Source organism: Leucopleurus acutus (assembly GCF_964270905.1).
Source record: "Leucopleurus acutus genome assembly, chromosome: 4".
NCBI classification, from domain to species: Eukaryota; Metazoa; Chordata; class Mammalia; order Artiodactyla; family Delphinidae; genus Leucopleurus; species Leucopleurus acutus.
In genome coordinates, this window is record NC_139146.1 from 76,070,442 (window position 1) to 76,647,157 (window position 576,716).

Consider the following 576,716-nt stretch of genomic DNA (forward strand, 5'->3'; position numbering starts at 1 on the left):
TCTGTCCAGCTGTCTACTGAGTGTTTCCTGGAGTTCAGCATATCCAAAGCTGAGATCCTCATCTTCCCCTGAAGACCTGGTCTTCTTCATTTCCCCCCATCTCCATGGATGTCACACCATCTACTAAATGTTGAAACCAGAAAACTGGGAATCGTCCAAGATTCCCTTTTCTTTCACAGACTCTACATCCAAACCATCAAGTCCTGACCACTAGTCCCTGAAATCTTTCTTAGGTTTGCCTTTGTCTGTCTGTTCCTATTGTTGCTGCCTTTTTTTTTTTTTTTTTTTCAAGTTTTCATCCCTTCTCGCTTGGACGAAACACTAGCCTCCTTTACTGGTCTCCCTGACTTCAGACCCATTTCCTGCCCCCCCCCCCCATCCACCATAGTGTCTCCAAAGCAGCTCTAGATATGAATTCTCTGTTAACCTTCAGTGGATCCTCATCCAGGACGATATAACATGGTCCCTCTCTATCTAAACTTCCTTGTCTTACACCAATTTCATACTTTCATAAATCCTTTCATGCTGCATTTTATGCTCTAAGAACATCAAACTCTTTGTAACTCCCCAAATGTGCTAGACCTCCCTGCCTTTGCATGGCCTTTTCTCTCTGCCCTACCCTGATGTCCAGCTGGCAATGTGCACAAGCCCTTCATGTCCTGGTTCAAGCATTCCCTCCTCTGTGAAAGCCTTCCCTGACTCTCCAAGGCAGGTTTTATCCTTCCTCCTACAACTGCAGCAGCCACAATACTGTTAGAGCATTCATAACATAGATTGTGAGGCAGGAGCATGCTTTGATATAATGAATTGGAAAAACTCAGTCTTTCCCTCGTATGTGTCTCCTTTACCACCACAAAACACTTCACTTCTCGTTACTAAACATGTGCTGGTTTTTCCCCCACCACACCAAGGAATCCTCTTTGACACGAGCGAGGTGTCCTACGATTTAACTCAATTCTAACACTATTTAGGTGGAGATAGTGTCAGATCCCATAGGTTAAGTGCTCAGTCCCATTAAGACTGCTACCAACCTGGGAATGTAAATTGACACAGCCACTGTGGAGAACAGTATGGAGGTTCCTTAAAAAGCTAAGAATAGAACTACCATATAATCCTGCAATCCCACTCCTGGCCATATATCTGGAGAAAAACATTGTCCGAAAGGATACATGCACCCCAATGTTCATTGCAGTATTGTTTACAATAGCCAAGACATGGAAGCAACCTAAATGTCCATCGACAGAGGAATGGATAAAGAAGATGTGGTACATATATACAATGGAATATTACTCGGCCATAAAAAAGAATGAAATAATGCCATTTGCAGCAACATGGATGGACCCAGAGATTGTCATACTGAGTGAAGTAATTCAGACAGAGAAAGACAAATATCATATGATATTGCTTACATGTGGAATCTTTTTTTTTTTTTTTACATGTGGAATCTTTAAAAAAAAATGATATAAATGAACTCATTTACAAAACAGAAACAGACTTATAGACTTAGAAAAAAACTTATGGTGACCAGGAGAGAAGGTTGTGTGGGGGAGTGTTAGTTAGGGAGTTTGGGATTGACATGTACACACTGCGATATTTAAAATGGATAACCTGGGACATCCCTGGTGGTCCAGTGGTTAAGACTCCACACTTCCAGTGCAGAGGGCATTGGTTCTATCCCCAGTCAAGGAAGTAAGATCCCACATGCCTCACGGTGTGGCCAGAAATGTTTTTAATTAAAAAATAAAATAAAATAAATAAAATAAGGGCTTCCCTGGTGGCGCAGTGGTTGAGAGTCCGCCTGCCGATGCAGGGGACGCGGGTTTGTGCCCCGGTCCAGGAAGATCCCACATGCCGCGGAGCAGCTAGGCCCGTGAGCCATGGCCGCTGAGCCTGTGCGTCCAGAGCCTGTGCTCCGCAACGGGAGAGGCCACAACAGTGAGAGGCCCACGTACCGCAAAAAAAAAAAATAGTAATAATAATAATAATAATAAAAATAAAATGGATAACCAACAATAGGGAACTCTGCTCAATATTATGTAACAACCTAAATGGGAAAAGAATTTGAAAAAGAATAGATGCATGTATGTGTATAACTGATTCACTTTGCTGTACACCTGAAACTAGCACAACATTGTTAATCAACTACACTCCAATATAAAATAAAAAGTTAAAAGAAAAGTACCACCAGAAAACCAAAAAAAAAAGACTGCTTCTACCCTACATTAGATGCCGATCACAAGTAGTAGGTCCCCAGGTTACCCACAACTTCTGCCCGATTTGCCTACAAACAAGGGTTCCCATGACCCCCTCTTCAGGTTCAGTTAATTTGCTAGAGCAGCTCATAGAACTCAGGGAAATATTTACTTGTATTTACTAGTTTATTAAAGGGTATGATAAAAGATAAAGCTGGACACCAAGATGAAGAGTGATATATAGAACGAGGTCTGGGAGGGTCCCAAGCTCAGGAGCTTCTGTCCCTGTGGATTTGGGGTGTGTCACCCTCCCAGTGTGTAGATGTGTTCACCAACCTGGAAGCTTGTCGAACTCCATACTATTGGGATTTTTATGGAGGCTTCATCATGTAGACATGATTGATCATTAACTCCTTTTTCAGCCCTTCTCCCTTCTCAAGAGAATGAGGGGCAGGGCTGAAAATTCCAAGCTTCTAAGTATGGCGTGGTCTTTCTGGAGACCAGCCCTCATCCAGGAGCCATCTGGGAGCCCACCCAGGGTTAAGGCAGGTGGATTGTACCTTTGCCTCCATAGTGTGATTTTAGGGACCTGAGCAGCTCCCTACAAAGCCTTCTTACCTGCTCGTTCTAGGTGATGCCTGGAATTCCATTGTCAATACTCCATTCCCTTAACCAGAGATTTTGATCCTTACTAAAATGGAGGCACATTCGGGAGAAAAAATATTTTGAGTTGCTATCAATATTTGGGGTGACCAAGAGAGTTGAGGAATTTTTTAAAAAGAGGTGATAAGGTGGAGAAGAAGAGAGTTAACAGGTACCTGGAGATTGGGAAGGGGACTCCATGAATAGAGAAAAAAGACAGAACAGAGAAATGTGGGGTGCAGATTCTTGGTGGACTTTGCAGTACTGCCTTGGACCTACTGTACCTGTGCATGGATAGGATTTGGTTCTGGATCTGGGAAGGCTGGGACAAGAGGACAGAGATGCTTTCCCCTTCCCGCCACTTCCTGACAGTAGTCATTGGCAGTGTGGGAATTATCCTGGCCTGCTCGGCAGCAGTTTTCTGTCTTGGATCAGTTGGTGCTTTTCTAAGCACGAAGAGAGCTGAATTGGACTAAATAGACGTAAACACTAGGGCATGCGCCAACTCACCAAATTGCTTCCTGAGCTTGTGATGCAGAGAACTATGTAATTATGAGACTAATACGTATACGTTGGCTTGAAGAAATTAGACATATACACCCAATTGCCAAGAGCAATGAGAAAACATGGATTTGTTGGAGCCAAGTGAGTGGTGTGGAGACAAGGACCTTGGAAGCTTGGGTTTTCTGATGAGAAGACACTGCTGAATTAAATCTAATTGCTGCAGGAAGTAGCTCTCACTTTCCAAAGCAAAGAAACAGTCATGGCTGTGGCATGGCTGTGACAAGCAGGACCTGAAGGTGTGTCTCAGAATTTCCTAAGATTGACTGCCAGAGCAGCCCATTGTCCTCCTGTTTCACTGGGTCTTCTCAAATGGGGTGAAGATCTGTTTCTCTCCAAGTTCATCTCAGCTGTGCTTCTGTCCCAGTTATTGAACAAGTGATGTACCCCTGCTGTTGCTTAGAAACAACTGTACAGTCACTGATTGTAACTTAGGTGTCTCTGGAAACTTAGCACCTCTTTGCTCTTCACCCTTCCTGCCAATGGCTCTGCCAATTTCTCAGCCTCTGAGTTGGTAAATAGTAAAGTAAGCTCTTGCCAAGAGCCGAGGAAATGCTTGTTGATTCTCCATCAGGAAAACAATGCAATCACTAGTTCATTTCAGTATAGGGGTAGCAGGACCTTAGTACTAGAGCTTGAAATGCAGTGGGTAAGTAGGCCCCCAGGGACTCTTCTTGCAGGTTGCACAGGGGGGTAAACAACGGGGGTGAAATGTCCCTTCACTGTGCTCGAGAGATAATTGCAGGTACAAGAATGAACAGGTGTGTAAGAATAAATCCACGCTAATATCTAGACAGAAAAAAATATTGAAAAGAAATCAAGAGAAATTTGCATTGCTGGGATTGACATCTTAGAATCAGGATAATGAAAATATCAGCAGTTCCCCCCAAAGACCACTGTATTAGCCAAGGTTCTCCCGAGACAGAACAAATAGGATAGACAGAGATAAAGATAGAGTTAGAGAAAGAGACAGAGAGAGATTTGTGGGGATTTCTTATGATGAATTGGCTCACATGATTATGAATGCTGAAAAGTCTGAGAAGATCTGCTGTCTGTTAAGCTGGAGACCCAGGAAAGCTAGTGGTGCAATTTAGCACTGTTCCCAAAGACACCTAAGTTACAATCAATGACTGTACATTTGTTTCTAAGGTACAGCAAGGGGTGCAACACTTGTTCAATAACTGGGACAGAAGCACAACTGAGGTAAACTTGGAGAGAGTGTTTCCTGTTATTTTTTTAGTTTAGCACCTTGAAATATTTCCTCCTTCACTTGGGTTTATGTGGTGAATACAGAGTATTCATCAAAAATTTATCTTTAAATTTGGATTTACTTTATAAACATTTTCACTTACCAGCAACACTCTGAGGATATTTTTCAAGTGATGGCAAGTTGCATACCTTAAGGAAGGTGGGAAGGAAATGAAATGTGAAGGGAAACCCCCCTCCCAGGCAATGGGAATGGGTGGCTGGTGTGAATGGAGGAAACCAAATATTACAGAAGAGAAGGGCCCTGCACAGTCTGTCGATGCGAATGTGTTCTGAGATAAGGTGCCTATTCACCTCAACTCTGCACCTGGTGTCTTGAAGAAAAGAGATTAGCGGGTGGGGGTGAGGAGGGGAGAGGAGGAAGATAAAGGAAAGCAATGCAAAGAGTTATTGTCAATAATCCTACAAAACTCTGCAGGATGACACATGGATAAAATTCATCTGGCATCAGCTGACCCAGGAATCCATGACAGCTCTCCTAGGCTCAAATCTTCCCCATCTTGCCAGAGTCCGACTTCACTTGGGGGGCTCTCCAATGTCCAACAGTACGGTAGCCAGTGCCCTGGGGATGACTAAGGCGAATTCTCTGCTTGCGGTACCTTTCCCTGCAGATGTGAACAAGAACCCCATGGCGCTCCTGCCGGAAGTACACGGGCTGCTGGCTAGCCCTCATGTCTCAAATCCAAACACTAGATTCCCTTTCCAGATCCTCTGTCCTGGGCTTGGGCTTCCACCCAGCGAGCTTCAGGGCCTGGATCAGTCTTTACACAGCTGTCCCTTTTAAGACTCAGTAGACCTGACTTCCTGTTTAGGTTCTCTTCTCCCTGGGGGCAGATTGCTGGCTTTCTTCTTCCTCTAAGCAGAGGTGCATAAAATTAAATGTTAAGTAAAACATCTGTGTTGTGAAAGAGAGATTTGACAGAAGAGCCATGCAATAGAAGCCTCAGGAGGAGCGCAGTAGGCTGCCACGTGGGTAACCCCAGATGGACCAGGCCTCCTGACATTCACACCCCGTGTAGACCCCTCTCCTTGACTCTCGATGGCCCTGTGACGTGCTTGACCCCCAAAAATGAGGCATAAGTGATGCCGGGCCAGTTTGGGGCCTAGAACTAAAGAAAGCCTGGGAGCTTCTGCTCTGACACTCGGTGTTCTGGGGGAAGCCAGCTCCTAAGGAGGAGGGCTGATTACCCTGAGACCATCATGCTGGGAGGGCGCCCGCAGGTTTTAGGATGGTTTGTCACCCAACAAGAGATAACCAAAACAAGGAGCTACTATATACATTCTATTTAGGGTTTAAACCTAGAAAGACTTTGGAAATCTTTCTATAGGAAATAGAAATAGAAAGATTTAGAGGGAAAGGTAGTATTTCTTCACTTGAAATCTTTCTATAGAAAATAGAAATAGAAAGATTTAGAGGGAAAGGTAGTATTTCTTCACTCAAGGGAAAGAGAGTGGTTTTTTATTTGCGGTACGCGGGCCTCTCACTGTTGTGGCCTCTCCCGCTGCGGAGCACAGGCTCCGGACGTGCAGGCTCAGCGGCCATGGCTCACGGGCCTAGCCGCTCCGCAGCATGTGGGATCTTCCCAGACCGGGGCACGAACCCGCGTCCCTTGCCAGGGCAGGCGGACTCTCAACCACTGCGCCACCAGGGAAGCCCAAAGAGAGTGGTCTTTTGACAAATGGTCTTCCAACCCAAGCTTAAGAGAATGTGTGCTACTGCAGAGCTTCGTGTGAATACTAAGTTCATCTCCCCGCTCATCTCCTTCCCTCCTCCACCTCCTCTACGTATGCCGTTCCCTGTCCCGTGGATTTGCGTTATGCTTCTCCCACTCCTGTGGTTGGCCTGTGCTGTACCATCCACCTGTAACGGCTCCTCCCTTCCTCACTGCGTATCAAAGTCCCACCAGGTCTTGTAACCATTGTGAAGCTGGGCCACTTTATGACAGTTTCCCAGTGAGGGCTCTTCCTTTCCTCTGAACTCCATTCCCAGAGCAATTCTAAAATGGAAAACTTATGGGTCATTAGTCATTTTGTACCATCATTTCTCTTATTATCTTGAACTGACGTGTAAATGTATTTTGATTTAACTTTATACTGGTTCATTTCTTATTCCTCAAATCAGATTTTAGCTTATCAAGACAGGAACATGTGTGTCTCCCCTCAAAGGATAGTCAGTAAATATCTATTGATTTCTACTATACTTTCCAGTTATCCCCAATCCAGGAGACCCAGCAGTTGTATTTTCTTTTTCTTACTTTTTTTTTCTTTTGTATGAAGCTTGAAATAGTGCTTTTGCAACATGCAGGTTTTAATTTATTTTTTTCTTGTGATATAATTGACATATAACATCATATTAGTTTTTATTTGAAGTATAGTTGATTTACAATGTTGTGTGCACAGCAAAGTGATATATATAGATACAGATATATACACATACGTATATATTCTTTTTCATATTCTTTTCCATTATGGTTTATTACAGGATATTGAATATAGTTCCCTGTGTTCTATAGTAGGCCCTTGTTGTTTATCTATTGTATGTATAGTAGTGTGTATATGTTTGTCCCAAACTCCTAATTTATCTCTCCTCCACCCCCATTCCCCTTTGGCAACCATAAGTTTATTTTCTATGTCTGTGAGTCTGCCTCTGTTTCATAAATAAGTTTATTTTTATTGTATTTTAGTTTCCACATGTAAGTGATATATGGTATTCGTCTTTCTCTGTCTGACTTACTTCACTTAGTATGATAATCTCTAGGTCCATCCACGTTACTGCGAATGGCATTATTTCATTCTTTTTTATGGCTGAGTAGTATTCTATTGTAACATTATATTAGTTTTATCTTTTCTTTTTAAAGCTTCCATTTCCCATCAAAACAGTTGTAGTGATTTTAAACTCTTGCCCGAGACTGAGGAGACTCCTGGGAAGTAGGACCTTTAGTATTAAAACTGGGAAAGTCTCTTGCAAACCAGGGTAGGTTGGCTACCCTCCTTCTATAAGTTATTGCCACATCTAATTCATTTGGCGTCCCACCCAGAGTTTCAACTGCAGAGACTGCAGAACGGTTGCCCAATCCTAGTTTCACATAAAGTTCAAGCAGATGGTCTCCTAAATGAGTTTCACTATCATTTACATTTGATAGGAAGGTTTTTGAAAACTACTTGTGGTAATTATATGTTAGCATAATGGTGGTTGTTTTCATAGTAGCAGCTATAAAAAGGAAGATTAAAAACTTGCTGAATTTTCTCCAGCGTGGTTCTAGAGAGGGAAGCAATATGACAAGCACATGCAGTCCAGAGTCCAGAGAGTTTACCATAGTCCATGTGGCAGTAAAGAAAGTCCAGGACTTCACTCATACCTTCATTATAGCATTTATTACATTGCATTATATTTGCTTCTTCACATGTCACTCTTTATGCCTCAGTACTGTGAGCTTCTTAAAGACACAGACAGGTGTATTTATATGACAATATTTATAAAACATATATAATATGCCAGATAGTATTCTCTGCTTTTTATAAATGTTAACTCGTTTAATTCTCATATCTCTCTTATAAGATAGGTGCAATTTTTATTCTCATATTACAAGTGAAGAAACTGAGGCACAAAGTAGTTATGTAACTTGCCAAGCTAGTATGTGACAGACTTCAGACTTGAATTCAGGCAATCTGGCTCCAGAATTGCTTCAACTATGACACAATCCTGTCTAGTCCTTATTTACTTTTGTATTCACAGCACCTAGCCCCATCCTTGGCGTAGGACTCAGTAAGTATGTACTAAGGAATTAATAAATGAACAACTCTCATATGTAAGACAATCATATGTCCAGGATATTCTTGGAGAGTTCTAATTTTAAACGTTCTGCTGTATTTTCAAAGCATGTATTTAATCTATACATCAGGTGCTCGCTTTGGCAGCACATATACTAAACCATGCATCAGATGATGCATCTAGATTTGGGGGTCAGAAACTGTGGCACAGTTTCCATAAGTTTATAAATTCCATTTGTTCTAAGTTCAAACTGATATTCTTAGTCCAAAAAATCGTGATGCCCTGGATAACAAGTTTCAAATACCAGACATTGGAAAAATATCAAGTGTTCTTCATTCCTATTTGCAAGTTTGAAGCTGAAACAGTAATGAAAATATACATTATATATGATTTTGCAAGGGTTTGGGTCAAACAAAGGATTGGAGGGAGGATGTAAGAAGGAGTCTTCTTAGATCTGTTATTATTAGATGTAAAAACACTTGGAAAATCTTAGAAGGGTTGCCTGGCCAGGAATGCACTTTGTTAAGATACTATCTTATAAAAGGGGCTGCTATCTCAAGTTTCAATCTGGTCTCCAGAATATTTCAGCTAAGGACTCCCAGGTCCAGAATATTATCTACAGCAGTGATTCTCAAAGTATGCTCCCTAACCAGCAGCATCAGCATCTCCAAGGAACTTACTAGAAACACAAATTCTTGAGCCCACCCTAGACCTATAGAATCAGAAATTCTGGGGGTGGGGTCCAGCAACCTGTTTTTTTAACAAGCCCTCCTGGTGATTCTGATGCAAACTGGAGTTTAAGAGTCACAGATCTCGACTCCGCTGGTGGTGCAGTGGTTAAGAATCCGCCTGCCAATGCAGGAGACACGGGTTCGAGCCCTGGTCCGGGAAGATCCCACATGCGGGGGAGCAACTAAGCCCGTGCACCACAACTACTGAGCCTGCGCTCTAGAGCCCGCAAGCCACAACTACTGAAGCCCCATGCTCCGCAACAAGAGAAGCCATTGCAATGAAAAGCCCATGCACCGCAACAAAGAGTAGCCCCCGCTCACTGCAACTAGAGAAAAGACCGCGTGCGGCAACGAAGACCCAACGCAGCCAAAAATAAATAAATAAATAAGAATCACAGATCTACAATAATGAAATTTGGTTTGTTTTTAACTTTATTCTTTCAGAAAGAGGAATGTTTTGAGAATAAGTGAACTGGTCTTTGAAGTGAACTAAACACAGAATTGTTGAATTAGTAATGTAAACAAACATATATACACACCCATAGGTGACAAGTGTGACCCAAGTTTCAGAAGCCACATAGGGTTGAGCAGGTATTCGTCTCACATTTAATCAGAGTCCATAGCAAAAGCCTTCCATCTGTTTCAATGGCCCTGTTATATCATGACAACCCACCAAGCAGAAAAGCGTTCCCAAGACTGAACTTGTGGCTCCTTATGACATGGTTCTTTCTTTTCTTTCCTTTGCACCATGGCTTCCTCTTCCCAGGCAGGTGTGCTGTCCCTGAAGGAGCTGGCAGCTAAGGTAGTTAAGACCAGCTGCCCCTAGAACACTGCTTCCTTGGGACAGTCTCAAGTCCTGATGCTCAGTCCAGCTGGCTCTACTAGAAGGTCCTACTTTCTCTCCTTCTAGTCCTTTCTTCTAGGGTCACAGTCCATAGGTACAATTTCCACATGTCTGAACTGCAACTCTCCTGGGTTCCACTTCTTTCCCACAGGGTTTCTAGACCCCATGTGAAATGAGGGGTATGTTTGGGTATTGATGTTAATTCATATCCCTGAGTGTGGCAAAATGGTTTAAAAGCTCTCAGAATATTCTCTAATACTCAGGAGTCTGACTTGTCTAAACCTCATAGAGGTCTTGTACAGGATAGTGTTGCCTCAACTAACCTTACCTAAATGACCTGTCAGACATATCCATCTATCTATCATCTGTCCATTTGTCCATCCATCCAAAAACACACATAGGCACATGCATATCCAGGTGCTTTAAGTCCTTTCTAGAAAAAGGCAAAATATTTTTTAATACACATATCTATAAGTGTGTCTAAGAATGAAAAACACATAAATACTATAAAATATGACTTTCAAAAAATATGATTTTTATATATAGAATATGACTACTCATCACTAAGGAACAGAGGAAACCTTAGTTAGGTGAAGCTAATGTAAATATTTCTTCTTTCTTGGTCCAATATGAACCCTCCACCCCATTTTTTTAAAATAAATTTGTTTATTTTTGGCTGCGTTGGGTCTTCGTTTGTGCACGGGCTTTCTCTAGTTGAGGCGAGCAGGGGCTGCTCATCGTTGCAGTGCACAGGCTTCTCATCGTGGTGGCTTCTCTTGTCATGGAGCACGGACTCTAGGCGTGCAGGCTTCAGTAGTTGTGGCACGCCGGCTCAGTAGTTGTGGTGCATGGGCTTAGTTGTTCCACAGCATGTGGGATCTTCCCAGGCCAGGGCTCGAACCCGTGTCCCCTGCATTGGCAGGCGGATTCTTAACCACTGTGCCACCAGGGAAGTCCCACCACCCTATTTTCTGGCAACTAAATCTATATTTTTTGCTAATACTCTTCAGTGGCTACATCATTCTGTTTTGAAGACTTTTTTTAAAAAAATCTTTTTGGTCGTGCAGCACGTGGGATCTTAGTTCCCTGACCAGCGATCGACCCCGCAGCCCCTGCAGTGGAATCGCAGGGTCTTAACCAGTGGACCACCAGGGAAGTCCCCATTCTTTTTTGGAAGGAACAATGCGAGACTTTTATGCTCACCACTGAATATTTGGTCTCTCCGCAATAGTCTAAATGTTAGACCAAGAACAGAATTGAATGTACCTTCACAGCCTTCACTATTTTGTTATTATTTATCAGGAGCTTCCTTCACTTTCAAGGTGCTTTCTGGAATGTGTCAGCTGCAGCTGGCCCTCTCTTAAAAGGACTTCACTCTCTGTATGATTTTTGCTCTGCTTTTATATTATGGGGGTCATGGAGACTGACTTTTGGTAGGAAGAGAACAAATTCAAGGTAGTTCAAGCAACACAACACCTGGAAAATCTCCCCCAGTGTGCAGGAGACGTTGACCTCATTGTTTTTTTCTGGGTGACACCATCCAACTCCCCTTGGCAGTAGCTGCTCAACATTTTCCGTTCAATTTCAGGCCCACTATGTGTGAGCTTCACTTGGCTTAGGGATAGAAGAATATCTGTGTGCAAGTCTTGATGAATGAGCTGATTGGAGATGGACAGTTACCCATTTAGGAAGGCCTGACAGTATTCCACTATTATAAAGTAAATGTCCCACAACTTTTATTTTGTCGATCAACCACCCTGGTTTTTTATTTCTGCTATTAAAGTAGTATCGGGCAAAGAGCCTGGGGTGACATTGTGATGTAGAACAAGCTTGACCTTAATAGCTCCTCTCATACCCTTATTATCCAGTTTCCCTGCTTCTAGAACCTACCAAGGGGATATTGTATTATCAATTTATTCAATTTACACTGCTACAACAGGGATGCCAAAGAGGCTTCAGCTCATCTGCCACCTTTGATTAGCCTGGATAGGCTGCCAGGAGCACTGTGTTGAGGATTTAACTCCAGACTCCTTGAGAAAGCGTGCATGTCTGCCATAGACCGGAGTGTGCCAGGAGATTTGCCTAGAATTTGCCATCCCTGTGTTAAGAATTTAATATATTACCTTTCTATGGGATATTTGCACATTAAAAGAAGAATGTGAAAGAGAGAGCAGTTTATTACGATGGATAAGTGGATGTTCAGGCATTTGTAGAAGGTCAGTGGGGTATATATTTTGGGGAGTCCTTAGAAAGAGTGCTGAAGAAAGTGAAAGGAAGATCTGTCCCAAAAGAGAATCAGTTTGAAAGGGTGCAGAGAAGTTGCTAATCCTAGCCTTAAAAACTACGATTTTATGGACCTAACATTAACTCTAAATTTTGGTTAAGTGTATAAAATGTGTCCAAGGTGCTTTGATTTACTTTGCTGCTAATGTGATTTCTATTTAACAACAACTTTCTAAGATTCACATTACACCCCTTGGTCTGTTGCTTATTTTATTCTCTGTCTATGATATGAGCCAAGGAGCCAGAGAAGGTGGCTTATAGAAGGCACAGACTGTACCATGCGTCATTTTACCGGACCGAGCACATGCTTGATTCTCAACACATAATAAACCACCCAAGTGCTGCCACCTACTTAGAGACCAACTTTTTTCCCAACAGGGTCTAAGTAAGAAACTCCTCACTCAGCAGCACTGAAAACACCAAATGCTGGGAATTCCCTGGCGGTCCAATGGTTGGTTAGGACTCTGCACTTCCATTGCAGGGGGTACGGGTTCGATCCCTGGGCAGGGATCCTGCAAGCCATGTGGTGCGGCCATAAAAAAAAAAAAAGAATAAGAAAACACCAAATGCTTTTGGAGCCTTAGTTTTTTAGGTTCAGAATTGGAAAACAGTAGCCACCAAATCCACTGCAGAGAGATGAAGCAAAAGTGGTCTGGTGATAGGATTTCCTTAACAGAGAGATATTTTCAGAGCACAGTGATTTAAAAAAAAAAAAAAGAATCCCAGATTTAGAGTCAAAAGATCTGCTGTGCCCTTTGATTGACCATGACACTTAACCTGTTTCAGATTTTCTCCTAAACCATAGAATGGAAACACAACAACCCCCAACTTTCAACCAAATCATTCCCGGTTGACAATCAAAAGAGAAGCCATCATGAATTTACCCTGAATTCCTATAAGCACAATGCTGTTTCCTATCACAAAAATTATAAAATTGATCACAAAAATAGAACAAAAAGAACCCCTCCAAATATATGTGCCTTTATTAAATACGTAAAGCCACACAGCCTTCAAAACTATGTAGTAGATGCTTCTTTTGTGAGATTCTTCTGCATAGCTTAGACTTGTTGCAACTTATCAAAATATATGGTTTAGGAGGACAAGTTTCCCTAATAAATCACCCTATGGCAAACAAAGGATTTCTTCACTCCTCCAAAGATGAACATACGACATTGCAAGTTAGGGTCATCTGTCTCACAAATATTCATTGTCAATTCCATGCACATGGATGCCTCTGAAAGTCTTTGAGTGGCAGATGCTTCTACAGTGCCACCTTGCCCTTCCTTTTCAGAAAGGAATTCATTCCTGAGCTCCCTAACCCAGATTCTAACACTTCCATTCTGCCCACATCACACCGTTTACCCTGCAGCTTGGTCCGTGTTTCCAGGCTAATGCGATGTCCTTGGCACTTGGTTCCCAGCTTTTCATTGGTTTTTTGGTATTAGCTTTGGTTAGTATGATGGAGTCTATTTCCAATAATAAAGTTCACTAAAAAGTGGGTGTCAAAAGTCAAAGCATTTCAAATAGTGGGTGATAAACATACATGAAAGTGGTTTATAAAGTAGGAAAGACTTTGGAAACTGTAAATAGCCAAGCTAATATTGGATATTACGGATTTTCTGAATTAATGGATATGGTTACCAGGGCAGAAGTTTTTGTCAGCATGAAAGACGTTGAACCAGAGAGGGACAGGAGGCAGAAAACCTAGAGAAGAAAGTTTGGAAGCTTCTTCATAAACCTGCCCACCGCGGAAGAACAGTCTTCTCTTAGGCCTGTCGGGCCAGAGCTTTTTGCTCAGGTCACCTAAGCTTGCACCCTCCTCCTCTGGCAGCTTTTCAAATTCCACCCTTTCCAGCCACAATCTGAGAGCATTTGCCTGACCCCTACTCCAGAGGGTAAAACTGTTTGTCAGCATTTCACCTAGGTCCTTGACCCCGCCTGAGCTCCAACTGGACCATTCTTTCGGTGTTATTCATAGAAACAGTGTCTTCAAAGAATCAAAGCAGGAGTCTTTAAAAGCAGTTTGCAAGTGAAATGTGACTCTCCCAGGCCAGTGGCCATGCACTAGAGACACATGACTGAGCTGGTTTCAGGCTGAGCTGCATGATTTGCTGGCAAGTGCCAGTTCCCAGGGAGCCGCTGCCCCCTTGTGGCTCAGCACTGGCCAGGAATTATTCCGTGACGGGGAGAACACTTGGCAAAAGTCTGTAAAAGATTATTGGAGGGGGCTTCCCTGGTGGCGCAGTGGTTGAGAGTCCGCCTGCCGATGCAGGGGTGCCCCGGTCCGGGAAGATCCCACATGCCGCGGAGCGGCTAGGCCCGTGAGCCATGGCCGCTGAGCCTGCGCGTCCGGAGCCTGTGTCCGCAACGGGAGAGGCCACAGCAGTGAGAGGCCCGCGTACCGCAAGAAAAAAAAAAAAAAAAATTATTGGTGGGCTCTTTCTGGCCCTTAGATTTGTTGGTTCAAATAAAATTTCCTTTCATCTCATGGTTTTTTAAATTAAAATCTTTCTTCTTTCTTTAAAAAATCCAAATTTTAAAAGGAATATTTTATTACAATTATCAAAGTAGTGTATACTCTTTGAAGAAAAATTTGTGTAAAATTATTTAATTTTGTTAATGTTTTGATGTATTTCTTCCCTGACTTTTTAAATCTTTTTCCATATAAGGAAACCTAATTTTACTTCGGGACAGAAAAAAAGCCACAGAACTATGAAATCTAATTGTATCATAAATGTTATGTAAACATGACCTCTTCTCCACAGTAAGAAAATAGGCTTTTGATACTATGAAACAGAATTGGCTTTTTTTCCTACAAAATTTTAAATGTAAAGGATAGCATTTTAGATCATAGAATTTCATAAAGTTTGCTTGTAATTTCAATTCTATGGATTAAGAATACTGTAGTGAATGCAACTATTAGACACATTAAATTAAATATTATCTCATTTTCAAGACAGAAAAATAAAACTCCTTGCTCTAAAGATGGACTGTGGGAGTTATGGTAATTTAGCAGTGTAAATGATCCAGTCACTGACAAATGCTTCAGATGTTGGTCATATTTCTAAATACTGTATAGATATGTTGCTTCCCCCCAACTATGGAGAATGTAGAAACAAAGGCATTATAAGAAGAGCTGAGGGGCTTCCCTGGTGGCACAGTGGTTAAGAATCCATCTGCCAATGCAGGGGGCACGGGTTCGAGCCCTGGCCCGGGAAGATCCCATATGCGGTGGAGCAACTAAGCCCGTGCGCCACAACTACTGAGCCTGCACTCTAGAGCCATCGAGCCACAACTACTGAAGCCCGCGCCTCGAGCCCGTGCCATGCAACAAGAGAAGCCACTGCAAAGAGAAGCCTGCGTACCGCAGCTAGAGAAAGCCCGCGCGCAGCAACAAAGAACCAACGCGGCCAAAAATAAATAAATTAAAAAAAAAAAACGAGCTGAGAATGAGTCATTTGTGTCTCCAAGTACCTTTCCTTCTATATCTCATTTGCTGTATGTGTCATCTAGATGTGTATATAACACAATATAAATATGGGTGATGGTGTCAAAGGGAGTCTATGGACAAGTCCTAGACTGCGCTGGGAGGAAATTGACCATATCTTTAGCTGCTTTATCTGATCCTTTATTTTCTCAAGAGTTCTCAATCTTTTTGATCCGCAGATCATTTTAATTCTACAGGAAAAATGTCCACAGTCCACCTACTTCTTGTGTATCACTTTTATAAAAACGTATATGAACATTTTATCACTTTCAACATAGAAAAATGAAACTTCCTAAAAAAAAAAACTTCTTTCTGTAAAGAAAGCCAATGGGAATTATGTAATTTCGTCATTTAAATGACCCAGTTATTGGCGACTGCAAATGGCTATTACTATGCATACATACAAAATAATGCTGTATAAGTTTAAACAATTTTACCAAAAAGTCTATTGAATATTAAGCTATTAATTATAATACCTCAAAGTCTCTTATTGTTATTACACATTTCTACATGTTAACATCCTTGTAATCCATGCCCTATTTTTGGTGCTCTTCTTTTTATTTATTTATTTATATTAATTTATTATTTATTTTTGGCTGCATTGGGTCTTTGTTTCTTCACCCCTTGGAGGGAGGGGGGCTGGGGGGACTACTTTACATTGCGGTTGCGCGGGCTTCTCATTGCGGTGGCTTCTCTTGTTGCAGAGCACGGGCTCTAGGCGCGCTAGCTTCAGTAGTTGTGGTTCCCGGGCTCTAGAGCACAGGCTCAGTAGTTGTGGCTCACGGGCTTAGTTGCTCCACCGCATGTGGGATCTTCCCGGACCAGGGCTTGAACCCGTGTCCCCTGCACTGGCAGGCGGATTCTTAACCACTGCGCCACCAGGGAAGCCCTTATTTATTTATTTTCTTTTTTTATTTTTTCTACCTAATTTGGCTTATAATGAGGCCAAAAAATGATACAATGGAGAGTTAACAAGAGAGCGAGGAAATGGGCACTTTTGCTCACGTTCAAGGTCACAAAGCTGGGAAGAGGGCAAAACAAAATCAAAGCCAAAGTCTTATCAGAGTCCCAAACAAAAAGATGTGTTCTCTCTCCCCCAGTACTCACTGCCTCCTGGGCTTGGAATCCTGTCTCTTGAGTAGAACCAAGGATGATGTCATTCACCTTCAGATTGTAGGGGAATTAATGAATGTAACCTCCAGTGAGTGTCAATCGATGTCCTTCCTGGTGAACACACTGCTGTAGCCTCTTCTTATCCTCTGAAACTTCACAAAGTAGCTTGAATAAAGCGTTTTCAATGGGCGATGACTGGATTAGACCAATGTCATGTGGATCGTGCAGGGTCTGGCCGTGTGATCCGGTTGTTTTTATTCGCACTCCAACTGCTGGTCCAGCAGAACCTTCTTCCTGCTCGGCACTTTTGTGGTCGCGCTGACTTTCTGAGGCTCAGCTGGCATCACAGGCAGATTCCCCAAGTCACGTGCATCTCTGATATTAACCTAAGCTCCAAGCTTCTCTTCTCTCTTCGGGGGAGGCTTCGGAAGTCTGTATGTAAAGCAACTCCTCCCGCAAGACTGGCCAGGGCCGGCTCACTTCCAAGCTTCTAGAGGATGCTCCGCCCCCTCCCTGTGATGGAGAAAGCAGGAGGTCCTTCCCTCCTTCAGAAGGAGGAGAATCTCCAAGTTGAACAGAAATACAGTTAAAGGAAAGAAATGTTCATTTTAAAGAACTTTAACATGTAATGGAAACATATGTCTGTTCAATTTTCTTTTAAACCCCTAAGGGTGGTGCTCTTCTTTTTTAAAAAAAAAATTATTTATTTTTGGCTGCGTTGCGTCTTCGTTACTGTGCGTGGGCTTTCTCTAGTTGCGGTGAGCAGGGGCTACTCTTCGTTGTGGTGCGTGGGCTCCTTCTCAGTGCTGTGGCTTCTCTTGTTGCAGAGCACCGGCTCTAGGCATGCACGTGGGCTCAGTAGTTGTGGTGCACAGGCTTAGTTGCTCTGCGGCATGTGGGATCTTCCCGGACCAGGGCTCGAACCCATGTCCCCTGCATTGGCAAGTGGATGCCACCAGGGAAACCCTGGTGCTCTTCTTTTTTTGTTGTTGTTGTTTTTTTTTTTTTGCGGTACGCGGGCCTCTCACTGTTGTGGCCTCTCCCGTTGCGGAGCACAGGCTCCGGACGCGCAGGCTCAGCGGCCATGGCTCACGGGCCCAGCCGCTCCGCGGCATGTGGGATCTTCCCAGACCGGGGCACGAACCCGTGTCCCCTGCATCAGCAGGCGGACTCTCAACCACTGCGCCACCAGGGAAGCCCCGGTGCTCTTCTTTTTAAATTCATTTTTATTCTTTGAAATATGAGCTTCAAATCTAGATCAAGATGGTGGAAAATATATATCCCGCATATTTTAGTGGGATTTGCATTTTAGACTGCGCTAAGGAGATAATCTGAAGGGTCCAGAGAGATCTGCTTGACCAGCACCGGTGGAGTAGAGTGCTCTACTCTAGGGCATGCGAGGGCAGAGTAAAAGATGGGGCCCACATTTCTCGAGATGCATGTATGGTCAGGCCACTCAAGATGGCTCTTCTATTCCTCTGTACATCCCCTGCTCGACCGGTCCCTGCTTCACTCACAGGACTATCCAATCCTCTTAATTACAGGACTTAATCAGTAACTAATTGTGCGCTTGCCCCTGCCGCAACCGCTGGTTTCCCTGGTAACTGACGAGCCAAACCGACGTCAATTCCGCCTATTAATGGTAGCCTCCTTCTCCCGCCATGTCCCGCCTGCAGTCAGCCGTCCACCGTAGGGTGTCACTCCAGGACCCTTTTGCTTCTGACACGTAAGCTCCCCTGTCTGATAAACGGGATAAACGGTTGATGGCTCTGTCACTGTCTCCCGGTTCTTTATTCAGGCTCGAGGCTGGGCAACTACAGGGGTGCAGGCCTGCGGGTGCAGCCCAACAACGCAGCTCATCAGAGCTGAGGATACAGAAAGCCAACCAAGGCCACGAGTAACTGTATCAGGTTCATGGCTCTAATCCTAATCTAATCTAATTCTGGCTTGTGGTTTCTCTTGCCATCTCAGTTGAGCGTTTCACTCTGATAGAGACTGTTAGAAAGAATCCCTCATGCCCCAAGGAATTTTGCAATTGTACTTCCCAGCTATCACCTCTAGCTCTCTGCTATCCTTGCCTGCTCCTAAAGGGGGAGAAGGGGCAATTACAAAACTGAAAGCTAATGCCAAGCCAGTGATTAGCGATCATTATCACTGTGATGTCTACCAATCAGATCCAGAGAGACAATGCCATTTGGGGCAACTCTCAACCCAGTTGCTCCTCAGTTTACTCATCTGTAAATGACATTGGTCCAGTTATACTTCAGCCTGTACTAATTCAAACTCTAGGAATATGTATTTAATACTTGGGCTTCACAGGCAGAAAGTGTTTGGTTCAGCCAAGAAACAACAAGTGTGTCAAAATAACTTTATATCGGCCACCCCAATACCTTAAAAAACCAAATAAAACCAAGTACTTCCTTAAAAATAAATATTGTTGATCAAATATTCCAATAAACTAGGACGTAGATCACTTATGTCAAGGCTCATGGCCTTGGTGCACGTCCTGCACCTGGTGAGGAAGTGGCTGTCCCTGGAGGTTGAATATGAGTGATTTCTTTCTGACTGTTGCAACCTGCTTTACTGCCTGAATTTCAGACTCTCCTGCTGTTCAAAATACTCTTACCTTCCTAAATCTGGCCATAGAATACTGAAGCCAACAGAATGGAACTGACTTAAGGTAGCCAGCCCACAAATAGGTATTAAACACCTACTGTATGTCAAGCTAGGAATATAGTGGAGAAGATGACAGGTAAATGTTCTAGCCTCATGGAATTTATAGTCTATAGCAGACATCGGGTTTTTAGTTTCCAGAAGTGAGAGTTGTTTGCTTTTCAGAGGAACTTAAGAATATGATCCTATAGGCTCTGCATGAACAGGGCTACATTTCGTTCATCACTGTAGACCCAGTGCTCAGTACATGATATCCACAAATGTTCATGGCATAATTGAGGGAATAATCAGATATAAACTGGATACTTAACAAAAAACCTAAACCAAGTTTGAGGTACGCTCCAAGAATCGTTCAAGGTCACCTGGACATTCAGTCCCTTTTTCAGAATAATGAAGGAAAAAATTGCAATTCACTGTTGGCCAAGAGTCAAAACCTTGTTTCCTTTGTGGTGTGTGGGTTGTATATTTGCCTGTTTTCAAGGAAGAAGGGAATTCAGGGAGGTTAGTGGTTTTGTTGTCATTATTTTGTGACCTCCTGGGCTATTTTTTTCTTCCTTTAATCAACAAATATGCACTGTGCTAGGCATTGTCCCAGGCACTGAAGATACCATGATGAGCAGGACTGGTGAGAACTCTGTCCTCTGGGAGCTTCTATTTCAGAACTTTCCATGGACTGGTGGGCTATTCTTTTCTCCACATACTTTGGGTGACTCTAATGATTACATATCACTTTTATAATGAGAGCATTTTTAAGAGGGTAAAAAAAGAGACTTCTTCAACAAAGGATGGATACAAATCTGAGTTTTCAGTACAACTCTGAGTGAGCATATTTGGGCAGCACTGCTTCCATTGCACAAAAAGAAAAGAAGAGCAGGCACTAGTGTACCACAGAGAATATGTAAATAGGCACAACCTTTTCAGAAATAAATTTTGCAGTCTCTTTCAACATTTTAAATTTGTTTGTCTTCCAACCAAGTGATTCCAGTCTTAAGAATTTATCCTACACATTGCTTGCAAAAATAAAGAAGGATATATGTGAAACATTATTTGTGATGGTGGAAAATGAAAAATAACCTAACTGTCCATCACAGGGGAACTGCATAAATAGATCATTGTATGTCTGTATAATAGAATACAATAACGTTCTTCTTAAAATGAAGTAGTAACATATACACACTAGTATATATAAAATAGATAACCAACAAGGACTTACTTTATAGCACAGGGAACTATACTCAACCAAGAGAATTCTCATAAACAATTCAAATACAGAACAGAGACTGAATAAATTATGACACAATAATATAATGGAACACTATGTAGCTTTTACAAAGAGGAAACTGTACATTAATATGAAAACCTAATGTAAGGGAGAAAAGCAAGTTTACAGGATGTAAATGTATAGGTGTTTTATAATAATAGAAGGTTGTACAGAAAAGCACAGAAGTATTGTTAGTTCAATGTCATAAAAACAATACTGCAGGGACTTCCTTGGTGGTACAGTGGATAAGACTCTGTGCTCCCAATGCAGGGGGCCCTGGTTCAATCCCTGGTCAGGGAACTAGATCCCACATGAATGCCACAACTATGAGTTTGCATGCCACAACTAAGGAGCCCTGGAGCTGCAACTAAGGAGCACACGTGCTGCAACTAAGGAGCCTGCCTGCCACAAAGAAGACCCCATGCAACCAAATAAATATTTAAAAAAAAAACACTGCAACAAAATCTTTATAACACGTGTTTACACATTTGAGTTTCTTTTTGAAATACCATTATTATCAGTTTTTTTCCTGAATATAAAGGTCTTCCATGCTCACTGTAGTGGGCAATAATTGTTTTATCACCTCACACACTTAAGAATTGCTTGAATTTATTAGTAGATGAGTTTCTTTTAACAACCCAACTCAAACTGCTACAAGCAAAAAAGAAGAAGAGAGGAAGAGGACAAAGAGGAAGAAGAAGAAGAAAAATAAAAAGGAAGGTGTGGGGGGATCCTGAATGGGCAGCGGGCCAGCTCACAGATTCAAAGGAAAAGTTGACCAACTAAGAATGAGCCATGGCAAGGTAGAAAACAAGGGTGCTCCAGGAACCCTAATGCCTGGAACCAGACTTTTTAAAATTTTATTGAAGTGTACTTGATTTACAGTGTTGTGTTAATTTTTGCTGTACAGCAAAATTATTCAGTTATACATATATGTATATATATTCTTTTTCATCCTCTTTTCCATTATGGTTTATCACAGGATATTAAATACAATTCCCTGTGCTATACAGTAGGTCCTTGTTGGTTATCCATCCTATATATAATAATTTGCATCTGCTAATCCCAAACTCCCAATCCTTCCCTCCCCACTTCCCCTTCCCCTTGGCAACCACAAGTCTGTTCTCTATGTCTGAGTCTGTTTCTGTTTCATAGATATATTCATTTGTGTTGTATTTCAGATGCCACATATAAGTGTTATCATATGGTATTTGTATTTCTCTTTCTGACTTACTTCACTTAATATGATAATCTCTAGGTCCATCCATGTTGCTGCAAATGGCATCGTTTCATTCTTTTTTATGGCTGAGTAATATTCCATTCTATATATGTGCCACGTCTTCTTTATCCATTTATCTGTTGATATCTGTTGACATTTAGGTTGTTTCCATGTCTTGGCTATTGTGAATAGTGCTGCTATGAATATAATGGTGCATGTATCTTTTTGAATTAGAGTTTTGTCTGGTTATATGCCCAGGAGTGGGATTGCTGGATCACATGGCAACTCTATTGTTAGTTTTCTGAGGAACCTCCATACTGTTCTCCATAGTGGCTGCACCAGTTTACATTCCCACCAACAGTGTAAGAGGATTCCCTTTTTTTCACACCCTCTCCAGCATTTATTATTTGAAGACTTTTAAAATATTTATTTATTATATTATTTATTTTTGGCTGCATTGGGTCTTTGTTGCTGCACGTGGACTCTCCCTAGTTGCGGCGAGTGGGCGCTACTCTTCATTGCAGAGTGTGGGCTTCTCATTGTGGTGGCTTCTCTTGTCGTGGAGCATGGGCTCTAGGTGCACGGGCTTCAGTAGTTGTGGCACGTGGGCTCAGTAGTTGTGGCTCCAGGCTCTAGAGCACAGGCTCAGTAGTTGTGGTGTATGGGCTTAGCTGCTCCACATCATGTGGGATCTTCCTGGACCAGGGATCGAACCCATGTCCCCTGCATTGGTAGGTGGATTCTTAACCACTGTGCCACCAGGGAAATCCGTTTGCTGACTGTTTAATGATGGACATTCTGATTGGTGTGAGGTGGTACCTCATTGTAGTTTTGATTTGCATTTCTCTAATAATTAGCAATGATGAGCATCTTTTCATGTGCCTCTTGGCCATCTGTATGTCTTCTTTGGAGAAATGTCTATTTAGGATTTCTGCTCATTTTTCGATTGGGTTGTTTGGTTTTTGTTATTGAATTGTATGTGCTGTTTGTATATTTTGGAAATTAAGCCCTTGTTGGTTGCATTATTCGCAAATATTGTCTTCCAGTCCATAGTTTGGCTTTTCATTTTGTTTATGGTTTCCTTTGCTGTGCAAAAGCTTATAAGTTTGATTAGGTCCCATTTGCTTATTTTTGCTTTTATTTCTATTGCCTTGGGAGACTGACCAAAGAAAACATTAATACAATTTATGTCATCGAATATTTTGCCTATGTTCTTTTCTAGGAGTTTTACAGTGTCATGTCTTATATTTAAGTGTTTAATCCATTTTGAGTTTATTTTTGTGTATGGTGTGAGGGTGTGTTCTAACTTTATTGATTTACATGTGGCTGTCCAGCTTTCCTAGCACCATTTGCTGAAGAGACCATCTTTTCCCCATCATATATTCTTGCATCCTTTGTCAAAGATTAACTGACCCTAAGTTTGTGGATTTATTTCTGGGATCTCTATTCTGTTCCATTGATCCATATGTCTCTTTTCGTGCTGATACCATGATGTTTTGATTACTTTAGCTTTGTAGTATTGTCTGAAGCCTAGGAGGGTTATGCCTCCTGCTTTGTTCTTTTTCCTCAGTATTAGTTTGGCAATTCTGAGTCTTTTATGTTGGAACCAGAATGTTGAGCTCCACCAAGACTCTCTGGGTCTCGGGTCTCTGCTCTCCGTGGCATGTTGGCCTCATACTGTCCTACTGCAGTCTTTCTCTGTAGTGAGGGATCATGGCTTCCAGCAGCTTTCACTGACAAAGACTCTCAATCCCACCACCTGAAAGGAAAAGGGCTCTTCTCTGAGGAAGGACTCTGAATGGTCAGAAACCCACTGCAGACCAACCTCTGTGACCAGGGTAGGGGGAATTATTACTGGTCATGACTGGTCTAATTTGGACCAGGTGCTCACCCTTCAACCTATCACCAGGGTCAGGGATACAGGATCTTGTAAGAAGGCGGCAGCTCCATTCAGCCAGAAGTCTGGAGTGGAGTGGAGAAGGAGAGTGGGAAGCAGAAACAGGGCTTTTTTGGAGCAGAAGAAGGAAGAGCTGCTGGGCAAAACAGGTGATTAGTGTATGCTACATGAGCATAATTTTCTTCTAAATATTTTTAAGTTATTTTCATCATGTGTATATATACATATAAACATTCAAGTGCCAAGAATGTATTTATAAGGATATTCTCTGAAATAGTTTTATAATCATTAAAAACTGTAAGCAGCCTATAGTTAACATCTACTGATATTTTGTCTTCTTGAATTTTTCCCTCTGAGAACATTGCACCCAAGTGCTCATCTCAGCTGAACCAATCACATATCACCGTACTTCCTGTGACTACAGCAATTGGCCTGAAAGGTGGGTGTGTGATCCAGCGTGAACCGATTTGTCTTGGCCCAGAAAAGGGTCATTTTCTTTTCAGGTAGTGAGGCAGTGGGGCTGTGACTCAGGCAGACTTTTTCACCTGGAGCTGTTACAAAAGAGTCATCTCCTGTCAGGTCAGGAAGCTGCTAGGATATGATCTGGAGCCGCCAATTCTGCCTCCCACACAGGGGGTAAAGCTAGTCTGTGAAGGAAGCTGTTTATGCTGAAATAAACAGAGATTAGACATGAAGAGAAAGGGAGTCCTGATGGGTTAGAGGCCCTGGTCCCAGGCACCCTCTGAGGCTAATGCCCCCCACCCCGCGTCCCCCCACTCTTCTGCAAATATGACTAAATGGGCCAATTTCCTCCTTACCTAAGGCTAGTTTGAATTGGGATTCTTCCAGTTTCAACCACGAGACTCCTAATATCTGACTACAGATCAATAGAGCTGGGTAACTTATGGCACAATAAAATACTTTTAAGTGTAGCTTTTAAAAAGAGAAGACTACATATATTGACGTAAAAAACAAATATAAGGAGAGAAGCAAGTTTACAGGACAGGGGTGTGTTTCTGTGTGTGATTTTATATACACCACATACTTACGGAGACTGTGTTCCGAAAGGTTAATATTGGTTACCTCTGGAGGCTAGTATGGGAAAGACTTTCACTTTTTAAATATATTTCTGTGGGTTTTTTTAAATAAATTTATTTATTTATTTTTGGCTGCGTTGGGTCTTCGTTGCTGCACGTGGGCTTTCTCTGGTTGAGGCGAGTGGGGGCTACTCTTCATTGCAGTGTGCGGGCTTCTCATTGCGGTGGCTTTTCTTGTTGCGGAGCACGGGCTCTAGACTCACAGGTTTCAATAGCTGTGGCACGCTGGCTTAGCTGCTCCACAGCATGTGGGATCTTCCCAGACCAGGGCTCAAACCCGTGTCCCCTGCATTGGCAGGTGGAGTCTTAACCACTCTACCACCAGGGAAGCCCTCTGTGTACTTTTTTAACTTTCTGAAAATCATACATCACTTTTATAAAACTTTTAAGCCAAAAATAACTACAGGACATAATGTAATTGTGGCACATTTATGTTATACAACTTCCCACTTCATTGCCTCTATTTCATTTAAGAACAGAGGTCTGGGAATTCAGAGACCAGGCTTCTAGTCCAGACTGTTTTGCATGTATTCTATAACCTTGGACAAGTTGGTTTGCCTCTGCAGGCCTCAGTTTCTTCCTCCCTAAGAGGGGTACTTAAGTAACAGTGCCTATTTCAGTGGTTTCCATGTGCCAAGTGCTGTGCTGAGCAGTTTCCTCACAGCAGCTCCATGGGTTGAGCATTATCCCCCTTTTCCAGATAAGAAAACAGAAGCTCAAGTAAGTGTTGGAATCAGAATTCAAATTCACGTTTAGCCCATCCCCCAAAGCCATGTTCTTTTCACTACACACTCTCCCAGCCACCTCTTGCCTCACGGTCTCACAGTTTCCTGGCCCTGGAATGAACTTAAACCCAGGACTTGACTCAAAATCCTCTATCTGGAAAACACTATCTTTCTAAATTAACCTTTGGTCACTTTTGTTATTACTATGTCTGTTCTTTATGTTGCATCAAACTCTAAGACAGGATGTCTCAACCTCAGCACTACTGACATTTTGGACTGAAAATTTCCTGGTTGTTGGGAGCTGGATGTCTTTGGCAGCATCCCTGGCTTCTACCTGCTATATGTCAGGAGCACCCACCCTTCAAGTTGTGACACCAAAAATGCTTCCAGACATAGTTGCAAATGTCCCCTGGGGGATAATCGCCCAGGGTTGAGAATCAGTGTCCTAAAAAAAGGGAAAAGGCAAATTCCTGCATTAACCCTGAAGGAACCCTGTTTTGAAAGGAGTTATGGAATCTTATAAGCATTTTTACCTGCATGATTCTTAGACTCTACCAGCTCAGACTAAAGTCTCATCTCACATTATTTGCTGTGTGCAGAACACTGTACCAGTTACACATACATTACCTATCCAAGATTTAGGGAAATGGGGAAGGAGAATAAACTTTGCCCTCTAAAGAAATGATTCCACTTCTCCCTTAGTGAAATTCACTTTTGCCTCAGAGGGAAAGAGCCACATGAGGCTGCTGCGTGAGAATGGATATTCAACAGGGAATAGTGGTAATTGAATATGATGCTGATTTTATTCCAGCTAAATAAAGCAGCACATAAGTCATCTGGGCAATAATCTTAACTCAAGGGGCAAAAGCCAAGAAACAAGTATTTTTGTTTGTTTGTTTTAATTGTTAGTCACAGTCCATGGCTCTCTTCCATACCTCATCTCAGAAAATGTGGGTTAACGTATTTCACGCAAAGTAACGTAGGAAAAGAGAAAAAGGGAAGATGAAATGCATTTAGTGTGCAGTTAAAGGTGGTTTCTCCAATTTCTCTTCTGTGAACTGTTCCATTAGCATGGTCCACTTTGGATTATTTTAATATCATGACCATCTTCCCTGCAAAATGAACAACCATAAAAACACATTTATTACCTACCATATTGAAACTGTCCCCCTCTTTGTATTAAAAAGAGCCATGTCATTATACATTAGATTCTTTCCAAGGTGACACTTAATTAGTCATTTTTAAAGCTAAATCTAGGAAATTATGAGGGCGAAAGCCCAACTCTGCCATTTTTTTCCTAACCCAGTGGCACAAGGAACTATCCCCAAAGAATCACTCTGAGAAGACCTAGTAATTTCCTGAAGACTGAGTTCAGAGAATGGACCCCTGAAATACAAAGCAGCATACCTGGAGGGGGAGTCATGATCACCTGAGCTGGTCAGGTATGTTACATGAAGGGCATCAGGTATAATATCAATACACTTATTACTGAGCATTCTAACAGGTAGAGTTATTAAGATCTGTTTTCTGACCAGTAGTGCAGGCTGTGTAGGTCGCCTGTACATGCCCTCTGAATTTAATAGAACATTTACTACTCCACAGAGTTTGACTATTACATATATTCTTAATTTTGGGAAACTACCCATCCCTGGATTAGTAACATCACTTCATTATTTGGTCTATAATTGATTAATCACTCACCTCATTCTCTAACCTTGACCTAGAAAATGTACTGAAGGAGTCTGTGTCTTTTTAAATGTCAGTCTTAAAATAGAACTACTTATGTCTCATTTGATTCTTATGTCCAAGAGTCACAACTTCCTAAGTAATAAAAATGCAAGATAAGAACTAAAGAAAACTTGGCTAGTTTATACTGTAAAATTGTTACCTGATTTTCATGCACAGGGTACACTCATTGGGATACGTGGTCATGTCGCTTCCACACACGGGGTTAAAGTCCCTGGGACATCCTGGTAATTTATACTGATCGCAGTTTGGCTAGAAAAGGGAAAGGAAGACAGAAATTGGAGAATAACTTGAGACGTTCACATCACAAAATAGCTGAGGGGAGGACAAAGTCCCAAGTTTCCCTAGATTTCCTAGAAACGGCCTACAGAAAGATTTCTATTTTCCACACACAAAAAAGTTTTTCTAATGCAAAAATCAGATGCAGTATTGAAGCAATGGGTCAAAACCTGCTATGTAAGAAAAGGACCTCAGAGGAAGGTTCTGTCTGGCTGATTTTTAAATGAAAGTCCAAGACATGTCACCAAACCTACTTTACTATCCTCCAGCTTCATAATTTGCTCTTCACTACCACCTCCATGAGAATGTCCTGTTACATTCCACCTAATCCCTGGGCATAATGCCCAGACACACTCGGGAATCCTGTCTGGACTTTTAAGATACTGGCATTTAAGCTAACAGCATTAAAGAAAGCAGTAGATTCAGAATTAGATCTCAGGGGTGGTTATGGGTTTAATTGTGTCCACCCAGAAAGATAGGTTAAAGTCCTAACCCCCAGTACCTCAGAATGTGACCATATATGGAAATAGGGTCTTTATATAGGTAATCAACTTAAGGTTAGTAGAATTGGCCTTAATCCAGTATGACTGGTGTCCCAATAAAAAGGGAAAATTTGGACACAGAGTCACACACAGAGGGAAGATTGTGTGAAGACATGGAGAGAATGTCATTTACAAGCCAAGGAATGCCTGAGGCTACCAGATACTAGGCGAGAGGAAGAGAACTTCCTCTCTCGGAAGGAAGCAACCCTGCCAACACCTTGAGTTTGGACTTCTAGCCTTGAGAACTGTGAGACAGTGCATTTCCATTGTGTAAGATACTCGGTTTGTGGCTTTATTACGGCAGCCCTAAGAAACCGATACGGGGTCATGGAACTCAACCCTCAGATTTCATGGAATTGAGGCCAGATAGGTAACATGTCTTGTGCACAGCCACTAGTCTCTAGCAGGGCCAGGACTAGAAATGGTCACAATGGTCACACCATGGTGTGCAGAGTCCCACTTTAATAACAGGTTAAATATATGGCCTGCTGTATTTCTGTTTTGTGTGTGCGTGTATGTTTTAGTAAATAGTGATTACCTTTCCTCACTTCAGAGTAAGTCACACTGTTTAGCACTCTTAATAAATGAATTACACACTTCTACTGACATTATCTGGATTTATAAGGTGCTAAGCAGGGCTGGCCTTGGGCCAAACTCTGAAGTAAAGAAATTTTTTGACCCTTTCCATCCTCCGTTCAGCCCTCTGTCTCCATTTTGGAGCCTGATGTGTTTCTTGCAGCTCCAGGCTCACTAAGATGATGCCTTCCAGGGCTTCCACAGGAGAGTAGATGCCCTCTTATCCAATGAGATTGGGACAAGTGGCTCTTGGTCATTTAACTGAAAAAGTCAATTAAAGCACATAAACAGTAACAAAAAATATAACATACCCTAAATATTTTATCTTAAAACATATAAATGAAAATAAAATTGCCACTCTTTTGATGTAAGGCAAAGACAGGGCACATGGCCAGCTGTAATGCTACCTACACTAAGATAACCTCCCTTGCAGCTAGGTATGACCACATGATCAAGATCAGGCTGATGGGATACCAGTGGAATTATTGTGTAGTAGCGTCTGGGAACCTCCTTTAAAAGAAAGTTGGTACCTGTCCTCTGCTTCTCCCAATTTTTATTCTCCTTTGTCCATTCCTCCATCCTACTCCTGGGTGCATGGAGCTCTACTTTTTATCTTACAGACCAGGAAGACTAAAGCCACATCCTAAGATGGCAGCTCTGTGAGCTGTTATTTTGAGTCGTTGTTTCTTGCAGCTGAATCTAATCCTACCTGACACAAGACATAAGACTTTTCCTATGAATGTTTCAACTAGAGTTTTGTGTACTAACACTGCAAAAATCATACCCACAATAAATCACCTATGATTTCTTGTTTTGATTTCTTTAAAATGGAATTTCTCAACCCCATTCATATTTTGGACCAGATAATTCTTTGCTGTGTGAGGCTGTGCACTGTAGGATATTTAGTAGCATCTCTGTTCTCTATCCACTAGATGCCAGTGACAACTCCCTGGTCATGACAATCAAAATGTCTGCTGGGAGGTAAAACTGCCCCTTTTTAAATATGGTGAGACTTTATAGACACTGGCACAGCAAGGTAATATACAATTTTAAAAATTAATTCCCCAATTATTTTCAGTTGTTTACCTACACCTAATTCAATTTGTTTTTAGCATTTTGTCTTTCAGCAAGTCTTTCAAAATCATTTGACTCATTTCTCATATAAACAGCTTTATTTCTCTACACTCATGTTTATGCTGTCTTTACATTTTTAATTAAAATAGGACTGGCAACTGGCATAATAGGCTTGTGAACACACACACCTGAGTCTTGGTCAGCACATAACACCACTGATGGAAAATAAGCTTTACTGGAATACAGGAGAGTAGTTAAGCAAGAAGGTAACCTGTCTATAACCAGTGAGTAATCGATCTGCTGTGGGAATCGTTCAGAGAGAAAGGAGAGGGTCGTATGTGAGTCTGCTTAAATGCAGGATGCCTGATTGAGTTTCTACTGTTATTATCCCCCATTTTCTGAAAGAAAATGAAACCCAAGAAAACTGAGTCATCTGAGCAAAAGTAATATTGGGCACCCATTAAGTGCTGAAGACTGGGTATCAAATAACAAATAAGACATCATCCATGACCACAGGAGTATACCGCCTACTAGGGGAAGACAGGCTATTACAATCCAGTGCTATGGTGGGCTAGTGAAGAGCACCAATCTGGAGTCAGAATGCCTGGGTTGGACCCATAGTTGCACCATTTCCATGTGACCTTGCAAGGGGATAATAATGGTACCTACTTCATAGTGCTGTGAAAAGTTAAATGAGGGAATTCCCTGGTTGTCCAGTGGTTAGGACTCCACACTTTCAGTTCCAAGGGCCTGGGTTCAATCCCTGGTTGGGGAACTAAGGTCCCACAAGCCTTGCTGCGTGGCCAAAAAAAAAAAAAAATTAAATGACTTATTCTATATAAAGAATTTAGAACAGTGCTTGGCACATAGTAAATGGTATCTAAACATTTAGTGTTGAAGAAAATCAGAATGTCACCCCCAAAATATGGCTCTATGACATAAAAATTACTTTGAGCTAAAGGCAGTTAATATGCAGCTCTCTCTCTCTTCCCCTTTTCTGCCTAAAGGCAGGATATAAATTCTCCCTTAGTGGAGATGACTCTGGACTCTTATCAGCCCAGAAATGGCACCTGAGGAATCTGCAAACAAACCTTACTTCATTAGTTCCCTCCCACTATTTTTCTTCCCACTGTTTGCCACCCTTGGAAGCCTAAAACCATTTTCCTTTGTCCTGTCATTTATCTACGAACTTATTGCTCTCTGGTAAAGATGCTATATAAGGCAGATTTCTAAGCCACCTCTTTGAGTTACTCATCTCTTGAGTGCTCCCATGTGTATGCACAATGCACTTGTTAATAAACGTTTGTTTATTTTTCTCTTGTTAACCTGTCCTTTGTTATAGGGGCCCCAGCTGAGAACTTAGAAGGGTAGAGGAAAGATTTTTTTCCTCCCTACACTAGCATGGTGATGATGATGCAGTATAGTTTGAATGGAAGCATGGAGAAAGTGCATTTATATCTGCTTTGGAGGAAAAAAAACAGAGTGGGAAGATTTCCTGGAAAAGGTCTACACTGAATTGAATACTCAAAGTTACCTAACCCACGGAGGTCAGTATCCCCATATGTAAAATAATAATATCTATCTATCTTACAAGGTCATTGTGAGAATTGAGAGACTGCATATACAAATGGACAGTGTCAGACCACATGTTAAAATAGAACTCTGACCCATAACCTGTAGCAACTTGCCTAGGAAACCAACCCATTACTTAGAATAACCAACCCAAGAAGCCAACCTGCTATAAATTAGACTCGTCAGAAGTCAGATGGTTATCTCTAGTGACAGTCCAATAAGCCAAAGAGTAAGCTCTGTAACGATTGGCCAAAATGGCCAGGCCTTGATTAATAACTGATAGCTTCCCTAAATTTTTGTTCCTGCTTCCAACTTAGGACCAACCAGAGAAAGCCAATATGCCCTCCTAACCAATCACATAGGATTCCTGCCTTTAGTTACCCACCTACAGCCTCCCCATGCCAACAGCCTTGATCAGGGCACACCTGATGCCTTCCCTTTTTCCCACTTTAAAGCTTTCCCACTCCTCTGCCTTTGAGTCTCTGCCAAAATGCAGGTGATGTGCCTGATTCACTTGCTTCAACAAGCTCTGAATAACTAGCTTTTGCTTCTTCTCATTTGGTCGACCTTCGCTTGCTTACACAGAATTTAATTTGATAATATACATAAAATGTCTAGTACAAGGTGTAACTATTAGGGAAACAAGGCCCTGAGGCCTTCAAGGCCCGAGCTATTGTCAACCAAATTTTACATCGTGATCCGTATCAAAAAGCCTGCCTGAGAATCTGGTTTCTAAAGAAGCAGTCCACTGTTTCGAAAGTGGCAGGTCAGACCTGAAAACCAGCCCCCAGCCCAAACTGTTGAGGGCTTCGCTGTATCAGTAGAAACAATACAAGTGGTTTCCTACTTACTGTTCTGTATTCTGAAGGGTGAGCAAACTGAGTGTTCAAAGAGGCTGCAAGAAGGAAACAGACACTTTAAAGCATGGGGTTAATAAAGGTCAATTCTTGTTCATAAGGGTTTTTTAAAATTCAGCTTCTGATTTATATGGGCCATGTGTCTCCCTTTCCCTCCGATGCCTAGCTTCTTTGAACCCCCCCTAAGAAGTATGTTCAGCTGTGTTCTGGCACCTCTCCTAGCAGGCACACAGAGAACATTTGGTACCGGTTCCGTAACTGACCACGCTAATAGAATTGCTTGAGAAACTTTGGAGCTACTGAATAAAAGTTAGAGAAGAAACTCAATAATTCACGATGTTCTTTTCCTCTGTGGCTCAAGGTAATAAATGCAAAATTTGACATTAGGTGTTACCACTTTAACTCCATTTTTTTTTTTTTTTTCTGGTATGCGGGCCTCTCACTGTTGTGGCCTCTCTCGTTGCGGAGCACAGGCTCCAGACGTGCAGGCTCAGCGGCCATGGCTCACGGGCCCAGCCGCTCCGTGGCATGTGGGATCTTCCCGGACCAGGGCACGAACCCGTGTCCCCTGCATCGGCAGGCGGACTCTCAACCACTGCGCCACCAGGGAAGCCCTTAACTCCATTTTAAATGGGCATCAAGTCTGGCTGGACTAAGTAAGGCCCCTTTCTCATGAGCCCCAGAGTGCCTGGCGCCCTTGGCTTTCACAATTCCTGATTCCTGTACATCTCCCGCTGAGGCTCTGTAGGGCCCCTGGTACATAAAAACCCAACTCCCGATCTTGGGCTCCAGGAAATCTGCTTTAAGGGAGAAAGAGCAGACAGCAGGGTCACTAAGAAGATGCTGGGACTAAAGAGGGTTGCTGGCTTCACAACGCCAGCCCCGCACACCCCCAAGTTCGTGTCCCTAGACAACCGCGGGGCGGGCCTGGAACTGCCAGTAACGGCTGCGCGGAGGGACGCCAAGGCCGCCCGGACCCGGGCAGGGACAGTCGCCAGCGAGACCCCCTCTCGGTAACTCCTCGGCCGGTCCTCCGCGGAGCAGGCCCACAGGTGAGCGTTACCTGCCGAGTCCCAGCAGACCAGGAGCAACAGCCCCAAGCGCAGTGCCTCGAGCGCCATCCTCCCTCCGCGGCCGGCGGTCGGGTCCCTGCGCTCCAGCGCCCGTGCGACACGGAGAGTGCCCTCGGGTCGGACACGCGACAGGGTGGGGTGAAGGAGAGGCGGGTAAGAGGAGGAAGAACAGAGCAGGTAGGAGGAGGCGGGAGGGGCAGGAAAGGCGCGTGGGGGGGAGGGGAAAGCAGAGGAGGGGTGGTGGCTAGCCCCCCATCTCCTCACCCCGCTGAGGGTGAGAGTAAGCAGTTAGAGGGCCACCTCTCCCTGCAGCAAACCAGAACCTTGTAAGAGCCCTGGATAAGCTTGTGGGCTCTCAGTTAACCTCAGTTTCTTCAGCATCTGCTCTGTACCAAGCAGTGTTTGTGGCTGAACTTAAAAGCGTCCCTGCTGTCTGGAAGCTTTCCAGCGTAGGTGTTGGGGGAGAGGTAACAGAGGGAACTCCAAAACAAGTGAATACAATAATTTCGAAAATTAAGTGCTAGAGAGTTGAGAGTGGGGAGAATACTTTCCATTGGGAGGTCAGGAAAGGCCTTTCAGAGGTAGTTGAGCTGAAAGCTGAAGGACGAGAAGGAAGCCTGGTGAAGACCCTGGGGACAAGTATTCCAGGCTCAAGGAAAAGCGAGTGCGGAAAACTAGAGGCAGGAACCAACTCAGTGTGTTCAGCTGGAGCCCTAGGTGAGGGAGGGGGAACGGGGAGGGAGATGGAACCACAAGGTCATGAACATGTGTGGTCATGTAGGCCATGATAAGGGGTTTGGATTTGTTCCTGTTGCAGTGGGAAGCCAGTGGAGGCTTTTAAGCAGGGGCATGGCCCTGATACGTCTTAAGAGATTGGATGAAGAATGGAGGAGATAGGTAAGAGTGGAGGGGGGGGGGGGGAATTCGGTGGCTTTTACAGTAATCCAGGCAAGGGATGGTGGCAGCTTGAACTGGTGGCTAACAGGGGACTGGTGAGATGTGGTCAGATTCAGGATGTCTTTTGGAGGCAGAACCAATTGGAGTGAAGAGAAGAATCAAGGATGCTTCCTGGGATTTTGTCCTGAACAGATGGGTGTGTGGTGATGCCATTTCTGATGATGAAGAACGTTTGGAGAGGGTGCCTATTAGACTTCCAAGTGGACATGTAGACAAGGCAGTTGGAATTACAAATTTGGAGCTAGAGATATAAATGCAGAAGTCATCAGCATATCAATGGTATGCTGACCCAAAGCCCAGGGGAAGAGTACCGCGTGGGTCAGAGGTCAGAGCCCTGGGGCACTACTATGTGCAGAACTCTGACAGATATGGAGAACAAGGAACAAGCCAGTGAAGGAGGAAGAAAACCAAACTAGAGTCTGGGGTTGCTGAACTGTGGAGCAGCAGTGCAACCATGTGAGTTGCCGCTGCAAGGTTGGGAATTAGGAGGACTGAGCATCATCGTGAGCTTTGGCGAGATTGTCCTCACTGACGACCCTGATAAGATCTTTTTAAGAGAAGTGATGGGTTCCAGAGCCCAAATGGCCTGGTTGAAGGGATGAGGTGAGAAAGTGGTGACGGAGAGTGTAGAGAGTCCTTGTGAATTTTGCTATGAAAGGGGAGCCAGAGGTGGGCAGTGAGTAGCCTATGAAACTTCCGAGTCTTCTGGGGATCATGTCAAAAACCCTCAAGTATCTTCCCACCTCCGTTGTCTTAGGAGGAAACCAAAGTTCTTACTATAGCCGCCAAGGCCTCTGCTGGTCTCTTACTGCTCTCCCCTGACTCACTCTTCCCCAGCCCCACCCTGTTCCCACCCTAGTGCCTTTGCACTTGCCTTTCCCTCTGCTTACATATCTATGGAGCTCCCTCCTTCCCTTCCTTCTGTTGCAGCTCACATGTCCCCATATCAGAAGTGCCTTCCATGACCATCCTATAAAACCATAGTGTCCCACCTTTCTATTCTCCTTAGCCTGCCTTATTTTCCCTCCCCCATAGGGTTTATCTCAACTTGACTTAAAAAAAAATTTATTTATGACATCCTCATGTCAGTTCCTAAAGGGGAGTGATTCTTTTTTGGTTCATGGCATATTTCCAGCACCTAGAAGAGTACTGCTCAACAAATATTTGTTAAATGAATAAATGGATTCCTACGGAGTCGGGACCTTAGCTTACCTAAAAGTATGGTCCACAGAAAAAAAAACACAACAAACCACCAGCATGCATAAACAAAATGGCTCTTTGGTTAAGAAGGAATTAAACCTTGATTTCTGGTTTTGCATGCATTCATTTCTTAGTATAACATGGCTATAAAGAGTTTTGCAGTCAGATACTTGCTCTGCAAGTTACTTTACAAGCTCTTAATCTCAGAGCTTCCACTTTTGCCTTCCCCCTATAAAATGGGTATTATAATAATAGAATCTTGGGAGTATTAAATGAGAACATGCACATAAAGAACTTAGGACACAGTGGACTCAATAAATTTTTGTCTCTTGCCATCTTCTCCATGATGGCATCTGTAACAAAGACAGTTATTCAGTTTGTAAGTGATTATGCACCTGCCCCAAACTCACATAACATTGGCCACTGTGTTGTTACAGAGCTGGACATCACGAGCCTATAGGCAGTGACATTTTCTATTTCTCTTACTTCTCTAACCCTTGTGCCTAGCACTGTGCCTGACACAAGCTCAAAAAATATTTGGTGAATAAGTAAATCTTTGAAGTATTAAAGTGACATCACAACAGGAAAGTAGACCAAAAAGAGGAAGACATAGGACCCAGGAAACAGGAATTCCAACCCAAGAGAGAAGCAAAGGAATTAGTAGGTAGCAGTATAGCAGTCCTAGAGTTCAGCCAATCCAGAATGGAACAAGCAAGAGGCCCCTGGAGGCAGGTTCTAGAGGAGGAAGTAGATAGAATAAGAAATGTGTCTTACAGTAATTGAGATGAGATTGACATCAAAGGGGTAAAGTTTAGGGATTGATGTGCAACAAGTACATAGAAAACTAAGCAAATAAAAAAGACAGTAATTGGCTTCAGGAAAAACAAAGTTGTTCAGTAATTGATCTATCCAAAAGTATGATTCACTATTTTGGGAGAATGGGAGGCGAAGAAGTGTGTATGTGGGTAATGTGAGTGATGGGAGGTATGACAGAGTTACGTCTTTCATAGTAAAAATCAAGGGATGAAATCTAAACCAGAAAAACCAAGAAGAAGCATTATATACATATTATTTAGAGATGGGAAGTTAACTGCTCAAATAATTAGTTAAAAGAGTACAAATTGGAGGGGCTTCCCTGGTGGTGCAGTGGTTGAGAGTCCGCCTGCCGATGCAGGGGAGGCGGGTTCGTGCCCCGGTCCTGGAGGATCCCACATGTGGCGGAGTGGCTGGGCCTGTGAGCCATGGCCTCTGAGCCTGCGCGTCCGGAGCCTGTGCTCCGCAGCAGGAGAGGCCACGGCAGTGAGAGACCCGTGTACCGCAAAAAAAAAAAGAATACAAATTGGATTCTTCCAGGAATTGGAAAATGAGGCAGGAGGGATGGAGTACAAGCAGCCCACTGCTACTTTCTTAACAAACAGTGCATGTGTCATGGGCTGAACTGGGTCTCTGCCCCAAAGTTACATTGAAGTCCTAACACCAAGTACCTCAGAATGTGACCATATTTGGGGATTTAATTAAGTTAAAATGGGGTCATTAGAGTGGACCCTAATCCAATATGACTGGTGTCCTTATAAAAAGATATTAGGACACAGACAACACAGAAGGATGAGCATGTGAGGACACAGAGAGAAGATGGCCATCTGAAAGACAAGGACGGAGGCATCGGAAGGAAACAAACCTTGATCTTTGACATCTAGCCTCCAGAACTGTAAGATAATCCATTTTTGTTGTTTAAGCTACATGGTCTGTGATATTTTGCTAGGAGAGCCCTAGCAAACTAATACAACATGTACAGTGTTTAAAAAATTAAAAGTATCATTTTGTATTACAAGAATAATATTTTAAGAAATTAGCAAAAAAAAAAGGTTATTCTGAGACTCATTCATCAATGACCTCTAAAAGTAACTAGTATAGTATGAGAACATTTATTTACTGATTATTTTTTTTCCCTTGTGAAACTCCCTTTGACATATTGACTGATTCTACAATACATACAAATTTTTGTGGCTATTCAGCAAACCTTAATGAGAGGTTTAGAGATGAGAAATAATTTGCCCAAAGAGGCACAACAAGTTAGTACATTGGCAGATCTGTTTCTTTTCTGCCTCCTATATCTGTGTGTCAGTGTTGATCTGTGACATACTCCCTGGTTCAGTCCAGGTCTAGTCTGGAAAATACAGTCTACATCAAACAAAAAGATTCCTAAGCCCAAGCAGGTAGTTCACTCATTTGAAATAACATATGCCCTTCATCCACATTTCCGCATTATCACAGAAGTGGGACTAGGCCAAGTAAGTAACTCTATGAAAACTATCTTGTATTTCCTCCCTCAGCTCTTTGTTTAGTTGGGCTCAGCTCTATTTTGTGATGTCTACTGCCATCTAGTGGAAATGAACTGACATTTTAACTAGTGCCTCATTTTTAGGGTACTTTAGTTTTCGAAGAGCTCTCATTTTATCTTCACAATAACCTATGAAGTAGACATTGTTATTCCATTTTGCTTTAACTTTTTAGAAACACTTAATATTATTGAGCTTATTGTGCTTCAGACACTATACATGAATGATCTTATTTATTCCCCGTATCAATTTTTTTAAATTTATTTATTTTAGGTTGCATTGGGTCTTCGTTGCTGTGCGCAGGCTTTCTTTAGTTGCAGCGAGCGGGGGCTACTCTTCGTTGTGGTGTGCGGGCTTCTCATTGCAGTGGCTTCTCTTGTTGCAGAGCACAGGCTCTAGGTGTGCGAGCTTCAGTAGTTGTGGCACGCGGGCTCAGTAGTTGTGGCTCACAGGCTCTAGAGCGCAGGCTCAGTAGTTGTGGCGCACGGGCTTAGTTGCTCTGCGGCATGTGGGATCTTCCCGGACCAGGGCTCGAACCCGTGTCCCCTGCATTGGCAGGTGGATTCTTAACCACTGTGCCACCAGGGAACCCACCCCCCTTTTCAATTTTGTGTGATCTGTGCATATTGCCTATGTTGTTATCCCATTTACAGATGAGCAATCTAAGGCTTAGAGAATTTAAGCCTTAGATTTAAACCTCAGTAGGAATCAGGATTCAAACCCAGGGGAGGCACACATCACTAATACAAACCTTCTCCCCCTCCTTCTCCTTCTCCTCTTCCCTTTCCTCCTCCTCCATTTTCTTCTCCTCTTCTCCTTCCCCTTCTTCATCTTCATCTTCATTATTGCAAACATTGTGATTATGTGCCAGGCATTTTCCTAAGTCCTGTACAGGTATTATATAACTTAATCCTCACAACAACTCTTATGAATTAAGTATAATTATTATTCCCATTTCATAGATGAGGAAATCAAGGCACAGAGCAGTTAAGCAAGTTAACTGAGGTCATCAGCTAGTGAAAGCGTAGCCAGAATTGGAACCCAGAGAATTTTGCGTTTTATTTTTATTTATTTATTTATTTATTTTTGGCCATGCCGCACAGCTTGTGAGATCTTAGTTCCCCGACCAGGGATTTAACCTGGGCTCTGGCAGTGAAAGTACCAAGTCCTAACCACTGGACCACCAGGGAATTCCCTGTTTTAATATTTTGTTTTCTAGCTTTATTGAGCTATCACTGACATATAACATTGTGCAAGTTTAAGTATACGGTGTGATGATTTGATACACATAATATATGTGAAATGATTACCACAAAATAGTTAACACATCCATCACCTCACATAATCACAAATTGCGTGTGTGTGTGTGTGTGAGATGAGAACATTTAAAATCTATAATCTCAGCAATTTTCCAGTATATGATACAGTATTGTTAATCGTAGTCACCATGCTGTACGTTAGATCCCCAGAGCTTTCTCATCTTATAACTGGAAGTTTGTACCCTTTGACCAACATCTCCCCATTTCCCCACCCATACAGCCCCTGGCAACCACCATTCTTATTCTCTATTTCTATGAGTTTGGGTTTCTTTTATATTCCATGTGTAAGTGAGGTCATACAGTGTTTGTCTTTCTCTGTCTGAATTGCTTCACTCACCACACCACAGGGCCCTCAGGGGAACCCCAGGGAGCATTATATTATTCCAGACCCCATGCTCTCAACAGTAAGCAGTTTCAGAAATAAAGTTAATTTGTCTCCTCATTACAAAATTAATACATATTTAGAAAACCAGAAAGAAAAAAAATCACTCAAAATTCTGTCTCCCGGGACTTCCCTGGTGGTCCAATGGTTGAGACTCTGCGCTCGTTCCCAATGCAGGGGGCCCGGGTTCGATCCCTGGTCAGGGAACTAGATCCCACATGCGTGCTGCAACAAAGATCCCGCATGCCGCAACTAAGACCCGGCACAGTCAAATAAACAAATATTTAAAAAATAGGGCTTCCCTTGGTGGCGCAGTGGTTGAGAGTCCGCCTGCTTATGCAGGGGACGCGGGTTCGTGCCCCGGTCTGGGAAGATCCCACGTGCCGCAGAGCGGCTGGGCCCGTGAGCCATGGCCGCTAAGCCTGCGTGTCTGGAGCCTGTGCTCCGCAACGGGAGAGGCCACAACAGTGAGAGGCCCACGTACCGCAATAAATAAATAAATAAATAAATAAATAAATAAACAAAATAAAAAATAAAAAATTCTGTCTCCCAAACACAATCAAAATTAATATTTGGTGTCTTACTCCTAGCCATAGTTCTAAGCTACTTTGATTTTAATATAGCTGTGATTGTACTATAAAAACCATTTTGGGCTGTTTCTTTTATTTAACATTTTAACTTAGGCATTTCCAATATCCCCAAACTCTTCATAATTGTTACTGTGAATAGGTCCTTTATTAACATTATAACTTGTGTAATGCCTTCTATGGGTCAGGTACTGGTGTAAGGAATTTCTATGTATTTATTCCTTTAATCTTCACAACAAACCCCTTAAGATAGAGAGTATTTTTAGCCCTATTTAGATGGGGAAACTGAGACACAGCTGGTAAGTGACGCAGCTTGGATATGAACCTCCACAGTCTATGCCATCATCTAACTGAGGAAGCAAGGATTTAAATTGTTTATATTTTGAATCAGTTACTAAAAAGCACATGGAGAAGCATTAACAGTTTTACCATTAAATTGTAAGAAACATTTATGCAAAAAATAATAATGATGGTGATTAATGTGTCGCTTATTAAAGAGGCAAAATTTGCATATAATTAGATAAAGCCCAGAAAATAGAGGAGAGTATTAATAGTCACCATTTATCAAGTAATAGCTATGTACTTTTACATATGTTATCCCTAATCTTCACTGTGACCCTGTGAAATAGTTAATATTATTTCCTGTTCATATGATGAGGAAAGGAAACCAGAGAGGAGTAATTTGCTCAAGATCACAAAGCTAATACGTGCTGAAGCTGGGTTCACTCACAGATTTTTTTACTTTAACCTTAAGTTCCCATCTGCAAGCTAAACTCTAGAGCTGCATTTTCTAATACTGTAGGAATTAGCCGTGTGGCTATTGAACACTTGAAATGTGGCTGGTGTGAAGTGAGATGTGGTGTAAGGTTAAAATACACACTGAATTTAAAAAACTGAACAGAAAAAGGAGTGTAAAGTATTTCAATGATTTTTATATGGATCACACGTTGAAATTATAACCGTTTGTATTTATTGAGTTCAATAAACTATGATGACAATTAATTTCACATGTTTCTTTTCACTTTTAAATGTGGCTGCTAGAAATTTCAGATTACACACGTGGCACACATATTTCTATTGCTTAGTGCTGCCATAGACCAGCACCTCTTAAACTTTAATGTGCAGATGAATCACTTGGGGATCTGAATTAAAATACAGATCCTGGGCTTCCCTGGTGGCGCAGTGGTTAAGAATCCGCCTGCCAATGTAGGGGACACGGGTTTGAGCCCTGGTCCGAGAAGATCCCACATGCGCGGAGCATCTAAGCCCGTGAGCCACAACTACTGAAGCCCGCATGCCTAGAGCCCATGCTCCGCAGCAAGAGAAGCCCGCGCATGGCAATGAAGCGTAGCCCGGGCTCACTGCAACTAGAGAAAGCCCGTGCGCAGCAACTGAAGACCCAAAGCAGCCAAAAAAATAAAAAACAATAAATCAATAAATTAAAAAAAAATAAAATACAGATTCTGATGCAGGAAGTCCAGGGTAGGACCTAAGATTTTGCGTTTCTAACGCACTCTCAATGAAACCAATGCTGCTGGTCCAGGTGGAACACGTTGAGGAGCAAGGCTCTAGACGGGAGGGAGGCCGGGGAGATCAGCATTAGAACCCTTAGCAACACCTGTGTTTGGGGGACTAAAGGGAGGCTCCGACGCGGGGAAGGGGAGAAGTGGCCTGAGAAGATGCTTGCAGAGCCAGGACGGTGTATTGTTGGGGAGGCCAGGGTGGCAGCATGTCAAGGTGAAATAATCAATAGCAACGCCTGTGGAGAGACTAATCGCGGCCTTGCTGGTTTGTCGACGAAGAGGCCACTGATGAATGCAGCGAGGACAGTTTCCGTGAGTAATGAAGACGGGAAGCAGATGTCAGAATGTTGGGGAATAGGACAAGTGGACCTGGTCGCTCTCTTTTTTCCTAGAACGACAGGGAAAAAACAGTAGCTAAGGCTGATGTCAGGGGCAAGTGAGAGAAAGTGGGATGAGGAGTGTAATGGATTATGGGGACACTTGTTTGGTTTGATTTTGCAGGGGGGAGACCTGAGTCTATGACTTATGCAGAAAGGGAACAGTGTGAGGGAGAAGTTGGCCCAGAGAACATGGGTAACTTCTCTCCTAAGTAAAGGAACGGCCTCTCTGAATGTCAGCTGTGAGGCCGTGCCAGGAATAAATATGACACAGCCTCTAGCTTCAAGGATCTCACAGTCTCGAGTACTAAGAGACCTGTGTGCCCCTTCCGTGAAGCCCTGAGAAGGCAGTAAAGCTGGCATGGATTAGCGATGAGCTATGTTTTCTAAATGAAGCCCAATTCAAAAAAAAAATATGGTCCCCAATTTTCCTCACAGTTACATGTAAGCATTCTATATTTCTTGTATGGTCAGGCCACCCAAGATGGCTGTTCTCTTGCTCTCTGTACATCCCCTGCTGACCAGTACCTGCTTCATCTATACCCTACTCACCTGACCGACCTTCATAGGTTCTTGCCGGGGCCCCAGCTGGTGATTGTTCTTATCAAAGGGGCAGTGAGGGGTGGGCCTCTCTGCTGGTTTCCCTGCTGATGAGCCAACCTGACTTAATTCCCCCTGTAACTGGTAACCTCCCTTCCCCCTCCCCACGCAGACTGTCACCATGTCCTGCCCGCCGTAGGACACACAAGGTCGGGGGGGGCTCACTCCAGGACCTTGCTTCACATGCATAAGCTCCCCCCATCCATTAAATCATTGATGTCTGTCGCTGACTCTGGGCTTTTTCTTTGGTCTAGAAGCTGGGCAAGTACAGGCCTTGTAGACCTGAGGGGTACAGCCCAACATTCTCCACCACATCAAAATGAAGGGTTTTATTTTTTAGGCTAAAATTTCACAAACAACTTCACTAGTAACACCCACTGCAGTGACCTTGGTGACGATGAAACTGTGCACCTCAGATTGGGACTTGAACCCATGTGGCCGGTACTCGAACCCAGCCAAAACCCACGGTCTTCCAAGTGAGATCACACACCTGTTTTCAGGACTTAATGAAGCTCAGGTTCCTGATGTCTCATCACAGAAAGAGTTTAGTGAAGAGGTGGATTTATTTAGAGAGAAACACACTCCACAGATGGAGTGTGGGCCATCTCAGAAGGTGAGAAAGGCATGGGGAGAAACACACTCCATAGACAGATGTGAGCCATCTCAGAAGGTGAGAAAAATACCAGGGTATGGGGTTGTCAGTTTTTAGAGGGGTGGGTAATTTCATAGGCTAATGAGTGGGAGGAGTATTCCAGCTATTTCGGGAAGGGGTGGGGATTTCCAGGAATTGGGCCACCGCCCACTTTTTGATCCTTATGGTCGGTCTTGGAACTGTCATGCCACCTGTGGTGTGTCATTTAGCTTGCTGATGTGTTACAGTGAACATATACTGAGGCTCAAGGCCTATTGGAAGTCAACTTGTCCGCCATCTTGGACCCATTTGGTTCTAATCAGTTTGTCTTGTCCTCCCGCTATGTCATTCTTTCAAAGGTTGTGCCCTGCCCCCTTCCCTCCTGTTTCAACAACACCAAGTCTTTGAAGAAATGTTGAGTGAGGTGACACCACGTGGGGTTGGTGAGGTTATGACATAGAGGCAGGGAAGAGATTTGGCGTCAGGATACAGTCACAGACCAGGAACGACCAAAAACCTCTGGCCCCTCGGAAAAGGCTACTTTTGGTGGCAACTGGAGGAGGCGGGGGTCTTGTCCTTTTAGTGGGAGCACATGGGGGGTATGGAGTGAAGTGGCAGTGTGCCAGGCCAGAGTGAGGGGGAGGGGATGCTGGTGCAGGCGCAAAAGAGAGATTTCTCCCTCCCTTATCTCCTTGTCAGCCGCCTAAAAACAGTTAAAAGAGAAATCCATATCAGACCCCACCCAGCCCATCTTCTGAATAAGCTCTGAAGTCCATTCAGTTGCTGTAGAGATTCCTAGAAGGGTTAAAGGTCAATCCTCCAATTCTGTCCGGAAACCAGCCCACCTGGGGGTTTGTGTAACTATTGTCCCATTGTGTCACATTCTTATGCAAATATTCTGAAGCACAGCAATCAAAGAACCAGCCACAGGGAGTAAACAAACTTTAAACACACAATGAAGATGTTCATCCCTCTTCAGGATTTTTTTTTTTTAATTTTTATCGGAGTATAGTTGCTTTACAACGTTGTGTTAGTTTCTACTGTACAGCAAAGTGAATCAGCTATACGTGTACATATATCCCCTATTTTTTGGATTTCCTTCCCATTTAGGTCACCACAGAGCACTGAGTAGAGTTCCCTGTGCTATACAGTGGGTTCTCATTAGTTATCTATTTTATACATAGTATCAATAGTCTGTATATGTCAATCCCAATCTTTCAATTCATCCCACCGCCCCTTCCCCCTTGGTATCCGTAAATTTGTTCTCTACATCTGTCTCTATTTCCGCTTAGTAAATAAGATCGTCTATACCAATTTTTTCAGATTCCACATATATGCATTAATATACGATATTTGTTTTTCTGACAAGAGCACAGAATCATGGAGCTCTTTGGAGATTCACCTCCAGCATCTTGGCTTCCTGGGGGCTCAACTGCCTCCTAGCCCTGGGCCAACCCTTCTCTGCCAGCTCTCTGGGTCCTTCTTCCTCCCTGAGACAGTCTGAGCCTTTTTTTTTCCCCGGTACGCAGGCCTGTCACTGCTGTGGCCTCTCCCATTGCGGAGCACAGGCTCCGGACGCGCAGACTCAGCAGCCATGGCTCACGGGCCCAGCCGCTCCGCGGCATGTGGGATCTTCCCGGACCGGGGCACGAACCCGTGTCCCCTGAATCGGCAGGCGGACTCTCAACCACTGCGCCACCAGGGAAGCCCCAGTCTGAGCCATTTTAAAGCAGCCTGGCTCAAATAAAGAAAGAGCCATTGCTGTTCTTTCCCTCAAGGATGAGTGTTTACACAGGCAGACATGGAGCGTTTAGAAGTGGTTCTTTTAACATGTCTCTGGAGAATGACCTACTTCTGTAATGACCTGTCCAACACACCAAAGAAGCCCAGCCACTTATGCACCTTCAACAGTTTTCTGACACCTTAATAATTAAGGCCCATGCACCTCACCAAGGTGGTTTTAAAAAACCTTTGTTTCCTTGAAACTTTCCTGCTTAAAGCCACTGTCTCACCCTGGTTAAGCTTCCTCCCCTCAGCTTCCTCCCCTCAGCCTCCTCCCCAGCCTCCTAAGTGCACCTTCATCTCCAAAAACCAGGCTCCAGTTTGCCAGCGTGTAAAAGCCCTGCCAAGCCCTGGCGCTTCCATGAAGCGTGTCTGAAATTTCAACATTCTCCAAAAGGCACACCTAGCCCTCATGAATGACTTCTTTCTCTTCACTCCTATGGTTATTTTGTCAAACGTCCACACTCACAGTGGCTAATTCAGAAAATATTTATGAAGGCTTACTGCATGCCTGGAGATTTTTACGGTGCACTAACAATTCCAAGATGTATAAAGTGGTCAGTCCTATTCCCAAGGAGCTTGAAGATCACTGAGGGAAAATGACATGTAAACATATTACTGTATGGTAGGTGCTATGTTTGGGATATTCCCCAAGTACCATGAAAATCCATCCCAGCCTTGAGGGCCCTAAAAAGGCTTTCTGGAAAGGAAATGGGGAAGGGCATCCCAGGCAGGAAGTAGACAGGCAAAGGCCTAGAGAGGGGTCTTAGCCTAGCTAAGAACACCATTGGGTCAGCTAGGCTGGAGGGCAAGGGGAGGATGGGATGAGGCTGGAGTGGAACTCAGGGTCCAAAGGGTGAAGGATCTTTTCAGCCACGTTCAGGAGTTTGGTCTTGATCCCTCAGGCATGTGGGCCATTTAAGAAAATTCCTCTGTGGTGGGCTGAATGCATTGGTTGGGGTGAGGAGACTGCAAGAATGAAGGTGCATCACATGGGATCTGACACAAATAGGAACCAGGAGAGTATTTCTTCCATGAGGAGACAGCTAGAAGCCTTTGAGGTTACCCAGATGAGAGATGACTGAGGCCTAAGCTCAACAGATGACTGTCTTCAGAGTATTTGTTTCTTCACTTGTGTATGCGTGTGTGTATGTTTCTCCTTCATTGGAATGGAAGCCCTGAGATGGCATTTCTGTCTTGTTTACTGCTTATTATAAGCCTTGACCCTAAGAGGCACTCAATAAATAGGTGAATGAAGGAATGAGAGCAGCTGACAGTTGATTTGACAGGTGACTGGTTGGGGTTGGGGGAGAGGTAGAGGGAGGCAGGACTGCCTGCGGTTCCTGCCCCAATGCCATGACCCCTGAAATGAGGCCCCCTCAGAGTTGGCGACTATTAGTTTCCTATTGCTACTGTAACAAATGACCACATGCTTAAAACAACACACGTTTGTTCTCTTCCACTTCTGGAAGTCAAATGTCCAAAATTAATTTGACTGAGCCAACACAAGGTATTAGCAGGTCTGGCTCTTTCTAGGGATGTAGGGGAGAATCTAACTTTTCTAATTTCTGGAGGCTGCCTGCATTCCTTGACTCCTGGCTCCCTCCTCAAATCGATCCAACCTCTTTTTTCCATCCTCAGGTCTCTTACTTGCTATTTTGTACTCAAATCCCCTTCTGCCCGCCTCTTATAGAGACACCTGACTATGTTCAGACCCATCTGGATAATGCAGGATAGTGTCTGCCTTTCAAAGTCTTCTATTTAGTCACATCTGCAAAGTCCCTTTTGCCATATAAGGTGACATTCACAGGTTCTGGGCATTAGGACGTGGATATCATTGGGGGCCATTATATCAGCCTATGACAGTGACCAGCATGTTAGGTGGTTACTGGGTGCTTGAGTTGAGCCCCCGTTGAGGTTGGTAGGACTGAACCTCTTCACCTGAGAGTGTTTAGGAGCACAGCCTGGAGCCAGACTGCCCAGATTCAAAGCTCTGCTATTCATTAGCTGTGTGACCTTGGGTAAGTTACTTAACCTCTCTGTGCCTCAGTTTCCTCATCTGTAAAATAGAGACTAGCTGCCACACAAGGTTGCTGAGATGAGTTAATACAAAAAAAAGGCATGCAGGTAGACTAATGCTAGTCACACAGTAAGCCCTCAGGAAGTGTTGGCTACTTGGGATAGACCAAGGGAAAACCTGCGGATGCCCTGATCCCACTTCTCAGCGTGAGGTGTGTCAGCAACTGAACCCTGAAGAAGCAAACTACCCTGGGCATCTGAAGCCTCTCCTATGCTGGGGAGATTGAATGACTTGGAGGTGGCGAAGCAGGACATTGCTACTCAGAACTCCTCCATTGAATCTCCCCATTTCAGATAATCTTTCTATAATAAAAGTCAACACAAATGTATGCCGCGTGCTAACTTAAGTACTTTTAATATTTTGAATCCAGGTAATTCTCACAACAACCATATGTTATAGGAACTGTGATTATGTCCATTTTACAGTTAGGAAAATTGAGGACCAGAGACCAAGATTCACTGCAGGAACAGTCTGGCCAAAAAGCTGCCTTTAGCTCCCTCTACTGTGGGATACTCAGAGCAGCCACTGTGAAGAATCATTTCTCAACGATCGATCCCTACCTCTTTAGGTCACTAAATCCCAGGCTGTTTCTGAATAGGCTGAGCGCACACGTGCCCATATTCTCGAGGAACTGAGGGCAGGCCATGTCTGGCTCTTTTCAATAGCCTTAATGGAGGCTGAGCCACGCCTTCAACCAAAGCTCAGATAATCGGTGAATTGCCCCTGGATTAGCTCCCTTTTCTGTGTAACAAATTACCCTAAATCATAGCAAGTCAAAACAACAAAACAAACATCATTTCAGCTTCTGTGGGTCAGGAACCTGGATCCGGTGTCGTTGGGTCTTTTGGCTCAGGATCTCTCACAAGGAAGCAACTATATTGTCAGGAATACAGTCATCTCAAGTCTTGATTAGGTGAGGATCCACTTCTAAGCTCACTCGTGGCTGTTGTTAGGCTTCTGGTCTTTGCTGACTGTCAGCCAGGTCAATAGTTCCTTGTCTTGCAAGTGTTTCCATAGAGCTGCTTACACCATGGCAGCTGCCTTCCCCCAGAGTAAAGGCTGAGAGAGAGGAACGTGAACACCTCCTCAGTACAATATTTAGGAGGAGAGCAGAGAAGAGCAGACAGAAGGAATTAAGGTAGGAGGCGAGGACAACCCAAAGGACTGGTGAGATGGCTTGATCCTCAACATTTTTCTTTGTATAGTTTAGGCAGACTCAATATGAAAAAACGATATAACTTTAAAGGAAAAATAGCACAAAGTTCAGGAATCCACCATGTAGCAAGAAATGAACAGATTCTCAATATGAAAAACATGCAAGCATAATTTTTAAATGGATAAAACTGAAGAAGTCTAGGGGCTGCCGTGAAATACAAGACCATTGGAACAGATGGAAATCATCAATGACATTATGCAGCAGGTGGAGAAAGGAAAGTTAACCCCTGGAAAATATGAGTCAGAATTTGAAGGCTGTAAGGCTGTGGTATACATTTTAATGGAGAAAAGTTGTACCTTCCTGTTTTGGTGTTAGTGTTCACAATTAAAGATACTCTCGGGAGTCATTTGTGTGTACAGAATTACATTCCATGTACCCTGAGTCCTGTGCACTAGTGGCTTTCAGACACTTTTGAAGTGGACAAAGAGTTAGAAATACATTTTACACAGCAACTGAGGTGCACACACTCACACATGTAACAGGGAAGAGCCAATCAGACTACATGTTGGATCTGTTTCTTTTACTTTAACCTTTGCTTTCTGTGCTTTTGTTCACTAAAAGGATACTGTCTCTACATAATGGCCTGCCTTGGGGAACCCTGCCCCTCTGCCTGAATGTTAAACCAAAGTGCCTTTGTGCAGGGAAACATCCAGACCCTGTCCACCTGTGGATGGCTGCAAGAAAGAAGAAATTAACACATCCCCTCCCCGAGGCTGGCCATTCCAGGGAATAGTTGCAAAACTTAGTGCCTTCTTACTTTACTTCCTCATCTGCTCCCACTCTCTGAGCTGTAAAAGAAACTGGCATCCAAACCCCAATAAGATGGTTATTTTGAGACATTAGTCTGCCATCTTCTCGGTCTGCTGGCTTTCCGAATAAAGTCGTATTCCTTGCCCCAGCACCTCGTCTCTGATTTCTTGGCCTGTTGTGTGGCGAGCAGAGTGAGCTTAGACTTGGTGACACACACACAACAGAAGTACAAGTTTTATGAAAACAATATTTACCCTTATTATGTGCTCAGATTTTTATATTCTATTTTAAAATTCTGGTCAAGATCCACTACACAGATTTCATGAACATTTAATAGATTGTAAACATGCAGGTTGAAGAATACTACTCTTGGGAGAATTTTAGCCAGTTTCATCCTGAATTATAGAGAATGGTCAGGATAAAGCCACAAAGCCCATTTACATTAACTGACTTCCCCATAGGGAAAAGGAAGAAAATCAGGTGTGAAATAAACATTTTATCTTAAAGATTTTTTTTTCATTTTTATTCTTTTTTTTTTTTACCATTTTTAATTGAAATATGGTTACTTTACAATGTTATTTTAGCTTCAGGTGTACAGCAAAGTGATTCAATTATATATACATTATATATATATTATATAATGTATATATAATTCAGAGTCTTTTCCATTATAGGTTGTTACAAGACATTGAATATAGTTCCCTGTGCTATACAGTAGGTCCTTGTTGTTTATTTTATACATAATACTGTGTATATGTTAATCACAAACTCCTAATTTACTTCCCCCCCACCCCCTGCTATCTCCTCTGGTAACCATAAGTTTGTTTTCTACATCTGAGTCTATTTCGGTTTTGTAAATAAGTTCATTTATATTATTTTTTTAGATTCCACATGTAAGTGATATGCTATAATATTTGTCTTTGTCTGACTTACTTCACTTAATATGACAATCTCTAGGTACATCCATGTTGCTCCAAATGGAATTATTTCATTCTTTTTCATGACTGAGTAATATCTTTTAATAATGCATAAAGTTGAACCAAGTACTTAAAAATGTTTTTCTATATCTGTGCTTATTTCCCCATTCTAATTTTTTATTTTGTGTATCATTTTGTTTTCTTTTTTCTTTGGTTAGCAGTTTATTGCTTTTCAAAGAATTCAGTTCTTGGGTTTATTTATTCTATAATTTTTCAGTTCTCTAATATGTTAATATTTGTATTCATCCTTTATTTTTGCTTTCCTTAGGTTTATTCTGTTTTTCTGTTAAATTTGAAAAATTCAATGCCTAATTTATTTAATTTTTCTTGTGTGAGTTATCTATTGCTAATTATTGCTAATAAATTACCCTAAAACTTGGTGACTTAAAATAACATACATCTATTATCTCACAGTTTCTGTGGGTCAGAAATCTAGGTTTCACCTGCCCTCTGCTCCAGGGTCTATTGTGAGGCTGCAATAAAAGTGTCAGCCAAGGACACAGTCATCTCCAAGTTCAGCTGGGACAGAACTTCCAAGCTCACCCAGTGGTTGTTGGTAGGAATCAGTTCCTCTCTGGCTGTTGGTCCAAGGTTTCCCTTAGTTCCTTGACAGGAAGCCTTCTCCATCAGGGTAGGCATGGGAGAAAAGCCAGGGACAAAAACACCAGTAAGATGAAAGTCAGTCCTTTGTAATGAAGAAAGCAAGAATTTGTCATCCCAAAATATTGCCTCTTTGATATAAAAATCATTTTGAGCTCAAGGCAATTGAGAAGAAGCAAATACAGGAAAAGCTCTCTGCCCTTCCCTTATTTTCCTAAAAGCAGGACATAAATTTTCAAAGGTGTCCCTCTCCTCTCTCTACCAGGAAAGATAAAAATTATCAGAGACAGCTTTAGGCTCATATCAGCCTGGAGCTGGCACCAGAGGAATCTACATAACCAACTTCACTAACTAGCCTTTATCTGCCATTGGTTCCTCATATATTTACCTTTCCTTGGAAGTCTAAAGCAATTTTCCTTTGTCCTGTCATTTCTCTACAAATTTATTGTTCTTTGTTGAAGATGCTGTGTAAGCCAGATTTCTAAGCCACCTCTTGGAGTTACTCTTTCCCTGAGTCTCTCCCAGGTATATATGAGATATACATGTTAGTAACTTCAGTTTTTCTCTTGTTAATCTGTCTTTTGGTACAGAGGTCCCAGCTAGAATTTAGAAGGGTAGAAGGAAAAGATTATTTTTCCTCCCCTACAGAAACCTAATGACAAAAGGAAGCTTCAATCCATCTCTGTCACCATGTTCTATTCATTAAAAGGGAATCATTACGTGTAGCCCACACTCCAGGGGAAAAGATTACACAAGGGTGTGAATTCCGGGAGGCAGGGACCACTAGGATTCATGTCAGAACTCCCTACTTCACTTATATACAATTGATCCTCAGGCACTTTTGCCATGCTGTACAAGAAGGCTGTACATCGTTCACAGACATGCAGAGCAGCAAAAAATTTGAGTTAGCTGATATGTTTGTTCCCAGATGGGGTTGAACAAGGTGAAACTCTGCCTTCTTGTTTTAGCTCTCATACTATAAAGTGTCCCTTCCACAGTCTATTTAGTGCCACATTTTTGTGTTTTTTGGTGGTGATTTCCATATTTATGCCCCCCCACCATGTTAAGTACTGAGCTATTGCCTAGTATTCCCAAGTACAAGAAACTTGTGATGAGCCTTAAGGAGAAAACACATGTGATAGATGAGCTCTACTCAGGCATGAGTTATAGTGCTGTTGAACATGAGTTCAATGTTAATCAATCAAAAATGTATACGTTAGGGGACTTCCTAGCGGTCCAGTGGTTAAGACTCCGAGCTTACACTGCAGGGGGTGCAGGTTCGATCCCTGGTCAGGGAACTAAGATCCCACATGCTGCACAGCCCCACCCCCGCAAAAAAAGTGTATGTTAAAAAAGGTGTCTTTAAACATAAACACCCATAAAACTAGTTTATGTATTAATTGTTTGACAGAAATGTTGTGACCAGAGGCTCATAGGAAACTAACCCTATATTTTCCCTAGAGCAATGGTTCAGTATTCACTAATGCAGCGTTTGTGGCCACTTTATGGAACATAACTACTGTAAATAATGTGAATAGGCTCTATGAGTGTTTGTATTTAAGACTATGATTTTCTTCTGAGGTGGGCTTTTTATACATCTCAGAATTCTGATATGTAGAGTGTGCCTGTTACTAAGCTTTTATCAAACCCAGAAAGAATTGCTTTCCAACTAGCTTGAATCCTATATGTTAGTGGTTTTGAAACCTCTGTGCTGGGCTTTGTGATGGCGGGACTAGAACTCTACAGCTTACATTCATTCTTTGTCAGCTGGCTGCTGTTAGGTTCTGCCAATAGGGGGCACTATAGGGAGACTTGAAGGCAGGAGGAGGAAGCAGGAACTTTGGTCCGCAATGCTCCTTTACCCTGGCAGAAGCAGCAGCTAGTTTCAGCCTCCAGACATTTTTCCAGGCTCCCTGAACCACTGTAGCCCTCAGAGCCCTGAGTCTCAGCTCTGTGGAGCCCTTCCTAGAACATGGCAGATGCTACCTGCAGGCTTTACCTCAGAGTTACCTCAGTGTCCCTTTCCTTTTTTTCAGACCTTTAAGGTCTGTATAACTAATTTAATTTCCAAGTTAAATTCTCTCTGTTGAGCTACCTACTATGGTTTCAATTTTCTTGGAACTTAATTGATACATAGAGGTTTCTTTAACTTTTTACTTTAAAATAATTTTATACTTACAGAAAAGTTGCAGAATAGTACAGAAAAATTCTGTATACCCTTTATACCCTTTACTCAAATCCATCATTTTGTTTCATTGAGGTGAAACTCACATAATATAAAAGTAACCATTTTAAAGTGAACAAGTCAGTAGCAATCAGTACAATAAAATGAATCCATCAACTTTTATCATTTTCCCACGTTTGTTTTATAATTCACTCTCTAGAAAGCACATATGTATGGATGCATAATTTTGCATAATATTATTTCTCCTGAAACATTCGTAAGTTGCATACATCACACTCCTTTACCTCTTACTACAATTACATGTACTTTTTTAGAATATATTTGTATATAACCATTGGTACATTACTTGAATCTATAATCCATATTACAATTTTGCAAAATATCCCAGCAATATCCTTTACAATATTATTTTTCCCCATTAGTTCAGGACACAGTCCAGGATGACACATTGAATTTAGTTGTTATGTCTCTTTTATTTTATTTATTTATTTATTTATTTAGAAGGTTCATGTCTTTATTTAAGCACACATACACCTTTTGTAGGGTTGCAAAATTCAGTTTTTGATGCACGCAATTTTTGCTCCCTTTTTACCATTACTGCGGTTGTGATTTGTAACCTGTTATGTCCATTAATAACTGTGACTTTTTCTTTTTTCCTTGATTTTTTTAACATCTTTATTGGAGTATGATTGCTTTACAAATGGTGTGTTAGTTTCTGCTGTATAACAAAGTGAATCAGCTATACATACACATATATTCTCATATCTCCTCTCTCTTGCGTCTCCCTCCCACCCTCCCCATCCCACCCCTCTAAGTGGTCATAAAGCACCGAGCTGATCTCCCTGTGCTATGCGGCTGCTTCCCACTAGCTATCTATTTTACGTTTGGTAGTGTATATATGTCCATGCAACTCTCTCACTTCATCCCAGCTTACCCTTCCCCCTCCCCGTGTCCTAAAGTCCATACTCTATGTCTGTGTCCTTATTCCTGTCCTGCCCCTAGGTTCATCAGAACCAGTTTTCTTTTAGATTCCATATATATGTGTTAGCATATGGCATTTGTTTTTCTCTTTCTGACTTACTTCACTCTGTATGACAGACTCTAGGTCCATCCACCTCACTGCAGATGACTCAATTTCATTTCCTTTTATGGCTGAGTAATATTTCATTGTATATATGTGCCACATCTTCTTTATCCATTCATATGTCAATGGACACTTAGGTTGCTTCCATGTCCTGGCTATTATAAATAGAGCTTCAGTGAACATTGTGGTACATGACTCTTTTTGAATTATGGTTTTCTCAGTGTGCATGCCCAGTAGTGGGATTACTGGGTTCTATGGTAGTTCTATTTTTAGTTTTTTAAGGAACCTCCATACTGTTCTCCATAGTGGCTGTATCAATTTACACACCCATCAACAGTGCAAGAGGGTTCCCTTTTCTCCACACCCTCGCCAGCGTTTATTGTTTGTAGATTTTCTGATGATGCCCATTCTAACTAGTGTGAGATGATACCTCATTGTAGTTTTGATTTGCATTTCTCTAATGATTAGTGATGTTGAGCATCCTTTCATGTTTTGTTGGCAATCTGTATATCTTCTTTGGAGAAATGTCTATTTAGGTCTTCTGCACATTTTTGGATTGGGTTGTTTGTTTTTTTGATATTGAGCTGCATGAGCTGCTTGTATATTTTGGAGGTTAATCCTTTGTCAGTTGCTTTGTTTGCAAATATTTTGTCCCATTCTGAGGGTTGTCTTTCTGTCTTGTTTATGGTTTCCTTTGCTATGCAAAAGCTTTGAAGTTTCATTAGGTCCCATTTGTTTATTTTTGTTTTTATTTCCATTTCTCTAGGAGGTGGGTCAAAAAGGATCTTGCTGTGATTTATGTCATAGAGTGTTCTGCTTATGTTTTCCTCTAAGAGTTTTATAGTGTCTAGCCTTACATTTAGATCTTTAATCCATTTTGAGTTTGGTGTTAGGGAGGGTTCTAATTTCATTCTTTTACATGTAGCTGTCCAGTTTTCCCAGCACCACTTATTAAAGAGGCTGTCTTTTCTCCATTGTATGCTATTGCCTCCTTTATAAAAGATAACATGACCATTTGTGTGTGGGTTTATCTCTGGGCTTTCTATCCTGTTCCATTGATCTATATTTCTGCTTTTGTGCCAGTACCATACTCTCTTGATTACTGTAGCTTTGTAGTATAGTCTGAAGTTTGGGAGCCTGATTCCTCCAGCTCCGTTTTTCGTTCTCAAGATTGCTTTGGCTATTCGGGGTCTTTTGTGTTTCCATACAAATTGTGAAATTTTTGTTCTAGTTCTGTGAAAAATGCCATTGGTAGTTAGATAGGGATTGCATTGAATCTGTAGATTGCTTTGGCTAGGTTTCACAATGTTGGCTCTTCCAATCCAAGAACATGGTATATCTCTCTATCTATTTGTATCATTTTTAATTTCTTTCATCAGTGTCTTATAGTTTTCTACCTACAGGTCTTTTGTCTCCTTAGGTAAGTTTATTCCTAGGTATTTTATTCTTCTTGTTGCAATGGTAAATGAGAATGTTTCCTTAATTTCTCTTTCAGATTTTTCATCATTAGTGTATAGGAATGCACGAGATTTCTGTGCATTAATTTTGTATCCTGCTACTAAATTTACCAAATTCACTGATTAACTCTAGTAGTTTTCTGGTAACATCTTTAGGATTCTGTATGTATAGTATCATGTCACCTGTAAACAGTGACAGTTTTCCTTCTTTTCTGACTTGGATTCCTTTTATTTCTTCTTCTTCTCTAATTGCTGTGGCTACAACTTCCAAAACTATGTTGATTAGTAGTGGTGAGAGTGGGCAACCTTGTCTTGTTCCTGAACTTAGTGGAAATGGTTTCAGTTTTTCACCATTGAGAACGATGTTGGCTGTGGGTTTGTCATATATGCCTTTATTATGTTGAGGTGAGTTCCCTCTATGCCTACTTTCTGGAAGGATTTTAACATAAATGGGTGTTGAATTTTGTCAAAACCTTTTCCTGCATCTATTGAGATGATCATATGGTTTTTCTCCTTCAATTTGTTAATATGGTTTATCATATTGATTGGTTTGTGTATACGGAAGAATCCTTGCATTCCTGGGATAAACCCCACTTGATCATAGTGTATGATCCTTTTAATGTGCTGTTCGATTCTGTTTGCTAGTATTTTGTTGAGGATTTTTTTTTTTTATTATCATTTATTTTTGGATGTGTTGGGTCTTCCTTGTTGCGTGCAGGCTTTCTCTAGTTGTGGAGAGCGGGGACTACTTTTCGTTGGGGTGTGCGTGCTTCTCATTGTGGTGGCTTCTCTTGTTGTGGGGCATGGGCTCTAGACACGTGGGCTTCAGTAGTTGTGGCTTGTGGGCTCTAGAGCACAGAGTCAGTAGTTGTGGCACACGGGCTTAGTTGCTCCGTGGCATGTGGGATCTTCCCAGACCAGGGTTCGAATCCATGTCCCCTGCTTTGGCAGGCAGATTCTTAACCACTCTGCCACCAGGGAAGCCCTTGTTGAGGATTTTTGCATCTATGTTCATCAGTGATATTGGCCTGTAGTTTTTTTTGTGACATCTTTGTCTTGTTTTGGTATCAGGGTAATGGTGGCCTCATAGAATGAGTTTGAGAGTGTTCCTCCCTCTGCTATATTTTGGAAGACTTTGAGAAGGATAGGTGTTAGCTCTTTTCTGAATGTTTGATAGAATTTGCCTGTGAAGCCATGTGGTCCTGGGCTTTTGTTTGTTGGAAAATTTTTGATCACAGTTTCAGTTTCAGTGCTTGTGGTTGGCCTGTTTATATTTTCTATTTCTTCCTGGTTCAGTCTTGGAAGATTGTACTTTTCTAAGAATTTGTCCATTTCTTCCAGGTTGTCCATTATATTGGCATATAGTTGCTTGTAGTCACCTCTCATGATCCTTTGTATTTCTGCAGTGTCAGTTGTTACTTCTTTTTCATTTCTAATTCTACTGATTTGAGTCTTCTCTGTTTTTGTTTTTTTTTTTTTTTGATGAGTCTGGCTAATGGTTTATAAATTTTGTTTATCTTGTCAAAGAAACAGCTTTTAGTTTTATTGATCTTTGCTGTCTTTTCCTTCATTTCTTTTCCCTTTGTTTCTGATCTGATCTTTATGATTTCTTTACTTCTGCTACCTTTGGGGGTTTTTTTGTTCTTCTTTCTCTAATTGCTTTAGGTGTAAGATTAGGTTGCTTATTTGAGATGTTTCTTGTTTCTTGAGGTAGGATTGTATTGCTATAAACTTCCCTCTTAGAACTGCTTTTGCTGCATCCCACAGGTTTTGGGTCGTTGTCTTTTCATTGTCATTTGTTTCTGGGTATTTTTTCATTTCCTCTTTGATTTCTTCAGTGATCTCTTGGCTATTTAGTAGAGTATTGTTTAGCCTCCATGAGTTTGTATTTTTTACAGATTTTTTTCCTGTAAATGATATCTAGTCTCATAGCGTTGTGGTTGGAAAAGATACTTGATAATGATTTCAGTTTTCTTAAACTTACCAAGGCTTGATTTGTGACCCAAGATATGATCTATCCTGGAGAATGTTCCATGGGCACTTGAGAAGACAGTGTATTCTGTTGTTTTTGGATGGAATGTCCTATAAATATCAATTAAGTTCATCTTGTTTAATGTATCATTTAAAGCTTGTGTTTCCTTATTTATTTTCATTTTGGATGATCTGTCCATTGGTGAAAGTGGGGTGTTAAAGTCCCCTAATATTATTGTGTTACTGTCGACTTCCCCTTTTATGGCAGTTAGCATTTGCCTTATGTATTGAGGTTCTCCTATGTTGGGTGCATAAATATTTACAATTGTTATATCTTCTTCTTGGATCAATCCCTTGATCATTATGTAGTGTCATTCTTTGTCTCTGGTAATAGTCTTTATTTTAAAGTCTGTTTTGTCTGATATGAGAATTGCTACTCTGGCTTTCTTTTGATTTCCATTTGCATGGAATATCTTTTTCCATCCCCTCGCTTTCAGTCTGTATGTGTCTCTAGGTCTGAAGTGGGTCTCTTGTAGACTGAATATATACAGGTCTTGTTTTTGTATCCATTCAGCCAGTCTATGTCTTTGGGTTGGAGCATTTAATCCATTTACATTTAAGGTAGCTATCAATATGTATGTTCCTATTACCATTTCCTTAATTGTTTTGGGTTTGTTATTGTAAGTCTTTTCCTTCTCTTGTGTTTCCTGCCTAGAGAAGTTCCTTTAGCAGTTGTTGTAAAGATGGTTTGGTGGTGCTGAATTCTCTTAGCTTTTGCTTGTCTGTAAAGGTTTTAATTTCTCCACTGAATCTGAATGAGATCTTTGCTGGATAGAGTAATCTTAGTTCTAGGTTTTCCCTTTCATCACTTTAAATATGTCCTGCCACTCCCTTCTGGCTTGCAGATTTTTTGCTGAAAGATCAGCTGTTAACCTTATGGGGATTCCCTTGTATGTTATTTGTTGCTTTTCCCTTGCTGCTTTTAATATTTTTTCTTTGTATTTAATTTTTGATAGCTTGATTAATATGTGTCTTGGCCTGGTTCTCCTTGGATTTATCCTGTATGGGACTCTCTGCACTTCCTGGACTTGATTGACTATTTCCTTACCCATATTAGGGATGTTTTCAACTATAATCTCTTCAAATATTTTCTCAGTCCCTTTTTTTTCTCTTCTTCTTCTGGGACCCCTATAATTCGAATGCTGATGTGTTTAATGTTGTCCCAGAGGTCTCTGTGATAGTCCTTAATTCCTTTCATTCTTTTTTCTTTATTCAGCTCTGTGGTAGTTATTTCCACTATTTTATCTTCCAGGTCACTTATCCATTCTTCTGCCTCAGTTATTCTGCTATTGATTCCTTCTAGAGAATTTTTAATTTCATTTATTTTGTTGTTCATCATTGTTTGTTTGCTCTTTGACATAGTTCTTCTAGGTCCTTGTTAAACGTTTCTTGTATTTTCTCCATTCTATTTCCAAGATTTTGGATCATCTTTACTGTCATTACTCTGAATTCTTTTTCAGGTAGACTTCCTATTTCCTCTTCATTTGTTTGGTCTGGTGGGTTTTTACCTTGCTCCTTCATCTGCTGTGTATTTCTCTGTCTTCTCATTTTGCTTAACTTACTGTCTTTGGGGTCTCCTTTCGCAGGCTGCAGGTTCATAGTTTCCATTGTTTTTGGTGTCTGCTCCCAGTGGGTAAGGTTAGTTCAGTGGGTTGTGTTGGCTTCCTGGTGGAGGGGACTGGTGCCTGTGTTCTGGTGGATGAGGCTGGATCTTGTCTTTCTGGTGGGCAGGACCATGTCCAGTGGTGTGTTTTGGTGTTTGTGAACTTAAGATTTTAGGCAGCCTCTCTGCTAATGGGTGGGGTTGTGTTCCTGTCTTGCTAGTTGTTTGGCATAGGGTGTCCAGCACTGTAGCTTGCTTGTTGTAGAATGGAGCTGGGTCTTATCGTTGAGATGGAGACCTCTGGGAGAGCTTTCGCTGTTTGATATTACATGGGACCAGGAGATCTCTGGTGGACCAATGTCCTGAACTCGGCTCTCCCACCTCAGAGGCTCAGGCCTGACACCTGGCCAGAACACCAAGATCCTGTCAGCCACACGACTCAGAAGAAAAGGGAGGAAGAAAAAGAAAGAAAGAAAACAAATAAATAAAATAAAGTTATTAAATTTTTAAAATTATTAAAAATTAAAAAGTAATATAAAAAGAGAAAGAAAGAAGAGAGCAACCAAACCAAAAAACAAATCCACCAATGGTAACAAGCAATAAAACCTATACTAAAAACAAAACAAGGCCGCACCGCTAGAGGGACCCAGCCTATCCCAAGTGGGCTGTTAGCCAGGGGTAGCCGGAAGAGACCGGGCAGTGGGAGCTGCAGAGGGTGGTGGAGCCCGCCCCGCATGCCCAGGGAGGGAAGGGGGAGAGAGGGAGGCAGAGTTAAGCAAGGAGCGCGAGTAAGTGAACTTGGGTCCAACTTGAGCTTGGGCTCAAGACTGAGCCTGGTGGGCCAGGCCCCCAAGCCAGCATCACACCCCATCTGAAGAAGACAGGCAGTCACATGGCTTCGCCATTCCTGCTTGCGGGAGCCACCGCGGGTGACAGCGGCGGAGAGCTGAGCTCGGGGGACGACTCTGGGGATATGGAATCCCTCCAAAGCCCGGAGACCGAGGCCTCCAAAAGCCTGACAGAGCTGTTTGAGAAGGCTGCCATGCACTTCCGAGGCCTGGTTCAAGGGGCCAGCAGGGAGCAGCTCTTGTACCTGTATGCCCAGTACAAGCAGGGAAGCATGGAAAGCACTTGGTGATTCAAGCCCCAGCCGAACAATGCAGGAGTATATTGCCGTAGTTAAAAAATTAGATCCAAGTTAGAATCCTCAGCTTCTTGAAATGGAAACTTAAATTACTATGTTCTTTTGGGAATTAAAAATCACTCAAGGACTTCCCTGGTGGCGCAGTGGTTAAGAATCTGCCTGCCAATGCAGGGGACACGGGTTTGAGCCCTCATCTGAAAAGATCCCACATGCCTCAGAGCAACTAAGCCCGTGCGCCACAACTATTGAGCCCAAGCTCTGGAGCCCGTGAGCCGCAACTGATGAAGACTGCGTGTCACAACTACTGAAGTTCGCACTCCTAGAGCCTGTGCTCTGCAACAAGAGAAACCACCACAATGAGAAGCCCACGCACCGCAATGAGGAGTAGCCCCCACTTGCCACAACTAGAGAAAGCCCGCGCGCAGCAACGAAGACCAAACACAGCCAAAAAAAAAAAAAAAAAACCACTCAAGAAGAAACTTACTGAGGATAAATATCCAGATATATTCTTAACTTTTACTGGATTCTGTGGCTTTTCACTTGAAAAAAAGGAGGAATTTGTTCTTGTTTCATCAAATAGGATGTTGATGAATAGAAAGAAAGGGCTCAAAATAAAAATTTCCTTGCCTATGTAAGGCTAATCTTATTTAAGTATAAGCTAAAAACAGACTGACAGACGGTTTATCTCAGGACTGCAATACATGGGGCATAGAAAGATAGATAAAGTAACATTTCCCCAGGGAGTATATTTTAGACCCCCGACAATAATCAAAAGTATCTTAAGTAACTGTCTCTGACCCATGCAGATATTGCAGAATAACGTTAAGGAGGAATGAATAGGAATTGTTTCTTTCAGTTAACTGAGTAGTTCACTCCTTTACCAATTTAAAGTCCTTATTCACTAAACTTGTCTTGCCTTATCAGTCTCTGCACCTCTTTTTCATGAAATCATCCATTTTATTAAGATAGTTGGTTGAATGGAGGCAAAAGTAATGGAAAAGAGAATGGAATGGAAACAGTTTAGCAATACTAATCTATTCATTTGTGTATTCCCATTCAGGGAAGCATGGAAAGCTTGGTCTCTTGCCAAGTAATGGTCTCTTGCCTCTTCGGCAGGTCCAGGTCAAAAATCATTCAGAGTTATTGGAATTCGGGCATGATGATAGTGGTTGTAGCATAGTTTTTGAATTTTCCCGAATCCTTAACAGAATAACTAGGATAGCGTAACCAAAAGCACTTGGGCAATATCTGTAACAAAACCTAGTTGATTAGAGAAACTAGGGACAAACTATCAACAGCTCCAAGATTTGTGTAGCATTGGCATCTCTGTGGGAGGAAGCAGAGGAAACAGTAGGGAGTCTAATTGACCTGAGAATGGCAGAAGCCTAAAATTGTCCACAGGTGAAGAGTACAGGGGGTTCATGGTAAGGTTTTCTAGAGCTGTCTGGAGCTCTAGAGTTCCAAAATTAAGCAGCCAAAACTTCCCTTCCAGTACACAGCCTCACAGTGAGAGGAATCTGCAGGACAAGTCAAGCAGGACAAGGACAATGAAGACAAAAGGAAAAAGAAACCAGATAAGCGTGGGAGAGGGGACCAGAGCCAAGTGATCTTGAAAGTATCCTAGGGGCTAGATTTTTAATTACTTCATGAAAATAACAGAAAAGGAACTTATATACCTAAAACTATATCCTGATTCACATTTCTATCTTAAAAATTCAAAAACATTAATTTCACATAAAGATGAGCAACAGAAAAAGAATTACGGTTGAAACCTATACAAAGTTACTATAATTCAGAATTGTATCTTTTTTCTTATAATATCCAGAAGCTGTATTAATGGTTAAAATAATGAAAGTGTGCTAATATTTTTATGGGTCTTGGTAGGATTGCAATATTGCTTTCCAAAAGAGTAATACCATTTTACAAGAGCATTAGGGCCATTAACTTAGTATAGTGCCTGTTTCACTACAGTTTTACCAATTTGGATAATTTTGTTACCCTAATGGAATTAGTTTAAAATCTGTTGCTCGTTGTTGTTTTAATTTGCATTTTCTTAAATGATTATGGATGTTGAACTTTTTTCCAAGTAGTGATATAACATTATTGATATTTTTGTATGTACGTGAATAAAATCCTAAACCTCTGTGTCACTTCAAAAAAAAAAAAAAGGAAAGACAGAACCCTAGGACAAATGGCAAAAGCAAATCTATAGAGACAAAATCACACAAAGAAGCATACACATACACACTCACAAAAAGAGAAAAGGAAAAAAATATATATATATATAAAAAGGAAGAGAGCAACCAAATCAATAAACACAAAGATAATAAGCTCTAAATACTAAACTAAGGTAAACATAAAACCAGAAACAAATCAGATGCAGAAAGCAAACCCCAAGTCTGCAGTTGCTCTCAAAGTCCACCGCCTCAATTTTGGGATGATTCATTGTCTAGTCAGTTATTCCACAGATGCAGGGTACATCAAGTTGAGTGTGGAGATTTGATCTGCTGCTCCTGAGGCTGCTGGGAGAGATTTCCCTTTCTCTTCTTTGTTCTCACAGCTCCAGGGGTTCAGCTTTGGGTTTGGCCCTGCCTCTGCACGTAGGTCGCCTGAGGACGTCTGTTCCCCACCCAGACAGGCCGGGGTTAAAGTAGCAGCTGATTAGGGGGCTCTGGCTCAGGCCGGGTGGAGGGAAGGGTACGGAATGCGGGGCGAGCCTGCGGCGGCAGAGGCCAGCTTGACGTTGCACCAGCCTGAGGCGCACCGTATGTTCTCCCAGGGAAATTGTCCCTGGATCAAGGGACCCTGGCAGTGGTGGGATGCACAGGCTCCCGAGAGAGGAGGTGTGGATAGTGACCTGTGCTTGCACACAGGCTTCTTGGTGGTTTCAGCAGCCTTAGCATTTCATGTCGGTCTCTGGTGTCCGCGCTGATAGCCATAGCTCAAACCTGTTTCTGGAGCTCGTTTAGGCGGCGCTCTGAATCCCCTCTCCTTGTGCACCCTGAAACAATGGTCTCTTGCCTCTTAGGCAGGTCCAGACTTTTTCCCGGACTCCCTCCCGGCTAGCTGTGGCGCACTAGTCCCCTCAGGCTGTGTTCACGCAGCCAACCCCAGTCTTCCCCCTGGGATCTGATCTCCAAAGCCTGAGCCTCAGCTCCCAGCCCCGACCCGTCCCGGTGGGTGAGCAGACAAGCCTCTCGGGCTGTTGAGTCCTGGTCGGCGCCGATCCTCTGTGTGGGAATCTCTCCGCTTTGTCCTCTGCAACCTGTTGCTGCGCTCTCCTCCGTGGCTCCGAAGCTTATCCCCTGCCCATCCCCCCATCTCCGCCCGCGAAGGGGCTTCCTAGTGTGTGGAAACTTTTCCTCCTTCACAGCTCCCTCCAGGAGGTGCAGGTCCCATCTCTATTCTCTTGTCTCTGTTTTTCCTTTTTTCTTTTGCCCTACCCAGGTACGTGGGGAGTTTCTTGCCTTTTGGCAAGTCTGAGGTCTTCTGCCAGCATACAGTAGGTGTTCTGTAGGATTTATTCCACATGTAGATATATTTTTGATGTACTTGTGGGGAGGAAGGTGATCTCCACATCTTACTCCTCCACCATCTTGAAGGCACCTCTAGTTTCTTTTAATGTGGAACAGTCGTTAGCTTTTCTTTGTCTTTCATAACTTTGAAATTTTTTAAAGAATACAAGTCACTTATTAGAAAATGTTCTTCAGTTTGGGTTGCCTCATGATTAGATTCTGGGTTTACATTCCCACAAGTGATTTGTGTCCTTTTCATGGTGTCACAATATGTCTGTCTGCCTCTCATTGGTGATTTTAATTTTGATCATTCAGTCAAGGTGTTGCTTAGTTTCACCACTTGATATTATACTTTTACTCCTTGGCAACAGATCAACAATCCATGCAAAGTCACTTTGAGGCCATGTAAATATCTAGAAATTTTATATTTATGTTCTGTACATTTTTTAGTTTGGTCTTAGATTTCTCTTTGAATCAAAGTTGTTGTAAAGATAGCTTTAAAATGTCCAGGTGTTAGGGTAAAATGTATAACTCCACAATTCTTGCTTATTATTTCCTTAAAGGAAAATATAAATCATATTATTAAGGAAACTGTTGGTTATGCCTATTTTGTTATGTGTTAAAATTCTCAGTAGTTTCAATTTTCACAAATCCTTTAAAATTGTTGATATAGGGACTTCCCTGGTGGTGCAGTGGTTACGAATCCGCCTGCCAATGCAGGGGACACGGGTTCAAGCCCTGGTCTGGGAAGATCCCATGGGCCGCGGAGCAATTAAGCCCGTGCACCACAACTACTGAGCCTGGGCTCTAGAGCCTGCAAGTCACAACTACGGAAGCCCGCATGCCTAGGGCCTGTGCTCTGCAACAAGAGAAGCCACCGCAATGAGAAGCCCGCGCACCGCAACAAAGAGTAGCCCCAACTTGCCACAACTAGAGAAAGCCTGCATGCAGCAACCAAGACCCAACGCAGCCAAAAATAAATAAATAAGTTTAAAATTGTTAATATAGTTGAAAACTCAAAAGATAAAAAGAGCATACACTGAGAAGTCTCCTCACCAGCTACTCAGTTCTCTGAAGTAACCAACACTGTAATTTTCTCTGTGTCCTTCTAGAGATAGTTTCTGCATATAAAGCAAAATCATATATATCCCCACCACCACTACCCCATACAAGTTGACTTTTGTCTGTACTTTCCACACTGTTCTGCATTTGGCTTTTTTCATTTAACTATATATCCTGGAGATCATTAATATCAGTACATTATATATTAGCTTCCTTATTCATTCCAATGGCTGCTTACGATTCCATTGTATACATATACTGTGATTTATTAAGTTAGTCCTCTATAGACACTTAGGTTGTCTCCATTCTTTTGCCTTTATATAAACTATGGTGCAGAATAACCATGTACATATATCAGTACATGTGCAAGTATGTCTATAATATAAATTCCTGAATACGAAATTTGAGTCAAAAAGTTTGTAGTTTTGTATTATAACTTTGATAAATGTTTCCAGTGTATCCTTCATCAAGATTTCACAGAGACTGTACTAATTTACAGGGAATACATTTTAGCACAGTTGTTTCTTTCTTTTTTTTTTTCTAAATTATTTATTTGCGCCAGGTCTTAGTGTCCTAGCTGAGAGAACTCAACTAAGTGTCTTAGTGTCTTAGTTGCGGCACGTGGGATCTTCATTGAGGCATGCGGACTCTTAGTTGCAGCATGCTGGATCTAGTTTCCTGACCAGGGATGGAACCCAGGCCCCCTGCTTTGGGAGTGAGTAGAGAGTCTTAACCACTGGACCACCAGGGAAGTCCCTAGCACAGCTGTTTCTTTATCTTTTTTTTACTCTACGTAATGGCTGTAAGAAAGGTAATTTGAAAATAGTGTTAACCCAAGTAGATTCAAAAGGTGTGGCTTTTCCAAAAATGATACCTTCAGTATTGCAAAATATAATTCTTAGGGTTCAAAACACTTACCTTATAGTTGAGTTTGGAATTTTAGTTTAATTCTTATACTTGTAAAGTACAAGTATTTCCTTGTTTCTCTCACTCTTAAATCTTGCTATTGGCTTAATTTTTAACTTTATGATGCATATTTCCAGGTCTGCTGTAAACAGCTGAGCAAAAACTCAGGAAGGTAACAAATAGTTCATCTGTTTTACAGACATGAACCCTGGCAGAGGGAAAGAGGAAAAAGGGCTCTCAGCAGGATTCTTCTGCAGACTTTTACTGTCCTTGAGGCATTTTCGCTGCCCAAATATGAAGGAAAATTGTTTTCCAGTCTTAAATTGAATGCCAAAATTATTCTTGGAATTGCTCCCTTAATCTGTCAGTTTCTCTTTTTCCCATGGAGGTGTGATCAGGGCGGCCAAACCTTCCCAGTCAGAATCTGGGTTAGAACTTGATTGTCCCCACAGACAACTAATTTGGAAAAACTCCCTGCAAGGTGATTTCAATTAGTGACCAGAAATATCAGAGAGCTGGTACTAGGATCTCAAGTTCTAACCTTACATGTGACTTCAGTCTCTCTACAGAGCTAGTGACTAACAGAGATACAAAGGAATTAATCACCTCCAGGGATTTCTTAGGAAAGAAAAGACTGAGGAATCAAATTCCAAAGCTCCTTAGTGTTGGTCTCTAGCCCATTTCCCAAGTTCTTCATTTTCATTCTTTTTCCCACTCTGCTCTAGTCAAGAGTGTGGGCTTTGGTGGTGGATACACCTCAGCTCACATCCAAGCTTTGTCCTTTGCTGGCTTGGGACCACAGGTGAGCTAGTTAGCCTCCCAGAGACAAAGGGTCCTCACCGGTAAAACTGGGATCACACTACCTTCCTTGCAGTGTTGATGTGAGGATTAAAGGAAGTCAGGTGTATGGGCACGGTGCCTAGCTCAGTCCTGAAAAATTAGCCTCAGTAAATGTTAGTTTTTTCCTAGTATCACCTTTCTACCCCTCTCACCAATGGATTAAAACTCATTCTTCTGGAGCTCATAGTCTTAACCAGTATTAAATTATTAGAAAAGAAACATTATTGGGAACTCCACTTCACTGTACAGTAGAAACTAACACAACATTGTAAAACAACTATATCCTAATAATAAAAAAAAAAGAAAGAAAGAAAAGAAAAACGTTATGGTAAGACAATCTGAGTGAAAACTCCAGGCTTTATCTGAGCCTAACTTAGAATTTAGAAATTTTTTAGATATCCATTCTTTTCTAGGTGGTAAGTTTCAAACCCTCAGAAATGCATTTTGCAGTATTGACAGCCACACTGTTAGAAAATCCACACCTTTGGGGGCAACTCTGGCAGGTTTTGTAATCAAGTCAAACTATAGTTTATATGTAAACATTTCACAATCTTGTAAAGCAATTTAGATACAAATGGAAGTTTTACAAAAATCAAATTCAAGTTTCTCTTTTCTTTCCTCTCCCCAGAGAATATAGAAGGCAGATCTTAAGAACAGGGAATGGTTTTATCATAGATGGAGACTTTGGAAATTCTCTGAAATAAATGGTTTCCAGATTTTATAAACACAAATATACAGTAGTGAATGATTTTACTCTGAACTATTTATTTATAGATATCTAACAGAGACCAACTTATTTAACCACAATGGCAAAGATCAGCTAGCTGTTTACTAAACCCTCTTCCTTCTCCACCTAGATACACACCTGAACTATATTTCCAAACGTCCCTTGCCCTTAGGTATGCCAAGTGGTATGTGGTCAAAAGTGATATGTAGCACCTCCAGGCCTGGCCCATTAAAACTTTCATGTGTTATCCTCTATGCCCTTGAACCCTCCCAGGTGATGGGAAGGGAGATGACTCCCAGGGCAACCTTGGGAACCACATTTTGGAATGTAGAAGGAACCACATATGGAAGGAGACTGAGTCCCTGAATCGATACTTGGAGGAAAACTGCCCAACCAGGAACATCTGCATTAGACTATTTTGTGAGTGAGAAATAAGTTCTTTGTGTCAAGCTACTGAGATTTGGGGAGGTTTATCTCTTATAGCAGCTAGTATTACCAATACAGTCTGAAACACAAAATACCATCTCAAAGTCCTCAAATGTCTTTATACCAGTCCCTTTTTTATGTAGTGTTGAGCTAGAGACCAACATTAAGGAGCTTTGGAATTTGATTCCTTCCACCTCTCCTTTCCTGCCTCCCTCCCTCCTTCGCATCCCACCCTCCGTTCCTTCCTTCCTTCCCTAGTACTAATTGAGCAACTAGTACATTCCTTCCAGGCACTATTCTAGGCACTGGGGATTTGGGTGAACAAAGCAGATAAACCTTTGCCCTTGAGAAGCTCACATTATAATGGGTGAAACAGGCAATAAATAAGTAAGTAATATGGTTTCAAGTGTTGAAAATTGCTTAGAAGAAAACTAAGAAAGAATTTTAAAAAAAAAAGTGAGAGTGACAAGGAGGATCTTTTAGACAAGGTGGTTAGGAAAGGGCTTTCTGAGGAGGTAGCATTTGACCAGAGACCTAAATAATACAAAGAAACCAGTCATACAAAGATCTAAAAGGACAAAGAACTGAATCATTTCTGTAAACTCAGTGACCTGTAGGAGAAAAACAAACATAATAATACAAAAGGAAAAACTGAAATGACATAACTTAGTCAAAGATGAGTCAAAGAGAGGTGAAACTCAAACTCCAGATTTATGTATTCCTAACCTAACTTTGCCTTGGGCCAAGAAACTTAGCAGTGTCAGTAAACTCTTTCATTCTTGGCTGACTAGTTTCATATCTCCCAGTCTTCAATATGATGTTTGCCCATGTATTCAGGCAACTCAAAAAATACAGTAAAATGTCAGGCTCCATCCTTAGATATTTATAAACACTGGGAACTCCAGCAGGTTATTTAACTTCTCCAGTTCTTAATTCCCTCCTCTTTAAAACTGGAAAGAGTCCTAGTAACTAAGTTACTTCATAGGTTTGTTCTGATGATAGATGAGGTTGTACACATAAAATGCTAGCACAACATAAGTACTAAAGAAATGTTTTTATTAATTTTAACTTAACCTGTTGCATGTCTATCAAATACTTGAGTCCATATTCTTAAAACACCGAGATATTTCTGCCTTCTTTAGAGTCACACTCCAATTCAATCCTGATCTAAAGAGAAAGGATAGTCTTCCCCAGAGCCTTGGTCAGTGGAGGCAGCCAACAGTTGGCTCTGCAGGAGCCAAATTAAAAAGAAAAAAAGACAAATAGCCAGAAGAATACAAAAAAAAATGTGTCGAATTCAATAAATTTTTACAGAATAGACACACCCGTGTAGCCAACTTGATGTGAAAAAACAGAATATTGCTAGCATTTCAGAAACCCTCTATGCTCTATGCAGGAACCTTTATCTTAGGGATGCTTATTCACAAGCAGCTGATCTGAGATACCCATCTGGCTGTCTGAGGCAAGATCACCACCAGCCACTGTCTTATACAACCCCATTGGGCACCATTCACATAGAATTGTGAGTTGTAATCTGTTTGTAGGTTGGGAAATCAATTTGTGGATCATGGCTGGCATCTTTTAAAATGTTGTTGAAGTATAACCTAAAAGCAGAAAAGTGAACACATCAAAAAGTGTCGAATTCCATGCACCCCAATGTTCACTGCAGCACTATTTACAATAGCCAGGTCATGGAAGCAACCTAAATGCCCATCGACAGACGAATGGATAAAGAAGTTGTGGTACATATATACAATGGAATATTACTCAACCATAAAAAGGAATGAAATTGGGTCATTTGTAGAGATTGGATGGATCTAGAGACTATCATACAGAGTGAAGTAAGTCAGAAAGAGAAAAACAGATATCGTATATTAACATATGTGGAACCTAGAAAAATGGTACAGATGAACTGGTTTGCAGGGCAGAAATAGAGACACAGATGTAGAGAATAAATGTATGGACACCAAGGGTGGAAAGTGGTGGTGGGGGGTGGTGGTGTGATGAATTGGGAGATTGGGATTGACATGTATACACTGATGTGTATAAAATGGATAACTAGGGCTTCCCTGGTGGCGCAGTGGTCGAGAGTCCGCCTGCCGATGCAGGGGACACGGGTTCATGCCCGAGTCTGAGAGGATCCCACATGCCGCGGAGTGGCTGGGCCTGTGGGCCATGGCTGCTGAGCCTGCGCGTCCGGAGCCTGTGCTCTGCGACGGGAGAGGCCACAACAGTGAGAGGCCCGTGTAATGCAAAAAACAAACGAACAAACAAACAAAACAAAAAATGGATAACTAATAAGAACCTTCTGTATAAAAAAAAAAATAAAATTCAAAAATTCAAAAAAAAATCCTATGATAAACCGTAATGGAAAAGAATATGAAAAAGAATATATATATGTGTATAACTGAATCACTGCTCTACAGCAGAAATTACCACAACATTATAAGTCAACTATACTTCAATAAAAAAAAAAAAGACAAATAGCCAGAAGAATACAAAACCAAAAAAGTGTCGAACTCAATAAATTTTTATAGAATGGACACACCCGTGTAGCCAACTGGACGTGAAAAAACAGAACATTGCTAGCATTTCAGAAACCCTCTTCACATGCCCTGCCAGTCACTGCCTCCCTCCAAAGCTAACCACTGGGCTGATTTCTAGCACTAAACATATGTTTTGTCTTCTTGGAATTTCATATAAATAAAACCTTATGGTATATATTCTCTTTATTTGGCTACTTTTACTCAGCATTGTATTTGTGAAACTCATCCATGTTGTTGTGTGTATCAGTAGTTCTCATTGCCATAGAGTAGTCCATTATAAGAATATACTGCAACTATCTGTTCTACTGTTAATGAACATTTGCGTTGTTTTCAGTTTGGGACCATTACAGATAGTGGTGTAAAAGAAGGACCATCTTATCATGTTTGCAGATTCTATGAATCAGGAGTTTGGAAAGGGCACTCTGAGGATGGCTTATCTCCGCTCCAGTGAGGTCTGGGGCCTCGGCTGTAAAGGCTCAATGGTTGGGGGTGAGTTGACGGTGGCACCAGCACACATCTGGCACCTGGACTAAGAGGACTCTAAGACTGAGTACTGTCAACTGGGTCACCTATGTGTGGACTCTTCTCGTAGTTTGGCTTCCACACAGCATGGTGGCCTCAGAGCAGCTGGACTTCTTACACAATGGCTCAGAATTTCAAGCATGACCGTCCCCAGGAACAAGGAGGAAGCTGCGTGGCTTTTTCTAATGTAGGGGAGGAAAAACTGTTTTGCCTCTACCCATCTTAGGTTCATTGGCTGGAACCCTGTAAATCAGGTTAACAAAAAACAGATTAAGAGAGAAAAACAAAAGTTTTTTATCACGTGCATCGCACATACACATGAGAACACTCCGTGAAGAGCAACTTAAAGGGCAGTTGGAACTTGGGTTATATAGCGTCTTAACAAAAGAACAATAAATTTTTAGAGAAGTGACAAGAGAAATGAAAAGGACTTCAGGTTTTTAGGACAGCAAATTGTGGGAACGTAAATATATGGGGGAACTAATGGGAGATAAGGGCTGGACTGATAGGTCTACCATTGTCTCTGGTGATTATTAATTTCTGTTCTTCCTGGTAGAGAGGAGAGAGAGGACATCATTACAAATTTATGTCCTGGGCTTCCCTGGTGACACAGTGGTTAAGAATCAGCCTGCTAATGCAGGGGACACGGGTTCGAGCCCTGGTCCAGGAAGATCCCACATGCCACAGAGCAACCAAGCCTGTGCACCACAACTACTGAGCCTGTGCTCTAGAACCCACAAGCCACAGCTACTGAAGCCCGCACGCCTAGAGCCCGTGCTCTGCAGCAAGAGAAGCCACCGCAATGAGAAGCCAACGCACCACAACTAGAGAAAGCCCATGCGCAGCAACAAAGACCCAATTCAGCCAAAAATAAATAAATTTATAAAATAAACAAAAACAAATTTGTGTCCTATGAAAGTAAAAGGCAGAGAGCTTTTCTTATATTTGCTTTTTTCTCAATTACTTTCAGCTCAAAGAATCCTGATGTCCAGTGGCACATTGTTAGGTGGCATATTCTTCTACCCTCCATTCACTTAACTTTAGAAGTCACATGGTATCACCTACACACCACTCTATTGTTCCAGATGAGTCACAAGCCTGCCTAGGTTCAAAGGGAGGAGGCAGAGACCCTACCTCTCCTAGGGAAGAGTCTCCAGGTCACGTATAGGAACGCATATGCAACAGGAGAGATGTTTATAGCTGTCTTCGGAAAATAAGATCTGCCTCAGCTGCTATGAGCATTCTGGGATATTTTTCGTAACCCTATGTACATTTCTGTTGGGTATGTACCTTGGAGCTCAATTGCTGAGTCAAAGTGTATATGTGTACTAAGCTTTAGTAGATAATGCTAGTTGTTTTTGGCTTGTGCCAATTTATACTCCCATAATGTATGAAAATTCCAGTTGCTCCATCTTTGCTAACAATTGGTATTTTTTTTTTTTTTTAATAAATTTATCTACTTATTTTTATTTTTGGCTGCATTGGGTCTTTGTTACTGTGCACGGGCTTTCTCTAGTTGCGGAGAGCAGGGGCTACTCTTTGTTGTGGCGCGCGGGCTTCAGCAGTTGTGGCATGTGGGCTCAGTAGTTGTGTCTCGCGGGCTCTGGAGCGCAGGCTCAGTAGTTGTGGTGCACAGGCTTAGTTGCTCCGCAGCGTGTGGGATCTTCCCGGACCAGGGCTAGAACCCGTGTCCCCTGCATTGGCAGATGGATTCTCAACCACTGCACCACCAGGGAAGCCCAATTAGCATTGTTTTTCTCAGTTTAGCCATTTGGTTGGGTATACAGTGGTATTTTGCATTGTGGTTTAAATTTGCATTTCTCTGATAACTAATGAAGTTGAGGTACTTTTCATATGTTTATTGGCTATTTGAATATCTTCTTTTGCGAAATGCCTGTTCAGAGGTCCAGTATATTTTTTAATAGAATAGAATAGAAAATATCAGAATATATCACACATAGCAAGAGTAGATATATTTTCCTGAAACATAGTTTTAGTTTCATATATTGTAGTAGGTGCTGTAGTGTTCTCCCCAGATTTTTCCATCTGTGATTAAACACACACTCCCCAGTTCCCAGGAATGTTGCCTGCTGCTGACTCACTGCTTAGAATTGCGTCCTTCCCCAGAAATTTCCCTTGGTCTGAGGAAGCTGAGTTACCCAGGGTTAAGGTCCCTCCCCAAGGAAAGCCCACACCCAATGACTGGTCAATTTGGGAGGTAGGTACAGAGGTCCAGCCTTCCTAGATGTATTCTGGCTTGCCTGGGGATTTTGAAACTGAAAGTCCTGTGTCCTGGGAGACCTCTCAATACTGGACAAACTAGAATGGTTGGTCACCCTACTCTTGCCACAATTTGGGACACCACTGACAAGCCAACTTCAGAACTCTGTGTAATCAACTGAAGCTTCACTTAGGTTGCAGGAGCATCACAGTTCAATGTCTCCCTCTGCCCAATCCTGTGTCCCTTGTTCTTTCACAGGTACTGCTTCTAGAGCACTCCTCAATAAACAAGCTGCATGCAATTCTCGATCCAGAATCTGCTTCCCAGGGAACCCAAAGTACTATATACATGTAGTGTTTCCTAATGATAAAATGCCTTTTCTTGCCGGCTCAAAAAGGTAATGGAAGCCACTGATACAGTAGATATTACTGTTTTGCCCACCCAGTACTCCTCTCTTCCTTTTTTGACAGCATCCTGCTTCTTTGGGGGAAGTAATACACCTCTCACTCAAGTCAGGGGTTCTTGTAGGCACATCCAATTTAAGTACCCCCATCCTCTGCCACCATCACAGGAGTGGGTCTGTGACTTAATCCAGGCCAATCAGAATCCCTTCCCAGAATTTTTCTATTCAGCATTAGAGAAAAAGTCCTTTCCTGGGTCAGCCTCCGCACTACAATACTGAACCAGAGGCTGTATAGACCACATAAAGAGAGAAGAGCAGGAGAAACATGGAGAAAGGGATTCCTGTGACATTACAGTTTGGTTCCAAGGCAGCCCTGAGACACATTTGCACCTCTACCCTTCCCTGATTCTCCTCCACTTTGGCTTGTGCCATTTGCAACCAAAAGCGTCCTGATTAGTGCACAGGCTTTTAAGAAGGGCAGATTATGATAATTCATCGGGCAAATAATCAATAGCTGTGCTGCTGCTTCTACCTAATGTTTTTTTCTGTCTTCTATTTATCTGTCTTCCTTATTTTGTCTTCTTTTCTCTACTTAAATCAAACCCCTCCTTCAAGATTTGTTTGAATGCCCCCTGCCCAATGAAGTCAAACTTTCCTGACACTCCCAATTTACATGAATGCAGCCCACAAACATTATTGAGCTCTTGCTACTCTTCTACCTTAAGCACCGTCGTGCTAGCACTGAGGCCCAAAGACAGAACAGGGCATAGCTCAGGCCTCCAGGTGCTTTAGTATCATAGTGGGGGAAGCTGACTCATAAACAGATAGTTACCATATGAGGTGGCAAGTGCAATGACAGTTATTAGAGAGCCCCTAGGAGGGGAAGTACGTGGCAGCTAGCCTCCAGGATGGTCCCCAATGATCCCTGCCTCCTCTTATTCATACTCTGTATAGTCCTCTCCCACACTGTATCAGGGTTTATCTCTATAACCAATAGAATACCATGGAAGTAATTGTGCATGACTTCCAAGGCTAGGTCAAAAGTTGACAAACGTTTTTGTAAAGGTAGTAAATGTAGTAAATATTTTAAGCTTTACAAGCTATAGGGTTTCTATTGTAACTACTCACCTCTGTCACTTTAGCATGAAAGCAACCAATAAGTAAATGAGGACTGCAGCTGTGATCCAATAAAACTTTATTTCCAAAAATGTAGCAGGGTGGCTTTATCCATCACCTGTAGTTTGCCAACTCCTGGTCTAGGTCATAAAACACATTGCAGCTTTTGACTTGCTCTCTTGGATCACTTGCTCTGGGGGAAGTCAATTGCCATGTCATAAGGACGTTTGAGTAGGTGAGGAGCCAGTGCATCTGCCAACAGCCAGTACCAAGTGGGCCACTCATATGAGTGGGCCATCTTCTAAGTGGATCCTCCAGCTCCATCAAGCCTTCAGATGAGGTTGCAGCCCCAGCTGACATTTGACCACAGCTTCATGAGAGACCCCAAGCCAAAAGCACCCGGGTAGAGCTCTCCCAAATTCCTGAAATTGTCTGAGCTAGTTTGTATTTATTGTTATTTTAAGGCACTAAATTTTGACTTTGTGCAGAAATAGAGAACTAATACCAAAGATTTGTCCTCCTACTGACTCCTGAGATAACCATTAAGAAACAGTAGGCTGGCTTCCCTGGTGGTGCAGTGGTTAAGCATCTGCCTGCCAATGAAGGGGACATGGGTTCAAGCCCTGGTCTGGGAAGATCCCACATGCTGCGGAGCAAATAAACCCATGCGCCACAATTACTGAACCTGAGTTCTAGAGCCTGCGAGCCACAACTACTGAGCCCGTGTGCCTAGAGCCCGTGCTCCACAACAAAGAGAAGCCACTGCAATGAGAAGCCTGCGCACCACACAAAGAGTAGCCCCCACTCGCCGCAACTAGAGAAAGCCCGCGCTCAGCAACGAAGACCCAATGCAGCCAAAAAATAAGAATAAATTTATTAAAAAGAAAAAAAAAAGAAACAGTAGGCTGTTGGCACAACATTGTAAATCAACTATACTTCAATGAAAAGAAAAGAAAAGGAACAGGCCGGCTGTAGCCTTTAGTTAAGTCATTTATTTGAATTACAAATACATAAATACACACTCATGGTAAAAGATTCAAATAATACAGAAGTACAGAGACCAAACAAGTAAAGCCTTCTGTATCAACTCCCAACTGTGAATGAAGAATTTCACCTGTCATATCAGTAAACAAAGGATGTTGGGGCCATCAAGCCATCAGCCACTTCAGCCATCCCCCCGCTGTGGACCCTGAGGGAATTCAGGATGGAGAAAAGCAGGATCCAGGCCCTAGATAGCTAAGGTTCATATCAAAGGAATGATTTCAATGAGCCCAGACTCTTGCATCCTCCCATACATAGAAAAGCACCATATTCACTAACTTGAGTTGTCAGGTTTTCTTTAATTAACAGTAATCTTTTGATGTTCCAACTACCTGGGGTTTTTTGTTTGGTTGGTCGGTTGGTTTTTGTTTTTTTGCAGAAACTCCTATATATCCTGGCTCCTCCCTTACCTCTTCGGAACAGTCCCTCTGAGCTATATGACAGGCTGTCTCCTGGGCCTAAGTCCTCAGCAAATTTACCGAATAAAACATAATTCTAAACTTTTTGGTTGCGCATTTTTTTCATTTGACACTGCCCTCCTCAGCCCCACATCCACTGCCCTTAGAGAATGTATTGGCATTTTTGTGTATAATCTTTCAGCCTGTTTTCTGTAGCATGGCTGCCTAATGGCTTATTCCCTTCTTATTTCCTCAGCACCTTGTGCATTTCTCAAGAGTTTATTTCATTCTATTTTGTCTTAATGATTTGTTGTTTTCTTCAGGGACAGCTTCATTGTTGTGTGACCAGTGCAATCACATGGGGCCCCGCAATTAGAAGAGCCTAAGCTTGATTTTATGCTCTGTTGTCACTAATTTGAAATTCTTAAAAATATTGTAACAAGGGGCCGCACATTTTCCTTTCGTATGTGCCTGGTTTTCAGATTTATCTTCCCCAAGATTACAAAGACAGGGGCCCAGGGCAGCAATATTGTCATGGACATCTTTGAATTCCTCACAGCACCTTGAGAATACCCACAGTAAATATTTGTTAATATGAAGGGAAATTTTCTTATCTCTGAAGGGCTGTTTTTTTTTTTTTTGCTTTTTGTTTTGTTTTGTGCAGCCATACACAGATATCTTTAATGATGATCAACAAGCACAGAAGAATCCAAAGTTCTTATTATTGAGGTGGAGTCCCATTTTCTCTCTGATTTTTGCATGCTACTCTGAACTTCATTTGTTCCAGGCAAAGAACAAAGAAGAATGCTGTTCTCTGTTTCTCATTTAGAGAGATCTATAAACACATTCTCAAGAAGAAAGAACTTCAGCCCCTTGCAGCCTATAAGCTCCATGTTTCCACAATATCTGTACTCAAAGAAGGATTGTGAGTCAGGCATAATGAAGTTCATGTTTGCAGGCAAGCAGACAGCAGGAATGAGTGAATATGTAATGGAGCTTAGAACTAAGATATTCAAATTTTTTCATCTGTCCATACATCAGTCAGTGATTCTTCTGGTCATTTCACGTGTTGGATGTTCCTTGAATTTCAGTCATTGGGAAGATTTACCATAATTTCCTGAAAAAAATAAAAGTTAGATTTCAGGTTGTTCTGGTTAACTTTTTAGAATAGCTTATATAAAATCAAATTCTCTACTTTTCCAAATTTATATTTGGAGATCATTCAGGTCTTTCTCTAATCCATGTCCCCTACATGCGAAAATAATATTTTTCTCCAATTTTTATTACTCAAATATTTTATGCTTTTGAGAGTGTATTTTTTTTTGGCTGCATTGGGTCTTCATTGTTGCACTTGGGCTTTCTCTAGCTGCGGCGAGCAGGGGCTACTCTTCATTGTGGTGCACAGGCTTTACATTGTGGTGGCTTCTCTTGTTGAGGAGCACAGGTTCTACGTGTGCAGGCTTCAGTAGTTGTAGCACGCAGGCTCAGTAGTTGCAGCATGCAGGCCTTAGAGCACGTAGGCTTCAGTAGTTGTGGCGGGGAGGCTCAGTAGTTGTGGCGCACGGGCTTAGTTGCTCCGAGGCATGTGGGATCTTCCTGGACTAGTGATCGAATCTGTGTCCCCTGCATTGGCAGGCAGATTCTTAACCACCATGCCATCAGGCAAGTCCCAAGGGTATATCTTCTATATTATTTTATTTATTTTTTTGGCCACACAGCGTGGCCTGCAGGATCTTCGTTCCATGGCCAGGGATTGAACCCATGCCCCTGCAGTGGAAACGCAGAGTCCTAACCACTGGACAGCAGGGAATTCCCCTATTTTATTTTATTTATTTATTTTATTATTATTTTTTTAATACATCTTTATTGGAGTATAATTGCTTCACAATACCGTGTTAGTTTCTGTTGCACAACGAAGTGAATCAGCCATATGCATACACATGTCTCCATATCCCCTCCCTATCCCACGCCTCTAGGTCATCACAGAGCACCAAGCCGATCTCCCTGTGCTATGCTGTTTCCCACCAGACAACTATTTTACATTCAGTAATGTATATATGTCGATGCTATTCTCATGTCGCCCTCCCACCCCATGTCTTCAAGTCCATTCTCTATGCCTACCTCTTTATTCCTGTCCCGCAACTAGGTTCATCAGTACCTTTTTTTTTTTTTTAGCTTCCATATATATGTGGTAGCATACAGTATTTGTTTTTCTCTTTCTGACTTACTTCACTCTGTATGACAGACTCTAGGTCCATCCACCTCACTACAAATAACTCAATTTTGTTTCTTTTTTTTTTTTTTTGCTGTATGCAGGCCTCTCACTGTTGTGGCCTCTCCAGTTGTGGAGCACAGGCTCCGGACGCGCAGGCTCAGAGGCCATGGCTCACGGGCCCAGCCGCTCCGCGGCCCGTGGGATCCTCCCGGACCGGGACACGAACCCACGTCCCCTGCATCGGCAGGCGGACTCCCAACCACTGCGCCACCAGGGAGGCCCTGTTTCTTTTTATGGCTGAGTAATATTCCATTGTATATATGTGCCACATCTTCTTTATCCATTCATCTGCCAATGGACATTTAGGTTGCTTCCATGTCCTGGCTATTGTAAATAGTGCCGCAATGAACATTATGGTGCATGTCTCTTTTCGAATTATGGTTTTCTCAGGGTATATGCCCAGTAGTGGGATTGCTGGGTCACATGGTAGTACTATTTTTAGTTTTTTTTTTTTTTTTTAACATCTTTATTGGGGTATAATTGCTTTACAATGGTGTGTTAGTTTCTGCTTTATAACAAAGTGAATCAGTCATACATAAACATATGTTCCCATATGTCTTCCCTGTTGCGTCTCCCTCCCTCCCACCCTCCCTATCCCACCCCTCCAGGCTGTCACAAAGCACCGAGCCAATATCCCTGTGCCATGCGGCTGCTTCCCACTAGCTATCTACCTTACTACGTTTGTTAGTGTGTATATGCCCATGACTCTCTCTCGCCCTGTCACAGCTCACCCTTCCCCCTCCCCATAACCTCAAGTCCGTTCTCTAGGAGGTCTGCGTCTTTATTCCTGCTTTACCCCTAGGTTCTTCATGACATTTTTTTTCTTAAATTCCATATATATGTGTTAGCATACGGTATTTGTCTTTTTCTTTCTGACTTACTTCACTCTGAATGACAGACTCTAGGTCTATCCACCTCATTACAAATAGCTCAATTTCGTTTCTTTTTATGGCTGAGTAATATTCCATTGTATATATGTGCCACATCTTCTTTATCCATTCATCCGATGACGGGCACTTAGGTTGTTTCCATCTCCGGGCTATTGTAAATAGAGCTGCAATGAACATTTTGGTACATGACTCTTTTTGAATTTTGGTTTTCTCAGGGTATATGCCCAGTAGTGGGATTGCTGGGTCATATGGTAGTTCTATTTGTAGTTTTTTAAGGAACCTCCATACTGTTCTCCATAGTGGCTGAACCAATTCACAGTCCCACCAGCAGTGCAAGAGGGTTCCCTTTTCTCCACACCCTCTCCAGCATTTATTGTTTCTAGATTTTTTGATGATGGCCATTCTGACTGGTGTGAGATGATATCTCATTGTAGTTTTGATTTGCATTTCTCTAATGATTAATGATGTTGAGCATTCTTTCATGTGTTTGTTGGCAGTCTGTATATCTTCTTTGGAGAAATGTCTATTTAGGTCTTCTGCCCATTTTTGGATTGGGTTGTTTGTTTTCTTGTTATTGAGCTGCATGAGCTGCTTGTAAATTTTGGAGATTAATCCTTTGTCGGTTGCTTCATTTGCAAATATTTTCTCCCATTCTGAGGGTTGTCTTTTGGTCCTGTTTATGGTTTCCTTTGCTGTGCAAAAGCTTTGAAGTTTCATTAGGTCCCATTTGTTTATTTTTGTTTTTATTTCCATTACTCTAGGAGGTGGGTCAGAAAGGATCTTGCTGTGATTTATGTCATAGAGTGTTCTGCCTATGTTTCCCTCTAAGAGTTTGATAGTTTCTGGCCTTACATTTAGGTCTTTAATCCATTTTGAGCTTATTTTTCTGTATGGTGTTAGGGAGTGATCTAATCTCATACTTTTACATGTACCTGTCCAGTTTTCCCAGCACCACTTATTGAAGAGGCTGTCCTTTCTCCATTGTACATTACTGCCACCTTTATCAAAGATAAGGTGTCCATATGTGCATGGGTTTATCTCTGGGCTTTCTATCCTGTTCCATTGATCTATCTTTCTATTTTTGTGCCAGTACCATACCGTCTTGATAACTGTAGCTTTGTAGTATAGTCTGAAGTCAGGGAGCCTGATTCCTCCAGTTCCTTCTTTCGTTCTCAAGATTGCTTTGGCTATTCGGGGTCTTTTGTGTTTCCATACAGATTGTGAAATTTTTTGTTCTAGTTCTGTGAAAAATGCCAGTGGTAGTTTGATAGGGATTGCATTGAATCTATAGATTGCTTTGGGTAGTAGAGTCATTTTCACAATGTTGATTCTTCCAATCCAAGAACATGGTATATCTCTCCATCTATTTGTATCATCTTTAATTTCTTTCATCAGTGTCTTATAATTTTCTGCATACAGGTCTTTCCTCTCCTTAGGTAGGTTTATTCCTAGATATTTTATTCTTTTTGTTGCAGTGGTAAATGGGAGTGTTTTCTTGATTTCACTTTCAGATTTTTCATCATTAGTATATAGGAATGCCAGAGATTTCTGTGCATTAATTTTGTATCCTGCCACTTTACCAAATTCATTGATTAGCTCTAGTAGTTTTCTGGTAGCATCTTTAGGGTTCTCTATGTATAGGATCATGTCATCTGCAAACAGTGACAGCTTTACTTCTTCTTTTCCGATTTGGATTCCTTTTATTTCCTTTTCTTCTCTGATTGCTGTGGCTAAAACTTCCAAAACAATGTTGAATAATAGTGGTGAGAGTGGGCAACCTTGTCTTGTTCCTGATCTTAGTGGAAATGCTTTCAGTTTTTCACCATTGAGGATGATGTTTGCTGTGGGCTTGTCATATATGGCCTTTATTATGTTGAGGAAAGTTCCCTCTATGCCTACTTTCTGGAGGGTTTTTATCATAAATGGGTGTTGAATTTTGTCAAAAGCTTTCTCTGCATCTATTGAGATGATCATATGGTTTTTCTCCTTCAGTTTGTTAATATGGTTTATCACATTGATAGATTTGCGTATATTGAAGAATCCTTGCATTCCTGGAATAAACCCCACTTGATCATGGTGTATGATCCTTTTAATGTGCTGTTGGATTCTGTTTGCTAGTATTTTGTTGAGGATTTTTGCATCTATGTTCATCAGTGATATTGGTCTATAATTTTCTTTTTTTGTGATATCGTTTTCTGGTTTTGGTATCAGGGTGATGGTGGCCTCGTAGAATGAATTTGAGATTGTTTCTCCCTCAGCAATTTTTTGGAAGAGTTTGAGAAGGATTGGTGTTAGCTCTTCTCTAAATGTTTGATAGAATTCGCCTGTGAAGCCATCTGGTCCTGGACTTTTGTTTGTTGGAAAAATTTTAATTATGGTTTCAATTTCAGTGCTTTTGGTTGGTCTGTTTATATTTTCTAATTCTTCCTGGTTCAGTCTTGGAAAATTGTACCTTTCCAAGAATTTGTCTATTTCTTTGTGGTGGTCCATTTTATTGGCATATAGTTGTTTGTAATAGTCTCTTATAATCCTTTGTATTTCTGCAGTGTCAGTTGTGATTTCTCCTTTTTAATTTCTAATTTTATTGATTTGAGTCCTCTCCCTTTTTTTCTTGATGAGTCTGGCTAAGGGTCTATCAATTTTGTTTATCTTCTCAAATAACCAGCTTTTAGTTTTATTGACCTTTGCTGTTCTTTTCTGCATTTCTCTTTCATTTATTTCTGCTCTGATCTTTATGATTTCTTTCTTTCTACTGACTTTGGGTTTTCTTTGTTCTTCTTTTTCTACTTGTTTTAAGTGTAGCGTTTGATTGTTTATTTGAGATTTTTCTTGTTTCTTGAAGTGAGATTGAATTCCTATAAACTTCCCTCTTAGAACTGCTTTTGCCTCATTCCATAGGTTTTGGATCATCTGTGTTTTCATTGTCATTTGTTTCTATGTATTTTTAAATTTCTTCTTTGATTTCTTCAGTGATCTCTTGGTTATTTAGTAGTGCACTCTTTAGCCTCCATGTATTTGTGATTTTTACAGGTTTTTTTTTTCTGTAATTGATTTCCAATCTCATAGCTTTGTGGTCAGAAAAAATGCTTGATATGATTTCAATTTTCTTGAATTTTCCAAGGCTTGATTTGTGACCCAAGATGTGACTATCCTGAAGAATGTTCCATGTGCACTTGAGAAGGAAGTGTATTCTGCCACTTTTGGGTGGGATGTTCTATAAATATCAATTAGATCTATATGCTCTATAGTGTAATTTAAAGCTTGTGTTTCTTTATTTTCTGTTTGGATGATCTGTCCATTGGTGTAAGTGGGGTGTTAAAGTCCCCTGCTATTATTGTGTTACTGTCGATTTTTCCTTTCATGGTTGTTAACATTTGCCTTATGTATTGAGGTGCTCCTGTGTTGGGTGCATAAACATTTATAATTGTTATATCTTCTTCTTGGATTGATCCTTTGATCATTATGTAGTGTCCCTCCTTATCTCTTGTAACAGTCTTTATTTTAAAGTTTATTTTATCTGATATGAGTATTGCTACTCCAGCTTTCTTTTGCTTTCCCTTTGCATGGAATATCTTTTTCCATCCCTTCACTTTCAGTCTATATGTGTCCCTAGGTCTGAAATGGGTCTCTTGTAGACAGCATATATATGGGTCTTGTCTTTGTATCCATTCAGCCAGTCTGTGTCTTTTGGTTGGGGTATTTAATCTATTTACATTCAAGGTTATTATCGATATGTATGTTCCTATTACCATTTTCTTTTTTTTTTTAAAATAAATTGATTTATTTATTTATTTTTGGTGGTGTTTGGTCTTCGTTGTTGAGTCTTCATTGCTGTGCATGGGCTTTCTCTAGTTGTGGTGAGCGGGGGTTTCTCTTCGTTGTGGTGCATGGGCTTCTCATTGCTGTAGCTTCTCTTGTTTCGGACCTCAGGCTCCAGGCATGTGGGCTTCAGTAGTTGTGGCACATGGGCTCAGTAGTTGTGGCTTAGAGGCTTAGTTGCTCTGTGCCATGTGGGATCTTCCCAGACCAGGGCTTGAACCTGTGTCCCATGAATTGGCAGGCAGATTCTTAACCACTGTGCCACCAGGGATGTCCCCATTTTCTTAATTGTTTTGGGTTTGTTTTTGTGTGTCTTTTTCTTCTCTTGTATTTCCCACTTAGAGAAGTTTCTTTAGCATTTGTTGTAAAGCTTGTTTGGTGGTGCTGCATTCTCTTTGCCTCTTTTTGTCTGAAAAGCTTTTGACTTCTCCACCGTATCTGAATGAAATCCTTGCTGGTTAGAATAATCTTGGTTGCAGGTTTTTCTCTTTCATCACTTTAAGTATATGCTGCCACTCCCTTCTGGTCTGCAGAGTTTCCACTGACAAATCAGCTGATAACCTTATGGAGATTCCTTTGTGTTATTTTTTGTTTTTCCCTTGCAGCTTTTAATATTTTTTCTTTGAATGTAATTTTTGTTAGTTTGATTAATATGTGTCTTGGTGCATTTTTCCTAGGGTTTATCCTATTTGGGACTCTCTGTGCTTCCTGGACTTGGGTGACTATTTCTATTCCCATGTTAGGGAAGTTTCCCCCTATAATCTCTTTGAATATTTTCTCAGACCCTTTCTTTTTCTCTTCTTCTTCTGGGACCCCTATAATTCGAATGTTGGTGTGTTTATTGTTGTCCCAGAGGTCTCTGAGGTTGTCTTCAATTCTTTTCATTCTTTTTTCTTTATTCCGCTCCTTGGCAATTATTTCCACTATTTTGTCCTCCAGCTCACTTATTCGTTCTTCTGCCTCAGTTATTCTGTTATTGATTCCTTCTAGTGTATTTTTTGTTTTGGTTACTGTGTTGTTCATCTCTGTTTGTACTTTAGTTCTTCTAGATCTTTGTTAAACATTTCTTGTATTTTCTCAATCTGTGCTTCCATTCTATTTCCAAGATTCTGGATCATCCTTACTCTGAATTCTTTTTCAGGTAGATTGCCTATTTCCTCTTCATTTATTTGGTCTTGCAGGTTTTTACCTTGCTCCTTCATCTGTGATCTATGTTTTTGCTGTCTCATTTTTTGTTTTTTTATGAGTGGGATTGTGTTCCTGTCTTACTGGTTGTTTGGCCTGAGGCTTCCAACACTGGAGTTATAGGCTGTTGGGTAGAGCTGGGTCTTGGTGCTGAGATCAGGAACTCTGTGAGACCTCACTCTAATGAATATTTTCTGGGGTCTGAGGTTCTCTGTTAGTCCAGTGGTTTGGACTCAGAGTTCCCATCGCAGGAGTTTCCACCCAACCCCGGGCTCACAAATCAAGATCCCGCAGGCCGCACGGGGTGGCAAAAAAACAAACAAACAAAAACAATAACAAAGTAAAAAATAAAATTATACTAGGAAACTAACAGATATGTTAGAAAGAATGTAAAAATAAAAATGAATCAACAACTGGAAGGTACATCAGTACAAGAAGAGTAAAAAAGAGGAGGAGGGAAAGGAAAAAAAAGGGGGGGGGACTTGGCTGTGGAGAGCGGGGCCTAAGCATGGGCGAGGTTTGGACGGTGGGCAGGGCCAGTGCTCAGGATCCACAGGGCTGGAAAAGGCCCTGGGGCTCTGTGGGGTGGGGCTTAGGCTCAAGGATCAGATGGGGCCCAGGCGTGCCTCCAACCCAGGCCTCAGAGGGCAGGGGACCTCACCTGGTAGCCCAGCAGGTTTCCTGGGCTCGAGTGGGTGGGACAAACTCCCTCCTCTCCTCTCCTGCTCCTCTGGCCTGGGGTCTGGGAGGGCCCCTCCCACTTGCCTCTCCGGATCTCCCCAGCCTCCCTCCTATGCCTCCAGGACCAATGTTGGGGGGGAAGGGGAAGGGGGAGCCTTGGAGGGCAGGGTACTGGCCTGGGAGCTCAGCAGGCTCCCCACGCCCAGGTGGGCGGGGCAATTGCCCTCCGCTCCTCTCCTGCTCCTCCCCGACGGCCCCTCCCACCTGCCTCTCCTGATCTCCCCCGGCCTCCCTCCTATGCCCCCAAGGACCCACGCAGTCTGGAGGGGGCTTGGAGGGCAGGAGATCGGCCTGGGAGCTCTGTAGGCTCCCTGGGCCCCTAGAGAGTGGGGCAATTGCCCTCCGCTCCTCCCCGAGGGTCCCTCCAGCCTGCCTCTCCTGATCTCCCCAGCCTCCTTCTTATGCTCCCAGGGCCGACGCAGCCTGGGTGGGGCTTTGGATGGGGGGTACCGGCTTGGGAGCTCAGCAGGCTCCCCAGCCCGAGTGAGCCAGGTGATCGCCTGCCGCTCCTTTCCTGCTCTTCCCAGAGAGTCCCTCCCACCTGCCTCTCCTGATCCCCTCCACCTCAGGGGCGCCAATCCTGTCTGGCCTCCACTTCTCCTCCCCGCTCTGTCTCCCTACATCCTACCGGTTCACTCTGGGGTTCCTCCCATCTTCTTGGGGGTCAGAGTCCCACACTAGCGTCCAGCAGGCGCCCTAGTTGTGGGGAGAGCTAACTCTGCATCTCTGCACACCGCTATATTGACTCCTCCTTTATTTTTTTAATTTATTATTATTTTTTTTGGCTGCGTTGGGTTTTTGTTGCTGTGCACGGGTTTTTCTCTAGTTGCGGCAGAGTGGGGGTTACACTTACTTGTGGTGCACGGGCTTCTCGTTGCAGTGGCTGCTGTTGTTGAGGAGGACAGGTTCTAGGTGCGGGCTTCAGTAGTTGTGGCTCATGGGCTCTAGCGCATAGGCTCAGTAGTTGTGGTGCAGGGGCTTAGTTGCTCCGCGGCATGTGGTATCTTCCCGGACCAGGGATCGAACCTGTGTCCCCTGCATTGGCAGGTAGATTCTTAACCACTGTGCCACCAGGGAAGCCCCTCCCCTATGTTATTTATTTTTATTTATTTATATTTTTTTGCGGTACATGGGCCTCTCACCGCTGTGGCCTCTCCTGTGCTTGTGGAGCACAGGCTCCGGACGCGCAGGCTCAGCGGCCATGGCTCACGGGTCCAGCCGCTCCGCGGCATGCGGGATCCTCCCGGACCGGGGCACGAACCCGTGTCCCCTGCATCGGCAGGTGGACTCTCAACCACTGCGCCACCAGGGAAGCCCCCCCTATGTTATTTTAAAATGGAGTAATCCACAAGTTCAGAAAAGTAAAACAATAAAAATTTAAATAAAGTAGTTATATCTTAACTTTTTTAAAATTAATTTTTATTAATTTTCATTGGAGTATAGTTGCTTTACAGTGTTGTGTATACCTTAACATTTAAAGTGAATTTTTTGTTATTCATTCAATCATTAATTTAACAAATATCTATGAAGTTCCTACTATTTGCCAGGCAGGGTTTCAGACCTGGGGAGCAGCCAACAAGTTCTCTGCTTGCATTATGGTGAGAGAACATGACAGTCAAGAGAAATAGGGAGAGGATGGATAAGCAACATAATAGAATGTTTCATTTTAGCTAGTGATATGTAGTATGAAGAAAAAATACAAATTTGGATATTTATTGATTTGAAAAGATCTTTAGAGTATAGTTGACCCTTGAACAACACAGGTTTAAACAACACGTGTCCACTTATGTGTGGATTTTTCAGTGAACATGTACTACAGTACTGCCCAATTCGTGGTTAGTTGAATCTATGGATATGGAACCGTAGATACAGAGAGCTGCCTTTAAGTTATGCACGGATTTTGACTGCACAGAGGGTCGGTATCACTAACCTGAGAATTGTTCAAGGGTCAACTGTATACTGTTAAATGAAAAATGGGAGTTGCAAAATAATGAGGTTTTTGGGATCTCAGTTTTAGGGATCTCAGTTTTAGGCATATGTAGGTGTCTTACCAAAAAAAGTTGAGAAGTATATACACTAATATATAAGTATATAAGATACTGAAAAAAAAAAAAAGAGAGACCATTTGAATTAGGGATCTATTTCCCAATATTAGGAACAAAGAAAATAGGAGGAGCTGAGTTCTCTGGGAACTTCAAAACATCTATCAGATTTTATGGCCACCTAGGGAGAAAATTTTCCCTAATGGTCTGGAGCCATACTGACAAAAATTATTGACAGGGTGATAATTAATTTAAGATCTCTTGTTTGCATCAATGTGTTCCCCTGCCCACTTCTATGGTCAATTTTTTTTTTTTTTAGCAGTGCTGTGCAGCTTGTAGGATCTTAGTTCTCCCACCAGGGATTGAACCCGTGCCCCTCCAGTGGAAGCACAGAGCCCTAGCCACTGGACCACCAGGGAATTCCCTATGGTCAAATTTTCATATTACCTGAAGAAATGCTTTGCAGGTAGTATGTGCTTCATAGCTATTTGCTGCAAATTGGCAGGAAGGAATGTATGAACTTACTATGGAATGAAAAACAGATGTCACTATTTTGGAAATGTAATCAAACAGCTTTTGAGGTACCAGGAAGGAGCATATTTGCAAATCAGGAAATACTCAACCCCAGGAAGCATGTGCTAGTATGCTTTTGGTCAAAACATCTTCATAGAAAGCCCTGGGTCACATTTTTACTTTGGTGACTATTAAAATTTTTAATCTGTCCAGGAAATTTATTTCCAAAATGACATTCTGAGTGACCGCTTCCATTCACAGCAAGCTGGGTTTCGTGATAATTGCCTTTGATGTCTGTTCTGTGGCCTTCCTCCCTCTCCTAAACCGTGTAGCTGTCAATTACGGTGGGATGCTGCGCATAACAATGGAGACTATTGCCTCAGCAAAGGCGGTATCCATGGTGCCAGAGGCTGCAGGCACTGCTGAAGGCTATACTGAGCGCAAAGCGAACTTCCAAGGGTTTGCTTACACTGAAATATATGATTTTCCTTTCTAAAACCTATGCCCATCGTCACATGGTTTTGGGTAGCAGTTTCATCTCAACTCTTCACAAGCTGTGGGCAAAGTGATTCTTAATATTGCAAGGCTGCATCTCGAGAATTCAGAGGGCAGGTAGAGAAAAAAGATCATCCCTAGGGTGTTAACAGTGCCCCAGGGGCTGTTTTTCATAAACCATTTCCGCCTTCCACAACCAGCATCTTTCTTGAAGGATTAAGATGTTTTACCACTGCCAGAGAAAGGAACTAACATTTACTGAGTAATCATTATGGGCTGTTGGCTGTATGGATCAGTTTTAATTCTACCTTATTTAAGAGGTATTATCAATCCACTTTACAAATGAGAAAAATGAGTCTCCTTTAGGGTGTATACTCAGATTTCTTGACTCTAAAAATCATGTTCATTCTACTTACAAGGAGCTTTGAGAGAGTAGGGGACGGGAGTCAAGATTACTGGGTTGTTTGGGGCAGTATGCTCAGTAAATGACACCAGGACAGTGCTTCACAAGGGTGAGCATAAAGTAGTCTAATCCAACATATTAGTTTAATTATATTGGAATAAAACACTCACCTCGAATGCATCCTGATTTGGGGGAAATAACTGAAATTTTAAGACAATTGAAAGTGCCTCTTCATGAATTTTTAAACAGTTTAATAGGTGTTCTGATCCCCAGCCCATCACATCTCTACAATTAGTCAAGGATCAAGGACTCCTTTTTCAGATCCTAATGCTCCAGGTTTCCACTCTTGGCCATTTCCCAGTAAGATAAAGGAAGATGCCAGCCATACTGGGATAAAGTTGTACTTTGGGCTCCCGCTGACTTCCATAATTCATCACTTTTCAAATACGCCCATCTTAGTGTAAGCTATGCTCATCATCATGAACTTCTCAATGTCTTTCTGAGCCTACCACTAACATTATTTAAAATTGACAAAATGTTTCCTAGACATGAAATTAAAATGTACTCATGGGTTTCCCAGGTGGCACAGTGGTTAAGAATCCACCTGCCAATGCAGGGGACACGGGTTCGAGCCCTGGTCCGGGAAGATCCCACATGCTGTGGAGCAGCTAAGCCCGTGCACCACAACTACAGAGTTTGCACTCTAGAGTTGTGATCCACAACTACTGGGCCCCTGTGCCACAACTACTGAAGCCTGCGTGCCTAGAGCCTGTGCTCTGCAACAAGAGAAGCCACCGCAATGAGAAGCCCTCGCACTGCAACGAAGGGTAGCCCCTGCTTGCTGCAAATAGAGAAAGCCTGCGCACAGCAACGGAAGACCCAATTTAGCCAATAAATAAATAAAGAAAGAAAATCTATAAAAAAAGAAAAAAAATGTACTTGCAAACCTGACAAAGAGAGTTGCAGGTAGAAGTGGATACAAAGAATTCCTTGAAACCCAGAAGTTCATAGAAAGGAAATTTAAAAGTTATCAAACTCTTGGGACTTCCCTGGCGGTCCAGTGGTTAAGACTCCCGCATTTCCACTGCAGGGGGCGCGGGTTCAATCCCTGGTCGGGGAACTAAGATCCCCATACTGCACGGCCAAAAAACCAAAACCAAACAAACAAAATTATCAAACTCTTGATTGTGTGGAATAATACAAGAACAAATTGTCATAGAGAATGCTAGGTTGTCTACAAGCAGTGAAAGATGAGTTCTTTAGAAATAGAAAAAGTTTTTAAAAGTAGATACCAAAAAAAAAAAAAAAAGTAGATGCCATTGATTATGGAAGGAAAAAAAGAAGATATGACAAGAGAAGCCATTTCAAATCTTCTACTTGAATCATGTTCTTGGAGATGACTTTTTCCCAGGGCTGAGTCTAAAATAAAGGATGTGTCTTTTCCATTGTCATTATTTAAGTCCTACTTATCAATATGAAAGTCCAGCTCTCTGAAAAAAGTTGAATACTTTAAAAGGAGCTTCAGCTCTTCAGCAAGTCACTGGTATGAGTATATCACATGTCACAAATTCTGTTTTGAACTTAAAATCTGATTTTGAAAAAATCTGATTTTGGAAAAATTTCAACGGTAGATTTAGTTTTAATTTGCCCTGCTTTAAGAGATTTTGCACAGAAAAATTCACCTGAAGTTTTCCTAAGTTCCTTTTACCTCTTTTATAACAGTGCCTCTTAAATTTTAATGTGCATGGACAGCTTGTCAAAATGCAATTTCTGATTCAGTAGGTGTGGGTTGAGTTTCAGATTTCGCATTTTTAACAAGCTCTCAGGTGATAACAGTGTTGCTGGCCCATGAAATACATTCTGTGTGAGACTTTAGATCACAGAATTCTTAAAACTTGGTGGGACCAGTTCTCAAAAGCAGGGACTAAATGGAAGACTTTTTTTCATAAGGGGACATTTAAGAATGAAAAGAATATGAATAGAAACTATCTTAAACCAGGACTCAGTGAGGGCTTTACTGTGGAGAAACAATGATAGGTTTTAAACAAGGAGGAACTTGGTTAGATTGGTTTACTATCACTCCTTTCTTGCTAAGTAGGAGTCTATGTTAACAACACACAAGCCCCCACTGGGGAAAGTAGCCAGAAAACTGCAAAAAGGCCCTAGCAAGGTTTTTCTTTCTCCCTCCCTCATGGCAGTTATATGCAAGTTGAGAAATTTCGTCAAGCATAGGATAATAAACTTTGCTCAAGATACATATGATCTCAAAGTTACAAACTCCCAGGGCTTTACAGTTTTGTAAAATACAAGAAAAATTATTTAAGGAAGCTTTCTGGATTCCATAACAAACCGCAACATCTTTTCTCTGATTCTTTTTAAGCCTTGATACCTTTGCAGTATATTCTCATAGGGTCATCATGAGACAAAACCATATAGTCCTTGGGAATTTGCTGGTGGTCCAGTGGTTAGGACTCTGTGCTTCCACTTCAGGGGTCACAGGTTTAATCCCAGTTCAGAAAACTAAGATCCTGCAAGCCCAATGCCTGCTTTCATCATGACACTTAATACCTTGTATTTATAAATCTCTTTATATAAATCTCCTTACTTAAACTGTCTCCTTGGAAAAGATAATAATAAAGGTAACCTTTATTCATCACTTACTATGTGAAGGCATATTCTAAATACTTTTTATCATTACAACAGGCTAATGAAGTAGATGCTGTTATCCACACCCATTTATAGATGAAGAAACTGAGACAGAGTTGTAGTAATTGCCAAAGTCATTGAGCTAGTTAGTGAAAGGGCTGAGATTTGAGCCCAGGCAGTCAGGGTCTAGAATCCACGTTCCACTTCAGTAGAAGCTTCCTCAAGTATTGCTCTCAAGAATTCTATAACATAGCACAGTGTGGTGTGTACCAGGCATCCAATCTTGTTGGATTTCACTTTGGTGAGATCATCAAGATCCTGCTAGGAACGTAATTATTGTTTGTAGAGTCTAAATCTCTTGCAGAAGTCTCAGGTACATCTGTAGTATAAGTTTTCTACTTGTACTGTCTCCACATCTTCAGCTTCCATTTACCCTTTAACCCATTCACATCCAGCCAGGCATCTGTCCTCATCATTCCACACTAAGCGACCTTTTTAAAGTCCTGGCTGTCTTCCATGTTGCCATATCTAATACATGCATTCTACTCCTTATCTGACACAGCCTCTCAGCAGCATTTGACCCAGCCCTCTATTTTCTCTGACACTAGACTGTTTTGTTCTCTGATGTCTCTGTTCCCTCTCCAGTCTCCTTTGCTACCTCTTCATCCTCTGTGGGTCTCTAAATATTGGAGTTCCAATTTGATATTGTATCACGTCAACTACTCTGTGTCAGTCTTTATTCCTTCTCTCATTCTTTTCCCCACTCCTTCATCCCTCTCTGTTTATCCTCATGACTGTAAATACCTTATTTTAAAAAAAATCATTAGTTTTATTTATTTTTGGCTGCGTTGGGTCTTTGTTGCTGTGCGCGGGGCTACTCTTCGTTGAGGTGTGCGGGCTTCCGTTGCAGTGGCTGCTCTTGTCACACAGCATGGCCTCTAGGCGCCCGGGTTTCAGGAGTTGTGGCTCCTGGGCTCTGGAACACAGGCTCAGTAGTTGTGGCACATGGGCTTAGTTGTTCCACAGCATGTGGGATCTCCCTGGAGCAGGGCTCGAACCCGTGTTCCCTGCATTGGCAGGTGGACTCTTAACCATCTGCGCCACCAGGGAAACCCTGTAAATACCTTCTTGATGATGCAAATGACTCTCAAACTTACATTGTCAGCTCAGGCCTCTTCCCTGAACTCTAAGCTTAGAACTTCCTTAACATCTCCACTGGCGTGTTTCATGGGCATCTTAAACCTCACATGTTCAAGACTAAACCTGATTGTATCGTATAAGCAGAAAAAATAAGCACCATAAGCTGTGGAGACTGGGCAAATCTTGTGCCAAAGAAAAGGTCTTTTCTCACATGACATTGACTACAAAGAGGAAACCAAGGGGTAAGGAAAATGATGTTTATTAGCTACTTGCCCAAATTTAAAATATGACTCCCAGAGGGGTGTGTGTGTGTGTGTGTGTGTGTGTGTGTGTGTGTGAGAGAGAGAGAGAGAGAGAGAGAGAGAGAGAGAGAGAGAGAGATTTGTTTAACTTATCAGCAAGGGAACTGGCAGACAATAAAGCTGTTTCAAAGACCATTTGAAGAATACAGATTTGTAAAGTCAGCCAGGAAAGACATGCTAAATAAATTTGCTAGATGACAGACACAACTAGTTAATGTCCTACAGGGCACTAAAATTGTAGCCATTTGGCGGTATTGTTTCAGCTGGAGAGGAATCATTTGCCCCTCTATCAGGCAAAAGTCTTCACATTAACATGTAATTACCCAGAGCCTGGGCCTAATCAAAATGAAATAGCATGACAAAAATTGGCCATTTCCCTAGAGAATTAAATCATCCTTGGGTGGGCCTGTTAAGATAGACCTGAAGTGTGACATTGGAATGATACACAACCTTCTTTTTGCCTTATTTCCAAGTTTTGGATAATTTTTCTTAACAAGTATCAGAATCTTTACACACTTTTTTCTTTTTTTTTTTTTTTTTTTTTTTGCGGTACGCGGGCCTCTCACTGTTGTGGCCTCTCCCGTCGCGGAGCACAGGCTCCAGACGCGCAGGCTCAGCAGCCATGGCTCACGGGCCCAGCCGCTCCGCGGCATGTGGGATCTTCCCGGACCGGGGCACGAACCCGTGTCCCCTGCATTGGCAGGCGGACTCTCAACCACTGCGCCACCAGGGACGCCCAACGCACACTTTTTTCTTGAGCACACAGTTTATAATAAATGGTCAGAACTGAGATTTTTATTCCAAAGTTCATATTTCTTCTACCATATACCATTGACACATACCTTTTATTTAGGTTGCTTTATTTATCTTATGACAGGAGGTCCTGGTAAGGAATGCGGAACTAACAAGCTACCATCAACCAGGAGAATTTGGGAAAGGTCAAAAGGAGACAGGAGACGCCAGTCCATATGTCCTACCAACCTCCCAGAACCCTTCTGGCTGGAACCCATTTTGGCTGAGCGATATGCGCGCCACCAAGAAGGATCCTGAGTCAGAGTGATTGGCCAGAGACAACCGGGAAACTAACCCCAATACCATAAAACCCAAGACTGCGAGCCACGTGGCAGAGCAGTTCTCCTAGCTTCCCTTACCCAGCTGCTCTCCACCCGGGTGCCCCTTCCCGATAAAGTCTCTTGCTTCGTCAGCACCTGTGTCTCCTCCGACAATTCATTTCTGAGTATTCAACAATAACCCACTCCTGGGCCCTAGAAGGGGTCCCCCTTCCTGCAACAAAACGACAAAAATAATGCAATTTAGTAATGAGTTCGATGAACTGTATTCAAGGGAAAACCATCCCTGGATTGGGGAGTACACTGCCTCACAGACAGTGGAGCACTTTTCCCAAGGAATTTTGGGCTACAGTGAGTTTTACAGAGCTTAGAAGAGGCAACAGGAAACAAAGCAAGATTGCCTAGGAGGTCAGCGATTTCTTTATAAGTCTAGAGGGTCCTATCTTCCAGGGTAAGGTGAGCTAGCTAAAGCTCAGCTAGAGGACTGTGATCTGTGTGTGTTAGGTTTCCTTGAGAGTGCGGCGTTTCCTGGAAGTGCAGGCCGACTCAAGTTTAGATTTGTGACCTGGGCCAGGCTGCTGGGGCGGCCTCCATTTTCTGGATCCCCATACATGAATTATCTTTATCCATACTTTTTATACAGGGGATATCGTGAGAACAAAGTGAGTCTGTGTTGGTCCCACATTCCCTAATCACTGAACGTCATTTTTTCTTAACTGTTCCTTGACGTTGAGTAATCAATGTCACCACAGCTGTCTGCATAAACCACCAAGAGTGACCACATAGTTGTCTCTTTTTGAGTTATATTACATGTTAAAAATAAACTTGAAGAAGTTCCGGGTTTGTTTTATTTAAGCTGGGGACTGTTACTCATTTAATAGCTTCCGAATATAGAAAGCAAAGATAACAGTTTATATTCACTAAAACAATTATATGGAAGGTGAGTGAGTGGTGAGGTAATTCGATTGACTTTCAGTCTGAAACCTCTGGATCTTGGAGGGTGGTGGTTGACAGTTAAAGGAATTAGCTTTAGCTTTCAGTTTCTTTTCGGAAGAAGCTGGTGTGGCAGGCCTTCCTTAGGATTGTGATCAAGGAACTCTTCAAATAGCACCCTCTATTTTATCTTCTACCCTGTCTTTCTGCACCCTGTAGATTCCTTGGTACCCACAAAACATTCAGTTAGTCATCTCCTTACTTTCTCTCCTTTTACAAATTATTTTTTCATCCCAATCTTAGATTGGTGAGGGAAGATTCAAAAGAGTAAAACCTGACACACTGTAAGTACCGAATAATTGTTAAGTGAATGAAGCAATTTATAAGCAAAATTGAACCCTATAATTTGAATATAATATTATAAGCTGCATAATATAGAAATGCATATTGTTGAAAGTACTCTCCCATAAGCCCATTTCACAAAATAATCCTGGTTAATATTTTGACCACTAGTTTTACTAAAAACACTGAACTGAGCATTCTTATTTATCTCTTTGCACCGTAGGAGGTTATGTTGGGTGAAAAAGTTTCTCCCTCTGTGTGTGTGTGTGTGTGTGTGTGTATTCTGGTAGTGCCAACTTATTCGCCAAAAAGTTGTAACAATTTTGACTTCCCTAAACAAAGTGTTGTAAAATGTTCCATGATGAATTTATTTTACTTGAAAAATTCTTATTTTCTAAATTATAAAAGTACACACATCCTTTAGGAAGAGTTGAATAATTTGGGAGCATAGAAAGTAGAAAATTAAAGTATTTCCCACCCTCTATCCAATTTTTGAAATAATTTTACAATGAGATGACAATATGGTCAATGTAGTAACCTCCCAAAGTCAATTATAGTTTTTTTTTCTTCTTTTTCCTCCAGCACATGTAAACAACTTATGTCACTCCTAAGGAATTCTGGGAGAGAGCAGCCTAGACCTCTGAGGTCTCAGGCACTCTTGCATTTTGAAAAGGAAAACCCTACCTTACATCCTACCAATCATCTTCAAATGCACCCACATCAAATATATATAATACAAAAGAGTAATAATTTAACATTTTTTCTCTGAAAATTACTTGACTATAAGTAACTTATTTATCAGCTATGATTTTTCAATAATTATTCAGCATATTCAGGGTTTCTTGGAAAGTAAGAAAATCTAGCCTATAAATTTTTTAAAAGATATAGTGACATTTAATAAATGCTAAATTTATGCATTAAGTTGACATAATGTATTTATAGTCTTTTCATTCAACCATTGTCAATTTGTCTTAGAATTCATTTTTCAAAGCTTGGAGCATAAACCTTTGTAGCGTTGGTTGATCTGGCTTAGAATTGAAGAGAAATTTATTCTCTCACAGTCCTTGAGGCTGGAAGTCCAAAACCAAGGTGTCAGCAGAGCCATGCTGCCTCTGAATGGCCTCTAGGGGAGGATCCATTCCATGCCTCTCCTAAATTCTGGTGGTTGCCAGCTTCCTTGGCTTGTGGCCACATCACTCCAATTTCTGCTTCAGTCTTCACATTGCCTTCTCTGTTTTCCCCTCTGTGTGTGCTTTATAAAGACACCTGTCATTGGATTTAGGACACAACCAGATAATCCAGAATGATCTCCTCATTTCAAGATCCTTCATTTAAGTACATCTGCAAAGGCCTTAAGACAGCACTATGCAAGGCATGTGTGGCTGGAGCCCAGTGAGTGAGGGTAAGAAAAGGAAGAGATACAGTAAGAGACGTTAGGGGGAGAGTAGGAGGAGGAGATGCAAAAATGAGAATACTAGTTGTTAAATGACATAATTGTCGCTTGAAATCGAAGTATGGACGGTATATGTTATTAGCTATTAAGTGACTTTATGAGTATGGACTTAATGTCAGGAGAGATAATCTTCACATCTATTCTGAGCCAAAAAAAACCAAGTGAACTTGTGCTTGTCCTAAACCTGGATGATGCACCTCTATCTGCCAGATTCAGTATCTCAATGCTCTGTGGACTGTGTTAGGTAAACAGTGCCAGTTTTACCCCTTTGTTTTCCTCTTTTCTAGGTTACATGCAGACTGGCTTCTTATGGAAACAGTCTATCTTCTGATAGAATCTATCTATCTTCCACAACACAGGAATTTAGATTTCATTTTTGCCCAAATCAGTATACTGAATTCGGATAAGGTTTCATGGTGTGACAACCACAGCTGTGATTGGACTGTCGTGGTCTGGTTTTGTTTTCCAAAGAGACTTCATCACTGCTTATTTAAGACTTCCTTGGAGCAAGCCAAGCCCATGCTTAGAATGGTATCTGTTCTAGACTGATGCCATGCACTTTATCTTCAGTCCTGATTTGCTCCAACCCCAGGTGCTTTGCCATTCTGGTTTACTTGAGTTTCCTGCATCCCTTCTCCTGCCTCTTCATCTTTCAGCAGAGGACCAGGCTCCCCTCCTCTCGGATGACACATTAAGAATGACCTTAAGGGGACTTCCCTGGTGGCACAGTGGTTAAGAATCCGCCTGCCAGTGCAGGGGACATGGATTCGAGCCCTGGTCTGGGAAGATCCCGCATGCCTCAGAGCAATGAAGCCTGTGCGCCACAACTACTGAGCCTGTGCTCTAAATGGCCTGCGAGCCACAACTACTGAAGCCCGCGAGCCACAACTACTGAAGCCCGCGTGCCTAGAGCCCATGCGCCACAACAAGAGAAGCCACTGCAATGAGAAGCCCGTGCACTGCAGCGAAGAGTAGCCCCCGCTTGCCACAACTAGAGAAAGCCCGTGCACAGCAACAAAGACCCAATGCAGCCAAAAATAAATGTAAAAAATAAATATTAATAAATTTATTTTTAAAAAAAGACCTTAAGGTAACAGATCTCTAGACTTTGGAGTTTTTGCTTATAAACTGCCCATGAGTTGCTTACTTTCCTGAAATAAGTACTCCTCTGAAGCTTTGCCTAGCTAGAAGCCATTTCTCCTCCAAAATCTAAAAACTCTTACTGTTTGTGCTTTTACTAAAGCAGGGTATGTTTTATTTCCCAAACTAGATCATAAGTTTGGTGAAGGTCAAAACCTATCTTATACTTCTTTACTTGCCCTCCACCCCCATACCACTTTTTACAGAGAAGATGCTTGATAAATACCTGTTGAATAAAGCAGCTTTAAGGGTAAGAAGTGACTTTATAGTATAAATTAGTAGAGACTCTATCAGGAGGAAAATCAACATCCTTGGATACAATATTTTGTGAAAAGATTTGGAACACTTACCAAAATAATGCAAATAAGTAAAACACCCCAATAAATCAAGTCTCCATTGTTTATAGTTACATTTTTTCAAGTTAGGTTTATTGAGGTATAATTTGCATTTAGCAAAATTTACCCTTTTAAGTTATTCATGTCTATGAATTTTGAGTAATTTTTACACTTAGGTATCCGTTACTACAGCCAAGATATAGATCATTTACATCACCCCCCCAAATTGCCTTGTGCCCTTTTATAGTCAATCCATTTCCCTCACCACCAGCTCCTGGCAATTACTAATCTCATTTGTATCTCTAGAGCCTTTCCCAGAATGCTGTATAAATGAAATCATAAGGTAAGTAGCCTTTTGTATCTGGCTTCTTTCACTTAGCATAATGCTTTTGAGATTCATCTGTGTAGTTGCCTCTATTAATAGCTAGCTCCTTTTTATTGATATTTAAAGGGTCAGTAATACCCACTCACTGTGGCATATAAAAATTACTTTTAGCAGAAGGCATTTGAGTTCCTGAAATTACTTAACTTCCTAAAAACAGAACTGACATGAACTCAAATCCCCTCCACTAGAGGCCATCCCTGGGATCCACCAGGGATGATTGACTCTTATCAAGAGCCATGAGAAGTCTCCACACCACATGTAAACAGACGTTGTCACAAAACTGTCCTATCTCCCATCTGTTCTCCTGAGGCCCATTTATCTTTCCAGAAAGTCATTTGTTTTCCCATGAGTTCCCTTTCTCCCTCCCTTTCCCTTATTGAGAACTCATTTGTTTCCCCATAACTGTCTTTCTCTCCCTCCCCTTCCCCTATTAAGATGGTATATAAGCCCCAAATTCTAACTACCCCTTGAGTCACCCTTTTCTCTGCACCCTCTACATACCTTAACAAAAATATGGTGATTGAATGTTATCTTTTGCTAATCTGTCTTTTATCAGTTGAATTTGAAAGATCCCAATCACTAAAGAGAGTACAGGAAAAGTTTTAATTCCCTGAGACTTTATTCCATTGTGTGAGTGTATTAAAGTTGTTTTATGCATTCACCAGTTGGACTTTTGGGCTGTTCCCAGTTTTTGGACACTTCCCTACCAGGTCTTTGCATAGCATGAAATTTCAGTTCTGTTCTGAAATGGGATATCTAGATTATATGCTACATGTCTCTATAGGAAACTTCAAGACTGTTTTCCATAATGGTTGTATTGCAGGAAAGAGAGTGGGGCAAGAGAGGATGGTCATGTTCCGGGTTGCAGGCGAGTCCCTGGGATGGCCACCAAGTGTGGGTTCTTGGCTCTGTGCAGGAAAGAATTCAAGAGCGAGCCATAGTAAAGAGAAAGAAGGTTATTCAGGAAGATACACACTCCACAGACAGAGTGTTGGCCATCTCAGAAGGGGAGAGCGGCTTCAGGGTATTAGGTTGTCAGTTTTTACAGGAGTGGGTAATCTCATAGGCTAATGAGTGGGAGGAGTTTCCAGCTATTTGGGGGAAGGGGTGGGGATTTCCAGGAATTGGGCCACCGCCCACTTTATGACCTTTTCTAGTCGGCCCATAGTGCCTGTGGGTGTGTCATTTAGCGTGCTGATGTGTTACAGTGAGCATATACTGCGGCTCAAGGTCTAGTGGAAGTCGACTTGTCTGCCATCTTGGACCTAGCTGGTTCTAACCAGTTTCTGTCATGTTCTCAGGGTATGTCATTCTTTTAAAGGTTGTGCCCTGTCCCCTTCCTGTCTCATTTGTAACAGTTTGCATTGTCATCATTAATATATGAAGTTCCAGTTGCTTAGCATCCTCGTCAGCACTTTATATTGCCCGCTGTTTTACTTTCAGCCATTCTGGAAGGTTAAGTGATAATTTGAAGACAAATAAGGAAAACATACAGGTTCACTCATCAAAGAAACATTTATTGATAAAACCAGTTAACTTTGGCTGGGTTGCTACACTTTGTCAGATGTTTGATTTTCTTGACTGTCAGGAATAAGATCATGTGGAGAACGGATAACACAGTTCTTTATCTCAAGGTCCTCATGGTCATGTCAGAAAGACATGGGAAAGAAAGTATGTGCACAAGTACATTTCCCATGGCACTTTGGGGGCACATTTTGCCTGTTTCTCAATGGAAGAGAAAGGCTGAGAGAAGTTGTGTTTTGAGTCAAGTCCCCTTTCCCCTAAACTGATGATGAGCTTTGTACATTAAAATGTCAATCCTGGGTCTTCAGTATTTTAAAAGCAATAGAAGACAATAAGGCCTCTCCTAGCCAGAAGATAATTAATTTTAACATAAAAATATACTTAAAAGTTAAGAAAATGTGGTCTGAAGAGACTTCTTACCTCAAATACCCTGTCTGTACAGCCATTGAACAAAGTAGCTCAACAGGCCCAGAGGAGTTTTCAGAAAGGAGTGCTGCTGGGGTCAGGAAAGAACAGAGGAAGCCTGGAGAGTTTGAGAGAGGTAGAAAGATCAGCAGACTGGTTGGAAATCTGTGTCCCTGGATCCAAGTTCCAGCGGTGCTCTAACTAGTTGTGCAAACTTGGACAAGCCAAATGCTTGCAGGCCTGTTTCTTTTCATCTACAAAACAATTTGGACCTCTAAGGTCTCTTTCAGTTGTGACATTTTCTGATCTGCATACCATATGGAGGGAGAATCTTAGGAAGAAGGATAATAGGGAAGGCAAGAGCAAATAGATGGAATGCAGGGGAGGGGCAGGGCTGTGCAGGGAGAGGGTTATGGCTTGTATTTAAACAGGGGCAAATGGAGGGACCCTGGAGGCCCAAACGGACTCTTAAATTTCACTAAGGAAAATCCAAGGAAAGACTGGTGTGTGGAACTAGGAGTGTGCTAGGAATATAATATGCAGAAGAGCAGGAAGGGAGATTTTTGACAGGAAGGCAGCGCACAGGGACCGGTGATCTGAGAGCATTTATTTGTCCATTCAACAAACAGCTATTGAAAAGGGGATATTTTAGGGGCCATTCAAAGAGGCAGGCCAGCATTTAGCATGAGGGAAGTCTGTGATGGGTATTGAGCTGGGGGTACCAATGGGGATATGAGGGGCCCCATTTTGAGAGACTGTGACACCAAGCTAGGATCCTGTAAACTTAACGAACACATGTTGAGTAACTACCATGTTACAGGCACTGGAGATAAAGACTAATTTCTCTGCCCTTCTGCACCTTGGTTCTAGTAAGGAAAGATAAACAATAAAATGGTAAATAAAATGAATAAATAAAATACATGGCATGTTTGCTAGTGATAAATGCTAATAAGAAAAACAAAGCAGGGAAGGACAGTAGGATTGGGTGTAAAGGGAATGGGGCTGTAATTCTAAAGAGTGCGACCACTGAGAAGATAACATTGGACCCAGGAGGGGAGGGAGTGAGCGGGATGGACAGAGAGGTACTGGATAGTCTTTCAGAAAAAGAACAGCAAGTTGGGAGAGTAGCCAGGGTTCAACAAGGCCAGTGAGGTGAAGGGAAGAGGAACGAGGGGAGAGTAGTTCAAAATGTGGTCTGGGCTCCATGAGGAGGCAGGAAGGATCCCGGCTCATTCTGGAGCTCCCTTGCTCACCTCCTTCCCGTCCCTCAGCATTTAGGGAACACCTCTGTGGCTCAAGCTGCAGATACTGTCATGGATGAGACACTGTGTTCCAGTTAGCAGAACCAGAACAGAAGGTTGGGCCGCAACTGGCAGCGAGGGGAGATGAAGCTGCTATCAACAGCACTAGATCAGGCCGTAAATCCCTGTCTTCAGACACCATCATTCTTGAAGCCAGTGTGGCTCAAGACCTACTGGTGGGTCTCCCCACAGAGGGCAAAAGAAGCTACAGAGAAGAAACTAGGGTATATTGAACTAAAATATATATATAATTTTTCTAGAAAACACCTGCAGGAGATTCAAAATTTAACAGAATAAAAAGCACCTCAGATTTCTAAGCTGCTGAGCATTTTAGACATCACTAGTGCAACCTCTTCATTTTTTGGACAAAACTCAAGAGATGTTCTTTCTTTTTTTTTTTTTTTTAATTTTATAGAAGTATAGGTGATTTACAATGTTGTGTTTAATTTCTGCTGTACAGCAAAGTGACTCATTTATACATATATTCTTTTTCATATTCTTTTCCATTATGATTTATCACAGGATATTGAATATAGTTGCCTGTGCTATACAGTAGGACCTTGTCATTTATCCATTCTAAGAGAAGTGATTTCTCAAAGCAACAGAGGAAAGGAGAAACAGTTCTCTAGCCTACATGGCCAGTACAGTGTCTAATTTATCACCACTTTTTAAACTTCACCAAAAGTTTCAGAATAAGGTTGTAGAGAGCACAAGCAATATTCTAAATTATGTTGTGAGTTCACTGTGACCTAAATGAGAAATAGAAATTGTGCTGACTCAGAGGACAAAAATTTCAGAGCCAGAGTTCAATTCCTATATGATCAGTTATATCAGGAGGAGATTCCTGGAGGGACAAGCATTGACAGGTACTATTGGAAATGTAGGGAAAATGGGAGAAAGGCACCATACATAAGTCCCTAACAGACCAAAGCCAGCTCTGGCTGGTGACAGCAAGAATAGACCTGAAACCCAACAACATCAGGATGGAGATGTTGTACTCTTATTTTTAAATAGCACTAACTTTATGTAATATGTAACATTTAAAGCAGATTGTTGTAATTCAGTGTAACATTAACATAAGTTCAGTCAAGATAAGCTTTTTTCTAAAGGAAAAAATGAAACATGGTAAGGAATAAAAAGTACATGGAAGCTCAAAAACAATATTAAACCGAACTTGTGAAATAAGTCTCTAGAGAAAAATATTACTAAGAGCATATGATAATTAATTTTTTTGTGTGTGTGTGGTACGCGAGCCTCTCACTGTTGTGGCCTCTCCCGTTGCGGGGCACAGGCTCTGGATGCGCAGGCTCAGCGGCCATGGCTCACAGGCCCAGCCGCTCCGCGGCATGTGGGGTCTTCCTGGACCAGGGCACGAACCCATGTCCCCTGCATCGGCAGGCGGACTCTCAACCACTGCGCCACCAGGGAAGCCCTAAACATTTTTTAATGATGAATTAAATATATGGGAAAAAAATCCATATTCTCAAAATAAGAAAACCAGAATTCATTGACATTTTAAAGTCTTTATTTTGAAGAAGATCTTAAATTTTGCTTGAAGCAAAGTAAAATACAACCTCTTGAAAAACAATTAAGAATTCAAGTTTATAACACTAGTTTCCCCCAAGGAGAGTTCCTATTGATTTGTAACTTGGCCTTGAATTTGACCTGTGGCCCTTTCATGTCAGGATAATTTGGGTCACTCTGAATATGCCATCTCTTGAACAAGGGCCTCTACTAATTTTAAATGAATGCAGCTGCCGATTTGCCATTCATTTATTTGCATCACAATATGTGGGAATAAATTTGCAATTAATAAAACATTTCCAGTAACAGTCAGACTGAGGAAATGAAGAACATTTATCTAGTAAGTTTAAAAAGATGTTTCAAAAAAAAAAAAAAGATGTTACATTTTTGCCTTTCTGGACATGAAAAAAGGAAAGAAAGTATATATCTTTGAGGTATTGATTGAGGCCAGAATTGTTCCCTGGGCTACAGCATCTAAAAAAGCCATGCAACCTCAAATTAGATTTTAGTTTAAAAAAAAAAAGAATACATTTTTTAAAAAAGAATAAATGTTGAAAATTTTGTACCAGTTCTACAAAAGTTTTTTTCTCCCTTTTTTCCCTCCTTCTTTCCTTGTTTCCTTCCTTCCTCTCTTTCATTTTTCTCTTTTTCTTTCTTTTTTCCTTCCTTTCTGCATTTCTTTTTCTCTTTGGTTCAATGAAAATGAATAGTTCTCAAGTTTGATTTATGGAGAGGGCTTGCATTTGATATTAAGAATCAAAACCTTTGGTAAACACATTGGGGCCTTCATTCCATCTTGCATCTGACACTGCAAAATTAATAATATATTGTCTAGATTTAGGGAAACAGTTCTACTGAGGAGTAGACCAGGGGAGTAAGGAGTTTGGAAGCTCTCAAAAAAGCTAGACAAATGAAGGAACTTGAAAAGAGAAGGAACTGGGGGAGCTCCAGAAAGAGTTAGGGAAGCCTCAGCGGATGGGTTTTGAGGCTTGCTGTTTTCACCGTGTGAAATGTTCCTTCCTCTATTTTCCACCTGTTGAAATTCTAATTCTCCAGGACCAGACTGGATAATCACCTACGGTGAGAAATTTCTAGATCCTCTTGGTTAGAAACTATCTTCCTACTCTGAAGCCTCCTAGTACTTGCTGCTACCTTTATAGCATATTACTATGTACCAGGTAACATGCATGGTTACCCCACTTTATAAACGTGGAAGCAGGTTACTATGGGACACTTGCTCATGAAGCAGCCGCCATGTGTTTAACACCCTTTTTACCCTCTATAATCTGAGGGTAATTGCTACACTGAAATAGTGCTTCGAAGGTTCAGCAATGACCTGCTACTTTCTGTGTCTAGGGACTTGTCCCCTCTGTCCTCATTCGTGAATTTTGGGTCCATGATCTTCCCGAAACATTTTCTTCTTACAACTCACTGATTGAGGTTTTTTTTCTTACATATATACATATATATGCCTTCCAAATTTTAAACAGTAAGAAAAAAACCTCAATCAGTTCATATATATATATAGTTTTTTTGTTTTTTTCTAAAGAAGCTTAAAACAAAGCTTAATTGGTTAAGGGTGGCTATGGATGGAGACTTGAAGAGATTCTGAAAGGTATTTTTGAGCGCTTTAGACTTGAAAGGGCGGGTGACAGTCCTTCTAAAGAGAATGGTCAAAGTCTGTAGATTTTTCTTTTAACAGCGCCTTTCTCGTGCATGCACTCCAGGGCTGGGGGATAACTTTTCTGTTGTTAGTTTATGAAGGAAATCAAGAATGGGAGCAGAGCGCTCTTCTCTTTAGACCTAAGGGTCAGAGTTGGGGGTCTGGGGAGATTACGGACCTCCACCTCTTGGCGCGCCCCCAGCACAGCCGGGGCCCAGAGCAACCTCCTTCGTCCAGGGGCGGGGCGCGCCAGGCGGCCACGCGCGGGGGCGGTGGAGGGGGCGTGTCCCGCGGGCGCGCGCGGGAGGCGGAGGGGGCGTGTCCCGGGAGTGGCGGCGGCGGCGGCGGCGGCGCGGGCCGGGTGCGCGTTGCAGCCTTCTGTGCTGGAATGTGCGGCTCCCGAGAGCTCACGGCGCAGGAGCAGAGCAAGCGCCGCCGAGGCCCGGGGCCCCAGGCGGCGGCGGCGGCCGGGACGGCAGGGCGAGAGCCGGAGGCCTGAACACTCTCTGCAGCCCCTCTCCTGGGTCTTCGCGGGCCTCGACTGCCCCAGCGTCCAACTTTTCCGCCCTCTCCCTCCCCTCCCCCGAAACTCCAGCAACAAAGAAAAGTAGTCCGAGAAGGAGCGGCGACGCGGGTCGTCGCCCCTCCTCGCCCAGGAAGGACGGTAAGCGTGGCGCGGTCTGGGACACGGTCGGGTGGGGGCGGCGGGCCGGCCGGGCCGTCGTGGCGGCGGTTGCCGCGGGAGGGGGAGGGCGCGGAAGGACGCGGAGCGAGGCGCTGTCCAGGGCTGATTTGCAGATACTGTGGCTCCGGCGGTGGCGGCCGCGTCGGGCGGGGACTGGCGGCTGAACGGGATCGGGTTACACCGTCGCGGTCCGGGGGCTGGGCCGGGGGCGTTGATGGGGAGCTGCGCGGCGCCGGGACCCCCTCCCCAGTTGAGGCCGGGCCGCCGCCTCCGCGCGGGCCCGGGCGTCCCTGGGAGTCTTGTCCTGAGGCCAGGAGCGGAGCTGCTTGGGGCCCTAGTTCTGAAACTTCCTCTCGTGCTCCTGCTCCAGGTCCCGCCGCAGCTCCTTGCTTGCCGGCGGTCCTCCCGCCCCCTCCCTCTGCGGCCTCTCCCTTTCGCCGGAAGGCGCCGTTGAGTGCGGCCGGGAGGGTTGAGTCAGCCTGGGGCTCGGGTGGTTCTGCCAATGGGGCTGGACAGCGATTTCTGCGATCGGGCCGCCCCGCCGCCGGGGCCCTCTGCGTGGGGCCACCTAGCCGCCGCCGTCGGCGGGGCCGGGGCGTGCGTCCCGCGGGGCGCCGTGGGGGAGTGAACCCGCAAACTTCCGGGGCGCAGGGGGCCCCCTCCGGCGCTCGGGGCCCGGCGCCTCGGGAGGGCGCTCGCGGCGGCTCCTCGGCCCCCTGCGGAGGGCGAGGCTGGGGCCGGCGAGCAGCCGGGACGGCGGCGACGCGGTAACTTTCCTCCCTCTTCCCGGACTCGGGCGCGCGGGCCAGGAGGGGGCAGCCTGAACTGGGGAAGACTTGACCTGGCCCAGCGGCACCCCGAGTTTGCCCGTCTTGCAGTCTTTAGTGTTGGGGAGCCCAGGGAAAGGTTCAGGACGAGTGTGGCGGCAACTGGTGTGTCAGTGGTGCAGTGAGCGGGCCGAGCCGAGAGGAAGCGAGAGCTCCCGAGTTTGCAAAGAGCTGCTTTGTGTTTGGTACGTATTTTGAGAAAATGGCCGAATGCCTATTTGAGTTAGGAATGCCGCCGCCGAGGCAGGCTCTGGTGGCAGCAGCACGTAGGAATTCGCGTAGCACGTTGGTCTTTCGGACTGTGCTTGGACCGTCTTCCCGACCAACATTAAAATCCCTTTGGGGATGGTAGTTAGGGTTTGGGAAGAATTAGAAATTACCGGGTAGTCTGGGCTGTTAAACCCTTGGACAGCGTTTGCTTTGTGTGATGGCATTTGATTCCAACTTTTGTTGGTACCTGTGACTCAACCGGTTTGTGTTTATGCACTTGGGTGAGACAGGATTACTTTTTGTATTTTGGGTTTAACATTTTTTTTTAGCCTTTGCCACCTATTTTGCAGGAGAACACCTAATTTGTGAATAACACCTTTTAGATTGGAAAGTAAAGTGTGAAGACGGTTTATAAAAAGCCCAATATGTTTTCAAGGTGATCTTGTAATGGCTCCGGTAGGCAAGTGAGCCAAGTCAAGCGCGATGCAAGAAAGTTGCTGATTGCGGAGATGACTTGATCGGCTGTTTTATATGGGGATTTGAAAGTTTCTTTACTTTGATTTGTGATCTCTTAAATACACCAAACTTCTCTTTTCACGGGAGAAAAGGTCCGTAATTTTTTTTTACTTTTTAACAGGTCGTCATCACAAAAAAAAAAAAAAAGAGAAAGAAAGGGAAAGAAACTAAGTGGTACTTTTATAATATAGTTGATCCTTGAACAATACATGATTGAACTCTGAGGGTCCACTTATACGTGGCTTTTTTTCAAGAAATATATTGTAATTTTTTGGAGATTTGCAATATTTTGAAAAAATTAACAGATGAACCATGCACCCTATTAATATAAAAAATTAGGAAATAGATGTTATTAGTATGTAAAATATATGTAGATACTAGTCTCTTATCATTTACTGCCATAAAATAACAAAAATCTAATAAAAGGTAAAATTTATCAAGACTTAACGCACACAAACTCATAACCAACCACACGAGTGCCATTCACAGAAATGCAAACATAAAGATTCATTATTAAATCATAATTGCTTAAAATTAACTGTAGTACATACTGTACTAATGTAATAATTTTGTGGCCACCTCTTGTTAATTTTGGTGAGCTCAAGTGTTGCAAGTATCTGCTTAAAATGCCAGGTGAGGTAATCATCTCCACGTGAGCAGTCTCTCCAGTAAATTGTGTGGCAATAAAAAGTCACCACTCACGGTTCTCGCATATTTTTCATCCTGTTCAGTGCAATACCAGAAACCTTGAATAACATCATGGACCCCATAGTGCCACTTGTGATGCTGGAAGTGCTCCCCAGAAGCAGAGTAGAGTCAAGACTTTACAAGAAAAAGTTAAATTGTTTGATGTGTACTGGGGTAGATTGATATCCGCACTTGAGTTTGCCCACCATTTCAAGATAAATGAATTGACCCTAAGGACCAATGGTTAAAAAAGAAAAAAAAGGAAATTTGTGAGGTCATCACTGCATCTACGCCAGCAGGCCTGAAAACCTTGCATGTTTTGGGAAATACCTTTTTATCTCGAATTAAAAATTCAGTTTTTACGTTGGTGCAGGATTGCTATAAGTAAGGCATACCTATGGACTCTAAATATGATTTGAGAAAAAGCAAAGTCATTATATGATGACTTAAAGCAAAAGGAAGGTGAAAGATCTAAAGCTGGAGAATTTTATGCCAGCAAAGGTTGTTTTGATAATTTTAGGAAGAGATTTAGCTTAAAACATGTCAAGATAACAGAAGTAGTGTCTGCCAATCAAGACGCAGCAGACAAGTTCCCAATCCACTGGTGGCACAGTGGATAAGATCAGTGCATGGGGCCCAAGTTCGATCCCTGGTCAGGGAACTAGATCCCACATGAATGCTGCAACTAAGAGTTTGTATGCCACAACTAAGGAGCTGGAGAGCTGAAACTAAGACCTGGTGCAACTAAATAAATAAATAAATATTAAAAGAAAGTCGTTGATCACAACATTGTAAATCAACTATACTTCAGTTTAAAAAAAAAAAACCTGTTCAGGCTGCTATTCTTTTTCCTCAATGACTTTTTTTTAAATTGAAGTATAGTTCATTTACAATGTTGTATTAATTTCTGCTGTACAGCAAAGTGATTGTTATACATATATATAAATTCTTTTATTTAATATTCTTTTTTATGGTTTATCGTAGGATATTGAATGTAGTTCTTTGTGCTATACAGTAGGACTTTGTTTATCCATTCTATATATAATAGCTTACATCTGCTAACCCCAACTTCCTACTCTATCCCTCTCCCAACCCCCCTGCCCCTTGGCAACCACAAATCTCAAGGTTTTTAATGCAGACAAAAGTGCCCTATTATGGAAAAAAATGAGAGGACATTTATTAGGAAGAGGAATGAGCACCAGGATTTAAGACAGGAGGGGATAGGCTAACTCCTCTGTTTTGTGCAAATGCAGCGGGGTTTAGGATCAGGACTGCCCTTATAAAGCTGCCAACCCCCGAGCCTTGAGGGGAAAGGATAAACACCAGCCACGAGTCTTCTTTTTTTTTTTAATTTATTTATTTTATATATATTTTGACTGCGTTGGCTCTTCGTTGCTGCGTGTGGGCTATCTCTAGTTACAGTGAGTGGGGGCTACTCTTCGTTGCGGTGTGCGGGCTCTAGGTCGCAGGCTCAGTAGTTGTGGCGCACGGGCTTAGTTGCTCTGCGGCATGTGGGATCTTCCCAGACCAGGGATCGAACCCATGTCCCCTGTATTGGCAGGTGGATTCTTAACCATTGTGCCACCAGGGAAGTCCCCAGCTGCCAGTCTTTTGGTTGTACAACAAGAAGGCCTGGACAATGAGAACCCTTTTTCTGCATTGATTCCATTGATACTTTGTCTCTGAAGTCAGGAAATACATTGCCAGTAAGGGACTGCCTTTTAAAGTAGTTTTGATTTGGACAATACCCCTGGCCACCCAGAACCCCATGAGTTCAACATTAATGATGTTGAAGTGGTCTGCTTTCCCCCAGACAGAACTGTCTCTAATTCAGCCTCTAGATTAGGGAGTCTTTAAAGCTCATTACACATGGTAGTCTATGGAAAGATTGTCAGTGCTGTGGAAGGGGAACCCTGATAGAACATCATGAAAGTCTGGAAGGATTACATGATTGAAGTTGGCTGTTGTTATAGGAAAAGCTGTGAAGACTGTCAAGCCCCAAACAGTAAATTCCTGCTGGAGAAAACTGTGTCCAGATGTTGTGCATGACTTACAGGATTTACAACAGAGCCAATCAAGGAAATCATGAGATTCTGGATATGGCAAAAAGAAAAAGAAAAAAGGTGGAGGGTGAAGGGTGTCAAGATAGGGATCTTGGAGAAATTCAAGAGCTAATAAACACATCAGAGGAATTAAGATGACTTGATGGAGATGAGTGCTTTGGAACCAGCGCCAGGTGATGAGGAATAAGATGCAGAAGAAGCAGTGTCAGAAACAAATTGACAATCTGACCGAAGGGTTCTGATTATTCAAGACTGTTTTTGACTCCTTTCACAGCATGGACCTTCTGTGATACAGGCACTAAAACTAAAGCAAAGCGTGGAAGGATTGGTACCACATGGAAACATTTTGGGAGAAATAAAAAAAGCAAAAAAGTCAGACAGAAAAATTAGGATGTATTTCCATCAAGTTACATGAGTGTGCCTGGCTCTCCTGCCTTACCCTTCATCTCCTTCACTTCTTCCACCCCTTAGACAGCAAGGCCAACCCCTCCTCTTCCTCCCCTCAACTTACTCAGTGTGAATGACAACTATTAGGATGAAGACCTTTGTGATGATCCACTTCCACTTAATGAATAGTAAATAATCATCATACTGTACAGTTAATGAACTAATCTGTTGTGTGTGTCTTGTGAAAATCTAATAACTTTATGGCAAGAACCCTGAGACGTTATTGTGTCATCATCTTTATCGCCTACAGGTTCATTGTGTAGAACATGGTGTGCAAAACCTGTATTGATGTGGATAGCCTATCCTTACATTGGTATAAGGTGACTGATATTTAATATAAAATTAATTATGTGTTAGTTTTCCTACTGTTTTGTAACTTTGCTTTCAAAAGTTATAGTACCACACAGTATGCCTTTCTCTCTCCTACTTGGTCAAATTATGTATCAGCCTGTCATCTAAGGTAAGTGGCTTTTTAAAAAAAAATGTGACATTTCCAATGCTGTATGATGAATATAACTGTAATACTATATGCCATAAATTTTAATAAAGATTCATTTGCATGTACACTAGACTACCGGGATGCAATCGTGTTGATGGTATTAGGTTACCATAAAGCAATCATATTGCTGCTTCTTTGTTGTCAATGCATAAATGTTATACCTGTAAATAAGTATGAATTTCTTTTTCATATTTTCATTTTTGATGTCTAGTGTTAGTAATATGTTTAACATCAACAGTATTTTGTGTCGTATAAGACAAGATGGATGTCTTATACACATGTTGTACACAAACTTATGGTATCAATAAATACAGTACTTTAAATATATTTTCACTTATGATTTTCTTTTTTTTAGTGCTGAAAAATTTTAATATTTCTGTCATTTCACAAAACATCTTTTTTTTTTTTTCCAATTTATATTTTGGCCACGCTGCGCAGCATGTGGGATCTCAGTTCCTCGAGCAGGGATTGAACCCACGCGCCTCCGCACCCCGCCATTGGAAGCGCGGAGTCCTAACCGCTGGACTGCCAGGGAAGTCCCCATTTCACAGAACATCTTTTGTTGACATTCTACAAATGATACCATCCAATAATGTCCCAATACTTTCTTCCTGTGAAGATAGTTCATATATCTTTTTGACTTCTGTAATATGTGTTATTTCTGGGAGATTTTTCAGAGAAACTTTTGACCTTCTATCAGAGACATTAGGTCTTCTTGATTTATTTTTCTCCCTCTTCAGTATAAGCAGTTAGAATTGATGTGTCATTTGCCGAGGTACCAAATTTTTTCAAGGCCTCTGAAGTATTGTTATTTGGGGAAAGATTGAAAATAATTTCAGTAGATAGAGTTCTTGTCTTCATTTTTCCCAGTTTTTAGAGGTGAACTGCTTTGTTTGCTGCCACAAGTATCTGAAATGGATCGACAGTCACTGTAGGGTTTATTAACGAGCCATCAATGTCGCCTTCCATGGCCTTTATTCTCAAGCATTTTTTACATCATTAAATAACAGAAGGGTCACCCTGTGTTTGGGAAATAGGTCCAGCTGATGTGTTAACTGCATTTCATAGATAAGCAGGATTCAGCGGGCCCAGAACCCCAGGACTAGCTCCCTATTCTGCAGGCTACTTTGTCACAACTTTGGTGAGTTAACAGGCTTATCAGGATGATGTATCGCTGCTAGGCTGTCAGCCCTCAAAGGGAGAGACTGAGCTGATTATTGCCAGGCTGCATCCCAGGGCCAGGCCTCGGAAGGTGTTGGATAAATGAAGGCGTCAAGAATCACAGGCATCACCTGGAAAATCACGGTCATGGGTGCTGGGGTTGAGTCTCCTATTCCCGCTCAGCCCAGCCCGGCCTGGCCCCTCTTTTGATTTTCTTTCTTTTTTTTTTTTTTTTTTGCGGTACGCGGGCCTCTCACCATTGCGGCCCCTCCCGCCGCGGAGCACGGGCTCCGGACGTGCAGGCCCAGCGGCCATGGCTCACGGGCCCAGCCGCTCCGCGGCACGCGGGATCCTCCCGGACCGGGGCACGAACCCGCGTCCCCTGCATCGGCAGGCGGACTCTCAACCACTGTGCCACCAGGGAAGCCCCTGATTTTCTTAATAACATTTTCTTTTCTCAGCTCACTTAATTGTAAGAATACAGTACGTAAGAATACAGTATATATAATACATGTAACATGCACAGTATGTGTTAATCTACTCTTTATGTTATCGGTAGACTTCTGGTCAACAGTAGGCTGTTGGTAATTAAGTTTTTGTGGAGTCAAAAGTTATACTCAGATTTAAGACTACACCAGGGAGTTAGTGCCCCTAGCCCCTTGTTCAAGGGTCAACTGTAGTTTATTCTTTTGGAGGTAGTTGAGTTCATATGAGATTTAATCCACTGGCCAATTATTACAGGCTTCTACTTTCCAGACTATACTTAATAAGTGCACAGTTGGCTTTTGAATTTTTCTCCTTTCTGATTCAGACCAGTAAGCTGTTGAAGCAGGAGATGGGAGGACAGCATGTTTGGAATTTATGTATGGAATTCATGTATGGAATATAAAATATAATTTTAATTAACACTAAAAATGAAGGTTACTTATATTTTTCTACCAGAGAAATTAAAAGTGCTTGAGGGAAGGCACACTAGTGGTAAACCTAGTTGATGGATGAGTTGTGTCAAACGCTTGATAGAATTTTTTGTAGGGGGTCATAGAAATTTTTTTGATGACTGCAGTAAAGAGAATTTGGAATTACAAAAATATTGTAAAGGCTTATTTTCAGTAGTTAATGAGGCTGATTGAGTTTAAAGATTATATTGGAAAATGTATTTTTTTTAAGTTACGAAGAATTACAGTGATGTTGTGGTTTTAGACCAGTAAAAGTTGTGTTTAAAGTGGTGCTTTCGTGTTATTTGTTTTGTTTTGAATGCAGAACACCGTTATGGCCACCCAGGTAATGGGGCAGTCTTCCGGAGGAGGAGGTCTGTTCACCGGCAGTGGCACCATGGGCATGGCCTTGCCTAACGACATGTATGACTTGCCTGATCTCTCCAGAGCTGAACTGGCTGCGCCTCAGCTCATCATGTTGGCAAATGTGGCCTTAACTGGGGAAGTAAACGGCGGCTGCTGTGATTACCTGGTTGGCGAAGAAAGACAGATGGCAGAATTGATGCCTGTTGGGGATAACAACTTTTCAGATAGTGACGGAGAAGGACTTGAGGAGTCTCCTGAGGTAAAAGGCGAGCCCAGCGGGCTGGAAAACATGGAACTGGAGAGTTTGGAACTCAGTGTTGTGCAACCGCGGCCTGTGTTTGAGGTGTCAGCTGCCTCAGAACCGTACAGCGCAAATAAAGATCTTCCTCGGGAAACCCCTGTAGCAGAGGACAAATGCAAGAACTTGAAGACCAAGCCCTTTCGCTGTAAACCATGCCAGTATGAAGCAGAATCTGAAGAACAGTTTGTGCATCACATCCGAGTTCATAGTGCCAAGAAATTTTTTGTGGAGGAAAGTGCAGAGAAGCAAGCCAAAGCCAGGGAATGTGGCTCTTCCACCGGGGAAGAGGGAGATTTCTCCAAGGGCCCCATTCGCTGTGACCGCTGCGGCTACAATACCAATCGCTATGATCACTATACTGCTCACCTGAAACACCACACCCGAGCCGGGGACAATGAGCGAGTCTACAAGTGCATCATTTGCACGTACACCACAGTAAGCGAATATCACTGGAGGAAACACTTGAGAAACCATTTTCCAAGGAAAGTATACACATGTGGAAAATGCAACTATTTTTCAGACAGAAAAAACAATTATGTTCAGCATGTTCGAACTCATACAGGTAAGAGGACCTTTCTTGTTTATAAGTGTATGCTACCCCCCAAATGAAACACTTTAAAAATGAAAAATTTCAGGGCTTCCCTGATGTCGCAGTGGTTGAGAGTCCGTCTGCCAATGCAGGGGTCACAGGTTCATGCCGCGGTCCGGGAAGATCCCACATGCTGCGGAGCGGCTGGGCCCGTGAGCCATGGCCGCTGAGCCTTTGCGTCCGGAGCCTGTGCTCTGCAACTGGAGAGGCCACAACAGTGAGAGGCCCGCGTACCGCAAAAAAAAAAAGAAAAATTTCAAACATCTCAGAAGTAAAGAGAATGCCCCACTGCACCCATGGGTCCCCATCAGCTATACTCAAGGGTTATTAATATTTTGTCATATTTGGCAATTCAGTTTTTTAAATAACAGCTTTATTGAGATGTACTCCAATGTAATGTAATGTAAGACATTTTTAGATGTAAGACATTTTTAGATTCTAAAAATGTAAGACGTTTTTAGAATTAAAATGTAAGACATTTTTAGAATTAAAAAATGGAAAATGGAGAGAACTGGAAAAATTTCAGTTTTGTTGTATATTTCCAATTTTTTATGTATACTTTATGTATACTTTTTTTTTTAAGTAGGATCTCTACTTTTTGCCATTTAATTTTTTTTCTTATAGTGGTTTATTTTCACTTACAGTCGAGGTGACTAATTTTAATAGCTGTACTTTATATACTTCATCATTCATTACTTTTTCTCCACATTAAAGTTGATATTTCCACAATAAGGTTATGACTTACATAGCTAACATTGGTTGTACATATCTCATTTCACATTTTAGTGTTAAGCTTACTTGGACTTAATACATTTATTAAAAAAATTATTTATCTTATTTTTGGCTGCGTTGGGTCTTAGTTGCAGCATGTGGGATCTTTCATTGCCATGCGTGGGCTTCTCTCTAGTTGTGGTGCAGGGGTCCAGAGCACGTGGGCTCTGCATTTGTGGTACACGGGCTCATTAGTTGGTGGAGCTCAGGCTCAGTTGCCCAGTGGTATGTGGGATCTTAGTTCCCGGACCAGGGATCGAACCCATGTCCCCTGCATTGGAAGGTGGATTCTTAACAACTGGACCACCAGGGAAGTCCCTGTCTTAATACTTTTTAAAAGCTTTTCCCCCTGGTATTACCTAATTTGTGGTTTTTTAAAAGAAAAAAATTTCAAAACAAGTTGTTGGTGTATAAACAGAAGGATAGTATTTTGATTATGTAAATTCTGAGAGTATCAGTGGTATTAAATGCATGGTTCTGAAGTTGTATTTATTGAAAAATTCAGCTAGTGCTGAAGAACAGAGATAAGAAATGATCGTCAACAGGAATCGCTTGTTTCTTATTTCTCACTTAGGTAGCCTGCTTTTCAAGTTCACTTAGTGGGTCTCTTATGTTCCTGTATTGAGGGCTCAGTGTTAGGTGCTTTCTTCTACTCTCTGCTAATCTTCAGAACAATTTACTGAGGAAAACAGGGTAAGTGTTTACTGAAAGCCTAAAGTGATGTGCTCAGGGTCACATACAACTAAGATTCAAAGTTCCAAATCTCATTTCTATAGGTAGTTATCATGGTAGGGGGCTGAGGATTTTCATTTGAGTCTTCAGTCAAAAGATTTTTCAGTTTGTAGTCTCGATATTTAACCAGTTCACAAATTCTACTTTTTTTAAAATCAATTTTTATTGGAGTACACAAATTCTACTTTAAAAGATGACATTAAAAGAAAAAAAGATGACATTTTTGCCTATATGTATGACTGAAAAATTACTAGTGTTTCTAGAGTATTTATGCCTTTTTTGGTGAGTTGCACAGATAGAAGCAATCTATTTTGTTATGAAGGATTTTAAAGTAAATTGTCCTTAGTGGATTCTTCATGTTAATCTGTAAGGGTATTAAATTTTTCTTCCATTAACTTATTTATTTATTTACTGGCTGCATTGGGTCTTTGTTGCTGCACGTGGGCTTTCTCTAGTTGCGGTGAGTGGGGGCTACTCTGTGTTGCAGTGTGCAGGCTTCTCATTGCGATGGCTTCTCTTCTGGAGCACGGTCTCTAGGCACCTGGGCTTCAGTAGTTGCAGAATGTGGGCTCAGTAGTTGTGGCACGCAGGCTCTAGGGTGCACGGGCTTCAGTAGTTGTGGCATGTGGGCTGTAGAGCGCAGGCTCAGTAATTGTGGTACAGGGGCGTAGTTAGTTGCTCTGCGGCACGTGAGATCTTCCCGGACCAGGGATTGAACCCGTGTCCCCTGCATTGGCAGGCGGATTCTTAACCACTGTGCCACCAGGGAAGTCTGTATGTATCTTCTTTACAGAAATACATTCAACATTTTTTAAGCTGTTTTAAAATTATTCTAGGTCAAAGTAGGCATTTTGTTGCTATAATGTATTTACAGCTAATCTATAGCTACTGGCTAATAACAGCTGAATAGTTACTAGGAACACATTTCACAGTCATCAACACATTCTGTTTGTTTATTTATTTATGGTTGTATTGGTTCTTTGTTGCTGCTCGCTATCTTTCTCTAGTTGCAATGAATGGGGGCTGCTCTTCATTGCGGTGCGCAGGCTTCTCATTGCAGTGGCTTCTCTTATTGTGGAGTATGGGCTGTAGGCGCGCGAGCTTCAGTAGCTGTGGCTCGCGGGCTCTAGAGCACAGGCTCAGTAGTTGTGGCGCACGGGCTTCGTTGCTTCGCGGCATGTGGAATCTTCCCGGACCAGGGCTTGAACCCATGTCCCCTGCGTTGGCAGGCGGATTCTTAACCATTGCGCCACCGGGGAAGTCCCATCATCAACACATTCTCTTTTTTCTTTCTTTTTTTTTTTGTACTTATCTTTTCCTTATCCCATTTTTTAGACACATCTATTACTGTAACTTACAGTGTAGACAAAATAATAACTGATGGTTATTGAGGGCTTTTATGTGCCAGGCACTACGTTAAATGCTCTGGATATATTATCTTGATTTAAATTCTCACAATTCTAGGAAGTGAAGGTACTATTACTTTTACAGATGAGGAAGCTTGCCTGAGGTCATAATTATTACCTTGTGGTTAAAGAATATATGAAAACAAATTAGCAAGCTGGTTTTTTGATATGTTTTGTGGTTGACAACGTGTTTCCAAAAAATACACGTTTCCTGCCTTTGAGTCTTAAATTTTTTATTAAATCACTGGCCTCTCATCTTCAGTTGCTCTCAGTCCCTGTGGCCTTATGATTGTAATTTGTTTTAGCACTGAGCTGACTATTTTATAAAAGTTCTATTTACCACTTGAAATTTTTAGCTTACAACAACAGCTTCCCCACTCAAAAATGTTATTGCTTTAAGCTAACAATTTCAAATGGTAGATTTATCATTTATAAGGATCAAAAAAATTACCTGGGCTTCCCTGGTGGCGCAGTGGTTGGGAGTCCGCCTGCCGATGCAGGGGACATGGGTTTGTGCCCCGGTCCAGGAAGATCCCACATGCCGCGGAGCAGCTAGGCCCGTGAGCTATGGCCGCTGAGCCTGCGCGTCCGGAGCCTGTGCTCTGCAACAGGAGAGGCCACAATAGTGAGAGGCCCGCATACCGCAAAAAAAAAAAAAAAAAGTTACCTAAGTCATAGCATCAGAAAATTTGGGTAGTTTTTTTTTTTTAATTTTATTGAAGTATTGTTGATTTACAATGTTGTGGATTTTTTTAAAAGGATAATTCTAATTTTATACCTGATCTAAGATACTTTTTCAGTTCTTAATATTTAATGTAATAACATGTAGCATTACTGTGAAAATTAAAAGGGCTGTGAGAATTCAGAAAGCCACTGGTATTTTTTGTCAGCAAAGCTAAAATAATGTAGTTAGTTGTATTCTGAATAATCTTTCTAATACATGATAAAAATCAATCATTTTGCCAGGGACAGGAAAAAAGAAATCCTTGTTAAAAAATGCTCAATACTGAATGATGTGTATATTGTTAGTGAGAATCGTAATTGCATTATTTTATCATATTTGAACATTAATCATTATATTTTTGTAGGAGAACGTCCGTATAAATGTGAACTTTGTCCTTACTCAAGTTCTCAGAAGACTCATTTAACCAGACATATGCGTACTCATTCAGGTTGGTAAGAAATGGGAACGTTTCTATCATCTTTGGTAAACTACCATTATAAGAAAGTTCTTCTAGACTTGGAACTGGTTCCTTATTTATAATATAATTTTGAAATTAGAGTTAAAAATTCGTGGTCTACTAGTGTGGAGCTGTATTTAAATGGAGATTCCTAACCAGGGAGTCTGTAGGTGGAATGTCCAAAACTAAATGTAAATGTATGTGTGTACTTTTTCTGGGAGGAGTGTCCTTAATTTTCATCAGACCTTCATCAAGTTCCATGATGTAATAAAAGTTGAACTGCTATCATAGACCAAGGCTGGTTTATCCTTTTTGAGCAACCTCTGCCTTCTTATACTCCTTCCCGACTCTCCCTCCGCATCCCCAACAGAGTATAACACCAAGTTTCATAGTGTGTGGTTGCCAGGTTCCGGGGGTTCCTTATTAGCTACCTGCTCAGGTCCTGAAATTTGGCTTTATTCTCTTGACAATTGATAGGGCATCTGAGGACTGATTTATAAAAGCCAAACTTTAAAGAATGATAAATAATCCAGGATCCCATTTTATTAACCTATAATAGATAAAATGCAGATCTATAACAAGTGGGAGATTTATATCCCCTCTAGTGACTGAAATTATCATGATCACCACCAGAATTGGTCCCCATTATCAAAATACGTAGGTAAATGGCAAAGTTAAAAAGTCGAAATATGTAGGTAGATGGCAAAGTTAAAAAGCATAGTGGTCTTGAATGGATAATTATTTCATTTTGGCCACACTGACCCTGGGTGAACAGTCACATCTGATCAGAGTACTCTCTTCCTAAATTTAGAATATATACCTCTGTGGGGGAGGTATGCTAAAATCTTGCTGTTTACCAAAGTGTATGTAGACCCAACTCCCTTAAGTTAACAATTACCAATTACCTTAAGTTAACAGTTTGTGCTGTCTAATTGGATAGCCACTAGCCACATGTGAAATGTGGCCGGTTTGAATTGAGATGTATAAAATAACACACCTGAATTTAAACAGTAAGAAGAAAATTATGTAAAATATCTATTTTTTAATATTACACGTTGGCATGATACTGAATATATTGGGTTAAATAAGTAGTAAAGTTAATGTTACCTCTTTTTTACTTTTGTAATGTGACTGCTAGACAATTTAAAGTTACCTATGTTGCTTGCATTTTACTTCTATTGGGTATTGCTGTTTTAAGTCAGTGATTGAGTAAGACTTGATTATAGTATGAATTCTAATTTGAGCAGCTATGAGGTCTCACAGCATGCTTACTGGCTCAACTTGACCTTACATGCTTGTCAAGTTTTATACTTTGAATGTTCCTTCTCAATCTCCTAAACTATTGAGTCACTTAACCAGAAACCTGTTTTTAGTATTACTTTTGGGTGCTTCCTGGTTTCATTTTCTGTGGGTAATATGGTTGCTTTTATTGAGGGTAGGCCATCATATCCTACTGATACTTGTGCTCTAACCCTTAAATAAAATATTTAAGAGCTTTTCATGAGTTGGATCATTTCCGTTTTCATAACTGTCTCATGATGAGTAAGTTCTGTTATTGTCCCCATTTTACAAATGGGGAAACTAAGGCCTTGGAGAAATATGGCCATTTTTCCTCTGGAATGTCCCCTCTTCTGGATTTGTGTTAATTTGCTTTCTCATGGTATCATTTAGTTTTTCCTCTGTCCCTGTGCCTTGTATAACTTGTACACTGGAAATTAAATCTAAATGCTGGAATTGTAGATAATAATGTGTCTCACTTGAAGTCATATCTGGTTGACCTAATATTAGTGTCACTGGATCAGAATGACAACACACTTGTATTTTTTTCATTGAATCGATAATACTTTTGTCACTGTATAAATTTTTATCTATGGTGTTTTACACCAGACAATAATGATTGCCTGAATGATTTTGCATTGGTTACTGTTATCTTTTGTCTGCTATATTTTAAAGGTGATTTTTAGTAGTTGCTGTTATAGTACAGCAAGTATTTAAAAAGTGTCATAATAATGAGTAGCAGTTACTATTTATTGTATGCATGCTGGGTACTGAAAAATTGGAATTTGTTATCTATAATCTTAGTACCTCTAGAATACTTAAATCCCAGTTTATAGATTAGGACACTGGCTTAGAGAAGATAAGTGTTTTATCTAAGGTTAATTGTCATTCTTCCAATTTAGAAGAGCTCGAGTTTGGCCTCGACTCCCCCACCCTCATTTTCAGTCATCAGCAGTGTCTAAAGAATATTATGGCTCAGAAAATGGCTCAAGAAACTACAGCATAGCACAGAGTATGGAGAGAGCAGAGCCATTGTCTTTTATTGTATGCCAATAATTTGTGAGTCCCAAACAGGAAACAAACATGGTTAGTTTGTTTTGTGTATAAGTGTGCTGAATTATTTCCAGCCGATCCTATGTTTTAGTACTTCTCTTAGAAGTTGCTGATAATAACACTTGCAAATTAAGTGAGGCTAAGTGTGGTCAAATTGGGTAGGTAGTCTTTCTGACTGGGTTGCATGGAGTGAATATCTTGGATGCTTTCTCTGTGGTCTTGAGTCTGATCTTTATAGGTCATCTTGTGCATTCACTTCCTTGTTCATGTGAATGTATTTTAAGGAAGAGAAGTGTATGCTCAGTCTCTTATTTCTGGAATAGACTAGGCTCTGCTGAGTTGGTACATTTTAGCTAAAATGACAAATTGGTTTATAAAGCAAAACCACATTGGTTATTTCCTTGGAGCACTTCCATTAGGGTAGGTCTCCTGAGGCTAAAGTAAGAAGGGATCAGAGTATTGGTTTGGTGAAATGTACAGACACACTAACCTAATCTGGTGTTATTCTGCGTTTTATTGGTGTTTGTAACTAATGGTTTTCAAGTATCCTCACTTGGGTAGCCTAGAGATCCTGACATAATCCACAGCTCTCCATTTCCTATTCTGAGTGGATATGCTACCATTTCATCCTGGAGGAAATACATCCAGTTTATGATGTTTTTGTAGATACCACACTGGATAGTTCTCCCGTCCTGCCAGCATAGGAGTTCATTTTGATTATTTTCCCATTATGAGTATAATGGATGTTTGTTAAAGGAAACTAACAACTTGCCAAGTTCCACCTCCATCAACTACTCTTTAAGATGGAAAAATATTTTTTTCAGCAAAAATTATTTTCCTTTCACCAAGTATTTGAAACATGTTATGGTATGAGGGTCTTTTTGTGAATTTTAGAATAATTTAAAAAATAGTATTAAGGTTTAATTAATACACATGAAAATGCACGCATCTTAGGTATACGGGGCAGTGACTTTATGTTTTCTCTTGTTTGACTACCATCTAGGTGGAGACATGAAATGTTTTACCACCCTCAGAAAAGTTCCCTCCTTACCCTTTCTAGTCAATACTCCCATAGTCTCGCCTCAACTGATACTCTGACTTAAATGTAACATCCTTCTGTAAAATATTTTTGAGATTCATTCCATGCTGCATTATCAGAACTTTGTGTTTATTGCTGAGTAATATCCCCCTATTACTCTTCAATTAAAAGTTCCCTTGTTACTCTTTCTGGGCTCTTCTTGATAAGAATGTGTAAAGCTTGTAAAACTCCCTTTTTGAATTTCCCTTATCTCTGTAAATAAATTTAGGAAGAATAAAATAGACATCTGACACATTTATAAAGATCAAAAACAGGTAAATATTACTGTTGGTTCAGGGCAAAAGAATTTTCATTCAGCTAGGTATTAATAAACTAAACTTGATGAATAGATCTTTCAATACAAGAAAGAGGTTAACAGCAACAAAGCAAAAATGTGGGTAGGGTGAATGAAGCAACTAAATGATGCCATCACTGTTTAAAGAGAGTCCTACGAACTCCCATTCCCTGACCATTTCACAGATGGAGGTTTGCACCTTGCTTGATGCTGGCTGTGTAAATACCCTCATTCATTAGGACTTAAAAATGACCATTTTCATTTTAATTACTTTATGAGCACAAATACTTTCCTAAAGAGATCAGCTCCATTCATCAGCTCTTTGTTTACTGAGAGGGAGGGTTTATATGGTAAGGCAGGATAAACACATGAAATCTTCCCTTTTGTTTACCCATTCTAAAACTTACCAGCCATTCCAAAAGTGATGCATTACAGGTAATGTGTATTGACTGCTTGGCTATCTATCCTTTGCTAAGAGCTCTATGTGGATTAGATTATTTATAGTTCACAACACTTAAGAATATTTTACAGGTGAGGAAATTGAGCCTTACAGAGTTTTCAGTACCTTGCTCAAGACTTCACAGTAATTTGCAGAGCCCATATTTGATCCCCCCAGGTATTCTTACTGTAGAACAAATTCCTAACTGTTATGTCACATATGTTTTCCCCATTCTGTGTCTATATATGTTAAGTAAATGTCTCCTTTGAAGTCATTCAATGGAGAGGACAAGATAGGGCCAGGTGTAGACTAATGCAGCATGTTGTTAGAAACCTCCATTTATGAATCTATTAGTGGACTCATGTGGAGAAGAGTTGTCCAGTTAGGTACGTTTACAATCTGACATACGCGGATAAGTTTTTGTTTTTGTGATCGAGTATTCTATCATCAGACATTTTTTAATCATGTAAAGCTTACCATCTATATGGTTTTACTTCATGTCTGAGTAGTTTTGCTTTATGAAAAAAATTAAATAAGATTTGATGTGAATTTGAGAATGTTTGAGAGATGAATTTTCATAAATGTCAATTTCCATTTTTCTGCTATGCATTCCATTGGACCAGTGGGGTATGGATACCATTTGGTAATATTTGCTAGAGTGTGATCTAGATGGGTATGTATTCAGGTAGAATGAGTTAATCTTAATGCCTTTAATTTGGGGGTTGGGGGTGGGCTTCTGGTCTTGTATGTATCTGTGATTATGACTTTTTGTGCTTATTTTATATACCATATATATTTGTATGCCCCTTTTTGTTTACCTAGTTTCTTTGCCCATTCTTTAGAAGAAGGTGAGAGAAAATCAAGAAAAGATTTCTGACTTGTTTTATTTTTGCTGTGGAATAGCAACTCTGGCAGTGGAAAAGTTTGCTGAGTGAAACTTGACTCAGCTCTTGCCACGATGGACAAAAGGGTTAAATTTAAAGAAAAAGCCTTTTGTTCCCTGAGGCCAAGAATTGTTTTAAAACTTTCACATGGAAGGTCTGGGAGTGTAGCCTATAGTGTATAATATTTCTTTTGAAGTCTCAAGGTTTATCTGAAATGTATGGGAGTTTTATGTTCTACTCCATTATACATTTGTTTTATCTAAACATGAAAACTTTAAAATTACCTTCTTTTTTAGTGCCCTTGTCCCAAAATTAACATCAAGAGCGCAAGTCACTTTGCCAGTAATTGTTGTGTACTTCTTTTTTTTTTTTTTTTTTTTTGTGGCCACGCCACTCAGCATGCAGGATCTTCCCCGACCAGGGATCGAACCCGTGCCCCCTGCATTGGGAGCGCAGAGTCTTAACCACTGGAATGGTAGGGAAGTCCTGTTGTGTACTTCTTGATGAATCTGTATTTGATGAACTTTTTAGAAGATGATGATTAACTGAGATAATTATTCCTCCATTTGATATGAGAATCTATGTCAAGGGATAGAGAAAAGATATACAAATAAATATGGTAAATATGAGTTGCATGATAAAGTCTTCAAGAAATAGTTTCTGTCAGTTTTTTTTGTTTTTTGTTTTTCAATATATATCCAATTCCTTTTAAGTATGCTTGAGTAAATCTTGAATTCATTTCTTAATGTATGCCTTCTGCAACGTCTCTCGTTTACCTTCAGGTGAGAAGCCATTTAAGTGTGACCAGTGCAGTTATGTGGCCTCTAATCAACATGAAGTAACCCGTCACGCAAGACAGGTTCACAATGGGCCTAAACCTCTTAACTGCCCACACTGTGACTACAAAACAGCAGATAGAAGTAACTTCAAAAAACACGTGGAGCTACATGTTAATCCACGGCAGTTCAACTGCCCTGTATGCGACTACGCAGCTTCCAAGAAGTGTAATCTGCAGTATCATTTCAAATCTAAGCATCCTACTTGTCCTAATAAGACCATGGATGTCTCAAAAGTGAAGCTAAAGAAAACCAAAAAGCGAGAGGCTGACTTGCCTGATAACAAAATCACCAATGAGAAAACAGAAACAGAGCAGACAAAAATGAAGGGGGATGTGACTGGGAAGAAAAACGAGAGGTCTGTAAAAGTGGAGAAAAAAGATAATGTTTCAAAAGAGAAAAAGCCTTGTAGTAATGCCTCAAGCCAAGTGACTACCAGAACTCGCAAATCGGCACTGGAAGCTAAAGAGACGGATGTGCACCCAGGAAATAATGCAGAAAAAAGCTGTAAAAGCAAGAAAAGCAAAAGGAAGACAGAAGCTGAAGCCCGTTCCTTACAAGAACGTGTGAATGATGAGGAACCTGTGACAAAAAAGAAAAAGAAGGCAGAAAGCAAATCCAGAAATAGTCAGGAAGTGCCGAAGGGTGACAGCAAAGTAGAGGAGAATAAAAAGCAAAGTAGTTGCATGAAAAACAGTGCAAAGAAGAAAACTCTGAGAAGTAAATCATGTAAAAAAAGCGGCAAGCCTGCTCAGAGGAGGCCCACTCAGATAGAGCCTCCTCCTCCCATGGAGTCTGCTGAGGGGGGGCCTGTTCAGACGGAGCCTCCTCCTGCCGCCCCCCCATCTCCTCCCCCTCCCCTTGCCCCTGAGCGGCATGCTGAGGTCGAGGTTGTTCAGACGGAGCGGCCGCCTCCTCCTCCCCCCCCACCTCCTCCTCCACCTCTTCCCCCCGGGGGGCATGCTGAGGTCGAGGTTGTTCAGAAGGGGCCTGTTCATGCGGAGCCTCCTCCTCCCGTGGAGCCGATCCCCAAAAGGTCTCCTCACAAAGATAATGGCAAGGAAAAGTCCAACGTGCAGAGTGAAATGGCGCAGAAGGAGCAAGTCCTTATTGAAGTTGGCTTAGTGCCTGTTAAAGACAGGCAGCTTCTAAAGGAAAGTGCCGGTGCACAGGATCTCTTACCACCATCACCACCTCTGCCAAAGGAAGACTTAAAAGAGGAAGAGTCAGAAGACCAAAAATTAGTCCCTGCAGGCGAAGGACATAAAGAAGCTCCTCTTCAAAAAGTGGAAGCAGAAGAGGCAGATAAGAGTCTAGCTGGTCTTGCTGCTGTTACCAAGGCATCTGCCAGTATTTCATCCTCTGAACAAAACTTGAATATGCCAGAGGGTGAAACTTCAGATGGTAAACATCAGGCTGACGCTATGCTTTGTGAAATGAAGATGGACGCTGATGAGAAGAAAACAGAGAATCCCCCCGGCAGAGACTCGGCGGTTGAAGAACCAGCTTCACCATCACTTCTTCCTCTACCGCTAGAAAAATGTGAAGCAGTGTCCACAGCTACTGTGGCATCACCTCCTGTCACCGTGGCAGTAAACGAGTCTCAGGAAATGGATGAAGACGAAGGCATCCACAGTCATGATGGAAGTGACCTAAGTGACAACATGTCAGAGGATAGTGATGACTCTGGATTGAATGGGGCTCGGCCAGTTCCACAAGAGACTAGTAGAAAAAATGGAAAGGAAGCCTTGGCAGTCAAAGTGGCCGAGGGAGATTTTGTTTGTATCTTCTGTGATCGTTCTTTTAGAAAGGAAAAAGATTACAGCAAACACCTCAATCGCCATTTGGTTAATGTATACTTCCTTGAAGAGGCAGCTCAAGGGCAGGAGTAAATAAACTTTGGGCAAGGCTTCAGTTCTTAGTTTGTAAGGTCTGTGACATTTTGTATTCATTTGTAGTAGTAGACAGCCTTTTGTTTTTAAAAAATTGCTTTAATTAGTATCCAGTCTTGATTTTTAAGTGGCATTCTTTTCCTTAGGAATCCGTGTACCTAATGATGTACAAATTTTAGCAAATCCAAGGGAGTTAGTGTAATAAACCAGCAGACATCTAAATCTATTAGCTTTTGCTTTTAATTGAACCCAGAAGGCCAAGGTGGTATTAGAGCATTCTGTCGATTTGTTCAACTATAACTATTGAGTTTTTTCCCCATGTCTACTCCTGTTTCACTTTAGTTTATTCTTAGTTCCTTGTTTAGCTCTGTAAAAATTGGCATACTTAAATAGCAAATTACTTGAAGAATTTGCCTGCTTTATATAAAGTTAGCACTTTAAAATTGTTTTAGAGATGAGAAGAGACATTTAAATTGAAGAGAAGTTCTGCCAACAATGGGCAGTGTATCAGCCCAGGTATTTACTTCCTGAGTTTTGATCAATACATATTTCTTATTTGTGTATATGTTAATCGTCATAAAAACATTGATTTTGGTGTGTTTTTTATTTCGGTGCTTTAATAGCTTAAGATGTTGCACATTTTTTTTTTTTTTAATCTATGCAGTTACATTTTTTTCTAGAACTAGCATTTTTGTTGAACAGTAACACTTTATACATATATTTGCATTTTATTTTTTCCTCTTTGGAGGGATGCTTTTAATCTTGTTTGCAAAAGGGCAGTTTTCTTTTTTCCTTTGCTGCAATTGTCGTTTTTGCAGAGTATTAGTGTGTGCAAATTTCTGAGCAAATGAAACATGCAGGTTAAATTCATTGATTTTGATATTCATATCTATGCCAGAATCTGCATTTCATATAAGTTATTTATTTTAAATGCGTATAATGAACTCATAGCTCTCAGTTTGAACTTCACAATAAATAAGCCACTAGGTCTATACTGAATGGATTTTTTTTTTTTTTTCTGAATGGATTTTTATCTCAAATACCAACCATAAGTAAACTTTTGGCCTGTCTTAGTACATCTACTTCCTAAATGTACAGTGTTAAATCGTATCTTAGAGGGAAACCTCTTTCATAGATGGTTGGTGTTTTTATGTCTACTCCACTGAATAAAGAACTGTAATTTTTATTTGGAAACTGCAAATCTGGAATTAGGAATATATAATTTACTCCTTCAAGTTATACAGAATATCAGTTTGTGAGATTCCAAAGCCATAGCGATTTTACAGAAAACCTATGATGAGAAAGGTAGTATGAGTGCTGGTAGACCAGCTGCTACTTCCTGTGAATACAGTGAAGAAGGCTGGTGAAAGTTAAATTCAGTCCAGATTAAAAAAATCACACTTTCTCAGGGATCTCCACCAACTAGTGGGTGTCCTAGCTGTTCCTGTGACTGCCTTTTTCTACAGGCGAGGACTCAAGTGAGCTGCAGCTATTCTCGTGTTCCTGTGGGGCACTTTGTATGGAAGAGTATGTACTTCCAAACTTTGTTGGTAGGTTCTTTGGCCAGTCACCAAAGAATATGAAAGAATCCAGTAAAGGATTTTTCTTGTTGACAGCAGTTATTCATTGTAGTCCAATAAAGTATGATCCCCATAGGGAACCCTGAACAATTCCAGTTCTCCCATGTTCTATTCTGAAATAACCACTTTATATTTCATTGATTTTCTTTTGTCTGATGACCTCTGAAGCAGGTTTCAGAGTTTGGCAATGCAACAGGAAAGATTAGGAAAAGTATTGAAGTATGGGTGGAAAACTTGTTAAAATTCTGAGAAATCCAAGTTAAAAGACATTTGAACTTGGAATTGACTGGGAGGCCAAAGATTTAAAGAAGCGGAAGATTCTCTCAAGACATGAGGAGTAAGTTGTGTTACTGGTGTGTGTTTTGTGTGCACATTGGGGATTTGTAAATGATGTTGAATTCTAAGCTCCGACAATCATTGTCAATGGAAGATTAAGCTGCAAATATTTATGTTTTAAAACTTAAATTATAAGGCTAGTTAAATCTTTCTAACAACTATTTTTTAATATTCATGGGTACATTTTATATAAGTTACCTTTTACAGTATACATGAAAAGATTCATGTTAAGTACAAATTACAGATTGGGAATCAGTTTTGGGAAGAGGTTTTGTGGATTCTTTTGATACTTCAAAAGAAAAAAATCTGACTTCTGGGGAATTGGACTAATTTTCTTGTCTAGATTTTAAGACTAGAATGCCAAAAACAAAAATGTGAAGGAAATTAAAACTCCTTATTATGAAAGTGATCTGTGAAAACATTGTTACTGGAAATTGAATGAACTTGAGGCCTTTCTTCCAGAAAACAAGGACTTGATTGTCAGGCCTATATTAGGTTCTGAACCTTAATGCCATGTATTTGTTCTTATTAAAAATTGTTTCAATGAAAAGTGCATTAGTAATAAGAACTTCTGGTCTAGTTGGGAGTTCTTCCATTTGAAAAATGTGATATTTGCATGGAACTGTTTGAATCTTTTTATTTTCTCAGTATACCCTCCACTGGATAGGATTGAAGCTAGAATTTTCCCTTTTGATAAAGGAATGAAAAGTGAACATGTTATTTGTAGATTGATGTTTAGTACTAGAGCAAAAGTTGAAATATTAGAATATAAGCCTAATCCTTGGTAGTCTTATAAAAATATATCTTTTAACTATCTTCTGAACCTATATTCACATTGGTTTTCAAGGTATTTTAAGTTATATTTTCTTCCTCTTTTCAGAGCTGCTTCTATGGGGCTGCCTTTTTTTCTTTTTTAAAGTTAAATTGAGGTGTCATTCACAAAGGGCTGCATTTTTTGTTAAGGTTTCTTATGACTATGGCTGGGTGTTTTACTCTGGTCTCCCAAGAAGGGCCATTTTATCTTTGTCATGACTTTAGATTCCCTCTAGAGTCACTTCTAAAGTCATGTGGTCTTTAACTTCGGGAACTATTTCTCATCTGAGTGCTAATTCAGATTTAAGCTTGAGTCATCGCCTATCACCCCATGAATGTTGACAGTGGAAGGAATACCTTTCCTGTAGTTTCAGTTCTAGACTGAAAACCTGGGGGAAGAAACTTCATTTTCTTTTTTGCACAAATCAGAAAAACAGCTACTGTGCAGTTTCCTTGTTGACCTCAGCAGATGAACTGGACTGGTAGTGTTAATTCAGATTTAAGAAATTATCTGAATCTTGATTTGAGTAAACTTGTGATCTACATGCAATATTAACTAGATTGGATTGCTTTTATATTTTCACACGTACACATAGGCTCTCCCCACCCTCATCAACATCCATTAGTTATCGAACTTTGTGAACTGGCATTGAAACATTACAACAATGTTTTGTTGCACCAATTTTATAAACTTTTACAGTGCAATACGTGTTATTTTTCAGAGACAAACCAAAGTTTAATTTCTCAAGGTTCATGCTGTTTGCTTTAGCAGCATTTGATGGTGGATCTTTTATATACATTTGTAATAGATGGAAAAATAAACCAGATTGAAATGCTTTTTCTTTCTTTTTTAAAGCAAACCATGTACCAAGTTTTTTGGTCCAAATTGTGTAGGATAAGTTAAATTGCGTTCTAATAACCAATATGAGTGTATTTCTGTAAGTATAGTTATGTTGAAATAAAGTTTTAAAAAGCATTTTATGCCTTTGTTTATTATTGGTACATCAAGTATCAAGGAAGTCAATTTATTTGGCTAGAATTGCAAGTGTATTAATTTTCAAAATCTTTTACCCCAGATAACCCATGGTAGGTAGAAAGGTTGTGGCAGATGTTTTTGTTTGAGTTAACAATCCCAGTGGGTAGTAGTCTAAAGCCCATCTTTCTATAATTTGCTTTTTGGGAGGCAGAGGTGAAGGTTGGGAAAAAACAACCTGCAGACAGTTTATAGGAGATTTTACGTAGTAATTCCTTCCCAACTACAGGTCCCTTTAACAGTTTTAATGTACACGTCCGTTCTCAGTTGCAGGCCTGGTATTAGTAAATTTTGACTCATAATTGGAAAAAGATGCACTGAAGAGAAAATAAAATGAGTTACATTGAATGTTCACAGAAAGCCCGGGCACTATTTTAAGGATTTTACTGTATTCAGTGGAAGTCTGAGAAGAATATGAAACCCATGAAAAAGTGATAAGCCACATCCTAGTAAGGTTCTCTTTCCTTTGTTAGTTCACATAAACAGTAGTGCTGTATGTTGAAGGCTTAGGTGTTTTTGTGGACTTTAGGGAAAAGGGAAAGTGATGCAAAGCATCAAAACAACTGGATTGCATCCTGTCCTGATGCAGCAAGTGACCTGGAAGCTGTCAGGAAAGGATAGATATTTCTTGTTGAACCGATGAGTGTGATTCACTCTCTTTCCCCTCTTGCTTCCGCCTCTTGCAAGAGTCCTTATCACGAACAAAGCAAAATGAGTTTCCAAGCATTTGTTTTATTGGCATGGTAGAATCAGTGATGAGGAGCTGTAAGTTTCTGCCTAATGCAAGGATATATGGGAAATTGATCATGAATATATAAATGTTACTGATGTGTGACTTGGTTTGTTATTTTAAGGAATGAAAGAATTGTTATTAGTGTGTTTCTCCAGTCCCTTGCTACTCCTTTCTCAGAGGCTCACCCTGTTATGACTTTTATATGTATCATCCGTTTACACTTAACTTTTGGCCATCCTTTCTTTGTATTCTGCCCATGGTCTCAGTCAGGGCTTAACACTAGTTTGTAGGTAGTGTTAACGGTACAGTGGTATGATCTCTAGGGTACGCTACAGCTCTCATCCTCAGCTCCATAAAGGCAGGTTGGTGAAGCTGCTAAAACAATGTGCTAATGTTTGGTAATCAGGGAAGGTTTGTGGTATGAAATTGCCTTTTTAAAGGATTTCGATGTTTGCTGTATGAGGTGCTCTGTGGCCCTTGCAATTAGAGCTGGGTTCACAATGGGCCTCTCTTCCTTACTACTATAACTGGGCAAATCATTTTTAACTTTATTAAACCTCTTTCTTCATCCAGAAAATGGGGGCATATGGTCATTCTGTCCATAGAGTGGCTTTGAGTGTTAAATGCTTATTGAGCACTTAGCCTAGTGCTTGGCATGTAGTTTTAATATTAAGACATTTTCCACTAGATAACAGAGTAAGTATCCTTAAATATATAGTGTGCTTCCTGTATTTGACATTATTAAATTGTATAATCCACCTGCTTGTCTTCATGTCTTGCAAAATAGTGGAGTTTTAATGTTATATGTGGGCTTTTGTGTCCACTACTTTACTCAACTATATTGTAATCTCCATTAACAGTCAGAATGCTTTTGTGTTCACTGCTTTCCTCAAGCACCTAAAACAGTATCTGGCCCGTGGAAAGGCAAATAGTTTTTAATTGCCCAGGCCAAGAATAATTATGTGTGTGGTGTCTTGGTGTGTGTGTGTTTCCTTGATTTCAACTAATAATACAATGGTAGTGGTAATTTTAAGATTTTGATAATGCAGAAATCTCTGTTCATAGAGTAGGATTTTTTTTTCTGGGTGCATTAACAAGTCAAGGGGAGTACCCAAGTAGCAGGAAATAGTAAGTTTTGAGAAAGAGACTTAGTGAAGAAACTTTATTTTGGGACTTCCCTGGTGGTCCAGTGGTTAAGACTCTGTGCTCCCAATGCAGGGGGCCCGGATTTGATCCCTGGTCAGGGCACTAGATCCCACATGCTGCTATGAAGATCCCGTGTGCTGCAGCTAAGACCCAGCGCAGCCAGATAAATAAGTTAAAAAAAGAAACTTTATTTTGAGAAAGGTTCAGACTTACAGAGAAGTTACAGAAATGGTACCCTGAATTCTTGTGTACCTCTTATTATTTTTTAAAATTTTAATTTAATTTATTTGGTAGTGCCAGGTCTTAGTTGCAGCATGTGTGCTCCTTAGTTGTGGCTCGCCGGCTCCTTAGTTGTGGCATGTGAACTCTTAGTTGCAGCATGCATGTGGGATCTAGTTCCCTGACCAGGGATCGAACCCGGGCCTCCTGCCTTGGGAGCTTGGAGTCTTAACCACTGCATCACCAAGGAAGTCCCTTGTGTACCCCTTATTGTGATCCACTACTCACATTTGCTTTCTATTATGTACGTATTATGTGGTGGACCCCCAGAAATTAAGTTGCAAGCATACCTGTTCATCTCTGAATACTTCAGTTTATCTCTTAAGGATTAGGGCATTCTCTTACAATGGTGAAATTCAGGACTTTAAAGATGGGTGTAGTCTTTAATACACAGTCTGTATTCAGAGTGTGCCAAATGTCTTAATATTAACCTTCAACAATCTCCCTGTTCCTAATCCCTCATCGCATTTAGTTGTCACATCTCTTCAGTTTCCTTTAATTTGGAGCAACTCTATGCTTTTGTCCTTTACAACATTAAGAGTTTGAAGAACGTATGCCAGCTGTTTAAAGAATGTTCCTTAATTTGGGTTATTCTAATTGTTTTCCTCATGCTTCAGTTCAGGTTACGCATCTTCACAGGAATAGTAAGTACTGGTGCATTACATCAGAAGGCATATGATGCCATTATTGGTTGTGTTAACTTTTATTATTTGGTTAAGATGTTGTCCACCACATTTCTCAACCGGCAAGTTTTTATTTCCATGTATAATTAATATTCTGTAGGATGATATAGTGAAACGATCTTATTCTTCAACACAGCCATTGATTTTAGCATCTACTGATTTTTGTTTAAGTCAATTATATATCTTCTATGGTAACTGGTATTCTCTGTCAAAAACAGCTTTCTCTTTTCCCCATAGACCTAGGTTCTTGTTTCATGTGCTGAGTTATTTACTTTACCCCAGTTCGGGGGTGGGGGTGCCCTTTTAAGCTAAACGAGACTATTACAGTTTGAGTATCACACTGAACGACTGAAACTCAGAAATACTACATTACTCTGTGCTTAAGTCGTAACAGTCAATAAAAGTTATGAAAGCTTGATGGAATGCCTTAAGGGATAAACTGCAAGTAGAAATTTGCCAGTGGTAGAGATTCTACCACCAGAAGGCAATTTTAGAGAATGATGTTTTAATTCTTGTATTGATTTTAAAATACCACACCTTTCATTTCTTTTTTGGTGTGCTCTAATTTTTAAAAGACATAATGCAAGTACAACTACATACTCAAAATTCAAGCAAGTTAAAATTCATCCTGACTAGCTCTCTTCCTACTAATCCTCTTACTTTCATTTGTTTCTCCTCTAGAATTAACTACTGTTAATGATCTGCTGTTAACTCTTAACCTCCATATGTGTATGCATATTGAAATGCTTGATTTCTATGCTTTTTACATAATTCAGGTTATTGATATTCTGCAGTGAGTAGAATTTGAGGATCTTTGTCCTAGTTAAGGACCTTCCTTATTCTTTACAACTGTTGCATAATATTTCATAGTATCATGGTTTAATCACTGATTATAGTGAAAATTGACCATCTGGAAGTATTTTGAGAGTGGACACCAAGTGGAGTGAGTGGTTCAGGGGATCCAAAGGATCTTACAACCTTACAAGTTATGTTTTTTGTTTGTTTGTTTGTTTTTTGTGGTACGCGGGCCTCTCACCGTTGTGGCCTCTCCTGTTGCGGAGCCTGTGCTCCGGACGCGCAGGCTCAGCAGCCATGGCTCACGGGCCTAGCCGTTCTGCGGCATGTGGGATCTTCCCGGACCGGGGCATGAACCTGTGTCCCCTGCATCAGCAGGCGGACTCTCAACCACTGCGCCACCAAGGAAGCCCATAAGTTATGTTTATGCTTATGTTCTTAAAGTAGAACAACTTTTAGATTTGCTAATAGTAATCAAGTCTTGTACCCTATTTCAAGGTGGTTTTTTTTTTTTTTTTAAATACAGAAGATGGATGTTTAATTTAGTGTTGCTTAAAGTAACAGAATGATGAGTAACATTTTCATTTAACATTCACCATTGATGTGATAGGGGAATAGCACCTTGGTACTCAGCTAATTTTACTGGGGGGAAATGAATTCTCCATATGATGGTAGATTAAGGAATTGCAAGTTAATAAGACAGAGGTCCCTGCTTGAGCACGAGCTACAATGGTAGCTGGAATTTTGCCATGTCTAGTGGACCAGTGTGGGGATCCCGGCAGGAGTTTTATCTGCATGGCAGGACAAAGATTTTTTTTTTCTTTTTTTCCCTTTCAATTCGTTTAAGACCAAAGATTTTTCTGATGATATACAGCACATCTTACAGATACTGAGAATAAGGTAGGCAAGTTTGCCTAGTAGCAAGCATGAAGCCTTGCAGTTAACAGTGGCAGAGGTAGCTGTAGTGATTGCAGTACCCAGGGACCAGAGAGAGGCAAGGGCAGGAATCTGCACTAGTGTGTCAGAAGTGCTGAGATAGCCTCTTTGGTAGGGACACTAATGAACATGATTTTTCTGTAGGTTAGTAGCAGCAGCAGTGGAGTGGTGAGACTTGCATGTTTCTGCTCTGTGTCCTGTGTGCACAAGTATGAATTTCCACTGAAGGGAGCTGTTGTTGGGGAGGAAGGAAATGGCTGACTTCACGTAAGAGCAGGCTGGCCTTATTCACGACCCACGGGAGCCAACCCTGGGGACACCGGAAATAATCGGGAAACATTTTGCACAGAACTGGAGATCCCACATTAGCATCTAGGAGTAGTCCTTTTCTAAGTAGCAGGCACTCTTCTAAGCACATCCCATTAACTCTGAATCCTCTCAACATCCCTAAAAAGTAGATTGTTATTCCCACTTTGCTTCCTGCAGACAAGCCAATGGCCTGAAGTCACACAAGTAGGAAGTGGCAGGTCTGTGTTACACTGCTTTTCTGATTAAGTGAAGAATTTTATGTGGGGAAATTAGGAGTGGTGGTGAAAAGGATTTCAGCCTGATCTGAATGTTCTCAATTTATGATAATGTATTAATTATATTAACATGATATAGAGGTCACTCTTTAAGCAGCCTTCTCTCTATCATAACATCTAACCAATTTATATTTACTGACGATCATGAGTAGTTTACTAGCAGTAGTGAGATGAACTTCACCTTTTTGAGATGAAAGTGAAGTAGGGTAATACACTTGTTCCCTGATTCTACTTATGCCCGGTTCTGAGATAGCATAAGCTGGCATTTTTAGGTAAGCGACTATATTATGTGGGTAGTTATTTTTTAAAAAATAATTAGTATTTTTAAAATTTTTTATTGGAGTGTAGTTGATTTCCAATGTTGTGCTAGTTTCTGCTGTAGAGCAAAGTGAATCAATTATACATATTTCCACTCTTTAAGATTCTTTTCCCATATATGTCATTACAGTATTGAGTAGAGTTCCCTGTGCTATATAGTAGGTCCTTATTAGTTACCTATTTTATATAGTGTGTATATGTCAATCCCAATCTCACAATTTATCCCTTCCCGTCCTCCCTTTTCCCTTGGTAACCATAAGTTTTTCTACTGTGTGACTCTTTCTGTTTTGTAAATAAGTTCATTTGTATCATTTTTCAAGATTCCACATATAAGCAATATCATATGATATTTATCTTTCTCTGTCTGACTTTACTTACTATGGTAATCTCTAGGTCCATCCTTGTTGCTGCCAATGGCATTGTTTCATTCTTTTTTATGGCTGAGTAATAATTCCATTGTATATATATGTACCACATCTTCTTTATCCATTCCTCTGTCGATGAACATTTAGGTTGCTTCCATGTCTTGGCTGTTGTAAATAGTGCTGCTGTGAACATTGGGGTGCATGTACCTTTTCGAATTAGAGTTTTCTCTGGGTATATGCCCAGCAGTGGTATTGCTGGATCATACGGTAGTTCTATATTTAGTTGTTTTTTTTTTTAAGGGAACCTCCACACTGTCCTCCATAGCAGCTGTACCAATTTACATTCCCACCAACAGTGTAGGAGGGTTCCCTTTTCTCCACACACTCTCCAGCATTTAATGTTTGTAGTTTTTTAAAAAATTAATTATTAATTATTTTTGGCTGTGTTGGGTCTTTGTTGCTGCGTGTGGGTTTTTCTCTAGCTGCGGTGAGTGGGGGCTACTCTTTGTGGTGCACGGGCTTCTCATTGTGGTGGCTTCTCTTGTTGCGGAGCACGGGCTCTAGGCGCGTGGGTGCTTCAGTAGTTGTGGCTCGCAGGCTCTAGAACGCAGGCTCCTGTAGTTGTGGTGCGCAGGCTTAGTTGCTCCATGGCATGTGGGATCTTCCTGGACAGGGCTTAAACCCATGTACCCTGCATTGGCAGGCGGATTCTTAACCAGTGTGCCACCAGGGAAGTCCCGTTTGTGGAGTTTTCAACGATGGCCATTCTGACCGGTGTGAGGTGATACTTCATTGTAGTTTTGATTTGTGGGTAACTATTTGAAAACAGAAGAACATATAATTTAAAGAGAAGAGCGGCATTTATTTTTAAATGTCCTTGGTTCTTGGGCCCTGTGAGCCTGCTTTATTGTAGGCCCAGATATTTGTCCCATTTGATCCATTTATTAGAATATCACTTGAGTTGCAGGCACTTGGCATCAGGTGCCTGTCTCCTGGTCTCTCAGAATCCATAGGGAGTGGTGGAGACATACAGCAACAAATGTCTCCACGTGGGTTTCTGTCTCCTTGTTTGGCATCAGAGATGGAGAAATGCTGGTAGGTGGCCAATGCTAAGAGCAGGATTCTGAAATCACTTTCAACCCCATGTCACTCTACTCCTCTCCCTGGTTGTAGAGCCAGGAAAAGAAAGGAAGAGTTTCTAGGGCCTCAGGATCCTAAGCTTGGATTCTGCCTAAAACCTCCTTTCTCCTTCTTGGAGAGTAATAGGGTACTACTTTGAGATACTAAGTTCCTTCATTTCTGTGTCCTCATTACCTCCCCTAACAGAGACTATGCAGATAGCTGACTTCCTGATTTAGCTTTCTGATAGTAAGTGCTCCATGAGGGTGGGTCAGGATGGGAGTAGAGATTGCCTAGGTTTGCACCTGAACGGATTTGTTTTTTCACTTTAAATTTATGAAAGTAATACATGCACAACTAAAACACTATTCCTAAAAGATTCATGATGAAATCAAAATCCCACAGCCTTGTGTTCCTTCCTTTCCTCAGTCATGAGCTGTTCTATGTATCTGACTCCTGAGGTAAATTTAAGTCAGCATCAAATTTCTTATTTGATAAATTTACAGTGGAGTTTCTTCACATAGGTCAGAATATATAGCATGTTATACTGCATTTTCCTCAAGGGGATGAACATGCTGAAACCTTGTAATGGATGAAAGTGGCTACAGATTCTTTGCAGCCTTCCAATCAACTTGAGTCTGTGCTGCCATTGCAACTTGCTTTGACCAGTAGAATGCAGCAGAGTGACATTGCGTGATCTCTGAGCTTCAGAGGCCTTGCAGCTTCTACTCTCATGCTTTTTCTGAACACGATGACCTTGTGAACAAGCCTGAACTGGCCTACTTTGGGACGATATTATAGGTAGAGAGAGGGACCCATGCAAGAAGGCCCAGGTTTCCAAGTTATTACAGCCATCCCAGCTGAAGCTCCCGACATGGAGTGAGATCTGCAAATGCATATCCCCACAGAGTGGGAGAACCATTGAGCTGAGCCCAGATTAAACTGCCAAACTAAAGAGCAAATAGAAGCTTGTTTGAAGTCACTAAGTTTTGGGGTGGTTAGTTACTCAGCAACAGATGTGGGTAGAAACCTAATTATGCCTTCAGTCTAGTTAAAAAAAAGCATTTCCAATTGACAAACGAGCAACTGTACCTAGAACTGATAGAAGCCAGGCTGAATGGGGGAGTTAGTGGGTAAGTGGGACTGTTAAGCATTGTTTTCTTTTGTTGAATAGTCTCATCCAAGTTCCCATGCTGTAAATTTTCAGTACATTTCTTGGAATTAACTTTACATAATAGCTTTTTCATCCAGTGAAAAAGACATTTTCCTTAGCAAGTGTTTCAGTAAAATATATCTCTATCTAGTATTTAATGGAAAGAGGTCACCATATCTCTAATTTTTCTTCCAGTTGAATATTTAACCATAAAGTTTAAAGTGAACAGTGGAAAATGAGAAATCTCTTTAGGCTACATGTTAAATGTTGAGAAAACTGGAGATAATAGAAAGCTTTTAGTTGGGCAACTAAGATCCCCTTTTAGTGAAAATCAGTTAAGATGTGAAGAGGAACAGGAAACAGGATGAATGCTCAAGCCGAAAGGCAAGGCCATTTAAACAAGTTCAGAACCAAATTAATTTGGTTTTTGAAGGTATTTGATTTGCGAATAAATAGGGACTACTAGTTCTATGTCACTTATAAGATCAGGACTTTATATATATTTTTAACATTACATTAGTTTACTTAAAATACAACTACAGAAATTTTTAAAATCATCTCCGTTTCTTTGATAAGAAACTTAATGAACTTCCTTTTTTCTCCTTTACCATCAGTGGTTTTTCGTTGTTTGTTTTTTTTTTTTGGGCAGGTTCTTATTAGTCATCAATTTTATACACATCAGTGTATACATGTCAATCCCAATCGCCCAATTCAGCACACCACCATCCCTACACCCCCGCGGCTTTCCCCCTTTGGTGTCTATACGTTTGTTCTCTACATCTGGGTCTCAACTTCTGCCCTGCAAACCGGTTCATCTGTACCATTTTTCTAGGTTCCACATACATGCATTAATATACGATATTTGTTTTTCTCTTTCTGACTTACTTCACTCTGTATGACAGTGTCTAGATCCATCCACGTCTCAAGAAATGACTCAATTTCATTCCTTTTTATGGCTGAGTAATATTCCATTGTGTATATGTACCACAACTTATTTATCCATTCATCTGTCGTTGGGCATTTAGGTTGCTTCCATGACCTGGCTATTGTAAATAGTGCTGCAATGAACATTGGAATTCATGCATCTTTTTGAATTACAGTTTTCTCTGGGTATATGCCCAGTAGTGGGATTGCTGGGTCATATGGTAATTCTATTTTTAGTTTTTTAAGGAACCTCCATATTGTTCTTCATAGTGGCTGTATAAATTTACATACCCACCAACAGTGCAAGAGGGTTCCCTTTTCTCCACACCCTCTCCAGCATTTGTTGTTTGTAGATTTTCTGATGATGCCCATTCTAACTGGTGTGAGGTGATACCTCATTGTAGTTTTGATTTGCATTTCTCTAATAATTAGTGATGTTGAGCAGCTTTTCATGTGCTTCTTGGCCATCTGTATGTCTTCTTTGGAGAAATGTATATTTAGGTCTTCTGCCCATTTTTGGATTGGGTTGTTTGTTTCTTTAATATTGAGCTGAATGGGCTGTTTATATATTTTGGAGATTACTCCTTTTCTGTTGATTCATTTGCAAATATTTTCTCCCATTCTGAGGGTTCTCTTTTCGTCGTTTATGGTTTCCTTTGCTGTGCAAAAACTTCAAAGTTTCATTAGGTCCCATTTGTTTATTTTTGTTTTTATTTCCATTACTTCAGGAAGTGGATCAAAAAAGATCTTTTCGTGATTTATGTCAAAGAGTGTTCTTCCTATGTTTTCCTCTAAGCGTTTTATAGTGTCCGGTCTTACATTTAGGTCTCGAATCCATTTTGAGTTTATTTTTGTGTATGGTGTTAACGAGGGTTCTAATTTCATTCTTTTACATGTTGCTGTCCAGTTTTCCCAGCACCATTTATTGAAGAGACTGTCTTTTCTCCATTGTATATCCTTGCCTCCTTTGTCATAGATTAGTTGACCATAAGTGCGTGGGTTTACCTCTGGGCTTTCTATCTTGTTCCATTGATCTATGTTTCTGTTTTTTTTCCAGTACCATATTGTCTTGATTACTGTAGCTTTGTAGTATAGTCTGAAGTCAGGGAGTCTGATTCCTCCAGCTCCATTTTTTTCCCTCAAGACTGCTTTGGCTATTCGGGGTCTTTTGTGTCTCCATACAAATTTTACGATTTTTTGTTCTAGTTTCATAAAAAATGCCATTGGTAATTTGATAGGGATTGCACTGAATCTGTAGATTGCTTTGGGTAGTATAGTCATTTTCACAGTATTGATTCTTCCAATCCAAGAACATGGTATATCTCTCCATCTGTTAGTATCATCTTTAATTTCTTTCATCAGTGTCTTAATAGTTTTCTGCATACAGGTCTTTAGTACCCCTAGGTAGGTTTATTCCTAGGTATTTTATTCTTTTTGTTGCAGTGGTAAATGGGAAGGTTTCCTTAATTTCTCTTTCTGATCTTTCATTGTTATTGTATAGTAATGCAAGAGATTTCTGTGCATAATTTTATATCCTGCAACTTTACCAAATTCATTGATTAGCTCTAGTAGTTTTCTGGTGGCATCTTTAGGATTCTCTATGTATAGTATCATGTCATCTGCAAACAGTGACAGTTTTACTACTTCTTTTCCAATTTGTATTCCCTTTATTTCTTTTTCTTCTCTGATTGTTGTGGCTAGGACTTCCAAAACTCTGTTGAATAATAGTGGTGAGAGTGGACATCCTTGTCTTGTCCCTGATCTTAGAGGAAATGCTTTCAGTTTTTCACCATTGAGAATGATGTTTGCTTTGGGTTTGTCATATATGGCCTTTACTATGTTGAGGTAGGTTCCCTCTATGCCCACATTCTGGAGAGTTTTTATCATAAATCTGTGTTGAATTTTGTCAGAAGCTTTTTCTGCATCTATTGAGATGATCATATGGTTTTTATTCTTCAGTTTGTTAATATGGTGTATCACATTGATTTGCATATATTGAAGAATCCTTGCATCCCTGGGATAAATCCCACCTGATGATGGTGTATGATCCTTTTAATGTGTCGTTGGATTCTGTTTGCTAGTATTTTGTTCAGGATTTTTGCATCTATATTCAACAGTGATACTGGTCTGTAATTTTCTTTTTTTGTAGTATCTTTGTCTGGTTTTGGTATCAGGGTGATGGTGGCCTCATAGAATGAGTTTGGGAGCGTTCCTTCCTCTGCAATTTTTTGGAAGAGTTTGAGAAGAATGGCTGTTAGCGCTTCTCTAAATGTTTGATAGAATTCACCTGTGAAGCCATCTGGTCCTGCGCTTTTGTTTGTTGGAAGATTTTTAATCACAGTTTCAATTTCATTACTTGTGATTGGTCTGTTCATATTTTCTATTTCTTCCTGGTTCAGTCTTGGAAGGCTATACCTTTCTAAGAATTTGTCCATTTCTTCCAGGTTGTCCATTTTATTGGCACAGAGTTGCTTGTAGTAGTCTCTTAGGATGCTTTGTATTTCTGCGGTGTCTGTTGTAACTTTTCCTTTTTCATTTCTAATTTTATTGATTTGAGTCCTCTCCCTCTTTTTCTTGATGAGTCTGGCTAATGGTTTGTCAATTTTGTTTATCTTCTCAAAGAACCAGCTTTTTAGTTTTATTGATCTTTGCTATTGTTTTCTTTGTTTCATTTATTTCTGCTCTGATCTTTATGATTTCTTTCCTTCTGCTAACTTTGGGTTTGTTTGTTCTTCTTTCTCTAGTTCCTTTAGGTGTAAGGTTAGATTTTTTATTTGAGATTTTTCTTGTTTCTTGAGGTAGGCTTGTATAGCTATAAACTTCCCTCATAGAACTGCTTTTGCTGCATCCCATAGTTTTGGATTGTCGTGTTTTCACTGTCATTTGTCTCTAGGTATTTTTTGATTTCCTGTTTGATTTCTTCAGTGACCTCTTGGTTATTTAGTACCGTATTGTTTAGCCTCCGTATGTTTGTGTTTTTTATGTTTTTTTCCCTGTAATTGATTTCTAATGTCATAGCGTTGTTGTCAGAAAAGGTGCTTGATATGATTTCAATTTTCTTAAATTTACCGAGGCTTGATTTGTGACCCAAGATGTGATCTATCCTAGAGAATGTTCCGTGCGCACTTGATAAGAAAGTGTAGTCAGCTGTTTTTGGATGGAATGTCCTATAAATATCAATTAAATCTATCTGGTCTATTGTGTCTATTTAAAGCTTGTGTTTCCATATTAATTTTCTGTTTGAATGATCTGTCCATTGGTGTAAGTGAGGTGTTAAAGTCCCCCACTATTACTGTGTTAGTGTCAATTTCCTCTTTTAGAGCTGTTAGCAGTTGCCTTTTGTATTGAGGTGCTCCTATGTTGGGTGCATATATATTTATATTTGTTATATCTTCTTCTTGGATTGATCCCTTGATCATTATGTTGTGTCTTTCTTTGTATTTTGTAACATTCTTTATTTTAAAGTCTATTTTATCTGATATGAGTATTGCTACTCCAGCTTTCTTTTGATTTCCATTTGCATGGAATATCTTTTTCCATCTCCTCACTTTCAGTCTGTATGTGTCCCTAGGTCTGAAGTGGGTCTCTTGTAGACAGCATGTAGATGGGTCTTGCTTTTGTATCCATTCAGCAAGCCTGTGTCTTTTGGTTGGAGCATTTAGTCCATTTACTTTTAAGATAATTATCGATATGTATGTTCCTGTTATCATTTTCTTAATTGTTTTGGGTTTGTTTTTGTAGGTCCTTTTCTTCTCCTGTGTTTCCCACTTAGAGAAGTTCCTTTAGCCTTTGTCGTAGAGCTGGTTTGGTGGTGCTGAATTCTCTTAGCTTTTGCTTGTGTGTAAAGCTTTTGATTTCTCCATCGAATCTGAATGAGATCCTTGCCAGGTAGAGTAATCTTGGTTTTAGGTTCTTCCCTTTCATCACTTTAAGTATATCATGCCACTCCCTTCTGGCTTGTAGAGTTTCTGCTGAGAAATCAGCTGTTAACCTTATGGGAGTTCCCTTGTATGTTATTTGTCATTTTTTCCTTGCTGCTTTCAGTAATTTTTCTTTGTTTTTAATTTTTGCCAATTTGAGTACTATGTGTCTCGGCATGTTTCTCCTTGGGATTATCCTGTATGGGGCTCGCTGCGCTTCCTGGACTTGGGTGGCTATTTCCTTTCCCATGTTAGGGAAGTTTTCAGCTATTATCTTTTCAAATATTTTCTCTGGTCCTTTCTCTCTCTCTTCTCCTTCTGGGACCAGTGTAATGTGAATGTTGTTGCATTTAATGTTGTCCCAGAGGTCTCTTAGGCTGTCTTCATTTCTTTTCATTGTTTTTTTATTTATTCTGTTCCGCAGCAGTGAATTCCACCATTCTTTCTTCCAGGTCACTTATCCGTTCTTCTGTCTCAGTTATTCTGCTATTGATTCCTTCTAGTGTAGTTTTCATTTCAGTTATTGTATTGTTTATCTCTGTTTGTTCTTTAATTCTTCTAGGTGTTTGTTAAACATTTCTTGCATCTTCTCAATCTTTGCCTCCATTCTTTTTCCGAGGTCCTGGATCATCTTCACTATCATTATTTTGAATTCTGTTTTGGGCAGGTTGCCTATCTCCACTTCATTTAGTTTTTGTGGGGTTTTATCTTGTTCCTTCATCTGGTCCATAGCCCTCTGCCTTTTCATCTTGTCTATCTTTCTGTGAATGTGGTTTTTGTTCCACAGGCTGCAGGATTGTAGTTCTTCTTGTTTCTGCTGTCTGCCCTTTGGTGGATGGCTTGTGTAGGTTTCCTGATGGGAGGGACTGGTGGTGGGTAGAGCTGCATCAATGGTTTTGTTCTCAGATCAAGTACAGACCTTCATGAGAAGTGGTAAATTCTGAGTAGAACATATTTTCCAGCACAGCTATAGGCACAAATGTAGAAGTCAAGCTGCTGCCTGCTGACCTCTCTTCTGGCTCTGTAACTGCAGATGACTCCACTTTTTAAAGCATCAGGATCAGGACTTTATATCAGTTTTTGTTTTTTAGGATACTTTACTGGTGTGTTTCTTTGGATGTTTGCATTCCAAATTTCCTGTATACGTAATTTCCTATTTTCTTCATCAGAATTGTGGGTCAGGATCTCCACTCATGCTGTGATCTGTCCGTGGTACTTGACAAAGCTCACTAGCAATGTGAAAAGATTCCCAGCCAGCCATGAAAGCACTTTCAATTTAAAACTACCTCAGATGGTAAGACAGCATGGAAGTCACAGTGAGACACTTTAGGATTGGGCAGCAGTGCTGAAGTCAGACAGCAAGGGTGCAGCACATCATACCCCCTAGCTCTGAGAAATGTTCTCAGGCTGGAGTTGTATATGGGAGGGTTCAAAGGAAGATAGAAAGAGAACTAAGTGGCGGTAACACAGGGTTTCCAAGGAAATTGTGTCATAACCTTTGAGGTCTTCAACGTGGGTTGCTTTTCTTTTCTAAGATAACACGTTTACCTCTTAAGGTTGAAAACTTCTTGCCTTCTTGCCTTTAGCCTTGTAATGGGTTCTAGTATATAGAGGAAGTATTATGTGGTGGTTAAAACCTGGGTGCTGGTGGAACTGTTTTGTATCCTGATTATGGTGGTTGTTAATTAACTTGTACATATATTAAAACTCCATAGAACTGTACATCGAAAGGGGAAAAAAAAAGTCAGTTTTACTGTATAATTAAACAAACCCACAGGGTGCTGTGGCTAGGCTGCTGGGGTTTGTTTGAATCAGAGCTCCATTACTCCTTCATCGTGTGACCCTGGGCTGGTTACGTGTTCCCTAGCTTCCTCATCTCCAAATGCAGGTAATAACAGTACCACCTGCATGGGATTGTTGTAAGGATTCAGTTAATCATGTAAAGTGCTTAAAAGCGCCAGGCTCATTGTGCTTGCTTAAATAAGAGTTAGCTATTATTACTATTATAAGAATGTAAAGGAATAAAAAGAAGCTATATGGGCTATCATGATCATAGCAGCTGCGAAGTCTCACATACAACTGTCCTGAGGTACTGTCTTTAGGCAGTACAGGAAGAAACCCTAGAAAAATGTCAAGTTACTAAGCAAATTTAAGTCTGCTCTATTGCTATTTTTCAGGGAAGGCAAAAACCAACTCCCAAAACAAAAAAGTCCCCTCTTCCTCCTAATTCATTCATTCATGCATTGAATGCTGGCTATTTTCGAGGGACTTACTGAAAAATTAGAAAGGATCTTGGCAGTCTCTCATGTCCAAAATCATCTGATGATGTGTTCTCTAGCATGTGTGTCTTTGTGTGTGTGCGTGTGTGGCCTCAGTTTTCTCAGATTTACCACAGTTACTGGCCAGAGGTACTGACTGACTGTGATTAAGCATCATACCTATTGCACCTACCAGTGAGAATATTATGATCAAATTCTTCCACTAGGTTGATTAGCCAGAAGGTAAATTCTGATAATTGTTTGAGAAGCAAAAGGAAGCTTCTGCAAAGTGTTTTAAGGATGGTCTAGACTTAATAATCAGATCATGAAACTCCTGTATTAAATGAGAGAATATCGATGGTCTTTGACATGAAGGGGAAAAGTGAGGCGGCATTCCTACATGACGTTAAAATGTTAATCTTTAGCCATTCCCACCCACTACAGGGCATCAGTGGGGCAGACAACATGACAGAGACATTAAGAGCAGGCAGAGGTGCTATCTATTGGATTCACATGAGTCTGAAGTTTTGTTTTTATTGTTTAAGCACTACTCTTTGACAGTTGAGAGAAAACAATCCCCCGGGGAGGAGGAGAGCCGCCAAGAGAAAATGGAACATTCTGAGAAAGAATGGAAATGATTCTATTGCTCCACAAGACAGAGCCAAGTGGGAGGGATGCCAGGGTAAATGGTCAGAGGCCATCTACAAAACAGCTCGCCTCAGCTTCAGTGCTGGGTGCCTACTCAGTGATTAACAGCTCTGCCATGTCTGGCACAGGTGGAGCTCCAAGTTAGTCATCTGCAGGAAACTAGCCTTGATTTCCATTTTGCAAAAGCGTCTGAGTGATCAAGAAACACAGGCACACAGGATTGCATCTGTGCTCCACTTTTCCTTGGTTGTCATGGGAATTGTTGCATGTAACATAAACAAATTTAGACTCTGCGGAACTACACAGTAAAGACCTAATGATTAGGAGGGCTTGCTGTTTATGGTGATTAAAAATGCAAAATGTTTAAACTTCACTTTGTCTCAGTAACTTTGAAGGAAATGCTCCTGTTTTAAAGAGGGGAAGAAAGATATGATGGAACTTTAAAAAATAAAAATGCATATTTAATATCACATAGAAGTCAAAAAACTCTTCGATGGCACATATTTTCTTCCTTTTAAGGTGTCATGAATACAAAAGGGGTGACATGCTGAACACAACAAGGCTGCAGAACCAACTGGTATAAAGTTACTAAATCATTTTCTAGCCCCTCAAAACAACTTCTGTTCTGTGGACATGAGGGGGCTGTACTGACACCTTGCCATTAATTTCTACTCTTTACTAATTCCTGCATGCTGTCATAGTGTAAATGATTAATGATGGGAGGGCACTCTTCACACTAAGATCAATGGATTAAGGAGTATCAGTAAGCTGACGTATGCTCAGAAACCAACACAGTAAGAGAACTTTCTTAAACCAAAATCCATTGTGGGTCAATTGGATAGAACAGCAGTGATCCTGGGCTGCATTAGGTTGGCAGAATGTGGTGTAAATTAATAGCAGATCCTAGCACCAGTTCTCAGCTGTCTAGGCACAGTTGTCTGAGGTCTGAGGGCCTTTTCTGTCTGAGGTATTGTAACCACCGTTTCCTGGCTTTCCTGCCTGTTTTTGCTGAGAATCATAAAATGTTAGGACTGAAATATCTGCTGTCGTTCCCCCATTTTACAAATGAGAAAATGATGACCCAAAGAGACTAAATACAACCAGGGAGACTGAAACTTACTTAGTAAATTGCACTGTTTGAAATTGCTAGCAAAGTACCTTGGAACATCTTTAGATATGCCTCAGTCAAAACATAACCATTGAATTTTACAGGTAAGAAAAACCTGAGAATATAAGTTATGAACATTTAAAAGTGGAATCTTTGCTGGTTGAGAGGTCTAAAAGCCTAGAGAGAAGATAAGGAGGGAGAAATATTCTGCTCTCTAAAATACATTATAAGTTTTCAGGGTAAGTACAGTATCAGTTTTTGGATTCTGTATTTTTCCACAGATGCTAAGTTTACCATATTTTCTTCATTTTATCTAAAGATTCAGGCCTAGCTCCAAACTATAAACAGTAGATAGAAATATAATGGTCACAATTTTAACTTGTAAAATTAACTATTTCACTCTCTCCAAAATAAACTAGAAATCGACTACCAATCATTTTCTCAACTTGGGAAGCTACCGCCCTCTAGAGGGTGGGTCTGGAAACGTCAGGGGTACTTCTCAACTATCACGATGAGGGATGGGGCTGGGAAGTTGCTCCTGGCCTTTCATATCTGGGAATGAAGGATGCACATAAAGAACTACCTTTCCCAAGATGTCAGTAGTATTCACTTTGAAACCCAATGAAAGTGAGATCTACAAAGTTTTGACAAGTTGCATTTTAAAACACTGACCGTTTATCCTTACTTAGTGAGAAGGGAGCTAGAGTGTACTCGTTGACAGAGAACATGGGACTATTAAGAAGTTCATGTTAGGGCTTCCCTGGTGTCTCAGTGGTTAAAAATACGCCTGCCAGTGCAGGGAACCCGGGTTCGAGCCCTGGTCCAGGAAGATCCCACATGCCACGGAGCAACTAAGCCCATGCACCACAACTACTGAGCCTGCGCTCTAGAGCCTGCGAGCTACAACTACTGAGCCCACGTGCCACAACTACTGAAGCCCGTGCGCCTAGAGCCCGTGCTCCGCAACAAGAGAAGCCACCGCAATGAGAAGCCTGTGCACCGCAATGAAGAGTAGCCCCCGCTCGCCCCAACTAGAGAAAGCCCACACGCAGCAACGAAGATCCAGCGCAGCCAAAATAAAATAAATTTATTTTTTTAAAAAGTTCATGCTAAACCTGAGTCTATAGGAAGCTCATGGATCTGCGTTTCAGGCCACCTTACTCCACGAGCTTTTATCTCAACATTGGGATCTTGGACTTGGCTGGCCAGTTCATTGTCCACAGCTCTAGTGCCACTTACTCATTTAGGAATACAGAAAGGTAAAGACTTCTGACTGATGTAATGTTATACAGTGTTTACAGGCAAATGTTGATAAAATGGTTAAAGTGCTCTGATCCTTGCAGAAGAAACTGAATGCCAGAAAACTTTAACATGAATTCTTTTCTAAGATTTTCAGGCCCTTTTAGATTATGTAAGGGAAACTTCTACTTGTTTTCCCGTTTCCATTCTCCCCTTCTTCCCTTAAGTAATGCAAGTCCGAAATCCCCATTTCCCTCTACATCCTCCAGCTTCCCCATGGGGGGTGTGGCCATGTAAGTGTTGACCAATGGACGCTGTGATGTGAGCAACTTCCAGCACTTCCCCCTTCTTTTCAGTAGGGGAGCTGCACGCTCTTCACTCTCTTCTCTTTTTGCCATTGCGAAAGGATGACAACTTGAGCAACCACCTTAGTTACTCGCTTTTATCTCATTTCAGCCCATGTATTTTGGAGACATTGATTTTCTGACAACTTGAGCAACCACCTTAGTTACTCGCTTTTATCTCATTTCAGCCCATGTATTTTGGAGACATTGATTTTCTGCCATTTTTTCATATGCCAACGGCTAAGCTGCTCTCTCAACTAGACTCCAAATTAGAAATGCCATCTGGTTTCATTAAAAATATAGTAGGAGAAACCTGAATTCAACAGAACTCCTTCTTAGGTATATCTGAATCACAGATACACACATATATGTACCCAGCAAAAAATAACTTCTGTTTACAAACTCAATTCATTAAAAACTGGCACGGTCCTTGGTAGCTTAAAAAGGGTGGCGGAAGGTTTTATTATAGCAATATTTAATGCAATGCAATGTATACAGTATGTTCTATATCGTTAATCTTCAGTGTGAACAGGTTAGCTTCATATATTTATCTTTTTTTCTTTTTCTGCAGATTGTACACAAGGGCAGGAGGCTTTTTGGTTTTATAGGCCACGCTTCTCTGGACACGCTCTCCTTTGATGTTAACTACATGTGGCAAGAATGGGCACCGGACCGTCAGAACTGTTCCTTGAGGTGTGTAGCCTCGGAGGTGCAGTTTGTCCTTAAACTGCGGCGTTACTGCTACCCAGCCTATGCAAGAACATGGCAGAACACAGGTGGTGTTAGCAACTATCTTATTAAAAACACCAAACACAGCTCAAAATGGAAATCCAAGGGAGGCTACTGCTGTCTTTCACTCTATTTTTTAAAAGCATACAATGCATTTGTGAAAAGGTACAGATTTATTTTCAGAGTAGGTTACATCTTATGAATAATCTAGTATGTATTTCTTAAAATATTCAGCTTATGTCAGTTAAGGCACATCTGTATAAAAATATACTAAAGGTCAGTAAGGCTACTTTATTCACCTTTTAAAAAGTGCTTGGTGTAGGGACCTCCCTGGCGGTCCAGTCGATAAGACTCCGTGCTTCTATTACAGGGGGTGCGGGTTCAATCCCTGGTCAGGGAGCTAAGATCCCACATGCCGCGTGGTGCGGCCAAATTAAAAAAGAAAAAAAAGTGCTTGGTGTAAAATTACCTGCAGAGGAGAACTTGATGTCAGCCACTGCTTCAGATTCCCCAAGTCCTTCATCTAATGTGATGTCTTCAGCAACAAGAGGAGGAAATCCTGCCATTCTTTCTTCTCCACCCATTGGAACCTTCCATTGGAAGGAGATGAAGATATTTGGAGGTTCAAATTAAACCCCTGATAACTCTAATATTAAGTAAGGCACTGATAATACTGTACAGGTATCAAGAATAAAATCCTTTTAAACATTCAACTGTTGAATCCTCAAATCACTTCTAGGTCAAATGAAAAACCCGGGAGCTCTGTGATGGGATGAAGCCTATAGATCCCAGTGACAAGGGCCCCATGTGGGCATCCATCTGGTGGTAACCTCCAGACAGCAGAATCTTGCTTTATTAGCTTACAGTTTTTACAGTCTTCTAGGTCAAATGAAAAACCCGGGAGCTCTGTGATGGGATGAAGCCTATAGATCCCAGTGACAAGGGCCCCATGTGGGCATCCATCTGGTGGTAACCTCCAGACAGCAGAATCTTGCTTTATTAGCTTACAGTTTTTACAGTCTTCCATAAAGCTTTAGACACAATAATTTTGGGCAATTAAAGCAACATCCTTCCAAATACCTTAGTTCTTACAGGCCTGGCTGGACACAGAGATTAATCCCTGCCTCATCACCTCTCAAGGGTACATGGATAATGGGTAAGATTCAGCGTCTATGTTTACAGGTGTTTCCATGAATTGGAAGTAACTGGATAATAATTTACCTGTTTATTAACAGATCTCTCCGTGTTTAGCACTAAGGACACAAAGATAGCTATTACAGTATGTTCTGTATGGTCCCTACCGCCGAGGAGATCAGAAGGTGGAAACAGCAAGTAAATAAATTACAAGGTAAGAAACGTGATGAGAGGCATGTACTAAGTACTGTGATTGTGAAGGAAGTAATGAACGTGGTTTGGTCAAGGAAAACATTAATGAAGAGCAGAATTTGAAAAATAGATTAAAGTTATTCAGTGGGAAGGTATCCTGGGTTAGTATCATGTACAGACACGGAAGTTGGAAAAAGGATAATGAGTTCAGAGAACTGTAGTTTAACTGTGCAGAGTATGTTATGTGTGTGTGTGCATTAGTGATGAGGCTATCAGTTTAGACTTCTCTCAGTAATGTGGAACTACCAAGGAATTATAAGCAGGAAAGAGAAAAGAATCAAAAAAGAATACTGTGGCCTGCTTTGTATTTTGGAAAAATCTGCGTAGTGCAGGGTTTCTCAACCTCAGCACTATTGACCTTTTGGGCCAAATAATTCTTTGTCTCGGGAGGCTGTCCTGTGCATTGCACAATTTTTAGCAGCCTCTACTCAGCATCCACCAAGTTGTGAAAACCAAAAACGCCTCCAGTCTTTGTGAAATGTTCCCTTGAGGTAAGAATCAACCCTGGTTGAGAACTACAGCTGTTGTGGGGTGAGGGTGGGCAGAAGGCAGTAAAACAGGAAGCTGGGAAAATACCTAAGGATATCAAAACAGCCTAAAGAAAGTAGATTACAGTTTGGACTATGAGGCTGGACTCAGTGATAATTAGGAGGCAGGATTGACTTTGACTTGGGAGGTGAGTAAGAAAACCAGAAGGCAAGGGTAAGCCACAGAGCAGCCCAAGAAACCATTTGTATTACACCGGGAGAGAAGCCTCAGTGTTGTTTTGAGAAGTATCAGTGAGTCCACTCTGAAGACTACACAGATGCATGGGGGTGGAGCCCTACCCTGAAAATCCCACATGTCTCTGGAGTATTAACTTTAGGGCAGTTATTTCGATGGAGTTTTAATTTCACTCTGGCTTTCTTAGGAAATCCAGAGAGAAAGAAGCATTTACTTCCCAAGTCAGGTTGGTTTTATCCTTGTTGAAGGGTGGGTGTGTATTTTGTGTTTTGACTTATTTTCAGTTGTATGAGCATTAATTAATGGTAAATCACCTCTTCATTGGACGTACCTGCTATTTTTGCAGTAGGTATGTCCCATAATCTTCATCACCACAAATACTTACGTAGCAGTGACAACAGTCCCCTTGCACTTGATCTTCTCCACAACCTCGTGGTGTAGGTACAACAGAGAGGGGTAAAGGAAACTTACCTAAAGTCACACAGCTTCGTTGAGTGGTGGAGCAGAGCAGGATTTGGACCCAGCTTGGCTCCAGAGATCTTAACTATCATACACTACACACCAGCCAACAGTGTATACCCATGTCTGGTTAAAGATCTGTAAACAGGCCTCATTCAGTCTCTGGTGAACTTGGAACAATTTCAGTGGCATAGAAAGGGCACAACAGGGACTGCAGAGCATGGGACGTGAGGAGTAAGCTTGATTGTAAAGAGGTGGAACGAGTGGGACACTGAGTTTTGTTTTGTTTTTTAAAGGTCAGAGAAATTTTAACACACTCCTTAACAGGTGAAAGGAAGGAGCAAGTAAAGCAGGAGAGAAGAGGTACGATAACCTCTAAGTGCCTGAGATTAAGAACCTCGGAGGAGAGCTTTTCCACTCATACAAGGGCTTCTCAACTCAGCACTACTCATATTTTGGACCAGATAATTCTGTGTTGTGAGGTACTGTCTTGTGCATTGCATTATGTTTAGCATCATCTCTGGCTTCCACCCACTAGATGCCAGTAGCATCACCCAGTTGTGAGAAAATCTGTAACTTAGAGCTCTTCACTCACAGTATACAGCACAACTTTCTGCAATGATGTGACCGCTGGGCAGTTGAAAAGTGGCTAGTGCAAGGGAAGAACTAAATTTTAAAGTTTATTTCATTTTAATTAACTTATTTAAATAGGCGCATGGCGCTACAATATTGGACAGTGTCACCTAGAGAAAACCCAGCTCTGTCACTATTCTAGGATCAGTCCAATCCAACATCACTTTTCTATAAGAGCCCACCTCAATTTATAGCCAAAATCCTCAAGGTGAACAAGGTCGGGGAGAGCTAGCTGATGGTGTAACAAAGTTGGTTCTGTCCAACAAAGTCTTTTTTAGCAGGGCCGTGGGACTATTACAGGGTGTGTTAACCTAACTATACAACCATCAAAGCATGTTGCCTCACCTTGAGTAACGTATGACCCCCGTGCTTCTGATATACAGTGTCCGCCTTGTCCAATGAAGTAATGTGAATGGGAAGGAAGTTGGAAGCCACAACTGTAAGCCACGTTCACTGATTTTCCTTAAGAAAGGAAGAAGGAACTTATTTTATACAATGAAAAACTACCAACCAGTATAAAACTGCTGTGTGTATAAGTCAACTAAAGTTCTCTACAGAGAAAAACAGCTTTTCAAAGTTAAATACTGGTTTCAAAGGAACAAACGAAGTATTTAGTTTTGCCTTCTATGGCAAACAGGGCCATAGAAGCACCCATTCTGCAGTTACCACAGACGTTTCTTAAAGCCACATATTTGACATTTCTTCTCAGCGAAGCCACACATCATATTGCATTAGTGAATTATTCAAATGTTAAATCTGTATAGTAATCTCATGAGTAAACTCAAGATCTGAAGAGAAAGTGAGGGGTGAAGCTAGGTGTAGAAAGTGAAAGAAGGATTTTCCGGAGAAATATACAAAGAACTAAAGCTACGAGGGAAACCTCCAAGATAACAGAAACTACTTTGTCATCTGGTTCACATACAGTGCCTAGAAGAGGGACTGGTACATAGAAGTACTCTAATTATTTATGTTGGAAAGTTACTACAACATATACTGAATTTCCAAGCACTAAACTGACACAGAAGAGAAATGTGACCAAAGTAGGTAGATAATTTTTAAAGTGAAGGCTCCAGCCAGTCCCTGGTGGACATTAATGAAAGATATAGGATTAGGTGCCTGAACCACGATCAGACTCCCAGCGTCTCAGAAAACGACTGGCGCCCTAAGGCTCACCATCTGGTCTATAGCTTCGGCGCCCTTGGCGATGCAGTAATCGGACTCCAGAAGCGTGTAGAAGAGAGTGCACTTGCCAGCGTTGGTGGTGCCAACCACGTAGACGTCGCCGCGGTAGCGTCAGGAACGCTGGAGCGCGGAGATCAAACTCTTCGACTCCATAGCCAGTCTTGAAGCTGATGAGCCGCACGTCTCTGAGCATCGTGCTGGACTTGGGCGAAGGATTCGCTTTCTTCTGCTCGTCCCGTGGCCGGTCCCCGCTGGGGTGTTGTGGCCTTCGGTAGCCAGGGGGCGGCAGGAGCCCGGCGCGGGCACAGTTGTTCCACAGTCGCTCCTGGAGCCGCTGTCGGTAGCCGGGAGTATCCAGGGGCAGCAGGTTCACCTTGTTTCCCAGCAAGATCAGCTGCTTGGGGCCCACCGGCGCGGGCAGGTGCGGCAGCAGGGCGTCGGGCAGATCAAGCAGGTCCATCATGTACAGCACCAGGGCGAGCTTGGGCCTCCGCAGCGCGGCGGTCACCAGCTCCAGGTACTGCTCGCGGCTCACCTGCAGGTGCAGGGCGCGCCGGTGAAACACCAGCAGTCAGCAGCGCTGGCACACGGTCCGGGTGCATCTGCCGGGAGTTCCGTAGTTCCTGCTGCCACCGCTCCTCCCGCCGCTGCAGCACCGTCGCTCCTCCTCTTCCTGCCGCTGCTGCAGCTCCCGCAGCTGGTCCTGGAGGGTCACTGCGGGCTCCGAATCCGGGACGTACTCGGGGAACACAAAACTCTCCTCCATGTCAGCCCTTCCTTGGTTATCCCCAGTCGCTGTCGCGCCACGGGGAAGCCCACATCCCAGGCCGGATGGGTACAGGGAGGAGGAGTTGGCCGCACATCTCTTCTCGAGGAGCGTCTCCCGGAGGCCATGGCGCGCTATCGTGGGAGTGGATCCCCGCAGGAAGCTGCATAGCAGCCTATGAGTGAGGCCCGTGGGCAGCATGAGAAACGCGGGCGTGGGCAAAAGGGGCTGAGCCACCTTTTCTCACGTGCTCTGTGGCCCCAGATGTGCGCAAAACAGTAGAGACTACCTGAGAGCTGTCATTTGTCAGCGTCGCACTTCGGCTCCTCCTCTCGCGTCTAATCTCGTAAGTTCTCGCGAGGAAGGCTCTGTGGCCTGAGAGCCCAGTTGAAACCAAGTAAAGGCACCGGGGGCTTAAGACTACGGTCGAATAGGCTAGCGAGTGAGGGTTTGTTCACTTTAAGGCTTCTTCAACGCGCCGCCGCTGGCACCATCTGCTGGTAAGAAATCACATTTTTAAAATCTTCGTGTTTTTTTTGTCTTTGGAACTGGAAAAAAATAGAAAATCGAATGCCGCAGACATATGGCCACAATAAAAACTTTTAAAAATATCTTTATATTAGAGTATAATTGCTTTACAATGGTAAAAACCTTTTATTAATACATCTTCTTGGCTCTTTTTCCATGTGTCATTTGTGCAACAGCATTAAAAAGCAAAAACTTTAATTGGCTAGATCCAAAGCTTGAGAGTGCAGAAGCAGCCCCTGCTTCAACCGCTTGAAGCGTCAGCCCACAACTTGCGCATGTGCAGTTCAAGCCGTCAGCAAAGCTTAACCTACACTTTGCGCAGGCGCAGAATTAATATTGGGCCTTTTTTTTTTTTTTCCGCTCCCCCTGCCCCTCCCGCGCCGTGAGACGCAGAGTATTCTGGGAACGCCCGACACGGAAATGTTTTCTTTCGACGCTGCGTAGGTCTGTGGGCGCTTGTCTTTTCTCTCTGTGGTTTTGAGAGTTAGCTTCTCGTGAACCGTTTGTCAATATGTGTGACGCACACGAGGGTAGGTGACCACTCAGAACATTCCGCGGCGACCCGTCTAAGGGGGGAAACGTGGGTAGCTGGACGAATTGAGGATTTGCGGCCTCCTCCCCGGCCCGCCGCACCATGGCCCCAGTCGTTTCCCCACACTCCCGAGGCCGGGAACGAATCCGGGATTTTGAGAGGTGGAGGGTGCAGGGAACGTAGCCTTTATCATCTCGGTCAGGGTGACTCTTGTTCTCTCCTCTGTCTGCCCCTGGGTGAGTCTGACACTCCCTTCCCGTGTTGAAAATAGCGCGCAGAACCGTGCGACAGGTTCCGTTGTTCCGACTTTGAAGCAAAGAACTCCTTTCTTGATTTCCCTTAAGGCCAGAGTTAATGAATTTATGAATAGTTGAATTTTTGAGCGTCAGCCTGTGCCAGGCATTGTGCTAGGCTCTGGAAATACTCCGGGGACAAAGAGTATTGAGAGGAGGGGAGCAGGGATTAGTCTGTTTTGGCGTTCCTTCATGCTGTCACGTGCCTAAGTAAATTATCTTAAAAGATGACTTTTCCATTTCCTCTTTCCACAAGATGACACAGTTCTAGGTGGCGTGTGTTTCACTGAACAGGACCAATATATCTTTTTTTTTTCTTTCTATCTGTAGAATTCTTAGTCATGTCTAGTGTATTTTCATTATGTATTTTTAAAGCTCCCAATTCCATTCTCTACAGCTTCTATTTCTACGTCGTTTTCTTCTAGCTCCTTATACCGTGTTCACCCCTCACATTTATCCTTATTTTCTCAGCTGCTTCGTGGAGAAAATAGAAGCAGAAGCTTAAACTGTACTGTTTAAACTTCTGTCACTTTTAATTTTGAGTCTATTAGCATCATTATTATATTCGCTCTTTTTTTTTTTTTTACCTTCTCTTAACTTCTGTGTTGGAAAAAAGTGAAAGTTTTTTTAGCTTTATTTTTGAGTAGGTAATATATTCTCATGGCTCACAAGCCATGAAAATGTAAAGTGTAAGGTCTTATTCTTGTCCGCCATCTTTCCTGTGTGAGCCCTCTCCATCATAAGTAACCACTGTTCTTTAGAGTCATAAGTAACCACTGTTCTTAGATTCTTAGCTCTCCAGATGCTTTATTTATATTCAAGGAAATACAAGTATAGTATTCTTTTTTTTTTTTACAAGTTTATTTATTTATTTTTGGGTGCATTGCACATGCTTTGTCTAGTTGTGGCGAGCAGGGGCTACTCTTCGTTGAGGTGTGTGGGCTTCTCATTGCGTTGGCTTCTGTTGTTGAGGAGCACGAGCTCTAGGCGCACGGGCTTCGGTAGTTGTGGCACACGGGCTTTGTTGCTCCACGGCATGTGGGATCTTCCCAGACCATGGATCGAACCCGTGTCTCCTGCATTGGCAGGTGGATTCTTAACCACTGTGCCACCATGGAAGTCCCTACAAATATAGTATTCTGTTTTCCCCCTTTTTACAGACAAAAAGTAACTTCACATTTTTCTGCACTTTTATTTTTTGCTTTATCTACTATATCCAGGAGATTTTCATATCAGTACATAGAGAACATTCTAATTTTTTTCACAGCTACTTAGTTTGTCTGGATATACCATAACTAAAGTTGTGTCTTGATGGATAGTTGGGTTATTTCCAGTCTTTTTCTGCTTCAAACAATGCTGTAATGAGTAATCTTGTACGTATTATTTTGTCCAATACAAATATATCTGTAGGATAAATTTTTAGGTGTAGAATTGTCAGGTCAGATAATGTATACATGTTACACAAAATATTAACATTTTGCTAAATGGTGCCAAGTGACCACTGTAGTGATTATGCTAATTAGTATTCTCTTAACAATGTATAATAATCCTGTGGGAAAACAGTTAACGTTATCTCAGTTATCAAGTTTGCTCCAGCATTGAGTCTCAATTCCAGTCCTGCTTGTGTCCTTTGATCATTATTTGATATGCCCTCATCAGTTTTTAGACACTCTTTCTTCAGCTGGCTTCTTTCTGTGTGAAATACTAGATCTCTCTTGTCCTCAAGAAAGCAAGTTGAATGGTTTATTTCCTTTTTCTTCCAATATTTTGAGAAAATGAGTGACTTCTCAATTGATAAATCAGATGGACATTTTTTAAACCTTATCTAAACCCTGTGGCAGTCAACACTGTTGATGACTTTCTCATGGAAAGTCATTCCTTCTATCTGCAACATCACTCTCACTTAATTCTTCTTACCTTTGTGGCTTTTTTTCTCTTTCTCTTCTGCTATTCACATTATCCCTGGATGATTTCATCCCTTCTCCATGGCTTCAGTTTCCATACGTGGATGACTTCTGAGTACAGTCAGCCCTCCATATCAATAGGTTCTGCATCTGGGAATTTAACCTCAGATGGAAAATATTTGGGAATACAGTGCCAGGAAGGAAAACTTGAATTTGCCTTGAGCTGACAACTATTTATAGGTGTGCCTTGTTTTATTTTGCACCTCTTTTTGTGCTTCACATTACTGTTCTTTACAAATTTAGGTTTATGGCAACCCTGGATTGAGCAAGTCTGTTGATGCCATTTTTAAACAGCATTTGTTCTCTTCATGTCTCTGTATCAGATTTTGCTAATTCTTGCAATATGTCAGACTTTTTCATTATTATATTTGTTATGGTGACCTTTGGTCAGTGATCTTTGATTTTACTACAGTGAGTCTCTGAAAGATCAGATGATGGTTAGCAATTTTTCACAAAAAGTATTTTTTAATTAAGGTATCTACATAATTTTTTAGACATAGTGCTATTGCATAATTAATAGACTATGGTGTAGTATAAACATAACTTTTATATGCCCAACAGGCTTTCTGTCTTGTTCAATTGATCTGTATTTGTTTTTGTGCCAGTACCATACTGTTTTGATTACTGTAGCTTTCTAGCATAGTCTGAAGTCAGGGAGCCTGACTCCTCCAGTGGCATTTTTCTTTCTGAGAATTCCTTTGGCTATTCGGGGTCTTCGTTGTTACCATACAAATTTAAAAAAATTTTGTTCTGATTTTGTGAAAAATGTGTAAAAATGTGTAATTTGATAGGGATTGCACTGAATCTGTAAATTTCCTTGGATAGTATACTCATTTTGACAATATTGATTCTTCCAATCCAAGAACAGGATATATCTTTACATCTGTTTGTGTCATCTTCCATTTCTTTCATTAGTGTCTTAAAGTTTTTGGAGTACAGATCTTTTGCTTCCTTAGGTAGGTTTATTCCTAGTTATTTTATTCTTTGGATGTGATGGTAAATGGGATTGTTTCCTTAACTTTTCTTTCTGATCTTTCATTGTTAGTGTATAGAAATGCAAGAGATTTCTATGTATAAATTTTGTATTCTGCAACTTGAGCAGAATTCTTTTTTTTAATTTTTCAATTTTATTTTTATACAGCAGATTCTTATTAGTTATTTGTTTTATACATATTAGTGTATATATGTCAGTCCAGTCTCCCAATTCATCAGACCACCACCACCTCCCCCCCACCACTTTTTCCCCTTGGTGTCCATACGTTTGTTCTCTACATCTCTGTCTCAATTTCTGCCCTGCAAACCAGTTCATCTGTAGCATTTTTCTAGGTTCTACATATATGCATTAATATACAATATTTGTTTTTCTCTTTCTGACTTACTTCACTCTGTATGACAGTCTCTAGATCCATCCACGTCTCTACAAATAACCCAATTTCATTCCTTTTTATGGTTGAGTAATATTCCATTGTATATATGCACCACATCTTCTTTATCCATTCATCTGTTGATGGGCATTTAGGTTGCTTACATGTCCTGGCTATTGTAAATAGTGCTACAGTGAACTTTGGGGTGCATGTGTCTTTTTGAATTATGATTTTCTCTGGGTGTAGGCCCAGTAGTGGTGTTGCTGGGTCATAGGGTAATTCTATTTTTAGTTTTTTAAGGAACCTCCATATTGTTCTCCATAGTGGCTGTATCAATTTACATTCCCACCAACAGTGCAAGAGGGTTCCTTTTCCTCCACACCCTCTCCAGCATTTCTTATTTGTAGATTTTCTGATGATGCCCCATTCTAACTGATGTGAGGTGATATCTCATTGTAGTTTTGATTTGCATTTCTCTAATAATTAGTGATGTTGAGCAGCTTTTCATGTGCTTATTGGCCATCTGTATGTCTTCTTTGGAGAAATGTCTATTTAGGTCTTCTGCCCATTTTTGGATTGGGTTGTTTGGGGTTTTTTTGGTTTTTTGGGTTGTTTGTTTTTTTAATACTGAGCTGCATGAGCTGTTTATATATTTTGGAGATTACTCCTTTGTCTGTTGATTCGTTTGCAAATATTTTCTCCCATTCTGAGGGTTGTCTTTTCATCTTGTTTGTAGTTTCCTTTGCTGTGCAAAAGCTTTTAACTTTCATTAGATCCCATTTGTTTATTTTTGTTTTTATTTTCATTACTCTAGGAAGTGGATCAAAAAAGATCTTGGTGTGATTTATGTCAAAGAGTGTTCTTCCTGTGTTTTGCTCTAAGAGTTTTATAGTGTCCGGTCTTACATTTAGGTCTCGAATCCATTTTGAGTTTATTTTTGTGTATGGTGTTAACGAGGGTTCTAATTTCATTCTTTTACATGTAGCTGTCCAGTTTTCCCAGCACCACTTATTGAAGAGACTGTTTTTTCTCCATTGTATAACCTTGCCTCCTTTGTCATAGATTAGTTGACCACAGGCGCGTGGGTTTATGTCTGGACTTTCTATCCTGTTCCATTGATCTATATTTCTGTTTTTCTGCCAGTGCCATATTGTCTTGGTTACTATAGCTTTGTAGTATAGTTTGAAGTCAGGGAGTCCGATCCCTCCAGCTCCGTTTTCTTCCCTCAAGGCCTCATTGGCTATTCGGGGTCTTTTGTGTCTCCATACAAATTTTACGATTTTTTGTTTTAGTTCTGTAAAAAATGTCATTGGTAATTTGATAGGGATTGCATTGACTCTGTAGATTGCTTTGGGTAGTATAGTCATTTTCACAGTATTGATTCTTCCAATCCAAGAACATGGTATATCTCTCCATCTGTTTGTATCATCTTTAATTTCTTTTATCAGTGTCTTATAGATTTCTGCCTACGGATCTTTTGTCTCCCTAGGTAGGTTTATTCCTAGGTATTTTATCCTTTTTGTTGCAATGGTAAATGGGAGTGTTTCCTTAATTTCTCTTTTAGATTTGTCATCATTAGTGTATAGGAATGCAAGAGATTTCTGTGCATTAATTTTATATCCTGTAACTTTACCAGATTCATTGATTAGCTCTAGTAGTTTTCTGGTGGCATCTTTAGGATTCTCTATGTATAGTATCATGTCATCTGCAAACAGTGACAGTTTTAGTTCTTCTTTTCCAATATGGATTCATTTTATTTCTTTTTCTACCCTGATTACGGTGGCTAGGACTTCCAAAACTATGTTGAATAAAAGTGGCGAGAGTGGACATCCTTGTCTTGTTCCTGATCTTAGAGGAAATGCTTTCAGGTTTTCACCATTGAGTGTGATGTTAGCTGTGGGTTTGTTATATATGGCTTTATTATTTTGAGGTAGGTTCCCTCTATGCCCACTTTCTGAAGGTTTTTATCAAAAATGTGTGTTGAATTTTGTTAGAAGCTTTTTCTTCATCTATTGAGATGATTGTATGGTTTTTATTCTACAATTTGTAATGTGGCGTATCACACTGATTGATTTGTGGACATTGAAAAATCCTTACATCCCTGGGATAAATCCCACTTGATCATGGTGTTTGATCCTTTTAATGTATTGTTGGATTTGGTTTGCTGAGATTTTTGCATCCATGTTCATCAGTGATATTGGCCTGTAAGTTTCTTTTTTTGTGATATCTTTGTCCAGTTTTGGTATCAGGTGATGGTGGTCTTATAGAAGGAGTTTGGGAGTGTTCCTTCCTCTGCAGTTTTTTGGAATAGTCTCAGAAGGATGGGTGTGATTGAGGTGCTCGTATGTTGGGTGCATATATATTTACAATTGCAATATCTCCTTCTTGTATTGATCCCTTGATCATTATGTAGTGTTGTTCTTCTTTGTTTCTTGTAACAGTCTTTATTTTAAAGTCTGTTTTGTCTGATATGAGTATTGCTACTCCAGCTTGTTTTTACTTTCCATTTGCATGGAATACCTTTTTCCATCCCCTCACTTTCAGTCTGTATGTGTCCTTAGATCTGAAGTGAGCCTCTTGTAGACAGCATATATGTAGGTCTCGTATTTGTATCCATTCAGCCAGTCGGTGTCTTTTGGTTGGAGCATTTAATCCAATTACATGTAAGGTAATTATTGATATGTATGTTCTTATTACCATTTTGTTAATTGTTTTGGATTTGTTTTTGTAGGTCTTTTTTCTTCCCATTTTCTTTTGTTCTTTTCTCTTGTGATTTGATGACTACGTGTTTTTTTTAAATATATAAATTTATTTATTTATGTATTTATTTTTGGCTGCATTGGGTCTTTGTTGCTGCACGCGGGCTTTGTCTAGTTGCGGCACACTGGGGCTGCTCTTTGTTGTGGTGCACAGGCTTCTCATTGCGGTGGCTTCTCTTGTGGTGGAGCACGGGCTGTAGGTGTGCAGGCTTCAGTAGTTGTGGCTTGTAGGCTCTGTAGTTGTGTCTTGTGGGCTCTAGAGCACAGGCTTAGTAGTTGTGGCGCATGGGCTTAGTTGCTCCACAGCATGTGGGATCTTCCCGGACCAGGGCTCAAACTCGTTTCCCCTGCACTGGCAGGTGGATTCTTAACCACTGCGCCAACAGGGAAGTCCCAAGGCTATGTTTAGAGTTGTGTTTTATAGCTTTTTCTCTTTTGTATGTGTATCTATTGTAGATTTTTGGTTTGTGGTTATCGTGAGGTTTTTATATAGCAGTCTCTCTATATATTTTTATATGTGTGATTGCTTTAAGTTGCTGGCCTCTTAATTGCAAATGCATTTCTGATATCTTGCATTTGTACTCTTCTCTTCTCATGATTGCTGGTTTTGACTTCATATTTGTGTGTAGATGATTTCCTACCTTTACTGTATGTTTATCTTTACTGGTGAGCTTTGTCATTGGTAATTTTCTTTTTTCTAGTTGTGGCCTTTTCTTTCCCATCTAGAGAAGTTCCTTTAGCATTTGTTGTAAAGCTGGTTTGGTGGTGCTGGATTCTCTTAGCTTTTGCTTGTCTGTAAAGCTTTTGATTTCTCTGTCAAAGCTGAACAAGAGCCTTGCTAGGTAGAGCATTCTTGGTTGTAGGTTCTCCCCTTTGATCACTTTAAATATATCATGGCACTCCGTTCTGGCCTGCAGAGTTTCTGGGGGAAAAAACAGCTGATAGCCTTATGGGGATTCCCATGTATGTTATTTGTTGCTTTTCCCTTGTTGCTTTTAACATTTTCTCTTTGTTTTTAATTTTTATCAGTTGGATTAATATGTGTCTCAGAGTGTTCCTCCTTGGGTTTATCCTGTATGGAACTCTCTGTACTTCCTGGACTTGAGTGATTGTTTCCTTTCCTGTGTTAGGGAAATTTTCGGCTATTATCTCTTCAAATATTTTCTCAGGCCCTTTTTCTCTCTCTTCTCCTTCTGGGACCCCTATAATGCAAATGTTGGTGCATTTAATGTGTCTCAGAGGTTTCTTAGACTGTCCTCATTTCTTTCCATTCTTCTTTCTTTATTCTGTTCCTTAACAGTGATTTCCACCATCCGTCTTCCAGTCTCGTTTATTCTGCAATTGATTCCTTCTGGTGTATTTTTAATTTCAGCTATTGTATTGTTCATCTCTATGTCTTTGTTTCTTAAATTTTCTAGCTCTTTTTTTTTTTTTTTTTTTGCGGTATGTGGGCCTCTCACTGTTGTGGCCTCTCCCATTGTGGAGCACAGGCTCTGGACACACAGGCTCAGCGGCCATGGCTCACGGGCCCAGCTGCTCCGCGGCATGTGGGATCTTCCCGGACCAGGGCACGAACCCGTGTCCCCTGCATCAGCAGGCAGACTCTCAACCACTGCGCCACCAGGGAAGCCCTAAATCTTCTAGCTCTTTATTAAACATTTCTTGTATCCTCTCGGTCTGTGCCTCCATTCTTTTTCTGAGATTTTGGATCATCTTTACTATCATCAGTCTGAAATCTTTTTCGGGTAGATTGACTATCTCCACTTCACTTAGTTCTTTTTGGGTTTTGTCTGGTTTCTTTGTCTGGAACATATTTCTCTGCCATCTCATTTTGTCTAACTTTCTGTGTTTGTGGTCTCTGTTCCTCAGGCTGCGGGATTGTAGTTCCTTTTGCTTCTGGCGTGTGCCCCCGGTGGGTGAGGTTGGTTCAGGGGCTTGTGCAGGCTTCCTGGTGGGAGGGACTGGTGCCTGCCCACTGGTGTGTGGAGCTGGGTCTTATCCTTCTGGTGGACAGTGGTGTGTTTATAAGCAGCTGTTGGTTCAGGACAACTTTAGGCAGCCTGTCTGCTGATGGGTAGGGCTGTGTTCCCACCCTGTTGGTTGTTTGGCCTGAGATGTCCCAACACTGGAGCCTGCAGGCTTTCGGGTGGGGCAGGTCTTGGTGCCAAAGTGGCAACCTCAGGAGAGCTCACTCTGGGACCTCTACCACCAGTGGCCTTGCCCTTGGTGTGAGCCACAGCCAACCCCCTCCTCCCCAGGAGACACCCCAAGACCTGCAGGTACATCTGGCCCAGACTCCTATGGAGTCACTGCTTTGCCCTGGGTCCCAGTGCATGTGAAAACTTGTGTGCTCCCTCCAAGAGTGGAGTCTGTATTTCCCCCAGTCCTCTGGAGCTCCTGCACTCAATCCCTGCTGACCTTCAAAGTCAAATGCTCTGGGGGCTCCTCCTCCTGTTGCCAGTCCCCTGCTGGGGAGCCTGATGTGGGGCTCAGAACTCTCACTCCTATGGGAGAACCTCTGTGATATAATTATTTTCCAGTTTGTGGGTTGCCTGCCTGGCAGGTATGGGATTGATTATATCGTGAAAGCGCCCCTCCTACCATCTCATTGTGGCTTCTTTTTCTTTGGATGTAGAATATCTTTTTTGGTAGGTTTCCATCTTTTTTGTTAGTGGTTGTTCAGTTAGTTGTGATTTTGGTGTTTTCATGAGAGGAGTTGAGCTCAAGTCCTTCTACTCCCCCATCTCGTCCTTATCTCCACAACACACTTATTCTTTTACATAAGAAGATGAGACTAATATTAGGACCAGTGCACACTAATTTTTACAATGCCCTGTTGTTTAAGTACCTATTATTGCGTAACTACCCCAAAATGTGGCTGTGTAAAAATTAACTTAATATGTTCATGGATTCAGTGGGTCAGGAATTTGAACAGAGCATAGTAGGAATGGCTCGTCTGCTGCCTGATGTCAGTGGTCGAACTGAGAAGTCTCAAAGACTAAGTGTTGACAGCTGGGGGTTGGGTGATCCTAGAGTGTTTACTCACATGTCTGGCATCCAGCCTAGGAAAACTCAAAGACTAGGATTGCTGACTAGAGCATCTGTAAGTGGCCTCTCCATATGGTTTGGGCTTCCTCACCCAAGTATACCAGCCTTAGAGTAGTAGAACTTCTTAATGGCAGCTCAGGGCTCCAGAAGAAAGTGTCTCAGCAAACAAGGTGGAACCACATTGCCTTTCCTGACCTAGCTTCTAAAGTTATGTAGCATTGTTTTAGCTGTATTCTCTTGGTTATACGAGAGTCAAAAATCCACTCACATTCAAGGGAAGAAAAGATAGACTCTCATATCTTCGTAGTAGGAGTGTCAGTACGACTTTTATTATTATAAAGGAGCATGTGAAATGGACGATATGGATGTGATCATCTTTGGAAAATACAGCCTGTTATCCCTGTCCATGTATGAAATGTTGCTGTAATAGACAGCCCACCTTAAGGTATTGCCTAGCTATTGGAGTCCTTTGCTGGCTGTACCCTCTTACCCAAATGTCTCCAAGGAGCCTGTTGGTCAGAGGACTATGACCTTGTTCCTAGTTATCAATAGTTAGCTATTAATGAGAATTACATGGACTTTCTGGAGAAGATGGAATACTTAAAATTCACACAGTTTACACTGAACCTTTGTCATGAAGCCTCTTAGTGTGTTGGGAGAATACCTGTGTGACACAGACATATGTATACATAGACTATGAATATTATTTCATTACAATTTAGTTAATGTAGTTGAAATTTTAGAAAAGTGGGGTAGAAGGATTGTTTTTTACTTAGGAGATAGTTATGTGTTTCTGCTACATCATATCATAGGAGCAAGATGTTAACTGGTTGCATTTTACTGAAAGTGAGAATATTTTTGTTTTTTGTAGGTATGCAGTATGAGGAGGAGGAGGATGAAATCCCCCAGATTTGTGGCAAGAGGCATGCTAGATTGTAATCAGGTAACTTTTTAGACCAAACTGAATCAACTTGAAAAAGCACTATAACCTATACAGGGATTTCCTGCTAATTCTGTTTTTGAAAATTAAATGTTCTATATGAATATGCTACATGAGAGCTGGTTTCTCATTTTATTTACTTATTTAAATATTTAACTTTAACTTTTGAAGTATTTCCGACCTACACAAAAGTTACACAAAGAAATCATGTATGTACTTCACCCAGATTCCATAAATGTTAACCTTATATTACATTTTCTTTGTCTTTTCCTTTTTCTCTCTTTCTACGTATATTTTTTTTCTGAAACATTTGAGAGTAATTTGGTTACATAAGAACATTCTTTTACATACTCATAATAGAACTCATCAAAATCAGGAAATTAAATATGAATACAGTTATCTTATTTAATTTAGAAACCATATCCAAATTCTGCCAGTTGTCCTACTAACGTTGTTTATAACAAAATAAAAAAAATTTTTTTGATCCTGGATCCAACATAAGAGCACATAGTGCAGTTAGTTTTCATGCCTTATTTTTTTGTCTCCCATAATCTACAACAGTTTCTCACTCTTTTTCTGTTTTTCCTTACCTTGACATTTTTGAAGAATACAGACCAGTTAACTTTTTAGAATGCCCCTCAGTTTGGGTTTCCTCATAATTGGATTCAGATGATTACTTTTGGAAACAGTGAATTTTCTGCTCTTAGTGCATTATATCAGGAGGCACATGATGCCTATTAGGTGCTATTAATTTGATTCCTTTGTTTTCTCATTATTTTAAATGGATGAAGTTACAGTAGGTGGTAGTATTTCAACCCAAATTCCCATTCAATTCTGAGTATAATTAACTGTAGTAAAAGTCAGTAAGAAGCCTTACATATAGGTAAGAAGAGTAACTTTTAACTAAATAAAGTAACATCCTGCTACAGGATGTAAAATGTAAAAACTCTCCTCTCTTACCAAACTGACAGTTGCTTTGTATATAGTAACATTATGATGCCTCTTTGAGCCTTGCCATCTCCAAGATGCACATCTTCTCAGTTGACCCTTTCTCCTTTTTCAAAGAACACATGCTTCTGACATTCTACTAGTTGTATTTGGAGGATAAGTGAACCTGTCTTGAACATTGTTATGTTAAAAATCTATTGAGTTTTTGGTGTGTAAATACATATCTATTTTCCCTATTAAACATGACTATAAAAACTTCTTACTGAGGTATTTTGTATTTTCTATGATGTTTGAGTAATAAACACCAAGAGACATTTTATTAGTAAATGCCTATATTCTGTAGGCTATGCCTAAATTCTGTAATCTCTAGGGAGAAAGAATATTTTGATCTTAGCCAAAAGAGAATTGTTTTCAATGTATGTGACAGGTTGCTCAAGGATAAAATACTCTATTTGACCAGTCATTGCATTTAACATTTGTTACAAAATAAATTATTAGATGCTTATACTTGAATTGATTATAGGTGCTTTGGCTATTGTGAGATGACATTTTGTTTTTTCACTATTTAACATCAAGTGATCTGTCCCAAGCATTGTGAATGTGATATTACTTAATATAACCAATGCTTTCAATAAGATGATTTCTTGTACAATTATGATGGTAGATGGCATAAATATGAACTATTCATAGAGTTTAGGTGTTTAAAGAATAGCATTTGAATGAAGTACTACTGTTCTAATGATTTGGGGGAAATTAACTATGGTTCAGCTCCGTGGGGGACTGAAACTTGTTCACAGTTTTGTAAAGATTTTTCATTGTAAATTGTCCATAAAAACCATTGCTGTTTATCTTACGGACAGTGCCTTCTAGGTGCTTCTTACATATCAATGGCTAACCCAGATCATTGTGAGAAATTTTTCTTTCCTGTCAGCTCACAGTCTCTACTGAAGGAAATTGCCCCCACCATTCTTGAGGCCATACCTTGTACAGGGATGATTGTGTACTGTGTTCTCTACCATAGGATCTGACTTCTAATATTGGTGGCCATGGTGGATTGAATCAGGGTGGGACTTTGACCCAAAGCCAGCCAATCTGTAGGCTGGCCAGTAACCTGTGTGGTAATCTGATGATGTCAAAATGGGAGGCTGATGATTAGTTGGGCTACACATGTTGTTTCAGAAAATTAATCTGAGGATGGGGGAGTTAGTTACTAAGGAGAGGAGGCTAGAAGCTAAGTCCAGCTATGCAGCTCTTCCTGTGTGGTGGTGAGGGGAGAGATTCCTCTTGCACTTATATCTACTTGTATCTTCATTGTATAGCTCCTTCCCCATCCCTGACATGAACAAGTGTCTATTCCTTATAAACAGTACATCTACTCTTTTAGATTCTTTGTTCTTCTTTAAGGCATCATTCTGTGATTTCTCTCTATCTACACTACTAATTCTGATCTCTCACTCTTGCTCCATTTGTTATCATCAGTCATTTGCTGAATATTTTCACTTCAGTGACTTATTCTCATCTTACCTTTAACATATTCAAAATAGAATAATTTTAACCTAAAGTTGAAATTCTTACCCATTCCATATTTTAGTCATTGATATCATCATCTTCACGGTCATTCAAATAGAGGGTTTTTTTTGTTTTTTGTGTTTTTTTTTTTTTACAAGAAACGCTGTTTAACTTTTGAGGTGATAAAAAAGTAAAATAACAACGAAATATTTTGTTTTTACATGTCATGTTGAATCAGACAACAACTTAAACAAAATCGTTTGTTCTTAGAGTATATGGAAATGAGCAATCCTCCATACTCATAGCAGAAATATTAAGTGGCACAAATCTCTGAACAGCATTTGGGCAATTTAAATATTAAACGTTAATTCCAATGAATCATACATTTTCTGAAGAAAATAATTATATACATCAGCTTTTAAGAATTTGCAAAGGGTGTTTATCTCCAAGTTGTTTATGATAGAGGAAAAAAAAGGGAGGAAACAATCTAGCAACCTATACGTTTATCAAGAGGAAATTGTTATATTATGGTACAAACATTAAAGGAAAGATAAAAGTCATTAAAATTATAGTGCAAATAATTATTTGTGGTCATGGAAGTTGACTATGGCGTATTGTCAAATTAAGAAAGCAGTTTCAAACAAGGTTTATAGCATGATTCCATTTTTGTTAAATCATGTGTATAAATGTAGAGAAATTTGGGAGGAGATGCAAGAAATGTTAACAGAAGATCTGTCTGCATAATAGGATTATGTGTTGCCGTAATTTTTTCATTGTCCATAATTTTTTCATTGTCTAAAGAGATTTTAAATTTATAAAATGTACAGTGAATATACATATAGTTCATACAAAAAAACAAACAGATTTTCTCATTCTTTCATAGCTAAAGTATTGCCATGGAAATATTTTAATATTTCTTTTGTACTGGTAATATATGAAACAGAAGACTTGAATATATGGTTACAGGAAACAACAAAGCAGAGTAAAAAAAAAATAAAACAACAACAAAACTATTTTTAGACACCTTTGGTATGAGAGAATCAGAATTTTAAAAGTAATTACTTAAATGTAAATAAATAACTCTTGCATCTATTTCCGAAGTGGATTTCAAACAGCACACAGTAAAAGTCAGTATAATAAAACCCTTTTTAAAAAGTATAGAGGAGCTGAGTAATATAGAGGAAAGGCAGAAGAGAATAAAAGATCTGGGAATGGGACTGAAATAAAAATCATGCTGGAAAGCAGCCTAAGTGATACAACTTCCATTTATCAGAAAATCAATTAGCGAACTTCTGATCAATCAAGGCTAAAAGTGAGCCTTCATAGGTTACATAGCTCTTAAGGTCTAATAAAGGAGACGTGGAGTTCATAAACTTTTACTGTTCTGAACCCTGAGACAGTATCACTACATGTTACAACATATAACAGAGATTAGAAAACACAGTTGTTAAAGAGAATGTCTGTGTTTTCTATATATGACTTTTGTAATGTTGGTACCTGGTTCAAAACTTAAAGCATAATTTTATGCTGTATATGTATGAAGAGAATTAAGAGTAGGCCAACTTTTTTTTTTTTTTTTTTTTTAGCAGTACGCGGGCCTCTCACTGTTGTGGCCCCTCCCATCGCGGAGCACAGGCTCCGGGACGTGCAGGCCCAGCGGCCATGGCTCACGGGCCCAGCTGCTCTGCGGCATGTGGGATCCTCCCGGACCGGGGCACGAACCCGTGTCCCCTGCATCGGCAGGCAGACTCTCAACCACTGCGCCACCAGGGAAGCCCCTAGGCCAACTTTTTGACCTGAAATGATACAGGCTTATAACTTAAGAAATGTGGAAGTTAAGGTTTTACTATTCAAGTCACAATTTTGATAACCAGCAAGCACCTGGATTATGTCAACCAATGGAAAGAACAGTAAAATATCCTATAAAGCAGGTTTGTAGGCAACATTAAAAAACTCCATCATTAATTTCAGCCATCAGAAAAACACCATTTCAGGATATAAATTGAAAGGAAATTCAACTATTTCCTAGTATTTTAAACATTAATTCAAAATGAAATTAGATATTGAGTTTGTAGTAGCAATTTTTAAACTTTGGTTTCTTTAAAAAAAAATAGGTGAGAAATTAGAAGATTTCTGTTTGTAACAATAAATTACTTTGCAATCCTTGGGTATAAGAACTACTTTGGGCATATTTTCATGGAAGAAATTGAAGCTAGCAATATTATTAAAATAAGAAAAAGTATGCAATAAATGCAAATAATTACCACACTTCAGTTGGTTCAAAATGCAGTAAAAATATATCTAATTATACTTATTGCTATTAGCACTACATCAAAATCAGAAAAATATACCATATTATAATTAGATGGTGTGCCTCTATAAAAAGAACCGAGGTTCTAAGATTCACTTATTTTTCCTCCAAAGAAAAATAAATAGCTTTGTATACAAAACCTTCGATCCTAATGTTTACTAAACTAAGCACCCATCAGTTGGGATTTGAAATTTACTGAGGACGATTCAGGCAGAGATCACTAACATCCCCCAAGCTGCTACAAACACTGGCTGGTGCATTAAGTTTTCCTCTCCTACAGCCTCTGGGCCAGGGCGATGTTGAGCGGCTTGGAGCCCAAGATGCGGCCATTCATCTCAGTCATTGCTTTAGTGGCCTCCTCAGGAGAGGAGAAGCAGATCAAGCCAAACCCTTTGTTTCGCCCTTCTTCCTGCATTACCTTAACTCTGCTAATTGATCCAAATGAAGAAAATTCCCTCCGTAGCTTTTCATCATCAGTGGTCTCATCCAGGTTCTTAATATAGAGTTTTGCCCCCCGGCACTGCCGAAATCTTTCCTGTTTCAGCTGTTCAGACATTTGCTTTAACTCAGCCTGTCACTCTGCTTTCTTTTGTGCCCGGCCTACAAAAAGCAGTTGTCCATTTATGTCCTTTCCATTCATTTCTTCAGCAGCCTTTTTGGCAGCCTCATGGCTATCAAAACTCACAAAGCCAAAAAGCCTTTGGATTTCCCACTGGAATCTGTCATCACCTTAACACTCAGGGTTTTCCCATATTTGCTGAAAACTTCCCTCAGTCTCTCATCATCCATGTCATCTCCGAAGTTTTTGATGTAAACATTGGTGAACTCACTGGCTTTGTTTTGGAGCTCGGCTTCCCGATCTTTGCGGCTTTTGAATCTGCCAACAAACAGCCTGCAGTCCTTAAGCAGTGCCCCATTCATCTCCTGGATGGCCCTGTTGGTGGCAATCTGGTTCTGAAAGTGTACGAACGCATAGCACCTGGAGCTGTGATCATCACTCATCATCTTGGAGGACAGGATCTTCCCAAAAGATGAAAAGTGTTCATAAAGGGTTTTGTTATCAATGGATTTGTCCAGATTCTTGATGAACACGTTCCCAATTCCAGATTTCCTCAAGTAGGCGTCACGCTGAGACCACATGAGACGGATGGATTTGCCCTTTATAGGGTCAAAGTTCGTGGTGTCCGGGGCCTTCTGGGCATCTGCCAGCTGCAGAAAGTTCACGTAGGCATAGCCCAGAGAGCGGCAGGTGACCAGGTCCCTGCAGATGCGGATAGACAGCACGGGCCTCACAGCGCTGAACTTCTTAAACAGCAGGTCCTCGGTGACATCCGCGTGGAGGTCACCCACGTACAGGGAGGCCTGGCGGTACTTGGCAGCTACATGCATCTCCTGGCTCCTCACCACCACAAGCCGGTCCCTAAGGAGCTCCTGTTGTGACTTCTGCAGGAGGGTGGCCCGGGCTCATGCGTGGTGGCCTCAGAGTCAGCGCTCTGAGGCCAGGCGATGCGGTTCATTCATGTACAGCTCCCCAGGCTCGGGCAGCACCCTCAGTCAAAAGCCCCTCAGCAACCAGTCCGGCCAACCCTGGAAGGGGGCGACAGAACCTTGAAATCTCAAAGAAGGATTCCTAGGTCAAGCCGGTCCTTCCCGGCCACTTGGTGAGGAATCTTCAAGTGGCGGGCTGGCCCTCCATCTCAGCGTTCTCCACAGCCATTCTCCGGTGGCTGGCTTCTGACTAAAAATAGGCCTCGCTCAGGCCGGTTTAAAGTTACAGCCGCCGGGGGAAAGAATTCCACAAGTGGCGTCTGAGGCGGCGGCCCGGGACGCGGCGCGCGGGTGGCGGTGCGGGGCCCCGGAGCCCCGAACCGACCGAGACCAGGTCGTGCAGGCGCCGCCGGCCGCATGCGCCCTGACCAACCCCGGCCACTCTCCTCCCTGCAGACCCCGCCTAGAGTTCTTATTTTATCTTTTTTTAATCCTTTTTAAAAATTATATAAGTTTCAGGAATACAGCATTATAGTTCAACATCTGTATATACAACAGAGTGATCACCACCGTAGTCTAGTTACCATCCATCATCGTACAGTTGATCCCATTCACCCATTTCAACTACCCCTCAACTCCCTTCCCCTCTGGTAACCATTAATCTGTCCTATATCTGTAAGTTTGTTTTTCTGTTCTTTTGTTTGTTGGTTGGTTTGGTTTGGGGTTTTTTTTTTAGATTCCACATATGAGTGAAATCATATGGTATTTGTCCTCCATCTGACTTAGCATAATTATCTAAAGGTCCATTCATGTTGTCATACTTGTTTTTATCTTTGTGCATTTTCTTTAGTTTTTATCTTCAGACGCATTTTTCAAGAAATGTTTCAAACATATTGGATGAAATTGATTTATAAAGGACATTTGTAAATTAGGGCTTTCTTATAGTTCTTAAGTTCTGTTTGAATTATTTTACCAATATGTCTCTTTCCCCCAAATTTAACTAAGTTCTACAGAGAAAGCGTTCTTAGACTTATTCCTTTTTCGGATACCACATAGTATTTTTTGTAATGATTTATATAGAGTGGTTGGTATTTAATGATTAGTATTTACTGAATTTAATAATAATGGAAATGGGGAAATATGCTGGAAAACATCACTGAGTTGTAACTGATTATGAACTCAACTGTTTTTCCAGTTCCCATTTTGACAAGAAAGGCTTGGTCAGACAACAGCTGGATGCTTTTGATGAGTTTATTCAGATGTCTATTCAAAGAATTGTGGAAGATGCTCCACCTATAGACCTATAAGCGGAAACAGCATGCTAGTAGAGAAGTTGAAGAACCAGTAAAATGGTTATTCTAATAAAGTAACATAAATAAGAGTATTGATTTGAAATTTCAGTCCTTAACTCACCTGGCCTAACAGTTAAAAAAAAAAAAAAGAAGAGGGTCTGTAGGTGTTTTTAGTAGTGTTCTTCTAGTATCATCAATCAGCTCCTGATTTATTCTTACTAATGAAGAGATGCATTTTTGTAAGTAATCCTTACTTCAGATAGTAAATATTTAATAGCCAGTAAGACAGAACTCAGAGATATGATAGACTACTAAGAGAAGCAAGCCAGAAATAGTTATATTGCTTCGGAAAAACCTCACTTTTTTTCTTTTACAATGTAAGGAATCATAAAAGAAAAAGTATGTGAAGGACTTTTTCCCTTGATTATTTGTTGCATGAAATACATTATCATAACAATAGAAGATATAATAAAGGAAAACCATCAATCATATTAGCTGTTTTAATTTTTCTAAGTTCATTGTAGTCTCTGTTTTCACATGCATGTTTTTTTAGCATTGTTAAAATCATAGCAAGGCTATAACTTTATTTAACTTATTTTTTATATAACTTTATTTATTTTTGGCTGCATTGGGTCTTTGTTGCTGTGCGGGGGCTTTCTCTAGTTGCAGTCAGCAGGGGCTACTCTTCGTTACGGTGCACGGGCTTCTCATTCAGGTGGCTTCTCTTGTTGCAGAGCACAGGCTCTAGGCATGCGGGCTTCTGTAGTTGTGGCACGTGGGCTCAGTAGTTGTGGCTCACAGGCTCTAGAGCACAGGCTCAGTAGTTGTGGCACATGGGCTTCGTTGCTCCACAGCATGTGGGATCTTCCCGGACCAGGGATCAAACCCATGTCCCCTGCATTGGCAGGCAGATTCTTAACCACTGCACCAACAGGGAAGTCCCAAGGCTATAATTTTAGAATCTAGTTTTACATGAATAATAATGACTGACCCTAGTTTTTGAGTAGAGAGGCAGCATGATGGGCCTTGAGGGACAGGGAAAACTGAAAAACAAGGGGAAGTAGGGAGAGCCCCAGAAATAGAATTAGACAGAAAGAGAGAATATTACTTCCGGCCAGTTCAGTCCCTCTTTTCTGTAGCTTATCTTGTAAGGGCTGATGTATTATTCTCATTCTGGCTGGAGGTGCTGCACAGACTTCTGCTGTTAAGAACAAAAATAATTGGCACTTCTGGCACTGTGTTGGAAAATGGGCATAAAATGCCTTTTTTATACTTAGAGCATTTTCTCTTCATGGTCTTTGCAAAACAAGAGAGACAACAATATTATAATGTAGCATTTTCAAAGTGCCAGTGTCATAAGTACTTATGGAGGAAGAGATGTCTCAAGCTGGTATATCAGAGCCTACAGGAAGAGATGGGAGAGACTTTAACTCTGAAGGGCAGGGTAGGACTTGTCTTAGTAGAGAAAAGATACTTAATCATTTCAGCAAATAAATACTTGGTATATCAATATTTGGCTTGGGGATAGATTTTAGGGTCTATAACAGTATATGATTTTTGGTTTGATTTGTTTTTGATAGGTATTAGTAGAAGATAAGATGAAACCAGATTGTCACAGCCTTTGGATGTCATTGGATGTCAAGGGGAATTGTGGAAAGATTGTCAAAGAATGTGCATGAAGCATTATTTTAGAAAGGTTACTTTGGAGATCATGTTTACTTGGCTTGGAGAGGCAGGAGTCAGATTAAAATCTTGGTATAGCTTGCGTTTCAGATAATAATGTCCTATACTAGGGTGATAGTAGAAATGAGTAGTTGGATGGCTGGCTTCCATTTGACTCATTATCACCACCAGTTCTCTATGCTTTTTTCCTACTCCAGTTTGGGAAGCTTGGGTGTCAACAGTTTACCTTTAATGGTCTGCTTACTCTCATCTTCTCCTCCTCTGAGAATTGATCTAGAGAGAAATACACTATCCATTTATAATTGGAAAGTTTTCGTGGGTCTTGTTTTATTGGGCAGCAAATAGATATGTTACTGAAAACTTTTTTTTTCTGCTAAGGGCTGAGCTATAGTCAGCCAGGGCTAGAAGTATTCAGTCCTTTATGTAGAGTAGTAATTAGGATTTTCTGTATGTTTAATTGAAGAGTTAGGTTTAGTTTTTCTATGTTCTATTGATGAGATTAGAGTATAGTTCTAATTGTCCAAATTTATCTTTTCTTTTTTTCCTGGTAACTGTACTTCTGACCTGAATGAAGGAGAGGGCACATGAAACGGCTGTGTAGATCATTAGTGCAAATCCATTTTAATTGTTTCATATAAATTCAGAGCGTATGATACGTGTATAGTCTTACTTACTTGCGATATATTAACTCTTGATAAATGTTGCTTTTTGTCTTACACCTTAAGAAAGTGATGAAGTATAAAACTTTATGTCTGTGGAATATGGCTGTTGACTTTGGAGAGTACCCATATTAAAGTGGATTGATTTAGTCGGTTTATAGAGTTTTTTCTACTCAAAATGTTAATGGTGGTTTAAATGGAATCATCAAAAGTTTTATGGAAAAAAATTATTCACCCTCTTCATGTTTTTTGGTTTCATTTTAGCCAAGATATTTGCTGAAGTTTGAACAGCTTTACCTCTCCAAGCCCGTAAGAGATGGTGCTGCTTCACCAGTGTTGCCACGTGAAGCCAGATTAAGAAATCTCACGTAAGAAAGAGTTATTCCAGCAGCTGATATTGAAATACAGTTTAGAAAATGCAGTTTTAACCAGTTGAGGGTTTTAACAATTACCTTACTATTAACTTGTGATCTGCTTTTATTTTCTGCTCCACTTTATAACAGAAACAGTCATTAAAGAAGGTGAAGAACAACTTCAGATGCAGCATCAGAAAACCTTTATTGGTAAAGTTCCAGTTATGTTGCATTCAATTTACTGTCTACTAAATGGCTTAGCAGATCATGATCTTTGTGAGTTACATGGATGCCTCTTGGATCCTGATGGCTACTTCATTATTAATGGATCAGAAAAGGTATAGTAGCGTTATTTTTATAAATTTATTTTATTTGTTTATTATTTTTGGCTGTGTTGGGTCTTCGTTGCTGTGCACAGGCTTTCTCTAGGTGCGGCGAGCGGGGGCTACTCTTCGTTGCAGTGTGCGGGCTTCTCATTGCAGTGGCTTCTCTTATTGCACAGCACAGGCTCTGAAGTGCGCGGGCTTCAGTAGATGTGGCGTGTGGGCTCATTAGTTGTGGCTCGTGGGCTCTAGAGCGCAGGGTCAGTAGTTGTGGCGCACGGGCTTAGTTGCTCCGCGGCATGTGGGATCTTCCCGGGCCAGGGCTCGATCCCATGTCCCCTGCATTGGCAGGTGGATTCTTAACCACTGCACCACCAGGAAAGCCCTAGTAGCATTATTTTTTTAAAATTACACAATTATCATTAAGATTTAAATTATGAAAGTTGAAATTAAAAAGTAAGCTTTTCTATAGAATAATCTGAAAGTGGTAGTTGAATTATTTAGGGGGGTGACAGCTGAATTTATATAAACCAAAGTTTTATTTAGCTGTATATAATACGCACTAGAAATTTGGTCAGTTGTTCAAACTTGTATGTTTCTGTGGAGCATTTTTGCAAAATGGAGTTTGTAAGGTTCAAGAATTGATGTTTCAGTGAGCCTGTATGATGAGATTAAATTAAGATGCAGATTTCACGCTTCTTTCTACTTCAAGGACCTTGTGGGTTTTATGGCTGTAACTTTTATTGTCCATATAGGTTCTGATTGGTCAAGAGAAAATGGCAACAAACACAACCTTTGTGTTTGCCAAAAAGGATTCTAAATATGCCTACACAGGAGAGTGTAGATCATGTCTGGAGAATTCTTTTGACCCACTATCTGGGTTAGCATGCTGGCAAGAGGAGGACAGGTATGGACTATTACATGATATTGTTTGGGTTTATTCCTGTTGGTCTAGTTTTGTAAGTTACCAGACTGCATGTTTAGTCAAAAAGTTTTTCTGGAGCATATTATCAGTGTTATATGCTAGGTATTTTATTATTTACTTACTACTGTGTAATAAATCACTCCAGTAGCAACATTTATCATCTTACAGTTTCTGGATGTGGCTTAATTGGGTCCTTTAGCTAAGTATCTCTCACAAGGCTTCAGTCAAGTTATTTGTCTGGGCTGCAGTCATCATCTTAAGGCTCGTTTGCCCGGTTGTTGGCAGGAATCAGTTCCTTGCCGCTTGGCTCCCCTCCATACAGCAACTGATAACATGGCAGCTCACTTTGGCAGAGAGAGTAATTAAGAAAATTTGTAGAGCATAAGGGCAGGATGGTAGTCACCTTTTTTTTGTTTTTCTTTTTTTTGGCTGCGCCTCGAGACTTGCAGGGTCTTAGTTCCCCAACCAAGGATTGAACCCAGGCCCTGGCAGTGAAAGCGCCGAGTCCTAACCACTGCATTGCCAGGGAATTCCTAGAAATCACCATCTTTTTATACCTTAATCTTGGAAGCAACATCCTATCATTTTTACCAAGTTCTATTTATTAGATGCAAGTCAGCACATCCAGTCCATACTCAAGGGAGGGGATTATACAAGGCAGTAATAGTAGGCAGGGATCATCGAGCACTATCTTAGTAGCTGCCTACCCTAGGCATGTTGCTTATAATAATGTAATATAATAACAGCTAGCATTTCTTGAATATTTGCTATGTGCCAATTATGTTACTCAGTTTGCTTGATTTAATCTTTACAACTGTATTGGAAATTTGTTGTAATCAACTCTTATTTAATTTCATGTACATTTTTTATTAAATTGTTTTGAATAAGGCACATGTGCACATTAAAATAGTTCAAAAAATTACAAAAAAGGGTACACTATAAAAAGTAGTCTTCCTTTGATCCCCAGATTTCTTCCCCAGCGGTAGCTGTTTGTTTATTTATGGCTGCGTTGGGTCTTCATTGCTGTGCGCAGGGTTTCTCTAGTTGCGGTGAACTGGGGCTACTCTTGGCTGCAATGCGTGGGCCTCTCATTGCTGTGGCTTCTTTTGTTGCAGAGCACAGGCTTCTAGGTGCGCAGGCTTAAGTAGTTGTGGCTTGCGGGCTTTAGACCACAGGCTCAGTAGCTGTGGCTCATGGGCTTAGTTGCTTCGCAGCATGTGGGATCTTCCCAGACCAGGGCTCGAACCCATGTCCCCTGCATTGGCAGGCAGATTCTTAACCACTGCGCCACCAAGGAAGTCCTGTGGTAGCTGTTTTTGATAATTTCTCATGAATCCATCCAGAAATAGTTTTAACACAAAATTATAAATGGGAGCATAACATATGCACTGTTTGAAGGTTGCTGGTATCCTTTAAAAATATATTTAGATCAGCAATTGATCATTGTTTTTGAGCTGTGATATTCCATGTGTAGATGTAGCATAATTTTTTGAACCATTTCTTTTTTGATGGACATTTAGGTTTCCAGTCTTGTGCTCTTACAAACAGTTCTGCAGAGTCTAATATCACTTTTATAAGTTTTATAAAGAAGGAGTCTTGAACATCAGAGATGTTTAAGTGCCTGAAGTTAAAATCCCGTGTAGAATAGGTGTTTTAAAGAATTAAAATGGTTTTTACTTGTGAATGGGGGTAGAACGGGGCCCAAGCACAAGGGTTTGGAAAAGATCCCCAGGTGACTGTGATGTGCATTTTTTGTTGATAAGCATTGGCCTGGATTATGGAGGGCAAAAGTAAGAACCCAGTATGTTAGACAGATTATCATGGCAGCTATGGGCAAAATGAATTAATTAGTGGCAGAGAAAGGAAAATCATCCAGATATAGTGATAAATTTGATATAATATGAGAATGAGTCGATTAAGATTGTATGGTTCTTACTCTGAGGTCCTAGATAAAATAGAGAACTCCCAAGAATTGGTTTTTAGAGTGAACCTAGTGAGTTCATTTTTAGACAAAAGATTTTGGGTGGTGCATGATGTAGGCATTCTGCTTTAATGTTTTGCTTATTCAGAAATTTTTTTTTGATGAAACAAATAATAGACTGAATGGAATAATTGGTATCTAAGTCGAAAGAATGAAATAGCAATCGGAGACATGAGGGTTGACGGTACAGGAAAAAGATCAAGATGAAGATTTGCATATCCTTTATGTAAAGTTGTTACTGAACATCCGTGAGATGGGATAAGGTTTCTAAGGAAGGAGGCCTGAAGTAGGAGGAGGAAGACAACAGAAACTTTTATTAGATGGACCATGATAATGTAGGGTTATGAGGCCAAGAGAAGATAGAATTTGATATTGAAGGAAAGAAATTTGATTAAAACTGAGAAACCAGGTGTTGTGTAATGCAGTGTAAGCTAGTAACTTTTATTTCATTTCTGTCTGTGTTGCAATTAAAGGGGGAAAAATTGGAAAAGAGACGCTTATATGAGAGAGGCTGTTTGTTAATTTTGAAACATTGTTCGTATGTGGAGATACCTCACAGACCAACTAAGAGTTAATATTTATTTTTCATTTTGTGCTTAGCTTTTCCCACATTTGTCTATCCATATTCTCTCTTATTTTGCCCTCATTTCTTTCTTTCTTCCAAAGTTTTTAATTTTTTTGGTTGGGGGAAAGGACTTGGGGGTCTGTGTTTTGCAGCCAAAGGTCATTTCCAAATCCAGCCTTGGGGAATTCTAGAGGATCTTGGCAGACAGAGAGAGTAGATAATGCAAGTTCTCTCAGGTCCAAATGACCAGTCTGTCCATCAAATGAGTAAACCTGTTCCATTGGTTTGAAAAGCAGCCATAGGATGTTCCTTAAAATATGAGAGGCATGCTTCTTTTGAAATACATATAATGAACATGTATATGAAATGGTTCTTATGATGTTTATATATGGCTACGATCTCTGTGTCCTCATATTCTAATGATGTTTTTTTTCCTAGGGTGCAAAAAGAGTGCTATTGGTCAGCACATTGTGGCAACCCTACCATATATTAACCCAGACATTTTCATCATTAATTTTTTTAGAGCGTTAGATTTTGTGTCTGACAGAGATATTTCAGAGCATATTATTTATGATTTTGAAGATCCAGAGATGATGGAAATGGTATTGCAGAAGCAAAATGTATTCATAGTATTTTCATGAGATTTAAAGTTATTGACTGTTGCTAATCCTAAAACACAGTACAAAGCTGCTCTGAAGATCATTTTAGCTGTTGCAAACCCCATGCTGTTTACTGTGTAGTGCAAGCCTTCAGCCCTGCCTTGCCTTCTCTCCTGACAATTCTCTGTAAAATAGACATGAAACCTAGAGGCCGCCAGAGTTCATTGACATCAACAAGAAGAAAGAGTAGTAAGGAAAACCATAAAAGCATACTAGTCTGGCGCTATTTAGTATAAAGGGAAAAAGAGTAGTTGATACCTTTTTTTTTTTAAACCTTTTACTTTGAAATCATTTCTAATTTGTAGGAAAGTTGCAGATAACCCTCCTATACTCTGCACCCAGAATCACCAGTTGTTACCTTTGCCTCATTTACTTTAGGATTCTATTATCTATATATACGTTTTATTTTTTTCTGGACCGCTTGAGAGTAAGTTTCAGGCATTCATGCCCCTTTAATCCTAAATACTTCAGTGTATATTTCCTAAGAACCAGGACATTCACTTACCCAATTGTAGTATAATTATCCAAATCAGGACATTTAACTTTGGTACAACACTGTTAGCTTTGCCATCTTATTCAGGTTTTTGCCAGTTGTGCTGATCATGTCCTTAATGGCATTTTTTTTTCTGGTTCAGAAATCTAGTCCACGATCATGTATTGCATGTTGTTTTTATGTCTCTTTAGTCTCTTTTTATCTTCCCTTGTCTTTATTTATTTATTTATTTTTGGCTGCTTTGGGTCTTCGTTGCTGCACGCGGGCTTTCTCTAGTTGCAGCGAGTGGGGGCTACTCTTCGTTACGGTGCATGGGCTTCTTGTTGCGATGGCTTCTCTTGTTGCAGAGCACGGGCTCTAGGGGCGTGAGCTTCAGTAGTTGTGGCATGCAGCCTCAGTAGTTGTGGCTCGCGGGCTCTAGAGTGCAGGCTCAGTAGTTGTGGTGCACGGGCTTAGTTGCTCTGCGGCATGTGGAATCTTCCCAGACCAGGGCTCAAACCCGTGTCCCCTGCATTGGCAGGCAGATTCTTAACCACTGCGCCACCAGGTAAGTCCCTATCTTCCCTTGTATTTATCCTCAGTGTTTCAGAACACTGAAATTTTTGAAAAGGATAGGCCATTTATTTTGTAGAATATCCTCAATTTGGGCTTTTCCGTATTTCCTTATGATTAGATTCAATTTATGCATTTTTTGGCAGGACAAATACAGAGATCATATTGTGTACTTCCCAGGGCATTACATCAGGAGTCACAGGGTGTCATTTTGTCCCATTATTGGTAATATTAACTTCACAGTGGCATCTGTTAGATTCTTCCACTGTGAAGTTACTATTTTTGTGGAAAGGTTTGTTGAGTCTAGATAAATATGCATTTCCTTATCAATTTTTTCCATTGATGATCCTTGTCTCAGGAGTAATTGATATTCTTAAAGTTGTCCTGAATTGTCCAGAGTCTTTAAGACTACAGAGAAGTAAGGTAATGTAGACCAAACACTAGTCACAGAGTTAGAAAGAGGAGTATATTTTAGTTATTAGAGTATTTATTGATATGGTTACATGACCCAAATGGATTCTTTAAATCCCACAGAGAATGAAACAAACAAATAAAATTCCCCACCCTTGTGGAACTAACATCCTAGTGCTTGGAGATAGACCATAAACAAAACATTTACGTGGTATGTTAGAACTATATGTCATGTATTTGCCATCCCTGCTATAAGGGTCAGTTAAGTTACAGGGGTGAATAAGATTATCCAGGGCAGGATGGAGAAAGGAGGGATGGGGACAGTTGAACACTGAGTGGATTATATGTAAAAATATGACTTTGCTTCATTCTAGTATTTGCCAAAAACACGATAGTGTGAGTAACAGAAATGCCCAAACTTTAAAGATTTGCTATTGTTTTCTAGGTATTTAAACTGCCTGACTTTTGCATCTACTCTTTCTCACCTGTGTTGTTTAAATCCTTCCATTGGTAGAGATGGCAAGCTAGCAAAACCAAGACAGTTGCATAATACATTGTGGGGAATGGTGTGTCCTGCTGAGACTCCAGAGGTAATGCATTAGAATTTATGTTCAGGATAAAAAGTCTGACAGTAATTATGTAGGGTATAATTATTTTTAGAAGCAAATTTTTATTTAATTGTGTAGTGTAGTTTAGAACTAAGATATTATTTATAGTTTTGTTCTTAGGAAGTAAGAGTACATCCTGAGGTCAAATTGAAGGAAAAATATTTTTGGAAAAGAATTTCGATAGGCATGTTAAATCAGTATGAGTAATACGTACTTTATTTATTCCAAGGGCCATGCTGTAGGACTTGTGAAGAATTTAGCTCTGATGGCTTATATTTCAGTTGGATCTCAACCATCTCCAATTCTGGTATTTTTAGAAGAATGGAGTATGGAAGTTTAGAAGAAATTTCTCCTGCAGCTGTTGCTGAGTGTGTATAGATGCAAAAAACTATTGTTAATCTTTAGTTATAGCTTATTATAGGGTTACTAAGTACAGAATGCTTTTGGTGTTGCATTTTAGTGCAACCAATATTTTTGTTAATGGCTGCTGGGTTGGAATACATAAAGATCCTGAACAACTTATGAACACTCTATGGAAATTGTGGCATCAGGTAGACATCACTGTGTCTGAAATAAGAGTCTTTAATTAACTAAGACCATGTGATCTGTGAGATTTCCAAATGAGGTATAAGACTAGTGAAAGTTATCTTTGCATTGGTATCTTTCTTGAACTGGTTTCCTTTGAATTGTAAAGTATATTGTCAAAATTATCGTTGATGTTTCGAGCTAAATTTAATTATAAGGTATTCCTTGCTTTAATGCCTTAGATATATACATCTATATGCATTGAGAATCTTTTTGTAAAGCTGACAACAGTACTTTTTTTTTTTTTTTTTTGCCGTACACGAGCCTCTCACTGCTGTGGCCTCTCCCGTTGCGGAGCACAGGCTCCAGACGGGCAGGCTTAGCGGCCATGGCTCACGGGCCCAGCCGCTCTGTGGCATGTGGGATCTTCCCGGACCCGGGCACGAACCCGTGTCCCCTGCATCGGCAGGAGGACTCTCAACCACTGCGCCACCAGGGAAGCCCCTGACAACAGTACTTTTAAAAAGGGAATGAGCATCTCTGATTTCTCCTTTGTCTGATTCCAGAGATTCATTCATGAAATGTGATACACCTCTATTAGATCTTCTTATGTTTAGAGGCTGTTGAAGGACTCTGGGATTAGGACGAATTTTTTTTAATCATTAAAATAGAGTATGAGTTCTAATACTCCCTGAAAATAGGGCTTTTGCTTTTAGTGTACAGTATTGAGGGATAGGGCTCAGGCTTTTGATTCTCTCAGATATACACCTTGGGGTCTGTCTAGGTGAAAGTAGGTTTGGAGAGAAACTGTAACACACTTCACCCAGAGCTGGCCTCCTGTCTACGTAGCAAAGCAGAGAATCGAGGTTTGGCTGCTCCAAAGCAGGCAGACCCTGGGTTTTGACTCGGGTGTATTCCTACCTTGAAGTCAGGAACAGCATGCTTCACCTGAGGGCAGGCAGGGCTAAGAGAAAGCCTAAGAACCAACACTGGCTGTGTTTTTTATGATTGAGAACTCATTGTTAATGCCATGTGTTTCTGCTGAGAGCTGCCTTCAGCTTTTCTGTGTTCTCTAGGGTAAAATTGAGTTCTTTATGCTGTTTTAGGCCTCTTTGCCTTTCCATGGGCCCATTCCCTCAACCTGGAATGCCCTGTCACCCATGCCTCCTCAAAAATGGGTAATAGGGAAAAGGGTGCTTATTACTTTTTTCAGGTAAATCTCACTTATTCTGCAAAACTTATATTAACTCTCATCTCCTTCAGGATACCTTACCTGACCCCTCAATTTGATTTAGACCAGAGGTTGGCAAACATTTTCTGTGAAGGGTCAGATATTAAATATTTTAGTCTTTGTTTACCTTACCTGTTGTGTGTTGAACTCTGTTGTGTAGTGAAAAGCAGCCATAGACAATACGTAAACCAATAAAACTTTATTTACAAAAGCAGATGGCAGATGAGGGCAGATTTGGCCTGCAGGCTGTTCGCTGAGCCCCTGATTTAGATCTATCCTTGTGACTATATATGGCATATTTTCCTTAAATAACTTCTGACAGAATGTGTATACCAGATAGTAACTGTTGATTTATATGCCTGCCTCACTCACTACACTATTCAGTTTTCAGAGGCAGGGAACATGTCTTAATATGACTTTGTATTTTCAGCTCTGAGAATGGTGCCTGACATGCAGTGTCTGACACTGAGTGTGTGTTTGTTGAACCTATAGGTGGATCCTGTGTCCTTGGACTAGGCTCTTTAATCTTCTGTTGGGGAGTGTTGTTGGGATTTTATGAGTGGGAAAATTGTATTTTTCAGGAGTCTAGTAGTTTTCTTTTACTTCATATTTTCTGATAACCAGAGGTCCTCATTTTGCCTGTTTCTGGTAGGGTTTCCTGTCAGTAGTCCTCTCTAGACCTACTAAAGAACCCCTGTTTCCTTTGGAACACAAGATACTATTTGGCCTTTGAGGAGACACAGCTCAGTTTATGTCTTCCTGTTAAGACAATAGAGCTATATTCTATTAGCTATATTGTAATATAATATTCTATATTCTATTAGGAATTCTCTAAGGATTGAAGGCAAGCATTTGAAAATGTCACTCATGCTGTTTTTGCTCACAAACAGTGTTTCATCTTAGATTGTTTTCTAAGGACAGGAAGTGGGCTAAGAATGTGGGGCATTTTCTGTTTCTTGACTTCTGACTCTTTGGGAGAACTTGATGTTTCTGATCAACCTTTTATGATTTACTGTTGTTTTTAAACTGAGTAATAAGCCAAAGCTTTTCCTTTCTTAAATAAACCTGATCTTTTTAAAAATAAAAGTGTCCAGATGTGATTTTACTTTTTTAAAGTACTTTTGTGGAGAAATACCAATCTATTTTTCCATTTCCCAACTAACTGGCAATTCACTTCTTAGTTGACTTCCACGATTATACATTAGATATAGATAATTCACTGGAAATTCTTAATTTACTTTTTGACTTATACCTTTATATATAGGCACCTCAAAACCTGAAATGCTTTTAATAATTATTATGTCCTATATTGCATATTTTCCCAAAATATTTTTGATATTTTCACGGAATATATTTTCTAGTGCTATCCAGTAGAAATATAATGTGAATTACATATGCAGTTAAAAATTTTCTAGACACCGTATTAAGGTAAAAAGGAAATAGATGGGACTTCCCTTGTGGTGCAGTTGTTAAGAATCCGCCTGCCAATGCAGGGGACACAGGTTCAATCCCTGGCCCAGGAAGATCCCACATGCCGCAGAGCAACTAAGCCCATGAGCCACAACTACTGAGCCTGCGCTCTAGAGCCCATGTGACACAACTGTTGAAGCCCGTGTGCCTAGAGCCTGTGCTCTGCAACAAGAGAAGCCACTGCAGTGGTAAGCCCTTGTACCACAACTAGAGAAAGCCTGCACGCAGCAACGAAAACCCAATGCAGCCAAAAATAAATAAATAAATTTATATTTAAAAAAAGGAAATAGATGAAAGTAATTTTAATAATATTTTTATTTGACCTGATACATCCAAAATGTTATTTCAACATATAATCAACGTAAAAATTATTAATGAGAATTTTATATTTTTGTGTGTGTGAGATATTGTCTTTGAAGTCCAGTGTGTAGTTTATACTAACAACATATCTCATTTCAGAATGGCCATATTTCAGGTGCTCAGTAGTGACATGTGGCTAGTTACTGCTGTATTAGACAGCTAGGCTAGAAGCCATTTGTCTGATAGGCAATTGTGAGAAGTCAGGCTTATAACTGGGAAAGCCTGATCAAGGCAGAGTGATATAGGACTGGATACTGAAAGGTTACAGAGTGAAGTATGTATAATTATCAGAGAGGCAAAATAAGAAATTATCAGATACAATTGACCCTTAAACAACACAGGTTTGAACTGCATAGTTCCACTTATATGTGGATTATTTTCAATAAACATTTTGGAAAATTATTTGGAGATTTGCAACAATTTGAAAAATTCACAGACTAACCATGTAGCCTAGAAATATTGAAAAAAATAATAAAAAGATATGTCATGAATGTATAAAATATGTATAGATACTAGTCTATTTGATCATTTTCTACCATAAAATATACACAAATCTATTAACAAGAGTTAAAATTTATCAAAACTTGTGCAAAGACTTATAGATAGTACATGGCCCTTTTGCAGTTGAGAGAAATATAAACAAGCATAAATATGCAGTATTGAATCATAAACTGCATAAAATTAACTATAGTGCATATTGTACTATTATAATAGTTAACCTCCTTTTAATATTGTGGTGAGCTCAAGTTTTGTGGGTATCCACTTAAAATGCCATGTGACACTAATCGTCTCCACGTGAGCACTTCATCATTCCACTAAACTGCTTATCACAGTAAAAAGTGATGTCTTACAGTTCTTGCATATTTTTCTTCGTGTTTAGTGCAATACTGTAAACCTTGAATAACCCCATGGGACTCATTAGAAGTGCCACTAGTGTTGCTGGAAGTGCTCCCAGGAAGCAGAGAAAAGTCTTGACATTTCAAAAAAAAGCTGAATTGCTTGATGTATACTGTAGACTGAGATCTGTAGCTGCGGTTGCCAGACATTTCAGGATAAATGAATCCAGCATAAAGACCATTGTAAAAAAAAAAACAAAAGAAAAGAAAAGGAAATATGTGAAAGCATCACTACACCTATGCCAGTATACATGAAAATGTACTTTTTGTGAAATAACTTTTTATTTTATATTGAAAATGTAGCTTTTTTGTAGGTATAGGATTGCTATAAGAAAGGCATACCTACTAATATGATTTGAGAAAAAGCAGTCATTATATGATGACTTCAAGCAAAAGGAAGGTGAAGGATCTAAAGCTGGAGAATTTAATGACAGCAAAGGTTGGTTTGATAATTTTAGAAAGAGTTTTGGCTTTAAAAAAAATGTCAAGATAACAGGAGGATGACCAAGAGAGAGCAGACCAGTTCCCAGGCACAATTAAAAAAATCATTGAGGAGAAACAATAGCAGGCGGAACAGGTTTTTAATGTAGAAAAGAGTGCCCTATTCTGGAAAAAAAAATTGCCACAAAGGACATTTACTAGTAAGGAAGGGAAGCGAATACTAGGATTTAAGACAGAAAGGGATAGGCTAACTCTCCTGTTTCGCACAAATGCAGCAGGGTTTAGGATCAGGACTGCCCTTGTCTATAAAGCTGCTAACCCCCGAGCCTTGAGGGGAAAGATGAACAGCAGATGCCAATCTTTTGGTTGTACTACAGCAAGGAAGCCTGGACATTGAGAACCTTTTTTCTAGATTGGTTCCGTCCATGCTTTGTCCTTGAAGTCAGGAATTACATTGCCAGTAAAGGCCTGCCTTTTAAAATTTATTTGATTTGGACAGTACTTCCCTGGCCACCCAGAACCCCATGAGTTCAACACTGAAGGCACTGAAGTGGTCTTCTTGCCTCCAAACACATCTAATTCATTCTGTAGATCAGGGGATCTTAGAGACCTTGATGGCTCATTACACATGGTACTCCATGGAAAAAATTGTCAGTGCTATGGTAGAGAAAGATCATGGAAGTCTGGAAGGATTATACCACTGAAGATGCTGTGTTATTATAGGAAAAGCTGTGAAGACCATCAAGCCCCAAACAATAAATTCCTGCTGGAGAACACTGTCCAGATGTGCGCAACTTCACAGGATTTAGGACAGAACCAATCAAGGAAATCATGAAAGAGATTGCAGATATGGCAAAAAAGGTTGGCGGTGAAGGGTTTCAAGATAGGGATCTTAGAGAAATTCAAGAGCTAATAGACAGGACTTCCCTGGTGGTCCAGTGGTAAAGAATCCGCCTTACAATGCAGGGTTCAATCCCTGGTCAGGGAACTAAGATCCCACATGCAGCGGGGCAACTAAGCCCGCGTGCCACAACTAATGAGGTCACGTGCCTCAGCTAGAGCCCGCGTGCCACGAACTACAGAGCCCATGCACTCTGGAACCCCCGCGACACAACTACAGAGCCCACGTGCCCTGGAGCCTGTGCGCCACAACTAGAGAAGAGAAAACCCGCACACCACAACTAGAGAGAAGCCCACACACCACAACAAAGAGCCCACGCGCCGCAATAAAGAGCCGGCATGCCGCAACTAAGACCCAGTGCGGCCAAAAATAAATAAATAATAAATAAATCTTAAAAAAAAAAAGAGCTAATAGACACCATACCAGAGGATTTAACAAGAGATGACTTGGACAGGAGTGCTTCTGAACCAGTGCCAGACAATGAGGAAAAAGACATGGGAGAAGTAGTGCCAGAAAACAACTTGACATTAGACACTCTGGCAGAAGGATTCTGATAATTAAAAACTGCTTTTGACTTCTTTTACAACATGGACCATTCTATGATACTGGTGCTGAAACTAAAGCACACAGTGGCCGAAGGATTAATACTTTATAGAAACATTTTTAGAAAAATATAAAAGCAAAAAAGTCAGATAGAAATGAGGATGTAAGGACTTCCCTGGTGGCACAGTGGTTTAGAATCCAGCTGCCAATGCAGGGGACACGGGTTTCAGCCCTGGTCTGGGAAGATCCCACATGCCGCGGAGCAACTAAGCCTGTGTGCCACAACTACTGAGCCTGTGCTCTAGAGCCTGCAAGCCACAACTACTAAGCCCACGTGCCACAACTACTGAAGCCCATGCACCTGGATCTCGTGCTCCGCAACAAGAGAAGCCACTACAATGAGAAGCCCATGCACCGCAACAGAGTAGCCCCTGCTCGCCGCAACTAGAGAAAGCCTGCGCACAGCAACGAAGACCCAATGCAGCCAAAAATAAATAAATTAAATAAATAAATAAATAGCTCCTCTATACTACATTAAAAAAAAAGAAATTAGGATGTATTTTTGTCAAGTTACACCCTGTGTGTGTACCTCTCCTGCCTCCCCTCCAACCTCCTCCACCTCTTCCACACCTGAGACAGCAAGACCAACCCTTCCTCTTTCTCTTCCTCCTCAGCCTACTCAATGTGAATCAAGACTACTAGGATGGGGCTTCCCTGGTGGCGCAGTGGTTGAGAGTCTGCCTGCCGATGCAGGGGACGTGGGTTCATGCCCCGGTCTGGGAAGATCCCACATGCTGCGGAGCGGCTGGGCCCGTGAGCCATGGCCGCTGAGCCTGCGTGTCCGGAGCCTGTGCTCCGCAACGGGAGAGACTACAGCAGTGAGAGGCCCATGTACTGCAAAAAAAAAAAAAAAAAAAAAAAAGCAAAAAGACTACTAGGAAGAAGACCTTTGTGATGATCCACTTCTACTTAATGAATAGTAGACAGTCATCATGTGCTACAGTTAATAAACTTATTTGTTATGTATGTGTGTGTCTTTCTATGAAAATCTAATAACTACTGCAAAAACCACTGTGTCATCACCACCATCATCATCATTGCCTAAATATCATCATGTAGAACATCATGTTCAAGACTTGTATTGAAGTGGCTAGCCTACCTTATATGGGAATAAGGTGATACTTAATATAAAATTAATAATGTATTAGTTTTCCTACTGTTCTATAACTTTGCTTTCAAAGTTATATACATTACCATACAGTATGCCTCTGTCTTCCCTCCTAATTGGAGAAACTGCGTATCACGATGTCACCATAGGTAAGTGGATTTTTAAAAATGTAAGTGTTTCCAACACTGTATTATGAATATGACTGTATGCTATAACATTTTTATAAGGATTTATTCACTGTATAAGCTAAGCTACTGTGAAGCAATTGTATCAATTACACTAAGCTTACCATGAAGTAATCATATTGCTGCTACTGTATTATTATATATGTATATAAATATCTGTATATAAATATGAATTTGTTTTTACACATTATCTTTTCATTTGTGATGTCTAGAGTTAGTAATTCACATAGTATCTACAGTGTTTCATATCATATACAATAATATGGATGTTAGGTACTGACAGATAATCTCATAAACAGATGACATTAACTTGTATTGATATAGTCTCTAGTTTATTGTAAGAGTACAATAATATTATATATAGTATCATGTATTTTGTATAACGGTACTATTATCATATAGTAGTACTATTGTATAATAGTGTATGTGTAGCATATAATATTGATACAAGTAACATAAAATATGTGTTAATTGACTGTAAGGTGGTCAGCAGTAGGCTATTGGTTGTTAAGGTGCGGGGGAGTCAAAAATTATATATGGATGTTTGACTGCACTGGTGTTGGCACCCCTAACCCCCATGTTGTTCGAGGGCCACCTGTACAAGCATCCTTGAAAAGATAGCCTGGATCAAAGGCAGTCATTGCCTCTGCTTACAACATGTGCAAAACCATGAGAGATCCATGGAGAATTGTCTCCCAACATTTAGTAGACATTTGTAACAAGTAATATGCATAAACTGAAAGAAAATTATTTTACTTTAAACAACTGCAGTCACTTGGTGATGGAATGTATATACCTATGGGGCACTGCACAACTCCTCAAACCTTGGAATCAGATTGGACACCACTACCCCATTCCCTGTTCCACACTGATTTTCTTAGAGGACTTGCTTTTTATCACAACAACCACCAAAAACCTAGATTCAGAAATATCTCATGTTATCAAAAGGAAAGTAGTGCTATCTCATGTTGAAACTGAACTACCTCAAGCTAGTAGTTTATGTGGTATATATCAGATGTTGAGGATTACTGTGTTTTTCTCAAAAATCTGACACGTCCCATGGTGCTCCTGTGAGCTCACTGAGGCTCTTTGGGCCAACTTGGGAACTATAGCCCTAAGCAGTGGTGGAAGAAGCACTGATTCTGAATGACCTCACAGAGTAGCGCTGTTTCGGTAGCCTAGACTAAATGGTTGTTATTATACCAGAGAGAAATAAACTTCTATCCTCTTCCAGTCAGATCTGTGGATGTTTTTGTTGCAGTAGCATAGTCTCTATCCTAACTAGTACAATCTCCTAATAAATTCGGCTGCGTCTCATAATGTAGTATTTGATGACATGTTCTTATATTGTGAAAAACAGTATTCACTATGTGTTTCTTTTGTCTTTCCAACTTCAGTCATCACCTCAGTCCACATTTATTGAGCCCCTGCTATGCCCTGGCAGTGGGTTAAATCAAATCCAAGTCCACTTCTATGTTCCTCAGTCCCCTCAGCTGCAGGCCAGCTGCTCTTGAGCATTCAGCCACATCTAAGCAAGTCCTCTCCCCATTTAGCATATAGGGTCTGGAAGTTGCATTGATGCTTTACACCCAGGAGTAGCTGGTGTGCCTTTGTTGCTGACTGGGCTTGGACCTGGAACTCAGTAAGAAGAACTTGGGTGATTTGACTGAAATGCATGCATCAGTCCTTTTTGGCCAGTCTGGTTAGGACTAAGAACCTTCAGGCAAAAAGCCAATCTGACACATCCAGCAAGACACAGAGAGTGTTCAGAAAGAAGCAGGCAGGCAGCAAGATAGAAGGTACTTGTTGTCACTGCCTACTACTGAGCTGGCTTAGACTACTGCTGGGGTAGTGAGCACTGTGTGTGTCTGTGCAAAAGGGAAGCAGGAAGGAGAACAGACTCTGGCCTGTCAGTGATTGAAGGAAGAGAAGAGACAAAGGATGGCTGGGCTGGCCTTGGGTACTGTTGGGAGAAGCAGACCCTGTGTCCATTCACTATTTTACAACCTGGGGCTCGCGTGCACACACACACACAGCAGCTAGGAATGGGCCCTGACACCTTCCAGTTCTTCAGCATGGAGAGAAGAGAATGCTGAAAGAGTTTCAGTCTTCCCACACCCAAAATGAGTGACATTTTAACGTACATTAATTGCTAGTAAACTTGACCCAATAAGAGTCCTAGAATTTGAACAATCCATGCCAACTTTCTTCTTGATGGCAGCACAGGGAAGAGGAGGAAGATGCTCTTAAAGCATATTCTGTGTAATACTCATGGACTTCTTATAGCAGGAAGAGTTTATTTACCTAAGGATCTCAGAAGGGTTGAAATAAAGCAAGATTTAGGTAAATTTTGAATAAATGAGAAAATTTGTCTTGATTTGAAACCAGGTTTCTGGTTTCAGAATCTATTGTTATATGTCATTTTTAACGTGTAGGTTTGCTTAAAGTATTTGATTGACAGAGAAATATAGATGCAGTAAAAAAAATAAAGCAGTACAACTCTTAGCCAATGTGATGGGTGAAAAAATGATACTTTGGTTTTATTTGCACTTCTTTAATGATGGATGAATTTGAACATGTCTTCCCATGTTTAAAAGCTTTTTCTGTGAACTGCCTAATCATAGCCTTCATCCATTTTGTTTCTTTTTCTGTTGGTATTTTTCTTATCGTTTTGTAAGAGTTCTTATGTGAAGAAAATTAGCATTTTGTCTGTCACAATTGTTTTAAGTATTTTTCTAGGGTCTTTTAGTGTATTAAAGGTATTTTTCCATGTAGGAATTTTTAATCAGCTTGGTGTCTCATCCCAGGATCCCCATATATTCACGTCTGAGTGCTGGGAGCAACAACTAAAAGAGCTTTCAGTTAAAGAACACTCACTCAATTAAAACAAAAACCTCTGTCAGACAGTGAGAGAATATAAGCAACACTATTTGTATTCATTTCCTGAGTCTGCTGTAAAAAATGACCATTACTGGGTAGATGAACACGACAGAAATTTATTGTGGCACAATTCTGGAGTCCAGAAATCAGAAATCAAGATGTCAGCAGGACTGTACTCCCACTGGAGGCCCTAGGGAACAATCCATTCCTGCCTCTTCCATCTTCTGATGGCTGCCTTAGCATTTCTGGGCTTGTGGCCTCATCATTCCAAATCTCTCTTCGTGTTACCTTCTCCTCTGTATGTCTGGCTCTTCTCTGTGTATTTATCTTACAAGGATACAGATGGTTGCATTTAGAGCCCACTAGGATAAGCACCTCCTCTCAAGATTGGTAATTTAATCACAGTGGCAAAGACCTTAACAGATTCCAGGGATTTGATGTGGATATCTTTTGGGGGCTATTTTTTGGCTTACTACGTGACTCTTAAATACCCCAATAACAGTAACATTTAAAATGGGGAATGAGGTGCTCTCCCCCTGCTTTGCCCTGCACCTCAGTAGTGCAGGGGGACAGTGCAGGATGCTGGCAGCAGAGTCCAGGGACATAACATTGTAACTCAGCTGATTTAATCCTAAGGACCCAAGAGAAGGTCCCTGTGGGCATCCAGAATTATTTAAAATGAGGAGTGGGGAGAACTTTGCAGGGAGCTGGGATCCTGCATTAGCAGGAGAGGCAAGAACACCCTAAGACTTTACTATTTGAACAGTTTGTAACAAGACCAGTACACAAAGCCTGTGGCTGGCTTGGAGGAGGTCCAGAAGAGGCTCCCTGCACCCCCTAGTTTGCAGCTGTTAATCCGACAGGTCAGCCTGTTCCAAGGGACTCAACTCCTGGCCTCTAGGGCTGCAGCGTGCTCTGCCTCTGGGGGAATAGCCAGCTTGGTGCTTGTCAAGGCTTCACTGCCCGACCCCAGGCAGCTTGGTCCTTCAGGCTGATTCTGGGTCTGGATGGTGTGTTCCAGGCCCAGCCTGGGCCAGTTTCAAAGGTCACCCCTGTGCCATCTCAAACCAGCTTGGGCTCTGGGAGATGTAAGATGGAAATGGCCAAAGATCCAGGGTGTACACCAGGCCAGAGGCAGAACGCTGGCAGTCTGTGGGCTTATACAGTGGGAAAATACTCAGACATAGTGCAGTGGGGTCCTCCATACCCAGACCTTGCAGGCAGCACCAGCGTATCAAACAATCTGAGAGCTACGGGCAGCTAGGGTATGCTGGTAGGGCTGGATGGGCTTGACATTGTTAAACACTTCATTTGGTTGCACTGGGTCTTAGTTGCAGCTTGCAGGCTCCTTAGTTGTGGCTTGCAGCCTCCTTAGTTGTGGCTCACCGGCTCCTTAATTGAAGCATGTGGGCTTCTTAGTTGAAGCAGGCAGCCTCCTTAGTTGAGGCAGGCGGGCTCCTTAGTTGTGGCTGGCGGGCTCCTTGGTTGTGGCATGCGAACTCTTACTTGCGGCATGCATGTGGGATCTAATTTCCTGACCAGGGATCGAACCTTGGTCCCCTGCATTGGTAGCGCAGAGTCTTATCCACTGTGCCACCAGGGAAGTCCCTTTTGTTTTTCTTTTAAGAAAGTACAAGTACAAATTATGTTATTGTCTTTTTCCCGCTGGCCTGCCTACTGATCTGTTGCTTGAGAGAATCCAGTGCATCTCCCACAAATACTCAAGTAGCTGGGGAGTGTCCTGGCACCCAACCTTCTGTTCTGCCTAGGGGCTTAGTGTGAAGCCCCTGCTCAGGCTGTCAAGGGGGAGGGACACAGGATGAAATCTGGCATCTCTGGAGCCTTGGGTTTGGCACTGAATTAGGAGAGACCGTTAACAATGGAAAGCCTGGGACAGGGGTTCAAGGGCTAACTGCCAGGATTTGACTTTCAGTGATAAGATGTGGAGGTGGGTGAGTTTAGTGCAAAGAACTGGGTTTTACTTCCTGGGAGTCTGTTCATTCTGCTCTGGCTGAACCTAGGTGCTCTTTTTTTTTCTCCTATATGGTTGTTTGTTTTCGGCTTTAGCTTACTGCAGTATCAATTTCTGTCAGAGTTTGTTAAAAAGGCACTTTGAATAACCAAAGGCCAGGATGAAAGTAAAATAGGGAGACTTTAAAATGTTTTTTGTTTTTACATAACTTTAATTTAATTCCCACCCAGGGTTAAACAAAGTTCTGGTCAGTATAAAGGATGCCCATTGGCTTGGGCAAAGTTTTAGAGCTGGGGGAGAAGCAGTGATAGCCCTGGAGTTGGAGACCCACCCAACTCCTGGAGTACTGGAGTACTGGAGGTATTTGGTTGCACCTATGGGCTCCAAAACACCAAGAAAAAAAAAAAAGAATTGTAACTTCTGTTATAAACTAGCTATATTCCTGAAAAGTTATATGAAAAATTTCTAAACCAATTCCTAGTCACAATGCAATAGGTAAGCTCTCCAAAGAAACTTCACCAGAAAGTTTCATAAAGCAAGGCCCTTGCAGGGCCAGGATTAGAGTGAGGCAAGTAAGTGGTGGCCAAAAAACTCAGCAATCAAGATGAATAATATGTTACTAATCTAACAAATCAAAATTAATGCAAAAAATTCATGATGAACAAATTATTAAAATTTTAAATGAAGACAGGATCTGTGCATTTCTGAGGACAGGATCTTTTCCAGTCTGAGATTTCAAGCACCAGCAATTGCTTCAAGGGGGGGTAAGTCCACTTCTTCATGATGGAGGGATGGAGAGAAATTTGTAGGTAACAGGCCTCATATGCCCTTATTCACCACTTTGCTCAAAGTGACGCCATTTCTTTTGTCTGCACTATAGGTAAACACCTTAATCATGGCTTGTGTATTCAGTGACTGGGTGGGAGTGTTCACCACCTTTTCTTAAGATCTTTATCAGTGTTGCCTGGGTTAACTTGAAAGCTTCCCGAGATAGACTTTCAGCTGAAATCTAAAATGGCCCTGACAATTAGACATATGGGCTGGGCAACAGTGATGATGATCAGTGGCACCCTAGTAACCCCCAGAAATAGAATAGAATTGTTTTGTGAAACCTGCATGTATGACTACTATGTGATGAACAGTGCTGGGACCCAGGGGGGTTCAGAGGCAGAAAAGAAAATAGGTTAAATCCACTTTGACCGTATGTGGGAGCCTGGGTTGGCATTCTCAAGAGGTACCACTGGTACTTAATTTTTTCTTTGTTTCCTTTCGCCCAGTGGGTAGAAAGTCCCCTCCTTGGGCAGACACCAATTGTGCAATGATGAATGAAAGGGTTGTGTGCTGGGTATTTTCCATTTTTTCCCACCAGATCCACTTTCTCAACAAGGATCCCTGGTGCTCTCTCTTTGAGTTGGGTTAGGAAAATGGGAGGCAACAGCAGAAGATAGAGGAGGGAGAAGAGAAGGGTTGGGGTATTTAGTGCCCTGGCTCCCTTCCAGCTGGGCTTCAGATTGGCTGCATTCCTCCACTGAAGGACCCAGCTGTTCAGTCCTTCTTCTCAGTTGTTGTCTCTGAGCTTTGTAATTACTCCCTCCCCCTGTCTCTTTAGACCTGGGGTAGGGGGTGTTCTAGCCCTGAGGGGTCTCAGCATTCCTCATTTGTTTCCTTAACCCTACCCACACCTTGTAAATAGCCTTATATTAAACCCTCTTCCTCCATTGACCTCTGTTGGTGTGGCATTTGTCTGTGGCAGGACCCTGACTGATGTCAGTCGTAGGTGCCTATCACCCAGCAAAGGTGGGGCACAGTCCCGGCCTCAGGACCCTTGACTCTGGCAGTTACCTTTCCTCTTAGAGAATAAAGCAGCCCTGCCTGGCATTTCCTGGCTATAGATCCTGTGCACAGTCAGGTGCACCTGTGAATGAGTGAGCTGTAGGAAGTTTAAAGAATGGAGGATTCCCATTAGCATCATTTCTGCCCCTTTGGATTTAAAATATTCAAGAATGAGAAGAAGCTTAGTTAGCTTAGATGCAAACTATTACATATAGAACGGATAAACAACAAGGTCCTACTGTACAGCACAGGGAACTATATTCAGTATCCTGAGGTAAATCATACTGGAAAAGAATATTAAAAAAAGTGTGTGTATGTGTGTGTGTGTGTGTATATATGTAACTGAATCACTTTGCTGTACGGCAGAAATTAACACAACATTGTAAATCAACTATACTTCAATTAAATAAAATAAAAAAAACAATGAGTGGAAAGCCCCTAGTTAGCTCAAATAAATACAGCCCCAGCAATTATGTTACTATTAAGCTTTCTTCCTTGTTCCAAAGTACTGGGAAGAGCAGACATTTCAGGCCCCAGACAAGATGCTCTGTATCTCTGCAGCTGTGAAGATGACAGGCGATATCAAAAGATCAAGGGACTTTGCTGCGCTCACTGAGGTACCATCTGCATCCTTCTGTACCTTTAACTTGGTGTCTCATACCTAATGGCTTCCAGGACATCCCCAACCCCCTTTTGTACCACCTCTGTCTCCAGGTATGCCTCAACAAGGAAGCACTGTAGCCCTGATAACTTGGGCAGGTAACTTACAACTCTAAGGAAAATCGACCTTAGGTGAAGCTAAGGACAATGGAGTGGAGGAGTGGAAAGAGCCTGAGTTCTTGAGGACGTCATTGAGAAGCTGATCAACACTGTTACTGGAGCCCATCCTAATTCTGGACTTATCCTACGGTGACACAGTGAGAGGAAGCTGTACAATCAGCCTTTTACACTGGTGCATTTAAAAAAAAAAAAAGCTGAGTGGTAAATTTAATGTGGCATAGACATAGTGGTCACCAGCCAGCAATGGAAAGCAGTGGAATCAAATACTGCATGTGAAAGCCTGGTGCGCAGGGCTTGGGCCATCAGAGCTGCTTCACTGTTCACTCAGCCTCACTGAAAGCAGGTCTTCCGTAGCAAGAAGACCTGATTCCTTTTAGAAAGAGTGCTACTGCTTAGGTTGATTTCTTTCTTGCTTTGAGAGTTCTCACAAGCAGCAATATCAATAGAGTTGCTTTCTTTTTCTTTCCCAAGCTGGCACTGAAAGTGCTGATGAATATAAATGAAAATGAACCAGTCAACAAAATCTAAGTGATAGCAGTCAGAATGATGAATACCTTCAGGTGGTAAAGAAGATGGGTGTGTGTGTGTGTGTGTAAATTCAAGCTCTACACTAGATTTTGCATGTATAGATTGCATTTCAATTTCATTTTTAAAAATGAGTCATATGAGATAGGCTAGCTGATAAGTGATACTGTGTATAAAAAAACTTTCTTCCGGGCTTCCCTGGTGGTGCAGTGGTTGAGAGTTCGCCTGCCGATGCAGGGGGCACGGGTTTGTGCCCCGGTCCGGGAAGATCCCACATGCCGTGGAGCGGCTGGGCCTGTGAGCCATGGCCGCTGGGCCTGCGCGTCCGGACCCTGTGCTCCACAATGGGAGAGGCCACAACTGTGAGAGGCCCGCGTACCGAAAACCAAAACAAGACAAAACAAAAAACTTTCTTCCTACTCCTAGCTCTGCCATGGATCTGTCTTCCATACTGCTGATCACAGCTTGAAACTCCAATATGTAACCCACTTGATAGAATTTTAAATAGATTCACAGAAAGTTGCAGCTAAGGCTAAAGAAGGCCTGGAATCTTCTATGTTTGAACTTTTGGAAGCCCTGAGTCACCACATAAGTCAGGCTACCCTACTGAAGAGACCACATGGAGGGAGAGGTCATGTACCAACAGATGGAGGTCCCAGTCTTCCCGTCGTCTCTGCCAAGGCAGAGGTGAATGATACCTTCTCGAAGGTCAAAAAATTCCCATTATATGTATATTAAGTATGTAAAACAACACAGCCCTAAAAACTATGTAACACATGCTTCTTTTGTGATATTCTTCTCCATGGCCTAGATGTTGCAACTTATGATTTATTTTCCTAATAAATCAACCTTATGGCAAACAAAGGATTTCATCACTCCTCCAAAGACTAACATATGACGTTGCAAGTTAGGGTCATCCGTCTCACAAATATTCATTGTCAATTTCACGTGCATGGATGCCTGTGAAAGTCTTTGAGTGGCAAATGTTTCTACAGTGCCACCTTGCCCTTCCTTTTCAGAAAGGAATGCGTTCCTGAGCTCCGTACCCCAGAATCTAACACTTCCATTCTGCCCACATCACACTGTTTATCCTGCAGCTTGATGTGTGTTGCCAGGCCAATTCAATGTCCTTAGCACTTGGTCCCCAACGTTTCACTGTTTTTTTTATATTACCTTTGGTCAGTATATGGACTCTGTTTCCAGTTAAAAAAAAAGTTAATTTGGGCTTCCCTGGTGGCGCAGTGGTTGAGAGTCCGCCTGCCGATGCAGGGGACATGGGTTTGTGCCCCGGTCCGGGAAGATCCCACATGCCGTGGAGTGGCTGGGCCCGTGAGCCGTGGCTGCTGAGCCTGCGCATCCGGAGCCTGTGCTCCGCAATGGGAGAGGCCACAACAGTGAGAGGCCCGCATACCGCAAAAAAAAAAAAAAGTTAATTTAAGTCAGGGTCAAAAGTCAAAGCATTTCAAATAGTGGGTGATAAACATACATGAAAGTGGTTTATAAAGTAGGAAAGACTTTGGAAACTGTAAATAGCCAAGCTAATATTGGATATTACGGATTTTCTGAATTAATGGATATGGTTACCAGGGCAGAAGTTTTTGTCAGCATGAAAGACGTTGAACCAGAGAGGGACAGGAGGCAGAAAACCTAGAGAAGAAAGGTTGGAAGCGTCTTCATAAACCTGCCCACCGCGGAAGAACAGTCTTCTCTTAGGCCTGTCGGGCCAGAGCTTTTTGCTCAGGTCACCTAAGCTTGCACCCTCCTCCTCTGGCAGCTTTTCAAATTCCACCCTTTCCAGCCACAATCTGAGAGCATTTGCCTGACCCCTACTCCAGAGGGTAAAACTGTTTGTCAGCATTTCACCTAGGTCCTTGACCCCGCCTGAGCTCCAACTGGACCATTCATTCGGTGTTATTCATAGAAACAGTGTCTTCAAAGAATCAAAGCAGGAGTCTTTAAAAGCAGTTTGCAAGTGAAATGTGACTCTCCCAGGCCAGTGGCCATGCACTAGAGACACATGACTGAGCTGGTTTCAGGCTGAGCTGCATGATTTGCTGGCAAATGCCAGTTCCCAGGGAGCCGCTGCCCCCTTGTGGCTCAGCACTGGCCAGGAATTATTCTGTGACGGGGAGAACACTTGGCAAAAGTCTGTAAAAGATTATTGGTGGGCTCTTTCTGGCCCTTAGATTTGTTGGTTCAAATAAAATTTCCTTTCATCTCATGGCTTTTTAATATGTAATATTTCTTCCTTCTTTTAAGAAAGCGAATTTTTAAAAGGCATATTTTATCATAATTATAAAAGTAGTATATACTCCTTGAAGAAAAATTTGTGTAAAATTATTTAATTTTGTTAATTTTTGATGTATTTCCTCCTTGATTTTTTTATTTCTCCATATAAGGAAACCTGATTTTACTTGGAGACAGAAAAAAAAGCCACAGAACTATGGAATCTAATTTTATCATAAATGTATAAACATGATCTCTTCTCTACAATAAGAAAATCAACTTTTGAATATGCTAGAGTACTAAGAAACAGTTGCCTTTTTTTCTCACAAAATTTAAAATGTAAAGGGTGGCATTTTAGATCATAGAACTTCATAATCTTTGCCTGTAATTTCAGTTCTATGGATTAAGAATACTATAGTGAATGCGATTATTAGACACATTAAATTGAATATTATCTCAATTTCAAGACAGAAGAATGAAACTCCTTGCTCTAAAGATAGCCTGTGAGAGTTATGGTAATTTAGCAGTGTAAATGATCCAGTCATTGGCAAATGCTTCAGATGTGATTTCAGATGTGCTTTCAAATGTGATTGGTCATATTTCTAAATGTCATGTAGACATGTTGCTTCCCCCAACTATGGAGAATGTAGAAACAAAGGCTTGGATCTGGGCATTATAGGAGGAGATAAGAATGAGTCGTTTGTGTCTCTAAATTGCTTTCCTTCTATATCTTGTCTGTGTCATCTAGTTGTGTATACAATATAATATAAATATGGGCGATGGTGTCAGAGACAGTCTGTGGACAAGAACAGGAATGAGCTGGGAGGAAGTTAAACATATCTTTAGCTTCTTTATCTGATCCTTTATTTTCCTTTGAGACCCTGTGACTAAGAGAATATTTCAGTGTGGGTCAGGATCAATCCCGATTGGGGATTTGGGGAGCAACAGGGGAAAGGAGCCCTGTAACAAGAGTTCTCAATCTTTTTGATCCACAGATCACTTTAACTTTTTTCTATAGGAAAAAATTCCACAGTCCACCTGCTTCTTGTGTATCACTTTAAAAAAATGTATATTAACATATTACCACTTTCAACACAGAAAAAAACAGAACTTCCTTATGTAAAGACAGCCTTTACAGAATTATGGGGAATTATGTACTTTGGTCATTTAAATGATCCAGTTATTGGTGATTGCAAATGGCCATTACTATGCATACATACAAATTAATACTGTACAAACTTAATTTCACAAAAAAGTCTGCTGAATATTAAATAAGTATAATACCTCAAGGCCTCTGATCACTGTTATTATACATTTATATATGTTAACATGATTAATCTGTGCCCTATTTTTGGTGCTCTACGTTTTAAATCTACTTTTATTCTTTGAGATATGTAATATTCAAATCTAATTCATGGTGGAAAATATTTATCCCATATATTTTAGTGGGATTTACATTTTAGACTCATCTATGGAGATGATCTGAAGGGTCCAGAGAGATCTACTTCACCAGCTTTTTATAAAAGTAGTAACATAGGGTGCTCTACTCTAGGGCATGTGAAGGCAGAGCAAAAGATGGGGCCCACGTTTCTCAAGCTGCAGTTCATCAGAGCTGAGGATGCAGAAAGCCAACCAAGGCCACAAGTACCTGTGTCAGGTTCACAGCTCTAATCCTTCTGGCCTGTGGTTTCTCTTACCATCTCAGTTGAACACCTTCACTGTGATAGAGACTATTGGAAAGAATTCCTCATGCTCCAAGGAAATTTGTTAGTTTTACTTCTCATCTATCTAATCCAGCTTTCTGCCATCCTTGCCAATTTCTAAAGGGAGAAGAGGAAATTACAAAACTGAAAGCTAATGCCGAACCAGTGATTAGCGGTAATTACCAACTTGATGTCTACTGATCAGATCCAGAGAGACAATGCCATGTTGGGCAACTCTCAACCCAGTTGCTCCTCAGTTTACTCATCTGTAAAGGACATTGGTCCAGTTATACTTCAGTCTGTACTAGTTCAAACTCTAGGAATATGTATATCATACTTGGGCTTCACAGACAGAAAAAGTGTTTGGTTTAAGCCAAGAAAAACAAAACAAAACCCAGTGTGTCAAAATAACTTTATACCTTAAAAAAAAAGATAAATAGTGCTTTCTTAAAAATAAATACTGTTGATCAAATATTCAAATAAACTAGGATGTAGATCACTTAATGTCAAGACTCATGGCCAGTTGAGCCACATCCCGCACCTGGTGAGGAAGTGGCTGTCCCTGGAGGTTGAATGAGAGTGATTTCTTTCTGACTGTTGCAACCTGCTTTACCGCCTGAATTTCAGACTCTCCTTCCTAAATCTGGCCATAGAATACAGAAGCCAACAGAACTGACTTAAGCTAGCCAGCCCACAAATAGATATTAAACACCTGCTGTATGTCAAGCTAGGAATATAGTAGAGAAGATGACAGGTAAGTGTTCTAGGCTCATGGAATTTATAGTTTATAGCAGACATCAGGTTTTTAGTTTCCAGAAGTGAGAGTTGTTTGCTTTTCAGAGAAACTTAAGAGTATGATCCTATAGGCTCTGCATGAACAGGGCTATGTTTCATTCCTCACTGTAGACCCAGTGCTCAGTACATAATAGATATCCACAAATGTTCATGGCATAATTGAGGGAATAATCAGATATAAACTGGATACTTAACAAAAGACCTAAACCAAGTTTGAGATATGCTCCAAGAGTTTGTTCAAGATCATCTGGACATTCAGCCTCATTCCCTTTTTCAGAGTAATGAAGGAAAAAATTGCAGTTCACTGTTGGCCGAGAGTCAGAACCTTGTTTCCTTTGTGGTGTGTGGGTTGTGTATTTGTTTGCCAGTTTGCGGGGGAAGGAAGGAATTCAGGGAGGTTAGTGGTTTTGTTATTATTTTGTGAAGCCTCCTGGGCTATTTTTTTCTTCCTTTAATCAACACATATGCACTATGCTAGGCATTGTCCCAGGCACTGAAGAAGCCATGATGAGCAGGACTGGCGAGAACTCTGTCCTCTGGGATCTTCTATTTCAGAACTTTCCATGGACTGGTGGGCTATTCTTTTCTCCACTTACTTTGGATGACTCTAATGATTACATACCACTTTTATAATGAGAACCTTTTTAAGAGGGTAAAAAAAGAGACTTCTTCAACAAAGTGTGGATATAAATCTGAGTTTTCAGTACAACTCTGAGTGAGCATATTTGGGCAGCACTGCTTCCATTGCACAAAATGAAAAGACTAGGCACTAGTTCACCACAGGGAGTATGTAATTAGGCACAACCTTTTCAGAAAGAAATTTTGCAGTTTCTTTCAATATTTTAAATTTTTTAATCTTCTAACTAAGTGATTCCAGTCTTTTGAATTTATCCTACAGAGTGCTTGCACAAATAAAAATGTATATATATATATATATATATATACACACACACACACACACACATATATGTGCAACATTATCTGTGATGGTGGAAAATGAAAAGTAACTGAAATGTCCATCACTAGAGTATTGCATAAATAGGTAATTGTATGTCCATATAATAGAATACAATACTGTTCTCTTTAAAATGAAGTACAGGGCTTCCCTGGTGGCGCAGTGGTTGAGAGTCCGCCTGCCGATGCAGGGAACACAGGTTCGTGCCCTGGTCCGGCAAGATCCCACATCCCGCAGAGTGGCTGGGCCCGTGAGCCATGGCCGCTGAGCCTGCGCATCCGGAGCCTGTGCTCCGCAACGGGAGAGGCCACAACAGTAAGAGGCCTGCGTACTGCAAATAAATAAATAAAAATAAAATGAAGTACAGACTTGGGAAAATATCATGATATATTGTTATAGGATCAGGGATAAAGCCAAAAAAGCGGGGTTTTTTCTTAAAAGTATAGTTTTGTATAATATAGCCAATATTTCAGGTGTTCTGAGCTCCTTACATATATGTTATTTACATCTCACAACAACCCTATGAAATAACTACTATTATCATCCTCACTTTCCAGGTGAGGAAACTGGGTCAAATTGTAACTTGCTTAATGAACACAGATACCTGACTTTGAGCTCACGTACTTAGTCACTCTGCTATATCCAGGATCCAATTACACAATTCTCTCTTTAGCTTAGACTAGTTTCAGTTGGGATTTTCAACTTTCAACCAAGGGAGTTCTCATAAACAATCCAAATATAGATAAATAAAAACTTGATAAATTATGACACAATAATACAATGAAATGCTATGTAGCTCTTAAAAGGAGGAAGCTACATATATTAACATGAAAACAAACAAGGGAGAACAAGTTTACAGAATATATATGTGTGTATATATATATATATATATATATTTTTTTTTTACATCTTTATTGGAGTATAATTGCTTTACAATGGTGTGTTGGTTTCTGCTTTATAACAAAGTGAATCAGTTATACATATACATATGTTCCCATATCTCTTCCCTCTTGCATCTCCCTCCCTCCCACCCTCCCTATCCCACCCCTCCAGGCGGTCACAAAGCACCGAGCTGATCTCCCTGTGCTATGCAGCTGCTTCCCACTAGCTATCTACCTTACGTTTGGTAGTGTATATATGTCCATGCCTCTCTCTCGCTTTTGTCACAGCTCACCCTTCCCCCTCCCCATATCCTCAAGTCCATTCTCTAGTAGGTCTGTGTCTTTATTCCTGTCTTACCCCAAGGTTCTTCATGACATTTTTTTTTCTTAAATTCCATATATATGTGTTAGCTTATGGTATTTGTCTTTCTCTTTCTGACTTACTTCACTCTGTATGACAGACTCTAGGTCTATCCACCTCATTACAAATAGCTCAATTTCGTTTCTTTTTATGGCTGAGTAATATTCCATTGTATATATGTGCCACATCTTCTTTATCCATTCATCCGATGATGGACACTTAGGTTGTTTCCATCTCCGGCTATTGTAAATAGAGCTTCAATGAATATTTTGGTACATGACTCTTTTTGAATTTTGGTTTTTCTCAGGGTATAGGCCCAGTAGTGGGATTGCTGGCTCATATGGTAGTTCTATTTGTAGATTTTTAAGGAACCTCCATACTGTTCTCCATAGTGGCTGTACCAATTCACAGTCCCACCAGCAGTGCAAGAGTGTTCCCTTTTCTCCACACCCTCTCCAGTATTTATTCTTTCTAGATTTTTTGATGATGGCCATTCTGACTGGTGTGAGATGATATCTCATTGTAGTTTTGATTTGCATTTCTCTAATGATTAATGATGTTGAGCATTCTTTCATGTGTTTGTTGGCAGTCTGTATATCTTCTTTGGAGAAATGTCTATTTAGGTCTTCTGCCCATTTTTGGATTGGGTTGTTTGTTTTTTTGTTATTGAGCTGCATGAGCTGCTTATAAATTTTGGAGATTAATCCTTTGTCAATTGCTTCATTTACAAATATTTTCTCCCATTCTGAGGGTTGTCTTTTGGTCTTGTTTATGGTTTCCTTTGCTGTGCAAAAGCTTTGAAGTTTCATTAGGTCCCATTTGTTTATTTTTGTTTTTAATTTCCATTTCTCTAGGAGGTGGGTCAAAAAGGATCTTGCTGTGATTTATGTCATAGAGTGTTCTTCCTATGTTTTCCTCTAAGAGTTTGATAGTTTCTGGTCTTACATTTAGGTCTTTCATCCATTTTGAGCTTATTTTTGTGTATGGTATTAGGGAGTGATCTAATTTCATACTTTTACATGTAGCTGTCCAGTTTTCCCAGCACCACTTATTGAAGAGGCTGTCCTTTCTCCCCTGTACATTCCTGCCTCCTTTATCAAAGATAAGGTGACCATATGTGCGTGGGTTAATCTCTGGGCTTTCTATCCTATTCCATTGATCTATATTTCTGTTTTTGTGCCAGTACCATACTGTCTTGATTACTGTAGCTTTGTAGTATAGTCTGAAGTCAGGGAGCCTGATTCCTCCAGCTCTGTTTTTTGTTCTGAAGATTGCTTTGGCTATTCAGGGTCTTTTGTGTTTCCATACAGATTGTGAAACTTTTTGTTCTAGTTCTGTGAAAGATGCCAGTGGTAGTTTGATAGGGATTGCATTGAATCTGTAGATTGTGTATATGTTTTATAATAGAAGTTTGTACAGAAAACACAGAAGTATTGATAGTTCGGTGTCATAAAAGCAGTACTGCAATAAAATCCTTATAATACAAGTTTACACATATGAGTTTCTTTTTGAAATACCATTTTATCAGTTTTTTCCTGAGCATAAAAGTCTTCCAAGCTCACTGTAGTAGGCAATGATTGTTTACTTAGGAGAGGAGAATGGGACTAGAACAGGGAAACTCTTTCACCTCACACATTTCTGAATTGCTTGAATTTATTAGTAGCCGAGTTTATGTGATGACAACCCAACTTAAACTGCTAAAAACAAACAAAAAATGTGTTGGGGGGGATATTGAATGGACAGCATGCCAGTTCACAGAATCAAAGGAAAAGCTGACCAACTAAGCATAAACCGTGGCAGGGTAGACAACTGGGGCGCCCCAGGGACCCTACGGCCTGGAACCGGAATGCTGAGCTCCACCAAGACTCTCTGGGTCTCGGGTCTCTGCTCCCCATGGCATATTGGCCTCATGCTCACCTACTGCAGTCTTTCTTTGTAGTGAGGGATCATGGCTTCCAGCAGCTTTCAGTGACAAAGACTCTCAATCCCACCACCTAAAAGGAAAAGGGCTCTTCTCTGAGGGAGGACTCTGAATGGTCAGAAACCCACTGCAGACCAACCTCTGTGACCAGGGTAGGGGGAATTATTACTGGTCATGACTGGTCTAATTTGGACCAGGTGCTCACCCTTCAACCTATCACCAGGGTCAGGGATACAGGATCTTGTAAGAAGGCGGCAGCTCCATTCAGCCAGAAGTCTGGAGTGGAGTGGAGAAGGAGAGTGGGAAGCAGAAACAGGGCTTTTTTGGAGCAGAAGAAGGAAGAGCTGCTGGGCAAAACAGGTGATTAGTGTATGCTACATGAGCATAATTTTCTTCTAAATATTTTTAAGTTATTTTCATCATGTGTATATATACATATATACATTCAAGTGCCAAGAATGTATTTATAAGGATATTCTCTGAAATAGTTTTATAATCATTAAAAACTGTAAGCAGCCTATAGTTAACATCTACTGATATTTTGTCTTCTTGAATTTTTCCCTCTGAGAACATTGAACCCAAGTGCTCATGTCAGCTGAACCAATCACATATCACCGTACTTCCTGTGACTACAGCAATTGGCCTGAAAGGTGTGTGTGTGATCCAGCGTGAACCGATTTGTCTTGGCCCAGAAAAGGGTCATTTTCTTTTCAGGTAGTGAGGCAGTGGGGCTGTGACTCAGGCAGACTTTTTCACCTGGAGCTGTTACAAAAGAGTCATCTCCTGTCAGGTCAGGAAGCTGCTAAGATACGATCTGGAGCCGCCAATTCTGCCTCCCACACAGGGGGTAAAGCTAGTCTGTAAAGGAAGCTGTTTATGCTGAAATAAACAGAGATGAGACACGAAGAGACAGGGAGTCCTGATGGGTTAGAGGCCCTGGTCCCAGGCACCCTCTGAGGCTAACGCGCCCCTGCCCCGTCCCCCCACTCTTCTGCAAATATGACTAAATGGGCCAATTTCCTCCTTACCTAAGGCTAGTTTGAATTGGGATTCTTCCAGTTTCAGCCACGAGACTCCTAATATCTGAATACAGATCAATAGAGCTGGGTAACTTATGGCACAATAAAATACTTTTAAGTGTAGCTTTTAAAAAGAACAAACTACATATATTGACGTAAAAAACAAATATAAGGAGAGAAGCAAGTTTATAGAGCAGGGGTGTGTTTCTATGTGTGTGTGATTTTATATACACCACATACTTACGGAGACTGTGTTCCAAAAGGTTAATATTGGTTACCTCTGGAGGCTAGTATGGGAAAGACTTTTTAAATATATTTCTGTATATATTTTTTCAAATAAATTTATTTATTTATTTTTGGCTGCGTTGGGTCTTCGTTGCTGCGCATGGGCTTTCTCTGGTTGAGGCGAGTGGGGGCTACTCTTCATTGCAGTGCGCAGGCTTCTCATTGCAGTGGCTTTTCTTGTTGCGGAGCATGGGCTCTAGACTTGCAGGGTTGAGAAGCTGTGGCACGCGGGCTTAGCTGCTCCACAGTATGTGGGATCTTCCCAGACCAGGGCTCAAACCCGTGTCCCGTGCATTGGCAGGCGGAGTCTTAACCACTGCACCACCAGGGAAGCCCTCTGTAGTTTTTTTAACTTTCTGAAAATCATATACCACTTTTATAAAACTTTTAAGCCAAAAATAACTACAGGACATAATGTAATTGTGGCACATTTATGTTATACAACTTCCCACTTCATTGCCTCTATTCCATTTAAGAACAGAGGTCTGGGAATTTGGGCTTCCCTGGTGGCGCAGTGGTTGAGAGTTCGCCTGACGATGCGGGGGACGCGGGTTCGTGCCCCGGTCTAGGAGGGTCCCGCGTGCCGCGGAGCGGCTCAGCCCGTGGGCCGTGGCTGCTGAGCCTGCGCGTTCGGAGCCTGTGCTCCGCGGCGGGAGAGGCCACAGCGGTGAGAGCCCCGCGTACAGCAAAAAAAAGAAAACAAAAAAAAGAACAGAGGTCTGGGAATTTGGAGACCAGGCTTCCAGTCCAGACTGTTTTGCATGTATTCTATAACCTTGGGCAAGTTGGCCTGCCTCTGCAGGCCTCAGTTTCTTCCTCCTTAAGAGGGGTACTTAAGTAACAGTAGCTACTATTTCAGTGGTTTCCATGTGCCAAGTGCTGTGCTGAGCAGTTTCCTCACAGCAGCTCCATGGGTTGAGCATTATCCCCCTTTTCCAGATAAGAAAACAGAAGCTCAAGTAAGTCTTGGAATCAGAATTCAAATTGACGTTTAGCCCGTCCCCCAAAGCCATGTTCTTTTCACTACACACTCTCCCAGCCACCTCTTGCCTCACGGTCTCACAGTTTCCTAGCCCTGGAATGCACTTAAATCCAGGACTTGACTCAAAATCCTCTATCTGGAAAACACTATCTTTCTAAATTAAACTTAGGTCACTTTTGTTATTGCTATGTCTGTTCTTTTTTTTTTTTTTAAATATTTTATTTATTTATTTGGCTGAGCCAGGTCTTAGTTGTGGCATGCAGGATTTTTAGTTGCAGCATGCGGGATCTTTCAGTTGCAGCATGTGGGATCTAGTTGCCTGACCAGGAATCAAATCCGGGCCCCCTGTGTTGGGAGCGCAGAGTCTTAGCCACTGGACCACTAGGGAAGTCCCTCTGTCCATTCTTTATGTTACATCAAACTCTAAGACAGAATGTCTCAACCTCAGCACTACTGACATTTTGGACTGAAAATTTCTTGGTTGTTGGGAGCTGAATGTCTTTGGCAGCATCCCTGGCTTCTACCCGCTATATGTCAGGAGCACCCACCTTTCAACTTGTGACACCAAAGATGTTTCCAGACATAGTGGCAAATGTCCCCTGGGGGAAAATCACCCAGGGTTGAGAATCAGTGTTCTAAAAGATGGGAAAAGGCAAATTCCTGCATTAACCCTGGAGTAAAATTGTATTGAAAAGAGACATGGAATCTTGTATTTTTACCTGCATGATTCTTGGACTCTACCAGCTCTGGCTAAAGTCAGCTCCAGTGTCTCACATTATTTGCTCTGTGCAGAACACTGTACCAGTTACACATACATTATACATCCAAGATTTAGGGAAATGGGGAAGGAGAATAAACCTTGCCCTCTCAAAAATGACTCTACTTCCTTAGTGAAATTCACATTTGCCTGAGAAGAAAAGAGCCACATGAGGCTGCTGAGTGAGAATGGATATTCGACAGGGAACAGTGGTAATTGAATACAATGCTGATTTTATTCCAACCAAATAAAGCAATACGTAGGTCACCTGGGCAATAAGCTTAACTCAAGGGACAAAAGCCAAAAAACAAGGATTTTGTTGTTGTTTTATCAGTCACTGCCCACTTACACAACTCATCTCAGAAAATATGGGTTAAAAAATCTCATGCATAGAAACATAGGAAAAGAGAAAAAGGGAAAAATGAAGTTCATCTAGTGTGCAGTTGAAGGTGGTTTCTCCAATTTCCTTTCTGGTCCATCAGCATGGTCCACTTCGGATTACCTTAATATCATGACCATCGTCCCTGCAAATCGAACAACCATAAAAACATTTATTATTAAATTTCCCCCTGTACCCATCTTGAGTTCTTGTGGCTGGACTAAAAATAAAATGGACACAAGACAGATTAACAGGAGAAAAAGAAATTTTCATTCTTGTGCACGGAGTTCTCATAGAAATGGGACCTAATAAGTGACCAAAGCAGGCAGATTTTATACATTTTAGACAAAGAAACAATAAATTTGTGAGGAATTGACAAAGAAACTTAGGCTCTGGGAGCTTAATTAGTAAAGAATCTAAAGAGAGCTTTGGCTTGGGGTAGTAAATTAAAGAAGTAACAAGGTTTGTTTATACAGGCTTTTCAGCTCTGAATTCCCTATGTTTGGTGATAAGAGTGTCCTTCTACCTCAAGAAGCAGGGAGTGCATCTTTCATATGATTTATTTCCTCCTCTCAGGGAGACAGAGAGAAGGGTCAAAGTGTAACTCTTGCATCGGCTCTTTCTTAAGTAAATTTAATTCAAAATCATTAATATGGCATTGAGGCATATTTTGGGGTGGCTTGCCCTGGGCCTCAACAGTTCTGTCTTCTAAAACTTCCGTGGCAATCTCACATATTAAAAGTCAAGCTGATAGAGTGTTCCATCCCACTAAACCAGTCTCTCAGACTTGACAGTAAGTCAGATGAGTTAAGCTCATTTCAGGTGATGCAGGTGGCATCCCAAAGTTAGGCCTATGCTGCAAGCAATCAGGCATTAATAAGAGGCATGTCGGAACTTCCCTGGTGGTGCAGTAGTTAAGAATCTGCCTGCCAATGCAGGGGACACAGGTTCGAGCCCTGGTCTGGGAAGATTCCACATGCTGCAGAGCAACTGAGCCCATGCGCAACAACTACTGAGCCTGCACTCTGAAGCCCACAAGCCACAACTACTGAGCCCTCGTGCCACAACTACTGAAGCCTGTGCACCTAGAGACCATGATCTGCAACAAGAGAAGCCACTGCAGTGAGAAGCCCGTGCACTGCAATGAAGAGTAGCCCCCGCTTGCTGCAACTAGAGAAAAGCCCCAAAATAAATAAATAAATAATTTAATTTAAAAAAATAAATAAGAGGCATGTCTATGGAAACAAAGGAAAAACAGAGGTTAATGATTGGAGCAGATTATAAACCAGTTTCTGCGCCCAGGGGTCAGTCAGTTAAGATTTCTAGATGTCAGGGTCACAGCATCTTTTGCAATTTAAAATGTCTCTGATGATGTCATCAGGTGTTCAGGTAAACTTTCTGAGTTGCTTATACAGCAACAGGCACAAAGATTGTTTAAATATGAGCTTTTGAAGTTTATTTCAAATTGTCTAGCTTCAGTTTGTAGGGCTTCATAAAAAAAAGGGCAGTTTTAGTTTTCAGTGATTTCAGATAAAAAAATAATAGGACAAATTTGGAAAGGATAGTTTGGAGAGTAATAGCCTGATATAGGAGGAAACTTGAAGAATTCAGGATATAGTCTAGTTTACAGGTAAATAACAAAACCCTCAAAGACAATGAACAGAACTAGAATTTGGTGTCTACAAGTGTGTATTATAGTTTCTGCTGAAACATAGTTTTCTCTCTACAATTACCCCCAGTTTTTACCAAAGATAGCCAAATTAGACTAATTTGTTTGCAAAATAAGTCTAGATTCAATAACCTTGGCCTGGTTGTTTACATAAGTACAGCAAGAATAGTGATTGAGCGTACGGACTATTTTAAATCTGCTTTGCTGGAACTTTTTATGAGGAATCTCAGATTGAATTTTTTTTGTTTTAAGATTTTTTTGATGTGGACAATTATTAAAGTCTTTATTGAATTTGTTACAATATTGCTTCTGTTTTTGTTTTTTGTTTTTGGCCGTGCAGCATGTGGGATCTTAGCTCCCTGACCAGGGATCAAACCCACACCGCTTGCATTGGAAGGCAAAGCCTTAACCACTGGACCACCAAGGAACTCCCTCAGATTGAATTTTTAATAACCTCTCAAGGCTAAGAAGCCAAGCCAAACATTCGCCAACAGACTTTGCCTGCAATAGGTATAGATTTGGGGGAATTCCTTTCTTCACGAGGTCCTCAAAATAAACTATTTCCTGGGTCTGCCAGGAAATGACCCTCCCTATTCACCTGGTAAGACTGCTGGGAACCCTGAAAGTAAGGTACTAGGCTGTTTTTCCAAGAGGCTTTATTGGCTACATAAAGTCAACCTTAGTTTCTCAAAGCTGTCTGGTCATATCTGAGTCTATGCATGTCTCTCTCCAATATGACATTCCAGTCAAAGCATTGATAATATTATATAATCAATGTTTCCAATTGTGTTTTGTTATAAGAAAAACAGATTCTTACTGAACTTATGCAAATAACTATATTGCCAGGAAAATAAGAGTACTCACTGAGAGTTTCTGAATTCTGGAGGGATCCAGTAGAGAGAAAAAGATAAATGTTCCAATGCTGCTTAGAAACCTATAATGGACCAAATTGTTCTAAGTCACAGCTTAAGAGAAAAGAGAAAAAAGTCTCCTTAAATCTGGAGAAACAAAAAATTTTAAAAATCAGCAATGTTTCAAATTTTAATAAATCATAAAAAATTATAATTATCTTCCTCAGTTTATTTGGTCCCATAATTAATTCTTGTTCCACTTGATCTTTTGTTAGAAATTTTTTGAAGCCATCAGTTTCTCCATTAGGGTTCTGTAAATTCTTACCCAGGTATGATTTGAAAGTCATCAGAAACTTATATTCTAGAATAGTTGTTAGATTGCTTTCCATGAATTCCCCTCAAGATAAAACACATTTGCAGAAAGCTTTTGTAAAAGCATGTGAGTAAAACAGTAACTGTGTGTAGATGATAAAAGACTTTAAAATGTCCGTTATTGAAGATCTGATTCATTATAATGGAACTGATAAAGAAATTTAGTTATCTCTGAGACACATATTATTTTAAGATAACAACTAGAATTATGGCTAACATACTAGGACATATCCAAAGCTTAGGATTTTCAGTTATTTTCTAGAACATTTATGTTAATAACATTTACCCATACAATATGACCTAAGAAGGTTTATCATCATTTACTTGACAATGCTTCCTATGTAATTTAACATACAAAATAAACCTAATTAATTTATATCTCTTTTATAAGGAGAGAAAATAAATTTTTGAGGTGTTCCAGGGGCCCTCTGGAAAACCCCAAAATTATTTCCAGTTCAATAAGACTTCATTTAGAATTTGTTTTTTTGTGCAGTTTGTCAAAAATATCAAACGTTTTTAAAACACTTGGTCAAATAGGATCATAGGTCACTGTGAAAGAATACTGAGCTGCCCATTTAATCAAAGTGACAAAGACATCCCTGGCAAATACAGAAAGTTAAATAGTTGTAAAAAGCCTTAGTTCTTTTAATATTGAAAAGACTTAGATTTGTGTGTGTGTGTGTCTTCTAAGTGATCAAAAATCTGATAAAGACAAAACATAGAATCTGTTTTCCTAGACAGATTAAAGGTAAAGAAAACTCTTTTTCTTACAATTTCTTATTAAGACTAGACCAATAATCTAAGAAAACTTTGTCCTTTTAACAGATACATACCAAATTTTAATTTTGCACCAGTTTACTTTTGATATTAAAACTCATTTACTTAATTAAATTCATTTCAGTCTTAGCCAGTCCTGATCACACATAAAATTCCTAAAGATTCTTTTTTTCATAAACCTTTTATAATTTTCTATGTTCATTTTATTTGTCCCTTGTTTTCTTTCCCATTTAGAAATAGCCAGCTTTAGGAAAAAAATTGCTTTCTCTTTCCTTAACAAAAGCACCTCTTTACCTTTTTTTAGCCCAAAACACTTAATACTTCTTTTTTTATTTCTGGTACCTTTAACTACATATATTAATTAGAATTCTTAATCCTTTGAAATCTTAATTTCGGGGGGAAATAAAGAAGTAAACTGTGAACTGTATTAACATTTTGCAGCTTGGCAAACGTAAATACATTTCATAATTTCTAGAAATATATGCCACTTCATAGCACAGTATTTCAATAAAGCACAAGCTATATCTACTAACAGACCCAAACATAACACATTAAAAGTAGGTAAACTTAAACTTGTTTAGCAATTAATGTTTCTGTATTTTATCTTATTTGGAAATGATCTAGACACCCAATGAATTCCCATCATTTAATTTAACTTAGCAAAACTCTAAGGTTGTAAATTAAATTACCAAAGAATTTAGAAAAATAGACGCATAATAAAACAATTATCATTAAAAGCCTCAGCTAAAAATTCTTATCTAATTTACATCTATTTAATTCATTTGTTTTTAACAATCACACTTAGTTTACTTATGAAAATTTAATGAGTCATTAAAGCAGCTATTCATTAAGGTTTTCTTTCGTTTTTTTTTTGCTGGCAGAATTTGCAACAGAGACAACATAAGCCCATCTGACTAGCAAAACTAGGTAGAACAAAATTTTTTATATGCATTATATTCAATGCTTGTAGCTCTGAAGCCATACCTATATTAATTAAACCAAAAAGCCTAAAATTAGCTTTTATTTATCAAAGATTATCCTAGAACTTGAAAAAATTTTGGGTTCTTATTATATTTTTGAGAATTTTAATGTAAGTGCTTGTTTGTTTAGGCCAATTAAGTGGAGCTCTTCTACAAACTAATTTTGGCAATACCATCTAGAGGTAGAAAAATATCCATAATGTACCCATATAGACATATACACAACCAGAGATCTCTTAGTTTTCATTTTAAAACTTTAGTCATGAGCAGGTACAATAGAAAAGTCACTAGTTTATAAATAAAGTTGAAATAAATTAAGTTTACTTGCTCAGATGGCTAACATCTTTTATTATTTGTGGAGAAGACTTAAGATCTGTATTTGCCCTTGACAAATAATTGCAGAAGGGATGTGATTTACTAGAGTTTGGGCAAGAGATCCTTTTAGCAGTTTGTGTTTTAAAAGGCCTCTTTCCGTTTTTTTTTGGTTTCAGGTTTTACCAATTCAGCTAATCCAGGCTCAGTCTCAGGCAATGTGGGCTGTGTTTACATTTCAAAGACATGATAAGCTTTATAGCTTTTAGGGCCAAAGAAAATGTTAGGTTTTCTCCTAGGAGTTCTGGAGTATATTTATCTATTATTATTTAATTATTATTTTAAAATAATTTTTAAAGTACAGGACAGTTTTGCTCCAATATCCTGATCTTTTATAATATCTAGAAAGCATTTTGAGAGGAATAGGTAAGGACTGGGAATTGGTAAAGGCAAGTGGAACTTGACTTGTTTCTACAGTTGCATTTCTCATTTTGTAGAGTTTTGCAAGACAAAGAAAGTTGTTTCTATTAAACCGTTGAATATTGGCTTCCAGCTGATTTACTTCCTGATTATTTGCAGGAGGCACTGGGGAATTATAGAGGAGATGGGCCATTTTTTTTAGAAGGGGAATTTATGTTGCATCTTACTTTTAGGTCTAATTTCTGTTTTTTCATCTTTATAAGGGCCTACCTAAAGCTCACCATTATACTTTTTTTTCCTTTCAATTTGATCCTCCCGTAAGTATCAATATAAGTTATTTATGATGAGAGCTTTCAAAATTTTTTTCCTCTTAAATATAGCCAACTTAAAGGATCCTTTTTCTGGCCATTGATGAGTAGGATCTTGTATTAATTTCAAATACAGACTCAAACCAATAAGCCTTTTTTATGGCTTAACCAAAGATGAAAGAAGTATCTCACAAGAGTATATAGCCCTCACATGATCAAGAAAGTTCACTCCCATAGTTAGTCTAAGAAAGTAAGGCAATGAAGGTTGAGACAACACCCCATTAAGACAAACTCTCCTGAGAGCTGGTATGGCCAGAGTGCTGACTTTCTGTTTCAAAACCCAAGTCTATTCAACTGGCCACCAGATGCACCTTCCAAATGGCCGGGACCAGAGAGAATATTCTCACTGGACACAAAACTGAGATCTCAGGACATAAAGCAAGGTGGAAGGACAAACTTTATCTGGGTTTATATGGAAGAGCCACAGCAAAGTTTGTTTAAGTAGATGCAGGTCTGGTGAGGAACATTAACTCACCAGTCTATGAGGGTGGCTCAAACAGCAGGCTTATAGGAAGGACCTATGCCTGCATTCTGCCCTATGGTTCTTCCTCCTTATGGCAAACAATACAACAGACAGAGACGAAGAAAAACAGTGACCATCTCTGGGAAGAAAAGAATTCCCAAGAGTTGCTAAGTACAAGGAACTAGCTCAAAAATATTTTCTCCTGCTAATCTAAATTTAGAGAGGGAGTAAGGAACTCTCGCCACTTTCCCTTCCACCAGACCTTGCAGACAGAGATCCAGGAAGCTGAGGTGGTAAGAAATCTTACCTTCTGCTGGTCTTTATCAGATGTCTCAGGATCTCTCATCTGCAGTAGCCTCAGGGCGGGAAGCAGGTTCCAGCCAGGCTCCTGCCTGGCTCACCAACTGTCAGGTTGAATAAATTTCCCCCTCTACCCTCTTGAGTTCTTGTGGCTGGACTAATAATAAAATGGACACAAGACAGATTAACAGGAGAAAAAGAAAAACTTTTATTTATGTGCACAGAGGTCTCATAGAAATGGGACCTAATAAGTAACCAAAGCAGGCAGCTTTTATTCTTTTTAGACCAAGAAACAATACATTTGTGAGGAATTGACAAGACAAAGAAATTTAGACTTTGGGTAGTTAATTAGTGAAGAATCTATACAGAGTTTTGGCTTAGGGAAGTAAATTAAAGACGTAACAAGGTTTGTTTTTACAGGCTTTTCAGCTCTGAATTCCCTATCTCTGGCGATTAAGGGTGTCCCTTCTACCTTTCAGATGCAGGGAGTGCATCTTTCATATGAGATTATTTTCCTGCTTTCAGGGAGACAGAGAGGAGGGTCAAAGTGTCTCTCTTGCTGGCTCTTTCTTAAGCAACTTTAATTCACAATAATTAACATGCCATTGAGGCACATTTTGGGGTGACCTGCCCTGGGCCGCCATATTGAAACACTACCTGCCGTATTGAAACTGCCCCACTATTTGTATTAAAAAGACCCATGTCATTATACATTAGATTCTTTACAGGGTGACAATTAATCATTTTTAAAGCTAAATCGAGGGTGAAAGCCCAACTCAGCTATTTTTTTTTCCCTAACCCTAGGGCACAGGGAACTATCCCCAAAGAATCACTCTGAGAAGAAAGACATAGGTAACTCACTTAAGACTGAGGTCAGAGAATGGACCCCTGAAATACAAAGCAGCATACCTGGAGTAGAAGTCATGGTCACTTGAGCTGGTTAGGTGTTTTACACTAAGGGTATCAGGTGTAATACACTTATTACCGAGCATTCTACCAGATGGAGTTATTAAGACCTCTTTTCCAACTAATAGTGCAGGGTGCGTAGGTTACCTGAACATGCCCTCTGACTTTAAAAGAACACTTAATATTTCACACTTAAAATTCCACAGAGTTTAACTACTAAATATATTCTTTTTTGTTTAATTTTTATTTTATATTGGTGTATAGTTGATTTACAATGTTCTGTTAGTCTCAGGTGTACAGCAAAATGATTCAATTATACATTACATATATCCATTCTTTTTCAAATTCTTTTCCCATATAGTTTATTACAGAATATTGAATAGAGTTCCCTGTGCTATACAGTAGGTCCTTGTTGATTACCCATTTTATATATAGTAGTGCATATATGTTAATCCCAAACTCCTAATTTATCCCTCTCCCACCTTTGCCCTTTGGTAACCATAAGTTTGGGTTTGTTTTTTTTTTTAATTTATTTATTTTTGGCTGTGTTGGGTCTTCGTTTCTGTGTGAGGGCTTTCTCTAGTTGTGGCAAGCGGGGGCCACTCTTCATCGCGGTGCGTGGGCCTCTCACTGTCGCGGCCTCTCTTGTTGCGGAGCACAGGCTCCAGATGCGCAGGCTCAGTAGTTGTGGCTCACAGGCCCAGTTGTTCCACGGCATGTGGGATCCTCCCAGACCAGGGCTCGAACCCGTATCCCCTGCATTGGCAGGCAGATTCTCAACCACTGCACCACCAGGGAAGCTCCATAAGTTTGTTTTTGAAGTCTGTGCATCTGTTTCTGTTTTGTAAATAAGTTCACTTGTATCATTTGTTTTAGATTCCACATATAATATCATATGATATTTGTCTCTCTCTGTCTTACTTATTTCACTTAGTATGATAATCTCTAGGTCCATCCATGTTGCTGCAGATGGCATTATTTTGTTCTTTTCTATGGCTGAGTAATATTCCATTGTATATATGTACCACATCTTCTTTATCCATTCATCTGTTGGTGGACACTTAGGTTGCTTCCATGTCTTGGCTATTATAAATAGTGCTCTAATGAACACTGGGGTGCATGTATCTTTTCAGATTATGGTTTTCTCCAGATATATGTCCAGGAGTGGGATTGCTGGATCATGTGGTAATTCTTTTTTTAAGGCACCTCCATACTGTTCTCCATATTAGTTGTACCAATTTACATTCCCACCAATAGTGTAGGAGGGTTCCCTTTTCTCCACACCCTCTCCAGCATTTTTTTTTTTTTTTTTTTTTTTTTGCGGTACACGGGCCTCTCACTGCTGTGGCCTCTCCCATTGCGGAGCACAGGCTCTGGACGCACAGGCTCAGTGGCCATGGCTCACGGGCCCAGCCGCTCCGCGGCATGTGGGATCTTCCCGGACCGGGGCACGAACCTGTGTCCCCTGCATTGGCAGGCAGACTCTCAACCACTGCGCCACCAGGGAAGCCCCCTCTCCAGCATTTATTGTTTATAGACTTTTTTTAAAAATTTAATTATTTATTTATTTACTTGGCTGAGCCAGGTCTTAGCTGTGACACGCGGGATCTTTGTTGTGGCATGATGGATCTTTAGTTGAGACATGCGGGATCTAGTTCCCTGACCAAGGATAGAACCCAGGCCCCCTGCATTGGGAGCACAGAGTCTTAACCACTGGACCACGAGGGAAGTCCCTATAGACGTTTTGATGATGGCCATTCTAACTGGTGTGAGGTGATACCTCATTGAGGTTTTGATTTGCATTTCTCTTAATAATTAGTGATGTTGAGCACCTTTCCATGGGCTTTTTGGCCATCTGTATATCTTCTTTGGAGAAATGTCTATTTAGATATTCTGCCCATTTTGGATTGGGTTGTTTGTTTTTTTGATATTGAGCTGCATGATCTGTTTGTGTATTTTGGAGATTAATCCCCAGTTGGTCGCTTCATTTGCAAATATTTTCTCCCATTCTGTGGGTTGTTTTTTTGTTTTGTTTATGGCTTCCTCTGCTGTGCAAAAGCTTTTAAGATTAATTAGGTCCCATTTTAAACTTTTTGTTTTTATTTTCATTACTCTAGGAGTTGGATCCAAAAAGATATTGTTGTATTTCATGTCAAAGAGTGTTCTGCCTATGTTTTCCTCTAAGAGTTTTATAGTATCCAGTCTTACATTTAGGTCTTTAATCCATTTTGAGGTTATTTTTGTTTATGGTGTTAGAGAATGTTCTAATTTCATTCTTTTTCATGTAACTGTCCAGTTTTCCCAGCACCATTATTGAAGAGACTGTCTTTTCTATTGTATATTCTTGCCTCCTTTGTCATAGATTAATTGACCATAGGTGCATGGGTTTATTTCTGGGCTTTCTATCCTGTTCTATTAGTCTATATTTCTATTTTTGTGCCAATACCATACTGTTTTAATTACTGTAACTTTGTAGTATAGTCTGAGGCCATGGAGCCTGATTTCTCCAGCTCCATTTTTCTTTCTCAGGATTGCTTTGGCTATTCGGGGTCTTTTGTGTTTCCATACAAATTGTAAAATTTTTTGTTCTAGTCCTGTGAAAAATGCCATTAGTAATTTGATAGGGATTGCATTGAATCTGGAGATTGCCTTGGATAGCATGGTCATTTTGACAATACTGATTCTTCCAATTCAAGAACATGGTACATCTTTCCATCTGTTTGTGTTGCCTTCACTTTCTTTCATCAGCATCTTATAGCTTTCAGAGTACAGGTCTTTTGCCTCCTTAGGCAGGTTTATTCCTAGCTATTTTATTCTTTTGATGCAATGGTAAATGGGATTGTTTCCTTAATTTCTGTTTCTGATCCTTCGTTGTTAGTGTATAGAAATGCAAGAGATTTCTGTGTATTAACTTTGTATTCTGCAACTTTAGTGAATTCATTCATGAGCTCTAGTAGTTTTCTGGTAGCATCTTTTTTTTTTTCAAGACAGGAGTTGAAGTTTATTCTTGGGAAGAACAAAGTCCCCCCAACCCTCCACATCCAGGAAGCCTTCCCCAGGAGGTCCTGCCCCTCCAAATGGTCATCTCTCTTTTCTGAACCCCTGCTTCCACCAACACCCATTATGATGCTGCTACTTGGGTGAGAGGCTCCTTCAGGTACTGCACCAAGGCCTGGGCCTTGGCCTTGAGCATTCCGAAGCCAACAGTCTCCTTGGCATACATGCACAGTGGAAGGTTGGCCACTCGAGTGATGGCTACCCGGCCCTCCATGCAGTCCATGAGGATGAATTTGAGATTGTCTTCATTAAACGCTTGGTTCCCATTCCGGTCGTAGGCCGCCCAGATGTTACTGGTGATGGCAGCGGTGACCCGGGCGTCTGTATCCCCGTAACCGGAGTAGGCCAACAGAGATCCCTCGTTATTCAGCAGCAGGGTGCTCTGGATGCCTCCAGTGTTGGCCTGGCTTAGCACCTGGGTCAAAGCCTTGGGACGCAGCATGCCTGCGGCTCCTATCCCTGGGCTTTTGCACCCAGATCCCCGAGTTTCCTACTGCTGCCCTCTGCCTGCTGCTTCCCATAGTCCAGCTGCCCTGCTCCGGAACGCCCTTAGCATCTTTATGATCTTCTATGTATAGTATCATGTCATCTATAAAGAGTGACAGTTTTACTTCTTGTTTTCCAATTGGGATTCATTTTATTTCTTTTTCTTCTCTGATTGCCATGGCTAGGACTTCCAAAACTATGTCGAATAAAAGTGATGAGAGTGGACACCTTGTCTTATTCCTGATCTCAGAGGAAATGCTTTCAGCTTTTCACTATTGAGTATGATGTGAACTGTGGGTTTAGCATATATGGCCTGTATTATGTTGAGGTAGGTTCCCTCTATGCCCACTTTCTAGAGAGTTTTTATCATAAATGTGTGTTGAATTTTGTGAAAAGCTTTTTCTGTATCTATTGAGATGATCATATGGTTTTTATTCTTCAATTTGTTAATGTGGTGTATCACACTGATTTGCAGATATTGAAAAATCCTTGCATTCCTGAGATAAATCCCACTTGATCATGGTGTATGATCCTTTTCGTTTGTTTTTTTTTTTTTTGGTGTATTATCCTTTTAATGTATTCTTGGATTTGGTTTTCTAGTATTTTGTTGAGAATTTGTGCTTCTATGTTCATCAGTGATATTGGCCTGTAATTTTCTTTTTTTGTGGTATTTTTCTCTGGGTTTGGTATCAGGGTGATGGTGGACTCATAGAATGAGTTTGGGAGTACTCCTTCCTCTTCAATTTTTTGGAATACAGTAAGTCCCCTACATATGAATGAGTTCTGTTCCGAGAGTGCATTCATAAGTCCAATTAATTCGTAAGTCCAACAAAGTTAGACTAGGTACCCAATTAACACAATTGGCTATATAGTACTGTACTGTAATAGGTTTATAATATTTTTCACACAAATAATGCATAAAAGACAAACAAACAAAAAATAAAGAATACATTTTTTTTTTGGCTGTGTTGGGTCTTTGTTGCTGCACGCAGGCTTTCTCTAGTTGCGGTGAGTGGGGGCTAGTCTTCGTCGCAGTGCATGGGTTTCTCATTGCGGTGGCTTCTCTTGTTGCAGAGCACAGTCTCTAGGTGCGCAGGCTTCAGTGGTTGCAGCACATGGGCTCAGTAGTTGTGGCCCTCAGGCCCTAGAGCGTGCAGGCTTCAGTAGTTGCGGAGCATGGGCTCAGTAGTTGTGGTGCGCAGGCTCAGTAGTTGTGGCGCACAGGCTTAGTTGCTCCATGGCATGTGGGTTCTTCCCAGACCAGGGATCAAATCCATGTCCCCTGCATTGGCAGGCATATTCTTAACCACTGCACCTCCGCAGTGCAAGGGAAGTCCCAAGAAAACAATTTTAATCTTACAGTACAGTACCTCAAAAATTACAGTACAATGCCAGCTACATCATTGCTGCTTTTACACTTGCTTCTGGACATCCTGGGCTTGAAATAAAGATACTGTACTATTGTACTCTATACAGTACTGTACAGTAAAGTACACAAAAGCACACCACTTGTAGAGGATGCACACATGTGACAATGTACGCCAGATACGTGAACTAACTCATGTGATTGGACATGCGAACGCATGTTCGCATCTTTGAAAGTTTGCAACTTGATGGTTTATATGTAGGGGACTTACTGTAGTTTCAGAAGGATAGGTGTTAACTCTCCTCTGAATGTTTGAGAGAATTCGTCTGTGGAGCCATATAGTCCTGGACTTTTTTTGTGTGTGGGGGGGTGCTGCATTGGGTCTTTGTTGCTGCACACAGCCTTTCCCTAGTTGCAGCTAGAGATTTGGGCTGCTCTTTGTTGCAGTGTGTGGGCTTCTCATTGCAGTGGCTTCTCTTGTTGCACAACACAGGCTCTAGGCATGTGGGCTTCAGTAGTTGGAGCATGCAGGCTCAGTAGTTGCAGCATGCAGGCTCAGTAGTTGCAGCACGCAGGCCCTAGAGTACGTGGGCTTCAGTAGTTGTGGTGCATGGGCTCAGTAGTTGTGGTTCACAGCCTCTAGGGCACGTGGGCTTCAGTAGTTATGTCACATGGGCTTAGTTGCTCCACGGCATGTGGGATCTTCCCAGACCAGGGATTGAACCTGTGTCTCCTACATTGGCAGGCGGATTCTTAACCGCTGTGCCACCAGGGAGGTCCCTGGACTTTTGTTTGTTGGAAGTTTTTAAATCACAGTTTCAATTTCAGTACTTGTGATTGGTCTGTTCATATTTTCTATTTCTTCCTGGTTCAGTCTTGGAAGATTATACCTTTCTAAGAAATTGTCCATGTCTTCTAGGTTGCCAATTTTATTGGCTTGTAGTTGCTTGTAGTAGTCTCTTACGATCCTTTGTATTTATGTGGTGTTAGTTGTAACTTCTCCTTTTTCATTTCTAATTTTATTGAGCCCTCTCCCTTTTTTTCTTGATGAGTCTGGCTAAAGGCTTATCAATTTTGTTCATCTTTTCAAAGAAACAACTTTTAGTTTTATTGATCTTTGCTATTGTTTTCTTCGTCTCTATTTCATTTATTTCTGCTCTGATCTTTATGATTTCTTTCCTTCTACTATCTTTGGGTTTTGTTTGTTCTTTCTTTAGTTGCTTTAGGTGTAAGTTTAGGTGGTTTGAGATTTTTTTGTTTCCTGAGGTAACATTGTGTTGGTATAAATTTCCCTCTTAGAACTTCTTTTGCTGTGCCCCACAGGTTTTGGATCTTTGTGTTTTTGTTTTATCTGTAGGTATTTTTTGATTTCCTCTGATTTCTTCAGTGATCCATTGGTTGTTTAGTAATATATGGTTTAGCTTCCCTGAGTTTGTGTTTTTTACAGTTTCTTTTTATTGTAGTTGATTTCTGATCTCATAGCACTGTGTTCAGAAAAGATGCTTGATATGATTTCAGTTTTCTTAAATTTACTTAGGCTTCCTTTGTGGACCAGCATGTGCTCTATCCTGGAGAATGTTCCATGTGCACTTGAGAAGAATGTGTATTCTGCTGCTTTCAGATGGAATGCTCTATAAATTTTAATTAAGTCCATCTGGTCTAATGTGTCATTTAAGGCCTGTGTTTCCTTATTGATTTTTTGTCTGGATGATCTGCCCATTGATGTAAATGGGATGTTAAAGTCTCCACTATTATTGTGTTACTGTCAATTTCTCCTTTTATGGTTGTTAGCATTTGCTTTATATATTGAGGTGCTCCTATGTTGGGTGCATATATATTTACAATTGTTACATCTTCTTCTTGGATTGATTCCTTGATCATTATGTAGTGCCCTTCTGTCTCTTGTAACAGTCTTTATTTTAAAGTCTATTTTCTCTGACATGAGTATTGCTACTCCAGCTTTCTTTTGCTTTCCATTTGTATGGAATACTTTTTTCCATCCCCTCACTTTCAGTCTGTATGTGTCCCTAGATCTGAAGTGGGTCTCTTGTAGGCAGCGTATATATGGGTCTTGTTTTTGTATCCATTCAGCCAGTCAGTGTCTTTTGGTTGGAGCATTTAATCCAATTACATTTAAGGTAATTATTGATATGTATGTTCTTATTACCATTTTGTTAATTGTTTTGGATTTGTTTTTGTAGGTCTTTTTTCTTCCCCTCTCTTTTGTTCTTTTCTCTTGCGATTTGATGACTATGTTTAGAGTTGTGTTTGGATTGCTTTTTCTTTTTTGTATGTGTATCTATTGTAGATTTTTGGTCTGTGGTTATCATGAGGTTTTTATATAGCAGTCTATATATGTGTTTATATATACGATTGCTTTAAGTTGCTGGTCTCTTAATTGCAAATGCATTTCCAATATCCTGCATTCGTACTCTTCTCTCCTCATGATTCCTGGTTTTGACTTCATATTTGTGTATGGATGATTTCCTACCTTTACTATATGTTTGTCTTTACTGGTGAGCTTTGTCATTGGTAATTTTCTTGGTTCTGGTTGTGGCCTTTTCTTTTTCATCTAGAGAAGTACCTTTAGCATTTGTTGTAAAGCTGGTTTGGTGGTGCTGGATTCTCGTAGCTTTTGCTTGTCTGTAAAGCTTTCTTTTTTTTTTAATTTGGCTGCGTTGGGTCTTAATTGTGGCATGCGGGATCTTGGTTGCGGCATGCGGGATCTTTCGTTGCAGCATGTGGGCTCTTCATTGTGGTGTGTGGGCTTCTCTCTAGTTGTCGCACATGGGCTCTAGAGTGCACAGGCTCAGTGGTTGCAGCACACGGTCTCTCTAGCCATGTAGAGCTTTTGATTTCTCTGTCAAATCTGAACAAGAGCCTTGCTGGGTAGAGCATTCTTGGTTGTAGGTTTTCCCCTTTCATCACTTTAAATGTATCATGCCACTCCCTTCTGGCCTGCAGAATTTCTGGTGAAAAAAACAGCTGATAACCTTATGGGGATTCCCTTGTATGTTATTTGTTGCTTTTCCCTTGTTGCTTTTAACATTTTCTCTTTGTCTTTAATTTTTGTCAGTTTGATTAATATGTATCTCAGAGTGTTCCTCCTTGGGTTTATCCTGTATGTAACTCTCAGGGCTTCCTGGACTTGAGTGAGTTTTTCCTTTCCCAAGTTAGGGAAATTTTCAATTATTATCTCTTCAAATATTTTCTCAGGCCTTTTGTCTCTCTCTTCTCCTTCTGGGACCCCTAATGTGAATGTTGGTGCACTTAATATTGTCCCAGATGTCTCTTAGACTATCCTCATTTCTTTTCATTCTTCTTTCTTTATTCTGTTCGCTAGCAGTGTTTTCCACCATTCTGTGTTCCAGCTCACTTATTTTTTCTTCTGCCTCATTTATTCTGCTATTGATTCCTTCTAGTGTATTCTTAATTTCAGTTATTGTATTGTTCACCTCTGTTTGTTCTTTATTGATTTATTTTAAAATTTTATGTATTTATTGGCTGCATTGGGTCTTTGTTGCTGCGTGTGGGCTTTCTCTAGTTGCAGTGAGTGGGGTCTATTCTTTGTTGCAGTGCACCAGCTTCTCATTGTGGCTTCTCTTGTTGCAGAGCATGGGCTCTAGGCATGCAGGCTTCAGTAGTTGCAGCACGTGTTCTCAGTAGTTACAGCATGCAGGCCCTAGTGTGTACGGGCTTCAGTAGTTGCAGTGCATGGGCTCAGTAGTTGCGGTGCACAGGCTCTATGGCTCGCAGGCTTCAGTAGTTGTGGTACACAGGCTCAGTATTTGTGGCTCACAAGCTCTAGAGTGCAGGCTCAGTAGTTGTGGCATGCAGGCTTAGTTGCTCTGAAGCATGTGGGATCTTCCCAGGCCAGGGATTGAACCCATGTTGCCTGCATTGGCAGGCAGATTCTTAACCACTTTGCCATGAAGGGAGTTCCTCTGTTTGTTCTTTAAATCTTCCAACTCTTCGTTAAACATTTCTTATATCTTTTGGTCTGTGCCTCCATTCTTTTTCTGAGATCTTGGATCATCTTTACTATCATTATTCTGAATTCTTTTTCATGCAGATTGCCTATCTCCACTTCACTTAGCTGTTCTTCTGGGGTTTTGTCTGGTTCCTTTGTCTGGAACATATTTCTCTGCCATCTCATTTTGTCTGACTTTCTGTGTTTGCGGTCTCCGTTCCTCAGGCTGCAGAATTGTAGTTCTTGGTTCTGGTGTCTGTCCCCTGGTCGGTGAGGTTGGTTCAGGGGCTTGTGCAAGCTTCCTGGTGGGAGGGACTGGTGCCTGCCCACTGGTGTATGGAGCTGGGTCTTGTCCTTCTGGTGGGCAGGGCTGTGTCAAGGGGTCTGTTTATAGGCAGCCGTTGGCTCAGGACAACTTTAGACAACTTTGCTGATGGGTGGGGCTGTGTTCCCACCCCGTTGGTTGTTTGGCCTGAGTCGTCCCAGCACTGGAGCCTGCAAGCTGTTGGGTGGGGCCAGGTTTTGGTGCTGAGATGGCGACCTCCAGGAGAGCACACACCCGATGAATATTCCCTGGGGCCTCCGCCACCAGTGTCCTCTCCCCCACAGTGAACCACAGCCGACCCCTGCCTCCCCAGGAGTCCTTCCAAGACCTGTAGTTACATCTGGCTCAGACTCCTGTGGAGTCACTGCTTTGCCTGGGACCCAGTGCACATGAAACCTTGTGTGCTCCCTCCAAGAGTGGAGTCTCTATTTCCCTCAGTCCTGTGGAGCTCCAACACTCAAGCCCTGCTGGCCTTCAAAGCCAAATGCTCTGGGGACTTCTCCCAGTGCCAGAACCCCAGGCTGGGGAGCCTGACATGGGGCTCAGAACTCTCACTCCTGTGGGAGAACCTCTGTGATATAATTATTTTCCAGTTTGAGGGTTGCCCAACCAGCAGGTATAACATTTGATTATATTGCGAAAGCACCCCTCCTACCATCTGGTTTTGGCTTCCTCTTTGTCTTTCAATATAGAATATCTTTTTTGGTAGGTTCCCATCTTTTTTGTTGATGGTTGTTCAGCAGTTGGTTGTGATTTTGGTGTTTTCGTGAGAGGAGGTGAGCTCAAGTCCTTCTACTCCCCCGTCTTGTCTCCTGAGGGACAATGCATTCTGAGGGAACTTGATGCTCTGGGACATCCCTGTTCCCCTTCAAGTTGTGCCAGGATGGGTAGGGTTGTTTATGGGCTGGGGTCTACATGGCAGGGCCTCATCTCCATGACCTGCCTCAAAACCCAGAAATAGCTACCATTCCCTTCCTTGTTTTCTTTCATTCCTCTGAAGACACACTGATTCATTACTCTGGAACTGTCCCTAGACACTGGGTGGCAGACCCAGGTCTTCTTTCTCAGTGCCCAGCACAGGCTCGACCAACGGGGCTGCAAAGTGCACTGCAGCTACAATCCTAAATATATTCTTAATTTTTGGAAACTACCCATCCCTGATAGTACATCACTTAATTATCCGGTCTATAATTGATTAATCACACACCTTATTGTCTAACTTTGTCCTAGAAAATGCACTGGAGGATTCTGTGTTTTTTAAAATGTCAGTCTTAAAACAGAACTACTTATGTCACATTTGATTCTTGTGTCCAAGAAAAGAGTCACAACTTCCTAAGTAATCAAAATTCATGAGAAGAACTAAAGAAAACTTGGCTAGTTTATACTGTAAAATTGTTACCTGATTTTCACACACAGAGTACACTCATTGGGATAAGTGGACATGTCGCTTCCACACACAGGGCTAAAGTCCCTGGGACATCCTGGTAATTCATACTGATTGCAATCTGGCTGGAAAAGAGAAAGGAAGACAGCAATTGGAGAATACCGTGAGACTTTCTCATCACAAAACAGCTGAGAGGAGGCCAAACACCCACATTTTCCTAGATTTCCTAGAAACAGCCTACAGAAAGATTTCTATTTTCCACAAAAAAAAAAAAAAAAGTTTTTTCTAATGCAAAAATCAGATGCCGTGTTGAAGCAATGGGTCAGTACCTGCTATGTAAGAAAAGGACCTCAGAGGAAGGTTCTGTCTGGCTGATTTTTAAATGAAAGTCCAAGATATGTCACCGAACCTACTTTACTATCCTCCAGCTTCATAATTTGCTCTTCACTCCCACCTCCATGAGAATGTCCTGTTACATTCCACCTAATCCCTGTGCATAATGCCCAGATACACTCGGGAATCCTGTCTGGACTTTTAAGATACTGGCATTTAAGCAACAGCATTAAAGAAAGCAGTAGGTTCAGAATTAGATCTCAGGGGTTGTTATGGGTTTAATTGTGTCCACCCAGAAAGATATGTTAAAGTGCTAACCCCCAGTACCTCAGAATGTGACCATATATGGAAATAGGGTCTTTATATAGGTAATCAACTTAAGGTTAGTAGAATTGGCCCTAATCCAATATGACTGGTGTCCTTATCAAAAGGGAAATATGGACACAGAGTCACACACAGAGGGAAGATCATGTGAAGACACCAAGAGAATGCCATTAACTAGCCAAGGAATGCCTGAGGCTACCAGATACTAGGACAGAGGAATAGAACAGATTCTCCCTCTGAAGGAAGCAACCCTGCCAACACCTTGGGTTTGAACTTCTAGCCTTGAGAACTGTGAGACAGTGCATTTCCATTGTGTAAGATATCCAGTTTGTGGCTTTATTACGGCAGTCCTAAGAAACCGATATGGGGTCATGGAACTCAACCCTCAGATTCAATGGAATCGAGGCCAGAGACATAACATGTCTTATGCATAGCCACTAGTCTCTAGCAGGGCCAGGACTAGAAATGGTCACAATGGTCACACCATGGTGTGCAGAGTCCCACTTTAATAACAGGTTAAATATATGGCCTGCTGTATTTCTGTTTGTGTGTGTATGTTTTAGTAGTGATTACCGTTCCTCAATTCAGAGTAAGTCACCCTGTTTAGCATTCTTAATAAATGAACTACACATTTCTACTGATATCTGGATTTATAAAGAGCTAAGCAGGGCTGGCCATGGGCCAAACTCTAAAGTAAAGAACTTTTTTGACCCTTTCCATCCTCCATTTAGCCCTCTATCTCCATTTAGAAGCCTGATGTGTTCTTGCTGCCCCAGCTTCATTAAGATGTTGCCTTCCAGGGCTTCCACAGGAGAGTAGATGCCCTCTTATCCAATGAGATTGGGACAAGTGGTAATTGCTCACTTAATTGAAAAAGTCAATTAACAGGGAAACAATAACAGAATCTCTTAAAACATAAAAGAAAACAGATGCCAATCTTTTGATGTAAGACAATGACAAGGCACATGGCCAGCTGTAATGCTACCTACACTAAGATAACCTCCCCTGCAGCTAGGTATGACCATATGATCAAGGTCAGGCTGATGGGGTACAAGTGGAATTATTGTGTAGTAGCTTCTGGGAACCTCCTTTAAAAGAAAGTTGGTACCTGTCCTCTGCTTCCCCCAATTCTTATTCTCCTTTGTCCATTCCTCCATCCTGCTCCTGGGTGCATGGAGCGCTACTTTTTATCTTACAGACCGGGAGGCCAAAGGCCACGTCCTAAGATGGCAGCTCTGTGAGCTGTTATTTTGAGTCGTTGTTTCTTGCAGCTGAATCTAATCCTACCTGACATAAGACATAAGACTTTTCCTATGAATGTTTCAACTAATTAGAGTTCTGTGCACTATCACTGCAAAAATCATACACATAATAAATCACCTATGATTTCCTGTTTTGGTTTCTTTAAAAATGGGATTTCTCAACCCCATTCATATTTTGGACCAGATAATTCTTTGTTGGTGAGGCTGCCCTGTGCATTGTAGGAAGTTTAGTAGCATCTCTGTTCTCTATCCACTAGATGCCAGTAACAACTCCCCAGTTAGACAATCAAAATGACTGTCTAAATGTCTCCTGGCGGGTAAAACTACCCATTTTAAATATTGTGAGAATTTAAAGACACTGTTACAACAAGGTAATATACAATTAAAACATAATTCCCCAATTATTTACCATTGTTTTACCTACACCTAATTCAAGAGCAATTTTTTTTGTTTTTAGCGTTTTGTCTTTTAGCAAGTCTTTCAAAAGCATTTGACAGTTCTCATATAAATGGCTTATCTCTTTACACTCATGTTTATGCTGTTTTTACATTTTTAATTAAATTAAGATTGGAGACTCACATAACAGGCCTGTGAACACACATACTTGAGTCTTGGTGAGAATACAACTCCACTGATGGAAATATTCGACTTTACAAGAGAGTAGTCATACAAGACAGTGGTATATCTACAACCAGTGAGTGAGTGATCTGCTGTGGAAACTGTTCAGAGAGAAAGGAGAGGGTCGTATGTGAGTTGCTTAAATGGAAGATGCCAGAGTGAGTTTTTGCTGTTATTATCCCCATTTTTCTGAAAGAAAATCAAACCCAAGAAAACTGAGTCATCTGAGTAAAAGTATTATTGGGCACCCATTAAGTGCTGAAGACTGGGCACCAAATAACAAGACATCATCCTTGACCACAAAATATACAGTTTACTGGAGGGAGACAGACAATTACAATTCAGTGCTCTGATGGGCTAGTGAAGAGCACTGGATCTGGAGTCAGAATGCCTGGGTTGGAACCACAGTTCCACCATTTCCATGTGAACTTGACCAGGGGGATAATATTGGTACCTACTTTTACTGCTATAAAAGATTAAGTGAGTTATTCTATACAAAGAATTTAGAACACTGTCTGGTATCTAAGCATTCACTGTTGAAGGAAACCAGGCTATGTCACCCCCAAAATATGGCTCTTTGATATAAAAATTACTTTGAGCTAAAGGCAGTTAATATGCAGCTCTCTCTCTCTCTTCCCCTTTTCTGCCTAAGGGCAGGATATAAATTCTCCTTTACTGGAGATGACTCTGGATTCTTATCAGTCCAGAGGTGGGACCTGAGGAATCTGCAAACAAACCGTACCCCATTAGTTTCCTCCCATTATTTATCTTCCCACTGTTTGCCACCCTTGGAAGCCTAAAACCATTTTCCTTTGTCCTGTCATTTATCTACAAACTTATTGCTCTCTGGTAAAGATGCTATATAAGGCAGATTTCTAAGCCACCTCTTTGAGTTACTCATCTCTGAGTGCTCCCATGTGTATGCACAATGCACTTGTTAATAAATGTTTGTTTATTTTTCTCTTGTTAACCTGTCCTTTGTTATAGGGGCCCCAGCTGAGAACTTAGAAGGGTAGAGGAAAGATTTTTTTCCTCCTTACACTAGCATGGTGGTGATGATAATGCAATGTAGTTTGAATGGAGGCACAGAGAAAGTACATGTATGTCTGCTTTGGAGGAAGAAAACAGGGTGGGAAAGTTTCCGGGAAAAGGTCTGTACTAAATTGAATACTCAGAGTTACCTAAACCACTGAGGTCAGTATCCCCATATGTAAATAATAATATCTATCTATCTTACAAGGTCATTGTGAGAAATGAGAGACTGCGTATACAAATGGACAGTGTCAGACCAGATATTAAGAACTCTGACCCACAACCTTAGCAAGCTGCCCAGGAAACCAACACATTATTTAGAATAACCAGTCTAGGAAGTCAGTCTGCTAGAGTCAGACTGGTAAAAAATCAGATAGCTATCTGTAGTGACATCCAGGGAGCCAAACAGTAAGCTCTGTAACAGTTGGCCCCAAATGGCCAGGACTTGATTAGGGAAGCTGATAGTTTCCTAAATTTTGTCCCTGCTTCCAACTTAGGCCCAGTCAGAGAAAGCCAAATATGTCCTTCTAACAATTCACATAGGATGCCTGCTTCTAGTTACCCACCTACAGCTTCGCCATGCCAATAGCCTCAATCAGGGCATACCTGATGCTTTCCCATTTTCCCACTTTAAAGCCTTCCCACTCTCTGCCTTTTAGTCTCAGCCAAAATGACGCAAGTGACATGGCTAACTCACTTGCTACATCAAGCTCTGAATAACTAGCTTTTTATTATTATTGACCTTTTAAAAAAATTGAAGTATAGTTATTTACAATGTTGTGTTAGTTTCAGGTGTACAGCAAAGTGATTCAGATATATACATACATATATATATATATATATATTCTTTTTCAGATTCTTTTCCATTATAGGTCACTACAAGACATTGAATATAGTTCCGCATGCTACACAGCAGGTCCTTGTTGTTTATCTGTTTTATATATAGTATTGTGCATATGTTAATCCCAAACTCCTAATTTTTCCTTCCCTCCCCCTCCCCTTGGCAACCATAAGTCTGTCCTGTCTGAGTCTGCTTGTGTTTCATAGGTAGATTCATTTGTGTCATATTTCAGGTTCCACATGTAAGTTATATATGATTATTTGTCTTTCTCTGTCTTACTTCAGTTAGTATGATAATCTCTAGGTCCGTCCATGTTGCTGCAAATGGCATTATTTTGTTCTTTTTTATAGCTGAGTAGTAGTATTCCACTGTATATAAGTACCATATCTTCTTTATCCATTTGTCTGTCGATGGACACTTAGGCTGCTTCCATGTCTTGGCTACTGTAAATAGTGCTGCTATGAGTACTGGGGTGCATGTTGAATAACTAGCTTTTTCTAGTTATTTGGTTGGTCTTCCTTTACTTCCACAGAATTTAATTTGTTAATATACATAAAATGCCTAGTATAAGGTGTAACTATTAGGCTTAGGATCTTCTAAATCATCAAAGGGAACATTAAAGGAAACAAAGCCCTGAGGTATCCAAGGCCTGAGCTATTTTCAACCAACCTGTACATTGTGATCCATATCAAAAAGCCTGCCTGAGAATCTGGTTTCTAAAGAAGCAGTCCACTGTTTCGAAAGTGGCAGGTCAGACCTGAAAACCAGCCCCCAACCCAAACTGTTGTCAGCTTCACATATCAGTAGAAATGATACAAGTGGTTTCTTACTTACTGTTCTATATTCTGAATGTTGACCAAATTGAGCATTCAAAGAGGCTGGAAGAAGAAAACAGACATTTTAAAGGATGTAATTAAGGTCAGTTCTTCTTCATAAGGGGTTTTTTAAATCCAGCTTGTGATTTTTTTTTTTTTTTTTTTTTTTTTTTTTTTGCGGTACGCGGGCCTCTCACTGACTCAGCCTCTCCCGTTGCGGAGCACAGGCTCCGGACGCGCAGGCTCAGTGGCCATGGCTCACGGGCCCAGCCGCTCCGCAGCATGTGGGATCCTCCTGGACCGGGGCACGAACCTGTGCCGTGTCTCCTGCATCGGCAGGCGGACTCTCAACCCCTGCGCCACCAGGGAAGCCCCAGCTTGTGATTTATACAGGTCACACCTTCTCCTTTTCTCTCCCACGTCCAGCTGTTGAAGAACTCCTAAGAAGTATGTTCATTTGTGTTCTGGCACCTCTCCTAGCAGGCACACAGAGGACATTTGGTACCAGCTCTGTAACTGACCACCCTAATAAGTTTGCTTGAGAAAGGAATTTGGAGCTACATAACAAAAATGAGAGAAGAGGCCCTGATTCCATCCTCACGTATGTTTGTAGGGTTGGTCATACCCACCCCGCCCCTTGCCCCAGCTGATTCCTGAAGAGCCAGTGGAAGTTCAGAGATCAGAAAGAACTTCCCCTGAGCCTCAGCTGGAGAATGCTTACCCAGCCCTTGGAACAACAGCAGAAGAGGCCGTGTCCCAAGGTCCACCTGCTGCTCCTTGAGGGGGGCTCCCAAGACAAGCATGATGGAGCTTCAGCTGAGACAGAACTTTGGGCAGCTGCAGTCCCCCCAGAATGGGTCCCTATTATCCAGCAGGACATTCAGAGCCAGCGGAAAGTGAACCCACAGCCCCCACTGAGCGACATCTACCTCAGTGATAGTCTTGCCAAGAGATGCAAGCTCCGGGCTGATATACAAAAGCCGCTGCAGGAAGACCCTAACTACGGCACCCCGTGCTTCCCTAATGCCCACAGGACCTCTGCTGATGATCCCTACTCTTTGCTCCATGGCCCTCCATCATCAGGGGACCATTTTGCCCCTCTTCCTTCACAGTATTTAAGAAATAAAAAGTCAGATTTTCCTGGCTAAAAAAGCCCAAAAGTCAGAGAAGTAATTCAGTAACTCACGGTATTCTTTTCCTCTGTGGCTCACGGTAATAAACACAAAACTTAACACTAGGGGTTACCATTTTAACTCCATTTTAAATGGGCATCAAGTCTGGCTGGACTAAGGCCCCTTTCTCATGAGCCCCAGAGTGCCCGGTGCCCTTGTCATTCACAATTCCTGATTCCTGTACATCTCCTGCTGAGGCTCTGTAGGGCCCCTGGTACATAAAAACCCAACTCCCGATCTTGGGCTCCAGGAAATCTGCTTTAAGAGAGAAAGAGCAGACAGCAGGGTCACTAAGAAGATCCTGGGAACGAAGCCCAAGCAAGAACTAAAGAGGGTTGCTGGCTTCACAACGCCAGCCCCGCACACCCCCAAGTTCGTGTCCCTAGACAACCGCGGGGCGGGCCTGGAACCGCCAGTAACGGCTGCGCGGAAGGACGCCAAGGCCGCCCGGACCCGGGCAGGGGCAGTCGCCGTCGCCAGCGAGACCCCCTCTCGGTAACTCCTCGGCCGGTCCTCCGCGGAGCAGGCCCACAGGTGAGCGTTACCTGCCGAGTCCCAGCAGACCAGAAGCAACAGCCCCAAGCGCAGTGCCTCGAGCGCCATCCTCCCTCCGCGGCCGGCGGTCGGGTCCCTGCGCTCCAGCGCCCGTGCGACACGGAGAGTGCCCTCGGGTCGGACACGCGACAGAGTGGGGTGAAGGAGAGGCGGTTAAGAGGAGGAAGAACAGAGCAGGTAGGAGGGGCAGGAAAGGGTGCGAGGAGGGGGTATGGAGGAAGTGGGGAGAAAAAGGTAGAGGAGGGTGGTTACTAGCCTCCAACCTCCCTACCCTTGCCCCAGTCCCACCCCTACTCCACTGAGAATGGGAGCAAGCAATTAAGGGGACCATGTCCCCTGCAGCAGACGAAAACCTTGTAAGAGCCCTGGATAAGCTTGTGGACTCTGTCAATCAACCCCAGTTTATTCAGCATCTTCTCTATCCCAGGAACTGTTTTGGGGATGAACTTAACAAAGGCGTCCCTGCTGTCTGGAAGCTTTCCAGTGTAGGTGTTGGGGGAGAGGTAACAGGGAACTCCAAAACAAGTGAATACAATAATTTCTAAAATTAGGTGCTAGAGAGTTGGGAGCGGGGAGGAGAAGACTTTCCATTGGGAGGTCAGGAAAGGCCTTTCAGAGGTGGCATTTAAGCTGAAAGCTAAAGGATGAGAAGGAAGCCTGGTGAAGACCTTGAGGACAGATATTCCAGGCTCAAGAAAAAGCAAGTGCAGAGATCTGGACAAGGTCATGAACATGTGTGGTCATGTAGGCCATGATAAGGGGTTTGGATTTGTTCCTGTTGCAGTGGGAAGCCAGTGGAGGATTTTAAGCAGGGGCATGGCCCTGATATGACTTACATCTTAAGAGATTGGATGAAGAATGGAGGAGATAGGTAAGAGCGGAGGCAGGGGGACAAATTAGGTGGCTTTTACAGTAAGGGATGATGGCAGCTGGAATTAATGGATAATAGGGGACTGGTGAGAAATAGATTCAGGATGTCTTTTGGAGGTGGAACCAACTGGAGTGAGGAGAAGAACCAAGGATGCTTCCTGGGATTTTGTCCTGAGCCGGTGGATGTGTGGTGATGCCATTTCTGTGATGAAGAACATTTGGAGAGGATGCTATTAGACCTCCAAGTTGGAATCACAAATTTGGAGCTGGATATATACCTCAATAAAAAAATTAAATATAAAATTATATGCATGTATCATTAAAAATATTTTAATTGAGGTATAGTTGATGTACAATGTTATATAAGTTTCAGGTATACAGCATAGTGATTCACAGTTTTTAAAGGTTATACTCCATTTATAGTTATTATAAAATATTGGCTATATTACTTGTGTGGTGTGATATATCCTTATAGCTTATTTATTTATTTATTAAAAATTTTTTTTTGGCTGTGTTGTGTCTTTGTCGCTGCATGCAGGCTTTCTCTAGTGGCGAGCAGGGGCTACTCTTCGTTGCGGTGAGTGGGCTTCTCACTGCAGTGGCTCCTCTTGTTGTGGAGCATGGGCTCTAGGAGCACAGGCTTCAGTAGTTGTGGCACACGGGCTCAGTAATTGTGGCTCACAGGCTCTAGAGCGCAGGCTCAGTAGTTGTGGCACATGGGCTTAGTTGCTCCACGACATGTGGGATCTTCCCGGACCAGGGCTTGAACCCGTGTCCCCTGCATTGGCAGGCGGATTCTTAACCACTGTGCTACCAGGGAAGTCCCACTTATTCATTTTATATGTAGTAGTTTGTACCTCTTAATCCCCTAACCCTATCTTGCCTCTTCCCTCCTCCTTCTCTCCACTGGTAACCACTAGTTTGTTCTCCATATCTGTGAGTCTGTTTCTTTTTTGTTGTATTTACTAGTTTGTTTTATCTTTTAGATTCCACATTTAAGTGGTATCATACAGTATTCATCTTTCTCTGTCTGACTTATTTCACTTAGCATAATATCCTACAAGTCCATTCATGTTTTCGCAAATGGCAAATTTTTATTCTTCTTTATCGCTGAGTAATATTCCATTTTATATATGTACCACTTCTTCTTTATCCATTCATCTGTTGATGGACATTTAAGTTGCTTCCATATCTTGGCAATTGCAAATAATGCTGCTATGGGGCTTCCCTGGTGGGGCAGTGGTTAAGAATCCACCTGCCGATGCAGGGGACACAGGTTCGAGCCCTGGAATATCCCATATGCCGCGGAGCAACTAAGCCCGTGCGCCACAACTACTGAGCCTGCGCTCTAGAGCCGTGAGCCACAACTACTGAGCCCACGAACCACAACTACTGAAGCCTGTGCACCTAGAGCCCATGCTCTGCAGCAAGAGAAGCCACCGCAGTGAGAAGCCTGTGCACTGCAATGAAGAGTAGCCCCCGTTCGCCACAACTAGAGAAAGCCCTCGGACAGCAACGAAGACCCAACACAGCCAAAAATAAATGAATAAAGTAAGTAAATTAAAAAAGAAATAATAATGCTGCTATGAACATTGGGGTGCATGTACCTTTTTAAATTAGTGTTTTCATTTTTTTTGTATAAATACCTAGGAGTGGAATTGCTGGATCATATGGTAGTTCTGTTTTTAGTTTTTTGGAAACCTCCATACTATTTTCCACAGTGGTTGCACCAATATACATTCCCACCAATAGTGTATGAAGGGTTCCTTTTCTCCACAACCTCCCCAGCATTTGTTATTTGTAGTGTTTTTGATGATAGCCCTTCTGGCATGTATCATTTTTTATTGAAATAATTAAAATTTAAGAAATTTAACAGGGGACTTCCCTGGTGGCGCAGTGGATAAGACTCTGTGCTCCCAATGCAGGGTGCCCAGGTTCAATCCCTGGTCAGGGAACTAGATCCCACATGCATGCCACAACTAAGAGTTCACATGCCATAACTAAGAGTTCACATGCCACAACTAAGGAGACCGCATGCTGCAACTAAAGAGCCTACTTGCCACAACTAAGGAGCCTGTGAGCCACAACTAAGGAGCCCACCTGCCACAACTAAGACCCAGCGCAACCAAATTAATTAATTAAGTTTTAAAATAAAGAAATTTAACAAATAATGAAAGGTTATTCTGAGACATATACATCAATGCCCTCCAACAGGACCTCATATAGTATTTCAGAATATTTATTTACCGATTTTTTTCCCTTGAGAAGGTCCCATTGACATATTTACTTATTCTAAATACAGACTTTGGTAGTTATTCAGCGAATATTAATAAGTTTAGGGAAGAGAAATAATTTGGCCAAAGAGGCACAACAAGTTAGTGCATAGATCTGTTTCTTTTCCAACCCTTATGCATATGTGTCAATGTTGATCTGTGACATACTTCCTGGTTCAGTCAGGGTCTAGTCTGGAAAACACAAGCCTCACTAGGTATTTCACCAGAGAGAATTTAATATGAGAACTTGGCCAGGCTAGAATTGGAGAACTGAAAAAAGCAGAAAGGGAACCATGAGGTAACACACAGAGATAGTAACTTCAGGATATGGGCATCATCCCTAAGTCTGGGGGAACAAAGGGAAGAATCTGGGATTCGCAGAAACTAGCAGTTTGGAGGAGAGGCCCTGGAAAGCTGGAACTCAGACCTCTGAGCGGGGGTGCTACCTGGCTGGTGCTGGTGGGTGTAAGGGCCATGATGAGACAGTTTGTTTGTTTTTTTTAATTTCTTTATTTTTGGCTACATTGAGCCTTTGTGGCGGCGAGCAGGGGCTACTCTTTGTTGTGGTGTGCGGGCTTCTCATTGTGGTGGCTTCTCTTGTTGTAGAGCATGGGTTCTAGGCATGTGGGCTTCAGTAGTTGTGGTGCACGGGCTCAGTAGTTGCAGCGCATGGGCTTAGTTGCTCCACAGCATGTGGGAGCTTCCCGGACCAGGGCTTGAACCTGTGTCCCCTGCATTGGCAGGTGGATTCTTAACCACTGCTCCACCAGGGATGTCCAATGAGGCAGTTTTGAGAATGTGTGACAAAGCTGGAGACTGGAACCAGCTGCTATTGCCAATGGCCATAGCTGGGGCACCACTGAAAGAAACAGCAAGTCCCTCCTCCATCCCCTTGACTTGCAGTCACCCCCTGACACATCCCTATTGGCAGAAGAAGCCAGCTAGCAAAGCAGATGGGAGGTCTGCAGAAATCTATCATCACAGAGTCTGGAAGGCTGGTTTTAGAGCTGACATACTACAACCTAATGACTGGCACTGTCACATGCCCTACCCCTTGACTTTAGCAACCTCAGGTACAGGGACAAGAAGACAGTGTGCAGTTTTGTTTTTGTTTTTGTTTTTGCGGTACGCGGGCCTCTCACTGTTGTGGCCTCTCCTGTTGCGGAGCACAGGCTCCGGACGTGCAGGCTCAGCGGCCATGGCTCACAGGCCTAGCCACTCTGCAGCATGTGGGATCTTCCCGGACTGGGGCACGAACCCGTGTCCCCTGCATCGGCAGGCGGACTCTCAACCACTGCGCCACCAGGGAAGCCTGACAATGTGCAGTTTTAAACTCTACCTGGAACTGTGCATAGCTAAAGTTCTGGCTAGTGTCCTATTGAGGTCAGAGCGTAAATTTGAAATGGATGTTAATACTTTTCTGAGATACGTAATGTAAATTCTTTGAACAATGGTCATAAAATGGAGATGACTTATTTTGCTGACTTTCATACAAAAATATTTTCTTAAATTTGTGGGATTTCTATTACCAAATAACATAGACACTTGCTTATAAACACCTTCACATTTGATGTTCAGGAACACAAACTGAAATCTGAGCACAGACTCAGGAACACTTAGAGTTGTGTTAGCAGGAATTTCAGCTTCAAAAAGAAAGCCATTTACCCCTCAAGGTAGATTTCTTATAAATTGATGTGGGTGGACGCTGCTGCCTTTATGTTATTTTGTTCCAAACAGTTGATATCACACCTTAGAAATATTTTATACCAGGGTGCTTTTCACATAGTTGTGTGAGCATTTGTCAGCTAAGAATAAGAGTTGACAAAAAATTTTCTGTAAAGGGCCTGAGAGTAAGTACTTTAGACTTTCTGGATCATGCAGTCTGTCACAACTCATCACTTCTGCCATTCTAGTGCAAAAGCAGGCAGATTATGTATGAGTCAGCAAATGGACGTGGCTGCATTCCAGCAAAACTTTACAGAAACAGGCATCAGGCCATATTTAGACTGTGGACCATAGTTTACTGACCCCTGAACAAATATGCTGAACAAAAATGGCCAATGCAACCATTGTCATGTTAGTAAGACAAAGAGCAAGGTAGGAGATTTGTTCTGCAGTTCTGTGGTTAATGCTTGTTGCTTTGTTTTTAGTCCTTCTTTAGGTATTCACTACTGCTTAGGTCTCCACAGCTCCAAATGAATGAACATTCGATAAATTACCTAGGCAATGTTGGTAAAATAAAAATCGTTTTTCAGCCCTGTATATGGTCCCTTCATTCAAAATCATTTTTCTTTTATCCTGAATCATCTGGTCGATTGTGCCTCTAGGAAGTGTGACATTTAACTTTAGTGTCTGTCACTTGCTGCTCTTCTGCCTCTGATTACAGGTGCTGGTGAATCTTCTGAAATTATGCAATCTGAAGGTGCTTTTACTGTTTCTAATGCTACAACCAAATAAGAAATCTTACATACAAACCCCATCATAGGATATCATCCAGTCCATATTTAATTATTGATACTAGGCTTTTAAAAGGCATCCATAAGCATAAAAAGGAAGTCTTGTTACACTAAAATTAACTCAAAATGGAATGTGGATTTAAATGTAAAACATGAAATTTTAAAATTTTAGAGAAGGGCTTCCCTGGTGGTGCAGTGGTTGAGAATCCACCTGCCAATGCAGGGGACGTGGGTTCGAGCCCTGGTCCGGGAAGATTCCACATGCCACGGAGCACCTAAGCCCATGTGCCACAACTACTGAGCCTGCGTTCTACAGCCCTTGAGCCACAACTACTGAAGCCAGCGCGCCTAGAGCCCGTGCTCTGCAACAAGAGAAGCCATTGCAATGAGAAGCCTGCACACCACAACGAAGAGTAGCCCCCGCTCACCGCAACTAGAGACAGCCCGCGCACAGTAACGAAGACCCAATGCAGCCAAAAATAAATAAATAAGATTTTAGAGAAAAACATAGGAGAAAAATTTCAGAACCTAGGCAAGGAGTTCTTAGACTTGACATAAAAGCATGGTTCATAAAAAGACAAATTGATAAATTGGACTTCATCAAAATTAAAAACTTTTGTTCTGCAAAAAAAACCCTGTAAAGAGAATGAAAAGACAAACTACAGATTGGGAGAAAATATTTGCAAACCACATATCCAACAATGGACTTATATCTAGAATATGTAAAGAGATCTCAAAACTCCAGAGCAAAACAACAATCTGATTAGAAAATGGGCAAAAGATATGAACAGACATTTCACTGGAAAGGATATACAGATGGCAAATAAACACATGAAAAGAGGTCCAACATCATTAATCATTAGGAGAATGCAACTTAAAATCACAATGAGTTGTCATTATATATCTATCAGAATAGCTAAAATAAAAAATATTAGTCACATCAAATGCTGTCAAGGATGTGGAGAAGCCAGATCACTCGTTGGTGGGAAAGTAAACTGGTACAGCTACTCTGAAATATAGTTTGGCAGTTTTTAAAAAAAATGAAGCATACAAGTACCATACAATCCAGCAACAGCGCTCTTTGGCATTTATCCCACAGAAGTGAAAACTTATTTTTACACAAAAATCTATACATGAATGTTTATAGCAGCTTTATTGCTAATAGCCAAAAACTGGAAACAACCTAAATATCCTTCAGCAGGTGAATAGTTAAACAAACTGTGGTACATTCATACCATGGAATACTACTCAACAAAAGGAATTGACAAAAAAAAAGACAAAAAAAAAAAAAAGGAATTGACAACTGATATAGGTAACAATTTGGATGGATCTCAAGGGCTTTATGCTGAATTTTAAAAATCCAGCTTCAAAAAGTTACTTACTGTAGAATATTTACATTTGACCCTTGAACAGCTCAGGGGTGCTGACATCCCATACAGTTGAAATATAACTTTACCCACCTTTGTATCCATGGTTCTGCATCCGTAGATTCAACCAACCACAGATTGTGTAGTACTGTAGTACTTGTTTGAAAAAAATTTGTGTATAAGCGGACCGATGTAGTTCAAACCCATGTTATTAAATGGTCAACTATATATAACATTATTGAAATGATGAAACTAAAGAGATGATAAACAGATTAGTGATTGCCAAGAGCTGAGGTTGGGGGTAGGGGTAGGAAAAATGGCTGTGGCTCTTTCAAAAGTAGCATGAGAGATCCATGTGATGGAATTGTTCTGTAGATTCAGTGGGTCACAGGAATCTAAAGATGTTATACAATTGCATAGAATTCAGTGCACACATGCAAATGGATATGGATAAAACTGGTGAAATCTGAATAAAGTTGGTGGATTGTATTAGTGTCAGTTTCAGGTTTTGAAGTTGTACCAAAATCATGCAAGATGTTACCACTGGGGCAACCTGCGCAAAAGGTATATGAGAGCTCTCTGTATTATTTTTTACAACTGCATACAAATCTATAATTATCTTAAGTTATAAAGCATAAAAAGAAGTGAAGCTCTAAAAATTGTATGAGGAATCTGAATAGTAAAGGAACATCATCATTAGTTAAATTAACCTGAATAATTAATGTTGATCTAGCAAATTGTGGTGGCTTTAACTCTGTGTTGAGGATATGTAATTTTATTATTCTCCATAAGGAAGGGCAGTTTGTTAAGCATAAAGTAATATGATATAATGTTTAATGTGACTTAATATTTAGACTTTTCTAAGACTTTCAACTGAACAGATTCATAAATGCATATGAAAACAATCTTTTGTCAAAGTGTATCCTGATTATTTTACAGAACACAATCACCACAAACAAAATGACTGTATGACTTAGAAATAAATAATGCTAAAATACCTTAACTTTTTCCCCTGCTTTACACAGAGTATTGTGACATTATGTGTTCTGATGTTTTTAAGTTAGTTTCTGGTTAGCTATATATGCTTCTAGTTAGCTGGAAAACAGAGAAATATAGCGGTCAAAACTGAGAATTTATCAAAAACATTTTTGCTAGCTTATTACGTACATGGTTCTCAGAATTTTTAAAAAACTGATCATCAGGGACTTCCCTGTTGGTGCAGTGGTTAAGAATCTTCCTGCCAATGCAGGGGACACAGGTTCGAGCTCTGGTCCCGAAAGATCCCACATGCCGCAGAGCAACTAAGCCTGTGTGCCACAGCTACTGAGCCCACGTGCCACGGCTACTGAAGCCTATGTGCCTAGAGCCCTTGCTCCCCAACAAGAGACGCCACTGCAATGAGAAGCCCGTGCACCACGACGAGGAGTAACCCCTGATCGCTGCAGCTAGAGAAAGCCTGCGTGCCGCAACAAAGACCCAAAGCAGCCAAAAAAAGAAAAAAACAACAAAAAAACTAATCATCAGTAAAGTTAAATTGTATATCTTTGGAAAGAATTCTCAAATATTTATGACTTTTACCACAGAGGTACTTTGAGAGTCCCTTCCCCCACTTTAAAAAAAAATGTATTTTATTTTTGGCTGTGTTGGGTCTTCGTTTCTGCGTGCAAGCTTTCTCTAGTTGCGGCGAGTGGGGGCTACTCCTCGTTGTAGTGAGCAGGCTTCTCATTGCGGTGGCTTCTCTTGTTGCTGAGCACAGGCTCTAGGTGCACAGGCTTCAGTAGTTGTGGTGCGTGGGCTCAGTAGTTGTGGCCCGCAGGCTCTGGAGCGCAGGCTCAGTAGTTGTGGTGCAGGGGCTTAGTTGGTCTGCGGCATGTGGGTTCTTCCTGGACCAGGGATTGAACCCGTGTCCCCTGCATTGGCAGGCAGATTCTTAACCACCACACCACCAGGGAAGCCCCCCCAACTTTTTTTTAAAGTGGGCACTCTGCATGATCACAATTTGCAAATTACAGAAAAAGAATTTTTTTAAGATAAGTAATTACTTTTGAATGAAACCATCCCTACTATCCAGAAGGATAAATGATCCTAGAAACGTCACACTCATTTCATGCATTCATCCATTCCACAAATATTTACAAAATATTTATATATGCAGTCCTAAGAATCAGATTTAGCAGTGAATAAAACATACATCAGAATCAAAATCTCTGCCCTCTAGGAGCTTACATTCCAGTGATATTACTGTGATAAAAAACCCAGTTAAAACAACAACAAAAGACTCTTCAAATATAGTCACAATCAATGTATAACCTACTCCTAATTGATTATACAAGAGCTATGGATCAGAGAATTTTTTAAAAAATTTAATCAGTGTAGTAAATCAGGCCGTATAAATACCAAAAAATGTATGTTGTCGCTCCTAAGCCCATCTTGGACCAGCATGTTATCAAATCTCATCTAAACAGAAGTTATAGAAGCACCACAGTCACTGTGGAAAACTTTAACTGGCTCCGCTGAATCAAATCCAAACCTTTGGGGGGTTTTGGAATATACAATTACTTTTCACAAAAATTTTGTTATTTATGTTAACAAATAATGAATTGTTTATTATTATTTTAAATGACTTAATAAATATTTTCTAAATTTCTTAGTTTTAATTTCTAATAGTATTAAATATTGATAGACACAACAGGAAACACTCTTCAGGATCTTCAATAATTTTTAAAAATATAAAAATTTGATTTTGGAGATCAAAATATTGGAGATCAATTGCCAAATGAAATAATGCTATCCCCATTTTATAGTTAGAGTAAATAGGCCCCAAAAGATCAGGAAGATGTAAAAGACAAGGCTAATTCAATCTTGTTTTCCTTTCTATTCAGCTCTGTGATGGAGATATTCACTTCATCCTCTGAAACTAACATGAGTAGAATTCTACTATATTAAGTCAGCTTTGGCAACCTGACATGCGTACTTCTATTGCCTCTGTCATCAAATTTAAATTTTTAAGAAAAATTATCCAAAATATGGAAATAAAGCAAAATATTACTATGTGCTTTTGCAAAGTCATACTAGAGCATTGTCTAAGAAGCCTGCAAGGAGATCGTGAGATTCTAGGAGCTATGATCTTATATGGCTTATTATTTACTACTGATAGGGTCTAGAGTCTATAGTTAGATCTTAATTTGTAGATATTATAAATGACTTTGTCAGGCAGAAAAGATTATGCCAAAGGTTACTGTTTTATTGATCTCTCGACAAAAAGCAGTGTTCCATTTAATTTTCATTCTTATTCCAACACTCTTTTTTCCATAGACTGTATATTTACCAGTCTTCTCTCTTCTCCTTGAACTGGGTTTACCATCCTGCTGGTTCCCTCACTAATGAGTTAAATAAGAGGAGTAAATAAGAGGCCAGTTTGTCTAGCATATGGGGAAGGGAGTGTTTCCAATTTGGGAAGACCAGCATGTGCAAAAGCTTCATGACTCCTTTAGAGAATTTCAAGAGGTTCAATGTGGCTAAAACTGTGCTTCTCAGACTTTGATATGCATGTGAATCACTTAGATTCAATAAGTCTGGGATAAGGCCCAAGGTTCTGTATTTCTACAAGTTCCCAGGTGAAGCTGATGCCATGAACCACACTTTAATTAACAAGGGGCTAGACCAGAGCATAGGTGTATGTGAGAATGTCCAGAGCTGAAGAGGGAAACTGAGGAAGATGAATGTGGATCTAGAATAGGCTCTCTAATAAAAATAATCATTTTTGACCATCTGCATCAAACAAAAGATTCCTAACTAAGCCCAAGCCGGTAGTTCATTCATTTGAAATAATATATCCCTCCAGCCCCATTTCAGTATAATTACGGAAGTGGGACTAGGCCTAGTGAGTAACTGCATGAAAACTGGCCTGGTTTTTTTGTTTTTGTTTTTGCCCCATGGCTTATGGGGTCTTAGTTCCCCTACCAGGGATCAAACCTGGGCCCACGGCAGTGAAAGCATCCTAGCCATTGGCCTGCCAAGGAATTCCCATTAGTCCTGTATTCGTGTTCTCCCTCAGCTCGTTGTTTAGTTGAGCTCAGCTGTATTTGGTGATGCCTACTGCCATCTAGTGGAAATGAATTGACATTTTAACTAGTGCTTGATTTCTATGGTACTTTAGTTTTCAAAGTGCTCATTTTATCTTAACGGTAACCTGTGAAGTAGACATTGTTTTCCAGTTTGTTTTAACTTTTTAGAACTAGTTAATATTAATGAGCTTACTGTGACCCAGGCCCTGTACATGAATGATCTTACTTATTCCCTGTATCAATTTCGTGCGATCCATGGATATTGCCTGTGTTGTTATTCCATTTACAGATGAGAAAGCTAAGACAGAGAATTTAAGAAACATGCCCAAACTCCAACAGCTAATCAGGATTCAAACCCAGGGGAGGCACACATCACTAACATAAACCTTCTCCTCCTTCTCTTCCTCCCCACCCCTCCTCCTCCCTCATCTGCATCTTCATCATCTTCATTATCACAAACCGTTGTGATTATGTGCCAGGCATTTTCCTAAGCCCTTTGCAGGTATTATATAATTTAATTCTCACAACCACTCTTATGAGTTAAGTATAATTATTATTCCCACTTCATAGATGAGGAAATCAAGGCACAGAGGAGTTAAGCAAGTTATCCAAGGTCACCAGCTAGGAAAAGCATGGCCAGAATTGGAACCCAGAGAATCTTGGGTTTTGTTTTAATATTTTAAAAAATTTAAATAAAATTAAAATTTGATTCTCTGAAGTCTATGGAGTGAATCTCTTCTTCCTCATTTCTTGTTTTCCAGATTTATTGAGATATCATTGACATATAACATTGTGCAAGTTTAAGTATACAATATGATTATTTGATACACATAATGTATGTGAAATGATTACCACAAAAAAGTTAATTAACATATCCATCACCTCAATCACAAATTTTATGTATGTGTGATGAGAACATTTAAAAATCTACTCTCAGCAACTTTCAAGTATATAATACAACATTATTAATTCTGCAGTCACCATGCTGTTCCCCAGAACTTGTTCATCTTATAACTGGAAGTTTGTACCCTTTGGCCAACATCTCCCCATTATCACTACCCATACAGCACCTGTAAATCACCATTCTATTCTCTGTTTCTTTGAGTTTGACTTCTTTTTAGATTCCACATGTAACTGAGATCACACAGTACTTGTCTTTCTTTGACTGACTTATTTCACTTACCATAATGCCCTCAAGGGAACCCCAGGGAGTATTATTCCAGAGCCCCATACTCTCAACCAGTAATCAATTTAAGAAATAAAGTTAATTTGCTCCTCCCAATTACAAAATTAATACATATTTAGAAAAGCAGAAAGAAAAAAATCACTCAAAGTTCTGTCTCCCAAACACAATCAAAATTAATATTTGGTGTCTTACTCCTAGCCATAATTCTAAGCTACTTTGATTTTAATGTAGTTGTGATCATACTATAAAAACCATTTTGTGTTCTGCTTCTTTTATTTAACATTTTAACTTAGGCATTTCCAATATCCCCAAACTCTTCAGAATTGTTACCATGAATAGGTCCTTTATTAACATTATAACTTGTGTAATGCCTTCTATGGGTCAGGTACTGGTGCAAGGAATTTCTGTGTATTTACTCCTTTAATCTTTACAACAAACCCCACAGGATAGAGAGTATTTTTAGCCCTATTTTAGATGAGGAAACAGAGGCACAGCTGGTAAGTGACATAACTCGGATATGAACCTCCACAGCGTGCATGCCATCATCTCACTGTGGAAGCAAGGATTTAAATTGTTTATATATATATATATATTTAAATATTTTATTTATTTATTGGGTTGTGCCAGGTCTTAGTTGTGGCTCGCCAGCTCCTTAGTTGTGGCATGCGAACTCTTAGTTGCAGCATGCATGTGGGATCTAGTTCTCTGACCAGGGATCGAACCCGGGCCCCCTGCATTGGAAGCTCAGAGTCTTAACCACTGTGCCGCCAGGGAAGTCCCTAAATTGTTTATATTTTTAATCAGTTACTGAAAACCACATGGAGAAGCACTAAGACGGTCTTTAACCATTAAATTATAAGAAACCTTTATGCAAAAAAATACTAATAATGATGATAATTAATGTGTTGCTTATTAAACAGACAAATTTTGCATACAATTAGATAAAGCCCAGAAAATAGAGGAGAGTACTAATAGTCACCATTTAGCAAGTGAAAGCTGTATACTTTTACATACTTTAATCTTCACTGCAACCCTGAGAAATAGTTAATATTGTTCCCTGTTCACGTGATGAGGAAAGGAAGCCAGAGAGGGGTAATTTGCTGAAGATCACAAATCTAATACTTGCTGAATTGAGGTTCATACAGTGATTTTTTTCACTTTAAAAAAATTCCTTAAGTTCTCACCTGCATGCTAAACTCTAGAGCTGCATTGTCCAATACTGTAGCCACTAGCCATGTAGCTATTAAACACTTGAAATGTGGCTGGTGTGAAGTGAGATGTGCTGCAAGGGTAAAATGCACACTGAATTTCAAAAATTTACTACAAAAAAAGGAGTGTAAAACATTTCAGTAATTTTTATATGGGTTACACGTTGAAATTATAACACTTTGGATATATTGAGTTAAATGAATGCTACGATGACAATGAATTTCACTTGTTTCTTTTCACTTTTTAAAATGTGGCTGCTAGAAATTTCAAATTACACTTGTGGTACACATTATATTTCTGTTGCTTAGTGCTGCTATAGACCAGCACCTCTTAAACTTTAGTGTGCAGATGAGTCACTTGGGAATCTGAATTAAAATGCAGATTCTTTTTTAAAAATTTATTTTATTGAAGTTTAGTTGATTTACAATGTTGCGTTAATTTCTACTGTACAGCAAAGTGAATCAGTTGTACCTATACATACATTCTTTCTCGTATCCTTTTTCATTATGATTTATCACAGGATATTGAATATAGTTCCCTACGCTATACAGTAGGACCTTATTGTTTAGCCATTATATATAATAGTTTGCATCTGCTAATCCCAAACTCCCAATCCATCCCCACTTGGCAACCACAAGTCTGTTCTCTATGTCTGTGAGCCTGTTTCTGTTTCATAGTTAAGTTCATTTTTGTCATATTTTAGATTCCACATTTATACGGTATGGTATTTGTATTTCTCTTTCTGACTTACTTCACTTAGTATGCTAATCTCTAGGGCCGTCCATGTTGCTGCAAATGACATTATTTTGTTCTTTTTTATGGCTGAGTGGTAGTATTCCATTGTATATAGGTACCACATTTTCTTTATCCATTCATCTTTTGATGGACATTTAGGTTGTTTCCATGTCTTGCCTATTGTAAATAGTGCTGCAATGAAGAGGGTGCATGGATCTTTTCAAATTATGGTTTTCTCCGGATATATGCCCAGGAGTGGGTTTGCAGGATCATACGGCAACTCTGTTTCTAGTTTTTCGTGGAACCTCATACTGTTTTCCATAGTGGCTGAACAAATTTACATTCCCACCAACAGTGTAGGAGGGTTCCCTTTTCTCCACACCCTTTCCAGCATTTGTTAATCTGCAGACTTTTTAATGATGGCCATTTTGACTGGTGTAAGGTGGTACCTCATTGCAGTTTTGATTTGCATTTCTCTAATAATTAGTGATGTTGAGAATCTTTTCATGTGCCTTTTGGCCATCTGTATGTCTTCTTTGGAGAGATGTGTATTTAGGTCTTCTGCCCAAAAAATACAGATTCTGATGCAGGAAGTCCAGGGTAGGACCTAAGATTCTGCGTTTCTAACGCACTCTCAATGAAACCAATTCTGCTGGTCCAGGTGGAACACGTTGAGGAGCAAGGCTCTAGATGGGAGGGAGGCGGGGGAGATCAGCATTAGAACCCTTAGCAACACCTGTGTTTGGGGGACTGAAGGGAGGCTCCGAGGCGCGGAAGGGGAGAGGTGGCCTGAGAAGGTCCTTGCAGAGCCAGGACGGTGTGTTGTTGGGGAGGCCAGGGTGGCAGCATGTCAAGGCGAAATAATCAACAGCAACGCCTGTGGAGAGACTAATCGGGGCCTTGCTGGTTTGTCGACGAAGACGCTACTGATGAATGCAGCGAGGACAGTTTCCGTGAGTAATGAAAACGGGAAGCATATGTCAGAATGTTGGGGAATAGGACAAGTGGACCTGGTCGCTCTCTTTTTTCCTAGAACGACAGGGAAAAAACAGTAGCTAAGGCTGATGTCAGGGGCAAGTGAGAGAAAGTGGGATGAGGAGTGTAATGGATTATGGGGACACTTGTTTGGTTTGATTTTGCAGGGGGGAGACCTGAGTCTATGACTTATGCAGAAAGGGAACGTTGTGAGGGAGAAGTTGGCCCAGAGAACATGGGCAACTTCTCTCCTAAGTAAAGGAACGGCCTCACTGAATGTCAGCTGTGAGGCCGTGCCAGGAATAAATATGACACAGCCTCTAGCTTCGAGGATCTCACAGTCTTGAGTACTAAGAGACCTGTGTGCCCCTTCCGTGAAGCCCTGAGAAGGCAGTAAAGCTGGCATGGATTAGTGACGAGCTGTGTTTTCTAAATGAAGCCCAATTCAAAAAAAAAATATGGTCCCCAATTTTCCTTACACTTACATTTAAGCATTTCTTATTTCTCCATCACTGGAGGGTTTCATTTTCAGGCTAAAATTTCACAAACATCACTAGTAGCACCCACTGCAGTGACCTTGGTAACTTGTATTTGTATTGTATTTGGTGACAATATCAAGTCTTTGAACAAATGTTGAGTGAGGTGACACCATATGGGGTTGGTGAAGAGATTAAGACACAGAGGCAGGGAAGAGATTTGGCAACAGAATACAGTCACAGACCAGGGACAACCATAAAAACTCTGGCTCCTTGGAAAATTGTACACTTGGTGGCAGCTAGAGGAGGCAGGCTGCCCTTTCAGTGGAAGCAGGTGGGAGTTGTGGACTAACGTGGCAATGTGCAGGGCCAGAGTGAGGGGAAGAGAGAGGCCGATGCTGTTGAACAATAATCAATATCAAGGCTTCATAAAACAAAGAGCTTTATTTGGGGTTTTAGGAATTGCGATTCAGGAGGCACATATTTGGGTAAAAACAAAAGAGTGTTGCAAGGAAGAGAAAGAGGGGCTTATAAAGTGAAAAACCACTACGTTTTTAAAGTTGTCTGGCAGAAATTATGATTGACTTTGATGCGTGAAGGAAATATTTGTCCTTAGGGATAGGCTGACATGCGTTATTTTAGGGTAAGGGTACAATAAGTATCTTGAGTTTCTGGAATATTAGGCAGATGTTCTGGATGCCTGCATTAATATTCCATCTGAGCTGAAATGTGCATAAGTCTTACTTTCTGAATGGTTTCCTGGCTCCATTTTTAATTTTAATTTTTAAAATATTTATTTATTTATTTGGCTGCACCTGGTCTTTGTTGTGGCACGTGGGATCTTCCTTGCCACGTGCAAATCTTGTTGCCATGTGTGGGATCTTCGTTGCGGCATGCGGGATCTTTAGTTGTGGCATGTGGGATCTAATTCCCTGACCAGGGATCAAACCTGGGCCCCCTGCATTGGGAGTGTGGAATCTTAGCCACTGGACCACCAGTGAAGTCCCTCCTGGCTACGTTTTAGAGAACTCTCTTAGCAGTACCCACTCCATTTTTTTTTCCTTTCATATTTCCCCCCTTTTGATGAAGATATTCCTTTTGGAAAGCATCAGTATTCAAACATTGGGTTATTTGGCATCAGCGTCTATTCCTTCTCACTGGGAAGACTCATTCCCAGAGAGTCATGTCCCACAGAGGAGGGAAAGAGGTAGTTGTGTGAAAGGTGTGCTTTTAGAGAGTTTATGGCCACCTTTGAGCAACAAGGGGCCATCTGGGAAGTGAGTCTTAGGCAGTGATCAAAACAGGAGAAATTCACAGACCTTCATTAGGAGGAATCGCATAGGAGTGATTAATTATCTCCAGACATCAAGCTATCATTATTCTTTTTAGTATTACTCCAAGACTGGTATTGGGTCATTCACAGCATTTGCTTTTTTCATGTAACTTATTAAGTGGGTGACATTAGATGATTTATCTGATATAAAACACAACATTCAGTTTGTATTATAGCACAGGTACTGCCTTGAGAGGCTATAGTAATGTCAAGAGTCATCCAGTTTTATAAGATTGCCTTTCCTATGAAATATACTTCAGAATTTAAAAGATTGATATCTTGTTGGCTGTCATTTAGGGCTTGTTGGGTAAATTTGGTTAAAATTTCTGTATCAGTAATGACATCTTCAAGTCTCAGTGAGGGAACAAAATTAGCTGCCACATGGTCATACCAGTGAAAGACTGACCTAACCCATCTTGATTTTAATAAGGAGTAGTTTGCAGGGGCCGTGTTGAGGGTTATGCAAATATGCCCTTGAGTCCAAGGAAATTCTAAAGTACAGTGTCCACTTGGGAGGGAGCCGAGGCCAGGGTTTAGTTCCACAAAGCCATTGGGTTCCATTTGGGGCTACCCAATAAATATTGGACAGTCTATTCCAGTCAGTTCCAATACCAATCACTAGCTTTTTAAGTGATAGTCACGGTACAAGAATCATGTGGTGCCCATAATAGATGTTGGGTATTATTAGGTAAGTTCATCTTTGTATGGTTAAGCTATTCCCCACATACAGGGGCTTTGGTACCTAGATGTTCATAATCCTGTGTTAAGCATATAAATCTGTCCCATAATTGAGGAACAGTACCCCCTAAAAAATGAAAGGTGACATTCTTCAATTCTGGTCTAGTTCTTTCCCATGTTTGGGCCTTGGTAACATTAAGAGAAAACAAATTCCTATGCCTAGAGTCATTTAAGGTTTCACTGATGGCCATTCATGTGTGTTCCAATTAGTGATATCTGTGGTTTCTAGAGTACTACTGGTGTTTCTGTCTTTTAAAATGAAACTTATTAAAGCCAACAAGTCAGAACCTTGTAGTCAATTAACTAATATTTGCCAGTTAACCCAGCAGTGCTGGATGAGGGCAGTTGTCCACAAATCCAACAATTGGATTCACTTTTTTTTAAATAGATCTTTATTGGAGTATAATTGCTTCACAATACTGTGTTAGTTTCCGTTGTACACCAAAGTGAATCAGCCATATGCATACATCTGTCCCCATATCCCCTCCCTCTTGAGCCTCCCTCCCACCCTCCCTAACCCACCGCTCTAGGTCATTACAAAGCACTAAGCTGATCTCCCTGTGCTATGCAGCTGCTTCCCACAAGCTATCTGTTTTACATGTGGTAGTGTATATATGTCGATGCTTCTCTCACTTTGCCCCAGCTTCCTCCCCAACCCCGTGTCCTTAAGTCCATTCTCTATGTCTACATTTTTATTCCTACCCTGCAACTAGGTTCATCAGTACCATTTTTTTTTTAGATTCCATATATATGCATTAGAATATGGTATTTGGTTTTCTCTTTCTGACTTATTTCACTCTATATGACAGACTCTAGGTCCATCCACCTCACTACAAATAACTCAATTTCATTTCTTTTTATGGCTGAGTAATATTCCATTGTATATATGTGCCACATCTTCTTTATGCATTCATCTGTTGATGGGCACTTAGGTTGCTTCCATGTCCTGGCTATTGTAAATAGAGCTGCAGTGAACATTGTGGTACATAACTTTTTGAATTATGGTTTTCTCAGGGTATGTGCCCAGTAGTGAGATTGGGTCATATGGTAGTTCTATTTTTAGTTTTTTAAGGAACCTCCATACTGTTTGCCATAGTGGTTGTATCAATTTACATTCCCACCAGCAGTGCAGGAGGGTTCCCTTTTCACCACACCCTTTCCAGCATTTATTGTTTCTAGATTTTTTGATAATAGCCATTCTGACTGGCATGAGGAGATACCTCATTGTAGTCTTGATTTGCATTTTTCTAATAATTAGTGATGTTGAGCATCTTTTCATGTGCCTCTTGGCCATCTGTATGTCTTCCTTGGTGAACTATTTAGGTCTTCCGCCCATTTTTTAATTGGATTGTTTGTCTTTTTGATATTGAGCTCCATGAGCTGTTTGTATATTTTGGAGATTAATCCTTTGTTGTTTCATTTGCAAATATTTTCTCCCATTCTGAGGGATGTCTTTTTGTCTTGTTTATGGTTTCCTTTGCTGTGCAAAAGCTTTTAAGTTTAATTAAGTCCCATTTGTTTATTTTTGTTTTTATTTCTGTTACTCTAGGACGTGGGTCAAAAACTACTTGCTGTAGTTTATGTCAGAGAGTGTTTTTCCTATGTTTTCCTCTAACAGTTTTATAGTGTCTGGTCTTACATTTAGGTCTTTAATCCATTTGGAGCTCATTTTTGAGTATGGTGTTAGGTAGTGTTCTTTTTTTTTTTTTTTTTAACATCTTTATTGGGGTATAATTGCTTTACAATGGTGTGTTAGTTTCTGCTTTATAACAAAGTGAATCAGTCATACATAAACATATGTTCCCATATGTCTTCCCTGTTGCGTCTCCCTCCCTCCCACCCTCCCTATCCCACCCCTCCAGGCTGTCACAAAGCACCAAGCCAATATCCCTGTGCCATGTGGCTGCTTCCCACTAGCTATCTACCTTACTACGTTTGTTAGTGTGTATATGCCCATGACTCTCTCTCGCCCTGTCACAGCTCACCCTTCCCCCTCCCCATAACCTCAAGTAGGTAGTGTTCTAATTTCATTCTTTTACATGTAGCTGTCCAGTTTCCCAGCACCACTTATTGAAGAGGCTGTCCTTTCTCCATTGTATGTTCTTGCCTCCCTTGTCATAAATTAGGTGACCACATGTGCATGGGTTTATCTCTGGGCTTTCTATCCTGTACCATTGATCTATATTTCTGTTTTTGAGCCAGTACCATACTGTCTTGATTACTGTAGCTTTGTGGTATAGTTTGAAGTTGGGGCACCTGATTCCTCCAGCTCCATTTTTCTTTCTCAAGATTGGTTTGGCTATTCAGGGTCTTTTGTGTTTCCATACGAATTGTAAAATTTTTTGTTTCAATTCTGTGAAGAATGCCATTCGTAGTTTGATAGGGATTGTATTGAATCTGTAGATTGCTTTATGTAGTATAGTCATTTTTCACAATATTGATTCTTCCCGTCCAAGAACGTGGTATATTTCTCCACCTGTTTATGTCATCTTTGATTTCTTTCATCAGTGTTTTATAGCTTTCTGAGTACAAGCCTTTTGCCTCCTTAGGCAGGTTTATTCCTTGGTATTTTATTCTTTTTGTTGTGATGGTAAATGGGATTGTTTCCTTAATTTCTCTTTCTGATTTTTCGTTGTTGATGTATAGGAATGCCAGAGATTTCTGTGCATTAATTTTGTATCCTGCAATCTTACCAAATTCATTGATTAGTTCTAATAGTTTTCTGGTGGCATCTTTAGGATTTTCTATGTATACTATCATCTCATTTGCATACAGTGACAGTTTTACTTCTTATTTTCCAGTTTGTATTGCTTTTATTTCTTTTTCTTCTCTGATGGCTGTGGCTAGGACTTCCAAAACTATGTTGAATAAGAGTGGCAAGAGTGGACATCCTTGTCTTGTTCCTGACCTTAGTGGAAATGCTTTCAGTTTTTCACCATTGAGTATGATGCTTGCTGTGGGTTTGTCATATATGGCTTTATTATGTTGAGGTAGGTTCTCTCTATGCCCATTTTCTGGAGAGTTTTTGTCAAAAGCTTTTTTTGCATCTATTGAGATGATCACATGGTTTTTATTCCTTAATTTGTTAAGGTGGTGTATCACATTGATTGATTTGCTTATATTGAAGAATCCTTGCATACTTGGGATAATTCCCACTTGATCATGGTATATGATCCTTTTAATGTGTTGTTGGATTCTGTTTGCTAGTATTTTGTTCAGGATTTTTGCATCTATGTTCATCAGTGATATTGGTCTATAATTGTGTGTGTGTGTGTGTGATATCTTTTTCTGGTTTTGGTATCAGGGTGATGGTGACCTCATAGAATGAATTTGGGAGTGTTTCTCCCTCTGCAATTTTTGGAAGAGTTTGAGAAAGATCAGTGTTAGCTCTTCTCTAAATGTTTGATAGAATTCGCCTGTGAAGCCATCTGGTCCTGGACTTTTGTTTGTTGGAAGATTTTTAATTATGGTTTTAATTTCATTACTTGTGATAGGTCTGTTTATATTTTCTAATTCTTCCTGGTTCAGTCTTGGAAAATTGTACCTTTCCAAAAATTTGTCCATTTCTTCGTGGTTGTCCATTTTATTGTCATACAGTTGTTTGTAGCAGTCTCTTATAATCCTTTGTATTTCTGCGGTGTCAGTTGTGATTTTTCCTTTTTAATTTCTAATTTTATTGATTTGCATCCTCTCCCTTTTTTCTTGATGAGTCTGGCTAAGGGTTTATCAATTTTGTTTATCTTCTCAAAGAACCAGGTTTTAGTTTTATTGAACTTTGCGCTTGTTTTCTATTTCATTTATTTCTGCTCTGATCTTTATGATTTCTTTCCTTCTACTGACTTGGGGTTTCTTTGTTCTTCTTTCTCTAGTTGTTTTAACTATAAGGTTAGATTGTTTATTTGAGATTTTTCTTGTTTCTTGAGATGAGATTGAATTGCTCTAAACTTCCCTCTTAGAACTGCTTTTGCTGCATCCATAGGTTTTGTATCATCATGTTTTCGTTGTCATTTGTTTCTATGTATTTTTTAAAATTTCTTCTGTGATCTTCAGTGATTTCTTGGTTATTTAGTAGTGCACTGTTTAGCCTCCATGTATTTCTGTTTTTTACAGTTTTTTTCCTATAATTGATTTCCCATCTCATAGTGTTGTGGTCAGAAAAGACGCTTTGTATGATTTAAATTTTCTGAGGCTTGATTTGTGACCCAAGATGTGATCTATCCTGGAGAATGTTCCGTGTGCACTTGAGAAGAAAGTGCATTCTGCAACTTTTGGGTGGAATGTTCTGTAAATATCAATTAAATCTGTCTGGTCTATTGTGTCATTTAAAGCTTGTGTTTCCTTATTAATTTTCTGTTTGGATGATCTGTCCCTTGGTGTAAGTGGCGTGTTAAAGTCCCCTACTATTATTGTGTTACTGTCGATTTCTCCTTTCATGGTTGTTAGCATTTGCCTTATGTATTGAGGTGCTCCTATGTTGGGTGCATAAACATTTATAATTGTTATATCTTCTTCTTGGATTGATCCTTTGATCATTATGTAGTGTCCTTCTTTGTCTCTTGTAATAGTCTTTATTTTAAAGTCTATTTTATCTGATATGAGTATTGCTACTCCAGCTTTCTTTTGATTTCCATTTGCATGGAATATCTTTTTCCATCCCTTCACCTTCAGTCTGTATGTGTCCCTAGGTCTAAAGTGGGTCTCTTGTAGACACAGTATATATGGGTCTTATTTTTGTATCCATTCAGCCAGCCTGTGTGATTTGGTTGGGGCATTTAATCCATTTACATTCAAGGTTATTATCAATATGTATGTTCCTATTACCATTTTCTTAATTGTTTTGGCTTTGTTTTTGTGGGTCTTTTTCTTTTCTTGTGTTTCCCACCTAGAGAAGTTTCTTTAGTGTTTGTTGTAAAGCTGGTTTGGTGATGCTGAATTCTCTTAGCTTTTGCTTATCTGGAAAGCTTTTGATTTCTTTGTTGAATCTGAATGAGATCCTTGCTGGGTAGAGTAATCTTGGTTGTAGGTTTTTCTCTTTCATCACTTTAAGTATATCATGCCACTCCCTTCTGACCTGCAGAGTTTCTGCTGAAAAATCGGCTGATTACCTTATGGGGATTCCTTTATATGTTATTTTTTGTTTTTCCCTTGCTGCTTTTAATATTTTTTCTTTGAATATAATTTTTGTTAGTTTGATTAATATGTGTCTTGGTGTGTTTTTCCTAGGGTTTATCCTGTATGGGACTCTCTGTGCTTCCTGGACTTGGGTGACTGTTTCCTTTCCCATGTTAGGGAAGTTTTCCACTATAATCTCTTCAAATATTTTCTCAGACCCTTTCTTTTTCTCTTCTTCTGGGACCCCTGTAATTCGAATGTTGTTGCGTTTAGTGTTATTCCAGAGGTCTCTGAGATTGTCTTCAATTCTTTTCATTCTTTTTTCTTTATTCTGCTCCTCAGCAGTTATTTCCACCATTTTGTCTTCCAGCTCACTTATTCGTTCTTCTGCCTCAGTTATTCTGTTACTGATTCCTTTTAGTGTATTTTTCATTTCAGTTATTGTGTTGTTCATCTCTGTTTGTTTGTTCTTTAGTTCTTCTAGATCTTTGTTAAACATTTCTTGTATTTTCTCAATCCATGCCTCCATTCTATTTCCCAGATTCTGGATCATCTTTACTATCATTACTCTGAATTCTTTTTCAGTTAAGTTGCCTATTTCCTCTTCATTTATTTGGTCTTGTAGGTTTTTACCTTGCTCCTTCATCTGTGACATATTTTTTTTGCCATCTCATTTTTTTTTCATTTTTTTTTAATGAGTGGGATTGTGTTCCTGTCTTACTGGTTGTTTGGCCTGAGGCTTCCAGCACTGGAGTTAGTAGACTGTTAGGTAGATCTGGGTCTTGGTGCTGAGATGAGAACCTCCATGAGACCTCACTCTGATGAATCCCTGGAATCTGAATTTCTCAGCTCTCACGGAGCTCCCACTGCAGGAGCTTTGGCCCGACCCCCTGGGTCATGAACCAAGATCCCACAAGCTGTGTGGGGTGGTGGAAAAAAAAAAAAAGGAGAGAGAGAGAGAACAATAACAAAGTAAAAAATAAAATTAGACTAGGAAGCTAACAGATATGTTAGAAAGAATATAAAAATAAAAATATATGAAACAACAACTGGAAGGTACAACAGTACCACCACAGTAAAAAAAGAGGAGAGAAAAGAGGGGGAAAAAAAGGAAAAGCCCTTGCCTCTGGAGGGCGAGGCCTAAGCAAGGGTGAGGTTTGGGAGGTGGGCAGGGCCTATGCTCAGGACCCCCAGGGCTGGAAAAGGCCCAGGGGTCTGTGTGGGGTGGGGCTTAGGTTAAAGGAACAGAAGGGGCCCAGGCATGTCCCCCATCCCTGGTCTCAGAGGGCAGGGGACCTCACCTGGGAGCCCAGCAGACTTCCTGGGCTTTAGTGGGTGGGGCAAATGCCCTCCTCTCCTCTCCTGCTCCTCCTGTCCCGGAGGGCCCCTCCCACCTGCCTCTCCTGTTCTCCCCTTGGCCTCCTTCCTATGCCCCCAGGGCCAGTGTGGCTGGTGGGGTGGGCCTTGGAGAGCAGAGGACTGGCCTGGGTGCTCAGCAGTCTCCCTGGCCTGAGCCGGTGAGTAAACACCCTCCACTTCTCCAGGAGGGCCCCTCCCACCTGCCTCTCCTGATATCCCTGACCTCCCTCCTATGCCCCCAGGACCCACATGGCCTGGAGGGGTCTTTGGAGGTGGGGTACTGGCCTGGGAGCTCAGCAGGCTCCCCGGGGCCGAGTGGACCCGGAGATCTCCCTCTGTTCCTCTGTTGCTCCTCCCGGAGGGCCCCTCCTGCCTACCTCTCCTGATCTCCCCGGACTCAGGGGTGCCGATCCTGTCTGGCCTCCACTTCTCCTCCCCCCTCTGTACCCCCACGTTCTACTGGTTCATTTGGGGGTTCCTCCTGTCTCCTTGGGCGTCACCGTCCCACACCAGCAGCCGGCAGGCGCCCTAGTTGTGGGAAGACGCTAACTCGGTGTCTTCCCACACTGCCATCTTGACTCCTGGATTCACTTTTTAAATTAGCATAGAATTGTACCCATAGGAGAAAAAACGTTTGAATCAAAAGCATTGATATGTGGAAAAAGGCATATAAAAAGGAAGATTATAGAGGCCTGGTCCTGAATCTTGGGAAAGCTGTCCACAACAGATGTCATCTGTTTCATTATCCCCGCCTTTTTCTGGTTAATTTTAGTTTCAGTTCTCTAAGCCAGTTAAGTCTAGGTGTCTTCTTTAAATGAGAAACATGAATCCATGAGTCAATGTCCTTAAGTTTAGTGGCACAAAGGTTAGTTAACAATGCCTGGCAAGGTCACTTCCAGTGAGGTTGGAGGGCATCTTTGTGAAGATATCATTTCCAGTAGATATAGTCACTAAGTTGAAGGTCATGATGTTGTAGGTCTTCATCTCCTGGGAATGCACTGTGAAAAGACTGCTCTATGAGCTTTGCATGTATTTCAAGGGCTTTAGTTAATTCTCGGCGGTAGGTGAGAAGGTCTTCTTTAATCAGAGTAGGTTCATATATTCCTTCATCTAGCTACATGGGCCTGCCAGTAACAATTTCAAATGGTAAAAGTATATTTTTCCTGAGGAAGTGGATATGAGATTAAGCAAAACCAAAGCCAATGCTTTGAGCCAAGGAAGCTTAAATGATTCAACTAATTTTGCTGAGTTCTAATTATTCCAACAGCATGTTCTACCCATGCAGAAGCCTGAGGATGCTTAGCACAGTGAAAATATTGCATTACTGGCCAAATATTACAGACAGACTGTAAAATTTGTCCTGAAAGTAGGAGCCTCTGTCACTATGTATTTCAGAAGGAATTCCCCAAGTTGGGCTGCTGTGGCTATAGCTCTGTGACAAGGAAATGCTTCTACCCAGTGAGAAAACATGAAAATCATTACCAGAACATATTTTTACCCTTGAGAGGGAGACAATTGGATGAAGTCCATTTGCCATATCTCAAAGGGTCCCCAGGGGAGAGGAAAATGTCCCAAAGATGCATGAATAGGTTTTCCTGGGTTATGTTTAAGACAGATTTGCCATCTCTGAACTTAGGAAGCCATCAGTAATTCAATGAGTTAATTCATGTGTGTAATTCAAGACTATTCTTGTATTAAAATCTGATTCATTATAATGGAATTGACAAGAAAATTTGGTTATCTCTGTGACACGCATCATTTTAAGATCACTAGAATTATGGTGATAACATTATACTAGGACATATATATCTAAATTTTAGGAATTTCATATATTTTCTAATATATTTATATTAATAACATTTACCCATACAATATAACTTTAAAAGGTTTATTATTGCTTATTTGACAGTGCTTCCCATGTAATTTAATTTACCAAATAAACTTAATTACTTTAATATCTCTCTTTCATAAGGAGAAAAAATAAATCTTTTGAGGTGTTAGAGGGGCCCTTTGGGAACCCCAAAGTTATTTCCAGGGCAATAAGGCTTCATTTAGAATTTGATTTGGGTGAAGTTGGTCAAAAATATCAAAAGTTGTTAAAGCATTTGATCTAATTGGATCATAGGTCATTGTGAAACAGTATTTTAATCAAAGTGACAAAGACTACATAGGTGAATACAGAAAGTTAAATAGTTGTAAAAACCCTTAGCTACAAAATATAGAATCTTTGTTTTTGTAGGTAGATTATATTAAAGGTAAAGAAATTGTAACCATTGTTTACAATAATCTAAGAAAATTTTGTCCGTTTAGCAGAGAGATAAACCAAATTTTAATTTTGTACCAGTTTATTTTTGATATTAAAACTCATTTACTTAATTCATTCTAATCTTAGTCCTGACCACAAATAAACTTCCTTTCTAAAGATTCCTTTTTTCACAAACCTTTTACAACTTTCTGTGTCCATTCTACTTGTCCCTTGTTTTCTTTCCCATTTAGAAATAACCAACTTTAGAACAAAATCACTTTCTTTTTCCTTAAATGTATGTCCATTCCTTATGCCTTTTTAAAAATTTTCTTGTGTACAAAGATGTTTTCCTTATTAATTTTAGTAGTTTTAATTACATGTATTAATTTGAATTCTTAACCCTGAGAAACCTTAATTTCTAGTGAAAACTAAGCAATTGTGAACTGTTCGTTATACCAGTATTTTTTTTTTTTGGATTGGCAAACTTATGAATACATTTCATAATTTTTAGAAACATACATTTCCTCATAGCATTCTTTTTCTTAATGTGGTACAAGACATGCTTCTAATAAACCCAAACATCTTTAGGTTTTCTATAATAAGACAAAACTAGGTAAACTTAGACCTGTTTAGCAATTAATGTTTCAGTATTTTATCTTATTTGGAAATGATTTATACATTCAATGAATTTCCATCATTTAACTTAACTTAGCAAAACTCTAAAGAATCATGTTAGCAGAAATATTTAAGAAACTAATTTTAAGTAGACATACCATAAAACATAATTATTCTTAAAGAGTTTATCTAAAAACTCTTATCTCATTTACATTTAACTTACTTATGAAAATTTCATCCTAACAAATTATTTTTCTTGCTGAAAAATTTTGTAACAGAGATAAAATAAATTTATTTGGCTTTTAGTAAAGCTAGGTACAATAAAAGTATCCTACTTAGTGTTGATAACTCTAAAGATGTGTCCATATTAATTAAAACAACAAACAAGCTAGCTTTAATACCAAATATTTTCCCAGATCACGTGAACCTGAAATTCTTTGGGTTAGTTTCTATTATATTTCTGAAACTCTTATATAAGTAGTTGTTGTTTAAGCCAATTAAATAGAGCTCTTTTACAAATTAATTTTGACAATATCATCCAAAGGTAGAAAAATAGCATTACTATAGCATACTTAGATAGACACAGAGAGCTCATAATTTTCACTTTACTTTAGTCATAAATTAGCTACAATACAAAACTCACTAGTTTATAAATAACAGAATAAATTAAATCTACTCACTCAGTTGGCTAAAGTTTTTTATTATTTGTGAAAAAGATTTTTATGATCTGTATTTGCCCTTGACAAGAAATTTTAAGGAAACTGTTTGGGCAAAATTGTCCATTTAAGAATTTGTGTTTAAAAGGGCCTCTTTTCTCTTTTCTTTTCTCAGTCTTAGGAATTGGAGATGGTCTAGAGTTCCATTAAGAGTTCCCAGAGAGATTATAAGCCTTTTGAGATAAATAGGGGGGGGTTTGGGGGTTGATGATAGGAATGGGTGGAATTTGAACTGTCTATAGGACTGCATTTCCAGTTTTGCCAAGATTTTTAAGATTTAACTTAAATGATAGGTTGATCCACCCATCCAACTACATTATACCTGGTTTTAAAAGGAGCTGTCACTACAGAGTGGGGTGTGTGTGTGTGCAGTATGGCTAGCCATCTGTGGGGCATCAATCTTATTGTTATGAAAAAAAGAGTTCAGAGATATAAAGGAAGAGAGCACTGCAGTAGACATTCAGAAGAATGGGGAGGAGCAGAGAGAGCCAGAGGGAGAGAGTTCTCAGAAGACTTGGAAGATTTTTCCAACTTGGAAATCCTTTGAGATAATTGTGTTAGTTTCTCTGAGGAAAGCAATTATGGATTTAGTAGTATATTTGGAGGCTGAAAATGACAATCGAAACGTGCTTCCTATTCCTGTTGTCTTATTCTATAGCTTTTCTCCAATTGAGTGTGCAAATAAACTAATTTAGGACTCTCAAATAAGCCCCATGTGGGCCAACAGAGTTTCAAGTAGTCGTGGTTGATTTTAGTCCAACACAACAGAAATTTTCAAGAGGAGGGCCCATCAGTTTTAAATATGAGCCGAGGTCCAATGGCAGCTGCCTGTCAGCACTGCCCTTAGAAACCAAACTCCCCATAACTGAATACTCACCAAGATGAAGGATTCCCTTCCTAGGTGAAGACAGCAACAGAGGACACACAAATAAAGGCTCAGAACCTCTAACAAACCGGTAGGTTTGGAACCAAGAGGAGTTACCCCCATGACCCAAGGCCACCAAGGAGAACATCAGAGTACAAGGGAGTCCCATAAACACCTTACTCACCTTCACAGCAGTGCTGGAGGTAGAGGTGAGTCACTTTGGATCCCACTTCTGACACCATGTAATGTCAAACAATAATCAATATCAAGGCTGCAAAGAACAGAGAACTTTATTTGGGGTCTTAGGAATTGTAATTAAGGAGATACAGATTCAGGGAAAACAGAATAAGTGATTCAGGGAAGAGAGAGTTGGGAACTTATAAGGCAAAATCCACAAGGTTGTTAAAGTTGTCTGTCAAGAATTAGTATTTACTCTGATGCAGGAAAGGAAATATTTGTTCTTAAGGAATAGGCTGTCATGAGTTGTTTTAGGGTAAGGGTTTAATAACTATCTTGAGATTCTAGAATATTGAGCAGATGTTTCAGATGCCTGCATTAAGATTCCATCCATGCTGAGACAATGCATAGGTCACACTTCCTCACTGGCCTCCCAGCTCCATTTCAGAGAACTCCCTTAGAACTCCATTTTTATTTTCCTTTTGCAGTGCGAAAGAGAAACGTAATCCTCCCCTATCCCCTCTCAGCCCAAAAATAGTTAAAAGAGAATACTAATATTCAGGTCTCACCCAGTCTCTCTTCTGAATAAGCTCTGTAGTCCATTAAATTGCTGTAGAGATTCCCAGAAGAGTTGAAGGTCAGTCCTCCTCCAGTTTTGGTCCAGAATTTACACCAGCCCACCTGGGGTTCTGTGTAAATACTGTCCCATTGTATCTCATTTTTAAGCAAATATTCTGAAGCACAGCAATCAAAGAACCAGCCCCAGGGAGTAAACAAGCTTTAGGCACACAATGAAGATGCTCATTCCCCCTTCAGAATTTAAGAGGGCCTACAGGAGCACAGAATCATGGAGCTCTTTGGAGATTCACCTCCAGCATCTTGGCTTTCTGGGGGCTCAACTGCCTCCTAGCCCTAGGCCAACCCTTTTCTGCTAGCTCTCTGGGTCCTTCTTCCTCCCCTGGGCAGCCTGAGCCATTTTAAAGCAATCTGGTTCAAATAAAGGAAGAGCCATTGTATTTAGAAGTGTCTCTTTTAACATGTCTCTGGAGAATGATCTTCTACTTCTGTAATAACCTGTCCAGTACACCAAAGAAGCCCAGCCAGTTACGTACCTTCAACAGTTTTCTGACACCTTAATAATTAAGGCCCATGCACCTCACCAAGGTGGTTTTAAAAAACCTTTGTTTCCTTGAAACTTTCCTGCTTAAAGCCACTGTCTCACCCTGGTTAAGCTTCCTCCCCTCAGCCTCCTCCCCAGCCTCCTAAGTGCACCTTCATCTCCAAAAACCAGGCTCCAGTTTGCCAGCATGTAAAAGCCCTGCCAAGCCCTGGCCCTTCCATGAAGCGTGTCTGAAATTTCAACATTCTCCAAAAGGCACACCTAGCCCTCATGAATGACTTCTTTCTCTTCACTCCTATGGTTATTTTGTAAAACATCCACACTTACAGTGGCTAATTCAGAAAATATTTATGAAGGCTTACTGCATGCCTGGAGATTTTTACGGTACACTAACAATTCCAAGATGTATAAAGTGGTCAGTCCTATTCCCACAGAGCTTGAAGATCACTGAGGGAAAATGACATGTAAACATATTACTGTATGGTAGGTGCTATGTTTGGGATATTCCCCAAGTACCATGAAAAACCATCCCAGGCACCTATGTAGATTTTTATTACCTTATATTAAAAAAATGAATAAAAATATTTTGCCCACCTAAAAGCTTACAGGTGAAACAAGATGATTTTTTTTTTTAACATCTTTATTGGAGTATAATTGCTTTACAATGGTATGTTAGTTTCAGCTTCACAACAAAATGAATCAGTTATATATATACATATATTCCCATATCTCTTCCCGCTTGCGTCTCCCTCCCTCCCACCCTCCCTATCCCACCCCTCCAGGCGGTCACAAAGCACCGAGCTGATCTCCCTGTGCTATGCGGCTGCTTCCCACTAGCTATCTACCTTACGTTTGGTAGTGTATATATGTCCATGCCTCTTTATCGCTTTGTCACCGTTTACCCTTCCCCCTCCCCATAGCCTCAAGTCCATTCTCTAGTAAGTCTGTGTCTTTATTCCTGTTTCACCCCTAGGTTTTTCATGACATTTTTTTTTTTTAATTCCATATATATGTGTTAGCATACGGTATTTGTCTCTCTCTTTCTGACTTACTTCACTCTGTATGACAGACTCTAGGTCTATCCACCTCATTACAAATAGCTCAATTTCGTCTCTTTTTATGGCTGAGTAATATTCCATTGTATATATGTGCCACATCTTCTTTATCCATTCATCCGATGATGGACACTTAGGTTGTTTCCATCTCTGGGCTATTGTAAATAGAGCTGCAATGAACATTTTGGTACATGACTCTTTTTGAATTATGGTTTTCTCAGGGTATATGCCCAGTAGTGGGATTGCTGGGTCATATGGTAGTTCTATTTGTAGCTTTTTAAGGAACCTCCATACTGTTCTCCACAGTGGCTGTATCAATTTACATTCCCACCAACAGTGTAAGAGGGTTCCCTTTTCTCCACACCCTCTCCAGCATTTATTGTTTCTAGATTTTTTGATGATGGCCATTCTGACTGGTGTGAGATGATATCTCATTGTAGTTTTGATTTGCATTTCTCTCATGATTAGTGATGTTGAGCATTCTTTCATGTGTTTGTTGAAACAAGATGATTTTTTGATTATGATTGTTGATATATTGAACTCAAGTATCATTTTAGAGTACTTTATTCAAGTATTGGTCTGTTGGAATTCATTCTAGTGCAGTCTTGTTGAATTTTTCAATCCACTCTTAAAATTTTTTTCCTCTCACCTATACGTAATGTAAGAATCTGTATATTTTAAAAATAAGCCAGTGGTTTCCAAATTTATATTTTCAGAGTCTAAACATTTCTTCTGAGCTCAAGGATTACTTATCTATCTACTTGAGCTCCATACTTAAATATCTAATAAACACCTAAAATTTAAAAAACAAAAAAAAACCATCCCAGACTTGAGGGCCCTAAAAAGGCTTTCTGGAAAGGAAATGGGGAAGGGCATCCCAGGCAGGAAGTAGACAGGCAAAGGCCTAGAGAGGGGTCTTAGCCTAGCTAAGAACACCATTGGGTCAGCTAGGCTGGAGGGCAAGGGGAGGGTGGGATGAGGCTGGAGTGGAACTCAGGGTCCAAAGGGTGAAGGATCTTTTCAGCCACGTTCAGGAGTTTGGTCTTGATCCCTCAGGCATGTGGGCCATTTAAGAAAATTCCTCTGTGGTGGGCTGAATGCATTGGTTGGGGTGAGGGGACTGCAAGAATGAAGGTGCATCACATGGGATCTGACACAAATAGGAACCAGGAGAGTATTTCTTCCATGAGGAGACAGCTAGAAGCCTTTGAGGTTACCCAGATGAGAGATGACTGAGGCCTAAGCTCAACAGATGACTGTCTTCAGAGTATTTGTTTCTTCACTTGTGTATGCGTGTGTGTATGTTTCTCCTTCATTGGAATGGAAGCCCTGAGATGGCATTTCTGTCTTGTTTACTGCTTATTATAAGCCTTGACCCTAAGAGGCACTCAATAAATAGGTGAATGAAGGAATGAGAGCAGCTGACAGTTGATTTGACAGGTGACTGGTTGGGGTTGGGGGAGAGGTAGAGGGAGGCAGGACTGCCTGCGGTTCCTGCCCCAATGCCATGACCCCTGAAATGAGGCCCCCTCAGAGTTGGCGACTATTAGTTTCCTATTGCTACTGTAACAAATGACCACATGCTTAAAACAACACACATTTGTTCTCTTCCACTTCTGGAAGTCAATTGTCCAAAATCAATTTGACTGAGCCAACACAAGGTATTAGCAGGTCTGGCTCTTTCTAGGGATGTAGGGGAGAATCTAACTTTCCTAATTTCTGGAGGCTGCCTGCATTCCTTGACTCCTGGCTCCCTCCTCAAATCGATCCAACCTCTTGTTTCCATCCTCAGGTCTCTTACTTGCTATTTTGTACTCAAATCCCCTTCTGCCCGCCTCTTATAGAGACACCTGACTATGTTCAGACCCATCTGGATAATGCAGGATAGTGTCTGCCTTTCAAAGTCTTCTATTTAGTCACATCTGCAAAGTCCCTTTTGCCATATAAGGTGACATTCACAGGTTCTGGACATTAGGACGTGGATATCATTGGGGGCCATTATATCAGCCTATGACAGTGACCAGCACGTGAGGTGGTTACTGGGTGCTTGAGTTGAGCCCCCGTTGAGGTTGGTAGGACTGAACCTCTTCACCTGAGAGTGTTTAGGAGCACAGCCTGGAGCCAGACTGCCCAGATTCAAAGCTCTGCTACTCATTAGCTGTGTGATCTTGGGTAAATTACTTGATCTCTCTGTGCCTCAGTTTCCTTATCTGTAAAACAGAGATAATAATAGCCACCCCAAAGGGTTTCTGGGATGAGCTAATGCATAAAAAATGTGTGGGTAGATAAGTGCCAGTGACATAATAAGCCCTCAGGGAGTGTTGGCTTCTTGGGATAGCCCACAGGGAAGACCTGGGGATGCCCTGATCCCACTTCTCACCATGAGGTGTGTCAGTGGCTCAACCCTGAAGAAGCGAACTACTCTGGGCATCTGAAGCCTCTCCAGTGTAGGGGAGATTGAATGACTTAGAGGTGGCAAAGCAAGATGTTGCTACTCAGAACCCCTCCACTGAATCTCTGTCTTCAATATCACCATCTCCCCATTTCTGATTATCTTTCTTCAAGTTTCCTAAGGGCAAAGGTGAAAATGAGTCCCCTTTTGCATATACCCCTTTCCCAGGTTTTAATAAGAGTTCCAATGCTGGCAAATTACTTCTCTGGGTCATCGTTTTCTCATGAATAAAATAATAAAAGTCAACACTAAAATAGCACTTGCTGGATCCTCGTAGAAAATAGCAGGCAGCTGAGGCCTGGGTTTCTGGGCCACAGCTGAGGTGGCCTATATCAAATGGTACCCATTACTGGGAGGGCTCTCTGAGGTGGGAGTGAGCATGTTGACCGTCTTCCTGAAGCCACACCATGGAGATCATGGAAGACCCAAGTTTGTTGCCTACACCCAAGTCCGTATCAGGTCCAAGCCCTTTCCTGGGGGAAATGGTATCCATACTGTATTCCATTACTCTCATGTGAATCCACTTCTGACCCACTATGAAGATGAATAAAGAGAAACTGGGCCACTTCCCAGTGGGGACCACAGCACTGGTTTGGACCATTATTCTGCATATGGACCAGAAAAGTTTAGAAGACCTTAAGCTCAGCTTAGGCAAGCATGCCTCATCACCCTGGTGGCAGCAGCAGCAGCAGCAGCAGATGGGTTTCAGCCTCCAGGTTCTTTTCCAGGCTCCCTGAAGCAGCCCCACTCTACCCCTCAGAGGCCTGAGTCTCAGCTCTGTGGAGCCGTTCCTAGAACATGGCAGATGCTACCTGCAGACTTTACCTCGGAATTACCTCAGTGTCCCTTTGCTTTTTTCAGTCCTTTAACATCTCTTTAACCGATTTAATTTCCAAATTAAATTCTCTACGTTGAACCACGACTATGGTTTCCATTTTCCTAAGACTAACTGCATAGAGGTTTCATTTAACTCTTTCTTTGAAATAACTTCAAACTTTTAGAAAAGTTGCAAGAATAGTACAGAGAAATCTTGGATACACTTTTATATCCTTTACTCAATCCATCAGTTTTTTCATTGAGGTGAAATTCACAAAATACAAAATTAACCATCTTGGGACTGCCCTGGTGGTCCTGTGGCTAAGACTCTGCGCTCCCAATGCAGGAGGCCTGGGTTCAATCCCTGGTCAGGGAACTACATCCCACATGTCGCAACTAAAACCCGGTACAGCCAAATAAATAAATAAATAAAATATTTTTAAAAAATTAACCATCTTAATGTGAACAAATCAGTGGCAATCAGTACATTCACAATGAATCCATCAACTTTTAACATTTTGCCATATTTGCTTTATAATTCACTATTTATAGCTTTACACACATGATTATGCATAATATTTTTATGAACCATTCATAAGTTGCACATACCACACTCTTTTACTATAATTACAGGTACTTCTTTAGAATATATTTCTATATAACCATTGGTACATTACCTTTTTTTTTTTTTTTTTTTGCGGTACACGGGCCTCTCACTGTTGTGGCCTCTTCCGTTGCATTCATGGCATCTGCCTCTGATTGGTGATATTAATTTTGATCACGCAGTCAAGGTGTTATCTAGTTTCTCCACTGAATAGTTACACTTTTGCTCCTTGGGATCAAACAAGAAATCTGGGGAGAGTCACTTTGACACCATGTAAATATCTAGAAATTTTATTATATTTATCTTCTGTACATTTTGAAGTTTGGGCTTGGATTTTTCTTAGATTCTAAGTTATTATAAAGAGAGCTTTAAAATGTCCAGGTGTCAGGGTGTTATGTATAACTTCACAAATCTTGTTATTTATTTTTTCTTTAAAGGAAAAAAAAACATACTATTAAAGAAACTGTTGGTTATGCTTATTTTGTTATGGTTTTTTTGTTGTTGTTGTTTGTTTTTTGCGGTATGTGGGCCTCTCACTGTTGTGGCCTCTCCCTTTGCAGAGCACAGGCTCCGGGTGCGCAGGCCCAGCGGCCATGGCTCACGGGCCCAGCCTCTCCGCAGCACGTGGGATCTTCCTGGACCAGGGCACGAACCCGTGTCCCCTGCATCGGCAGGCGGACTCTCAACCACTGTGCCACCAGGGAAGCCCCTGTTATGTGTTTTTTAATTCTCAATCTTTTCTATTAAAAAATTATCCCGTTAAATTGCTAATATAGTTCAAAACTCAAAGGTACAAAGAGCATACAGTGAGAAGTCTCCTCACCAGCTACCAGTTCTCTGAAGTAACTTTTACAGATTTCTCTTTATCTTTCTAGAGATAGTTCCTCCATATAAAGCAAAAACATATATATCCCTCTATCCCCATACAAGTTGACTTTTGTCTATACTTACCACACTGTTCTGCATTTGGCTTTTTTTGTTTAATAATATATCCTGGATCTCATTAAATATCAGCACATTAAATGTTAGTTTCCTTATTCATTCCAGTGGCTGCTTACTATTCCATTGTATACATGTACTGTGATTTATTTAGTTAGTCCTCTACTGAAACTTAGGTTGTTTCCATTCTTTTGCCTTTATATAAACTATGATGCAGAATAACCATGTTCATATATCAGTACCTATGCAAGTATTTCTACAATATAAATTCCTGGATGTGAAATTTCTGAGTCAAAAAGTTTGTAATTTTGATAAATGTTGTCAATGTATCCTTCACCAAGATTCCACAGAGACTGTGTCAATTTACAGGGAATACATTTTAGCACAGTTGTTCCTTTATCTCCTTTGTACTCTATGCAATGGCTGTGAAAAAGGTAATTTGAAAATAGTGTTAACCCAAGTAGATTCGAAAGGTGTGCTTTTGCAAAAATGATACATTGAATATTGTAAAATGTAATTCTTAGGGTTCAAAAAACTTACCTTATAGTTGAAGTTGGAATTTTAGTTTAATTCATGTGTTTGTAAAGACTGCTATTTCTCCCACTCTGAAATCTTGCTATTTGGCTTCATTTTTTACTTTGATGATGCACATATTGCCAGGTCTGCTATAAACAACTGAGTAAAAACCCAGGAAGGTAGCAAATAGTTCATCTGTTTTACAGACATGAGCCTTGGCAGAGGGGAAGAGAAAAAAGGGCTCTCAGCTGGCTTCTCCTGCAGGCTTTTACTGTCCTTGAGGCATTTTCCCTGCCCAAATAAAAAGGAAAATTGTTTTTCAGTCTTGAGTGCCAAAATTATTCTTGGAATTGCTCCCTTAATCTGTCAGTTTCATTTTTCCCATGGAAGTGTGATTAGGGTGGCCAAACCTTCCCAGTCAGAATCTGGGTTAGAACTTGATTGCTTCCGCAGACAACTGGTTTGGAAAAACTCCCTGCAAGGTGATTTCAGTGAGTGACCAGAAATATCAGAGAGCTGGTACTAGGATCTGAAGTTCTAACCTTGCATGTGCCTTCAGTCTTTCTACAGAGCTAGTGGCTAACAGAAATACAAAGGAATTAATCACCTCCAGGGATTTCTTAGGAAAGTAAAGACTGAGGAATCAAATTCCAAAGCTCCTTAGTGTTGGTCTCTAGCCCATTTCCCAAGTTCTTCATTTTCATTCTTTTTCCCACTCTGCTCTAGTCAAGAGTGTGGGCTTTGGTGGTGGATACACCTCAGCTCACATCCAAGCTTTGTCCTTTGCTGGCTTGGGACCACAGGTGAGCTAGTTAGCCTCCCAGAGACAAAGGGTCCTCACCGATAAAACTGGGATCACACTACCTTCCTTGCAGTGTTGATGTGAGGATTAAAGGAAGTCAAGTGTATGGGCACAGTGCCTAGCTCAGTCCTGACAAATTAGCCTCAGTAAATGTTACTTTTTTCCTATTATCACCTTTCTACCCCTCTCACCAATGGCCTAAAACTCCTTCTGGAGCTTATAGTCTTAACCAGTATTAAATTAGAAAACAAACATTATGGTAAGACAATCTGAGTGGAAATACCAGGCTTCATCTAGGCCTATCTTAGAATTTGGAAATTTTGAAAAATTCATTCCTTTCTACGTGGTAAGATTTCAGTCCCTCAGAAATGCATTTTGCAGTGTTGAGAGCCATGCTGTTTGGAAATCCACACCTTTGGGGGCAACTCTGGCAGGTTTTGTAATCAAGTCAAAACTACAGCTTTTATGCAAACATTTTATTAGTTGTGTGTCTAGGAGAAGAAGGAAGTGGGTTTGGTAAAATTGCAAAGCAGTTTAAATACAAATGGATTTTTATAAAAATCAAGTTTAAGTTTTTCCTTTCTTTCCTTGGAGAAATAAAAGGCAGCTCACAAGAATAGGGAATGGTTTTGTCATAGTTGGAGACTTCGGAAATTGTCTGAAACAAATAGTTTCCAGATTTTATAAACACAAATATACAGGAGTGAATGATTTTACTCTGAACTCTTTATTTATAGATATCTAACAGGGACCGACTTATTTAACCACAGTGGCAGAGATTGGCTAGTTGTTTACCAAACCCGCTTTCTTCTCCTCCTAGACACACACCTGAACTATATTTCCACACCTTCCTTACACTTAGGTATGCCAAGTGGCATGTGGTCAAAAGTGATATGTAGCACTTCCAGGCCTGGCCCATTATAACTTCCTTGCATTATCCTCTATGCCCTTGAACCCTCCCAGCTGACGGGAAGGGAGATGACTCTCCCAGGGCAACCTTGGGAGCCACATTTTTAATACGGGAGGAGCCTGGATCCCTAAATCACTACTTGGAAGGAAACTGCCCGAACAGGAAGATTCCTTGAATTTCAGTCATGGAAAGATTTACCATGACTTCTTTTTTAATTTAAAAAATTCTAAATTTTTACTATTTTGATTTTAATTACGTTTTATTGAACAGAATATTTTAAAAGATTTGAATTTTGAATACAATTTATAAACCTTACGCTTGTACTTAATTTTCAGTTGATTGAACTATCCTCATAATAAAAACAAAAAGGTTAAACATAGCTAAGTGATCATACGTATATCATCTATTCTTCTCAAAACTTAACATAAATGTCAATAAAGACGTGGATTTTATAAAAATTTTGTTATTTTTTATTGAAGTAAAATTGACCTACAACACTATAAGTTCCAGTGTACAACATAGTGATTTGATATTTCTATACACTGCAAAATGAATAACATGACAAGTCTGGTTAGCATCTGTCACCATACAAAGTTATTTTAATATTATTGACTATATTCCTCATGCTTTTCATTTCATCCCCATAACTCATTTATTTTGTAATTGGAAGTTTGTACCGCTTAATCTCTCTCACCCATTTCATTGAACCACCTACATACATGCCCCTGGAAACTACCGGTTTGTTCTCTGTATCTATGAATCTGTTTCTGTTTTGTTATTTTTATTCATTTGTTTTGTTTTATAGATTCCAATATAAGTGATAATGTAGAATATGTCTTTGTCTGATTTATTTCACTAAGCATAGTACCCTCTAGGTCCATCCACGTTGTTACAAATGGCAGAATTTCATGCTTTTTTATTGTTGAGTAATTTACATTTTGTTATACCACATCTTCTTTATCAGTTCATCTATTGATGGAAACTTAGGTTACTTCCACGTCTTGGCTATTGCAAGTAGTGCTTCAATGACCATAAGGGTACATATATCTTTTTGAATTAGTGTTTTTGTTTTACTTGGAAACATACACAAAAGTAGAATTGCTGGGTTGTGGGGTAGATCTATTTTTAATTTTTTTTTAGGAATTCCCCATACCATTTTCCATAGTGGCTGTACCGATTTACTATCCTACCAGCAGTGGACCAGGGTTCCCTTTCCTCCTCATCCTAGTAAACACTTATTTGTTGTCTTTTTGATAATAGACATTCTGACAGGTATGAGGTGATATCTCATTGTGGTTTTGATGTGCATTTCTCTGATGACTAGTGATGTTGAGCATGTTTTCATGTATCTGTTGGCAATCTGTATGTCTTTGGAGAAATATCTAGTCAGGTCCTCTGCCAATTTTTAATCATGTTGTTTGCTTTTTTGATGTTGAGTTTTATGGGCTGTTTGTATATTTTGCATATTAACCCCTTATCAGGTATATTGTTTGGAAATATCGTCTCCCATTCAGTCGACAGCCTTTCTGTTTTGTTGATCGTTTCCTTTGCTATGTAAAGCTTTTTAGATGAATGTAGTTCCGTTTGTTTGTTTTTGCTTTTGATTCCCTTGCCTGAGGAGACACAGCAAAAAATTATTGCTGAGACCAGTGTCAAAGAGTGAACTGCCTGTGTTTTCTTCTAGGAGTTTTATGGTTTGGGGTCTTACATTTAAGTCTTTAATCCATTTTGAGTTTATTTTTGTATTTGGTATGAGAAAGTAGTCCACTGTGATTCTTTTGAATGTAGCTGTCTGGTTTTCACAACACCATTTATTGAGGAGGCTGTCTTTTCCCCATTGTATATTCTTGGCTCCTTTGTCATAGGTTCATTGACCATATAAGTGTGGGTTCATTTCTGGGCTCTGTATTCTGTTCCATTTATCTATATGTCTGTTTTCATGCTAGTACCATACTTTTTGATTGCTAAGCTTTGTAGTATAGTTCGAATTCAGGGAGTGTAATACTTCCAGCTTTGTTCTTTTTTCTCAAGATTGTTTTCACTATTTGGAGTCTTTGGTATTTCCATACAGATTTTAGAATTAGTTGTTCTATCTAGCTCTGGAAAAATGCCATTAGTATTTTCATTGGGATTGCATTGAATCTGTAGATTGCCTTGGGTAGTACGGTCATTTTAACAATATTAATTCTTCCAATCCATGAGGATGGTATATCTTTTCATTTGTTTGTGTCATCTTCAGTTTCCTTTTTTTTTTTTTTTTTTTTTTTTTGGAGGAGAGAAAGGCTTATTGCAGGGCCAAGCAAGGAGAATGGGTGGCTCATGCTCAAAAACTCTGAACTCCCCAATGGTTTTCAGGGAGAAGTTTTTAATAGGCAAAATTTGGGATGAGAGCTTCAGAGTGTATGACTTTCATCTGATTGGTTGGTGGTGAAGTAAAAGGGCAGTGTTCCAGGAATCTTGTGCTCAGCCTGAAGTTACCACCTGGATGGGGGCCTTAGTTCGATTTTAGGTGCTATCCCTTCCAAGGTAGTCTCCCAGCGAGGTGTTAGTGCCCAAAACGTTGTCACAAAGAAATACTGCAGAAGGTGTCTCCCACAGTGTTAACGATGAGCAGGAGTTGGTCTAGCTTATTGCTGTCCCTTTGTGGCTCACCAGCTGGTCTCAGGGACTAATGAAGCTCAGCTTCTTTATGTCTCAGTACAGAAGGAAGTCAGTGAGGGGCAAAGTGATAGGTAAGAAGTGATTTATTTAGAGAGACACATATTCCATAGACAGAATACAGTCCATCTCAAGAGGCAAGAGTGGCACTGGGAGAAACACACTTCACAGACAGAGTGTGGGCCATATCAGAAGGTGAGAGTCCTTCAGTTTCTTACATCAATGTTTTATAGTTTTCCAAATATAGGTCTTTACCTGCTTGGGTAGATTTATTCCTAGGTACTTTTTTCCTTATGATGCAATAGTAAATGGGATTGTTTTCTTAATTTCTATTTCTGATAGCTTGTTGTTAGTATATAGAGATGCAACAAGTTTCTATATATTAATTTTGTATCCTGCAACTTTACTGAATTCATTGATGAATTCTGATAGTTTTTTGACAATTCAAATGATATGTTTACTTTTTTGTATTTTAAAAAAAGGTGATAATCCTAAAATTTATATCAGACCATAAAAGACCCAGAATTGCCAAAGAAATCCTGAGGAAACAGAAAAAGCTGGAGGCATAACCCTCCCAGACTTCAGACAATACTACAAAGCTACAGTAATCATAACAGTGTGGTATTGGCCCCAAAACAGACATATGGATCAATGGAAGAGAATACAGAGCCCAGAAATAAACCCACACACCTATGGTCAGTTGCTCTTCGACAAAGGAGCAAGCATATACAATGGAGAAAAGATGGTCTTGTCAGCAAGTGGTGTTGGGAAAGCTGAACAGCTGCATGTAAATCAATGAAGTTAGAAGAAATCCTCAAACTGTACAAAAAATAAACTCAAAATGGCTTAAACACTTAAATATAAGCCATGACATCATAAGACTCCTAGAAGAGAATATAGGCAAAACACTCTCTGCAATAAATCGTACCAATGTAGGAATGAGAAAGACAAATACCATATGCTGTCACTTATATGTGGAATCTAAAATATGACACAAATGAAATTATTTACAAAACAGAACCAGACTCACAGACATTGAAAACAAACTTACGGTAACCAAATGGGAAAGGAGGTGGTGGAGGGATAAATGAGGAGTTTGGGATTAGCAGATACAAACTACTATATATAAAAGAGATAAACAAGGTCCTACTCTATAGCACAGGGAACTATATTAAATACCCTGTAATAAACCATAATGGAAAAGAATATGAAAAAGAATGTGTGTGTGTGTGTGTGTGTGTGTGTGTGTGTGTGTGTGTGTATATATATGTGTGTGTGTGTGTGTGTGTTTGTGTGTCTATATATATATATATATGTATGTATATGTATATGTATATAACTGAATTGCTTTGCTGTATACCAGAAACTAACACAACATTGTAAATCAACTATAATTTAAAAAAACATGTTCTGTGATCCTTTTCATGTATTGTTGAATTCAGTTTGCTAATATTTTGTTGAGGATTTTTGCATTTATATTCATTGGTGATATTAGCCGGTAATTTTCTTTTTTTATGTTCTCTGGATCCATCCATGTCTCTACAAATGACCCAATTTCATTCCTTTTTATGGCTGAGTAATATTCCATTGTATATATGTACCACATCTTCTTTATCCATTCATCTGTCGATGGGCATTTAAGTTGTTTCCATGCCCTGGCTATTGTAAATAGTGCTGCAATGAACACTGGGGTGCATGTGTCTTTTTGAATTATGGTTTTCTCTGGGTATATGCCCAGTAGTGGGATTGCTGGGTCATATGGTAATTCTATTTTTAGCTCTTTAAGGAACCTCCATACTGTTCTCCATAGGGCTGTATCAATTTACATACCCACCAACAATGCTAGAGGGTTCCCTTTTCTCCACACCCTCTCCAGGATTTGTTGTTTGTAGATTTTCTGATGATGCCCATTCTGACTGGTGTAAGGAGATACTGCATTGTAGTTTTGATTTGCATTTCTCTAATAATTAATGACGTTGAGCTGCTTTTCATGTGCTGCTTGGCCATCTGTATGTCTTCTTTGGAGAAATGTCTATTTAGGTCTTCTGCCCATTTTGGGATTGGGTTGTTTGTTCTTTTTAATATTGAGCTGCATGAGCTGTTTATATATTTTGGAGATTAATCCTTTGTCCGATGATTCATTGCAAATATTTTCTCCCTTTGGAGGGTTGTCTTTTCATCTTTTTTATGGTTTCCTTTGCTGTTCAGAAGCTTTTAAGTTTCATTAGGTCCCATTTGTTTATTTTTGTTTTTATTTCCATTACTCTAGGAGGTGGATCAAAAAAGATCTTGCTGTGATTTATGTCAAAGAGTGTTCCTCCTATGTTTTCCTCTAAGAGTATTATAGTGACCGGTCTTACATTTAGGTCTTTAATCCATTTTGAATTTATTTTTGTGTATGGTGTTAGGGAGTGTTCTAATTTCATTCTTTTACATGTAGCTGTCCAGTTTTCCCAGCACCACTTATTGAAGAGACTGTCTTTTCTCCATTGTGTATCCTTGCCTCCTTTGTCATAGATTAGTTGACCAAAGGTGCGTGGGTTTATCTCTGGCCTTTCTATCCTGTTCCATTGGTCTATATTTCTGTTTTTGTGCCAGTACCATATTGTCTTGATTACTGTAGCTTTGTAGTATAGTCTGAAGTCAGAGAGTCTGATCCTTCCAGCTCTGTTTTTTTCCCTCAAGACTGCTTTGGCTATTTGGGGTCATTGGTGCCTCCATACAAATTTTAAGACTTTTTGTTCTAGTTCTATGAAAAATGCCATTGGTAATTTGATAGGGATTGCATTGAATATGTAGATTGCTTTGGGTAGTATAGTCATTTTCACAGTATCGATTCTTCCAATCCAAGAACATGGTATATCTCTCCATCTGTTGGTATCATCTTAATTTCTTCCATCAGTGTCTTATAGTTTTCTTCATACAGGTCTTTTGTCTCCCTAGATAGGTTTATTCCTAGGTATTTTATTCTTTTTGTTGCAGTGGTAAATGGGAGTGTTTCCTTAATTTCTCTTTCAGATTTTTCATCATTAGTGCATAGGAATGCAAGGGATTTCTGTACATTAATTTTGTATCCTGCAAGAATATCAAATTCATTGATTAGCTCTAGTAGTTTGCTAGTGGCATCTGTAGGATTCTCTATGTATAGTATCATATCATCTGCAAACAGTGACAGCTTTACTTCTTCTTTTCCAATTTGTATTCCTTTATTTCTTTTTCTTCTCTGATTGCCGTGGCTAGGACTTCCAAAACTATGTTGAATGATAGTGGTGAGAGTGGACATCCTTGTCTTGTTCCTGATCTTAAAGGAAATGCTTTCAGTTTTTTGCCATTGAGAATGATGTTTGCTGTGGGTTTGTCGTATATGGCCTTTATTATGTTGAAGTAGTTTCCCTCTATGCCCACCTTCTGGAGAGTTTTTATCATAAATGGGTGTTGAATTTTGTCAAACACTTTTTCTGCATCTATTGAGATAATCATATGGTTTTTCTCCTTCAATTTGTTAATATGGTGTATCACATTGATTGATTTCCGTATATTGAAGAATCCTTGCATCTCTTGGATAAATCCCACTTGATCATGTGTATGATCCTTTTAATGTGTTGTTGGATTCTGTTTGCTAGTATTTTGTTGAGGATTTTTGCATGTATATTCATCAGTGATATTGGTCTGTAATTTTCTTTTTTTGTAGTATGTTTGTCTGATTTTGCTGTCAGGGTGATGGTGGCCTCATAGAATGAGTTTGGGAGTGTTCCTTCCTCTGCAACTTTTTGGAAGAGTTTGAGAAGGATAGGTGTTAGCTCTTCTCTAAATGTTTGATAGAATTCACCTGTGAAGCCATCTGGACCTGGACTTTTGTTTGTTGGAAGATTTTTTTCTTTCTTTTTTTTTTTTTGCGGTACACGGGCCTCTCACTGCCGTGGCCTCCCCTGTCGTGGAGCACAGGCTCCGGATGCGCAGCCCCAACAGCCATGGCCCACGGGCCCAGCCACTCCGCGGCACGTGGGATCCTCCCAGAACAGGGCACGGACCTGCGTCCCCTGCACCGGCAGGCGGACTCCCAACCACTGCACCACCAGGAAAGCCCTGTTGGAAGATTTTTAATCACAGTTTCAATTTCATTAGTTGTGATTGGTCTGTTCATGTTTTCGATTTCTTCCTGGTTCAGTCTTGTAAGGTTATACCTTTCTAAGAATTTGTCCATTTCTTCCAGGATGTCCATTTTACTGGCATAGAGTTGCTTGTAGTAGTATCTTAGGATGCTTTGTATTTCTGTGGTGTCTGTTGTAACTTTTCCTTTTTCATTTCTAATTTTATTGATTTGAGTCCTCTCCCTCTTTGTCTTGATGAGTCTGGCTAATGGTTTATCAGTTTTGTTTATCTTCTCAAAGAACCAGCTTTTAGTTTTATTGATCTTTGCTATTGTTTTCTTTGTTTCTATTTCATTTATTTCTGCTCTGATCTTTCTGATTTCTTTCCTTTTACTAACTTTGGGTTTTGTTTGTTCTTCTTTCTCTAGTGCCTGTAGGTGTAAGGTTACATTGTTTATTTGAGATTTTTCTTGTTTCTTGAGGTAGGCTTGTATAGCTATAAACTTCCCTCTTAGAACTGCTTTTGCTGCATCCCATAGTTTTGGATTGTTGTGTTTTCATTGTCATTTGTGTCTAGATATTTTTTGATTTCCTCTTTGATTTCTTCAGTGATCTCTTGGTTATTTAGTAATGTATTGTTTAGCCTCCATGTGTTTGTGTATTTTACGTTTTTTTCCCCTGTAATTGATTTCTAATCTCATAGCGTTGTGGTCAGAAATGATGCTTGATATGATTTCAATTTTCTTAAATTTACTGAGGCTTGATTTGTGACCCAAGATGTGATCTATCCTGGAGAATGTTCCATGCACACTTGAGAAGAAAGTGTAATCTGCTGTTTTGGGATGGAATGTCCTATAAATATCAATTAAATCTATCTGGTCTATTGTGTCATTTGAAGATTGTGTTTCCTTATTAATTTTCTATTTGGCTGATCTGTCCATTGGTGTAAGTGAGGTGTTAAAGTCCCCCACTATTATTGTCAATTTCCTCTTTTATAGCTGTTAGCATTTGCCTTATGTATTGAGGTGCTCCTATGTTGGGTGCATATATATTTATAATTGTTATATCTTCTTGTTGAATTGATCCCTTGATCATAATGTAGTGTCCTTCCTTGTCTCTTGTAACATTCTTTATTTTAAAGTCTATTTTATCTGGTATGAGTACTGCTACTCCAGCTTTCTTTTGATTTCCATTTGCATGGAATATCTTTTTCCATCCCCTCACTTTCGGTCTGTATGTGTCCCTAGGTCTCAGATGGATCTCTTGTAGACAGCACATATATGGGTCTTGTTTTTGTATCCATTCAGCGAGCCTGTGTCTTTTGGTTGGAGCATTTAATCCATTCACTTTTAAGGTACTTATTGATATGTATGTTCCTATTCCCATTTTCTTAATTGTTTTGGGTTTGTTTTTGTAGGTCCTTTTCTTCTCTTTTGTTTCCTACTTAGAGAAGTTCCTTTAGCATTTGTTTTAGAGCTGGTTTGGTGGTGCTGAATTCTCTTAGCTTTTGCTTGTGTGTAAAGCTTTTGATTTCTCCATGGAAGCTGAATGAGATCCTTGCCAGGTAGAGTAATCTTGGTTGTAGGTTCTTCCCTTTCATCACTTTAAGTATATCATGCCACTCCCTTCTGGCTTGTAGAGTTTCTGCTGAGAAATCAGCTGTTAACCTTATGGGAGTTCCCTTGTATGTTATTTGTCATTTTTCCCTTGCTGCTTTCCATAATTTTTCTTTGTCTTTAATTTTTGCCAGTTTGATTACTATGTGTCTCGGCATGTTTCTCCTTGGGTTTATCCTGTATGGGACTCTGTGCACTTCCTGGACTTGGGTGGCTATTTCCTTTCCCATGTTAGGGAAGTTTTTGATTATAATCTCTTCACATATTTTCTTGGATCCTTTCTCTCTCTCTTCTCCTTCTGGGACCCCTATAATGCAAATGTTGTTACATTTAATGTTGTCCCAGAGGTCTCTTAGGCTGTCTTCATTTCTTTTCATTCTTTTTTCTTTATTCTGTTCCACGGCAGTGAATTCCACTGTTCTGTCTTCCAGGTCACTTATCCATTCTTCTGCCTCAGTTATTCTGCTATTGATTCCTTCTAGCATATTATTCATTTCAGTTATTGTACCATTCATCTCTGTTTGTTCTTTAATTCTTCTAGATCTTTCTTAAACATTTCTTGCATCTTCTAGATCTTTTCCTCCATTCTTTTTCTGAGGTCCTGGATCATCTTCACTGTCATTATTCTGAATTCTTTTTCTGGAAGATTGCCTATCTCCATTTCATTTAGTTGTTTTTGTGGGGTTTTATCTTGTTCCTTCATCTGGTACATAGCCCTCTGCCTTTTCATCTTGTCTTTCTTTCTGTGAATGTGGTTTCATTCCACAGGTTGCAAGATTGTAGTTCTTCTTGCTTCTGCTGTCTACCCTCTGGTGGATGAGGCTATCTAAGAGGCTTGTGCAAGTTTCCTGATGTGAGGGACTGGTGGTGAGTAGAGCTGGCTGTTGCTCTGGTGGGCAGAGCTCAGTAAAACTTTAATGTGCTTTTCTGCTGATGGGTGGGGCTGGGTTCCCTCCCTGTTGGTTGTTTGGCCTGAGGCAACCCAACACTGGACCCTACCCGGGCTCTTTGGTGGGGCTAATGGCAGACTGTGGGAGGGCTCACACCAAGGAATACTTCCCAGAACTTCTGCTGCCAGTGTCCTTGTCCCTTGGTGAGCCACAGCTGCCCCCCGCCTCTGCAGGAGACCCTCCAACACTAGCAGGTAGGTCTGGTTCCGTCTCCTATGGGGTCACTGCTCCTTCCTCTGTGTTCCGATGCACACACTACTTTGTGTGTGCCCTCCAAGAGTGGAGTCTCTGTTTCCCCCAGTGCTGCTGAAGTCCTGCTGTCAAATCCTGCTAGCTTTCAACGTCTGATTCTCTAGAAATTCCTCCTCCCGTTGCCAGATCCCCAGGTTGGGAAGTCTGATGTGTAGCTCAGAACCTTCACTCCAGTGGGTGGACTTCTGTGGTATAAGTGTTTTTCAGTTTGTGAGTCACCCACCCAGCAGTTATGGGATTTGATTTTATTGTGATAGAGCCCCTCCTACCATCTCATTGCAGCTTCACCTTTGTCTTTGGATGTGGGGTTATCTTTCTTGGTGAGTTCCAGTGTCTTCCTGTCGATGATTATTCAGCAGTTAGTTGTGGTTCCGGTGTTCTTGAAAGAGGGAGTGAGAGCATGTCCTTCTACTCTGCCATCTTGAACCAATCTTCCTGTTTTTTTCCTCTTCTTTTGCTCTCTTGTCTTATGTTTTGACGACTATCTTTAGTGTTATTTTGGATTCCTTTATTTTTTTTGTGTGTATCTATTATAAATTTTTGGTTTGTGGTAATATTATATTTTAAATATACATATATTTAAAGTTGATGATCTCCGGAATTCCCTGGCAGTCTAGTGGTTAGGACTTGGTGCTCTCACTGCCAGGGCCCTGGGTTTGATCCCTGGTTGGGGAAATAAGAAATAAGATCCCGCAAGCTGCATGGTGGGCAAAAAATAAATAAATAAATAAAAATTGATGATCTCTTATGTTCAGATGTATTCTAACAATGCTGCATTTTTACTCCCCCCACAACACACATTTGATAGTTTCGACTTCGTATTTTACCTCTTTTTGTTTTGTGTACCCCTTAACTAGTTATTGGGGATATGGATGACTTTACTATTTTTGTCTTTTAACCTTCCTACTATCTTTGTAGGTGGTTGATCTACTACCTTTACTGTCTATTTGCCTTTTCCCTTTCATAGTTTTCATTTTTATAGCTGTGGTCTTTTCTTTTCCACTTAGAAAAGTCCCTTTAACATTTCATGTAAGGCCCGTTTAGTGGCGCTGAACTCTTTTAGCTTTTGCTTGTCTATAATTCTTTTTTTTTAATCTTTATTAGAGTATAACTGCTTTACAATGGTGTGTTAGTTTCTGCTTTATAACAAAGTGAATCAGTTATATGTATACATATGTTCCCATATTTCTTCCCTCTTGTGTCTCCCTCCCTATCCCACCCCTCCAGGCGGTCACAAAGCACCGAGCTGATCTCCCTGTGCTATGCAGCTGCTTCCCACTAGCTATCTACCTTACGTTTGGTAGTGTATATATGTCCATGCCTCTCTCTCGCTTTGTCACAGCTTACCCTTCCCCCTCCCCATATCCTCAAGTCCATTCTCTAGTAGGTCTGTGTCTTTATTCCTGTCTTACCCCAAGGTTCTTCATGACATTTTTTTTTCTTAAATTCCATATATATGTGTTAGCTTATGGTATTTGTCTTTCTCTTTCTGACTTACTTCACTCTGTATGACAGACTCTAGGTCTATCCACCTCATTACAAATAGCTCAATTTCGTTTCTTTTTATGGCTGAGTAATATTCCATTGTATATATGTGCCACATCTTCTTTATCCATTCATCCATTGATGGACACTTAGGTTGTTTCCATCTCCGGCTATTGTAAATAGAGCTTCAATGAATATTTTGGTACATGACTCTTTTTGAATTATGGTTTTCTCAGGGTATAGGCCCAGTAGTGGGATTGCTGGCTCATATGGTAGTTCTATTTGTAGATTTTTAAGGAACCTCCATACTGTTCTCCATAGTGGCTGTACCAATTCACATTCCCATCAGCAGTGCATGAGCGTTCCCTTTTCTCCACACCCTCTCCAGCATTTATTGTTTCTAAATTTTTTGATGATGGCCATTCTGACTGGTGTGAGATGATATCTCATTGTAGTTCTGATTTGCATTTCTCTAATGATTAATGATGTTGAGCATTCTTTCATGTGTTTGTTGGCAGTCTGTATATCTTCTTTGGAGAAATGTCTATTTAGATCTTCTGCCCATTTTTGGATTGGGTTTGTTTTTTTGTTATTGAGCTGCATGAGCTCCTTATAAATTTTGGAGATTAATCTTTTGTCAGTTGCTTCATTTGCAAATATTTTCTCCCATTCTGAGGGTTGTCTTTTGGTCTTGTTTATGGTTTCCTTTGCTGTGCAAAAGCTTTGAAGTTTCATTAGGTCCCATTTGTTTATTTTTGTTTTTAATTTCCATTTCCCTAGGAGGTGGGTCAAAAAGGATCTTGCTGTGATTTATGTCATAGAGTGTTCTTCCTATGTTTTCCTCTACGAATTTGATAGTTTCTGGCCTTACATTTAGGTCTTTAATCCATTTTGAGCTTATTTTTGTGTATGGTGTTAGGGAGTGTTCTAATCTCATACTTTTACATGTACCTGTCCAGTTTTCCCAGCACCACTTATTGAAGAGGCTGTCCTTTCTCCACTGTACATTCCTGCCTCCTTTTCAAAGATAAGGTGACCATATATGCATGGGTTTATCTCGGGGCTTTCTATCCTGTTGCATTCATCTATCTTTCTGTTTTTATGCCAGTACCATACTGTCTTGATTACAGTAGCTTTGTAGTATAGTCTGAAGTCAGGGAGCCTGATTCCTCCAGCTCCGTTTTTCTTTCTCAAGATTGCTTTGGCTATTCCGGGTCTTTTGTGTTTCCATACAAATTGTGAAATTTTTTTTCTAGTTCTGTGAAAAATGCCAGTGGTAGTTTGATAGGGATTGCATTGAATCTGTAGATTGCTTTGGGTAGTATGGTCATTTTCACAATGTTGATTCTTCCAATCCAAGAAAATGGTATATCTCTCCATCTATTTGTATCATCTTTAATTTCTTTCACCAGTGTCTTATAATTTTCTGCATACAGGTCTTTTGTCTCCTTAGGTAGGTTTATTCCTAGATATTTTATTCTTTTTGTTGCAATGGTAAATGGGAGTGTTTTCTTGATTTCACTTTCAGATTTTTCATCATTAGTGTATAGGAATGCAAGAGATTTCTGTGCATTAATTTTGTATCCTTATACTTTACCAAATTCATTGATTAGCTCTAGTAGTTTTCTGGTAGCATCTTTAGGATTCTCTATGTATAGTATCATGTCATCTGCAAACAGTGACAGCTTTACTTCTTCTTTTCCGATTTGGATTCCTTTTATTTCCTTTTCTTCTCTGATTGCTCTGGCTAAAACTTCCAAAACTATGTTGAATAAGAGTGGTGAGGGCTTCCCTGGTGGCGCAGTGGTTGAGAGTCCACCTGCCAATGCAGGGGACACGGGTTCGTGCCCGGTCCGGGAAGATCCCACATGCCGCGGAGCAGCTGGGCCTGTGAGCCATGGCTGCTGAGCCTGCCCGTCCAGAGCCTGTGCTCCGGGACGGGAGAGGCCGCAACAGTGAGAGGCCCGTGTACCGCAAAAAAAGAAAAATAAAAAAAAGAGTGGTGAGAGTGCGCAACCTTATCTTGTTCCCGTTCTTAGTGGAAGTGCTTTCAGTTTTTCACCATTGAGGACGATGTTGGCTGTGGGTTTGTCATATATGGCCTTTATTATGTTGAGGAAAGTTCCCTCTATGCCTACTTTCTGCAGAGTTTTTATCATAAATGGGTGTTGAATTTTGTCGAAAGCTTTCTCTGAATCTATTGAGATGATCATATGGTTTTTCTCCTGCAGTTTGTTAATATGGTTTATCATATTGATTGATTTGGGTATATTGAAGAATTCTTGCATTCCTGGGATAAACTCCACTTGATCATGGTATATGATCCTTTTAATATGCTGTTTGCTAGTATTTTGTTGAGGATTTTTGCATCTATGTTCATCAGTGATATTTGCCTGTAGTTTTCTTTCTTTGTGACATCCATGTCTGGTTTTGGTATCAAGGTGATGGTGGCCTCGTAGAATGAGTCTGAGAGTGTTCCTCCCTCTGCTATATTTTGGAAGGGTTTGAGAAGGATAGGTGTTAGCTCTTCTCTAAATGTTTGATAGAATTCACCTGTGAAGCCATCTGGTCCTGAGCTTTTGTTTGTTGGAAGATTTTTAATCACAGTTTCAATTTCAGTGCTTGTGATTGGTCTGTTCATATTTTCTATTTCTTCTTGATTCAGTCTTGGCAGGTTGTGCATTTCTAAGAATTTGTCCATTTCTTCCAGGTTGTCCATTTTATTGGCATAGAGTTGCTTGTAGTAATCTCTCATGATCTTTTGTATTTCTGCAGTGTCAGTTGTTACTTCTCCTTTTTCATTTCTAATTCTATTGATTTGAGTCTTCTCCCTTTTTTCTTGATGAGTCTGGTTTATCAATTTTGTTTATCTTCTCAAAGAACCAGCTTTTAGTTTTATTGATCTTTGCTATTGTGTCCTTCATTTATTTCTGATCTGATTTTTATGATTTCTTTCCTTCTGCTAACTTTGGGGTTTTTTTGTTCTTCTTTCTCTAATTGCTTTAGGTGCAAGGTTAGGTTGTTTATTCGAGATGTTTCCTGTTTCTTAAGGTAGGATTGTATTGCTATAAACTTCCCTCTTAGAACTGCTTTTGCTGCATCCCATAGGTTTGGGGTTGTGGTGTCTCCATTGTCATTTGTTTCTAGGTATTTTTTTACTTCCTCTTTGATTTCTTCAGTGATCACTTCATTATTAAGTAGTGTATTGTTTCATCTTTATTTCTTCTAGGTCCTTGTTAAATGTTTCTTGCATTTTGTCTATTCTATTTCCAAGATTTTGGATCATCTTTACTATCATTATTCTGAATTCTTTTTCAGGCAGACTGCCTATTTCCTCTTCATTTGTTAGGTCTGGTGGGTTTTTATCTTGCTCTTTCATCTGCTGTGTGTTTTTCTGTCTTCTCATTTTTTTTATCTCACTGTGTTTGGGTTCTCCTTTTTGCAGGCTGCAGGTTCGTAGTTCCCGTTGTTTTTGGTGTCTGTCCCCAGTGGCTAAGGTTGGTTCAGTGGGTTGTGTAGGCTTCCTGGTGGAGGGGACTAGTGCCTGTGTTCTGGTGGATGAGGCTGGATCTTGTCTTTCTGGTGGGCAGGTCCACGTCTGGTGGTGTGTTTTGGGGTGTCTGTGGACTTATTATGATTTTAGGCAGCCTCTCTGCTAATGAGTGGGGTTGTGTTCCTGTCTTGCTAGTTGTTTGGCATAGGGTGTCCAGCACTGTAGCTTGTTGGTTGTTGAGTGAAGCTGGGTGCTGGTGTTGAGATGGAGATCTCTGGGAGATTTTTGCCGTTTGATATTATGTGGAGCTGGGAGGTCTCTTGTGGACCAGTGTCTTGAAGTTGGCTCTCCCACGTCAGAGGCACAGCACTGACTCCTGGCTGCGGCACCAAGAGCCTTTCATCCACACGGCTCAGAATAAAAGGGAGAAAAAGTAGAAAGAAAGAATTAGTAGAAGAGGAAAGAAAGAAAGAAAGATAGAAAGGAAGGAAGGAAGGAAGGAGGGAGGGAGGGAGGAAGGAAGGAAGGAAGAAAGGAGGAAAGGAAGGAAAAAAAGAAAGAAAGAGGGCTTCCCTGGTGGCGCAATGGTTGGGAGTCCACCTGCCGATGCAGGGGACGCAAGTTCGTGCCCGGTGACTGGTGAGTGCCGGTCAGCACCGATCCTCTGTGCGGGAATCTCTCCGCTTTGCCCTCCGCACCCCTGTGGCTGCGCTTTCCTCCACGGCTCCGAAGCTTTCCCCCTCCGCCACCTGCAGTCTCCGCCCAGAAAGGGGCTTCCTAGTGTGTGGAAACCTTTCCTCCTTGACAGCTCCCTCTCACTGGTACAGGTCCCGTCCCTATTCTTTTGGCTCTGTTTGTTCTTTTTTCTTTTGCCCTACCCAGGTACGTGGGGGAGTTTCTTGCCTTTTGGGAGGTCTGAGGTCTTCTGCCAGCATTCGGTAGGTGTTCTGTAGGAGTTGTTCCACATGTAGATGTATTTCTGGAGTATCTGTGGGGAGGAAGGTGATCTCTGTGTCTTACTCTTCCGCCATCTTATCTCTCCATCTATAATTCTTTATAGCTCCTTCAGATCTGAATTATAGCCTTTGTGAGTTGAATATTCTTGGTTGTGGGTTTTTTTCCTTTCACTACTTTGAATATGTATGGCTAGCTGTGAGGTCTTCAAAGCCAGGTATTCTGGGGGCTCATCTTCTGGTATAGGACACTTAGACTGGGGCCCTGTAACACAGGACCCTGGTCTGATCCCCACATTGGGAGCCCAGTGTGGGGATCAGACCCTTTACTACTTGCGGAGAACTTCTGCAATTGTGATTATTATCATGTTTGTGTATATCTTCTTTTTTTTTAATTTATTTATTTTATTTATTTATTTTTGGCTGTGTTGGTTTTCGTTGCTGCACACGGGCTTCCTCTAGTTGTGGTGAGCGGGGGCTACTCTTTCTTGCGGTGCACGGGCTTCTCGTTTTGGTGGCTTCTCTTGTTGCAGCATGGGCTGTAGGCATACGGACTTCAGTAGTTGTGGCATGAGGGCTCTAGAGCACAGTTTCAGTAGTTGTGGCACATGGGCTTAGTTGCTCTGTGGCATGTGGGATCTTCCCAGACCAGGGCTCGAACCTGTGTCGCCTGCATTGGCAGGTGGATTCTTAACCACTGCACCACCAGGGAAGGCCCTGTGTATATCTTCTTTGGAAAAATATCTATTTAGGCCTTCTGCCCATTTTTGATCAGGTTTTTTTTTTAAATATTAAGTTATATGAGCTGTTTATATATTTTGGATATTAATCTCTTATTGGTCATGTCATTTGCAAATATTTCTCTCATTCAGTAGGTTGTCTTTTCATTGTTTTCAATGGTTTCTCTTCTACGGTTATTATTTTTTTAAGGGGTTGTTTTGTTTTGTTTTGTTTTTGGCTTTGCATGGTCTCTGTTGCGGCACGCAGGCTTCTCTAGTTGTGGCATGTGGGCTCTAGAGCACGTGGGCTCAGTAGTTGCAGCGCAAGGGCTCTCTAGCTGTGGTGTGCAGGCTCAGCTGCAGTATGTGGGATCTGAGTTCCCCAACCAGGAATCAAACCTGGGCCCCCTGAATTGGGAGTGTGGAGTCTTAACCACTGGACCACCAGGGAAGTCCCTACATTTATTTTAAAATTGAGTAAACCACAGGTTCAGGAAAGTAAAATAGTACTTATGTGTTTTTTAAAAAATAAATAAATATATTTATTTATTTATTTTTGGCCACACTGGGTCTTTGTTTCTGTGCATGGGCTTTCTCTAGTTGCAGTGAGTGAGGGCTTCTCTTGTTGAAGAACACGGGCTCTAGGCACACAGGATTCATTAGTTGTGGCACACAGGCTTAGTAGTTGTGGCTTGCAGGCTCTAGAGTGCACCCTCAGTTGTGAGCCTTAGTTGTGGTGCACGGGCTTAGTTGCTCCACAGCATGTGGGATCTTCCTGGACCAGGCCTCGAACCCGTGTCTCCTGCATTGGCAGGCAGATTCTTAACCACTGCACCACCAGGGAAGTCCCAAAATAGTAGTTATATCTTAAAGTAAGATATTTTTGTTATTTATTCAGTCATTCATTTAGCAACAACTGTGAAGTTCAGACTATGTGCCAGGCATCGTTTCAGACATGGAGAACACAGAAAACAAATTCTCTGCATTCCAGAGCTTAAATTATGGTGGGAGAACATGACAATCAATAGAAATAAGGAGAGGATAGATATAAATATAACAGTAAGCTTAATTTTAGCTAGTGACGTGATATAAAGAAAAAATACAAATTTTATTGATATGAAAAGATATTTAGAATATGTTGTTAAATAAAAAATGGGAGTTGCAAAAGAATAAGGTGTAGGGGGTCTCAATTTTCAGCATATGTAGGAGTACTACTAAAAAAAGGAAGTTGGGAAGTATATACACTAAAATATAAGCATATAAAATACTAAAAACAAGACCATTTGAATTTCGGATCTATTTCCCAATATTAAGAGCAAGGAAAATAAGGGGAGCTGAATTCTCTGGGACCTTCAAAACATCAGATCTATCAGATTTTATGTCTACCTGAAGAAGAATTTTTCCTAGTGGCCTGGAGCCATTACTGACAAAAATAATTGACAGGGTGATGATTTGTGTAAGATCCCTGGTTTGAATTAATGTGCTCCCCTGCCCACCTCTATCAAATTTTCAAATTACCTTGAAGCAAAGCTTTGCTCGTAGTAGGTACTGCAGGACTATTTACTGCAAGCTGGCAGGAAGGAATGTATGAACTTACTGTGGAATGGAAAACAGATGTCAGTACTTTGGAAATATAATAAAACAGCTTTTTAGGTACCAGGAAGGAGTGTATTTGCAAATCAGGAAACACTCAACCCCAGGAAGCAGATGCTAGTGTGCTTTTCGTTAAAACTCTGGGGTAACATTTTTACTTTGGTGACTATCAAAATTTTTAATCTATCCAAGGAATTTATTTCCAAAATGACATTCTTGGTGACTGCTTCCATTCACAACAAGCTGGGTTTTGCGATAATTGCCTTTGATGTTTGTTCTGTGGCCTTCCTCCTTCTCCTAACCCCTGCCACTGCCAATTACTCTGGGAGGCTGCCCACAACAATGGAGCCTATTGCCTCAGTAAAGGTGGTATCCATGGTGCCAGAGGCTGCAGGCACTGCTGAAGGCTATACTGAGAGCAAAGGGAACTTCCAAGGGTTTGCTTATATAATGTTCCTTTCTAAAATGTATGACCATCGTCACATGGCTTGGGGCAGCATTTTCATCTCAGATCTCCACTGGATTCACAAGCTGCCTCTACTGTGGGCAAAGTGATTCTTAACATTGCAAGGCTGTAGCTGGGGAATTCCAAGGGCAGGTAGAGAAAAGAGGAGATCCTTTCTAGGGTGATAACAGTGCCCTAGGGGCTGTCTTCCATAAACCATTTCTGCCTTCTACACCCAGCAATATTTCTTGAAGGATTAAGACATTTTAGACAGTGCCAGAGAAAGGAACTAACATTTATTGGTTCATGATTACGGGGCACAAGTTGTACAAATCCATCTTAATCCTAGAACATTTAAGAGTCCCAATTTATAGATGAGAAAAAAAATGAAGCTCTCTTGGGATCTAAACTCAGATCACTAGACTCTAAAATCATGTTCTTTCTACTACAAGGAGCTTTGAGAGAATGGGGAAATGGCATTCAAGATTACTGGCTTGTTTGGGGCAGTATGCTCAGTAAATGATACCAGGACAGTGGCATTCACAGGGATGGGCATAAAATAGTCTAATCCAATATATTACTTTAGTTACATTGGAACAAAATGATCACTTTTAATACATCCTCATTTGGGGGAAATAACTGAAATTTTAAGACTATTGAAAGTACCTAATTATAAAATTTTTAACAGTTTAATAGGTGTCCTGACCCCCAGCCCATCACACCTCAACAATCAGTCAAGGACCAGGGGCTTCTTGTTCAGATCCTAACTCTCCAGGTTTCTACTCTTGGCCATTTCCTGTAAGATAAATGAAGATGCCAGCCATACTGGATAAAGCTGTACCTTGGGCTCCCAATGCCTTCCATAATTAATCACATTTCAAATAGGTCCAAGTAGTATATGCTATGCTCATCATAATGAACTTATTAATATCTTTTTGTGCCCACTCCTAACTATTTAAAACTGAAAAACTGTTTCCGATAAATGATATAAAATGCACATGCAAACCTGATGAACAGAGTTGTAGGTAGATGTTGTTACAAAAAATTCCTTGAAACCAAGAAGTTCACAGAAAGGGCATTTAAAAATTATCAAATTCTTGTGTGGAACAATACAAGAACAAATTGTCATAGAGAATGCTAAGTTGTCTACAAGCAGTGGAACATGAGTTCTTTAGAAATAGGAAAAGAAGATTTAAAAAAGTGGCTACCATTGATTCTGGAAGGAAAAAAAGAAAATATGGTAAAAGAAACCATTTGACCCCTTCTATCTGACACATGTTCTTGGAGATGACTTTGTCCCAGGGCTGAGTCTAAAATAAAGAATGTGTCCTTTCCATTGTCATTATTTAAGTCCTACTTGTCAGTATGAAAGGCCAGCTCTCTGAAAAAGTTGAATACTTAAAAAACTGTTTAAATATTCAGCTGTAGCAAGTCACTTTAATGAGTATACAAAATGTCACAAATTTTATTTTGAACTTGTACATCTGATTTTGGAAAGCATTTCCATGGTAGATTTAGTTTTAATTTGTCCTACTTCAGTGCAAAAATTCTTGGATCCCTGAAGTCTTCCCAAGTTCCTTTTACCTCTTTTGTAACAGTGACTCTTAAATTTTAATATGCATGAACAGCTTGTCAAAATGCAATTTCTGATTAGTAGATTTGGGTCGGGCCTCAGATTCTGCAGTTTTACTAAGCTCGCAGGTGATGACAGTGCTGCTGATTGATGGACTTAACACTCTGTGAAGCAAGACTTTAGATTACAGAATTCTTAAAACTCAGTGGAATGAGATCTCAAAAGCAGGGACTAAATGGATTAATAGAGGAAAACTTTTTATAAGGGGACATTTAAGAATGAAAAGAATATGAATAAAAACTATCTTAAACCAGGACTTGAGGGCTTTACTGTGGAGAAACACTGACAGGTTTAAAACAAGGAGGAAGTTGGTCAGATTGGTTTACTATCACTCCTTTCTTGCTAAGAACAACACACAAGGCACCACTAGCGAAAGTGCCTAGATATCTACAACAATTCCCTAGCCAAGTCTTTTTTTCTTTTTTTTTGGCCATGAGGCATAGGGAATCTTAGTTCTCCAACCGGCGCCCCCTGAAGTAGAGGCGCAGAATCTTAACCCCCGGACCACCAGGGCCCTAGCCAAGTCTTTGTCTCTGTCTCCACCTCCCTCTCTCCCTCATGGCAGTTAAGTGCAAGCTGAGAAATTTCAAGCATAGATGACAGACACAGTCTTTTTTTTTTTGGCTGTGTTAGGTCTTGTTGCGGCACACAGGCTCTTCGCTGTGGCATGGGGGCTTCTCTCTAGTTGTGGTGTGTGGGTTTTCTCACTCTAGTTATGGTGTGCAGGCTCCAGAGCGTGTGGGCTCTGTAGTTTGCGGCACGTGGGCTCTCTAGTTGTGGCGGGCAAGCTCAGTAGTTGTGGCATGCGGGCTTAGTTGCCCTGTGGCATGTGGGATCTTAGTTCCCTGACCAGGGATCAAACCCACATCCCCTGCACTGGAAGACAGATTTTCTACCACTGGACCACCAGAGAAGTCCCACAAACACAGTCTTTATTTGAGATATTATCTCTACAGCCGACTTATGAAGCAGGTGCTACTAAATATCCCTATTTTACAGAGGAAGAAACTGAGATTCAGAGTTGTAGTAATTGCCAAGGTCATTGAACTAGTTAATGAGACAGCTGGGATTTGAGCCCAGGCAGTCAGGGTCTAGAACCCACATTCCACTTCAGCAGAAGCTTCCTCAAGTATTGCTCTCAAGAATTCTATAACATAGCACAGTGTGGTGTGTACCAGGCATCTAATCTTGTTGGATTTCACTTTGGTGCGATCATCAGGATCCTGCTAGGAACGTAATTATTGTTTGTAGAGTCTAAATCTCTTGCAGAAGTCTCAGGTACATCTGTAGTATAAGTTTTCTACTTGTACTGTCTCCACATCTTTTTTTTTTAAATAAATTTATTTATTTATTTTTGGCTGCATTGGGTCTTTGTTGCTGTGCGCGCGCTTTCTCTCGTTGTGGTGAGCAGGGGCTACTCTTCGTTGCAGTGCGTGGGCTCTAGGCGCGTGGGCTGCAGTAGTTGTGGCATGCAGGCTCAGTAGTTGTGGCTCGTGGGCTCTAGAGCACAGGCTCAGTAGTTGTGGCGCACAGGTTTAGTTGCTCTGCGGCATATGGGATCTTCCTGGACCAGGGCTCGAACCTGTGTCCCCTGCATCGGCAGGTGGATTCTTAACCACTGTGCCACCAGGGAAGCCCTTTCTCCACATCTTCAGCTTCCATTTACCCTTCAACCCATTCACATCCAGCCGGGCATCTGTCCTCATCACTCCGCACTAAGTGACCTTTTTAAAGTCGTGGCTGTCTTCCTTGTTGCCATATCTAATATATGCGTTCTACTCCTTATCTGACACAGCCTCTCAGCAGCATTTGACCCAGCCCTCTAGTTTTTCTAACACTATACTGTTTTATTCTCTGGTGCGTCTGTTCCCTCTCCAGTCTCCTTTGCTACCGCTTCATCCTCTGTGGGTCTCTAAATGTTGTAGTTCCGATTTGGTATTGTATCATGTTAACAATTCTGTGTCAATCTTTATTTCTTCTCTCATTCTTTTCCCCACTCCTTCATCCCTCTCTGTTTATACTCATGACTGTAAATACCTTCTTGATGATGTAAATGACTCTCAAACTTACATTGTCAGCCCAGGCCTCTTCCCTGAACTCTAAGTTTAGAACTTCCTTGACGTCTCCACCGGCATATTTTATGGGCATCTTAAACCTCTCATGTTCAAAACTAAATTTACTTGTAAGGTATAAGCAGGAAAACTAAGCCCCGTAACCTGTGGAGACTGGGCAGATCTTTTGCCAAAGAAAAGGTCTTTTCCCATACAACACTGAACACAAAGAGGATATTTATTAGTTACTTGTCCAAAGTTAAAATATGGCTCTCAGAGAAATGCGTGTGTGTGTGTGTGTGTGTGTGTGTGTGTGTGAAAGATTTGTTTAACTTATCAGTAAGGGAACAGACAGATGGTAAAGCTCACCATTTGAAAACAGAGACTTACAAAGTCTGCCAGGAAAGACATGCTAAAAAACATTTGCTAGATGAGAGACACAACTAGTTAATGTCCTATAGGGCAATAAAACTATAGCCTTTGGGGATATCTTTTCTGATGGAGAGAAATCATTTTCCTCTCTATCAGACAAAAATCTACAAGTTAACATTAACTTCACAAAGTCTGTGCCTGATTGATAGTAAATAGCATAGCAAAAGTGGTCATTTCCCTAGAGATTTAAATCATCCTTGAGCAGACCTGTTAAGATAGAACTCAAACATGACATTGAAAGGTACACATGCTTCTTTTTGCCTTATTTCCATGTTTTGGATGATTTTTTTAAAGATGTATCAGAATCTTTACACACTATTTCTTAAGCACACAGTTTATAATGGACAGAGCTGGAATTTTGATTCTAAAGCTTATATTCCTTCTACCATATTCCTTTGACACATACCTTTTATTTAAATGCTATAAAGATATTCAGGTTCTAGGGCTGACAACTGAATATCCATTACCAGAACCAAGTGCTCTCAGAAAGCTGAGCATTGTTTATGGATTTTTTTCAAGCTACTCTCTTGGGTCCCATTGAGTTTTCTGTTCCCAGAGACCTAGTAAGTATTTCAGGTTTATATCATTCATTTCCAAGGTTACCCAATGTTTCATTTTTTGATATTTATTTCTATGTACATATCTCGTCTTCTCAAGGAGACTGTAAGCCTCTCAGAAGGAATTTTTCCTTCTAAATACATTGCTGTAATTACAGCTCCTTGGATATGCTCTACAACGTTCAGTAAGGATTAGCTATAATGAACCCATATATACATGAAAATGAACGCTAAAGAAGTTGAATTAAAGGAGACATATTGTAAAGTAAAATAATATGAAAAACATAATGGACAGAAGGAATCTGAATTTAAACTAGAAGAGAGAATGGATTTGTACTGATATACTAAGAAAGATTTGTAATGATATACTAAGAAGGCCATACTTAGCCCTGAGGAGAATTCCTAAGAGTAGGAATTTCCAATGATACCTCCTGGAGGAATGTTGTTTCATGAGCAATAATTTATTCATTTAGCAGTTTATATTGAGTGTCTGCTACGTATTACCCACTGGGATACAGCTGTGAGTAAGTCAGACATGGCCCAACTTCATGGAGATTATAGTGTACTGGGAAAAACTAGTACTAATTTTTCAAAGAGAATTAAATTACTATTAAGAAATTATTCTTAAATAAAAAGTTTCCTTAAAAAAATAACATCCGACAATGTACCTGACCAGTACTCCTCAAACTGTGAAGGTCATCAAAAATAAAGAAAGTCTGGGACTTCCCTGGTGGTCCAGTGGTTAAGACTCCGTGCTTCCAATGCAGGGGGGCTGGATTCGATCCCTGGTCAGGGAACTAGATCCCACATGCTGCAACTAAGAGTCCATATGCCACAACTAAGACCCGGTGCAGCCAAATAAATAAATAAATATTAAAAACACACACACACACACACACACACACACACAAATAAGGAAAGTCTGAGAAACTGTCATAGCCTATGGAGACATGACAATGAATAAACATAATATGGTATCCTGGATGGGATTCTGGAACAGAAAGAGGACATTAGGTAAAAACTAAGGAAATCTGAATAACTGTGGACTTTACTTAATACTAATAATGTGTTGAAAGAAATGAACACATACTGGTTCATTAACTATAACAAACGTGCCATTTTAAAAGTAAAATAATAGGGCAAACTATGTTGGGAATGAAAGTGTATGGGAATTCTGTACTATCTGCTGTATTCTTCTATAAATCTAAAACTATTCTAAAAAAATAGTCTAGAAATTTTCAAAATGCTTTTTCTATAGATAAAAAGAAAAATTATTTATGATAAACACTAAGAAGGCAAAAAACTGGTGTTTGTTGTTAAGAGTCTCTAAAAGTGGCAAGAAAAGGCTTCCTGGGAAATCACATAAAAGCTGAAACTTGAAGTTTGAAAAGGAGTTGGACAAGAAAAGAGGACATTAAGATCCTTCTAGGCAGGGAATTCTAAGACAGAGAAAGTTAAAGCAAGTGAGTGTGACCCCAGCAAGAGCCCTGGGCAAAGATGATAAGATGAGGCTGTGACTGCCTCAGATAGGCCTTGGATACCAGGTTAAGAACTTTTTAATTTATCCCCAAATGAAAGAACCATTTACTCGTGAACCAGTATTATCAGCATGCCTATGTGAAGCTCTGCTAAGCACTGGCCCTATAGCAGTGAACAAAACAATAAAACCCCTGCCCTAGGAAGCTCCTTGCTTGGTCAGGCCATTCAAGATGGCTGTTCTCTTGCTCTCTGTACATACCCTACTCACATGACTGACCTTCCTACCTACTTGCCCCAGGCCCAAGCTAGTGATTGGGTGAGGGGCGGGCCCCTCTGCTAGTTTCCCTGGTAGTCCATGAACCAACATGATGTCTATTCCCCCTGTAACTGGCAATCTTCCTCTCCCCCCAGGAGAAAAGACTGCTCCCACATCCCACCCGCTGTCTGCAGCAAACAGTGGGGTGTCGCTTCAGGACATTGCTTCAGACATGTTAAATTCACCCCCATCCATTAAACCATTGATGTCTCTGTTGCTGACTCCAGGCTCTTTCTTAACATCTTGAAGCTGGGCAAGTATAGGCTTTGTAGGCCGGCTGGGTGCCGCCCAACACCCCCAAAATTGGTGGCGGGTGCTGGAGAGATTGAGCACTGAAGGGCCTTTGGTTTTACTATGAGATGAAGGCTTTTGAGCCAAGGAATGACTTAAACTTCGTGCGTTATTTATAAAACCTCAGTCAGGCTGCTACTTTTCCCTATAATCCATTCCCTTGCATTAGCCAAAGTGACCTTTTGCAAACAGACCTGGTCATTCTCCTCCCCTGTTGTTTCTCCTTGCAGAGAGACAAGAATCCGAACTCCTAAAATACTTAAAGAAACTAAACTCTAAAAAAATTTCAGCAAAATATGTCAATCTGAAAAGAAAATCTGATTATTTTCTAACAGGTTTTTACAGTATTTAATACTATTCTATAGTATTTAAAGCAGGGGTCCGGGGTAGAGTTCCTCTCCAGACTAAACCAATTCCAGAGGCATGTTGGAGGTCACTCTGAAGTGATCTGCATATGCAAACCAATGTCCTTTAGTTTATCTATTCTATCAAAACCTTGTCTTCAGTTAAAGACCTCACTCCTGTAAATGGGAAAATAATTTTCTTTGTATTCCTGAAACTGCATGTCACAAATGCACCAAATAAACATGTATGTGAAACATCCTCTTTATTTCTTCTATACTGACTTTATCTATCCTCCTACAACTCTACTTTGGGCAGATTCCTCCAAGAAATTCAATTTGATCTCTTTATATATAACTGGATTTGGTGGGTTTTAGGTCTGAGCACACTTTACTGGAATATTTCTAGGAGACACACCCAGTAAAAACGATGAATAAATGAATTTCATTTGTGCAACATAAAGAAAATTTCAATATACAAATATTTAATTTTGTTTTTGGAATGCGTTAAAATTTTAATACATGGGATTCTGGGAATTTATTAAAAAGAACTAGACAAATCTACATATAATGACAGGTTCAAGATCTATTATTAAAGGAAAAAAGTTCAGGACAGTATGTAATAATTTTAGTTTGAATATGTATTTTATATGTATGTCATATATGGTTAGAAAAAAGCCTTAACCATGTAACTATTGACACTACTTATTCTTGAGTATGAGTGATATATAAAATTTTAGTTTTCAAATCGTACACTTCTGGAATGTTTGATATTTTTTACAAGTTTGTTTCTAATTAGTTGTGAATCACAAAAAATTCCAGAATCTAATACTTATAAAGTATATAATACTTCAGTGTTTAAATTCATATTTATAGAAACTAACAAAATAGAACTAAATTATGACTATTGTAAAATAATGATAGTCCATGATTGGACTAAAACTTCTCTCTAGGTGTAAATGACCCATTTTATTTGGACTTCCAGATTAAGATGATCTATACTTGCTGACAAATTATCAGTGATTATTCTAAAAAAAAAAGAAAAGTTATGCTTCAGTTTTGCGTCTATATTAAGGAAAAGTCTACCTCCTTATTATAATTCCCACTTCTGTCTTTAAAAAAAAGGGGGGGGCTTACCCAGTTCCTGCTGATTTACTAACCAGCCCATCTTGGTACTGACCAATAGTTGCTCTGCTCACTGTGAATGGGAAAAGATGGATGGTACCTGACCACAGGCTAAGTTAGTTTGGCAGAATATCAAGCAGGAATGTCAGTAACTGAATATTCCTGAAAGATCACTGAAAGAGTTCCCCTCCCTCAGTGAACCACTTACCACATATAAGAATAAGACTATTGGAGCCTTGTTGGATGGATTTCCTCCACAAAGTTGTTACCCGAAAACTGGGTTTGCTTCTTGGTGGGTGTCAGGGCAAAAGATACAACCAAGCCAAAGATTGGAAGAAGTAATGATTTGTGAAATAAAAGTCATATTTTTATGTCAAGACAAGAGAAGTTTAAACAAAAAATCTCAGCCCTTTGGACTCCTCTCTCCCCACACTGTGCATTGTATATCTGCATTATGCATCACCAACCTTCCCCTGGGAGGGGGAGGAATACCTGCTCAACCTTAAAGAGGAACTTCTAGCATCAACAAGACAACTCCTTAAAAGATAGCATTACTTCTTGATCTTGTAAGAGGTCACATGACCTACCACAATGACTCATTTGATGTCCAGCCCTCTGTCTCAAAAAAGCTTATATAACAGTGCCTTGACTTCTAAAGGGTGGAACAGTTCTCAGAGCTTTCTGACATGCTCTTCCTGGGTTATAAACCTCAAATTGGTCTCGAATAAAATTTTCCATTTCTTTCTTAGATCGACTGATTAATTTTTCATCAACAGATTTATTACTTGCAGCAAGTAAGGAGAACACCAGAGATCTTTCCCAAAGCAGTGTCTCTCCAAACAGCAAAATGTGGAATTTTTAAGCTAAGGGTACATGCATATTTATGAAGGGGCTTGGGTGGTATATGCATATACATGAAGGGGCTTGAGCAAGGGAGAATTCAGGCTAGAATTGGTGCAAAAGTCGACAGAGTCCAAGCTTTAGTTGATGGAAGTCAGAAAAGGTCAACATCATCATTCAGTCCTCCACCTGAGTGGGGCCCTCAGTTCCTGCACAACTCAGAATATCAGATTGTGATGTATACCACTTGAGGGGGAACTAGGACTCTGTTTTATTGCTGAACTATTGCTTCCTGACTGCTTTTCTTTTGTTCCTCCATTCCCTCACTTCCCTTAAGATCATTAATTACTGAGACCCATTCAAGGGCAATCATTGTGGCCAGGCTTAGATCACAAAATGGCTTAGGCCAAAAATGGCTTCTCTTATGTCAAGAAAGCCATGCCTGGTTCTCTTTCTCTGGGGACCCCCTACCCTACCTGCTTACGAAGTCAGTGTCTCCTCCAGTAAACCTGTCCTGGCCCAGACTGGGTTAGGTGCATGGGTTGGCTGCCATGCATAATTAAATAAATAGTGTTTAGGGCCATGACATCCAAGTACCAGGTACTAACAGAGCACATAGAGGCTTAGCAGGACTTGATGTAGTTCAGGTGGAGGCTTCCTGGAAGATGTGACATTTAAGCAGATTCCTGAAATGAGAACAAGCTGCCCAAGCAGAGTGGGTCTGTGTTGCAATGGGGGTAAGTACTGAGGCCCAGAAGAACCATTTAGGTAGTTGGAACAGCACGTGGAGATAGTCTGAGACTGGAAATGGCCAATGTGGTGGAGCTGGTGAAAGGAGAGGTAGCAGCCCAGGTCAGGCAGCTTCTTATTGGACTTGTTAAGCAGTTCAAACATTGCCCTAAAAGAAATGTGAAGGCACTGAGGGGATTTTATCCCAGGAATGATGTGATCAGATGATCTGATTTGCATTTTTAAAAGTTGACTTTTTAAGGCCTCTAGATGAAGAATGGAATGTAGAGGAGCAGGAATGGGCAAAGGGACATTAATTAAGGCAAGAGATAATGGTGGCTTAATGCTTGTAGATAGAGTGAATGACAGAACTTTTGAATAAAAGTATAGGATATAAGGTCTGAAAAGTCCCCACAAATCCCTGCCAGGTTCCAGGTTTTATGTCTCAGTTAACAAGGCACCATGAATTATCCAATGCTACATAGCTTATTCATAGTAGAGATAGACTACAAACCAATTCATAGTAGAGATAGACTACAAACCAATTGCATTTTTCTCTTGCTACCTTTTTTTATGGACCTCCTCATATGACTCAGCAAGTTTTTGAATTTTAAAAAATACAGTGCTTTACTAAATGATGGATATATGAACTTCATTACACTAGTCTCTCTACTTTATGTTTGAAAATGTTATAATAAACAGTTCTATATAAAGCAGTGCTTTATAACTGTTAGGGCATAGGTACAAATTCAAGGCCTTTGAGTCAGTTTAGCAATGGAAACAATTCCAGAGTTTCCTGGGGCTCCCATACTCACATGGTACCCTCTGGGCCCCAGCCTGGTAGACTCAGCTGGGTAGTATTTGGACTGATTGCCATAGTCATAGATAATGCCAGATTGCTGGACTCCATGGCACTTCCCTGGGGCAAGACATGGAACCTCTCTTTGAATCTTCTGTAAAATGGGAGTCCATACTATCAAATGACAAAGATAATACAATTTAGTAACGCGTTCAATGAACTGTATTGAAGGGAAAACCATCCATGAATTGGGGATGCTGCTCACAGAGAGTGGATCCCTCTTTCCGAGGGGTTTTAGGCCAGATTGAGTTTTATAGCACTTAGAAGAGGCAACAGGAAACAGGGCGTGATTTCCTTATAAGCCTAGTAGGTCCTATTTTCCAGGGTAAGGTGAGCTAGCTAAAGCTCAGCTAGAGAACTGTGATCTGTGTGTGTTAGGTTTCCTTGAGAGTGCGGCGTTTCCTGGAAGTGCAGGCTGACTCAGGTTTAGATTTGTGACCTGGGCCGGGCTGCTGGGGCGGCCTCCATTTTCTGGGTCCCCATACATGAATTATCTTTATCCATACTTTCTATACAGGGGATATCGTGAGAACAAAGTGAGTCTGTGTTGGTCCCACATTCCCTAATCACTGAACGTCATTTTTTCTTAACTGCTCCTTGACGTTGAGTAATCAATGTCACCACAGCTGTCTGCATAAACCACCAAGAGTGACCACATAGTTGTCTCTTTTTGAGTTATATTACATGTTAAAAATAAACTTGAAGAAGTTCCGGGTTTGTTTTAAGCTGGGGACTGTTACTCATTTAATAGCTTCCGAATATAGAAAGCAAAGATAACAGTTTATATTCACTAAAACAATTATATGGAAGGTGAGTGAGTGGTGAGGTAATTCTATTGACTTTCAGTCTGAAACCTCTGGATCTTGGAGGGTGGTGGTTGACTGTTAAAGGAATTAGCTTTAGCTATTAATTTCTTTTCCAAAGTGGCTGGTGTGGCAGGTGTTCCTTAGGATTGTGATCAAGGAACTCTTCAAATAGCACCCTCTATTTTATCTTCTACCCTGTCTTTCTGCACCCTGTAGATTCCTTGGTACCCACAAAACATTCAGTTAGTCATCTCCTTACTTTCTCTCCTTTTACAAATTATTTTTTCATCCCAATCTTAGATTGGTGAGGGAAGATTCAAAAGAGTAAAACCTGACACACTGTAAGTACCGAATAATTGTTAAGTGAATGAAGCAATTTATAAGCAAATTTGAACCCTATAATTTGAATATAATATTATAAGCTGCATAATATAGAAATGCATATTGTTGAAAGTACTCTCCCATAAGCCCATTTCACAAAATAATCCTGGTTAATATTTTGACCACTAGTTTTACTAAAAACACTGAACTGAGCATTCTTATTTATCTCTTTGCACCGTAGGAGGTTATGTTGGGTGAAAAAGTTTTGGCTGCATTGGGTCTTCGTTGCTGCTCATGGGTTTTCTCTAGTTGCGGCGAGCAGGGGCCACCCCTCGTTGCAGTGCGTGGACTTCTTACCGCGGTGGCCTCTCTTGTTGCGGAGCATGGACTCTAGGCACGCGGGCTCAGTAGCTGTGGCTCGCAGACTCCAGAGCACAGGCTCAACAGTTGTGGCACAAGGGCCCAGTTGCTCTGCAGCATGTGAGATCCTCCTGGACCAGGGCCTGAACCCATGTACCCTGCATTGGCAGGCGGATTCCTAACCACTGCATCACCAGGGAAGCCCCCGCACCCTCTATTTTATCTTCTACCTGGTCTTTCTGCACCATGTAGATTCCTTGGTACCCAGAAAACATTCAATTAGTCATCTCCTTATTTGCATTGGTGAGGGAAGATTCAAAAGAGTAAACCTGACACATTGTAAGTACTGAATGATTGTTGAATGAATGAAACAATTTATAAGCAAATTTGAGGCCTATAATTTAAATATAACATTATAAGCTGCATAATATAGAAATGCATATTGTAGAAAGTGAAAGTACCCTCCCATAAGCCCATTCCACAAAATAAACCTGGTTAATATTTTAACCACTAGTTTTATTGAAAACACTGGACTGAATATACTCGTATATCTATATACACTCGAAGATTTTGTTGGGTCAAAAGCCTTGTGTGTTTATGTGTGTGTGTGTGTTTATTTTGGCAGTGCCAAGTTATTCTCCAAAAAAGTTGTAACATTTTTCACTCCCCCAAACATACTCTTATAAGATGTTCCAAGATTATTTTATTTTACTTTAAAAATTCTTATTTTCTATATTATAAAAGTACACATCCTTTTGAGAAAAATTAGAACAATTTGGGAACATACAAATTAGAAAATCATAGTATTTCCTACCCTCCATCCAATTTTGGGGGTTATTTTAGAATTAGACGATGATATGGTCAATATATTAACCTCTCAAAATCAATTTTACTTTATTATTTTTTTCTTTTTCCCCCCAGCATATGTAAACAACCTATGTCGCTCCTAAGAAATTCTGGGAGAGACCTGCCTAGGCCTCCGAGACCTCAGGCACTCTTGCTTTTCAAGGCCCTACCTTACATCCTACCAATCAACTTCAAATGCAGCCACATCAAATATTATACATATATATATATACCCATACAAAACGGTAATAATTTAATATTTTTCTCTTAAAAATACTTGGGTGTAAGTAACTTATTTAATTTATCAGTTATGATTTCTCAATAACTGTTCTGCATACTCAGGATTTCTTGAGAAGTGAGAAAATATAGTCTGTAAGTTTTTAAAAATATATAATGACGTTTAGTAAATGCTAAATTTATGAATTAAGTTGACATAATGTATTTGTTATCTTTCATTAAACCTTTGTCAACTTGTCTTACAATTCCTTTTTCAAAGCTTAGAGCATAGACCTTGTAGAGGTGGCTGATCTAGCTTAGAAAGAATCATACCAGAGCAGAAGGACAGGATTTATACTTTCTACACAAAACTATCTGGCCCAGCAATTCTTCAGAAAAATACTGTGGAGCTTAGTCTGAATGAGGGAATTTTCTGGAGGATACTATTGATTGTTTGGTGGCAGACAGTGCAAGAGATGTAACAGGAAAATGACTTGGCTTTTTGCAGGCTTCCAATCAGCCTACAGCCCATGGCTGTATCATGGTGCAGAGAGGGACAAAGAAGTGGAGTTTCCTGTACCAAGACTGATCTTCAGAAAAGTCAAGGCAACAAAGCAGTGTAACACCTAAGGCCAGTGGGTCTCAACCAGAACAACTAGTGCCCCAGGTAAGTTGCCAGATTTATCAAATAAAATTATAGGGTGCAACATAGAAATATTACATGTGACAACCTTATAAAAATTATTTGCTATTTATATGAAATGCAAATTTCACTGGGTTGCTGTGTAAGGCAACCATGTCACTAGGAGACATTTCCAATGTCTGGAGTCACAACTGGGCAGGAAGGTGTGCTACTAGCACCCAGAATGTAGAGGCCAGAATGCTGGTAGCATCCTAGACTGCAAGGACAGTGACCCTAAATGAAGAATTATCCAGCCCAAGATGTCAGTGCTGAAGTTGAGAAACTCTGACCTAGGCTAACTGATACATAAGGCATTTGCTGGATTGGCCATATATTTACATTTCAGTTTTTGAAAGAATAATTCTTGTTATAATAAAAAATTCAAATAGCAAGAAAATTATTATTTGAAAGCAGAAATCTCCTGTCATCCTACTTCCCAAATCACCACAAATAGTTTGAAACGTTATTCCAGATATTTTTTCAGACCAATGTATATACCCTTTTTATTTTTTTATTTTTTGGCCGCACCGTGCAGCTTGCAGGATCCTAGTTCTCTGACTAGAGATTGAACCCAGGCCCATGGCAGTGAAAGTGCAGAGTCCTAACCACTGGACTGCCAGGGAATTCCCGTATACTCTTTTTAAAAAATTAAAAACTGGTTCATACTATATGATCTGTTCTGAAATCTGCTTTTTAAAAATTGTACAATGTTAGATATCTTTTTATACCAATATACAGTACTATTTAAGCCATATTTATCTATATGAAACTTTTTTTTTTTTTTTTATAAATTTGCTTATTTTATTTATTTATTTTTGCGGTACGCGGGCCTCTCACTGTTGTGGCCTCTCCCGTTGCAGAGCACAAGCTCCGGATGTGCAGGCTCAGCGGCCATGGCTCACGGGCCCAGGCGCTCCGCGGCATGTGGGATCTTCCCGGACCGGGGCACGAACCCGCATCCCCTGCATCGGCAGGCGGACTCTAAACCACTGCGCCACCAGGGAAGCCCGAAACATTTATTTTTTAAAAAATTTTTATTGGAGTATAGTTGATTTACAGTATTGCGTTACTTTCTGCTGTACAGTGCAGTGAATCTGTTGTACATATACATATATCCATTCTTTTTTAAATTCATTTACCATATAGGTTATTACAGAGTATTGAGTGGAGTTCCCTGTGCTATATAGTAGGTCCTTATTAGTTATTTTATATATAGTGGTGTGTATATGTTAATCCCAATTTCCCAATTTATCCCTCCCCCCATTTTTTCCCTTTTAGAAACTATATGTCTATGATTACATCCAAAACCAACTCCTACTGATGAGCATTTGGACTGTTTCCAGTTTTTTGCGATTGCAAATAGTGCCACAATAACCATCTCTCTCTCTCTCTCTGTATGTGTGTGTGTGTATGTATGTGTGTATATATATATATATATACACACACACATACACACATATATATGTATATATATGTATATATATATTTTTCCCCCAAATATTTCTGTAGGGTAAATTCTTAGAAATGGAGTTGCTAGGACAAAGTGTGTGCACAATGAAGTCTTCAAGAGTCTACCCTCCCAAACCGAATTACCCTCCCAAGAGGTGATACCAGTTTACATGGCAACTTAACCATGTATGAGCCTGCTTAGAGATTTCTTTATGAGGGTTACTAATTTATTTACTTTACATTTTTACCCCACTGGAACTGAAAAAGCAGTGTAAACACCAGCAAATAAATATGTTATTTATTTTAAATTTATTTATTTATTTATTTTTGGCTGCACTGGGTCTTCATTGCTGTGCGCGGGCTTTCTCTAGTTGCAGCAAGCAGGGGCTACTCTTCATTAACGTGCATGGGCTTCTTGCAGTGGCTTCTTTTGTTGTGGACTACAGGCTCTAGGCGTGCGGGCTTCAGTATTTGCGGCACGTGGGCTCAGTAGTTGCGGCATGTGGGCTCAGTAGTTGTGGCATGCAGGCTCCAGAGTGCGGGCTCAGTAGCTGTGGTGCACGGGCTTAGTTGCTCCACAGCATGTGGGATACTCCTGGACCAGGGATCGAACCTGTGTCCCCTGTATCCACAGGCATATTCTTAACCACTGGAACACCAGGGAAGTGGACTTACCAAAATTACTTATCAAAATTAACAAGTTGCTCATTAATATTTGTTTCAAGACCGTCACCTTGCTATGCTCACCAATGCTATACTATTATATTATAAACTCTGCCCATTCCCGACCAGTTCCCTGCCTTACCAGAGCAGCTTAAAGTCATCTGACCTGGGCCTGAAACCCTATAAATATCCTCCTCTTATTATTAAGAGTCTGTCAAGGTGCTGTTCCTTCTTTCTGCAGTATTAAACTTAGCTTTGCTTAGTCAAAAAGTTTTTTGGTGGTTTTATGGGAGGTTAATGATTGACAGCAATAATCTACATCACAGGATTGTCATGAGCAGTGAATGAAATCAAGTCCTGAAAGCATCTCTAAACAGTAATGTACTTTCCATTGCACAGCAGACAGTGCCTAAGATGGTGCCCAATTATCACTTCCCTCCTCTTCCTCTTTCTTGAACTGTCCAGGCCTAATGTGGCCTGAGAAACTTAGAAGAGAATGGGAAAGAACTGACATTTACTGAGCACTTGACACAACACTGTGCCAGGCACTCTGGTGGGAGTTCTCCATTTATGACCTCACTTTGTTCTCACATTAGACTTGGCAAGATGTCATTATTATTCTGATTTTCCAGACTAAGAGATGGAGACCTAGAGAGGTTAAAGGATTTGCCTGAGGTCTAAGTAGCAAAGCCAGGATTCCATCCAGCTCTCTCTGACTCAGCTTGTACTTTCCCTCCTATTACTACTTTACTTCCCAGGCTTGTAGAGTTTTCACTGCAATTGTGGAAGGTCAGCCTGAGATTTCAGGGCAGGAGGCTACTCAGCTCCTTATATAAGAACCCCAAAGGAGAACATCACATTCTAGGGCAGCACTGATGAAATTGAAATATAATGCAAGCCACATATGTAATTGAAAATTTTCCAGCAGTCATAACTGAAAATAGTGAAAAGAAACAAGTGAAATTAATTTTTAAAATTTTTCAATTTAAAGTAATTATAGATTCACAGAAGTTGCAAAAATAGTACAGAGGGATTTGATGTCTTCCTTTGTCCACTTTCCTCCAATTATAACATCTTATATGATTATGGTATAATATCAAAACAGGAAAATTGATATAGGTACAATCCACAGACCCTATTTGGATTTATCACATTTACATGCATATAGAGCTGTTCCATCACCACAACAATCTCCTTTGTGGTGTCCCTGTATAATCAATCACAAGCCACCACCCCATCCCCCCAACCCCACAAACACACCCCCCTCTCCATTCTTAATACCTGGTCACATCTAATCTATTCTCCATATCTATAATTTTGTCAGTTTGAGACCATTACATAGACGATATCATGCACTGTATTAGTTTCCTAGGGCTGCTGTAACAAATTGCCACAAACTGGGGCTTTAAAAAGAGAAATTTATTCTCTCACAGTTCTGAAGGCTGGAAGTCCAAAATCAAGGTCAGTAGAGCCATGCTGCCTCTGAATGGCCTCTAGGGTAGGATCCATTCCATGCCTCTTCTAAATTCTGATGGTTGCCAGCTTCCCTGGCTTGTGGCCACATCACTCCAATCTCTGCTTCAGTCTTCACACTGCCTTCTCTGTTTTCTTCTCTGTGTATCTCTTATAAGGACACCTGTCTTTGGATTTAGGACACACCCAGATAATCCGGGATGATCTCCTTATTTCAAGATCCTTCATTTAAGTACATGTGCAAAGGTTTTATGACAGCACTATGCTAGGCATGTGTAGCTGGAGCCCAGTGAGTGAGAGTGAAAAAAAGGAAAGAAATATAGTAGGAGATGTTAGGGAGAGAATAGCAGGAGGAGATGCAAAAATTAGAATACTAGTTGTTTAATGACTTAATTGTTGCTTGAGATCAAAGTATGGACGGTATATGTTATTAGCTATTAACTGACTTTGTGAGCATGGATGGACTTAATGTCAGGAGAGATAATCTTCACATCTATTCTGAGCCAAAAAATCCAAGTGAACTATGCATGTCCTAAACCTAGATTATGCATCTCTGTCAGATTCAGTGTCTCAGTGCTCTGCGGACAGTGTTAGGTAAACAGTGCCAATATTTCCCCCTTCATTTTCCTCTTTTCTAGATTACATGCAGACTGTCTTCTTATGGAAACATTCTACTTCTGAGCACAACATCGGAATTTAGATTTCATTTTTATCCAAATCGATACACTTGATTCAGTTAAGGTTTCACGGTGTTGATGCCGAAAGCTCCGCCACTGTGCACCGGTGCTGAATTGAATCTTGGAGACAGAGTTTTGGGTAAAGTAGAAAAGAAGAGCTTTATTGCTTTGCCAGGCAAAGGGGGACACAGCAGGATTCTGCCCTTGAAAACTATGTGTCCCCTGGGCTTCCCTGGTGGCGCAGTGTTTAAGAATCCGCCTGCCAATGCAGGGGACATGGGTTCGAGCCCTGCTCTGGGAAGATCCCACATGCCATGGAGCAACTAAGCCCGTGTTCCACAACTACTGAGCCTGCACTCTACAGCCCATGAGCCACAACCGCTGAGCCCACGTGCCACAACTACTGAAGCCCACGTGCCTAGAGCCTGTGCTCCGCAACAAGAGAAACCATCGCAATGAGAAGCCCGCGCACCGCAATGAAGAGTAGCCCCCACTCACCGCAACTAGAGAAAGCCCATGCACAGTAACGAAGACCCAATGCAGTCAAAATAAATAAATAATAAATATATTAAAAAAAAAAGAAAACTATGTGTCCCAACCCAGGAGGATTTAGTGAGATGTTTTATAGCAGTAGTTCAAGGGTGGAGTTGTGCTGACAAAATTAGGGTGTGTGCAGGGCCTGCACTCCTCTAATCTGGTCTCAGGTAATCTTCTTTTTTTAAAAATAATTAAATAAATAAATAATTAATTAAAAAAAATTTATTTTTATTTATTATTTTTGTCTGTGTTGGGTCTTTGTTGCTGCACACCGGCTTTCTCTTAGTTGTGGCATGCGGGCTTCTCCTTGCGGTGGCTTCTCCTGTTGCAGAGCACGGGCTCTAGGCACACGGGCTTCAATAGTTGTGGCACGCGGGCTCAGTAGTTATGGCTCGCGGGCTCTAGAGCACAGGCTCAGTAGTTGTGGTGCACGGGCTTAGTTGCTCCACGGCATGTGGGATCTTCCCAGACCAGGGCTCGAACCCATGTCCCCTGCATTGGCAGGTGGATTCTTAACCACAGCACCACCAGGGAAGCCCTAATTTATTTATTTTATTTATTTATTTTGGCTGCATTGGGTCTATGTTGCTCCATGCAGGCTTTCTCTAGTTGGGGCGAGCAGGAGCTACTCTTTGTTTTGGTGCGCTGGCTTCTCACCGTGATGCCTTCTCTTGTTACGGAGTATGGGCTCTAGGAGCGTGGGCTGCAGTTGTGACTGCAATTGTGAGTATGGGCTCTAAAGTGCAGGCTCAGTTGTTGTGGCACATGGGCTTAGTTGCTCCACGGTGTGTGGGATCTTCCCGGACCAGGGCTTGAACCCATGTCCCCTAGCATTGGCAGGTGGATTCTTTACAACTGTGCCACCAGGGAAGCCCCTCAGGTAATCTTGATGAGCCTCTCTTCTTCCTTTAATCTGACTTCAGGTAGTCTTCTGTGGTATGAGGAATGCTGACATAATCCATTTTGGGGTTTTTAATTCTATAAAGAGCTTAAAGACATTGTTGTGCGTATTCCTTGAGAGGGAACCAGGACCCTGCTCCAAGGCTGCACGACTGTTTCTTGGTTGCTCCTCCTTTGTCTCTGCATCCCATCCCCTCCCTGATTAGCAACTGTTTGAACCTGCCCTTTGGAACTCAGGGAAAGTCATGGAGGCTGAAACCTATTCCCTACAAACAAGAATCAAGGGATACGGGAAGGCTTCCGTGCCCAGAAGCCCCACAGGGTCCTGCTTGGTTTCACTATTGAAAGGGTCAGTAATACCCACTCACTGTGGCATAAAAATTATTTTATCAGAAGGCATTTGAGTTTGTGAAATCTCTTATCTTCCTAAAAGTAGAATTAAGAACTCAATTGTCATAAATCCCCTACCCTAGAGGCCATCCCTGGGATCCACCAGGGATGATTGACTCTTATCAAGAGCCATGAGAAGTCTCCACACCACATTTAAACAGACATTGTTACAAAACTATCCTATCTCCCATCTGTTCTCCTGAGCCCAATTTATCTTTCCAGAAAGTCATTTGTTTCCCCATGAATGCCCTTTCTCCCTCCTTTTCCCTTATTGAGAACTCATTTGTTTCCCCATAAGTGTCTTTCTCTCCCTCCCCTTCCCCATTAAGATGGTATATAATAAGCCCTAAATTCTAACTGCCCCTTGAGTCACATTTTTCTGTGCACCCGCTACATACCTTAACGAAAATATGGTGATTGAATGTTATCTTTTGTTAATCTGTCTTTTGTCAGTTGAATTCAAAAGACCTGAATCAAGAAAGAATGAGTACAGGAAAAGTTTTTGTTGTTGTTGTTCTTTTTTTCTTTTTTATTAAAGTATAGTTGATATACAATGTTGTGTTAATTTTTGTTGTACAGCAAAATGATTCATTTATACATATATATACATTCTTTTTTTTTTTTTTTTTTTTTTGCGGTACGCGGGCCTCTCACTGTCGTGGCCTCTCCCGTTGCGGAGCACAGGCTCCTGATGCGCAGGCTCAGCGACCATGGCTCACGGGCCTAGCCGCTCCGCAGCATGTGGGATCTTCCCGGACCAGGACACGAACCCGTGTCCCCTGCATCAGCAGGCGGACTCTCAACCACTGCCCCACCAGGGAAGCCCTACATTCTTCTTTTAATATTCTTTTCCGTTATGGTTTATCTTAGGATATTGAATAAAGTTCCCTGTGCTATACAGTAGAAATTTGTTGTCTATCAATTCTATATATAATAACTTACATCTGCTAACTCCAACCTCCCACTCCATCCCTCCCCCAACCCCCGCCCACCCTTGGCAACCACAAGTCTTTTCTCTATGTCCATGAGTCTGTTACTCTTTCTTAAATAGGTTCATTTGTGTCATATTTTATGTTACTTTTTTTAAGGAATTTATTTATTTATTTTTGGCTGTGTTGGGTCTTCGTTGCTGCACGCGGGCTTTCTCTGGTTGCAGCGAGCGGGGACTACTCTTCATTTTGGTGTGAGGGCTTCTCATTGTGGAGCAAGGGCTCTAGGTGCGTGGACTTCAGTAGTTGTGGCTCGCGGGCTCTAGAGTGCAGGCTCAGTAGTTGTGGTGCATGGACTTAGTTGCTCCGTGGCATGTGGGATCTTCCTGGACCAGGGATCGAACCCGTGTCCCCTGCATTGGCAGGCAGATTCTTAACCACTGTGCCACCAGGGAAGTCCCTGTGTCATATTTTAGATTCCACATATAAGTGATATCATATATTTTTCTTTCTGACTTACTTCATTTACTATGATAATCTCTATCTCCATCCAAATTGCTGCAATGGCATTATTTCATTCTTTTTTAGGGCTGAGTGGTATTCCATTGTATATATGTACCATATCTTCTTTTCTTTTCTTTTTTTTTTTTTGTGGTACGTGGGCCTCTCACTGCCATGGCCTCTCCCCTTGTGGAGCACAGGCTCCGGACGCGCAGGCTCCGGATGCGCAGGCTCAGCGGCCATGACTCATGGGCCCAGCCGCTCCGCGGCACGTGGGATCCTCCCGGACCAGGGCACGAACCCGCGTCCCCTGCATCGACAGGCGGACTTTCAACCACTACGCCACCAGGGAAGCCCCTGTACCATATCTTCTTTACCCATTCATCTGTCGGTGGACATTTAGGTTGCTTCCCTGTCTTGGCTATTGTGAATAGTGCTGCTATGAACATAGGGGTGCATGTATCTTTTTGAGTTATAGTTTTGTTGGTATATATGCCCAGGAGTGGGATTGCTGGATCATATGGTAATTTTATTCTTAGTTTTCTGAGGAATCTCTATACTGTTTTCCATAGTGTTTGCACCAACTAACATGCTCACCAATAGTGTAGGAGAGTTCTATGGGAAAAGTTTTAACTCCTAGACACTTTTGTATGAGTATATTAAAATTTTATTCATTTGCTAGCTGGGCTTTAGGATTGTTTCTGTTCTTGGACACTAATCTATAGGGTTTTTTGCATGGTGTAAGTTTTCAGTTCTCCTCAGTTGATACCTGGAATGGCATATCTAGATTGTGTTCTACGTGTCTCTATAAGAAACTTTAAGACTATTTTCCAGAATGGTTCTTTTGGGGGATGTTGAACCAAAAGACAGAAGCAAGCCAAAGATTGGGAGAAGTGAGGATTTATTACTTGCAGCAAATAAGGAGAACACTTGGGATGTTTCCCAAAGCAGTGTCTCCCAAACAGCAAAATTGGGGAACTTTTAAGCTAAGGGTACATACATATTCTTGAAGGAGCTAGAGCAGAGAATTCGACACAGAACTGGGACATAGGTTGACAGAGTCCAAGCTTTAGTTGATAGAAGTCAGAAAAGGTCAATATCATCATTGCATCCTCCACCTGGGTAGGGGCCTTGGTTCCTGCAGAACTCAAAGATATGTAACAGATTGTTATTTATATCCCTTGAGGAGAAACTAAACTCGTCTTATCTCTGAACTATGGTTTCCTGACTGTTATTCCTTTGTTCCTTTCTTTCCTAATTTCCCTTAAGATCTTTAATTACTGAGGCAAGCATGGTACCAGTCTTAGATGCAGAAAACTTAGGCCAAATTAGTTTCTCTTATATGTCGGGAAAGCCATGCCTGGTTCTCTTTCTCTGGGGACCCCCTACCCTATCAGTTGTACCAGTTTTCATTTCCATTATCAATAGATGAGAGCTCTAGTTGCTCAGCTTCCCCATCAGCACCTTATATGGATAGCTATGTTACTTTTAGCCATTCTGGTAGGTTAAGTGATTATTTGAAGACAAATAAGGAAATGTCCATTGAAGAAACATTTATTTATAAAACCACCACCTGGTTTTAGCTTTGGCTGGGTTGATATAAATACTTTGTTTGGTTTTATTGACTGTGTCAGAAATAAGATCATGTGGAGAACACACAACACAATTCTTTATCTCTTCAGGTCCTCATGGTCAGGTCAGAAAGGGTATAAAAACTATGTACAATAGTATACCTCTCATGGTACTCTGGAAGGTTTTGCCTCTTTTCGGAAGGAAGGGAAAGACAGCCAGAAGTCGTCTTTTGAATCAAGTCCCATTTCCCCTAAATTGACAATGAGCTTTGTAGGTTAAAAGGTCAATGCTGGGGCATGAGTGTTTTAAAAGCAATGGAGGACAATAAGGGTTTCCCTTGCCAGAAGGTAATCTTAACCTTAAAATAGGCTTAAGAGTTAAGGAAATGTGGATCTGAAGAGACTTCTTACCTCAGATATATGCTATCTGTATAGCCATTGAACAAAATAATTCACCAGGCCCAAAAGAGTAAAAGATGTTTTAGGTAAGGGCAGACTGCTGCCAGTGAAGAGAATTTAAGGCACGTGGGAAGGGCACTGGACCGGTTGGGAATCTGTGTCCCTGGATCCAAGTTCTGGCCGTGGCCTAACTAGTTGTGCAAATCTGGACAAGACAAATGCTTGCAGGCCTGTCTCTTTTCATCTATAAAACAAGAGCTTGGACCCCTAAGATCTCTTCCAGTTGCAACATTTTGTCGTCAGCATATGACATGGAGGAAGGATTCTGGGAAGAAGGACAATAGAGGAGGCCAGAACAAAGAGACGGAATGCAGGGGAGGGGCAGGGCTGTGCAGGGAGAGGGGTGTGGCTTGTATATAAACAGGGGCAGGCAATTCCCTGGCAGTCCAGTGGTTAAGACTCCTTGCTTTCACTGTGGAGGGCCTGGGTTCAATCCCTTGTCGGGGAACTAAGGTCCCACAAGCCGCGTGGTAGTGGTGACGTGGCCAAAAACAAAAAACAAGGGGCTTCCCTGGCGGTCCAGTGAGTTAAGACTTTGCCCTTTCCCTGCAGGGGGCACGGGTTCGATCCCTGGTCAGGGAAAGTCCCACATGCCATGTGGTATGGCCAAAAAAAATAGAGGCAAAAACCAAAAAAACAGGGGCAAATGGAAGGACCGTTGAGGCCCAAATGGACTCTTAAATTTCACCAAGGAAAATCCAAGGAAAGACTGGTGTGTGGAACTAGCAGTGTGCTAGGAATACAATATGCAGAAGAGCCGGAAGGGAGATTTTCGACAGGAAGGCAGCGCACAGGGACCGGTGATCTGAGAGCATTTATTTGTCCATTCAACAAACAGCTATTGAAAGGGGATATTTTAGGGGCCATTCAAAGAGGCGGGCCAGCATTTAGCATGAGGGAAGTCTGTGATGGTATTGAGCTGGGGGTACCAATGGGGATATGAGGGGCCCCATTTTGAGAGACTGTGACACCAAGCTAGGATCCTGTAAACTTAACGAACACATGTTGAGTAACTACCATGTTACAGGCACTGGAGATAAAGACTAATTTCTCTGTCCTTCTGCACCTTGGTTCTAGTAAGGAAAGATAAACAATAAAATGGTAAATAAAATGAATAAATAAAATACATGGCATGTTTGTTAGTGATAAATGCTAATAAGAAAAACAAAGCAGGGAAGGACAGTAGGATTGGGTGTAAAGGGAATGGGGCTGTAATTCTAAAGAGTGCGACCACTGAGAAGATAACATTGGACCCAGGAGGGGAGGGAGTGAGCGGGATGGACAGAGAGGTACTGGATAGTCTTTCAGAAAAAGAACAGCAAGTTGGGAGAGAAGCCAGGGTTCAACAAGGCCAGTGACGTGAAGGGAAGAGGAACGAGGGGAGAGTAGTTCAAAATGTGGTCTGGGCTCCATGAGGAGGCAGGAAGGATCCCGGCTCATTCTGGAGCTCCCTTGCTCACCTCCTTCCCGTCCCTCAGCATTTAGGGAACACCTCTGTGGCTCAAGCTGCAGATACTGTCATGGATGAGACACTGTGTTCCAGTTAGCAGAACCAGAACAGAAGGTTGGGCCGCAACTGGCAGCGAGGGGAGATGAAGCTGCTATCAACAGCACTAGATCAGGCCGTAAATCCCTGTCTTCAGACACCATCATTCTTGAAGCCAGTGTGGCTCAAGACCTACTGGTGGGTCTCCCCACAGAGGGCAAAAGAAGCTACAGAGAAGAAACTAGGACTGCCAGGTATACTGAACTAATATATATATATATATATATATAACTAATATATATATATAGTATATATATATAGTATATATATAGTATATATATAGTATATATATATTAGTAATATATATATACTATATATAGTATATATATATTACTAATATATGTAGTATATATATTAGTAATATATATTATATATAATATGTATGTTCTAGGAAATACCTGCACAATATTCAATTTTTTAAAAATAAATTCATTTATTTATTTATGGCTGCGTTGGGTCTTCGTTGCTGCGTGCGGGCTTTCTCTAGCTGCAGCGAGCGGGGCTGTTCTTCCTTGCGGTGCGCCGGCTTCTCGTTGCGGTGGCTTCTGTTGTTGCGGAGCACAGGCTGTAGGCGGGTGGGCTTCAGTAGTTGTGGTGCGTGGGCTCAGTCGTTGTGGCTCGCGGGCTCTAGAGCACAGGCGCAGTAGTTGTGGTGCCTGGGCTTAGTTGCTCCGCGGCATGTGGGATCTTCCCGGACCAGGGCTTGAACCCGTGTCCCCTGCATTGGCAGGCGGATTCTTAACCACTGTGCCACCAGGGAAGCCCAAGATTCAAATTTTAACAGAATAAAAAGCACCTTATTGCTGTACAGCAGAAACTAACACAACACTGTAAATCAACTATATTCCAATAAAAACTAATTGAAAAAAAAAAGCACCTTAGACTACTAAGCTGCTGAGAATTTTAGCCATCAATAGTACAACCTCTTCATTTTACAGAAGAAAGTCAAGAGCAGTGATTTCTCAATGCAACATAGGGAAGGAGAAACCATTCTCTAGCCTATCTGGCCAGTGCACTGTCTAATCTGTTGCCGGAAAAATGGGGCAGGAGAGGATGGTCATGTCTCAGGTCTCCGGTGAGTTCCTGGGATGGGCGCCAAGTCAGGGTCCTTGGCTTCTCTCAGGAAAGAATTCAAGAGCTAGTAAAGTGAAAGCAAATTTGTTTAGAGAGATACACATTCCATAGACGGATTGGGGGCTGTCTCAGAAGGCTAGAGGCCCTGGGGTGTGCAGGGCCTTTACTTTTTATGGACTGGGTAATTTCAAAGGCTAACAAGTGGGAGGAATATTCTAAGTACCTTGGAGAAGGGGCAGGGATTTCCAGGAATTGGGGCACCACCCACTTTTGGGCCTTTTATGGTCAGCCTTGGAACTGTGATGGCACCTGTGTGTGTTTCATTTAGCATGCTAATGTATTACAATGAGCATATAATGAGGCTCAAAGTCTACTGGAAATCTAATCTTCTGCCATCTTTGGCCTAGTAGGTTCTAACCCGTTTCTGTCATGTCCTGATCTTCTTAATGGTTATATCATTCTTTTATTTGTTGTGCCCTGAACCCTTCCTTTTCTGTCTCAAATCTATCACAACTTTTGTTACCATCACCAAAAGTTTCAGAATAAGATTGTAGAGAGCACAAAGCAATATTTTAAGTTACTGTAAGTTATTGTTAAGTTACTATAAGTTATTAAAAGTTATTGTTAAGTTATTGTAAGTCACTGTGAACTAAATGAGAAATGGAAATTGTGCTGACTCAGAGAACACAAATTTCAGAGCCAGATTTTAATCCTTACAGGATCAGTTATCTCTGGAGGAGACTCCTGGAGGTGCAAAGTGGAAATGTAGGGAAAATGGGAGAAAGGTCCCAGGTGTTCGTCCAATGTTACCTCTTTGGCTGGTGATAGTGGAACCATAACGTTTCAACATCAGGATGGAGATGTTGTACCCTAATTTTTTTTTTTTTTTTGCGGTACGCGGGCCTCTCGCTGCCGTGGCGTCTCCCATTGTGGAGCACAGGCTCCGGACGCGCAGGCTCAGCGGCCATGGCTCACGGGCCCAGCCACTCCACGGCATGTGGGATCTTCCTGGACAGGGGCACGAACCCATGTCCCTTGCATCGGCAGGCGGACTCTCAACCACTGCGCCACCAGGGAAGACCAAGATGTAACATTTAAAGTGGATTATTGAACTTCTTAAAAAGAGCTCAGTCAAATTGAGCTTTTCCTGAAGAAAAAGCGAATCATGGTCAGGAATAAAAAGCATAGAAGCTCAAAAACAATATTTAACCAAACTTATGAAGTGAATCTCTAGAGAAAAATATTACTAAGAACATATGACAATTAAAAATTTTTAAATGATGAATTAAATTTCTGGGAAAGAATCCATGGGCTCAGATTTTAAAAACCAGAAATCAGTGACAGTTTAAAGTCTTTATTTTGTAGAAGATCTTAAATTTTGGATGCAGCAAAGTAACACAGAGCTTCTTGAAAACAATTAATAATTAGTTTATAGAACCAGCTTCTCCATGGAAAGTTTCTATTGATTTGTAACTTGGCTTTGAATTTGACCTGTGGCCTTCATGTCATGATAATTTGGGTCACTCTGAATATGCCATCTCTTGAACAAGGGCCTCCGCTAATTTTAAATGAATGCAGCTGCTGATTTGCCATTCATCTATTTGCATCACAATATGTGGGAATAAATTCCCAATTAATAAAACATTTCCAGTAAGCAGTCAGACTGAGGAATGAAGGACATTTATCTAGTAAGTTTAAAAAGAGATGTTGCCTTTTTGGACATGAAAAAGGGAAAGAATGTTAACATTTTTGAGGGCTTTGTAGAGGACAGAATTGTTCCCTGGGCTACAGCATCTAAAAAACCCATGCAACCTCAAATTAGATTTTAGTTAAAAAAATTTTTTTTTAACTGAATAAATGTAGAAACATTTGGGGGATTCCCTGGTGGTGCAGTGTTTAGGACCTGGCGTTTTCACTGCCAGGGGCCCAGGTTCCATCCCTGGTCAGGGAACTCTTGATTCATGCAAGCCATGTGGTGTGGCCAAAAAAACAAAAAAGTTTGTTACCAGGCCTACAAAGGTTTTCTTCCTTCTTTCCTTTCTTCCTTCCTTTCATTCCTTCTACACTCCCCCCACCCCCCATTCTCTCTTTTTTTTTTTTTACCGTTCCCTTCTGCATTTTTCTTTTTCTTTTGGGATCAATGAAGGTGAATACTTCTTGATTCATGGGGAGAGTTTGAATTTGATATTAAGTATCAAAACCTTTTGTGGTTAAGCACCATAGGACCTTCATTCCATTTTGCATCTGACATTGCATTAATTAATAACATTGTCAACAGTTAGGAAAAGAAGTCTACTGAGGAGTAGACCAGAGAGTCTGAAAGCTCTCTCATAAGAGAAAAAAGTGAAGGAACTTTAAAGAGAAGGAACTGGGGGAGCCTGAGAAGGAGGTAGGGAAGTCTCAGGTAGGTTTTTGAGCTTGCTGTTTTCACTGTGTATAATGTTCCTTCCCTTATTTTCTACCTGTTGAAATTCTCCCAGTGCTCAAGGCCAGATCAGATAATCATCTACTGTGACGTTTCTAGATCCTCTTAGTTAGAAACTATCTCCCTCCTCTAAACCCCCAAAGCACTTGCTGCTACCTCTTTTATAAAACTGATAGTCCAACTTATCTAGATCTGGGTAGTCAGGATCTCGAATGCCACACTAAGGGGTTTAAGGGAGCCATTCAGTTTCTGAGGACAGCTGTTATTTAAGACATCTAAGGCATTTCTGGTACAAAAAGAAGGGAAGGGGGCATGAAACTACTCTCTCTCTCTCTCCCTCTCTCTCTAGCATATTACTGTGTACCAGGTAGCATGCATGCACTTTATAAACGTGGAAGCAGGTTACTCTCCAGAACTTGCTCAGGAAGCAACCTCCACGTCCTCACCACCCTCTATACCCTCTGTAATCTGAGGGTAATTGCTACACTGAAATAGTGCTTTGAAGGCTCAGCAATGACCTTCCACGTCTAGGGACTTGTCCCCTCTGTCCTCATTCTCACAATTTTGAATCCACAACCTTCCTGTAACATTTTCTTTTCACAACTCACTAACTGATTGCGTTTTTTTGGCTTACATTTTAAAATTTGGAAGGCATTTTTTACGTAGAAGCTTAAAATGAAGCTTAATTAGTTAAGGGTGGCGACTTGAAGAGATTCTTAAAGGTATTTTCAAGCACTTTAGACTTGAAGGGAGGGTGACAAAGCTTATACATTTTTCTTTTAACAGTGCTGTTCTCATGCATGCACGCCAGGGCTGGGAGTTAACTTTTCTGTTTATGATGGAAATCAAGAAAGGGAGGCGGCCTCGCTTCTCTTTAGACCTAAGGGTCAGAGTTGGGGATCTGAGGAGGTCAGGGTCAGCTATCCGTCGGGGCGCCCCTAGCACGGCTGGGGCCCAGAGCAACCTCCTTCATCCAGGGGCGGGGCGCGCCAGGCGGCCACGCGCGGGGGCGGTGGAGAGGGCGTGTCCCGCGGGCGCGCGCGGGAGGCGGAGGGGGCGTGTCCCGGGAGTGGCGGCGGCGGCTGCGGCGGCGGCGGCGCCGCGGGCCGGGTGCGCGGCGCAGCCTTCTGTGCTGGAATGTGCGGCTCCCGAGAGCTCACGGCGCAGGAGCAGAGCAAGCGCCGCCGAGGTCCGGGGCCCCAGGTGGCGGCGGCGGCGGCGGCCGGGACGGTAGGGCGAGAGCCGGAGGCCTGAACACTCTCTGCAGCCCCTCTCCTGGGTCTTCGCGGGCCTCGACTGCCCCAGCGTCCAACTTTTCCGCCCTCTCCCTCCCCTCCCCCGAAACTCCAGCAACAAAGAAAAGTAGTCCGAGAAGGAGCGGCGACGCGGGTCTTCGCCCCTCCTCGCCCAGGAAGGCCGGTAAGCGTGGCGCGGTCTGGGTGACGGTCGGGTGGGGGCGGCGGGCCGGCCGGGCCGTCGTGGCGGCGGTTGCCGCGGGAGGGGGAGGGCGCGGAAGGACGCGGAGCGAGGCGCTGTCCAGGGCTGATTTGCAGATACTGTGGCTCCGGCGGTGGCGGCCGCGTCGGGCGGGGACTGGCGGCTGAACGGGATCGGGTTACACCGTCGCGGTCCGGGGGCTGGGCCGGGGGCGTTGATGGGGAGCTACGCGGCGCCGGGACCCCCTCCCCAGTTGAGGCCGGGCCGCCGCCTCCGCGCGGGCCCGGGCGTCCCTGGGAGTCTTGTCCTGAGGCCAGGAGCGGAGCTGCTTGGGGCCCTAGTTCTGAAACTTCCTCTCGTGCTCCTGCTCCAGGTCCCGCCGCAGCTCCTTGCTTGCCGGCGGTGCTCCCGCCCCCTCCCTCTGCGGCCTCTCCCTTTCGCCGGAAGACGCCGTTGAGTGCGGCCGGGAGGGTTGAGTCAGCCTGGGGCTCGGGTGGTTCTGCCAATGGGGCTGGACAGCGATTTCTGCGATCGGGCCGCCCCGCCGCCGGGGCCCTCTGCGTGGGGCCACCTAGCCGCCGCCGTCGGCGGGGCCGGGGCGCGCGTCCCGCGGGGCGCCGTGGGGGAGTGAACTCGCAAACTTCCGGGGCGCGGGGGGCCCCCTCCGGCGCTCGGGGCCCGGCGCCTCGGGAGGGCGCTCGCGGCGGCTCCTCGGCCCCCTGCGGAGGGCGAGGCTGGGGCCGGCGAGCAGCCGGGACGGCGGCGACGCGGTAACTTTCCTCCCTCTTCCCGGACTCGGGCGCGCGGGCCAGGAGGGGGCAGCCTGAACTGGGGAAGACTTGACCTGGCCCAGCGGCACCCCGAGTTTGCCCGTCTTGCAGGCTTTAGTGTTGGGGAGCCCAGGGAAAGGTTCAGGACGAGTGTGGCGGCAACTGGTGTGTCAGTGGTGCAGTGAGCGGGCCGAGCCGAGAGGAAGCGAGAGCTCCCGAGTTTGCAAAGAGCTGCTTTGTGTTTGGTACGTATTTTGAGAAAATGGCCGAATGCCTATTTGAGTTAGGAATGCCGCCGCCGAGGCAGGCGCTGGTGGCAGCAGCACGTAGGAATTCGCGTAGCACGTTGGTCTTTCGGACTGTGCTTGGACAGTCTTCCCGACCAACGTTAAAATCCCTTTGGGGATGGTAGTTAGAGTTTGGGAAGAATTAGAAATTACCGGGTAGTCTGGGCTGTTAAACCCTTGGACAGCGTTTGCTTTGTGTGATGGCATTTGATTCCAACTTTTGTTGGTACCTATGACTCAACCGGTTTGTGTTTATGCACTTGGGTGAGACAGGATTACTTTTTGTATTTTGGGTTTAACATTTTTTTTAGCCTTTGCCACCTATTTTGCTTTTTCTAATTCGCAGGAGAACACCTAATTTGAGAATTACACCTTTTAGATTGGAAAGTAGCATGGTTAAGACAGTTTATAAAAAAGCCCAACATGTTTTCAAGGTGATCTTGTTATGGCTCCGCCAGGCAAGTGGGCCAAGTCAAGCGCAGTGCAAGAAAGTTGCTGATTTGGAGATGAGTTGTCCAGTTATTTTATTAGGGGGTTTGAAAGTTTCTGTATTTTCATTTGTGTATTTTTGAATACACCAAACTTCCCTTTTTACAGGAAGAAAGGTCCATAACTTTTGTTTACTTTGAAACAGGTCATCATCAAAAAAAGAAACTAAGTGGTACTTTAATGGTACTAAGTACGTTTTCAGAGTACATTGGACCCTTGAACAACAGGAGTTTGAGCTGTATGGGTCCACTTCTATGTGGATTTTGTTTCCAAGAAATATATTGGAAAGTTTCTTAGAGATTTGCAACATTTTGAAAAAATTTACAGATGATACACATAGCCTAGAAATATCGAAAAAATTTAGAAGGTACCTCATGAGTGCCTAAAATATATGTAGATAATAGTGTATTTTATCATTTGCTACCATAAAATATATACAAATCTAATAAAAAGTTTAAATTTATCAAAAATTACACAAACACAGACCACCCATGGCACCATTCCAGTCCAGAGAAATGTAAACAAATGTAAAGATGCAGTAGTAACTCATTACTGCCTAATATTAACTGTAGTCCATACTGTAGTACTGTAATAATTTCATAGCTACCTCTTTTTGCTATTTTGGTGAGTGCAAGTGTTGCAGGTATCCACTCAAAACGTCTTGTGCGTCTAATCATTTCCAGGTGAGCAGTTGGTCTCTCCAGTAAATTGTGTTTGCAGTAAAAAAAAAAAAAAGTCACCTCTCGTAGTTCCTGAGCGTTTTTTATCGTGTTTAGTGTGATACCAGAAACCTTGAATAACACCATGGGACCCATATGAAGTGTTCTAGTGATGCTGGAAATGCTCCCAAGAAGTAAAGTCATGACATTAGAAGAAAAAGTTGAATTGCTTGATATGTACCATAAACTGAGTTCTGTAGTTTCTGTTACCCGCCATTTCAAGATCAATGAGTCCAGTGTAAGGATTGTTGTAAAAAAAGAAAAGGAAGTTTGGAAACTGTCTCTGCATTTTTGCCAGCAGACATGAAAGACTTACACTTTTTGCGAAATGCCTTTCTATCTCATATTGAAAATGCATCTTTTACGTGGTTATAGTATTACTATAAGAAAGGCATACCTATAGAGTCTAATATGATTCGAGGAAAAGAGAAGTTATATGACGACTTAAAGCAAAAGGAAGGTGCAGTTTCTAAATCTGGAGAATTTAATGCCAGCAGAGGATAGTTTGGTAATTTTAGAAAAAAATATCAAGATACCAGAACTGGCTTTGAGTTCCCAGATGCCGTGAACACAGTTATTGAAGAGAAAGGCTGTCTGCCTAAACCAGGTTTTTAACACAGAGAAATGTGCCCTACTCTGGAAAAAATTGCCAAAAAGGTCATTCATTAGTAAGAAAGAGAAGTGAGCATCAGGATTTAAGGCTGATTGAAGACTAACATGTTTTGTGCGAATTGATTTTTTGATCAGGACTGCTCTTATCTATAAAGCTGCTAAGCCCACTATCCTTTTTTTTTTTTTTTGGCCACGCCATATGGTTTGCGTGATCTCAGTTCCCTGACTAGGGATTAAACCTGCGCCACGGCAGAAGCCTGGAATCCTAACCGCTAGGCCGCCAGGGAACTCCTGAAGCCCACTATACTTAAAGGGAAAAAAGATAAATACCAGTTGCTATTCTTTTGGTTGTACAACAAGAAGGCCTCAGCAATGAGAACACTTTTCTGGATTGGTTCCATCAGTGCTTTGTCCCTGATCACGAAGTACCTTGCAGTAAGGGACTGCATTTTAAAGTTTTTTGGTATTGGACAATGCCCCTGGCCACCTAGAACCATGAGCAACATTGAAGGTGTCAAAGTGGTATACTTGTCCCCCAACACAACGTCTTTGAATGAAGCCTGTATCGAGGTGTTGTAAGGACCTTGAAGGCTCATTACTTGTGGTACTCTATGAAAGGATTGTCAATGCTATGAAAGACAACCCTGATAGAACATCATGAAAGTCTGGAAGGATCACATCATTGTGATAGAAAAAGCTGTGAAAGCCAGCAAGCCTAAAACAATAAATTCCTGCTGGAGAAAACTGTGTCCAGATGTGCATGACTTCACAGGATTTACGACAGCCAATCAAGGAAGTCATGAAAGAGATTGTGGGTATGGCAAAAAGGTGGGGGGCGGGCGGTGAAGGGCTTCAAGATACAGATCTTGGGAATATTCAAGAGCTAATAGACACCATACCAGAGGAATTAACGGGAGTCGATTTGGAGTTAAGTGTTTCTGAGCCGGTGCCAGATGATGAGGAAAAAGACATGGAAATAGCAGTACCAGAAAACAAATTGACATTGGACAGTCTGGCAGCAGGGTTCCTTTTGTTGAAGACTACTTTTGACTTCTTTTATGACTTGGACCCTTGTGTGATATAGACACTAAAACTAAAGCCAGTGGTTGAAGAAAGATTAGTACCCTATAGAAACATTTTTAGAGAAGTGGAAAAGCAAAAAAGTCAGACAGAAATTAAGATGTATTTCCCTCAAGTTACACAGAGTGCCTCCCTCCTTCCACTTCCTCCACCTCTTCTGCCTCTGCACCTCTTTCTTCCTTCCCTTCCACTTCCTCTACCTCTTTCCACTCTGCCACTCCTGACTCAGCAAGACCAACCCCTCCTCTTCCCCGCCCTCCTCACCCTACTCAACTGAAGACAGAAAGATGAAGACCTTTATGATGATCCACTTCCACTTAATGAATAGTAAATAATCATGCCATTCAGTTAATAAACTTATCTGTTGGATATGTGTGTGAGTGTCTTGTGAAAATCTAGTAATCGTATAACAAGAGCTGGGAGACATTGTGTCATCATCGTCATTACCTAAGTATTCATTGTGTGCAAGACTTGTACAAAGGTATAAGATGATATTTAATATGAAATTAATAATGTATTGGTTTTTCTACTGCTGTATAACTTTGCTTTTAAATACTTACATTAAAATACAGTATGCCTCTTACAATTTGAGAAAGCGTATCAGCCTATCATCACATGTATGCAGTTTCTTAAAACAAAACAGTATTTCCAATACTATATTATGAATATGCCTTATACTATATGCTTAAAAATTTTGTGATTAATTCATTTGCATATAGGCTAGGCTACTGTGAAGCAGTCCTACTGATCACAATAGACTACCATAAAGCAATCATTGTTGCTGCTTCTTTATCAGTGCATTAATCGTTATACCTGTAAATAAGTATGAATTTCTTTTTCACATTATCTTTTCTCTTTTGATGCCTAATGTTAGTAATACGTGTAACATCTACAGTATTTTGCATCGTATAATACAATATTGATAAAGATACTGACAAGCACAATTCATCTTGTACACTATTATATAATGCACATAACATGCAAAATATGTTTAACTGATTGTTAATGTTATCCATAAGGCTTCCGGTCAGCAGTAGGCTATTGGTAGTCTAGTTTTTATGGAACCCAAAGTTACATGCAAATTTTTAACTGCACTGGGGATTGGTGCCCCTAACCCTCTTGTTCAAGGGTCAACTGTAGTTTATTCTTTTGGAGCTAGTTGAGTTCATATGAACTTCAATTCACTAACTATAGGCTTCTGCTTTTCAGGCTGTTTGTACTTAATAAATGCACAGGTAGCTTTTGGATTTTTCCCCTTTCTGATTCAGACCAGTAAACTTTTGAAGGGGGAGTTGAGAGGACAGCAGTTTACTGTTCATATATGGAATTTAAAATAAAATTTTAATTAGCACTAAAAATGAAGGTTACTTATATTTTTCCACTAGAAAAAGTAAAAGTGCTTGAGGGAAGGCAAGCCAGTGGTAGACCTAGTTGATGGATGAGTTGTGTCAAACGCTTGATAGTATTTTTTGTAGGGGCTCATAGAAATTTTTTTGATGACTGCAGTAAAGAGAATTTGGAATTACAAAAATATTGTAAAGGCTTATCTTCAGTAGTTAATGAAGCTGATTGAGTTTAAAGATTATATTGGAAAATGTATCTTTTTAAGTTATGAAGAATTACAGTGATGTTGTGGTTTTAGACCAGTAAAAGTTGTGTTTAAAGTGGTGCTTTCGTGTTATTTGTTTTGTTTTGAATGCAGAACACCATTATGGCCACCCAGGTAATGGGGCAGTCTTCCGGAGGAGGAGGTCTGTTCACCGGCAGTGGCACCATGGGCATGGCCTTGCCTAACGACATGTATGACTTGCCTGATCTCTCCAGAGCTGAACTGGCTGCGCCTCAGCTCATCATGTTGGCAAATGTGGCCTTAACTGGGGAAGTAAACGGCGGCTGCTGTGATTACCTGGTTGGCGAAGAAAGACAGATGGCAGAATTGATGCCTGTTGGGGATAACAACTTTTCAGATAGTGACGGAGAAGGACTTGAGGAGTCTCCTGAGGTAAAAGGCAAGCCCAGTGGGCTGGAAAACATGGAACTGGAGAGTTTGGAACTCAGTGTTGTGCAACCGCGGCCTGTGTTTGAGGTGTCAGCTGCCTCAGAACCGTACAGCGCAAATAAAGATCTTCCTCGGGAAACCCCTGTAGCAGAGGACAAATGCAAGAACTTGAAGACCAAGCCCTTTCGCTGTAAACCATGCCAGTATGAAGCAGAATCTGAAGAACAGTTTGTGCATCACATCCGAGTTCATAGTGCCAAGAAATTTTTTGTGGAGGAAAGTGCAGAGAAGCAAGCCAAAGCCAGGGAATGTGGCTCTTCCACTGGGGAGGAGGGAGATTTCTCCAAGGGCCCCATTCGCTGTGACCGCTGCGGCTACAATACCAATCGCTATGATCACTATACTGCTCACCTGAAACACCACACCCGAGCCGGGGACAATGAGCGAGTCTACAAGTGCATCATTTGCACGTACACCACAGTAAGCGAATATCACTGGAGGAAACACTTGAGAAACCATTTTCCAAGGAAAGTATACACATGTGGAAAATGCAACTATTTTTCAGACAGAAAAAACAATTATGTTCAGCATGTTCGAACTCATACAGGTAAGAGGACCTTTCTTGTTTATAAGTGTACGCTACCCCCCAAATGAAACACTTTAAAAATGAAAAATTTCAAACATCTCAGAAGAGAATGCCCCACTGCACCCATGGGTCCCCATCAGCTATATTCAAGAGTTATTAATATTTTGTCATATTTGGCAATTCAGTTTTTTAAATAACAGCTTTATTGAGATGTACTCCACTCCCACACAATTCATCCATTGAAAGTTAGAATGCATTGGTTTTAGTGTGTTCACAGAATTGTGCAGCCAACACCACAGTCAATTTTGGGACATCTTCACCCCAAAAGGAAACCCCTCTCAGTGGTTGCTCCCCATTTCTCCCCAACACCCCTTAATTATTCACTTTTAAATTGACTTTCATTAAGGGGTCTCTTTTTTTTTTTTTTTTTTTTGAGGTCCACGGGCCTCTCACCGCTGTGGCCTCTCCCGCTGCGGAGCACAGGCTCTGGACGCGCAGGCTCAGCGGCCATGGCTCACGGGCCCAGCCGCTCCGCGGCATGTGGGATCCTCCCGTACCGGGGCACGAACCCACGTCCCCTGCATTGGCAGGCAGACTCCCAGCCACTGCACCACCAGGGAAGCCCAAGGGGTCTCATTTTTTAAAAGCAGTGTTTGTAACTACTGATAGTTATGTTAACATTTTCCTGATGTGAATTGGTACCTTTGAGGACTGATTACTGGTCTGAACAAAATGGTTAGGGTAACCTAGTACTCTACTCTGTATCAGAAGTGAAAAGGGGCTCTGGAATGCTGTTTGCATCAGATCCCTTTTGCAGTAGTTGTCACTCTGCAGGACTGAACCCCATGCTGAAGTGAGTCATACTGAGGAGAGGAATTGATGTTGCTTTGCTTAAGTGGTAGACATAAGCAAGAAAACTTGCAGATGAAATTCCATTATAAGAAAGACCATGTGTAGCAAGATTCCTAAGCTCTAGTAGATGGCTTCTGTGTAATTTAAAGCTTTAAAATCTAGTTATGTAAAAGAATTTACAATCTCTTTGGAATTTGTTATAATCTGTGATTGTCTCCAGGCTTCAAAACCATTTTATTACAAAAGTAAAAAAGTACACACACTTCACAATTACATGGCATAGGAAATGAGAGTTACTTGGGAATTCTACACCATTAATCACTTAACAGTTTTAATTAAACAAACTGTTAGACTAAACTAACCTCACCTGCAATATCATAAAACAAATCCCAGATACCATATATTCTTTCGCCCTAAGTACTTTATGTCCTTTCACAGTTTTGTGAAAACCTTGGGGCCTAATTTAGAATCGGCCATAATCTGTAGAGCTTTCAGGTAGTAACTGTGACATATGGTAAAAGTGCATGACTTTTATGTGTACACCTTTATGAATTTTTTTAAATTGAGGTATTATTGACAATGATGAAGTTTTACAAATATATATACTCATAGCCACCATGCAAGTCAGCATAAGGAATATTACCAGTGTTGGGACTTCCCTGGTGGTTCAGTGGTTAAAACTCTGTGCTCCCAATGCAGGGGGCCTGAGTTCGATCCCTGGTCAGGGAACTGGATCCTGCATGCCGTAGCTAAAAGATTCCCGCATGCCGCAACTAAGATCCAGCGCAGCCAACTGAATAAATAAATATATTTTTAAAAAGTATTAAAAAAAAGAATATGACCAGTGTCTTTGTCTTATTAAATTTTGATTTTTTGGTGTCAGTTATATTTTGATACTTTCAAAATTGTTGAGTCACTGAACAGTTTAAAAATTTTCCCCAAAATCTAAAAATGTTTTCAACAATAAGTCTAAATTAGTTGATTTAAGAAATTTTTAGAATTAAAAAAAAGGAAAATGGAGAGAACTGGGAAAATTTCAGTTTTGTTGTATATTTTCAATTTTTTATGTATACTTTTTTAAAAATAGGATCTCTACTTTTTGCCATTTCTTAATTTTACAGTGGTTTCTTTTCACTTAATTACTGTCTAGGTGACTAATTTTAATGGCTGTATTTTATATACGTCATCATTCATTACTTAACTTTTTCTCCACATTAAAGTTGCTATTTCCACAATAAGGTTATGACTTACATAGCTAACATTGGTTGTACATATCTCATTTCATTTTAGTGTTAAACTTATTTGGTCTGAATACATTTTTTATTAAAACAATTTTTTTATTTATGTGTTTTTTAAATTAATTAAATTTTTTGGCTGTGTTGGGTCTTGGTTGCTGCACACGGGCTTTCTTTAGTCGCGGTGAGCGGGGGCTACTCTTCACTGCGGTGCGCGGGCTTCTCATTGCGGTGGCTTATCTTGTTGTGGAGTACAGGCTCTAGGTGCGCGGACTTCAGGAGTTGCAGCACGTGGGCTCAGTAGTTGTGGCTCGCGGGCTCTAGAGCGCAGACTCGGTATTTGTGGCACACGGGCTCAGTTGCTCCGTGGCATATGGCATATGGGAGTCCTGGTCTTAATACATTTTAAAAAAAATATTTGTTTTATTTTTGGCTGTGTTGGGTCTTAGTTGTGGCATGTGGGATCTTTCGTTGCGGTGTGTGGGCTTCTCTCTAGTTGTGGTGCAGGGGCTCCAGAGCGTGTGGTCTCTGCAGTTGTGGTACATGGACTCATTAGTTGGTGGAGCTCAGATTGCGTGGGCTCTGCAGTTGTGGTACACGGGCTCATTAGTTGGTGGAGCTCAGGCTCCGTTGCCCTGTGGTATGTGGGATCTTAGTTCCCAGACCAGGGATCGAACCCACGTCCCCTGCATTGGAAGGTGGATTCTTAACCACTGGAGCAGGAGGGAAGCCCCTGTCTTAATACTTTTAAAAAGCTTTTTCCCCCAGTATTACCTAATTTGTGGTTTTTTAAAAGAAAAAAATTTCAAAACAGTTTGTTGGTGTATAAATAGAAGGATAGTATTTATTATGTAAATTCTGAGAGTATCAGTGGTATTAAATGCATGGTTCTGAAAATGGTATTTATGGAAAAATTAATTCATCTAGTGCTGAAGAGCAGAGGAGATAAGAAGCGATCATCAGCAGGAATCACTTGTTTCTTATTTCTCCCTTAGGTAGCCTACTTTTCAGGTTCACTTAGTGGGTGTCTTATGTTCTGTATTGAGTGCTCAGTGTTAGGTGCTTTCTTCTACTCTCTCCTAATCTTCAGAACAATTTACTGAGGAAGACGGTGTTTACTGAGGGAGAACTTCAGGCTTGATAGCCTAAAGTGATGTGCCCATGGTCACATACAACTAAGATTCAAACTTCTGAATCTCATTTTATAGGTAATCATCATGGTAGGGGGCTGAGGATTTCCATTTGAGTCTTCAATCAAAAGAGTTTTCATTTTGTGGTTTTGATATCTAAACAGTTCACAAATTTTACTTTAGTGCATTCATTTTTTTTTTAATGTATTTATTTATTTATATTTTGGCTACATTGGGTGTTCGTTGCTGTGTGCTGGCTTTCTTTAGTTGCAGCGAGTGGGGGCTACTGTTTGTTGTGGTGTGTGGGCTTTTCATTGTGGTGGCTTCTCGTTGTGGAGCACGGGCTCTAGTCGCGCGGGCTTCAGTAGTTGTGGCGTGCAGGCTCAGTAGTTGTGGTTCTCGGGCTCTAGAGCGCAGGCTCAGCAGTTGTGCACGGGCTTAGTTGCTCCGCTGCATGTGGGATCTTCCTGGACCAGGGCTCAAACCCGTGTCCCCTGCATTGGCAGGTGGATTCTTAACCACTGCGCCACCAGGGAAGTCCTCACAAATTCTACTTTAAAAGATGATGTTTTTGCCTATATGTGTGACTGAAAAATTACTAGCACTTCTAGAGTATTTATGCCTATTTTGGTGAGTTGCACAGGCAGAAGCAACTTGTTTCGTTACGAAGAATTTAAAAGTAGATTATCCTTAGTTGATCCTTCACGTTAATCTGTAAGGGTATCAAATTTTTCTTCTGTTAACTTTTTTTGGTAACAGCTTGACTGATACACAATTGATGTACCGTATAATTCACTGTAGATTGGCCTGTTCTGAACATTTCATATCAATGGAATCATATAATATGTGGCCCTCAGTGGCTACCTTCTTTCACTTAGTATAATGTCTTCAAGGTTCATCCATGTCCTATGTACAGTACTTGTTTTCCTTTTACTGCCAAATAATACTCTCTTGTATGGATAAGCAACATTTTGTTTATCTGTTTATCAGTTAATGGATTTTTGGATTATTTCCACTTTTTGGATATTATGAGTAATGTTGCTGTGACCATTCTTATACAAGTTTTTGTGTAGATATACGTTTTTATTTCTCTTGGGTAAATATACACCTAGGAGTGGAATTGCTAGGCCATATGGTAATTATGTTTAATCATTTGAGGGACCGGCAAACTGTTTTCCAGAGTGGCTGCACTGTTTTACAGTCTCACAAGCACTGCATCAGGGTTCCAAATTCTCCACAACCTAACAAATAAATGTTAACATCTGTTATTTTTGATTATAGCCATGTTGGTGCATGTGAAATCTTCATCTCACTGCGGTTTTGTTTTAATTTCTCTTGTGGCTAATGATACTATGCATCTTTTCATGTGATTATTGGCCAATTATGTATCTTTTTTTACAAAAATACATTCAACATTTTTTTTTTTTTTTGCGGTATGAGGGCCTCTCCCGTTGCAGAGCACAGGCTCCGGACACGCAGGCTCAGCGGCCATGGCTCACAGGCCCAGCCGCTTCGCGGCATGTGGGATCTTCCCAGACCAGGGCATGAACCCGTGTCCCCTGCATCAGCAGGCGGACTCTCAACCACTGCGCCACCAGGGAAAGCCCACATTCAGCATTTTTTAAGCTATCTTAAAATTCATCCGGGCTAAAGTAGGCATTCTGTTACCATGAGCTATTTATGTCTAATCTATAGTACCAGCTAATAACAGCTGAACAGTTATTAGGAACACATTTCACACTTATCACCACATTCTCTTTTTATTTTTCACTCTGTCTATTCCTTTCCTTGTCCCATGTTATTAAATACATCTATTACTGTAATGTATAATATAGACAAAATAATAACTGTTGTTTATGTGCCAGGCACAGGGGTTGAATGCTCTACAGGTATTATCTTAAATTCTCACAATTCTAGAAAATGAAGGTAGTGTTACTGTTATAGATGAGGAGGCTTGCCTGAAGTCATACTTATTATCTTGTGGCCAAAAAATAGACAAAAACAAATTGTCAAGGTGTTTTTTTCAGTATATTTTGTGGTTGACAACCCCTGTCCAAAAAACACACATGTTCTGCCTTTGAATCTTAAATTCTTTAGTAGTAAATCACTGGTCTGTTATTGTCAGCTGGTCGCTGTCCCTGTGGCTTTATGAGTATAATTTAAAACTGACCTGAGTCTGGGACTTCCCTGGTGGCACAGTGGTTAAGAATCCACCTGCCAATACAAGGGACATGAATATGAGCCCTGGTCCGGGAAGATCCCACATGCCGCAGAGCATCTAAGCCCGTGTGCCACAACTACTGAGCCTGTGTGCTAGAGCCCGTGAGCCACAACTACTGAAGCCCGCGTGCCTAGAGCCAGTGCTCCGCAACAAGAGAAGCCACCATGATGAGAAGCCTGTGCACCACAACAAAGAGTAGTAAGTAGCTCCTGCTCGCCGCAACTAGAGAAAGCCTGCACGCAGCAACGAAGACCCAACGCAGCCAAAAAATACATAAATTTAAAAAAGAAAAAGAAAACTGACCTGAGTCTTCTATAAAACTTCTAATTATCACTTGAAATTTTTAGCTTAAAACAATAGCCTCCCCACTCAAAAATGTTATTGCTTTAAGCTAACAATTTAAAATGGTAGATTTATCATTTATAAGGATCCAAAAAATTACCCAAGCCATAGCATCAGAAAATTTGGGTACATGGTTTTTTTAAGGATAATTCTGATTTTCAGAAGTTGATTGATACCTGATCAAGATAATTTTTCAGTTCTTAATATTTGCTATTACACATGTAGCATTACTGTGAAAATTAAAAGGGCTGTAATTCAGAAAGCCAATGATACTTTTTCTTCAGCAAAGCAGAAATAATGTAGTTATGTGTATTCTGAATTAAGTCATTTACTGTTTCAATAAATGATAAAAACTGGCCATTTTGCCAATAATAGGGAGAAAAAATTCTCGGTAAAAAATTTTTGCTCAGTATTGAATAATGTATGTATTGTTAGTGAGAATTGTATTTGCCTTATTTTATTATTTGAACATTAATCATTATATTTTTGTAGGAGAACGTCCGTATAAATGTGAGCTTTGTCCTTATTCAAGTTCTCAGAAAACTCATCTAACCAGACATATGCGTACTCATTCAGGTTGGTAAGAAATCGGAATTTTTCTATCATTTTTAGTAAACTACCATTATAAGGAAGTTCTTCTAGACCTGGAACTGGGTCATTATTTACGATTTATTTTTAATATAATTTGGATATTTATATACTTTTAATAATTTCAGTGTGTGGCTGCTGGGTTCCAGGGATTCCTACTTAGCTGCTTTCCTGAAATTTGGATTTGTGCTCTTGAGAGTTGATAAGGTTTCTGAGGATTGATTAACAAAAGCCAAACTTTAAGGAATGATTGATAATCCAGGATCCCAGTTTATTAACCTATAATAAATAAAATACAGGACTATAACAAGTGAGAGATTTATCCACTCTAGAACTGAAATAATCATTGTCACCATCCAGAATTGGTCCCCGTTATGAAGGTATATAGATGGCAAAGTTAAAAAGCCAATATTAGCATAGGTGGTCTTGAATGTATAATTATTTCATTTTGGCCACACTGACCCTTGGGTGGTCCTAGAGATATTGACATGGTCCACAACTTCCTTTCCTTTTCTCAGTAGATATGTTACCATTTCATCTTGCATGAAATATTTCGTACTGGAGGAAATACATCCAGTTTGTATTTGCCTTTGTAATATTTTTGTAGGTTTCACACTGGATAGTTCCCCCATCCTGCTAACATAGGAATTCGTTTCCCATTGTGAGCACAGTGAATGTTTGTTAAAGGGAATTGACATCTTACTAAGTTTTTTCACGGACTACTCTTTTTTTTTTAACATCTTTATTGGAGTGTAATTGCTCTACAACAGTGTGTTAGTTTTTGCTTTATAACAAAGTGAGTCAGCCATACATATACATATATCCCCATATCTCCTCCGTCTTGTTTCTCCCTCCCACCCTCCCTATCCCACCCCTCTAGGTGGTCACAAAGCACTGAGCTGATTTCCCTATGCTATGTGGCTGCTTCCCACTAGCTATTGATTTTACATTTGGTAGTCTATATATGAACATGCCACTCTCTCACTTTGTCTCAGCTTACCCTTCCTCCTCCCCATGTCCTCAAGTCCATTCTCTTTCTCTGCGTCTTTATTCCTGTCCTGCCCCTAGGTTCTTCAGAACTTTTTTTTTTTTTTAGATTCCATATATATATGTTAGCATACGGTATTTGTTATTCTCTTTCTGACTTATTTCACTCTGTATGACAGACTGTAGGTCCATCCACCTCACTACAAATAACTCCATTTCATTTCTTTCTATGGCTGAGTAATATTCCATTGTATGTATGTGCCACATCTTCTTTATCCATTCATCTGTCGATAGACACTTAGGTTGCTTCCATGTCCTGTCTGTTGTAAATAGAGCTGCAATGAACATTGTGGTACATGACTCTTTTTGAATTATGGTTTCTCATGGTATATGGTAGTGGGATTGCTGGGTCAGACGGTAGTTTTATTTTTAGTATTTTTTCTTTAACTGTTTTTTTAAAATTTATTTGTTTTATTTATTTTTGGCTGCATTGGGTCTTTGTTGCTGCATGTGGGCTTTCTCTAGTTGCGGTGAGCGGGGGTTACTCTTCGTTGCAGTGAGCAGGCTTCTCATTGCAGTGGCTTCTCTTGTTGTGGAGCATGGGCTCTAGGCACACGGGCTTCAGTAGTTGTGGCTTGCGGGCTTTAGAGCGCAGGCTCAGTAGTTCTGGAGCACACATTTAGTTGCTCTGCGGCATGTGGGCTCTTCACGGACCAGGACTCGAACCCTTGTCCCCTGCATTGGCAGGCGGATTCTTAACCACTGCACCACCAGGGAAGCCCTATTTTTAGTTTTTTAAGGAATCTCCATACTGTTCTCCGTAGTGGCTGTATCAATTTACATTCCCACCAACAGTGCAAGAGGGTTCCATTTTCTCCACACCCTCTCCAGCATTTATTGTTTGTAGATTTTTTGATGATGGCCATTCTGTGAGGTGATACCTCATTGTAGTTTTGATTTGCATTTCTCTAATGATTAGTGATGTTGAGCATCCTTTCATATGTTTGTTGGTGATCTATATATCTTCTTTGGAGAAATGTCTGTTTAGGTCTTCTGTCCATTTTTGGTTTGGGGTGTTTGCTTTTTTGATGTTGAGCTGCATGAGCTGCTTGTAAATTTTGGAGATTAATCCTTTGTCAGTTGCTTTGTTTGCAAATATTTTCTCCCATTCTGAGGGTTGTATTTTCATCTTGTTTATGGTTTCCTTTGCTGTGCAAAAGCTTTTAAGTTTCATTAGGTCCCATTTGTTTATTTTTGTTTTTATTTCCATTTCTCTAGGAGGTGGGTCAAAAAGGATCTTGCTGTGATTTATGTCATAGGGCGTTCTGCCTGTTTTCCTATAAGAGTTTTATAGTGTCTGGTCTTACATTTAGGTCTTTAATCCATTTTGAGTTTATTTTTGAGTATGGTGTTAGGGAGTGTTCTAATTTCATTCTTTTACATGTAGCTGTCAGTTTTCCCAGCACCTCTTATTGAAGAGGCTGTCTTTTCTTCATTGTATATTCTTGCCTCCTTTATCAAAAATAAGGTAACCACATGTTCTTGGGTTTATCTCTCGGCTTTCTATCCTGTTGCATTGATCTATATTTCTGTTTTTTGCGCCAGTACCATACTATCTTGATTACTGTAGCTTTGTAGTATAGTCTGAAGTCAGGGAGCCTGATTCCTCCAGCTGTGTTTTTCTTTCTCAAGATTGCTTTGACTATTCGGGGTCTTTTGTGTTTCCATACAAATTGTGAAATTTTTTGTTCTAGTTCTGTGAAAAATACCAGTGGTAGTTTGATAGGGATTGCATTGAATCTGTAGATTGCTTTGGGTAGTATAGTCATTTTCACAGTGTTGATTCTTACAATCCAAGAACATTGTATATCTCTCCATCTATTTGTATCATCTTTAATTTCTTTCACCAGTGTCTTATAATTTTCTGCATACAGGTCTTTTGTCTCCTTAGGCAGGTTTATTCCTAGGTATTATTTTTTTGTTGTTGTAATGGTAAATGGAATGTTTCCTTCATTTCTCTTTCAGATTTTTCATCATTAGTGTATAGGAATGCCAGAGATGTCTGTGCATTAATTTTGTATCCTGCTACTTTACTAAATTCATTGATTAGCTCTAGTAGTTTTCTGGTAGCATCTTTAGGATTCTCTATGTATAGTATCATGTCATCTGCAAACAATGACAGCTTTACTTCTTCTTTTCCAATTTGTATTCCTTTTATTTCTTTTTCTTCTCTGATTGCTGTGGCTGAAACTTCCAAAATTATGTTGAATAATACTGGTGAGAGTGGAGAACCTTGTCTTGTTCCTGATGTTAGAGGAAATGGTTTCATTTTTTCACCATTGAGAATGATGTTGGCTGTGGGTTTGTCATATATAGCCTTTATTATGTTGAGGTAAGTTCCCTCTGTGCCTACTTTCTGGAGGGTTTTTATCATAAATGGGTGTTGAATTTTGTCGAAAGGTTTTTCTGCATCTATTGAGATGATATGGTTTTTCTCCTTCAGTTTGTTAATATAGTGTATCACATTGATTAATTTGGGTATATTGAAGAATCCTTGCATTCCTGGGATAAACTCCACTTGATCATGGTGTATGATCCTTTTAATATGCTGTTGGATTCTGTTTGCTAGTATCTTGTTGAGGATTTTTGCAACTCTGTTCATCAGTGCTATTGTCATGTAGTTTTCTTTCTTTTTGACATCTTTGTCTGGTTTTGGTATCAGGGTGATGGTGCCCTTGTAGAATGAGTTTGGGAGTGTTCTTCCCTCTGCTATATTTTGGAAGGGTTTGAGAAGGATAGGTGTTAGCTCTTCTCTAAATGTTTGACAGAATTTACCTGTGAAGCCATCTGGTCCTGGGCTCTTGTTTGTTGGAAGATTTTTAATCCCAGTCTCAATTTCAGTGCTTGTGATTGGTCTGTTTATATTTTTTATTTCTTCCTGGTTCAGTCTCGGAAGGTTGTGCTTTTCTAACAATTTGTCAGTTTCTTCCAGATGGTCCATTTTATTGGCATATAGTTGCTTGTAGTAATCTCTCATGATACTTCGTATTTCTGCAGTGTCAGTTGTTACCTCTCCTTTTTCATTTCTAATTCTATTGATTTGATTCTTTTCCCTTTTTTTCTTGATGAGTCTGGCTAATGGTTTATCATTTTTCTTCTCAGGACTACTCCTTTTAAGATTAAAAAAATATTTTCTTAAGCAAAAATTATTTTCCTCTCGCCAAATACTTGATGGTTACTATGGAGGCACTTTTTTTTTTTTTTGGCTGCACATCCTTCAGGATCTTAGTTCCCCCACCAGGGATTGAACCTGTACCCCCTGCAGTGGAAGCGCAGAGTCCTAACTGCTGGACCACCAGGGAATTCTGTGGAGGCGCTGTTTAATAGCTGGGTCATTTGACACATTATATGGTTTGAGAGTCTTTTTATGAATTTTAGATTTTTTTTTTTGGCCACTCCAGGCAGCATGTAAGATCTTAGTTCCTCCACCAGTGATCGAACCCGTGCCCCTTGCATTGGGAGCTCAGAGTCTTAACCACTGGACTGCCAGGGAAGTCCCTAGAATAATTTTTTAATAATTTTTATTAAGGTTTAATTTACACATACAAAAATGCACGCATCTTAGGTATATGGGGCAGTGACTTTATGTTTTCTCTTGTTTGACTACCATCTAGGTGGAGACATGAAATGTTTTACCACCTTCAGAAAAGTTCCCTCCTTACCCTTTCTAGTCAGTACTCCCATAGTCCCCCCTCAACTGATACTCTGACTTACGTTAAGAAATGTAACATCTTTCTGTAAAATATTTTTGAGATAGATTTCATGCTGCATTTTCAGAACTCTAAATTTATTGCTGAGTAGTATGCCCCTGTTACTCACTAATTAAAATTTCCCTTGTTACTCTTTCTGGGCTCTTCTTGATAAGCATGTGTAAAGCTTATAAAACTCCCTTTTTGAATTTGCCTTACATCTATAAATTCATTTGGGAAGAATTAAACAGACATCTGACATTTATAAAGATGAAAAGCAGGTAAATTTTACCAGAACTGGAAAAGGGAATTAAGTTAAAACTGTTGGTACAGGGCAAAAGAATTTTCATTTAGCTAGGTATTAATAAGCTAAACTTGATGAATTGATTTTCCAATACAAGAAGGATTTGATGGCAATAAAGCAAAAATGGGGGTGGGGTGAATGAATCAAATAAATGATGTCACAGTTTTATACAGACTCCTAGGAACTCCCATTCTCTGACCGTTTCACAGGTGGGGGCTTGCATCTTGTTTGATTCTGGCTGTGAAAATACTCTCATTCATTAGGGCTTATAAAATGATGACATTTTCTTTATAATTCTTTTAAGAGCACAACTATTTTCCTGAAGAGATAAACTCCATTTATCAGCTGTTTGTTTACTCAAAAGTAGGATTTATGTACTAAGGCAGGATAGGCACATGAAATCTTCCCTTTTGTTTACCTATTCTAAAACTTACCAGTTCATTCCAAAAGTGATGACTTACAGGTAATGTGTATTGACTGCTTGGCTATCTATCCTTTGCTAAGAGCTCTATGTGGATTAGATTATTTATAGTTCACAACACTTAAGAATATTTTACAGATGAGGAAGTTGAGCCTTAGAGAGTTTTCAGTACCTTGCTCAAGACTTCACAGTAAGTTGCAGAGCCCATATTTGATCTCCGCACGTATTTTTACTGTAGGACAAGTTTTTAACCGTTATGTCACATACCTTTTCCCCATTCTGTATCTATATATGTTAAGTAAATGTCTCCATTCAAGTCATTCAATGGAGAGGACAAGATAGGGCGAAGTATAGAGTGATGTAGCGTATTGTTAGAAACCTCTATTTATGAATCTGTTAGTGGATTAATAATGGAAAAGAGCTGTCCAGTTAGCTGCATTTACAATCTGACATGGGCGGATAAGTTTTTGTTTTGTGATCGAGTATTCTATCATCAGGCATTTTTTAATCATGTAAAGCTTACCATCTACATGGTTTTACTTCATGTCTGAGTAGTTTTGCTTTATGAAAAAAATTAAATAAGATTTGATGTGAATTTGAGAATGTTTGAGAGATGAATTTTCATAAATGTCAATTTCCATTTTTCTGCTATGCATTCCATTGGACCAGTGGGGTATGGATACCATTTGGTAATATTTGCTAGAGTGTGATCTAGATGGGTATGTATTCAGATAGAATGAGTTAATCTTAATGCCTTTAATTTGGGGGTTGGGGGTGGGCTTCTAGTCTTGTATGTACGTGTGATTACTTTCTTTGCTAATTTTATATACCATATATATTTGTATGCCCCTTTTCATTTACCTAGTTTCTTTGCCCATTCTTTAGAAGAAGGTGGGAGAAAATCAAGAAAAGATTTCTGACTTGTTATATTTTTGCTGCAGAATAGAAACTCCAGCAGTGAAAAAGTTTGCTAAGTAAAACTTGACTCAGCTCTTGCCACGATGCACAAAAGGGTTAAATTTAAAGGAAAATCCTTTTGCTCCCTGAAGACAAAGCATTCTTTTAAAACTTTCACACAGAAGGTCTGGGAGTGTAGCCTAGAGTGTATAATATTTCTTTTGAAGTCTCAAGGTTTATCTGAACTGTATGGGATTTTTCTGTTCTATTCCATTATACATTTGTTTTAACTAAACATAAAAACTTTAAAATTATCTTATCTCTTTGAGTGCCTTTGCCCCAAAATTAACATCAAGAGCCCAAGTCACTTTTCCAGTAATTGTGTATTTCTTGATGAATCTGTGTCCTTTATTAGTGCTGGAGAGCCCTAGCTTGATGAACTTTTTTGAAGATGGTGATTAACTGATATAATTATTCTCCCATTTGTTATGAGAATCAATGTCAAGAGATAGAGGAAGGATATACAAATAAATATGGTAAATGTAATTTGCATGATAAAGTCGTCAAGAAATAGTTTTGGTGGTTTTTTGTTTGTTTGCTTTTTTACATATATCCAATTCCTTACAAGTATGCTTGAGTAAATCTTGAATTCATTTCTTAATGTATGCCTTCTGCAACGTCTCTCGTTTACCTTCAGGTGAGAAGCCATTTAAGTGTGACCAGTGCAGTTATGTGGCCTCTAATCAACATGAAGTAACCCGTCACGCAAGACAGGTTCACAATGGGCCTAAACCTCTTAACTGCCCACACTGTGACTACAAAACAGCAGATAGAAGTAACTTCAAAAAACACGTGGAGCTACATGTTAATCCACGGCAGTTCAACTGCCCTGTATGCGACTATGCAGCTTCCAAGAAGTGTAATCTGCAGTATCATTTCAAATCTAAGCATCCTACTTGTCCTAATAAGACCATGGATGTCTCAAAAGTGAAGCTAAAGAAAACCAAAAAGCGAGAGGCTGACTTGCCTGATAACAAAATCACCAATGAGAAAACAGAAACAGAGCAGACAAAAATGAAGGGGGATGTGACTGGGAAGAAAAACGAGAGGTCTGTAAAAGTGGAGAAAAAAGATAATGTTTCAAAAGAGAAAAAGCCTTGTAGTAATGCCTCAAGCCAAGTGACTACCAGAACTCGCAAATCGGCACTGGAAGCTAAAGAGACGGATGTGCACCCAGGAAATAATGCAGAAAAAAGCTGTAAAAGCAAGAAAAGCAAAAGGAAGACAGAAGCTGAAGCCCGTTCCTTACAAGAACGTGTGAATGATGAGGAACCTGTGACAAAAAAGAAAAAGAAGGCAGAAAGCAAATCCAGAAATAGTCAGGAAGTGCCGAAGGGTGACAGCAAAGTAGAGGAGAATAAAAAGCAAAGTAGTTGCATGAAAAACAGTGCAAAGAAGAAAACTCTGAGAAGTAAATCATGTAAAAAAAGCGGCAAGCCTGCTCAGAGGAGGCCCAGTCAGATAGAGCCTCCTCCTCCCATGGAGTCTGCTGAGGGGGGGCCTGTTCAGACGGAGCCTCCTCCTGCCGCCCCCCCATCTCCTCCTCCTCCCCTTGCCCCCGAGCGGCATGCTGAGGTCGAGGTTGTTCAGACGGAGCGGCCGCCTCCTCCTCCCCCCCCACCTCCTCCTCCACCTCTTCCCCCCGGGGGGCATGCTGAGGTCGAGGTTGTTCAGAAGGGGCCTGTTCATGCGGAGCCTCCTCCTCCCGTGGAGCCGATCCCCAAAAGGTCTCCTCACAAAGATAATGGCAAGGAAAAGTCCAACGTGCAGAGTGAAATGGCGCAGAAGGAGCAAGTCCTTATTGAAGTTGGCTTAGTGCCTGTTAAAGACAGGCAGCTTCTAAAGGAAAGTGCCGGTGCACAGGATCTCTTACCACCATCACCACCTCTGCCAAAGGAAGACTTAAAAGAGGAAGAGTCAGAAGACCAAAAATTAGTCCCTGCAGGCGAAGGACATAAAGAAGCTCCTCTTCAAAAAGTGGAAGCAGAAGAGGCAGATAAGAGTCTAGCTGGTCTTGCTGCTGTTACCAAGGCATCTGCCAGTATTTCATCCTCTGAACAAAACTTGAATATGCCAGAGGGTGAAACTTCAGATGGTAAACATCAGGCTGACGCTATGCTTTGTGAAATGAAGATGGACGCTGATGAGAAGAAAACAGAGAATCCCCCCGGCAGAGACTCGGCGGTTGAAGAACCAACTTCACCATCACTTCTTCCTCTACCACTAGAAAAATGTGAAGCAGTGTCCACAGCTACTGTGGCATCACCTCCTGTCACCGTGGCAGTAAATGAGTCTCAGGAAATGGATGAAGACGAAGGCATCCACAGTCATGATGGAAGTGACCTAAGTGACAACATGTCAGAGGATAGTGATGACTCTGGATTGAATGGGGCTCGGCCAGTTCCACAAGAGACTAGTAGAAAAAATGGAAAGGAAGCCTTGGCAGTCAAAGTGGCCGAGGGAGATTTTGTTTGTATCTTCTGTGATCGTTCTTTTAGAAAGGAAAAAGATTACAGCAAACACCTCAATCGCCATTTGGTTAATGTATACTTCCTTGAAGAGGCAGCTCAAGGGCAGGAGTAAATAAACTTTGGGCAAGGCTTCAGTTCTTAGTTTGTAAGGTCTGTGACATTTTGTATTCATTTGTAGTAATAGACAACCTTTTGTTTTTAAAATTGCTTTAATTAGTATCCAATCTTGATTTTTAAGTGGCATTCTTTTCCTTAGGAATCCGTGTACCTATTGATGTACACATTTTAGCAAAGCCAAGGGAGTTAGTGTAATAAACCAGCAGACATCTAAATCTATTAGCTTTTGCTTTTAATTGAACCCAGAAGGCCAAGGTGGTATTAGAGCATTCTATCGATTTGTTTAGCTATAATTTGTGAGTTTTTTCCTCATGTCTATCTTCCTGTTTCACGTTAGTTTATTCTTAGTTCCTTGTTTAGCTCTGTAAAAATTAGCATACTTAAATAGCAAATTACTTGAAGAATTTGCCTGCTTTATATAAAGTTAGCACTTTAAAATTGTTTTAGAGATGAGACATTTAAATTGAAGAGAAATTCTCCCAACAATGGATGTTATATCAGTCCAGGTATTTACTTCCTGAGTTTTGATCAGTATATGTGTTTTGTGTATGTCAATCGTCATAAAAAGTGGTTTTGGTGGGTTTTTTTTTTTTTTCGGTGCTTTAATGCCTTAAGATGTTGCACATTGTTGTTTTTAACCTATGCAGTTAAATTTTTTCTAGAAATAGCATTTGTGTTGTAACACTTTATATCTATATATGCATGTTTATTTTGACCTCTTTGGAGGGATGCTTAAGTCTTGTTTGCAAAAGAGCAGTTTTCTTTTCCCCTGCTGCAATTGTCTTTTTTGCAGAATATTAGTCTGTTCAAATTTGTGAGCAAATGAAAGATGCCGGTTCAGTCCATTGATTTTGATTTTAACATCTTATATCTATGCCAGAATCTGTATTTCATATAAGTTATTTATTTTAAATTGATGTGGTGAATCACAGCTCTCAGTTTGAACTTTACAATAAATAAACCACTAGGCTCCATACTGAATGGATTTTTATCTCAAGTACCAACCGTAAGTAAACTTTTGGCCTGTTTTAGTAGATTTGCTTCCTAAATGTATGGTGTTAAATCGTATCTTAGAGGAAAACCTCTTCTCATAGATGGTTGGTGTATTTATGGCTACTCCGCTGAATAAAGAACTGTAATTTTTATCTGGAAGCTGCAAATCTGGAATTAGGAGGCATAGTTACTCCTTCAAGTTATACAGGATTATCAGTTTGTGAGATTCCAAAGCCATAGCAATTATGTGGAAAACCTAGGATGAGAAAGGGTAGTATGAGTGCTGGTAGACCAGCTGCTACTTCCTGTGAATTCAATGAAAAAGGCCTGGTGAAAGTTAAGTTCAGTCCAGATTAAAAAATCATACTTTCTCAGGGATGTCCTGGCTGTTCCCGGGACAGCCTTTTTCTACAGGTGAGGCCTCAAATGAATAGAAGCTATTCTGGTGTTCCTACAGGACCACTTTGTATGGAAAAGAGTATGTACCCCATATTTGTTAGTTGGTTCTTTGGCCAGTCACCAAAGAATATGAAAGACTCTAACATAGGTTTTTTTCCTTGCTGATAAGTTATTCATTACAGTAAAATAAAATATGATCCCAGTAGGGAACTTTGATTCTGATCCTCCCATGTTCTATTCTGAAGTAACCACTTTATATTTCATTTATTTTCTTTTGTCTGGTGATCTCTGAGGCAGGTTTCAGAGTTTGGCAATGCAACATGAAAGATTAGGAAAAGTATTAAAGTGTGGGTAGAAAACTTATTAACCTGAGAGTGAAATTTAAGGTAAAAGACATTTGAACCTTGGAATTGGCTGGGAGGCCAAAGATTTAAAGAAGCAGAAGATTTTCTCAAGACATGAGTAAGTTGTTTGTTACTGGTGTGTGTTTTGTTGAATTGTAGGTGAATTCTCAGCTCTGACAATCATTGTCATACAGATCAATCTGCAAATATTTATGTTTTAAAACTTAAATTATAAAGCTAGTTAAACCTTTCTAACAACTAGATTTAATATTCATGGATACATTTTATGTTAAAAAGTTACCTTTTACAGTACATATGAAAATATTTGTGTTAAGTTCAAATTGGAGATTGGGAATCAGTTTGGGGAAGAGGTTTTGTGGATTCTTTGACACTTCAAAAGAAAAAAATATGACTTCTGGGGAATTGGACTAATTTTCTTATTTAGATTTAAAACTAGAATTCCAAAAACAAAAATGTGAAGGAAATTAAAACCCCTTATTATTAAAGTGATCTGTGAAAACATTGTTACTGGAAATTGAATGAACTTGAGGCCTTTCCTCCAGAAAACAAGGACTTGATTGTCAGGCCTATATTAGGTTCTGAACCTTAATGCCATGTATTTGTTCTTATTAAAAATTGTTTCATTGAAAAGTATATTAGTAATATGAACTTCTGGTCTAGTTGGGAGTTCTTCCATTTGAAAAATGTGCTATTTGCATGAGACTGTTTGAATCTTTTTGTTTTCTCAGTTTCCCCTCCACTGGATAGGATTGAAGCTAGACTTTTCCCTTTTGATAACAGAATAAAAAGTGAACATCTTGTTTATAAATTGATGTTTAGTATTAGAGTGAAAGTTGAAATACTTAGAATACATTATAAGCCTAATGCTAGGTAGCCTTGTAAAAATAGATCTCTTTTAACTATCTTCTGCACCTATATTCACATTGTTTTTCAAGATATTTTAAGTTATATTTTTTTCCTCTTTTCAGAGCTGCTTCTTTGGGGCTCTTTTTTTTTTTTTAAATTGAGGTGTAATTCACAAAGGGCTACATTTTATTGATAAGACTTCTTATAACTATTGCTAGATGTTTTGCTCTAGTCTTCCAGGAAGGGCCATTTTATTTTTTAGAGTCATTTCTAAAGTCATGTGGTCCTTAACTTTGGGGACTCTTGCATCTGAGTGCTAATTCAGATTTAAGCCTAAGTAACCTCATTGCCTCTCACCCCATGAATGTTGACAATGGATGAAATACTTTGCTGTAGTTCTGGACTAAAATGCTGGGGAAGAAACTTAATTTTCTTTTTTGCACAAATCAGGAAAACAGCTACTGTGCAGAGTTTCCTTTTGACCTCAGCAGATGAACTGGACTGATAGTGTTAATTCAGATTTAAGAAATTATCTGAATCTTGGTTTGAGTTGATTCGGGATCTACATGCAATATTAACTAGATCGGATACCTTTTATATTTTCACGTGTATGCATAGGCTCTCCTCACCCTCATCAACATCCATTAGTTATTGAACTTTGTGAACTGGCATTGAAACATTACAACAATGTTTTGTTGCACCAGTTTTGTAAAGTTTTACAGTGCAATACCTGTTACTTTTCAGAGACAAACCAAAGGTTAATTTCTCAAGGATCTTGCTGTTTGCTTTAGCAGCATTTGATGGAGTATCTTTTTTATATATATATACATTTGTAATAGATGAAAAATAAACCAGATTGCAAATCCTTTTTTTTTTTTTGAAGCAAACCATGTACCAGGTTTTTGGTCCAAATTGTGTAGGATAAGTTAAATTGCATTCTATTAACCCATATGAGTGTATTTCTGTATGCATAGTTATGTTGAAATAAAGTTTTAAAAAGCATTTTATGCCTTTGTTTATTTTTGGTACATCAAATGTCAAGGAAGCCAAATTTATTTGACCGGAACTGCAAGTGTATTAATAATTCTCAAAATATTTTCCCCCTGATAACCTAGAAGTAGAAAGGTTGTGGAAGTCTTTATTTGGGGTAAACAATCCAGTGGGTAGTAGTCCAAATCCTCTCTTCCTATAATCTGCATTCTGGGAAGTGGATGTGGAGGTAGGGGAGAAACAACCTGAAGACAATTTTATAGGAAGTTTTATGCGGTAATATTTTCCAAACCACAGGTCCCCTTAACAGTTGTAATATACGGGTCCATTCTCAGTAGCAGGCCTGGTATCAGTAAATTTTCACGCATAATTGGAAAAAGATGCATTGAAGGGAAAATAAGATTAAGTTACATTGAGTGTTCACTGAATGCTAGGGCAGTATTTTAAGGATTTTACTCTGCTTGTGGAAGTCTGAGATGAAAGTGAAATCCAAGGGAAAGTGATAAGCCATACTGTAGTAAGGTTCTGCTTCCTTTGTTAATGGAAATAAACAGTTGTGCTTTATGTTGAAGGCTTAGGTATTTTTGGACTTGAGAGAAAAGGGAGAGTGAGTTGGAGAAACATCAGAACAACTGGATTGCATTCTGTCCTGATGTAGCAGGTGACCTAGAAGATCGTGAGTCAGGAAAGAATGCATATTTTTTGTTGAATTGATGAGTGATTCACCCTCTTTCCCCTCCTGCAAGACTTTATCAGCGAAAAGCAAAATGAATTTCCACCATTTATTTTATTGGCATGGTGGAATCGATAACAAGAAGTATGAAAATTTCTGCCTAACTAAGGATATATGGGGAATTTATCACGAATATATAAATGTTATTGATGTGTGACTTGGTTTGTTACCCTCAAGTTACAAGTGTGTTTGGTTACAAGTGTGTTTCTCCAGTCCTTTGCTACTCCTTTCTCAGTCATCCATTTTACGTTTACCCTTTGGCCATGCTTGTATTCTGCTCATGTCTCACTAAGGGCTTGACCCTAGTTTGTAGGCAGAGTTAACGGTACGGTAGTATGAGCTCCCCTCCAAGAGTACTTCAGAGGTCTTGTCTTCAGCTCCATAAGGGCAGGTTGGTGAAGATGCTAAGGATAATGTACTGATCTCTGGTAATCGGGAAGTTTCAGTGTCACAAAATGCCTTTTTAAAGGATTTTGATGCTTGCTGTACTAAGTGCTTGGTTGGCCTTGCAATTAGAGCTGGTTCACGATGGGCCTCTTACTACTGTAATTGGGCAAATCATTTTTAACTTTACTGAACCTGTTTCTTCATCCAGAAAATGGGGGCATATGGTACTTCTATCCATAGAGTGGCTTTTGAGTGTTAAATGCTTTTGTTGGTTTTTTAAATATTTTTTTTGTCTCTGCTGCATGGCTTATGGGATCTTAGTTCCCCGATCAGAGATTGAACCTGGGCAATGGCATTGGAAGCACCGAGTGCGAACCACTGGACCGCCAGGGAATTCCCGAGTGTTAAGTGCTTATTAAGCACTTAGCCTAGTGCTTGGCATGTAGTTTTAGTATTAAGACCTTTTCCACTAGATAACAAAGCAAGTAAGTATCCTTAAATATATAAAGTGCTTCCTCTGTTTGGCATTGATTAAGTTGTATAAGCCACCTGCTTCTCTTCCATGTCTTGCAAAATAGCTTTTAATGTTAAAGTAGTATGTGGGTTTTTGTGTCAGATGATATTGTAATCTCCACTAGAGTCAGAATGCTTTTGTATTCACTGCTTTACTCAAGTACCTAAAACAATATCTGGCCCTTAGAAGGGCAAATAGTTGATTGCCCAGGCCAAGGATTGTGTTTGTGGTGTTTTTCTGTGTGTGTGCTTCTCCTTAATTTCAACTAATTAATATACAATGGTCGTTTTACTGTAACTTAAAAATTCTGGTAATACAGAAATCTTGGTTCATAGACGTCGGTATTGTCTGGATGCATTAGCAAGGCAAGGAGGAGAGTTCACTCAAGTAGCAGGAAATAGCAAGTCTTGAGAAAGCGACTTTAAGAAACAAAGGTTTAAACTTACAGAGAAGTTGGAGCAGTGGTACCCTGAAATTTTGTGTACCCATTATTTGGATCCACCACTCACATTTTGCCTTCTGTATATTATGTGTGTCTTATGTGGTGGACCCCCAGAAATTAAGTTGTAGGCATACCCCTTCATCTCTGAATACATCAGTTTGTATCTCCTAAGGATAAGGGCATTCTCTTGTACAATCGTACTGTAAAAATCAAATTCAGGACTTTAAAGATTGGTGTAGTTCAGATTGTGCCAAATCGCTTAATACTAATCTTTAACAGTCTCCCTGTTCCTAATCCCTCATTGTATTTAGTTGTCACATCTCTTCAGTTTCCTTTAATTTGGAATAACTCCTTAGCATTCGTCCTTCACAGCATGAAGAGTTGGAAGCTGTTTAAAGAATGCTCCTTAATTTGGATTATTCTGATTGCTTCTTCATGCCTCAATTCAGGTTATGCATCTTGGCAGGAATAGTAAGTACTGGTGCATTACGTCAGAAGACACATGATGCCGTTATTGGTTGTGTTAATTTTTACTATTTGGTTAATGTGTTGTCTACCAGACAACACATAAAGTTATTATTTATTTCCCTTTGTAATTAACATTCTGTGGGATGATATAGCGAAATTATCTTCAACAAACCCAGTCATTTTAGCGTATATTGATTTTTTGCTTGAGTCAATTATATCTTTTATGGTAACTGATATTCTCTATCAAAAAGAGCTTTCTTTCCCCTTTCCCCATAGACCCAGGTTCTTGTTTCTGTGTTATCTCACAGTCATTTGTTTACCCCCATTCATCCTGTGGGGTTGGGGGAGGGTGCCCTTTCAGGCTTCCTAAATGAGACTCTCGTGAGACTATTACACTGAACGACTGAAACTCAGATTTATCACATTTCTCTCTGCTTATCTTGTAACAGTGCTATAAAATTTATGAAAGCTTGATGGAATGCCTTAAGGATTAAGTTGTGGAAATTTACCAGTGGTCAAGATTCTACCACCAGAAGGGGCAATTTTAGAGAACAGAATCCTAATTCTTATATTGATTTTGAAATACCACACCTTTCATTTCATTTTTTTTTTGTGCTCTAATTACTTTTTAAAGATCACATAATGCACATACAACTGCATACTTATAAAACTCAAACACGTTAAAATCTATCTTGACTAGCTCTCTTCCTACTAGTCTTCTTACTCTCATTTGTTTCTTAAGAATTAAATACTATTAATGGTTAATATTAACTCTTTACCTCCATATGTGTATGCATGTTAAATGCTTGATTTCTATGCATTTTACATAACTGAGATTATTGATACTCTGCAATGAGTAGAATTTGGAGATCTTTAGTCAGTATTTAGGGCTATTTTCATTCTCTACAACTATCGCATCATGTTTTATTGTATGGATATATCTGGTTTTATCACTTTAATTATTGCCAAAATTGGTTGACACTTTGGAAGTACTTTGAGAGTGGACGCCATGTGAAGTGAGTGATTCAGGGAACCCATAATATCTTACAGCCTTACAAGTTATGTTTATGCTTGTGTTCTTAAGATAGAACTTCTTTCAGGGCTTCCCTGGTGGAGCAGTGGTTAAGAATCCGCCTGCCAATGCGGGGGACACGGGTTCGAGCCCTGGTCCAGCAAGATCCTACATGCCGCGGAGCAACTAAGCCCGTGTGCCACAAGCTAGAGCCCGTGAGCCACAACTACTGAAACCCACACGCCTAGAGCCCATGTTCCGCAACAAGAGAAGCCACTGCAATGAGAGGCCTGCGCACTGCAAAGAAGAATAACGCCCACTTGCTGCAACTAAAAAGCCTGCGTGCAAGCAACGAAGAACCAATGCAGCCAAAAATAAATTTCAAAAAAAAGGTAGAACTTTCAGATTTGCTAATAGTAATCATGTCTTGCACTCTTTATGTTCAAGTTTTTTTTTGTTTGTTTTAACACAAGATGTATATATTCGGGATGTTTAATTTAGTGTTGCTTATAATAACAAAATGATGGATAACGTGTTCATTTAACATTCATCATTTATGTGGTAAGGGAGTGGAGATAGCTTAGATTTGCATCTGAATGGAGTTTTTGGTCATCTTAAATTTAGGAAAGTAATACACCCACAGTTAAAAAAAAAACAAACTATTCCTAAAAGATTTATGATGAAATCAAAACCCTACAGCCTTGTGTTCCCTCCTTTTCTCAGTCACGTAGCTGCTCTATGTATCTGACTCCTGAGGTAAATTTAAGTTAGCATCAGATTTCTTATTTGATAAATTTACAATGGATTCTCTTCACATAGGTTAGAATATATAGCATGTTATACTGCATTTTCCTCAAGGTAATGAACATGCTGAAACCTTGTGGTGGATGAAAGTGGCCACAGATTCTTTGCAGCCCTTCCAGTCAGCTTGAGTCTGTGCTGCCATTGTGACTTGCTTTGACCAATAGAATGCAGAAGAGTGACATTGCGTGATTTCTGAGCTTCAGCCTCCAGAGGCCTTGCAGCTTCTACTCTCATGCTTTTTCTGAACATGATGACCTTGTGAACAAGCCTGAACTAGCCTACTTTAGGATGATATTCTAGGTAGAGAGAGGGACCCATGGAAAAAGGTCCAGGTTTCTCACCTATTACAGCCATCGCAGCTGAAGCTTCTGACATGGACTGAGGTCTGTAAATGCATGTCCCCATAGAGCAGAAGAAACACTGAGCAGAGCCCAGATTAAACTGCCCAACTAAAGAGCCAAATAGAAGCTGTTTCAAGTCACTAAGTTTTGGGGTGGTTAGCTGCTCAGCAACATATGTGGATACAAACCTAATTATGCCCTCAATCTGGTTAAAAAAGAAGCGTTTCCAATTGACAAATGAGTAACTGTACCTAGAAGTTACTGAAGCCACGCTGAATGCTAGAGTTGGTGGGTTAGTGGGACTGCTAAGCATTGTTATCTTTTATTGAACAGTCTTAGCCAAGTCCCTGTGCTGCAAATCTTCAACACATTCCTCAGAATTACTTTATGTAATAGCCTTAGTTGTCCAGTGAAAAACAAATTTTTTTAGCTAGTGCTTCAATAAAATACATCTTTCATCCGATATTTTAAGGGACAGTCGTCCCCATTTTTCTAATTTTCCTTCCTGTTGAATATTTAACCATAGTTTAAAGTCAAAGACAGGAAAAAAATCTTTTTAGGCCAGATGTTAAATGCTGAGGAAAACTGGAGATTAATAAAAAGCCTTTAAGTGGGCAACCAGGATCCCCTTTTAGTGAAAGTAAGATGTGAAAAGGAACAGGAAACAGGATGAGTGCTACACAAGTACAAAAGACAAGGCCACTTAAGTTCAGGGCCAAATTTTGTTTTTGAAGCTATTGGTTTTGTGAATAAATACGGACCACCAGTTCTCCTATGTCACTAATAGGATCAGGATTTTAAATAGGTTTCTATTTTAGGATAGTTTAGTGATCTAATTCTTTGGATGTTTGCATTCCAAATTTCCTGTGTATGTAATTTCCTATTTTCTTTTCTTTTTTTTTTTTTTGCGGTACGCGGGCCTCTCACTGTTGTGGCCTCTCCCGTTGCGGAGCACAGGCTCCAGACGCACAGGCTCAGCGGCCATGGCTCACGGGCCCAGCCGCTCTGTGGCATGTGGGATCTTCCCGGACCGGGGCACGAACTCGTATCCCCTAGCATCGGCAGGCGGACTCTTAACCACTGCACCACCAGGGAAGCCCTCCTATTTTCTTAATCAGGATTGTGGGTTAGGATCTCCACTCATGCTGTGATCTGTCCGTGGTACTTGGCAAAGCTCACTAGCAATGTGAAAAGATTCCCAGCCAGCTATGAAAGCACTTTCGTTTTAAAGCTGCCTGAGATGGTAAGACAGCATGGAAATCACAGTGGGACACTTGTTTAGGTTTGGGCAGCATTGTTGAAGTAAGACAGCAAGGGTGCAGCACACCGTGCGTGCACACACACACACCAGCTCTGAGGAATTGTTTTTAGGAATATTCTTCTCAGGCTGGAATTGTATATGGGAGGATTCAAAGGAAATTAGGAAGGGTCAGTAACACAGAGTTTACAAGAAAATTGTGTCATTACCTTCTTTGGAGGCCTTCAAAGTGGTTTTCTTTTCTAAGATAACACATTTCCCTCCTAAGGTTGAAAAGTTCTCGCTTTTAGATTTGTAATGGATTCTAGTAAATACAGGAAGTATTGTTGGGTGGTTAAAAACCTGGGTGTTGTTGGAACTTTTCTGTCCTGATTATGATGGTTGTTAAACAAACCTATATGTATATTAAAAATCCATAGAACTGTACATTGAAAGGGGGAAAAAAAGTCATTTTTACTGTATAATTAAACAAACCCACAGGGTACTGGAGCTTGTGTTTGAATCACGGCTCTGTCACTCATTAGTTGTGTGACCCTGGGCAATTACTTTTACCTCAGCTTCATCTCTAAATACAGGTAATAATAGTATATACCTCCTACATGGGGTTGTTCTAAGGATACAGTTAACCTATATAAAATGCTTAAAACAGTGCCTGGCTCATTGTATGTGCTAAATAAGGGCTAGCCACTAGTATTATTATAAGAATGTAAGGAATTAAAAGAAGCTATATGGGCTATCATGTGATCATAGCAGCTAGGAATAGTCTCAAATACAACTATCTTAAGGTATTGCATTTAGGCAGGACGGGAAGAAACCCTAGAAAAGTGTCAGTGCTACTAAGCAAATTTAAGTCTGCTCTATTGCTATTTTTCAGGGAAGGCAAAAAACAACACCCCAAATAGAAAAGTCCTCTCGTTCTAATTCATTCATTCCTGTACTGAATGCTGGCTGTTTTCCAGGGAATTACTGAAAAGTTAGAAAGGATCTTGGCAGTCTCTCATGTCCAAAATTACCTGATGATGTGTTCTCTAGCACGTGTATCTCTGTGTGGCCTCAGTTTTCTCAGATTTACCAATACTCCTGGCCAGATGTACTGACTGTGATTAAGCATCATACCTGTTGCACCTACCAGTGAGAATATTATGACCAAATTCTTCCACTAGGTTGATTAGCCAGAAGGTAAATTCTGAGAATTGTTTGAGAAGCAAAAGCAAGCTTCTGCAAAACAGGAACCTGGGGCTCTAAGCCATGGGTATATTAAGTATGCTCTTAGGTATATTCAGATCATGAAACTCCTGTACTAAATGAGAGAATATCGATGGTCTTTGACATGAAGGGGAAAAGTGAGGCATCATTCCTATATGACGTTAAAACGTTAATTTTCTTTCTTTTTTTTTTTTTTGCAGTATGCGGGCCCCTCATGCTGCGGCCTCTCCCATTGTGGAGCACAGGCTCCAGACGCGCAGGCTCAGCGGCCATGGCTTATGGGCCCGGCCGCTCTGTGGCATGTGGGATCCTCCCAGACCGGGGCACGAACCCGCATCCCCTGCATTGGCAGGCGGACTCCCAACCACTGCGCCACCAGGGAAGCCCCTAAAATGTTAATCTTTAGCCATTCCCACCCACCACAGGGCATCAGTGGGGCAGACAACATGACAGAGACATTAAGAGCAGGCAGAGGTGCTATCTATTGGATTCACGTGAGTCTGAAGTTTTGTTTTTATTGTTTAAGCACTACTCTTTGACAGTTGAAAGAAAACAATCCCCCGGGGAGGAGGAGAGCCGCCAAGAGAAAATGGAACATTCTGAGAAAGAATGGAAATGATTCTATTGCTCCACAAGACAGAGCCAAGTGGGAGGGAAGCCAGGGTAAATGGTCAGAGGCCATCGACAAAACAGCTCGCCTCAGCTTCAGTGCTGGGTTCCTACTCAGTGATTAACAGCTCTGCCATGTCTGGCACAGCTGGAGCTCCAAGTTAGTCATCTGCAGGAAACTAGCCTTGATTTCCATTTTGCAAAAAGCGTCTGAGTGATCAAGAAACACAAGCACACAGGATTGCATCTTGTGCTCCACTTCTTGGTTGTCATGGGAAGTGTCCCAAGTATCATAAACACATTTGGACTCTGGGGAACTACACAGTAAAGCCCTGATGATTGGTAGGGCTTGCTGTTTATGGTAATTAAAAATACAAAATGTGTTAAGCTTCACTTTGTAACTTTGAAGAAAATGCTGCTGTTTTAAAGGTGACGGCAGGGGTGGTGGGAAGAGAGATGGGGGTACTTCAGCCTCTGTTCTGTGGACAGGAGGGGGCTGTCCTGACACCTTGCCATTAATTTCTACTCTTTACTAATTCTTGCATGCTGCCACAGTGTAAATGATTAGTGATGGAAGGGCAGTCTTCGCGCTTAGTTCAATGGATTAATAAGTGTCAGTAAGCTGGGCTTCCCTGGTGGCGCAGTGGTTGAGAGTCTGCCTGCCGATGCAGGGGACACGGGTTCGTGCCCCGGTCCGGGAAGATCCCACGTGCCGCGGAGCGGCTGGGCCCGTGTGCCATGGCCACTGAGCCTGCGCGTCCGGAGCCTGTGCTCCGCAACGGAAGAGGCCACAACGGTGAGAGGCCTGCGTACCGCAAAAAATAATAATAATAATAAAGTATCAGTAAGCTGACTTAGAAACCAACACAGTAAGAGAACTTTCTTATAGCAAATCCGCTGTGGATCAGTTGGATAGACCGGCAGTGATCCTTGGCTGCATTAGGTTGGCAGAATGTAAATTAATAGCAGATTCTAGCAGCAGTTCATTGCCTTATGCTCAGAGGGCCTTTTCTTTTTTCTGTCTGAGGTATTGTAACCACTCTTTCCTGGCTTTCCTGCCTGTTTTTGCTGAGAATCATAAAAGGTTAGGACTGAGAAATATATAGTGTAACTCCCTCATTTTATAGATGAGAAAATGATGACCCAAAGAGACTGATATAACCAGAGAAACTGAAACTTACTTAGTAAATTGCACTGGTACATTGCAAGGTACATTGGAACATTTTTTAGATACTCCTCAGTCAAAACGTAACCATTGAATTTTAGAGGTAAGAGAAACCTGAGAATATAAGTTATGAACATTTAAAAATGGAATCTTTGCTAGTAGAGAGGTGTAAAAGCCTAGAGAGAAGATAAGGAGGGAGAAATGTTCTGCTCTCTAAAATACATTATAAGTTTTCAGGGTAAATACAGCATCAGTTTTGGGGTTCTGTATTTTTCCACAAATGCCAAGTTTACCATATTTTCTTCATTTAATCTAAAGATTCAGGCCTAAGCTCCAATCTATGAACAGTACATAGAAATATAATGGTCACAATTTTAACTTGTAAAATTAACAGTATTTCATTCTCTCCAAAATCATCTAAAAATCGACTACCAATCATTTTCTCAACTTGGGAAGCTACCGCCCTCTAGAGGGTGGGTCTGGAAACGTCAGGGGTACTTCTCAACTATCACAGTGAGGGATGGGGCTGGGAAGTTGCTCCTGGCCTTTCATATCTGGGAAGGATGCACATAAAGAACTACCTTCCCCAAGATGTCAATAGTATTCACTTTGAAACTCAATGAAAGTGAGATCTACAGAGTTTTGACAAGTTGCATTTTAAAACATTGACCGTTTATCCTACAATGACTTACTTAGTGAGAAGGGAGCTAGAGTGTACACGTTGACAGAGACCATGGGACTATTGAGAAGTTCATGCTAAACCTGAGTCCATAGGAAGCTCATGGATCTGCGTTTCAGTCCACCTTACTCCACGAGCGTTTATCTCAACATTGGGATCTGGGACTTGACTGGCCAGTTCATTGTCCACAGCTCTAGTGCCACTTACTCATTTAGGAATACAGAAAGGTAAAGACTTCTGACTGATGTAATGTTATACAGTTTACAGGCAAATGTTGATAAAATGGTTAAAGTGCTCTGATCCTTGCAGAAGAAACTCTGAATGCCAGAAAGATATAACATGAATTCTTTTCTAAGATTTTCAGGCCCTTTTAGATTATGTAAGAGAAACTTCTACTTGTTTTCCCGTTTCCATTCTCCCTTTCTTCCCTTAAGTAATACAAGTCCGAAATCCCCATTTCCCTCTACATCCTCCAGCTTCCCCATGGCGGGTGCGGCCATGTAAGTGTTGACCAGTGGGCGCTGTGATGTGGGCAACTTCCAGCACTTCCCCCTTCTTTTCAGTAGGGGAGCTGCACGCTCTTCACTCTCTTCTCTTTTTGCCATTGCGAAAGGATGACAACTTGAGCAACCACCTTAGACCCAGAGATGGAAGCTGCGGCATGTTCCCCCGGTGGGGTCCCTGGATGACTCTGTGGAGCAAAGCCAGTTACTCGCTTTTATCTCATTTCAGCCCATGTATTTTGGAGACATTGATTTTCTGCCATTTTTTCATATGCCAACGGCTAAGCTGCTCTCTCAACTAGACTCCAAATTAGAAATGCCATCTGGTTTCAAAAAATAGTAGTGGGAGAAACCTGAGTGTAACAGAACTCCATTTTAGGTATATTTGAACCATAGATACACACATATACATACCCTACCAAACAATAACTTGTGTTTACAAACTAAATTCATTAAAAAGAGGCACGGTCCTTGGTAGCTTAAAAAGGGTGGCAGAAGGTTTTATTATAGCAATATTTAATGCAATGCAATGTATACAGTATGTTCTATATCGTTAATCTTCAGTGTGAACAGGTTAGCTTCATATATTTATCTTTTTTTCTTTTTCTGCAGATTGTACACAAGGGCAGGAGGCTTTTTGGTTTTATAGGCCACGCTTCTCCGGATGCGCTCTCCTTTGATGTTAACTACATGTGGCAAGAGTGGGCGCCGGACCGTCAGGACTGTTCCTTGAGGTGTGTAGCCTCGGAGGTGCAGTTTGTCCTTAAACTGTGGCGTTACTGCTACCCAGCCTATGCAAGAACATGGCAGAACACAGGTGGTGTTAGCAACTATCTTATTAAAAACACCAAACACAGCTCAAAATGGAAACCCAAGGGAGGCTACTGCTGTCTTTCACTCTATTTTTTAAAAGCATACAATGCATTTGTGAAAAGGTACAGATTTATTTTCAGAGTAGGTTACATCTTATGAATAATCTAGTATGTATTTCTTAAAATATTCAGCTTATGTCAGTTAAGGCATATCTGTATAAAAATATACTAAAGGTCAGTAAGGCTACTTCATTCACCTTTTAAAAAGTGCTTGGTGTAGGGACCTCCCTGGCAGTCCAGTCGATAAGACTCCGTGCTTCTATTACATGGGGTGCGGGTTCAATCCCTGGTCAGGGAGCTAAGATCCCACATACCACGCGGTGCGGCCAAATTAAAGAAGATAAAAAAGTGCTTGGTGTAAAATTACCTGCAGAGGAGAACTTGATATCAGCCACTGCTTCAGGTTCCCCAAGTCCTTCATCTAATGTGATGTCTTCAGCAACAAGAGGAGGAAATCCTGCCATTCTTTCTTCTCCACCCATTGGAACCTTCCATTGGGAGGAGATGAAGATATTTGGAGGTTCAAATTAAACCCCTGATAACTCTAATATTAAGTAAGGCACTGATAAGATAATACTGTACAGGTATCAAGAATAAAATCCTTTTAAACCATTTAACTGTTGAAAAAAACCCAAATCACACTTCTAGGTCAAATGAAAAGCCCGAGAGCTCTGTGATGGATGAAGCCTATAGATCCCAGTGACAAGGGCCCCATGTGGGCATCCAACTGGTGGTAACGTCCAGACAGCAGAATCTTGCTTTATTAGCTTACAGTTTTTACAGTCCTCCATAAAGCTTTAGACACAATAATTTTGGGCAATTAAAGCAACATCCTTCCAAATACCTTAGTTCTTACAGGCCTGGCTGGACACACAGATTAATCCCTGCCTCATCACCTCTCAAGGGTACATGGATAACGGGTAAGATTCAGCTTCTATGTTTACAGGTGTTTCCATGAATTGGAAGTAACTGGATAATAATTTACCTGTTTATTAACAGATCTCTCCGTGTTTAGCACTAAGACACAAAGATAGCTATTACAATATGTTCTATATGGTCCCTACCCCCGAGGAGATCAGAAGGTGGAAACAGCAAGTAAATAAATTACAAGGTAAGAAACGTGATGAGAGGCATCTACTAAGTACTGTGATTGTGAAGGAAGTAATGAACGTGGTTTGGTCAAGGAAAACATTAATGAAGAGCAGAATTTGAAAAATAGATTAAAGTTATTCAGTGGGAAGGTATCCTGGGTTAGTATCATGTACACAGAAATTGGAAAAAGGATAATGAGTTCAGAGAACTGTAGTTTAACTGTGCAGAGTATGTTATGTGTGTCTGTGCATTACTGATGAGGCTATCAGTTTAGACTTCTCTCAGTAATGTGGAACTACCAAGGAATTATAAGCAGGAAAGAGAAAAGAATCAAGAAAGAATACTGTGGCCTGCTTTGTATTTTGGAAAAATCTGCGTAGTGCAGGGTTTCTCAACCTCAGCACTATTGACCTTTTGGGCCAAATAATTCTTTGTCTCGGGAGGCTGTCCTGTGCATTGCACCATTTTTAGCAGCCTCTACTCAGCATCCACCAAGTTGTGAAAACGAAAAATGCCTCCAGTCTTTGTCAAATGTTCCCTTGGGGTAAGAGTCAACCCTGGTTGAGAACTACAGCTGTGATGGGGTGAGGGTGGGCAGAAGGCAGTAAAACTGGGAGCTGGGAAAATACCTAAGGATATCAAAACAGCCTAAAGAAAGTAGATTACAGTTTGGACTATGAGGCTGGACTCAGTGATAATTAGGAGGCAGGATTGCCTTTGACTTCGGAGGTGAGTAAGAAAACCAGAAGGCAAGGATGAGCCACAGAGCAGCCCAAGAAACCATTTGTATTACACCGGGAGAGAAGCCTCAGTGTTGTTTTGTGAATTATCAGTGAGTCTACTCTGAAGACTACACAGATGCATGGGGGTGGAGCCCTACCCTGAAAATCCCACATGTCTCTGGAGTATTAACTTTAGGGCAGTTATTTCGATGGAGTTTTAATTTCACTCTGGCTTTCTTAGGAAATCCAGAGAGAAAGAAGCATTTACTTCCCAAGTCAGGTTGGTTTTATCCTTGTTGAAGGGCGGGTGTGTATTTTGTGTTTTGACTTATTTTCAGTTGTATGAGCATTAATTAATGGTAAATCACCTCTGCATTGGATGTACCCGCTATTTTTGCAGTAGGTATGTCCCATAATCTTCATCACCACAAATACGGAGCAGTGACAACAGTCCCCTTGCACCTGATCTTCTCCACAACCTCGTGGTGTAGGTACAACAGAGAGAGGTAAAGGAAACTTACCTAAAGTCACACAGCTTCGTTGAGTGGTGGAGCAGAGCAGGATTTGGACCCAGCCTGGCTCCAGAGATCTTAACTGTCATACATTACACACCAGCCAACAGTGTGTACCCATGTCTGGTTAAAAGATCTGTAAACAGGCCCCATTCAGTCTCTGGTGAACTTGGAACAATTTCAGTGGCATAGAAAGGGCACAACAGGGACTGCAGAGCATGGGACGTGAGGAGTAAAGTTGATTGTAAAGAGGAGGAATGAGCGGGACACTGAGTTTTGTTTTTTAAAGATTAGAGAGAGGGACTTCCCTGGTGGTCCAATGGTTAAGACTCTGTGCTCCCAATGCAGGGGGCCCAAGTTTGATCCCTGGTCAGGGGACTAGATCCCACATGCATGCCGCAATGAAGATCCCAAGTGCCACAACTAAGACCCAGCACAGCCAAATAAATAAATATTAAAAAAAAATAAAGATCAGAGAAATTTTAACACACTGCTTAACAGGTCAAAGGAAGGAGCAAGTAAAGCAGGAGAGAAGAGGTACGATAACCTCTAAGTGCCTGGGATTAAGAACCTGGGAGGAGAGATTTTCCACTCATACAAGGGCTTCTCAACTCAGCACTATGCACGTTTTGGACCTGATAACTCTTGTGTTGTGAGGTGCTGTCTTGTGCATTGCATTATGTTTAGCATCATCTCTGGCTTCCACCCACTAGATGCCAGTAGCATCACCCAGTTGTGAGAAAATCTGTAACTTAGAGCTCTTCACTCACAGTATACAGCACAACTTTCTGCAATAATGTGACCGCTGGGCAGATGAAAAGTGGCTAGTACAAGTGAAGAACTAAATTTTAAAGTTTATTTCATTTTAATTAATTTATTTAAATAGGCACATGGGCCTACCGTATTGGACAGTATGACCTAGAGAAAACCCAGCTCTGTCACTATTCTAGGATCGGTCCAATCCAACGTCCCTTTTCTATAGGAGCCCACCTCACAAATATAGTCAAAATCCTCAAGGTGAACAAGGTCAGGGGAGAGCTAGCTGAGAGTGTAACAAAGATGGTTCTGTCCAACAAAGGCATTTTTAGCAGGGCCCTGGGACTATCACAGGGTGTGTTAACCTAACTATGCAACCATCAAAGCGTGTTGTCTTACCTTGAGTAACGTATGACCCCCGTGTTTCTGATATATAGTGTCTGCCTTGTCCAACGAAGTAATGTGAACGGGAAGGAAGTTGGAAGCCACAACTGTAAACCAAGCTGACTGATTTCCCTTAAGAAAGGAAGAAGGAACTTATTTTATATAATGAAAAACTTGCAAAACCAGCACATAACAAGGTATGATTAAAAAAAAAAAATGGAATTCCCTGGTGGTCCCCTGGTTAGGGCTCTGCACTTCTACTGCACGGCGCACGGGTTCGATCCCTGGTTGGGGAACTAAGACCCTGCATGCTGTGCAGTGCAGCCAAAAAAAACAAGGTGGGGGGGGGCAAAATATGGCAGAATACTGCATTTCACCCATTTACATAAAACTATGATTCCTTCCATAGGTTTGTTGATACTTAAAAAAAAAACAAACAAATGTCTATTATAAAAAACAAAAAATACTGTCTGCTTTAAGCGTCCCTGTGTAAAGTTTGGTTTAAAATGTTAACATTCTATGGTCTCTATGGAAATACATAAGGTTTTAAATGTGTAAGCCTAAATTTCCAACAAATTATGAACAAACACAAAACCAAGAAGTGTGCTAAGGCAATGGCTTGCAGGTTGCATTTAGTGTTGTTGGACATATCCATGTTTCATTTTCCATTTTTCTCCTCACTTTGGTAAAACGGGGATCAATTCTATAGATGCTCTAAAATCTCTGAGTGATGCTGTGTAAATGAATACCAAACCCAAAAACACATCTATAAAAGTATACACATCATGGAATATAAAGAGCATGGAATTTATTTAATGCATATTAACCCTGCACTTAAAGGTACGACCTCTGATTTCCATGTAAGACAATACCACAGGAGAGGGAAAGTATCTTTGCTTAATGCCAAGCTGTATGGGGCACTCGACTGCCTACTGAAGATACAGTTTTTTAAGACCTATTACTTTTTTCCCCCCCATTTCATTATCCCAGGTTTTTACTATAGACATTTTCAAACACACACAAAGGAATAGTATACCAACCCCCACATAGTCATGACCTGGTTATCAACATTTTGCTAGTCTTGATTGTATATCTGCTTCCTTAAAGTAAATCCCAATACTAAAGTCATTTTTCAATGGTACGGACTTTCCTTACCTTCAGAAAATCTATGCGGCCTATGGCACCCAAAAATAGAACCATTCCTGGTTTAAGCACGAAAGTTCTTGGAACAATGGAATGTGTTGGCAAAACAATATTTACTTCTTTTTCTGTTAGAAGACTTAAAATCTGTAAAGCAGAGGGCAGATTTTTTAGAGAATTACTTTCAATGAACGTCTGATATATCATGCTTCACCTGTAGGATAAAAAGTTATTATATATTCCAGGCTTCACAAGAAATCAAAGTATGTATTTTAGAATTTTCTGCACATAAAATTCATATATTCTTTCTAAATGAATCAATTTATAGATGGCTTTACTCTTGTTTTACAACTTAATCTTGAGTAATGGCAAAATAACTTTACAGGAATATGAAACAGCAGCATCCTCTGAATTCTGTCAAATTTGCTGTGAACTGAAAACACTGATGATTCAATCCCAGGAGAAAAAATATGTTCTCTCGTCAAGCCTTCTAGGGAGCAGTAGTTTTCAGATAAAGGTAAGGTAAGGTAACGTGCTATATTCTGTCCTAGTGGCAGCTATGCATGCATTAAATGAAAATGATCACCCCGTTCTTGGAGCAGGCAAAGAGCTTGAAGAAGCTTTTCTAAATTCCAGTCTTTGGTTTCCTTATTTCCTCCAAATACTCAGCAAAAAAATGAGAGAAAGTTATGAATCCTGTGGCTTCTAAGGATGAAGAGTTCCTAAATAGACTAGAGAAAATGGAAAAGAAAAGCCAGGCGGTACAAGATTCTTGTAAGACTTAGGGAATCAAAATCTGATTTAAAAATTTTTGAGAAAGTAAAAAAATGGCCAGAAGTCTTTTGTGAACTTGCTTCTTAAGAAAAATAACAAGGAGATAACAAAATATGTGATATCTAGGGAGACTCACAAGAGAATATGTAAGGGGGCTGTGAGTATTTGTGCTTGAAAAAGCACATTAAAAGCCACGTGCAGTAAAGAAATATTTTAACCCTTTTAGCAGAGACCCTAATACTTCACAATAGAGTTCCTTGGTTCAGTTTGGGAAACACTGGTTCAAGGCATTAAATAAATATATCAATAAACGGACAGAAAATCAAACTGCCTGAGAGAACTCTTATATCTAAAAACTTGAGGGTCTCACTGCAAATTAGCAAATCTGAATTTGCGAGTTAGCAAAGTCTTGCCTTTCTGACTAATTGACAAGAGGATATACATGACTGAAGTAACTGCTATCTCTGACCGAACTGAGCCTAAAACTGAAGAATGAGTTGGTGAAGTTAAAGTTAAAGAACAGTTAAAGTTAAAGTTGAAGTTAAAGTTAAAGAACATTACTAGGAAGCACTACAGTTACTCTGAAGTTCTGGATTGCTAAGGAAGTAAAAACTGGACACAATTATTCTAGGAGAGAAAAAAAAAAGTTAAAAGGTACATCAAATTCTGAGAAGGAAACAAGTGATTCTGATGAGGCAAAGGAAGGAAAAGTATCTAAGAATCTAATGTTGTTTCATAGGGATATACAGAGATAACTAGGTGAATTAGAACCTGGTCACTAACCATATTCAAAGGAAGCTGATTAGTGGATCTGTTGAAAGGCAGTATCCTGGATACACACTTGATTCAGTCAGTGACTTGGATAATGATCAAAACTGCAAATGAGGGCTTCTCTGGTGGCACAGTGGTTAAGAATCCACCTGCCAACGCAGGGGACACAGGTTCAAGCCCTGGTCCGGGAAGATCCCACCTGCTGTGGAGCAACTAAGCCCGTGTGCCACAACTACTGAAGCCCGCGTGCCTAGAGCCCGTGCTCCGCAGCAAGAGAAGCCACCGCAATGAGAAGCCCACACACCACAACGAAGAGTAGCCCCTGCTTGCCACAACTAGAGAAAGCCCACATGCAGCAATGAGGACCCAGCCCAGCCAAAAATAAATTAAGTAAATAAATTTAAAAAACAAAAAAACCCAAAAAAACTGCAAGTGAATAAAAGGTTCTGAGATATAACAAATATGTAGGATATAGGCTGAATTTAAGATAAAATAAAAGTTGCCCGGGAGATCCTGCAACTGGACTAAAAAGATATACAAGGGCAAGATAGGTAGAGTTGATCCTATTCTAAATTAGGTTCATCTGAGGGCACTTACATAAGAAAGTTAGTTCTTTGTGTCATACTTTCAGGAACAAAAACAAATTAGAATTCGTTCTGGAAAGGGTCCTTTGTTCATAGCCTGTTCTCAGAATAGCTATAGGAAATGAAGACAAACCATCTGGATTATGTCAGCACAGTAAGTGCTCCATGTTTGTTGGCTGAACTAATGAAAGAGAAGAAAAGGGTAGAGTGAGGAAGAGAGAGGATATTACACTCTAAAACATTTCAATGTCTGGCAAAGGGAACTAGACATTATATTTGTTCTCTACACCTTTGGGGAACAATAGGTACAAATTACAGGGACGCTGCTCAGCTCTATATAAAGAGCAGGGTTACCTTGGGAGGTGAGGTGACACTGCTTCAGCTGATGGTGAGTCACTCCTTACTTCAATTCAAGGTGGATGCACCTTCTGGTGAACATGTTATAGAGGGAACTCAAGCATGGAACAGGTGGCTGGACTGCAGTGATATTTATGATTTCTTCCAACCTCAAAATCTAGGATCCTGTAAATGTCTTCCTAACTAAGGTAACAACCACAAGGATAGAAGTAGGTTGTTAGCAGTGACGTCTACCAAATGGCATACAGTACTTGATGGCATATAGATTCATCCCTGAAACGCTTCTATGCATGAATCAGAACTGAGTCTAAAATGAAAGGATACCTCTTTTTCTGCCAATTAAGACACTACTCTTGCAATTGAAAGTTAATGTTTCTAAAAGACATTAAATACCTACACAATTTTCTTTTGTAATTCCAGGGGTGTCATAAAACCAGTGGGCATCTTTCACATCTTGTGGGGTCAATTCTACTCGTTTGGTGGATTTATCTGCAACCATAACAGGTTCATTTCCCATGTCAAAGGCAAGTGAATCGGCATCAAACTCAAAGGCAGCTTTATTCTTCTGTTCTTCTGAATACAAGAATGTTCTTCCAACTCTTCCTAGAACAAGTTATACTGAAGTTAGTAGTCACTCCTTTAAAGCTTTTGACTTGAGACAGGTAGTTCTTAAGTTTGCCTCGTAGAAGTTAATAGGACTAACAATGGTGTTTGGAAGGAAGTGAGACCACAATGATACTTTTGCTTTATTTCTAAATGCAGTGGGAGTTGGACTCTTGCATTGATCAAGTATGTGTGGCTGGCTGTGCACACTGGGCAAAGGGGGAGAGTTTTGGGAATCATACTGTTTTTAGTAAAGAAAGGTTGTAAAGAGATACCAAGGAAAGGGGGACAATCCAATTTAAACCTGCTGCAGGTCAACAACTTGTACAGGGGGCTGGTATCTTAGTGAAAATGCTTGTTGCTGACAATGGCCAGAGAGGCAGTTATTTGCATTTCCTTTCCTGGATTTCTCCAAGTATCTACTGTCTCAATTTTCCCAACACAATGAATTCTGGGTTTCCAAACAGTAGCCTTGCCTCTAAAAGGCCTCTATGTTCCAGAAAGAGGAAGTGTCTCTCCCCACAAAAACTGGCTAGCTCCAGAGAGCTCTATTTCAGGTTGTTCTACAGAAAATTTTAGCATAGACCTAAGGAAGAGTTTTCCTACAGAAGATGCTTACCTACTACGTAACCATGCTTTTTCAAGAGATTAAGTTTATTTTGTTCTTGCTGACTAAGATCTTCTTCTGCTTCCGTTGCATCTTTTTTAAGCCTTTTTTGCCTTTGAAACATTCTGTAAGGAGTTGGGTTACAAATAGGAAACTTCAGAAGGTTTAATGTAGTACCTGAAATACCAAAGAAGACATATATTCTCATAAACGTTGTACAAGAAAATGGAATAAAACATGTATGAGGATCTACACTGTCTTGGATACTGTGATTATTTCTCTTAACTTTCATGACAACCCTCCACAAAATTATTCTTACTTTACAGATGAGGCAATAGGTTCAGAGATTGGCCCACAAGCTCAACCAGGATTTGAATGCCAAATCTACAGGCCTGATCTTTTACATCTTCTGCATACTCCTAACCGGTATAAAAGCACTTCTGTGTATAAGTCAACCAGTGTCCCTGACAGAGAAGTACAGCTTATCAAGCAAAGTTCAACACTGGTTTCAAAGAATCAAATGAAGTAGTTCACTTTGCCAACTATTAGATACAAACAGGTCACAGAAGGACCCATTTTGCAATTACTACAGACGTTTCTTAAAGTCACAAAGTTGATATTTCTTTGCAACAAAGCCACATATATTGCATTAGTGAATTATTCAAATGTTAAATCTGTATAGTACTCTCCTGACTAAACTCAAGATATGAAGAGTGAGACTGAAGGGTGGAGGGAGGTTTAGAAAGTAAAAGGACTTTCTGGAGAAATATACAAAGAACTAAAGTTACAAGGGAAACCTCCAAGAGAGCAGACACTGCTTTGTCCCCTGGTTCATCTACAGTGCCTAGAACAGTGACTGGTACCTAGAAGTACTCTAATTATTTCTATTGGAAAGTTACTAAAACATGTACTGAATTTCCAAGCATTAAACTGACACAAAAGAGAAATGTGACCGAAGTAGGTAGAGAATTTTTAAAGGAAGCCTCCAGCCAGCCCCTGGTGTACATTAAGGAGGGATATAGGACTAGGTGCCTGAACTACGATCAGACTTCCAGCTTCTCAGAAAACGAAGGAGGGTACTTCCCTGGTGGTGCAGTGGGTAAGACTCCACGCTCCCAATGCAGGAGGCCTGGGTTCGATCCCTGGTCAGGGAACTAGATCCCACATGCATGCCACAACTAAGAAGCCAGCCTGCCGCAACTAAGGAGCCCAAGTGCTGCAACTAAGGAGCCTGCCTACCTCAAGACCAGGCACAACCAAATAAATATTTTAAAAAAATACGAAGGGGACGGGCATCCTAAGGCTCACCAGGCCAAGAGGAGATGGTGGCTCTGTCGATAGCCTCAGCGCCCTTGGCGATGCAGTAATCGGACTCCAGGAGCGTGTTGAAGAGAGTGGACTTGCCAGCGTTGGTGGCGCCAACCAGGTAGACGTCGCCGCGGTAGCGCCAGGAACGCTGGAGCGCGGAGATCAACTCTTCGACTCCATAGCCAGTCTTGGCGCTGATGAGCCGCACGTCTCTGAGCACCGTGCGGGACCTGGGCGAAAGATTCGCATTCTCCCCGTCCCGTGGCCGGTCCCCGCTGGGGTGTTGTGGCCTTCGGTAGCCAGGGGGCGGCAGGAGCCCGGCGCGGGTACAGTCGTCCCACAGTCGCTCCCGGAGCCGCTGTCGGTAGCCGGGAGTATCCTGGGGCAGCAGGTCCACCTTGTTTCCCAGCACGATCAGCTGCTTGGGGCCCACCAGCGCGGGCAGGTGGGGCAGAAGGGCGTCGGGCAGATCAAGCAGGTCCACCATGTACAGCACCAGGGCGGGCTCGGGCCGCCGCAGCGCGGCAGTCACCAGCTCCAGGTACTGCTCGCGACTCACCTGCACGTGCAGGGCGCGCCGGTGATGCACCAGCAGCCAGCAGCGCTGGCACACGGTCTGCGTCAGTCCGCCGTCCTCCTGCGCCGCCGCGCTGAGGAACTTCTCGCTGGGCAGGTAACCGGGCAGTCCCGGGTCCTGGCAGTGCAGCTCCGCCCCGCAACCCGAACAGTTTAGGCCGCTGGGCGGCACCGTCGCGTCCGGGTGCCCCACGACCGGGTGCACCCGCCGGCCGGTGCGTAGTTTCTGCTGCCGCCGCTCCTCCTGCCGCTGCAGCACCCGTCGCTCCTCCTCCTGACGCTGCTGCAGCTCCCGCAGCTGGTCTTGGAGGGTCACTGCGGGCTCCGAATCCGGGACGTACTCGGGGAACACAAAACTCTCCTCCATGTCAGCCCTTCCTTGGTTATCCCCAGTCGCTGTCGCGCCACGGGGAAGCCCACATCCCAGGCCGGATGAGTGCCGGGAGGTGGAGTTGGTCGCACATCTCCTCTCGAGGAGCGTCTCCCGGAGGCCATGGCGCGCTATCGTGGGAGTGGATCCCCGCAGGAAGCTGCACAGAAGCCTACGAGTGAGGCCCGCGGGCAGCATGAGAAACGCGGGCGTGGGCAAAGGGGCTGAGCCACCTTTTCTCACGTGCTCTGTGGCCCCAGATGTGCGTAAAACGGTAGCGACAGCCCGGGACTACCTGAGAGCTGTCATTTTTCAGCGTCGCACTTCAGCTCCTCCCGCGTCTAATCTCGTGAGTTCTCGCGATGAAGGCTCTGTGGTCAGAGAGCCCACTTAAAGCGGAGATAAATGCCCCGGGCACCTTAACTGGGGTGGGTTGGCCCAATAGGCTAGTGAGTGAGGGTTTATCAACTTTCAGGCTTCTTCAACGCGCCGCCGCTGGCACTACCTGCCGTTAAGAAATCACATTTTTTAAAGCTTCGTATTGTTTTGTCTTTCGGATTGGAAAATAGAAAATCTAATGCCGCAGACTTATGGCCACAATTAAAACCTTTTATTAATACATCTTCCTGGCTTTATTATTTTTTTGCGGGTGTCAGTATTTGTGCAACAACATTAAAATATTTCTTAAACATTTTAAAAAATTGACTATGGTTTATGTACACAGAAATCTTTTTTTTTTTTTTTTTTTTTTTGCGGTACGCGGACTCACTGTTGTGGCCTCTCCCGTTGCGGAGCACAGGCTCCGGAGCACAGAAATCATTTTTTAAATCTTCGTATTTTTAAGTCTTTGGAACCGAAAAAAATAAAGCACGGCTACAACTAAACCCTTTATTATTAAATCTTTTTGACTTTTTTTTTTTTAGGTGCCATTATTTGTGCAACAACACTGAAAAACAAAGTTTCATTGGCTGGATCCGACTCAAACTGTAAGGAACAGTTCTCATTCTCAGGCACGGGGAAACTTCAGCCCACAAATCGCGCATGCACAATACTAACCCTTAACACAGCAGCTTAACGTACCCTTCGCGCAGGCGCAGACCTTAATTGGCGTCTTTGTGGGCGGAGCTTCGTGTGGGACGCAGCGTATCCTGGGAACGCCGGAGACGGAAATTACTTCGCCTCACGCTGCGGACGTCGGAGTCGTTGCGCGCCTTTCCGTGTGTGATTTCTAGAGTTAGGAGCTCCGGAACCGTTTGCCAATATGTATGACGCGGACGAGGGTAGGTGACCACCCAGAACACTCCGTGGCGACCCGTCTAAGGGGGGAAACGTGGGTAGCTGGACGAGTTGAGGATTTGCGGTCTCCTCCTCGGCCCGCCGCACCATGGCCCCAGTCGTTTCCCCACACTCCCGAGGCCGGGAACGAATCCGGGATTTTGAGAGGTGGAGGGTGCAGGGAACGTAGCCTTTATCATCTCGGTCAGGGTGACTCTTGTTCTCTCCTCAGTCTGCCCCTGGGTGAGTCTGACACTCCCTTCCCGTCTTGAAAACAGCGCGCAGAACCATGCGACAGGTTCCGTTGTTCCGACTTTGAAGCAAAGGACTCCTTTTTTGATTTCCCTTAAGGCGAAAGTTAATGAATTTATGAATAGTTGAATTTTTGAGCATCACCCTGTGCCAGGCATTGTGTTAGGCTCTGGAAGAACTCTGGGGACAAGGAATATAGTTTCTGTGTGTGTGCGGCGTGGGGGCAGGGTTTGGTTTTAGTTTGGCGTTCCTTCATGCTGTCATATGCCTAAGTAAATTATTTTAAAAGATGACCTTTACATTTCCTCTATCCGCGAGATGACACAGTTCTAGATGGTATGTATTTTAACGAACAGGGACAGTATGTCTTTCTTTTTACATGTAGAGTTCGTAGTCACGTGTAGTGTATTTTCATTGTATATTTTTAATGCTCCCTCTTCCGTTCTCCAAAGCTGCTATTTCAAAGTTCGTTTTCTTCTAGCTCCCAATCTCCTGGCCACCGCTTACATTTCTCTTTATTCCCTCAGCTACTTCATGGAGAAAATAGAAGCAAAAACTTAAACTCTACTGTTTAAACTTGTCTCATTTTTATCTTGCGTCTAGAAATTTATTAGCATCATTGTATTCTTTTTCTTAACTCCTGAGAAAAAAATTCAAAAAAAGTTTTTTCAGCTTAATTTTTTGAGTAGGTAATATAGTCTCATTTCTCAGAGGCTAGAAAACAAAAATGTTAAAAAGGATAAATGATGTACAAGTATAACTAAAACTGACTTCATTATTATCTCTCCTTTTCCAACCTTCCTACTTCTCCTGGGTGGCTGTGATAATAACATCTAGTGTGCCATCAAAGCTAGAAATCTCCAAGCCATTTCAGATACCTTTGTCTATTTTACCTCGCCCCCCATGTGTAGGAGTCAGTAATTCCAGACCATTCAAGAAGCACTTATTAATAATTTATTTTGGATATGTATCAAATTTTGAATCAAAGTTGTTAAGTTTTACAGACTATGTATATAGGTCAGAATAGAAAAACAAAAATAGAGCACATTTATTCTTTTGCATAAGAAGATGAGACTAATATTAGCACCAGTGCACACTGATTTTTCAAATGCCCCATTTTATAAATTACTGTTGCTGCACAAACTCCCCAAAGTTTTGCTGCTTAAAAATTATTTAATATGTTCATGGATTAAATGAGTCAGGAATTTGGACAGGCATAGTAGGAATGACTTGTCTGTTGCCTGATGTCTGTCAGTGGTTGAACTGGGAAGACACAAAGGCTGAGTGTTGACTGCTGGGGGCTGGGTGATCTGGAGTGTTTACTCATGTGTCTGGCATCTAGCCTAGGAAAACACAGGACTAGGATTGCTGATTGCAGCATCTGGTAAGTGGGCCCACCGTTTAGATTTTCTCACCTAAGTAGTAGGAGTTCTTAATGGCAGCTCAGGGCTCCAGAAGTAAGTGTTTCAATAAAGAAGGTGGAATTGCATTGTTATTCCTGACCTAGCTTCTAAAATCATGTAGCATTGCTTTAGCTGTATTCTCTTAGTTATGGGAGAGTCAAAAACCCACCCAGATTCAAGGGGAGGAAGCATAGACCCTCTATATTTTGATGGTAGGAGTGTCAAGATCATTTTATAAAAGAGCATGTGAAATGGAAGATAGTTGTGTCCATCTTTGGAAAATACAGCCTGTCATCCCTGTCCATGTGTGAAATGTTGCTGTTATAGACAGCTCACCTTAAGGTATTGCCCAGCTATTGGAGTCCTTTGCTGACTCCTCCCTCTTAACCTGATCTCTGACTCCAGTCTCTGAGGAGCCTATTGATCAGAGGATTATGAGCTTGCTGCTAGTTATCATTATAGGTAGTTATTAATGAGAATTATATGGGCTTCTTGGAGATGATGGAACAATTACAGATTCACACGACTTGCACTGAACCTTTCTCACGAGGCCTCTTTGTGTATTGGGAGAATACTGTGACGTAGACCTATGTATGTGTACATATATACCTATGTATATTGTTTCATTACAGTTCAAGTAATGTGATGACTAAAATTTTAAAGAAGTGGGTAAAGCGATTGTTTTTTATTTAGTAAAGAGTAAATGTGTTTTTGCTACTTCACATCATAGTAAGATGTGAGCTAGTAGTATTTATTGCAAGTGAGAATGATTTTTTTTGTTTTTGCAGATATGCAATATGATGAGGATGATGATGAAATCACACCAGATTTGTGGCAAGAGGCATGCTGGATTGTAATTAGGTAACTTTTTAGACCAAACTGAATAAATTTTAAAAGGCACTGTAAACTATACAGGGATTTCCTGCTTATTCTGTGTTTGAAAATTAGATGTTCTGTGTGAATATGCTGCATGAGAGCTGGTTTGTCATTTTATTTATTTTTTTAACTTTTAAAGTATTCTGATATACAGAATAGTTACACAAAGAATTCATGTACACTTCACCCAGATTCCCTAAATGTTAACCTTATGCTGTGTTTTCTTTGCCTTATTCTTTCTCTGTCTACGTATTTTTTTCTGAAATATTTGAGTCAGTTGTTTACCTAGGAATATTCTTTTACAGAATCATAATCTTATTAAAGTAAGGAAATTAATACAGTAATCTTATTTAATCTAGAGACCTTACGCAGATTTTGCCAGTGTCCCAGTAATGTTCATAGCAAAATAAAAATTTTCTTATCCTGGATCCAACATAAGATCATATATTACATCTTGTTTTCATGATTTATTCTTTTGTCTTCTATAATCTAGAACAGTTCCTCAATCTTCCTTTCTCTTTTTTTGTTTCTCAAACTCACCATCTCTCTACAGCTTCCCATGACCTCACCTTTTTTTTTTGGCCTTGACATTTTTGAAGAATATAGGCAAATTATTTTTTAGACTGCCCCTCAGTTTGGGTTTGTCTGATGTTTCCTCATGATTAGATTCAGATGATTACTTTTGGCAACAGTAATGTTCTGCTCTCAGTGCATTGTATCAGGAGGCACATGATGCCTATTTGTTACATTACTGGTGCTGTTAATTTGATTCCTCTTGGTTTTCTCCTTGTTTTAAATGGATAAAGTTATAACAGGTGGTATTTCGACCCACATTCCCATCCAATTCTAAGTGTAATTAAACTGTAATAAAACTCAGCAGGAAGCCTTACATATAGGTAAGAGAAGTAACTTTTAAGTAATAAAGTAACATCCTGCTATGTTAGGATATAAAATGCTACAAGTCTCCTCACTTACCAAACTGACAGGTGCTTTGTATATAGTAACATTTTGATGCCTGTTTGAGCCCCACCATCTCCAAGATGCACATCCTCTCAGTTGACACTCCCTTTTCAAAGAGCACAAGCTTCTGACATTCTACCAGTTGTGTATGGAATAAAACTGAACCTTTGCTGAACGTTGTTTTGTTAAAAATATGAGTTTTGGGGATGTAAGTATGTGTTTATTTTTCCTATTAAACATGGGCTATAAACACTTTGTATTGAGACACTTGAATCTTCTATGATTTTGAGTATTAAACACAAAGACACATTTTTAGCCAGATATTTGGAGTATGCCTATATTTTGTGATTGCCAGGGAGAAAGAATATTTTGATCTTAGCCAAAAAAAACAAATTGTTTTCAACTTATGTGACAAATTGCTCAAGGATTATATATGCTATTTGACAAGTCCTTGCATTTAACATTTGTTACAGAATAAAATGCCGTTTGATCTTTATATTTTAATTGATTATAGGTGCTTTAGTTTTTTGTGATATGACATTTTGTTTTTTCACTATTTAATATCAAGTGATCTTTCCCAAGCATTGTGAATGTGATATTACTTAATATATAGTGACTTCAGTAAGATGTCTCTTGGACAATAGTCATGGTAGTAGATACCATAAATAAGAACTATTCAAATAGTTTAGGTGTTTAAGGGATGGCATTCTAATGAAGTACTGTCCTAATGATTTTGGGGAGAGTAACTATGGTTCAGCTTCCTGGGAGGATGAAACTTGTCCATAGTTTTTTAAAGATTTTTCATTGTAAATTGTCCATAAAAACCATTGCTGTTTACCTTACAGATTGTGCTTTCCATGTGCTTATGTACCAATGGCTGACCCAAATGGTTGTGAGAAATTTCTTTCCTGTCAGCTCACAGTCTCTACTGAAGGAAGTTGCCTCCACTCTTCTTGAGTCTGTGCCTTATACAGGGATGAATGTGTACTGTGTTCTCTGCCATAGAGAGCTTCTAATATTGGTGGCCATGGTTGATTGAATCAGGGTGGAACCTTGACCCAAAGCCAGCCAATCTGTAGGCTGGCCAGTTACGTGTGAGGTGATCTGATGATGCCAAAATGGAAGGCTGATGATTAGTTGGGCTACGAATGTTGTCTCAGAAAATTGATGTGAGGATGGGGGGAGTTAGTTACTAGGCAGAGAGGGCAAGGAGCTAAGTCCAGCTATGCAGCTTTTCCTGTGTGGTGGTGAGGGGAGAGATTCCTCTTGCAAACGGTGTGTCTACTCTTTTCGAGTCTCTGTCCTTCTTTAGGGCTTCAGTATTTGATTTCTGTGTCTATACTAATAGCTTTGATCTCTCACCCTTGCTCCATTTTTAATCAGTCATTTGCTGAGTATTTTCACTTGAATGACTTAGTCCCATCTTACCTTTAACATATTCAAAGTAGAATAATCTTTAACCTAAAATCAGAGTTCTTACATATGCTATATTTTAGTCATTGATATCATTTTCTTCCCTCTTATTCAAATTAAAGTTCTTATTTTTATCTTTTTTTCCATGCTTTTTTTTGTTATATAAGTTTTAGGTGGACAGCATTATAGTTCAACATCTGAATACACTACAGAGGGATCACCACCACAGTCTAGTTACCATCCATCACCATACATTTGACCCCCTTCACCCATTTCACCCACACACACTAACCCCCTCCTCTCTGGTAACCACTAATCTGTTCTCTGTGTTTGTGAGCTTTTGTTATCTTTTGTTTGTCGGTTGGTTTTGGTTTGGGTTTTTTTTTTTAAGATTCCACATATGAGTGAAATCATGTGGTATTTGTTTTTCTCTGACTTTTTTCACTTAGCATAATATTCTCTTTGTCCATATTGTCATTTATTTTTCTGTTTGACTATGCATTTCATTAGTTTTGAGAAATGTTTCAAGAGATTGGATGAAATTTATCTATAAAGGACATTTATAAATTAGGGCTTCCTTATAGTTCTTATGTTGTGCTTTAATAATTTTACCCATAAGTATGTCTCATTTCCCCAAACTTAACAATAAGTCCTACAAAGAAAGTGTTCCTAATCGTACCTCTTTTTTGGACACCTCATAGTATTTTATGTAGTGATGAGTGCAGAGTGTTGGTATTTAATGATTAGTATTTGTCAAATTTGATGATAATGAAAATGGGGAAATATGCTAGAAAACATCACTAGGTGTAACTGATTATGAACTCAAATATTTTCCCAGTTCCTATTTTGATGAGAAAGGCTTGGTCAGACAACAGCTGGATTCTTTTGATGAGTTTATTCAGATGTCTGTTCAAAGAATTGTGGAAGATGCTCCACCTATAGACCTACAAGCCGAAGCTCAGCATGCTAGTGGAGAAGTTGAAGAACCGGTAAGATGGTTCAATAAAGTAATATAAATAAGGGTATTGATTTGAAATTTCAGTCCTTCTGTCACCTGGCTTAAAGGTTAAAAAAAGAAAAAGTTAGGAGGTGTTTTTATTAGTGTACTTATAACGTTTCAGTCAGCTCCTGATTTATTCTTACTAATGGAGAGATGCATTTTTGCAAGTAATGCAGAACCCTAATTCTTTTTCAGATAGTATGTGTTTAATAGCCAGGAAGAGGAAACTCAGAGGTATGATGAACTACAAAGGGAAGCAAGCCAGAAATAGTCGTGTTGCCTCAGAAAATCCCACTTTTTTCTTTCACAGAGTAAGGAATCAAAAGAAAAATAGGTGAAGGACCTTTTTCCCTTGATTATTTGTTGCATGAAATACATTATTATATCAATATAAGAGATAATAAGGGAAAAGCACCCAAATATATTAGCTCTTTTAACTTTTCTAAGTTCATTGTAGTCTTTTTTTTTTTACACATATGCATGTTTTCAGCATTGTTAAATCATAGCAAGGCTATCATTTTAGAATCTAGTTTTACATGAGTGATTGTAAATAACTGTGTAGTCCAAAAAATGACTGTCCCTAGTTTTTTGGGGTTTTTTTTAACATTATTTATTTATTTATTGGCCGCGCTGCCTGGCTTGCGGGACCTCAGTTCCCTGACCAGGGATTGAACCTGAACCACGGCAGTGAAAGCCCAGAATCCTAACCACTAGGCCACCAGGGAACTCCCATGTCCTTAGTTTCTGAGTAGAGAGGCAGCATGATGGGCCTTGAGGGACAGGGAAAGCTAAAAAAAAATGAGGTAGAGAAGAAGTAGAATTAGACAGAGGGAGAGATTATTGTTTCCTGCCAGTTCAGTCCCTCTTTTCTGTAGCTTATCTCGTAAGGGCTAATGTATTATTCTCATTCTGGTTGGAGGTGCTGCACAGACTTCTGCTGTTAAGGACAAAAATAATTGGCTCTTCTGGCACTGTGTTGGAAAAATGGGTGTAAAATGCTTTTCCTATACTTACGGCGTTTTCTCTTCATGGTCTTTTCAAAACAAGAGAGATAACAATATAACATAGCAGCTTCATAGTGCCAGAATAAGTACTACCAAAGAGCTCTCTCAAGCTTGGCTATCAGAGCTTAGTGGAAAAGATGGGAGGGACTTAAGCTGACTGTGAAGGGCGTTAGTCTTAGTAGGGAAAAGATATTTAATCATTTCAGCAAAAATACTTTGTGTTTTTGGCTTATGGCTGGAATAGAGGGACCACAGTAGTCAGTATATTGTTTTTGGTTTGATCTGTTTTTGATAGGTGTTCGTGGAAGATAAGATGGAACCAGATTGTCACATGCTTTGGATGTCATGGGGCATTGTGGAAAGATTGTCAAAGAATGTACATGAAGCATTATTTTTAAAAGGTTACTTTGGAAATGGTGTTTACTTGGAGTGGGAAGAGGCTGGAGTCAGATTAAAATCTTGGAATAGCTGAAGTTTCAGATAATAATGTCCTAGATTAGGGTAATAGTGGAAATGAGTAGTTGGATGGCTGAATTCCTTTTGGTTCATTATCACCACTAGTTCTCTTTGCTCTTTACCTACTCCAGTTTGGGAAACTTGGGTATTAATAATTTTCCTTTAGTGGTCTGCTTAGTCCCATCTTTTCCTTTTCTGATATTTGATTTAGAGAGAAATCCACTATCCATTTAGCTCTGGAAAGTTCTCATGGATCTTGTTTTATTGGGTAGCAGATAGATATTTAATTGAAAACTTTTCTTTCTCCTTTCTTTTTTTCTTAACTATGGACTGAGCTAAAGTCAGCCAGGGTTGGAAATTCTCATTCCTTTATGTAGAATAGTAATTAGGATTTTCTGTGTGTTTTTAAATTCCTCTTTGCACAGAGCAGTATATGAAGGTGGCTGTCAGCCTGACTCTATACATCCCTTACACAAAAATGCCCCCCAAGGATGCCCAGTTATCCACCCCACTTCAGTTTTGGAGAATTGGCAGGTGGGGCAAAACACTAAGTCTCAGGAGGGTTTCTTGAGACATTTTTGTGGGAAGTTTTGGGTCAAGGGGAGAGATGAGACCCAACAGTGGGTGTGCCATCCTCTGCCTTCCTGGGGAAATCCAAATCCCAAAAGTTTTCTGAAGAGAGGCACCTCTCTCAGTGACCTAGGGAGGGGAGGTGACCAGATGACCAGACCTACTGCCTGGATGTAAGGCTGAGGCAGAGAGAGGACAGGGTCAAGCAGATATCTCAGACCCAAGACAGAAGAATGAAATGCAAGAGAGGGGGAGAAGGGGACTGAGAGATCCCAGAGGCCCAAGTCATCAATTCCACCCTGTCTCCAGTTCTGAGCAGAAACTCTTCTTCCCAAGACTACAATGGAGTTTTAGTTCAGGGACTGGCTTTGCTCCAGGGCACAGAGAGGACAAGCCAGGCAGAGATCCCACAGGTAGTGAAGGTGGAGAGTTAAGGTATCGGACAAAAAGATGGACGCTCCCACAGTGGGTACGCACAGACCACAGCAGTTTTGAAACTGTAAGCCAGGATCAGGGTAAAACATGCAGCTGTGGCTGAAATACAGAATGTTATAGGCCCTCTCCAATAAAATTTAAATCACTGCTTATTCCACTCTGTCCCCTGCCTATGAGCTGTTCCCAGGGTTTTTTCCAAGGCTGGAGTCCTGGACAGTAAGAAGGAATGGGAGAAAATACTGAGGTCAGCATGTAGGGCTGCGGCTGAGACTTGATATGCCTCTCCCCACCCCCACTCATTCTGTAGAAAAGAATTTGCTCTCCCTCCCCTTGATGGGCTGTTGGGATGAAGGCAGGGTAAAGACAAAGGGAGGAAAACACTCAGCACATTCTTTCTCCTGCTTTGATCTGAAGTGTAGCTGCAGCCAAAGGGCACAGAAGTGGGGGAGAAAATATGGGGGATAGGAAAGCATGGGAGCATAATCCAGTTGAGAAAGGAAGAGGGTTCTTCCACTGCCCTGTGTCCAAAAATCTGCTGAGAGCTTTAGTCCCGGAACTGCAAAAAAGAGTGCGAAGGAATGGGAAGCGTATATGGGTTTGTGGGGGAGGCAGCCACAGACAGGATGGAGATCTAAGGATCCCTGGGATCCCCGAGCTGACTCTGAGAGCATTAGCTGGGGGACTGGATGAGAAGTCACAGCAGACATGTGGATTTTTTGAGGGGGTATGGAGCCAGGAACAGTGAGGTCTTCACCGAAGGAGTGACCACTTGATCTGTTCTTTGGCTGACTGCAGCACCTGAGACTCAGTCTTCTCTGTAAGGGGGACATCTTCCCTTAGTGCCACCCGCTGTACCACTTGCTGGGGATTGCTCTCTAGGATCACCCCTCAATCTACGATTTCATCCACAACCAAGAAGAACCCCTCCATGTTCTTCAGCAGAGCTCACTTTTCTACATTTTTCCTCAGCATCTGGCTCAGTGAGTCGAAGAAGAGGCAGTTCAGAATAGCCATGAACATCATCTCATTTTCGTATGAGCTGCCAATCGTATAGAAATAGAGATCGATAACTGCTTTTGCATACCACTGTCAGGCCTCCCAAGAGGGCAGTTTCAGTGTCAGTCTGACAGGTCTTGTTGAAAGTGTTCTTCTCAAAGGCCTTTTGCTCCTTGACACCGAGGTAGCTGTCATCACAGTACTTGGCAAAAAATCTATCTCCATCATTGTCCAGAGTCAGAATGGCTTTGACAGTGTACAAGGAGGGGTCCGAAATCAGTGCATCTATCTTGCCCCATAGCTGGTACCGATGTCTTCTGTACATTTAATTGAAGAGTTAGGTTTTCTTTTTTTCTATCTTCTGTTGATTAGTTTAGAACACACTTGTAATTGTATGAATTTATCTTTTCTTTGTTTTCTGATAACTTTGTTAACCTGACCTAAACTAAGGAGAGGGCACATGAAACAGCTATACAGATCATTAATGCAAATCCATTTCAGTTGTTTGATATGAACTCAGAGCTTAGTCTTTATTTACTTGTGATACATTAAATCTCCTTTTGTCTTCCACCTTAAGAAAGTGATGAAGTATAAAACTTGACATTTGTGGAGTATGAATGTTGCCCTGGGAGAGTCACCATTTTAGTAAAGTGGATTAACTTTGGCATTTTCTAGAGCTGTTTCTACTCAAAATGTTAATGTTGATTAAAATGGAATCATTAAATCGTTTATGGAAAAAAATTATTTACCCTTTTCCATTGTTTTTGTTTTCATTTTAGCCAAGATACTTGCTGAAGTTCGAACAAATTTACCTCTCCAAGCCTACCCATTGGGAAAGAGATGGTGCTCCATCACCGATGATGCCAAATGAGGCCAGATTAAGAAATCTCACGTAAGAAAGATATTTCTTTTCCAGCAGCTGATATTGAAATAAGATTCAGAAAATAAAATTTTAGCCAGTTGAGAGTTTTAGTAATCACCTTAGTATTCACTTGTGATCTACTTTGATTTTCAAAGGTACTCTGCTCCACTTTATGTTGATATAACAAAAACAGTCATTAAAGAAGGCGAAGAACAACTTCAGACACAGCATCAGAAAACTTTTATAGGAAAAATTCCAATTATGTTGCGTTCAACTTACTGCCTATTGAATGGCTTAACAGATCGTGATCTTTGTGAGTTAAATGAATGCCCCTTGGATCCTGGTGGCTACTTCATTATTAATGGATCCGAAAAGGTATAGTAGCATTATTTTTTTTTAATTACCAAATGATGATTAAGATTTAAATCATGAAAGTTGAAATCAAAAAGTAAACTTTTGTATAATCTGGAAGTAGCAGTTGAATTATTAAGGAGGTGACAGCCGAATTTATATTAAACCAAAACTTTGTTTAGTTATATATATTGGGTTGGTCAACCTAATAATATACACTAGAAATTTGGTCAGTTTGAGCTTATATGTTTTGGTGAAGTGTTTATGCAAAATGGAGTTTGTAAAGTTCAAGAATTGATGTTTCAGTGAGCCTATACAGTCAGACTAAATAAAGATGTAGCTTTCACTGTTCTTTCTAATTCAAAGATCTTGTTGGTTTTATGGCTGTAATTTTATTGTCCATATAGGTTCTGATTGCTCAAGAGAAAATGGCAACAAACACAGTCTATGTGTTTGCCAAAAAGGATTCTAAATATGCCTACACAGGAGAGTGTAGATCATGTCTGGAGAATTCTTCTCGACCCACCAGTACTATCTGGGTTAGCATGCTGGCAAGAGGAGGACAGGTATGGACTATTATATGCTATTTGGGTTTATTCCTTTTGGTCTAGTTTTGTAAGTTACCAGGCTGCATGTTTAGTCAGAAAGTTTTTCTGGAGCATATTATCAGTGTTGTATGGTAGGCATTTTATTATTTACTTACTACTGTGTAATAAATCACTCCAGTAGCAACATTTATCATCTCACAGTGTCTGGATGTGGATTAGCTGGGTCCTCTGGTCACAGGGCTGCAAACAAAGTGCTTGGGCTGCAGTCATCATCATAAGGCTTATTTGCATGGCTGTCGGCAAGATCCAGTTCCTTGCTGCACAGCTCCCCTCCATACAGCCCCTGACAATATGGCAGCCTGCTTGTCAGAGAGAGTAATTAAGCAGAGCCGTAGAGCATATGAGCAAGGTGGAAATCACCATCTTTTACACCTTAATTTTGGAAGCAACATCCTATCATCTTTGCCATGTTCTTTTTGTTAGATACAAGTCAGTAGTACATCTAGTCTATACTCGGGGGGGGGACTACACAAGGCAGTAGTAGTAGGCAGGGATCATTAGGCACCATCTTAGAAGCCACCTACCATAGGCTTGTTACTTACAATAATGTAATCTAATAATAGCATTTCTTGACTGTTTGCTATGTGCCAATTATGTTATTCAGATTGCTTGATTTAATCTTTGCAACTATACTGGAAATTTGTTGTAATTAACTATTTAATTTCATGTACATTTTTATTTGTAAAATTTTTTTAAATAAGTCATATACACATTAAATAGTTCAAAAAAGTACAAAAAAGCGTACACTATAAAAATTAGTCTTCCTTTGACCCCCAGATCTCTTCTCTAAGAAGCAGCTGATTTGATAATTTCTCATGAATCCATCCAGAAATAGTCTTAATTAAAAAATGCAAATGGGGGCTTTCCTGGTTTTACAGTGGTTAAGATTTCGCCTGCCAGTGCAGGGGACACGGGTTCGATCCCTGGCCTGGGAAGATCCCACATGCCGCAGAGCAATTAAGCCCATATGCCACAACTACTGAGCCCACGTGCCGCAACTACTGAGCCTGCATGCTGCAACTACTGAACCCTGCATGCCTAGAGCCCGTGCTCTGCCACAAGAGAAGGCACTGCAATGAGAAGCCCGTGCACCGCAACAGAGTAGCCCCCGCTCACAACTAGAGAAAGCCCACTTGAAGCAACGAAGACCCAATGCAGCCAAAAATAAATTTAAAAATTAAAATAAAAAAAACAAATGGGAGCATACTATGCACACTGTTTGAACATTGCTGATACCTTTTAAAAACAGATTTAGATCAGCAGTTGATCATTGTTTCTAAGTTGATATTCCATGCGTAGATATAGCATAATTTATTGAGCCATTTCCCTTGTGATGGATGTTTAGGTTTCCAGTTTTGTGCTCTATTATAAACAGTTCTGCAGAGTCTAATGTCACTTTAATAAGTTTTATAAAGAAGAACTTGAACATTAGAGAGGTTTAAGTGCCTGAAGTTAAAATCCTGTGTGGAATAGGTGTTTTAAAGAATTAAAATGGTTTTTACTTGTGAATGGAGGTAGAATGGGGCCCAAGTACAAGTGTTTGGAAAAGATCCCCATGTGATTGTGATGTGCATTCTTTGTTGATAAGCATTGGCCTGGATTATGAAGGGCAAAAGAAAGGAAAATCATCTAGATTTAGTGATAAGTTTGATATGAGGATGAATTAGTTAAGATTCTTTGGTTCTTTCCAGAATTTTCATTTAATCAATTTAGGAATCGGGCCTAAATTGCTGTTGGTGCCCATGTTGCTGTTGTTTTTAATTCCCCAGAGTACTCTAATGCGAAGCCAGAGTTGAAAATCACTGAGCAAAAACACAAGGTCTTTGTCTTATAATCATGGGAAATAAAATTAAAAGGATAATATTTTAAAGGGAATGAAGTGAACAATCAAGGTGTATGGTCTTTATTTTGTTGAAATTCAGTATACATGTATATTTCTGTGTAGGTTTTTTGTTTGTTTTTTTGTTTTCACCTTGCCACTCGGCTTGCGGGATCTTAGTTCCACGACCAGGGATTGAAACCAGGCCTCGGCAGTGAAAGTGTTGAGTCCTAACCACTGTACCACCAGGGAACTCCCTCTGTGTAGTCTTTTTAATTTTTTTTAATTCACAAACAGTTGTTCATAGTGATTCTGTCGACTTGGATGTTGTGGCTAAAAGATGTAGCCAACTGCCCATTCCCATACTCTGTGTACTTTCGGAGTGCTTTGTAGTCAACCCTGGCTAAGTATGGGACAGTTGGTATCTCACAACTCCTTGTATCCACCAGGCTTTGTGTAATCATTGCCAAGGGCTTCATTGTCATGTCCATTAGTGCCCACAGTAGCTATTTTAAAACAATCTGAAACCTTCCCTCACCTTTCCAACTTTACAAATTACTTGCCTTGGGCCTTGAGGCTTGCTGGCAATGGAGTGAAATTAGGATTCTCAGCCACTGAATTTCCTGTATTTATTAGGCTCCTAAAGTGTGTGCACCCAAAAAGATGACTAGTCTGCCTGAGCTGCCAACATTGTGATTATAAGTATCAGTGGCATGTGGGCAGCTGCGAAAAAAAAAAATTCTATCGTTCTCTCCTGAGGTTCTAGATAAAATAGAGAACGTCCAAGAATTGATTTTTAGAAAGAACCTAGTGAGTTCATTTTTAGACAAAAGGTTTGGAGGGGGCGTGGTGCATGGTGTAGGCATTCTTTTTTAATGTTTTGTGTATTCTGAAAAAGGTCTATGATGAAACAAATGGAATAATTGAAAACTAAGTTGAAGCAGCCAAATGGCAGTTGGGATGGGAGGGTTGAGAGTACAGGAAAAAGGTCAAGATGAAGATTCACCTGTCCTTTATGTAAAGTTGTTACTGAACATCCGTGAGATAGGTTAAGGTTTCTAAGGAAGGAGGCCTGAAGTAGGAGGAGGAAGACAACAGAAACTTATTAGATGGACCATGATAATGTAGGGTTATGAAGCCAAGAGAAGATAGACTTTGATATTGAAGGAAAGAAATTTGATTAAAATTGAGAAACCAGGTGTTTGTATGCCAGTGTAGTAACTTTTATTTCACTTCTGTGTTGCAATTAAAGAGGGAGAAATTGGAAGAGAATCTTATGTGAGAGAGACTGTTTGTTGATTTTGAAATGTTATTCGTATTTGGAGATATGTCACAGACCAACTCTGAGTTAGTATTTATTTTTCATTCTGTGCTTAGCTTTTTTCCACATTTGTCTAGCTATATTCTCTCTTATTTTCCCCTCATCTATTTCTTTCTTCCAAAATTTTTAATTGTTTTGGTTGGGGGAAAGGACGAGGGGGGGTCTGTGTTCATACCTGCAGCCAAAGGTCATTTCCAAATACAGTCTGGGGCAGTTCTAGAGGATCCTGGCAGACAGAGAGTAGAGAATGGAAGTCCTCTCAGGTTCAGATGACCAGTCTATCCATCAAATAAGTAAACCTCTTGCAGTGGTTTTTGAAAAGCAGCCATAGGATGTTCCTTAGAATATGAAAGGCATGCCTCTTTTGAAATACCTACAATGAACATGTATGTAAAATGGTTCTTTTGATATTTATATATGGCTATAACGTCTGTATTCTCATATTCTAATGATTTTTTATTTTTCTAGGGTGCAAAAAAGAGTGCTATTGGTCAGCGCATTGTGGCAACCCTACCATATATCAAGCAGGAAGTTCCCATCATTATTGTGTTCAGAGCATTAGGTTTTGTGTCTGACAGAGATATTTTAGAGCATATTATTTATGATTTTGAAGATCCAGAGATGATGGAAATGGTAATGTGCAAGCAAAATGTATTCATAGTATTTTTCAAGAGGTTTAAAGTTACTGTTGCTAATCCAAAAACATAGTAGAAAGCTGCTCTGAAGATCAGTTTAGCTGTTGCAAACCCCATGCTGTTTACTGTGTAGTGAAAGCCTTCAGCCCTGCCTTGGCTTCTTTCTTATTTTTTTTTTTTAAGGCATATAAATACCAGAATTTAGTGAATTAATTTTCTGTTTTACCTTTTTTTTTAACACCTTTGTTGGAGTATAATTGCTTTACAATGGTGTGTTAGTTTCTGCTTTATAACAAAGTGAATCAGTTATACATATACATACATCCCCATATCTCTTTCCTCTTGCATCTCCCTCCCTCCGACCCTCCCTATCTCACCCCTCTAGGTGGTCACGAAGCAACGAGCTGATTTCTCTGTGGTATGCGGCTGCTTCCCACTAGCTCTCTGTTTTACATTTGGTAGTGTATATATGTCCATTTGGCTTCTTTCTTGACAATTCTCTGTAAAATCAACATGAAAACTAGAGGCAGAGTTCATTGACAGCAGCAAGAAGAAACAGTAGTAAGGAAAATCGTAAAAGCATACTAGTCTGATGCAGTGTAGTAAAAAGGGAAAACGTAGTTGATATCTTCTTTTTTTTAAACAACTTTTTATTTTGAAATCATTTCAAACTTACAGAAAAGTTGCAAACAGCTCCTGTATACTCTACACCTATTTTCAGCAGTTGTTACCTTTGCCGCATTTGCTTTAGGATTCTCTTTATCTATATATACACATTGTTTTTTTCGGGATCATTTGAGAGTAAGTTTTAGGCATCATGCCCTTTTACTCCTAAATACTTCAGTGTATATTTCCTAAGAATCAGGATATTTACTCACATAATCATAGTATTACAATTTTTAAAATTGGTACTTCAGTGCAGTACATACTATTAACTTGGAGATCTTATTTAGGTTTATGTCAGTGGTCCTGATCATGTCCTAATGGCATTTCTTTTTTTTCCTGGTTCAAAATCCAATCTAGGATAATGTATTACATGTTGTTTTTATGTCTCTTTAGTCTCTTTTAATCTTCCCTTGTCTTTTTCCTTAGTGTTTCATGACACTGAAGTTTTTGGATAGGATAGGCCATTTATTTTGTAGAATATCCTTCAATTTGGGTTTTTCTGATATTTCCTCATGATTAGATTCAATTTATGCATTTTCTGGCAGGACAAATACAGAGATCATATTGTGTGCTTTCCAGGGCATCACATCAGGAGTCACATGATTTTATTGTGTCCCATTATTGGTAATGTTAATTTCACAGTGCCGTCTGTTAGGTTCCGCCACTGTAAAGTTATTATTTTTGTGGGAAGGATTGTTGAGTCTAGAGAAATATGCATTTCCTTATCAATCTTTTCCATTGATGATCCTTGGCTAAGGAGTGGTTGATATTCTTAAAGTTGTCCTGAATCATCCAGAGTCTTTAAGACTACAGAGAAATAAGGTAAAATACAGGCTAAACATCGGTCACAAAGAAGGTGGAGGATATTTTAGTTATTAGAGTACTTATTGATATGGTTACATGACAAAAATGGATGCTGGTTAGATTTTTGGCAATAGTCATATGCTTTTTTTTTTTTTAAACTTAAAGATAATAAGTATTTAGATACTTAAAAGATAACCTTTTAAAACAAGGCTGAAAACAGTATGACACATTTATTCATTTGAGACTTAGTAAATTTTAATTTGAGTGTTAAACTTCTCTAAATTGATTTTAGATATTTGAAAGGAACTTTTTAAAGCTACTGTTCATCAAAATGTAAAAAACAGAACATCCCCAAGACTCACTGTGCTCTGTTATAATGGAATTATTTGTATTTTTCTGGAAAGTATAATTGTGCTGATGAGTGGATTTTTTTCAGAGGTCCCTAGATCTCTAAGGTGTCTTCAAGTTCTAAGATTTTGTGATTCCTTGAATTTCTAAAAATATTTGCATATTCAGTTAGGTTCATAGGGATATTTAACATAAATTAAGTGACAGTTGCCTTATTTTAAAGTAACGATATGAATTTGAAAACAATTTTTATTTAAATTAACTACTAGGTTAAACCTTCTCTTGATGAAGCTTTTGTCATCCAAGAACAGAATGTCGCACTAAATTTCATTGGTTCAAGAGGGGCAAAGCCTGGTGTCACCAAAGAGAAAAGGATTAAATATGCAAAGGAAGTATTACAGAAAGAAATGCTCCCTCATGTTGGTGTCAGTGATTTTTGTGAGACCAAGAAAGCTTATTTCTTGGGGTATGTCAAATTTCATTGTTTTAAGTTCTTTGCCAAGCTGTGGTTGAGATAAAATTTTTCTTAAAGCTAAAAATGTCAAAATTGATGTTTTTAATGTATAAGTTTAAAAAAAATCCCAAACCATGTCCTTTCTTTTTTACTTCTTTCTTTTCTTTTTTTAAAGGTACATGGTTCATAGGTTGCTGCTAGCAGCTTTGGGTAGAAGAGAATTAGATGACAGAGATCATTATGGAAACAAAAGATTGGACCTTGCTGGACCACTACTTGCATTCTTATTTAGAGGGTAAGGAATTACAGAATGATATTGTTAAAAGTAGAGAGATTTCACTTTAGATTGGTTATTGCACTTGAGGTGCTAAACTATCTTGGCATCCATATTGGGTACACATGAAGTTAGCTACATTCTTTGCCACTTGCCCAGTTTAGTTCTATTGATACTTCAAATTTGAGAATTTCAGGATTGTGAGGAAATTTATAACTTGTTTACGTTTTCTCTACCTTTACAAAGCATTTGAGAAAGCTGAATTATTGCCTTGATTTTCTAAGTGCTGATACTGGAATTTTTATTAGTTCTGCTTTGCAGTTTATAAAAACAAAAGCTGGAAGGAAGTCTATCAAGATATTAGCAGTGGTTGTCTCAGTATTGGGGTTATATGTGATTTTTATCTTATTCTTGATATGTTTTTATATTTTTCGTATTTTCTATAATGAACATATAATACTTCTATAATTAGAAAAACTTATTTGTAAAAATAATGTAGGTAATTTAGTACAGAAATAATATTAGCAATGTTTTGTACGTGTTCTGTTATTTATTATGTTGTATATTAGTGTTTTTCAACCTTGTTTTGTTATTGCCCCACTAAGGGGCCTCTTTTGACTATTTTTTTCTAATTGCTTTGCTTGTATATGTTTATGTACCATATGTACGTCTTTGCTTTTTATATAAAAAGTAATAACACTTCCCTCCCTCTACCTCAACCACTTTTCGCCCCCTTGTGGGCAATATTGTCCTTGTTAAGGATGCATATTGTAGACCTTTACATGTTTAAAACATTTTATTGGGCAGAATGTTTAAGAATTTGCTTAAAGAAGTACGGATCTATGCCCAGAAGTTCATTGATCGAGGAAAGGATTTTAACTTGGAGTTGGCAATTAAAACAAGGATTATATCTGATGGCCTAAAATATTCTTTAGCTACTGGGAACTGGGGTGACCAAAAGAAAGCTCATCAAGCCAGAGCTGGAGTATCTCAGGTAAGGATGTTAACTGTGACTACAGGTTTGATAAGAAAATGTTATGGGACTAATAGAATCTTTCATTCACTGAATGTAAATTGTTTTGCCTTTTTTTTTTCTTGGTCAGATATAAAAGTACTTGGGGGCTTTTGAATTATGAAAGTGAAATTTTTCTTAAATTAGCTGTTAGCATTACCAAGAGATTTAAAAGTTTTGACTTGCATCAAGATACTTAATGAATTCGAGTAGCTTCTTGGTAGGTGAAACAGTCCATGTTTGTGAAATTTTTGGTTTTTTTTAATGCCTTAAATATTCTTCTTTAATTAATTAATTTATTTATTTTTGGCTACATTGGGTTTTCGTTGCTGTGCACGGGCTTTTCTCTTTAGTTGCTGTGAGCGGGGGCTACTCTTCGTGCGGCGCGTGGGCTTCTCGTTGCATTGGCTTCTCTTGTTGCAGAGCACAGGCTCTAGGTGCGTGGGCTTCAGTAGTTGTGGCACGCAGGCTCAGTAGTTGTGGCTCACAAGCTCTAGAGCGCAGGCTCAGTAGTTGTGGTGCACAGGCTTAGTTGCTCCGTGGCATGTGGGATCCTCCCAGACCAGGGATTGAACCCATGTCCCCTGCATTGGCAGGTGGACTCCCAACCACTGTGCCACCAAGGAAGTCCCAGTTTTTCTGTCTTAAAAGCTCTGTATTAGAAGCTGATACCCAGAGAATAAATGGGCATCTGCTTCCTTTTTTGCAAAATGTAATACTTCTAACAGTGATTTCTCTATGTTGGCCTGTTGTTATGTACAGTGATTGCAATAGCTACTCTCAGGAGGAGTAATGGGGGAAACCTTTTACAAAAATGTCTCACTAGGTATTTTTTATTTATTTTTTGTATTTTCATATAAGATTGAAAATTTATAGTGTATATGTCTAGCTTTATGGAGGGGATCTCCCCCCTTTTTTTTTTTTTTAACCTAGCCTATACCAGCGTTACCTTATTAATTTGGCATTCAGACACCAACTTTAAGCTCCTGATTCCTAGAAACCTAGATGCCTTAAGAAATTCTGGAAGGATGCTTAGAGTCCAGTTAAATTTCTAGTTCCTTTTAGTTTAGTAAGGATTTGTTGAGTCTACTTGGTGTTTGTGATGCTGGGTTCACAGAGTTGAATGAGACGCTCTTCCAGCCCTCGAGCTTACCATCTATTAAAGGAAACATTCGTCCATGTACAGCTCATTCTGCCTTGAGCTGAATTATGATAAACGCCATCCTGCCAATTCAGTTCAGTGTGTGTACTGGGACTTAAGATGTGCCAGGCACTCTGTCACACATTGGAGATACAGAAATGAATAAAGCATGATCCTTGATCTTCAGTAGTTCACAGTCTATACTCATAGATGTAAACAGATATTACAACATGATACAGTGAGTATTAAATGAGAGCTGTGCACACCTGCTCTGTGGGAATGCTGGAGAAAGGCATTTAGCACTGGCTGAAAGGGTGAAAAGAAGTGTTTTCTTTAGGAGATGACAGTTGAGCTGATTCTTGAAGGGTTGTTGGGAAATAGCCCAAGTCTTGGAGGAGGGTAGAACCAGTAGCTCACAGGAAAACTGGAGAAAACTTAATATCTTGAACAAAGGGACAGGGAGAAAAGAGCATGTGTATGTGGAAGGAGCTAGAGCATTCTTGGGTTTTCAAATCAAAGCGGGAGAGTTAGGAAGATGGGGTTGGAGTGGAGAGCTGGAACACCTCATAGAGGGGAGTGACATGTTCATTTTTGCTTTTTAGGTAGATTCACAGTAATTGGCAGTGTGGAGAAAGATTTGAGAAGGGCACAGTTGGTGGCAGAAAGATTGTTGCAACAGCCTTAGTGAGAAATAATTAGGGCCTGCACTAGAGCAGTTTTGTAGAGGTGGAGAGTGGAGTCAAATTTGAGAAATATTTACGAAGTAAGTTTTGTAAGACTTTGTGACTGATTAGTTGAATGATGGAAAACTCCACAGAGTAGAGAGAAGAGAACAGTTCTTCCTGGAGGTGGGTCGTATGTCTTCTATGGAAGTGGTAACATTTCACCAGACAGAGCAGAATGGGGTAGTACGTTCCATTCTGTGTCAGTAGCGTGGTCAGAGTTGTGGAGGTGAGAGGGTGTTTGGCAATGTGAATGGAGTACAGGAGTTCTGAGACTGCTGGTAGGGGAAGGTCATCTGGGGCTTCATTGAGAAGAGCTTCAGAGTCATGCTGCTCTAGTTGGCGGGGAACTGTTTAATATTTTTTAATTCAGTGAGTGATGTGAACTTATCTATATCTGTGTTTTAATAATTCTGGTAACCGAGGAGAGTAGATTGGAGAGGACATTACAGGAACTTATGAGCTGATGGCAATAGTATAGGTAAGAGGTAAGGGGCTGGTTTATTGCTGTGACATTGGGAATGGTTTTTTGAGAAAGTTTGAAAATAGAGTTGACAGGATATGTTTATTGTTTATTATATGTGAAAGGAGGAAGTCAGAGACAAAAATATCTTGAGATTTCTAGATTGGGAGATAAAGGGAAGGGTGATGCCATTAACAATGACAGGAGACTTAGGAAGAAGAAGGAGGATGGGTTGTTGTAGGGCTGGGGAATGTGGTGATTTTGTTATTAGGTACATTGAGCTTGTGTTGCTTGCTTTATATCCCTCTAAATATTATCTTACTTACAAGTATTACCTTGCTTAGTGTTCTGTAAGTGTTTAATCTCTGTGTTGGATTCAGAGGCCTCAGCCTAGGAAAAGTTCTCGGATGGATTAGTGATGTCTGCTATGATCAAAGGAATGTGAGTTGGTAGCGTATAAGACTTACTGAGTGCCTAATGTATGCCAAGTGTACTGTTCTAGGTACAGGGATACAACAGAGAACAAAACAAACAAATAAAAATTCCCCACCCTTGTGGAACTAACATCCTAGTGGTTGGAGATAGACCGTAAACAAAACATTTATGTGATATGTTAGAACTGTATGTCATATATTTGCCATTGCTGCTGTAAGGGTCAGTTAAGTTACAGGGGTGAATAAGATTATCCAGGGCAGGATGGAGAAAGGAGGGAGGGATGCGGACAGTTGGACACTGAGTGGATTATATGTAAAAATATGACTTTGCCTGATTCTAGTATTTGCCAAAAACGTGATAGTGTGAGTAACCGAAATGCCCAAACTTTAAAGATTTGCTATTGTTTTCTAGGTATTAAACCGCCTAACTTTTGCATCTACTCTTTCTCACCTGCGTCGTTTAAATTCTCCCATTGGTAGAGATGGCAAGCTAGCAAAACCAAGACAGTTGCATAATACGTTGTGGGGAATGGTGTGTCCTGCTGAGACTCCAGAGGTAATGCATTAGAATTTATGTTCAAGACAGAAAGTCCAACAGTAATTATGTAGGGTATAATTACTTTTATAAGAAATTTTTTGTTACTTATAATTACTTATAATTTTATTTAATTATGTAGTATAGTTTAGAACTAAGATATTATAATTTTGTTCTTAGGAAGTAAGAGTACATTCTGAAATCAAATTGGAGGAAAATGTTTGTGGAAAAGAATTTGGATAGGCATGTTAAATCAGTATGAGTAATATGTACTTTATTTATTTCAAGGGCCATGCTGTAGGACTTGTGAAGAATTTAGCTCTGATGGCTTATATTTCAGTTGGATCTCAGCCTTCTCCAATTCTGGAATTTTTAGAAGAATGGAGTATGGAAAATTTAGAAGAAATTTCTCCTGCAGCTATTGCTGAGTGTGTATAAATACAATTAAAAAAAAACTTGTTAATCTTCGGTTATAACTTATTAGAGGGTTACTAAGTGCAGAATGCTTTTGGTTTTGCATTTTAGTGCAACGAAGATTTTTGTTAATGGCTGCTGGGTTGGAATACATAAAGATCCTGAACAACTTATGAACACTCTACGGAAATTGAGGCGTCAGATGGACATCATTGTGTCTGAAGTAAGAGTCCTTAATTAATTAAGAGGACATGATCTCTGGGATTTCCAAACGAGGCATAAAGACTAGTGAAAGTTATCTTTGCATTGGTATCTTTCTTGAACTGGTTTCCTTTGAATTGTAAAGTACATTTTCAAAATTCTAGATGATGTTTTGAGCTAGATTTAATTATAAGGTATTGTTTGCTTTAATGCCTTAGATATACGCATCTAAAATTTTGACATGTAATTTGTTATTAAATTATATTTTGGAATTCAAATTACATTTTGAAGTAAAAAATTCTTTTGAGAATCTTTTTGTAAAGCTGACTACAGTGCTTTTAAAAAGTGAGTGAATATCTCTGATTTCTCCTTTGTCGGAATCCAGAGATTCATTCATGAAATGTGATACACCTCTATTAGATTCCTTTATGTTTAGGTGGATGTTGAAGAGCTCTGGTATTAGGATGGATTTTTTTTTTTTTTTTTTTTAGTCATCAAAATACTGTATGAGCTTTATTCCTCCCCAAAATAGGGCTTTTGCTTTTAGTGTACTGTATTGAGGGCTGGGCTCAGGCTTTTGATTTCCCCAAATCTACACCTTTGGGTCTGTCTTGGTGAAAGTGGATTTGGAGAGAAACTGTAACACACTTAAGCTGACCTCCTGTCTATGTAGCAAAGCAGAGAATCGAGGTTTGGCTGCTCCAGGCCTTCCTCTAGTAGGCAAACCTGGATTTTGACCCAGGCGTATTCATGGCTTGAAGAAGTCAGGAACTGCATGCTTCACTTGAGTGTGGCGGGCAAGGCTAAGAGAAAGCCTAAGAACCAAAATTGGTTGTGTTTTTTGTGATTGAGAACTTTGTTAATGCCAGGTGTTTCTGCTGAGAGCTGCCTTTAGGTTTTCTGTCTTCTCTAGGATAAAATTAAATTCTTCATGCTGTTTTAGGCCTCTTTACCTTTCCATGGGCCCATTCCCTCAACCTGGAATGCTTGTGCTCCTTGTCACCCATGCGTCCTCAAAAATGGGTAATAGGGAAAAGGGTGCTTATTACTTTTTTTTTAGGTAAATCTCACCAATTCTGCAAAACTCTAGTGTTAACTCTCGTCTCCTTCAGGATATTTCACCTGACCACCCAGTTTGATTTAGATCAGAGGTTGGCACACATTTTCTTTAAAGGACCAGGTATTAAATATTTTAGTCTTGGTTTACCTTACAGTGTCTGGTGTGTATTCAACGCTGCTGTTGTAGTAAAAAGTAGCCATAGACAATACATAAATCAGTAAAACTTTATTTAAAAAAAAAAATGGCAGGTGAGGGCAGATTTGGCCTGCAGGCTGTTCGCTGAGCCCCTGATTTAGATCTGTCTCTGTGACTATATGTGGCATGTTTTCCTTAAATAACTTCTGACAGAATGCTTATACCAGATAGTAACTGTTGATTTATTTGCCTACCTCACTTTCTAAACTATTAACTTCTCAGAGGCAGGGAACATGTCTTAATATGACTTTGTATTTTCAGTTCTGAGTATGGTGCCTGACATGTAGTGTCTGACACTGAGTGAGTGTTTGTTGAAACTATGAATGGACCCTATGTCCTTGGACTAGGCTCTTTAATCTCCTATTGGAAAGTGTTGTTGGGAGCTTCTTAGTGGGAAAATTGTGTATATTTTTCAGGAGTCTAGTACTTTTTCTTTTCCTTCATACTTTCTGATAATCAGAGGTCCTCATTTTACCCATTTCTAACTTTAGCCTTGTGTTGGACCTGTTAGGCTTTCCTGTCAATAGTCCTCTCAAGAACACCTATTTCCTTTGGAACACAAGATACTGTTTGGCCTTTGAGGAGACGCAGCTCAGTTTATGTCTTCCTGTTAAGACAAGAGCTATATTCTCTTAACTGTATTGTAATATTCTATATTCTATTAGGAATTCTCTAAGGATTCAAGGTAAGCATTTGAGAATGCCACGCATGGTGTTTTTGCTCATAAACACAGTGTTTCAGATTGTTTTCTAAGGACAGGAAGTGGGCTAGGAATGTGGGACTTATCTTCTTCTTGGCTTTTGACTCTTTACTTGGGAGAACTTGGTGTTTTTGATCAAGCTTTTATGATTTACTATCATTTTAAAACTGAGTAATCCAAACCTTTCCTTTCTTAAATAAACCCAATCTTTAATTCTTTCTTTTTTTTGGCTGCATTGAGTTGCTTGCGTGGTTTTAGTTCCCCCACCAGTGATCGAACCTGGGCCCCAGCAGTGAAATCGCAGAGTCCTAACCACTGGACCACCAAGGAATTCCCCACCCAATCTTTTCTTTAATAAAAGTATCCAGATGGTGATTTCACTTTTTAAAAGTACTTTTGTGTAGAAATACCAATCTGTTTTTCCATTTCCCAACTCATTGGCAATTCATTTCTTAGTTGACTTTTAAGATTATATATTAGATCTAGATAATTTACTGAAGATTCTTATTTGTTTACTTCTTGACTTATTTCTTTTTATATTGGCACTTCAGATTCTGTAGTGCTTTTAATATTATGTTCTTTATCGTAAGTTTTCCCAAAATATTTTTGATGTTTTCCAGGAATATATTTTCTAGCACTATCCAGTAGAAATATAATGCAAGTTACATATGCAATTTATGTTTTTCTAGTAGTCATGTTAAAAAAGTAAAAAAAAGGGAATTCCCTGGTGGTCCAGTGGTTAGGACTCTGCGCTTTCACTGCCGAGGACGTGGGTTCAATTCCTCGTTGGGGAACTAAGCTCCCGTGAGCCATGTGGCATGGCCCCCCCAAAAAAGAAATAGATGAAAATAATTTCAATATGTTTTATTTGACCGGATACATCAAAAATATTACAATTTCAATATATAATCAATGGAAAATTATTAATGATAAATTTTATTTTTTTGTACTATCTTTGAAATCCAGTGAGTAGTTTATACTTACAGCATATCTCCTTTCAGAATGCCCACATTTCAAGTGCTCAGTAGTGACATGTGGCTAGTGACTGCTGTATTAGAGAGCTAGACTATAAACCATTTGTCTTATAGGTGATTGTGAGAAGTCAGGCTTATTACTGGGAAAGCCTGATCAAGGCAGAGTGATATAGGGCTGGATATTGAAAGGTTACACACGTGAAGTACATGTAATTACCAAAGAGGGAAAACAAGAAAATAAGAAATATACTAGTATTTGTCATATCAAACATATATTTTCTTCATTTTAATTTATTTTGCATGACATTATTACCAGATATTGTTCAGCTTTATAATTACCAAGGTTAGATATTTATCCTATATAAAATTTTAAATTATACCTAGGTTTTTAGTATATTGAACAATGATAAACTAAGATCTATTAATTTCATTTGATAATCTATTAATCCTGTTGTATTTTTAGCTAAGCCTTAATGATACAGAGAAAATAAAAGTTCATGAGACTGTTTTGTCTTTTTATGTATAGGTTTCTATGATCAGAGATATTCGAGAGAGGGAGATTCGGATCTATACAGATGCAGGCCGTATTTGTAGACCACTTTTGATTGTGGAAAAACAAAAGCTACTTTTGAAGAAGAGACACATTGATCAATTGAAAGAGAGAGAATATAACAACTACAGGTAAGAACATGCAGTTAGAAAAAAAGTTAGATATAATTCACATGCCCTAAAATTAAGCATTTTAAACTATGTAGTTCGGTGGGTTTTAGTATAGTCACAAGATTGTACAGCCATTACCACTATCTAATTCCAGAATATTTTCATTGACCCGGAAAGAAACTCTGTACTCATTAGCAGTCACATTTGCTTTTTCTTAATTTTTGTCATCAAGTAAGAGACTTTTAGGGTTTTATTTAAGCGTAAAAGTCTTTGTGACATGGTAAAGACTAACTCTACTACTAATAAGAAATAACCTCTGTGCTTTCACTGCATGGGGAATGGGTTCGATCCCTGGTTGGGGAGTTAGGATCCTGCATACCGTGTGGTGCGGCCAAAAAAAAGAAAAATAACCGATGTGATATAGATAATGTATAACATAAACAATATAATAATAAATTTAATAAAAAGAATCTTTTACAATTTATTATTAGTGATATATGAATGAGTATATTTTTATTGTTAAAAATTCAAAAAATAGGTGTAATAAAAAAATATAAAAGCCCCCAATTCACACTCTCCTTTTCAGAAGTAAATACTGTTACCATTTGGGGTATTTGTTCTTCCAGACCTTATTTTTTGTTTTTATATACTCACCCTAGCCCCACAAGTAGGTTCTTTACATCAGAGCAGAGCAAAACAAACTAACAGTAGTTACAGAGCCATACTTTATGTGTATTGTTCAGTAACTTGTTTCTTTCACTGTTAACAATAGTATGCTTATTTTGGGACTCTTTCTATGTGAATGCATACAGATATAGGAATACTCTTTATTAAGTAGGAAGCCTAGTTAATTAAAATAGTTCAGGAAGTAAGGAAATTAAATGAATTCTTTTTCAGTTGGCAGGATCTTGTGGCCAGTGGGGTAGTAGAATATATTGATACTCTAGAAGAAGAAACAGTGATGCTCGCAATGACCCCAGATGATTTACAAGAGAAAGAAGTAGCTTATTGTTCCACATATACGCACTGTGAGATTCATCCATCAATGATTCTTGGTGTCTGTGCATCTATTATTCCTTTTCCTGATCATAACCAGGTTGGTAGCAGTTTTTGACTATGCTTTGTAAGGAATTGGGGGAAGCAGAATAAAAATTAGAGATTAGTCTGTAGTTTTTTCTGGAAGAAAAGCCTTTTAGTGTAAAGACAATGAACTACAGCATTTAATATGCTTATTCTTGTGTTTGACTCTTAAGAGCCATAATTGATTATTCCAAATGGTTATCACTTATCTTTCGGAAAGAATAGGAGCTTTACCAACCATATTTCTGATTTATGAAGTACCCTGTAAAGTCTGTTTATTTAGAAGTAATTAAATTTTCACTGATTCCGCTTTTCATTTCTACCTTTAGTCCCCTAGAAACACATACCAGTCTGCTATGGGTAAGCAGGCTATGGGGGTTTATATTACCAACTTTCATGTTCGTATGGATACATTGGCCCATGTTCTCTATTATCCTCAAAAACCACTTGTGACTACACGGTCAATGGAATACCTACGATTTAGAGAGCTGCCAGCAGGTATGTTCAGTTTTGTTCTACATTTTTTAAGATCCTGCCATGCTTAAGACACTTTTGTGGGTTCTTTGGAGGGTTAATAAATGTATATGACACAGTCTCTATTCTCTTAGAATTTATAATGTGGTGGGAAAACATGAGCACAATTCAATAAAAAGGTAGATATATGTAAAGTGTTATGATGGAGGTATAGATTCCTTTGGAAGCACAGAGTGAAAGAAATGATTGATTCCTGTTGGAGTCTAGAGCCAATTTCATAGGGGAGGTAGCATTTTGGACTAGAGTAAAGTTGATGAAAGGGTATTTGAATTTGAGAGATGGTTTGAACAAGGTCCTGGGTGCATGAAGGCAACTGTCAGTATTTATGTCAGTTTAGTATGGCCTGAGTGGAAATGCATGGGAGTGATACTTGGTCTCATAGTGTGGAGACAGCAGGTTGAATTTTATTTGGAGAATGAAGAACTATCCAGCCTTTTTTTTTTTTTTTTTTTTTTTGCGGTACGCGGGCCCCTCACTGTTGTGGCCTCTCCCGTTGCGGAGCACAGGCTCCGGACGCACAGGCTCAGTGGCCATGGCTCACGGGCCTAGCCGCTCTGCAGCATGTGGGATCCTCCTGCACCAGGGCACAAACCCGTGTCCCCTGCACCGGCAGGTGGACTCTCAACCACTGTGCCACCAGGGAAACCCTATCCAGCCTTTTTGAACAAGGAAGTGATACAGTTACAAATTTATTTTACAGTATAATTCTGGCAGTCACGTAAAGGATCGATTAGAGTCATATACGGTATTAAGTAGGGAGGTAACTTAGAGGTTCTTGTAGTGGTCTAAGTGAGAAATGGTAAGGTCCTTATTGAGACATGAAAAAGCGTAAGGGCGTGAAACACCTGTTGGAATACACTTGTTAAGATTAACACTTGATTACTTATTGGATGTAGAATGATGAAGAGAGGGGAGAAAGGAATTGGAAATATTGTTGGTGTTCTTGGCTTGGGTGATCAAGAGAGAGATACTATTAATAACATTGGGAGCATGTTAGAAGAAAGAAGAGGTTTTATTTATTTATTTTTTTAAATCAATTTTTATTGGAGTATAGTTGATTTACAATGTTGTGTTAGTTTCTGCTGTACAGCAAAGTGAGTCAGTTATACATATATCCACTCTTTTTTAGATTGAAAGAAGAGGTTTTAGACGTAAGATAATAAGTTCAGTTTTCAACATGCTGATTTTGAGTTGCTGCCAAAGCATCTCAGGAATGATCCTCCAACAGTGAGTTGCAAATGTGGTTAGAAAGAAGGTCAAATCAAGAGCTGTGAAGTTTTTGATATATTAATGATAATTATAGATTACTGTGAAATTGCTGAGGGAAAATTCAGAGTGAGAATAAAGCCAGAAAAAATAAAGTCAGGCACCAGGAAGAGAAATCCAGAGAGGAGATTTGAGATGTAGATGATAGGAGAAGAATCAGGAAGTTGCAGGAAGAGGTTCTCAAGGAGACTGGACAACGGGTAAAATGGTGCAGAGAAGACTGAAGGGTATCAGTATTGAATGTAAAGGAGACAGCATAGTTCTTTGGCAGAGTTGTTGTCTTACTGTATTATTAGCGGAATTTTGGCTTTGACCCTGGATAACATTATTTAGTAAAGTTTGCCTTGTAAATAGTGACTTTAAATTATTTAATAGGGGATCTGACATTTTGATAGCAAATTCTCACAGGTTAGAATGATTTATTTTCAAAGTCTTCCACAAGGGGTTACTATTGTCTAGAAAAACAAAATCTGTTACGTTGTCTACAGTGTGCTGGTATCTTTGGGCTATACTTGCAGTGCTGTGTTTTTCTTCAGCATTTAGATAATTTCTTTATGGCTAGAGAAGAAAAGAAACAGGTGAAGGATTGGATTTGAAATAGAATGTTCCTTTGGCACTGATACGAAGTGGTGAGGGCATGGCTGGTAGGGACTACAAGCCTTTCAGCTCTGTTATTGCTTCATGCCTTAATCTTGTTATCTATCTATATTTTAAAAAACTTTATTTTGAGATAATTTCAAGCTTACAGAAAAGTTGTAAGACTGTTACAAAGAACTCCTATATACTATTCATCCAGATTTCCTAGTTCACATTTTACCACACTTGCCTTATTCTTTCCCTTTCTCTTTCTTCTTGAACCATTTAAAAGTTAAGTTACAGACCTGAAGCTACATGACTAATTAATTAATTAATTAATTAATTTTTGGCTGTGTTGGGTCTTTGTTACTGTGCGTGGGTTTTCTCTAGTTGTGGTGTGTGGGCTTCTCATTGCGGTGGCTTCCCTTGTTGCGGAGCACGGGCTCTAGGCACGCAGGCTTCAGTAGTTGTGGCACGCGGGCTCAGTAGTTGTGGCATGTGGGCTCTAGAGTGCAGGCTCAGTAATTGTGGCGCACGGGCTTAGCTGCTCCATGGCATGTGGGATCTTCCCGGACCAGGGCTTGAACCCGTGACCCCTGCATTGGCAGGTGGATTCTTAACCACTGTGCCACCAGGGAAGTCCCACATCACTCTTTTTTTTTTTTTTTTTTTTTTGCGGTACACGGGCCTCTCACTGTTGTGGCCTCTCCCGTTGCGGAGCACAGGCTCCAGACGCGCAGGCTCAGTGGCCATGGCTCACGGGCCCAGCTGCTCCGCAGCACGTGGGATCTTCTCAGACCGGGGCACGAACCCGTGTCCCCTGCATCGGCAGGCGGACTCTCAACCACTGCGCCACCAGGGAAGCCCCCACATCACTCTTTAATTCTTCAGTGTATGTTTCCTAAAAAAGACATTCTCCACAGTACAACCATCAACTTCAGGGGGTTAACATTGATACCCATCTAGTCAGCAGTCCCCAATTCAGACTTTGCCAGTTGTCCTCATAATATCCATTATTGGTCTAGGATCTAATCCAGGATAGTGCATGTCTCTTCAGTCTCTTTAATCTGGAACAGTTCTTTCGTTTTTCCTTGTCTCTATGACCTCCACATTTTTGAAGAGTCCAGTCAAGTTACTTTATACATTGTCTCTCAATTTGGGTTTGACTATTGTTTTCCCATGATTTATATTGAGGTTATGAATTTTTGGCAGTACTAGCATAGAAGCAGTGCTATATTCTCAGGGCATGATATCAGGAAGCACATGCTGTCTCTGTCCCATTATTAGTGATTTTAACTTTTATCATGTAATTAAGATATTGTTTGTCAGGTTTCTCCCCTTTTTTTAATTATAATTATTTTGTACTTATTAGGTAAGTAATAAGTCTTTGTGAGAAGATACTTTGAGATGATGTGAATAGCTATTCCTTGTCACACTTTCAGTCATTAATTTAGCAGGTGATTATTGCCAAATGGTGATTTTCTAATCTTATCATTCCTCCCTGTTTGATGCTGAAATTGTCCCAGATTTTCCAATGGGAGTATCTTCAAGATGACTCCTGATAGGTCCTCATTGTTCTTCAAGCACTTCCTTACATTTTGCCTCATCTTGTGCTTTTCTTCCCCTAAACTTGGACTTGGTCATTTCTCCTTTTAGGATAAAAGAATAGTGTGTAGAAACCAAAATCTGGGTGCTAGGTGTGCTCCTTGCTATTATAATGTCATCATTTCTAGGTCCTCTCGGCTGTTGGAACTAGGAAAATATATGTATGCATATACCCCTCCCCACCTTTTATCTATTTTTATATCTCTATATACTAAAGAACCATGAGTTCATATCAATACCGTATCTCCCATCCCAGTACACCACCATAGTGTTTATTTTAGAATTCCATTCTCTGACAGTGACAAACCTGGCTCCTGTTGTCCTCAGTATATTTAGTTATTTGCTCAATCTATTGATGTAACCAATCTCCTGACCATCGTGGCTGAATTATTAGCTCTGGCCCTGCCTAACCTGCCAGCTGCATTGGCCAAATTCTAAGGGGCTTAGGAGCCCTAAGGAGAAGGGTCTAATAGGGTTATCTTAAGGAATGTCTTTGGATTAGTATCATTCCTATTTCTATAGAGTACTGTTTCTTTGGTTGACATCTTCTGGGAGCAAAGATCCTTGGGACAAAAGTTCACCTTGACTTAAAGTGAGTCAAGATACTTAGAGCCTCCTTACTGCTGAGCTGAGGTTTGAAGTAGGTGGGGACAGAATGGCTGAAAGGGTTTGAGCCTGGCTGACAGGTGGGTTGTAATCCTAGATTTCACATGTTTATAGTCTTTGAGATCACAGATACTTTTTTGAAGTTACTAATATTTATTGAGCAGTTCGTGTGAACCACCAGCCAAGGCACCTTACACGTTATTTCTAAGCATCATAAAAGCTTTGTGATGTTTTTTCACCTAAAAAGTGAGAATAATAATAGTACCTGCCTCATAAAGCTTTTCTGATGATTAGATGGTTAAATCCACTTAAAACTCAAGGTTTAGTGCCTAGCAGTTAATAAGGGAGAAATAAATGTTAGCTGATTAGTGATAGTGGTGGTTGTATCATCTCTGTTTTACAGATGTGGCGACAGGATCAGAAAGGTTATTTGCCCAAAGTTTATACAACTTAATTTGAAAATCCAGAATGTAAACTCTGGTCCTTTTTTTCCCTTTTAGACCAGATGTACACCTTCCCCCCATTTCACTTTCTTGTGCTGTTTCCTCTTCACTACATTGTTTCTTGATTTGGGGCTTTTAAGCTAAGAAGAAAATATTAGACATATAATTCAGAAGTTTACTGTTTTTAGCTAAATTTAGCTGATCTTTCAGACTTGCCCAGATACCTTGGATAAAGGTTGTAGGATGGAGGGGGTTGCCTCCTGGGCTGTAGTTGATACAGCAAGTGTGGGCGATCCAGGGATTGTCACGTGAGAGGAGGAAAGCCCCACAAGGGCCAAGACAGTTGAGCACCTATAGGCTGTCACCTGGAGAAGAGGGAGGGCATAGGTAGCGCTGCACAGAAACATGAGGACGTGCTAGGGAAGTCTTGCCCATTCGATGTATCACAGATGTCACGTATGTCCTGCTCCTGGCTCCCTAGTAGTAGGATCATATTACATCTCCCAAGACCCTGGAATTTCTGCCAATTCCCGACTCCTTTCAGATCCCCCCCCCCCCCGCCGTCAGGATCCTGCATCTTTATGTACTTTTTCTGTGTTATGCAGCTTGACTGTGCGTGAAAATTAAAATTCTTCTAGTTTTCTCAGACAATCCACACAAAAGAGTGGTGACTAGTGTGGATATTACTAAAGATTCCTTAGAGGAAATCATTTAGATTTCAGGAGTTTTCATTGCACGCCTGAGGAGAGACTATTTGACTTTTCTGATCTCTGAAAACTCTTCTTGGCTCCCTGCTATTGGGTGCTTTATCTGTGGTCCTTCCCAGGAAGGACTCAGCTTCCTTGACACTGCCTTTCCCTTGGAGGATTTCTTACTCCCCTTCCTCTCCCAGCAGAGCATTTTAGTTTTTCCTGCTCCAAATACAGGTACACAAACCCATCAGGGTGCCCAGAACAACAGATGCCCTCTTGTTACTATGATCCTTCTTTAGAGAGCAGTCAAGGTTATATTTAGCACAAAGTGTTCCGTGTTATCTGTTCAACAGAGCTTGCAGTCTCAGATTCCTACAGGCTTAGGCAAGATTGGTTGAGTAGGTGGAGTTGAAGAGAGGTTTGCCTTTTTGCTGCGGTTAGCCCTATTCAGCTTCAGCTGTGGTTGTGATGTGTACGTGCAGACTCAGTGATGCCAGATCTGACTTTTCAAGAAAAGCTTGAAATTTAAGCTTTAGTGTGAATTTATTTTTTAAAATGTTATGGTCAGTGCATTTAAAATAGCTAGTGGAAAGCTTTCTGTGGCACAGTGGGCCATAGAAATGTAGTTGTTAAGGAGGAGCAAATGTGGTAGTTGGGGAGGAGGGCCTGCTTTTTGTGTGTATCTCTTTCTACAAATCTATTCCTACCTTGGGTTGGGAATTACTGAGAATCAGAGACTTGGAGGAGTGTGTCTTTAGTGACCCAGACTCAGACCAGCAGTGCTGCCACCCCTTACCTGCACTCTGCTTATGAAAACTTTTGCATCCCTGCTGTACACATAAAAGTGTGAATGAATGGTATGTCTCCTCTTGAAGGGTGGGTTGTGTTTTGTTTTGTTTTGTTTTTTGTGGTACGCGGGCCTCTCACCGTTGTGGGCTCTCCTGTTGCGGAGCACAGGCTCCGGACGCGCAGGCTCAGTGGCCATGGCTCACGGGCCCAGCCGCTCCGCGGCATGTGGGATCCTCCCGGACCGGGGCACGAACCTGTGTCCCCTGCATCGGCAGGCGGACTCTCAACCACTGCGCCACCAGGGAAGCCCGGTGGGTTGTGTTTTGAAAGTTGAATTTAGCTTTAAGGAAGCAAATATAAACAGTTTATTCAGAACTTAGATAACCAAAACATTCAGTCATCCAGATTTTGGTTCCTTTGTATTCTGTAGTCATAGTTTTTACTCCACATTTGAAATATTTAGGTCAAGGTATTATGTTACTGTAGCTTTAGAGTTGAGTGTGTTTCAATTTTTGGAAAATCTGATGATTCATGTATATATGAATTATGTTCATTGAAACCCCACTCAGGGACTTCCCTGGAGGTCCAGTGGTAAAGAAACCACCCTGCAATGCAGGGGACTCGGGGTCGATCCCTGGTCAGGGAACTAAGATCCCAAATGCTGTGGGGCAGCTGAGCCTGCGTGCCATATCTGCTGAGCTCGCACGCCTCAACTAGAGCCCACGTGCTGCAAAACTACAGAGCCCACGCGTTCTGGAGCCCATGTGCCACAACTACAGAGCCCACGTGCCCTGGAGCCTGTGCGCCACAACTAGAGAAGAGAAAACCACGGCACAACTAGAGAAGCCCCCGCGCCGCAACGGAAGATCCCGCATGCCGCAACTAAGACCTGATGTAGCCAAAAATAAAATAAAATAAAAAAATAATAAATCTTAAAAAAAAAGAAACCCCACTCACATTCAACAATCATTTCTTATATTGCAATCTACTAGTTTATAGAGTTTTCAGCTTTTTTTCTTCTTTAATACTTGTTACTTTATTTAAATATAATTTTAATTTTATATTGTAGTTGATTTACAATATTGTGTTATTTTTAGGGGGTACAGCAAAGTGATTCAGTTATACGTATATACATATCCGTTCTTTTTCAGATTCTTTTCCCATATAGGTTATTACAGAATATTGAGTAGAGTGCCCTGTGCTATACAGTAGATCCTTGTTGATCCCAAACTCCTAATTTATCCCTCCCCCCTACCCTTCCCCTTTGGTAACCATAAGTTTGTTTTCGAAGTCTGTGAATCTGTTTCTGATTTGCAAAAAAGTTCATTTGTATCATTTTTTTACATTCCACATATATTCCAAATATCATACGTGTCTTTCTCTTTCTTACTTCACTTAGTATGACAATCTCTAGGTCCATCCATGTTGCTGCAAATGGCATTATTTCATTCTTTTTTATGGCCAAGTAATATTCCATTGTATATATGTACCACATCTTCTTTATCCATTCCTCTATCGATGGACATTTAGGTTGTTTCCATGCCTGGCTATTGTAAATAGTGCTGCAATGAACGTTGGGGTGCATGTGTCTTTTTGAATTATGGTTTTCTCTGGGTATATGTCCAGTAGTGGGATTGCTGGGTCTTATGGTAGTTCTGTTTTTCATTTTTTAAGGAATCTCCATACTGTTCTCCACAGTGGCTGTATCAATTTACATTCCCACCAACAATGCATGAGGGTTCCCTTTTCTCCATGCCCTCTTCAGCATTTATTGTTTGTAGGTTTTTTGATGATGGCCATTCTGATCGGTGTGAGGTGATACCTCATTGTAGTTTTAATTTGTATTTCTCTGATAATTAGTGATATTGAGCATCTTTTCATGTGTTTGTTGGCCATCTGTATGTCCTCTTTGGAGAAATGTCTGTTTAGATCTTCTGCCAATTTTTTGATTGGGTTGTTTGTTTTTTGATGTTGAGCTGCATGAGCTGTTTGTATATTTTGGAAATTTATCCCTTGTCAGTCACTTGGTTTGCAAACATTTTCTCCCATTCTGTGGATTGTATTTTCATTTTGCTTATGGTTTCCTTTTCTGTGCAAAAGCTTTTAAGTTTAATTAGATCCCATTTATTTGTTTTTATTTCCATTATTCTAGGAGGTGGATCCAAAAAGATATTGCTTTGATTTATGTCAGAGTGTCTGCCTATGTTTTCCTCTAAGAGTTTTATAGTGTCCAGTCTTACGTTTAGGTCTTTAATCCATTTTGAGTTTACTTTTGTGTATGGTGTTAGAGAATGTTCTAATTTCATTGTTTTACATATAGCTGTCCAGTTTTCCCAGCACCACTTATTGAAGAGACTGTCTTTTCTCCACTGTATATTCTTGCCTTCTTCCTAGATTAATTGACCATAAGTGCGTAGGTTTATTTCTGGGCTTTCTATCCTGTTCCATTAATCCATATTTCTGTTTTTGTGCCAGTACCATACTGTTTTTATGACTGTAGCTTTGTAGTATAGTCTGAAGCCAGGGAGCCTGATTCTTCCAGCTCTATTTTTCTCTCTCAGGATTGCTTTGGGGTCTTTTGAATTTCCATTACAAATTTAAAAATTTTTCGTTCTAGTTCTGTGAAAAATGCCATTGGTAATTTGATAGGGATTGCATTGAATCTGTAGATTGCCTTGGGTGGTATAGTCATTTTGACAGTATTGATTCTTCCAATCTAAGAACTTGGTATATCTTTCCATCTGTTTGTGTCATTTTTGATTTCTTTCATCAGTGTCATATAGTTTTCAAACTACAGGTCTTTTGCCTCCTTAGGTAGGCTTATTCCTAGGTATTTTATTCTTTTTGATGTGATCGTTATTGGGATTGTTTCCTTAATTTCTCTTTCTGATCTTTTGTTGTTAGTGTATAGAAAAGCAAGAGATTTCTGTGTATTAATTTTGTATCCTGCAACTATACTGAATTCATTCATGAGCTCTAGTAAGTTTTCTGGTAGCATCTTCAGGATTTTCTGTGTATAGTATCATGTCATCTGCAAACAGTGACAGCTTTACTTCTTTTCCGATTTGGATTCCTTTTCTTTCTTTCTCTTTTCTGAGTGCCAATGGCTAGGACTTCCAGAACTATGTTGAGTGAAAGTGGTGAGAGTGGACATCCTTGTCTTGTTCCTGATCTTAGAGGAAATGCTTTCAGCTTTTTACTGTTGAGTACGATGCGAGCTGTGGGTTTGTCATATATGACCTTTATTATGTTGAGGTAGGTTCCCTCTATGCCCACTTTCTGGAGATTTTTTGTCATAAATGGGTGTTGAATTTTGTCAAAAGCTTTTTCTGCATTTATCGAGTTGACCATATGGTTTTTATCTTCAGTTTGTTAATGTGGTGTATCACACTGATTTGCAGATACTGAAAAATCCTTGTATCCCTGGGATAAATACCATTTGATCATGGTGTGTGATCCTTTTTTTTGTGGTATCTTTGTCTGGTTTTGGTATCAGGGTGATGGTGGCCTCATAGAATGAGTTTAGGAATGTTGCTTCTTCTGCAATTTTTTGGAATAGTTTTAGAAGGATAGGTGTTAATTCTTTCAATGTTTGATAGAATTTGCCCATGAAGCCATCTGGTCCTGGACTTTTGTTGGAAGTTTTTAAATCACAGTTTCAATTTCAGTACTTGTGATTGGTCTGTTCATATTTTCTATTCCTTCCTGGTTCAGTCTTGGGAGATTGTACTTTTCCAAGAATTTGTCCATTTCTTCTGGGTTGTCCATTTTATTGGCATATAGTGGTTTGTAGTCTCTTATGATCCTTTGTATTTCTGTGGTGTCAGTTGTAACTTCTATTTCATTTCTGATTTTGTTGATTTGAGCCCTCTCCCTTTTTTTCTTGATGAGTGTAGCTAAAGGTTTATCAATTTTGTTTATCAATACTTGATACTTTAAATCTTTATGGTCTCATCAAAAATAATTTTGGCAGCAGCAACTAAATAAGATTGTTTATATTAAAAACTTGCTTATATCAAACATTTAGCCATCAGAGTAGTTGTCTCACAGATTGCTATTCCAGGAGGAGTAGACTTTGACAGTTACCATGGTGAAAACATTTGAGGCAAATATGATTAAATAAAATTAATTTAAAAGAAAGGGGTAATTTTTCTTTGTTTCTCATATGGTGCTTTAATGTTTTCTCTTAAATGCACTGCAGGTATCAACTCAATTGTGGCCATTGCATCCTACACTGGATATAATCAAGAAGACTCTGTTATCATGAATCGTTCAGCTGTAGACCGAGGCTTTTTCAGGTCAGCTATTTATAAAAGTTGTCAAAATACATACATGGTGGAAATATTAATATTTTATTTTTAAAAAGTTCTTTAAAAATAGGTGCGAATTGTGTGTTTCCAAACTTTTGGGGGTTTTAAATGTCAGTCCGGAAGAAATTTTGATCTGACAGCAGAGAAGTTTTTCTGTTAGGATATTTAATCTTCTGCCTCCATTCATGAAACGTTGTGGATATCTGCCAGGCACATGTTGTTATATGGTTTCCTATATAGGGGTTAGTGTGGTAAAATCAGTGCCCTACTCCAGAAAGCAGAAGGCTTGGGTGATGGTCACGAACAACTGAAGACACTGCTTCTTGTATCTGAGGATTTTCAGTTGCTAATATTTTGAGCCCCCCTTTATTTGTAAGCAAATAAATGTTTGTGTTTAGATAATATAGAAATATCTAAAGTAAAAATAAACCTAGAGTTTCAGGACCCATGAATATTGGGTTAGCTAAAAAGTTCGTTTGGGTTTTTTGGTAAGATGTTATGGAAAAACCCGAATGAACTTTTTGGCCAACCCAATAACTACTATTAAAATTATAGTATATTTTCTTTTTCAATCTTCTATTCTTCAGTTTATTTTATTGTCAAACATTAATCTCAAATCCATGGTATGTGAAAGTTGGTTAAAAAACTGGGAGTTAAGAGAGGATGGATTTTTTTCTGTATAGTTTTCAGAGGATAGGCACTAAGACCAGAGGTGGACGTTATAGCTTAATATCATAAACTTCTCACTAGAAATATTGGGACAGATCCTGGGTGACCATCTCTGAGGGTTATTATGGGAGGGATTCTTATTTTGGGTAGGAGGTTGGACTCAGTGACATTAGTCCTTCCTGGTCTCACATATAATTCCAGCTGTGTTAAGGTTATGGGTCAAATGCTACATGTGTGGCCTGTACAGCTCTTATGACTTAACTTTGACCCTTAATACAGTTAACTCTTGTCCCAGATTCATGGTTTAAATTGCCATGGTTTAAATTACCACATATCAATTAAGTAAAATTTATTGGTATGTTCTAAGCCCTATTATTAAAGGAAAATAGAAGTTAACTTTAGAACCATGTGTTTTTAGGTCTGTTTTCTATCGATCATACAAAGAACAGGAGTCTAAAAAAGGGTTTGATCAAGAAGAAGTTTTTGAGAAGCCTACACGTGAAACTTGCCAGGGTAAGCAATACTGACATTGAAATTATGGAATTCAAAGTTAGCTTACCATGGTTTTCCTGATTAATTTTTTGGGTTTTGCCCGCCCCCCTTTCTTTTTGCCATGTGGGAGTATGTTTTCTTATTATTCTTAGAGCTTATATTAAGGAAATAGGTATATTTGCCAGAAGTCTTTGCACCTAGGAGTGGGCTTGCTATAGTCCTTCCATTCCGCTAAGTCTTGCATTGAGGAGGGGATTTAGGATATCAGAGAGGTCATGTAATTTCATGGGACACACCTCAGCCCCATTCTCACTTGTACTGTGTCCTGTCCCTCAGTTTATCTATTTGCATGGGAACTTCCTCTCCTCTTCACATTGTGGTGTGACCATAGTGTTTGTCTAGCCACACTATTTGTATGTATTTAACAAATAGCTAATGAGAGGATGCCTAGAACTTTCTGTTTCTTCTGGAAAACTCAAAACTTATTTTCTAGTTATTATTTTTACAGTCACTTAAAAGCTGTATAAAGTGGGATGGATAGGATATCCCAGGGAAAAGGGTTATCTCTCCTATAGTTTTGGCTTTTTTTTTTTTTTTTTTTGCGGTACGCGGGCCTCTCACTGTTGTGGCCTCTCCTGTTGCGGAGCACAGGCTCTGGACGCGCAGGCTCAGCGGCCATGGCTCACGGGCCTAGCCGCTCTGCGGCATGTGGCATCTTCCCGGACCAGGGCACGAACCTGTGTCCCCTGCATCGGCAGGCGGACTCTCAATCACTGTGCCACCAGGGAAGCCCAGTTTTGGCTTTTAATAGTATTGCATGAAGTAAAATGTTTTTTTTTTTCCTTAGGTATCTTCCTATTACTCCATTTCCTGTGGGTGGTTCTCTGTGGTAGTGAATTGGTGTTCAGTGGAGTTAAGATTATAGAAGATTAAATTCAAACTTTCTGTTGGAGTTTATATGTAGAGGACATAGATACTCTTCCTTATGCAATACAGAGATCAGAAGATGGCAACACACTTATCCAAAGTCACTTAGCAAATGGAGAGTCTGAATCAGCCCAGTGCTTTTCTACCGAGTTCAGAATAGTTTGTAGTATTTGGAATAAGGGCACATTACTACACATGTTAGAGATTCCTATGAACTTCTCTCTGACTTGGAACTGATTTATATATTTGGTTTTTAATCTTTTGGGGAGGGGGATTATGGGACATTTTAAATAATTTTCTTTATGGTATTACCATTTCAGAAAATTCTATCTCTTTCTTCTCAGGTATGAGGCATGCTATTTATGACAAGCTGGATGATGATGGTTTGATAGCTCCTGGGGTTCGTGTATCAGGAGATGATGTTATTATAGGCAAAACAGTCACGTTGCCTGAAAATGAAGATGAATTGGAGGGCACTAACAGACGCTATACTAAGAGAGACTGTAGCACTTTTCTCAGGACTAGTGAGACGGGCATTGTGGATCAGGTTATGGTAACTCTCAACCAAGAAGGATATAAATTTTGTAAAATAAGGGTGAGTATAGCTTTGTCATATTGCTATTTATAGAAAGTAAATCAGAATGACTTAACTAACCTATTTTTTGTGTGAATTCAGGTACGCTCTGTTAGAATTCCACAGATTGGAGACAAATTTGCTAGTCGACATGGTCAAAAGGGTACTTGTGGTATTCAGTATAGACAAGAGGTAGGTATCTTTTATCACCTCTAACCCAAAGTTTTGTTGAACATTTTATTAAATCAAAATGTTCTTTAACTTGAGAGCCCAGAGGCAGTAAAGGCTTGACTTTTAATTTTAGTGTTTTTTTTTTTTTTTAGATTTTATTTATTTATTTATTTATGGCTGCATTGGGTCTTCATTGCTGTGTGTGGGCTTTCTCTAGTTGTGGTGAGCGGGGGCTGCTCTTCGTTGTGGTGCATGGGCTCTAGGCACGCAGGCTTCAGTAGTTGTGGCTCGTGGGCTCAGTAATTGTGGCTCATGGGCTCTAGAGTGCAGGCTTAGTAGTTGTGGTGCATGGGCTTAGTTGCTCCACGGCATGTGGGATCTTCCCGGACCAGGGCTCGAACCCGTGTCCCCTGCATTGACAGGCGGATTCTTAACCACTGCGCCACCAGGGAAGCCCTAATTTTAGTGTTGAATAAGTAGGTGAACACACTACGTTGAACAGAATTTAGGACATAGAAAAGTTTAGATGAGCGGGAGCTAGTTCTAGTTCTCTAGCTAAGAGATTTAAGTTTTTTTAAGTGTCTTTAAAAAAAATTCTTTTATAGGATATGCCTTTCACCTGCGAAGGTATCACCCCCGATATCATCATAAATCCCCATGCCATTCCCTCTCGTATGACTATTGGTCACTTGATCGAATGTCTTCAAGGGAAGGTAAGAGATTTTCTTTAAAAATATAGGTTCCAAATTGATGTTTCTTCTGAAATGTTAGGTCATTTCTTTCATTTGAGCCAGAGTACTTTGGAAAAAGCCAATATGACACTTAACTTTCCTGCTTTTAAATTGGTTTGATTATGTCTCTCTTTTTTGCCAAACTTTGCAAAGTTATGACTGAGAAGTTTTGCAAAATTTACTACATCCAGCCTTTACTTGTATATATGTTTATTCTTTTGACTGGTTCTTTTCTATAAATGGTGGTTAGTTCAGTGTGAACCTAATGGTTTTATAGCTATACTATTAGCTATGCATGCATCTTTCAGTGGAGGTTTTTCTATTTTTGAGTATCTTATTAAGGCAGAGAGGCTACAGCTTAACACATGGGTGGCTTGGTTTTAGGGCATTAAAATGTCATTTTCCTTGAGTCGTAGGAAGTACTTGGGAGTCTCATTCTTTTTGTATCTGGCCTCACAGAGTTTCCTACTTGAAGGCTTATAATTGAGTTGCTTTTATTTTTAGGTAAATTAGTTTGTTATATTTTATGTAAAATGCTAATAAAATGAACCTTACTATATTACAGCTTTCCATAACATAGATATTTAAGTTAATCCTTAATCTTAAGTTCAAAATCTTCCTTTCCAGAAAGGATTTTTTTTTTAATATATTTGTATTGACATAGACTTCTAAAGGGTGACAGAAGGAAGCAGACTTTTAGAGATGACTTTTCTTTTTAAAGGTATCAGCTAACAAGGGTGAAATTGGTGATGCCACTCCATTCAATGATGCTGTTAATGTACAGAAGATTTCTAATCTTTTATCTGATTATGGCTACCATCTCAGAGGAAATGAGGTATGTTTGCTCTTACATTGGTAATTTGTTATGAGTATTCTTTTTTGTATGTGTGTGATTTCATTTTTTAAAAAATTAAATTTTTCATTAAAGTATACCACATACTTCAAATTACATACAAAATCATAAATTTACAGGTTGATGAATTTTCACAAAGTGAACACAGCTGTGTGACTGGCACCCAGATCTTGAAAATTACCAGAACCCTTTTATGCCTAGATGCCCCCCTTGTGTCCCCTTCCAGTCACTACCATCATACCCCCCCCCCGCGGTGACTACTCTCTTTACACTATAGTTTTCTGTTTTGATTTTTATAGAAATGGAATTATACAGTATATGCACATATATTCTTTGAGCTTGTTTAATACTTTTAAGTCTGCTTCAAAATCTGTTTCAGGTCCTATACAATGGATTCACTGGTCGAAAAATCACATCACAAATTTTTATTGGCCCCACTTACTACCAGCGTTTGAAACACATGGTGGATGATAAGATTCATTCTCGTGCTCGGGGACCTATTCAGATCCTTAATAGGCAGCCCATGGAGGGTAGATCTCGGTAAGAGAGCTGCATCATCATCATTGTTATATAAAGGAATGGTTCTCAAATTTCTTGATTCCAGGACCCCAAAGGCTTTTGTCTGGGAGTTGTATCTTTTTTTGTTGTTGCACTGGGTCTTAGTTGCAGTAGGCAGGCTCCTTAGTTTAAATATTTTCCAAGTAAATTTAGTGATGAGTGACATTGGTTTACCTTTTTGCAAATCTTTTTAAATGAACTGGTTTGTGAGAAGACAGCTGGATTATTGTGTCTGCTTCTGCATTCATCCCATCGCAGGATTTTATTTTTTATAATTAAGTATTGCTATATGAGGAAAATCTGACCTCACACAGATTTGTGGTTGGAAAGGGAAGAATATTTTAATAATTTTCAGGTGATTGTGGATTTTTTTTTTGATGCTACACCAAAACAAGTTGTCCTTTTTTTAAAAATAAATTTATTTACTTTTGGCTGCGTTGGGTCTTCGTTGCTTCGTGCAGGCTTTCTCTAGTTGCTCCGAGCGGGGGCTACTATTTGTGTGGTGTGCGGGCTTCTCTTTATTGTGTAGCACGGGCTCTAGGCAAGCGAGCTCAGTAGTTGTGGCGCACAGGTTTAGTTGGTCCGCGTCATGTGGGATCTTCCCAGACCAGGGTTCGAACTCGTGTCCCCTGCATTGGCAGGTGGATTCTTAACTACTGTGCCACCAGGGAAGTCCAAGTTGTCCTTTCTTAAAGGTTACTTGTGATGTAGAATTTGAAACCACTTAAGTGAATCTTTTATGTTTATTATATTAAAATCCATTGGGTTTACACTTTGTATCTTTTATACTTATGTAATTTTATAGTATCATATTTGGTCATTTGGAAAATATTTTCACTCAGCAGTGAAAGCGCTGAGTCCTAACCACTGGACTGCCAAGGAATTCCCTCTCACAGTCTGGATTTTTGTTGATTGCATTCCTGGGCTCTGTGTTCCTATTTTTCTTGTAAATAGCTAATCAGATCTAGAGCCTTGATGAGGTGAAGGGTTTGTGTTCTTTCACAGTAATACTTCAAAGGCAGTGCTGTATACTTTCAATATCTGGTTGTCCCTTTTATGACTTTAGCAGCTATTAATGATCATTACGTAAAACCTTTAATTATTGGGCTTCCCTGGTGGCGCAGTGGTTGAGAGTCCGCCTGCCGATGCAGGGGACACGGGTTCATGCCCTGGTCCGGGAAGATCCCACATGCCGCAGAGCGGCTGGGCCCGTGAGCCATGGCCGCTGAGCCTGCGCATCCAGAGCCTGTGCTCTGCAATGGGAGAGGCCACAACAGTGAGAGGCCCGCGTACTGCAAAACAAAAAACAAAAAAAAACCCTTTAATTATTTAAAGGTTTGCAAACTGATGAGATTCTAATTTATCATTTCTTCATTTATTAGCTGGAATACTTTCATAGAGAGAAATGTTGTTTCCTCAGCTGCTAACCTGGTGACATGGTTCATATACTAAAAGGCAAAATAAATGCTTAATTCCTTCCTTTTATTTACCAATTTTCAAAATGACGCGGTAGTTGCCTAGAATCCTCCAAAGCTGACCAAATGTTTTGTTTTTGGTAATATCATTAGAAGCTCATTGATCTTATGTATTTTGTACATTAAGAATGTTAAGGAAGCCATCATCCACTTGCCTGGCCATCAGAACAATGCATTTCACTTACATGCTGGGGAAACCTGTGATTAGTCACCTGTTCTTTCCAACATGCATTTTGCCAACATGCATTTATCATTTTAGGTTTGATTGCCTGGGAGTCTCATTCATGGAGAAGCTGCTTTATTTAGATTGACTTTTTTATTATTCATTTTTTAGTATAGAGGTGAATTCTAGTAAGTTAAATAGTCTGATGAGATTTTATTTTGTACTTCATTGTATTTTATTTGGAAAAGTATATGCTATACTTGAGAATCTTATGTGTTTACTCTGGGGACCTTCTAATGCACACCAAATAGTTGGTAGACTTCTCACCCTCCCCACCATATAGAGAGAATGCAAGAGTAGAAAAATCGGAGTCTAGTTCTCTTTCTTTCTAATATTCTTTATGATAATAGAAAATCAGTACAAAATAGTCTGTTGTTTTTTCCATGACAGTGATGGTGGCCTGCGTTTTGGAGAAATGGAACGAGATTGTCAGATTGCCCACGGAGCAGCCCAGTTTTTAAGGGAAAGACTGTTTGAGGCATCAGATCCATATCAGGTTCATGTTTGCAATCTTTGTGGAATAATGGCGATCGCTAACACCAGGACCCATACGTATGAATGCAGGGGCTGCCGAAATAAAACCCAGGTATGTACATGCCTTACTGACAGTTGATATCTGTTCAGGATATAACCACGTTGGCCTAATCATCCAGGCAGATTTAGTGTGGTGGAACAGATTGGCATTTTCACAATTTTGATAGCATGCTTCTATAAGATAAGAGTCCTAGTTTTAAATGAGGAAAAAGGTAACAATTCTGTTTTTCTAAAAACTAATTAAGTTTCAGTGTGGTAATTTCTCTAAGCTAAGCTGTTCATCTTTTGGAAATAATAAGACCTTGTACAAGGAATTTTAAACAATGAGTTTTGTTTAAACCTTTTAATTGAGAAGGGTGAATATAAATTATATCTGGCAGAAAGGGCAGAATACCAAAGCCTTTTAGGAGGAGAGCCACCAAAGGCCAAGGTAGGATGAGTGTTATCAGCCTCATTTGTTCATCACCTCCAGTACCAAGTCTTTAGCTTTTTCTGGGGTAGGGAAGTGGGGTCCCTTCAATACAGCTTTGCTAATTACCTTTTTTTCTCTCTCCCCCAGATCTCTTTGGTGCGAATGCCTTATGCATGCAAACTGTTGTTTCAGGAACTCATGTCTATGAGTATTGCACCTCGAATGATGAGTGTTTAGCTCTTTTAAAAATCTTTGTGTCTTGTTTCTATGATATAGCTTTTAAAAAATTTTTAAAACAACAAAAATGTACTTGCACTAGGAGAAAAAGCATTTTATTTGTTTTGTTTAATGATATGCATGCTTTTCTTCTGTAAATAGACAAATTTTTGTAGACAGTCTTGATGTGTTATCTTTATTTTGTATTTCATGGTGTAAAACCAGTGAATATAACTAAAGTGTTAGTGGACTGGATGAAAAGAAACTGGTTATTAGGCAAGAACAGGGGTTGTAGTTACCCATGACTACTTTTAGCTATGCAGATTAATATATTCTGCAGGTTTACAGCTCAGCACCTTCACCTGTTTAAAAAGAAAAGATAAAAACAAGTTACTTATATGGACATGGTTGACTTTCTAATTTTGAGGTAGTTTAGTGTTTGTTTGTTTCCAAATAAATGAAGATGTTAAAATGTGGGGATAAAGGATGTGTGAGTAACTATAAATGATATGGTGGGAGTGCTTTTTGGAATTTGAGCCATATGGTTTTAGATGTGGAAGGTGATTTTGTTGTACTTGCCTATCTGTAAGTGACAGACCTTACTATAGAACTGGGAGAAGCATGTTTCACAGATGAGCAAGGTGAGATCCAGAGAGGCCAAGGAACTTTCCTTTGTCATCCAGTTCTCATTCAGAATTTAAAATGGAATAATTAGTGGCAGAGCTGAGACTCAAACACATGACTCTTAGCTACTGCTCTGTTTCATCACTTGACTTTACACATCTTGGCTGAAGAGAATCTGACCAAACACATCTTTACTTGATATTTCTTCCTTTCGTACCGCAGCTGAGTGATCCACACAGTGGAATGGTTTTGACAAATGCTGACAGTAAATTTCGTTATTTTTGGTTTAAGGAAAAACCAAGTCAGACATCAGTCTAATAGAACTATATAAATGTAAAGTAGCATTACTCTCATACCGCCAGGATGGATGCTTAAGAGGAAGCTTTTGACAGTGAAGTGGATAGAGGCAGAACAGAATTGAGTACTTGCCAATATACTCTTTCTGGGTTTTTTCTTATAAAAGCTCAAAGTGAAGGACCAGAATTGTCTACAGTCATATCCTTTTAAATGGGAATTTAATACAATAGTCACAACACTAAGGAAAATGCTGTGAAGATAGAAAGTTATGGGAAATATAAACCATTCCAGTCAGGTTTGACTCTTATGTGTAAGATAAAGTGAAAGCATCTGAGTCATAATAATAGCATTCCATCAACCACTGAATGTTCTTTTGGAGCCATGCACTCTACATTTTGATTACATACTTAATGTCCTTCCCTTGTGGATTCCTAACATCACAGAATTTCATTAAGAGCTATGTCTGATACTTTCATACTTGGTTCTGTCCTTTATTAAACAAAAGCACTAGTCATTTTTAAATGGTTATGAGATTTATTACCTACCTTTTTTCACTGGTATTTCATGTAAGGCATCAACCACTGTAATTTTTGCTGATGCCGAAGCCTGTCCTTGGGAATTGGATGCGTGGCACTCATATTCTCCGGCATCTTCCTTACTAAGAGGAGATACCTGTGAAAGAAAAAGGATCTTTAGTTTCTCTATGGCAGTGAACTTTTTTCTTGTGACTTCATTTAGGTCGTTATTTCATAAGTTTCCTAACATGACCAGGCGTTTCATAGCAAAGTATTTCTACTGCTAGAAACAGTGCAAGTCTTGTGTTAGGAGTAATTGTATAGCTATCGTATTTGGTCTGCCAGGAGGATTCCTACTATGAGGTAAAGCTGTCATGGACAACTTCAGGTCACGTTGCATAGGTTAAAAACAGGATAGGTGCACATATCCTCATTTGAGGGAGACCTTGGTGTAGGGTATGTGATCTAAGTACTATCCATGCGTGTCCATGGCTATCAGAGGTCAAGTAAAATAATCAATAATTGATTAAAATAATGCTTGGGTCATTAGTTCCCTTTGAGGATTTTGCTTTGAACTCTTAGGGGAAAAAAAAAGTTGGTTCTCACTTATTTTTTTGGTGATTTCCAAAACATCCTAATAAATCTCAGCTGTTTTTTTTTTTTTTTTTTTTTTAAGTTTCCTTTGAAAGAGAAACAGCAGCTCGTGGTAAGGCTGTTCTAAAGAGATGTGGAAGGGCAGACGAATACTTTGAGCCTGGTAGTACATCAGGCACCTTTGGTTTGCTCTGTGTATTCCTAAGAGTGAAATCCTTGCTAGCTCTTGGTACTCACCAGCACCCAGCCAGTTACTTCATGCTTTTCTGGGCCACCCCGGGTCTGAATGGCCAGGTTGTCTCGGTCGCCAGGCAAGAGTTCTGTTCTTTGAACTCCATAATGACCCCTTTTAACCTACAAAAAAAAAAAGGCGGGGGTGGGGGATATAGTCTGAGTTCTCTGCACTGGATCATCAGCTTGGAAGTGGTCAACATTCCTAGAATTGCACAGGGTATGCATCAGACTTTCTAACTGGATTAAACCCAGCAATTTCCATATTACCCTTTCCTGAATACTTATGTAAAATATACATTCTTTTTTTTACTTCTTCCTGTCAGTTTCCCTCTAAGCTTGTATATTTTGAATTAATGTATTTTTCTGCATGTTTGGGGAATACAGACTCACACTTTCCTGCCACTGGCTACCATCATTAACGCATGCCCTTGTAAATTCTGCTTCTCAATGTTGGGTCTTGTTTGCCATATGCCATTTTGATAAACTGTCACCGAGTCCTAGGTTTGATACTTGGGACCTTGTGTAAGGGCTCAACTCTTGGGACTCTTCCTGCAACAGCCTCATCAATGGAAAATAACAGGTAGAGTCCAAAGCCAATACCATTACTTTATTCTGAGGGCTAAGGGTTCATCACATGATTTACTAAAGACCTGAGAACAAAAACGCCTGTCCAGTACGAGCTGCTGTCGTTGTTCTCTTATGACAAAACTTGCTATCCCTGTGCATGTCATGATGAGATTCAGAAAGATGAAGAAAGAAGAAACTGGGTTTCCTTGGCTTGAGGCCACTAGAGAATACTGTCCTATTTCCCCCCCTCATTTAAAAAGGTAAACTGTGCTCATTATGTAAACTTTGGAAAATGTATAAAAATTCACAGAAGAATAAAATTTACCTGTAACCCCTCCATACATATACATTTAGCATAAATTTCTAGAAGTGGAATTGCTGAGTCACAGTATAAATATTTTAAGGCTTGTGATAATGATGGGTTTAAAAGTATATATCGAAGAATACATGAAGCAATGTTTGTTTATTCCATCCCAGCCTTCAAGAGTTAGGTTGATGTTTATTGATATTACCTTTGTAATTAGAAAAAAGGATTTACAGTCTCAAATAGGTAGTTTTCATTTTCTTTTATAATTAAGCAAATCTTGCGTTAGATCATAGTATCTAATTTTTTTTTTGACACTTTACATCAGAGTTGCTTCTCCTACTTGTGAGCCCACTGCCACCACATGCTGTTACTAAGCTGTTGTCTCAGCATCAAACCCACCCTTTATTTTTTCTGCTTCATGACACCAGGATTGGCACTCGGCAAACCATGTGGAATCTAGGCCAACTCCTACTCTATAAAAAATACCTAGCATTACTTATTTGGAATGCCTGGTTTTCGCCTGTTTGCTTTTCTTTTTTTCCCTGACACTTCCCCATATTGCCACTATTAGTGAGAGAAAACCAGGTTATCTCAGTGTTTTTCTCATATGAATATTATAAAGACAAAACAGATAAACTCAATAGGCATCTTTTTCCTTCAGTTTCCAAGTTGCAAACTGGAAGAAATGGTTTATACTAGTGCAGATCTTGAAACATTTATTTAAAAACGTTTTTAAATAATGGTTTTGGTATTTCTCTCTTTTTTTTTAAATAATGGTTTTAAGTATTAATTTGATTCAGTGGCTAAAGTAATATAGCTCTGGTCTTTATATATTGAATTTCAGAATTCTTTAAGGGTTTTGTATGTGACCAAAGCAGAAAAACACTACCGTGTTGAAATAGTGAATCTTAGCAACTGAGCTGTTGCTCCTCAGCTCATGTAGCTCTCAGTAAAGAGCATTCTGTACCAATTAACCCGACCCACTGTGTGCCAAGAAACTGTTCTTGTTAAGTATTTGATTGGAAAATGAATGCTTATATTCAACAGAACTCATATATTAATTAACATATTGTAAAAAGTTTTATATCATGTAGAAAACATACAGAAGTGCAAAGAATTTTTACGTGGCAAATTTTTATATGGCAAACTACTGCCTTACTTATGTAAGGGGAGTTGGTTGATAAATACATTTTTGGCTTGAGAAAAAAAGATGCAGGCTGAGCTGAGAAAAGTGATTTCTAATACAATTCTACAGATGTGCAATGGGCTGGAAGTTTGTAGGGTGGAAAAAACTGCCTAGAAGTCACTGCTCACCATAGAGCCTCAACTAGGTGAAGAATCAGAGGGAGACCCAGGAATTCACCTCAGCCCTCTGTGGTTGTGTTTTAGCTGCAACAAGCAATAACTAAGAAAAAGGTGCCAATGACTACAGAAACAGGATGCATTAGTCTGATTGCTACAGGTTGATAAACCTCAAGCATTCATTGAATTGCAGGGATCATTTATGCAGCTTAGAACATATTTGCTGTGCCTTTTTGGTGAAATTTCAGAATTCTATGATGAAATAGAATACACAACTGTTAAAATTTTAAGCTCCTCAGCCACTGTAAACAAATAAAAGAATGGTTGGCTAGGAAGAAATATTTGTAATACATGATAAAGGGTCAGTATCTCTAATGTACAAAAAGCCACAAACTGATAATAACAAGAATCAACCGAATAGAAAAATGACTAAGGCTATGAACAGGTAATTCATATAAAAGAAAATTCAAATATAAAAATATTCTGAATGTAGTCAAGGAAATTAAAGCATTAATGAGATGATACTTGTACCCATCATTAACAAAAACTAAAAAGAGTGGTAATATTCAGTGCTGGTGAGGATGCAGGGAAATGACATCCAAACATTGCTGGGGAGAGTGTGAACTGCTACAATCCATTTAGAAAATGATCTGACACCACAGCAATCAGACAGGAAAAAGAAATAAAAGGTATCCAAATTCAAAGGGAAGAGGTAAAACTGCCATTATACTCAGATGACATGATTCTGTGTATAGAAAACCCTAACTGTCCACACAAAAACTACTAGAACTGATAAACGAATTCAGCAAGACAGCAGGGTAGAAGAATACCATACAGAAGTCAGTTGCATTTCTTTACACTAACAAGTATAAGAAAGGGAATGTAAAAAAAAATACCTTTCAAAATTGCACGCCCAAAAATAAAATATTTAGATATAAACCTGACCAGGAAGGTGGAAGACATATGCTGAGAACTATAAACCATTAATAAAGGAAACTGAAGATGATTCAAAGAAATGGAAAGATATCCCATGCTCTTGGACTGGAAGAATTAATACTGCTAAAATGGCCATATGACCCAAAGCAATCTGCAGATTTAATGGGGTCCCTATCAAATTACCCATGACATTTTTCACAGAACTAGAAAAAATAATCCTCAGGTCTATATGGAACCATAAAAGACCCAGAATTGCCAAAGCAATCCTGAAGAAAAAGAACAAAACAGGAGGCATAACCCTCCCAGACTTCAGACAATACTGCAAAGCTATAGTAATCAAAACAGCGTGGTACTGGCATGAAAAGAGACATATGGATCAGTGGAACAGAATAGAGAGCCCAGAAGTAGACCCAAACACCTACGGTCAATTTTCAACAAAGGCAAGAATATACAATGGGAAAAAGACAGTCTCTTCAGCAAGTGGTGTTGGGAAAATTGGACAGCCACATGTAAATCAATGAAGTTAGAACACACCCTCTCACCATACACGAAAATAAACTCAAAATGGCTTAAAGACTTAAGCATAAAACAAACCATAAAACTCCTAGAAGAGATCGTAGGCAAAACATTCTCTGACATAAATCGTACCAATATTTTCTTAGGTCAGTCTCCCAAGGCAATAGAAATAAAAATAAACAAATGGGACCTAATCAAACTTACAGGCTTTTGCACAGCAAGGGAAACTGTACAAAACCTGAAAAGACACCCTACAGAATGGAAGAAAATATTTGCAAACAGTGTGACCCACAAGGGCTTAATTTCCAAAATATACAAACAGCTCATACAACCCAGCAACAAAAAAAATGACTCAATCGAAAAATGGTCAGAAGTCCTAAATAAATATTTCTCTGAAGAAGAAATACAAATGGGCAATAAGCACATGAAAAGATGCTCAACGTTAATAATTATTAGAGAAATGCAAATCAAAACTACAATGAGGTGCCACCTCACACCAGTCAGAATGGCCATCATTAAAAAGTCTACAAATAACATGCTGGAGAGGGTGTGGAGAAAAGGGAATCCTCCTACACTGTTGGTGGGAATGTAAATTGATACAGCCAGTATGGAAAACAGTATGGAGGTTCCTTAAAAAACTAAAAATAGAATTACCATATGATCCAGCAGTCCCACTACTGGGCATATAGCCAGAGAAAACTGTAATTCAAAGATACGTGCACCCCTGTGTTCATAGCAGCACTATTCACAATAGTCAAGACATGGAAACAACCTAAATGTCCATCAGCAGATGAATGGAAACAGTAGATCTGGTTCATAAATACAATGGAATACTACTCAGCCACAAAAAGAACAAAACAATGCCATTTGCAGCAACACGGATCTAGAGATTATCATACTAAGTGAAGTGAAGTAAGTCAGAAAGAGAAGACAAACGCCATATAATATCACTTATATGTGGAATCTAAAATATGACACAAATGAACCTACCTACAAAACAGGAACAGACTCACGGACATAGAAGACAGACTTGTGGTTGCCAAGGGGAAGGGGGTTGGTGGAGGGATGGAGTGGGAGGTTGGGATTAGCAGATGTGGGCTATACTCAGACATATAACTGAATCACTTTGCTGCATAGCAGAAATTAATACCTTATAAATCAACTATAGTTCAATTAAAAAAGAAAAGAAACCAGACAGAATTCCTTGAAAACAGGAACAAATGAGATTAGCAGAGTGCATAACACACTGTAGATAAGAAATAAATGTTTACTGTATTGAGGGTACTAAGGAGTGCTCTAAGAGGTACACTGCCTCCAACTTGTCAGATTTTTTAACATTTTCATAATTATTAAATGAAGTGGTAAAGAATTTTAAAAAAAAGTAATCTGACAATGTCTATTAAGACTAAAATTAAATCTTTTGACTTAGTCATGTATCTTTTGGGGGAATCTATCCTATAGGGGAAAAAAAGGTGGTTGCATGTAGGATATGTATACTCAGATATTTAAGGCAGCATTATCTAAGGTGATGAAAAGTTGGAAACACAGAAACTGTGTTTATTATGGTATATCCACACTTGGAATATTATGTAGTTCTTGAGAAGCAGACCTGGAGGGATGCCCATGAAATATTTCTTGAGAAACGCAATTTCAGAGTACTTGCACACTACATCCCCACCTCACCCCGCACACTGGGAATATGTGTTTGTATACATTTGGGCATGAATAAGGGTATAGAAAGATAAAAACCTGGGAAGTTCACATTGGTTATTTCAAGGAGTGGAAGGAGGTGGGAGGATGTTATGACCTCTTTCTTTATACATCTTTGGATAGTTTCTCCTTTTTACCACAATCACACACACATATATATACATATATATATATATATATAACTAAAAAAAGAATATTCTTAGAGGTCATGAAAGTCCTAATCTGAAGAAATGTTCAGGTAGGAAAAGAATAGAAAGCCTCAATCTCAGAAACATCTAAATGTTTGGAAGGAATTCTGGTGTTTCACGTTCCCTGTAAGCATCCCTCTGACTTACCAGGGTTAAGGTAAATTCAGCTATTTCAGTTCATTTCCCCATTTCAAAATATTTCCCTTGGAATCTTTATAGGCTAGGGGGGTTCTGAAAAAAACTATGGGACTTGTTAAGGTCACATGATAAGTCCTGGTCAGGATAGCACAGACCACTCACTAGGCTGCCATAGAACTGTCGCTGTAGCCTGAAGTGTCTTGGAGAGAAGGCTTATCCTGTCAGTTCTGCTGTTGCTAAGAACCCTTGAGCAAGAAAGACATGCTACCTTCTTTGAACCTTGGTTTAACAAGTCAGGATTCTAAGATTCATTTATGTCCAAAAAGCAGTTCTGCGCTTAAATTGGCTTCGACAGGTGATCTTAAATATAAATCTGCATTCTTAACAGTTTGGTTACAAGGAGAGCGGGGCAGAAAACAAATGGCCTGTTTTAATTCTTTAGGTCAATGACTCTCCAAGTGCTTTGACATGTTCCATAGTAAGAAATATATTTTGCATTGTGATCTGGAATATACAAAGGAAAAGTTTTATGAAATACCTTTACTAAATGTACCTTTACCTAAGACATTTTATGTTTTATTTTTTAAGAAAATTCTTGTTGTGATCCCTACATTAAATTCAAGACTCACTGATGGGTCATGGTCTGCAGTTTGAAAAACACTGCTTTAGGTCATGCATGTGGCAAAGTACATTATGAAGGTGGAAGAAAATCAGCAGAGCCTGGCAGTTGGGTTTTTGTTTGTTTTGGCAAGTCTGTAGACATTTTTTTTTTTCTGTTTCTCTCTCCACTCCCACTCCATCCTTTCCCACCGCCCCCCCCCCCACCCGCCGAACTCCCCCAGTTGACAAGCCCTCAGGGAAGTCCATGGAATCTGCCCCCATAGGATCCTAAAGTTTAAAGGAAAAGATTCCTGAGGTTAATTTATTCCCTGGTATGTGCGTACGTTAGCTGGAGCGATAGGCAGAGCAAGGACTGAAGAAATTACTCTCTGTCAAGATCGGTCATGAACGTCACATGCCCTGGGACGCTTGGGTCACCCTGGCTTCTCATTGTGTATCCCTAGAGAACTGCACAGAGCTTTTTATGGATATCCTTTGGAAAAGTTGTTCCTCACCTCTCCACCCCCTGGATCAAACCAGCAACCTCCAAATAAGCAATGAGGAGCATAAGCAGCTTTTGCTGAAGGCCAGGAGGAACACATCCACCGACTACATTTGTGCTTTTCACTGCTCCTGCCTCCCCTTTTAAAAAATACAGTTTACGGAGGTAAAATTTCATCCCTCCCTTTAACAGACGTTCTGGCTGTAAAGGGCAGTAATAGCACAGCTGGTGTCATCTCTGCCCACCCCCCAGCCCCAGAGAGGTTCCAGAGTCCCCCTGACACCGCTCCTGCCAGACGGCCACATGGGGGACCCGGAGGTTAGCAGGTGACCCAGCCTGGGTCAGAGCCCTTCAGTGGGAATTCTACAAAGCAGCAGAGAGAGGAGGCGCTTTCTTTCCTCTGGAGTCTTGAAACATTATAATGTGACCTTGGAGCTGCCAGTGACACTATGGCCTATAGCATGGAGGAATCTTTCTGAAGTAGAAGGAAAAAATGATGTAAGGGTACATTGAGAGCAAAGAGTCAAGAGTTAGGGTTCTGACCCAACTGTGTACCTGGATCCAGCTGCCCTTGAGGCTAGAAACGTGCCCCCCCCCCCCCGCTTTTTTTTTCTCTTTTGCCTAAACTAGTGTGAAGTGAGTTTCTACAACTTGCAACACAAAAAGTTCTGACAATGGGAGCCAAAATCCCTCCTGGAGTTCTAGAAGTTGCTCCCCTGGTCAGACACCAAGGAAACAAGATAATCAGGAGAGCCCATCATCCACCTTAGAGCTTGCTGGAGAAGAAAAGCGGTTGAAAGGGGGCTTCTTGTCATGCCTTTTAACGGAAACTACATTTCCCTTTTGTTAGCATGAGTTCGATGATATTTACCCCACAGACTGTTGTGAGACTTAAGTCAAAAGGTATAAGGGCAATAATGTAAAATAATGTACAGTATGACTGTGAAGTATTACTTGAGCTGGCAAACGAGTGTTTTCTCTTCCCTTCTACAGACACACTAAGAATATGTTGTCTTTCAAATATAAAGACAGCTATACAAGATAACCGCTCCTCAAAGGGAAACATGTTCAGGAACAAGAGCTAACATCTCCTGAGTGCTAATTATGTATCTGACAACGGGCCAAGTGATGTAGCTGGGTTACTTTATGTAATCTTTACAAGAATGCTATGCCATGTTCATGTGGAGGAAAAACTGAGAGAGCATTGTTTTTCAATCTAGGGTGGCTTTTCCCCCAGGGAACATCTGATAATGTCTGCTGGCATTTTTAACCGTCACAGTGGTGTGTGTATGTGCGCACACGCGCACCTGCTACTGGCATCAGGTGGGTAGAAGCCAGGGACGCTGCAAAACTACTTACTGTGCACAGGGCAGCTGCCACAACAAAGAACCATCTGGATCAAAATGTCAACAGTGCTGACGCTGAGAAATCCTGGCTCAGAGACAACCCAGCCAACCTGCCCAAGGAGCTCACAATCTTAACTTGTAACAATGTTACACTGCAACACACACACACGCTCACACTCACATATGCACACACACACACACACACACACACACACACACACACACACACACAGAGGGTGGGATGGGTGTTTAGCATCATAGTTCTTCCAGCTCCTAAGGCTCCCTGCTCAGGGACTGCTAACAAAAGCAGGGCAGGGACTATTCTGGAGGTCAGTAAAATTGTTTGATAGATCCAGGACAGATGTCTGGAAGACTGTCAGAAGGCCTTGAGTTTAAGGAGCCACAGGCACTGGACTGGCTGAGGACTTTAGGCTATTACTACCCTGTGCAGCATAAGAGGAGCCGGTCAATCTAGGGTATCTTCTGAAATCTGGGCCACTGACCTTGTTCCAGATGAGGACAGGGGTTGGGATTCCGATGACCTCACAGCTCAAGTACACCTGGGCGCCAGTGACATTCCAGATATCCTTGGGGGGCGTCACGATGGAGGGACCTATAAGAGAGGGCACAAAGTCAAACCATCCTTTTAAGCAGTCTTTAACATCCCTCAGCGTGCTAGTAATCTGTTAAGTATTACTAGGAAGTAAATACCTCATTATATTTAGGAGGCTATCCCCTCTGTTTATTCCCTGAAGCCAATTTCAAAGACCAGACTAGCTTACCCCAGCCACCAGCGGGAGTTTAAGCTATTCTCTGGTGATGCGTACATCTTGACAGTCAAAAGACAATTAGGAAGAAAAACATATTGCTTACAAAATTTTCTTCTCCCACGAATCATGCTTAAATGAGTTTTAATTTACCAGCTGTTTTGCTTATCTGCGACTTTCCAATTAATATAGTGAAACTTTACTCCCAAAATAGTTAATGTTTCTCTTTTTTATATACCAGTATTTCTGTTTGGGGGGAAGGGGCAACAAACAACCACTCCTTGGTTACTGTGCTGGACACTCAGCACATCCACTGCTAATTCGCAGTGCCTGGTTTCAGGCACCAGGGGCCTTCAGAGAGTCCACATTAGAGGGAAGGAGAGCCGGGAGCCTGGGGTGACAGCACATTACTTCCAGAACCGAACCTGGCCTGAACCCAAAGCTCGACGCCATTTCTTCAAAGAATGAGTTAATTATTCCCTCTGAATTTCAGCTCTCCACTGCCTTGGGTCTTCCAGATGAATAAAATATCTAACTTTAGGGTCATCTTGCATCACAGTCCTGGGAAAGGGACAACCTCCCCTTGGGGCCTGGAAAGTTTTCTGGCATAAGCAGCATTCAAAGGGCATGAAGTCTCCCCTTTTGCAACAGGCTATTTCCAGCCCACGATTAACTTCTTGAAACAGAAAGGAAATGATAACAGCATGTAAGATTTTTCCCACTCATCTAAAGTATTAGAAGCTGATTTTTTAAAAATCCCTCAGGGTAGTTTTATTTTTCCCCTTTGTAAGAATGTGCCAAACAAAGTTTTGAAAGCTCTAAATATATTTCGTGTTTCCTTCCCTCTAAACCCTAGGTCTGAAAGGAAGCATCTATCCTGGCCAGGAGTCTTGGCTTTTCTGTGGCAAACATGGACGTGGTTAGCACAGCGGTGCTGTGTTTATGTGTGTTGCTGGCTCGGTCTCTGATGCTTCCTCATCTGTCCTCACCAGCACAAGGCCCCACAAAGGGCAGGGTAGGGAAGGGCTGGGCCTCACTGCATCCCAGCCTTCCTCCAGGGCCCTGGGACCCCAAGAGCTTGGACACCACAGAACCGGATCTGGCTCACCTCTGAGGGCCCCAAGAGACTGTCCTCCTTCCCACACACGGACTTGGTGGGATGACCTCAAGGCTCGGGGGTTCTCAAGGGAGTGTTCTGAGAAGAATACTCCAGTGTTCAGAGATTGGAGGGGCTCGGGAACAAAGCTGCCTCTCACGTAGCAAAACCACATGAGGAATGCAAGATTCCTGTGAGATCTGAGTGCCTCAGCCTTGTGACAAACCATTTATTTCAACTCACAGCCATCTCTCTATAGGCAGAGCAGGGAGCAGAGTTATCCATCGTTGCCAGGGTCAGATTCCGGAGAGCACGTGGAAGAACTCCAGCCTAATTTTCTGTCACACGTCTTGAAGACATGCTGTGGATTCCTCTGACAGCCTAAATTTAAAACTAAGATATTCTTTTTTTTTAATTTTATTTATTTATTTATATTTATTTATTTAGCTGCGCCAGGTCTTAGTGGCGGCACACGGGCTTCTCTCTAGTTGTGGTGCACTGGCTCCAGAGCGTGCAGGCTTAGTTGCCCCACGGCATGTGGGATCTTAATTCCCCAGCCAGGGATGGAACTGGCGTCCCTTGCATTGGAAGATGGATGCTTAACCACTGGACCACCAAGGAAATCCCAAACGAAGATATTCTTGATTTTACTTATTTATTTTTGGCCACACTGCGTGGCTTTCAGGATCTTCCCTGACCAGGGATTGAACCTGGGCCACCACAGTGAAAGCCACCAGGGAAGTCCAAAACTAAGATATTCATAGTTTTAATATAGTCTGATATATCAAAATTTTCTTTTATGATTAGTGCTTTTTGTGTCCTGTTAAATTTATTTTGCGTAGCCCATGGCCCTAAAGATCTCCTGTTTTCTTCTACAAGCTTTATGGTTTTACCTTTCACATTTAGGTTTGTGGTCCATCTTGAATTCATTTTTGTGTATGCTATGAAGTAGAGGTCAAAGTTCATCACTCTCTCCCCAAAGGATAACCAATTGTTTTGGCATCATTTGTTGAAAAGACCATCCTTTTCCTACTGAAAGGGGTGCCTTTGTGGTAGATCCATTGATCATATATGTGTGAGTCTTCTTCTGGATTCGCTATTCTGTTCCATTGGTCTATGTGTCTATCCTTGTACCAACAAACATGGTATGATTTAGAATTAAATGTAATAAAACTGAAGCACTGAATGGCGAACAGATCTGTTTTATCTCCCTGCAATTCTCTCCTTATTCCATGGAGCAGAACATTTCAGGAGGAGCAAAAATTCTTTAAAAACATCTGAACCTACCCAGGAATACTCTGAGAGCCATCACCAGGGCATTCAAATTAGGACGAATCATGCTGTGAGTTCCTCTTTCTCTCTCCCAACTCTTGAAATACATATAAAACCTTGGGTGGATGGGCTGAGTCAATATTTGGACCATCCCAAGAACATAAATAATTTTGTCAATTCTGCTACCAGGCAATGCCTAGAATTCAACAAGAGTTGCATACCACAAAAATCTGTATTACTCACAGACCCCTGTTGAGTTGATGGGGTGGAGAGGCAAAGGAAGGGCCATGAGGACCAGTTTGCTGCACAACATTTACAAAACCCCTTGCTACTTCAGATGTCCCTGAACAAATGTTGACCCACAGAGACACCAAGTGGACACGTTCTGTATGGAAGTGAAGGATGGTGAAAATATGTGGGGCTGATATGATGGCAGATCCAACAGCACTGCACCCCGTCCCCACTCTGAAGGACCACCATCCCACATACTCCATTGACAAGCAATTTCACTGCCAAAATCACCTCAAATTGCATGTGTACCATGCAATTCAATTCCTGAAGGTTCTGTTCTACCTCAGGAGAGCAGTTGAAAAACTGACTCTTTACCAAAATAATTTCTAAATCTTTCCACGTTGCCTTTTTTCCAAGAAGTCCAAAGCAGACCCAGAATTATTTCTGTTTTTAAGGATAAAATAACTTTTTAGTTCACTCTGAGCTCATTTTTGGGCAGAAAGCTCAAAACCAGCCCTTGAGGCCAAGCCAAGGGTAACAACATTGCCATCTAAATCATGCACAGTGTTTGGATTCCACTTAAAACAAGTCACAGAATATTTAAATGTATAGGGACAAACACCAGAATAGGTTCAATTATTTATTTATCCTTGCCTTTGTTCCAGTAAGGACTTCAGGCTGCACAAACATCTGTCTAGCAGACATCCTGTACAGATTAACTGCCCACTGCCTCTCTCCTCTCCTTCCCCACTGTGGACAACTCCAGGCAGCAACCAAGCTGTCACAGCGATGCCTGGTGGCTGATGTGGGGAGAGTCCATCCCAAGACTTTCCCCACCTCCAACTCACCCTATTTTTCTATTTCACATGAATGTCCCCAAACCAGGCTACTCCATGTTCCATTCTTATCTTTCTCAACTCAATTCTCATTCAATTTCATTCGATCTTTCTCAGATCTCTAAGTTTGTTTTCTTGCTCCCCCCCCTCCTTTTTTTTTTTTTTTTTTTTTTGCGGTACGCGGGCCTCTCACTGTTGTGGCCTCTCCCGTTGCGGAGCACAGGCTCCGGACGCGCAGGCTCAGTGGCCGTGGCTCACGGACCCAGCCGCTCCGTGGCATGTGGGATCTTCCTGGACCGGGGCACGAGCCCGTGTCCCCTGCATCGGCAGGCGGACTCTCAACCACTGCGCCACCAGGGAAGCCCGCTCCCTTATAAGTCTTGCCTGGTAAACTTAGGTGGTCTCTTCCTTTTAATCAATCCTTGAAGAGAAAGAGGAAGAAAAAGAAGGGAGGGAGGGAGGAAGTAAAGGAGAAGGAGAAGAAAGAGAAAGTGAAATAAAGAGAACCAGGTCCTGAATGAAACTGTGTAAGGAAGAAGAAAGTTTTAAGTTTGGAAGAAAACTAAAATTAAATTTACGGAACCAGTGTCACCTTAAAACTACCTGGAAGGAGTCAGATTCTCCTATGGAATGCCCACCTAAGTCTACATCGTCCCCCTCAGACACTCTTAATTAAATTCTAGACAAATGACCCACAGACCACAGATTGCTTATTCAATTATAACCTAAAATTAGCTATGGTCTGAAAAATCACTAAAGATATAGAAAAGGAAGAATTTTCAATGGATTTAAATTTGTAATATTTCAATTTGATTCTGAAGAGGTAAAGAAGGGCAGTTCTCACAAAACACACAAATGTCATGAGAAAAAGACCCTGAAATAGAATTAATTTTGAACTTGACAAGAAATTGATTCAACCTGATCTTACATAAAATTGTAGGAGAGGACAGAGTTAAAATTTGTTACCTATAAAAAGCATGGGAATAATATAAAAGAAATATGTGAACAATTTCCTAGTCTCTTACAGAGTACAAAACACTCCCCAGACATGACCTGAGATGCCCTCACCATGTTACCATTAAAACAAACAAACAAAAATACCCAAAGCACTTTTGGGAAGAGAACACTTGGCTCTGGATCCTTGTCTACTGCTTATAGCCAAGAGACCTTGGACAAGTCACTTACCCATTTATACAGAAGAAACCAGGGCAGGTCTAAGAATTTTCTTTTTGGGCTGCAAGTGAATGTACCCATCATGAATGTGTCCTAGAGCACAGTCATATGGCATCTTTGACAACCATGAAGTTTTGAGGCTCCACTGCCTGGTTCTGGGAGCTCTCATTCCCTACAAATCAGTCCAATGCACCACCTCATCTACCTAAATGCACTGTACATGACTCATAGCAAAGTTCATTCTCCCAGTGATGAAAAAAACAGAGCTTTATTAGAAAGGTATCAGTGGTTACCTAGTTAGCCAATATTTTCATCTGGAAAAGCTGCACAGAAGATGTTAGGAGAGGTCATGTTTTGGAGCTAAATATACATACTCGATTGAAGCTGGGAAATGGTCAAAAGTCAAATTCTCCTTAACAGTCAATTTTTGTTCAATTTTGTTGATATCCTATTCAACCGCATTTTTTTTCATTGCTGCCTTCATTTTCCCCATGATCTCTCCCATGTTTACCCTACAAATTCACTCTTCTTTCTTATTTCTACCAAATTCTCTGCTCCTAGCCTTCATGCTCACTCTCTCATTACATGCTTATTACCACTTCTAGAACCTTTGCTTATGCTGATGCACTTGCCTACTTGGGATGTCCTCCTTCCTCTCATCTATTATCTATGCCCTACCCTTTTATTTGGAGCTCTAAGGCTGAAGTTTCATCTCCTTTTTGACTTTTTTTTTTTTACAGCTCCAGTTCGCACTTATTTCTTCTCTGAAATCTTTTTGAGTTCAGAGTTAGTGCCACACAGCTTAGTGCATCATTATTCTCTAGTGCTTTCCTTAGCAGGGCTAATTGAAGATGCCAGTGTCCTGAGAGAGTCATAACTGAGCCAGAAACTCTGGAATCAGATGTACTTCGTGTTCATTGGGAGGAGGGACAGGCCAGATTCTATGTAGTGGAAAAAGGGCAGCAGTAAATTCAGAACATAACATGACTAGTCATACGGAACTAAGAAGATAGCCACGATCTTGAAAATATACCAGTGTACCCATTTGCCAAGGTACCTAACCAAAGTGGTGCTATAGTCACTTCTTATTTATCAACTGGAAGATTATTCACTGCGACTTTCTTTAATCTTCCACTTGACTTCCTCTTGCCACAAACAAGGTTTCTTGGCTACTGCCCACTCAACAACCAATTTGTATACAATCTGGGATGTAAAATAATTTAAATATATATTAGCTAAGAAAGTTCCAATGAGAAGGGTAGATCTGCTGTGGGGAAACGATCATCCATCAACCATACATCAAAAACAGGGTTTCTGCAATATGCTGGTTTATATTATTCACATTATAGCTCTCACTAAGTACTTATTAACATGGCTAAGAGAGTCGAGTATAAAGACTTCTCCAAGTTATGGTAATTTGCAAACCACACTCATCTTGTCTCTTAATGATGCTGGGTCCTAAAATAGCTCACAGAGTATGTGCATTCATACCAAAAAAGGAGGGTTTAAGACCGAAGTGAGACACCACATATGGAGATAAAGAGTTCAGACAACTTGGCAAAAATCCCCAGATTGGATTCCGATAACACGTTGAAGGGAAAAGCACCAAACAAAAGTACAAAATGGGAAAAGAATAGTAGGAAGGCACTATGGCCAAGAGGGGGAAGGGGATGAAAGATGTGGAAACTTCCTGATATTAAATCAGGGGAAGCAGGAACTGTATGGCTAATTAAAGGGCAGAGCCACCTGCCAAGGCAAGTCATTTCAGGAACTTCTAGAGGTGCGGTGATACAGCAGCTGACCCTAGGTATGAGAATCTGGCACACAGTCTCATGGGTATCAGTTGAGGACAGTAAGGGCAGGAGAAAAAAGGACTAAATCTTAAGCACCATAGGCCAGATTTAACTTCAGAGCTTTTGTTTAAGGCAAAGTCATCTCGTTATGGTTGCTCCTGTTGGTCGTTTACATTTTAGTGTGAGTGAAGGCCCAACAGTTTATAATGATGGGGTTCTCCCAAACACCGCTGGGGGTAAATGTATGTAAGAAATGCTTCCTCTTTTTCGGATACAATATATTGAGGTGGGATGGGGAGGTTGAACAGATATAGACAGACTAAAATGCTAGGAAGGTAACAGACTGCTCTACCACTTCTGAGTTATGTGACACTGAACAAGTTATTTAACGTTTCTCAGTTTATTCATCTGTGAAATGGGATAATACCTAAGTCATTAGATTTTCAGAAAGATCAAACAAGATACAGCAATTAGCACAGTACCTGGCATGGGGTAAACACTCAGTTACTGCTTTTAATTCAAAGTAAATCCTTATGACTGGAGCTAATACAAATTGCTTCTTCAGAGAATGGAGATGACACATCGTTTGGAGCTGGGGTGGCTGGCGAAAGGAGCTGGTATCTGAGCAGGCCCTGAAGTTCAGAAGTAAACTTTCTCTCAAGGAAGGTTTTCAACTTCAGAGACCTGCCTGAGCAGAGGTGTGGAGGCAGGAAAACAACAGCTGGCTGGTGGAACAGCAAGCACCCCAGTCCGCTCGGGGAGAGCATAGCTGAGATTCGGGTGTGGAGCACAGTGGAAGGAGGAGGGGGGGACACTTTGTGGTCCACTGCGTCTCTGAATGTTGGAGAGATGTGATTCAAGTGGCATTTTAGGAGATGACTTTGGAGGCCTTTGCAGAAGGACTGGGACAGGGTGGGGATCAGAAGCCTAAATCAAGGTGGTAGCAATGGGAACAGAAAGGAAAGAGGCAGATTTGAGAGATTATTCAGGAAGAACCAACACTACCTGGGAACTGACTGGATGTGGGGATGAGGGAATGAGTCAAAAGTTGTGGGCTGGGTAAGAGGAGGCTGCGACACCATGGACAGAAAAGCCAGGGTGTCTGTCTGAGGAAGGCCTTGGATTGGAGAAGGGGGAAAGGATGAATTTGGGCTTAGATTTGCGGATTTGGGCAATGAGGAGGTGCCGAACCCCACAGAGAGAAAGGAAACAGACTGGGGGACCAGTGGTACCAAGGTAAACACTGTCAAGTTTACACTTTAGCCCTGGCAGGCTGGGTGGGTTCCTGGGTATGGAAGGAAGACAGCTTTGGCTCGCTTTCCCAGGGACAGCTTCTCTGGAGGGAATTCCAGCAGCTCGCTGCTGACACCCAGCCCATTCTCACCCCACCCCATCCCAGGTAAAGCAGGGGAGTAGACAGCTAAAACACTGCTTAGCAACCAGCCACTTATCTGCAGGGGCAGTTCATCTGAAAGTAGACTGTCCAGTATGATGCAACCCTGGTAACGGCATACACAGATCCTGTGAATTACATTTCTGGGCTGACAGCTAGTTATCTCTGGGTTAATGAGACACCCCATTTTGGCTCCAATCTTTGATGCTGAAAATCTTCCTAGAGTGTATTCATCTTTTTTTTTTTCTGTAGTAGATATCATAGTATTCAGATGTCTTTCGTGCAATGTCTCAGAAGTATCATAAGTTTGAACGGACCATGGACAATAAAAAGAAAGTTGCTGTTTCTTGTAATTTGTTGCTTGCAAACCAATCTCTTATTTCATGATGTCTTCTTATTCTTTTCCCCTAACAAGTATGGACCCAGCACAAAATGACAGAATAACAACCAAGGGTCTGACTCCAGGCTGAGGTTCCCACCCACAGGTGATTCTGGTACATGTGGTCTGGGGTCATCCTTGCAGCAACGCTGCACTAGGTAAAATAAATCCATGAGGGATTTAAAGCCAAGTTCAGATGTGTAAGGTGGAGAGATCACTCTGGTGGCCGTGTGGTGGCTGAGCTAACCTGGGGCTGTGTCAGCAACATTGCCAAGGGATGAGCTCACGTATCTGGCAAAGCTCCCACAGAGCTGGAATAGCTAAACTACCATCACAACACCGGCATGACTGACATCCACACATGTTACGTTAGCGGGCTACATTTTTATGTGGTTTGAGCACATGGAAGAACTGACTTCACACAGAGTACCTTTATGAAGGGAAAACTCCCTAGTTATGTGGGTGTATCTTGTTCATGCTAATGGAGCCTTGGAAATACTTTTTTCCCCCACATTTCATGGGCCTGTCCTATCTGGACTGTGACTCACCTTAATTCCAACACGTGAAAATTTAGGGTCACTTTTTCCTATTCTGCAAGCACAGAACTGGGTGGGGAGGTTTCCACAGGAGGGCACTTATGGCCACCTGATTCTGAGCTTCCTAGAAACCCAGAGTGCAAGTTCCCCCAGGACACTTCGTCTTTGAGTCCTTGCCTTCCCTACACACCCCCAAGTGCCTGGCATCGTCAGGCATCAGAACTGTTTCCTGAGCCGAGCTGTGAGCTGTAAGGGGAACTCCTCCAGAACCTGGAGGCTCACCCACCCTCAAAGCTTAGTCTCTGTCCATAGGCCCCGAGCTGACTAACAAGGGATGTAGTCCAAAGAAAGAGATGCTCTTGAACCCTGCCCCTAGGGGGAAGGATATGAGGGACTGCCAAGTGGCCTTCAACTTCAGGAGCGTTGGACTTGCTAAGCCTAGTACCTAGAATATTTTGGAAAGCTGAAGAAGGCTGAGGCCTGAGCTCCCAGGAGGACCTGGGAGGATGCTACCGTGGGGCCACTTCTGCAGTTCCCTGTCCACTAGACAGCCCGGGCTCCAGGGAGCTTCCCACCTGGGGTCTTAAGTAGAAGACTAAAGTTCTTCAGCTCCCTGAGAACTAGATAAGTCCTCAATTCCACTTCATCCAAGGAAGAGATTTACATTGTAGGAGGCCCAGTAAATCCCTCAGGCCAGGCTGACCACTCTGGAAGCAGACTGTGGGGATGGGCAGTGCAGTACCGGGTCACTCTTTTAGATTAGGAATTATCAAAAAGAGGAGATTTGTTCAGTCTCTGGAAGGTTATGCAGGTTGGAAGAGATCTTGCAGAGGGGCATCTGCAGGAATAACAGGCACCAGACACACAGCCAACAGGGCAAGCTCCAACCACCCGGGAACCAGCCTCTAAGAAGGATGCTGTCTTGCAGTGGCTGCCAATCCTGGCTGCACACTGGGCTCCTCTGGGAGCGGTTAACTAGTACGCAGGCCTGGGCTGCATTCCCAGAGTTTCACGTTGGTCTGGGTGTTGGTCTGGGTGTGGGGTCTGGCACTGGAATTATTTTTTTTCAACTCCCCAGGTAGAACCACTCACTTAAAACACGGCTTCAGAGCAGGAGATGCTCAGATGACAAAGACAACACCAACGTGGAAAGTAAGAGAGGAGAAGAGGAGGACAGATTTGGAGAAACATTGCTCCCAAGTCTTTTCAGGGAGAGGCCGAGGACACTGGGAGGTGCAAGCATTTAAGGAGAAGAGAGGAAAGTTCCAGGAGCTGGAGTGAAGGGTATAGATACCCGATAACCTTCTTATTGTTACTATTATCGCTCTAGCTCCATGGGGGGTACGGTGGGCCATGTCTGACCTCCCCGCGTTTGTCACAAGCTTTGAGTTGCCTGCTCTCAGAGTCTCAGTAGTTCTCCTTCTATGCTGTTTTCCATTTTCCTAAAATAAAGCACTTGGTTCACATCCCCAGCCCCGCCCTGCCCCTCTCCTGCCCTCAGAATTCCTACCCTTCATGACAGTGCCAGAGATGGGGCTCTGCGTCCGTCTGGAGTCTGTGGGTCTCATTTAAGAGCCCACTAGATCCGGACCCTTTGCCTTTGCTCATTTAGAGTCAGATCGCCTCCCTGCTAAGACGCGTTCAGCTCGGCTTTGCGAGGGCCTGGAGCCGCATTAGACACAAGGGATCTGTGTGAGGCACGGCCCCCTCCGTCGCCCCCAACCATGAACACAGTGCGGGGCATGCCGTGCCTGTGCCTGGCTGGCATTTTTACCCGGTGATGTCTTTGCCCGTCAGGCCCCAGTCTCTACAGCTCTCATGGTTACAGTTGCCTCCTTGGCCCAAAACCCCAGACATTAATCAGCCACGCATAACGGCTCCCCTTGTTCTCTCTCAGTGTTTTCCCCTCCTTCACTTGTGCCCTCTGGTTATTTTCTGTACTCCTCTGTGATCTCCACAGACTTGAAAGCTCTCAGCTATTTACCCCAAGTCTCATCCTTTGTTTATCTCTGCTTTGCTGAGTGTTCTCAGATTTCCTCCCCACTTCCTAGTAGGATTTAGGTTCCTTCTCCCATGTTCTGCACTTTTCTAGCACTGCCCTCCAGGCTCAAACTGGAACAGAACATTCCTCTTACCCGTGGGCTAATTCTTTTCATGTGCGTCCTGAGTACTTACTACATTTGCTACTGTGTACTTGCTTTGTGGACATACTGTGTGTTCCCAGTATAACAAGACATTCTTTCTGAGTGCTGAGAGGAAATTCACATTACAGAACGTGCTAGATGTGGGTGCAGTGGACCACCTGAGCTTGGAAGAGCTGGATTGTTCAAAGACGCTCAGAAGTGCCAAGTAACACTGCTCTGAAAATCAGGGAAATGGGCAGGTCTCTGATCACGGGGGAGGAAGACCTCTCTAAGAGGGACTGGGGGACTTTGAATAAGGGTTTTGTATTTTTCATTAGTGAGGCAAGTCTTGCTTGCTCTTGTTGGGTGGAGGTTGACCTGGAGCCCACCCTGCTGGGTGTGAGCTATGAAAGTGGGAACCACACTTCCCTGGTGACGCAGTCGTTAAGAATCCGCCTGCCAATGCAGGGGACACGGGTTCAATCCCTGGTCCGGGAAGATCCCACATGCCGCAGAGCAGCTAAGCCCCTGCGCCACAACTACTGAGCCTGCGCTCTAGAGCCCGTGCGCCACAACTACTGAAGCCTGCACGCTTGCAGCCCGTGCTCCACAACAAGAGAAACCACCGCAATGAGAAGCCTGCACACCGCAACGAAGAGTAGCCCCTGCTCACCACAACCAGAGAAGGCCCGCGCGCAGCAACGAAGACCCATCGCAGCCAAAAATAAATAAATAAATAATAAATCAATTAAAAACAAAAAAAGAAGAAAAGTGGGAAGCAGGTAAAGGAAAGCTATGCTACCTCATGGGCGAGTAGTTACCCCAGAAAGAGGGTCTCTGGGGGCATAAAAATGCTCTTTGCTGCTCTTACTGGTATTTATAGGACCAGACAACTTTACTTTGGCCTCTTCATTATTTTCAGACAGTGATTATTTTTCTATAATTAGTGGTTCTTTTTCTTTTCTTCTTTTTTTTGAGTTGTTTTTTTTTTTTTTTTTTGCGGTACGCGGGCCTCTCACTGTAGTGGCCTCTCCCGTTGTGCAGCACAGACTCCAGACGCGCAGGCTCAGCGGCCATGGCTCACGGGCCCAGCTGCTCCGCGGCATGTGGGATCCTCCCGAACCGGGGCACGAACCCATGTGCCCTGCATCGGCAGGCGGACTCTCAACCACTGCGCCACCAGGGAAGTCCCCGCCCCTGTTTCTTTTTGAGTTTTGTTTTCCTTGAGTTGTTAATTCCTTTTACAGTGCAGGAAAAAAAGGGGCGCTCATGGTTTCAATAGTAAACTGGGTTTGAAAGGTTAAGATACCGCATCTTTACAAGGACTTGGAGCAACTGCCGGTGAAGTGTGCTATGGGGCCTGTCATCGAAACATCCTTTCCCTCTGCAGGTGTTTCTTCTAGGGCAGCCACCAGCTCCAGCCTTGGAGATTCTATTCTTCTGTTTAAGTAAAGGAAAGTAATTTCCTTTCAGAGCAGTAGCTGGGATTTCAGACTGGGCACCTCTTTAGAGCAGCCGTGCATAAAAGCAGGAAACTCGTTCTTTACAAACTTGGGGAAGAAAATGTCCACGATTTTCCCGAAATTGACATAGAACCTGCACTTTATGCCTCCTTAGTCCTTGCCTTTTGGGTACATTCTCAGGGGATCTCTCTAGCAAACGTGTGACCCCTTTAGCAAGCTGGGGGCTTCAAGGGGATGATGCCTGCTCTGCCTATGAACAAGGGGTGGAAAGCAGCCCAGACTTATCTAGTCCATGGGAAAGGATTATGGTCTCTGAGCCTGTAAATCAGTTAAACTGACACTTGAAGAGAAGAAAGTAGACTCAAATAGGTAAATGAGACAAGACCCCCGGGACAAGCATGACGCTGGTAATCACGAAACCTGCTTCCGCCCACACATCCACGGGAGCTTGGCCTCTGTGAAAACACAGTCATGATCTCTGCAGCTGAGAGAGCTTAACCTCACTCACAGACGGTTCTGAATAACGCTTTGGAAAATAAGCAAGCAGCATTTTAACCTACACAGCAATAATGAGGAATAACAGATCCACACATACTCCAGTGTCAGCACTAGATAGCTCTCCCAATGTCATAACATGCTCAGACAATTAAAGAACGGATATTTTTGGAACATATTGATCAACAGATGTAAAACTGGGTTGGCCAGGGACTTCCCTGGTGGTCCGGTGGTTAAGACTCTGCACTCACTCCCAATGCAGGGGCCCTGGGTTCCATCCCTGGTCAAGGAACTAGATCCCGCACGCCGCAACTAAGAGCCCACATGCCACAACTAAAGATCCGACATGCCGCAACTAAGACCCAGCACAGCCAAACAAACGAATAAATAAATAAATAATTAAAAGAAAAAAAAAAAAGAAACTGGACTGGCCAGTGGTTTAATTCCTATTAGTTAGGGGTTATCAAAAGAAAAATGTCATCAATTCATCATTAATCTTCATTTCCTGTAATGAGAGCACTAACTTCTACTGCTGCCTAGATGAAGTTACTCCTTAAGGGAAAATCCTTATGGAAAAAGGTATAAAAGTTGAGAAAGACTCACAATGAAACTAAATCGAATTTCAGCATTGTATGGCACTAAGCAGGTAAAAACAAGGAGTGGATTAATTCATTCAGGTCCTCCACAGACTAAGTGCTGTGCTGGGTGACAGGAGGAATGGAAAGATGATGGGGTTGGACTCCTATCTGACATGGATTTAGAATCCACAAAGTGTAGACTAGAATACAAGTATAGAATCAATTATAATATGGAAGGAGTATGACTGGTCCTATGATATAAATATAAAAAGCATTCTGACTGAGTAGGTCAGAACTAAATTCATGGAACAGGAAAAGGGCTTTCAAAGTTAAAGGCAGTGGGTGGGGTTGGTAAGGAAATTCCAAGCGAGGGGGTCAGCCTGCTCGAAGAGGTGAGATGTCGCTGTATATTGGCGTTGGGGTTTACAGCCCACGAAGAGTTTTTATAACTATTACTTCATTTTCACTTTCCCAACAATCAGCTAAGCGAGTCATTTTACAGATAAAGATATTGAGGTTCACTAACGTTGAGGGTCTTGTGCAAAGTCCCCAAGCCTGGGAGTGGTGTGTCCAGGACATGAATCTACGTTTTCTGAGTCCAAACCCAGAACTTTCCCTAGGCTCCTGTGGTGCCTCTCTACACAACCCAGTATTGCTGAAGTGTCCCTTTCTTGCTTTGTTTTGTTGGAGGGTGAGGGGTTTGGAGAGAAGGAAAAGAAGTCTTGAGAACTGGAGGCCAGACTAGATTGCGGCGGTTTTCAGTGTCAAGGCAAGGAGATTAGGTATGTCTACAAGTTACCATGAAGAAAAGAAAAACAAGATAATGAAAACATTAATGTCTTTTGGAGAAAAGATTACACAATCGTGAGAATCCTAAACAGAGGTCACGGCTCACCATTCACACTCCGGCCTGAAATGTTTCAGGGGTATTTTCTGAGCGGTTCTGGGTAAGCAGTTTGGACTTGTAACCCCAAACAGGTCAGAATTATCCTGCTCATGCTGAATGCTCAGCAGATGTTAACTCTACTGCGACCACGCAGAGTCCTACCACATCTTAGAATAAAACAGTCTGAGAACGCCAGGCCTTTTCATTAGATTTGAATGGTTTCAATGAATGTTTAATGGGAAAATCAGTATTTGAAAATAGGCTTCATGTTTTGCTTTGCAAATCATTAAGAAGATGCCATCTTCTTAGAAAGTACCTTATATAGGCAGGAATCCTACGAAAACTTTATTTTTTTATTTTTATAAATTTATTTATTTTTGGCTGTGTTGGGTCTTTGTTGCTGCACGTGGGCTTTCTCTAGTTGCGGCGAGCGGGGGCTACTCTTCATTGTGGTGTGTGGGCTTCTCATTGTGGTGGCTTCTCTTGTTGCAGAGCACAGGCTCTAGGCATGCGAGCTTCAGTAGTTGTGCTGTGTGGGCTCAGTAGTTGTGGCTCGCGGGCTCTAGAGCGCAGGCTCAGTAGTTGTGGTGCATGGGCTTATTTGTTCCACGGCGCATGGGATCTTCCCAGACCAGGGCTCGAACCTGTGTCCCCTGCATTGGCAGGCGGATTCTTAACCACTGCGCCACCACGGAAGCCCTTTTTTTTTTTTTTAAATAGAAAACTTTAAAAGTCAATGTTAACAGTTAGTAAACATTCCTGGGCAGAGCCAAGCAATCCTTCTATTAGTGAAAATGTCTCCTCTTTGGGCTTAGATATGTTTCAGATTTACATCTTCATCTTGAGAAAAAATTTAACTGCCAGTAAGGGGAGAAGGGTTCGACATGACTACATTTATTTAAACTATAAAATCCAGAATAAATAAGATCTGGCCCTGAGTATGTTCCCAGCCTCCTTTCTTGCCTCGTCCCTCCTGAACTCTGAGCTCCAGCCATAATGAACCTTCAGTGTTCCTCAAATGTGTCCTGCTCTCCCTGGCCCCTAGCCTTTGGGCATGCCATTCCTTTTCCTGGAACATTCTCCCCATTTCCCATTCCTTCCCATCTTTGCCTAGTTAACCCCTAGATATCCTTTAGATCTCAGTTATCTTTTTGTTTGACAAACCTCCCTTGACGTCTTTCCTCATCCCCCTTCCCCCTATTTAGAATGGAGGACTTCTCAAGAATATACAATGGGGAGGACAGTCTCTTCAGCAAGTGGTGTTGGGTAAGTTGGACAAGCACATGTAAATCAATGAAGTTATAAGAAACCCTCACACCACACACAAAAATAAACTCAAAATGGCTTAAAGACTTAAACATAAGACATGATACCATAAAACTCCTAAAAGAGAACATAGGCAAAACATTCTCTGATCTAAATCGTACCAATGTTTTCTTAGGTCAGTATCCCAAGGCAATAGAAATAAAAGCAAAAGTAAACAAATGGGACCTAATCAAACTTACAAGATTTGCACAGCAAAGGAAACCATAAACAAAACAAAAAGACAACCTATGAACTGGGAGCAAATATTTGCAAATGATGCAACTAACAAAGGCTTAATTTCCAAAATATATGAACAGCTCATACAACTCAATAACAAAAAAACAAATAACCCGGGCTCCCCCGGTGGCGCAGTGGTTGAGAATCTGCCTGCCAATGCAGGGGACATGGGTTCGAGCCCTGGTCTGGGAAGATCTCACATGCCGCAGAGCAACTATGCCCATGAGCCACAACTACTGAGCCTGTGCGTCTGGAGCTTGTGCTCTGCAACAAGAGAGGCCACGACAGTGAGAGGCCCGCGCACCGCGATGAAGAGTGGTCCCCGCTCGCCGCAACTAGAGAAAGCCCACGCACAGAAACAAAGACCCAACACAGCCATAAATAAATAAATTTAAAAAAATAACCCAATTGAAAAATGTGCAGAAGACCTAAATAGACATTTCTCCAAAGAAGACATACAAATGGCCAAAAGGCACATGAAAAGATGTTCAACGTTGCTAATTATTAGAGAAATGCAAATCAAAACTACAATAAGGTACCACCTCACACTGGTCAGAAGGGCCATCATTAAAAAAAGTCTATAAATAACAAATGCTGGAGAGGGTGTGGAGAAAAGGGAACCCTCCCTACACTGCTGGTGGGAATGTAAATTGGTGCAGCCACTATGGAGAACAGTATGGAGGTTCCGCAAAAGACTAAAAATAGAGTTGCCATATGATCCAGCAATCCTACTGCTGGGCATGTATCTGGAGAAAACTATAATTCGAAAAGATAGATGCACCCCAATGTCCACTGCAGCACTATTTACAACAGCCAAGACATGGAAACAATCTAAATGTTCATCAACATATGAATAAAGAAGATGTGGTGTATAAATATATACATATACACACACACACAATGGAATATTACTCGGCCATAAAAGAGAATGAAATAATGCCATTTGCAGCTACATGAATGGACCCAGAGATTATCATGCAAGCAAAGTCAGAAAGAGAAAGACAAATACTATATGATACCACCTACATGTGGAATCTAAAATATGACACAAATGAACCTATCTATGAAACAGACTCACAGACATAGAGAACAGACTTGTGGTTGCCAAGGTTAGGGGAGGGGAGGGATGGACCGGGAGTTTGGGGTTAGTTGATGCAAACTATTACATATAGAATGGATAAACAACAAGGTCCTACTCTATAGCACAGGGAGCAATATTCAATACCCTGAGATGAACCATAATGGAAAAGAATATAAAAAAGAATGTATATATATGTATAACTGAGTCACTTTGCTGTACAGCAGAAATTAACCAACACTGTAAATCAACTATATTTCAATAAATAGAATGAGGGCCTCCTTCCTCGTTCTTGTATGGCTCTATTTATCCTCATCACAGCAATTTCTCAGGGCTTTCACTGTGTCTTCGCACCCCATTAGACTGTGGGCTCAATGCTGGTAAGGACAGGCCAACTTCTCTCAAGTTCTATTCTGTATCCCAGTGCCTGGCACTGAGTAAATGATCAACAAACCTGAGTAGCTGAGTGTACTGATGCTGTTACCAAAATATACACCAGGTTTTGTGCTTTCATGTAAAGGTTTAAGTAGCAAGACTTTAGGAACCATTCCAAGAGACTGGCTTCCTTTGTTGTTATTAAAAAGATTTGGGGGGTCTAGCTAGTTATAACTACTTTTATTCCAGAGTTTGTACAAGGGCATGTTTTACCATTTGGGCAGAAATTTTGATTACTGTGGCTTTTTTTTTTTTTTTCGCGGTACGCGGGCCTCTCACTGTTGTGGCCTCTCCCGTTGCGGAGCACAGGTTCCGGACGCGCAGACTCAGCAGCCATGGCTCACGGGCCCAGCCGCTTCGCGGCACGTGGGATCTTCCCGGACTGGGGCACGAACCCATGTCCCCTGCATCGGCAGGCGGACTCTCAACCACTGCGCCACCAGGGAAGCCCCTACTGTGGCTTTTTAAAAATTGGTCCTCAGCTGTTCATACGTACAAACAGGCCAATGTTTAGGGATGCTATGTTTATGTTCCTGACCCAGCTACTCAACTAGAGCAATAAAGTGGCCAGAGTTGCTGATGCTGTATTCTTATGCTTACATTAACATAGAGCATATGTTAAAAATCTATACAAAAGTAGCAATTTCATTTAAAAATTTAGATAAAACCCAGGAGACAAAAGGTAAAGGATGACTCTATAGCAAAATGCTGCCTTATTAGTCAGTTTATAAGATTTAAAAATTGGGGGTCACTGGTCAGACTTTTAGTGGGAGAAACCAGAGTGAAGTTTGGGGCAACTATTTAAAAGTGCAAAAGGGCAAGTCTATGTTGACAAGCAATAATGTTATATTAGAAAAGATGGATTTAAAAGAAACAGTCAGCAAAGCATAAACCCCAGTTCCCTAAAACATGTTAAAAACATTTATGTGAGGTTTTAAGTGAAAAAGGTCCACTTTAAAGTCTGTTTCCAAACGTGAAAGAAGAATTGCTGATTCCACGTGCAGAGGAAAAGCACCGGCTGACAGACAGGCCCTTTCTGGTGGGATGGTTGACAGGAGACAGTACTGAGATTCTCCTCTTGTGGTAAATAAATCCTACCCTATTAATACTTCCATGTTCTTAAATTATCACATAGCCAGTGACCTTTAGATGTAGAAGGATCCTAAGATCCATCTTGTCCAAATTCTCATTTTATAGATGAGGTTTGGGAGGGGCGCTGATTCAACATTTGCCTACACTCATTCCAGGATGCTGGCAGAAGCAGAACTAGAACGGTACAAATTCATTTCCTTGTACTTTATTAATAATCAGAAAAAACATTATCTGTTCTCAATCAGCCCGCTGCCATTTGAACAGTGTAAAGCTGAGAGATTAGAAAGGCGCGGAGCAAAAGCATTAAGCATGAACAGCTGCATTTCCCAGGCAGAAGGGTGGCACACAGTTTAGTTGTGGGAGTATTTCCAATTTGCATGAATGGAACATGGACAAGTAAGATAAAGCTGGCTCCAGAAAAGTAATTCCCCCAATTTCCATGAGCCTGGGATTTGGGAAACTGTGGTCTGCTCTGGAACTCGGGGACATGACGAACGATACTGGGAAGAACTCCCTAGGTGACCTCAACCTATGCACACACAGAGGCTTGTCAAGGTCCCAGGTGCTGGGCTCGCCCACGGGTTGTGGCTGAGACAGAAAAACAAAGGAAAACAAAAATGCTCCCCAAACACGCACATAAGCAAAAACGATCTTCCTGTGTTCTCTGCCAAGAGAACTGGAGCCACAAAGGATGAGTTCAAGAATCTGATTCATCCATCAAGACAAGTCAACTCAGTCTAAGGAGGCTAGAAGGGCAATTGAGGTAAACAAAAGTTCAGTTTCAGAAAGAGGCTTTGCAGAAAACACAGAGGCCATCCCTGGAATCCAACTCCATAGTGAAAACAGAAAAGGGCTCACTCTTAAGGCATGGAGTTCTGAACACGCCAACAGGTGGACATGTTCCAAGGGGCAGCTCCAGAGGCAAACAGCACCAAGATGTTAGCCCTCCTCCCATGTGGAGTCTGGGTTCTGAGCCAGCTCCTTGCTGAGCTGAAGAAGCATCTCTAGTGAAGAAGGCCTGAGAGCACTGTTCAAGTTCAGCAACAGCTAAGGAAAGTCATATCGGCGAAAAGTACTTCCCCTCCAGGAGTGCCAAGCTCCTGGGCTGGCCTGGAGCATCGACCCTTGCTCATGGTCAAAGCCACTACTCTTACCTGTATCATGTCTCTGGTTTGGCTGGCCAGTTGTTTCCCCAGTTCCCTCCCCCACTGCTAGCCCCCATGCCAGCCACAGATTGGAGTTTGTGTCCACATTCTCTTTCTCTTTGTCTCCAGGTATCACTAGAGTATCTGGTCCAGATCCTGTTCATGCCTTCTGCTTCATGGGTCTCCCATCCCCTTATCAAATCCTCCCTTTTTAGGTGGAGCCGAATTCTGCTGCCCTTGAACGTGGGCTAGACTTAATGACTCCATTCTAATGAAAAGAATGTGGTGGAAGTGACAATATGTGAATTCTGAGACTAGGTCATTAAAGGCATTGCAGCTTCCTTCTTGCTTTTTCTCAGATCACTTGGTCTGGAAGAAGCCAGTTGCCATGTTGTTAGGATGCTCAAGCAGTGCGATGGAGATGTCCACGTGATGAGGAACTAAGCCCTCAGGACAATAGGCATGTGAGTGAGCCAACTTGGAAACAGATTCTCCAACTTCAAACTTTCAGATGACTAGCCCCCACCGACATCTTGACTGCAACCTCATGAGAGACCCCCAAGCCAAAGACTATTTAGATAAGCCAGTCCCAAATTTCTGACCCACGGAAACTGTATGAGATAATAGATATTCATTGTTGTTTTATTTAGGCTGCAAATTTTTGACTAATTTATTGTGTAGCAGTAAATAACTAATACAACATCTTTGAGCTTTCTCTACCATCAACTAGAGTTGTCCCTTAATTAATTATAATCTCTTTTTGGAGAAGGAGGGTTTTTTGTTTTTGTCATACAGTTCTTTCCTCAAGGGTTACGACAAAACCTCCCACATTTGTACAGTCCTCATGGATGGACATTTATTGATTTGGGGTCATTATGGCTAAGTCTCAAGGAGATCACTGCAATAATGATAATATGCATTTTCAAGGACTGTTCTTTGTACATGCTCTCCTAGAATCTTTTATGTTACTTCATCGTTATATAAAAAATAATTGGACCTTGTATCCCCCCAGGATCCCCCAAACATAAGCCTTAACTGTGAGCATTTGTAACCTTAAACAGCCCATAGAAACTATAAAAGACTTTTTTTTTCCCTTAAGGGTCTATATTCACACTTTAGGAAACAGTGAGATTAATCTGCCATATACTACAACATGGATGAACCTTGAGGACACTAACCTAAGTGAAATAAGCCAGTCATAGAAAAACAAATGTTGCATGATTTCACTCACACGAAGAATCTAAAGTTGTCAAACTCATAAAAGCAGAAAGTAGAATGGTGGTTGCCAGGGGCTAGAGGTGGGGGAGATGCAGAGTTGCTGTTCAATGTGTCTGCAAGATGAGAAAGTTCTAGAAATTTGCTGTATACCAATGTGCCTATATTTAATAATACTGTATGTACACTTAATTTGTTAACAGGGTAGATTTCACGTTATGCATTTTCTACCTCAATTTAAAAAAAAAGGAAATAGTGAGATTAAAATGACCTTATTCTAAGATTCACAGCAGTGATTCCTTTTTTGCAACGCCTTTTCCAATACACCACTGAGTGTCATGTCATCCCCAAGCCCCCTCAAAACTAAAAAATTTTTTACTTGTTTTTACATTAAAAAACAAAAAATGTTGCTCTCTTCTTCCTGGAGGATTGATAGGGTGAAAAGGGAGGTAGGATCTCATACAAACCAAACGTAAGGATAGGTTGTTACAATTCCCAGAAGTTTGGGAATCATTGATCTGGAGATATGTTGAGGTTTCAGAAGTATGCTTGAAAAAACATCTGACATGTGCCTAGAGCCCGTGCTCTGCAGCAAGAGAAGCCACCGCAATGAGAAGCCTGTGCACCTCAACGAAGAGTAGCCCCAGCTTGCCACAACTAGAGAAAGCCTGCGTGCAGCAATGAAGACCCAATGCAGCCAAAAATAAATAATTAAAAAAAAAAAACTTTCAGGCAAAGAATCAGAAAAATGTTAGCCATAAAAAAGTACAAATAAGTAATAAAAAAAAATCTGAGCATTTGAAAAAGCTAAGCTCCAATCAAAGGACTGCTGTTGCCAGTTTACTATCTAATTCTCCATAGAGACAAGACCTATAGACATCATGCCCAAGAGATCAAGGCAAAACAGAAGCCAGTGAAGACTCAGATAAGAAATGAGCTAATGCCCAGATAAGAGGAGCCTAGTAATGCATCAGCAATGACAGAGAAAAATAAGGAGACTGAAATACTTTCTATCCGTTAATACATGATTGGGGTCAAAAGTGAAGAACAGGGCTTCCCTGGTGGCGCAGTGGTTGAGAATCCGCCTGCCAATGCAGGGGATGTAGGTTCGAGCCCTGGTCTGGGAAGATCTCACAGGCCACGCAGCAACTAAGCCCGTGTGCCACAACTACTGAGCCTGCGTGCCACAATTACTGAGCCCACACGCCACAACTACTGAAGCCCGCGCACCTAGAGCCCGTGCTCCGCAACAAGAGAAGCCACCGCAATGAGAAGCCCACGCTCCGGGGAGGAGCCGGAGGAGCGAGCGGGCCCGCGAGGCAGAGAGGCAGGCAGGAGGCCAGAGCTTATTTAATGAAAAGTGCCACAGACTGAAAAACCAAACATGAGGGTAGCAGGTGCTGCAAAGTTGGTGGTGTGGTAGCCGTGGCAGTATTTTTACTGACATTCTATGTTATTTCTCAAGCATTTGAAATAAAAATGGATGCGAGTTTAGGAAATCTATTTGCAAGGTCAGCAATGGACGCAGTTGCACGTTCCACAAAACCTCCCAGGTATAAATGTGGGATCTCAAAAGCTTGCCCTGAGAAGCATTCTGCTTTTAAAATGGCAAGTGGAGCAGCCAGTTGTGGTAGGACCCAAAATCTGCCTGGAGGAGAATGTTTTAATGAGTGGTGTTAAGAATAATGTTGGAAGAGGAATCAATGTTGCCTAGGTAAATGGAAAAACAGGAGCTCTAATAGACACCAGACATTTTGACATGTGGGGAGGAAATGTGGCCTCATTTATTGAGTTTCTGAAGGCCATACAAGATGGAACAATAGTCTTAATGGGAACATATGATGATGGAGCAACCAAACTCAATGATGAGGCCCGGCAGCTCATTGCTGCACTGGGGAGTACATCTACTACTCATCTTGGTTTTAGAGACAACTGGGTCTTCTGTGGTGGAAAAGGCATTAAGACAAAAAGGCCTTTTGAACAGCACATAAAGAGCAATAAGGACACAAACAAATATGAAGGATGGCCCGAAGTTGTATAAATGGAAGGATGCATTCCCCAGAAGCAAGACTGATGTGGAGAAAATTGAAGAGAGCTCACTTTCACTTGCTAATGGGAAAGCCCTGACAGAAAAACTACATGTAAATATTTTAAGAGCATGCAGCCATCTCGGTGTGTGCATGACCATTATCTCTTTTGGTATCAGGATTATTTATTGCTAAGGTAAATAGACATCTTTGTAAATAGTCATAATGAGCAAATCACTGAACCATTTCTAAGCACATCTCCCTAATGGTACAATGTTCAGACTGCGATGATAATGGCATCTTTTAATTCTAAAACCATTACCCAATGGATAACTGAACAGAAGTGAAAACTATGTCGATATAGGGCTTCCCTGGTGGCGCAGTGGTTGAGAGTCCGCCTGCCGATGCAGGGGACACGGGTTCGTGCCCCAGTCCGGGAAGATCCCACCTGCCGCGGAGCGGCTGGGCCCGTGAGCCATGGCCGCTGAGCCTGCGCGTCCGGAGCCTGTGCTCCACAACGGGAGAGGCCACAACAATGAGAGGCCCGCGTACCGCAAAAAAAAACAAACAAAAAAACCCTATATCGATATATATATACTAGTCACTGTGAAAATCTATCATGGGATAATACGGATTTTAGGGAGGAGACTTTTCTTTTATAAATATATATATAAATAAATATATAAATATATATATAAATATATATATAAATAAATATATAAATATATATATAACCTTTTGATGATAGTATCTTTTAAATTAAAAAGATATTGGGCCAGTTGTGTGTGTAATGTTACTTTACAGTCTGACTCCCCTGTTCTATTTCTTTTTTCTTAGTCTTTCTCTTCCCTTCCCAAGAAACCTAGAAATAAAATATGAAGACTTATATCCAATATGTGAAAAGCACAACAGAATTCTTTGTTTAATGTACACAGTAAAAAGTAAATATATAAATGTAGGTGGCATCAGGGCTGTAGCTTGCTGGATTTTGTGTTAACAGTGTGCATAAGTTGATTTTGTATAAGCTATTTAGAGTAAGACAGGAGGGGGCAACTTCACAGAGCTGAGGAACCAGGCCAGGTCCCTTCCCCAGCCTTGGTAGGTCATTCAGGACAGCGTGTCAGTATAGTTAGAGAAATACTGGCCTAAGTTTTCCTTAGTTAAGTGTCATCAGCATTGACCAAATGGTTTGGAAAGAGGCATGCTTTAATGTCACAATAATAATTTTGGATTGTAAACCAAGAAATTCTGTATTTACTTTCATCTAACTTCATAATAGTAATTTTTGCCTGAAAAGATGACGACATATTTAAAAAAGTCCTAATTACTGATTGGGACTGATAACATTTAAAAATAATTTGACACACAATGACTTTATACCCAACTCTACATAAAAATATAAGAGATCTAACTTCAGATGTTCACAAAATGACTCAAGTTTTTAAAATATTTTTAGGGCATTAAATATCTGTTGTGTGTGAAGTGTCAAGCTGGAACATAAAAAATGTTAACAATCAAACTGCTATTCACAGTAAAAGGCAGCACTTCAATTTTGGATTTAATTTTAGATGACTTATATAAGAAAAATTAAAAGCGGTATTTTTTATTTTGTTATAAACCAAGGTGAAAGTTATTCAGCTATTTCTTAAATATCAGGGCGTCTGGGGGCACCGTTTCTTCCCTCAAACTGAATCTAATTCATGTATGCACCTTATACATCTAAACAATTTTTGTAGACTTTTCAGATTTTTGGTGCTGATACACTAAATCACATTCAGCATGTGTGTTTTGACATTTAAAATACTTCCCTCAATTCTGTAAATTAAAAGAATGGCGATTTTACAGGTCCAGGGATTGTGAAATAAGTGTTGCTTTTTTCTTTTTAAATAATGAGAATAACTACTCTTGGTTTTTACACTGTGAATTTTTTGGTATTATCTGGCAAAGTAATATGCCTATAGAACTTCACACAGATTTGTCAAGCGTGTACTGTACTGCTTAACATGCAAAATTAAAGTCATTCCCATGGGTAAACACACTAATATCCTCAGGCTATATCTTAACATGGATAGAATTTAAGTATCTAGATGGCAGGACATCCCTTTCAAGATAAGGACTATCACGTGATAGCTTTGTAGAGCTGTATAAAATGCCAAAAGAAGGGATAAAGATTGGTTATGTAACTGTTTTCATGCAGTATGCTATTGTTTCAATTCTGCCTTGTATAGATTATGTCAACATAACTTTGGGAAGCAATAATTTTACTATATTTTATTTTCAGATAGCTTTTAAAAATCAGCATTGTAAATGCAGCAATGCTCCTTTAATGTTCAGAATTTTCATTAAAATCAGAAATTTGGCATTGACACTTTGGTTTCTTTTAATGGTGTTGAAGGACTTATGGATGCGTATTTTTTAATTTGTAATCATAGAGGCTGTCCCAGACTGTTAAAAATCAGCAAAGACAGTAGGAAAATAAGTGATATGTGGGAAATTAAAGAGAAATTGAGGTAGAATCTTTATATTCCTGACTTTAATTTGATTAAAGTTTATCACTGTTCTTTCAAAACAAGAAGCCCGCGCAACGCAACTGAGAGTAGCCCCCGCTCACCACAACTAGAGAAAGCCCGTGTGCAGCAACGAAGACCCAACGCAGCCAAAAATAAATAATTTTTTTTTTTTTTTTTTTTTTTTTTTTTTTTTGCGGTACGCGGGCCTCTCACTGTTGTGGCCCCTCCCGTTGCGGAGCACAGACTCCGGATGCGCAGGCTCAGCGGCCATGGCTCACGGGCCCAGCCGCTCCGCGGCATGTGGGATCTTCCCGGACCGGGGCACGAACCCGTGTCCCCTGCATCGGCAGGCGGACTCTCAACCACTGTGCCACCAGGGAAGCCCAATAAATTTATTTTTTTTAAAAAAGTGAAGAACATGCAGATGGCAAGTTTCTGTTATATCATTTTCCACAAAAAAGGAAAAAATATCGAAAGAGAGGAAATGGCACATGAAGGGTTAAATTTTCAGGATGCATATACATAATTATCATCGCCATGTAGTAAACCAGGAATGGGGTTAGTGGAAGGCAGGGAGGGAAGTGAAAGGAAACTTCGGGTGTTATATGGATAAGGAGAAAGGGCCAAATTATGTTTAAATTTAGAACATTCACTAATGCTCTCCAAGTTGTCTGACAGCTGGAATGTGCTTTCGCTTCAATCATTCCTCAACTTGCTTTTTTTCTTTTGTTTTTAACATTAAAAGCGAATTCTGTGAAGCTTTTCAATTTGCCATTCTGGTGTGCAGAATCCATCTGAAGGACATGAGAGAAAAGCCAAAGCTCTAAGGAAGTCTTTCTAGCCAAGACTAGAGAATGTTCTGAGCCTCTTGCCCAGACATTACAGTAGGGTCCAGGGCGGGGGGCTTCCTCCAGGCCACCACTCTCAGGCTTTCCTCCAGGAGTGACAGAGACTGTTATATCCTCTCCTTGTATGGTTTCAGGACAGAATATTACCATGAGACACACTGACTTGCCCAGGAGGGAAACTCAAATTGGTGTAGAAGCCTGAAGGCCCCTCTGAGTCTCTTGGACCATCTGTGGGGCTGGACGGAGCAGAAGAGAAGAATGAAGATGGCAAATGAGCAGAAGCTGGGCAGGAAGCAGAGGCGGGGCCACGGGGGAACTTCCAGTTACTGGGATCTCTCTCTCTCTCTCTGGGTTGTTTATGGTCCCTCACCACAAAACATAGATGGGAGGTCCGCCACCAGGAGTTCTCTTTAGATTTCCTGCAGGAATCTTAGGTGAGTCTTTCTTTCTTCTAGAAGTCCTTCCACAGTAAGATGTTTTCTCTTCAAAATGCCGATCATACTCACTGTACAATGTTGTCTTATTAAGAAATAAATTTTATAAAGAGGAGGCTGGTTTAAATAAAAATGAAAATCACGTAGATACTCATTTCATGTTTGTTTTTTAACATCTTTATCGGAGGTTAATTGCTTCACAATGTTGTGTTAGTTTCTGCTTTATAACAGACTGAATCAGCTATACATATACGTATGCCCCCACATCTCTTCCGTCTTGCATCTCCCTCCCACCCTCCCTAACCCACCCCTCTAGGTGGTCACAAAGCACTGAGCTGATCTCCCTGTGCTATGTGGCTGCTTCCCACTAGCTATCTATCTTACATTTGGTAGCGTATATATGTCCATGCCACTCTCTCACTTCGTCCCAGCTCACCCTTCCCCCTCCCCGTGTCTTCAAGTCCATTCTCTACGTCTGTGTCTTTATTCCTGTCCTGCCCCTCATTTCATGTTTGACAGAGCTTTTTCTATCTTTGTTTCCCCTATCCTGTCTCCCACTCCCAAATCTGACTATATTCACACAGATTCTGTTTATCTATGCATTTCCATTATGGCTAACAGATAAAAAAAGCGCATTTCCCGCTGAAAATCACATTTAACAAATCCCTTTGGGGGACAGAAAGAAGTGCACACCATTGAAAAAGATTAGTTTGTAGGAGGCAGAAGTCAGGCCCCAATCACTCCTTTGCGTTAAGCTCTAGTTACAATCAGGTGGGCGCCACAGGCCACATGTATAATGATGGAAGTTTCTCAATCTCTGACTGTGGGCCTGAACCTCTGTGAGACCACAATCGGCCTCAAAAACATGCAAAATGAACCACCAAAAGTTTAAAGAAGAATGCTTCTCTTCTGAATGCCTCAGACCCCTTGAGCCGGCTCACAGATTTGGGGGAGGAGTAATGAGCAACGAACACAGGGGGGCCTCAGTGCATTTTTCTATTTGGTTAAGATTGATTCCTCCTGAAAAACAAATGTGCTCGATCTTGAAGATCCATGCTGAACAGTACAACACAATGTATTCAAGAATGTACTGAAACAAAACTGCTCATTAAAAAGGCCAATTTTTCTGCAGATGGGCTCTCCCTGCACGTGTTCGTTTTTCACTACCTGCTGTTTCTTCTGCTCTAAACACACCAGGCTCACCTAGTTAAGGAAGCCCCTCGGTCCTTGTGCATGTGGCAGTGGTGAAACCTAGCTGGAGGAAGTGTGTGAATCAGTACAAGCTGCAGCAGGAGTATATTTTGGCCAAAACTGATGCTGATCAAGGCACAACTCTAGGTCCTACTGAAGGCACCATTTCTTATATCTCCGGGGTATGAAACACTAGCTTGGAACTTACAAAGAATGTTCCTCTTTCTTGCTCTAGCCTTTGGAAAGCCTCTTCTAGTCAAACACTATGTTCCATGCTGCTATTGAGTACATATATGTCTCATCAAATCAGGCGAGTTCTGCGTGGGTAAGAGAAGGACCAGTCAGTAGGAGGCCTACTGGGGCTGTTACATTTAGCAGGCCTATTTCCTTCCTCTATCTGTGCTGACAAACAAATGTTCGCTTTCAGTCTGGCACTGTCCCCGGTTCTTGATCATTCAGGCTTAGACGAAGCGACTCCAGATTCCAACGCTGGCGGGTTCCAACACACACGAGGTAAGACAGCTTCCCTTGGCTTTTCCTGGGTGGTCACTCAGTGGGCAGGATCCTGTAACAGCACAGGCTGGGCCATCACCCCCGCCCACAGTCCTGGCTCCCAGCCCAGCAGAGGGGGCTGGGCTGGGTCAATATCATGACAGGTGTAAGGGAGCCACACTGGTGTTGTGCATACTGTCTTCCCTCAATATCTGCAGGGGTTTGGATCCAGGAGTACTCACGGATACCGAAATCCACAGATGCTCAAGTTCCTTATATAGAATGGCGCCGTGCGATGAATACAGTTGGCTGTGGGTATACGGAGGATGAAAAACCCATGGATTTGGAGGGCCGGCTGTACTTGGCGTGGGGGAATATCTGGGGACTCAGGAAGGCAGGTCCACAGTGGCTTTCAAAACTTTGAGCCTGCTTAAGAGGTCTTGTCTTGAACAGCTTTTCTCCGCGGATTGTGAACCCTTGCTGCGGGAAGGGAGGTGGTTATAAAGAAAGCCAGAACTGCCTGAGAACTAGGGTCTCTGGATCAGAAGGGGCAATAAGATGGGCCTTCTGAGTAGCCTCATGAGCTTGCACGGCTGCGAAGGAACTGGCTTGGAGTCAGTCAGGATAAGACATCAGAGTCATCATCAACACCTCCAGCTTGCCCCACCATCACTGCCCATTTGTGGAGAACTTTATAAACTGTGTTATCTTACCTGACCCGCAGCACAGAGCTGTGGAGTTGGTTGAGAGCCTCTGTGACCCCTAATGCACAGAGATGAGGAAACACAGTGTGCATGTGTACGGGTACTCAGTAACCTGCCTGAGGCCAGCGACTCACACAGCGGGTCCTGGTCTGAGCACACAGATCTCCAAACTGCATTTTCTTTGGAAAATGCACCTCTTAACACAGAACTAAACCGTTTATTGTTTCTGCCCATCCCTCCCTCTCTCCTACCTGCCTTGGAAGGTATTAAAAGGTGAAAGTGAGCCATCATTGGCAACTGGGTTCTGCCTGTCAATCAGGCAAGCCGAAAAGCACTACATGATTCTTTCATTTATGTCTGTCACTATGCAGGATGCTCCAGTTTCCTCTCCAGCCTTACTTCAGCGGCTTAATGTCACTCTTGCCAAAATGCTCCATTCCTTTTCCTTTATCTCTCAATAAAGGAGGAGGCCCTCCTTTCATACGACCATTTGCTTGCTGCCCTATTTATACCATTCTAATAACTGAGCCCTCTTTTTTGTTTTTTTTTTTTTTAAAACACCTTTTCAGGGTTTCCCTGGTGGCGCAGTGGTTGAGAGTCCGACTGCCGATGCAGGGGACACGGGTTCATGCCCCGGTCCAGGAAGATCCCACATGCCGCGGAGTGGCTGGGCCCGTGAGCCACGGCTGCTGAGCCTGCAGGTCCAGGGCCTGTGCTCCGCAACGGGAGAGGCCACAACAGTGAGAGGCCCGCGTATCGTGCAAAAAACAAAAACAAAAAAACACCTTTTCAGACAGCTTGCTTCAAGTCTTTCAATTAAAAGAAAAAAGATACAGCTCCTTAAAAAAAAAAAGTCACCAGCACCCAAGTATTGCCCTGCTTCAGGAACTTGTACTTCATTTGGTATACTCTGTGTTGAAACAATATAGCATTATCTACTTTGAATACACTAGAAGCTTTTTTGTATGAGAGACATTAAATCTGGTTGGAACTCAACAAGAAACAGTGTCATGTGGGAAATCCTTGCCTGTTGGACCCTTGACTGATCACATTTCAAAGCCCAGTGCTGTGCTAAAGGGCATCTTTCTTTAAAAATAAAGCAATCCTATTAGTCAGATCCTTCTCTGCACACCATAGCTTTGAAGGAATTTGATAGTTTGCAAATTCAAAGTTGAAAATTAAAAACCCACGAATAAGACTTGAATCCATTTATTCATGGTAAAATGAATATAGCTTTGAAAAGTCTACCCTCATTAGGATCATTTCAATGTGATCTGTGATCTGGAGTGAGTCTGTTTAACTAGGCTCTTGCCACAGAAAGAGACCCATTTTCTAAAGTAAGTCCTGTCTTCAAAGGACTCAGGAGATACCACAGAATAATATTAAACAAAGTGCAATTCTTTTTCGAGAATGTTTCATTGTTTTCTTAATCAGTGTTATTTTTATTTTGCCAGATTTAGAGTACCTCTTCCCCTTCCCCCTCAAATGCATTAAAATAAACCCTGGCCCCTGCTGGAGTGATCAAAGCTTCCCAATTCACAGAGGAATGTCCGTTCCTCCAAGCCTGGGGAGGTTTCCTAACTAATGAACTAGAAAACTGTCAGATGTCTGGTTGCCAAGTAATATATTAAAGTGCTTTTCTAATGAGATTTCTGCAAGGTAACTATAAAACCATGAAAAGCACATTAACCTTCAGTAAAGCAAAAACATTTAAAAAAATAACCAAATGCCTTTAAGGAAAAGAAGAGTTCAACACAGCAGCTAAAAAGCTGAAGAGAATTTGACAAGTGGAAAAATAAAGCCCAACAATTTCACATCTGAGAAAAAAGGGTGGACACAAAGCAGAGCAATGTAGGAGTTAGATCAAAGGGAGCCACCTGATGATCTCAATATGTGACTTTAAACGTCTCCCTCTCCATGCACCCGTCTATTTGTAACATGGATCTGTGATAAACATAGCTACAAATGCCCCCTCTTATGAAAAGAAGGAACAGCTCTTCATTTTTAGAACTTGTGCCTGAGAACTGAGGAACAGTCCACACAAACCTTGACTGTCAAGGATCCTTTTATTAGAACCAACATGAGGAACTCTCACGTGAAATACAAACAATAGCAATGACGCAAAGCCTCTACCACGGACCACTCTGAAACAGTTTGGGGAGATCCTTCTAGTTGGCTTCTGCTTATCACCCTGCCTTTATTATTTAACCATGGAGTCTACCATGACATCAGTGAGGCTAGGAGGCTGGAGGCCATCTGTCTGGGCCTGCATTTGTGTGACCCTGTGGCTGCAGTGTGTTCTGTATTGACCCGGTCAGTCCTGCAGCCCTGGATCTTGTTCGAACTCTTAACCACCCGTCAAAGACTGGTGTGGGGTCTGAAAACCCACACAGAAGGTGATGTGGGTGTTTAGCTTAAAGAAGAGATGCCTGGGGAGGGGGACTACCTGTTAAGTATCTTCTACCATCTGAAGGGATGCCATGTCAGGGAATGAGGAGTCTTGATTTTACTTACTCCCAAAGGAAGCACTGAGATCAAAGACGCATCGCATATTTAAAGTCAGGGTAACACAGCGTTTGTCAGCAGTTAAGGATCTCTAACAGTTTCAAATGCATCCATGCATGGAGGAGCAAAGGCTGAGAGTTGTCAGGGATGGATTCTTCATTTTATTCACAATTTCAATCAGATCCAATCAAACGATGGATTGATTCCAAAGGAACAATTTTTATTACTTAATATTATCGTTTCTTTTAAATAGCTAACCAAGAACTGGGAAATGATTTACTCAAGATTAATAGAATTAAAGTATTTTTCAAAATATGGTGCCTGGATTTATACAGAACAAAACAAAATAAGGCATGTATTCATGGGTATGAAATATTTGCTTCAATGGGACCATAGAACACAATAAATCAGTCCTCTCTTTGCAGAGGTTCTCCAAGGAAAGCACACTTTAAAAAGTCAAATAGGGACATCCCTGGTGGCTCAGTGGTTAAGAATCCGCCTGCCAATGCAGGGGATATGGGTTCGAGCCCTGGTCCAGGAAGATCCCACATGCTGCGGAGCAACTAAGCCCGTGCGCCACAACTACTGAGTCTGTGCTCTAGAGCCCGCAAGACACAACTACTGAGCCTGTGCTCTAGAGCCCGCAAGCCACAACTACTGAGCCTATGTGCCACAACTACTGGAAAGCCCGCGTGCCTAGAGCCTGCTCTCCGCAACAAGAGAAGCCACTGCAATGAGAAGCCCGCACACTGCAACCAAGAGTAGCCCCCGCTCGCCGCAACTAGAGAAAGCCAGCGTGCAGCAACGAAGACCCAATACAACCAAAAATAAAGTAATAAATAAATTTATTAAAAAAAAAGTCAAATAATTGACAGAACAATGACCCTGGCACTTCAGGTCCAATGCACGTGCTGGGATGCAGCCTTCAGTTGAAATCTGTCCTGACAGTTGAAATCTGTCCTGAAGCTTTAGTCTTCAGGAATGTGATAGAAAATGGAAAGCAAAGGGAACAGAACTGCTGTGTTGTGAACATAATCTCTGGATTCAGACAAATCTAGGTGATGTTGGGTAAGTTACCTAACATTTTGAGCCTCAGTTTTCTCATTGATAAAAATGGGGTAATAATAAGTAGCAGGGCCCACGGGATTGCTAGGATGTGTGCACAGGGCTTCCCATGCTGTCTAGCACACAGTGAGTACTCCATAAACGGTCACTGTTATTTATGATTTCAAATTAATTATTTTAAAGTGGACTAGGATTTGTTTTCCTGGTTAAGGAGGAAGCTGGACCCAATGACTTTCCTAGTTTCTAATCACCATATACTCTGTTAACCTACTTCATGCTAATTGTTTCCCCTCAACTCAGTCCTGCCCCCCACCTCCCCACCAATGGCCATTCACACCAACAGCTACGCCTATTCATTGACTGCTCACCATGGGCCTTCAGGTGTGTAACTAATCTAACCCTGTCAACCACTCTGTGAGGTTGGGGCTGCCTTCCATGTCACAAGAGGAGACACCGGAGGCACAGGGAAGCTGAGTGACTTGCCTAGAGTCGCGAGGCTTATCAATGGTAGAGGTGGGATTCCAAACCAGGCAATTTGGTTCTAGAGCCCAGGCTCCTAACCACTGTCCCATATGACCTTCCAGGTAACCTAAAATTCTGCCTCGACATATCAGCTAACCCATGTGCAGTCAACTACTTGCTGCAGCTGATGAAAAAGTGGTACAAGATCCAGTGTTTGCCTTCAGTCTCCTCTCCTCCGTCTTCGCCACAGATCTTCTAGCTTTACATTCCAGAGCTTCATTCCTAATCACCAATTTCTCTCCCTCCCCACAAAACACCCTGACCCTTGACGGCCCAGTGATATAAATATGCATTTCCATTCACTTGTGGGTTTAGGGTTGTTTTTTTCCTTCAAAAAATGGCTCTATCAAGTTCCTCTGATCTTTGCTAGTGATGCAGACCAGGTCCCTGGAGGGCTGGCTAATCCTGAGCTTACAGAGCCCCGAGCACAGTCAGGCATTTTAGAAATGCACTTGGATGATGCGGAGGTGGTTTCTCTAACAACAGTAAGTTCCTACCATCGCCTGCTGGCCTGGGAGCTGCCACATGGGTGCAGCTGGCTCCCACCCACAGGGTCCCCAACCCTCCTGGGCTCAACTCAGGCCTCCTGCTGCAGTTGCTCGTTCCTTCCTTTTCCACGTTTCCTCTAGCACCGATGGTTAACGCCCTCTCCTTAGGGTAAGAAAAATGACCTTGCTGTCCATGCAAGTAGGGACCACTCATTCCATCTACAACAGATGCACACAGCTACTCGGTTCAACTCAAGAGTATCCTCTCTGCTGTCTTGTCACTTTTTCAAGCAAGGTATTACATTGCCTTGTAATTTCCTTTTTTCTCTTAAAACCAGAACAAACTGCAGGTGATTCCTTGCAATTCGTGTTGCAAAAATTCACATTCTGCCGTACTTCATTAGTAAAAGCTCTTTCATGCCCACCTTTCAACACTGCCCTATGCGATGCAAATAGAACCACTTCAGTTTTCCAGTTGAACAGCCGGGAAAAAAGAAAAAAGAAATAAAATGTAGCAGCACCCTGCTTATCTCCATGTTACACATTAACATGGTCCTCCTTTGCAGAGGTTCTTCAAGGTAAGCACACTTTAAAAAGTCAAATAATTGACAGAATAATTACCGTAAGCACTCTAAGGTCAATGCAAATGCTGGGATGTAGCCTCCAGCTGAATTCTGTACCAAAGCTTCGGTTTTCAGGAATGTAATAGAAAATGGAAGGCAAAGGGAAAGGAATTTCCAAATTTCTCCACTAAGATGTCATTGAAAAAACTAATAGAGCTCAAGGGAAAGAAAGCCCACAAGTCATCTCCTGTCCAGCAATCTCTCGCCTGCTGAAACCTATCACTTTTGCTTTGCTCTCTCACTCTTGTGCTGTCGGTCTCATTAATAATAGCAATCGCTAATAACAGAAATTACTACTATCCTTACCATAACCTCTAATATTGCCTCTACCACCACGTACTGAGCTTATTATATTCCAGGAACGGCGCAGGTTCTCTCATGTTATTTCAGGTTACTCTCACAGGAATCCAATGAGGTGTTTATGCTTATTAGCCCCATTTTCAGATGAGAAATCAGAGGCTCTGAGAGGTTAAATACCTTGCACAGAGCATATCCGTAGCAGGGCCAGGATTCTATGGTACGTTTAACTCCAGAACTTTCATCCTGAGTAATGGCCCATTGACATGGCCCATTCCATCCCCCCAGAGCCCACCATAGGGCTTGGAGGGCACTGGAATGTATGAATTAATGAATGACTACATGAAGAAACAAATCAACAAACAAGTGGATGTGCTTTCTGAAGACTAGCTTTTTAAAGTAAAGTTCTCTCTCATGTCTAAAATGGAGTATGGGAATACTCCATGACTCCACAGTCATGACTTCAAAATGAGATCTCCACCTGCTTAAAACTCAACAGTAAGTGGGCTTCCCCGGTGGCGCAGGGGTTGAGGGTCCGCCTGCCGATGCAGGGACGCGGGTTCGTGCTCTGGTCCGGGAGGATCCCACATGCCGCGGAGCAGCTGGGCCCGTGAGCCATGGCCGCTGAGCCTGCGCGTCCGGAGCCTGTGCTCCGCAACGGGAGAGGCCACAACAGCGAGAGGCCGGAGTACCGCAAAAACAAACAAAAAAACTCAACAGTGAGTAACTGACACAATTGCATTCTACCTACATTGGTCCTCAGTGCTCCCGGCCACAGAGGTAATGGCTGAAATAACTGAAGCTGACATATTCAAAAGAACTTTGATTTCAGATACATGAAGGGTTTCACTAAAGTTGACATCAACGTCTCTTCTTCCAATACTGAATCCCCCTCCTCCCATTGAGAGGGAGCTTGCTGAGTGACATTTATTCTTCTTGCTTTTTATTTAGTACTGGGGAGACAGAATGCCAGTCTTTACCTACATCTCCTTCCCTCAACACACACACATCCAGGAAATGTAAGGAGACAAACCAAACAGCCCATGGGCAGGGAAGTGCTCAAGACACTGTATCCGCACTACCAGTGAAAGCCCTTTGGGTCACAGAAACCATGCTGCTTTCTTTTCCCCTGTGAAGGGGACATCTTTGCTGGCTCTCTGCTCTTCAATCTCTGCTCCCGGTCCTGGGCCAACGCCCCAGAATTCCTCCGGTGGGCTGAGGATGCTGAGAAGTCCCATCTGAACCAACTCACCTTTCCTCCCCCAGAAGTCAACGCCCATTTCCTCTACAGAGCTTCCCCCTTTTGTCAGCATAGGAAGGGAGCATCCCAGCCGGGTACTTAAATTGTGCCTTGAGGGCATACGTTTCGGTGCACTCGTGGCCTGAGGGTGGGAAACAGGGAAACCCGCCCTAATTGCCCTGCTTAGCTCCAAACTTGCTTGGTAATCACTTTGGAATTGCTGGATCTTCACCTTTTCCATCTCTCTCCTCTTCTGGCAAGCACCCATCTATGGGTCCTAAGTAGGAAAGCCTGTCAGAGTATTAAAAATGGTTGCTGCTAAAATGCTTAAGAATTATGGAAGGAGGAAGCTGATGTTTAGATTTATTCCCCTCTACTCCCTCCCACTCACACCATAGACTGCATAGTTTCCCCTCAGAAAGGAAAACATTCTTGACCTCCGTTTAAATGTTTATCAGAAGTTGTCTGGACTTGCAGAGTCTGAAGTCACATTCAGTATTAGTCACATCCTTCTGTGTGTGTGGTGTAACCCTCCTATCAGGCCAGGAGGAATGCCTGGACTTTGTACAGAAACCATTTGGTGCTAGAAGCATCCACTACCACCCAGGGATTTTCACTTAGCCCAGACACAGGCAGAAGCTGAGCAAAGAACTTGAGCTTCCTGATGGCTGTAGGGCTTCAGTTTTGAATAGGTACGGAAAAAAAAAAAAATCCTCTTAGCTCTGTGGGTCCTGTGTGGTCTTGATTTTAAAACAAAGCTCTAGCATGGAGCCTGGAACCAGTGGAGGTTCTAGGTCCTCAGCACAAAATGAGGGTCATTCAGAGTTTTATCCTTGCTCTGAAACACTCCTACTTTGGAGTAGGAAAAATCGCTTTGCCTTCTTGGGCCTTTGATATTGATAAATTAGTTTATGCTTCAGAAGTTCTGTAAGTAGTACGTATCTAACAGACCTTGTATCAATGCGTGAAAGGCACTGTATGTAGACTCAACTAGGTGATGCAGGTGTGTGTCTGAGAGGAAGGTATGACTAAGGCAATAGAAAGTGTGTGGTCTGGCAGGTAGGATAAGTGGGTTTTGGTACCACTCTCACCACAGGCAGGTTACACATTCCACTCGTCCTCAGCTTTTTCATCTTTAAAATGGGAAGTTTGAAGCAATCATCTAGGAGGTCCTTTGGGGGCCAACAATAATTTCTGATATTTTTGTCTCTAATATCTGAAGCTGAGGAAATAGGCATAAACTTCAGCCCAAAGGACACGAGTCACAATAAGAAAGACTTTCCTGAGAGTAACCCTGAGTTTGCAAAGGACACTCTGGAACTTTCCGTTCTAGACCAGTGTGGGTCTTAAACTGTGGTCCAAGAAAACTCTTCCAGGACTGGTGTTTTGGAGCTGTCAAATTTGAAATCTCATAGACTGGGATGATACAGGATGTGGGCATTGGATGGTTATGGTGAACTAAAATATCACTTGAGAATCATTCTAGATCTATGAGTCTACACTCAAAATCTAATTAAGTTTTCTGGTAATTAAAAGAAGGGAAAGAAAATTTCCCTTCACAAATTTAGCAGCTTTTATCATGTTACACAGGGATCACCAATGCTGTAATGGTACAGTATTTTTTTTAAAAAATTTTGTTGGTATTTAAAAAAAATACAAAAGTGCATGCTCATCAACATCATTTATGATAAAAACCCTCAACAAAGTGGGTATAGAGGGAACATACCTCAACATAATAAAGGCCATATATGATAAGCCCACAGCTAACATACTCAACAGTGAAAAGCTGAAAGCTTTTCCTCTAAGATGATAAACCAGATGAAAATGCCCACTCTTGCCACTTTTACTCAACATAGTATTCGTAGTCCTAGCCAGAGCAATTAGGCAAGCATCCAAATCAGAAAGGAGGAAGGAAAGCTGTCATTATTTGCAGGTGACATAATGTTATATATAGAAAACCTAACGACTCCACCGAAAAACTGTTAGAACTAATAGGCAAATTCAGTAAAGTTGCAGGATACAAAATAAATATACCAAAATCAGTTGCATTTCTATATACCAACAGTGAACTATCAGAAAGAGAAACTAAGAAAAGCAGTCCCATTTACAACAGCATCGAAAAGAACAAAATTCTTGGGAACATATTTAACCAAGGAGGTGAAAGATCTGTACACTAAAAACTATAAGACACTGGGCTTCCCTGGTGGCGCAGTGGTTGAGAATCTGCCTGCTAATGCAGGAGACACGGGTTCGAGTCCTGGTCTGGGAGGATCCCACATGCTGCGGAGCAACTAGGCCCGTGAGCCACAACTACTGAGCCTGCGTGTCTGGAGCCTGTGCTCCGCAACAAGAGAGGCCGCGATAGTGAGGCCCGCGCACCGCGATGAAGAGTGGCCCCCGCTTGCCACAACCAGAGAAAGCCCTCGCACAGAAACGAAGACCCAACACAGCAAAAATAAATAAGTAAATTAATAAACTCCTACCCCCAACATCTTCTTTTAAAAAAACAACAAAAAAAACAACTATAAGACACTGATGAAAGGAACTGAAGAAAATACAAATAAATAGAAAGATATCCCTTGCTCATGGATTGGAAGAATATTGTTAAAATGTCCATACTATCTGAAACAATGTACAGATTCAATGTAATCCCTATCAAAATAGTGTTTCTCATAGAAATAGAGAAAACAATCCTAAAAGTTGTATGGAACCAAAAAAGAGCCTGGATAGCCAAAGCAATCTTGACAAAGAAGAAGAAAGCTGGAGGCATAATATGTCCTGATTTCAAACTATACTACAAAGCTGTAGTAATCCAAATGGGATGGTTTTGGCATAAAAACAGACACATAGATCAATGGAACAGAATAGAGAGTCCAGAAATAAACTCACACATTTATGACGAATTAATTTACAACAAAGGAGCCAAGAACATACAATGGGAGGAGAATAGTCGCTTCAACAGCTGTGTTTGTAAAACTGGACAGCCACATGCAAAAGAATGAATCTGGACCACCATCTTACACCATAAACAAAAATTAACTCAAAATGAATTAAAGACTTGAATGTAAGACCTGAAACCATAAAACTCCTAGAACAAAACATAGGGGGTAAGCTCCTTGACATTGGTCTTGGCAATAATTTTTCAAATCTGACACCAAAACCACCTCAAATTAAAAAGCTTCTGCACAGCAAAGGAAACCATCAACAAAATAAAAAGGTAACCAACCAGTGGGAGAAAATATTTGTAAATCATATTATCTGATAAGGGGTTAATATCCAAAACATATAAAGAATTCATACAATTCAACAGCCAAAAACCAAACAATCTGATTGAAAAATAGGCAGAGGATCTGGATGGCCAACTGATGGCCAACAGGTACATGAAAAGGTGCTCAATGTCACTAATCATCAGGGAAGTGCAAATCAAAACCGCAATAACACTTCACATCTGTTAGAATGACTACTATCAAAAGAGAAGAAATAACAAGTGATGGGGAGGATGTGGAGAAAAGGGAAACCCTTGTGCACTGCTGGTGGGAATGTAAATTGGTGCAGCCACTATGGAAAAAAGTATGAAGGCTCCTCAAAAAATTAAAAATAGAACTACCATTATGATTCAGCAATTCCACTTTTGGGTATTTATCTGAAGGAAACAAAAACACTAACCCGAAAATATATGCACCCCTGTGTTCACTGCAGCATTATTTTTACTAACCAAGACATGCAAGTAACCTAAGTGTCCATTGATGGATGAATAGATAAAGATGTGCTGTATATATATATACAATGGAATAATATTCAGCCATAAAAAAGGAAATCTTGTCATTTGCAACAACATGGATGGACCTTGAAGGCATTATGAAAAGTGAAATAAGTCAGACAAAGAAAGACAAATACCATTATGATCTCGTATGTAGAATCTAAAACAAACCAACAATGGAACTCATAGATACAGAGAACTATACTTATAGATACTGTGGTTGCCAGAGGTAGGGGATTGGCAAAGGGGGCAAAAGGTACAAATTTCTAGTTATAAAATAAGTCATAGGGATGTAATGTACAGCATGGTGACTACAGTTAATAATACTATATTTGAAAGTTGCTAAGAGAGTATACCTTAAAAGTTCTCGTCACAAGAAAAAAATTATAACTACGTGTGATGATGAATGTTAACTAGACTTATTGTGGTAGCCATTTCACAATAAAGTATACAAATATTGAATCATTATGTTGCACACCTGAAACGAATATAATGTTGTATGTCCATTATATCTCAATGAAAAAAACCTTTAATAAAAAAGAATCACAAGTCTCACTGTATAACATTAAGCTATTATAAAACTATTGGGGTTGGAAAGAACCTTAAGAGTCATCTAGTCCAACCCTCAAACTGGACACAAAAGTCTGCTCTCCAACAGCTTATGGTTCTCTGTCTGAATACTTCCAGAGACCCTCAGCCAAGGTTCCCAAATCCATTGCTGAATCACTGTTGTTGTTATAAGGTTCTTCCTTAGGTGAACTAAAATCAGCCTTCCTGCAACTTCCACCTTTGATTCCAGTTCCACCCTCCAAAACATCATTGAATAAGTTAAATTGTTTTTCAAGATGATTAAAAAAAAAAGTACATGCTCATTGTAACAATTAAAACAATATACAAGTATATAGACAGTAAACTGTCTACTTTTAATCTCATGATAATCCTAACCTCCCAATAACCTGTTAACAGTTTATACATCCATATACTTTTTCATTTTATTTTTTAAATTAAAAATTTTATACCTATCACCCTACAAATTGCCTGTTATCAGTGATCAATATATCATATATTGATTTATTAAGTCAATACACATAAATCAACTTCATTCTTTTCAATAACAAAATGTTCCATAACACGGGTGTACCTCTTTAATAATATTCAGGGTGTTTCAACTTTTTTCTATATGCAAACTATGATACAACAAATATTCTTACACATATTCTTAGTGCTTTTGTTTCTGTGGGATAGGTTCCAAGAAATGTGCTTTCTGGGTCAAGGGTATGAGAATGTGTAATTTTAATAGACATTCTTAGATCACTTTCAAAAAGTTAGGAATTCTTGCACTTAGTGATAGTGTATGAGGGTGCTCATTTCCTCACACATTTCCCAGCAATGGGAGTTAGGAATTTTTAAAAATTAGCCCCAGTTGAAGGGGGAAACGCTGTATGTCATTGCTGTTCTAATTGCATTTTCAGGACTGCTTGTCTGGTTGAGCAACTTTTCAGAGCAACTCTTCACATGTTTATTGGCCATTAGCATTTGTTCTCACTTTAATTCACTATAATTTCTGTTTATTTGCCTTTGGGTCATTTATCAATTTATATGAGCTCTTGTTTATCACAGATATTTACTCTTTATATTTTGCGAATAATTTCTCCATGCTATGACCGTCTTTCAAGTTTGTTTGTTTTTGTTTTTTTTACAGACATTTATTTGTGGTACTGGTTGCCATATAGCATGTAAGCTCCTTGAGAGCAGCGATGCTGGCTCTTTAGCACACTGCTGTATCTTCAGCATCAAGAACAGTGCCTGGGGCTTCCCTGGTGGCGCAGCGGTTGAGAGTCCACCTGCCGATGCAGGGGACGGGGGTTCGTGCCCCGGTCCGGGAAGATTTCACATGCCGCCCAGCGGCTGGGCCCGTGAGCCATGGCCGCTGAGCCTGCGCGTCTGGAGCCTGCGCGTCTGGAGCCTGCGCTCCGCAACGGGAGAGGCCACAACAGTGAGAGGCCCGCGTACCGCAAAAAAAAAAGAACAGTGCCTGGCACATACTTCGCTCCCAATAAAAATAATGCCTGACTAACTGAATACAAGCTTAAAACTTGTATGTAGCTGTTAACCTTTTCCTTTATGATTTCTGGGTTATCAGAATAGCTCTATTTTATTACTTTTACTTTTCTGCATTTAATCCTTTAATCCATCTTGAATTTTTTGTTAAAAAAATTTTCTTTTCCTATTTGGAGTGCTAATCCATCTTGAATTTGTTTTGCATGCAGTAGGAAGCGGGGTAAACTGTTTGACCCTGCTTTGGCCACTACTTTGTATAAAAGGCATTATATTAAAATAAGTTCTAAAAAGAACTTGCATTTTATGTGTTCTATACATTAAAGTAGAAGTACACCCTACCAACCATTTTATGTGCTATTAAAATATCTAAAATTAATTATTCAAAAATAAAGATGGTAACTTGCTCTTTGAGATTTCCTTGTTCTGTTTCCCTCCCCAGTTTTTTGTTTTTTTTACCTCCCCACTAGAAAATGTTTTAAATTTTTATGTAATTGGTGCTGAGCTGCTCCCTAGGAGAATTACTTGATAAGAGACCCAGGTGCTGCTTGAGACTTATTCTGCTTAGACAATAAAATTATGTCACAGGCTTGAATGTGGTTGATTATACTTTATATTATAGTCTAGGAACCTTAAAGATAGAAATCATACCTTATTCATTCTACATCCTGCCATAATTCAAAGATTATTTTGATATATTAGGTAGTCAATAATACTTATTTAAATTAATACTGTGGTAGTAGAGCATGTATTTAACTCACCCAAGAGAATTGAGGATATTTTGAAAAGAGGCTCAAACAACTGCATATGTCACCCTTGAAGACTCATTTTGCATGTGTGATAACATATCTACCAACTGCAATTAACAGAAGAATTCCCATAGACTTGGTGTGACTGCACTATTGGAAGATCAGAGGCATAATTGGGCATGATGGCAAGATAGAAGATAGCAAATTGTTGCAAATAATGTTGATTATATACCCAGTAGGCAGGCCCCTTCTTCCTTGATGGCAAACCAGGCTTTTGTTTGGGTCTTCCGTCTCTCATGCGACAGAAGAAGCTTAATTCTTACGTGGTGAATTACGACTGGTGTCAGCCCATCATGGTGTCTCATTCCCCTTGGCAGTGACTGGTGCAGGCATGGGTGTGTGCTCCAATTCTGGCTGATGAGACTCATGAATAAATCTACAGGAGCATTTCTTGGAAAGGTTTTCTCTGATAGCAATGTGGAATGCATGAGAAGATAGGATCCTCTTTTCTCCGGTTGTTGTTGAGCTGTCTCGCAATCACAAGGACCTAAATCCCTCCCCAACTGCCTTTGTCTTTCCTTCATCTCTGTTGTCTCTCTCCTGCTCAATTTTGATTCTACTTCTAGAAGTTTCTCCTTGGTGAAGGACCCTGTCCTGGAAGGGAGTCCTAGTCAGCTGTGAGAATTCACAGGGCTCAGGATGCTCCAGCTCCATAGACCCTCCCATGGGTGCTTGCACTCACCCACTAATGGACTGGGTGCATGACACTTTCCAGTGAGTGAACACCTGTTGGCTATGTTGGAATTTTCCTATTATCAGATCTGTCTTCACCTCATTACTTCCCTCTGCTTCCTTCCACAGAGCTGCTGACATCATGCAGGCCTCCCAGCACAGGGGGCTTGTTTAAAGCCACTTATATTTTGGGATTCACAGGGCTAGCTTGTCACTTTTGTGTGGTAAATGCTGTCCATGGGGTTTTGATTTTGGTATCTAGTGGCTTTATTTTTTACTTTTTAAAAACTGTAGTAAAATATGCAACATAAAATTTACCATCTTAGCAATTTTTAAGTGTATAGTTCAGTAGTGTTAAGCATATTCACATTGTTGGGCAACAGAGCTCCAGAACTCTTTTCATCTTGCAAAACTGAAACTCTATAGCCACTCAAAAACTCCCTACTCTTCCTTTCTCCCAGGTCCTGGCAGCCATCCTTCCAGTGGCTCTGTTTTTATGAGGGGATTGAATTCAGGGAGATCAACAAACTCTGCTGTTGCCACGGTCCCATTATTAAACTAACTCCTGGAGACTGCAGCCTGTTCCATGGCCACAGTGCCATGTAGCACCTGACACACAGAAAACATGCACATAGTTAACTGACGAAGGAGTCATTCTTAATTCCTGTTCCTTATGGCAGGGTGATAGGATGCTTTCTTGTACTCATTAAAGTGATTGATGGTTAACATAAAAGTTGCCATCGTTACCTGGACTAATACCTTTCCAGGTCAATATGCAACACGAGCTTCTAGATGGGAGAGCACTGCCAACTCTTGATTACTCAACAAATGGAGGGCAGGAGAAGAAAAGACTAACTCAAATGGATGCTGATGTTAAACTACTTTATATTTTTGCTGTGTATGAATTTGTTGGGGCAGATTTCCTTACTAATTATGTTTGGTTCAGGCTAACATTATAACATAAGCAGTTCCTGGGCACTCTTTGCTGGTAGTGATTTGAAGGGAAGGCGTACATGGGGTGGCCTATTAAAAAGTAAACATTTGACACAGGTGTACACAAGGTAGTTAACTAATTGGGCATATTTGAGAGTTGTTGCTATAACAACGGGTGAAATCAAAGGGAATCAAATCTTGCATTCATACAGGGCTTTACAGTTACAAAGAGCCTTCAAATCCATTACCTCATTTCTTTCCCATAACCTTAACCCTTTAATACAGGTCTTGGTAGCTCCATTTTACAGGTGAGGAAATAGACAGGACTGGGAGATTAAGTAATGTGCTCACAATCACACATTTGGTCAATGTATAATCAGGACTCTGACTCTTCTAAGATTAGTGGTTTTAAAATTTTTTTATAATTTTATAAAATTTTATTGTATTTATAGGTTATACCCACCCTTTTCATTCCTAATACCATATGTTCATACCCTTTATTTTAATTTTTATTTTATTATTATTTTTAACTGCAGTCTAATTGACCTACAACACCATGTTAATTCCAGGTATACAACATAGTGGTTTGATACAAGATTAGTATTTTTAGAACACTATTGTTATACCTGAAGAGTGTGATGATATAGACTACCTCATATTCCATTTTGGAAGAAGGCAGGGTACCAATTATACATATATAAAGACAAAGAGGTTCTGGACTAGTTTGGGCGAGAATAGCCTTCATTTTCTCCATACAGTCCCCCCAAATTACTCCTACCATTCAGTTGCTGCCTCCATCCTTGATTACCACATCTCTAGGCATCCTTGCCGAAAAAGACAGAAAAAGAGGGAAGAAGGGTAAAAGTACCAGGATGACATTTGGGGGCTGTTCCAGAAGCATTGGCACTACAACTAATATGAGGGTAATGACCAGACTGTGAGCCCCTACTGTGTGTGCTGAGTACCACGCTTGAAGACAACCATTAAAAGTAGGCAATATCGTCCCCACTTTACAGATGACAAAACTGAGGCTCAGAGAAGTAACTTGCCCAAGATCATGCATTTAGTAAATGGGGGAGTGGGAATTTGAACCTCATGCTCTCAAGCATTTATCTCTGCAATACAAATGATTTAAATAAGCATAAAAACATTACAGCAATTAGAAATTCACCATACTTAGACCGGAGGGTGAACTGAAGTTCATCTTTATACCATTTATGAAAAATCAAAGTATGCTTGTTTTCTAAGCATTTTTACAGCTCTTACCCACAAACAATTAAAAACCCCACTTTCCTTGTTTGAGTTAATTTCAAATGATCCCTTTCCACGTATTTAAAGCAAATAAGGCATGAACCGTCAAATCTGTTAGCCATCATTTCTGTTAAGGAAACTGTTAAGGAGTGAAATATCGTTTCTTTCAAAGTGGTCTCTATGAAGATCTTTGGCACCTTTTACATAGGACTTCTTCCCTCTTCCCACTGAATTTTGGGAATGACATATTTTTCTAGAAAGCTCTTTTTTTTCCCCCCAGCCATGATCTATTTCATCACCTGCTTCTCAAAAGTAACTGATTACTGTTCAGTGAAATCTGAGGGGGTCTGTGGACTCTCAAACACTGAGCTTCCAGTCATCCTTTAAATTTGCCTCCAGCAACTGTTTCTGAAGTGTAAAACTAATAACTGCTGCCCAGCTATAGCAGACATTGTAGGTAGGCAGACTCTGCCCTAATCTCCGCCCTCCTTCTCAGTCTTTCTTGCAGCTAGAGGTAGCCAAGTGACCCATTTTTGGCCAATGAGATAGACGTTTGCTGAGAGTGTACGGGAAACTTTTGCTCACCTGATAAAATGGGACATGCGACAGGCACTGCCCTTTTCCTTGTTCCTTCTAGTTGCCTTGAAATTAGGACTCAATGATGTGAAGTACTGCAGCCTCCTTGTGACCATTAGGCATGAAGTCAAAAGCCAACACACAAAGGACAGCAGAGCACAAAGAACAAACCTGGGTCCTCCAAGCTGTTACTGTTGAACTGTTAAACCCACACCAATAGCTGTCTACACCTGGACTCTGTTCTGCAAGCAACCAACCCCCTTCTAAGGGAGCCACTGTAGCCAGGTTTTCTATTACTTGCAGCTGAACATGTGCCTTACTGATAGACCAGCTGTTGTGCTTTTGGGTGATCATTCTTCTTTTCCCCTTCCCCAAATCTAAACATCCCCTTATATGTTGAAGGAACTGGTATAAGAATGGCACTTTCACATCAGGTACAAGCTCACATAACCTAAAAAGTATTTGCAAACTAAAATATAATGCACACTAAATTACACGACTGATTCAAAAAATTGCTGAGAAATGTTCCTTCACCTCTGACTAAGAATTTCTTCAGTCTGAGATAAATGTCACACTTTCATGAGAAACCTACTATTTCCTGCTTTCTTTGGCAGTATCTGAGGTCAAGGCCTTCTAGTTCTTATGATACACTGTTAGTTTTAAGGACCTCTCAGTGGGTCACATTCTCATTCCACAGAGATGAAGCACACGCACATGAATTCATGTGACACAAGGAAAAAAAATCCCGAAATCTCCCTGAGACTCAATTTTATTCAAATTGATTAAAAATTTAATTTGTTCTTCACAAAGTTCTCCTTAGGCTCTTCAATGATATAGGTTTTATTTGTTAGAAAACATGTGAAAGCAGCGATTTATCTCATTACCTTTTCTAACTTATTTTGCACTTCCCTCAGAACACTGGATGGCACACTGGTTATTTCACCGAGCAAAGCTTACAGGTCCTGGCAGTGTGCTTGCTTTGGGAGTTGGACTACCTTAATTAACCAAGTTAATCACAAGCACTTGGGGAATTATTATTTCATGCTATATTAGACAACTGCCACTGCCAAAACCTTGAATTTAGGTTATTTGCTGAAACAACAGCTTCGATTCTCTTTCTTTGAAGAAGGATTTTCCATCTTTCTTCAAAAACACATACATGGTTTAACAAAACAAGCACAAGTATATGCATTTCCATACTTTAGTAATAATCAGAGTAACTTCACAATACAGGTGGGACTTCCCTGATGGCACAGTGGTTAAGAATCCGCCTGCCAATGCAGGGGACACAGGTTCGAGCCCTGGTCTGGGAAGATCCCACATGCCACGGTGCAATTAAGCCCATGCGCCACAACTACTCAGCTTGCGCTCCAGAGCCCGTGAGCCACAACTGCTGAAGCCCACGTGCCACAACTACTGAAGCCCGCATGCCTAGAGCCGGTGCTCCGCAAGAGAAGCCACCACACTGCAACAAAGAGTAGCCTCCGCTCGCCACAACTAGAGAGACTGCGCGCGGCAACCAAGACCCAACGCAGCCCCCCACCCAAAAAAAACAAAACACAATACAGGCAATTTAATGGAGACACAAGTTTAGGAATGGCAACTGAAATGCACAGATCAAGAACTGGAATGAAGCATTTATGTTTAACTGGCTCTGAAACTCAATTTTAGCTTCCTGTGGCTTTAAATGTGGGCACACGGGTATGTGTGTGTGTGCCCATCTACACAACAGCTCACCCAAAATCCTTGCTCCAGCTTCCCTGGATTCCCCCTTAATTAGGGCTCTGTTTGGGCATTCAAACTGAATCATGGTTGCCTAATTTATAACGTAGGGATAACACACTAGTGTTCTGGTGGGGATTAAAAAGGTGATATATGTGTGCATGTACGTGAAAATGCTTATAAACTGTACTGTGCTATGTTGATTTAAGGTCTTGTTAGTATTCCTCTCTCCCAGTCAAATATGGGAAAAATTCCACCAGAACAATCACATACAGAGTCTCCATTTTATAAATATATTCTCAGCACTGTTTAGTTACTGTCTTAGCTGGAATAACTGCCTTACAAAAGACTTTTGTTGCTGAATGTGCTGGAGATTAAAGGACTTAAGGAAAAAAGAAACAAGGCTTTGCCAGTCTCTTTAAGGACCCAAGGAAAGCCCCAAGGACATGTGCAGTAAAATGTCGTAAGTAGATTCTTTTCCAGTTTTATGAAGTGGAGCAAGCCACAGGCTCTCACTGAAACGTGGAGAGTAACAGTGCATCTCACAAACTGAGATGAAACAGGGGTCAAACCATGGTCTTGGTATTATGCACACAACTCATCTTTAAAGAGATGCTGAGAATCAATTGTACGTATATTTGGCTGTAGTCAAATAAAGCTGTGAAGGCTATTTATTTTCTTCTGTGAAAAAAATACCAAAGACAAACCTTCCAAATTTCACAGTTTTTACTGTTTACGTCTCATATAGGTGGCTGCCACTGCAACAGACATTTTCAAGCTACTCTAGCAGGGATGCACGTGCTTTGTATAAACCCCAATTCAATGATGTAAGCAGAGTTCTAGCTGATCTGAACTACTCCCGATGCCTGGCAGTCTTGGACGCAAACTAGATGACTGGCAGGGCCCTCAGTTTTTTGGCCAGTTGTTACAAATTTCATAAATGGGAACTGGGCTGAAGGAACAACTCTCAATGGTCTCTATGCCATCAGAGTGGGGCAGTCACGAGAATAACCCAAGTCTGAAGATAATTAAAAAGTAATTCCAATGGCATATTGAAATGCTTTGCTTTTGGCCTTTTGTTTAAATTATTTTGGAGAGGCTAATTTTTAAACTGGAATCTACCAATGTCAACATGTATCAAAAAATGTTTAAATGTTCACACCTTTGAATCAGTAATTCTAATTTGCAATCTATTCTAAAGAAATAATGCAGAAGAAAGAAGATCTATATGTCCAAAGATGTGAATTTAAAGCTTGTTTTTGACAGAGGAAAACTGGGGTAAACTATGGCTCATTCAAATGCCTATGCAACACTGTAAATATTTATAAAATATTTTAAACACATGGAAAATAGTTACAAATGAAAAACAAGATGTAAAAAATATATGGATAGCACTATCAAAAATGGTTGTATAATACATGCCTAGAAAAACACTAGAATAAAATATAATAAATACAAACTGGGTAGAATAAAAATATTAATGATTGATTTCAATGAATTCTACAGATTTAACATTTTTCTTCAATAACAAAGATCTTTATTGAAAATGAAATTAATTCTGGGAATTAACATTCCCAGAACACACAGCTGAAATTAAATGAACAAGGATATGTAAGTCCAGAATTTAAAACCCACTGTGGTTTGTCCGACAAGCTAAACATCTGATGGATGTTTAGCAGCTGCAAAATATATCCTCCTGGTCTCAGTAGGTCATTGCCTCTGTTTAAAATTTTGCTTTTACACATTGCCAGGGAATTAGGTAGAGCAAAGTGAATTTACTGAGTTTTTTTCTTAGTGTTACCAAAGTATTTAAACACAATCTTAAAGATTCTTTTGGATCAATATTCTATACTTAGTTCAATTCTGAGCAAACAAAAATAAAATTCACTCGTCTCCTCTCCGGAATGGCACTTTGGGCAAAGTAATAGCCAATTCATTTATATACTACACACCTAGCCATAGTTACATTATTTATAAGCTCATAAGTCTATAATTAAATTATGATGTATTCATAGGCCACAAACATGAATGTATTTTTGTTCATCTTTTCCCTTCCAGTATAAACTGCACAGAAAATAAGTGCTTCCAATGATAAAGAGTTGAGTACATATGTGTGTGTATTCTTTGCTCCTATGCATTCTTATTAACCTGACTTACAAAGGGCTCTTTTATTTTAGTGTAAATGCCACTTCTGCCTTCCCACACTTTACAAACCACCAGATGGACCACAGGTTTGTAGGCTTCTTAGAGAAGGGGCATTATCGTCCTCACCACTGCAAATTTCCTTATCATGGCACCTTGCACAGCATTTACAGAAAGCAGGCACTTGACTGACAGGGAAGTCATTATCATTTTCCACTTCTAATGACAGTGAGGACCAGGTAAGCGTTGTTTCCCGAGTTAAGTGATGCGTGAACTCATAGAAGCCAGGAGAGAGCCTGACTGCTAAGCGTAAACCTGGAGAGGGATGAGAGGCCCGGCTGCAGGCAAGGTGAGGGATGGCACCATAAGCCTGGCTCTGCGTGAGGGAAGGAAGGGCACCCAGGAGTCCAGCTGGTGGTAAGGCTGGAGAGAGAAACGGGAGGACCTTCCTGCCGCCCTACAAAGACTTAGTAAAATCTACACTTCTCATGAACGCCTTTGGGATGGGATCCTGCTTGCAGGTGGGTGCAGGACAAAAATAAAGACTGATCACGGGGACAGTCAACACAGGGATAGCACATGTGTTTGTTAAACTGGGTCAAGAGTCCAAGAATAATCTTCGAAGCACCTGTTTAGCGAGCACCTCCAAGCACCAGAACTACGCAAAGGAGGCATAACCCATACGTGTGCTCTGCTTTCAGAAACCCTGGTAGTTCCCTATTGCTTGTCACTGATCTGACCCTTTCTAACAGTGTTGATCATCATTATTTGTGGATTCCGTATTTGCGAATCCACCTACTTGCTAAGATTGGTAACCCCCAAATCAAATCATCCTTGGCCATGCACAGAGTGGCAAAAAACGTGAGGCCCAGCTGAGGTTGAACAAGGTGACACCCCCCTTCTCGTTCCTGGTCTCACACTGTAACCTTGCGGTCTATTTAGTGCCACTGAGAATTCAACAGTGAACAAAAAGGATAAAAAGCACTGGGCTCGTGGGACTTATGTTCTAGTGACGCGATTGAAAGGTTGGATTGTGCGCGTTTAGGTGAATACTTAAAGTACTGTGGTACTCAAACTTTTATTAATACCAACAAGACCGATGGATGTAGAAATACTTTCATTGCGTCCGATTCAGATTACAGCACTGAAACAGTCAAGGAAGCAGTTAAGCCACCACGCTGCTTGTGTTGTATTGAGTGATCATGTCTTCTAGGGTTTCCGCTTCCTGCGGTGTACTAGATAGCCCGAAAAGTCATCCTGCTGTAAAACACGAGAAGCTGGATGAACTGAGCAAAAATTGGCCCATCATTACTGTAATTATCCCGAGGAAACGATGCACCCCCTAGGTCACACGAAGTCTTTTAAGAACAATGGTTCCGAACCTCGCCTGGACATTAAATCATCTGGGGAGCTTTTAAAAGTCCTGCTGCCCAGATCACAAGCAAACCAATTAAACCAGAATCTTGGAGCGGCACTCAGGCATCAGCAATTTTATAAAACTCCCTAGGTGATCTGGTGTCCAGCCAAGGTCAAGAACTACTGCTTTAGAAGGTGATAGGGTGTATAGTGCATGGAGAGGCAGTAGTCCCAATGTTCTGTCAACTTCACTCAAAATTACCGACGCTGGGGAATCTGCAAAGTTATCCAGCTTCTTAAATCTCTTCTCCACAACCTCATTTCTTCTGCTTTCCCCCCTTATACTGGGAAGTGGATGCTATCACTTTTCAGATGGATGCAAAGAACCAACCTAAGTGGGTACCTTCCTGAGTCTAAATATGCCCATTTATAGTTAAACATTTGAGTTTTTAAAATGAGTTCCCGCTAAGCTAAGGCTACATATGAAAGCCAAAGAAGAGACACATGAATTGCAAACAAAAGACTTTATTATTTCCATCAATAAGTCTCTAAAAGTCAAGGATAATACCCAATATGTACTTAATGGATACTAATCATACTCTTCCTCTGCCAATCTCTGTGTTTTTGGTTCACATTCCTCTTTGGAGACAATAACTCCATTTTTTTTTTTTTTTAAATGAACCAACCAGCAAAACCCCACAACATTTCCTATACATGTAGGGAAGAAATAGACCAGTAATTACTGAATTTGAGTGTCCTGAAAATCCAAAATGTCCTCTATACATAAAAGGTGTTATTAGAAAATACTGTGTGTGACCTGCGCTCGAAGATGGAAATATTCCATGCTGTAAAAGCAAAGTGAATCCTCCGGCAGGTATCCTGCGGGGTTCCCATGTGACTGTGCATTTGGACTCTGGGATCTCTCCCCGATGGAGTAGGACTCCCTGTCCTGGAATCCTTGAAGCGCAAGAACAAGAGCTAGATGGAAGTTTCCAGGGATTTGTTTATAAGAACATTACACTGCTATTTTGTTTGCATAGATCTAAACACAGGTTTCAGATCTAACCTGGAGATAGTTTGGATTGGTCAAAGTTAAGACATCAAGACGTCATAGTCAAGGCACTTATAAACTAACTCATACCAGGGTTTATGATGCTAATAACAATAAAAACTGAAATGAAAACAGCATTTAATGAGACTTTACTATATGCCAGGTACCAGTGCTTTTCACGTAACTCACTTAAGCTCCCAACAACCCTAAGTGGCAGACAGTATTATTATACTTGATTTGCAAGTAAGAAAACTATGAATCAAGGAGGTTAGAGTCACACAAACAGTTAAGTGGCGGAGAGGAATTTGACTCAGGTGGTCCGAGTCCAAAGTTCACCCACTCACCCCTCTGCTGTATCTCCCCACGCATACCAGGCACATTTTGGTTTCTGGTGACCAGCATAGTCACAAGAGTTGAAGACAAGAGTCAGGCCTGGGGTCACCCTTGGGGACCTGTTAAGCCCATGGTCACCATGGGATGTGGCCATCTCCCCAACCCTCTGGACTGGACCTGAGAGGGGTCACAGGGTTTGGAGCTGATTACGCGGAATGGATTAGGCTCCTAAGACATCTGAAAAACTGCATCCCAAAGGAGTATCAAGAAGAGAAGGGACAGCCAACTCCTGGCTGATGTGGACCGAGCTGGCTGCGTTATAGGGGTGGCACACCAAGTGTCTGCGTCTTCGTTGTCTTGCGGGGGAAGCCAGGAGATGGCTCATGAGTCTGGGGATGGAGTTGAGGAAGCAGATTGAGCAGACCTCACCATTTATGAAGTTGCCGGCCAGGCTCTGTAGCTAAGAAAGGGGTGGGAGGTAGAGAAAGAACACCACATTTCTTTGCACTCAGTCAGACAGGAAAAAGGGGCAGCGTGTAATGACAGGCCAGGCAGAGCGGGTGAAAAGAAAGAGGCTTCAGATGAGGCGGGGCTGACAACCTGCCCACATCACGACTGGGTCCTGAACAGGCCTGCCCTGGCCCTGACAGTTATCTTCTAGTGCATCAAAGGCTCGGCGGTGTAGAAAGAGCCAAGCTGGATCAGCTTCTGTCTTCTGCTCTGCAGCTCTGATCTGAGACACACCTGAGCAGAGAGCGGCCTCTGGCTCCACAGTCCTGACCTGTCAAAACTCAGGCAGCATCTTCATCTCTGCCCCGGCCTGGCCTCTCCAGCTGGGCTGAGCATCTCTAATAAGCGGCCTGGCTGCACGGATCCCTGGCCTCACCTCCTCTAACTCCGAGCTGCGCCGCCGCCTGGGCACTTCATTCTGGATCACGCGCTCTACGGCTTCCTGAGGGGTGTCCCCCGGAAGCCAGGGCTGCGGTGTAATTGCTGCAGCTGCTATTGAAATTCACTTTTGGATTTCCGTTCCCTGAGCAGAAAGTTCTGAAAGCTCCCAGGGAGAAGGGAGCAGGCTTTGCATCCTGCAGGCTTGGGCTATCCTGAAAATTCCTAAAGCCTCATTTCTGTGTGGTCTCTTTCAAAACCTTCTGAAAGTTCCAGGAGATCTATTTCTTGATAACTTTTTCTCCCTTGCTTGAGGTCGGGCCAGAAGAGAGCTGAACAGATGTCAGATCTGAAGCTTTTCCAATTCAACCGCGTGACCGCCGGCCTGCTAATCTGCCCTAATGTAAATGAAATGTCTTTGAGCTTTTCTCAGAGAAAAAGACAAGATTCCAAAAAAGCGGGAGACATCCCTTCTTCAAGAAAAACAACATGAAGAACAGGGTGATTGGAGTCAGCTGCATTTCTGCCTGTTAGAATATTAAAGTGTGCTTGTTTTCCTCTTTCTCAGAAAGTCACAATGGATTATCTTGAGTTCTCAAACTCCTACATGGATTTTTCCTTCTTCTGCAAGTTGTCACTTGACTGACAAAAAATATGCTTCAGTCCCTAAAAGCAAATTCCCTGAAGAGAGTACTGACCTACCATGAACTACAGCTGAGATGTGGAGTAAATGTTATTATCCCAACTAGGAATATTGATGGCTCCATGCTGGAGGCAGGCCTCAGTCAGCACTCAGGGCTAAAACCTCAGGTGAAAGCACACACTTGAGCGTGTTGACAGTTATCTTAGTGATTTTCTCCTATATCCTGCTTGGAGTTACCAGAAAGGCCTGGCCAGTGATCAAACACCACACACAAACGTTATACCCCAAGAGGTCCTGCTTGGGAAAATATCCAGGCCAGCTGCCCCCAGCATACTGGATCTTTAAGAGCCTCTTGGTTGCAATTAAAGACACTGGCTCTCCGACTTCCAATCTGGCCCTGGAAGGGCTGACTCTAGACTGGGCTCAGGGATCTGTACAAAGGCGCCCCAGAGACACTCATTCACTGAAGACATACCATCTTTTGCTGAATATATTATGACATTTATTACAAGGTGTACCACATTACCACAAAAAGCCAATTAAACTATGATATCAACTCTGTTATCATGTAGAATTTCTCTTTTATGCTATTGAAAGAGCTCTTTTAGAGCAGTTTAGACGGGAATGTATCACATATCCCCCTTGTCGATTCATCAAAAGGCAAACAGAAGCAAGATAAATTCATTAAGCTCTTCCTAATGCTTTTTCACACCCAAGAGTTTGACTTTGTGAATCCCTTTTGTTTTAAGCTGTTAATTTTGAAATAATTTTAGGTTTACAGAAGAGAAAGACAGTATGTACACAGAGCCGATGCCACTGGGTCTACATGCCACACTGTGAACAGCAAGGCTGTAGCAGAATTCCTAGATTTATGTACCAGAACTGCTAGTTACTGGCTGTGTGATGGCTGACCTTCAGTTCCTTATTTGGAAACTGGGATAATCATTCCCCTTATCTTCCAAGGCTGTTGTGAGGTTTTGGAGGAAACATCCACAGAAACCCAAAGTGCTGCACAAACATCAGTTATCATTAACACACCCTGCAAGGCACTATGTAGGGTTCTGGTCCCAAAGGAGTTTACAGTCCAGTCAATAACGGTTCTTTACGTTTATTTGGTGCCGCACAGTTTTACAGGGACTTCATATCCATTCTATAATCTGACCTTCGCAATGATCCTGTGAAGTAGGTAGACTATACTGTGCCTTCATTTATTATATATGTTATCCTGAGGTTTGGAGGGGGTTCCTTTCTCATAGTGGGAAACTCTACTTTGAGCATGTTGGCTTGTCCTTGGCCTTGCCAACACTCTTACTGTAAGTAACTTCAGACCATGTGAACGGGGCTTTGTCAACAGTGGGTTACTAGGTCTGTCTAACCTGGTCCAAACCTTTCTTACTTTTCAGACACCAAACTTTGCCACCTGGACCTGCTTTGGGGCCCAGGCAATTTCATGGATGCCTCCTCTCTCTGGGAACCCACTGCTTGGTGGAGGCCCTGAGCGGGTGGGGTTCTTGCTAGCTCCAGCTCTTTCTAATTAACCTCACCCTGCTTTCCTCCTAGGATGGTTAAGTCAATTCAACAGATTAGCATTTTCAAAGGCACCGGATCACTTGCCATTAAACCAGCTTGGGATAAAACAGAATTCAACCATTTTACACATTAATTTTCAGTCAAGAATAAAACACCCCTCCCTCCATTATCAACCTGTTTTGTTTTGTTTTTTTTTCTCCTGACCTCCTCACTTTCTCTTGGAGACTTCATGGGGGTAGTGGGATACTGGTGGGGTGATGGTCTATGATCAACCTGAAAAATCCACACAAGTCAGGCTTGGCAAAGCTTTCCTTAGAGATTTCTATAGTCCCTCCCACTCTCCTACCCCCCTCATAAAGAGTAAAGGACTCACTGGGAAATCTTAAAAATTTCCTAAAGTAACTAGACTCATTCATTTACATATTCCTAAGTCTGCTTCCATCTCAAAGCTTTTTAACAGTGCCGCTCCCGGATCTAAACTACAAAAAACGTTAGTCATATGTTCCCTGGCTTAAAAATTCTTTTGACAATAATTCACATTTTTTTTTTTTCAAACAGTTGCTAAAAACAAGATGTTATTTATCTTACAATTAAAAACACAGATGAGGTGAGATCATTTGTGGGGTAGCTTGAGGTAAAGGAAGCACCATAATCTTATCCACTGTGGGGAGGAATTTAGAATGAGGGAAGGCTGGCTGGCCTTGGACCCTATCCAAGGGAGTTCTGTCACTAAACTACCCAAAAGAGAGCCTTATAAGGCAGTTTCTTCTAGAAGGCAAGTCTGTAATAAACCCTGAGGGCGGGCTCTAGAGAAAGATGGAAATCGTATCTAAGGGCATCAAATAAATGCCTTCTCAGCTCAATCACTCCCTAGCGTAGGTCTAGAGTGCAAAAGATCTTAAAAGTTATAACATCCTCTCCCAGACACTTCCCCTCCTCCCTTACGAAGCTGAGAGATAACCTAAAAGGGAATCTTGGAAACAGAATTCTCCTGACTCCCACATAGCACTTACAGTATCCAACAGCTTTTATTGCAAGTTCTTCCTGGTGTGCAATTTAAACGTGCCTTGTGGCTATTTAATTCCAGCCTGTTAATTCCTCTCCCGAAGAGCTGTAGAACAGTAGGTCAGGCACCTTCCATTTAATTCCCAAACCACGAAGAAACATTAACTTGTTCTTTCGATTACATTCCTTTAAAAGAATCTTGTGTTTGTGTGTGTGTGTGTGTGTGTGTGTGTGTGTGTTTGAAACTCTTGTATTTTATTTTTTTAACATCTTTATTGGAGTATAATTGCTTCACAATGGTGTGTTAGTTTCTGCTGTATAACAAAGTGAATCAGCTATGCATATACATATATCCATCCCCGTATCTCTTCCTTCTTGCATCTCCCTCCCTCCTACCCTCCCCATCCCACCGCTCTAGGTGGTCACAAAGCACCCAAGCTGATCTCCCTGTGCTATGCGGCTGCTTCCCACTAGCTATCTATTTTACGTTTGGTAGTGTGTATATGTCCATGCCACTGTCTCACTTTGTCCCAGCTTACCCTTCCCCCTCCCCGTATCCTCAAGTCCATTCTCTAGACTTTTAAAAGAATCTTAAGGCAACCTATGGAATAGGAGAAAATATTTGCAAATGATGCAACCAACAAGGGCTTAATTTCCAAAATATACAAACACCTCACACAACTCAAACAAAAAAACCCAAACAACTCAGTCGAAAAATGGGCAGAAGACCTAAATGGACATTTCTCCAAAGAAGCCATACAGATGGCCAAGAGGCACATGAAAAGATGCTCAACATCACTAATTATTCGAGAAATGCAAATCAAAACTACAATGAGGTATCACCTCACACCAGTCAGAATGGCCATCGTTAAAAAGTCTATAAATAAAAAATGCTGGAGAGGGTGTGGAGAAAAGGGAACCCTCTTGCACTGTTGGTGGGAATGTAAATTGATACAGCCACTATGGAGAACAGTACAGAGGTTCCTCAGAAAACTAAAAATAGAATTACCGTATGACCCAGCAATCCCACTCCTGGCCATTCATCCAGACAAAACTCTAATCCAAAAAGATACAAGCACCACTATGTTCATAGCAGCACCATTCACGATAGCCAAGACATGGAAACAACCTAAATGTCCATCAACAAATGAATGGATGAAGAAGATGTGGTACATATATACAATGGAATACTACTTGGCCATAAAAAAGAACAAAATAATGCCATTTGCAGCAACATGGATGCAACTAGAGATTATCATACTAAGTGAAGTCAGAAAGAGAAAGACAAATATCCTATGATATCCACTTATATGTGGTATCTAAAATATGACACAAATGAACCTATCTATAAAACAGACTCACAGACATAGAGAACAGACTTGTGGTTGCCAAGGTGGGGGGAGGGGAGGGATGGACTGGGAGTTTGGGGTTAGTTGATGCAAACTATTACGTATAGAATGGATAAACAACAAGGTCCTACTGCATAGCACAGGGAACTATATTCAACATCATGACATAAACCATAATGGAAAAGAATACAAAAAAGAATGTATATATATGTATAACTGAGTCACTTTGCCATACAGCAGAAATTAACACATTGTAGATCAACTGTACTTCAATAAGAAAATAATTTAAAAAAAAAGAATCTTAAGTCCTTTAAGACCTTCTTCAAGGCTGCCTATTTTATTTTCTAAAGCTTCTTCAGGTTTTCAATTCTTTCCTAAGATGCAGTGATTAAAACTGGGTAAAGGGATAAGAACGAACCAACAACTCACTCAACTTTCTAGAACTTTCTGTCTGAAAAAGGGCAACTGAAGTCAGAAAAATATTTTAAAGCATTTCTATTGGGCTGGGGTAGACTCTTTGAGATGTGACTTTTTCTGATTCTGATCTAAAAGCGAGGTGAGTCAATGTCAGATGTATTCCCTGGTCTACACATCAGACAGGCAGAAGATGCAAGGAGAAAAGAGGGCAGACATGCAGCAGAGTCCACTGCCTGCATTTCCAATGAGAAGGCATTTTGAGAGGAGTTCTGTGTTTAATCAAAAAATATTTAGGAAGTGCCCAACCATTAGCCAGCCACTGTGCTTATGAAGAATAATCAAGATGGAGTCCCTCTTCTAGGATGCTCCCAGTCTAGTGGGGAAGACAGACATTCAAAGAGCTCTTTGGAGTCAGTGGAAGATGCTGTACTAACTAGAAGAGTTCTTTCTCTCCTCAGGAGCTCTGTTCCCTTTGCTGAAATCCTCACGAGGGTCCTCGGCATGGCTTGGCCCACCTCACTTAATACTGCTCAACCATCCCTAAGTCTCTCTCCTTTGCCCTGGTGTACATTCTTTACAGCACATACTACTACATGAAAATATCTGTTTACTTGTTTCTGTCTAAAGCTTATGGTAAACGCCACAAGAGAGGGATCTTGTGTATCTTATTCAAGTCTGCTTACCCCGACAACAGAAGAGTGCCTGGCAAATTCATATATTCATTCATTCATTCAACATATATTCAAAGCATCTACTAGTGCCAGGCACCGATCTCGGCCCTTGAGGATAGAACAGGGAGCAAGAATTCCCTTCCCTCATGGAGCTTACTTTCAAGTTGAATAATGACAACAGTAAACATTCATTGAGTGCTTTCTATGGATTATCTTATTGAATCCTCACAACAATTCTATGAGATACGTATGATTATAATCGTTATATTATAGGTGAGTAACCAAGGCCCAGAGAGGTCAAGGAACATGCTCAAAGCTCAGTAAGTGGCACGGTTAAGATTTACACTCAGGGAGTCTGGTTCTAGAGTTCTGCATCTTAACTATTCTGCTAGAATGTCTCTTGTTCACATATACATAGTACATGTGCAATAAATATTGTTTAAAAAATTGCTAGAGGGCAGAGGAGCTGAATAGGTGTTTTTCCAAAGAAGACATACGATGGCCAATAGGCACATGAAAAGATGTTCAACATCACTAATTATTAGGGAAATGCAAATCAAAACCACAATGAGCTATCACCTCAAACCTGTGTCAGAATGGCTATTATCAGAAGAGGATGTGGAGAAAAGGGAACCTTTGTACACTGTTGGTGGGAATGTATATTGGTACAACCACTATGGAAAACAGTATGGATATTCCTCAAAAAATTAAGAATAGAACTACCATACAATTCTACTATCCCACTTCTGGCTATTTACCTAAAGAATAAGAAAACACTAATTTGAAAAGAAATACACACCTTATGTTCATCACAGCATTATTTACAACAGCCAAGATATGGAAACAATGTTAAGTGCCCATCCATGCATGAATGGATAAAGATGTGGTACATATACACAATGGAATACCACTCAGCCATAAAAAAGGTGAAATCTTGTCATTGGCAAAAACATGGATGGACCTTGAGGGTATTGTGCTAAGTAAAGTAAGTCAGACGGAGGATAAATATTGTATGATTTCACTCATATGTGGAATCTAAAAAAAATAAAACCCTAAAATAAATAAACAAAGCAAACAAAAATAAACATGTAGATACAGAGAACATAGCAGTGGTTACCAGAGGGGGTAGGGTGGGGGAGATGGCAAAATGGGTAAAGGGGGTCAACTGTATGGTGACAGATGGAAACGAAATTTTTGGTGGTGAGCACCCTGTTGGGTATACAGAAGTAGAAACATAATATTGTATACATGAAACTTATCTAATGTTATAAATTAACGTTACGCCAATAAAAAATTTTAAAAAGTAACACTCTCCACCCCCCCCCCACAAAATGTATAAACAGAATCAGAACATAAAAAAAAAGTCTGGGGTCTTCCCTGGTGGCGCAGTGGTTGAGAGTCCGCCTGCCGATGCAGGGGACACGGGTTCGTGCCCCGGTCCGGGAAGATCCCACATGCCGCGGAGCGGCTGGTCCCGTGAGCCATGGCCGCTGAGCCTGCGCGTCCAGAGCCTGTGTTCCGCAATGGGAGAGGCCACAACAGTGAGAGGCCCGTGTACAGCAAAAAAAAAAAAAAAAAAAAAAAAAGTCTGGAAGCCTACACAGAGCTGCAAAAGGACAAAGACATCATTATGGGGGGTGGGGAGGGGAAAGACAAGGGGTTTCACAAAGAAAGTGACACCAGCTGATCCTTGAAGGCTAAGAATTCAAAGGGTGGAAAGATAAGTGAGGGTGTGATTATAAACAACAGCAAAGAGCAAACAATTACGGTGGCCGGACCACAAAGGGGGTTGGACAGAAGAGGCCAAAATAAGAGTTATTGCTAAGGTAGGTTTTTAACTTGCTACTAAAGGTACTAGCAAGGAAGACCCTTAAGAGTGAATTCTGATTCCACAAATAAAAATTAATTCTAAGGAAGAAGAGGGGATGGGACCCAAAGGAAACAAGGGATTGCCAAGGAGCTCAGCTATAACGGACCATGAACAAAAGGAGTAACCAAGAACGGGAATAAAGGAGCACCATGTTCTCTTCTAACTGTGAGATTTTATTACACATCTTGGTGTCTCTATTAACTTTTTATTAAACTGAATTTTCAAATCTCCTCTTCCAGTTTCGCATGACTTCAGGGACCTGAATAAGATCTAATGGCACTAAATTAATGATAACAGTTTTAGATTTGAGATTATTACGTCACTACCTTTTAGATAGATTTTTTTTTTAGAAAGATGGCTTTGCCTCTTATCACAGAGGCACAGAAAACAAGCAGACCAAGGTCTCTCCACAGAAGGTGGGTTAAGTGTTGACCTCAGAAAAGAAGGGACTGGGAAAAGATTCAGAGTGGCTCCAGGGCAAGCACTCTGGGAGGTAGGTTTGTAACTTGCATGGATACTTTGTTAATCAACAAGACCAGACCTGTTTTGTGCATCCTCAGCTGTAAAGCATCTTAGCACAGTGCTGACACCTGACAGATGCTCAATAAATGCAGGTTAAATGAGACCAATCACCAGAAGGAATGATGCCCCCTCCCTCTCAATACTTGAGGAAGCATAAAGTTTCTTCCGCAGGTAGAAGAACCCTTTCTAGGCTGGAAGAACCTAGAAAATGCATTTCCTATTCTTTGCAAAGCCCCAATACTAAACGGCACAGAAGTTAATGGCACTCTGATGGGTTTGCTTCTATAATTGTTAAAACACTTCCAGGAGTCAGGAGAAATATATTAGGAGAGCTGGCTTTAGCCCCATTTATCTCTGCTGTGGAAAAGTACTCTGGTGGACCTCACATTCTTTTCTGCTCTCCCTGGCATTCTTCTATAAATGGCCCGAGGCACTACACCCCTTATCTCTAAATTTAGGTTGGGAAGAAAGGTTAATTTATGACAAGGTTTCCAGTTTTAGATGCTATTTCTCTTAACATTTTCCCCAAACATAAAGAAAAACTAGGTCTGTACCCTCCTGAGGTTTGCACTCTAGAGATGCTGAGGATCTGGTTTTCATGATAATGAGGTTATATGACTAGTTCTATATGACTATCAGTCTCAATATTTTATAATTGCACTGTGTGAGGGTTTAGAGATGTAAATAGCACGAGAGAAGATGGATATAACTAGCTACAGGCTAGAATTGACAATAATACTTAAATAATCACCAAGCTATCCTTCTGCTCTGATAAGGCAAGTTCCAGTGATTTGGAAAGACTGGGGAAAAATTCCCCTTGGAATGTGTAAGAAAAATGTCAATATTTGGAATGAATTCTTAAGCTATGCTCATTTCTCTTTTCATGGTGTGACTGATAAATTAGACCCAAAGGGCTGTTTCTGTGGGGAAAATGTGTGATTATGATTTAAGTTTAAGGTGATGATAATATAGTAACAGTAAGCTGGTTACACTATTTAAGGCTTTCAATAGTGAACTCTGAAATCAGTGGCAGATGACCTATTAGCCATGTGGACTTCTGGGAAAAACTAAAAAAAAAAAAAAATTACTTGGAAAGCTTGGAGAAAGTCTGAACTGTGTTAAAGAAGCAACTGCTTCTGTCATTTCAGGAGAACTGCCTCTTCTCTCCCTTTTTCCTACCTTGGCTGGGACCGGGAGAGAGTCTGCCAAGGTTGCATTTCTAACCTTCCCTTGAAACTACTGCCTAAGCAGACATTAGAATTAAAAGCTCTTTTTTTTTTTTCTTTTTTGCAAGTCCAGACTCTATTTTCCCCTTTCATTTATGGCAAGCTTGGACTTGTTTGGAATAAAATAAACGATCAAACATAACCTCAAAGGCATTCCTGCTGAACAGTGCATCCTGGGGACAAATTACACAAGAAAGGAAAAAGAAAAACAAAATGGTCATAAGGTTCACAACACAAACGACATCATAAAAACATCCTTCAAAGAGTTTGTATTTTTTCGCCCACAAATAATTAGCTAGTTAGATTACTGTTTGAGAATCTGTAACTTCCAGTAAGTGAATTATTTTCCTTAATATTAAGAAACCATGAAATCCAATTTTTAAAATTCTTACAATCTAACCAAACATGGGACAAACAACTTCTCTCTGAAAATCCTTATACTGTATTTCATCGTCAAACGCCTTTCTCCTATCTCTTGACTTCATCTCTATACACTCAAGCCAAGAAAGAATGGAGAGAAAATGACATTTTTGGGTTCCTAGAAGAGTGGGGGCAGCTTTTGCGAATCGACTTGCCGGCTGTTAGCATGAGCTGGGTGAGCTTTGGGGACGGGAGAATCTGTGGTATCTGGAAATCTTTTCTATACATACACTCGCCCTGCAAGTCCTCACTTTCTTGGCGCACGCATCAATCTCTCAAAACCACCAAAAAAAGAAGGGGAGGCGTCGCCCATCCCTCCCGGCATCACGCGGTGCCAACTCCCCCCTCCCCGAGTCTGCCCGGATGCCCACGGGAGAAGCCGCGGGAACCAGCCAGGTGCGCCGGCCGCGGACGCCCTGTCGGCTCTTCCCCGCAAGGGGGCGCCTGGTTCTCCCCGCCCGCTGGGGCGGGGTCGGAGTCGGAGGGGAAAGCGCACATGCCCACCTTGCTCGCAGGTGCCCTTGCTGACCTGGGTGATAGCCTTCTCCCCGCGGCTCTCGGCCTTCAGGCTGGCGGCGCGCAGCTGGCAGCCGCTGGGGTAGGTGATGCCGTTGCTGCCGCACACCGGGTAGCGGCTCTTGCACACGCACACGCCGCTCACCTCCGGGCCGCCGGCTGCTGCCCCGGCTTTACCCTTCCGCCTCTTGCGGCTCTTCACGCACTCCATCCCCGGCGCGCAGTGCCCCCTGCCGGCGCCGCTGCCCCCGCACGGCTCGCCCTCGCCGCGGGCGCACACCGGGCAGCAGCCGCACGCGTCGCGGGTCTCGCCCAGCTGGCAGCCCCGCGGGGGCAGGGGCGGGCAGGCGGCCGGCTCGCAGGGGCCGCAGGCGTCCGAAGAGGAGGAAGAGGAGAGGGGCAGAAGCAGGAGCAGCAGCCCGGCTGCACCGAGGAGCAAGGCGGACAGCGGCGGCCGCTCCATGGCGGGGAGCGTTGGCGGCGGCGGGAGCGCGAGTGAGGCGCGTCCCGCCGGCCAGCGCTTTAAATCCGGCGCCCCGCCCGGCCGGGCCGCGGGAACCACACCCCCCGGGCGGCTAGAGCTTGGCCGCCTCGTCCGCACCGCCCCTCCCGGGACCGCGGGGCTCGAGCGCGCCCCTGCTGGCGGGGCATCCGCTGGGCCCGGGAACGCTCCGTCTCACGCCTCTTCGCTTTTGGTTTTGGTTCTGAGCGCACCCCGCCGACTGCTGCTCAGCCCCCTGCTCCCGAGGGCTGCACCCCGTCCTTTGGGGCTCTCCCGCAGTGAAGACAGTTCCCTCCCCTCTGGTCCCTCTACTCTCGCAGTCCGGGCATTCATACTTATTAACAACAGCTTTGAGATGACCCCATGTGTAATCCATTATATTCTCCGTGAGTCTGGGAGACCTGAGTGTTGATTGCTCTGCGGTTTGGGAAGCTCTTTTAAGAACAATTAGTTTTTCAAACCCCGCTTGGGGATTTTGTGTCCCCGTTGGCCACAGGCCCGGTGTGGTCTTGGGTGCCAAGCTAAAAGGACAAACCGTTGCCAACCACGCCTGTTCTCAGCACCTCATAACTGCTTCCTTATGCCAAGTTTTAAGTCTGAGTACTGGAACCCATGCGAGAACAAGTCATGTCTTCAGTTTATAATATGTGGTGCTGGACCTCCATCAAACCTGTCCGGAGAACGGAGCACAGCTGGGGGTGCCACTGAGGCCCCTAAAGCACCCCAGTTTTCACCAGTCATTCCGTGAGGTTTTTGATATAAACGACTGACAGTTCCTCCTCAGTCTTTCTCAAAAGTGCTCTGCAAGCTCAACTTCAAAGCTTTTTTTTTCCAAGAAAAAGGGCTCTTCAAATCCCTCTTACCCAGACTTTTGTTTCCATGTTTATTAGCTACACAACACTGCAGTGTGCGTCATTCTGCACGTCACATCTGAGTTCTTTTTTCTTAGCACAAATCCAAGGATGTATAGGATTGCTAACTCAAAGTGTGCGGTTCACTATGCCACCAGCAATGTATAGATGTCACTCTCACCAGTCTTCCTGGGATAATCATTGTAAACTTTTCTGAAAATTAGATAGTCACAAAACTCAGAGAATAAAAAACCAAGCACCCTCCTAACCAGAAAACCTAGCACCTATTCTTTGGCCTCTCCTTAGCATATTCTAGAAAAGTGGCACTTTTTTTTTAAAGGTTATGTGTTGTCATGACAATTGTTTATAAAACAATGAAAAGTCTTTGGAGCAGACTTTTTCTAAGTATTCTTGCCTTTGTCCCTCAGTAATAGAGTTTACATGACCCAGTCTACAGTCCGAAACTAAAACAAATGCAGAGAGGGCACTCTGATATTGCCTGTTCTATCTCAATTTTATTAATTCACTGGTCAAGGTCCACTAAGTTGGTTTCATGACCTGTTATAACTGTTGTAGTTTTAGGATCTCCAGAACCTGAGACAAGGATTCCAGTGCAAGTAGTTTACCTGAGAGGCCATGTCAGGACATACCAACTGGGGGAGGGGGGCAGAGGCAGTAGGGAGTGAGCCGGAGGGGAAGACAGCCAATAAAGATGCTTATCAAGTCAGCTCTGGGCAGGGTGGGCTCTGTAGCCAGATGAAGCCCCCTCAGGCTCTGCAAAGTTTTGTGTATGGGGGGGTTGGGGGAGTAGGGGGCAGGCACTGCACCACTCAGGGCTGTATACCACCGTGTTTTTCAAACCCTGCGTTGGAGCCAGCAGTAAGAAGGCAAATACGAGGCACAGTAGAATCCCTTTGGCAGCGTGGGGAGACCCTTATTGCCCAGCAAGCAGAAGAGCAAGTAGGGTTTTTAATCACTGGAGGGGGTGCCTGGGCTTTGTGTGATGACACCAATCTGGAGGACTTGAAAATAAGAAGAGATGTGCTTATTCAGAAGAAGGAGAAAAGGCAGGAAAATGGGGCCTTTACAAAGAAACTTGACAACCCCTGCCTTCCAAGAAAGAAGATATTGTCACCCATTCAGCTTCAGTTCTGGTGAGACGAAGAGCCTAGATCTGGAGACAGGATATGTTATCTGCAAATAGAGAGCATTTTACTTCTTCCTGTTTAAGCTAGATGACCTATATTTCTTTTTCTTGCCTAATTGCCCTGGTTAGAACCTCTAGTATAACGTGGAATAGATTGGTGAGAGTGAGCTTCCTTGCCTTATTACTGACCTTAGAGGGAAAGCTTTCAGTCTTTCACCATTAAGATGTTAGCTGTGGGTTTTCCATAGATGGTCTTATTACACTGAGGAAATTGCTTTCTATTTCCAGTTTGTTGAGTGCTTTTATCATGAAGAGGTATTGCATTTTGTCAAATGTCTTTTTTTGCATCTACTGAGATGATCAATAAAGTTGTACTTTATTTTATTGATTTTTGAATGTTAAACCAAGCTAGCATTCCTGGATTAAATCCCACTTGTTATATAGTGATATATAATCCTTTTAAATATGTTTCTGGATGTGATTTGCTAATATTTTGCTGAGGATTTTTGCATCTATATTCATAAGAGATATTGGATTGTAATTTTCTTGTGATGTCTTTGATTTTGGTATCAGGGTAATAGTGGGTTCATAGGATGAGTTAGAAGTGTTTTCTTATCTTCTGCTTTTTTGGAAGAGTTTGTGAAGAATTGGTATAATTCTTCTTTAAATGTTTAGTAAAATTCAGTGAAGCCATCTGGACCTGGGTTTTTCTTCATGGGAAGTGTTTGGCTATTAACTCAATCTCTTTACTTATTATAGGTCTGTATTAATTTGCTAGGGTTACCATAACAAAATACCACAGACTGTGTGGTTTAAACAACAGAAATTTATTTTCTCACAGTTCTGGAGGCTGGAAGTTCAAGATCAAGGTGCCAGCAGGGTTGTTTTCCTCTGAGAGTCATAAGGGCAAGATCCTCCCCACAAGGTGCCACCCACAAAATACCAAGAACCCTCCTCCCTTCACTAAATAAGACCTGCTGCTTTACCAGTTGTAGCTTTACATTGCTCAAGTCTGCCTTTCTTATAGATAAGATTTATTGAGATACTCAGTCACAGAATTCTCCCCATCTAGAGCAAGCTCCTGCTTCCTTAGACCTTTGACAAAATTACTCAACCAAAGCCCAAATCCCATGATAATTTCATAACTTCCTCTTACTGAGACCCCCAACAGTTCCATATGGAGTCCATTCTCTCTTGCTAAGATGGGTAATAAACCCAGCTTATTTGACTACGGGTATGTTCCTGGAGGTCTTTACATGAAGGGCAATGACACATGAGAGATTTCCTTTCAGCTCCTTCTCTTCTATCCTACTTCAGCTCAAAATTCTCCTGCCCGAACCCATAGTACACTCCAATAACCTTCGCTGATGGGTCCTTGTACCTGGCAAGCATCCTTCTTTGTGGGGCATCTTTAAGACTTCTCTGGCCAGCAAACTTCAGTGGCGTTTATAGGAAACCCATGGTGCCGTGCAGTCTACGCTGCTGTGTCCCTCTGTGCCCATCCTTCCCAGCAGTTAGACGGCTACCTGGAAAATGGAATGTTTGTCTCCCTTTATTGCAATCGTCACAAATATGTTGGCTTCTCCCCCTTTACTTGGCTTCTTTGGGTGGGGGGGACAGGCATGGAAGGGGAGGAGAAACCTCATGCATCTTCCACTAGGCTCTTATCCCCAACCTCCTTATATAGAGAGGGGGTTAGTGTGCCTGGTGGGGTTGATTGAGGTAGGGCCATTTAGGAAAATTTGAGGAACATTTCTGCTCCAGTTCTTGGTGGCTCTTTTTCAGAATGTGGGGACACATAGCACCTGTACTTTTGGGTTATGGATGCTAGTGCCGTTTTCAGGCAAGGGAAAAGTTGTTCTATTCAATAGCCCGTTACAGTAATTATCCATCATCTTTATCATCATCTCATGTTTTCCCCTCTCCCTCCTCCTTCGTCATCACCAGTAGGTAGATTGTCAGGTGGTGGGATGGGATGTGGATGACCCTCCCAGCCTAGATAAACAGCATGTAAAAAGGAATGAAGCCAGTGGAAACCATTTGGGCACATTCCAGCAACCAGAAAAAGTCCAGCACAGCTGAAGCAAGGTGTGTATGGGGGAAATGGGGGGAAATGAGTCTGGAGAGAGGGCAGATGTCAGATAACCAAGGGCTTTGCAGATCATGCCCAGGACTTTGGACTGAACTTATAGGTGACAGTGAGCTGTTGAAGGTTGAAGGATGCTGGGGAGAGGCAAGATCAGGTTTTCAATGTAGGAAGGTCAATACAGAGGAGAGAAATGCATTCAGATGGAAATGGACTTGAGAAGTAATGTAATTTTCACAGTGCAGAGGCGACCTGAAGCCTATGCAGCGCCTTCATATGAGAAACTATCAAACTCTTAGAAGAAAACAGGCAGAACACTCTATGACATAAATCACAGCAAGATCCTTTTTGACCCACCTCCTAGAGAAATGGAAATAAAAACAAAAATAAACAAATGGGACCTAATGAAACTTAAAAAGCTTTTGCACAGCAAAGGAAACCATAAATAAGACCAAAAGACAACCCTCAGAATGGGAGAAAATATTTGCAAATGAAACAACAGACAATGGATTAATCTCCAAAATTTACAAACAGCTCATGCAGCTCAATAACAAACAAACAAACAAACAAACAAACCCAATCCAAAAATCGGCAGAGGACCTAAATAGACATTTCTCCAAAGAAGATATACAGATTGCCAACAAACACATGAAAGAATGCTCAATATCATTAATCATTAGAGAAATGCAAATCAAAACTACCATGAGATATCATCTCACACCGGTCAGAATGGCCATCATCAAAAAATCTAGAAACAATAAATGCTGGAAAGGGTGTGGAGAAAAGGGAACACTCTTGCACTGCCGGTGGGAATGTAAATTGATACAGCCACTATGGAGAACAGTATGGAGGTTCCTTAAAAAACTACAAATAGAACTACCATACGACTCAGCAATCCCACTACTGGGCATATACCCTGAGAAAACCAAAATTCAAAGAGTCATGTACCACAATGTTCATTGCAGCTCTATTTACAATAGCCAGGAGATGGAAGCAACCTAAGTGTCCATCATCGGATGAATGGATAAAGAAGATGTGGCACATATATACAATGGAATTTTACTCAGCCATGAAAAGAAATGAAATTGAGTTATTCGTATTGAGGTGGATGGACCTAGAGTCTGTCATACAGAGTGAAGTAAGTCAGAAAGAGAAAAACAAATACCGCATGCTAACACATATATATGGAATCTAAGGGAAAAAAAAAGGTCATGAAGAACCTAGGGGTAAGACGGGAAAAAAGACACAGACCTACTAGAGAATGGACTTGAGGATATGGGGAGGGGGAAGGGTAAGTTGTGACAAAGTGAGAGAGTGGCATGGACATATATATCCTACCAAACGTAAAATAGATAGCTAGTGGGAAGCAGCCGCATAGCACAGGGAGATCAGCTCGGTGCTTTGTGACCACCTAGAGGGGTGGGATAGGGAGGGTGGGAGGGAGGGAGATGCAAGAGGGAAGCGATATGGGAACATATGTATACCTATAACTGATTCACTTTGTTATAAAGCAGAAACTAACACACCATTGTAAAGCAATTATACTCCAATAAAGATGTTAAAAAAAAAGTGACAACTTAAATGATATATGGAATATTTTGCTGACTTACAAGAGCATGCAGAATATGACAGAGTTGAAAAAAAAAAAAGAATAAAAGCACTGTAGGCAGATGTGGCACTGAGGGTACAAGACTTGGCAAGCAGCTGGCGCCTTTGTGCCAAGAAAAAGGAACCTCTTTCTCCTGAGAAGAGGACCTGCACCCCACCGAGGTGCATGGCTTGGCAGGTGGAGGGAGGGCTGAACTTTGGCCTCACTTGCTCCCTGGGCTGGGCACCCTTGCACAGTGTGCAAACTGCACAGACTTACAGGGAAACCCAATCTGGTGCCAACACTGTGTGTGGTTCAGAATTAGCACTCAATTAAAAAGTTTGAAAGGTAGATGGATGAAAGGGAAGATCAGTTGGGCAGCTACTACCACCCACTACTGTCAACTACTACTACCATCCAGGCAGGAATCAATGAGAGCTTGGAGTAATTCGTGGCCATGTGGCTGGAGGGAATGGACTGTATCATTTCTGGTCCTTCCTGGATAAGTTTGTGAGCAAAAGGGGGCACTGTTCACAATTACACTGGACAATAGGCATAAATCAAGATTGCCTTGGACAACAGGGACATATGGTCACCCTAAATAGAGGGGAAGGGATGGTTGAGAGATCTTTAAGAGGTAGAATATATCAGGCCCCAGGAAGCAACTGACTTGTGAGAGGAAGTCAAGAAAAAGCTTGACATTTCTTGCATGGGAGACGGGGTGAAAACTGCTGCAGGTTTGTGTTGGGGGAAGGAAACCAGCTTGATTTTGGACATGCTGATTCTTTACAAAACCAGGTCTATCCTTTTTGGACAGTTCTAGAAAGGGAAACAGGGGAAACTATCTAGTAATCATATGACATTGCTGTAGAGACACTGCAGGGCTCTGACTTAGAGTAAGCCCTTGATGTTTGTTCTCTCTATATGTGAAGTCCCTCAGTGATTAAATCTTATTGTTTAATAAAGGACAGAAACTGATTTCTTATCAGCATTCTGTATCTGATCTCTTAAAAGAGCTACGGCTATGCAGGGAAATAGCTAATGATATAATTGAAAAGGCATTAATAGCCTATAAAATTCAATATTAGAGACAGAACTTGAAGGACTCTCCAGAGGTCATTTAAAGCTAGCTGACACTGGAGTGTGCCATTAGCCCTGATTGTAAGTCATCAGGGGCACAGAGATAACTGAGAACTCTTAGAGATCATGGAGGAAGATGGTCTTGTTTGTATTCTGCTCTATTATTTGACAGTCTTTCAAGATTTCAGAAAGTCACTGAATAATTAGCCAACTTCCAAATATATACAGCTGCAAAGAAAATGTAGGTTTCAGCTCTAATCCTTACTATAGCAGATATGTCATGTGAAGCTTTTAAACCTCTAGGAGCTTCAGTTCCTGACTTAAAATTCATTATTTTATACCTTAACTTTGAATTAACATAGACTTTTACATTTACATTCCTCTGTAAAATAAATTAGAGAGCATTGCTTCTTATGACAAAAAGTAGGAAGAAATCTCTTTGGGTTATTCCATAATTAGGCTTCATCCTTTTTTGTTATGGGGGAAATGATATGATCATTTGGTGGTAAATGATGCAGTGCCCCTATATTAATCTTCCAGTTGCCTGATTCCATAATTCACCTTGGCAAAGTAGAAAAATAAAAAAAATAAAAATGGCTCCTCATCGTAAGAAGCCTGGGAGAACATCAAACCAGGAGGGAAAAGAATATTTTCAGGGAATAAGCGGTTCAGTCACAAACTTAACTGTGAGTGAAACTTTGTGCTCATGAAGGGGTTACACGGGTGTCTTTGATCAGCGGTCCCCAACCTTTTTGGCACCAGGGACCAGTTTCGTGGAAGACAATTTTTCCGCTGATGGGGGTGTGGGGGTGCGGGTTGGGGAATAGTCCGGGCGGTAATGCGAGCGATTGGGAGCAATGGGGAGCGGCAGATGACGCTTCACTCACTCGCCCGCCTCTCACCTCCTAATGGGCAGCCCGGTTCCTAACAGACCACGGACCACTAAGGGGGTTGAGGACCTCTGTCTTTGATAGTTTGTGAGGATGTTTATCCCGAGAGCCTCGATTCCTTCCCTTCTGAACGGATGATCAGCTACAATGTTAAGAAGTTGAGGAACAAATTTTCTTTCACTGATGCTGTTTTATTCATTCATTTTAAGCTTGTTAAGGGATTAGAATAACACTAATAATAATGTTATTAGAATAACATTCCTTTCAATGCTGCTAAAAATTCACTTTTTAAAAAGCTGATACCTGAAGGACATGATTGTTCCTTTATTCCTGCAATGGAGCTACCTAGCTGGGATGTCAGCCTCTTAGGGGAATAACAAGCTAATTCCAGTATTGTCAAAATCCATATCTTATCAAGCTTCAAATTCAAATCCCTTCATGCCAAGCCACTTCCCTCATTAGTGCCTCCTCATATCATTCATGTTTAATAAAATATGCTTGCTTTTTATTTTTTTTAATGCTTTCTTTTTAAGATAAATGGTGATGTGCCAGAACTGAGGGAATACCGGAAAAGTGTAAGTCCCTCTTCTTTTTATTTTTTATTTTATTATTTTATTTTTTTTATTGTTTTTTCGGTATGTGGGCCTCTCACTGTTGTGGCCTCTCCCGTTGCGGAGCACAGGCTCCGGACGCGCAGGCTCAGCGGCCATGACTCACGGGCCCAGCCGCTCCGCGGCATGTGGGATCTTCCCGGACCAGGGCACGAATCCGTGTTCCCTGCATCCGCAGGCGGACTCTCAACCACTGCGCTACCAGGCAAGCCCCCCTATTCTTTTTAATTCTTGCTGAGTGGAATTCTCTCAGGTCATTTGAGTATATTCCTATGCCTTCTTGAGAAGTAACATTTTTAGGTTTTCCTCAAGGTTCAAAGGTGAAAATTTTGTCCTCAAAAATGTCCTGAAAGTCCATGAGATGTACTGGTTGTTGGCTTGAAAGTCAAGGCCTTCAGGGGCAGGGGAGGTTCCCCAGTGACTTTCTTACTGCAGAAAAACTGATTTGGGGATGAGGTAGTCAAGAAAGGGGAGAGAGGATACAACTTTAAGAGAAAGGAACTAACGCCTCCTTGGTCCTGTGCAGTCCCAGGTCTCAGGAATCCACAGGGCAGGTTAACACACAGCAGGGGACTCTAGTGGGGGCTTGAACAGCCTTCAGGGTGGGAAGCAGACCCACTGAGTTGTCCTGGTAGGTGCACAGTGAGTGGCAGGAGGGCCTTTGTGGTGGCAATGACACAGGTGTGGAAAAACCTTCCACCTCTTTAACCATGGCAGGCAGGTGATGCACATTCCAGAGTCCAGGAAATTCACTTACTGTGGGAAAGTGACACATTACAGCTTCACGTGCCTCTCAGAAACCATCTTGCTAAATCTTTTTGGGTCACATTCTTAGTGTAATTGTCTACCACTAGCATTCACAAGAAGAGCTCACTGGGGACCGAATTAGAGCTATTCTCAGGTATAACTGCATCAAACCATTCAGAACATATAAAATTCTTCATCTGGGCCTCTCGAGGCAGGTCTGGTCAGTCGAGGGTTTGTGTTCAAATACATACTATTGATTTATCACCCCCAGTTAATAAGAAGAATGCCATACTTCTTACAATTTTCTTTTTCTTTCTCTTTTCTTTTCCCAGGCAGGGATTGAACCTGCACCCTTTGCAGTGGAAGCATGGGGTCCTAACCACTGGACTGCCAGGGAAGTCCCTTATAGTTTTCTTTATAAGGCACTTTAAAACCTGTCCTCCAGCTGCATCTCTGCACCCTTTTCCTTTGACCTCTCTGATCCACCAAACTGAAAGGCTTCCAGTTTACTGGATGTGCTAACTTCTCTAGACTTCTCATGTGCTGTTTCTGCTTTCTGGAATTCCCTGGAGAAACTGAGTATTCATCCTCTTCCCAAGACCCAGTTTTGTCTCTGATGGAACGCTGCCTCCTTTGCCTGTTTCCGTTCTGGGAGCTGTGCTTCTGAACCCCAGCCACGTCTGGACTCCCGCAGTTTATTGCCAGGTCTGTCTGATGCCCATCTGCCCATGTAGACCTCTGTGTCGTCTGCTCCAGAAGTTCAGTTCCTTCTTGCTGGGCTGTCCTGGGCGGGCGCTTACCTGGACTACCTTCGCTCTGCATATGTCGTATCGTCCACATACACATCCACACTCCAGGCTGCATTCCCCCACAGCGTCTGTAGCTGGGCTTGCCCGCCAGGGGTTCCTTCCTTTCAGTAAGCACATCACGTCCCAGCTTCCAGCCTTTCCCAACACATCCATCCTGCCTTTACCAAGCCCTGTCTCTTTCCCTGGGGGCTTGTAGGGTAGGAGGAAACATAAACTCTGACAGAAGTCGTTTGGGATTTGGCCGTCAGAATCTTCTCTTCTTTGGGGGTCTGTTTTTAAAACATTCAGGGCTCAGGAGGAATGAAAACTTTTCCCCAAGACTAAGACATTCTGCTCTGACCCCCAGAGCATCCTGGCTCCTCCTTCAAATCTCGGCTCAGACATTGATCTCCATGGGAAGATCATTCTCTAACCCTCAGGTCTGGCGGAGGGGCCCCTCCTGGGCACGTTCTCCCTCTTAGCTTCATTGCACTCTATCCAACCAACAGAATGTGCAATCTCAAGGATGATGAATGGCTTTAGAAACTGATTGACTACTAATGTTGTATCTCTAGCACTCAGCCCAGTAGGAGCATGCATGCATGAATGAATGCATGAATGAATGTCTTCTCTCGATATCTTCCATGAGTTAGCTCTCTGTTGTCTAAGACATCTCAGTTACCATACATTCTTCAGACTCTTTTTTTGCGGGGAGGTCCCTTTCTTCTCTTATTCCAGTTTCCAGCAGTTTCTAGCTGTGTGACCTTGAGTAAGTAACTTAACCTCTCTGTGCCTCAGTTTTCTCATCTATAATGTGAGGAAAAGAGTAATACCTTCCTCACAATGTTGTAGGAGCATCAAATGAGCTAATACACATTGAGCACTTAGAATAGTGCTTGGGACCTAATTAACCCTCAATAAATGTTATTTTTCTATCATTTCCTGTGCATCCTTTGGTGTTTTCACAGGATTACTAAACCAACAATTTTGTCAAAATTGATAGAATAAAATATTGTTGGACATTTTCCTCTCACTAGGTTGGCGGGAGTTATGTAACATAGCTTTATTTTCCCTTCACTTTGCTTCTGCATTTGACTCCTCCTGTTTTTTTGGAGAGACTCAGGGTACTTGGGGGGGGGGGTAGCTCTGTTGGTGGCCCTTGGGACTAAATGACTTTGCAGGCCACACTTAGGATATTAGTGATACCTAAGGTTTGAGACTTAAGTTTGAAGATGTTTCAACAGTTTTACAAGGACATCTGTATTTAAAAAAAAAAAAAAAAGCCCTATGTGAACACTGATAAAGTTAAAATGGTGCCTGGGACAAAATGAAAACTTGTTTGTGTAGGGCTAGTCTTTCTAGCCTAACTTGCAAGACTTACAAGCTGGATCTCTGAGCCATGTGCTGATGGGAAGGTCTCTAGGAGAATAGTCCATACTTCTTGAAAAGCACCGCCTCCTCTGCACCTGTGGAGTTCTTCAGTCTCATGGCTGTTGCCTTAGGACCTACAGAAGTGTGTGGATTCTCCTTCCTCATTATTTTCAAATAAGCAATAAGGCAGAGGTTCCAAGGCATCAAAGGGTTTTCCTATTGCTCTTTTTTTTTTCTTTTTTCTTTTTTTTTTTTCCTATTGCTCTTTAATTCAATATCTCAAAGAATTGGAAATGACATTTAAATATTCCCCACACTGGTTTCAGCCCCCTGCTGGTCAGATACACTTTTTTCCGAAGGCTAAATATTTCTAGTCCTTCACTTTTTTTTTTTTTTTTTTTTGCGGTATGCGGGCCTCTCACTGTTGTGGCCTCTCCCGTTGCGGAGCACAGGCTCGGGACGCGCAGGCTCAGTGGCCATGGCTCACGGGCCCAGCCGCTCCGCGGCATGTGGGATCTTCCCGGACCGGGGCATGAACCCGTGTCCCCTGCATCGGCAGGCAGACTCTCAACCACTGCAACACCAGGGACGCCCCTCTAGTCCTTCACTTTTAAGGGCAAAGTGAACACAGAGGGTTCAGCTCACAAACAGGGGCTGATTCAGAGGGGTTGGGGTAGGGCTGTTTTTATCTCTTTTTATTATCTCCCATGTAGCAGAAATGATGATCAGTGTCAATATCCAATCTGAATTTAATCACCCCATTTGAAGTAGGTTCATAGTTAAGTCCACCTCTGCTCCGTAGCAGCAGCATTGAACAGTGAACTGGCACAACTTTTAGGGACAGGTGTCTCCCAGGAATTGCACAAGCATTACATGTTCCACCTGTTGCAGTATTTGTCTTTTTGGAAAACGTGCTTGCAGATCTCAGTGTAACTTGTTTAATATTCATAGATTCTCAATTCCATCCTCTTTTTCAGAGAGAGGAAATATTATTAATTTTATGGTGAGTGTTAGGGGGTGGTGTCTTACATATTTGGTGAAGCAGAGCCTCCATAAGAAAAGCCAGTAGATGCTTTGGAAATGTCCTGTCATTCTGGCCTGAATAATGGAGGGGGTGGTGGCTGTATTAGTTTTCTATTGCTGCTTAACAAATTAACACAAGTTTAGCAGCTTGTAGGACTGACTGGGTCCTCTGTCTAGGCTGAAATGAAAGTGTGCGTTGGTTTGGGTTCGTATGGAATCCATAAGAGGGTCTGGGGGAAGAATCCACTTCCAAGATCATTCAGGTTGTTGGCAAAACCCAGTTCCTGTGGTTGTAGGACTGAAGTCCCCACTTCCTTGCTGGTTGTTGGCTGGTCAGCTCTCTGGTCCTTGCCTGTGGCACCCTCCATCTTCAAAGCCAGTAATAGCATAGTCAGATCCTTCTAGTGATTGTGATTCAAGTCTCTCTGACTTCCTCTTCTGCCACAGAACACTCTCTGCCTTTAAAGGGCTCATGTGATTGGACTAGGCTCATCTGGACAATCTCCCTTTTGATTAACTCAAAGTCAATTGATCAGTAATAATTTAATTATATTTTCAAAATCTCTTTTGCCAGGTAATATAACGTAATCAGGGGCATGATATCTCATCATATTTACAGTCCTGGAGATTAGGGTGGGATATCTTGGATGGTCAGTTTGGAATTCTCTCTATCACAGTTGTCAAGTGTTGTTTTCTGAAATTAGCTCTTCACTGAAGCCAAGCTTCTGTGACTTTCCTTTCTTTCTTTTATGTGTCTGTGAACCTTGCCGTTTGTTGCCTGTTCCCTGTCTTATCAATGTGCTTCAAAGAGGGTGCCAACCTTCCAGGGCACTGATTCCTGGGGCTCTCTGTTGGTTTTGGACTTTGAGGTTTGGTGTTCCAAGCACCCATCTTTGCTTGGACCACCCAAGGAGAGCTATGAGAAGCAGATAGCAGTCAACAGAACCAGGGCCAGCCTCCAAACCTGGGTGTTTTTAGTTTTACAAGGAAATAAGAAATTTCTGCTGTATTCACAGACCAACAATTATCTCATTAAATAACTTCTCAGACCTTGATTTAGCCATTATGAAAGATGTTTTGGTAAAGAACATCTGGTGTTGTTTTCAATTAAATATTGTACCACTAAACTTTGATTAAAAACTGATTTAAAATTTTAATAGCCCCTTCTTTAGAAGATGGCTAAATGCAAAAAAGAAAAATGTCACTTATTTAAATTGTTCCCTCCCCCGCCCTTTGTTGCTCTATTTTATCCGGATTCCTATTAATGACTGTTTAAAACCCACGCAATTTTGGATGCAGTAAATCTAGATGCATAAATAAGATTACCATACCAATACTGCTGTTCTCACTCTTTTACTAGTAGTACCTCATTTTATTTTTATGCTTTAATTAAATTGAGTATATTTTATGCTTCCGTTTGCTTTGAAACAACTGCAGTGCCTATAATTGACACTATTTCATCCGTGTTAGAAAGTGCTGAGTTGAATTAAACACATCAGTTCCATTTCCTTTTACATTTACTCTGTGGAAAAGCCAAGACAGAAATAATATGAACTGTATTTCTTTTCCAAGTTGCACTGATAGGTGAAAATAACTAACTGCTTAGTAGTTACTAATAAAGACTGAAATGAAATCTTTACTGTTAGCATACTCTTACCTATGTAAAAATATTTAGTGGTATAAGGTAATTTTACTTAGTAATTTTTCCCAGATGATATGTAACAAACAACAAATACATTATTGCTCTTCCATGTACTCCATATAAAGCATAAATCTTCAAGCACATATTTTAATATAGTTTTACATAAGATATCATGTCTAGCTTAAGTATTTTTAGTGGGGAAATAACATTACGCCATGTTTCAGAAGAGCGGCCTTGGCAAGATTTTTTTGGTTAAGGGTCACATAGGAAATATTTTCAACTTTACGGGCAATATGATCTCGAAACTATATAACTCTGCTGTTGTAGCATGAAAGCAGCCAGAGATGATAGTTAAACAAATGAATGTGGCTGTGTTCCAATAAAACTTTATTGACAAAAACAGGTGGTGGGCCCCGGGTTTGACCCATGGGCTATTGTTTGCTGACCCTGACTATCGAGGATAATGACCAAGCATTGGCTAATGTAAACAGCTGAGAATAATCAATAGGTCAATTCATGGATTAGGGTCCTGATTAGGGTCCAAATCTTTGTAATCATAGATTTTTTTTGCTTGTCTTGCAATAGTTTGTCTTAATTTAATCTGTTGATTCCCACGTTGGAATTCCCCCCCACCCACATCTTGTATTTAAAGTGGGAACCTAGGCTCATCGACATTTCCACAAGTCTAAATTAAGTCAATGAATAATTATCCTGATTAAAAATTTCTCTTCTCTGTTGGTTCAGACTATAATGACAGCATATTTATTTTACACACAAACTTGGCTTAAGTCAGGCCAGACTTTGCAAGTCTCAGTTCATATGATTATAGATTGTAGATTTTAGATTTAGTGCCAGTTTTGGGGGGGAAGAGGGTCAAGCAGAGAGAAGAAGCCAGGAAGCATTTCTTGAATGGAATTTGGGAACTGGATACTGTTATTTTGCTAATAACAAACAGGAAAGATATTTCTCCTTGCCTCTTGTTTGTGATGATGGATTTCCCCTCACATACAAATGTGCCTGTAAATCGTGATAGGTGCCTGGCCCATGCTCATGTGATGTTCCCATAGTGCTTTTGCTGGGCTTCCCTGGTGGTGCAGTGGTTGAGAGTCTGCCTGCCGATATAGGCGATACGGGTTCGTGCCCCAGTCTGGGAAGATCCCACATGCCGCGGAGCGGCGGGGCCTGTGAGTCATGGCTGCTGAGCTTGCGCGTCCGGAGCCTGGAGCCTGTGCTCTGCAACCGGAGAGGCCATAAGAGTGAGAGGCCCGCATACCGCAAAAAAACAAAACAAAATAGTGCTTTTGCTGCCCGTTGCTTTCTGTGGGCACAGCATTCTTATTCAAGAGCAGCTACTGACTTCTATGTCAATTGCTTTGTGGCAGAATAGCTGCCTCCTGGTCTGTAGTTGCTGACACAAATGTTATTTAATAAGGGCATATTGCCTCAATGAAAAGTCAGATTCTGGACGATGTTAATTTTCAGAGAAGCATGCATCTGGCCTGACAAACAACTTTCCTGTATGACTGGACTGAGGTAGCCTACACAGAAACAAAGCAACCCGTAAAGCACTAATATTTTTTCATGCAGGTAACATTGTCTTACATGTTTAAACCATACAGTGTTAAATATCAATCTGCAACAGGTTGGGGGAAGGCATTAATAATACTTATACCCACCATTTCATTGAGGGTCCATTATGCTCTAGGAATTGTGAACATGTTTTCTCTAATACTTACAATCATCATACGAGGTAGGAATTATTAGCACCATCTCACCTGCATGGAGGCTCAGAGATTTTAAGTGACTCGTGGAAGATGGCAAAGCTGGTAAATGGTGGAGTTGGAATTCATGCTCAGCCTGCTTTGGAACCAAAGCCCTTGTCTCTCTCTTATGATAGGTGTTTTGATACAGCTTCAGGCCAGTAGTTTTCCATGACCACACCCTACCTCAGAGCAGTTAAGCCACAATCACTAGATTGGGGTCTGGACTTCGGTAGTTTTCAAAAGTACTCCAGGTGATGTTAATCATTGGTCCAGGGGTGCAATCTAGAGACACCTGTATTTGGGTAAAGGCTGGGCTTATCCTGGTTGTTAAATGGGCACAATGTTATCCCTGGCTGCCTCTTTCCATGTCAGTTTGTGCTGCCATAGCATTCTCCAGTGGCCTCCTACAGGAAGGAGGCCACCTGGCATGGATGTCTCGCTTTATCTCCATCTTACTGTGAATAAGTCTTTGGGTTACCACTGCTTGGGTTCTTTGTGTGGCATTTTATTACCTGATTCTTGCCTTTCTCTTAGAAAGAAGCCTGGAATAAGTTCCTAATAGAAGTGAAAACAAGGTGGCCCCAGGGCTTCCCTGGTGGCGTAGTAGTTGAGAGTCCACCTGCCAATGCAGGGGACACGGGTTTGTGTCCCGGTCCGGGAGAATCCCACATGCCGCGGAGCGGCTAGGCCCGTGAGCCATGGCCACTGGGCCTGCGCGTCCGGAGCCTGTGCTCCGCAACGGGAGAGACCACAACGGTGAGAAGCCTGTGTACCGCAAAAAAAAAAAAAACCAAAAAAACCAAAAAAATCAAGGTGGCCCCTTGGGAGAAAGGAGTGACTAATTTAGAATTACAGAATCTGGAAAAGGAGTAAAATCTGAGTTGAATTCTGAAGTGAGGCTATAACATCTATAGACTGGTAGTGGGGCTGGGCTAGTTGGGGCAGGCTTTTCTGGCAGAGAGGGAAGAGCTTGAGGCAAGATCTGGAAGCAGGGGATACAGGGTGACCTAACAAAAATTTTGGAGTGTCTAATTTGAGCCAGGTGTCTGCATGGTGAGTGGCCCATGGGAATGGGATAGAGAATGGGTTGCACACACACTTGTTCACACATGTGTGTAATGAGAGGTAACTCTGCAAAGTGGCCAGCTCTCTCTGAGACAGGTTTCAGTATCTTCTTCATCCAGAGAGCCCTCTAGAGACCCAGCACCTCCCATTCTCTTGGAACGGGCTGTCTATGACTCCTCCCCTGTGACCTGGCTGATTGGACCAAGGACAGATGCCATAACTAAAGGCACAAGTCCATTAGTTGGCCAGAGCACCAACCGGATGATCTCTCTTGGGAATTTGAACCAATGCTCACAGAGATTTTCACAGCAGAGGGCACTGGGTGTGAATGATCACGCATTTACAGAGTGTTACCCGCCTCCTGCTGTTTTAGGGCCCAAGACAACAGTGGTGCACATGAGAAAGTCCTCTTCTCATCGAGCTCATGTCAAAGTGGGGAAACGGCCAAAGGAAATTTTAGTGTTCATTGTCCTAGTCAGTTTGGGCTGCTATAAAAAAGTACCATAGATTGAGTGGCTTATAAACAACAGAAATTTATTTTTCTCAGTTCTAGAGGCTGGAAGTCTGAGATTAGATTGCCAGAGTGGTCACATTCTGGTGAGGACCTGCTTCTTGGTTTGCAGACAGCTGTCTTTTAGTTGTATTCTCACATGGTGGAAAGAGGGCTAGGTAGCTCTTTGGCCTCCTCTTATAAGGGCACTAATCCCACTCATGAGGGCTCCACCCTCATGGCCTAATTACCTACCAAAGGCCCCACTTCTAAATAACATCACGTGGGGGGGTTCAGTTTCAACAAACGAATTGTGAGTGCGACACAAACATTTGATACATTGCAGTGATAAAGGCAATGGAATGATAAAACAGGGTCATCTGATAGAGTATAACTGGGTGAGACAGATAGCACCATATAGAGGGGGTCAAGGAAGGCCTTTCCAAGAAGGTGACGACGTTGTTGGGCCGGGAGGCCATGGCCACAAACAGGAAAATAGTTGACAGGTGGAGAGTCCATGAAGGAACCAGACATGGGAGGGACGATGAGGTCCCTGAGGGATTTAGGGAGGTCACAGGTGATTCCTGGTGGACCCCTGGTTGTTTTGAGCCTCTTTGCATTCCTTCAATAATATCTATACACACACACACACACACACACACCCTCTTTTGAGCTAGCTTGAATGGGTCTCCCATCTTGCAAGCCAAAGTGCTTCAACTAAGAACAGGGATAAATGGAGGAAGATTCTGAGTGGCCGTCTGCAGTTTTGGACTTTGTCTCTGAAAGGGCTTTTGAGCAGTGAAGAGCGTTGTCTTCATGCTTTGGTGTCAGGGAAAACATTCCTTTTTCAAAAGTGGAAAGCTTCTGATTATACTGAAGCATGCATTCCTCTGCCAACTGCTGGAACAAGAAAAACCACCACCACCGTCCTGACTGCCAGCAGTCTGCCCAGCTAACACATGTTCTCAATGTCTGTGTGTTGTGTTTAGCTTAGCTAGGCAGCTCCAACAGCACCTGGGCTGCAAAAACATCCTGAATTTCTCCAAACACCACAGCGGGGCTGCTTAAACAGCACGATATTCAGGAAATGGTCATTATCTCCACACCTCCTGATTCCAGTGGGTGGATTATTGGATGAGTTTCAGAGGGCAGCTCCAATGAGTGCCAAGTCCTACCCACCTATATCTCCCATCCACGTGGATATGCTGCCAGTGGGGAGGTGGGAGCAATGGAACCGGGCTGCTCCTCAGGATGTTGGAGAAGAATTTGGGCTGGATTCTTTCCTCCTGTGTGGGGTCCTCTCTGCACATCAAATGAACTGTCTGCCTCAGCACAAAAAATGGGTGCAGCCTTGTGAGGGAAGGGGAGGTGACTGTTGTTTTTGCACATCTTTTCCACAGGGGCTACTTTGGCCAATTACAAGTGGGGAAAGGTGGAGGTAGGCGGGAGAGTCTCGTTTCTCTTCACTTCCTCGGAAAAGAAAGAGGATACACTGTCAGCCATCACCTGGTGTCATCTTCCCTTCATTTCCTCTTTCCTTTCCATATCTGGCAGCTATCAAAGCTGACCTCAGAGGGAAAGCAATTGTTATGAGTTTGGGCTGGATGAGGTTCTCATCAGGGAAACATAGGTGGGTAGTCAATAACCATGTGAGACTTTAAAAATACTCTTCATTTTACCACTGTGTATTGTCACCCTCTGGTGTACCTGATGTGCACGCCTATGCTTTTGTGGTTTTTAAACTTTACTTAAAAGTCAAACCCTTTATTCATGTGAATTTTATAAAGCTGGATTAGGAAGCAGGTCAGCTGAGCTACTTCCTAGGGAGGCAACTATAAGGGATTCTGGAATAAATCAGAAATATGGTACTTTTAAACTGAGGTTTCCACCTGCTATTATTATCTTCAAAAGCGTCAAAATGTACATTGTTCCTAATCCTAGTGAAGCAGAAGTCTTCGTGTGGAAACAAAAGCAAAAACACAAAACGCTCTTTGAAGGTGGCGGCCAATTTTGTCTGAATGTTTTGGTGACTCCATGAAGTTCAGTCGGCCCCAATCAAGCCCAGCCAGCCAGCCAGCAACCAGCCAAAATTCTGAAACTCAACAGCACTCGCTTCGTCCCACTTACTGAGAACAAATGATTTATTTTATCACATAAATTTTAAGCCCTTTAATGTCCCCTAAAATATATCTGGTTTGGCTACACCCAGGTTTACAGCCTAAATAAGATCAAACATTGCAGGAAACAGAACGTTCTGTTAACAAGAACAACAAAAAAAAACAGGATAAAAGCACATGGAAAGAAGCCACGTAGGCTCCTCCTATCCCAGTGAGTCTGAAGAGCCGGGTATGAGTGCACAGTGCTTAGCGGTTAAGAATAATGGGAAAATCCGTGAAATGAAAGACAATTGCAAATAAGTTCAAGTATTATGTTAATGATAAGTATATGGAATCGCCTGTTGTTCTGAACACAGAAACGTATATAATTTTTATCAACAAAAGTCAGTTCATTTCTTTCTCTTCTCACCATATAGGCTCACTCGATATTTAAAGAATTGGCACGAACCATTAGCCAGGCCAGAGAACCCATGTGCTCCCGACTAGCCTGATTAGGTGGAATCCTAATATATGTTGAATGAGGGTAAGGCCTCTCTGGTTGAAGTGGGAGCCAGGAGACCCACAGCCGACCTTCTCCTCCTTCCCTGCAGCTACTCTGTTCAATCATTGTCTGATGGTTCCTAATCATCATCTCTTTCTCTACATTCACTAGTCCATACTGACTCCATTCTTGTATTTTCCGCCACCTCTCAGCTGGTAGTCCCCAAATGCCAGTGCTCAGAGCAGCCCTGGCCTCTGACAAAGTTCATACTATACACGGCGAGTGGTGAAAGAAAACATAAGCACCCTGTAGGGAGTTTTTGCAAAGCCAAGTTAATCAATATAAAACATTTTCTTTCATCATGGGATAATATCTGCCATACCTGTATGTCTGTTAAAAAGTTCTTTCTTTGGGCTTCCCTGGTGGCGCAGTGGTTGAGAGTCCGCCTGCCGATGCAGGGGACACGGGTTCGTGCCCTGGTCCAAGAAGATCCCCCATGCCGCGGAGCGGCTGGGCCTGTGAGCCATGAGCCATGAGCCATGAGACGCTGAGCCTGCGCGTCCTGAGCCTGTGCTCCGCAACGGGAGAGGCCGCAACAGTGAGAGGCCTGCATACCGGAAAAAAAAAAAAAAGTTTTTTCTTTTATGAAATAATGAGGATAGCAGATTAAATAAATAATCATTTGGGAGGCTAAATATAAAATTATTAGCCCTGTGTTAGTTCTCAGAATTTTTATTAAAGTTGTACTTGTCTGTAAAATTCTAAAATCTGGGCACCACTGTCTTAAGGTGCATTTTAAAGATGCTCTATATTTTATTGGAAAAAAAGGAAATAGGTCTTTCTTTCTGATTACAGTGTTACACGTGTTTATTAGAAAATTTAGAAAATAAAGATATGATAGAACTGGTGACACAAAAAGTATTAACATGTAAGTAACCTCAGCTTTCCCCACTCCCTCCTTTTCTGAGAAGGCTCGGCTCTAACATCTTGCTGTGCTAACTGAAGAAACGTGAGGCTGCAGAACTGGAAAGAAGAGAGAGACTAGACTGATTTTTAGTGGGAAGAGCCCAGAGCTACTGGGAGAGCAGAAAGGGTCTCAGAGCAAGTGGCTGGGGTGGGAGGAAGAGGAAGAAGGATGAAGTTTTGCGTGGAGCTGCCAAGGAGAAATATTAAAAAAAAAAGACAAAGACATTTTCCCAAGTGTCATGCCATCTAATACCCCTTTCCCACACTCTTCAAAAGAATTTCATAAAAATTTTAATTGCTTTTCAATGTGCTTTTTTTTTTTCTTTTGGATTTTGGATTCTTTTGCATGCAACACTGCGTTGAAGCTAACCACGGAGTACCCAGTTTTATTTGGGTTACAAAGGGGAAAACAAGTAAGAACATTTTTAAAATGCATAATTCCACTTTTAGCATCTATTAGATTTTTTGAAAACATGGTAAAGATAGGATTTCACATTTATTACCTTTCATTCCTCTGAGGAGAGCAAACACATCAGAAAATAAGTCATGCTGTTTTCAAGTAGGTAGAAACGGACTAGCCACTGTCTTCTTTTGATAATGGGACGCTAGTGTCATCATTAACTTGGTCTCTGCTGTAATGTTTCTTTTTTTTTTTTTTGCAGTATGCAGGCCTCTCACTGTTGTGGCCTCTCCTGTTGCGGAGCACAGGCCCCAGACGCGCAGGCTCAGCGGCCATGGCTCACGGGCCCAGCCGCTCCGCGGCATGTGGGATCTTCCCGGACCGGAGCACGAACCCGTGTCCCCTGCATCGGCAGGCAGACTCTCAACCACTGCGCCACCATGGAAGCCCTATAATGTTTCTTTTTGATAAAGGCTGCTGGAACTTGTGACCGATGATTTAGGGGCTATCCAGGGATTTCTTGGCACTTCTGAAAACCTTGGGTTCCCTCTCCCCTCCCCCCACCATTTCTCTATGGTGTCTGATATTTAATACATTTAATACCATCTTCAGTTATCTCTGTTGCATGTTAGTTCAACAAACATCCAGTAAACAGCTTCTATCTGCCAGGTGTGCCTCTTGGGACTGGAGATAAAGACAAAGATCACTGAGATCGTGGTCCTTGCCCTTGATGGTGGGAGAGGGAAAACCTCCACATTGATCTCTATGCACAATCCCCACCATTACATAGATGTGATGGCAAGTGGGAGAGCTGGGAAGGACACCTATATCTGCCTGACCCTAAAGATCTGTCTGTTAGAAAACAAACTTATGATTACCAAAGGGGAAGGGGTGGGGAAAGGGATTTTCAGTTTGGGATTAGCAGATACAACATAATATAAATAATATAGATAAACAACAAGGTCCTAGTGTATAGCACAGGGAACTATATTCAATATCCTGTAATAAAGTATAATGGAAAAGAATATGGAAAAGAATATATATATTGTATATATCTGAATCGCTTTGCTGTACAGCAGAAATTAACACAGCATTGTAAATCATCAACTATACTTCAATAAAAATAAAGATCTGTCTGTGCTCTTTCCAATATGCTGCACCACCCTGGGCTTGCCTGGAAGGCTGAGGAGCAAATCCCCAGTCGGGGGAAAGAGAACCACATTTGAGCATCCACGATGTGACTGGCACTCTAGAAATATAGTTTGAAGGACATAAAGTTTAGTCATTGAACATAAAGTCTAGTTTTTGCACTTTCTCCATGGACAGAGGATCAAGATGTCTTTGAATTGGAGGAGATAGGTGCATATTTAGAGGCTGGGAGTGAGAAGGTGGAGAGATGGGAGCATTTGTGATGAGGTGCTGGATGGGGTAGAAATGAATATTTCAAGATACAGCAGGAGGCAAAAATGGGCAAAACTAAGAGAAAGTTGAGGTGTTTTTTTAGGAATGGAAGTGCATTTATCCTGGGATGAGTTTGAAGGAGGGACAATGGATTATAAGTACATTCAAAGGTTGAGAGGAGAGAGTTTGGAGGATTTATCCCCAGGCGGGTTTTCTCAGAGGCCAGTGGGTCCTATGATGAAGGTTGCATTGGATAATCTCAGACTGGTCTAGTTGTCCTAAAACACAAGAGGTAAACTGCTTCAATTAGTAATAGAAACTGGAGAAGTAAAATAGATACACATGAAGTAGGTGGGATGGGAGTGCCTGTGCAGGAATCACCTCTATCTATTTATAATGGTCACACAAAACAAGCCAGAAAAGAAACTTAGTGAATTTTGGAGCTCGGGGCAATTTTAGGATCCATTTTTGTTTTGTTTTGTTTTTAAATTTTTTTGGATCCATTTAGAGTAGAAGAGTTTCAGTCAGTAGAGACCTTGCTGAAAAGAGATGGTAAAGAGGCCTTGAATACGCACACAGTCTAAGTCTCAACTGAGTGGGGGGAACCGACTCCGTTCTTACTTGGGGGAAAGAGAAAGATGATTAAGTCAGAGGGAGAAACATGATTAAGTCATTAGTTAGACAAATCAAGAGCTGACAACGATAATAAAGCATTGATATAGCTAAAGAGAATTTTTTGTGAAGCTCTAACAAATATTTTACACTTTTAAAAAAGCGGGTGGGGACTTCCCTGGTGGCGTAGGGGTTAAGAATCCGCCTGCCAATGCAGGGGACACGGTTCGAGCCCTGGTCTGGGAGGATCCCACGTGCCGCGGAGCAACTAAGCCTGTGCGCCACAACTGCTGGGCCTGAGCTCTGGAGCCGGTGGGCCACAACTGCTGAGCCTGTGTGCCACAACTACTGAAGCCCACATGCCTGGATCCCGTGCTCTGCAATGGAAGAGGCCACCGCAATGAGAGGCCCGCACACTGCAGCAAAGAGTGGCCCCTGCTCGCCACAACCAGAGAAAAGCCCGTGCAGCAATGAAGACCCAACGCAGCCAAAAATAAATAAATAAATTTAAAAAAAGGTGAAGTCAACTAATTTGTCTTGCTATATAAAGCATTAAAAACTTTTTTACTGACATCCGATGATATTGAATAGTATGTTTCTCCTCTTCACATCCTCCATGCCTCAAGTCTGTCTGCCCCCCGGTCCTGTTTCCCTCATTAGGCACCTGGAAACAGCCAATGAAATGAGTTACAGAGCTGGAAAGGCATGAAAAACCTCTTCTGGGACTTAACTGGGTTTCCAGGAACGTCCTGTGGAATTTTCCTTCTGTCCATAGAGCATCTCACTGGGACTGATTTCTCTTATAAATTGGATTGGTATTTTACTTGAGCTGATCCTGGGCTAAATTGGAAAGTAGGTATCTGTGGTGTCTTTTTGCATTTCCTTTCTGTGACTCTCTTCCTGTTCCTCCTGTCTCTCCCCCATCAGGATGCTTCAAATTGTCATAAAACCTTGTGCTCAGTGCCTGCCAATTTAGAGGACATCTCTGCTAAGGTGGAGATAATATTTAGCCCTCTCAGTGGTACTAGAATTTCACAGGGACCACTGAGAGACCCTCAGTTTGACTGAACTCTACTGAAACACATTTTTAATGATGAAATTTTAGTTATAATAGGCTCCTGGGGAAGGGCTTGGGGTTAGGGATAACCTTAGGAGCCCTTGAATTCTATCCTGTGGGAAACTTCATACTTAAAATTCCTGAGCTCACTGGACTCTGATGTCCTGGGGTTGTGAATAGCATGAGGTTGATGCTCAGAGAAACTGTTGTCTTCCTCTGTCGGCCAACAATGACCAACCAACTACCTTCCACAGGTTTTAATAGTATTCTGGTAGCCAAATTAGCCTTTTTTTTTTTTTTCCGGTACATGGGCCTCTCACTGTTGTGGCCTCTCCCCTGGCGGAGCACAGGCTCCGGACACGCAGGCCCAGCGGCCACGGCTCACGGGCCCAGCCGCTCTGCGACATGTGGGATCTTCCCAGACCGGGGCACGAACCCGTGTCCCCTGCATCAGCAGGCGGACTCTCAACCACTGCGCCACCAGGGAAGCCCGCCAGTAATTCTTAATTCATCAGAAAGTGATAAAAACAACGATTGGTGCATTTGAGCAGCAGGAATGAAGTTTGGTCTGGCCTGGGGGGAGGTGATGACACCCGGTATATGTGCTGGTTTGCATTTGGTCCCATTCTCAGTCAAGCAGAAAGTGTTTACAAACTAGAGTAGGTCAGGCCATCAGAGATTTAAGTTGTTAAATGGTGGCCAGGCCTGGGAATATGGAGTGACTTCTGAGGAATTCAGTTCTGCAAAAGTTTAAAGAATATGAGGGTGCCTTCATCTTAGTCGAATGCAGGCAATCAATCTGCCCTTTGCGTGCAATAAACCGGGACCTTAGAAGGGAAGATCAAACAATTCAGGGTGGAAAATTGGCTGGAGAGCGTCCAGCCTGACCTGGATGTAGACATTTCTCCTGCCCTGTCTTGTCTCTCGCTGCAAACCATCATGCAAGGAATAGGCAACAGCAACTTCAATCCACACACATTTGAAGGCTGGTGACTTCCGCATTATCCATGGTGAAATACACAGCCAACAATCATTATGTATTTTCAGGCAAAGAACCATCATTTATTTCTGTTATCGGACAATCTCAGGCAGAAATCATATCTTTTGTGACTTGAATGCACAGCATTTTCAACAGCTTTTATTACTGTGACTGAGAATAGAGCTTTGCTCTGACTGGCATTTAGTTGCCGCAGTTTTCTGAACTGCCATTTGTATTAGGTTGTCCAGGATAACTGTGAGTTTTTGGGGAAGAGAAGGGGAAGAAAGAGAAAGAAAAAGTTGTTCTTAGGGAAAAAGCTATTTTTGTTAGCTTGAAGCAGCTTAATTTGTTATCATTGACACTGAGTGTAATGTTGATTTAACTTTTGCATTTGGGGGTATTGATTTTATGGTGAAAAGCCAGACACCTGCCGTTGTCTAACAATGAGCATCACTACTAGAACTTCAGACCCAGCATGACGTAGAGGATGAATGGTGGCCCGAAGATAAAGGGTCTTGTCCTGGCTCTTTGAAGAATTAGCTTGAATGACACTAGCCAAGTCACTTTACCTCTGTGGGCTTCAGATTTTGCATCTATCAGGAGACAGATGTAGAATGCTTGACTTAAGATGCCTTCTAGCTCTGAGAGTCCTTGACCCTGTAATTGGGGTGATGTTTTACTCTTCATTAACATCATAAATGCCTAAAATGAGGCAGGTTTCTAGTGAATGACAGTAGGTTGTTTCCAACTCTCTGCTGTGACAAACAATGCTTCAATGAACTTCATGATTGTACATATATATATTTCCATACTTGTGAGAGCATGTCTGAAGATTATTTTTCTGGAAGTAGAATTGCTAGGACAAGAGTTATTGCACATGAAAAAATTTTTTTTATAGATATTGACAAGTTGCCTAACAAAAGCTGAAATGATTTATACTCTGTACCCATTAAAATGGTTTTTGTGTCAGGTGATAGAAAAGTCAACCCAAAGTGGAGAAGGAACATTTAATGGACCTTCTACCAAACCACTCTGAGGCATGGTTCGATACAGGCTCGGAAATGATGTCATCTGGCTCCAGTTTCTCTCTCCTGGCCTCTCAGCTCCTCTTCCTCTTTGGTGGCTCCATCTCAGACAAGTTTCCCTTCAAGCAATTAAAACAGCTATGGAGTTCTAGGCTTCATCCTTTCAGATTCCACTCTAGTGAGAAATTTCACATGTTTATATCCCAGAAGCTTTCATCAATGTCTCTTTGGCCTTGAAGGGTCATGTGCCCATCTCTGAATCAGTTAGAGTACCCAGGGTCATGAAGGCTTTTATTGGCCAAACCTGGAGCTGGGTGTGGACTCAGCTGCACTAGAACTTCCTGCTCTGAGAGTGGGGCAGGGTGGCTCAACAGTTAGAGTAGGCAGCTATTTCTGGAAGTAGGGTCAATGGATAGAGTGTGAAATCGATAAAGGTGGATGGAGTCCTACTGTGGAGACAGACACTTTCATCTGGATTTAGGAGCTTAGATTGTGTTCCATCCTGTGAGTTGGCTTTTTTTTTTTTTTTGCAGTACTTGGGCCTCTCACTGCTGTGGCCTCTCCCGTTGGGGAGCACAGGCTCCGGACCCGCAGGCTCAGCGACGGGCCCAGCCGCTCCGCGGCACGTGGGATCTTCCCGGACCGGGGCACAAACCCGTGTCCCCTGCATCGGCAGGTGGACTCCCAACCACTGCACCACCAGGGAAGCCCCAGATCACTTACTTGATGATAGGATAGGAACAGGAGGCAAAGCAGAGGATGATAGAAAGGAGCACAGAAAGGGGTGCCTGGGGGCCTGCGGACCTAACCCTACAAATACATTAAGTGAATTCGATACTCCTCTCAGGATTATGTATTAATTTTTCTTCCAATTTTGGAACTGTAGTCAGCCTCAAAATTGGTCAGGTGGGAGGAGTATTTTGGGAGCAGGGGACCTTCTGAGAAGCCTTGAAATCTCATCAAATGGTGAGTCTGCAGTTTTTCTCCCACCTCTGCTCTTCCCTTAAAGGGGCTCACTCATTCCAGAATTGCTGGTGCACTTTAGGTCATCAGCAATTCATTTGGAGGGTCTTCTAATCAGCAAGCTCCTGGTGGGAGCATACACTGGTGCTGGACTGGCTGAGTTCAACCCCAGTTCTGCCACCCTGTGACCCAAGGGCAAGTTACTAAACCTCCTAGAGCCTTGGTGTCCTCAGTTGTAAAAGGGAAATTCTATATCTATATCTATCTATCTATATCATCTATATTTATATCTGTCTATATCATCTGTATCTATATATCATCTATATCTATCTATATCATCTATATCTGTCTATATCGTCTGTATCTATAGATCATCTATATCTATATCTGTATCTATATGTGTATCATCTATATCTACATCTATATCATCTATATCTATATCTATATCTATCTATATCCAACTCATAATAGTGCAGATGAAGAGGGGCAACGTGTTATGAAATCCAGGCCACTGCAGGCTGGATTTTTCAGAAGCAGATGCTGAGATGGAGTTTGGGGTGCAAGCCCTTTCTAGGGACCTGCCTCTGTGAGTAGCAAGGCGGGGAGGCATGCCTGGGCAGAGGGAGAGCTGGGCTGCAGTGCAGGCCCCCAGGCCCCCCACTGCCCATCTGCATGGTCCCACGAGGGGCTGAGATGGCCGGCCCTCTCCATCACTGCCTCACTCAACCACCAGATGTGGCTGCCTCGGAGAAAGGCGTGCTCTTTGGTTAGGCAGCTCCTGCATCAGAGGCAAACCCTGAGCTGACATCGGGAGGCTGCCTGCTGGCCACAGTCCTGCAGCAAAGCAGCAAGGCTTCCCTGGAGACTGGGTCGGCTGGTCTACCAGGTAGGAATGCAACAAACATGCCTCCTCCCGGCCACCAGAGCCATCCTCTTTTATATATAGCTTTCCTCCATCTTCTTTCCATTCTCCACCTGTCTGCTTCTCTTGCGCCTGCTCCTTCAGGAGCTCCCATCCTTCCCATAGTCCTGAGAGCTTGCGGCTCCCCTGCAGGGGGCCTAGAAGTGTGCGCGCTTCAGCTGTCTTCCGTACAGTTCTACGAAAGCAGGAAGTTTCTTAAAAATTTGTTGTCTCATTCAGATAATTTGTCAGTTACTCAGGACTCCTCTTTTACTTTGGTAGAGAGAAAAAACAGCCAGGCTTTATTCTGCTGGATAGAACAACACAGATGCTGGTGAATGCACTGTTGGTCCATGGTCTGCCAGCTGGTACTAACAATAGGGGAGAAGGCTTGGATGCCTTGCTTACAGATTTCCAAGAACACCATGGGCAGCCAAAAAAGCCATTTGGGCTGGTTTCTTTTCCCTCTGTTACCTTTCTAAAAGATAAAGAGGCTGACAGATCCTGAATGGGAACATGGATTTGATAACATTTGGGAGGAGGTTAATGTCAAGGGTGCTGGGAAGCCAATGTACAAAATAGAAAATAGGAGAAGATGATACATTTCTAATGCCTTTGACATTCAGAAGCTACTCTTGTGGGAAAGTTGAAGGTGCGTGGGCCATGGGAAACCAGATCATGGGCAGAGGGTTGGAAACAGCTGTGAGGGCCCCCAATGGGTTTGTGATTGTCTTCCTAATATGACTGATCCTGGCATCACTCCCTGGAGATGCTGGCGTTTTTGGTTTTTTCGTTTTTTGTTTTTTTACAACAACCACCGTTTTAATTACTTGTGATTCTACGTGTCAGCAGATTAGGCTGGGCTCCGGTGGGTGGTTCTCGTGTTGGTTTTGCCTGGGGTCACTTCATGCAGCTGCAGTCCTGTGGTCCACATCTCTCTGAGCTCCTGGGATAGTTCCAAAAATGGCAGAGAGAGTGAGAGCATGTGCATCATTTGGCCATTGTAGAGAGGGCCACTGATTCTGTGTTCTGGCCGTTGGTTTGCTCGATGTGAAATCTCCTACATCTGGGCTAGAAGCCCACGCCAGGGGCTGGAAGAGACCACCAGCTCCCTCCACGGACAGCAACCATGAAGTCCACCCTACGGGGGCCCCTCATGCACTAGCTTCCTTCAGGAGTCCCACAAAGGGGAGTCCTAGGGAAGTGGAAACTCCCTTTCAGTTGTTCAGCAGGTCTCTAGAGCTTATGCATCTTTTTGGGCTGGCCAAAAAGTTCGTTCGGGTTTTTCCGCAAGATGTTATGGAGAAACCTGAATGAACTTTTTGGCTAAGCCAATAGTTAACTGAAACTTTATGTCAGTTGATTAATAACTCTCCATCCATCCCTGGCCCCCTGCCCCTGGCAACCACTGTTCCAGTCTTGGAGTCTATGAACGTGACTATTTTGGATACCTCATATAAGTGGAAACATGCCATGCTTGCCTTTCTGTGTCTGGGCTTACGTCATTTAGCATAATGTCCTCAAGGTCTAGGCATACTGTCGCTTATTGCAGAATTTTCTTCTGTTTTAAGTCAAGCCTCAGATATTCCACGGGAGAGGCCAATAGCAGGACCCTGGTTTTGTTCCATGTTTGGGGAGGTAAGCCTGAAACCCTGGAGTGCCTTGTGCAGGAAAAGAGAAGTATCAGGTTTGGTGGTGTTGACACTTGACTGTCACAGCAATGCTCCATTTCATTTGTGAGGACACCGGCACCCAGAGGGGCTGAGTGACTTGCCCCAGGTCTCACTGATTGTGAACAGGTCCCGAGTTGTGGCCCCATCTGGCTCCGTGGACTTCAGGTCCGTGGTGACCCTGCTTCTGATTTTTCTCAAATCGGAGAAGACATGGGGACATAGACATTTAATCCCGTGGACACTCAAATCAGGCTGACTATATAACCAGGGCTTCAGAGGATGCTCTCACCCTCATTTATAAGCAGTCAGACATCTTCTGCCAGCCCCTGGACTGTGCTGGTCCAGCACATGAGGCGGCTGAGCCCTTGAAATGTGGCTCATCCAAATTGAGACGTGCTGTGTGAATTTTAAAAGCTTAGTATCAAAGAAGAAGGTAAACTACCTCATTCATAATTACCAGATGAATTATATGCTGAAATGATATTTTGGATATATTGGGTGCAATAATTACATTTAAAAATTATACTTTGTATTTATAAGAATATAAAATATATTATTACAATTAATTTCACTTGCTGCTTCTTGCTTTTTAAAATTGTGGCTACTAGAAAATTTAAAATACCCAAGTGGTTCACATTACATTTCTATTGGATTACTCTATATTCACCCACATCCCTGAATGCCTTTACTCTATTTTTAGCTTCTGCTTCTTCATTTGACATCACTGTTGCTAGTGGAGACCAAGTAGGTCTTCTGCTTTGGACCTTAAAACTTAAGAGGTAGTTCACAGCATGGTGTTATTTTATACTCAGGTGTGAGTTATAATCGGGTGTTCATCAGGGTCTTGGTAGTTTAATATCAATGAAGAAGCCTCCTGGGGTCATTCACTCAACAAATATTTATGTAACATCTTTGTGATGATGAACTATTATGCCAGGTTCCGGGATTATGTCTGAGAACAAGAAAAAATAGTCACTGGGCTCAGGGAGCTTACAGTCTGGTAGGGGCAATGGACATTATGATGGCTCACTTTCTGTGTCACCTTGACTGGTCCATGGGGTGCCCAGATATTTAGTCTAACTTTATTCTGGGTATTTTAGGATGAGGGTCACATTCTAATCGGTAGGCTGAGTAAAGCAGATTGCCCTCCCCAGTGTGGGTGGGCCTCATCCAATCAGTGGAAGATCTGAATAGAACAAAAAGGCCGAGTAAGAAGGAACTTCAGAGGCAACCCCTTGAGATGGACAGCAGTCTGTTCTGCCTTCGGGCTTGTACTGGCATCTACACCAGCAGCTCTCCTGCGTCTTCAGCTTGCTGACTGTGGATTTAGAGATTTTTCAGCTTCCACAGTCACATGAGCCAACTCCTTATAATAAGTTTCTTTGTCTCTCTCTCTCTCTCTCTCTCCCTGGAGAATCCTGACTAATACCGACATTAAACAAACAATGTACATACTAAATAATTATATAACTGCTTGGGGAGGTGGTATGTGGTGAGCTGATATGGAAATATCTAGGAGCTGAATGTATTCTATCATCTTCAGGGTTATCCTAGTCTCTGGCCTTTTTCCAAAGCACCCTGGTCCACTGGCTCACCTCCCACAATTTGACCACCTCCTTGCACCCACAGGGCAGGACATGACCAGCCAGGTCTCTACCTTAAGTCTGGTCCAGAGTGGAAAGGCTCTTCCTGTGACTTTACCAGTCTCTACTCCAGGCAGGGGAAATCTGCTCTGTTTTTCTGTTCCCCTCATTTCCTTTTTATGATTTAAATTTCTTTTGATAAGATGAATTAATGAAAATGAACACCTTGAACACTTCTGCCACCTGGCGTTCTGCATGTTTTATGATGTTTTGACAGTGAAACAAAAAATGTCATCCTTCTTTATATACCTCAATACCATGATTGCAGCTTTAGAAATAGTTTTGCATTCCTGGTGCAGAGCCTGGGGGTGGGCAGGCGGTGGGTACTACACTGTGGGTGGAAGCATGTGGGTTTTGGATGTGGTGTGGTCAGATTAGCATGGATGTCAATCCTGGCTGTCTACTGTCTATGTGACCCTGAGCAAGTCATTCAGAGTTGCCAGACCTCAGCTTCCTTGTCTGTATGATGGGGCTCACACCACATACTAGGTGGGTTTCCAGAAGGATTAGTGATATAGTACAGAAAGCACCTAGCACCACTCTAGCATACAATAGAGGCCCAATTAATGGTTTCTATTGCCATGGTGGATAATTTTCATAGGGAGGCTTCCATGTTCCTCTCTTATTCCTTTGTCCTAGTTGGTCAGGTTGACAGAGGGAGAGTCTGAACACTTAACGTTGGAACGATGTTCTGGTTATCTATGACAGCATTACACACTACCCCTAACTTAGGGTATAAAACAACAGTTGTGTTGTTATGCGCATGGATCCTGTGGGTTAGGGATTTGGATGGCGCATGAAGGAATAACTTGTCTGCTCCACCATGTCTGAGTGGGAAGATTTGAATGGCTGGGGGTTGGAATCATCTACAGGCTTCTTTACACACGTCTGGCTAGGTGTGAGGTGGGTTCTCTGATAGCTAACGATGCTGAGGATCTTTTCATATGCTTATTGCCATTTGTATACCTTCTTTGGAGAAATGTCTAGTCAAATTCTTTGCCTATTTTTTTTTTTTTTTTGCGGTAGGCGGGCCTCTCACTGTTGTGGCCTCTCCTGTTGCGGAGCACAGGCTCCGGATGCGCAGGCTCAGCGGCCATGGCTCACGGGCCCAGTCCCTCCGCGGCATGTGGGATCTTCCCAGACCGGGGCACGAACCCATGTCCCCTGCATTGGCAGGTGGACTCTCAACCACTGTGCCACCAGGGAAGTCCTCTTTGCCCATTTTAACATGGGTTATCTTTTAAAATTATTGACATATATGAATTCTTTATATATTCTGGATACAATTTCCTTATCAGATATTCGATTTGCAAATAGTTTCTCCCATTCTGTAGGGCATCTTTTCACTTTCTTGAAGTGTCCTTTGAAGTACAAGTTTTAAATTTTAAGTCCAATTTATCTATTTTTACTTTCGTTGCTTGTGCTTTTGATGTCGTACCTAAGCAGTCTTTGCCTAATCTGAGTTCATGAAGATTTACTCCTATATTTTCTTCTAAGAGTTTTATGTTTTTGCTCTGACTTAGGTCTATAATCCATATTGGGTTAATTTTTGTATATAGTGGAGTAAAGGGTCCAACTTCAGTCTTTTACATGTATATATCCAGTTTTCCCAGTACCATTTATGGAAAAGACTATTCCACCCCCCCCCCCCATTTAATTTTCCTGGCATCTTGGTCAAAAATCAGTTGACCAGGGTTTCCCTGGTGGCGCAGTGGTTGAGAGTCCGCCTGCCGATGCAGGGGACACGGGTTCGTGCCTCGGTCCAGGAAGATCCCACATGCCACGGAGCGGCTGGGCCCATGAGCCATGGCCGCTGATCCTGCGCGTCCGGAGCCTGTGCTCCGCAACGGGAGAGGCCACAACAGTGAGAGGCCCACGTACCGAAAAAAAAAAAAAAATCAGTTGACCATAATGTTCAGGTTTATTTCTGACTTCAATTTTATTCCATTTATCTATATGTCAATCCTTTTGCCCATACCAAACTTATACCATGAGTATTGTAGCTTTGCAATAAGTTTTGAAATCAGGAAATGTGAGCCCTCCAACTTTGTTCTTTTTCAGTATGTGATGCTTTGGCACCAAAACCACATCCCATCAACAAAGCCAAAACTCTAGGTAAAACAGTGAAATAGACAATTTTGGGCAACCTGCCTCCCTTTCTGTATCCCTTTTCTTTTTATTCCCTGTGAGCATTCAGACTCTCTACATGCTTTCCATCCATCCCTTTATCAAAAGCTGCTCGCTGGGGGAGAATATAATAAACTTTTTCTTACGTAGGTATAGATAACTAAAAAAGCTTAAAGTTATTACCATCCTCGGGAGAATTTGCTTTTCAAAAAAGGAAAAAAATGTCTTAAACCTGAGGAATTATTGTCTAATGGTAACATTTTCTCTATAAGCAGGTATGGAAAGTGCTTTTTTTTAGGCAGGGAAGTCCTCATATTACATTTGGAAAGATGTTATGGATGGCCCTGTATCCTGCCTATGCCCAAGGCTTTGTTCAAAGTTTATTGATTAATTCTCCCCCAACTGTGAATTTTATACCCATCACTTACTTGCTTTATGTCCTTGGGTAAATTAACTTCTATGAACCTCAGTTTGCCTTATGCAATATGGAGAAAATCATTCTCACTGAAAAAAAGTCTAGCATTTGTTCTGTTTAGCTACAAAAAATAAGACCGACATACATTTGGACTTAACAAATACAACTCCAAAAACCTAATGACCTCATCATTATCTCTCCAGGAACAGAGACAAGCTTTCTGTTAAAGTGATTTAATTCTTCCTTACAAAATCCCTAGGGATGGTATGGGAGAACCATTCAGGAAAGTCAGGTTTTATAGAAAACAATATCTGGGAAAATGGAACAGAGATACTCAAATCCTCTCCTCCCTACCAGCAACTGCTGTATGTGCGACATCTTCAGTCACCTCTGATTTGGAAGAAAAGTTTGCATTTGATCACAGCTAGTGATGACATGTAGTTTTATACTTTCCACACTGTTCCCAAGGATCAGCATATCTGATCCCCCAAGCATTCCTGTGAGGGCAACTTTATTGCCATGTTACAGATGAAGAAACTGAGCCCAGAGAAACAAACAGACTTAAGACCCAAACCCTCTTTCCAGGCGCCTCACAGATTTGTAAGGCTGAGAGTGACCTTGGACCCTAAGACTGCCACCCGCACAATTCCAGACCCCAGAGACTGATCTGCTCTTTGTTTTATACACTTATTGGAGATTTTGTCTCATTTGGCCATGGGAGCGATTCTGTGCCTAGAAGCTTCTTTGTGGATGTTTTAAGATGGAAAATCCAAAACCAATGACCTCCAAACACAAAACACCTGTATATTTTCCAGAGTTGCTATGTGAGCCGGCGAGTTTGTGTGGCTAAGCCTGAAAACCGCTCGCTAAGACCAGATCCGGTGCCACTGTTGAGCGGGACGCAGCTCCCTCTGCATTGAAGTGCCGCCCCCCCAACCCCGGGGCGAGCACCGGGCAGGCCGGTAGATGGCAGCATTGCACAGCCGATGCCTCTTCTCCCTGCGCCAGCCCCACTTCTCCCCTCCCCGTCTTCCCTGTGCTTGACCACGAGGCAAAGGTAGCAGCATCTCCTGACTCCCCGACGTCCGCCGTGCTGCACCATCTACAGACGGTCTGTGCCTGGCGGGTCACAACAGGTCGGAATCCACAGCATGGATCTGACTCAGGCTCGGATGTTTTTGTGGCTCCGGGAGTAACCTTTGCTTTGGCTAATTGGCCCAGATCGGTACCCTCCCTCCCCGCCCCCCCACCCCCCCCTGCCCCGCCGAGGAGAAGTGCAGGAAAGGTTGAAAAACGTACCCCATCCAAATGGTTTCTTTCCCCACTCCTTTTGTGCCATGAGCTTTATCCTTAGCGACCCGTGTGTCCCCAGCCGCTCAGGGTCCCGAGTCACTGCCTCTCGCTCGGGTTCTCCCGCCAACGGAGACTCCACGTGCCGTACGATTCCGACTACCGCCACTAGAGGGCACCGACGTCACGTGCTGCTCAGGAGCCCGGCTGGGAAGGCGGCGGTCTGGTCCCACGGTCCGCGTCCTAGGTTGACCTTGGGACCTGCAACTGCCTGAGGCGGGGGGGGGCATTCCCTCTTCCCGTGGGCTCCTTCAGGGGTGCTGGGTCCCTTATTCTCAGAAACCTCATTCCACCCATCCTCCCCCTTCTTGCTTGTTTCTCAATCTCTCTGAATAGATTGGCTCGTTCCCATCAGCTTTTAAACACCTTCAGGTAAAACTCATGGGGGTGAGGGGGTGGATCTCCGTGACAGTGAGTTCCTCTCTGCTGTCTACCCGCGTCTCTCAAGGCGCCCTCCCCCACCACCAAGCTGGCCAACTTCCTCAATCCCCTTCACCACTCTTCCAGCCCCTCCCCTCCACTTCTCAGAAGCGCATCCTTACTTTTTTTCCATCTCTCTGGAATTGGCACTTTGTCCTTTCCTCCAAGATCTATGCCACCTTGGCTAGATTTTGGTTTTGAGATTTCCACCGCTCTGGCTGTTCCTTTCTCTATTCAGAAATGTGCTCCCTCGCCAACCCTTTAAATATCCATGGTCCCTGAGTTCTGTCTTTGGCCCCCTTCTCACTCTCTTCACCTTCCCTGAGAACCTGTATATGTGCCTGGAGCCAACCTACCACCACCTTCTCAACAACCACCAGCATTTGTTGATCACTAATGCTGATGACAACCATTTTTTATCTCCAGTCCAAATTTCTCTTTTGAGCTATAGACCCATTTGTTCACTTTTGCCAGGCTAGCAGGGCCTGCATGGAAATAATGTTTAGAAAGTAGTCTCCGGGCTATTACACTGAGCGTGGTGGGCAACCTTTGTCTCCTGTATAGCAATGCTTTAAATTAACAATGTTTTTACCTCCAAACAGCTGGTGCTTCTCTTTCAAGGCTTGTCCAAGATTGAAAAATGTCCTTACCGCGAGCTTAACTAGAGATGCAGTCACTGAACTTAACCATCCCTTCTTCCTCCACCCCCTGTTGAGGGAAGCACATCAGGCCACACGATCCGAGCCTCCATCCCAGCCCTGCATGATTGGACCTGGGCAGGATGCCTGACCCAAAGCTACAAAACTGTGGTGGCAATGGGATGATCAGAGTCTCCTTTTGAGATTTTGGGGCTGGGACACTGAAAAGAATGGTCTAGTCAGACTAGGGAGAGCTGAGCTGAAAAGTCACGTAAATTAGGGGTGGACATGTGAAAGATGAGTAAAGTGAGGCAGCTAGCTGAGTCGAAGGAAGAAGAAAGAGGGGAGGGTTAGGTAGCCCAGAAGGTCTTCATTGCGAGTTTCTCAAGAGACCCAACAGTCCTCTCTGTCCTTGGTTGCTGACGGTTTTTTCTATCCTTTCAGTAGCCTTTTCATTTTGAGCCAGTCCAGAATTATAGCTATTTCATGAAGAAGGGGAGGACAGTGAAAGCAAAGAAAGAAAAGACAGGCAGTAGAAAGGACAAGCAGCATTGAGCAGACACCCCGCTGGACTCACAGAAGCTGGGGAGGTTAGTGGCTGGTGATGAAGGAGGACAAGCAGAGACTCAAGGGCCCTCACATGGAATCTGCCACCTCTGTTACTGAGAATCTCCACACTTCACCTATCGCTGGACCTTAGTTTGGAGTTGGTCAGCCGTGGCTCCAAAAGTCTACTGCTTTTTTTTTTTTTTTTTTTTTTTGCGATATGCAGGCCTCTCACTGCTGTGGCCTCTCCCGTTGCGGAGCACAGGCTCCGGACACGCAGGATTAGTGGCCATGGCTCATGGGCCCAGCCGCTCTGCGGCATGTGGGATCTTCTTGGACCAGGGCACGAACCCGTGTCCCCTGCATCGGCAGGTGGACTCTCAACCACTGCGCCATCAGGGAAGCCCTTTACTGCTTTTTGAAAGTGTCACGATACCTGTGGAATGGGACAATACCCAAAGACAAAGTGACATGAAGCATTTGTTAACTACCTATTCTGTGTCAGGAACTGAGGTGCTTTCTGGGGAAACAGAGGTAAGATATGGTCCCTGCCCTCAAGGAGTTCAGATTCCTTCAGAGAACACAAATACCTACATATAATACAGGGCGAAAATTCTAAAGTAGATGTATGTACAGAATGCTACAGGAATATAAGCGAAGGAATCTGCCTTTGATGGGAGTAGGAAGGAGACAAGGAGACCTTCCAAGGGGAGGTGACTTTTGACCTGGACCTTGAAGGATGAGTAGGAGTTTGCCAGGCAGAGTGGGAGTTTGCATTCTAGGGAGACAGAGCAAAGCCTCAAAGATACATGAGCACATGTTCTGTGGGAAGACCTGTAGTATTGCAGTGTGTTGGGGGAGGGTGTCGGGAGCAGCAGATGACAAGGAAAAGCAGACAAGGACCAGAACACGATGGACCTTGAATGTCACTATTAGGAGCTTGGACTTTAGCCTGAGGACACTGTGCAGCCACAGAGGTTATTAATCAGGGAGTCGTGTAATCAGAGCTGCCTTTGGAAGGACAGTTGGAGGCTGAATAGAGGATGCCTTGAGGGAGAAGAGGGTAGAGGAGGTCAGTCACAGCACAGCCGGATCTCAGCTGTATCTGACAAACTCTCTAGCAATATCCTGGGGCTAAGATAGAACGTGGGCAGGTCATAAATTGTAACTGATTGGGGCTTCCCTGGTGGCGCAGTGGTTGAGAGTCCGCCTGCCGATGCAGGGGACGCGGGTTCGCGCCCCGGTCCGGGAAGATCCCACATGCCGCAGAGCGGCTAGGCCTGTGAGCCATGGCCACTGAGCCTGCGCGTCTGGAGCCTGTGCTCCGCAGCGGGAGAGGCCACAGCAGTGAGAGGCCCGCGTACCGAAAAGAAAAAATAAATAAATAAAAAATAAATTGTGTAACTGATTGAAGCACTGTACTCAAGGAGGGCTGATGAATCCATGCATGCTGCCATCCACGCAAGGGGCAGGGGTTCTGTGGCTGTGCTGCGGTTGCTGTTTTCATTCCTTCCTCCCTTCCTTCATTCAGCCTATGTTTATGGAATATCACTTTAGGCCAAGTACAGCATTAGGTACCATGATGAGAAAGCAGATGTGGCCAGTGCTGTCACAGAATCTTTTGTTGAGTGGGGGAGACCGCTATGAATCAGCTAATTTTGTGAGTGTGTGAATTTCCCACGTGGAAGGAAAAGAATGGGGTTCCATGGGTATATAGCAAAGAACTCACCCTGGCTCAGCTGCAATTGAGATGTTTAGGGTCTACAGGGGGTTCACCAGGGGAAGGGAGGGGGTTTCAGGTGAGGGAGCAGAATGTGGTGGTGAGGTCCTGTGGCCGAGAGAGCAGGGTGTGGCTGACCAACTGGAAGGCTGAGTGTGAGATGAGCCAGTGAGAGAGGCAGGAACCAAGCCATGTGACTCTGTCTTGTCCAGGTCAAGCTTTAGATAAAGTATTCGTTTGAGGAGAACAGGTCAGTTACATCTGAATGACACAAAGTTCGGGCAAAGTGGAAAATTTGAATTACAGAAATAAGATCCAAGAAAATCTCACAGGTCTAAATTAAAAGTGATGGAATTCAGTAAATGTGAAGTTCTACATTTAGGTTAACATTTTAAATAGACTTTCAAAGATTTATGTACAAGGATGTTTATCACTGCACATATGTAATAGTGAAAAAATAGGAAAAATGAAATATCCAACTACTGGAAAATGATCAGATATCCTGTATATTCAAAATTGGGTTCAGGGCTTCCCTGGTGGCGCAGTGGTTGAGCGTCTGCCTGCCGATGCAGGGGACACGGGTTCGTGCCCCGGTCTGGGAAGATCCCACATGCCACGGAGCGGCTGGGCCCGTGAGCGATGGCCGCTGAGCCTGCGCGTCCGGAGCCTGTGCTCCGCAACGGGAGAGGCCACAACAGTGAGAGGCCTGCATACCGCAAAAAAAAAAAAAAATTGGGTTCAGATGCTAGCTTCTTCATTTACTAGCCATTATTAACAAGTTACAAAGCCTCTTTGTACCTCCATTTCCTTATTTAGAGTATAGGGTTACTAATACTATCTCACATGGTAAATGCTACATAAGCACTACATTATATTATTACCTATTAATATTACATTTCCAAATATGTTTAATGTCATTAGAAAATGCTCAGTATATGATGTTAAGTGGGGAAAAAGAGTCTACATTATGCAGTTTAATCTCATTTTGTTACACACTATGTGAGTTTGTGTTCATCTGTAGTTTAGATCTGCTTTGTCACCTTGGGGTATAAGATGAATGAAGATGTGGTCACATGTCTCCAGTGAACTGAGGAGAGGCCCCATCTCACCTAGCATGAAAATTCCCTTCTCTTTCCCAGTGGTCCCCATCTTGTGATACATTTAAGGCTCCTCTGTCCCAGTTTATTAAGGTTCAGTGATACGCTCACGTGCCTTGTGGAGAGAGTCTTGGAGAATCTGGCCCACTGCAGGCTGCATTTGCTGCTTCCAGCACTGGTGTCTGGTGGAAGCAGTTGACCACCACCTTGGGCCATGCCTGCCTGTGCCATCACTGCTGGTCAGGGCATTGTTCTCGTGGTTCTGAGAATAGGATATGTCTTATTGTTCTATATGAACAATGGCGTGGGCTCCCAAAGTTTCAGCTTCTTAGTTGGCCCTTGAACACATTTTCCTCAAACTTTCCGTTGGTGCCTCAGGGGTTGCTCCAGTAGAAGGCTCCTGTGTTGGCCTCATGCTCTGTGGAAACCACTTCCCTTCAACACCAACGATTCAGTAGTCCAGGCTCCTGCCTAAGACCAACTGAACTCATCAGAGATGTTTGAAAACAAGTGAACCTCAGGGGAAGTAGTTGGGGTCTTGATTCCTTTCCTCCTAGGAAGCTTCTGGGCTCTCTCAAACTGGCTCACCTACTTCCCAGTGACATTTGGCCTTAGTAACGGAGGACGAGATGGACAGCCTTTGTCAAGGAAAACACTGTCCTGTGACTGACATTCTTGCCTCTGGATGGTAGGTGCCTCAGCCTTATGTCTGCAAAACTGAAACTGCCCATGTGATTGTTTCCAGACACCGATGTGTCCCAAGATGACTTGTTAGACATGGAAGTGGCTGGCAACTTTTAACTTGCAGGTTTTCTTGCTAACAAAAAATTTTAAAGATTCTGTCTCATCAGGGACGCTGCTGCATATTCATGAAAAAGAAATTGACTGGAAAGAACTATACCATAGTATTAGCCATGCTTATCTCTGGGTGGTGGGATTCCAATGGACTATTTTTTTTAATATATATTTTGTTATGTTTTCCAGATTTTCAACAATGAATATACATTACTTTCACAATTAGAACCATAGATCCTGCTAATAAACTTATTAAAAAAGCCAGTCACGTACATGAATACCAGATGGTGATATCTGTATGAATTTTTGCCCCTGTCCTAGATTCACCCCAGTTATTCCAAATGACAACCCTGTTTTCTGCAGGCATATCTGGCATATTCCCCCACTACCACTGAGAGGCCAGTGGGACTCTTATATGAGTCCCATATCATCACAAAGAGGGAGGTCTCGAATTTGTCTTTGTATTGGGTTCTACGTCTGAGTTCTAAGCCTTCCAACAAGGCTACTGGTCATAGCCACCTCCTCACAGATCCTGCTATCGGGGTATCTGCGTCGGTTCCCCAAGATTACCCTCAGGCTTGCCGATTTGCTAGATGGACTCACAGACCTCAGAGAAGCTGTTTTCTGTTTACACAGTTATGGTTTGTTATAGTGAAAAGATGCAGATTAAAATTAGCAAAAGAAAAAGGAGTGGAGTCCAGGAGAAACCAGGCACGAGCTTTCAGGTGGCTTCACCCAGTGGAGTTGCATGGACAGCATGTAATTCCCCCAGCAATGATGCCTGACAACACGCATGCAGGATTGCTAACTTGAGCCTTGGTGTGCAGGGTTTGTATGAGCAGTCAGTCATGTGGGCATGCAGTGTTTGTGTGACTGGCCTTAGCTACTCAGTCTCCAGCCTCCCCAGAGGTCAAAACGATAAGAGTCTGGCCCAGTGCCCCAGGCAAACAAACATAGGCATTTGCCATATATCACATTATTATTAGAAACTATTTGCCCTGGCTCTGGGCCCCAGGTATACAATATTCTTCTCAGGCAGGATATTCCGATAGCTTGTAGGTGATCTCCCAGGAGCCGGTCAAGGGCCAGTTCTTCCTTTGGAAGATGCAGAGTTTGGGCCCCCATGCCTGCTGAATTAAGCCTTTCCTGCACAGAAGTCAGGCTCTACAAGCTTGGGCCTAGCTCCCTTCTGTTTGGATCTTGGGGTTTTCCTGTTTTTCACCCCTTTCTAGGTCATGGGGCCTGAGTCAGGCAGGCAAAGCCCTGCTTTATTCTCCTTGTGGCTTTATACACTGTTTTCCGAGGCCCTGCTGGAGGCAGAATTCTGTGTAGGACCTTGGGTTGGCTTGATGTTCTCATAGTATTTTATACCCCTGAAGTTGTGTCCCTGCTCTGGTCTCCCCACAGGTCTTTCTGAGACCCCTGGAAATGGGCTGCGTTGGCTATATATCTGCTTGGATTAGGGTTTGGACAATTGATGACCTAGTCTGAGGCCACAGCTCTGCCCACACTGCCCTGTACACCTCCCAGGCTGGGCCCAGCCTCTTTCTCCCAGCATGCCTTGCAATGAATGCCACTACCTTGCAAAGTAACTTACTCCCTGCTAGGTGAAAATCCTTAGAACAGGTGAAGGTGAAAGAGGTCTGGAGATTGTAGTTGACTATAAATTCCAATAAAAGAACAGGGAGGTGGTCATTAAGAAAATATTAGGCAGTGACAGAGAGAGTGGACAGCAAACAGCATTGGAGTCAAACAGAGCTGAATTTGAGTCGTTGCTTAGCTATTTTCTAGTTCTGTGAACTTGAGAGAGTTATTTGTTCTCTGAGTTTCAATTTTTTTCATCTTTAAAATGGGAATCCTGTGACTTCCCAGGTGGTGCAGTAGTTAAGAATCCGCCTGCCAATGCAGCGGACACAGGTTCGAGCCCTGGTCCAGGTAGATACCACATGCCTTGGAGCAACTAAGCCCGTGCACCATAACTACTGAGCCCACGAGCCACAACTACTGAGACTGTGTGCTACAACTACTGAAGCCCGCTTGCCTAGAGCCCATGCTCTGCAACAAGAGAAGCCACTGCAATAAGAAGCCCATGCAACGTAACGAAGAGTAGCCCCCACTTGCTGCAACTAGAGAAAGCCCACGCGCAACAATGAAGACCCAACGCAGCCAAAAAATAAATAAAATTCAAAAAAAATGGGAATCCTGGGACTTCCCTGGTGGTCCAGTGGTTAAGAATCTGCCTTCCAATGCAGGGACGTGGGATCGATCGCTGGTTGGGGAACTAAGATCTTACATGCTGCAGGGCAACTAAGCCCGCCCGCCACAACTAGAAAGCCTGCGTGCTGCAACTACAGGGCCTACGTGCTCTGGGGCCCATGCACCACAACTAGAGAGAAGCCCGTGCACTGCAACTAAGACCCAACGCAGCCAAAAATAAATATTTTTTAAAATGCGAATCCTAAAATTGGCTGTAGTTCTGATTAGAAAAAATGTATGACATGTGGTGGGCTGCAATGAATTGTAGTTACTACTACTATTATTTGGCTGTATTAACAGAGTAGGTGTTTCTAGATCATAAGAGGTAGTTAACACACTCTTAGCTTCATCTGGGGACACGTTCAATTTGGGGCACTCTGTCTTTAAATATTTGCTGGGTTACCACGTAGACACATGGTGGTGTAGCTCCAAAGGGCAAATTAGACCCAATGGGGAAACTCTAGGGAGGCCAGACCCTGTCAGAAACAATTCCAGCTGTCTAACAATTAGAGCTGCCCAATAGCAGATTAGACTGCCCCTGAATTGTCCCGGTCCTGGAATCATGCATTGGAAGATATGTGACAGGTGGGAACATGGAGATTTCAATTTAGGATGGGAGCCTGGCTGAGAATCAATCCACGTCTCCGTGTCTTTCGTGGCTGTCTTGCCTGTTTCTCTTATTAAGATTCTATAGGAGGCACTACTCATAAAGACGCCTTGGTACCAAATACCGCTGTAACTGTGAAGGAGCCGCAAACACCCACGGAATGTGAAAAGTGAAGTCCTCTTCTCCTCTACCTAGTTGTCTCCCTAGAATGAAATTTCAACTTGGTTTAGGAGAGAGTGTCCCAGCAAGTGTTTCTCTTCAGAATGATTAAAGTCTTAAGGCCCATCTGGACTCATTCATTTTAACTATTCCATTTCCCAAGAATATCATCTCATTACTTTTTCAATGACCCAATATTTTCAGCACAAGTGAATGAGTCCAGAAAGTCATTTCAGCCATTGATTATTTTTGGTAACCTTCTGATCTGTTCTGAATCCCTTTTCTTTTAATTTCCATTTATGTCCTCCTGTCTTGTCATCTGTTCTGAGCTGAAAATAGTAACTTGGTTTGACCTTATTATCTACCATTTAAGATTTTTATAGTCTTTGGTTAAATCTCATCTTAATAAGTGGAGCTAGGCTGTAGACTGTAGTTTCTTCTTCTTCTTTTTTTTTTAAAGGCTGCTCTTTGTAGCTCATATCTGTTATCACAGGACCAACTTTACACTCCTCTAAATATGCCAAAATCTCACTTCATCTTTTCTATAAGAGCTGGCTTCAAAGCCAGTCTTATGAAGATATACCTGTTTGCTTAGAAACAAAAAATACCTCCTCTTTAGCCTTGAACTGTCTCCCAGACCTGTTGTGAATATACAAAAAAATCCTACTTATATGGGATTTCAAATGCCACTGGGCAGGGCAACATACTAAGTGGTATTAGATCTGAATGTACCTGAATGTATCAGCTTCTTTGCTAGGAGTAAATTTTGATGAGGGAGAAGAGCTAGGGCAATAGGAGAACTCTGGTCATTTATTTGAGCAAACAATATTCTTTAAGCCAACATGTATTGAATACCTGGTTATGATTTGGTAGTAGGATATGGAAACAAACATGAAAAAGACACAATAGTTGACCTCAAGGACCTGGCGTGCAGGAGTGTAGGGATGTGGGTTAAGACATGTAAGAAAACACAGACAGGGAAGTTTCAGAGCCTAGAAGACAAACTTCATATTCTGAGAAGAACAAGATCTGGGTAGCCTAAAGTAGTTTTCATACTCAGAAGTGGGGAGAAAGGAGACAGAAAGTGGTAGAAAAGAATAATTTTCTTCCAGCTCTCTGGGATGCTATTTTCATTGAAGAATAGAATTTCTTTCGATTTTAATGATCTTTCTAGTTTGTCCTGCTTGGTTGAGTATCACTAAAACCCATCCAGTTCTTTGAGATTTGGGCAGACCTCTGATGCATGTCCTCAGGGCCTGTCTTTGGTAGCAAATCCAATTTAAGAGGAGGCAGCAAATCAACAGGAAAGGAAAAGACTCCCCTTTCTTCGGGGCTAGAGCCCTCCTCCTTCCTCTCTGTGACACCAAGTTGTCTTGGTGTTCCCAGGCCCAGCTTGCATTCCGCCTTCCCTGTGACACCTTCTCTGAACCCCAGCTGGACTTGAGCTCTGCTTAGCTGCAGTGCGTTCAACCATCATTCTCTAGAACTCTCCTGTGGTGCTTACCCTCATTGGCTGGCCTCTCGAGCTGTCCTTCCTGTTTAGGGTGGGAGGCTGGCCACAGTCATATCACCATCATAACTTTCAAATGGTGGGAGAAGGCCTACCAGGTCAAGGACTCATAAAGGACAGCACTCAGGCCTGCCTTCTGTCAAGGGCTCACAGTCTAGTCCAGTCTTTCTCCAAATGAGGTTTGCTGGGATTATCTCAGGTGCATGAATTCTGTGAGAACTTTAAAAAATTGTTTTTCTTTCAATAATAAAAAATATTTTTGTCAGTTATAAGGATTGAAATTCTATTTTTTTGCAACGATAATTTGCTACCGAGAGACATTTTCAAACAATAAGAGTGAAATATGTTATTTAAATTAGGGTTTTATAGACAATCTCTGGGGTCAAGAGATTATTATTTCTCCTGAAGAGGTCCCTCATATTGCTCAAATTTGAGATATGTTGGTTTAGTTGATTTCATTCATTCATTCATTCATTCACTCACTCTATAAGCATTTATTGTATGTCTACACGTCATGTGCTGGGCACTGTGTCAGGCTCGTGAGCAAGTGGTCAGACATGTTCTTGGCTCCACAATCCTAAGTGATGTTACTGACTTACCAGGGAGCACCTCCCACATGGCTCAGCTTGTCAATTTTTCTATGCTTTGCTTTCTCCATTAATAAAACAAAGGTGAGAGTGTCTTATCTATTTCTGTCATCTCAGAGGTGTAGAAAAACATACCCTGAGATTTAAAAAAAAAAAAAAAAGCCCATGACAAATTACTAGTATCCAAATTTGGTGTTTCTAAGTCAGCTGCAGGTGCTAAATCCACATCTCTTCCTACCTTCTGCTAGTCTCAGGGAGAGGGATCCAGGACCCATGGAAAGTCTCAACCAGCTTTAGCAGAAATGGGTTCTACACTGCAGAGCAGAAGATTTTTCACAAGAGCTATTTTCAGGTTTGTTTATGCTGTCATCGACCTCCAATTTCACATTTCACAAACTCCTGTGGGGCTGAGGAGTTACTCCCTGGGAATATTCTCTGCTTAGTGGAAACTCAAGGGCAGCGTGCCAATGGGTCTGGCGTTTAAAGAACGATCTGTCACAAAGCTAAGGGGCATATTACTCATTCTAATACTGAGCACTAAATAAACACCAGACTAGATGGAGACATAACCTGGGACCTTTAACACAGAGCTAATATGAATAGCCATTAAAGTAGCACATTTGCAAACCCACCACCCACTGAAACAGCTCTTGTTAAAAATGCCTAACCATCCGGCATCTAGTTGCAGTGCAGTCAGCAAGAACTACAGCATGATACTTAAACATGTCAGAGTAAATCTCTAAGAGGGCCACTACCCTGCTATTCCACTACTACCATAGTAGTAGGTGGGATGCACTTCGTGTTAAAGGGAGAAACTCCTTTTAAACTATGCTAACAGGCAAATGTGGATCCAGGGTCCCTCAGTCTAGTTGGGCAAGTTTTTCTGATGCTGAACATCATATCCAGCAGGGCAAGCAGACCTCCATTCTGCCAACATTTACTGAGTGTCTGCTTTGTTCCAGAGACCACACTAGATGCAGAGATACAGACGTGGGTAAGACACAGTCCCTACCTTACAGATGCTTATAGTCTAAGTGGAGATACCGACAAGTAAAGAGGCAATTCTAATACAGAGCAGTCAGAGTGATGCTGACTGCTTTGACCCAGTCTTAGAGGACCGGAAAAGGCTTGCTGGAAGTTCGAACTGAGACCAGAGGGTGTATAGGATATAGCAAGTCAGTTTGAAGGAATGGTGAAGTGTATAAGTCCCAAGGTGTAGGACAGCATGTCAGTTTGGAAACTACATATATTTTAGGATGGCTGGTCATAGAATGCAAGATGGTATGATGAGAAATGAGATGGGAGAAGTAGATGTCCTGGATTAAATTGCATTCAGGTTGTTTTTCCCTGCACTCCTTCCCCAAAGCAGACATGGCAGGTATACCTGTGCATGTGTGAATTAAACAAAACAAAACCCAACCCTTGAGTAACATTTTCAATTGCTTGGTTGAAGGCTACTTAGAAGTAAAGTGATGGGCTCTGCTTGCTCCAAGTCATGTTGGGAAAAACACCACATGGGAGGCTAGTTATCACAAGGGCTGTGACTTGGCTATTTGCTAACCTTGCAAATATTCAACTGAAAGTTCAGTTTTTAAGAAAAAAAGTTATGCTTGGTATAGTAACAGAAGGAAATGTGCCAGAGGGATGTTAGGAGCAACTTTCACATGTGAACACAAGACATCTGAATGTCTAGTTGTGCAGCCTTTGAGACCTGCAGGAACAGAAACTGTAGTCCTGTGCATAAGATGGTGACTGTTTTGTGACAATTTGGGTTGTCAAATGAAGACAGTAGGTGTAATTAACAATAAGAACAATATCAAGTCTTGGCATAACAGTTTATATATTCAAAGGATTTTGCAATAATTAACATATTGGTTCAATTGCTATATCAGAGAACAAAATAACAGTGGATTTAATAAAATAAAAGGACCATTTCTTTCTCCCATAGAAATCTGAGCTGTTATATGGCCCAGGGGTGATAGGCAGCTCTGCTTCATGATGTTGTGCAGGACCCAGACATCTTCTATTTTGCTCATCCACTATCCTCTAAGGTCAAAGATGACCCACCACCACCATGTCCGACTTTCAATGTGCAGGAAGAAGGAAAGAGGAAAGTAGGGCAAACAGCTCCTTTTTAAAGGTGTGGCCTGAGAATTGCAGATATGGTATCCTTTCTCTTGCCTTGACAAGCAGTAGGTTGCTTGGTCACATCTAGCTGCAATGAAGCCTGGGAACTGTAGTCTCTGGCTGGGCAGCATGTGTTTAGCTGGAATTTGAGGTGTTATTGCTGAGGAAAGAGGCAGGAATTGATAGTGGTGGGTAATTGGCAGTCTCTGCCACAGATGTTAATCTCCATCATGTCGTTTGAACCTCTCAACAACCTTGTTAGAAAGGAGGCAGAGATTATTTATCTTCCTGTTTGTAGACGAGGAAAACGAGGCAGAAAGACTAAGAGACTTGGTCAATATATGCCACATGGCATAGCAGGACAGCCACAAAAACCTTGGTCATGAGGTGCCCTGGTAGGGCACACTATTAATCACTATGTTTTCTAAAACGTATTCCTCAGCCTGGGAATAGTGTTCCCAGCGATGTAGTGCCTTTCTAGAAAAATCTTCAAGGTAAACCTGAGTTAGAAGCCCGAGGAACACAAGTCCAAGGGCATTTTGAATATGGCCCCATGTCTGGGCTGACCATGTCTCATCGTGACTCTTCTAATCCAAGCAAAGATCCGGGCAAATAGGACAATGGGGCTTAATGGAAAGAACATTGAATCAGAGGTCAGGAGACTGGGCTCTGGTTCTTGTTCTGTGACCCATGTAGTCATCTTTAACTGGCGTCAACGGCCTGCCTAGGAAATCATTGTCACTGAGCCTGATACCAGCACGTCTTTTCATGCAACCTCAGAACAACATTGTGAAGGGGATATTATTATCTACATTTTACAGAAGACATCACCGAGGCCCAAAGAGCTGAGCTGGGATTCCAACCCAGGCTCTCTGATCCCAAGCCCAGAGTTCTTCCTGCTAACGCACACAGTCCTATATGGCAGGCAACTGCTAGGCGAACCGGATCTGAAGTCAAATCTGTGAACTATTGCGCGCACAACCAATAGCACATCTCGGGGCCCATGGAGTTAGGTGGTGCTCTTGTGACTCTGACTTTTTGTGAAAGAAGCCCCTATATTGGAGGGCAGATCCCCTAAACCAGCCTTCCTCACACAGACAGTCTGCTTGATGGGCTCTCCCTGGGCAACCCTTTTTCCTCTATTAATTTTCTTCTCTTTTCCAAATTACCAAAGGAATACATGCTCACGAAATTCAAATAACATGGGAGGGTCTAAGATAGACTGTGACAGTTTCCCCAGCCTCCCCGTCTTCCCTTCCAGTTCCTTTTCCCAGAGGCAACCACTGCTGGCAATCTGGTAAGCACATTCAGATGTTTTTGTCTATGCATTTATTTTTTGGCTAGATTTTTAAAAAGTAAAAATAGGAATGTGTAGATTGTTCTGCAATTTGCTTTTTTCACTTAACAATACATTGCATTTATCTTTCTATCCTGGGACATTAAAATTGGACTCTTTGTTACTGATGGTCAGCTGTTGGACTGGCCACGTAGCCGACTTTGGATCCTGCTCACATTTTGGTATTATCAGATATGTTGTTAATAGTGTGGACTTTAGATCCATACCATTTCCCTTCTGAATCCTGGATCCATCACATATTAGCTGAGCAATCCTGGGAGACTTAACTGCTCTGTGCCTGTTTCTTTGCCTGTAAAGTGGGGTTAATAAGAGTAACCTTCCTCATAGCATACTTGGAGGACTAAATGAATTAACACATGTAACATACCTAGATCCTGGCATATATGTCATATGAGTGCCATGTGAGGATTAGCTGGTCTGTTTTTATTTTATTCTATTTTGTCTTATTTTTAGCATCTTTATTGGAGTACAATTGCTTTACAATGGTGTGTTAGTTTCCGCTTTACAACAAAGTGAATCAGCTATACATATACATATATCACCATATCTCCTCCCTCTTGCGTCTCCCTCTCACCCTCCCTATGCCACCCCTCTAGGTGGTCACTAAGCACCGAGCTGATCTTCCTGTGCTATGCAGCTGCTTCCCACTAGCTATCTATTTTATGTTTGGTAGTGTATATATGTCCATGCCACTCTCTCACTTAGTCCCAGCTTACCCTTCCCCCTCCCTGTGTCCTCAAGTCCATTCTCTACATCTGTGTCTTTATTCCTGTCCTGCCCCTAGTTTCTTCAGAACCATTTTTTTTTTTTTTAGATTCCATATATATGTGTTAGCATACGGTATTTGTTTTTCTCTTTCTGACTTACTTCACTCTGTATGACAGACTCTAGGTCCATCCACCTCACTACAAATAACTCAATTACGTTTCTTTTTATGGATGAGTAATATTCCATTGTATATATGTGCCACATCTTCTTTATCCATTCATCTGTCAATGGACACTTAGGTTGCTTCCATGTCCTGGCTATTGTACATAGAGCTGCAGTGAACACTGTGGTGCATGACCCTTTTTGAATTATGGTTTTCTCAGGGTATATGCCCAGAAGTGGGATTGCTGGGTTGTATGGTAGTTCTATTTTTAGTTTTCTAAGGAACCTCCATACTGTTCTCCATAGTGGCTGTATCAATTTACATTTCCACCAACAGTGCAAAAGGGTTCCCTTTCCTCCACACCCTCTAGCTCGTCTGTTTATACTTGGATAGCGTTTCATATTATGTCCAGTTTCCTATTACTTGATATTTAAATTGTGATTTCTGTTTGTTTTTTTTTTTTTTTTTTTGCTAAAGGAAATGCTGTTGTGATCAATATGCTTTTACAAATACTTTTGTGCACATGAGGAAGTATTTCTGTAGAATAAATTAGAATAAATTTCTTGGAATAGCATTAGTGAGTCAAAGGGTATGGGCATTTCCAATAGTGATATAAGCTGGTGCGCTTCGCCTCACCATGCTTCTCTTGGTTCCCTCGCATCAGCTCACCCAGTAGCAGCTACTGGGCTTTGTTCCATTATCTTGGCCTCCACAAGGCCAATGGTTGGCAGAGTTACATGGCAGCAAGCAGTCCCCTTTGTCTTCCCAGGGCCTGGCCCTTTGTGAACACACATTAGACTGGATGGCTTCCTGGTGATCCTGGCGGGGATTCTGAATTGCCACTTTATGTTAAGTGTGGTGCACAGAGGACAGATGACCCTGGCCAAGAACCTTGATCAGATCCCACATGCCCATTGTTAGACTGAGGCTGAGATTGTCCAGGTGGTCAAGAGAATGGACGTGTGGTTTCGCTCCTGAATCTGTCCAGCTTCACTAAGGGCTTGATGACATGGGACTTTTTTTTGCCTTCATGTCTTTGCTGAGTGACATGGGGGGAATGAATGTGGCAGGTATGGATGTGATGATTCACAGGACACAGGGACCAAGGGCACTTCCAGAAAAATAGGAAGAGAAACAAGGCAGTGCTATGCATTGCTGCTATGGTATTTCTCTTAATCTAATTAATACAACATGGGCTAAGGAATAACTGTGATAATCTGACTTGGGGAATAAAAGGTTGGTGATTCGTTTATCTAGTTAATGAACACTGATTGAGCAGATACTTTGTGTTCGGCACTATGCTTGTGATTTGCTGGGGGTACGGAAATGACTAAGACATAATTCCACCCTTTGAAGACACCACAGACATTTTAAGAGTCCTTGAAAAGACTTAAATTTTCAGGGACAATGGGAGTGAGTTCTAACACAGATCTGAGGCTTGGGGGTGGGTGTGAATGGGTGTTTTGGGGTCCCTTAGCGTAGAAATGATTAGTGGGGAGGCTTTCCTGTACAAATATTATAAATTTAAAATTACATTCTATTTTCTTTCTCTTTGATTAGAAAAGATACAGTTGTATAGACATGAAGAAAAATCTAAAGGAAGTTAAAGATCACCCATAACTTTCATCTAGAGACAGCCATTGTTAACAGTGTGTTTATGTTTGATCACATTTATAGTAGGTATATGTCCACCCCTGCACAAACAAAGCCTTTAAAAATTATTGAGAAATGCACACTCACACACTCGTAGCTGATACAGGAACAATAAAGGGCACAGGGATTTCAGCCTTTGTTGATGAATGTACCCCGGGGAGGTGGCGAGGGCTCACTGGTCAATTATCATTATCGTTTCTCCGGGACTCCTGTTTTTTGCTTTTATTATGATTATGATTTTTTTTAAAGATGGGAAAAAAATCTGGAATTTTGAGTGTTGAATCCCCATCCTTTGCAAACACTGCTTACAGGCACACAAAGCAACATGATTTCAGTGTCTACATTCGTTTTAGTATTTAAAGACCACCATTGAAAAATTCCTTCTTAGAACTTCATTCGGGCCTTACCTCTGAGCTGATTCAAAGCTCACCATCCAAACTTGCTGCCCTTCCCGTTTCCCAGTCCACTCACCTAGCGCTGTTTCTCCTTCCTTTTTCAGACACCTCAGCCGCAGCTGACTCCAGAAACATTTTCCGTCTTTTAAGTCTGCTCCACACACTGCCCTGTTCCCCTCATCGTTTCTCGTTTCTCACTGTGAAAATCTCTCCTTGCTCTCTTTATGGCTTCCTGAAACCTGAAAATAGAGGTAATTTAAATTTGGCAATTATGACGACAGTGAAACATTTTGTGAAAAGCAGAGTTGAAAATTCAGGAGTTTCCTGCTGTTGAAACCTAACTCTCTGTTTGCCTTCCTTCTGTGGGTGACACTGGAGGGGGGGTGCCTCTGAGTTCACTCCAGGCCTGGTTGTCCAGTCCTACAGGATGAGAAACAGTGACCACACACAGGTGACTTCTACCACCTGGAGGGGTGAGGTGGGAGCGGAGTCAGTCAAAATGATCAGGTTCAGCCCGGCCTCTTCTACCTGGAATGACCTTCCTAACCCCCACGTGGAATCTCTGCCCTCCTACCCTGCACCCTGCCCTGGGACTGTCCCACGCTCCAGCCCTGGGGTGGCATTAGGTAGCTGAAATCGCAGTGTCAGGGCTAGGGAGGGTGCGATTTCTTCTCTGCTAATGCCTAGAGGAGGCGCCTCCTGTGGGCTGCTCATGGCAACCTTTTCCTCCATCCTGGGGGCAGGGTCTTCTGAATGCTTCACCCCCTCCATTAGGAAGTGGTTTGAACTCTCCAAAAGTCAGCAGCAAATGTATTAGTGTGATTTAACATCCTACTTCCCTGGCACACATCTAGGCTACCACTTAACCAACTGGCTCCTATTCTCGGTAAAAAAGAAGATCTTCTAAAATCTGGTTTCAGAAGGAGGACACAGGAGGCATATACCTGGAGCCCATCTCCCGACGGGCGCCATCTGTTCTCATTAGAGTGATCTAGCAGCCTCAGCTTGGGAGGGAGGGGCCCCCAGGTGCCCAGAAGGAAGCCTGCTTGCCAGTTAGTTTTTCGGAGACTTTGCTTTTTTGTTTTCCTTAGTTTTGTTTTCTTCTGGCAGGCTCAAAGAGAGGCTGTCCTACTTTCCAAGAGAATGATCGTTCCAACATTGTAAGAAAATAAGTCCCTAGGAAAAAAAAAATCTCGTTTGAGAGGGCTTGCAATGGCTCCTTGACCGCATGTTGTGCTGTCCAACTTATAAGGGAGAAATATACAGAGGTGGGAGGTTCCTTAAAAAACTACAAATAGGCAGCTCATGCAGCTCAACAACAAAAAAACAAACAACCCAATCCAAAAATGGGCAGAAGACCTAAATAGACATTTCTCCAAAGAAGATATACAGACTGCCAACAAACACATGAAAGAATGCTCAACATCATTAATCATTAGAGAAATGCAAATCAAAACTACAATGAGATATCATCTCACACCAGTCAGAATGGCCATCATCAAAAAATCTAGAAACAATAAATGCTGGAGAGGGTGTGGAGAAAAGGGAACCCTCTTGCACTGCTGGTGGGAATGTGAATTGGTTCAGCCACTATGGAGAACAGTATGGAGGTTCCTTAAAAAACTACAAATAGAACTACCATATGACCCAGCAATCCCACTACTGGGCATATACCCTGAGAAAACCGAAATTCAAAAAGAGTCATGTACCAAAATGTTCATCGCAGCTCTATTTACAATAGCCCGGAGATGGAAACAACCTAAGTGCCCATCATCGGATGAATGGATAAAGAAGATGTGGCACATATATACAACGGAATATTACTCATCCATAAAAAGAAACGAAATTGAGCTATTTGTAATGAGGTGGATAGACCTAGAGTCTGTCATACACAGTGAAGTAAGTCAGAAAGAAAAAGACAAATACAGTATGCTAACACATATATATGGAATTTAAGAAAAAAAATGTCATGAAGAACCTAGGGGTAAGGCAGGAATAAAGACGCAGACCTCTTAGAGAACGGACTTGAGGTTATGGGGAGGGGGAAGGGTGAGCTGTGACGGGGCGAGAGAGAGTCATGGACATATACACACTAACAAATGTAGTAAGGTAGATAGCTAGTGGGAAGCAGCCGCATGGCACAGGGATATTGGCTCGGTGCTTTGTGACCGCCTGGAGGGGTGGGATAGGGAGGGTGGGAGGGAGGGAGACGCAAGAGGGAAGAGATATGGGAACATATGTATATGTATAACTGATTCACTTTGTTATAGGGCAGAAACTAAGACACCATTGTAAAGTAATTATACCCCAATAAAGATGTTAAAAAAAAAATCATCTAAATGGATGCCCAGGTTTCTTCACCTTCATTCTGAATATGAATCAATTTCAAACAGAAGCTTCATGAGAAAGATAGCAAGTAAAATTTTGCTTTGGAAACAAGTTATGTACAAAGGGTCAAAATACTCAATCAGCACTGTCCTCATTAGGACTCTTTGCATAAATGAAGACTAAATATTTTTTAGATTAATAGAAAAAGTTTATTATAGCATCCATTAGCTTATTTTCCTTTGTGAAATCTAATTATTAAAAATTATCGATACCTTAAAAAAAAAAAAAAACTACAAATAGAACTACCATATGACCCAGCAATCCCACTACTGGGCATATACCCTGAGAAAACCATAATTCAAAAAGAGTCATGTACCGAAATATTCATTGCAGCTCTATTTACAATAGCCTGAAGATGGAAGCAGCCTAAGTGTCCATCATCGGATGAATGGATAAAGAAGATGTGGCATATACATACAATGGAATATTACTCAGCCATAAAAAGAAATGAAATTGAGTTATTTGTAATGAGGTGGATAGACCTAGAGTCTGTCATACAGAGTGAAGTAAGTCAGAAAGAGAAAGACAAATACCGTATGCTAACACATATATATGGAATCTAAGAAAAACAATTGGTCATGAAGAACCTAGGGGCAAGAAGGGAATAAAGACACAGACCTACTAGAGAATGGACTTGAGGATATGGGGAGGGGGAAGGGTAAGCTGGGACAAAGCGAGAGAGTGGCATGGACATATATACACTACCAAATGTAAAATAGATAGCTAGTGGGAAGCAGCCGCATAGCACAGGGAGATCAGCTCGGTGCTTTGTGACCACCTAGAGGGGTGGGATAGGGAGGGTGGGAGGGAGATGCAAGAGGGAAGAGATATGGGAACATATGTATATGTATAACTGATTCACTTTGTTATAAAGCAGAAACTAACACGCCATTGTAAAGCAATTATACGCCAATAAAGATGTAAAAAGAAAGAAAAAAAAAGGGATGGATGCTTCCTGGGGACAGTGATCCTCCCACCGGACTCCCCAGCATTTATTCAATCTGGAGAGAATCTGTCTGCCAGGCTCCCACTCCTACGTTCCAGGAAGAGCCAGGCCCATTCATTGTCCTCTGTATTTGGAAAGTGGTAATAATTCCTCTGAGATGTCATAGGGCTCGGGAAGATGTGATCAAAGTCCTGCTGGTGATGGGAACTGCCTTTGGCGGGCAATTTATACATTTTGCAGGTGTCTTTTTTTTTTAATTAATCAATTTATTTTTGGTTGCTTTGGGTCTTCATTGCTGCGTGCGGGCTTTCTCTAGTTGTGGCGAGCTGGGGCTGGCTACTCTTCGTTGCGGTGCGCGGGCTTCTCACTGTGGTGGCTTCTCTTGTTGCGGAGCACGGGCTCTAGGCACGCGGGCTCAGTAGTTGTGGCGCATGGGCTTAGCTGCTCCGCGGCATGTGGGGGATCTTCCAGGACCAGGGTTGAACCCGTGTCCCTGCATTGGCAGGCGGATTCTCAACAACTGCGCCACCAGGGGAGCCCTGCAGGTGTCTTTTTATTGCAAGCCTGCGGGCATGCCCACTGAGTCAAAAATATATTACCATGAAGATATTCCTTTTGAGGGTATCTTATGTCACATTGCAGGGAAAGGCAGATAAAATAACAAGAACATTTGGCCCCAACTTTAAAATGACTTTTCCTAGATTTTCTATTATCGACTTTGCCTGCAAGATTAGCCCTGCAAGCCTGAGGGCTAAAATGTGACTCTCTCGGTCTCCAGCATACTAGGAATATGTCCTGTCCTGGGGTCTCCTTCCTGCCTGTCCCCCGCACCCCTTACCAAGCTGGTATTCTACCTCCTGTCAAGTGCTTCGTTTGTGTAACACGTCCTGTCAGCTGATTCCTGCTAAAATGTTAGTGGATGTTAAGATGTTAGGATATTCTCAACGGAGGATATTTGCATTTTAATAGGTGGCTTGAATATGGAAAAGCTTCAGCCTTAAGCTGTGAAGCCTCATGAGGGAAGAGACAGGCAGTTTTGGATGGGGACAAGGGTGTGTGAGATCTGAGACATAATCAAATCCTACAGGATTGATAAGAAGGAACTAGCCCTTCTTCTTTTCTTCTTTTATCTCCAAACCTCAGAGTATACAGCACTTCACACATTCTTGTGGGGCAGAAAGGAAGCCTTTTACAAGCAGGTGGGAAATAAGGCAGCAACTTTTCCAAGAGTACTGGAACTCAGTAAGTCCCAGGGTGGAAGCAGCATCATTGGGGAAAGCCCCCGGCACCTGCTCCTATATAAGGGGGCAATTTAAGCTATATTTTTTAAAAGCACTAAGTAAAATTTTGCTCTGGAATTTGAGGAGGAGATGCACTGATGTAACTGAACAGAAGTCAAAGACTGAGTGAAAGGTGCTTCTTTCTGTTCCTGATCCTGGGAGTAGATAGGGGCTGAGGTGGCATCACAGTCAGCACCCTCCCCAACCTCCCACCCGTGGACTGCAGGATTTAGCAAATAAAAATACAGATGCCCAATTAAGTTTGAATTTCCAATAAACATTTGTCAGCTACAAATTGGCACTTGCCATTGGCACTTGCCGTCTACCTGTACAAGGATTAAATCATGCGCTGCTGCAGCTGCTGATTTTCAACACCCCCTGAAAGGAGTTCAGGGTGGAGAGCAGAGATGAAGCACTCTGTGCTCTGGGAAAGAACTGGCAGAAAGGGTCTTCAGATAAGATATTTTCAGGAGCCGATTTTATGAGCCCAGTTCTTGTATCTCCTCATATCTAGAAAACCACTAAAATCCTTCATGGTGACAACTGCTCCTTGTGACCAGCAGAAACCTTCTGCAAAAAAATATGTGCTCAGTGTGAATTGGTACAGCCACTATTGAGAACAGTATGGAGGTTCCTTAAAAAACTACAAATAGAACTACCATACGACCCAGCAATCCCATTACTGGGCATATACCCTGTGAAAACCAGAATTCAAAAAGAGTCATGTACCAAAATGTTCATTGCAGCACTATTTACAATAGCCAGGAAGGACATGGAAGCAACCTAAGTGTCCATCATCGGATGAATGGATAAAGAAGATGTGGCACATATATACAATGGAATATTACTCAGCCATAAAAAGAAACGAAATTGAGCTATTTGTAATGAGGTGGATAGACCTAGAGTCTGTCATACAGAGTGAAAAGAGAAAGAGAAAGACAAATACCATATGCTAACACATATATATGGAATTTAAGAAAAAAAAAAGTCATGAAGAACCTAGGGGTAAGATGGGAATAAAGACACAGACCTACTAGAGAATGGACTTGAGGATATGGGGAGCGGGAAGGGTAAGCTGTGACAAAGCGAGAGAGAGGCATGGACATATATACACTACCAAACATAAAATAGATAGCTAGTGGGAAGCAGCCGCATAGCATAGGGAGATCAGCTCGGTGCTTTGTGACTGCCTGGAGGGGTGGGATAGGGAGGGTGGGAGGGAGGGAGACGCAAGAGGGAAGAGATATGGGAACATATGTATATGTATAACTGATTCACTTTGTTATAAAGCAGAAACTAACACACCATTGTAAAGCAATTATACTCCAATAAAGATGTAAAAAATATATATATATGTGCTCGATGGCATGTAGTCCCCCTTCACCAAAGTCACATATATACTAACCTTCCCCCCTACCCCTTTAGGGCAGTTTCTCAGAGCAATCTGAAATGCTGCCTCCTGGGCTGCAGTCCTCATTTTGCCCCAAATAAAACTTAACTGCAACTCTCACGTTGTGCATTTTTTTTAAGTCTACACATTGAATTTTTTTCTTTTACTAGGAATATGTCCCGTGTGATATTTGGGACATATTTAAGAAAAAAATTCTTGTTTATCTGAATTCAAATTTACCTGTGTGTCATGTATGTTATCTGGCAACCCACAACCACACTAGCTTTTTATGATTCCTTGTATTTGTTGTTAAAAAATAATTTTTAAAATGGTAAAGTCATGGGCTTCCCTGGTGGCGCAGTGGTTGAGAGTCTGCCTGCTGATGCAGGGGACACGGGTTCAAGCCCTGGTCTGGGAGGATCCCACATGCCGCGGAGCGGCTGGGCCCGTGAGCCACAACTGCTGAGCCTGTGCGTCTGGAGCCTGTGCTCTGCAACAAGAGAGGCCGCGATGGTGAGGGGCCCGCGCACCGCGATGAAGAGTGGCCCCTGCTTGCCACAACTGGAGAAGGCCCTTGCACAGAAACGAAGACTCAACACAGCAAAAATAAATAAAATAAATTAATAAACTCCTACCCCCAACATCTTTTTTTAAAAAAAAGGTAAAGTCATAACTCTTATACAAACATAAAATGAACATATGTCAAAAATTTTTTTATTCATCGATTACTGAGAAAACCAGTAAGAAGTCACAACTGGCTCAAAAGAGAATTCAGTACACATACACACACACACACACACACACACACAATCAGGAAATGCTAAAATGAAATTTTTAATAGATGGAAAACTAGCCATATTTGTAGAGCAATAATTAATTGCATTCCCTTGGGCAAAATTAGTTTGCATTTCTATGGATATTACTATCAGTTTTCTACAACTTGCAATAGTTGTAAAAGAGACCAACAATAATGAAAGGCACAGATAACCAGGAAGGGTGTGCTAGACAGAACGTCCAGTAACCATTTTTGCCTATTTTCAAGTCTTTTATAATTTCTCCTGGGAGTGTCATGCTTGCTCCCATCTCAGGGCCTTTGCACATGATGGTTCCCCCACCTCCTCAGTTATTTTGTACTTACTGTTGATATCTTCTCTCAAATATCATTACCCCTGGGGATCCCTCTCTGACCCTTAATCTGTTAGATTCATGTGTTATATGCTCTCATAGGAGCATATTTCTTTCACTAGAGCATTTATGTCAGTTTATAATTCCTGCCCTTACTGAGGTCTCTAGTTCCTTGCCCAGTCAAGCCCCTGTTCTCACCAGCTTCCCTTCGATAATTATGCTTTGGTAATACTTTTCTCCTTTCTGTTCTTCGACCATAACAAGTTCTCCCTTGCTTCAGGGACTTTGCTATTCCCTGCGCCTGGAACATTTTTGTCTCTTGGCTTTTGCATGGTTTTTCTTTCTTTCTTTCTTTTTTAATGTCTCAGGTCTCAGTTTGAATGTCAGAAAGGCCTCTCCAGATCGTCTTATCTAAAGATGCTCCCCTTCCCACTTTACTTTCAATCCCAGTGGTTCTTAAACCATTAAGCACAGATCAGAATCCCCTGGCAAGCTTGTTAAAACATGGATTGCTGGGGCTCATGACAAAGTTTTTGAATCAGTAGGTCTGGGGAGGGGTGTGAGGATCTGTGTTTTAACAAGTTCTTGGATGATGGTGGTGCTGCTGGTTTGGGCACCACTCGTGGAGAAAAAATACTCTGATTATTTTCTCTCAAAACTTAACATTATCTTCTTTTCCCCTTTACTAATTTGCTTTCTGTCCCCTATACAACTGAAAATTCTACGTGGGGAGGGACAACGATGCCTCTCTTCTCTGCATTGTAGCTCCACAGTAGCAAGGGCAGTGCCTGGTTTATAAAAGATGTTCAATAAGTATTTATTGAATGAATGAATGAACCATTTTCTCTCTTCTTGTTCTGCATTGGTATAAAGGGTTTGTTCACCAAAGCACTGTTGAATTCAGGTGCTGAGACTAAGCCAGAGAGATTGGCTTTCATCACTAAAATGAGTTTGGGAAGGAGAGCTCTTGATAAACCACACCAATATCTATTCAATAACTTGGATAAAGACCTGTGATTGTTGGGGCCTGTGCTGTCCCATGAGTGTGCCCTCCTCCTTGGGGCCAGCGTGTCTAGCCTACAGTTAGATGTCCTCAGGGCTTTGGGTACTGTTGGCAGGTGTTGGGCTGCACCTCGCAGGCCTGCAAGGCTTGTACTTGCCCAGCTTCAAGACCAAAGAAAGAGTCCCAAGAGTTCCGAGTCAGTGACAGAGACATCAATGGTTTAATGGACGGGGGAGCTTACGTTTCTGAAGCAAGGTCCTGGAGCGACACCCCACCGTCTGCGGCAGATAGCAGGCAGGACCTGGCAGCAGCCTTCACTCCCAGGTGGAGGGGGAGGTTGCCACTTATGGGGGAACTGATGTCAGGTTGGCTCACTGGTTACCAGGGAAACCAGCGGAGGGGAACGCCCCTCACTGCCCCTTTGATAAGAACAATCACTAGCTGGGATCTGAAGCAAGTACGCAGGAAGGTCCGACATGTGAGTAGGATATAAGAGAAGCAGGCACTGGTCAAGCAGAGGATGTACAGAGAGCAAGAGAACAGCCATCTTGAGTGGCCTGACCATGTCGCAGGGCACAGGCTGACCTGGGTTTTACTAAGACCAGCAGCTACAATGAGCTTGCAGAAGACATGGTCAGGTATGGGGAGGAGGGGCTTGTGCTTTGGCCTCAGGTGTGCTTCCTTGATGAGGCAGCTTGGGTAAAGAAACAGAGTCAGGAGCAGGCTATAGGTATTGCTCTTACATCTTTTGGCATCTTCTTAAATAAATGTCTTAGCATCCTTTGCCTTCTGGTCTTAACTCTTGGCCTCCTGCTGCCAATATTTTGTTCCAAAGCCCTCAGTTCAGGACTTACAGCACACCGTCAGGACTTTCTCCCCAGCAGCCCTCCAAGTTCTAGCTCTTTTTCATCTACTCTCTTCTGTATCATCCCTCTAGGCTTTCATCTTCTGTACCATTCATCTAGGTTTTGTAGTAAGCTAATGGGTCCTTGAGAAAGACGATATGACATAGTGCTTAAAAGACCACACTTTGAAGTCAGCCCTAGATTCTAGTCTTACTCCTGCTAAATACTGTGTGTCCTTGCGAAAGTTACTTAACCATTCTGTACATCAGATTATGGGGATAATGATAGCACTAAATCTTAGGGTTGTTGCTGGTATAAAAGAGATGATACCTGTAAGAAGTTTAGTTCCTGTGCCTTGTAGCTACAGGGTAATGGCCTACTCCTTTATGAAAACAGCTTTCCATTTTAACAAGGAACTTTGGTAGACACATGCTTTGCGTGCGAGAGTCTTGGTAGGTCGAATACTTGGGGTCCTTTAGATGACAGCATGTGAACAAATGCCAATTCTGTGTGTAGGTTAGAGGAACCTCTGCAGACCTCTCTGGGGAACAGAGCACTATGTTACTTGGCTATTGCCTCTCAGCCTAAGAGAGAAGCCCTGCTCAGACCCTGGCAGTTAACGGTAAGACAATAATAGCAATGTGGTATTCAGGAGCATTGCTTTAAATAATCCTTCTCCTTAATAGCTTTGCCCCTGGCATGTGACAGGTGTTTACATTATTAAGTAAAAACATTTAAACAGTGACCTCCTTGGTTTAAGGGTGAAGGAGATTAAAATCCAAGCAGTGCTCCAGCCATTTAAATCAATGAGACTTGTCAGATCTGTAACACATGAGCCACTTACAGGGCGCAGGCACCTATTGTTTCTGAGCTTCAAGTAATATCTCAATATGCTCATTCCTTCAAAGTCTGCCCAGGCCCTGGGATGCTTGCTAAAGCCCTGGTCTGGCCATGGCCTCTCTCCCTTTGGAACCAGCATTATTTAATAAAAAAATAGCATTATTTAATGGCAAATGTGCACCAACTAGAGCTTGCGTTGATTCCTGTTTAGATAAATGACCTTTCAAGGAATCCCAATGGTCAAGTCCCTAAGCTAATCAGAAACAGGGACCATAAGTGTTGCTCTTTCCTGCATTAGGGCCTGTTAAACCAGGCTGCTTGAGTTCACTCACAGTCACCCTTTCTTGAATTGTGTCATTCTAGTCTTAGCCACAATACTGGCAACCTCATCTCCATCAGCAGCATTGAAGAACAGAGTTTTTGAGACTTAAAACTTTTTTTTTTTTAAAGCTTCATGCTCCTTATTCTCTCTCCCTTAATGATCAAATCTAGATTTTCCATATGTGGCCATGGAGGGGGAAATCTCCAAGGAGGGGAAATCTCCATGTAAGAATTGCAGCTGAGACTTAAAGATCCAACTCTTATTCCTTGAGATTTATCTTTCCCTTGGAGGTCTCTAGCTAATTTCTGTAGGTACCACCAAGTTGGTTTCAGGGTGCTGATTCATTATGAATGTTCTAGTTCTAAAGGGGACATTTGACCCTCCAATTCCTAGGATTCACAGTTGAATCAGGCTGGCCACAGAAGGAACCGCATGCAGCTGGGGTTACAAGGCAGAGTTTACTTTTCTTCCACTTATGGTCCTATATGCCGGCCTGCAGTGGGGAGTGGGCAAAACCTTGATCCCTGAGGGACTGCTCGGGCCCCAGCTACAGACGTGCCCTGATCCAGCAGAGGGTGAGGAAGTTCTTCTCTGGATGGTCTGAAGGGCTCATTCCCAGGAGACTGACTTGGGTGATGGTTTTCACTTCTGAGGAAAGCCCTCCTCCTACTCACAGAGGTAAGGCGAGGCATGGCCTCTAGTGTCTACAGAACTTCTTTGTCAAAGTGTAACAGCAGGGGCTTTGCACTGGAAAAGAGGGAAGTGTAAATAATACTGGCCACCTGCACGTTCGGGACCAGCAGCATGAGCATCCCCTGGGGGCTTGTTAGAAATGCAGCATCTCAGGCCCCCAGACCTGCTGAAAGAGGATCCATATTTTAACAAACGCTCCAGTGATTTGTGTGTTTGCGGAAGCCTGAGAAGCACGGATACAGCACTAAGAGGGCTATTCTGCCCACACCATCTCCCACCCCCCCCACCCCAGGAAACAACTCCGTTTAAGCCTGGCTCAGGGAAGAAAGTTCCCTGACATCCCTGTCCCTTGAAGCTGAGGCGTCAACGTGGCCTCTGTGGGGTTTTGCTGGATTATGGCAGAATGACTGGGGACTCTTGGATTTCTGAGACTCTTTGAAGGAAGAAGGAATGTTAAGGACCTTCTGCTCAGAGCAAGGGGATAAGATAGCACATCATGGGCAGGAGACCACTGCACAAGTTAATTTGTTTATTTCCATAAGCATGGTCAGTACCTCCACAGCATGTGACCAATGGTGTGCTGGTCCCCAGGGGGCCTGGAGCAAGACGGGTACCAAGGCAGCAGCCTCCGAGGAGAAAGCCCTACTCAAAGCACTGGAAAGCCTCCCAGGCAATGGAACACTCATTTAGTTCAATCAATTCTGTCAAAAGCCCATGCGATGAAAACAATACCTCGTGGGTGTCCAACTGCTTAGTCAAGTTGAGTCTCCACAGCAACCTGGAAGCCATTGATAAATGCAGGCTTAAGGTATTGAAGGAATTCAGGTATTTATTCACAGAGGCAGTAGAGACCCCTTACCCTCCACTTGTGACTGGATGCAAGTGTTTAACCTCCCCAACCTTTAGTTTCTCCATTTTATTATTTTTTAAAAATTAATTAATTATTTTTGGCTGCGTTGGGTCTTTGTTGCTGTGCACGGGCTTTCTCTAGTTGCGGCAAGGGGGGGGCTACTCTTCGTTGTGCTGCGCGGGCTTCTCATTGTGGTGGCTTCTCTTGTTGCAGAGCATGGGCTCTAGGCATGCGGGCTCAGTAGTTGTGGCACGTGGGCTTAGTTGCTCTGTGGCATGTGGGATTTCCCCGGACCAGGGATCGAACCCATGTCCCCTGCATTGGCAGGCGGATTCTTAACTACTGTGCCACCAGGGAAGTCCCTAGTTTCCCCATTTTAAAATTGCTGATCAGAATGGTACTCATCTTATGGATGTGTTCAAATACTAAGCTTAGTCCTCATCCTGTATAACACTCACTCTGTGTTACTCTAACTTAAAGTCATCTCTACGAGAGGTAAGAATTTTATTTCAGTAGTGGAAGGAATCTTGAAGTCACCTGATAGAAAAGGGATGAGAAAGGATAACCACAAAGATGAAAAAGGCTTCTGTTTTCATTTTCCAGAGCCCTGGGTTCCAACTCTAGGTCTGTCTTTGTGTTACTGAGATCCAAACAAACATAACCTCCCAGTGCCTATGAGGAACTCTGGGCAAAATATGAGCTAGGAGCAGAAGTGGGGCTGTTGCAGGTCAGCTGGAGGCCATCAAGCTACTTAACGGGGAAGCTAGATGAATCTATTTGTCGTGGCAAAATATCAGAAGATCTGAGGTATCAATAGTGTTGGAAAGGGCTTCCCTGGTGGCGCAGTGGTTGAGAGTCCACCTGCCGATGCAGGGGACACGGGTTCGCGGCCCGGTCCGGGAAGATCCCACATGCCGCGGAGCAGCTGGGCCCGTGAGCCATGGCCGCTGAGCCTGTGCGTCCGGAGCCTGTGCTCCGCAACGGGGGGAGGCCACAACAGTGAGAGGCCCGCGTACTGCAAAAAAAAAAAAAAAGTGTTGGAAAAGAACACAATGTGTTATTCCTGATGATCGATATTGCCGCGAAGGAGAAAGACACAGCCAAATACCACATCGTGGGCTTAAAAGGTGCTCCTTCAGACGAGCTCACAAGCGCCCCTGTGGGCTCTGCACCTCTCCTGCTTGCCCCTGTCTCCACTCCTCATGGCTGCCAGGGTGCCACTGGGCAGGAGGAGGTCCCAGCACAGAGAGGATTTTCTAGAGCCATCAACAAGCTTGCAAAGCACATGTACTTTCTAAGGAATATTCACTCTTGCAGTGCGATTCCTGGAGCCTGAACAGCTTGCTGCTTTTCACCAACAAATGGTTTTGGGTAGGGAGATCTTGTGACCTTGTAAATATGGCACGTATATTTGAATTTTTTATTCTGGAAGCTAACTACTGAAAGTAAGTTAAAAAAAAATGATCTCTCTCTGTCTTATCTCTGGCAGAAGCTAAAAATACAGAGAGGGGTTTTCATTCGGCAGTGATCTGGGTGCCTTCTCACCGCCTGTTTTCCACATGAGCTCAGCTCGCACTTTCAGATTGCTGTCCTTTTGATCTTCTATTCTCTGTGTTCACGTACCCTTTTGTGCCTACCTGAACCATGTGAAACAAATCATCTTAATTGCTTCAGGTCTGGCTTCCTCCTCTGGTTCTCATTTTTTGAAATTCCTGCAGTGGTTACCAGATAAATCTGTGTGGGGCTCTAGCCCTTGGAAACAGCGCAGAGGCACCTGCAGCAGTGAGAGGAAATTCAAAGTTAGTTAAAAGGCACAGGAGGAGTGAGGGAATTGAATGAGAACCCCCCTGGTTTTCAGCCTGGAGATGTAAGTCTGACTGTACATCAAGTCCGTGTTCATTGCAGGGCACAGCCCTCACCCCTTTGCCTGTAGAAGAGAGAATAATTAATGCTGTGTCTCCTTGGTGTGGTACCCAGAGCCCTGCCTCCGTCAGCCGTGCCCCAGATGGGGTAGGAACATACCCTCTATGAGGAAGCCCAGGCGGGCAGAGAGGAGGAACACCTGCAGGGACTCCCTGTTAGTCACTAGGAGGCCCCTAGCAAGGCCGAGGGTCGTGGGAAAGTGGGCCAACTCCCGAGACCTGTCCCTGAGCTGGAGCTGGGTTGCGTGGGGCTGCATTCTAAGTGAGCCATTCTGAATGAAGAACCACTCTGGCGGAGAGGTGCCGAGGCAGGCCAGGCTGTGATCCTGCATGCTGGGCAGTCCAAGGGGAGGTAATTAGGAGCAACGAGCTGAAACTGCGGAAAAGAAAATGTAAGCTGCGCACCATAAAAACCTTCCTGACAGCGATGTCTATGAGCCGATGGCATGCTCTCCTCAGGGAAGTTTCGAAAGACCCATTACTGGAGGCTTTAAGGGGGCCCTGGTAACATGTGGGGCGGGGGTGGGTGGGGTAGGGGCCTGCTGGGAATTGCATTGCTGCTTCTCAGCAACCAGTGCTACCAGCACCGGCTTGAGGCCAATTGCTTGGACACCTGCCCCTGCAGTGCTGTTGGAAGGGCCACTTAACACGTTCCTCCAGCGGGATTATTTCCCTTTGGAGTGATTTCTGCCCCTGCAAAAGGGAGGTGCTACATAGGCCCGTCTATAAATACAGGCAGCACACTCCACTCCACAGCCCCTCAGGGGTGGGAGGGACCATTAGGTTCCATAAGAGAAATTTTGAAAACAAAATTTTCACTGGTTGGGTGATGGTTTGCAAAATATTTTTGAGGGAGTCTTTTCAGAGCTGGATAAGGTTTACTCATCAAGCATGCTTAGTTTGTTTGTTTGTTTTTTTAATTTTTCTTTTTTTTTTGCGGTACGTGGGCCCCTCACTGTTGTGGCCTCTCCCGTTGCGGAGCACAGGCTCCGGACGCGCAGGCTCAGCAGCCATGGCTCACGGGCCCAGCCGCTCCACAGCATGTGGGATCTTCCCGGACCAGGGCACGAACCCACGTACCCTGCATCGGCAGGCGGACTCCCAGCCACTGCGCCACCAGGGAAGCCCAAGCATGCTTAGTTTTTAAAACCTAGTGATGAATCAGGTTAGAGTCTGCCAAATAGAAATGTCACTCCTCTACCCCCTCTCCCCGATGGCCCCAGTGTCCTGGGGGACTTTGAAGGTCACCCAAGTAACCAGGAAGTGGCTTCTCCTGAGATAACCATCACTGTCCTCTCTTTCCTTGGTTCTGTTCATAAAACAGCAGTGTGTTTGGCACACTAGGGAGACAAAATGAATTAGATTTGGGCCCCACCAGGGTTTTGCACTCTCTTCCCTCATTCCCTTCCTTCAAAGGGGCTTTTGGTGATTACTGGCAGCCATTTAGGATGCAAAGCTGGACTAAGTCAACAGCTTGAACTTGTAGTTGCTTTGGGTTCCAGCTCACCCTTGATTTTCCTAGGCCATTAGTCCTGTAGCCCTGTTGATAGCTTTTCATAGTATTGCTCATGTTCACCATCTCCATCTCATGTTAGATGATCAAGGGCTCATTCCTGGATAATTGCATGACCTCCTTTTCTTTATAGTTGTTCCTTCTAACCCATCCTTCCACCCTAGGCAGGTCCATCTCTGGAAACCACCTTTTCATCATGACTCGCACTTTTGCAAAATTTTTCAATGGCTCCCCAGGGCTTCTAGGACAGAGGACTGGGCTGGAATGAAGGTGCTTTTCTACCTATAAAAATGGTTGGTTCTGGTAATATTTTGAGAGATTCAGACCTATTCATTTCAGGAATTGACTAGGATTGACATTAAGGAGTGGTGATCTCCTCTTCATGACTTATGATTTTAAAATATATCTAAATATTGACACTGATAATCAAGTTACATTCTGAATTGTTTACCTTTTAAGCTCAGCCTCCTCAGTAAGATGATGAGGTTGTAATAGGACAGTGGTTCTCAGCCCTGGCTGCATGTCGGAGTCATTTGAGAAATATTTCAAATTATGGATGCCTGGATCAGAATCTTTGGAAGTGGGGTCTGGGTGTTAGAATTTTTAAAGAGTTCCCCAGGTGATTCAAATGTGCAGCCACGGCTGGAATTAATATATTAGGATTAGCTCTAAGATATATCATTTCAGATGTTTTTTGGTTCCCATAATTCTTGAACTGTTCTAGTTCAGCTCAATACTTCTTAGGTAGCATGAAGTAGGATCCTTTTAGTTAGGTAAAATGTTAGATCCAAATTGACAGTGCTCTTTTGTGGCCACTATAATCCCAAACAAGATTCTATTTTCCTCCTATTCAAAACACAGTCATCCCCCGGTTCATCCCCCCTGCCAATTCACCCATTCTAAAAATGTTTATTGAGCACCTATTAATTGCCAGAAAACCCATTCTAGTCATTAGGAAAAGATACAATGGTGAGCAGGGCAGACAAGGAGCCTGTTCCCATGGAATTTATATTCTAGAATCAGGTCCAGATTAATATGAATCTCATACTGGTCTTGTCTGAATCACTTTCCTAAGCTTTCAACCATATTCTTCTGGTTACTCATTCCTGCTTTGTCCCAGGGCATCAACATAAAGTCCACATCTATACTTGATTATCTTTCATCTACAGAAAAGCACTAAATCAGATAAGAGATAACAATTGTGAAGAACAGTATCCAAAGGGTATTATGGTGCCTCCATAGCAGGTGGGATTAATATTCTTTCCTAACTAAAATGGTTAAGGAATCTAACCATTTGGATGCATATATTTTCCTCTCCATATTTAAGAGTGTTTCTTTTGGTAGTGGACATCTCTTGTTGCTATCACCATTCATTCACTCTCTTGTTAAATATTGGGAGGAGACATTTACTCCCCATTCCTCCATTGTTGTGTGTAGCGACTTCTTCATAGTAACAATCCAAGCTTCTCTACCCCCTGTACCCCCTTCTCCCTTTGCCCCGAAGGAGGAAGAGTGACTTGCCTGATTGGTGAATTTCGGTGCAGTGACCAAACAGATTAAACTCAGCCCCCTTTTCTCTATTTTTCTTCATCATCCACAGTTTGCAGAGTGTTCTTTGCTTCTCTGTGCCATAAAGCTGACAGGGGCAGGCCTCAGTGGGAGACTGCATGTCTGTGGTGGGGCAGGTCCATCGAATTCAGGAGTTAGTAATCCCCCTCGGTTAACAGACCTAGAGACATATCGTAAAGGTGACATTTTTGTATCTGTCTACCTGGCTCCCGGGTCCTTCAACTTGTTCCAAGCGTGGGGCATTGAGCCTCCTCCAATAGTATCTATACCCCAATTCCCCTCTATAGAGCCCCCTTCTCCAACCCATAGTTTGGATTACGTGAAACTGATTCCATACATGAGACCCACAATTAGTTCCCCCTGGCTACAATGATTAGTTTAAGGGTGAACATATGACCCAATCAGATCCAATGAGCCACAGCGATGTTTTCCTTGTTGAGGAACCCATTATCTTATGTGCTGGACCTAAAGAGGGTATAAGGGTTGCAACCATTGCTGCCATTCCGTTCCAACATGAAGCTGAGAGACGGAGAGAAACAGTCCTGATGATATTGGTTGAGCTCAGGATTCAATCGTGACTGAAGCTAAGTATGCTTCTGGACTTTTCATCCTAAGGGAAACAATAAATTCTCTTTTTGCTTAAGTTAGTTTAGGTTCAATTTTATGCTACTTGCAGTGGTAAATGAGCCACTCTTAATTTTATTTTCACAGTTTTTATTTAGTTTTAATTGATTTTAGAAGCTCACAGGTCACCTCTCTAACTCACTCTAGATTCCAGGAGTAGAGATGACTTCAGAAATTATTAGTTCACCACAAGGAGTATAGTTAGGTTACAGTGTTGCAATATTAATTGTTTTAGGCACTTTTCATTGCTTTTTTTCCTTTGTCTATTCATTTGTTATTTTTTGGAAAGATAATTTTTTTTTTTTTTTTTTTTTTTTTTTTTTGCGCTACACGGGCCTCTCACTATTGTGGCCTCTCCCGTTGCAGAGCACAGGCTCCGGACGCGCAGGCTCAGCGGCCATGGCTCATGGGCCCAGCCGCTCCGCGGCATGTGGGATCTTCCCAGGCCGGGGCACGAACCCGTGTCCCCTGCATCGACAGGCAGACTTTCAACCACTGCGCCACCAGGGAAGCCCTTTTGGAAAGATAATTTGATGTGATACTTGACTCAAGTCTTTAATCAAAAACATTCAAAATGCAAACAGCTTATATTTTCCTTCTGATTAACTGGAGAAGAATGAACACTGTTCTTTAAATTTATAATGATCATAATAAATATCCTCAAGGAAAAAACAAACTCTTTGGGGAAAGTTACTTTATCTACTTACCAAGATAAAGGACTGGAATTTTTTTTACTGGGAATTCTGATGGAGATGAAATATAACCAGAAGGGTGTTGAGGTTTGGATGGACAACAAGAAGGGGGAAGAGCCTTCTGGTAATGGGGAAGGAGGTTATCAGAAGAAGAGCAAGCCATATTCATGGCTGCTGCAGTGGAGATGTCCACAAAAAAGTGTGGTCTCCCTTCTAGTTTGTAGAATTAGGAAGTGGTTGTCCTGCCAGGGACTATATTTCCCAGCACCCTTTGCATCTAGATATGGCCATGTGATTAGTTTTCACCAATGAGATGTGAGTGGAAGTGATATGCAAAAAGCTTTTATGCCAAAGCTTTTAAAAAGTGGTTCGATTTCTGGATATCTTCCCCCTTCTATCTGCATATATGGTCCTAGTGGTTAGTAGAGATGTAAGCTCAATGTAGCTTGGGTCCCTGAATCACTGAATGAAGGAAAACTTGCTTTGGATCGTTTTATGAAAGGTAAATAAACTTCTATTGTGTTTGGCCACTATAGATTTACAGATATATTTGATACAGTGAGAACTCGGTGATGCTCCAAGTATGGTCACCAGACCAGGAGCATCTGCATCACTGGGACTTATTAGAAATGCAGATTCTCACACACCATCCTAGACATACTGAATCAGAAACTCAGATCCATAAATCTGTTTTAACAGGCTTTCCAGGTGATTCTAATTCATGCTCAAGTTTGAGGATCACTGCCTTCTTTATCAACTTCACTGTCACCCTAACTGATCAGTAGACGTGAGTTGTTTCCTCAGTTTTTTCTTAGTTAAATGCTCTAAGCATCGTAAATTGCTGGCTTTAGTTAGGAATGGTGACTGAAAGTTAAGAATAAATTTAGAAAAACTGGTGCAGTTGGAAAGACATTTGGTGAGTTTGAAGTTCCGTTGAATTTTGAGGACAGACACATTCTCTTAGAAACAACTTTCGTTTAGTTCTAAATATTTTCATTGTTTAAAGGGCTTATATCCCAGAACAGGGGTCACAACCCTAATGCCTACCAGGTAGTCTAATCAAGGGAAGTGAGCTGAGTGGAGGGAAGCAACCTGTACTCAGCTACAGCTGATGGTTGAGAATGTGGGCCCAGTGTTTTCAAGTCTAAGTGTTTTTGAAGGGAACTGGAAATTTGGATTTTCACATCAAATTTTCTGGTTTGTAGATCTTGGCTTACATTAAAACAACAACAACAACAAAAAACCCAAAACTAAACAACAACAGCAACAAAAAAAACAAAGCCAAAAAACTTTGTGTGGGCAAACATGCTGTAATGTTGAATTTGGCCCCTGGGCTGCCAGTTTTATAACCTTTATCTGGAAGAACCAGGGAACCAGTCAGGCTGGCTAATGTCTCCTCTTAGTCATTAGGAGGCAAAATAACTTTTACATACATGATAAGCTTCAAAAGAGGGAGGAATAAGAGCTGTACAAAGTAGTTGCCAAGGTAACATCTTGCTGATCAGAAAGGGGCGGTGATTAGGTTTTACGTAGACTCAGTGGGAGAATGAAACATAATCTTTCTCTGTTTCTTTCCGTTTAAGATCAGTGAGGCAATGGATGTGGACGCAGTGTGGTTGCCTGAGATTATCAGGAAGCAATTCTTTGGAGAGACCCCTGGGAGACCTGATCACCAACTAGCAACGTAGGGAAGTCACACCTTAAATCTTCCAATTTGCTAGCAGCAAATCAATGAACTCCAGGAGCTGCTGCCCTAAGCTGGCATCCAGGGAACTATGGACAAGCTGTTTGATACCTGAATTTTAGTGAAGGAAAGTTAAAGCTTTTTCTTAAAGCAGGGGAAAAAACTTCTACTATGCAATGAGAGAAGAGTTGAAGTTTTGTGAAAGAGAGTCAGTTGTTTTAAACTATCTTAACTAAAATATATTGGAAAACTATTGGTAATTAGTGTTTTGCTGTTGATTTATACTAACAAATTAATAAAGGCTTTTATATTTTATTTCATTTAACTGATGCTTATCTTTATTTTTAATTATGGAAATAAGGCATTGTTCTAGGGCATGCCAAACTTAGGCAGTCTCTTCTCTCTGGGCAAAATCAGACTTTGGTATATTTTCAACACAATAAGATGGAAACTTTAGGACAGCAAGAGACAGATACTTGCCTGAGGAGTTTTACTTGCTCTTTGATCCTTATCAAATATCCAGATATTACCTGTACTGCCTTGACATGCTGCCTGAAGGTAGGATTCTTTGATTGTATGAAAGAGTTCTAGGCCCAAGAGGTAGTCTAACTTTGTACTGGGGGCAAATAACAGGGTGTTGCCTGTGACATAATCAAGCCTCTTTTTCACTTAACAACCTACTTTGGACATCTTTTGGTAGAGATCTGCCTCATCCCTTTTAATAGCTGTGTAGAATCTTGGACATTTGGAGGTCTCCAAATATTGGTTGTCATTTGTGGTGTATTCTGTTTTTTTTATTATGATAATATTGTAATAAGTATCCTAGCAACCCATTTTTGCTTTCATGTAATATAGCTTTTTTTTTTTTTTTTTCCCGGTACGCGGGCCTCTCACTGCTGTGGCCTCTCCCGTTGCGGAGCATGGGCTCCGGACGTGCAGGCTCAGCAGCCACGGCTCACGGGCCCAGCCACTCCGCGGCATGTGGGATCTTCCCGGACCGGGGCACGAACCTGCGTTCCCCTGCATCGGCAGGCGGACTCTCAACTACTGCGCCACCAGGGAAGCCCAAGGATAAATTCTTAAATGTGAAAATAAAGGGTTAAAGTATATATGGATTTGAAATTTCAATAGTTATTACCTAATTGCCCTACAATGGGATTATAACAATTTCCATCAATAGTTCACGAACTGCTGGATTCCCCTCTGCCTTACTATATATTATAAAATTTCTAATATTATCCTATCTGGTATGAAAAAAAGTGTTTCATTGTTCTAACTTATTTTTCCTTCATTATGAGAGAGTTCGAACACCCTTTCATGTTTTAAAGATACTTGCATTTCTTTTTCAGTTGAATACATCTTCATATGTTTGCTTTTCCAAAAATTGTTGGGATTTTTTTATGAACTATAAAAGCTCTTTATATGTTAAGCAATTTAGCCTTTTAGGTAGGTTTTTAAAAAAAAGTTCTAAGTATTTATATTCTCAGCCTAAGACACCTGGGGAAAGTCTAGACCATGGCTACACCTAGCTAATTGCCCAGTGAAAATTGCATGATCTCAGAGCGGATAACCTACAAAGACTTAACCTGCACATGCATATCTATAAAGGAAGACAAAGTCTTAAGACCATCTGGAGACAGTTTACTGAGTACTTAGTTCAATGTCGTGGGCACAGGTGATGGTTGGAGGTGCCGGGATGAATGCGTGGTGGGAGGGGAAGTCAGGGCTAGGTCTGAGGTGGGATTAATAAGAATGATGTGTATGTGAGCATCTCAGAGCTAGGAGTCTCATGGCAGAGGTGCTTTTCATTCGTATTCAAGGAGAGCCATTTTGCCTCACTGTTTCTTACTTGTGCATGGAGGACATTTAGTTTCCTGTGGATCCTTTTTTGCTGTCAAATGCCTTTCCAGGCTAGGACTTTGCTCGCACTCAGCAGGATGCTTGTTTAGGCCAGCACCAGCCTATCTTGGGGATAATAGACATATTTTCTTTTGAGTATCTTGTGTGGTTCCCACATGACACTTTCCCTCATTTTGGGTCCCAGGCTGGCCCAAATCTCTCCACTAAAGCTAGTGGAAAAACCACAATTAGAGTTAACCCAATTTTCCTTCTTTGGTATTTATAAAAAGCAGCACTTAAAAACCTTGAAATTTACTTAACTAACAAAAAAAAAAAAACCATTGCTCTATTAATTCCTTCTTTAATTCCTTAATTAATTCTATTAATGTGGGAGATGGTTCTTTCTTCTCAAATAGGCCACTTTGCAGACTAGAAATCACCCCAAATCTTCAAATAGCCCAATGTTTTTCAAGTGTGATTCCAGCAAATTGCTGTTTGCATGATGCTGTGGGGACTCACTTAAGAGCTTGATTTGTTACTGTATTTACTGACATTTTAACATGATATTTTTAGCTGCCTAAATAATTGTAATATTTACCAGAAAAAAAGAAATCACAGTAATGAAATATACTAAAATTATTCATATCTCAACATTACAAGCCTTAATTTCCTGCCTGAAGCATGGTGAATGACTCATTTTTAAAGTCATCTCTAGCTACTGGGAGTCTATGGTGATGTATATAAATGGTTTATAGATTGGGAAAATCATTGAATATCACAGATTGTCAAGATAGGCAGTGTTATTATAGAATAATGAGATCAGCTAAAAACATTGGATCTCAGACACCCAAATTGTAAGGAGAAAATGAGGACTAGGGAAGTAACTTGCTCAAAGTTTTGTGGGTACCAAACAATACAGCAGCATCTCCCCCCATCCCCCGCTCCGTGTTTGCCCTTACTATAGGCTTAGGTGGGCTGGGAGATGACTTTGCAGGAGCAGAAAACTGTGATCTAGGCTTTGGGGGATAGGCTCTCTGGTTTTACCATAACTATGCCCATGCTGGGAGACACCTGTGACAGTATCTAGGTTAGCCAAACTGTGGACAGCATGGGAAGCCCTCATAATTTGAATAAGCAAAAATAATGCTTACTTGATTAAAAAATACTTTTTTTCTCCTGATAGAAACTACTATCAGTAGAGTCATTCCTTAAAGGCTCATGAGTCTAAAGGTGCATTTTAATAGGCTAAGTGCTCTTCTAACTGGGAGGGATAATGCATTCCTAGGAAAATAAACATGTAAGTGTTATATCCTCCCTTCCCTTATATCTGGTCTTATAAACCTATGTGCATCTTTATGCCTGTAAGGCTTTTCTCTTGGCCTAGAAAGATCTTCTCAGACTGGATAACTGTCATAATTTTCCAAGGCTCAGATCAAGTATCACTTCTTTCTATGGTTTTCTTGATCCTTCTTCCTAAGTAAAAATAGTACCATACATAAACCTGTACAATTCATTTGTAAGCAACATAAACCTCCTCGGTCTGCAGATAATTTGAGATAGCTTACCAACATACCTACAAAAGGATAAAGGAGAATTTGGGGTCAAGGGTAAGTAAGAGCAGCAAAATAAATACCTGCCACCCACTCTGGTACAGTTGCTTGAGAGGACTACAGATTTGGACCTAAGCTTCTGGCAGCTAAAGCAAAAATGGAAACACAATGAATTATAAGATTTTGCTGCATCTGTAAGACAAAAACAGATGAGATGTTCTGAAAAAACTCTTCCTGAATCTGAGCTCTAAGAAGAACTCCCCCATGGGGTCCTTAGAAAATGAGCACAGTGTGATGTAGGGGAGGACAATCTCAACATTCCTACACTGGGTACATATTTTATTCCATTCAGCAGTTTAAAAATGTTATTCATTCTAGGCAGACGATGAGACATCAAAGTACAGCCAAAGCAAAAGCAGTTCTGCTGAGGTGTGAAAACAAGGCTGTGGCTCATGTTGTTTTAGTTCTTCATAGATTTTTTTTCAACCTGAATTATGCTTCTATGTACATAAATAGTAAATTTTAGGATATCTGAAGTAATAGGTGGGCTGTTTGTCTTTTAGGTAAACCTCCATAAATTATTTATTGTAAATATATTTGATAAGGATTTTATGACTGAGAGTTCAAGGTTGCATTTTTTTTCCCCAGCAAAAACCAAGAGTGCACATAACCTGCAGCCAGTCGAGGACAGATCTGTATGGTCTGTCAATCAATCTGTCAGAATGTACCTGTAGTGTAGCACTTATCACTTTGTTTTATAGACATCTGTGTCCCTGGCATAACTGCATACTCTTCAAGGGCAGGAACTATTTCTTTTTTGTCTCTGCATCTCTAGCCCCTAGCATGCTTGAAACATAGCATCTCTATAATAGACTTTGTTGAATTGAATCACCTTAAAAACTTCCCACTATCATCCAGTGCTACATGGCAAAAATGAGAGTTCTGAGGAGACAAGGACAGGGAACATAGGATAGCTAAGCTTTGAAGACAGGGAAAAGGCAAAGGAGGCAAGACATGACTGGAACCAACCTTTTCCTATTGTGCCAGCTATTGTCTGTTGTTGGTCCTATTCCCATCCTTATTTCCTCTCCTCTGAGTTGCAAGCTGCTGGAAACTTTTCTAGACTCCCTTGGTAGCTGGACTCTAGGTAGGGTTTGTCAATGGAAGCACTTGTGGGAGATTGGAAAGTGGTAGGAACGGAAGACCATTCATTTGGCTGTGAAGGTGGTAGCAGAGGATGGTGGCATGGGTGACTGGAGCTCCAATAGCATTGGGGGGTGGTTCCAGCATCATCAGTAGGAGCTGGGGCTCCTGGGTTCCTCCTAAGCAGCTGGGAACAATAGCCTCCAAAATGGCCTTCGATGATCCTTTCTTCTTGATATTCATGGCCTTGTATAATCTTCTCCTCTAAAGTAACTTGCTGCTGACAAATAAAATATTGCATTGTTGAGGGATACCACTTCTGTGATTTGTTACAAAAGATTTTGACTACTGTCTTGCTAGAAGACTCTCTCTGTTGCCTTCTCAGCTTGCATGATTTTTTGTTTTTTTTTTGCCACACTACACAGCATGAGGAATTTTAGTTCCCCGATGACCAGGCATTGAACCTGTGCCCCCTTTAGTGGAAGCGTGGATTCCTAACCACTGGACCACCAGGGAAGTCCCTCAGCTTGCATGCTTTGATGAAGCAAGGCACCCTCTTCATGAGACCCTCATGGCAAGGAACTGAGGGTGAACTCTGGCCAACAGCCAGAAAAGAACTGAGGTCCACCAGCCTACAAGGAACTGAATCCTGCCAACATCCACATGAGCCTGAATGTGTATCCTTCCCCATTTGAGCCTTCAGATGAGTATAGCCTAACTGACACCTTGACAGCTTCCTGAAGACACCCTGGAGCAGAGAAAGGACTCAGTTAAGCCATGCCAGATTCCTGACCCACAGAAACTGTGAGGTAGTAAATGTGTGTTGTTTCAAGCCATTACGTTTTGAGGTAACTTGCTACACAATAGCAATAGAGAACTAATATAATGGCAGAGCCATCAGTTGCAACCTCAGCAGGGAGTATGTACCAGTGGACTCTGGGTAACATTGCATTCTCCCCTTCACTCCTCCAGCTATGGGAGGACTGACGACTTTCTGCAGTTGCCAGTCTCTAGGTAATGCCGCCTTCCCCTTAGCCAGCATTTCTATTACTGTTGTCACTATTTTTTTTTGTACTAAATTCCCCCTGTCTGAACTATCTAAGTGGTGACTGATAAATCTACATAACTGTTTTTTCTGGGAAGGAGATGAAGGGGAGCATCACATTATTCTAAATGCAGTCATGTCTCTTTAGACATGTTAAAAAGTGTGATGCAACTTTTGGTTTGCTTTTTAAAAAGCAAATAGAGGTTTGCTTTTCTGCAGCTCTTGGCTTCTGGGGAAGGTCAACTTCAAAAGGTGGAGTCATCTGTACCTTCTTTCCTGAGTATAGTAGGTATATATCTCTGCCCACCTGCAGGCAGCAAAGGCAATGCATAAGGGATTCTGAAGCCCACACAGTGGCTTCCTCTCCATTTTCATGTGGGAGTACATGGAAATACAATCACTGCATGCTCCCTGTAACTAGAATAAAATAATACGGCATGTGTTGAGGGCAAACTCTTAACTCAGCAGGTGAACAACCATATCGACTCCATTTCCCCTGGAGACTGTGAAACTAGAAAGAAATCTATGTATCAGGCCAGAGCAGCCCTTGATGAGGCTCAAGAGAGAGGTGGCAAACTCACAACTACACAGCAAAATACCACGTCAGAGGTAGCAAAAGAACAGAGGGAGAGAAAATGACTAGTTAAAGAGGCCATATCCATCCAGCCACAGAACACCCAGTGAAGAAATTGACCTACACTTCTCCCACTAGAAGGCTTGCGGGGAGGGAGATATTAAGAAAAACCACAGGGGTATAAAATTAGATAGTTTATCTGAAAGAGAAGAAATGAACTTAAGTGTGCTTTTGATATATAGCTGAAAGTAAGGACAAAGGCAAAGCACCAACATATACTTGGCATCAGAAGAATGCCTTTTATCCAAAGATCTCAAAGCAGTTTGAGTCTATTAATTGACTTGTGAGGCATTTAAATTATTATTCGTTCATTTTATGCAGCATTTTATTCTAAAATTTGCTAAACATTTTACAACCCAAGTAAATTTGTTATTCCCCAAATAACCTGTTAACATACAGTGTGACCATTCCTGTTTGGCATATGTAGAAACCAACCCTTAGGGAAGTTTGGGTAACATATTGAGGATCAGGGCATGATAGAGGATCAGAAATGAATGTATAAACTTTGACTAAGGAGTGGGGAACTCTGCGGAGATAACTCAGTGTTTTCTATGGTTAGTCCTTCATGGCATCTGTGGTAAGTAGAATAATGGTCCTTCAAAGGTGTACAAATCCTAATCCCTGGAACCTGTGTATATGTTAACTTGTATGGCAAAGGGGGTTTTGTGATTAAGTTAAGGATCTTGAGTTGGGGAGATTATCCTGAATTATCTGGGTGGGCCCAATGTAATCTCAAAGGTCTTTGTAAGGAAAAGAGGAAGGTAGGAGAGCCAGGAAGGAGATGGAAGCAGAGACTGGAGTGATGTGAGGCCATGAGTCAAGGAATGTGGGCAGCCTCTAGAAGCTGGAAAGGGCAAGAAACACATTTACCTCTAGAGCCTCCTGACAACCCATTTTAGTCTTCTGACTTCTAGAACTGAAAGATAATAACTTTGTGTTTTTCTAAGCCATTACGTTTGTGGTCATTATAGCAACAGGAGACCAATACAGCATCTTTGAGCAGTGGAGATCTGGGTGATTCTCTGACGCTACAAACCTAAAATTGTATTTTCTGTGTTATTTGGGTAGCACAATTAAATAAGATTTTGGGAGGGGGGCGAGGATTACTTGGGTATTTATTCATGACAATAACGAATTTAATGGTTTGAAGGAAACGAATAATGGCAGTAACCACAGTGATAGTAATGAGTAATAGTTACTGAGGCTTACTATGTGCCGAGTGCTGGGTCAGCCTCTTGATGTGCCTGCCTTCTGTCTCATATCTTACAACAGCTCTATGTGGTAAGAATTATGCTCATTTTACAGAGGAGGGAACTGAGTCTGAGAGAGACATTCAGGTGGTGGGGGAGTTGGCATTTGCACACCAGTATATCTGACTCTTAACCACTACTTGAACAAGCTTTTCTAGAGACTCCTTATCTCGCTGAAGGGAAAGAACGAGTCCTGTGTGAAGGCAGGCTGTGACAGATACCCGAGGACAGGGCTCTCTGTGGCTCCGAGGAGGTGTGACGACTCTGCTTCCCCAAGAGGAGGTGAGGGACAACTTCTCCTTTCCTTCTTGTCTTTCTGGCACTCTAGCCAACCACTTTATAGAGTACCCACCATCAGAGGGCAACACCTTTCCCCCAATCTTTTTTGCCAAGAGACACCTCTATTGAAAGCAAGCAAGCAATTTCGCATTGCATAGTGAATGTCTTTTCTACTAGAAGCAACTACAAGAGTGCCGAGGTCCTGGGACTTCAGCTTACATAAGTGGCGAGGGAGTTTCAGTGCGCGGGGTCAGGAGGAGTTGAGTAAAAGGGACCACAGTCTTACTGAGATCCCGCTGGAACTAGCGTAATCAAGTTTGGTATCAGTTAGAACTGAATACTTCAAAATGTTATAGGCGCTATTGTAAAATGGACACTTATAATAATCCCTACTTCATAGGGTAGTTGTGTGAATTGAATTAATAAATGTAAAGTGCTTTGAATAGTCCTGTAAAAATGTAGCTGTTACTCTATGGCACTCACTCCTGCTGCTACCAATACTGCCATGGTTATCGCCACTGCTACAATGACTACGACCCCATTGCTACTACCGCCACTGTGATTACTACACCATTGCTACTATTACTACCACTATCACAGTTACTTTTATTTCTATTACCATTGAATACCCCTGCTACCATTACTGTTATTTCAAATACTACTATTACTACAATAATTATTACTATCACTATCACTACAACTATTGTCAACATCCAGGCATGGCAAATGCTTCCATCATGATAAATATGCAACACAGACTTCCATACCTTCAAAAAGGGGTGGCTAGAGAAAATCCTCAGGTCACCCTGGCTTTGCCTGCCAATACTTCCTTGTCTGGTTCATTTTTGGGGGCTGTTGTCATCCTTTTGCTACTGTTCAGGCTTGGACAAAGTGGCTGTCATTGCCCTGAGCTCTCTGAGGTAGCAACCCTGCTTGCTTCACTAATCCTTGTCAGTGACAAATGCTCCTCAAATCCATTCCCAATGGCCCTTTGAAGTGGACAAACAACTCCACAGCCAGGAAATATCATGTTTTAAATAGAAGGCACTGTGTCAAATGTCATTAGCAGCTCAGCCAGAGGGCTGCTGATCTCAGACTCATTCAGATAGTTTGCAGATAATAATAAGAACTAAACTATATTGAACGCTTATCAGATTTTATCAAGTGCTTTTTGAGGCACTAAACATAGACTGACTTATTTAGCCCTCCACAAAACTTTATGAGGTAGTTCCTGCTATTAATCACAAATAAGAACAAATGAGAGCGCTGAGACACAGGGAAGTTGAAGCACTTGTCCAAGATAACACAGTAAGTGGGAGAGCTGGGATTTGAACTCAGGCAGTTTAACTCCAGAGAAGACAGCTGCTGGCCCCAGCAAACCAACACACTGGCTTTTCATACACAGCATTCTAGTCAAAGGCGATCAAGACCTGGTAAAGACAGCTGCCCATAGTAGGTACTCAATAAGTGCTAGACCAGTGAATGAATGAATAAACAATGAGAGGAAGAATGAAAGTGACCTAACATGTCATTTGTGTGAGTGAAGAACGGAGGAGGCATTATGAGTGTTCTAAACCAAAGGGGCAACTCAGTCATCTGCAGGAACAAATTGGAAAGGGAGTCACAGAGGTCAAGAAGAAATTGATGAGGAGGTACTACCTTGAGATCTACCTTGCCAGAGATCTAGGGAATTTGTCACTAGGTTCTCAGCCTGTAAGGATTTTCCTGGGCTTCCTGGGTCTGCTGGTGGCTGCAAGTGGAAGGCAGTTCAGTGGTGGAAGGAATTCTGGTCAGTCGACCTTGGCTTGGACTCACAAAGTATGGTACACGATATGATTCCATCCTCTACAAGTCGGCACCTTTCTCTCACGTGGAGAGTGATTTGTTTGCTTCTCTTAGGTATTAAAATTGTGTGCCATAGAATTTGTGTTGAAAAACTCCTTGAAGGTCAACCCCTCTCATTTTCCTCATTAGGCACCTGAGTCCCAAAGGCATCAAGTGACTTGATGAAGCCACAACACTAGCAAGGAGCAAGTTCCCCTGATTTTCCAGGCACTAAACCACACCTTTAATTATGGTTTATTCGTTTGTCTGCTCTGATCTGGTGACAGTCCCTTGTGCTGATCTGAATGCCTTGGTGTTTCAGATAAAATGGTTGGCTTGAGCCAGGGCCTCAGGTACTCTTTGCCTTCCATGGCACTGGATACAACAAAGACCTAATTAGCTAATTAATCTATATTGCATTCCGTTGACACAAGGTCATTCAACTTTCATCTTTAAGATGGACAAACTAAGGTAGTTAGCATTTGCTTTCATTTAATATTTAAAACCTCTTTGTAAGAGGAAGCGGCCCCAAAGAATTCTGTTTGCACTTATATTAATATCACTTAATTTAAAACATTTTTCAGCATTATAACACATAGAGCAACTACCTTTGCTATATGTTCTTCCAGCAGCAAAATTTTGTCTCTTTACCTAGTTAACAAATATGACTATCATAAGACTGTAATAAATTATTTAGAGGGTATTTACTTTTAATTATTATTTCCTCCATAAATTCCAAAATTCAATTCCAAAGAAACTAAGATGACTTAGTTACATACAAATGTTTCACACAGGACTCATTTTGGCTTTCTGGAAGTGACTACATTATTTTATTAAAAGTTTCTTTTGTCTTTAATAAGGGAGAGACCACTGTGTCATTTAATTGCTCACTCTGTCCTGCTTAGCATGTTAACTTCTCTATAATTGTGCTTTTCCATAGTTCTTCCTCCTGAATAGAAAATACTAAATCTCCTAATTATTTCTCCTACATGACATAAAAGGGTGATTAAAGTAACTCATGTCTAGAACCAATTTGATATATGATAATAAAAATTTCTTGTCAAATTCCAATGTGATCTGGGTGATTTAGGTGTATACACATAGCCTGTTATTGATTTTTCCTGCTTTGATAATCCAGCATTACTTGTCTTTGGATTTTCTCTAGCTCAAAAGGAAAAAAAAAATTCCATTTTTATCCTTACTCTCACCATTTTTATTTATAAGTGACCATCTGGTAGTAGTCACATATATTCTGCAGTATTATAATTCAGGTGAGTAATCTAGCCCTAATACCTTTCAGCTATGGATGGGCACACATTTTTCTTGGTTCAATGATGTACACTTCAACCTGAACCCAAGATATTCCCTAGTTCCCTTCCCTCTTTTATTTCTCTCTTCCATTATTCCATTATTTGAGTCTTGTGGGATTAATATGAATTAGCACACAAAATGGAACTCAAGTGTCTGGTTTGAAGCCCCTTTCTTCCTATGTAGAGCTCACAGCAGAGAAAAATTTAGCTCCAGGAATCTCTTCGTTTTATTTGTGACCTCGCCAAGGAGCCACTGTTACTTTTCCATTTTATAGATGGAGATATTAAGACAGAATCAGCTTGGGGACTTGCTTCAGGTTATATAGTGAATCAAGGTTGCAATCAAGAGGAATAAAACATAGGAATAAAAGTCAGTTAAATAAAGAAAGTCATTGCCCCATGCACAGTATTAGCTGAAAATGCTAGTATAAAACTCAAGTAGGGTTTAAGTAAAGTTGTGGATGATAGAGCCTTAATAGGGATTTAAGGACATTTAGGAGTTGCTGCTAAGCTTGTGAGATCATGATTATGGAGGAAATTACCACTCTTTCCTACAAAATACCTCTTGGTGCTATTGTCAGACAGTTGGTTTAAGCCACTATGGCAATTCTTATTTTGTTATGTTTCCCAAAACCCCTTTTGGTGTTTTACCTACTGGAGCGTTCATTTGAGACAAACAGCTTATGTACTCTTTCTAGCCAAGCAGAAATCACAATGAATGAGAAAATCGCCTAAGAAAATCTGTCCTCCTGATTTCCCACATGAAGCTGGCTGGAGAGTCACTGTTCCCATGACAGAGCATCCACAGAACTTGTCAACTCCCTGGCTTGTCATGGGGATGGTGGCAGCTGCTGCTTCCGATTCTTCCAATAAAAACCGCAGATAAGTATATTCAAAAAGTGTGTCCATCCTAGTTCATCTTTCCAGCTGTTTTTCTGGAATTAGATTAGTGGTGTAAGTGAAACTTTTTCTGAGCCTGATTGAAAGCCAGACTCGCTTAGTCAGTGGCTTCATTTATTTTTATTTACCTATATTCTTATTTATATATTTTTCTTATTTTTATGATAAGGCACTGTGCAAAAAGCTTTATATACTTAGTTCAGGCTGCTATAATCAGATACCATAGATTGGGTGGCTTAAACAATGGAAATTTATTTTTCACAGTTCTGGAAGGTGGGAGGTCCAAGATCAGGGTACCAGCAGATTCAGTGTCTGGTAAGGGCTCTCTTCCTGGTTTTCAAATAGCTATCTTCTCATTACATCCTCATGTGGTGGAGAGACTGAGTTCTAGTCTTTTATTTATCTATCTATCTATTTATTTATTTATCTTTTTATTTTTGGCTGCTTTGGGTCTTCATTGCTGTGCACTGACTTTCTCTATTTGTGGTGAGCGGAGGCTGCTCTTCGTTGCGGTGACTTTTCTTGTTGCTGAGCACAGGCTCTAGGCGCGCGGGCTTCAGTAGTTGTGGCACACAGGCTCAGTAGTTGTGGCTTACGGGCTTAGTTGCTCCGCGGCATGTGGGATATTCCTGGACCAGGGATTGAACCTGTGTCCCCTGCATTGGCAGGCCAATTCTTAACCATCGCGCCACCAGGGAAGTCCCTCTTTCTTTTCTTATAAGAACACTAATCTCATCATGGGAGCTCTACTTTCATGACCTCTTCTAAACCTAATTACCTCCCAAAGGCCCCACCTCCTAATACCACCACATTGAGGATTAGGGTTTTGACATGAATTTTTTTGAGACACAAATGTGCAGTCTATAACACATATATCTCATTTAATCTCAAAACGGTCCTACAAAGTATATGTTATTATCCTTAGTTTACCATGTTTAAGTGACTTGCTGAGGTCACCCAGCTGGGTGGCATACTCAGGTCTGGCTAACTCCAGGGCCTATGTTTTTAATTAGAGTACTCCTAATTAAGGAGTACCCCAGCTGGGGACTTTATAGTCTTGCAGAGTTGAACCCCTTCAGATGTCCTTGTAGATGCACACCATGAAGATGTGTTCTTAATGACCCATTGACACTTCATTTTTGTATACTTCCTAGGGACTGGTGCTAATGACTCAAGCTTTCTGTGAGCTCAATTTTCATGTTCCAATTTGGCTTCAGTGAGTATTGATCTGGTCCCAGACCTTCTGGTTTGCATGTGTGTATATATGTGTGTGTGTGTGTGTGTGTGTGTGTGTTTTCTCTGGCTTGGAGAGTCAGCAATTAGTGATGATCAGAGTTCTTAGTGTGCCTTTATTCCAAGGTCAAGTTGAGTATGGTAGTTCTCCCAGATCCTTTCCTCTTAACTCAGCAAAGACAAGTGGAATATTTTAGAAGGAAAAAAAAGGAAAAACAATCAACACCAACACCCAAATAACTATATACATGCAACCAAAAATATATGCAACATAGATGGAGATGCATTTTCAGAGCACAGATTGATTATCTAAAGCAAGCTGGACTGACAGTTTCTTGTTGGCATTGCCGAGACTTACTTCTGAGCCTTTAATTCTGCATATGAGCCCTACTGTCATCCCCTTTGGGGTTAAGCTCTCCTTCATCTGTATAGTCACTCAGGCAAGTCTTTCCTGAATGCAGAAGGCTATTCTCTCTGTGGTTACACAATCTCTTCCTGGAATATAGGCTATCTGGTGCTTTGATCTCACCTTCTCTCGTCCATATACCCTCCATTTGCAGTTTTCAGTGACACTTAAACTTCTTTACTCTTTGGGGGTTAGGGCAAAGAGTGGCTGGGCTTGTTTTCTCTTAAGTTTCTGGATCTCTATGGTTGAAGGATCCTTCCTGAAAATGTCTTCACTCCAGTTCAGATTCCTGTCAAGGTAAAAAACCTACTTTTCTTCCAGTTTCAGAACTTTGCATCCCTTGTTGGATTTCTTACTGTGTTTCTACTTCAGTCCTAAGGGGTATCTGTTGAGCTCATTTGCAGGGACAGGATTATTGAAAGAACTCTACCATGTTATCAATCATTTCACTTCCCTAGTTACTCTTGGGAATTCACCTAACCAGAGAGATGGGTAACAGTACAAAAGTACCTCATACATAGTGTAGCAATAATAAACATATGAGAGAAAGAGTATTCATTTTCTGTATGTGTTTCTCATATTATTAAAAAACATAAAATAGGAACCTAGAATAATAATGAGCTTTTTGAAAAGCATACTTTTTTCCCTTGGGCTGTCTCCCCATTCTGGCCTCACTCTCACATTCACGGAAATCCCATAATGATGGATACTGGTTATGATGTTTTGGGTTGCAATTAACAGAGATCAACTCTGACTCTAAAGCAAAGAAGGGACATATGGAAAGCATAGTGGAGGTTGGGAGATCATGTCTGGAAAATGAACATGAACTAGAGAGTCGAGTTGCAAGGGAATCTGGCCACATCATTGTTGCGGTCATGTTGCTGCCATGAGGACGTTTAACCAACCCCTTATCTTTGCTTCACTTGCTCAGAATTCAGATAGTTGAGAACATCTGATAGGCTGAGCCTTGATTGTGTGCTGGCATTGCCTACCAAGGGGTGGGAGCTTCTGGGAAACCTCTAAGAGAATGCTCAAGGAGGTAGGAGGTAGGTACACCTCAAAACCAGGAAGGGGGAAGGTTGGATGCTATACTGCCATCAAAGAAAAAAAAAAAAAAGACAAAGAAGACAAAGGACTATAATGGGAGAAAAAATGGGAGAAAAAAATCTGATGGTGAGTCCAATATATTTTCAGCACTGCTTTTTAAAAATATCAGTTAGTATTATTAACACTGTTCTCAATTTCTATAGCCCTCCCTTTTGTTCTCTTTCTTAAACACATACTTTTTAGGTTAGCAATTGCCTTAGTACTG

General features: G+C 41.2%; 8 protein-coding genes and 4 pseudogenes across 19 annotated transcripts; 4 read left to right on the forward strand and 8 right to left on the reverse strand.

The window, feature by feature from the left end:
- Nucleotides 1-26,829: 26,829 nt before the first annotated feature.
- SPINK2 (serine peptidase inhibitor Kazal type 2) lies at nt 26,830-235,046 on the reverse strand (the record flags this gene model as incomplete). Its single annotated transcript, XM_082838142.1, is given in 6 exon segments — nt 26,830-26,875; nt 27,652-27,761; nt 233,291-233,341; nt 234,810-234,879; nt 234,881-234,956; nt 234,989-235,046. Coding segments are annotated over 6 exon segments (411 nt in total).
- On the forward strand, nt 105,121-129,338 carry REST (RE1 silencing transcription factor). 3 transcript variants are annotated; one of them, XM_082837934.1, is made up of 4 exons: nt 105,121-105,219; nt 112,911-113,814; nt 117,839-117,922; nt 123,741-129,338. In XM_082837934.1, the coding sequence occupies exons 2-4, from the start codon at nt 112,920-112,922 to the stop codon at nt 125,684-125,686; spliced, it is 2,925 nt and encodes a 974-aa protein (XP_082694060.1). In that variant the 5' UTR covers nt 105,121-105,219; nt 112,911-112,919; the 3' UTR covers nt 125,687-129,338. The 3 variants fall into 3 exon arrangements, with proteins under 3 accessions (XP_082694060.1, XP_082694061.1, XP_082694059.1); XM_082837935.1 differs by lacking the exon at nt 105,121-105,219 and adding an exon at nt 105,988-106,252; XM_082837933.1 differs by lacking the exon at nt 105,121-105,219 and having other exon boundaries at nt 112,751-113,814.
- LOC309960940 (EKC/KEOPS complex subunit TPRKB-like) lies at nt 110,914-111,881 on the reverse strand (annotated as a pseudogene). The gene has a single exon. The product of its transcript is annotated as an EKC/KEOPS complex subunit TPRKB-like (transcript).
- On the reverse strand, nt 148,518-154,079 carry LOC309960725 (nitric oxide-associated protein 1-like; annotated as a pseudogene). Its single transcript, XR_014327191.1, has 4 exons — nt 153,104-154,079; nt 152,276-152,377; nt 149,199-149,319; nt 148,518-148,750 (listed from the first exon to the last, which is right to left on the reverse strand). The product of XR_014327191.1 is annotated as a nitric oxide-associated protein 1-like (transcript).
- On the forward strand, nt 154,277-346,617 carry LOC309960937 (RE1-silencing transcription factor-like; the record flags this gene model as incomplete). Of its 6 annotated transcripts, none has more annotated exons than XM_082837938.1 (9): nt 154,277-154,378; nt 165,238-165,309; nt 175,461-175,564; nt 175,700-175,887; nt 176,628-176,779; nt 304,952-305,110; nt 326,816-327,719; nt 333,971-334,054; nt 341,122-346,617. In XM_082837938.1, the coding sequence occupies 3 exons, from the start codon at nt 326,825-326,827 to the stop codon at nt 343,065-343,067; spliced, it is 2,925 nt and encodes a 974-aa protein (XP_082694064.1). In that variant the 3' UTR covers nt 343,068-346,617. The 6 variants fall into 6 exon arrangements, with proteins under 6 accessions (XP_082694064.1, XP_082694063.1, XP_082694065.1 ...); XM_082837937.1 differs by lacking the exon at nt 154,277-154,378 and adding an exon at nt 154,642-154,936; XM_082837939.1 differs by lacking the exons at nt 154,277-154,378; nt 176,628-176,779 and adding an exon at nt 154,642-154,936.
- On the reverse strand, nt 169,530-171,770 carry LOC309960938 (polyadenylate-binding protein 4-like). Its single transcript, XM_082837942.1, is given in 3 exon segments — nt 169,530-170,648; nt 170,652-170,768; nt 170,771-171,770. Coding segments are annotated over 3 exon segments (1,110 nt in total). The 5' UTR covers nt 171,464-171,770; the 3' UTR covers nt 169,530-170,348.
- LOC309960941 (ragulator complex protein LAMTOR2-like) lies at nt 220,364-220,978 on the reverse strand. The gene has a single exon (XM_082837944.1). It carries the CDS (start codon nt 220,955-220,957, stop codon nt 220,580-220,582), a length of 378 nt encoding a protein of 125 aa, XP_082694070.1. The 5' UTR covers nt 220,958-220,978; the 3' UTR covers nt 220,364-220,579.
- A 10,661-nt stretch (nt 346,618-357,278) lies between the features above and the next one.
- On the reverse strand, nt 357,279-368,529 carry LOC309960877 (nitric oxide-associated protein 1). Its single transcript, XM_082837867.1, has 7 exons — nt 367,269-368,529; nt 365,973-366,137; nt 365,148-365,353; nt 362,280-362,411; nt 361,140-361,256; nt 358,026-358,146; nt 357,279-357,577 (listed from the first exon to the last, which is right to left on the reverse strand). Exons 1-7 carry the CDS (start codon nt 368,410-368,412, stop codon nt 357,375-357,377), a joined length of 2,088 nt encoding a protein of 695 aa, XP_082693993.1. The 5' UTR covers nt 368,413-368,529; the 3' UTR covers nt 357,279-357,374.
- An 858-nt stretch (nt 368,530-369,387) lies between these two features.
- Nucleotides 369,388-415,302, forward strand: POLR2B (RNA polymerase II subunit B). The gene is made up of 25 exons (XM_082837932.1): nt 369,388-369,494; nt 371,933-372,005; nt 375,232-375,382; nt 379,634-379,746; nt 379,872-380,091; nt 380,475-380,633; nt 384,284-384,448; nt 386,538-386,734; nt 386,898-387,017; nt 387,804-387,990; nt 391,181-391,324; nt 391,592-391,731; nt 391,829-391,940; nt 395,374-395,528; nt 396,405-396,603; nt 396,917-397,085; nt 407,300-407,396; nt 408,496-408,590; nt 409,841-410,091; nt 410,173-410,262; nt 410,847-410,954; nt 411,694-411,807; nt 412,205-412,365; nt 414,472-414,667; nt 415,175-415,302. The coding sequence occupies exons 1-25, from the start codon at nt 369,476-369,478 to the stop codon at nt 415,262-415,264; spliced, it is 3,525 nt and encodes a 1,174-aa protein (XP_082694058.1). The 5' UTR covers nt 369,388-369,475; the 3' UTR covers nt 415,265-415,302.
- Nucleotides 378,465-379,179, reverse strand: LOC309960726 (coatomer subunit zeta-1-like; annotated as a pseudogene). The gene has a single exon. The product of its transcript is annotated as a coatomer subunit zeta-1-like (transcript).
- A 123-nt stretch (nt 415,303-415,425) lies between the features above and the next one.
- On the reverse strand, nt 415,426-490,291 carry IGFBP7 (insulin like growth factor binding protein 7). The gene is made up of 5 exons (XM_082837943.1): nt 489,802-490,291; nt 426,123-426,232; nt 417,511-417,627; nt 416,710-416,836; nt 415,426-415,605 (listed from the first exon to the last, which is right to left on the reverse strand). The coding sequence occupies exons 1-5, from the start codon at nt 490,274-490,276 to the stop codon at nt 415,586-415,588; spliced, it is 849 nt and encodes a 282-aa protein (XP_082694069.1). The 5' UTR covers nt 490,277-490,291; the 3' UTR covers nt 415,426-415,585.
- Nucleotides 448,532-449,221, forward strand: LOC309960982 (protein FAM3C-like; annotated as a pseudogene). The gene has a single exon. The product of its transcript is annotated as a protein FAM3C-like (transcript).
- Nucleotides 490,292-576,716: the final 86,425 nt, after the last annotated feature.

Coding starts and splice junctions, on each gene's coding strand:
- REST (XM_082837933.1), top strand. CDS start 112,905: ATGCAGAACACCGTTATGGCCACCCAGGTAATGGGGCAGTCTTCCGGA. Junction 113,815..117,838: donor GCATGTTCGAACTCATACAG/GTAAGAGGACCT, acceptor ATATTTTTGTAG/GAGAACGTCCGTATAAATGT. Junction 117,923..123,740: donor ACATATGCGTACTCATTCAG/GTTGGTAAGAAA, acceptor GTTTACCTTCAG/GTGAGAAGCCATTTAAGTGT.
- LOC309960941 (XM_082837944.1), bottom strand. CDS start 220,957: ATGCTGCGTCCCAAGGCTTTGACCCAGGTGCTAAGCCAGGCCAACACT.
- LOC309960877 (XM_082837867.1), bottom strand. CDS start 368,412: ATGCTGCCCGCGGGCCTCACTCGTAGGCTTCTGTGCAGCTTCCTGCGG. Junction 358,147..361,139: donor GGGGTCATACGTTACTCAAG/GTAAGACAACAC, acceptor TCCCAATGGAAG/GTTCCAATGGGTGGAGAAGA. Junction 357,578..358,025: donor TATCAAGTTCTCCTCTGCAG/GTAATTTTACAC, acceptor GTTCTTGCATAG/GCTGGGTAGCAGTAACGCCA.
- POLR2B (XM_082837932.1), top strand. Junction 384,449..386,537: donor ATCCAGAGATGATGGAAATG/GTAATGTGCAAG, acceptor ATTAACTACTAG/GTTAAACCTTCTCTTGATGA. Junction 410,092..410,172: donor ATAAATTTTGTAAAATAAGG/GTGAGTATAGCT, acceptor GTGTGAATTCAG/GTACGCTCTGTTAGAATTCC.
- IGFBP7 (XM_082837943.1), bottom strand. CDS start 490,276: ATGGAGCGGCCGCCGCTGTCCGCCTTGCTCCTCGGTGCAGCCGGGCTG. Junction 426,233..489,801: donor CAAGGGCACCTGCGAGCAAG/GTGGGCATGTGC, acceptor CCTCTCTTATAG/GTCCCTCCATCGTGACGCCC. Junction 417,628..426,122: donor CTGTCCTCATCTGGAACAAG/GTCAGTGGCCCA, acceptor TTTTTTTTGTAG/GTTAAAAGGGGTCATTATGG.